This window comes from Pseudophryne corroboree, chromosome 4, assembly GCF_028390025.1.
Source record: "Pseudophryne corroboree isolate aPseCor3 chromosome 4, aPseCor3.hap2, whole genome shotgun sequence".
In the NCBI taxonomy this organism is placed as follows: domain Eukaryota; kingdom Metazoa; phylum Chordata; class Amphibia; order Anura; family Myobatrachidae; genus Pseudophryne; species Pseudophryne corroboree.
The window spans coordinates 394,763,049-395,339,764 of record NC_086447.1 but is presented as its reverse complement, the minus strand read 5'-3'; the positions used below and the strand labels follow the sequence as shown (position 1 = coordinate 395,339,764).

At 43.3% G+C, this 576,716-nt stretch overlaps 1 protein-coding gene and 1 pseudogene across 2 annotated transcripts; one reads left to right on the top strand and one right to left on the bottom strand.

The window, feature by feature from the left end:
• Positions 1-96,106: 96,106 nt before the first annotated feature.
• Positions 96,107-404,536, top strand: BMP5 (bone morphogenetic protein 5). 2 transcript variants are annotated; one of them, XM_063916726.1, is made up of 7 exons: positions 96,107-97,145; positions 309,019-309,211; positions 335,625-335,773; positions 379,759-379,956; positions 383,201-383,277; positions 389,023-389,133; positions 402,803-404,536. In XM_063916726.1, exons 1-7 carry the CDS (start codon positions 96,683-96,685, stop codon positions 402,950-402,952), a joined length of 1,341 nt encoding a protein of 446 aa, XP_063772796.1. In that variant the 5' UTR covers positions 96,107-96,682; the 3' UTR covers positions 402,953-404,536. The 2 variants fall into 2 exon arrangements, with proteins under 2 accessions (XP_063772796.1, XP_063772797.1); XM_063916727.1 differs by lacking the exons at positions 389,023-389,133; positions 402,803-404,536 and adding an exon at positions 386,796-386,854.
• On the bottom strand, positions 261,251-261,368 carry LOC134912961 (5S ribosomal RNA; annotated as a pseudogene).
• Positions 404,537-576,716: the final 172,180 nt, after the last annotated feature.

Genomic DNA, 576,716 nt, shown 5'->3' with positions numbered 1-576,716 from the left:
TCCTGCTGCGATCAACTTGGAATTACCCCCATTGTCAACTACTGGCTCCTTCTTCTTCTTCTTCTGCCTCATCTCCCTCCCCCCTTGCCTCGTATGCGGCCTTTTCCTTCTCTTGGATCTGTTCTGATAGGGACACCCTGAGTAGCCCTAAAAATTACCAGAACCACTCGGTGGTAAACCCCCCCCCCCCGAACTTCACTACCCGAGCCCAGATCCGAGTCAGGCTTGGGTTTTCCCACCTGACTTGGAAACCAGAATGAAGTAAAACATCATCATCGCGCTGTCAGATTCTCTTGGAGTTTGGATTCCATATAAGGAACCACGCATCACCGCCATTTTCACTCCGGCATTGGAAAGTGTAGCAAAAGGATGTGTCTCTGTCCTCAGTGTCCATCAGTGTCCTGCATCAGTACAGTGGTAGTGTCTTGTGCTGCATCAGTCCTGTCACAGTGGTGGTGTCCTCTGCTGCCATATGTCCAGTGCTGCTGTATAAGTCCAGTCCAGTGGTGCTGTGTTGTGCTGCATCAGTTCAGTGGTGGTGAATTGTGCTGCATCAATCCAGTCACAGTGGTGGTGTCCTCTGCTGCCATATGTCCAGTACTGCTGTATAAGTCTGGTCCAGTGATGCTGTGTTGTGCTGCATCAGTTCAGTGGTGGTGTATTGTGCTGTATCAGTCCAGTCACAGTGAAGTTGTCGTCTGCTGCCATATGTCCAGTGCTGCTGTATACTGTAAGTACAGTCCATTGCAGTGGTGCTGAGTTGTCCTGCATCAGTACAGTGGTAGTGTCTTGTGCCGCATCAGTCCAGTCACAGTGGTGGTGTCCCCTGCTGCCATATGTCCAGTGCTGCTGTATAAGTCCAGTACATTGCAGTGGTGCTGTGTCGTCCTGCATCAGTCCAGTGGTGGTGTCCCTGTGCTTCCATATATGTCCAGTGATACTGCCGTATATGTCCAGCGTTACTGCCATATAAATCCAGTGATGCTGCCGTATATGTCCAGCGGTACTGCCATATAAATCCAGTGATACTGCCGTATATGTCCACTGATACTGCCGTATAATTCCAGTGATACTGCCGTATAATTCCAGTAGTACTGGCGTATAAATCCAGTGATACTGCCGTATAAATCCAATCCAGTGGTACTGCTGTATAAGTCCAGTGATACTGCCGTATAAATCCAGTGGTACTGCCGTATAAATCCAATCCAGTGGTACTGCTGTATAAGTCCAGTGGTACTGCCATATAATTGCAGTGATACTGCTGTATAAATTCAGTAGTACAGCCGTATAATTCCAGTGGTACTGGCGTATAAATCCAGTGATACTGCCGTATAAATCCAGTCCAGTGGTACTGCCATATAAGTATAGTGGTACTGCCATATAATTTCAGTGATACTGCTGTATAAGTCCAGTCCAGTGGTGCTGCCATATAAGTTCAGTGGTGCTGTCCTGTGCTGTATATTATTTACTCCAAATAAAGGGCTTATTAATATTTAATCCAAATAAATTTCACAGGGTTTTCCCTATGTGGTGTATTGGTACACTCTCCTGTAGCGCATATTGTTATATAACTCCAGAAAAATAATGGAGAACAAAAATTTGGAGGATAAAACAGGGAAAGATCAAGAACCACTTTCTCCTAGTACTGAAGCTGCTGCCACTAGTCATGATATAGAATATGAAATGCCATCAACGTTGTCTGCCAAGGCCGATGCCCAATGTGATAGTAGAGGGCACGTAAAATCCAAAAAGCCAGAGTTAGTAAAAAGAACCATAAAATAAAGTTAAATGGTCTGAGGACAAACATAAACTTGCCAATATGCCATTCACGACACAGAGTGGCAAGGAATGGCTATGGCCCTGGCCTATGTTCATAACTAGTGGATCAGCTTCACATGACGATGAAAGCCCTCATTCTCCTGCTAGAAAAATGAAAAGAGTTAAGCTGGCAAAAACACAGCAAAGAACTGTGCGTTCTAAGATAGTATCACATATCCCCAAGGAGAGTCCAAGTGTGTCGGCGGTTGTGATGCCTGACCTTCCCAACACTGGACGGAAAAGAGGTGGCTCCTTCCACCATGGTGATGTGGTTTATTTAAATCAGGCACCGGGGGAGACACCTGTTGTCCGTGGGAGGAAAGAGCCCATTGTGATGCATGGGCAAAATACCAAAAAAGCTACCTCTTCGGTGTGGAATTATTTCTACACAAATCCGGACAACAGGTGTCAAGCCATGTGTTGCCTCTGTCAATTTGTAATAAGTAGGGGTAAGGACTTTCACCACCTAGGAACATCCTCCCTTATACGTCACCTACTGCACATTCATCAGAAGTCAGTGTCAAGTTGTGAAACATTGGGTAAGAGCGTAAGCAGTCCACTGACACCTAAATCCCTTCTTCCTCTTGTACCCAAGCTCCTGCAAGCTACACCACCAAACTCCCTCAATGTCAACTTCCTCCTCAGTCAGGAACATCAGTAGTCCTTCAGGTCATGTCACTGGCAAGACTGAGAAGTCCTCTCCTAACCTGGATTCCTCCAGAGGATCTTTGAGTGGTACGCCTACTGCTGCTGTTGCTGCCGATGCTGTTGTTGGTGCTGGGAGTCGATTCTCATCCCAGAAGGGAAGTCGGAAGACCACTTGTACTACTTCAAGTAAGCAATTGACTGTCCAACAGTCCTTTGTGAGGAAGATGAAATATAACAGCAATCATCCTGTTGCAAAGCGGATAACTGTGGCCTTGACAGCTATGTTGGTGTTAGATGTGTGTCCAGTATCCACCATTAGTTCATTGGGACTTAGAGAATTGATGGAGGTATTGTGTCCCCCCAGTACCAAATCCCATCTAGGTTCCACTTCACTAGGCAGGCGATACAAAGAATGTACAGAGACGTCAGAAAAAGTGTCCTCAGTGTCCTAAAAATGCAGTTGTACCCACTGTCCACTTAACCACGGACATGTGGACAAGTGGAACAGGGCAGACTAAGGACTATATGACTGTGACAGCCCACTAGGTAGATGTATTGCCTCCTGCAGCAACAACAACAGCAGCTGCACCAGTAGCAGCATCTCGCAAACGCCAACTCATTCCTAGTCAGGCTATGCTATGTTTCACCGCTTTTCATAAGAGGCACACCACTGACAACCTCTTATGGAAACTGAGGGACATCATCGCACAATGGCTTACCCCAATTAGAATCTCCTGGGGATTTGTGATATCGGACAATGCCACCAATATTGTGCGTGCATTACATCTGGGCAAATTTCAGCCCGACCCATGTTTTGCACATTCAATTCATTTGGTGGTGCAGAATTTTTAGAAAAATGACAGAGGCGTGCAGGAGATGCTGTTGGTGGCCTGAAAAATTGCGGGCCACTTTCGACATTCAGCCACCACATGCTGAAGACTGGAGCACCAGCAAACACTCCTGAACCTGCCCTGCCATCACCTGAAACAAGAGGTGGTAATGAGGTGAAATTCAACACTCTTCATGCTTCAGAGGATGGAGGAGCAGCAAAAGGCCATTCAAGCCTATACATCCACCTACGATACAGGCAAAGGAGGGGGAATGCACCTGACTCCATCGCAGTGGAGAATAATTTCCATCCTGTGCAAGGTTCTCCAACCCTTTGAACTTGCCACACGTGAAGTCAGTTCAGACACTGCCAGCTTGAGTCAGGTCATTCCCCTCATCAGGCTTTTGCAGAAGCAGCTGGAAAAATTGAAGGAGGAGCTAAGACTTAGCGATTCCGCAAAGTATGTGGGACTTGTGGATGGAACCCTTCATTCGCTTTGCCAGGATTCAAGGGTGGTCAATCTGTTGAAATCAGAACACTACATTTTGGCCACCGTACTCAATCCTAGGTTTAAAGCCTATGTTGTATCACTCTTTCTGGCAGACACAAGTCTGCAGAGTTTCAAAGACCTGCTTAACTCAAGTGGATTGTGACCTGTCAACAGCTCTTCCTTTCTTTTCTCTGGCAACTGGGGCTGCGAGGAAAAGGATAAGATTTCCTAGCCCACCCACTGGCGGTGATACAGGGCAGTCACGAGTAAAAGCTGACATCTGATCCGGACTGAAGGACCTGCCAACGATTACTGACATGTCTACTATCACTGCATATGATTCTGTCACCATTGAAAGAATGTCAGACAGTCCGTACGTATACTGGCAGGAAAAAGAGGCAATTTGGATGCCCTTGCACAAACTGGCTTTATTTTACCTAAGTTGCCCCACATCCAGTGTGTACTTCGAAAGAGTGTTTAGTGCAGCCGGTAACCATGTCAGTGATCAGCGTAGGAGGTTACTTCCACAGAATGTGAAGAAGATGATGTTCATCAAAATTAATTATAAATTCCCACGGGAAGACCCTTACCAGCAATTGCCTCCAGAAAGTACACAGGGACCTGTAATGGTGGATTTCAGTGGGGACAAATTAGTACTCTGTGAGGAGGAAGATGTACACACTGAAAAGGGTGAGGAATTGGAGGATGAGGATGAGGTCGACATCTTGCCTCTCTAGAGCCAGTTTGTGCAAGGAGAGATTGATTGCTTCTTTTTTGGTGGGTGCTCAAACAAACCAGTCATTTCAGCCACAGTCATGTGGCAGACCCTGTCACTGAAATGATTGGTTTGTTAAAGTTTGCATGTCCTGTTTATACAACATAAGGGTGGGTGGGAGGGCCCAAGGACAATTCCATCTTGCACCTCTTTTTCTTCTTTGCATCATGTGCTGTTTGGGGACTAGTTTTTTAAAGTGCCATCCTGTCTGACACTGCCGTACTGCTACATAAGTCCAGGGGTATTTCCGTATAAGTCCAGTCCAGTGGTGCTGTCTTGTGCTGCATCAGTCCAGTGGTTGTGTCTTTTGCTGCCATAAGTCCAGTGGTGGTGTCCTGTGCTGTATGTTATTTACTCCAAATAAAAGGCTTATATACATTACTTATTATTATACTATATTATTTTCCAAATCATTTTTACAGGGTTTGCCCTGTGTGGTGTAGGGGTACGCTTGCCTGTGCTGCATATTATTATAATAGCTCCAAATAAGAGGGTTATTATTATCCAAATTAATTTTACAGGCTTTGCCGTGTGTGGTTTAGGGGTACGCTCTCCTGTGCCACCAATATTGTGCATGTATTACATCTGGGCAAATTCCAGCACGTCCCAAGTTGTTTGTGTCGCACACTTGTGTTGCTTAGCTTAGTCATACAGCAACCTCATTGCACCTCTTTTTCTTCTTTGCATGTTGTGCTATTTGGGGCCTAGTTTTTTTAAGTGCCATCCAGTCCAGTGGTACTGCCATATAAGTCCAGTGGTAGTGCCATATAATTCCAGTGATACTGCTGTATAAGTCCAGTCCAGTGGTGCTGCCATATAAGTTCAGTGGTGATGTCCTGTGTTGTATATTATTTACTTCAAAAAAGGGGCTTATTAATATTTAATCCAAATAATTTTCACAGGGTTTTCCCTGTGTGGTGTAGAGGTACACTCTCCTGTAGCGCATATTGTTATATAACTCCAGAAAAATAATGGAGAACAAAAATTTGGAGGATAAAACAGGGAAAGATCAAGAACCACTTCCTCCTAGTACTGAAGCTGCTGCCACTAGTCATGATATAGAATATGAAATGCCATCAACGTTGTCTGTCAAGGCCGATGCCCAATGTGATAGTAGAGGGCATGTAAAATCCAAAAAGCCAGAGTTCAGTAAAAAGAACCAAAAAATAAAGTTAAATGGTCTGAGGACAAACATAAACTTGCCAATATGCCATTTACGACACAGAGTGGCAAGGAACGGCTATGGCCCTGGCCTATGTTCATAACTAGTTGCTCAGCTTCACATGACGATGAAAGCCTTCATTCTCCTGCTAGAAAAATGAAAAGAGTTAAGCTAGCAAAAACATAGCAAAGAACTGTGCGTTCTAAGATAGTATCACATATCCCCAAGGAGAGTCCAAGTGTGTCGGCGGTTGTGATGCCTGACCTTCCCAACACTGGATGGAAAAGAGGTCGCTCCTTCCACCATTTGCACACCCTCTACAAGTGCTAGAAGGAGCACCCACATTCCAGTTTCTGATATTCAAATTGAAGATGTCACTGTTGAAGTACACCAGAATGAGGATATGGGTGTTGCTGGAGCTAAGGAGGAAGTTGACGATGAGGATTCTGATGGTGATGTGGTTTATTTAAATCAGGCACCGGGGGAGACACCTGTTGTCCATGGGAGGAATAAGCCCATTGTGATGCCTGGGCAAAATACCAAAAAAGTCACCTCTTCAGTGTGCAATTATTTCTACACAAATCCGGACAACAGGTGTCAAGCCATGTGTTGCCTCTGTCAATCTGTAATAAGTAGGGGTAAGGACTTTAACCACCTAGGAACATCCTCCCTTATACGTCACCTACTGCACATTCATCAGAAGTCAGTGTCAAGTTGTGAAACATTGGGTAAGAGCGTAAGCAGTCCACTAACACCTAAATCCCTTCTTCCTCTTGTACCCAAGCTCCTGCAAGCTACACCACAAAACTCCCTCAATGTCAACTTCCTCCTCAGTCAGGAACATCAGTAGTCCTTCAGGTCATGTCACTGGCAAGACTGAGAAGTCCTCTCCTAACCTGGATTCCTCCAGAGGATCTTTGAGTGGTATGCCTACTGCTGCTGTTGCTGCCGATGCTGTTGTTGCTGCTGGGAGTCGATTGTCATCCCAGAGGGGAAGTCGGAAGACCACTTGTACTACTTCAAGTAAGCAATTGACTGTCCAACAGTCCTTTGTGAGGTAGATGAAATATAACAACAATCATCCTGTTGCAAAGCGGATAACTGAGGCCTTGACAGCTATGTTGGTGTTAGATGTGTGTCCAGTATCCACCATTAGTTCATTGGGACTTAGAGAATTGATGGAGGTATTGTGTCCCCCCGGTACCAAATCCCATCTAGGTTCCACTTCACTAGGCAGGCGATACAAAGAATGTACAGAGACGTCAGAAAAAGTGTCCTCGGTGTCCTAAAAATGCAGTTGTACCCACTGTCCACTTAACCACGGACATGTGGACAAGTGGAACAGGGCAGACTAAGGACTATATGACTGTGACAGCCCACTAGGTAGATGTATTGCCTCCTGCAGCAACAACAACAGCAGCAGCGGCACCAGTAGCAGCATCTCGCAAACGCCAACTCATTCCTAGTCAGGCTATGCTATGTATCACCGTCATTCATAAGAGGCACACCGCTGACAACCTCTTCTGGAAACTGAGGGACATCATCGCACAATGGCTTACCCCAATTAGACTCTCCTGGGGATTTGTGATATCGGACAATACCACCAATATTGTGCGTGCATTACATCTGGGCAAATTTCAGCCCGACCCATGTTTTGCACATTCAATTCATTTGGTGGTGCAGAATTTTTAGAAAAATGACAGAGGCGTGCAGGATATGCTGTTGGTGGCCTGAAAAATTGTGGGCCACTTTCGACATTCAGCCACCACATGCTGAAGACTAGAGCACCAGCAAACACTCCTGAACCTGCCCTGCCATCACCTGAAACAAGAGGTGGTAATGAGGTGAAATTCAACACTCTTCATGCTTCAGAGGATGGAGGAGCAGCAAAAGGCCATTCAAGCCTATACATCCACCTACGACACAGGCAAAGGAGGGGGAATGCACTTGACTACATCGCAGTGGAGAATAATTTCCATCCTGTGCAAGGTTCTCCAACCCTTTGAACTTGCCACATGTGAAGTCAGTTCAGACACTGCCAGCTTGAGTCAGGTCATTCCCCTCATCAGGCTTTTGCAGAAGCAGCAGGAAAATTTGAAGGAGGAGCTAAGACTTAGCGATTCCGCAAAGTATGTGGGACTTGTGGATGGAACCCTTCATTCGCTTTGCCAGGATTCAAGGGTGGTCAATCTGTTGAAATCAGAACACTACATTTTGGCCACCGTACTCAATCCTAGGTTTAAAGCCTATGTTGTATCACTCTTTCTGGCAGACACAAGTCTGCAGAGTTTCAAAGACCTGCTTAACTCAAGTGGATTGTGACCTGTCAACAGCTCTTCCTTTCTTTTCTCTGGCAACTGGGGCTGCGAGGAAAAGGATAAGATTTCCTAGCCCACCCACTGGCGGTGATACAGGGCAGTCACGAGTAAAAGCTGCCATCTGGTCCGGACTGAAGGACCTGCCAACGATTACTGACATGTCTACTATCACTGAATATGATTCTGTCACCATTGAATGAATGTCAGACAGTCCGTACGTACGTATACTGGCAGGAAAAAGAGGCAATTTGGATGCCCTTGCACAAACTGGCTTTATTTTACCTAAGTTGCCCCACATCCAGTGTGTACTTCGAAAGAGTGTTTAGTGCAGCCGGTAACCTTGTCAGTGATCAGCGTAGGAGGTTACTTCCACAGAATGTGAAGAAGATGATGTTCATCAAAATTAATTATAAATTCCTCCGGGAAGACCCTTACCAGCAATTGCCTCCAGAAAGTACACAGGGACCTGTAATGGTGGATTTCAGTGGGGACAAATTAATACTCTGTGAGGAGGAAGATGTACACACTGAAAGGGGTGAGGAATTACAGGATGAGGATGAGGTCGACATCTTGCCTCTGTAGAGCCAGTTTGTGCAAGGAGAGATTGATTGCTTCTTTTTTGGTGGGGGCTCAAACAAACCAGTCATTTCAGCCACAGTCATGTGGCAGACCCTGTCGCTGAAATTATTGGTTTGTTAAAGTTTGCATGTCCTGTTTATACAACATAAGGGTGGGTGGGAGGGCCCAAGGACAATTCCATCTTGCACCTCTTTTTCTTCTTTGCATCATGTGCTGTTTGGGGACTAGTTTTTTAAAGTGCCATCCTGTCTGACACTGCCGTACTGCCACATAAGTCCAGGGGTATTTCCGTATAAGTCCAGTCCAGTGGTGCTGTCTTGTGCTGCCATAAGTCCAGTGGTGGTGTCCTGTGCTGTATGTTATTTACTCCAAATAAAAGGCTTATATACATTACTTATTATTATACTATATTATTTTCCAAATCATTTTTACAGGGTTTGCCCTGTGTGGTGTAGGGGTACGCTCGCCTGTGCTACATATTATTATAATAGCTCCAAATAAGAGGGTTATTATTATCCAAATTAATTTTACAGGCTTTGCTGTGTGTGGTTTAGGGGTACGCTCTCCTGTGCCACCAATATTGTGCATGTATTACATCTGGGCAAATTCCAGCACGTCCCAAGTTGTTTGTACCGCACACTTGTGTCGCTTAGCTTAGTCATACAGCAACCTCATTGCACCTCTTTTTCTACTTTGCATGTTGTGCTGTTTGGGGCCAAGTTTTTTTAAGTGCCATCCTGTCTGCAACTGCAATGCCACTCCTAGATGGGCCAGGTGTTTGTGCCGCACACTTGTGTCGCTTAGTTTAATCATACAGCTACCTTATTGCACCTCTTTTAGTTCTTTGCATGATGTGCTGATTGGGGCCTATTTTTTAAATCTGCCATCCTGTCTGACACTGCAGTGCCACTCTTAGATGGGCCAGGTGTTTTTGCCGCACACTTGTGTTGCTTAGCTTAGTCATACAGCCACTACAATATTGTGAGGTGTTCAGAATAGACTGAAAATTAGTGGAAATTAATGTTATTGAGGTTAATAATACCGTAGGATCAAAATTACCCCCAAATTCTATGTTTTTATGTTTTTTTCAAAAATCATCCAGATCCAAAACCAAAACCAAAACACGAAAGGGTCGTTTTGGCAAAACCAATCAAGATCCAAAACATGAGCATGGAATCAGAACCAAAAAAAAAAACACGAAAAGTGCCCGCAGCACATCTCTAATTTTTACACAACATCCAATATTAATGCAACCATTGTTAGATTACAACCATTGTTTCAATATGCATCATATATTTCCCCCCAATTGTGAAGGAAAACCACAACAATAGAAACAAATCCAATAGCGGGGTGCAAACATAATATAGTTTACTTCATAAATATTACAAAAAATGTCATGTTCGCACTCTCCTTAATAGATTTCAACTTTTGGGGTGCACCCTTAATGTCCCTGTTTTAACAAGGACTATAATAGAGAAAAAATACAAGTCACATTCACCAATCTATAGCACAATGTTCAGAATTATGTGATTTCACTTCTCCAAATGAGGAGGATCCATTCATTAGGTCATTATTCTTCCAAAGGTTCAGAAAATATAAACATCAGCTATATGTGTCAACACACTATATATATATATATATATATATATATATATATAATATGACACTACTAACAGCAACCAGGCACCATCCATGCCTAAATCACAACTTGTGATGGTCCATATCATTATCCGTTGTTGTCCATATAGGATTACATATGTCCTCTGTCACCCATCCAGAACGCACGACAGAGGTCAGGCTGGACAGGTATGTGTACAATGGTAATATGTGGAATTGAGAGTGTTTGATCTCACATTGGCTTAAGAATCTGTTCTGATTGGGACAATGTATCTCTATGTATTTTTAGGTATTAGTCTTGAACAGAGCAACAGGCAGCCAAAGTCTGTTAGCATCAAAGGCTGAGTATGACATTATAGGTATTACGGAAACATGGTGGGACGACTCTCACGACTGGGTTGCTAACTTGGAGTGGTATTCTCTTTTTAGGAGGGACAGGGCTAACAAAAAAGGAGGAGGTGTATGTCTTTATGTTAAACCATCACTTAAACCATACCTAAAGGAGGTTATCTATGAGGAGACTGGCGATAATGTGGAGACACTATGGGTAGAAATCTCAAGTGGGGGAATTGATGTAAAAAAACTAATCGTAGGCATGTGCTACAAACAGCCGATATTAGCATACATGAGGAAGAACAACTATTGCAGCAAATCAAAACGGCTGCGGGATTGGGGGACATCCTTGTCATTGGGGATTTTAATTGCCCGGATATAAACTGGAGTAACAATTCATGTGCTAAAGCGAGGGGCAGCAGGTTCTTAAATATGTTTAGGGATCACTACTTGTCTCAATTAGTCGAGGACCCAACTAGGGGTAAAACTACCCTGGATCTAGTAATTACTAATAATGTGGACATTATATCAAACACTAAAGTTGGGGAGACTTTGGGTAACAGTGATCACTATATGATCACATTCGACATCAGTTTCAGGAAACATAGCTACAGGGGTTCCACCAAAACTTTTAACTTTAGGAAGGCTAATTTCAGTATGCTTAGATGTGCACTTAACGACATAGAGTGGGAGGTTCTGTTTAATAACAAGAACACTTCGGAAATGTGGGATGTTTTAAAAGGGTTGCTGGACAGCAATATTCATAACTTTATTCCCATGGGCAGTAAACTCAAACCGATGTGGCTTATCAAGAAGGTTAAGGCAGAAATGGATAAAAAAGCAGGCTTTCAAAGCATTTAAATCTAATGGAAAGGAGGAGTATTTCAAGTATTACAAGGAGTGTAATATGAAATGCAAAAAAGCAATGAGCAGCTAAAATAGAAAATGAAAAGCAAATCGCTATAGAGAGTAAAACCAATCCTAAAAAGTTTTTTAAATACATAAACGGTAAAAGGTTAAAAAAGGAGAATATAGGTCCATTAAAAGATGAATTAGGAGAATTAATAAATGACTAAATAAAAGCGGAAATACTGAACAAATTCTTTTCATCAGTATTCACCAGTGAAGAACTGATGGTGGGAGTAGAGCATAACAATTGTGACAGTAATGATTCATGGTTAGATACTTGTTTAAGTGAAGAAGTAGTCCGGGAGAGACTAAGCAAAATTAAGATGAATAAATCACCTGGTCCTGATGGACTTCACTCGAGGGTTCTTATGGAGCACAGTTCACAACTAGTATGACCCCTATACTTGATTTTCAATAGTTCAATTAGATCAGGCATGGTACTAAAGGATTGGCATATAGCTGAGGTAGTGCCATTATTTAAAAAGGGATCCAAAAATCTTCTGGGAAACTACAGACCAGTTAGTTTAACATCTATAGTGGGGAAAATATTGGAAGGAATTCTAAGGGACGTCATACAGGAGTATCTAAAGTTCGCTAGGATTATTAGCAAGAACCAGCATGGGTTTGTGAGGGACAGGTTATGTCAGACTAACTTAATTAGCTTCTACGAGGAAGTGAGCAATAATCTTGATCAAGGAAAAGCAGTGGATGTGGTCTTCCTAGATTTTGCAAAAGCCTTCAATACAGTTCCTCACAGGAGACTGATGATCAAATTAAAGGAGTTTGGCCTAGGAAAAACTATTTGCACATGGATAAGCAGCTGGTTGGATAGCAGGGTATAGCGAGTAGTGGTCAACGGGAAGTCCTCAACCTGGTCCCCAGTAGTCAGCGGAATACCACAAGGGTCCGTACTCGGACCACTACTGTTCAACATGTTTATCAATGACCTAGAAATAGGCCTGGAAAGCACAGTGTCAATCTTTGCAGATGATACTAAACTGTGTAAGGTAATTAATTCAGAATTGGATGTGGAGTACTTGCAGAATGATCTATCTAAACTTGAACTCTGGGCGTCTAAATGGAAAATGAGGTTCAATACAGACAAATGCAAGGTTATGCATTTTGGGACTAAAACAAACTTGCATCCTACATATTAAATGGGGAACGCCTAGGGGTAACAGAGTTGGAAAAAGATTTGGGGGTATTCATTGATAATAGGCTTAATAACCGTACACAATGTCAAAATGCAGTAAAGAAGGCAAGTAAGGTGCTAGCGTGCATAAAAATGGGAATTGAGACAAGGGACTCAGATGTAATCATGCCGCTGTACAAGGCATTGGTACGTCCGCACCTGGAATATTGTGTTCACATTTGGGCACCATTGTATAAAAAAGACATCAGTGAACTCGAAAGTGTTCAAAGGCGAGCTACTAAATTGATTAAAGGCCTAGAAGGACTGGACTATAAGGAAAGACTTACTAGGCTGAATATGCATACACTAGAAAAGAGGCGCCTAAGAGGAGATATTATTAATATCTTTAAATATGTAAAGGGACATCACAAAGAGTTATCAGAGGAATTATTTATTAAAAGAACACAGTTTAGGACACGTGGGCACTCGCTGCGACTGGAGGAGAGAAAGTTCCGAACGCAACGGAGGAAAGGGTTCTTCACTGTTAGGGCAATCAGGATGTGGAATTCCCTGCCAGGGAAGGTGGTAATGGCGGACTCTGTAACTAGATTTAAAAAAGGAATGGATAAATTTCTGAATGAAAAAGCTATCCAAGGTTATAATACTTAAAATTTCAACGTGGTTAATCCGGGGGTAACATGAGTTATAGTAGCTAACTAGTCATAAAACATTATTTAGCAAGTATGTAGAATCATCACAACTTAAAGCAGGTCGAACACGATGGGCAATTTGCCTCTATTCAACCTCAAATACTATGTTACTAAAGTCGACCGACATACACACCGCCTGGTGATCATGATAAAGATACCATTTGATGATCATTGACCACATGAAACAAATGTTTTCTGGTTCGGTGACACTTTTATCTTTCCATTTGTGATGTCATTCCTTACATCCTGTTAAATATGTGTGTACCATTTGACATTGGTAATAAGCAGTGGTAGTGTGTTTGTTTAGCCATACTCACAGTTTTACAGTTATAGTATTTGGATGGAGCGGAACTTGACCAGAACATATAGGGCACCAGCCGGTGATGTATGTGGAAAGCTGTATATCTACATGCGGTAGCTGTACGGCTTGGTGACTAACTATGCTCAGGATATTGCAAGATCTCTTGGGGCTAAAGCTGGCCATACACCTAAAGATGTATTGTTCGATCTGGATGGTTGGAACGAAAATCTGGTAATGGATTCGAGCAAATGACATCTGAGCATTTGCTCCCAAACACTGAAAAACAGACAAAAATGGTCAATCAGACAAAATGGTTAAATCCATTTAATTTAACCAATTTGTCTGATATACCATTTTGTCTGTTTTTCAGTGTTTGGGAGCAAATGCTCACTTGTCATTTGCTCCCATCCATTGCCAGATCGGACAATACATTTTTAGGTGTATGGCCAGCTTAATTCCCACTGTGGTGCTCTAATACGGTGACAAGAAAGTGCCATGTATGTGCAGAAGACTCAGCAATGATTATCTTGGTAAAAGGCTGATGCCTCCCTAAAGGAGCCTCATGGAGACTGCACAGTAACGCACTTCATATTTCAATATATCCATGACAAGATTATCTACCAATATGTTACGTTTTCAGAAAATTATACATTTTTCTTCATATGACTCATCCACTTTGGGAAATTTGACAATAGCAGTGATGGAAACTTAAGAAGTAGTAGATCATGACCATTGCGCTAACTAATCAATAAACCTACATAAGAGCACTTCACCACCATTTAACAGTGCTTTTTATGCTTTGGATTACAAAAAAATGAAGAAGAATGAAGTGAATCACATTGGAATTACTTATACCAGTGGGGAGTATTTACCTAAAATAAAGGTGTTTATCTACAGTGTTTGTGTTTTTAGTAATAGTTTTTCCTGTGTGACACTACAGATCCCAGCGGCCCTGGATGGCAGAGCATACTGGCATTTGTACTAGGGCCAGCATGCCCACACAGTTTATGATTGTCAGAACTTGCCTTAAGGCGCATTGGGTCAGAGGCTGTGCATACTCTGCAGCGCACCTCCACACTGTCACATCAAGGAGCCAGCACAGAGTGCACTCTTCAACAAAACACAGCCTAAGAGTGACGATGTTTAGATCACTTTCTTTTTTGATGGTGATCAATATTTAAATTTAATTTTTTAAACTATACATTAAAACACCAGTCATAATCAAGTATATAATAATGACTGTTGTTTCCAGTATGCAGCCACATCAGAGGTTCGTGTACTCATACAAAAGGTGCTGGAACTCTGTTCGAGTCTTCAGACACTTATTATATTAATTTTTGAAATGTGCTCACTGATTTCTTGCTGTTTCCTCAACCAGTTATTAGAATGGGAGGCAGTCAATTGACCACTGGATGGGATCCCAACGGTGAATATACTGACACCATAATCCTGACACCAACTGCAACACCTTGTTTCCCCACTTGGGTGGTCCACGCCACCACCTGATGGGGAATAGAACCCTGCACAGGGCCCAAAGCATGGCGAGCGCACCGAGTCCGCAATGGGACACGCTGCACTCGCCGCCGGAATCCCTGCGTCAGTCTCCTGACTGCTGGGATCCCAACCACCGGGATCACATACTGATCCCATTAGAATTAAATATTATGAGTCCAAAACAAAAGTGGCAATACCGTATACCATCATTATATTTTTAGGGGGGAATTCAATTAGTCATTGTAATGTACTGTAGGCTAATTGATCCACCGGGGAAATCCAATTAGACCCGAAGTGCAGCAGACCGGAAAATAAATATCTGATTAATTGCTTGTTTCAGGTTTGTGGCACGAGTTAACACAAAGGTCTGAGAAATGATCCTTAATCCTATGTATTAACTGCCAAAAACAGATAATTTAATGGCTACCCCCCTTAAATTATATGGCTAAATGAATTCCCACCTTAGACTGTATATCGATCTACTGCTTAATTCATAAAGAAAAGTTATAAATGATTATAATAAACAGTTGAAATGCTGTACTACTACACAAATGATCTCAATACAGGTTACATGCTCTATATCATAGCTAAATTTTTTAATGACGTACAAGTTGCATGTAAAGTGTATGTTTTATCAACATCAGAAGTATGTCTTTCTACAAAGAAGCAACAAAGAGATTGTACATAAAAAGATGAGAATAGATATAAAATTCTGTGCATGGATATTGTATCCTCATGTGAGTTTTATTGGTTCTATACACTGTTTGTCTAACAGACAACAGCTCAACTATTCAGAATAAGATCATGTTTTACAAACCTTAATATACACAACCAATAAAGTATAAACAATATTTAAATAATTTTATTGTCTATAAAAAGAGCTGCAATATGTTTAAATAAAGAGATTCAACTGGAAACTTTTCTAAGATAGTAAATGTTCCTCCAGAAACATGAATTGTGCACAAAATCTTTCTCTGTTGTCCCTCACATGTCTTAACAGTGTTCTAATGAGACCACACATACTGATGAGAGAGTAGAGTTCCTGCAGCTATTTAATCTTTATCTACTTTTCTCTATCTTTAGTGTGATTAGGATACATGTTTATTACAGAACTGTCAACTCTCCAGTATCTGAAGTTTGTCATAGACATCTTGTCTTGTGTTATAATTGTTTGCCCGTTCAGTCTATCTTTTAACTGCAAGCCCAAAGGAAGCAATATGGCCTACACAGTTACATTTATAGCACAGCAAAGGTCAGCTACAGAAGGCAAAATAAACTACGAATGATATTCAATGTGTTTCATATTAAACACATCTTTTAATTCTTAGATTTTGAATCATCCAACAAAGTCTGCCAACTCTTTCATAAAACCATGAATACAAAGACCTAGTTTATTATAAGTCAAGGTGGTTATACATCCTTTATATATATATATATATATATATATATATATATATATATACAGCACTGAACCATTCGTTTGGTATAATTTTTTATTCTTATAACCAGTTAATAGAAGAAACAACCTTCTGGATATAAACCACATTGAGCTGCTTATGTTTGTCCATATAGATGGGGTACTGGTAGTGCAGTAATATGCTTTGCTACAAACACTAACTTGCTGTTTTTAATTCGTCAATAAGCTAAGTTTTCAAACTTAAACTTAGCTGTTCTGTCAGATGCAATGGTAGGTGGAACTAGTTCTGTCATCATCATTGACGCTGAGGCAGGGGAGAGAGCACTAAGTACCTGGGCCAAGGCCTGATGGAGGGGCCCAGTGGAGGCCCAGGTCTCCGCCCCCTTACCTGGCAGCAGCAGCTGCGCTTTTCTCTTCAGCCCACTGCTGGTCTGCAGTGTGGCCAAAGAGGCGATTAAAATAAAACTTTTCTATATTTCTTTCTAAGGGTGCATGGCTACGCCTCCTGTGTTTAGGCCACACCCCTAAAAAAGCACCTGGGCCCAGCCAGGCTCTTTACTGCCCTGGTCTTCTTCACAGCACTGTGCAGAGAGTGCCCGAGCTAGGCTAGGTAGTCCTCTTCTTAAAGGAATCCCACAGATAGCATGCCCCACCTCCCATATCAATAGATGATGTGGGCAGCACTAGTGTCTGTCAGGTCACGGCCTACTCCTCCTCGGCCCCTCCTCAGTCCTGTGGGCTCCTTTTCATTTTTTTCCAGTGCGCCATTGCCACAAAGAGGAGGAGGGTCCTCTGGGCACTGCAGAAGACAAGAAGTTAAGAGGGGGCTGAAGAAACATTGGTGGGGGTACTAGACAGAAACAATCGCATGCCATGGAAATATGCAGAAGGCTGAGCTGGAGAAACACAGGGCGTTGAGTTGGAGAAATGCAAGGAATGAGCTGGAGAAATGCAGAGGGGTATACTGGAGAGATGCGGGGGGAGGGGGTCCTAGACATACACCGAGGATGGTACTGAAGAGATGCAGGGGAATGACACTGGATAGAAGCATCAAGGATGGCACTTAAGAGAAGCAGGAGAGTGACTGAGCTGGAAAAATGGAAGGGTTGTACTGGAGATATGCAGGGGGGATGGTCCTGGAGATACACAGGAGGATGATACTGAAGAGATGCAGGAGCATGTTGCTGGTGAGATGCAGGAGGGATGGTGTTGGAGAAATGAAGGGGGTGTGGCACTGTAGAGACATAGAAGCATGTCGTCTCTCCAAGATAGAAACATAGAAATTGACAGCAGATGAGAGACACTTGACCCATCTAATCTGCTGTTTTTTTTTTTTTTTTTTACTTTTTGGCAACCTCAACCCTATTTCACCTTTTTTCTTAGGATATTCTTATGCCTATTCCAAGCATGTTTACATTGCTCTGCTGACGTAGCTTTAACCACCTCTGGTGGGAGGTTATTCCACACATCCACTACCCTTTCTGTGAAGTAATCTTCCTCAAATTTCCCCTTAATTTACCTACCTCCAGTCTCAGCGCATGTCCTCATGTTCTAGTACATCTCTTCCTTTAAAGAATGTTTCCCTCTTGTACCTTGTTAAAACCCTTTTCCATCATGTCCCCCCTTTCCCTTCTCTGCTGTTGTTTGATCAGGGCAGTTCACATTTGTCTCTGGTCCAAAACTGCTATTACTATATACTGTATTATCAGGTTTAACCTCTGTTGTATTAGGATGACATGATCTCCTATATGCACACTGAATACCAAATCAAGACAATTTCTGCCTAGGCAGGCTCAATTTCTTCAGAAGGTCCACACTGTAGGGAAGTCACCATATAGATAAGAAAATACTGTCAAGCATGGGGGATACATAGGAGTTGAAAATATAAAAAATATGGGGCATTTAAGATACAAAAACCTGCTTCAGGGGACTACTTAAAAAAACTCCATGGGGGTGGCAGAAAATAATTAAGAGTGACATAGCTGGCATAGAACACATTTTTCTTTTTAAGTGACCTAATGTAGTATCAGCTGGTGGCCGGAGTGTAAAAGCATCTAAAATGTATTTCACACTAATGCAAGGACCTCTGCATTCACTTTAAATTGTCCTATGCAATTTATTTGCTCTGGGTGCTATCAACCCTATTTGTGCGTCTGTCTGTGGCAACACGCTATCTCAGGGTGGCTTTACTTAACATGAACAGTGTGTGTGTGTGTGTGTGTGTGTGGGAAGGGGGTTGTTGGCGGATGGGTTTGCAGGAGATGTGTTCCGCCACCTCTCTAGGACCACTTTAAGCCCTACTTATGAATATATGGTGTTACCATTTGGTTTCTACAGCATCACAACTGTATTACAAGATTTTATCAATGAGGAACAGTTTAGGAAAATTTGTGGTTGTTTACCTCAATTATAATTGTCTATTCTTCCAACTACTGTAGTTAAAATATCACAAACATGTCACAATTCTAATGGAAAAGAGAAATACAACACCAAACAGAAGTTTGAGATATCCTATTTTAGGTATAACATCTCCATGGATAGCTGTCCAATTTATCCCAAAAACTACAAGCAATTCTTGTCTAATAATTTCCTTCAAATTTTAAAACTGCACAAAATTTCAAGGCTTTGCCAGTTATTGTAAAAGCTTTATTTACAGAGGTCATTTTCTTCTATAGTTGCACCTATCTCTGCCATGACTAAAAAAGAAGTGGACACTGCACACTAATCCACAGAAACATATCGGCTTTCTTATCCTAACTTTGGTTAGAGGAAGTCTGTCAACCCATCACAGTACATACGGATCATAAAAATCACCAACAATCATGTTTAGCTAAATTACTGTGTCCTGGAGAGATATAAACAAAAAGAAAAGATGATCTGTTTGGGTGCACTATGACTAAAATATAACGTTTATTAATACACTTAAAAGTGGATGATATATCACACTAAACAAAACAACATTTATGCGAAATATTAATAAAAAACATATACAGTCGTGAAAGATGAAGACAATGTGAGACTTAAAAGGAAAAATTAATAAAGATAGTTCTTTAAAAACAGCCTTAGCATCTTTATTGTGCCTACTTTCCTTGTGTGCGCATGTACAGTATGTAGAGTAACAATTAGTGATGAGCGGGTTCAGTTCCTCGAAATCCGAATCACCCGAATGTCACCCATTTTACACGGTTCCAAGGCAGACTCGGATCCTCCCGCCTTGCTCGGTTAACCCGAGCGCGCCCGAACTTCATCATCCCGCTGTCGAATTCTCGCGAGATTCGTATTCTATATAAGGAGCCGTGCGTCGCCGCCATTTTCACTCGTGCATTGGAGATGATAGGGAGAGGATGTGCAGCGTTCTCTCAGTTTCTGTGTTCAGTGTGCTGCAAATATCTGTGCTCCGTGTGCTGCAAATATCTGTGCTCAGTGTGCTGAAAATATCTACGTTCTCTGCCTGAAAAACGCTCCATATCTGTGCTGCATTGTAGTATATAGTAGGAGGACAATGCAGAATTTTGCTGACCACCAGTACTATATAGCAGTATGGTACAGTAGTCCACTGCTCTACCTACCTCTGTGTCGTCAAGTATACTATCCATCCATACCTGTGCTGCATTTTAGTTGTGCGCAGTATACTGTATATAGTAGGAGGACAGTGCAGAATTTTGCTGACCACCAGTATATATATATATATATATATATATAGCAGTACGGTACAGTAGTCCACTGCTCTACCTACCTCTGTGTCGTCAAGTATACTATACATCCATACTTGTGCTGCATTTTAGTTGTGCGCAGTATTATATAGTAGGAAGACAGTGCAAAATTTTGCTGACCACCAGTATATATATAGCAGTACGGTACAGTAGTCCATTGCTCTACCTCTGTGTCATCAAGTATACTATAAAAGTTCGGTAAAATGACCCAAAAATCTAAATTAAAAGCATCTGATGAGAAGCGTAAACTTGCCAATATGCCATTTACGACACGGAGTGGCAAGGAACGGCTGAGGCCCTGGCCTATGTTCATGGCTAGTGGTTCAGATTCACATGAGGATGGAAGCACTCATCCTCTCGCTAGAAAACTGCAGTGCCACTCCTAGGTGGGCCAGGTGTTTGTGTCGGCCACTTGGGTCGCTTAGCTTAGCTATCCAGCGACCTTGGTGTACCTCTTTTTTTCTTTGCTCATGTGCTGTTTGGGGACTATTTTTTAAACCGGCCATCCTGTCTGACACTGCAGTGCCACTCCTAGATGGGCCAGGTGTTTGTGTCGGCCACTTGGGTCGCTTAGCTTAGTCATCCAGCGACCTTGGTGCACCTCTTTTTTTCTTTGCATCATGTGCTGTTTGGGGACAATTTTTTGAAGTGCCATCCTGTCTGACACTGCAGTGCCACTCCTAGATGGGCCAGGTGTTTGTGTCGGCCACTTGGGTCGCTTAGCTTAGCCGTCCAGCGACCTTGGTGCACCTCTATTTTTCTTTGCATCATGTGCTGTTTGGGGACTATTTTTTAAATCGGCCATCCTGTCTGACACTGCAGTGCCACTCCTAGATGGGCCAGGTGTTTGTGTCGGCCACTTGGGTCGCTTAGCATAGCCATCCAGCGACCTTGGTGCACCTCTTTTTTTCTTTGCATCATGTGCTCTTTGGGGACTATTTTTTAAATCGGCCATCCTGTCTGACACTGCAGTGCCACTCCTAGATGGGCCAGGTGTTTGTGTCGGCCACTTGGGTCACTTAGCTTAGCCATCCAGCGTAGAGGATGCTGGGCGCCCGTCCCAGTGCGGACTCTATCTGCAGTAATTGTGCATAGTTATTGTTTAAGTTACACAAAGGTTGTGTTTGGTAAAGGTCAGGCTGTTGCTGATCGGTTTTGGTTCACACTGTTAACTGGGTTTAGTTGAATGCCATGTTGTACGGTGTGGTATGGTGTGAGCTGGTATGTATCTCATTCTTAGTTTAACAAAATCCTTTTCCTCGAAATGTCCGTCTCCTCTGGGCACAGTTCCTATAACTGAGGTCTGGAGGAGGAGCATAGAGGGAGGAGCCTTATAGTGTGCCCATGTCTCCTGCGGACCCCGTCTATACCCCATGGTCCTTTTGGAGTCCCCAGCATCCTCTACGGACTAAGAGAAAAGGATTTACCGGTAGATATTAAAATCCTATTTTCTCATGTTCTGTTACTTACCGCTGCTAATTCTGCAAACAGGCATCTGATTCACATACAAACTGCAGTCTTCATTACTTGCTGGTTAGCACCTGAGCAGGAATCCCACTGTTTGAGTAATTGACAAGGGGGGTCATTCCGAGTTGATCGTAGCTGTGCAAAATTTTGCACAGCTATGATCATCTTTCCTGACATGCGGGGGAACGCCCAGCACGGGGCTAGTCCGCCCCGCATGTCAGTCCAGCCCCCCTCGCAGAAGTGCAAAGGCATTGCACAACGGCGATGCCTTTGCACTTCAGGAGTAACTCCCGACCAGCGCAGCTTTAGCGTGCTGGCCAGGAGCTACTCCTCGCTCCCTGGCCCGCAGCGGCTGCGTATGACGTCACGCAGCCGCTGCGGCCCGCCCCCTGTTCGGTCCGGCCACGCCTGAGTTGGCCGGACCGCGCCTACGAAACAACAGCTAAATGTCACCATTTCGCTCCCTCCCGCCCATCGATCGCCTCTGCCTGTCAATCAGGCAGAGGCGATCACTATCCTGCTACGGCCTTCAGCCGTCCCGCATGCGCAGGCGCACTACGGTGCCGGCGCATACGCAACAGGGACCCGTTCGCTCTGCTGCGTTAAAACGCAGTGAGCGAACGGGTCGGAATGATCCCCAAGATCCAGTATTCAGCAACCAGGCAACCAGGCTTGCAGTGAAGTCTTTGTATGCTGTTCCTGCATAGCTCTCTCAGCATAATGGCCCTCATTCTGAGTTCACACAAATGCAAACGCGCACCAAGCACTACTGCAAACAAGCATGCAACAATGCACAAAGTAGGTGTGTATTATTTAGTATTGCATGGTAGCGATCCGTTTGCATGACTGCCAAATGCATCGCTAGCAACACATACACTGTCGTACATGTGCTTTACCTTCGCAGCCTTACACATGTTTTGGTTAGCTTGCAAATATTCCCACAGTGGCCCTCATTCCGAGTTGTTCGCTCGCTAGCTGCTTTTAGCAGCAGTGCACATGCTAGGCTGCCGCCCTCTGGGAGTGTATCTTAGCTTAGCAGAAGTGCGACCGAAAGGTTAGCAGTTCTGCTATAAATAATTCCCTGCAGTTTCTGAGTAGCTCCAGACCTACTCCTAGATTGCGATCACCTCAGTTCATTTGGTTCCTGGTTTGACGTCACAAACACGCCATGCGTTCGTCCAGCCACTCCCCTGTTTCTCCAGCCACTCCTGCGTTTTCGGCTGGCACGCCTGGGTTTTTTATCACTCCCGGAAAACGCTCAGTTACCACCCAGAAACACCCACTTCCTGTCAATCACTCACCGATCAGCAGAGCGACTGAAAAGCGTTGCTCGGCCCTGTGTAAAATTGCATAGTTTTGTGTGAAAGTACTTAGCGCGTGCACCCTGTGGCCCATATGCATGGGCAGAACTGCCGTTTTTTTGCCTAATCGCAATTCTGCTAAAAACGGCAATGAGCGAACAACTCGGAATGACCCCCAGTGTTTGTTTGTTTTTTTTGCTAAAGATTTCATCCCATTCCTTTCTCAAATAAGAAACCAATTAGGCTAAGGATTTGTAATGTGATTGTCCAATTAAGTGTTCAAAGTCTTCATAAAGAAGAGTTTGAACACCTAATTGCACAATAACAATCATAAATTTAGGATTCCAAAATAGATTTTAGAAATATTTGTTGCCCTATTTGCTCAATACCACAGATTGGATTTTTAAAAATTCCTTGACTTACATAATGGGGGTAATTCCAAGTTGATCGCAGCAGGAAATTTTTTAGCAGTTGGGCCAAACCATGGAGGTCATTCCGAGTTGTTCGCTCGTTGTCGATTTTCGCTATACTGCGATTAGTCGCTTACTGCGCATGCGCAAGGTTCGCAGAGCGCATGCGCTTAGTTATTTTACACAAAAGTTAGGTATTTTACTCACGGTATAACAAAGCTTTTTCATCGCTGTGCTGATCGTAGTGTGATTGACAGGAAGTGGGTGTTTCTGGGCGGAAACTGGCCGTTTTATGGGAGTGTGCGGAAAAACGCAGGCATTCGAGTTGCAAAATGCAAGAGTGGCTGGAGAAACGGGGGAGTGGTTGGGCAAACGCTGGGTGTGTTTGTGACGTCAAACCAGGAGCGAAAAGGACTGAGCTGGTCGCAATGGCTGAGTAAGTCTGGAGCTACTCAGAACTGCTAAGAAATTTCTATTCGCAATTCTGCTAATCTTTTGTTCGCAATTCTGCTAAGCTAAGATACACTCCCAGAGGGCGGCGGCTTAGCGTGTGCAATGCTGCTAAAAGCAGCTAGCGAGCGAACAACTCGGAATGAGGGCCCATGTGCACTGCAGGGAAGGCAGATTTAACATGTGCAGAGAGAGTTAGATTTGGGTGTGGTGTGTTCAATCTGCAATCTAATTTGCAGTGTAAAAATAAAGCAGCCAGTATTTACTCTGCACAGAAATAAAATAACCGACCCAAATCTACCTCTTTGTGCATATGTTATATCTGCCTCCCCTGCAGTGCACACGGTTTTGCCCAATTGCTAACAAAATTCCTGCTGCGATCAACTTGGAATTACCCCCAATGTACATAATCCAGTTTCCCATATATGCTTGATGTTTTAATCTGTGTTAAAATGGGGAGTGCTAAAGTACCAAACAATTAGCTCCTAACTGTCATATCACAGCCTTTTTTTTAAAGTGTCTGTTAGTAGTAGATTAACTACTCATTTATCACTCTTCATTTTAACCCTTTAACAGTGATGTACCATCTCTACATATGTAAATTCCTTTTAAACAACACAACACACCAATTTGGGGGTCCAAAAATGTATTTTGTTATCAGATTTTTTTCCCCAAACAAAAGTCAATTATTTATATTTCGTTTTTAAAGCTTGAATTGCTTGCAGGAAGCCATGGCAGAGTTGCTCCGTTAGCTCCAATATAGCCGGAATTTCAACACTGGGATCTCCAACTGCAGCATCTGTAATGAATGTAAACAATACCAAATTACTTAAGCACAATAGGCACTAACCAAGCAAGGCACAAAGCAAACTTTAACCGGTCACTAGCTACGTCAGGGATGTTGACCGTTTTGCCTTCCAGCTGTTGATGAACTATACATACCAACATGTCCTGCAATGTAATTAAAATAAATAGCCAGGCTAAAACTAGTGCAGGCCATGCTGGGATGTGTACTTCAGCCACATCTGGAGTGGACAGGGCTCACCATTTCGGGTGTAGGACCAGCCTCAGCAGACTGCGTCTGTATATCTGCTAGTGAACTACATATCCAAGCATGCCTTAATACATAAGCTGAGACAGGGAATGTTGGTATGTGTTTCAGAACAGCATTGCAGGGTCAGAGTTTGAAAACACATGTCCCTGTACATCATTTTCTCCATGCTTACAAATAAATTTCTGGTGTTGAAATAACGTACTCTTCCCCGACGGATTACCAGCATACTCCACCTCCTCAGGGGCCTCTGTTGCCCACTTTCCGGGGTCGCTGGTGATGGGTGAAGGTGGTTGAAATGGGGTGGGAAGTTGGACGGGGGAAGTTGGTTGAAAGGGGGTGGGAGGTTGGATGGGGGAAGGAGGTTGGATGGGGGAAGGGGCTTGAAAGGGGCTTGGAGGTTGGATGAAGGAGGGTGTTTGAGAGGGGTGATCAGATTGAGAGGGGGAGGGGGGTTCAGAGGGGGTTAAGATTGAGAGGGGGAGGAGTGTTCAGAGGGGGGTTAGATTGAGAGGGGGAGGGGGTAAGATTGAGAGGGGGAAGGGTGTTCAGAGGGGGGGTTAGATTGAGGGGGGGTTCAGAGGGGGTAAGATTGAGAGGGGGAGGGGGGTTAGATTGAGAGGGGGAAGGGGGTTCAGAGGGGGGTTAGATTGAGAGGGGGAGGGGGTTTGAAAGGTGGAGGATGAGGAGGAAGAGGAGGATTGATGGGGTGTGAGTTCTTGAGTGGGGGAGGAGGGTTGAGACGGGGAGGAGGAGGAGGAAGAGGATGAGGAGATTTGATGGGGTTCAGGATCTTGAGTGGGGGAGGCTTCTTCATCTTCTTCATTGGAATCCTGCCTGTGTGCTGTGCCTAAAAATATAAAAACACACAAATATGTTAGTTTATTTGTATAAACAATTTTTAGGGCATTATATTTTTTTCTTTAAAATGTTTGTGTTATATGTTCCCAATGTGTTCTTTGTCATGTGCCTTTTTTTAAAAGTAGAAATAGCTGGGTATGTTGGATTGAATTAATTTCTGAAGTTCATTTATGATTAACATTTTTAGGCTACTCTAAATAGCACCAATACACAGGAATGTTCAGTGCCACAGGAGTACACAGGAGTTTGGCGGTGGTCCACTGTGCATTCGCATCCCACCTGCCCCTCTAGGGTTCTACCTCCAGCTTGTGCCCTTTCATTATACATAGCATATATGGTAACTTACATTACGCAGGACTATAGCCATTTTACTGGGACATATTGTGATTATCCTGCTTGCTGTAATTCCTGTATATATTTATTAAGGTCCACACTCCATGCACTATAAACTTGTATGTCATTCCAAAGTGGTGTTTGTGTACAGCCTCTGTGGACACTGGCCCTCTTCCACTGCATTCCCCAGTGTGTCCTGCAAAGGCCTACCCCCACACAGTGTCTAAGCATACAGTATAGGTGTTATGTGTAGTCATGATGTTTGCTAATATTATTAAGCATTTAAATGTTAAAATACATACTCACGAAAACAAAGGTGCTATTGGGGATTACTTATGTGCGCAGATTTGCTGGCACAGTTGCGCCAGCAACTCAGGTTGGCGGTGGTGGAGGTCTGACCACTGCTGCTCTAGTTGGACAATGGTCTGCTTGGTGCAGACCCTCGCCTGCAGGACTCTGTGGAACTCCGCGTAGGCCACACGCTTCCTAGAGTTTGAAATGTAGGGTCCCGCGCGGCCTACGTGGTGGTCCATTATAGCGGTTAGGAGCGGCAGCTCCCTCCTTGAAAAAGCTGCAGCTCGCATGGTGCCAATGGCGTTTTAACAAGAGGGACTAATATTTATATTGTGTGCTAACTGTTGATTGGTCAAAATGTGATGGTGTCACCTGTATTGATAAATGTTATTAATATAACTGTACATTAACAGTGATGTGTTTTCCCTGCGTACGCATAAGCGACTGTTAGCGGCTCTCACACTGCTAAAAAACTCTGTGCTAATCATTTTTCAAAAACTCACCACATTTAGATGCATCATTCAGGTAATCAATCCAGGATTGTAGTATTAGTGTGGGCAGGTGGATATGTTGTTTGGGAGACAACAAAAAAACAAAAAAATAATGGGCTTGCATGTGAAAGGGTAACTGCAAAGTTAGGCTTTTTATGTTTACATACTGTAACAAAAGTTTTTTTGGGGGGTAAAATATATATATATATATATATATATCTAATAAACACACTATACTGTTGTTCAATGGCCATTTACAGACCTATCAAGTTCATAGTAAGTTTTTTTTTAACACTCAAAACACTTACACTTCAGCGATTAATATCAACCATGTTTTAAAAATGTATGGCCGATAAATGTATTTATTTTAGTCCTTAAATCTGGAGGCACATATGTTAAACTGCACAACATGTCAAATATCAACACTACCATAAACAAACATATAATGTGCTCAGGACATAAACATACCTGAAATATTGACGCACTATTCTTGCCCTAATGGCATGGCCATGCTGGGTCTCCGTGCCCCACCTCATTGACCGCCCAACCTCTGGCTCCTCATCCTCTCTGGCCAATTCCTCTGTTTGAGGAAGATCCAAACGACTCCTAACAACAATATTGTGCATGATTGCACACCGGACCACAATTTTACTTATCATTTCTGGCGAACACATGAGGTCACCACCAGTGTGGTGGAGCACACGGAAGCACCCTTTCAGGACCCCTATTGTGTGCTCTACCAGCTGCCTAGTGCCAGTAAGCGCGGAATTAAATTCTGTTTGTGGCCCTTGCCGGGGTGTGCTGTAAGGAGTCATGAGCCAGGGGGTGCAAGGATATCCTCGATCTCCTGTAATAAAAAAATACAATCAGAACTATAACAATTCACCAGCAACACACAGCAAAAAAAAACAAAAACCTGCAATACATGATGCCAATACAACTCACCCAATAGCCATGTGTCTTGGCCTTCCATCATTCTTAATCTTTGCCAGATCCCTGATTGCCGAATTACGTGGGTGTCATGAGCACTGCCAGGGTACTTGGCATTCAGGGACAGGATCCGGAGGGATGGGCCACAAACAAACATCACATTCAGAGAGTGGTACATTTCCTGTTCCTATAGATTTCTTCATTATGTTTTGGTGCCACAAGTGGAACATGTGTCCCATCCACAACCCCAATAACGTGTGGGAAGCGACTACCCCATCCTGGAATTGCCACTTCAACACAGCTAGGGACCCAGCATTCCCTGGCATAGAGATGAACTGCCTCACTCTTAAAAAAGGCGGCCATTTTCGAATAATCCGACTGGGATATTCAGGGGTGGATTGGGACGCCGGGACACCGGATCAGTTTCTGGTTAGCCGGTCCCAACATCCCCTCGGTGGCCTTCACTGACCTGTGCTGGGCCGGCTGCCATGATCGGGAGACCGTGCATGCGCAGAAGCTTAAGTCTGTGATGTGCCGCGCTACCTCCCGGCTCCCATCCCTCTGCACTCACAGGCAAGGACCGGGCTGCGGGATCTCACTGCAGCGCAGGCTTAGTGTCTGTCTGCCTGCGCTGCATGTAGGAAAAAGCGTGTAGGAAAATAGAGGAGGGCCCCAGGGAAAGAAGCGCAGCCGGTGCCCTACCCTCCTCACACAAAGTGGGATGCTGTCTGCTGTAATGTGTAAAAAGGGGGACGCTGTCTGCCGTAATGTGTGAAAAAGGGGGACACTGTCAGCCGTAATGTATAAAAAGGGGGACGCTGTCTGCTATAATGTGTAAAATGGGGACGCTGTCTGCCATAATGTGTAAAAAGGGGACACTGTCTGCCGTAATGTGTAAAAAGGGGATGCTGTCTGCCGTAATGTATAAAAAAGGGACGCTGTCTGCCATAATGTGTAAAAAAGGGGGACTGGCTGCCGTAATGTGTATGAAATCTAAACCATATACTGTAATATATCGTATCAGTGTGCACTGTCTGGTATTGTAGGTCTCAACCAATAATTTACCTTTACTTCTCCCAGAGGAAGACCCCAATGGGGTTGAAACGCTTTGGAGCCATAGGATTACACCAAATTTAACTCAAATTAACATCTGGGCAAAGAGCTACGAGTGGCAGAGAGGACAGGACATTCTGGTCACGTGACCTGGCAGTATGGAAGCAAGCGGACGTTGCCAAGCAACCAGGAGGACGCAGGAAGAGGGGACGGAAGCTGGTGCAGAGACGCGGTGGACAGCGGAAAGCGGCCTCAGGTGAGTCTCCGCACGTGGTGGGGATTTCACGAACAGCGGCTTGGAGGAGCGCTGGCCGTGATCTCCCTTGCCCTAGAAAGTGTTCGTCCCTCGGACCGGCCGGACGCCAGGGGAGCGCCTGAACTCAGGCGCGACACTGGGGACCGGGGTAGAGGTAGACGAACCAGTCCGGAGCTACAGCCTATCCACTCCTTGTTAATCCACATCGCACTTGTCCAGCACTGCACAGACCCCGGTATCCATAAACCAATCAGACACTCACCACTCTCTCTCGAGAGCTTATAACATTGTTTATGCGGGACGCCGCATTTTGAGTGAACTGCATTGGAACTTTAAAAACCTCAGACCAATCATTGAAAAGACTTTATTGGTGACAATTCTCACCGCCCCATTGTTTTGGACTTTTAATCAAGCGTTATTATTACGTTTTTTCCTTTTTTTTTTGTTCTTTTTTCCTTTTTCAGTATATCCAATTTATAATTTTTCCTTTTTATTTTCTTCTATATCCCTGCTACTGTTGAATTACAGCATTGATTAGAATAAAAGTCATATTATAGAATCCTTTTCTTAAAGGTAAATTATTGGTTGAGACCTACAATACCAGACAGTGCACACTGATACGATATATTACAGTACATGGTTTAGATTTCATATCGCACAGGTAGTTGATTGTTTAAGCACAAGTTCAATCTTTAGAACCAGTCAAGAATACTGCCAACATATACACATCCTCCCTTTGCAATCAATATAAAAACATAGGACTGAGCGCAGTACAATATTTATCTATAGAACTATTCACGTAGGTTGGTCACCTATATAGTACGGCAGCTTGTCCAAACCATAAGGGACTCGGTGCACAGACAAAACCCCCATTTTTTTGTGCCGTAATGTGTAGAAGGGGCTCTACCTAGTGTAGTGGCGCTACTGTGCGGCGTAATTTGAATAATGGAGACTACTGTGCACCGTAGTATAAATTGGAATTATTTTGTGGCCACACCCCTTCCCCATGAAGCCACGCCCCTAAAAAATTGTGTGCACCTATGGCGTGCACTGCCCATGTTTTACATGAGGGGGGTGCCAATGCCGTTTCTTTCACACAGCACTAAAATGCCTAGTTACGGCACTGCCCCCTTGCACATACAGTAGTGGCCCATGTTAGTTGCAGAGGGGGTCAGATGAATAGTCATTTTTATTTTAAGGGGATAGCCAGAGCCGGCCCTAACAATATGATGCCCTAGGCAAGATTTTGGCTGGTGCCCCCTAGCACCACCGCTGGTTCTAATTCTGACCTTGCACCTCTTTCCCAGCACCATCACCCCTCACCCATAGCAGTCCTTGTACCAGCTATATTTTAAATAGGAACAGTTCGCACATTTGACGCACAGCCCAAAAAGGGGCATCTTCTTGCTGGGAAGGGGCATGGCCACACAATAGTAACCCCAATTCCAATTACGCCACACAGTACTGCAACTTTATTCACATTTTATCTTGCGATAGTGTCCATAATTCATATTACATCCCACAGTTGTATCACTTTACCTTATAAACGTTATTCTTCACAGTAGAGCCCCTTATTCACATTACATCACACTGAATTGCTCTTTATTCACATTACACCACACTTTATTGCTGTTTATTCACATTAGACGACACAGTAGTGCCCTTTCTATATGCAACACCACATAGTAGAGCACCTTATACACATAATGCCACATATTAGTAATGCATTTATACACAATTCCACACAGTAATGCCCCTTACACATATGAGACGCATTAATGTCCTTATAAACATAATGCACCTTACACATTATGACAACCTTTATTAATGCCCTTTTACACATAATGTCCCTTGCACATATGCCGCACATTATTAATGCCCTTATACACATAATGACACACATAATGCCCCTTACACATTTGCTGCACATTATTAATGCCCCTATACATTTAATGACACACATACAGTAGTACCCTGTTACACATATGCCGCACATTATTAATGCCCGTATACACATAATGACACACATAGTGGCCCTTTTACACATATGTTGCACATTATTAATGCATTTTTACATGACACACATAATGCTCCTTACACATATACCGAACACTACTGCACAACCAACCCACTCACATTTACACAGCACTCCCACTTCCACTAACACTGTGACCTCTGCCTCTGCTTGGATACAGATGTGTCCTCACAAATCTTGCATCAATGTTAATGTCGGGCACCTTTTTTTTATGAAAATGCATCTTATTTGCATTGCTATGTGGCTAGGATGCACAAGCAGCTTCTGCTGATTAAACTGATATGCAGCATGCCTATATACTGTGTGAGACTGTGACTGTATCTGCATATGAAATGCTACATACAGAATATAGGCATGCCGCATATCATTTTTATCAGCAGGAGCTGATGATGCCCCTAGGCATATCAAATGCCCTAGGCAATTGCCTAGTTTGCCTATGCCTATGGCCAGCTCTGGGGATAGCCATGCCTCTCCATATTTTGCCACACCGCACCAGTACGTCAATCCATATCCGCTCTCCGCTGCCCTGATCCCACCCCCTATTTAGGGCTGCTGCCAGAAATTTCCCAGGCTGGTTTTGTATCCCAATCCGCCCCTGGGGATATTCCTACCAGCACGCCAACCACGTGCTGGTTGGAACACAGAAATGTAACACAGCAAGGAATTGTGTCAATGCTGGTACTGATGTAGGATACATAATTGATGTTTCTAGATCACTCTGTATTATGGAGAGAGTTTCTAGGATGACATGAGGGGGCAGCCTGTAGTCGTGCACCACCTCATCATATGGCATACCAAAAAGGGTGACACGGGTTCGGAAAATACAAGGCCTTGCATACCTCCATTGCCTTTGAGGATGATGGGCAGGTTGGGGTTGGTCGGCTTCGGAGGCTAGATACGTGGCAACCAGCATCTTGAAAATGAGCAAAAATAGAATCAAAACAACATCCAAGGTGTTTAAAACATTACATTTAAATATATGTTTCCACACCAAAAATAACTTACTTCCATCTCAAAATCCATATCTAAATGTAGGACACCAGGAGGCAAGAAATATAAAAACTTGGCAAAAAGTTATTTCCAAAAATAGGGGCCAAATACAAAACACACCAAGAACACTAAAAACACACACTTTGCATGCATATACTTACCTGAAGCATACAATTCACACACAAATATACATACACGGGTAACTGGAATAAACAATAAAAGCAAACAGGCCTCCACCCAAAACACTGCAAGCAACATGCACATACTTACCAGTGTATATATATATATATATATATATATATATACATACATATATATATATATACACATACTGTTCTAATTAGATTAAAGGAAAACATATTACAATTATAATGAAGGACAACACCACCACAAATGTTTTACAATACATTCATTAAGTCTCGATATTAAATATAAATGATATCAATGTAATGTTTTTGGGGGGGTTTTAAAATGCAGAGCGTACACAATACGATAATTCTCAGCATTTAAACCGTGGAATCATGAGTTTACAGCAAAAAAACACACACATATCTTACCTCTCACAACTTCACAACTCTTTCTCTCTCTCTTTCTCTGTCTCTGTGTCTGTGTGTCTGTCTCTCTCTCTTCTCTCCTCTCCTTGCAAAATCCAGCATACACCCACAAACACAGGCCACATGGACGCCAGTAAAATAGTGCATGCAATCAAAGTGCATCCAACAATTGAGTATGCATCACCTGTGCAATTTCCGCAAAAAAACATAAGCAGGTATAAAAACACAACACACATTCAGACGCTCATGCCATCACCATCATGGATTCTGACCCTGTGAGCAGAGTAAACGCTGAGATGGAGGAGCTGCAAAAGCAGATGAGGGAGATTGCATCGAGGAGACGGAGGCTGCAACAGCAGCGTCTCCTACAAAGACCTGCCAGTGCAGAGGATGAAGGAGCAGGAGTCAGTAGTAAAACACCCCCATCTACTGTGCCCCAAACAGAAGAAGAAGCTGGTGTGAGGGCCCTGCCTGAGGAAGATGTGGGCCAAACTTAGGGAGATTCTGGGGTCAATACCCAAACCCAGCAAAGCCAAGGCCAAAGTGAAGAGGAAGGTGGTGAAAATTTGCAGACTGATGCATCACAGGCAGCAGCCAAAAAATGAAAGCGCCAGCCCCCATTTACAAGGAGGGAGTTGGCTATTTTGGTCCCAGAAGCCATGGATAAAATACATTTTGGGAACAAACACATGGGTGCTGCGGCAAAAGACCACATCTGGAGAGAGATAACTGAGCGGATTAATGAAGTTGGCCCAATTGTCCGTAGACCACAGGAAGTAAGAAGACAGTAAGTACATACTGACACACAATGACAAACACTATATTATGCATAAAAACCAAGGGAGGTTGCCTATAGCAACCAAAACCATTACATGTGCTCAAAAAGTATGCTTGACATTTACTTACATTGCATTTCTTCGCCTTTCCCCCAAACCAATAAACATATGTAGTTGGGCCGACTTCAAGTCCCGCCTGAAGCAGAAAAGGGCAGCGGAGTGGAATGCGTTGAGGGCAACAGGGGGAAGGACAGCCCCTGACACTGTGGGGTATACAGATCTGGAGGAGCGATGGTCTGTGTGACCTATGAGGAGGTGGCAGGTGTGTCACAAATGGACACAGACACACCTGACATGTTATGACCACATGACTTGCCAGGTAAGATTCCTAACATATATTGTCAAGTGATTTCTGTCTCATTTCGGAAATTGATACAATTTTTTTAATTTATTTATATATCTGGATTTTCCATAAAACAGCACAAGAAGGCCATCTCGGTGAGTCACAGGAGGGGCATCTTGCAGAGGCTGAGGTGGAGGGAGGTAGTGACACCTCCAGTGTGGGGCAGGATATACCACCAGCCCAGCAACACACTGCCCCCCCACCCAACCCTCTCTCCCAGGGATTCTGGCAGAAATCACCAGGCATGGAGTTATTAACACAGAATTCCATGACGTGATGACCCGGGAGGTAGGTGAAACGTCCTTACAGCTCACTGCTCTGACAACCTGTGTTCGGAAAGATGTGGGCGACCTCAGGCAAGGTATGGGAAAACTCAGGCAAGGTATGGGCGAACTCAGGCAAGGTATGGGCGAACTCACCTCCTCGGTCCAGCAATTAAACACCACAGTTGGACGAGGACTACAGGCCATCGGCCTTCTTGCCCACAGTGTCAGGGAGGCTCCAACAGCTGGACCATACCCTACCCAGGAACAAAATCTCACTGGACAGGGCCCTCGAAGGTCAGTTCTCAGACCAACCAGTGACCATCCACTTCAGGCGGGGCGTAAAATGAAGAAGTAATTTCTCTTTAGATGAAGACACATTTCCCAGCACCCATGTTTCTTCAGTTCCAAAATGGATTATCTATGGCTTGTGGGACCAGAATGCCAAACTCCCGCATGCTGAATGGGGTTTGCTGGGTTCTCTTTTTGGTATTAGCCTGTGATGCATTATCCTGTGAACTTGTCCCACCTTCCTCTTCATATTGTGGTGTATATATTTGGGTTCAGGTATTGTGGCCAGAATCTTCCTCAATTTGGCCCACATGATCCTCAGGCAAGGTCATGACTCTTTTTGTGTTTGATGCCCAGTAGATGGGGGGGTCCCTGACTACTGTGTTCTGTGTTCCGAATTTCTGCAATGGCAGGTGTTTGTTGCTATGCCATGTTTGTTGATTATTTTATTTTTGTAAAAGTAAAAGTACTTTGAACAAATAAGCTTTTTGTGGATATTGTGGGGTATATTTACTAAGCTACCGATTTTGACCGATTTGGTGTTTTTTGTTCAAAGTGTCATCTCGGGAATTTACTAAACTCAAATCTCGGCAGTGATGAGGGCATTCGTATTTTTTTTACAGCTGTGTAGTAAAAATACGAATGAATACACCATCGGTCAAACGCGCCTGTTTAGGTATAGAACTCGGTCATTTACTATGCATTTGTATTTGAAATCTCTACCGTGAAAATGCATTTGCGGCCGTGAAAAAATACAAATTGTAAAAAAAGGCTAAAAAAAGTAGACCTGTTTTTGAGAAGCGTGTTTACATGTGTTTCCAATTATACATTACTCACACCTGAATTTTTTGGCCTTTAAAAGGGACCCTAGCACATTTTTAACAACTCTCACTCTGAAATGGCTGCTGCCGTGTGTAGTACTGATTTCTTGTTTGCTGGGGGATACCTGAGACTGCTCCATGAGGCTACAATAAACCAGGGCCAGGAAACTGAACATGGTCAGCAGGCTGTACAGGTGCCGCGGAGGCTGCGCAGGCCTCGTTTTTTTAGGGGGCGTTTAAACTTGAACGCATTGGCCGATGACCTGGTTATACAGATGTTCCGGCTAAATAGAAACAACATTTTCCGTCTGTATGACCTTGTCAAACTGGACCTAGACCCTAAGACAGCACGCTCTCGCTCTGTCTCAGGCCTGCACAAACTTCTGGCTGTGTTGCACTTTATGGCTACTGGCAGCTTCCAGGCTGTGACTGGCGATGTAATTGGTATCTCACAGCCAACCTTTTCAAAATATTTAATTCAGGTGAGTTAAAACATACATACACGTCTATGTCTAAGTGGTGCTTCTGTTATGTAATATAACACAGTATTGTATTGATTACAGGTCATGACACTCACCTTATATTTTGTAATGTCCACTCAGGTTTTGGATGTCTTGGATCCCCACATAGATGCCTCTATCTGCTTCCCTACCCAGGAGTCACAGTGGCATGCAGTCAGGGTAGCTTTCTATGAGCTTGCTGGCATGCCCAATGTGCTGGGTGCCATAGATTGCACACACGTTGAGCTGAGACCACCTAGGAGCAGGCAATATATTTATACCAATAGACATCTGGGCCAATCCACTAATGTCCAGGTGGTTTGTGATGCAAATCTAAAAATTATGAGTGTTGTTGCGGGTTACCCTGGTGGCTGCCATGACTCCTTCATCCTCAGTCAGTCATCCCTCTTTGATAAGTTTGAGGCCGGACAAATGCCTGATGGCTGGCTGCTGGGTATGTTCCAAGTGTGTTGTGTGTATGTGTGGTAACTTCATCCTCCTCATTTTTTTATGCTATTTCCCATAAACCACATGTCCTAATGTTGCCTATATCTGGTTTATATCTATTTCAGGTGATGGTGGTTATGGCTGCTACTCTTGGCTCCTTACTCCATTGTCCCAACCTGATTCTCCTGCTGAACACAATTATAATAATGCACATAAGTCCACGCGGAATGTGATAGAAAGATGTTTTGGGGTGCTGAAATCTAGGTTTCGGTGTCTGGATAAGTCTGCAGGGCTTTTGTTGTATAGTCCCTCAAAGGTGACTAGGATTGTGTTCTGCTGCTGTTTTCTTCATAACATGTGTTTGCGGCAACATCTGCCACATGTTGTTGATGAAGAAAAAAGTCAGCAAGTAGGTGAGTTAGAAACATCTGGCGACAGTGTGAGTACAGATGTAGGGAGGCAGGTAAGGCAAGAAGTGATTCTGCGTTATTTTAACGGTAAGTATTATTTAGTCATAAATAACCTTGCCTAACCACTATTGTAAAATGTTTATTGTAGGTCTGAATTCTGTTTGTGTTGCGTTATTGTTTGTTATTTCTCATGTTGTTTACAGTTAGGCAATCAAATGTATAACTTACACTGTCACTCATTAGCAAATGAAACAATACACATATTGCGTGTGATTAATTTATTACCTTAAACACAGGCATTTTTAGTGAATCAATTAGAAAAATATTATTTTTAAAGTAACATATTGTAGTTGTTGCTGCAGCCTTCATCATTTCTTTGTTTTTTGTTTGCTGGGTGCAGAGGATTGGGATGGTTCATTGGTCCTGGTTCTGCTGGATCTGCTGCATTGGTCTTTTTATAGCTTTATGTCAACATGCATTACTTCTTAATATTTATGTTGGAAATGATAAATAGATTGTGGCCTAAACTTAACAATTTAGCTCACCTTTTTGTAGAAATATGTGGCTTCTAACGTTTCCCAACTCAGTTGAAAAATGTTTCAGGGAATTGTTGGACTCTGAGCCATAATTAATGTGCTAACACGAAGAACTCTAACAAATACAAATTACTACATTTACATATTGTGTATGAAGCTTCCTTTTGTAAAACACACACAATACAATAAATGTGTTGAGCAATACACTCATATATTGTTCAAGGCAGTCAGTGGTCTGGCCAAAACTTTAACAAATATAGTGCAAATAAATTAAATTTAATAATATGGTTGAAAATGTCTTAAGGTGGCCTATGTTTAGAACTGGTGATGTTGGGCATGCAAAACAATTGGATTAGACTTAACATTTATGTAGCTGTTTCTAGCAAAAAAAAAAAAAAAATTGGTTGCTATGGCCAACATCACATCTGAAAATTAAATAAAATAACTAACGTTACCCCCATGTGCTTGCTGTTGGTGATTATTACAAGGATGACTGTTTATTTGTAACACATTTTTTTTGGCTGTGCACAAACAGTGGGGCAGATGTATTAACCTGGAGAAGGCATAAGGAAGTGATAAACCAGTGATATGTGCAAGGTTATAAAGACACCAGCCAAACAGCTCCAATATGTAAATTAACAGTTAGGATCTGTTTGGCTGGTGCCTTTATCACCTTGCACATATCACTGGTTTATCACTTCCTTATGCCTTCTCCAGGTTAATACATCTACCCCACTGTTTTTTAACGTTTTTACAACTAATTGTTATGTTTACTCACCAGACAGCTGAGGGGATTGTGGATCCTCGCTTTGTGGACTGGCCAAAATGGCTTGTGGTGGCAGGGACGACACTGTAGAGATGCGCCGTTGTGGTGGTGAGGATGCTGCTGGAGATTCAGCCTCAAGCCGGCGTCTCTTGGTACCCATCTTATGGAGATTATCCGAGCCCTGTGATGGTCGTCTTAGTGGAGGGGTGTTTGATGAAGAAGGACCTATGTGATAAGATAAACATTAACATTCTGCTTTTCTATGTGTTTTCCGAATATGTGTATACACTAAATTATTATCTGCATCGCCAGCATCTGCATCTCTTGGCAGTGTGGGTTGTGGCCTGGCTGTGCTGCGTCTCTTTCGTACTGTAGAAATATGAAGAATGTCCTTATGAACATACTATTATGTTTATATGTTTATGCATAATCCTTATTGTAATGTAAACATATGAGGAACCTGATGAGAAGTAAACAAAACTATGCTTATGCTTTTCTGCCTGACTTCATTGGGTGTGTATACTTAAATTATGAAACAATTACACCAACCAATCCATACACAAAGGTGCAGAATTCACAATATTATACTACTTAAAACCCAACCATGGTAGCTTAACACAACCAGAATATTGCTCTGTATTTCACATTTGTTTGCTGCTAACAACCAAACAGTACCCCCAAATATATGCGCAAAATTGTAAGCATCAAATTAAAATATGCATGAAAAATCACATCAACCACACAAAGGACAACCAGAACAACACACAATAACCATAAGTCCATTTAAAAAATACAAAAGAAAAATTAGGCAAAACACATGACTCACACTTCATTTAAAGACACCAACAACAATTTACTTTTTTATAAAAAAAAAAAACAGAAAAAGCCCAAGACCACCTGCTAAATTGACAATACAAAGGATAAAAATATAACTATTTGTGATTAAAACTACATCACATTAGAAGACTGAACCAACTTACAATCACAATTAGCTAGAAGACATTTCAGACAACTAAGGACAAAGCACAGATGTTTTAATTATAAATAAACAAAAATGTTAAACTCACCATCCTGCCTTGGGCGATCCGAATCCCGGACATGAGTCGCACCAACCACTTCTGGCGGAATAAGAGTACGCACAGGCTCCTCCCAATCCCGATATGACGCTCGGAAGGGGTGGCCACCACCTGTTTGGCGTGCTGATTTAGCCTCCTTAGGCATCTTAGCCTTGACACGGCGCTTGATGTCATAGAATCGCTTACGACACGTGTCCTCGGTCCTCCTCACCACACCCTCACTATTAACTGCCGCAATGACCTTCCCCCACAGAACACTCTTCCTGCGTGAAGAAACCTTTGCAGCATCATGGCCAAACAGCTGTCGATGATGCCTCATCAGCTCCCACACCAATGCCATATTCTCTGCGTAGCTGAATTTGACATTGCGGCCAGTCTTTGTAGTGGTGCGTGGCTGCGGAGCCACAGCACCATCACTGTCACTATCACTCGAGGCCGCAGCAGCAACCTCCACCTCACTAACCTCCTCCACCTCACTCACCTCCTCCGCCACACTCACCTCCTCCACCTCACTCACCTTCTCCATCTCACTCACCTCCTCCCTCTCATTCACCTCCTCCACCACACTCACCTCTGACTGGGACATATTCAGGACAAACAACAAATAACACTGAGAAAAAAAAACAGTAAACACACTCCTCCACTACCACTACACACCTAACACCAAACACACACACACACACACACACACACACACACACACACTCACTCACTCACAAACAATGACAATAGACGTTAAAAAAAAAACAAAGACAAAAAACTAGACAGACTTTTAAATAACTACACAACAAGTATGACAAGACTACTTACACACACAGTACAGCACTCAATAATCGCAAAGAACCTCCTCAAAACCACCAAAAACTCCTATCAACTCACCAACTCCAAACACACCTTCCTCTCACCTCTCCACTAGCTAAACCCACGAGGTGCGGACAGTTTGGGGCGGTTTTATAGTAATGAGCACAGACACTCCTCCATCACGAATCAAACCAATCACGGACGAGTGACAAAAACGAAACTTAGAAAAAAAACGCGTCCGGGAACGGAAAAACACTGCCGTAACCGAAAAAAGACGCAGTCGGAAAAAAACCCAGAGAACACGGTCGCAAATCCACAAAATCGGCCGCATTCTACCTTGGAAAAACACGAATGACATCGACATCGAAAAATGGAAATAATCAAAACACGACAGCATAGTAAATGAGGCGTAATAAATTCAAAAAGTTGCAAATTCACACATTCGATGTCATTCGTGTTTAAACTTTAATCTCATTCTGAAAAATACGAATTTTAGTAAATATACCCCTGTGTGTTTATTATTGTGTGTGTGTATTAAGATTATTTTTTTGGATTAATCTTTAACAATTATTTATTATGCTCGATTAAAAACAATCAACTCATAGCATGTTGCTTATCTCAAAATGCTGTTCATAAAAAAAAAACATGTATGTGGCTCCTTACACAATATAATGGCACGAAGTTGTTTGTTTACTATGGGCAACATGCCATATTTAATCTACAAGTGACCGAAAGCATCCATAGCAATGTATTAGGTAAAGCAGCAGGTAATAATAACATTGTAGGTTAGGCTGCATTATGTTGGTAATGTTGTTATATAAAACAGAAAAGTAATGTAGGATTCCGGAAAACATGGCATGTATGTGGGCTTTTAAGGATATTAATTGTGTTTGAACACTTAGAAAATACCCATTATTTATACACAAAGCAGACATGTGGGACTTTGCTAATACACATGCATTTGCTACTAAGACACATGTGTGCTGCTTGTCAGTGTAACCTAATTTGATATGGGTTAACATTTTAACATTTCCTGGGAGTGTAAATGTACCTACAATCTGTGAGAGTGATACAGCTACAATTGCAGTGTCGAGGCGTTTGCTACTCAACAACTGCGTTTTATTGGCAATTATTAGCTAGCTACACCCTGTCAGGTACTTTTAGCAAGAGTTCATTAGCTCTACGTAGCTCTAGACCTACTCCTGTGCTGCGAACGCCTGTTGTGTGCCTGTTGAGGTCAGCTTTGCAGTGGTGCGAAAACCACACCTGCTACTCTTTGCACTCCTCCACACGAGACACCCACCTTCACGCCCCTTTTCGCTAGCTAGTGAAGCCATGCCCCTGCACCGCCTTTAGCACGCCTCTTTGTTGGTCAGCCACTGCGAACACAATAAGCGTTTTTATTTCTGCACATTCATCACCCGGTTGCATTGGCGCATGCGCATTGGTTCTTTTGCGCATGCACAGTGGGCTGAAAGCCACTGCTTGCAATGCGAAGATTTGCAGCAATCAACTTGGAATGAACCCCAATGTCTGCTTCCTAGTGTTTGGTCCTACTAGGCCTCAATCCACATCAGAGCCTAAGCCTGGAGTACTGCTGTGACAAGTCCTGATCACTGATTGCAGCACAGCCAATTATGTGACTGTCTGAGCTTCCCTGCACCAACTGATCATTCCAGCCAATCCCTGCACACTGGCTCCTATAAGAATGCTAGGTAAGGACTGCGTAATCACCAGTGCTATAATTGTCATACCCTGTATGGATGTTTGCTCTTAGCTGCTTCCTGGTTACCTTGCTCCAGAAGATTCCATTGTGCCCTGAGACCTGAGTTCTATACTGCTTGCAGCTCTGGCTGGCTCATCTGTGTTCCGCCATCAATTTCCAGCTACATCAGCGTTCTGCCATCGATGTTCTGCTCCATCGGTGCTCTGCCATCGATCTCCTGCTCCATCGATCTCTAGCTACATTGGTACTGTGCCATCAATATCCAGTACCATTGGTATCCTTTCTCCAGTAACATTGTGTATTCCTTTATATTGGACTTTGTCAGTGGTTTACACTGCAGCTGCATTTGCTATTGTGTGCTCATTATATTCGGACTTCATCAGTGGTTCACACTGCATCTCATATTACAGTTTGCCATCGATGTTACATCTGCTACAGCATTACCCTTGTTCCTGTGCCAATGTTACTGCGTTATCTGTGATACCGATTATTAAGTCTAATACCATCTGCCGCTATCTGTACCATCTTGCATGCTGAATAAAATACTTTTTATTTTATATTCACCTCCATTCTGGTCACGCCTTCAAGTTTACCATATCCTGGTTAAATGTATAAGTTTAACTTTATCAAAGCTCCCAGATTCACATTCCAGTCGGCCCCTACGCCTAAGATCTCCAATGGTCAGAGTCAGACCTCAGCCGTGACAGTTAGCACTGGCCTAATGTATCCAGTTGAGGATCAGGTTTCTCCTTTAGGACCGGTCCAGTACCTGAAAGCACGCCTTGAACATCAGGAGGCTGAACTGGTTCGGGTTACCCAGTACCTGCAAGAACTGTCCAGTCAGCTGGATAGTATTCAATCATCATCCCACTGCTCTGAAGTTTCCAGTACATCAACACAGTTTCCTTTAGCGTCATTCCCAGCTGCTGCTCCGTCAGTACCTATTGAATGCTTTAGCTTTCCAGTTCAAGTCATTGCATCTCCTCACCAGACAAAAATTTCTCTGGTTAACTCCATTTCTGTTCCTCTGAGTGATTTCCAAGTTTCAAGTTCACAGAACTCATTCAATGCTCCATCACCTATCTACTTCAATGGAGATCTGGAAGAATATCAAGCATTGGTGAATCAATACCTTGCCATCATGGAGTCTAATTTATCATCTGATATTACTCCTGCCAATATTGTAAAATACCTTTTCCTGTCTTTTAGAGGAGAGATTCTAGAATGGGCTAATTCACTTATTGAGTCAAAGGATACTATACTTCAGGACTTGTTGACCTTCAGGGACACTGTAATTAAAAAAATTACTCCAAAAATTTTGAATCAAATTTTCCTAAGAGGGTCTCTAGTTCCCTACCCTCATCCAAGCACCATCCATTTACTATAGAAGGGGCTCCATCTCATTCTCCTGGGAATAATTCTAATGTTCTTGCCCATTGGCATTGGTATGTTTTGGCTGCCTTGCCAGAAGTTGAGAGCAATCCACAAATTACACCTGACACTCATCTTCAGGTATCTGATTCAAGAGAACTCTGACATTTTTGTGAAAGACATTCCTATTGAGGGGATGATCAACTCTGTCCATAATTCCTGATCCTCACAGTTCCCTGTGGTTCATAAATTTGAATATTTAAGGACTCTCAATCAACTGTTGGAACAGTTACAAGACCTTCTCTTTAGTATCGTTCTGATTATTTCAAAGTGTCTCAGTGATACTCCTGAAATGTCTGCTTCCATCTCCATAAAAACCTTCCCACAGTCTGCTGAGAACAAAGATGTGACAGCTGCCAATCTCCCTAGGTCTAAGTGCTTTCCCTTGTACCAAGTAAAGATAAGTTCTGGAGTAATCTGTGGTCTAGATTCTCTGAAGAGGAATGCAGGCATCACATGCAGTTTCAACTCTGTTTCTACTGTTGGGGTTCTGATCACTTTATTAAAGACTGTTCTCTCTGTAAGCCAAGGAAGTGTGTTAGATCTCTACATCACAGCATTCATAATTACAAACCTTCCTATGTGGAATCTTCAGCTCCTTCTGATCCGGTCAAGAACAATAAGAAGGTCAATCAAAGGAAAACCCAATTCTAAAATTGGGGTCCTGTGACCAAGAGCCCCATTTCCAATTCTGGGAAACAAAAGAGATTAAATAAGACTTTCTTCACCAAAGTGATGTCAAATTCTGCAGCCCATTGACGGGCGTCTGTTTCCGCAGCCCATGGAGGGGCATCTGTTTCCACAGGCCATGGAGGGGCATCTGTTTCCACAGCCCATGGAGGGGCATCTGTTTCCGCAGCCCATGGAGGGGCGTATGTTTATGCAGCCCTAGGGGGGCATCTGTTTCCACAGCCCAAGGAGGGGCATCCAAACTTTCAGTGCCAGAAAGGGCGTTAGACTCTGCAGCCTCTGAGGAGGCATTTGCTTTGTTGACTCCAGGAGGGGTATCTGTAATATCAGCCCCTGTGATGGTGTAGTGTCGTACCTGTATTTCCAGATGACACTTGCTGGTTCAGGACCTCTCGCGGCTTCTTCCGCAGGAGCCTGTGGCAGAAGGATGGATACCCCAAGGAGAACCCAACAAATAGAGTAATACACAAAATGGCGGTGTTGATAATTTATTGTGCCATAATCAATGGGTCACTACTGCGACTGAACCGGGGTTATACCCAATCAAGTGTATAACAAATCACTGTTAAAGTTAAGTCACATCACATCTTGTAACAACGTTAATCATAGCTGTACTGTATAATGTTTCAATAAGGTACTTGGCACCATAATCAAACAACAATAGTAACATTCAAGAAATATGTCCGCATCTTAGATATTTACCATGTAAATGCACAAATAAAGAATAACCTTCATTTCCTATCAACCATGTGAAAACTGGAATGTCCACAAGATGGCGTTAGGTTTATTAGGCTCAGTCTAAGTCAGGGTTGGGCAATTATTTCAGCCGAGGGGCCACTTGACACTTTCCTGTCAGGATTCGAGGGCCGCACACAAAATAGCAGCCCCTCCCCCCATGCACCAAAAATATAGGGACGTGGCTTCGTGTGGAAGGGGCGTGGCCCAAAAAAATACAGATTCATATTAGGCTGCACAACAGTCTCCATTATACAAATTACGCCACACAGTAGCGCCACTTACACACATTACACCAGGTAGAGCCCCTTTTACACATTATGCTAGGTAGAGACCCATTTTACACATTACTCCAGGTAGGTTTAAGCATCAGTGACGGGCTAGGTTTAGGTAACCATGGGGGGTGGTTAGGGTTAGGCACCAATGAAGGAGGATAGGGTTAGGCTGCCGGGTGGGAGGGTTAGGGGGTTGGGGAGATGGGAGAACACCCCTTACCCACCCCTGTCGGTTTCGAGATATCGGGATCCCATCGTCAGTATTTTGACCGCCGGGATCCCAAGCGGCATTGAATCATACTGATCCAACACATACACAGAGCTACAGATACATAGTTACACAGACACAGATACAGAGTTACAGACATACAGTATACATAGAGTTACACAGACACATATACAGAGCTACAGACATATATACAGAGCTACAGACACATATAGAGTTACACAGAGACATATACAGACACATACACAGAGTTATAGGCACATTATCATATACAGTTACACAGACATAATATAATTTATGGTCCCTCATACCTTAAAGAATGTCACTGCATGAAAACTTTGGCTGCTTTGGCAGGTCCTTCATTCTACCTGCCATGCATGATAAAGTGCAGGAGAATCAAGGCTGTGCTCCGTGCTGGGTAGCCCCGCCCCCTGCTGGGACACTGCTTCCTCTTTCCTTCTGATAATCAGAAGGGGGGGGCAAGACATATGCCCCGAGAGACCCCTGCTGCTGAGAGCCCACCATTCTCCCACTGCAAAGCAAGCAGTCCTTCCCCAATCCCCCTCATCTCGCAGGCGGAGCTTTGCCTGGGCTGGCTGGGAAGGTGAGACTAGCAGGGGGAGGAGGGGCTGCTGCTCTCTTAGCTGCAGCCGGCACTGTGTGATCTTTTGTCCCCTGCTCCCTGTCAGCGCATGACAGGGAGCAGGGGGAAAAAGATCACACAGTGCCGGCTGCGGCTAACAGAGCCGCGTTGTCGCAGGCATCATCTCGCTGCCGGTGACCTAGGCTGGAAGCTGGCCGGGACAATGACAAGCGGCCCAGTCGGGCCGCTTGTCATTGCACGCAGGTTGGAGGCAGCAGGCCGGGCAGGATCGGTTCCTTTTGCCCACCCCTAGTCTAAGTTGTTAACAAAAGTCCCCACATATGTCGATGTCCCTCAAAGGATGTTGCAATGTGAGTTGGTACTGGGCCCAGTATTTGTAATCCCATAGATAATGCGGTGAAGTGCTTACTGGCGATCCCTCACACCAGCTTCCAATAGAGGGTACTGTAGAGTCGATAATAGTGCAGTGTAGCAATGAGCTTGCAATAGAGGATGCTGTGGAATAAGTAATAGCACAGTGTAGCAATGAGCTTCTAATAGAGGGCGCTGTGGAGTAAGTCATAGCACAGTGTAGCAATGAGCTTCTAATAGAGGGCACTGTGGAGTTGAACTGATGTCAGCATACAGTGGGATGCAGAGCAAATGACACAATCCTGGCACACACATAGTGCTGTAGTTTAAGCAGGCAAGGGATAAATGGTACTGTTCGTGTTTTCCTTGCAATTGAAGTGGTAAAGGGAAGCAGATGGTTTCACACAACCCTATCCCTTAAGGCTCTCTGGTAAAGTGGCTGGCAGGCCCACATAAATCACACGTGTCCCTCTCCTTGTACATAGAGTCCTGCTGTGATGTGTCCCAAGGGGGGGGCTGTGACGTTGAAAGTTGGCAGGGTGATCACTGTTGGCCTGGGTGCCCATAGGTGGCGGGCTGTCTGGGGTGAGGTAGAGTACCTGTATTATCTGCTGCTGTTGCCAGCTCCTGCCGGTCACTTCTCCTCACTGCTGCTTTGCATGGTGGCAGTCTTCTCTCAGTGCCCAGTCTTTCCCTGCGCAGTGTGCCTCCGGACTTCCGCACACAGCTCCTCACACACACACCGGTTCCTGCTTCACTGCCATGCTCCTCTCTGCTCTCAGTTCTCTGCAGCTCTCCTTCCTGCCTCTTCTCACACTCCACTACAGCCAATCAGAGTGCTCCCAGCTTCCCGCTCTGCAGGGATCCTGATGGAAAGCCCAGGGTCCTAGTGCTATACACATTTTTCTCCTGGGTGCCATGGTTGCTTAGCAACCAGATGAAAAGGGTTTTAATCCTTACAGTGTCTTGCTGCAGCTCATTTAATCTAGCAGAAGGGGTACCCCAAGAGGGGGTTATCACATATCTGATGTTCAAGCTCTAGTAGGGGCATATGAGTCTTATTCTCAAACAGAAGTTTCTGGTCTGTCAACCCCAGGAGGGGGGCTGGAAATAAAAACACTGAGCGAGGTGTCTGATTTGTCAATCCCAGGAGGGGTCACCAGAGTTTCAGCCCCAAGGGAAGTATCCAGAGCCAAGTTTCCAGATGGAAATCTTTATGCTACAGATGCAGTTATGAACTCGTTTGCCATCTTCAGAGAGCACCACCATGTTGGCATCCAGCATGGTCCAGTTCCAGGATGGACTAACTGAACACTCGGATTCCATTAATTCCGGTTCTAACCAGATTCTGACTCCTTCAGTTCCAGCTGATTCAACTGTCTCCAGACTCAATCCTGTTCCATCCGTCTATCTGAAGACTCCTTCGGTTCCGGCCGATTCAAATAACTGCGGACTCAATCTAGTTCCATCTGTAGGTCCAAAGACTCCTTCGGTTCCAGACAATGCCAATAACTCTGGACCCAATCCGGTTTCATCCATAGGTCCAAAGACGACTTCATTTCAAGCCAATTCCAATATCTCTGGACCCAATCCGGTTGCATCTGTAGGTCCAAAGACTCCTTGCGTTCCAGCTGATTCAACTGTCTCCAGACTCAATCTGGTTCCATCCGTCTGTTTGAAGACTCCTTCGGTTCCAGCCGATTCAAATAACTGCAGACCCAATCCAGTTCCATCCGTAGGTCCAAAGTTACCGCTGGTCCCAACCAGTTCAAGTTCATACAGACTCAATCCTGTCTCGTCCATAAATCCTGTACAGTCTCCTCTGGTTCCAGCCAGTTCAAGTTCATCAGGATTTAATCTGGATTCTTCCATTTATTCAGGTAAAGAATTTATGCCAGCCTGTCCCAATAAAGGACTTTCATCTTCCAGTCTCAAGAATAGACTTCCGTCTGTCTCCATGTCTAGTCTCTCATCAAGTCCAGGGACTCCAGCTTTGGTAGCCTTCATTCCTGATGGGAATTCCAGTATTTCCTCTCCAGCTACCAATCTAATTCAAGAGGCTAAGTCTTTGTCTACTGATCAGTCTGCCAAGTGTTTGTCTGAAGTTCCTTATTCTGTTTTCTTCAAGGGAGATTTAATCCAATTTCGTGCTCTAGCATGTAATGCCTTTCTAATATTGGGTCAAAATCAACTGATGGTATCACTCCAGCTAATACAATAAAGTATTTCCTTCAAGCTTTCAGGGGCAAAGCTTTGGATTGGGCTACTCCTCTTATTGACTCCAGTGATCCGATACTAACTGATCTCTCTGCTTTCATTAAAGCTGTTCAATGCGAATTTGCCACAAAGACTGACTGTCTTAATCCATCCATTGCGAACTTGTCCACAGCATCATTACCAGTCCAAGACCAAGGTTTCAAAGACTTCCAATTTGCCAAGGAAAGGAATACTGTAAAACCTGTCCAAGAACAATGATCTGCTGATTTAAGACTTGGTTACGTTTCCTTTGATTCTGCTTTCGGTTCCTCGTGTAATTCAAAATTCTGTGAAGTGCAGTTTGGCATAGCATTTCTCTCCACTAATGAATTTGTTGATTACTCAATCTACATTATGGGTGGAACTATTCTTCCTAGCCATGTCTTCTCCCAGGAAGATAATTCTATTTGCAGTGATGGTCAATGGTCCACTTGTTCAGATGACGACAAAAGTCTGGCTTCTGAAGAAAAAGATTGGGAAGACTTCTAGGAATCCAGTTTAAGTTGTCTCTGACTTTGTCTAGATTTAATTTCTTCAGTTTCAACATGTAAATTATTTTCTAAGAATATCCTAAATTTCAAGATGGGTGTTCGGAGTCCACCCATGAAGAGGGGGCTACTGTCACGATCCTGACTTTATTTCTCATGTTCTGTTACTTACCTCTGCTTATTCTGCAAACAGGCATCTGCTTCACATACAAATTGCAGTCTTGATTACTTGCTGGTTAGTACCTGAGCAGGAATTCCACTGTTTGAGTAATTGCCAAGATCCAGTGTTCAGCAACCAGGCTCTCTGTTCATCGCACCCAGCTTGCAGTGAAGTCTTTGCATGCTGTTCCTGCATAGCTTTCTCAGCATAATGTCTGCTTCCTAGTGTTTGGGCCTACTAGGCCTCAATCCACATCAGAACCTAAGCCTGGAGTACTGATGTGACAAGTCCTGATCACCTGACTGCAGCACAGCCAATTATGTGACTGTCTGAGCTTCCCTGCACCACCTGATCATCCCAGCTAATCCCTGCACACTGGCTCCTATAAGAATGCTGGGTAAGGACTGCCTAATCACCAGTGCTATGATTGTCATACCCTGTATGGATGTTTGCTCTCAGCTGCTTCCTGGTTACCTTGATCCAGAAGATTCCATTCTGCCCTGAGACCTGAGTTCTATCCTGCTTGCAGCTCTGCCTGGCTCTTTGGTGTTCCACCATCGATCTCAAGCTCCATCAGTGTTCTGCCATCAATCTCCAGCTCCATCGGTGTTCCACCATCGATCTCTTGCTCCATCGGTGTCCTGCCATTGATACTCATCACCATCGGTGTTCTGCCATTGATCTCTAGCTTCATTGGTGCTCCACCATCGATCCCCTGCTCCATTGATGTTCTGCCATCGATACTCATCACCATCGGTGTTCCACCATCGATCTCTAGCTCTATCAGTGTTCCGCCATTGATGCTCATCACCATCGGTGCTCCACCATTGATCTCTAGCTTCATCGGTGTTCCGCTGTTGATACTCATCACCATCGGTGTTCCGCCATCAATCTCTAGCTTCATCGGTGCTCTGCCATCGATCTCCTGCTCCATCGGTGTTCCACTATCGATACCCATCACCATTGGTGCTCCACCATTGATCTGTAGCTTTATCTGTGTTCCGCCGTTGATACTCATCACCATCGGTGTTCTGCCATTGATCTCTAGCTTCATCGGTGTTCCGCCATCTATCTATAGCTCCATCGGTGTTCCGCCGTTGATGCTCATCACCATCGGTACTCCACCATTGATCTCTAGCTTCATCGATGTTCCGCCATTGATACTCATCACCATCAGTGTTCCATCATCAATCTCTAGCTTCATCGGTGCTCTGCCATCGATCTCCTGCTCCATCGGTGTTCCACCATCGATACCCATCACCATTGGTGCTCCACCATTAATCTCTAGCCTCATCGGTGTTCCGCCGTTGATACTCATCACCATCGGTGTTCCGCCATCGATCTCTAGCTTCATCGGTGCTCCGCCATCAATCTCCTACTCCATCGGTGTTCCGCCATTGATATTCACCACCATTGGTGCTCCACCATCGATCTCTAGCTTCATTGGTATTCCGCCATCGATCATTAGCTCCATCGGTGTTACGACATCAATCTCCTGCTCCATCGGTGTTCCACCATTGATCTCTAGCTACCTTGGTACTCTGCCATCAACATCCAGTACCACTGGTATCCTTTCTCCAGTGGTCAGTAATATTGTGTATTCCTTTATATTGGACTTCGTCAGTTGTTTACACTGCAACTGTGTCTGCTATTGTGTGCACATTATATTGGGGACTTCATCAGTGGTTCACTGCATCTCATATTACAGTTTGCCATCGATGTTACATCTGCTACAGCATTACCTTTGTTCCCGTGCCAATGTTACTGCATTATCCGTGATCCCGATTATTGAGTCTAATACGCCTGAGATCTCCACTGGTCAGAGTCAGACCTCAGGCGTGACACTCGACCTATATCCAAACAGCACTGTTATAAGAACTATTCAGTCAGTTGTTACTGTCCCAAGAACAGTTTCCCAAAAACATTCCTCCACATATTCTTTTTGTTCAACCCAATGTTGAGCCCAAACTGTGACCAACAAAATAAGTTATCAATATTTAAAAAAACAGTATGACTTTTATGGTGGTCTACAATGAAAAAACCTAAGGGATTTTTTATTTGGTTGTTAAATATATGCCCAAAATAAGAGTACCTGACTGGCCCTGATCCCATCTTATATTAGATTATACAGCTGTTTGGGTGGTGATAGACTCGTTCAGGAAATGGATTACTTTCTAGAACTTTTGGGGTTTCTCACAGCTAAGACCTAACGGCCTAATTCAGATCTGATCACAGCAGCAAATTTGTTTGCTAATGGGCAAAACCATGGGCCTAATTCAGAGTTCATCGCAGCAAATTTGTTAGTAGTTAGGCAAAACCATGGGCCTATTTCAGACCTGGTAGCAAGCAGGCAATTTTTTAACTGCTGCAACCAGGTAGTCGTTGCCTACAGGGGGAGGGGGTAATCGCTGTGCAGGGGTGCGAATGCATGTGTAGAGAACTATGTATCTGGAACTGTGGGGTAATTTATGTATCTGGCACTGTGGGGGCATTTATGTATCTGGCACTGTGGGGGCATATCTGCACTGTGGGGGCATTTATGTATCTGGCCCTGTGGGGTAATTTATGTATCTGGAACTGTGGGGTAATTTATGTATCTGGCACTGTGGGGGCATTTATGTATCTGGCACTGTGGGGGCATTTATATATCTGGCACTGTGGGGGCATTTATGTATCTGGCACTGTGGGGGCATATCTGCACTGTGGGGGCATTTATGTATCTGGCACTGCTGGGGGGCATGTCAGGTGTAGCTGGCACTGCAGGGGGGCATGTCAGGTGTAGCTGGCACTGCTGGGGGGCATGTCACGTGTAGCTGGCACTGCTGGGGGGCATGTCACGTGTAGCTGGCACTGCTGCGGGGCATTTCACGTGTAGCTGGCACTGCTGCGGGGCATGTCACGTGTAGCTGGCACAGCTGGGGGGCATATCATATCTATCTGGCACTGCACATTATGTGTATCTGGCACTATACTGGAGACGTTATGTGTATCTGACACTATACTGGAGACATTGTGTGTAAGGAACCCTACTGTGTGTAAGGCTGCTAATTGTGTGCATAGAGGGGGTGTGAAAATATATTTTTTTATAGTTTGATGATATGAAGTTACGAGGCCATGCACACTTTTCCAGGAGGCCACGCCCACTTTTCCAGGAGCGCGCGCCATAGGGAGGGGCACTTTTACATTTTCTCGCTCAGGGTGCTAGTAGGCCTGGAGCTGGCCCTGAGTATGGATTTATCTCATGGAATCTAATGTTATTAAATCTATTTCCATGCAATTGAGATAAATATTACGTGCAGCATGTGTGATCTGCGTTTGCGATGGGAGACACACGGGAGCGCGCATTGCATCGCAATCGCACGAAAAGAACATGCAATGTGACACTTTTGATGCTATCCGTCTCAGGAAATCGTCTCAATTGCATGAAAATGTGCAATATCGCACTGGTGCAGGGGTGGGAAACCTCCGGCCCGCATGCCGTACAAGGCCCGCAAAGCCGTTTGTTCCGGCCCACCCGCTTGTGTCAGTGAGACATGCTGCCACTCAGTCTGGCGGAAGCGTGTCTCAGCAGTTAGGGCAGGGAGGAGAGCGCAGCTACTATGTCCGGTGGCAGGTAAGATCTCAAACCAGCCGCCGGTTCATGAGCCAATCAGAGCTCACGGACTGGCAGCCAATCAGGAGCCGCTGCTGCCGGTCCGCGAGCTCTGATTGGCTTACGAACTGGTGGCTGGTTTGAGGTCCTACACGCCGCCGCCCGACATAGCCACTCTCTCCTCCCTGTCCTGACCCCGACACCCGAGACACGCCGCCGGATGAAGAAGCAGCAGCAGCAGCGGTGAGCAGCACAGTGGGGTGGGGGGGGGGGGCACTGTGGGGGAATTTGTGGATCTGGCACTGTGGGAGCATTTGTATACCTGGCCCTGTGGGAACATTTGTGGATTTGGCACTGTGGGGACATTTGTATACCTGTCACTGTGGGGCCACTTGTATACCTGGCACTGTGGGGGCATTTGTATACCTGGCACTGTGGGGTCATTTGTGGATCTGGCACTGTGGGGGCATTTGTGGATCAGGTACTGTGGGGGCATTTGTATACCTGACACTGTGGGGGCATTCGTATACCTGGCAATGTGGGGGCAAGTGTGGATCTGGCACTGTGGGGGCAATTGTGGATCTGGCACTATTTGGGGCATATGTGTATCACGTCCCATTTTAATTGGCCACACCCATTTTTTTGGTGGCGCGCACACACAGTACCTTTAATGGGCAGACCTACTGGGGGGCAGGGTAATTTTTTAAGTTGAGAATTTTTGTATGGCCCCCGAAGGATTTTATAAATATCCAAATGGCCCTTGGTAGAAAAAAGGTCCCCCACCCCTGCACTAGTGTATAGGGCCCTTAAGTCTTTAAAACTACATGAGCTTCCACACAATGTCATTTATAACTGATGTTCACAATAAATCTTCAGATTCCGAAAAGCCTTCTACAGTATTTTGGGGATCAACCATTGCACTTCATCTACATACTATCCCAAAACTCCACAGACTCCACTTCCTTTTACTATTGGCAGATGCTGTGATGTTGATATGTGACAGCGGTGTGCAATAGAGGTTAGTGTGCATGGCAGATAAACTTAACCATGGATTGGTTTATTAACTATTTTAAAGCACATGGTTAATACAATAGCACATGGTTAAGACAATATGAAGCAGGTACAGGATGCAGGATATCTAGTAGCAGCCAGCAGCATATACAGTTAATGCTTAATCTTGTAGTGCAAGCACACTGTAAGTACTTATGCAACTGGATGTATGTTATATGAAGTGGTGGGGACACAGTGGTGTTTGGGGTCTCTGTATGGCCTCAGTTAATAGGGAAACTAAGGAGCATGTCCTTTACTAGGGGATGCTGAGAGGAAAAAGTCGTGCATTCCACAGAGTGGGTGCAGCCCGATGAAAGTCCTGCAATCATGAGTGGGAGCGAGTAATGGCTGTGGATGAGGGATGCAAGTCTTGTGAAGAGCGAAGAGGTCGGGTTGGCGCAGTAATAGTGCAGTAGGTACAGTAGGTTGGAGGTAGTAGCTCCTCGGGGTCCCAGTGTCCGGGGGATAAATAAGAGACAGAATGCAGAGCATACTCTCTAACATGTAATGTGTTTATTGTTTGTACCCTGAATTTTGCTCATTCTCAATATCTGGTCCAACTGTCATTCCAAATCCAAGTAAACTGCTACATACTTGAAGGTCATATAGAAAAACTTCAGCATCTTTGGTTTATGAAGATTGTCAATCCAAACACTTCTTTGAATCTCCCTTGTAGGCTATGTAATTCCAAAGTGGATAACAAGGCCTGGCCAACAGATTACACTCAACAGCCTACAAATTATATTCCAAGTAAACTGGACCTTATAACATGTTATGCAAATTGCTTTTCTATTAGACTTACCTATTTCCATGAAGGTTCCAAGAACTTGCTCTCTGTTCAATCCTTTATTCCAGACAAAATGTTTGAGATATATATATATATATATATATATATATATATAGATATAGATATATATATACACACACATATATATATATATATATATATATATACACACACACACACACACACACACACACACACACACACATACACACACACACACATACATATATATATATATATATATATATATATATACAGAGAGTCGACTGGTGGCACTCTTGGGACTTGTTACCATAAAATATTCAGACCACCCTTGTGGATAATCAACAAGGGTGGTCTGAATATTTTATGGTAACAAGTCCCAAGAGTGCCACCAGTCGACTCTCTGTATTATTGGTGTGCAGTACACCTAGGAGGGCACCAGGGCATTGTGATATCTCTATGAAAGAGTGCCGACCCGAATTGTATATACATTAGGACACAAGTGATTCCAGCGCAACCAAGGAGTTGGGAGTGCAGGGGAGAACAGTGACCTGGGTAAGGCACCTATAATTGAGCATCATCTGTTGGATGGACTTTGGTGACTTTTTGCATGCTATATGCATTTTAGCATATTTTAGCAGTTTGTAAGACCTTTGAGCTATGGCGGATAGCAGCGGGCTGAGAAATGTAACACTGCCTGTAGGAGAGACATGGAGTTTCTCAGATATGGATGCGGACGAGATCCGATTTAAAGAGAATTTTTCTGCAACAGGCGGTGATGAAACTAATGAACAGCTGTTTACACAGCTTCTCAGGCTCCGCAAGAAGGAAATAGACTATTTTCTGCATGGGGTAACATTATCAGACTACCATAGAAGTGGTCAGATACCACGTGGTTTTCGTATAAGGAATACCCCCACCATCGGCAAATTTAGTAGCGACTTTTGTCGCAAATGGGCAGCTATTCTAAACAAATGCAGCCTGGACTTAATTTTGTTGGTGATACAGGAATCCTCAAGAGAACTGGAGCTGGTTAAAGCCAAGATCACTGCATTTGAGGAATTAAATGTACCAAAATTAACATCTGATAAAAGTCAGCCATGGATGGAAAAACTTAAAACACAGGTTGAAAATTACCGGAGGGATCTGGTACGTTTCAAACGTTAAAAACTGGCAACAGTTCAACGAGATTATGCGGAGAACAAAGTGTATACATGGGCATTTAACCCTGAGCGAAAACGTTTCTTCCACAAGAAGCAGCGTAATTATAGGAAGTTCCCGGGTGATACAGAAACTTCCAGTGGAGGAGTATCCTCTCAAAGTGACAATGAAGACTCAAAGAAAAAATCGGAAAAGAAACCCCCTTTAGGAGTCAGCACCCGCGCCAAGCGGGGGCCATCAAAAGACGCCGAACAAGGAGAGGTAGCCAGTGGCTCAGGCAAGTCAAAAGCCAAATCAAACAAAAAGAAAACAACATAGTCTTCAATCTCTCCAACCGACAACTAACAGAGAGTGAAACAGCCGTCCTGAATAAAGGTCTTTCCTTTGTCCCTTCATGCAATATGGATCGATTTCAGTGGAAAGTGGACTCATACAAATTTAACAGAAACTTACGATTAAGAGAGCACTTCCAGTCGTCTGAACCTGAGATGAGAGAAAGTGATGTACCTTTGGCCATAAGACCAAAATCAAAATTTGATCCATACACAAATAATGTCTCACTTAAATGTTTCCAGCGAAGGCTGGATCAGAAAATTGGGGACATTAAAACAAAGGCACCATTGAGTGGATCTAATATGTCTAAATCAGAATTTAAGGCCATGTGTAGTCTCAGCAAGGACACAAGTATAGTCATCCGCCCAGCGGACAAGGGGGGAGGGATTGTGGTCCAGGATTTGTATCAATATTGTAAGGAAGTATACCGTCAATTAAGTGATAGTAATGTATATTGTGAATTACAAGTTGACCCTACAATTGCATTTAATAATGAATTGTTTGTTGTGCTTACAAAAGCTGTATCAGATAATATAATCTCAGATACATTAAAAAATGCATTATATCAACGGTTTCCAAAAGCACCTGTACTATACACAATCCCAAAAATTCACAAAGACCCTATTTCTCCACCTGGACGTCCAATAATTTCAGCCCGGGACTCCATTTACTACAACGTCTCGAAATATTTAGACACACATTTCCAACCAGTTATACAGGCACAGACTACATATTTGAAGGATACTACATCATTCATTCTGAAACTAAAACAACTACCATCTCCACTACCAAAGTGTTTCTTGTGTTCCCTGGATGTTGTAAATCTATATACCAGTATACCCCATGAGGGGGGTCTAAGGGCAGCCAGGAGACTTCTTACTAACAACCCGCTATATACTGGTCCAGATGTCACATTTTTTATTAATTTATTAGAATTGACCTTAAAAAAGAATTACTTCATGTTTAACAACAAATGGTATCTGCAACAGCAAGGCTGTGCAATGGGGTCCTGTGTGGCCCCAGCGTTTGCAAACAGCTACATGTTTGAAGTGGAAAGAGAGATATTTCTCTCAGACCCAAATATAGCATCTAAATTTCTGGTCTTCCTAAGATATATAGATGATCTTTTTGTCATTTGGTTGGGAGAGGAGAGCGACTTTCATGAATTAATGATTAGGGCCAATAGTGCCAATGAGTATATTAAATTTACATACACAATTAGTGATTACGAAGTGAATTATCTGGATGTAACCATTCAATTGTGTGATAATGTACTACATACCTCTCTTTACAAGAAAAAAACAGATCGCAACAATATGTTGCACCATTCAAGTCAGCACCCTATAGCGACCAAGGAAGGGCTCCCCTTTTCCCAGTTTATCAGAGTTCATCGAATCTCTGACGATATGGAAAAGACAATCAAAGAAATAGATTGCATGATCATGCAATTTATGGCTAGAGGTTACAAACATGATCAATTACTTAAAGCTAAATCTAAAGCATTGCAGATACCCAGAGAACAATTATTAACTGAAAGTAGGAGGTCCAGAGAAGATTCCACCAGAATGCCATTTGTACAACAATTTCATACTCAAAGTCAGCTAGTGGTCAAGGAAACTAAATTGTTGTGGCCATTAGTCACTACAGATCCTGACCTAAAAGTGTTGAGTAAGGTGAGATTAATGCCTAGCTTCAGACGAAGCAAAAATCTTAAGCAATGGCTTGTAAAGAATGATATATCTGAGAACACCAAAGAGCGTACAAAATCAAACTTTCTAACAAGGAAGCCAGGATGTTACCGGTGTGTGGGGTGTATTACATGTAGTTACCTGGAAAAAGGTGATACATTTGCACATCCACATACCGGTAAACGCATTCCTATAAAGAAAGTATTAACATGTACCAGTACCCATGTTGTATATTTCATTCGGTGCCCATGTGGTCTTCTCTACATAGGGAAGACCACCAGGCAATTCAAGGAACGAATGAACATGCATCGGTCATCTATCAGAAAGGCCATGGAGGGGCAAATAACAGCCCAGGAACAACCGGTAGCAAGGCATTTCAGAATGCATAAACATGGGCTATCAACATTGAGATACATGATTATAGATCAAGTGGAAAAAAAGATCAGGGGTGGTGACAGAGATAAATGTTTATTGCAGTGTGAGGCAAGGTGGATACATGAATTAAATACTGTATCCCCACATGGTCTCAATGAAAATTTTGGTTTAAACTGTTTCCTGTAAAGGAGAGGAATAGGGCATTCCATTAATAATAATTAACATACATTATTATATACATAAAGTACTTTGGTATTTATTGGTAGGTCTGATATAAATAAAAAAACTTCAATGCAGATAGGCGGGTGAATCAAACTGTTTTATTGTATCTTTGTGTATTTGTTCTTAATCATTTACATGTATTGCGGTGGTGGAAGTAAGTCACATGTCTATGCCTATTCCCGTCGCTAGGCAACGGGAGTTCAGTTCAGAACTTGGTGTGAGCGCCGGAGTGCGCACGTCGCAGAGGTGTGACGTCATCAGGGGAAGACGGACGCCCGGAGCCCGGCGGCGTGAGACGGCGTGCATCACAGGGTGAGTTATAAATGTCTGTTTTTTTGTATTATGCAGTATCCTGAAGACGATTAAACAATCGAAACGTTGATTATCCACAAAAAAAGTTGATTATCCACAAGGGTGGTCTGAATATTTTATGGTAACAAGTCCCAAGAGTGCCACCAGTCGACTCTCTGTATTATTGGTGTGCAGTACACCTAGGAGGGCACCAGGGCATTGTGATATCTCTATGAAAGAGTGCCGACCCGAATTGTATATATATATATATACATATATATATATATATACATATGTATATATATATATATATATATATATATATATATAGTACAATAAAGGTTCCCTGGAGTGGGACAGGCATGTCCCTTCTCATGATGTTGAAGAAATCAGGTGTCATTGAGTGGTCTTGGTAAAACAATCAATTCTTTTGTGCAACATGAAATAAGTTAGGGCATAGTTTGCCGACGTTTCAGGAACAAACTAGTCTACTGCATAGAGCCTTGAAGAAAATTCCCTGCGCGGCAAACTATGCCCTACCTTATTTCATATTGCACTAAAGAATAGATTTTTCCACCAAGTCCACTAAGTGCCGCCTGGTTTCTTCAACATTGTGAGGAGGGACGCGCCAGTCCCACTCCAGGGAACCTTTATTGTACTGTGAAATATATATCCAAAGCTCACCCCACTCAACTTGAGAACTAACTGGAAAATAACATCCAAAATTTTGGATTAAGTGGTCTCATTGAGTTCAACCATGAACACATGGTCAGCTTCATTACTTGATACATTGAGAAAGGCAGAGTTCAGAATTCCACACATGACCTCTCTTTCCCCTTACAGCAAACCCAAGAACAGTGACGTATCTATAATGGGTGCTGTGCGTGCAGTACACGCGGGTCCCTGGGTCCAGAGGGTGCCCACACCACTCACACTGCACTCATGTTTTCTATACTTACCTCTCTGGTGTCCATGTGTGGGCTCCCTACTCTCCCATCACCGTAGCTGGCAGCATTGCTGTTAGAGCTCTGTCTGAGCACTAGAGACTCTGGCACATTTTTTCGGAGACCTGCGCATGCGCTGTAGACTCTGGCACTATGCCAGAGTCTCTAGTGCTAAGACAGAGTACTAACAGTGCTGCTGCTGGCTACAGGATGGGAGAGGAGGGGCCCATGGACGGAGACTGCACACGGGTCACCTCCTCTCTAGATATGCACATAATGCAAAAAAAAAAAAAGAGGTGTAACAAGGTAGCTGGATGACTAAGCTGAGTGACACAAGTGGGCGGCACCAACACCTGGTCCATCTAGGAGTGACATTGCAATTGCAGACAGGATGGCAGTTTTAAAAACTTGGACCCAAAGAGCACATAATGCACATAAAAAAAAGAGATGCAATGAGGTCGCTGGATGACAACGCTAAGTGACACTAGTTGGTGGCACAAACACCTGGACCATCTAGGAGTGGCACTGCAGTGTCAGACAGGATGGCACTTTTAAAAACTAGGCTCCAAAGAGCACATAATGCAAAGCAAAAAAAGAGGTGCCAGATGGAATTGTCCTTGAGCCCTCTCACCCACCTTTATGTTGTATAAACAGAACATGCACACTTTAACAAACCAATCATTTCAGCGACAGGGTCTGCCACACGACTGTAGCTGAATTGATTTGTTTAGGCCTCCACTAAAAATGAAGCAATTAATCTCTCCTTGCACAAACTGGCTCTACAGTGGCAAGATGTCATCCTCATCCTCATATTTCCCCCCCCCCCCCCCCCTTCAGTTTTTCCATCCTTATCCTCACAGAGAAATAATATTCAAACAAACAAAACCACCTCATTTAGGTGTCAGTGGACTGTTTACGCTATTACCCAAAGTTTCTGAACTTGACAATGACTTATGATGAATGCGCTGCAAGTGAAGTTTAAGGGAGGATGTTCCTAGGTGGGTATTATGGATTGACAAATGCAGCAGATGGCTTGACAACTGTTGTCCGGATTTGTGGAGAAATAATTCCACACTGAAGAGGTGGTTTTTTGGTATTTTGTCCAGTCATGACAATGGGCTTTTTCATCCCATGGCCAACAACTGTCTCCACTAGTGCCTTATTCAAACAAACCACATCACCATCAGAATCCTCATTGTCAACTTCCTCCGCAGCGCCAGCTGCACCCATATCCTCCTCATCCTCATATACTTCTACAGTGACATCCTCAATCTCAGTATCAGCAACTGGACTGGCGGCGCTCCTACCAGCATTTGCAGGGAGGCGTGCAAATGGTGGTAGGAGCCTCCTCTTCCCATACAGTGTTGTGAAGGTCAGGCCTAGACATTGCAACCGCAGACAGTGTTAGCACCCCTGTATTTTTACAACACCCCTGTAATTTTACAGCATACAAAACAGGGCCAGTCTACATTCATTTTCACTGCACCCTAGCATTGTTATAGCATACAAGACAGGGCCAGTGTACATTGATTTTCACTGCACCCTAGAATAATTACAGCATACTAGACTGGTCAAGTGTACATTGATTTTCACTGCACACTAGAATAATTACAGCATAAAAAACAGAGCTAGTTTACATTGATTTTCACTGCACCCTGGGGTTATTACAGCATACAAGACATGGCCAGTGTACATTGATTTTCGCTGCACCCTAGAATAATTACAGCATACAAGACAGGGCCAATGTACATTGATTTTTTCTGCACCCTAGAATAATTACAGCATACAAGACAGGGCCACTGTACATTGATTTGAACTGCACCCCAGAATTATTACAGCATACAAGACAGGGCCAGTGTACACTGATTTTTACTGCACCCCTGAATTTTTACAACATACAGGGCCAGTGTAATGTTATTTGAACAGCAACACCCCTAAATTTCACAGCATACAAGAGCAGTGTGCTTTTCATTTTTAACAACTGCACCTCTGAATTTTTACAACATACAGGGCCAGCAGCACCCCTATATTTTACAGCATACATCAGTGTGCTTTCAATTTTAAAAAACTGCACCCCTGAATTTTTACAACATACAGGGCCAGTGTAATGTTATTTGAACAGCAACACCCCTATTTTTGACAGCATACAGCAGTGTGCTTTTAATTTTTAACTGCACCCCTGAATTTTTACAACATACAGGGCTAGTGTAATGTTATTTGAAAAACAACACCCCTAAATTTCACAGCATACAAGAGCAGTGTGCTTTTCATTTTTAACAACTGCACCTCTGAATTTTTACAACATACAGGGCCAGCAGCACCACTATATTTTACAGCATACAGCAGTGTGCTTTCAATTTTTAAAAACTGCACCTCTGAATTTTTACAACATACAGGGCCAGTGTAATGTTATTTGAACAGCAAAACACCTGTTTTTTTACAGCATACAGCAGTGTGCTTTTAATTTTTAACAACTGCACCCAGTGGTGCAAGTAGAAAAAATGTCTTATAAGTACTGTGTGTGAGCGCCGAAGGTGCACGCGCCCAAAAAATGGGTGTGGCCAAATGCCACATGGGTTGTGGCCAATGAAAATGAGGGCATGATACACACATGGGTGAGGGGCAGATACACATATGACCCCAATAGTGCCAGATACACGTTGCCCCACAGTGCCAGATATACATTGCCCCACAGTGCAGGATAGACTTTGCCCCACAGTGCCAAATACACATTGCCTCACTGTACCAGATACACAAATGCCCCCAGAGTGCCAGATATACATTGCCTCACAGTGCCAGATACACATTGCCCCACAGTGCCAGATACACAAATGCCCCCAGAGTGCCAGATATAAATTGCCTCACAGTGCCAGATACACAAATGCCCCCACAGTGTCAGATATACATTGCCCCCAGTGCCAGATACAGATATGCCCCAAGTGCCAGATACACATGTCCCCCCAGTGCCAGATATGCCCTCAGTGTCAGATATGCCCCCAGTGCCAGCACACATGTCCCCACAGTGCCAGATATGCCCCCAGTGCCAGATATGCCCCCAGTGCCAGATACACATGTCATTGCAGTGCCAGATATGCCCCCAGTGCCAGATACACATGTCCCACAGTACCAGATATGCCCCCAGTGCCAGATTCACATGTCCCCCAGTGCCAGATGTGCTCTCAGTGTCAGATTGCCTCGCAGTGCCAGATACACGTTGCCCCACAGTGCCAGATACACAAATGCCACCAGAGTGCCAGATATACATTGCCTCACAGTGTCAGATACACAAATGCCCCCACTGTGTCAGATATACATTGCTACCCAGTGCCAGATACACAAATGCCCCCACTGTGTCAGATATACATTGCTCACCAGAGTGCCAGATACACAAATGCCCCCAGTGTCAGATATGCCCTCAGTTCCAGATACATAAATGCCCCCAGTGCCAGATACACATGTCCCCCCAGTGCCAGATATGACCTCATTGTCAGATATGCCCCCAGTGCCAGATACACATGTCTCCGCAGTGCCAGATATGGCCACAGTGCCAGATACACATGTCCCCTAGTGTCAGATATGCCCCCAGTGCCAAATACACATGTCCCCGCAGTGCCAGATATGCCCACAGTGCCAGATACACATGTCGCCGCAGTTCCAGATTTGCCCCCAGTGCCAAATATGCCCCCAGTTCCAGATACACATGTCCCTGCAGTGCCAGATATGCCCCCAGTTCCAGATACACATGTTCCCCCAGTGCCAGATATGCCCTCAGTGTCAGATTTGCCCCAGTGCCAGATACACATGTTCCCCCAGTGCCAGATATGCCCTCAGTGTCAGATTTGCCCCAGTGCCAGATACACATGTCCCCTCAGTGCCAGATACATGTGTCCCCTCGGTGCCATATATGCCCACAGTGCCAGATACACATCCCCCCAGTGCCAGATATGCCCCCAGTGCCAGACACACATGTCCCACCAGTGCCAGATATGCCCCCAGTCCCAGAAATTCCCCCAGTTCCAGATACACATGTCCCCGCAGTGACAGATATGCCCCCAGTGCCAGATACACATGTCCCCCCAGTGTCAGATATGCCCTCAGTGTCAGATTTGCCCCAGTGCCAGATACACATGTCCCCCGCAGTGCCAGATATGCCCACAGTGCCAGGTACACATGTCCCCTCAGTGCCAGATACACATGTCCCCCCAGTACCAGATATGCCCACAGTGCCAGATACACATGTCCTCCCAGTGCCAGATATGCCCCCAGTGCCAGATATGCCACCAGTGCCAGATATGCCACCAATGCCACCAGTGCCAGATATGCCACCAGTGCCAGATACACATGTCCCTGCAGTGCCAGATATGCCCCCACTGCAAGGTATACATGCCCCCCCTTCCCCTGCTGCTCACCGCTCCTGCTGCTGTCCTGTGAGTGTGAGGGGAGGAGAGCACAGCGTGCGCCTCTCCTCCCCCTCAGTCACCGTCGGTGTTGCGGGTTTCTTCCTTCAATTCAGCACCGATCTGTAAGCCAATCAAAGCTCGCGGTCCGGCAGCCTTGGCTGCTTGCCTGTGAGCTCTGATAGGCTCACGGGCCGGTTCTGAATTGAAGGAAGACACTGAGGGGCAGGAGAGGCGAACGCTGCACTCTCATCCCCTCGCAGCAGCAGAGGTGAGCAGCGAAGGGAGCGGCGAGGAGCTGCGGGCCCGTTGGCGATGGGTACGGTGTACCCATGGCTAAATTCTTAAGGGTACACCGTACCCACCCATATCCACCCACTTCCACCGCTGACTGCACCCCTGAATTTTTACAACATATAGGACCAGTGTAATGTTATATGAACAGCAGCACACCTATATTTTACAGCATACAGCAGTGTGCTTTTAATTTTTAACAACTGCACCCCTGAATTTTTACAACATTCAGGGCCAGTGTAATGTTATTTGAACAGCAAGAGACCTATACTGTATTTTACAGCATACAGCAGTGTGCTTTTAATTTTTAACTGCACCCCTGAATTTTTACAACATTCAGGGCCAGCTGCACCCCTACATTTTACAGCATACAGCAGTGTGCTTTTAATTTTTAACAACTGTACCCCTGAATTGTTACAACATACAGGACCAGTAGCACCCCTTTATTTTACAGCATACAGCAGTGTGCTTTTAATTTTTAACAACTGCACCCCTGAATTTTTACAATATACAGGGCCAGAAGCACCCCTATAATTACAGCATACAGGGCAGTGTGCTTTTAATTTTTAACAACTGCACCCCTGAATTTTTACAACATACTGGACAAGCAACACCCCTATATTTTACAGCATACAGCAGTGTGCTTTTAATTTTTAACTGCACCTCTGAATTTGTACAACATTCAGGGCCAGCTGCACCCCTACATTTTAAAGCATTCAGCAGTGTGCTTTTAATTTTTAACAACTGCACCTCTGAATTTTTACAACATACAGGGCCAGCAGCACCCCTTTATTTTACAGCATACAGCAGTGTGCTTTTAATTTTTAACAACTGCACCCCTGAATTTTTACAACATACAGGGCCAGTGTAATGTTATTTGAACAGCAACACCCCTATATTTTACAGCATACAAGAGCAGTGTGCTTTTCATTTTTAACAACTGCACCTCTGAATTTTTACAACATACAGGGCCAGCAGCACCCCTATATTTTACAGCATACAGCAGTGTGCTTTTAATTTTTAACTGCAACCCTGAATTTTTACAATATACAGGGCCAGCAGCACCCTTATAATTTACAGCATACAGGAGCAGTGTGCTATTAATTTTTAACAACTGCACCTCTGACATTTTACAACATACAGGGCCAGCAGCACCCCTATATTTTACAGCATACAAGAGGACAGTGCCCCTGCACCCTGCACAACACAGTGTCAGCCAGGGCAGCAACACCCATGTATAGCTGCAGAACATGAAACACCAGTGACAGCCAGGACAGCACCCCTAATACAGCACAGGTACACCACAGTGACTGCAGCAGCACCCCTACCGAGCACACACTAACCCCACCCGGCGCCACCACCCACAGAGTGAAATAGAGGTCTGTCTCCTTCACTCTCCAAGTCTGGAGTGAAAATGGCAGCGACGCACGGCTGTTTATATGGAATCCAAATTTCATGAGAATCCGAGAGTGGGATGATGACGTTTTGCCTCGTTCTGGTTTCCGAGTCTGGTGGGAAGTCCCGAGCCGGACTTGGATCCAGGCTTGGGACATGATGTTCGTGGGAGGTTCGGTTCTCTGAGAACCGAACCCACTCATCTCTACTTATTATGTCAGCTGATTCATCATGGGCATCTGAGAAATCACAACGGTGAGAAAGCGCCTGCACTTCATGAAAACCTTGGATTCGATTATATCTTGGCACATTTTGTACACTTGCTTTAACCATTTTTTGCAATCTATGGTAGTTAATGTTTCATGTTGTGAAAACTTGCACCTGCATTAACCATAGAAACATATAATTTGATGGCAGATAAGAACCACTTGGCCCATCTAGTCTGCCACTTTTTTTTACCATATTTTTTATCTCAACCCTTTTTTTATCCTTATTTCTTTGTAAGGATATCCTTAGGTCTATCCTATGCATGTTTAAATAGCTCTACTGTCTTAGCCTCTATTACATCTGATGGGAGGATATTCCACGTGTCCACTACCCTTTTGTGAAGTAATTTTTCCTCAAATTTACCCTGAACCCCCCCCCCCCCCCTCCAGTCTCAGTGCATGTCCTCGTGTCTTATTGCTTCTCTTCATTTGAAGAATGTTTTCCTCCTGGACCTTGTTAAAACCATTAATATATTTGAAAGTTTCTGTCATGTTCCCTTTTTCCCTTCTCTGCTCCAAACTATACATATTGAGATTTTTTAGTCTTTCTGTGTATGTTTTGTGATGTAGGCCATGCACCATTCTAGTTGCCCTTCTTTGTACAGTTTCTAATGTATTAATATAATTTTGAAGATATGGCCTCCAGAATTGAACACAGCATTCTAGATGAGGCTGTACCAATGACCTATACAGTGGCATTATTACTTCTTTCTGCTGCTGAGTCCTCTCCCAATGCGGCCAAGCATCTGACTTGCCTTTCTCATTGCTTACCTGCCTTTAAGTCACCTGAAATAATGAGTCCTAGATCCCTTTCCTCCTCAGTAGTTTCCAGTATAGTGCCATTAATACTATATTTAGCCTTTGGATTTTTGAGACCCAAGTGCATGATTTTGCATTTTTTGGCATTAAACTGTAATTGCCACACTCTTGACCATTCCCCTAGTCTACCTAGATCCTCAATAATTTGTTTTATCCCTCCTACCCTGTTGCATTCCTTTGTATCATCTGCAAAGAGGCATACTTTCTCTTTAATGCCATTTGCAATGTCACCAATAAAGATATTAAAAAGCACTGGTCCAAGTACAGATCCGTGGGTAACATTTCCCTGCTATGAATGCACTCCATTTACCACAATGTTCTGTTTTCTATCCTGCAACCAAGACCTTGGCGGTCATTCCGAGTTGTTCGCTCGCAAGCTGCTTTTAGCAGCTTTGCACACGCTAAGCCGCCGCCTACTGGGAGTGAATCTTAGCTTATCAAAATTGCGAACGAAAGGTTAGCAGAATTGCCAATAGACACTTCTTAGCAGTTTCTGAGTAGCTCCAGACTTACTCGGCATCTGCGATCAGTTCAGTCAGTTTCGTTCCTGGTTTGACGTCACAAACACACCCAGCGTTTGCCCAGACACTCCTCCGTTTCTCCAGCCACTCCCGCGTTTTCCCAGAAACTGTAGCGTTTTTTCGCACACACCCATAAAACGGCCAGTTTCCGCCCAGAAACACCCACTTCCTGTCAATCACACGCCGATCACCAGAACGAAGAAAAAACCTCGTAATGCCGTGAGTAAAATACCTAACTGCATAGCAAATTTACTTGGCGCAGTCACACTGCGGACATTGCGCATGCGCATTAGCGACTAATCGCTCCGTTGCGAGAAAAAAATAACGAGCGAACAACTCGGAATACCCCCCTTATCCTTTCAATAATCCTAGTATCCAATCCCAAATTTTCAAGTTTATTTAGCTGTCTGCAATGTGGAACAGTGTCAAAAGCCTTACTAAAGTCTAGATAAGCTATATCCACGGCTCCATCTTTATCCACCACTTTAGTCACACAGTCAAAAAAGTCAATAAGATTTGTTTGACATGATCTTCCCCCAGTGAATCCATGCTGTTTGGGATCCTGTAAATTGCTGGATTTAAGATAATCTACAACTCTTTCTTTTAAGAGTGTTTCCATCAATTTCCCTGCTATTGATGTAAGACTAACTGGTCTGTAGTTGTTTGCCTCTTCCTTGCTTCCATTTTTGTGCAGTGGGACTATGTTCACTCTTTTCCAGTCCTCTGGAATTGCTCCTTTAGCATTGCACTGTATTCATTTGGCTCTTTTGATTATATTGGTGAAAAACATTATAATCTCCTGTGGTTGTTGAGAAGAAAAAAAGGGCTATTGCTAATGAGTAAATGGGTCATTACCCCAGAGGAAGTCAGAAGGATGAGACACAGTTCCTCCTAGATGAAACGCGTTAGGTGATAACTGCTGTTTGCAGCTGTTCAGATAAGCTTTCATTTCTTTAAATATATATAGTTCATCTTTGTGATGTTGCCGGTGCGCATGGTGGAGTCTCCTAAGAAACGTTGACAAGCTAAGACCTTAGAACCATCTGTGTCCTTGTTTATGTGTGTGCAGAGTGCATGCTTATATAAAGAGGTGCTTGACACCTATGAGATTGGAAGGAATTATCCACTGTAATAAGGACATCAGATGGCTTGAAAGGAACTGCTATGGACATTTCCCCACATGGAATACTGTAAGTGGGGTATGCCCATACTGTTTATCGTTGAACATTTCTAGTTTCTAATCCATGATATATATACCACTGCGGGACCTAACAAAGATACCTTTATGTGCTTACATAAGTACTTACTTATGTCTACATTAGAGGGGATTAGAGGAAAATAAATTGACCCCTAAAAGGTCCCATTATCTGACTGGTTGTCTCTCCAATATCTTTTCCCTCTATATTTGGAATCCTGTGAGACGTGAGGTACTGCAAGTGATCATGTACCTTGGTGGGAGTACCTGAGATGTAAAGATACCTTTATATGAGGAGACAAATGCTAAGACGTGAGTACGGTATGAATAATCCCCCTATCCACAAGAACACACTGAAGTGGAATAAGAGTGGAGAAACATTACATGATTTTGCTGTTCAATTTTGTTTTTTGAGGGACATTGGACTTTAAGAGGACTGTACACCTCCTCAGAAGAACATTGTGAGGAACCAAGAGGGATCAAGAACACACTGGTGTTGTCAGTACAGTCCAACTCATGTACACCTTTGTACACTCTATTTGTTTGTAATTTATCTTGTTTTTTGGGTGTGGAGTGACACCCTGAGTGTACCTCCACTTCAGCCACCTAGGGCACAGCAGTTCACTAATTGTATTATTGTCATATGACTTTTCACACAGTGTATGCGTTCTCCTAGAACATTACAATGTTTATCCAGCCCCTGATTTTGCTTGAAACAACTATACTGTATGTAGAGATTTGTTCTGAGGTTAAGCCTATACTTAGAATACAACGGTTTGTTTAAATATCTATACAATTATCATTGAGCATTGAGGACTAAAATATCTAATTTATCTACACAAAATTCTGGGTCCGAATAGTTTCCTACAAAAAACTTTTGGAAAATAATTTTTGGACAGTTAATACCATTATCAATTTTGAATTTTGTATATTAGTTTATCTGACATTCAGTGTAATTTCTCACTGCCTACAAAATGTTTACAACACAAGCAATTTTGTCTTTCAACTAAATTTTGTTCATTCTATGTATGTATTTGTCTTAATTTTCCAGAAATTTCAGCCATCCATGCTATTTTTAATGCATAGCAAATAAACATTAAGTTGTAATCTATGTTTTTCTTAGAATCGTTGGTACTAAAAGTCCTGGACTTTCATAATAAGTAATAAGAGATATCCCAAAAAAGAGTCTTCTTATCCATTATCCAATATTTACTTGATACATTGTAAAGGTTATGGAATAGAAAAAAGGTGAAGAATCCTTTCAGGAATTATAATGCATATAATAAATTGAAAGACCTCTCATTTTTATGGGTACTTTGCTCCCTCCCCCCCCCCCCCCTCCACAATCAAACTATTGACATGGTACACAAATGTCAACTGTCAAAATGTTGAGGAAGGACAAAACAGGATTTATAATATCTTATTATGATTTAATTTAAAAAAACAATTGTTAAGGGTGTATACTGGGTTGCAACTGATTAGTGAAAGATCCACTAGCGCTGGGTGCTAGTGTACTGAAGGATGGTCTGGCTAGCTAGCAGAGTGCTAGGGTCCATGGGATGGTCTTGTTAGCAAGGGTTGGGTTCTAGAATGGCAAAGATGTAAGTAAAATGCTCAGATGTTATGAGCAACATCTCCACTTCTGAAAACCCGCACTTTAGTAAATATACCCCGAAGGCTTAAAAAGGACAGTTGCAATGTGCATAAAGGTAAGCACACCACCAGATTTACCTTGGCATCTTGCTGTAACGATTTCTAGAGTTCTCTGTGTGTGCGTGCTTGGAAAGATGTCAGCTGAAGCCAGGTGAAAATTAAGTAAAGTTTATTGTGGAAAAAGTGGTGGTAAAAATAAATATAAACTGGATGCTTGATTACATGGAACAAAACACGATAAATGGAATATTTCAGGTTAAACATAGATGCAAAATAAACATGAAGAAATCCGGGTTTAAATCAAGCAGGGGAAAAATAACATACCCAAAAATGAAGTGATCAGGCAGGAATGGAAACAAACTGCAAATAATAGTCCAGAAATGTAGATGTTGAACCGGCAGGGTAAGAAGTCCAGAAGCAAGGCACATGCGTTTTAGCAAACTGCAGGGAAGTCTCCAAGAAGCAAATAAGGCAGAATCTGGACAGGGTTACTGGAGAGAGCCCAGTCTCACTCCATACGGAACCGCAATGATCTGCAACTAGGTGCCTGTGAGCTGGAGTTAAATAGCAGCAGGGTGTTGGGCTCCAGGTGCACACAATCAGGTAATTACCCTGCAGAGGCAGTGTGCAACTGCCATTCAGACCTGAGGCAACAAGTGAGACCCCTAGAGGCAGGAATGAGGTAATGCAAGGCAAAACAAACACAAATATTCCTAACATTATCCCCCCCTTTAAACAGGCGGATTCCAGACGCCTCAAAGTTCATCTTCTCTTCTTTTTTCCTCCTTTCTTTTTGGGTTGCCTAGACTTACTAGAAGGTGTCACAAAGACACTACTTGGCAATACAGGTCCATCAATAACAAGTCTAGGATCATACAGAAGCTCACTCTCAGAGTCGGAGCCACAACCCAGCGGTAGAACTGACTTCTTATTTTCCTGGATGGAATCAAGAACGGAAGGTAAATTTGAAGATGCTAAACTTGCCGAGCAATCTGCGTGAACACCTAGAGATACCTGCCCACATCTGAAAAACTGAGGGTGCTCCCCAGACTGCAAAGGCAGGTTCTCAGACGGGCACACCTTTATAGACTCATCTAGGAGAGTGAGGACAGTTGATGGACAGAATCTTTCGGTCACAGCCTTGAGGAAACCGGGCAAATCTTGTAACACTGGATCTCCCTTATCTATAAGACCATTTACCCACTTCAAGGCCCTCCCTCTGAATCTCATACATACGTTAGCAATGATATCAATAGGGGACAAGTCATCAAAACTCAGATAATATCTGAAGAGAGCTAAACAGTGAGAGATATTTCCATAAAAGTAAGGCAGATCCTCGGGCAAATCTTGGATCTCGGGCATGGCAGGCACCTCTATCTGGTGTTGGACAGGCGGAACCCCCTCCTGGGGCTGGACAGGCGGAACCCCCTCCTGGGGCTGGGCAGGCAGAACCCCCTCCTGGGGCTGGGCAGGCAGAACCCCCTCCTGGGGCTGGACAGGCAGAACCCCCTCCTGGGGCTGGACAGGCAGAACCCCCTCCTGGGGCTGGACAGGCAGAACCCCCTCCTGGGGCTGGACAGGCAGAACCCCCTCCTGGGGCTGGACAGGCAGAACCCCCTCCTGGGGCTGGACAGGTCTTGGCCGGACCTCTGGCAAGGCGGGCACCTCTCGGACCTCTGGCAAGGCGGGCACCTCTCGGACCTCTGGCAAGGCGGGCACCTCTCGGACCTCTGGCAAGGCGGGCACCTCTCGGACCTCTGGCAAGGCGGGCACCTCTCGGACCTCTGGCAAGGCGGGCACCTCTCGGACCTCTGGCGAAGCGGGCACCTCTCGGACCTCTGGCGAAGCGGGCACCTCTCGGACCTCTGGCGAAGCGGGCACCTCTCGGACCTCTGGCGAAGCGGGCACCTCTCGGACCTCATGCCGTGAGGCAAGGGCAACGGGGACCTCATGCCGTGAGGCAAGGGCAACGGGGACCTCATGCCGTGAGGCAAGGGCAACGGGGACCTCATGCCGTGAGGCAAGGGCAACGGGGACCTCATGCCGTGAGGCAAGGGCAACGGGGACCTCATGCCGTGAGGCAAGGGCAACGGGGACCTCATGCCGTGAGGCAAGGGCAGCAGGGACCTCATGCCGTGAGGCAAGGGCAGCAGGGACCTCATGCCGTGAGGCAAGGGCAGCAGGGACCTCATGCCGTGAGGCAAGGGCAGCAGGGACCTCATGCCCGAAGGCAAGGGCAGCAGGGACCTCATGCCCGAAGGCAAGGGCAGCAGGGACCTCATGCCCGAAGGCAAGGGCAGCAGGGACCTCATGCCCGAAGGCAAGGGCAGCAGGGACCTCATGCCCGAAGGCAAGGGCAGCAGGGACCGACACCCCTCCTGGGGTCGCAGGGCCGGACACCCCTCCTGGGGTCGCAGGGCCGGACACCCCTCCTGGGGTCGCAGGGCCGGACACCCCTCCTGGGGTCGCAGGGCCGGACACCCCTCCTGGGGTCGCTGGGCCGGACACCCCTCCTGGGGTCGCTGGGCCGGACACCCCTCCTGGGGTCGCTTGGCCGGACACCCCTCCTTTCGAAATTTGAGCACCACAGTGGCATAACTGAGCAGAATTTGGCACTATGGCAGAATGAGGAAAGCTCTTTTTATGTTTGCGAGCAGGACATAACTGAATAAAATGTCCCGACCTGCCGCAATAAAAACAGAGCTTCTTATCCCTTCTATGTCTCCTTTCTTCCTCAGAGAGACTGGGTCGTGGAAAACTCCAAAACTTGCCTTTGCTTACGCTAGAAAAACAGCAGCCAGAATTGAGAGCACCAGACTGATCTTTTCCCCTTTTTTCCTGCGTCTCCTTAAAGGGAGCAGGTAATCTTACTGAATCTTCAGGCAGAGCAGACAGTATCTCTGAAGATAGGATTTGAATGCCCTCCAGTTTCTCTCTGAAATCCACCAGCAATGCAGAACTCAAAAACGGCAAAAACTTGAGAGGCAGGGAACCTTTCTGAAGTGAAGCCATTGTATGAGATTCAGCTGAATCAAAACAAAACTCCTGCACACGTTTATTTTGGCAGATCATTCTGTAACGATTTCTAGAGTTCTCTGTGTGTGCGTGCTTGGAAAGATGTCAGCTGAAGCCAGGTGAAAATTAAGTAAAGTTTATTGTGGAAAAAGTGGTGGTAAAAATAAATATAAACTGGATGCTTGATTACATGGAACAAAACACGATAAATGGAATATTTCAGGTTAAACATAGATGCAAAATAAACATGAAGAAATCCGGGTTTAAATCAAGCAGGGGAAAAATAACATACCCAAAAATGAAGTGATCAGGCAGGAATGGAAACAAACTGCAAATAATAGTCCAGAAATGTAGATGTTGAACCGGCAGGGTAAGAAGTCCAGAAGCAAGGCACATGCGTTTTAGCAAACTGCAGGGAAGTCTCCAAGAAGCAAATAAGGCAGAATCTGGACAGGGTTACTGGAGAGAGCCCAGTCTCACTCCATACGGAACCGCAATGATCTGCAACTAGGTGCCTGTGAGCTGGAGTTAAATAGCAGCAGGGTGTTGGGCTCCAGGTGCACACAATCAGGTAATTACCCTGCAGAGGCAGTGTGCAACTGCCATTCAGACCTGAGGCAACAAGTGAGACCCCTAGAGGCAGGAATGAGGTAATGCAAGGCAAAACAAACACAAATATTCCTAACACTTGCATACTTTGGCATTCTGCTTTTCAAAATTTAATAGGTATGTTTTATCACAGTCTTAATGAAATGATGCATAATTACATATGTGCTCATCAGGAGGTATAATTAGCTAGAGGCAACATCCATATACTAAACCACATGAGATAACATACACATTTGCATACTGCATTTAATAAACATATACTACAGTCAACACATGTGAAACATTTTAAACAAGCTACATATTTAAAATGTAATGTAACATTTATTTTTATTTGTTTGTTTATTTATTATTATTATTATTATTATTATTATTTTTGGGGGGGGGGGTTCCACAACTTCTTCCTGTAAGTATTTCTCCTCACTTAAACTTTGTTGTAAAAGGATGACTGGCACCAGGACTTATGACATGAACCAAGATAGCCTGCTACTGTCAACATGATACCCATTTTTGCATCACAGACCACATGCACATCTTGAAAGTGGCAATAGTGGTGAATTATATATATTGCTATATCTACTGTACATCCCACTCCATCCCCCAACACTTCTCATTGGATCCCATCTATATCCTGCTACCAGAGATCTGGCTTTCAGTTTATGCATCCCATGCCTGGCTGCAGCACTTCTCTTCTTCCCTCCCAGCAGTGGCTTTTTTGAGTGTCAGTGCTCCTATACTGTGTCTGATGCTTCAGTGAGGCCCTGCCCACTCCAATTCCCTCACAGCCTCTTCTTTCCCCAGCAGTCTGAAGGCTTTCAGACTGTGACTTTCCCATCCATGGAGCATGCGTCAGGCCGATATATCTGTCTGGACCAATATGTCACCTTTCAGCGGGTGTGAAGACACAAAAGAGGGACATAGTGGGGGAGGGAAGATAGAGAGAAATAAGAAAAATGAGCATTGGGAAAGAAGCAGAGAGACATATGGGGATCACAGGTACAGAGAAAGAGAGATAGAGGGTAAAGGGGGAAATCGGGAGAGCCAGATAAGGAATAGAACAGGACACAGAGAGATGGGAGAGGGGATATAAAGGTTTCAAAATCCTGAACATTGGCCCAAAAAAATTATTTACATGTGTCTGTGCATATATTCTCGTGTACTGTATACTGTAATTCGGGGAAGAGAGGAGGGGCACAACAGAATAAGGGTGGGAAAGAGAAAGAAGGGGGAAGAGAGAAAGCAAGATAATGGGGGTGGGAAAGAGAGAGACAACAGGGGGTGGAGTAATAGAGAAAGTGAGAGACTGGGGGTGGGGAGAGAGAAGAGATAAGGGTTAGATAAGAGAGAGAGAGCAAGTACTAGGGGTGGAGGAAAAGAGAGCATTAGAATGGATGGAGAGAAGAGACAGAAAGAATGGGGGTGGGGAAAGAGAAAGAATGGGAGAAGGAGATAGAATGTGGGAGGGGGCTCCTGTAGATCAAGGTAATGACCTGGTGAATGACAGGTCTAAAATACTACTTATACTGTATATACAGATATTTTATTAAATGGTCTGGTCACATACATCAGTAACTGATGAGAGTTTTGTGCCTTTGATTAAGGTGTATTATATACAGAGAGAGAGAGATCTTTTATGGTAATGCATAGCTTGATAACTAGAACAGTTTACAATCAACACATAAAAACACCAATAAACCGTGTGGTTTGGTGAAACTGCACATATATGCCGCATGATGTTTATAATATATTCCTATTAAGAAATTAAAGCATTTATAAGGTTAAAATATTTACATTAGACACTTCTACAACATTAATCAGAGAGAGTAACAAAAAACATGATATTTTAGCCCACATACCATATAACAACACTTTTCGTTCTTGTTTTATCCTGCATACAGGCAGAGCCGGATTAAGGGGGGGCTTTGGGGATAAGTACCCCTGGGCCCCACGCTGTAAGAGGGCCCCCCGCCACCCACCGCAGATCAGATCTCTATTACCGATCCGATCTGCGACGTGCGATCCCTGCTCACCCCATCAAGCAGCCGCCGCCAGTGCTGCAGACTTTTAGTGGGCAGCCGAGCCGAATGATGGCACTGCTGTCCAATGATAAGTGAATCTGCAGCCTGCGGCTCCGTGACTGGTTGGAGCGCAGGCTGCAGGGGAGGAAGGAGGCGGGATCCCGTGCATGCAGAGCCTCGCACGAGTGGACCCACTACCGTGGACTGGAGGTTGTTGTAATAACTGGCGGAGGAGAGAGGAACATGGTCTCCTCCTGTTCTCTGTGTGTCTGTCACTCATCACAGCCTGTCTCCCATCAGAACAGCAGTGTAAAAGTAAGACAGGCTGCATTACCTTTTTTTGTTATTAAAATTTAAGTTAATGTTATGGGTATATATATATATATATATATGTATATATATGTATTATATATATTACACACATATATATATATATATATATATATATACACATATACACATCCGGCACTCTGTGCAGCAATGTAAATGCCTGGGTGCCTTCCTAAAGATAATACAGTATCTGTACCTTCCCCACCTGTGGCTCAGGTGTGTCTGGCAAAGGACAAGAGGCGGCACTCCAAGGTCTTGAAAAAACTTTTATATGCAAAGCATAGTGCAAAACAGGGCAATAAAGTGCAAAAAATAGAGAAACATGGTTGTCTTACGACGTTTCAAGGCATCAAGCCTTTTCCTCAGGTAAGGATACCCATGTAGCGTGTAGTGGTTCTTTCCTTCTGCACACTACACGCTACATGGGTATCCTTACCTGAGGAAAAGGCTTGATGCCTTGAAACGTCGTAAGACAACCATGTTTTTCTATTTTTTGCACTTTATTGCCCTGTTTTGCACTATGCTTTGCATATAAAAGTTTTTTCAAGACCTTGGAGTGCCGCCTCATGTCCTTTGCCAGACACACCTGAGCCACAGGTGGGGAAGGTACAGATACTATATATATATATATATATATATATATATATATATATATAAAATATATATTATATATATTACATATATATGTTTATATATTACATATATATGTTTATATATGTATATGTGTTTGTGTGTGTGTGTGTGTGTGTGTGTGTGTGTATATATATAGTGTGTCCAAGTGACTTTTCTGTACGTCCTGACGAAAAGGTCTGCGGACCTTGAAACGTTGACATGTTTGGAATTATGCTGACTTATTAATACACGGGATTCTTGACTTACCCTGGAGTGTCGCCTCACTCTTATACGTAACATACTGGTGATTATTAATTTCTTTGGGAAGGCACCCTACATTTTGCAGTTTTGTCCTGAGTGCCAAGCTATTCTGGTGTGTGTGTGTGTGTGTGTGTGTGTGTGTGTGTGTGTGTGTATAACAGAATCCTACATAGCAGCCACCAGATACAATGTACTAAAGAAAGTAGCAACTATTGACACATCTCTAGAAACATTGTTAACTCTATAGTAGCAATAATCCAAACGTTAGAAAAACTCTAAATTTTCATTACAGATAGGACATTTTAACAAATGTCTCAGCTGCCAAAGATCTGTTAAGAGCATACCACAATTCATGCAAATATACATCAACACATATAATCATCATAACACTACCATAATGAAAAATGGTTTTATAAGAAACATGCATAGAACTGCTCGTTTAAACCCTTCGGATGAATCACATCTAAATAAGCTATCCACCTTGCTTCCATTTGTAGCAGTTTTAGAGCACGATCGCCCCCTCTGATATTCTTAGGGACGTGATCAATCATCCTATAACGTATACTGCTAATGGAATGCTTAAGAGCAGCAAAATGCCTGGCCACAGGCTGTTCGCTGCTCCCTGTTTCCAACACATTTCTTATAGCAGACCTATGACAGGTCATTCTCTCTTTAAATCTGCGTTCAGATTTTCCAATATAGCTAAGCCCGCAAGGGCACACAATTTGGTAAATAATGAACGCAGTGTTACAAGTTAATCGATGTCTAATCATGATAGTTTTTCCAGTCTGCGGATGATTAAAAGAATCACCCACCAATAAGTATTGGCAGGTGACACATGTACATCTAAAGCAATCTAATTTAGAATTTTGTTGAGACAAAAAATGAGTAGTTGGTGCTGATAAATCCATCGACATACCCGAGACATCAGTTTTAACTGAATAGTCTCTCAGGTTTTTCCCTTTAGAATAACACGGCATCAATTTAGAGCCAGTCAAATGCAATCGCTCTTCCGTTTCCAACAGAGGCCAGTGCTTTTTAGCAATTCTGGTAACGGTGTCGGATTTAGTGTTGAATTTATTAACCCATGGAAATTTATTCTGTTGTTCCACAGTTTTGATATTCTTCTGTAATAAAGATGTCCTATCCATAGCCATGACTTTCAATTTGGCTGACTGTAAAAGATCTTTGGAATAACCCCTCATGAGTAATTTGACTATCAATGCATCAATCTGCCGTGAAGCCATCTCAATATCGCTGTTGATTCTCCTAATCCTGATCATTTGAGAATATGGCAACCCTCTTTTGAGGGCGGGAGGGTGACAACTACGTGCATGCAATAGTTGATTGCGATCGGTTGGCTTAACGTAGATTGATGTGTTAACACGATTGTTTTGAATCATCACCAACACATCAAGAAAATTAATTACCTTCTGATTCAATTCAAATGAAAACTTGATAGTACTTCCACCTGAATTATATGTTTCCAATAATTCAATCAGATCAGCTTTGTCGCCTTTCCATAGAATGAATAAATCATCTATATAGCGATTAAAAGAATTGCACCTGATCTGAATATATCATTGGTGTAAAACAAGTTGTCTTCCACTGAAAACATACCAATATTTGCGTACGTGGGAGAAACAGCAGATCCCATCGCACAGCCTTGGACTTGCAGGTAAAATTGTTTTCCATAAAGAAAAAAGTTGTTAGTCAAAACTAATTCTAATAATAATAGAATCACCTCAATTTTACCTACATCAAACGCTTGTTTTCTAATAAGGAATCTTCTGACAGCTGTCAACCCCATATCATGGGGAATTGATGTATACAAACTGATTACGTCGACTGTTGCCAGCCAACAATCATCAGGTACTAACTCAATCGACTGGAGGTTATTTAAAAATGCAGTAGTATCAGCTAAAAAAACGGGTTCTTCACAGAGCAAAGGTTGCAATAAACAATTTAAAAAGACTGACAAAGGTTGCAAAAGCGACCCCCTTGCCGACACAATGGGTCGACCCGGGGTAGGATTTGTTCCCTTGTGGATCTTCGGTAATAGATAAAATAAAGGGACTACTGGAAACTGAGGTACCAAAACGTCCATAACCTCTTTTGTGATTAATTCTACCTCCACAGCCTGTAATAACACATCACTAAGCCGCTTCTTACAATTTACAGTTGGATTTGTGTGTAACTTTACATATACATCAGAACAAGATAACTGCTGCAAAGCCTCTAAATTGTAATCACTAAAGTCTTGCAATACTATCGCCCCACCTTTGTCCGCTGGCCTAATAATCAGTTTATCATTCTTAGATAATAGTTGAAGAGCCGTCCTTTCAGCTTTAGTGAGATTTGGATGTACTTTCTCACTGGAGCCAACAGCATCTTTAACTTCATGTTCGAGAATTCTCATGAAAGTTTTTAAACTTGAATTATTTGACAGAGGATCAAAGACAGATTTGTGGCGAAAAGGAAGAAGTTTAGTAGGCATAGAACCATGAGTGATGGTACTGGTTTGATCACCAAAATGTTCTCATAACTTGACTTTGCGTTGAAGTTTATATTTTTCTATATTCCACTGTAAATTGTTGAAGGGAACAGAAGGCTCAAATGAAAGTCCTTTACTCAATAATTTGGTTTCAGTGTCAGATAATTCATATGATGATAAATTACAAATCATTTCTTGTTGGATCGTGGCGGTCTGCCTACTCGACCTATGCCTCTGGCATTGGCGGCCTCTGCGTGTGACCCGACGTTTTTTGAATTGATTATGCCCCTTGTTGCAACCCCTAAAGGGGCTGATGCTTGGTTAGACATGTCAGACTCACTCGTGGATTCCAAAGAAGAATCTATATCCCGCCGGGAATTTTGATTAAATTGACGGCGGAAAAAAGGACATTTTCTATCAGTGGGATTAGCACCAGACAACCATCGATATACAGTGTGTCTTTCATAATCCTCCTCCACTTTGGATAGCTTTTTCTTTTTGAAATCAATAAGCTCTTTCTTGTACTGTGTAATCTGTATTTGTAGCTTGTTAACCCAATCACCATCTAAATCAGCCGGGAGAATAGACAGGTTGGAACTTTCAAACATTGTGATCTTAGATCTCACAGACTCTAGTTCTTTAGTAGATTGTTCAATGACTAATAAAATTAAATCTAGTGAACATTTCTTTAAAATGGCAATCCACCGTTGACAAAAGGTGGCATCATGTCTGCCTATAGTAGGGCAATTGTGGACACGGAAGCCCCTTGGTATCTTTTTGGATCTAAAATAGTCACTCAGGGATAAGGCATGATGGTCAAAATCGACTTCCTTCTTTTTCAAATTAAGTAAATCTCTGAAGATGATGCTCGGAGCCATAGCTTGTGCTTCATCTTGTATTCCCTTCTTACGAAGGATTGCCTCTGCATCTGACTCAGAAAATGAATGCACATCTCCAACAGGAAAATTGAAATGACCCCATTGCTCATGGATATCCTCCATTATGGTTTGTCACTCAATACAATAAATGTCACGAATTCACTGTAACTAGACCGGTATTCCAGAAATAAACACCTATAGCCGATGTTCAATTAAAAAGTCCAATGCATGGACAAACTGTAACAAGCTCGGTGGACAGTTCAGTGTTCATATAAGCTGGTTGCCATTATCAGGGGAAGCACAGCCAGTGTTTCACCATACACAAATAGATGGATAAGGCACTCCAAAAAGCTTAACTGTGAATGATGCCGGTGCCCCCGTAGAGCATAGCAACAATACAAGAGAAAGACGTGGCACTCACGGCAAACTGCAATAATCACAGACACATCAGCGGTTTATAGCCTGTTCTGTGTGTGTCTGTCACTCATTACAGCCTGTCTCCCATCAGAATAGCAGTGTAAAAGTAAGACAGGCTGCATTACCTTTTTTTGTTATTAAAATTTAAGTTAATGTTATGGGTATATATATATGTATGTATTATATATATATATTATATATATATATATATATATATATATTTATTTATTATATATATTTTATATATATGTTTATATATGTATATGTGTTTGTGTGTGTATATATATATATATATAAATATATATATATACATATAGTGTGTCCGTGTATATATATATATATATATATATATATATATATATTTATATATAATAAAATACCCGATCCTCCCCTAATTGAAACTGTAGTGTGTGTCATATATATATATATATATATATATATATATAATCACCAGTATGTTACATATAAGAGTGAGGCAACACTCCAGGGTAAGTCAAGATTCCTGTGTATTAATAATTCAGCATAATTCCAAACATGTCAACGTTTCAAGGTCCGCAGACCTTTTCGTCAGGACGTACAGCAAAGTGACTTTGCTGTACGACCTGACGAAAAGGTCTGCAGACCTTGAAACATTGACATGTTTGGAATTATGCTGAATTATTAAATCACAGGAATCTTGACTTACCCTGGAGTGTCGCCTCACTCTTATACGTAACATACTGGCGATTATTAATTTCTTTGGGAAGGCACCCTACATTTTGCAGTTTTGTCCTGAGTGCCAAGCTATTCTGCTGTGTGTGTGTGTGTGTGTGTGTGTATATATATATATATATATATATATATATATATATATACACAAGAGAAAGACGTGGTACTCACGGCAAACTGCAATAATCACAGACACATCAGCGGTTTATAGCAGAGCAACGTTTCAGTGGCACCCCACTGTCGTCAGGCTTTATTAATATAAATTTTAAATCATCCTACCTTTATAGAACCACCACGTGTATGTTCAGAAACAGTCCGGACCCGAACATCCGGTCAAGAAAACGGAAGTGATGTGATAGTGCCGTCAGCGCACTAAAAGAAAGAATCCCATCACCATGGAAACCAGGTCACTCACGATTGTATACAAGCTGAGCATTACTACTTAGAACAGAATCCTACATAGCAGCCACCAGATACAGGGGCAGACTTATTGAGCTCGGTGAAGTGATAAAGTGGAAGGTGATAACGAACCAGCCAGTCAGCTCCTAACTGTCATTTTTCAAACCCAGCCTGTGACATGGCAGTTAGGAGCTGATTGGCTGGTGCGTTATCACCTTCAACTTTATCACTTCACCGAGCTTAATAGATCTGCCCCCATATGTACTAAAGAAAGAAGCAACTATTGACACATCTCTAGAAACATTGTTAACTCTATAGTAGCAATAATCCAAACGTTAGAAAAACTCTAAATTTTAATTACAGATAGGACATTTTAACACATGTCTCAGCTGCCAAAGATCTGTTAAGAGCATACCACAATTCATGCAAATATACATCAACACATATAATCATCATAACTCTACCATAATGAAAAATGGTTTTATAAGAAACATGCATAGGAGAACTGCTCGTTTAAACCCTTCGGATGAATCACATCTAAATAAGCCTTTGCTTCCATTTGTAGCAGTTTTAGAGCACGATCGCCCCCTCTGATATTCTTAGGGACGTGATCAATAATCCTATAACGTATACTGCTAATGGAATGCTTAAGAGCAGCAAAATGCCTGGCCACAGGCTGCTCCCTGTTTCCAACGCATTTCTTATAGCAGACCTATGACAGGTCATTCTCTCTTTAAATTTGCGTTCAGATTTTCCAATATAAAACTTTCATGAGAATTCTCGAACATGAAGTTAAAGATGCTGCTGGCTCCAGTGAGAAAGTACATCCAAATCTCACTAAAGCTGAAAGGACGGCTCTTCGACTATTATCTAAGAATGATAAACTGATTATTAGGCCAGCGGACAAAGGTGGCGCGATAGTATTGCAAGACTTTAGTGATTACAATTTAGAGGCTTTGCAGCAGTTATCTTGTTCTGATGTATATGTAAAGTTACACACAAATCCAACTGTAACTTGTAAGAAGCGGCTTAGTGATGTGTTATTACAGGCTGTGGAGGTAGAATTAATCACAAAAGAGGTTATGGACGTTTTGGTACCTCAGTTTCCAGTAGTCCCTTTATTTTATCTATTACCGAAGATCCACAAGGGAACAAATCCTCCCCCGGGTCGACCCATTGTGTTGGCAAGGGGGTCGCTTTTGCAACCTTTGTCAGTCTTTTTGGATTGTTTATTGCAACCTTTGCTCTGTGAAGAACCCAGTTTTTTAGCTGATACTACTGCATTTTTAAATAACCTCCAGTCGATTGAGTTAGTACCTGATGATTGTTGGCTGGCAACAGTCGACGTAATCAGTTTGTATACATCAATTCCCCATGATATGGGGTTAACAGCTGTCAGAAGATTCCTTATTAGAAAACAAGCGTTTGATGTAGGTAAAATTGAGGTGATTCTATTATTATGAGAATTAGTTTTGACTAACAACTTTTTTCTTTATGGAAAACAATTTTACCTGCAAGTCCAAGGCTGTGCGATGGGATCTGCTGTTTCTCCCACGTACGCAAATATTGGTATGTTTTCAGTGGAAGACGACTTGTTTTACACCAATGATATATTCAGATCAGGTGCAATTCTTTTTAATCGCTATATAGATGATTTATTCATTCTATGGAAAGGCAACAAAACTGATCTGATTGAATTATTGGAAACATAATTCAGGTGGAAGTACTATCAAGTTTACATTTGAATTGAATCAGAAGGTAATTAATTTTCTTGATGTGTTGGTGATGATTCAAAACAATCGTGTTAACACATCAATCTACGTTAAGCCAACCGATCGCAATCAACTATTGCATGCACGTAGTTGTCACCCTCCCGCCCTCAAAAGAGGGTTGCCATATTCTCAAATTATCAGGATTAGGAGAATCAACAGCGATAATGAGGTGGCTTCATGGCAGATTGATGCATTGATAGTCAAATTACTCATGAGGGGTTATTCCAAAGATCTTTTACAGTCAGCCAAAATGAAAATCATGGCTATGGAAAGGACATCTTTATTACAGAAGAATATCAAAACTGTGGAACAACAGAATAAATTTCCATGGGTTAATAAATTCAACACTAAATCTGACACCGTTACCAAAATTTCTAAAAAAGCACTGGCCTTTGTTGGAAACGGATGAGCGATTGCATTTGACTGGCTCTAAATTGATGCCGTGTTATTCTAAAGGGAAAAACCTGAGAGACTATTTAGTTAAAACTAATGTCTCGGGTATGTCGATGGATTTATCTGCACCGACTACTCATTTTTTGTCTCAACAAAATTCTAAATTAGGTTGCTTTAGATGTACATGTGTCACCTGCCAATACTTATTGGTGGGTGATTCTTTTAATCATCCGCAGACTGGAAAAACTATCATGATTAGACATCGTTTAACTTGTAACACTGCGTTCATTATTTACCAAACTGTGTGCCCTTGCGGGCTTAGCTATATTGGAAAATCTTAACGCAAATTTAAAGAGATAATGACCTGTCATAGGTCTGCTATAAGAAATGCGTTGGAAACAGGGAGCAGCGAACAGCCTGTGGCCAGGCATTTTGCTGCTCTTAAGCATTCCATTAGCAGTATACGTTATAGGATGATTGATCACGTCCCTAAGAATATCAGAGGGGACGATCGTGCTCTAAAACTGCTACAAATGGAAGCAAAGTGGATAGCTTATTTAGATGTGATTCATCCGAAGGGTTTAAACGAGCAGTTCTATGCATGTTTCTTATAAAACCATTTTTCATTATGGTAGTGTTATGATGATTATATGTGTTGATGTATATTTGCATGAATTGTGGTATGCTCTTAACAGATCTTTGGCAGCTGAGACATGTGTTAAAATGTCCTATCTGTAATGAAAATTTAGAGTTTTTCTAACGTTTGGATTATTGCTACTATAGAGTTAACAATGTTTCTAGAGATGTGTCAATAGTTGCTACTTTCTTTAGTACATTGTATCTGGTGGCTGCTATGTAGGATTCTGTTCTAAGTAGTAATGCTCAGCTTGTATACAATCGTGAGTGACCTGGTTTCCATGGTGATGGGATTCTTTCTTTTAGTGCGCTGACGGCACTATCACATCACTTCCGTTTTCTTGACCGGATGTTCGGGTCCGGACTGTTTCTGAACATACACGTGGTTGTTCTATAAAGGTAGGATGATTTTAAATTAATATCAATAAAGCCTGACGACAGTGGGGTGCCACTGAAACGTTGCTCTGCTATAAACCGCTGATGTGTCTGTGATTATTGCAGTTTGCCGTGAGTGCCACGTCTTTCTCTTGTATTGTTGCGATGCTCTACAGGGGCACCGGCATCATTCACAGTTAAGCTTTTTGGAGTGCCTTATCCATCTATTTGTATGTGTATATATATATATAAATTTAATTTTAGACCTTAGGGCCCCCTTGTTTTAAGTACCCCGGGCCCCCCGAAGCCTTAATCCGGCTCTGCATACAGGTAACAGCGATGAGGGCATTTGTGTTTGCACTGAAGTTCATTCAATATCCCAGGTGTGAGCTAGTTCTGAGAAACTATTTACGCAACTTACCAAGAAATTGTCTTTTTTCAGTATTGTGAAAATGTTGCAGGCTACAAATGACTGGCAAGTCTTTAACAATGTTGGATTCGACAGGGAGCATCATCAAAGTAAAGTATATATAAACTGTAAAGGGGCCTGGTGCTGATCAATAACATACATTTTTGAGCTGGTTGGTTCAGTTAAGTACACAGTTATAATAAATTCTGTGCTTACCATTCTGATATTCAACTGCTCATTGTGGGACTCATATAAAGCTGGACCTATATGTTTGGTTCTTGTAGGTTCTTGATGTGTTAGTAGACTTGTTAATGAAGAAGGCCTAAACAATTATATATACAGGGTCGGTCTGGCCCACATAGGTACAGAGGCTCTGGGGATCAGGATACAAACTGTGCATTTCAATTATACATTAAACATATGTTACCTTATGCTGCACAAGACTATGGTGTATTCTCTACAGTGCATTGCTGTTATCAATGTGGTACATTATCATGCAAGCACTAGCAGTATTTACTGTATATATTTATCATGGGACCAGACATGCACTCTCTAATGGTTAGCCAAGCATCTGTGAAGGCTTGCCACACTACCTCTGGAGGCTGGGCCTCTACCACTGCATTCCCCTTGTGTGCCCTTCATGCCCCAGTCCGACACTGGATCTATATGCCCCAGCAGGAGGAATATCTTTTGTGGGCGTTGAAAGACTGGTGCACAAAATGATGATGATGATGATGATGATGATGATGATGATGATGGTCAGCAAGCATCACTAGTGAGTCACTACTGATAGAAATTATTCAGTGAACAGTGACTACTGATTGGCTGATTGTGGACTAATGCCTCTAACTGAAACTACTTCATTCATTCACGTGGATGTTATATTATTTAAAGTTGCCCCCATCTATTCAAATTACACATTACTTAATATTTCCATTTGAATTGTGGCTAGAAATAAATATTTAAAAGGTATAACAATGTATTTAATCACATTGAATTGAATTTAAATTGCATTTTTAGTTGAGTTTGTATTCAATTACTGTATATGTTACATGGTAAATGTGAGTTTCACATTTATTAACTGATTTGATGCTATTCTCTCTTATGTATATGATGATTTAATACATTATTATATTGTGTGCAAATAGAATAATGGGCCTTTGGCATTTACTACTAACACTGTGGAGTCACATCTCTACACTATACACTATAATCTACCTGTAGCTATACGAACAAATGCATCAAGTTATAGAGGAGCAGTCCTGACTACTATGCCTGAAGACGCTAATTATTCTCTACTTTATCTGGCAACAGACACACAGGACTCGAGTGTTCTGTTACTATTGGCCATGGCTTCTCATAGAGCTGCTCCTCACAGAGTTGCTTCCTACACAGTGGAATTTCACCTACAGTAGCAGCATACCAGACCTGCCACTGCTGCTGAATATGCCTACAGAGAACTTGATTTGGTTCCTGCCTTATGGGGGTGTTTTGGTTTGAAAGACTGACTGCTTGAGGGGTAGGTACTGTCAGCAACTGCTTATCTCTGCAGCACAGGATCCCTAGCATGGACTTCCTTCTGAACCTTTAGAAGCTACATGGTTGCTATTTTATTACCATCCTCACCTGAAAGGTAACAACTCATCTTTGTTAAATTGGAAGGTTGACAGATCTCCTTGGTGGGACATTTTTGTATCCACAATCTACGTATCTGTTCTAATTCTAATATGTCTATATATAATATATATTTAATTGCCAGTGTTTTATTGAATTTGTCAACTTCTATTGGAACAACTTCTATTTGAACAACAGGACTGCTCACTATTCTTATCATTATTGGTTTTATGTGTGTATTTTTCTACAAAATTAGATGTAAATGCTCAACTAACTCTATATGCACTTTTGTTAATGCATGAGGTCTATATGTGTTTTTCTTACTATCTATACACTGTCTTTGTGATATGCATGATGCACACAATTTTTCTACACTGTCAGAGAGGGTAGGTATTGTTAAGTCTGATTAACTTTAAGGAAAAAGAGCAGTACTTCTAAGACACCAATGTACAGGCCACTGTGACCGTTAAGCGTGTGTGCGTGTAACCCCTATCCAATGCATACACGTTGCGTGCGCATGCCGTCACACTGTTAGCACAGAGTAGCTACACGTGCGGTGGAATACACTCTATAACCCCTAACAGGAAAACGGAATGCGACACCAATTGTATATTTGTATATGCAATGTTGGGGTCCAACCCACCAACAGTTATTTACTAAAAAGGGGTACAACAAGTAATACAATCATACAAGAGAAAAGGCTACACTCAATGGATACATATGTTTGTTCACCTGCGCCACCCAGTCCCGGTCCTCAGTCAATCTGGATAGATAACCTTCAGAGAATGTGTATGACCAGCCAGGAGTTTTGGCTTTTATAAATTAGTCCAAATCATGAAACAATGGAAACTGTAATCTCTTCACCCATAGGTCAAAGGGCTGGTCATTTACAGTACAGGAGGGGTCATAGGTTGGTTTGAATAGGTGGGCGATGCCTGGCTCAGGTGCACTTGCAGATGTTCTCCACTGGGTTCCCGCCGAATATCAAGAGTACAGTAAATACAGTTAATATTAATATTCTGTTCCTGTGCATATCTATGCGCAGGAGCGTGCTATCTTCTGCAAACTGCTACCGGAATATTGCTCTTAAAATACTGTACAGCTGGATACCAAACACCACCTCCTAACCTAATTCTGTCCCCTCATATCCTGTAAAGTCGATTCCCTCTGTTGTTATACATTTAAAGCAAATGTAATTTGCTGATGTGGTGCATGTGGGCTATGTGTAAATTATGCACTATGTGGATTAAATATGAGATATGTCTTTGTGGCTTTTCCATGCGAATGCATATGCTACCGTATTTACTCATATCACGCGCTAATACGCAGGACCGCGTGAGCGATTATACGTAGCTTGCGAGCATGCGCATGCACGGCAGAACAAGCACCCGCACAGAGGCCATCTGTGTGGTGCTTGTACGTGATGCGTGTGGCTATAATATTTTCGACTTCGACAGTATATACACTTGTTATTCCTTTGCATATGATAGTGATGTACAGATGGATACATCATAATGGCAGGAAGCCATTGAAAAGCCCCCATGGAGATGAAACCCGTGTCTGGCAAGTGGGAGAGGTAGCCAGTGCACTTACCCTCCATGACAGCCTCAGATAAGTTCTACATATTTCTTTAAGGTATTTCCTTTTTTTCTTTTACAGTGCACCCTGCATACTGCTCCCACAAGTTTGCCTGCAATGCTATATTAGCAACAGGCAGCAGAGCACCTTGCACCTTACTACAGCATACCTCCAACTGTCCCGATTTTTGTTGGACAGTCCCATTTTTTAGGGGCCTGTCCTGCTGTCCCACCCACAGGCCGCAGTGTCCTGTGGTTGGGGGGCAGTTGGGAGGCTCCTGTCACTGCTGCTCTGCTTAGCAGAGCGGCAGTGAATAGACGCTGTGTGCACATGCGCACAGCCTCTGTTCACAGGTGACAGAGGGAGAGGTGGCATGACAGCAGCTCACAGAGCGCTAGGCATGCCCCCCTCAGGGATGGTAAAAGGGGGCATGACTCATGATCGTGGCTCTGCCACAAGACCATGCCCCTTTCATATAGGCCACACCCCTTTCTTCCCACGCGCTTCACGCGCACCAAGGTACCTCTTTGTGCATTAAAAAAACTGATGCAGGGGGGAGATGATTGTGTGTTGAGAGATGATGCAGGGGGAGATGATGGTGTGCTGACAGACAATGCAGGGGGAAGATGATGGTGTGCAGAGGGATAATGCAGGGGGGAGATGATTGTGTGTTGAGAGATGATGCAGGGGGAGATGATGGTGTGCTGAGAGACAATGCAGGGGGAAGATGATGAAGAGATGTAGGGGGGTGATGATGTGCTGAGAGATGCTGGGGCTTGATTATGGTGTGCTGAGAGATGACGCTGGGGGATAATGATCTGTTGGGAGACGCAGGCGGAAAATGATGTGCTGAGAAACAACACAGGAGGGAGATGATAGTGTGCTGGGAGACACAGGCAAGAGCATGCTGAGAGATGCAGGTGGGAGATTATAGTGTGCTGAGAGATGCAGGGAGAAAATGATGGTCTGATGACAGACAATGCAGGGGGGAGAGGGTGGTGTGCTAAGAGAAGCAGGGGGAGATGATGGTGTGCTGAGAGACAATGCAGGGGGGAGATGATGGTGTGCAGAGGGATAATGCAGGGGGGAGATGATTATGTGTTGAGAGATGATGCAAGGGGAGATGATGGTGTGCTGAGAGATGTAGGGGCTTGATTATGGTGTGCTGAGAGACAACACAGGGGGAGATGGTGTTGTGCTGGGAGATGCAGGTGGGAGATGATGTGCTGAGAGGGATTGGTATCGCATGACCAGCGAGATCCCAGAATTGAGATGCCCGGCACGGGAGGGGGGGGGGGTGAGAGACAACAAAGCCCCTTGTGGGCTCGCTGCGCTCGCCGCACTGCGGGCTCGGTGCTGCACTCACCACAGGTTCTTTTCCCACTCTATGGGTGTCGAGTGGTGATAGCCCTTTTAGTCGGCATGCCGACTGTAGGAATTGTAAGGGGGCAGCAGAGCCGACCCTAACTAATATGATGCATTAGGTAAGATTTTTGCTGATGCCCCCTAGCACCGCCGCTAGTTCTGCAGGAGATGCCTGGCATGAATCAGATGGCAGCTCTGCTAACGTCGGGCGCCTTTTGTTTATGAAAATGCATCTTATTTGCATTACTTTGTGGCTATGATGCACAAGCAGCTTCTGCTGATTAAAATGATATGCAGCATGCTTATATTCTGTGTGCGATTGCTGCTGTATCTGCATACGAAATGCTATATTACAGTGATTTCCAGGAATACACTGTAACGTATGCAGATACAGCCGCAGTCACACAAAGAATATAGGCATGTTGCATATCATTTTAATCAGCAGAAGCTGCTGGTGCCCCTAAGCATACCAAATGCCCTAGGCATTTGCCTAGTTTGCCTATGCCTAAGGCCGGCTCTGGAGGGGGCAGGATGTAGGTGGCTGTATTGTGACCGGCAGTCACATAACTAAATCCCGCTGAGGGACAACGCAGGGGGGAGGTGATGGTGTGCTGGGAGACACAGGCAGCAGCGTGCTGAGAGACACAGGTGGGACATAATGGTGTGCTGAGAGATGATGCAAAATTATAAATTATGTCTCTTACTGTTACCTCCCTCCATATCATTGTCATTACCCCTTTTAAAACTCACTCCAGTTCCCTCCATATCTCACTGCCCTCCTGCCTTCCACAGCTTGCACTGCTCTCCTCACACCTCACTATCTTACCTCACAAGCAGAAGAAACATACACACAAACAAACACACACACACACACACACACACACACACACACACACACACACACACTCTCTCTCTCTCTCTCTCTCTCTCTCTCTCTCTTACCTCACAAGCTGCAGAGACACACACAAACACATACACTCTTACCTCACAAGCAGCAGAAACACAGAAACACTCTCTTACCTCACAAGCAGTAGAAACACACACACACACACACACACACACACAAACAAAAGCCTGCTGCTCAAATGCAGTGGGTGGCATGGGGGGTGGGGGGTGGGGGGCTGCCGGCCATGCTGCCCACAGCAAGTAGCAGCCACAGGTGTGTGCCTCGCGTGCCTAGTGGGAAATCTGTGGGAAATCTGCCACTGCCTGTGGGGTACATTATTACAAGTAACAACTTGCCTCCAATACTGTGTAACAACTTGCCCCAAGTGATGTCCGATAACCACGATGGCCATAGTTCCATTTCCATGATTCAATTCACAATTCTAACAATGATAATAAATACACTAATGGTCTGTGATTGTAACAAAATGAATGATAAACCCTTACCTCTACCTGTTTAGCCAAGATATAACTTCAAATCTAGTTGAAAAATATTACTTTGGAACAAGAAAAATTAGTTTGTTTAGGTACCTATTACATAAATACATCTGCGCTAGCGTAGTTTCGCTGAGCACTGACGGTAACATGTTCAAATTTGTTCCCAGTCCCACAAGCCGTGCTGTGACGTGAGCGTAGTTTTAGCTTCACTGGAGCAGATGTATTAACCTGGAGAAGGCATAAGGAAGTGATAAACCAGTGATAAATGCAAGGTGATAAACACCAGTGCCGTAACTAGACATTTTAGCGCTGTGTGCAAGAAACGGCATCGGCGCGCCCCCCCCCCCCCTTAACGTAAACTGGTGGTAGTGCACGCCGTAGGCGCGCGCAAAAGATAAAGGGGCATGGCTTCACGGGAAAGGGGTGTGGCCACAAAATAATACCAATTCATATAATGGTGCACAATAGTCTCCATTATTCAAATTACGCCGCACAGTAGTGACACTACACCAGGTAGAGCCCCTTTTTACACATTGCGGCAGACAGAGCCCCCTCTTTACGCATTACGACAGACAGCGTCCCCTTTTTTACACATTACGGCGGACAGCGTCCCCTTTTTTACACATTATGGCAGACAGCTTCCCCTTTTTTACACATTACGGCAGACAGCGTCCCCCTTTTTTACACATTATGGCGGACAGCGTCCCCTTTTTTACACATTACGGCAGACAGCTACCCCTTTTTTACACATTACAGCAGACAGCATCCCCTTTTTTACACATTACGGCAGACAGCGTCCCCTTTTTTACACATTACAGCAGACAACGTCCCCCTTTTTACACATTACGGCAGACAGCGTCCCCTTTTTTACACATTACGGCAGACAGCTTCCCCTTTTTTACACATTACGGCAGACAGCGTTCCCTTTTTTACGCATTACGGCAGACAGCTTCCCCTTTTTTACACATTACGGCAGACAGCGCCCCCCTTATTACACATTACGGCAGACAGCTTCCCCTTTTTTACACCTTACGGCAGACAGCGTCCCCCTTATTACACATTACGGCAGACAGCGTCCCCCTTTTTACACATTATGGCAGACAACGTCCCCCTTTTTACACATTACGGCAGACAGCTTCCCCTTTTTTACACATTACGGCAGACAGCGTCCCCCTTACACCCCCTACCCTTAGAGTGTAGTGTAGTGAAGTGTACTTTGGTGTACAGAGATAAGGGAAAGAGAGAGAGTAGATGAGACAGATAGAGAGGGGAGGGGAAAGAAGAAAAGAGAGAGGAGAAAAGGGGAGAGAGTAGGATGAGACAGACAGAAAGAATGAGAAGGGGGGAAGCAGACAGAGAAGGGTGGGAGAAAGAGAGAGATAAATAAAGAGAAAGAAGGGTGGGAGACTGAGAGAGAGGGTGGACCAAGGATTGAGACAGACATTCAACCCACCAGTACAGGCATCACTGTGTACTTCTCCTCTGTACAGGCGGCACTGTGTTCCTCCTTGCTCCCCCCACACCCCACCTTCATACATTCGGCAGCAGTGGATCCCCCTGTCATTGGCACTGGCAGCAGCGCTGCGGATCCCCCTGTCATTGGTGCTGGCAGCAGCGCTGCAGATCCTCCTGTCATTGGTGCTGGCAGCAGCGCCGCGGATCCCCCTGTCATTGGCGCTGGCAGCAGCGCCGCGGATCCCCCTGTCATTGGCGCTGGCAGCAGCGCCGCAGATCCCCCTGTCATTGGCGCCAGCAGCAGCAGCGGATCCCGGCGCCAAAGCAAGTCACTACATCGTGACATAAAGGCGGTAAGAGGAACGGAAGGAAATGTGAGTGGAGGGGCTGGCCCGCCCCCTTCTGTTTTATTACTGCCCCTGGAGGAGAGGAACCCCGCAGCAGCAGCAGTTAGTATTGATAGCTTCGGCTTTGGGGCGGGGGGAGGCGGAGCAGACAGGTACTCATCACCTGTGTATATTGTGCTGCCGGCAGATTGCGCCCCAGGTTATCCTGCGCTGTGTGCAAGGCACACAGCGCACATAGCTAGTTTCGGCACTGATAAACACACCAGCCATTCAGCTCCCATACGTAAATTAACAGTTAGGATCTGATTGGCTGGTGCTTTTGTCACCTTGCACATATCACTAGTTTATCACTTCCTTATGCCTTCTCCAGGTTAATACATCTACCCCATTGTAAAACAACTTGCCTCTGTAATACCTAGCCCCACGTTCCCCCTCTACACACACACACACACACACACACACACACACACACACACACACACACACACACACAAATATACGTTGATGCAGAGTTGCACACGTCTGTTTTGTGGATCCTGTGATTTACAGCACTGCCACTGCCTATGCTACATGGCCGAGCATAAGCATCTCAGTCACAATTCCGTTTGTGGCTGAATGGGTGTAACTTACCAGAGATGGTATGTCCGCATGTGAGCATAGTTTAGTGAGGATATGTAATGAGTCCTTATTTGTCCATTAACAATTACTGCTTGGACCATAAGACAGGAGGTAAAAGTACGGCAGGGCACATTCTACAGCAGTGGTTCCCAAACTTGTTTTTAATCATGGTGCCCTATAGTATTCAATATTTTTTTCACTGTACCCCTAGGCAAGAAGTTTCTAATTGATAAATTTATATAAAAAAATAAAAACATTAAATTAAATAAATTGCGTTTATACTGTATGTCATACTTAGGCTCAGTTATGGGGTGAGGGACAGGATTCACTTCTGTTTGTCCACATATTTTATCATTGGCAGCTACCAGCACTGGTTTTGCCTATCACATGCACCACAAATAATTTTAAATAGTCCTGGACCACCAATCCAAGGCACCCCTGCAAGTACCCCAGGGCGGCACGGCACACAGCTTGAGAACTACTGTCCTAGAGCACAGTGTGTCTGCTGTATAGGATTCATATGGTGTATAAATGCCTCTTGTACTTTTGCTGTCGTGTTTCTTGTACATCTGGATTGATTTGCAAATATTTTCTGAATCGTTAATCACTCAAGTCTGGGCAGATCAAGTCACCCATCTCTATCTATGAATGGGGATGGTTTGATATTAATAGATATAATATTAATATACGTATCGATAGAGATGATATGAAAAATTTAAACATCCATAACTGTGGCTTAAAGTTCAGCATTTGCTAAAAGAAATTGCTCTAACATGAAGTTATTGCTAACTATTCAGTGAGTATAAAAGGACAATGTGAATCCAAAAAGCACTCGCATGAAATGAATCATATTAGGGGATGTGTTTTATGAATCACAGATTGGCTTGTAAACCTGTACAGTTAATGTGTTTCTTAACTTGATTACATTTTATTTAGTATCCGTTTTTTGTTTGTTTGTGTTTTTGTTTCCCGAGGAAGAAGACAACAAATATACAGCCGCTCACAAGTAAAACAAATTAGCACAATTTCAACATGTGCCCTAGAATCTATCATCTCAGTTTAGGACTAGACATAAGCAAAATGAATCATTATACAACGGGTGGTAAGAACACAAAAGTTCCAAAGCTCACCAGTCCATTATATTTGTCTTTCCGAATAAATGGAAGTTCTCACACATACACCAGTTTATTGTTTCCTGAGGTTCTAGAATAAAACAACAGCTCCCAGTGTAAACAGCTCAGCACTTAGTACTGAATGCAATCTCAGAACTATTAAAATTGATGTCTAACAGAAACAGAAGCTGTCCCGGGACTGACCCATTGTTAGTCCTGGAAGTCTCTGATTACTTCTTGGATGTTCTGGTCATTGTAAATGCCTCACATAAATATTTCTAGTCAACTTTGCACCTTCAAGATACCGAAGGAATAATTAATGGGCAAATCATTGACTGTGTAAGACAAGTTAATTGAGTCTGTTGTAAAACACTAATGGTATATTAGTGAGCAAATAAAACGTTTTACTCAGCACAAATGTAGTAAGAGTTGAATAAGGGAAGAATTAATGCGCATTGATGTTGTTTGAAGTAACCATCATAGGCATATAAAGATCAGAAAGATGCCATAGACATAACAACATAAATCACGATACATAAAAAGTGCCCCTACATTACTGGAGATTAAAGTCTGCAAAAAATGCCAAATCCTTCTTAGAAGAACGGACAGTAAAGAAGGGACTCTAACTAGCCCTGCATACTGTATTACCTTCCAGCTCTGTAGTCACCTGCAACCAGCGCTACCTGAGAAAACACCTGAGAAACGCTGCAGCCAGATGTCCCAGAGCTCTGTCACAGAAACAGCATGCACTGCTTACATGAAACACAGAGCACAGGCATCTTTTGTATTGTATGTGCCTGTGGATGGATTTACACTATTGTAAAACTCACAGCCAATTTCCCTGCTATGCTATACGACGGTAAAATATAAGTTAGCTGCATACATGGATGTGTAGGTGTACCATAGGGACACTAAACATAGCACACCAGGCCTGTTAATTTTGTGTGTGTGTGTGTGTGTATGTATATATATATATATATATATATATATATATGTATGTATTGCACAGCATGGTTGCACTGGTAATTTGTTAAAGGTGAGATAAATCCTGCATAGTGGCAAACTACTGAGCACCAAGCAGCCTGTGTAATATAAGTTTGTACTTACCGTGATAATCTGGGCACCAACCTGCAGGGTAAAGGTGTACAAGGGCCTGAGCTGACATTAAAAAGACTAGCGATTGTCCTGGAAAGAATAGCCAGACTATGCGGCAAATCACACATTTTGTGTATTTTTCCTATGGAAAATATACAATTGTGGATACCCGTAACCCACGCCAGTTCCCTGCTCTTGTCCTTAAGCGTATATATTACTAATGCAGTCGCCAGTTATGATGTATGCTGCACATGTACTCCTATGGGGAGAGTGGGATACATATGTAGGAAAACATACGGAAAAGCTTGAGAGAAAATACAATTTGAAGAATCTGGATTTAGTTGATCATAAGCACACATGCACACATACTTAGTTTTGGTGATAATAATGCAGACTGTACACCCCACAGTGCTTCGCATCAGTGTAAAAAGGGAAGTAAAGTGAAGGGGTTAATGGTGCTTTGCCTTCCTAGTCTCAGATTACAATGAGAAGCCTCTTCTTTCCCAGCAGGGATTTGCTTACATTGGTCTTTAGATCTGACTAGAAGAGCGCTGTATATTTATGTGAGCACTACATGTAGGTGGCAATAACAGACACAGGCTTTACATGGACTTCCAATACTATCTGGCTGCACTCTGCAGAGTACTCCATCTGTAAGCGTGAGTGCAGGGATACAAGGAGACACACTGGGTAAGGTTATCAGCAGCTGTGCAGGGGCACTATACACTAGAGGAGCCGGTCCTTGAAGCGACTTCCAGGTGTTCTAAGAGGGACTTGGTGAAAGTCAGTAGCACCCTCAGGAGAGTCAGGGACTTGTACTGACTAACAAGGAAACATGCAGCACCGCTTTGGATTCCTACCACCAGCAAGTAGACTGCATAGCACAGTGCTATAGGAACGCTGGACTTGCCTTGAGAAGAGATCCTGGTGACATCTCCTGAACGTAACGCCAAAGATGTCCGATCTACGGATGACACTGACGTAAGCAGGTTGTCGTCTTTGAAGCTTTCTGAAGTCTACTCCACTTGTGTGATATTAATAATACAGGGAGCAGTGAGTGTCAGCTCCTGAGACATGGAACTCCTTAGGGTAATAGCAGTCTTGCTCAGTAGCTGCTGCTGCCTTGTGATGGGCTTGGGGGAAAACCATGTCCATTCCAGCTTTATATATAGGAGACTACGAAACCACGAAAGAAAAGAAATCCAGAGAGAGATCCTTTCCATCCTGGGCTTACCTCACAGACCCAGGCCCTTCTCACCTGGGAAACAAGCGTCCTCTGCGCCCCTCTTCATGCTGGACCTGTATAACGTGATGGCTAATGAAGAGGAGCACGACATGTTGGGCTACTCCCTAAGTGGATCTATGATCGAGAGCAGGGGTATGAGGAGAGGGTACCCAGCGGTGGCCAACGGGTACTCCCGAAAAGCCCAGTCTTACCGCACAGCACCACTGACCACCCAGAGTCCGCCTATAGCCAGCCTGCATGACACCAACTTTCTCAATGACGCGGATATGGTGATGAGTTTCGTCAATCTTGGTAAGTTTAATTCATGTAACAGGCGATAAATGTGTATTTACTCATCTCATTGGAAATTCGTTCAATTTGTTGGTAACTTTAATGAAGCATAACTTCATCCAAAACATAGAACACGTTTACTTAATCTATATCACTTGTGAATGTTCTGTGCGATGTATATTTATATATTGAAGAGTTATTTAAGTCTCACCAGTCCAACAGTTTGAAAAGAATTGGGTTCGCTTAAAGGGATGGTGGTCCTGTGAAGTATCATTGTTTGACAGTTACTTCGATTTCCTAAATAGAGCCTCCCAAACCTTTTCAAGAGCTCGCATACATCATATACATAAGAGATCTGGGAGATACAGTCTCGTTGCACTTCTAAATAGCTACACACAACCTTCGTTTATTATCTGACAGATTATGTTCATTATCTTGCCAAATCATCAGAAATCCAATTTATCAAATCTTCCCAAATTCGTTAGTTCTGCAGCAGAAGAGAGGACATTTGACAGGTCACATCTTGTACTGATCAGAGCTGCTTTGTGGTTTATGTTGAATTCTTAACACAAACATGATGTAAGATACAAGCTCACCATATGGTAAAGTTACTGAACATTGTTCTTTCTTATTAATTGCTCAGTGGCTTTCTGTAACAAGTGTACAGACGGTGCATTGTCCTAGGAGACGATCAGTTGCATACTATCATGCATTTGAAACCTGCTCCATAATTGGGGTAAGCAAACACATAACTATACTGAGAGTAATTGGAATGGTTTTGATGGCGTTCCCATTATATAAGCTCTGGTTTTAGCACAATTAGGACAGGAATAAACAGAAGCCGTATTTAGATTAGCGTGCGGTGCTGCCAAGTGGGGACATGCTACCTTAACATCAAGTGAAATAAAACGTAAAATAATTCTTTGCTGTTGGGAGAAATCACCCATGTACGTCTAAAGTAACCGAGGATGGGACTGTGTACATCCATACATTCTTCTAAATCAAATTTAATGGGTTGTGCTTCTAGATCCGACGTAACAATTGCTGATATAATAATAAACAGGGGCCTTAGGTAACCTGTAGAACTATAGCTTTAAGCAGGCCCTGCCTGTCTCCGGCTCTTATGTCCTGCTGGGACATGCAGTTCTTCAACAGCTGAGAGGGCCCTAAGTTATACACCACATTTATTATTAAAGACAACAAAAGGAAACTCATTTTACCAAAGTGTTAAAAAAGTTATTTCAAATAAATGTTATAGCTCTAAAAGAAAATAGAATTCAAAGGATGAGGCTGAAGTGTTCTCTACGGTGTACACTTACTACACTTACTAATGTATGCAAATTAAGTGCATGCTTCATAATTAGTTTGTTGAAACAAAACATGTTAATATTATGTAACTGTACAATCTCCCTGTTTTTCAGGCAATGCATATATATATATATATATATATATATATATATATATATTGGTCCCCTTTGACGTACTAAATAAATACAGCGTTTCTTGTTTATTCTATTGAATTTTAACCTAATGTAACTTTGACATAGAAATAGTACCTAGAATGCAGTTTTAGGAGTTACAGAAAGCACCGTCTAGTATTGTGGGGAGGGGGGGGGGGGGGTCACACACTGTATTCGGGAAAACAACAGGAACGTTTGGAGAGAATCTGAGCTGCAGAGCTCCCACTTTTGGTGTGATTCAGGAAGGAAATGATTAGAAAAGCATCGTGCACCCGAACAAGCGTGTACTGGGCACAGCATTGACAAAGCAATTCTGTGCTAATAATATTATGACATAAGACAACACAGATTTCATGAAACTTAAACAGAACCAGATATTCCGAACAAAAGCTGCAATTGTATTCCGATTTTTTCATAAACCTCCCAGTCAAAATCATGTTTGAACTTCTCACCTCTAAAAAACACATTAACTGAGCCTATGATTCTAATAAAACTAGCCCACTCTAAGCTGAGCAGACACAATTGAACATATTCATTGCTTGGATAAACAAATACGTGAAACTTTCAGGCTGAGGGAGGCCAGCTTGGTGGCTGAGATAATTCCTAAGGAACTTTTTTCATGAATAACTAGTATGGGCTCCATCCTGGCCCTTAGCTGAGTAACATCTTCAGACTGTAAGATAGAACTATAAATATTGTTATTGACATGTGTACACGTGATAGTGTATCATATGTTTACATACATTATCTTTATTAAGGAATTTGCTTAAAATGAATCCGTCGGCCTTTAATTGCGTAATTAAAATCTATTAAAATCTATTATCGTTCACTTGCAAAAAACAAAACAAAACCAAAACCCATTAAGTGCACCCATTAATAACGTTCTTCAATTACGTTAACCTAAATATATTCTCTGAGCATGTATTACTTCTTCCACTGAGTACTTCTGTTTATTCACTTAAAAGGATTGCTACAAATGTCAACCGAGCTTACTTGTTTGGAGTGGGTGGTACAGTTCCTGTATGTAAGTGATCTTATGCTCCAGCTTTGTAATTTGTGAGAAAAGCAGAAGCTGAGTTTATGGACATAGTGCAACGAAATATAACTCACAGGTAGCAAAACGTGGCAATCGATTTAGCATATGCTGAGTGATGATTTTCCCTTATTATGAATGTTATTACCACGGACTGACTGGTGATCCTTTCACTATCAGCGGCGATCCTGCTGGGAATTTGTTTGTATCTTTGGAATTGAAAATGATGTAAATAAAGGTATAGCATTAAATATAAAATAATAAAATTAGTTTAATTAATGGCACTGTTGAGTATGTTTAGTGTTATGTAAACGGATTGCGTTAATTTGGTAATGAACCCACACGTTTTATGCACTGTATATATAGTTAAATATATATATATATATATATATATATATATATATATACATACATACACATACATCACACATCCTCACACGAATTTATATATATATATATATATATATATACATCACACACACACACACACACACACACACACACACACACACACACACACACACACACACACACACATGCTGCATATATATGAAAGTGTACTTGTGTGTTAGTAATATGCATTGTTCAATAGATGTATTTCTTTCAATAGAGTATAGAGTTAGGGCTCATATAAATTTTATTTTCATATACTTACTCTGTATCTATTCCTGAAATGGGACGTAGTGTCATCTGCTGTATCATTGCTATTGGACAGAGGAGGGTGATGTTTAATTTGTTATACGGAAACCCATATAGGTACATACACAGTAGCACAACAGGATCACTCAGTGTACTTTCCGCTTATAATATATTTCTATCAGTATCTATTGTAAACATGGCTCTACCACAAAAATATATAGTTATGTCTCAATAATATATATAATAATTTAATGTCCTTACAGTTTTAATGCAATCCTCGGCCTCTGTATGTCCCTGACACAAACGGGTTAACATCATCGACAATTAAACTAAGTTAACAAAACCCTTTAAAGGAGATCAAAAACCTGTTAAATTATAGATACGCCCCTAATAATAATGCTTTGTTATTCTGGGGAAATGAACTCATCTGAAATTCTCCTAAACTGCTTAAAGTGAAACTCCCCGGGAGGGAAAGGGTGCTGTGGATTAGGACAGGAGAGATGAAAGGCGGCACTGATCAGACCTAATTCCCCATCCCAGTATTTTGCTGGATCTGACAATGTTACTGATTATGGCAGAATCCAGGACAAGAGGGTGACAGGATCAGGAAGGACATTGGGGGCGCCAGGGAGGGACCAGGGGATTTTCTATACCTTTAAATTAAACATTTTGATCTAATTTAGCGACCACCGCCCAGTCCTGAAGCTAAGTAGGTCACTCACTGGGGTCAGGGAGAGCGAATTCTTCCTCACTCCCAAACCTTATATTGCTTTTCCCTTCAGGCTGACTCACGGCTAAATCAATTGGTTCCGGTTTTAATTTATACATCAAGGTTTGGATTAAGCTGTGACCTTTGGAAAATGATGAGTTTATGGATTGCCCGTCCTCAGGGAGTGAGTGTGATCGCTTGGCACTTTAGAGAGGGTCTGCTGGGCTGGCTCGCTAGGTAGGGTTTCTAGGCTCGCTTTCCAGAGAGAATGTGCTGGTCTGGCTCCCTAGAGAGGGTGTTCTGGCTCTCCACGAAGGGTGTGATGGCTGGCTTCCCAGAGAGGGTGTGCTCCCTAGCTGGCTCTCCAAGTAGGGTGTGCTGGGCTAGGTCACTAGGCAGGGTGTGATGCTGGCTGCCCAGAAAGGGTGAGCTGCCGCTTGCTTCACAGGGAGGGTGTACTCTATTAGCTCACAAGGGAGGGTGTGCTGGGCTGACTCCCCAGAAAGGGTGTGCTGGGCTAACTCACCCGGCATGTTTTCCCACACTGCTGTCCGGTCTGTTGTTTTCTTGTCTGCTGCCCTGTCCTTTGTTCTTTCTTTCTTCTACTGTCCTTTCATTACCTGACAGTTTTAATTGGCCAAAGGCAAGACATCTGTCCAGCAAGGTAAATGGAGGGCCCTGTACATAACTTTCATCCTCCTGTTTGGCCTAATAATTAACGTATGCCAGCAGAATTTACAATTTTATGTCCATGAAATAATGAATTTCTTTGCTTAAAATTCATATTAGACTATTTAATGTTTTCTTTTTGGAGTGCAGATTACTAAATGTAAAGGTAATTAATGTGTTAATTAATGTGCCATTCTCAAAACTGTTTGCAATAGATCATATTATGCAAATAGAAATATGTATTATTATTATTATTATTATTATTATTATTATTATATTACCAAATAACATTGCTGATGTGCCATCTACTCAGTGATAATGCTAGGAAATAAAACCATTAGGGATTTGCAGTATCTAGTAATAACAGTGGTGGGTAATCGCTGGGATCATCTATAGGTGTGACTCTGAGTAGTATTAGGGCGTTCCGGGGTCCGGACAGTTTCGGTTTTTACCTAATCCCACGATTTTGCGCTGCTCATATTTTTACTCCTCGTATTTGCTTTGGGTAAAATCTTGCGGGTTTTCAGCGTTTGTGGTTCGGGTGTAGTAGCGCCTCTTACAATAAAGGACATCGGTAGCTCCACTGTCCATATGTGGGGGCTCTAATAAATCTCATGCATTATTTAAACAGTCTATTTAACAACACAACATAAATGTTATATTTAGTTCACAGGCGAAATTTGCACCCTGCAGCCGATTCACACTGCGTGCTTTCTGCTGCCCCACCAATCATACACATATTATATAATCTATATAATAATAGCTGTAGCCGTGGGAAAGCTCCTTTCTGCTATTACTATAAGTGGCAGTGTGGGTGACTGGATCACACATGGGAAGAGATCAGAGGCAAACAAGAGGTGCCATTGTTCTCCATCTATATTTATGAATGACTCAGACTGCAGTCACAGATTATATTTTATTGGATATGGCGTAGTAGGGCTTCCCCATTTTCTCCTAAATGAAACTCCGGGGTCGGCTGAAAGAGATTTTCCGCTTACATGGTTCATAGCATGAAAGGATAGAGCATTGTTAACAAGATTATCTCTGTAGAAGGGTTATGAGTATGGGGGTAGATCGGGGACCACTTCTAATTGGCGTGACACGGGTGACTGTTTCTGCAGGGGAGACACAGGGGCGACCCCACATATAGTGTTATTGCCCTGCCAAGATATTATTACACTCATCTATGGCTGTTTACTTCCCTGATACACCGTTGAGACTAGAAAACAATAAGCAGCATTCCTCATTACAACTGCCTATAGATGTGTCATCTATGGCTGCCTATAGATGTGTCATCTATGGCTGTTTACTTCCCTGATACACCATTGAGACTAGAAAACAATAAGTAGCATTCCTCATTACAACTGCCTATAGATGTGTCTCATGATTAGCGACATCTATCATCACTAATCAGTAATCTTCTCTATGGAGTTCTTAATGGAGAAACAGGTTTACAGTGTATAACATGTTCAGGATGAAAAAAGTGCTTGTTTGCAATTTATCCAACCTAATGCATCATTTGTCGTTATACTGTCAGGTGTCATGGTGCAGAGACTACAGTGGAGACACAAAGCACACATAAGCAGGAACATAAGCAGCAGACAAAGCAAAGGGTTGCAATGATTTATTCCTCACCAAGTAGATTCTGCAGTATTTCTCCGAAGTTTATAATAAGGCATCATGCAGCTAAATAGTAATATGTAGAATAGGTTTTGCAACAGAAAAGTAATAAACTTCTTTCAGTGTCCATATATGAACAGTCCTAATGAAGCTAGGAGAGGTAAAACTCCCAAGAATCACTTCTTCATCAAACCCAGCCATCTTTCATCCTAACCCTCTGTTCCACGCCCACCGTCTGCCCCATCTGTGTCACCTTTGTCTGTCTACCCCTCCACTTTAGGCTGGGTACACACTTGAGGATGCGCATAAGATGCAACATTGTCATTGGCAAATGATATCGGGCATAGATACACACTGAATGATATTGTCACCGATATCGTCAGTGATGTCATCCATCCACTTCCAGGAGCATTTCCAATATCTTTAGATTTCACTAAAGACTTTAAACTAAAGATATTGGACATCATTAATGACCCGCAGGAACAGGGCCAGCTCCAGGCATGTTTGAATTGAGCAGCCGCACAGGGCGCCACCCTTAATGGGTGCCGCACGCTGGCACCACCATATTCGAGCCTGGAGCCAGCCTGCTAACAGCCTAAACTGCTCTGTGCGTCCTGTGTGCGCTGTGCGGCACCAGACACCGGTGCCGCACAGCACGCATAGTGTGCACAGAATAGTTTAGCTTTAATCTGCCCGTGGCCCACAGCACTCCTCCTCCCTCATCGCCGACTCGCTGCCGCCGGCAAAGCAGGTACTGTGGGGGCATTTATGTATCTGGCACTGTGGGGGCATTTATGTATCTGGCACTGTGGGGGCATATATGTATCTGGCACTGTGGGGGCATTTATGTAGCTGGCACTGCTGGGGGCATATCATGTGTAACTGGCACTGCTGGGGGGCATATCATGTGTAGCTGGCACTGCTGGGGGGGCAGTCATGTCTATATGGCTCTGCTGGGGGGCATATCATGTGTAGCTGGCACTGCTGGCGGGCATATCATGTGTAGCGGGCACTGCTGGGGGCGTGTAATGTCTATCTGGCACTGCTGGGGGCATGTCATGTCTATCTGGCACTGTACCACTGTAGACATTATGTGTATCTGGCACGATACTGGAGACATTATGTGTATCTGGCACTATACTGGAGACATTATGTGTAAGGAACACTACTGTGGCTGTTATGCATAAGGCTGCTAATTGTGTGCATAGAAGGGGTGTGCAAATATATTTATTTATAGTTTGATAATATGAAATTGTGAGGACACACCCACTTTTCCAGGAGAGCACACGCACATGGGGGGGGGGGGGGGGGCGCTTTGAAAATTTCTCGCTCAGGGTGCTAGTAGGCCTGGAGCCGGCCCTGCTGAGGAGCATGCATTGTTGACGATATAGAGCATACACACTGGCCAATGTGAATGATATATCTGATTTGCCAGATCGGACGATATCGTCAAGTGTATACCCACAAGGAGGGTGCTCTCTCCTCATGTGCTTTTCCTTCACTTACATAAGGTGGGTACACACTAGAGCGACGGGGATTCGTTCCGATGTCAGAACAAATCTTCGTCAGCCCAAGATCTTGTGTACACACTGGGGCGATGCTAATGAAGGTCGGAACAAACATGTTTTGTCCTTCATTAGCATAATGATAGCGACAAAGCTTGTTTTTTTGTGCATCACCTAGAACCAAGTGTCCATTGCTAGCAACTGCGGGAGCGCACAATCCCCTGTACACACTGAGCGATGTAGGTAATATGTCGTTACATGCCAACAGCGCTGTAGTGTGTACCTAGTGTGTACCCAGCTTTAGACTATCATCTATGCCATGCTCCCTACTGCACCTGACACTTGGTTTCTGCCACCCTGATGCTTATTTCAGTGTTTTGTCTGCTGATGCAACAATGATTAAAAACCAGGTACTTGTCCTACATTGTCTTGTACTGTAAGTCATTGTTTTCTTGTTTTGCTTATTTCTTTATGTACTTTTTTAGGTGTCGTGGAACCCTTGTGGGACCATATAAATAAAGAATAATAATAATAATAATAATAATAATAATAATAATAATAATAATTGATATGTCTTCCACTGTAAATCATAATCAGATTTAACATGTGCAGAGAAATTTAGATTTGGGTGGTTTACTTTGTTTCTATGCAGAGTAAATACTGTCCGCTTTATTTTTATACTGCAATTTAGATTTCATTTTGAACACTCCTCACACAAATCTAACTCTCTCTGTACGTTCTTACTTCCCCACCTGCAGCGCGCATGGTTTTGCCCATGTGATCAGGTCTGAATTAGGCCCATAGAATAGTATGGATGGTGTAATGGTTAGCATTACTGCCTCACAGCAATGAGGTCATGCGTTAATTTCCTGCTATGGCCTCACTGTGTGGAGTTTGTATATTCTCCCCTTGTTTGCTTGGGTTTCTCTGGGTACTCCGGTTTCCTCCGACAATTCAAACAATATACCACTAGGTTAACTGGCTCCCGGACAAAAACAAAAAATAAAATAAACCTAGTGTGTAAGTGTGTACATGGGCAGACTAGATAGGCCAAGTGGTTCTTATCTGTCATCAAATTCTATGTTTCTATGTTTAGTTGGCAAAGCAACCAATCCTCTTTTAACTGTCATTTTAAAGATTGTGCTAGAAAAAAGACAGATGCTGATTTGTTGATTTGGGCCACTTTATCTCTCTCCAAGGCTTGATACATCTCTCACTAAGTGAATAATCTAACATCATTAGGCTATTTGGATTTAAGCCAATGTTTCCACATAGTTGTTGCAAAAAAGAAAAGGATCATAAAAAATCAATTGAGAAAACGTTTGAAAGAGTTATGTAGGCAACAATTAACTGTACTTTGCTCATCTCTTTTTCTACCTACCCACACTTCAAAATTGCATCCAGATGGATAGAAAGGCTAGGGAAAGGCACGCAAATCAGGACTGCGCCACGTGTAGTCAATGATGCTTTTAAAATCTTTTTAATGACTGTGCCAGACTGGAAAGCTCATTAAGATACATTTTTCTTACTGCTTTTATGTTGCAGCAGATTATATGTTTTGTATTTATATAGCAAAAAAAATAAAAATAGGATTAAATATAATCTGGAGTATACAATATCAACCAGAAAGAACAAATAAAAAATGAATTGTCATCTTATTATGCAAATCTAAATATTTTGCACATCATTAACTGTACAAAACATTTGTGTTTTACAATTTTAATCTACATATCCAAATTAGAATCTACTCATTATTTTATATATTTTTTTGATGTCACATCGAGATCCTACATACTTCAGTTTTTTTCTAGGTCACTAAGCTATACAGTAGTAAAAACAGCATCCAAATTCATCCAGTAGTTTTTTGCATGGTGCCAGAACGAACAAACGAACAGACACACAAAATTCAGATTTTATTTCCTCTCCACAGTTTGTAAAACAGTCCATAGAAGTATGTTTCTCAAAAAAAAAAAAAAGACAGACACAACCCTTACATTTTTATTATATGTATAGATGCATTTTGGCAACAGACTGCAAACTTAAGGGCCCTACACATTGACATATAACACTGCATGATAAGAATGTTGTCATTCATTAATGAATGAGAATTCGTTCATATATCATGCAGTGTGTAGACACCAACGACGGATGATGCGCGGCCCCGTGCACGTTCATCGTTAGTGCCCCGTCGCTTATGAATGCAGGCCAATATGGGCGAGATTGTCCATATTAGCATGTATTGCTATGGCGCCGGTGACGGGGGAGTGAAGAACTTCACTCCCCCCGTCCCCCTGCGCCACCGCCGGGTCACTTGTCTGCCCTATCGGCGGTCGGGCAGCTCGGCAGCGGGCCACCCAGTCTGTAGGGACCTTTACACATAACAAGATTTGGATGTTTCACCTTTTTTTGAAACTATAGAGTATGATGATACTTGAACTATGTTACCATGTTATTAAGGATCAAAAACCTACCTAATCTTAACTGACCCAGCAGGATTGGGACCTGGCAATTGACCATGTGCAGTGGTGAGAAGGAATTACATCTAGATTCTTATTGTAGTCAGAGCTTGACTGAATAGCTCTTTGCAATTTGATTCTACATACAGTATGTAGCCTGATTGCTCACAGTACCAGATGGTCATTATTACTGTAAGGGCTCTAAGAGACAATTTGCAGTGTTTGTGATCAGCATTAGAACCACAGCACCTTCTGCAGTCAAAGTCTATGGTGATTGCTACATGGACAAAGATTTGTTCACCTGTTTCCAGAAAAAAAAAAGAAAATGGAGAAAAACTTTTCTGCCACAATTTCAAAGCAATATACTTATTGAAAACAGCTGCTTTGACTTAAAACATGTCATAAAAATTTGAGGACAAAATTAAACATTTTGGTACTTTCACTACTTCACTAGTTATTTGATATTGTGAGGGTTGAGTTATGTGAACTTTGCAAAACCTAAGATTTTATTTTTGTAGTATGTTTTTCATGCTAGAAATGTAATTTTAGATCAGTTCTGATTTGTTGCATGCCCATGTATTGTGCTCTGTTTATGTGTTAATGTGAATAAAGTTATTCTGCATTTATCACTTGATAGCCCAATGCTTGACTCTGTCCCACGCTGAATGCATGCACATAATAAAACCACTTTACTAAGATTCCAGGCAACACTTCTTTCTTCTCACAGATTCAAAAGTGCAGTGGGCTTAAATAAGAAAACTATGTTCTTTTTTAGACTTACTATAGTCTCACATCCTTAGAAACAGATCTCTACAAATATCAATACATGGACTGAATGTATTTTTTACATTACTAGTCCAATTATTATTATTATTATTATTATTTTTTTGTTAGGTTAGCTGATGTTTTTGTGGCAGGTTCTAATTCTCCAAGTGTATATGTTCTAAATATCTCAGAGAGGGAAAGATTATTTTGCATTAATTTTGTTTAACCAACTTCAGCCAGCTGTGGTATAGGAAATCTATACTGTCTAGATCAGTGGTTCTCAAACTCGGTCCTCAGGACCCCACACGGTTCACGTTTTCCAGGTCATTCAGCAGCTGCACTGTGTATCACCACCTGTCACATTTCAAAAATCTACAGGTGACCTGCAAAACATGGACCGTGTGGGGTCCTGAGGACCGAGTTTGAGAACCTGTGGTCTAGATAGACAGTCAATAAGTTGACCCCATGTGGTTGACATACATTTGGTTGACAGGTACAAAAGGTCTACAGATGAAATGTCGACAGTAGTTAAGGTCAACAGATACAAAAGGTGACAAAAATATGACAATGGTTGATACCAAAATGGTTGATGCATATTTCTTTGGCCACGTCTTGTATAATTCATGTTCTGTGACCACCATTGGTAGAAAGGTAGATTCTTGTTGGCTCGCTGTGCTTGTCATGTTTCAGGTAAGGTGTCTTTCTGCAATACTGCTGCCCTCGTCACAGGTTACTATTCCTAATCGTAGTTCACATGGATAGTAAATCTAGCAAATATTGGGAAAATGTGAAAACCCACCAAAACATGTGTTGACCATTCTCATGTTGACCCTTTGAACCTGTCTACCTTTTGTACCTGTCGACCTAATGCATGTCAACCATATAGGGTTGACCTATTGACTGTGTGGATCTATCATCCAGATACCCTTCAGCCAAAGGTCCAATATTCCCAGTGTTGAATATTGAGTATGGGTAAAAACAAATTGCATGGCTATGTACATAAGAAGAACATTTTGTTTTGACAAACGGCATGCTGCAACCACTGAAGCAACGTAACTGCTGATGTGCTGTTGATTCACCAGATCTCATCACAACAACCCACCCCCTTCCATTCTATGTCATTAGAACCCGTGCAGTTCAAAGCTTGAACAGCATTTTCCATTGTGTTCTTATTATGGTAATAAGTGGTTTTATTGACCCACAGTAGATTATAACCCAGCCACTCTATCATGTCCTCAGATAATATGTAGAAATCGCACCTTATCATAACACATTTAGCCATAGGAACAATGCCTCATTAAATATCAGTGAAGAACCTTTTATCGTTGTAGTTAATGAGAAGAAGCCCTGTCAAATCAAGACTATTTTCAATTGATCCTCCCAAGTAGTGTTTAGCAGAGATGGTTATCTTTGTCAAATATATATTTTTTGTTTTGTTTTAATCAGAAAAAGTTATGTAAAATAATAATTAACAATAAACGCAGGTACAACAGAAATTGATTGCACACTTACAATGGCATTAATATACCTAAAGCCATTTAGTTGTTAATCATTTCTAAACCAACCAAAGCTAGTTCCACTCTTCAGCTCATCCCATTTTTCATTGAACTTAGGGGGTCATTCCGATCCGTTCGCTTGCTGCGTTTTCATGCAGCAGAGCGAACGGGTCCCTGCTGCGCATGCACCGGCGCCTTTGTGCGCCTGCGCATGCGGGACGGCCGACGGCCGTGGCAGGACAGCGGTCGCCTCTGCCTGATTGACAGGCAGAGGCAATCGATGGGCAGGTGGGGGCGAAACGGCAGCATTTGGCCGCTGTTTCATAGGCGTGGTCCGGACAACGCAGGCGTGGCCGGACCGAACGGGGGGCATGCCGCAGCGGCTGCATGACATCACACGCAGCTGCTGCGGGCCAGAGAGCGAGGAGTAGCTCCCAGCCAGCTCGCTAAAGCTGCGCTGGCCGGGAGTAACTCCTGAAGTCCAAAGGCATCGCCGCTGTGCGATGCCTTTGCACTTCTGCGAGGGGGGCCGGACTGATATGCGGGGCGGACTATCCCCATGCTGGGCATCCCCCTGCATGTCAGGAAAGTTGATCGTAGCTGTGCAAAATTTTGCACAGCTACGATCAACTCGGAATGACCCCCTTAACTCTATCTTTTGCTATTAGTAAATGCAGGTAAGTGCACAGTGTAGCTCTGTTTCAGAAATGTGTTCTGTTCTTCAGATTAAACACAGTAGTACATTGCTTTCCACTGCAAAAAAAGCAGCATGAATGACATATCATTGACTTGTCAGCTTCCTATTCCCATTTCCTCTGGTTTTGCTGTATGTACTACATATTTGGTCAGGCATTCAAGGTTGCTATTTGTATTTGTCAGTTTTATGAAATGATAGACAAAACACACGTACCTGGTGACACCTACAGTCCATCCTCATCCTATCTCACTATGAAGCGGAATTGTGATGGAACTCTCTCAAAGCTGCTATCTTACTTCACTAGGGCCTTCATTCCGAGTTGTTCGCTCGCTAGCTGCTTTTATCAGCATTGCACACGCTAAACCGCCGCCCTCTCGAAAGATTAGCAGAATTGCGAATAGAAATTTCTTAGCAGTTTCTGTGTAGCGCCAGACTTACTCAGCCATTGCGATCAGTTCAGTCAGTTTCGTTCCTGGTTTGACGTCACAAACACACCCAGCGTTCACCCAGACACTCCCCTGTTTCTTCAGACACTCCCGCGTTTTTCCCAGAAACGCCAGTGTTTTTTCGCAAACGCCCATAAAACGTCCAGTTTCCGCCCAGAAACACTCACTTCCTGTCAATCACAGTACGATCACCAAAACGATGAAAAATCCTCGTTATGCCGTGAGTAAAATACCTAACTTTTGTGTAAAATAACTAAGCGCATGCGCTCTGCGAACCTTGCGCATGCTCAGTAAGCGACTAATCGCAATATAGCGAAAATCGGCAACGAGCGAACAACTCGGAATGACCACCTAAGTGGGGGCATAACAAACAAACAAACAAACAAACAAACAAACAAACAAACAAACGTCACACTCATACCTGTCACACTGTATTACTGACCTGTTGGTTGCTTTGAGCATACTGGGTTTGTTTGTGCAGGATGCAGTCAATATACTGGTTGTCGGGATTCCAGGATTCAGGAGACCGACACCGGAATCCTGACAGCTGGTGAAATACGGACGCCCTGAATCCTGACACACGCAGGGTATTTCCACTCGGTTGGTTGGTCCATGCCACCGACCAAGTGAGAATAGAAACTGTGGCGAGAGAAGCAAGCCTGCGAGGGGACTCATTGCCTCACAGCCTGGATTCCGGCAGATGGGATGCCGCTGTTGGTATAGTGACAGGTGACATCCCGTCTGCCGGGATATCATATGTATCCCATTTCTGCCTTATCACTTTTGCAAAGGCAGCTGTTTATAGCAAGCTCTGTACCCAGTTCCACAAGTCCCAGTTTGCACAGGAAAGATACAATAGCAAAGGTACATCAATACCTTTATTTTACACAGCACACAATGTAACAATGTAAAAATTGTAACTTTGACTATGTGCAATAAATAGAGACGGGATGTAATTGTGTGACCGGTGGTCAAGAGACCGGCGGTCACAATACCGACACCAGGATCCCACCCCCTAACAATCCCGACAGTCGGCATGCCAACTAACAGGGACTATTCCCACTCGTAGGCGTCCACGACACTCATAGAGTGGGAATAGAACCTGCGGCGAGAGCAGCACACCACCGAATCAGCAAGGGGCTTCGTTGCACTCACCTCCCCCCCCCCCCCCCCCGCCAGGCATATCAAAGCTGGTGTCATTATGATGACCAGCGGTCTCCTGACCGCAGGTCACACATGCCCAATCCATAGAGACTATACATTGCAATAATGTCAGGTATCATGTGTACCCAGAGTACGCCCCATCCCTTAACAGTTCCTTTACACAGAATTCAGCATTCCAGTCTCTTACTGCTTATAGAGAAGTTGCTGAGAGAAATATCGCTAAGAGATATCCTGCTTCTGTTGCGTCACTGGCTGCTGCTGGTTTCAATTTAATCTTGAGGGTCCCGACTGCTTAGCCTGTTTGTCCTTTAGCACCATGGTAGAGACCTGGTTGTCTTTCATCCCCATCATTGGTGTACACTGAGTTAACCAGGTCTGCAAGAAGCACCCGATGGAGCAAATAAATATACCACAGTTCCTTGCTGCAAATGGCAGAAGCCCCAACTTTAATGCCAGTTCTTCCTGGAAAATGTATAGCTACATCTCAACTCCTGAATTTCTTTTCTTTTATCCAATTTCTAATATCAAGGTATGTGTCACCATCAGTGACATTGTTGAAATTGGGCTGTGAAGCAGCTCTAGCACGTCGCTGTGTGCACATGTGCGCATGACAAGGGGGCATGGCCACAGCTCACTGGGGCATGCTAGGAGCCAGTGGGGCCTTGCATTGTGGCATGCCCTGGGTGGAATGGAGGGAAGGTGGGTGACTGAACAGAGAGCCAGAAGGTTTCTGCAGTTCTGCCAGCACTGCTGTCTTTGGCCAAATGGCCATGGCTATTCTGGCATTTGCTGGAAGTGCCAGATGGCCAGTCCGGCCCTGACCAGTGATGGTTGTGAAGATGAGGTTGAAAGAGGGCAGCCACTCCAACCTTACAACTCAGATGTTGCCAACACAGCCAAGATTCAAAGTGAAGCCACCGGGGACCAGCTGCTGCTGAATGCAGCTCAGGACAGTAGCAGCAACAGAAGCTCCAGTGTCTAGTGCCAAACAAGTTCAAACGGCAGGCTAAACATTTAACGCCTGCCCAACGCATTGCAATATAATTGGTATTACAATTTATATTGCAATGCCGGCAATATAAACAAAACAGGCATTAGGATTAACAACTGGTCCTGCAGCTCCTTGCCAGTTCTCCTGTACTCCAGTTCTCTGAGTAGCAGGACAAAGGCTGAAAAAGCATATTGACTATGTCACTACTCAGAATGAGATGAGATGAAGGAACTATTACTATGATGATGGACCCTCATCTAGTTACATTTGCTATGATAACCATAAACCATCAGTTTATGCTACATATTGTTAGTAAGTGGTGTATAAGTTTTACGTACTGATGAAAGATGTCTACATTGTATTAAGGGGCAAAGGCTACTAGGTATCCTCAGGAGACCAACTGTGGAGTGAGCCTGAACAGCATAACATATGTAGATAACCAGCCTGCCTCTTTTTTTAAATGTACTGTTCATTAATATGATCTACACCTGTTTTATTCAAATGTATCTGACCTTTTTCTTCATGTGAGCCATCATCTGACCTTCAGTAGGGCTACTACCTAATTCAGGAAGGCAGGGGAACAACAGGGATTCCTTTACCTTTTATGATTTTTTATTTGAAAATGCTTTGAAAGTGCACCTAACTGTACATTTGTTGTATACACCTAGTAATAGCAACGTACAGCCTACTGAAGTTAAGGGTGGTGTTAAAATCAAAAATGTTGCACGATACAAAATCTCAGTGGTATCTCTTAAATTAGGACACTTCTTTAAGTTATTTAGGTGTATATTTTATCGAGAACAGGATGCCGACATATTGATAATAGGAGCGGGGAAGTTGGGATGTTGGGCTGCCGTGGGTTAGGGTTAGAGACTAGAGAGAGGGTTGAGTTTAGGCAGAACTGGCCCTAACCAATATGATGCCCTAGGCAAGATTTTGGCTGGTGCCCCCTAGCACCGCCGCTAGTTCTGCAAGAGATGCTTGGCATGAGTCAGCTGGCAGCTCTACTAACTTCGGGCGCATTTTGTTTATGAAAATGCATCTTATTTGCATTACTATATGGCTAGAAGGCACAAGCAGCTTCTACTGATTAAAATGATATGTGGCATGCCTATATTCTGTGTGCGACTGCGGCTGTATCTGCATATACGAAATGCTACATTACAGTTATTTCCATGAATACACGCAACGTAGCATTTCGTATGCAGATACAGCCGCAGTCACACACAAAATATAGGCATGCCGCATATCATTTTAATCAGCAGAAGCTGCTGGTGCCCCTAAGCATACCAAATGCCCTAGGCATTTGCCCAGTTTGCCTATGCCTAAGGCTGGCTCTGAGTTTAGGGATAGGGATTAGGGTGTAGAGAATACTCACTGTAACACCACTGCACAGATGTCAAAGCCAGAACTCCTTCTCATGTGACCAAAGGGACCTGGAAGACATTGCTGGGCTGCAGTCTGTAGGCTAAGGTAAGACGTCACTGGGTTGCTGGTCTGATGACAGTTTATCATGATCATGGCCATCTTAACATCATTGTAGGCCCTGGGTGAAGCAATGCAATGGGACCCTAACCACACATTCACAGGAACCAATTAAAACAAAAATCCTAACATAGCCCTCCTGTGGTCCTGCGCTCACCGCGGTCCCATACAGACTGTCAACACTCTGATTTCTGAATAGCTCCAATCAGTATATTGACAGCGGTTTACTGTCTGACTGCAGGAGACAGTAAAGAATGTTGCCTGGCCGGGTGACCACCACCCGCCCCTGCTCGAAGACCCCTAGAATCATGGGGTCTTGCACCCAGTGTGCCTATACGTTAAGATGGCCTGATCATAAGACATTTCATCCACATTGCCATAATGAATGTTGATTGGATTACTGATGACATGCTAAGCATGTAGACAGATTGTCCCTGTCAACATTCTCATGTCAACTTTATGCATGTCAACATGATAACTGTTAACGACACGCCTGTATATGATGCTGAGCTTATGTTCACTGACTGTATTCTATAGAATTGTCTTTATTTTCTTAAATGTCCCCAGTGGGGTTCTGTAAATACTGCTAAAATTCTTCATCATATAATTGGGTGCAGAGATGGGGGAACAGCAAGTACTAAGTATTTAGGCCTGTACTTTCTTGAGGTGCATGGCAGGAGCCCAGAGAGAGAATGCACCCCTTCTCAGCCCACACTGCCATTGCATGGCAGCATGCATAGTAACTTTCATTCATTTTTTTTGGAAGGCATGGCCACACTTCCCCCGTCACTCAGTCCCATAATTTCTCTCTGCAGTCATGTTCATATTCCCAAGGGATGACTAAATAATTAATGCTGATGGCTAATTTAGGACATTGCAGGTCTTCCTCCATTAGTTATTGGCCATGGTTGGCCATTTTTGGCCAAAAAGATAATTATTTGTTCATTTGGAATGACAAGGGTATACGTTGATTTATGCTTTAAGATCAAACAAGTCCTAATTTACCCAGACTCCAAGAACTTGGGGGAGGTTGAGTAGCCTTTTTAAAAGAGACCAAATACAGCATAGAACTGTGTTATCTAGGTTTGGCATCATAGAAGCCAAACCAAGGTGTGAGTCAGGCTGTCTTAAAAGATGGAACCCAGATTCTTTGTCCTGATCTACCTTCTATTTCAGGCAGGCTCACTATCACTGGTCCAGGATTGTGCCAATGTGGATATCAAAGTCTATGTGTCTGATAATTACCCACTAGTGCTTTAACACTTCAGTAATTTTGGACTATATTCCACATCCACTTGGCACTTTGGACTTTCAACTGAACCAAGCAGCATTCCCCATCAATCAGAAGCATCATTTGTTTTTATAAGCAAGATCTGCATATCACCAGAAAGCATCTCAGCATGGTAAAGTCTGTAATCTGGATCACAAGGCTTCAGCTTGTAGGTGCTCATTTCTCTATACCAGAACACACGTTGGATCGCAAGCTGCTATAATTATGATATAATTTAAGTCCCTGCTGAAACTATGGGGTTCTTCACACATTTCACAAATAAGCAGTTCCACATTTGCCAGGAAACTATCCATGGTATCTTCAACCTAGTGACATATATGACTGAAGCTACCTTTAGGTGATCTTATCAGAGGGGTAGTATGTTATTGTGGGTGAAAAACTCTTCCTCAATTTTAAGTATGAAGGGGACACATTTTCTTACAGGAGTTGCTACGATACTAGCATTGCTTTACAATACACTGAACCACAACTGAGTTTTGTAGCTTTTTATTTGGATTTATCTTTAATTTTAGTATAATCCAATCTATTTGTGGTGGAGTCTCTGCAGCTTTGCTTTACTACATTTACTGTATCTTATTTATCTGGGTTGTACGAATATACTAACTGTTAATTAACTTTTATATAAGTTTGTATGTTTCATTCCTTACGAAGAATGGCTCTGCAATATTAAAAGTTCTTTTTTTCGTTGGCTGACTTTCACTAGCAATGTTTCAGCATAGATATTGTCATCATGTACTCAGCTGCCGTCTTTTCAAAAGGCCAAATGAAGCCTTTTGGTAAAACATGCTGTATATGATTTAATAAGTATATAGCACATTCAGTCTGAATCAGGCACATAAACATCCTGACCTTTACAAAGCTGTACTTATGGCATGTGTCTGATTTATGGATTATTGTAAAGGCTGGGTACTGAACCTTGTAAAACGACCTAGAAAAAGTACAGCAGATTTTTATAGCAAGGATTTGTGTTCTGCCAAGGACAACTGCTTTATTGTCAGTGGCCACATACTAAGGATTCTAGCAGTCTTAGTAATAGTAAGTGTCGCTACACATTTACAGTATGTCAGCATTATGTTGCTGGTATAGTTCTATGTGTACATACATAAGTAATATGGAAGCTATAAAATACATAGGCTCTGCAAATGTAGTAGCAGAAGCAGTGGAGGCAGTGGAGGGTAGTCTTTTGACAGGTCAAGAAAAACAATGGAGTTAATCTGGAGAGTTTTAACAGAGGAGGTGGCCCCTGTGCAGACTCCGGGTGGGCTCCCTCCTCTGCATGGCACATGCGCAGGTCTCTGGAAACATGGTGCCCGCCATGTTCCAGAGACCAAATTCACTACTGCTCATTTTGGAGGATTTTTTTTGCCACGGGGGACTCCAGAGGGGTAAGCTTTAAAATATGGGTGCAATGTGTGTGGTGTGGGGCCCCTCTGGACCCAGGGGCCCATGTGCACTGCACACATTGCACCATACCTCCCAATATTCTAGTGTTGCATGGAGGGACTGCGGAAAAGGGGGCGTGACCTAATGGAAAGGGGCATGGTTTCACGTGGGTGATGCGATTGCAAGCCACACCTCCAAATTTCGTCACAGTGGGGGCACAGCCAGCACTCTGTGAGCCGCTGGCCATGCCCCCAGTCCCTCTCCCTCACTGGAATAGACGCTGTGCGCATGCGCATAGCGTCTATATACTCCGCTGAACTGAACTGAGCAGAGCAGCAAGTGATCAGGAGCGTCCCAACTGCCCCCTTCCCACCGCGGGACACTGCGGCCCTTGGGAGGGACAGCGGGACAGACCCCAAAAAATGGGACTGTCCAGCGAAAATCGGGACAGTTGGAAGGGATGTTGCACCCATTATAGAAAACGCCAATGGGGTTAATGTATCAAGCAGTGAAGAGAGTGGAGAAGAGGATCAGTGGAGAAGTTGCCCATACATCCTGACAATGGAGTCATTGGTGAGATAAACAGGAGCCAAGGTAGGTCACACCACAGAGAGAATTGTGTTTGCACAATTCCAGATAAAGAGATATATGCCACATTCCACAGCTGAACCTATATAGGCAATTACTCCAGATAAGCTACATTTATAACACAGCTAAAGGGTGATATAATCAATATATGTTTACAGATATAGTGGATAGTAACTAATGTACAAAGTTCACTTATATTTAAATAAAAATGAAGAAGTTTCTTTTATTGCTTTACTTCTTTTACACTGGATCCCTGTACCTAACTGTGTGGAGTTTGTGTATTCTCCCCGTGCATGTATGGGTTTTCTCTGAGTACTCTGGTTTCCTCCCACAATGAAAAAATATACTGGTAAGTTAATTGTCTCCCAATAAAAACTAACTCCAGTGTATATGCGTTTGCGTGCATATGTGGTAGAGAACATAGGGGCCGATGCATTAAGCCTGGAGAAGTGATAAAGTAGTGATAAGTGGAAGGTGATAACGCACCAGCCAATCAGCTCCTAACTGTAATTTTTCAAACCCATAATGATTGGCTGGTGCATTATCAGCTTCCACTTATCACTGCTTTATCACTTCTCCGTGCTTAATACATTTGCCCCATAGATTGTAAACTCCACTGGGGCAGGGACAGATGGGAATGGCCAAATATTCTCTGTAAAGTGCTGTGGAATATGTGTGCGCTATATAAATAACTGATAATAAGTAATAACTGATAATAAATAAATTAGGTAACAGTGAAAGTAGTCTCTAGAGTTTGGAAATTAACCAGCAACTCTAAAGATTACAATACTGCTATAGTGCAAGAGCTCTGACAATGGCCAGTCATTAATTGTTATAATCCTATTGCTGACAACTAGGGCATCAGCTCCCAGGGATCCCTTGTGCTGACCAACCAGAGTCTTCTGTCAGCATTAGTCCAGTGCAAGATTCAGGATCAGGAGATTAGTGATGACTATGTGCCATGGAATGCAGTCATGGCTGCAAGGCAGATAACAGTAGACGAGCTTTCAAGCTTCCTTATTATCAAAAATAGAAGCTATAGCCCCATTCTAATGCTAGCCATACTGTACCTCAGGAAGAAGATGGGTAAGATGGACTACTGCGCACTAGGAGAAAAATTGCTGCACACTAAGAATATCAATTAACATACAAACACCATATGTCGAAAAATTGAATTTGAAGAAAAAGATGATATCTATGGTGAGCGCTATTTTCCTCAAGGAGGTAGCAATGATGATCATAAAACAAAGTCTAGATTACAACAAAAAAGACAAATGTTTTATTTTTAGACATCCATGGTTATAAAGTGACACAGTGCACATAACATGGCTCAAACAAACAATAACATATATTAAAATGATGTATTGCACAGACCCTTAATTTGTAAACATTAGCATTGTAAACATTAAAGGACTGTCTTTGTGCAAGATTTTTTATCAATGGTGAGACTTCTGACTCATACTGTTTTGGGTATGTGGTGTGTGCCTTGATGTTAAAAGGTGGGTTCCAGCTGGGCAGCCCAGCAAGTGCTTGAAAAAGAATAATCCATCCGAAACACGTTGTGCCTGGAGTGGGACCTTCAATCTTCTTTGGACCTCTACTGGTGTTTTTGCTGCATCCATCTGCAATTGGGCCAAGTGTGTGGTGTGTTGCTGGGCTGCCCGGCTGGAACCCACCTTTTAACATCAAGGCACACACCACATACCCAAAACGGTATGAGTCAGAAGTCTCACCATTGATAAAAAATCTTGCACAAAGACTGTCCTTTAATGTTTACAATGCTAGACTTTGTTTTATGATCATCATTGCTACCTCCTTGAGGAAAATAGCGCTCACCATAAATACTGTACCTCAGACCAACTTCAGACCAACTTTCCTCCAACTCTCCAAACCTCCAACTGTCCAATTTGTCTGTCCAACTCAAACAGTGCTCCACACATCTAACCAACTTTTCATCAGACCAGCCGACCTGCCAACTTTTTCAGCACACCAGCCAACTTCTCTCCAACTTGTGATGTCACAGAAGTAGGCGGATAGTGTCTGCCTACTTCTGCATGTTTTGAACTAATATATAACTGGTTTCACAGTAGAACACTTTACTGTAGATCCACTGGCATATTTATGATGGGTGCAGTGTGCGCGGTGCACACGGGCCCACGGGGTCTAGCGGGACCCACACAGCACACCCATTATTTTCAATACTTACCCTCTGGAGACCTGCGGCGCAGAAATCACTGGGAAAATGTAGCTGTGGACATTTTTCCATTGTTTTGCACTTGCACAGTAGGAAAATCACTGGGAAAATGTCTGCAGCACCATTTTCTCTGAGATCTGCACATGTTCTAGACTCTGGGACAGACCGGCTAGAGAGTAGTGGGCTCAGATGGAGCCTGCACACAGCCCTCCTCCTCTCTAGATGCGCCCGTGTAGATCTGTAGATGTTTGGATTGTTTCATAAAAGAACACTGTAAATAAATACAGTTTTGTTTGTACACAAACTGAAACAGTATCAAATGATTTATCCAAATTGGATAATTCCAGGTGGCAAGGTATTGCTACTGTTTCAGGCACAAATATGATACATCAAATATCTATATTATATCAGTCTCGCGGATAAAATGGGCATTTAAAACGGGCAGGCCTCAGCATAATCCCTGACAAGTGTTGGCATCGGGAATAAGCAATAGCAAATTGGATAGCCCCCGGTGAATCCATTATCTGCGATAAATTACTGTGGATAATTGGATACCCCCCTATTTCTGTCAGTAGAGGAAGAAGGACCCTTCCAGAGCAGGGCTTGTAGCTGGGACTCCATGAGGACCAGGGAAGGGAAGAATGGGAAATCACCTGTCTTAAACTCACATCCAGTTTGCACCCCTCTCCTCTGCAATCTTGCTACCATAGTATGTGCCAGTGTGTTTGCCCTGCTGCTGCCAGGGGAACATCAGTCATGGAGTGCGGTGAGGAGGTCCCTTTCCCTGGTGGCCTGGAGCAGGATGGATCATGGTGAGGAGGTCCGTGTGACTGGAGCTTGCAACGGGTCCCTTGTAGCCAGAGGATAATCCAGTATACACATCCCTCATCCCACCTCTCTCTCTTGTCATCACTTATCCTGTATTCATCTCTCCCAAGCTCTCATCCAGTCTCTCTGTCCCCCTCCCTTATCCTGCCTCTCTCTTGCTATCTCTTATACTGTCTCTCTTTTTCTTGTCATGTCTCACACCATCTTTCTGTCTCCCTCTCATATTCCGCTTATCTCTCACCATCTCATGTCCCGTTTGTTCCTCTCTTTCCCCCTCTCATCCAGTCTCTCTCCTCCACTATTCTCCAATCTCTCTCTATTTTTTATCCCATCTAGCTCTCTTCCACACTCGTCCATCTTTCTCTCTTTCCAAGTCCCTGCCCCCTCTCTTCCTCTCACCTCTTTTTCCCTTCACAACGTGCCTGTCTCCCCCTATGTGTCTCTGTGTAACAGATACATTGAGCTGGCTTGGCGGCGTGCACAGGATGACACCGAGTGTACAGTGTCTGTACCTGAGCAGAGCTCAGACACTGGCAGCGTCCCTGTTGCTATCATTGCTCCAGGTGAGAGAGCAGCTGGCAGCTGTCTCCTGCATCACACCTGGCCCATCATGCTGGAGCCACTTCTTTGAGCCTACTGGTCACCACTGTCCCTGTACTGCAGGTAGAGGAGGCGGCGGTGATTCGCTGCAGTGTACGGGTACTTCCCTCTTCACCTGTGTCACCCACAGAAGCATAACGGATCCCGCACCGTCTCCGCGCTGTCACAGATCCCGTGATGACAAGGGCAGCCCATCAGCAGATGGACTGCAGCTGCCCCTGATCCTCATCTGGCTCCCTCATTACCGCCACCAATAGTGGTTCCGCATTACCACCACCAGGGGGCCTACATGATGATCGCAGGTGCTGGAGAGAGGGGGGGTGCATGGTTGCCTTTTAATATGAAAGGCTAGACTCAGCAATGAATGGCTACAGAGTTTTAGAAATAGATAAGAAAAAACAAAACAAAAACAAAATACAGTATAACAAAAATATTTAAAATTTCATTGCACCGAGAAGGTAGCTTAACAAATACAGTGAAGTTCTTAAAGACAGCAGACTGACAATGATGATCTACTAGGAACCTTGAAACTATAAAGTGGGCACGCATATACCGAAAATGTATGGCCTCAACCAGGGACAACCACTGGGAACAAGTGACAGGAGCCAGTGATATATAGGGGCCTGGAAGTATTCAAAAACACAGTCTGCACCCAACTGAAAATTGTATTAATTAGCTTAATATAAAAATTTTCAAAAATGGGGGAATTGGGGTGCCAGATGCAGGAATTCTTGGGAGTGGGGAGCTTAAATGATGATCGCAGGTGCCAGGGGGGGGGGGGGGTGATGATCATGGGTGTTATTGGGAAGGGGGAGGTGTGCATTGTGATCAGATCGCGGGTGTCAATGCGGGGGAGTGCATGGTGATCACAGCCCAGCTGAGGGGGGTGCAATGAGATCAAAGGTGATGTGGGTGGGTGTCGTTCGAGGGGAGTGACAGTGATGTGCAGGAGCTCCGGTCATTCTCCCACTCCACTGCCGGCAATGCCTGGATATTAGGGGCAGCCCGGAAGCAGTGATGGCCTGCTGCAGCTGCCCCTGAACCTCATCCCGGCTCCCGCTCCACAGTGCTGCCGCTGGGTCAGCCCAGCCGGCAGCGATGGTGAAGAAGTAGGCGGACACTGCCGAAGAGTGTCAGCCTAATAATCGTTCAGTTGGGGGAAACTTTCCTTCTACACTAGAACAATTAGTTGGGAAAATCAAACAGTTTTATTTTGCTAAATAGTTGAACCAACTGTTTCTGGCCGTTTTTTAGCGTGTGGGAGCAAACGTCTGATAATCGTTTGCTCCCACACACTGCCAGATTATCGTTCCAACCAGCTAACTAGTTGGCTGGTTGGAACGATGTCTTCATGATGTATGGCTAGCATAAGTCTGTAGACCAGTATGATGATGCAGTGGTTGTTAGGCCACTGCTCCCACAGGCCATGAATAGAGAGAATTCTAGGGTGGATGTGCATGGAGAGACAGACAAAGGTGCTCCTAACTTGTAGTGTACCATAGTGATGACATGGGGAGTGAAAAGATCCAAATGAACTTCATAATCCTCCTTGTCTTCTGAGAGATGTACTGTAGGTACTAAATGAAAAAACGGTAGGCTAATTTGTGAATTTCAAGAAACTCAAACCTACTCCTGTTCTGTTTCGCTCAAACACATTTCCCACTTGGACGACCTCTATACCGGGGAGATGCCTCTAACTCTGCTGTTGTGCAGTAACTTCCACCTAACATTGTCCCTCATTCTGAGTTGTTCGCTCGCTAGCTACTTTTAGCAGAAATGCAAACGCAAAGCCGCCGCCCACTGGGAGTGTATCTTAGCATAGCAGAATTGCTAACGAAAGATTAGCAATTCTGCTATTAAGTATTTCCTTGCAGTTTCTGAGTAGCTCCAGACCTACTCCTAGATTGCGATCACCTCAGTCCGTTTAGTTCCTGCTTTGACGTCACAAACACGCCCAGCGTCCAGCCAGCCACTCCCCCATTTCTCCAGCCACTCCTGCGTTTTCTGCTGGCACGCCTGCGTTTTTTAGCACACTCCCGGAAAACGCTCAGTTACCACCCAGAAACACCCACTTCCTGTCAATCATTCTCCGATCAACAGAGCGACTGAAAAGCTTAGTTCGCCCGTGAGTAAAATAGCATAGTTTTGTGTAAAATTGCTTAGCACATGCGCCCTGCGGTGCATACGCATGCGCAGAACTGCCGGATTTTAGCCTATTAGCAATTCTGCTAAAAATAGCAGCGAGCGAACAACTCGGAATGACCACCATTCTGCATTGTGGAAACAGCAAACATACCACATTAGAGCTTAAGCTACAGTACTTCCTCCTTTGGACCATAACATGCCAGAATTTTTTTATCTCAAATACTGTTCATATCAATGTTACAGTATTTATGTTTTACACTTATTCTGAGAGCAACGGGACATCAACACTTTTTTCCTATAGATATGCAACATGAGAGTGCACCCCAATGAAAGTTTTGCATGAGACTGGGGATTTGCTATTTCAGAAAATATGGAAAAACAGTGAGGGCCTTCATGGAAAACAGGGCATTTACCTACCTATCATGGTTGAGTAAATCAACTTAATAATAGGTTTGTTTGTGCATAAATAGGTGTGTGGCATCACAAATCAGCATGCACATTGCACTTTTATCAATGCACCAGATTGATATTGAGCTTTGTTCTTGTAGTACTGTTGATTTCAACCACCTCAAGAACCACCTCATTTGTAGGGGTGAAGTCTTCTGGTCTGATATTTTCTCTTTAAAATAAACAATTAAAAAGTGGAAGAAAAATACAATAAAAACTATTTCTGGAAATGTGTTTGTACCTACAGTATTGACATATCCTTGCGCTTGGGAAGGGGAAGTTGTGACTTACTACAAAAAAATATAGTGTTCAATGAAGAAATACTTTTTGGGACACTGCAAAACTAAAATAATAGCTTTCTCTATATTTTTTCTTAAATCTCTTTGAATGTTATTAGGCCTGCTGTTTAGTTTCACAAATGGTCTGTATATTCTCTGTATCCTTACTATTCAAAAGAACATAAGATGAAGGGTTACTTTAAAGATTTGTAATAAAACAAGTTACACATACAGTATACAGTCTATGTCAGTGGACAGGACAAATGTGTTCAGTATGAATTACCGGCAGCCGGCCACAGTATACCGACAGCATCATCCCGGCCACTAGTATGCCGGCAGCGAGGTGGTCGATAGAAAGCCCCTTGCGGGCTCACTGCGCTCGTCACACTGTGTGCACGGTGGCTTGCTGTACTCGCCACAGGTTATATTCTCCCTCTATGGCTGTCGTGTATACCCATAGAAGGATCTTCACATACCTTGCTGGTATGTGTCTGCCGGGATCCTGACTAGCGGTATTTTTAATGCTTCCTGAACAAATATGGAATACTGTACATGTTCTCTGTGCTATATTGTGGCAGTATGCTACTGGTTTAATTTTAATCCATCAAAAAATAACAATTAATAGATAAATGGCAAATTATAAACAAAATAGTAATATGTTATTACCGTGTAACAATAGGACACTTTGAAGAGATTGTGGTTTGGCAACAGATTTGCCATCAGGTGGCTATTGTATGCCATTAGCAGCTCATGCCAGGCTCTGAGGTAGGGTGCAGACACTGCCTGCTTTTTAGACATGTTCTAAAATCTTTATGTGAGTGTCTTCTGTATTACAACACTTGTAAAAGAGTAACTTAACTTTAAGTTCTGCAAACTAGTGTTTAGAAAATGAAGCATTTTTTAACCTTAAAAATAAAAGTTTGTCTACTTATGGCACAATAGTTCCATACTCTTCCATACTCTAGTCTTCAGAACTTATTTTATTCACTTCTCGAATGATTTCACTTATTTCTTCCTGTTTCTAAAACTAGTTATAAGAATTAAGATATTCTACAAACAAACAAAACACTGTTTTTGGCACTGTTGAGTACCATAAAAAAAAAAACAAGTTCTGCTCATATCATATAAAATGTAGCATTCCACATTGGATGGATTTAGCATAGGTGTTTAAAGTACCCGGGCCAACCACATCACATGGCTGAATGAACTGACCATCACTCTCCCAGCTTTATTGAATGACTATCATTTCTACAAAATACAAATCTTACAAGTACAGTGCAAAATAGCCATCTGCAGATTGGCAAATCAAAAGCAGAACTCTGTAAATGGTCCTATCTGCTGAAAAATATGATCAGTAAAAAAGTTTGTAGTCAGTTCCTTAATTTTTAACTGCCAGCTTCTTTATCAATCTCTCAAGTAACAAATAGTAGACAAAAAAAATTATTTAAAAAAAAATATTCTGCTCAGACACATTAGTTAGCAGAGCAAAAAACAAGAAATCTAGGAAAACAAAACAAAACATATATAATAAACAAAACTAGATTTAAGCCTATGGGAAAATTTAATTGCCTGCGAGATGAAGGCTGTTATTTTTAAAGTGAATATTATTTACAAGGCAAAACCATCATTGATTTTGCCTTGTAAATGATTGCCGCTTTAAAAATACAGGCGAACTCACAGGAATTTCCGAACAGCCTACGTCTCGCAGGCTATTACATTGTGCCCCATGAGTTTTGAAACAAGCTGAGCACAATTGCACGGGTGTGGATCGTTGGGTAAACATTAATTAGGTCGACAGTCATTGGTTGACAGTGACTAGATTGACACATGAAATAGGGTGACATGGTCATTAGGTCGACATGGATAAGGTCAACGTGAGTTTTGTTAAAAAAAAATAATTTTCTTCGGAAAGTACCGGGAACCCCAAGTAGTGCACCATGTCCCCTCGCATGGCGAGCAAGCTTTGGGCAAGGTGCCTCGCTCTGCTACCACTGTGCTCGGCACAGGTTACTATTCCCAGTCCATGTGGATCGTAAAGTATGAAAAAAATGAAATAAAAAAACCCGCATGTCGACCTTTGCTATGTTGACCTAATGACCATGTTGACCTAATGCATGTTGACCAATAGGGGTCGACTTAATGAGTGTCAACCTAAATGTTGTCGACCTAAAGACCGGATACCCAATTGCCCCACCATCACAAATGGTTCTGACAAACAAATATACTTAATTTAGCAGCAAGCAGATAATGTTCATTCTTATTTAGTCAACTTTCATACTGTACTGCAGTATATATATCCTATATAATAAAAGGCTAATGCTGCTCCTCACCTCTATGGGGGAATTCAAGTGTTTTGCGCACCCGTGGCCACTAGATGGTCCCCCGACAGAACAGTTCAAGTATTGCACCATTCAGGCGCACACAGCCAGCGGCGCTGACATTACTGTTATGTTATTCTGTCATTTTCACGGGCTGGTAACTAGTATAAAAATAATTCATGTTTTATATAATTACATTTAAAGAATTTGCTGGAAACGCTTATAAAAAAAACACTGAATGAAAACACATGTTTGATGAAGATAATAAGATATAAATATGTGGTCATTTTGAACTTTGAAAGGTCTACAGCTAACTCCAAAAGCCAACTTGTCATAAACAGTCACTAAGGTAACGAATCACAAATGAGTCTGGAAATATATGTCCCAAAGCAATAGTGAAGTTGCACCCAAGAATTTAAAATTTAGATTTAGGAATATGGAACAGGATAGTTAGAACAATATTTCAGTTCTGGGCAAAAGGACAAAGGAGGGTTAGTCCTAGAGTTTACAGCTCCACATTTCAAACAGATTTATGTTTCTCATTTGTGTGTTTTATTTCTTTTGCCATTGTGGGATGTTGTTTGTTTTGTCTCTAGCTTCTTACAACCTCGGTGACCCTGACTTTCCAAGCAAGGTTCTTATCTGATGACTGTCTGACCTTTCTTGTTAATTGTGTTCAATTGCTTCCTTCTCAAACTTTTTTTTTTTTTGTGATTCTGTTTCAATAAATATATTGGCGACAAAGCCAACAAAATCTGTGGGAACTTGTTTTTTAAAGATACTTTTGGGAAAGTTTTTAGTGTTGAGAAATTGATATTTTTATCAAGCAAGGAAATGTTTACAAAATGATCCAGGTGCATGTAGATTAATGTTATTGCTACTCTGATATCGCACACAAAAAATAATATTTTTCTTGGTGCCTGTAACATAGCATCCACTTGAAGGAAGACAGCTTGTGTATCTACACCCCATGTCCTTCTTCAGGTGACCATCAGATCATGTGCTCTGTGATGGAGAAATTTATCAAAGCTTGGTGAGAGGTAACGTGGAGAGAGATAAGGTACCAAACCAATCAGCTCCTAACATTTTTCAAACACAACCTGTGACATGGCAGTTAGCAGCTGATTGGTTGGTACTTTATCTTTGTCCACTTTATCTCTGTCCAAGAAATAGTATTCAGTACAACTGGTGTTTAAGACACAGAAGCTAAATGTCTCTCAGTGAAGCTACTAATATACAGCCGTCTATCTATCTATCTATCTATCTATCTATCTATCTATCTATCTATCTATCTATCTATCTATCTATCTATCTACACATTATTTGCAGTTTTCTCATTTTTTTTTTTTTTTTTTACTAATCAGCCTTATCAATCTTTATCTAAGTACTTGTATGTTCTGAAGATAGTGGGTGCCAGGACTTAATCAAGAAATTCTTTCAGAACTAATAAGGTGCCGCCCATACAGTACATTGGATAAACCAGACTCTCTGCTTGGCAGTTTTTTGTCCAATTTTGGCAAACATATATATACATACATATGATTCTCCAGTGTCACCGGGGAAATGCAGTGGTAGGGGCCCTTGTTTAGGAGTTTGGTTAGTCACCAGAGGGGGTGTGGCAAGCCACCACATTGGTTTTCATAACCATTAGAGAGTGCACATGCTGGGCCATTATATATTAAATACTGCTAGTGCATGCATGATAATGTACCAGATTAATAACAGCAATGCACTGTAGAAAATATGCCATAGTCCTGTGCACTATAAGGTAACATATGCATAATGTATAATTAGAGTGCACAGTCTGTAACCAGATCCTAGAGGAAGACGTGGGCCCCCAGGCAGCGGGGCCCACCACGGGTTTCCCCTGTACCCCTGTGGGCCAGTCCAACCCTGTGATTCTCACATTATTGGCACATTTGGACAATGAAATAGTTAAAACTGGACTGGTTAACTTACAAGAACTACTATGGCAGATGGCTGATAAGTGCTTAATATTCAAAATATAAGTAATATTAAGCACCCTTTGCAGAAATAAAAAAAATCAAGTAATACCTTATTTGCATTTATAATTCGGAAAATCTAATCAAATAAAATAAGAAAAATGTTTAGTGATGTTTGTAAGTATTGCACTGAAAAAAGTTTCAGAATTCTGAACAAAGGATTCATCCTGTAAGCCTCATACTTACTAGCATTCATTTTATGCCGTGTAGTGGAATTTGTAATTATGATGCAATGCACAAAAGTAGATCCTAAAATGTATACTATACCCATTTACTATATTTCTTGCATTTAAGAGCATAAAGTAGGATCTGATGTTCTAAACCAGGCCTGGCCAACCTGCGGCTCTCCATCTGTTGTGAAACTACACATCCTAGCATTCCTTGACATAGCTTTAGCATTCCCTAATAGCAAAACTGTAGCAGGGCATGCTGGACAACAACAACAGCTGGAGAGTCACAGGTTGGCCAGGCCTGTTCTACACAATGCCTGCTTAAGTCAATGCATTTATACAAGTTATGCACATTTAGGACAATATGATGGCCCAGTGGATAGCATTGCTGCCTCACAGCCTTATTGTCATGAGTTTGATTTTAACCATTGTCCTATCTGTATGGTGCTAGTATATTTTCCTATGTTATTTGGACTTTCTTTGATTGCTCTGGTGTCCTTCCACACTCAAAATAGTCACTAGAAGGTTACTTGGAAGGAACACTAGTGTGTGTGATAGGCAATATAGATTGTAAATTCAATATGGCAGTGACTGATTTGAATGGAAAACAAATATTCTCTGTGATATGTACTGTAGGTACATAGGGGTCCATTCGTGAAGCAGTGAAAAGTGTGGATAAGTGAACCAGTGGAGAAGTTGCCCATGGCAACCAATCAGCATTGGAGTAACATTTGTATACAGTTGTACAGAGCAGGTGATTGGTTGCCATGGACAACTTCTCCACAGGCTCACTTCTCCACTCTTTTCACTTCTTCATGAATAGAACCCTAAATAAATAACTGTTAATGAATACATGTAGGCTATAGAGTGATATCTCAAACACTAGTACAACTTGTTACATGTCACTGGTGTTTGAACTTGCAATTTATATGAAAATCAAAAGTAAAGTAAGTGGTTACCCAGTCTAAAAAAATAATTTAGCCATTTAAAAAGTAATTATGTTAAAAAACTAAACAATGACAAATTGATTGCAATTTACATTAAAAGGTATTTTTAGTTGAAACCAATCGAGTCATATAAAATTAACTAATCAACCCAAATTAAAACAATCAAGTGAAACTGCACTAATTAATACAAAATACCAATATGAAAAAATATTAAATACCGGAATGGCAGAGCGAATGATGATCAAGACACAGCATTAAAAAATAAAATACAAATTTAATACAAGATACAATAGAATATTTAATAGATAAAATCATTATATTGTACTTGATAGTAAATAATCCGGGTCACATATTATATGCCATACTGGTTTTTTATATTTTTCATATGGGTATTTTGTATTGATTAGCGCAGTTTCACTTGTTTGTGTTGGTTCTGATTTTTAGTTTTTTTCACTAATTAACTTAAAACTAGCTGTTGCTATTAATAAATTCCACATATATTTTGAATACACTAGAAAAATATACATATAATTTTTATTTAAATATATGAAGTACTTTTTTCATGTGGTTTTCCTTCTCTTACTTAAACTATATTTTACTTCATACTCTCTGCGATGGCACCAAATCCCTTTGTTTTCTGCCATCCGATATTTATTTCAGTGTCATCGGCTGATGCAGCTATATTAATATACCATCTACTTGTCCTATATTGGGGTATATTCAATAGAAGTCGAAAGCAGCCGTCTGTCGGGAATACAGCAGTTTTCGACATTTTTAGGTCGGAAGGGATTCTGACCTATTCAATATACCCCAAAATTATCTGACAAGTCAGAGAATTCGACTTGTCGGAAAGCACGTGGATCGGCGGAACAGCTGCCGATCCGCATGCTTCTGTTGGAAACGGGACCAAATCCGACAGGTTGTGGCCCCCTTGCCGACCATCTCAATCCGACTTTAAAAAAAGTCTCGGATTGAGATGAGGGACATGAGGGAGCTGAGAGGAAGAGAGGAGGAGACGGGGAGGGGGGAGACGGGGGAGAGCCACGGGGACACAGGGGAGAGCAGCGGCTACAGAACAGTATATGCAGGAGGATGTGGCACAACCGCCATTCACGGCAGCGTCCACCTGGCTCCAGCAAGCGAGGTCTCGCTTGCTGTAGCCAGGTGGACGCTGCCGTGAGGTCTGGCGGCAGTGCCATATCCTCCTACAATGCTGCTGTAGCACTTCTCTCCCCCGTCTCCCCGTGGCTCTCCCCCATCTTCCCTTCCCCTATATCCTTCTCTCTGCTCCCTCATCTAAATTCATCTTTTTTTAAAAGTCGAATTGAGATGGCCATTTGAATAGCTCTGGTCGGATCCATTCTGACAAATGCATGTCAGAATGGATCCGACTTCAATTGAAATAACCCCATTGTCTTGAACTGTAAGTCACTGATTTCTTGTGTTGCTAATTTAGGTACTCTAATTGGGTGCTGCAGATCCTTTGTGGCACCATATAAATAAAGGTTAATAATAACAACAAAATAATAAAAATATATATACTGTATATATTCAAGATTTTGCCTAATTAGTGCCAATGATACTGTTTTTTTTCTTGTATACTGGCTCAAAATTGTAATACAGCCTGTAAACTGATCATAAAACTTTTGCTCATCTGTTCAACAATACAAGAATGTCAGACATATTTTATGTCAATATGTAAAGTGTAATATTAATGATGTTGGAATATTTATATGTACAACAGTAGTGAACAGCATTTCATATCATGTAAGACCATGGATGTGAGGTTGCCAGCTGGACAGCAGGCTGAGTAGTGATGACACTTTAAAGGGATCACACTACTTTTTAGTCCATGTAAGAAAGGCAAACATGGTCTTGGCTAGCCAAGTTCAAATATGTCCTAGCAAATATGATGTTCAGGTCTAACAGGAATACAGACTCTCTTCTGACTCTACAGTATGTATACCCTTTCCTTCCGCCATCGCCACCACTCCATATTGATATCAAAATAAGAAGACAAGCTGTTTTATTCCTAGTTTAAGGTTTGTGTTAATGTAATCGTTGAAACCGTTCATTAAAATAAGAAATATCAGATGTTATATGAATAGTACCATGTGGTTGTATTTATTTCACGCTTCATTCTTGACTGTGAAGTATTATTACGATGAAAAGGAGGAAGATAATTTGTACAACTTTTGAACTATAAGTGGGAATATAGCTTCACATAGCTCGAAGCTGATGGAAACGACAGTTATTAGACTCATATAACATAAGCATCACTTCACAGGCCCGTATATCACAGACAGAAGGAATTTAGGGAATGAAGCTTGTAATTGATTGTGTTGATTTTCGACATAAATAAAGTTGCATCTAGGGGATAGATGTAAAACAAAGGAAGGAACTCTTTAACACATACAGGCAAGCACTGCAGTTACCTATAGATAAAGTTCTTCAAGACACATTTCTACAAACACTGCTTTGATGAAGGCTAAGTCGTATGCATCATTGACATTGTTTAGAAAGTTTGTTCACAAGGTAATATGTCAACAAAGAAAATATGGAAAGGGCTATATATTATTGTTTTATCTAAAAAACAAAATATACAGTGCATTCATTGGCTAATTTATCATCTATGCCAGATAACTGTTTATTTTTGTTTAGGTTTCATTTCTTGTTTATTGTGAGAAATATACAATGTTGTACATTTTTTGAAACTATTACATGGAAAATCATAGTTACTAGATTTAGAGGCTTCCTCAAGTCAGTCTTTAGAATACATATTTTGTATAAAATTAAAGCTCAGAACACTAAATTTTTTATTAGATAGTGCAATACAAAGGTTTAATTTAGATTAAGAAATTGTAGTAGTAGTAGTACTAGTAGGAGTAGTAATAATAATAATAATAATAATATTTATGACAACAATAAAACAAGTTAATAAATGGTTTAAGTAAAACAATGGCATGTTACAGGGCATGTTTCAAGCTATCTGACAATAAAACATGAAAAATCGCAAATAAAACTGTGAATTATGTTTTTTTATTTTACTGTTGCCTCCCTTGTTGTTGTGCTGCATTGAACATTTTAGAATGCAGCGTGACCTATTTCTCATGCATTAATGTGAGATAATACAAGTATAATACTGTACATTGTAATAAAAAAAGTGCAACTCATGGAAAGTGCCTAGAAAGCGCATGTTTGTTGTTTTTTTCTGTTTTACTCATCGTATCTGTGAATGAGCCCTAAGAAATATTCAGTTTTGAGTCTGCTTAACCCTTAATAGACCAAGCCTACCTCATCGACGTACTTAACCAACCTGGAGTCTTCAGAGGACTCCACGTTTTTTTTGTCTAAATTCTCAACCGTTTGATGCGGTAAATTACTAAAATTATGTTTTTTGGGTTTCTGAAGGGATACGTTCTAGTAAGGGTATGACAGTTAGCATAAAATATTTTGTTTATTTATTTCAAGAGTAGTTAGCCAATAAAAGCCATATATTCTTCTTCATTACAGTGTGTACATTTTTACATCCAATTGGATACTGTATATTTTTGTAAAAAGGTTATATCATTTTACTAAGGTAACAATACATCACTATTCATGTGTTGCCATCGCTACAGTCCTTAGCACGTGTCACAGTGGTGGTTGTTTTCCTGTGTTTCTCACATATAAAACATTCTGCATTTGTAACGTAGTTTACGTAGTATATATATTTTTTTATTATTTATGTTTTTTTAAAATAACACTTTATAAGCCTAATTACACAGTATTTATCTTAATCCAATGTGGGACACATAGAACAATCAGTAGTAAAATAGTTGTTATAGATACAACAGGATCACAAAAAATAACATTCTGGGGACCTCAGAAGACCCCCCCTTGGTATACTAAGGGTTAATAAAAGAAATGACCCTGAAACAAGTATACAGTAGGTTACAAAACAGAGGCACTAAATTAAAATGAGTTACAGAAAATTACAGTTCAATAAATAAAATGAAGCCAAAAATAAGCTGAAATAAAACAATATAGCCCAAATATTTTGATTAATTCTGATTCTCTCTATATCTTGGTACTGTCTGTATTTTTACAATGTTTTTTTTGTTCCTCACATTGATATATACTGTCTCCATTACCCTTTAGTGGTCTATCATTATTTTTTGCAATACTGTTACATACTGTATACTTAGCTTTTGCCCTTGGCTATACTTACATTTCCCAGCATCCATTGCTGACCACCATATGAGGAAAGCCAAGTAATTGACTAACCTTTATACTCATTTAATGGATCTGGAGACTTGTATCTCCAAAAGGTTGCAGCAAGCGTGACTATTCATGCTGTGTTATATGTGATATCACAGTATAGTAAAGCACAGTCCAGCCAGATATAAAAAGAGATATGGAGGTACCTGTCAATGTGAATCTCAGACCAATCATATCAGAATCTATGCGGAAGACAAGCATGCGGTATGGTTGTGTATTTCAGTATAAGGTATAAACTAGAATAAGGTATGTTCATGCAAAATTAAAGATGGAACACAGAATATTTAAGAGGGAGTGTATATTTAAGGTTTAGATTCAATTCCCCCCAGTGTTTACGGAACTCCAGGTTTAATGCCAATTAGTCAGTTTCCCCATGAAGCAAACTCAGGGGGTAATGTGCATTAACCCATAGTTTCCAAGTCAAGTGCTGTAATCTATGTGTTACCCTGGGACTCAAGTCCCATAGGGTGCATGTAAGGCAAATCTTTCCTTGCAGCTACTGAGTGTGGTATAACGAGCCTTAATTGAATGGCTCAGGGCTGACAATTAGCCGTGAGATAATTAAATCTACCCCTAAGTGTGCTTGGTAAGTATAAGTTCTTGTCTCCTTTCTTCAACTCTTGTTTGTCTACGTCTACTGAGTTTTGATGTAGATGGGTACAGAACTAATAATGTTACAGGGGAGACATCCAGTCTAGAAGACTATGCAAAGGTAACAAACATAAATAATATTAATTTCGCAGTGTTAACCAACCAATAAAAATAAATATTCTTGCTGTATAAATACAAAGCATTTAAATGGTTTGGTTGGAGGTGCGCTCTTAAGCAAGACACAGTTGCAAGTTAGGGGGTTAGGCGAAACCACTATTGGGTTTCAGCTAAAGAAGGCTTATTGTGTGGTGCACTTTTTTTCCGTGTTCTATAATGAATGAGTTAAAACATAACTTTTATTTCTATCATTTTAAAAAAGATTTTTTAACAGGCATAAGATAGGACAGTTGTTAGTCAGCCTGGGATAATATTTACAGTGTTAGTTAGAACATTATTATTACCCTATAATAATTTCACCCCTAAAGGGTTACAGTACTTCTTCCTTATAAAATAAGGTATAAGGGTAAGATAATTTGGTATATTTAATTAGCAAAGTGAAAATATGAAGATTTTTATACAGGTTCCAAATATACAATCTTCAAGATCTTTATCTACTTAGATTCCGATCTCATTAGGAAACCTGATTTTGGCCGCTCCCTGCCGAGCGTTTTGTGATAACCACTTTGTCCAAAGCTGAAATATATCCTGTGATAGGTCAAATCTCAAGGACACAAGAAAAAGTAAATAGCAAGGTCAGCACATTAATTCAGAAAATCACTTACTATAACCTGACTAATGCTGAAAAGTTTAGAACTCTATAATTAATCAAGTGTATTGTGGCATTATTGGTTCAGAGAGGGATCTTCCCTATTCTAAACAGTCACATTTGCTCATGGGCTTTAGATGTACTAATTCTGAATAACACCATATGCTTATGTATTAGAGGTGTAATTGATTTCTATATTTGTACAGTAGTTGATTCCTATATTTGCACAGTAGATCTATCTGGGTTTCATCTGATGAACCCTACATATAGCATCAATCCCAAAAGGAAACTGGCCTGCTATTGTGTCTTTCAGCTGTCCAAACACATAATGTAACATGTAAAGTGCAACTTTGTTTCAATCAACAGTGGTCAATTTCCTCACTTGCTACAGGAACATAGATAAAACAATCCTAGTTTTGGGTATTATAGTCACAATTTCCTCACCTGCTACAGGAACATAGATAAAACAATCCTACTGTAGTCCTGAACTTAAAAAAAAATGCAAACACAGTATGTCAGCTCAATACTATATAGCTGATAAGTCTGATAGCTGTTACTGTATCAATATTAAATAGCTGGTTGCTGCTATTGTATCATTCAGCTGTCTAGACATATAAAATGTAAAGCGTGACTTTGTTTCTAATAATGGTGATGATCCAGATACACTTGTTGCAATTTCATCATTTGCTATAAGAATTTAGACAAAAACAATCCTAGTCCCGTTCTTAACCAAAATGTGAATACGGTATATCAGCTAGACATTAAATGGCTGGTAGATCCATATAAGCAGGGCATAAAGTGGTCGATGGAGAGGTGAGGGCACTCATCTCCCCCACAACCCCTCCCCCTTAGCGTGCGCCAAAGGTGCGCACTTTGCAAAAGGGGTGTGGTATCACAAGGAAGGGGCGTGGCCACACACAAGTACCCCAATTCAAAATAATGTATCACAGTAGCACAATCTTATTCACATTGCCCGCCCCACATACTAGTGCCCTTTACACACACAATGCCCACAGTAGCAGAGCCCCTTATACACAAAATGCCCACAGGAGTGCCCATCCCTCCTAATTTTAGATTCGATTCACAATACAGCAGTATATGTTGAAAAACCTTTGCTCACCTCTCTTATGTCTTCCATGTGTCCCTTCTGCTTTCTTGTTTTCCTTTGTATGTCACTCTGCTCATGCATCCATATCTTCATCCTAGGTATCCCTTACTCCCTATATGCTCTACTTTGTGTCTGATTATCTGAATATTTATCTCCTTTACTTATCCCCTACACCTCTTACTCCCTGTGCCTCACTGCCCCATCTCACCCCCTGTACCTCTCACTCCCTGCGACCCTTTCAGCCTCTGCTATCTCACCCCGTCGCTTCTCACTCCCCCATCTCACCCCCTACACCTCTCACTCCCTCCCCATCTTACTGCCTGCTCCTCTCACTCCCTCCCCATCTCACCCCCTGCTCCTCTCACTCCCCCAACTCACTCCCTGCTCCTCTCACTCCCCCAACTCAGTCTTTGCTCCTCTCACTACACCAGCTCACTCCCTGCTCCTCTCACCATGGCGCCTCTCACTCCCCCAACTCACTGTGGCCTGGACTGTGGCCTGGAGCCAGTAGCGGATCTTGCTACGGGCACACAGGATTTTTGCCCAGGATGCCGCCTTCCGGAGGGCGCCGGAGCCATCCGGAGGGTGCAGCGCCATGGCAAGATCCGCTACTGTTGGTCAGTGCCCCCCGGTGCTGTGCGGCGCTGTGAAGGAAACTAGACGGGCAGACGCTACCCGTCTAGTTTCCCTTCATGGAGAGGACCTTTGCTGTGCGGTGCACGATGACGTCATCGCTCACCGCACAGTATTGTGGGACTGGCACATAGACGCTAGGGGTCATAATTGACCTCTAGTGTCTATGCTGTGCTATGGGAGAGACGTCATGACGTCTCTACCATTGATCTGAGGAGAAGAGCGGCACCGGCGAAGGTCAGCAGTGGTCGGGAATCAGGAGCGGGGATAGTAAGTATTCATTTTTTTTTTGTAAGCGGCGCTACTCTACAGGGGGCACAAATGGGGGCACAACTCTACAGGGGGCATAAATGGGGGCACCACTCTATAGGTAGCATAACTGACCATGCCTTTGTATGAAGCCACGCCCCTATTTTTGCCCGGGGTGCCACAAGGGCTAGAACCAGCCCTGCCTGGAGCATCAGGTCTTGGCTGCTGTGTACAGCTGGTAGCAGCCGCCAGATAGTCCTGGCTCATGGACCAGCTGCTATTCAAAAGAAGTAAGACCACACTTTGAATCATTCATGGCTCTCGGACCGCCAGCTAATGAGAAGCTGTTAGGAGTACAATTTTTGTACAACACTAATATAAATACATCTGTGCATTTTGTATTTTATATGCTGATGACTGATGTTGCAGCCACTGAATCAGTTCTGGCAACACAAAGTAAGCCAGAATATGTCAGAATCATTAACTTTTTAAATGCTCCAGCCCAATGCAGCAGGAAAGATTAGCAAGAGGATGGAAATCTTCAGGGACTTCTAAATTCTTATCTCACCCTCTGCTCTTCTCACATCCCACCAATCTCACCTCCTGCTCCTCTCACCACCACCCCCAACCTTACCCCCTGCTTCTCTCACCACCACCCCCAATCTCACCCGCTGCTTCACTCATCATCCCCCCGCCATCTCACCCCCTGCTTTGCTCATCATCCCCCAACCATTTCACCCCCTGCTTCACTCATCATCCCCCACATCTCCCCTGTCCTCAGTCGTCAGAGCTGGAGCCGGAGCATGGAGAATCAGGTCCCCGCTGCACTGTAAACTTGGCAGCGGTCACCAGACAGTCCTAACTCATAGACCGGCTGCCTGCTGTTCAAAAGAAGGGGCTGCTCTTTTGAAGCTAGCGCCGATTGTGCACCAATCACGTATAGTGGACCGTTAGCCAATGAGAAGCTGCCACTTGGCAGCTTCTCATTGGCTGGCGGTCTGTGAGCCATGATTGGCTCATGCCAGATTTTGTAATAGCTGCCACTTCTTTCTATTGGTGCTGCAGCCAGTCCGCAAGCTGGGATTGGCTGGCGGCCGCTGCCAACTTTACAATGCAGCCGGGACCTGATGTTGTGGCCGGGGTTCCGCCTGCAATTAGAGGTGATTGAACGCAGTTCCGCCCCGTTTCAGCCCACCTTTACTACTGCATATGAGCTCAACTAATTACCAGTTTATATGCAGGAATATCTATATCAGCTATAACCAGAAAGAAATAATATTTGATACCTCTGAAAATAAATAATACCTCTGGCACTGATTATAAGATGATTCTGTTTGAAGAAAAATCATTCACATATAAGTTTGGCTGATGTGATTAAAGACAATTGTATCTAATAGATAGGATAGGTATCCCGGTGCTACAAGCTAATCTCCCTTTCTACTTTTGTCCCATGTGCCGTGAGGCAGTGAATGGAGACAATGAGAGCGGGGAGAAGCTCTAACGCCAAGACGGAGTGACAGATAAAGTGCGAGTAGCTTCTGCTGTCCCTAGTTCAGTCACCCCCTCCCCTGTTGTATTTGCACATTGCAGAGGAGGTAGGGTATATCCCTGGGATGAGAGAGCCGCTCTGAATACCTGTTCAATGTCGGTGTTTGTAGTGTATGAGTGCTGCTGGAGAAATTCCCTATGCTGTGCAGGGATCCATTTCCAAACCTAGACTCCGGGTTGGGTGTTCATTCCGCGCACCCGGAAATTATGTGCGCCTAGATTCTCGATGACGTACGTTTCACATTAGCTTGGTCTCATCAGTGTCTGAGTGCTATCTATGTGCCGGTAGTATTTATAGCGTCTGTTGAGGACGTGAATGTCTCCAGTGAGGGAAGTGTTCTTAGGCAAACCGTATCTTTGTCTACTTTCACATTGCTAATTATCCCTTTGTCGTGCTATAGTGAGTAAAAAGACCGCGTAGGGAACATACTGTGACCATAGCGGCATAAACGCACGGTCGGGGCTTCCGCAGCGCCGATCAATGCATCAGCTTGGCTTGGAAGGGGTTAATGTTTTGTGGTGGGAGGAACGTGGAGAGAGGGTCCTAGGGGCTGATTGGCTGGATCATGTATAGGGGCTGGCCTGTCATACATATAGGCTGCTGACAGGGTACTTCCTCCCTCTTTTCAGCTCTTCTCGTGGAACTGCTAAGTAACCCCCTTTTTATTTATCTCTTATATTGCTAACAGTATTTAATTTTCCTATCACTTTATTCCTTTTTTTTTTTGATTCTCTCCCCTTATTATCTTCTATACTCTCTCTGCTGTCCCGTTATCTCCCTTCTCCTAACTATTACTATCTTCATTTTGCATTCTTCTCACTTCCCCCCTCCTTTCTCCTTACATCTCTCAGGGGGGGAAATGCAGATCTCTGTGGCTGACTGGCAAGGCGCAGCGCAAGGCTCCCCACACGGCTTATGGACTCTGATGGTGTCCAGCCGTAACGGGGAAGACCTGTTGCGCCCTCTGCGCTGGAGACTCCGGCCGCGCGCGTCCGTGTACGCCCGCCCGCTCGCACTCCCCTTCGGCACCTGTTCCCGTCTCCGTCACCGCCGCTGGCTGCGGCGCTAGACGGAGCGACGGGGGGGGGACGCGGCCGTCTGAGGCGGCCTGCCAGGGACAGTGTCCTGCTGTCCCTGGATCCACTGCTCGGGGCTGCCCACTCGCACTCCCCTTCGGCACCTGTTCCCGTCTCCGTCACCGCCGCTGGCGGCGGCGCTAGACGGAGCGGGGGGGGGGGGGGGGGGCGCCCGTCTGAGGCGGACTGCCAGGGACAGTGTCCTGCTGTCCCTGGATCCACTGCTCGTGGCTGCTGCTGTAGGGGCTGACCACGTGGGGCCGGGAACAGTCTCCCGCCCTGCGCATCGCCCGCCCGGCCACACTTAGTAGTATAGTGGGTCCTAAGTTCAATCCCCACTATGGCTACAATTATATTAAAGGGTGGGAAAGCCCATATTATATATTGTATCAGCAGGAGGGAGGGTGGATCGCGTAGCTGCCAGGCAGGGGTCTGGCCAGCGCGCGCGTGCCACTACCGCCATGGGGACTACAGGGGCCCATATGAGGCCTGTTAGTGCGCCCCGGGGACAAGCCCACCGGCAGGCTCCCTCCTGTGGCATGGCGGGGCCACACACCCGCTCTGCGGCTGGGCTGCTGCCGGCGATGTCCATTGAAAAACTGTCGGCCTGGGGCGTGCCGCGCCCGCCCACGGTGGGTCGGGCCACCTGGCCTCTCCTGCCATGGCTGGATCCGTGGTACCAGCCCCTTCCGGGTCTGCTCACAGGCCTCTTCGTACTGCAGCCTGCCGTGACAGTGTGGCCCCTACCAGTCTCATACGAGGACGGCGGGAGGCGTGCGTTCTGTCCCGCCCCGCGTCCGGATGCCGGCTTCCGTCGCTTCAACGGATAGCTCTCAGTCAGACGTGGAGCTGCCTCTTTCTAGTTCTGGCAATTCTCCGGTTTCTCCTCCCGGGGCTAATGATCGGGATGAGAGGAGGTCGCGGCGCGGCCGTTCCGGTCGGGGGGTATCGTAGCGGAGCGGACGTGCCATTGTACCTCACAGTGAGGGATCATCGGAGTCCTTGCTCCCGACGGGAGGTTTGCGAAGCTCCCGTGGGGCGTGCGACTCGCGTTCTTGGTCTGATCTTAGAGCCATTTGTGCCTCTGTCGGCTGTGGCTCCCTTGTTATCCTCCATACCCGGGGGACCGTGTCTGGCCACTTCTTCTTTGGAGGATAGCATTGCACAATTTCTTATCTCGCTCCGGGCCTCTGGCTCGACGGTCGCCCCGCCCGCCCCACTCCCGGCGGCTGCTGGTTCGATAGGGGAACATTGTCTCTCTTTTGTTTCCCCAGCCGCGGACGTTGGGCCAGGACTGTAGTCAGTCGGCGGATCCACAAGTCGGGACGGATGGAGTTCCCCCTCGTACTGGTGAGTCTTCAGTGGACCCTGACTGGTCCAAGGGGAGCGCACTTTCACCCCATAGTGGGGGTGGGGATCTAGTACTCAGTCCCGCTCATCTAGCAGCGCGTAAGGTTAACGGCAAGCGCGATAGGCGCAGGTGTCGGGGCACGGACTCTTCCCTTGCCTCCACGTCCTCAGAGGGTGTCCTCCTACGACGATGGTTGGGACAGGGTCAAGCGTCGAACACGGCGGCAGCAATGGCATTTTCCCTTTTCCGCCTCGCACGCGTCGGTGGAGTCAGACTCCGTTTACTGCGCCAACACAGCAATGTACAGTGGTCTGCGGCCCCGGGTCCGAGACTGGATCCGTAAGGGCCTATCTGTCTATATTTTGCCCTTACTAGCGATGCTCGTATAGCCTTGCTTTCAGCTAAGCAAAAGGGCCGGGGCAGCGAGGACGCTTTGTGCTCCTACCAGACTTTAGTTAGATCCTGTTGATCTTTGCGGCGTGTTACTCAGAGACGCGCCCGGACGAACACATGACCATCATGCGCCATCCATTCCTGATACACGTGCTGTACCATACTTGGGGGAGTTACTACGAGGACTTACGGCGCAAACAGCTTGCTGCGGCAAATCTATACCTTCGGTTAAAAGTATGTGGTATTGTGCTCGGAGCTGCCGCAGGATTCAGTCGGTACAGCAGGAACGACGGGTTCCACGACCTGCCTCTCATTCTGCCGGCTTTTTAGGGGGTTCATGGCGGGCGGGGCATGGTTAATGCTTCGCTTTCAATCCTGCCCAAGGCGGTTTGGGGTGGAGGGTGTCGTATGCGTCACTCCTGCACCAGCTGTGGCGGAGGCCACAGGATCAAGGACTGCCTCAGTACACGGCACAGGGGTAATTCCGGCCCGCAGTGCCGCGGCCCCAAGCGCTGGCCACAGACCCCACCCCAATTAGACTTCGGGCGTTCATACCCTGGCTGCGACGGTTCCCGCGGCCGGTGGACCTCCTATTCTTATACTCGGGTTTACGCACCTGGTTTCCTCTTGCCGATACATGGACTGGGAGGTCCCGGGGCTAGTACTAACTTGCATTCGGCTCGGGAGTTTCTGGGCGTGCTCCGGCAGAAGGTTGCGGCTGCATTGTCGTTGGCCGGGAGGATAGGCTTTCTCATCCATCGTTCCTGTCCTATCGGGTCATCGGTTTTGATGAGGCTATCCCTATTATCAGGTAGGGTCGTTCACCTATCTATAAGCTTGATTCGGCCATAGATGCCATTCGGTCCTTTGGTCCGGGCGGTAATGTGTGAATTGGATATCGCGTCAGCATTTCGCTCCTCCCGCTGCACCTTTTGTCTTTCGATTTATGGGTTTTCAACTGGATGATGGCTACAACATCCATCGCTGCCTCCCCGTGGGTTTTTTCTCTCTTGTGCGCTGACTTTGTAAGGTGCAGTTCTTTCCTCCGCTGGGGTCTGCAGCAGGCGACGGGCTAGCGGGGTATGTCGCCCTACCTGGATGATTCTCTTTTGCTCGTCCCACCTGGCTCTGTTCGCTGCGTCGTCTTACTATGGTTGGCCATTGGCAAGGTCCCTCAGCCTCCTTGTTTACCTCGGGATTCAGATGGATACAGTCGCTGGTCTCTGAAGGCTGTTTGGGGACAAGGTGTTGCGTCTGCCCGATGGTATCCTCTATTAGCTCGCCGCGGACAAGCTTACTCTACAACAGGCTCAATCCTTCTGTGGCCTGTTTCTTTTTGTGGGGAAGGTTATCCCCATAGGTAGAGTTTTTCTGTGGGAAATTGGAACGGCCGACAGTTGGGATTGGACGCCCTCATCATTTTCTTAGTTTAGCACTCAAGGTATTTACGTATTTGGGACGGATTTCTAGTTCGTTTCACCTCCTCTCTGGAGTTTTTACGGACGCCTCTGGTGATTGCGATTCTTGCTGTTGCTGGATATTTTTTTTTTTTTTCCCCATACTGGGCACAGGGGCGCTCTGGCGCTATGCCCGGCGTAAAAAACAGGTGGTCTTCTTTCGCGACAATTTGGCCGTGTTTTTGCCATCATTAGGCAGGAGTTCACAGCCTTGCTGGACTGCTGGTCTTCGCCCAGATAGTCTTGCTATGCAAGGTGACCAACATTACGTTGCGATACAAGCATGTCCCGGCTGAGCGCAACAAAATTGATGATACCCTTTCTTGCGGCGAATGGCAGTGGTTTCGGCAGTTAGCTCCTGCTGCTCTACTGCTTCTGTGTGTGGATTGGAGGATTTAGCCCACAGGTTTTGGCTCCTGCAACTTTTTACGGCTTATCTGGCCAAATTGCTACCTTCTGGAGAGGGGCCATAGTGGGTAGGACCCCTCACAACGCAGATGGCCCATAGTTGCATTGCATTTGGGATCGCTGGGATGGTGGCAGAAGGCCGATCCCATAACATCTGGATAGCTGGCTCTCAGGGATAGTGGCAAAAGGCCGATCCCATAACATCTGGGTAGCAGGCCCTCAGGGATAGTGGCAGAAGGCCGATCTGGGTAGCATGCCCTCAGGGATGGTGGCAGAAGGCCGATCCCTAACATCTGGGTAGCAGGCCCTCAGGGATGGTGGCAGAAGGCCGATCCCATAACATCTGGGTAGCAGGCCCTCAGGGATGGTGGCAGAAGGCCGATCCCAGAACATCGGGGCAGAGGGCCCTTAGGCCGATCCCAGAACATCGGGGCAGATGGCCCTCCAACATTTAGGTTATTATTTCAATTATGATTTTGAGATATTCTATTTTCCTGAGCTGTCTGCTTTCTGCTATGTGTGAAAAATATTTTCAACCGTCCCTTAGTTAGACAGGGAGTTTTTTCATCCAAGTTTAGATTTAATAGGCCTTCCTTTCAGTCAATAGAGGCCGTCGACGTATGCCCCGAAGGTTTGGGGTGTAGGATTCGGCGCTCACAATACGTGGATACGGGGTTACGATATGGGATACGAGGTTCGCCTCTTCATGACGGCCTTTACGATGGCCTTCCACGGTGCGCCCAGGGTGGTGAGCTGTGGTCCGTCTCTCGGACTTCAGCCTCGCCCATGCTGGCGGCCTGCGTCGTCGTATGCCCCGACGGTTTGTGGTGTCAGATTCAGCGCTCCAGGACGGACGTGGCCGGCACGGGGCAGTGGGTTCGAATGGGTCAGGCTCGTGCGCGGGGCATTTGTCCAGTGGCCGCGATCCGGGCTTGTTCGTCCCTTCTGCCTCCAACGGCCACCGGGTGGCTCGTCCATCGGGATGGTGCCCCATTGTCCAGATATCACTCCCGGTCGGTTTTGGAGCGTTGTCTTTTGTACCCGGGTCTATCTCCGGCCGACACTGGGACTCACTCTTTCCGCATCGGCGCTGCGTCTGCAGCCGCTGCGGCGGGTTGGTCCGAAGTCGAAGTCCGGGCACTGGGTAGGTGGAGGTCTGGTGCAGTCATACGCTATATCAGGCTTTTTCCTCCCAGTGCGCCCCTTTGAGGACTAGCCGCTCGTCGCAGTTGCACTTTGCGATTGCGGGGGCCTTGAGGAATTTTTGTTTTATCGTTGGTTTTAATTACGGTTTTTGCCGGCTAACGAAGTTTTGTGTTTTTGCCTCAAGTCAAATTGGGCGACCCTTCCCCCCAAAACCCCCTCCCCATTAGGGATGCAGTTAGGTTGCCCTTCCACTACTCATACTATCTTTATTTGTTTATTAACCTGCGTCACACCCTTCTTTTGCAGGACGGCGGTTAGATCCGCACTTTATATGATTCGACGTCAGCTGTTAAAACTTATGGCTGACTGGCTGTATTGCCTGATCCTCTGGTCAGCCATCGTCCCTCGGCGGTCTTGGCCTGGAGCCTTTAACCGGGTCAATGCGGTTGTCGGTCATGCTGTCCTCCAGCATGGCGACCTGGTCTTGCCGCACGGTGGTATCTCCTTCCATGATCCGTCACAGTACTGGTATGACGGGGGGCATCTAGTCGTCGGCTGGTACGCTGATCTTCTTGGAGGTCATTTTTCACATTCTTAGGCCCCTTTAGGTAGTTTTTCTTGGGTTCCGTTGCGTTAGTCCGTGTTCTACTTTTAGGTCTCTTTCGTTTGTTTTGTTCTGCTTTTTAGGTCCCTTTAGTTAGTCTTTTCGGAGTAGGTGGCGGTGGCAGGTTGGTAACCTGGCAGTTGGCCGGTTTCTGAACGGTTACTTAATTTTAACTATCAGTTCAAGGTTAGTAAGTTTGGGTGTACTTTTAGGTAAATTATATAGTTGCATAATTAGTTTACGGGCATCGCTTTACCAAGTGGGTCCATATAACTGGTATAAACATATGTGGATGGTGGGGCCGGTGGCCCAATTTTTACCATGTAGGGGCGGAGCTTACCTCCGTCCCTGCAACTATTGGTGGGCAGGGGTAGTGGCAGAAGGTCGACCCCTGTCCTTGGATTTTTGATTTTCGATGTCTGGGATGGAGGCAGGAGGCCGATCCCGGAACATCTGGGGCAGAAGGCTCCCTCACACATATGTTTTTATTGCTTGTTTTTCTGTATTATAACATTGATCACCCATGTTACGTTTATCATGCTTAACCGTTCTTCTCCCCGCCACCTTAGTTAGAGAGGGAAGTCTGCATTTTAGTTTTAGTATTTTAATAGGCCTTCCTCTCAGTCAGAAAATAAAAGCTGACCCCTTTCACGCCAATTACAGTTGTTGTGTCTTTATTTTATAAGATAAGTGTGCTTGAGTGGCGCGTGGATGCATCTGACGTGTGAGGTTTAAGACCGCGTAGGGAACATACTGTGACCATAGCGGCATAAACGCACGGTCGGGGCTTCCGCAGCGCCGCTCAATGCATCAGCTTGGCTTGGAAGGGGTTAATGTTTTGTGGTGGGAGGAACGTGGAGAGAGGGTCCTAGGGGCTGATTGGCTGGATCATGTATAGGGGCTGGCCTGTCATACATATAGGCTGCTGACAGGGTACTTCCTCCCTCTTTTCAGCTCTTCTCGTGGCCCGCCCTCCCGCCCTGGGGACTTGGTTTTGTTTTTACTTCATTTGTTCTACAGTCGGGTTCATTGTGTCGGCTTTTGGTGGCCGGTTTCTGAACGGTTACTTAATTTTAACTATCAGTTCAAGGTTAGTAAGTTTGGGTGTACTTTTAGGTAAATTATATAGTTGCATAATTAGTTTACGGGCATCGCTTTACCAAGTGGGTCCATATAACTGGTATAAACATATGTGGATGGTGGGGCCGGTGGCCCAATTTTTACCATGTAGGGGCGGAGCTTACCTCCGTCCCTGCAACTATTGGTGGGCAGGGGTAGTGGCAGAAGGTCGACCCCTGTCCTTGGATTTTTGATTTTCGATGTCTGGGATGGAGGCAGGAGGCCGATCCCGGAACATCTGGGGCAGAAGGCTCCCTCACACATATGTTTTTATTGCTTGTTTTTCTGTATTATAACATTGATCACCCATGTTACGTTTATCATGCTTAACCGTTCTTCTCCCCGCCACCTTAGTTAGAGAGGGAAGTCTGCATTTTAGTTTTAGTATTTTAATAGGCCTTCCTCTCAGTCAGAAAATAAAAGCTGACCCCTTTCACGCCAATTACAGTTGTTGTGTCTTTATTTTATAAGATAAGTGTGCTTGAGTGGCGCGTGGATGCATCTGACGTGTGAGGTTTATAGATACAGCTGATAAGCGCTGTCTTGTGTTGAATTAGTTTTTACAATTACCAGCGTCTTTACTTAGTAGTCAGTAGCTGCTATATAGAATTATTTAGATTAAATCAAAGTTAGCTTAGTTTACATGTCCCCAGCTGGTCATTATAACCTTGTATTTATGTATGATAACTGTGTCCAGTGGATACCTAATTAAAACATATAGATGGGAAAAAATAGTAGCAATATTTAAATATGTGGATATCTATCTTTATAGGGGGTATAGTATCTTTATTTATAGGGGATACAGCAATCTTTACATATATAAATACCTAGAGATCTTAACAAAGAATCACAATGATCTTTATACATATGGAGGGTAGACTTCAGGAAATTAGAATAAGGGATCGTGATCTGTGGATCCTATAAGATAGTCCATAAATAATATTTACCTATAGGATCATATTGGACTGTAATTACATTGCGCAACTCATTTCATTGAAAATGTCCCAGTCATGCAGTCATTAGGTTTTCCAATAGTCTAATATTACTACAGAACATAGAATAAAATAGAACATGTGGAATTTATGTAGAATATATATATATATATATATATATATATATAGGTTGAGTATCCCATATCCGAATATTCCGAAATACGGAATATTCCGAAATACAGAATTTTTTTTGTGAGCGTGAGATAGTGAAACCTTTGTTTTCTGATGGCTCAATGTACACAAATTTTGTTTAAATCACAAAGTTATTAAAAATATTGTATTAAATTACCTTTAGGCTGTGTATAAGGTATATATGAAACACAAATGAATTGTGTGAATGTACACACACTATGTTTAATGCACAAAGTTATTAAAATATTGGCTAAAATTACCTTCAGGCTGTGTGTATAAGGTATATATGAAACAAAAATGCGTTCTGTGCTTAGACTTAGGTCCCATCGCCATGATATCTCATTATGGTATGCAATTATTTAGGATAAGGGATACTCAACCTTTATATATTAGAGATGAGCGGGTTCGCATTTGCTCGTTCTTTACGCCAGAATTATCGCCATTTCTTATTTTCTGGACTTTTCTTATTGGTTAACCAAAACATGTGACGTCCGATAGCCAATAAGGAGATTAGGGTAAATCCGAGTAAAGCCGAATAAAACCGAACCCGCTCATCTCTAATATATATATATATATATATATATATATAGATATATAGTTGTATATGTATATAAAATTGTGTGAGGAATGGATACAGAAATATATAAGGCATAAGGTATACCGTGTAGTGGATAGCCATACCGCCAGGGCCGGCGCTACCATTAGGCAGCTTTAGGCAGCTGCCTAGAGCGCCGGCCACCAGAGGGCGGCACATAATCATTTCCACAAAACAGTAAAGTTGTTCTACTTTTACATGACATCGGCATCTGTGGGTCCTATCAGCCACAGCCGCCCCTATGTCCGACCCCACTGTAATCCATCACCCCACACTGGTGGTCAGGCGCTTGGATCTACTGAGATATCATCTGCAGCGTAATCAGCCACAGACAGCAGGCAGCTAAGGGGCGTGTGCACATGATGAAGTGCATGCCCCGTCCTAGCTCCTCTATCTGCTCTTCCTCCTCTCAGCCTCAGATCTCTCACACACAAGGCGGGACCTGCTCTCTGCTCTGGAGGAGGTGGGAGCAGTGTGTGCACGTATTGCATAGAGCTCCAGACTGCAGTGCAGCAAGAGACTGCCTGGTCCATGTGCAGCAGCAACTGGTGAGTTGTGAAGGGGTTGGCCTGGGTGTTGTAGTGTATTAGGGGTGTGTGTGTGTGTGTGTGTGTGTGTGTGTGTGTGTTGAAGTGTATGTAGGGGGGGTTGTAGTGTATGAGGGCTGTGTGTGTGTTGTAGTGTATGAAGGGGAGGGGTTGTAGTGCATCAGTAGGGTGTCTGGGTGTTGTAGTGCATGAGGGGATGTCCCTGGGTGTTGTAGTATATTGGGGGGGGGGGTCTGAATATTTTAGTGCATGAGGGGATGTCCCTGGGTGTTGTAGTATATGGTGGGGGGGGGAGGGTCTGAATATTGTAGTGCATGAGGGGATGTCCCTGGGTGTTGTAGTGCATGAGGGGATGTGTCTGGGTGTTGTAGTGTATAGTGAAGGGGGGGGGAGGGGGTGTCTGAATATTGTACTGCGTGGGGGGTTGTGCCTGGGTGTGATAGCATATGGTAGGGGGGATGTGTCTCTGTGTTGTAGTGCATGAGGGTATGCTCCTGGGTGTTGTAGTGCATGAGGGTATGCGCCTGGGTGTTGTAGTGCATGAGGGGATGCACCTGGGTGTTGTAGTGCATGAGGGTATGCTCCTGGGTGTTGTAGTGCATGAGGGTATGCGCCTGGGTGTTGTAGTGCATGAGGGTATGCGCCTGGGTGTTGTAGTGCATGAGGGTATGCGCCTGGGTGTTGTAGTGCATGAGGGGATGCGCCTGGGTGTTGTAGTGCATGAGGGGATGTGTCTGGGTGTTGTAGTGTATGGTGAAGTGGGGGGAGGGGGTGTCTGAATATTGTAGTGCGTGAGGGGATGTGCCTGGGTGTTATAGCATATGGTAGGGGGGATGTGTCTCTGTGTTGTAGTGCATGAGGGTATGCTCCTGGGTGTTGTAGTGCATGAGGGTATGCGCCTGGGTGTTGTAGTGCATGAGGGTATGCGCCTGGGTGTTGTATTGCATGAGGGGATGCGCCTGGGTGTTGTAGTGCATGAGGGGATGCGCCTGGGTGTTGTAGTGCATGAGGGGATGCGCCTGGGTGTTGTAGTGCATGAGGGGATGCGCCTGGGTGTTGTAGTGCATGAGGGTATGCGCCTGGGGGTTGTAGTGCATGAGGGGATGCGCCTGGGTGTTGTAGTGCATGAGGGGATGTGTCTTGGCGTTGTAGTGCATGAGGGGATGCGTCTGGGCTTGTAGTGCATGAGGGGATGCGTCTGGGCGTTGTAGTGCATGAATGGATGCGCCTGGGCGTTGTAGTGCATGAGGGGATGCGCCTGGGTGTTGCAGTGCATGAGGGGATGCGTCTGGGTGTTGTAGTGCATGAGGGGATGCGTCTGGGTGTTGTAGTGCATGAGGGGATGCGTCTGGACGTTGTAGTGCATGTGGGGATGCGTCTGGGCGTTGTGCATGAGGGGATGCGTCTGGATGTTGTAGTGCATGTGGGGATTCGTCTGGGCTTTGTGCATGAGGGGATGCGTCTGGGCGTTGTGCATGAGGGGATGCGTCTGGGCGTTGTGCATGAGATGATGCGTCTGGGTGTTGTAGTGCAAGTGGGGATGCGTCTGGGCGTTGTGCATGAGGGGATGCGTCTGGATGTTGTAGTGCATGAGGGGATGCGTCTGGGTGTTGTAGTGCATGTGGGGATGCGTCTGGGCGTTGTGCATGAGGGGATGCGTCTGGGTGTTGTAGTGCATGAGGGGATGCGTCTGGGCGTTGTGCATGAGGGGATGCGTCTGGGTGTTGTAGTACATGAGGGGATGCGTCTGGGCGTTGTGCATGAGGGGATGCGTCTGGATGTTGTAGTGCATGTGGGGATGCGTCTGGGCGTTGTGCATGAGGGGATGCGTCTGGATGTTGTAGTGCATGTGGGGATGCGTCTGGGCGTTGTGCATGAGGGGATGCGTCTGGATGTTGTAGTGCATGAGGGGATGCGTCTGGGCGTTGTGCATGAGGGGATGCATCTGGGCGTTGTGCATGAGATGATGCGTCTGGGTGTTGTAGTGCATGTGGGGATGCGTCTGGGCGTTGTGCATGAGGGGATGCGTCTGGATGTTGTAGTGCATGTGGGGATGCGTCTGGGCATTGTGCATGAGGGGATGCGTCTGGATGTTGTAGTGCATGTGGGGATGCGTCTGGGCGTTGTGCATGAGGGGATGCGTCTGGGTGTTGTAGTGCATGAGGGGATGCGTCTGGGCGTTGTGCATGAGGGGATGCGTCTGGGTGTTGTAGTGCATGTGGGGATGCGTCTGGGCGTTGTGCATGAGGGGATGCGTCTGGATGTTATAGTGCATGTGGGGATGCGTCTGGGCGTTGTGCATGAGGGGATGCGTCTGGTCGTTGTGCATGAGGGGATGCGCCTAGGCGTTGTAGTGCATGAGAGGATGCATCTGGGCGTTGTAGGGGGGGTTTGAGTGTTTTAGTGCACCTGGGCGTTGTATGGGGGGAGTTTTGAGTGTTGTAGTGCATGAGGGATGCGTCTGACCGTTGTAGTGCGTGAAGGGATAATGTATTTATATTTTTTTAGAATGTCCCAAATGTTTACTATTTTTTTCATATATTATACTATTTGATATAATTTACTAACATTGAGTACACTTAATACTGGCTATACGTGTTTACATGGGATTAGTATGAAAAGCTGGCGGTCGGGATGCCGGTGGTCAGTATATCGACGCCAGCATCCCGATTGCGGAAATGCCGACAAGGGTCCACAGGGTACCCTAACCACCCCTGTCTGCAGCCTAACCCAAACCTCCCCTATTGGTGCTTAACCTCCTTGCGGTGGTGCCTAAACCATATCCCCCTTCCCACAGCCTAACCCTAACACTCCCCTCTTAGTGCCTAACCATAACCCCCCCCCCTCCCCCTCTCTGCAGCCTAACCCTAACCTCCCCCACCCCGCATCCTAACCCTAACCCAGCCGGAGTGTGCCTATACCTAACCCCCCGTCCCGCAGCCTAAAGCTAACCCGGCAGTTCATACTTACCTTCGGGATCTTGACTGTCGGCTTTTGGATTCCGGTGTCGGTATTACAGCTGCCGGGATCCCAACACATACCATTTACACACGTTAAATAATGAATTAATTGATGGTAATTGAATATCTTTGCCCTTATAAAAGGAGATAGGAGCACCCTTGGATCACTTTCTCTTTGATAAAGCCCTCTGTAATGGGCAAAACACGTCAAAGGTTGACCACACTGGTGGTTAGCTACTCAATTACTTTGAAGTGCTTACTGGCGGATCCACATATGATTGAACTTCTCTTCTGTGCATGCTCTGTATGGTAAAACATGCTATGCACTATGTGAATCCAAGGTTGCCACCAAGGGGGGTCTTCCAGGACTGCAGTCCCAGGCCCGGACAGAGAAGGGGGTCCGCCTGTGGCTCCTAGCACCTATACCTGCTGCACCAGGCTACACAACAATAGTGGCAGATGCTTGGGAAGGAATTTTTTAAAACAACTGTCCCTGTGCATCGGCCCTCTGAATCGGCTACCCTGAGTAGCTGCAGCATCTCCCAGGGACTGTTCATTGGCCCTCATTCCGAGTTGTTCGCTCGCAAGCTGCTTTTAGCAGCTTTGCACACGCTAAGCCGCCGCCTACTGGGAGTGAATCTTAGCTTCTCAAAATTGCGAACGAAAGATTCGCAATATTGCGAAAAGACTTCTCTGTGCAGTTTCTGAGTAGCTCGAGACTTACTCTGCCAGTGCGATCAGTTCAGTGCTTGTCTTTCCTGGTTTGACGTCACAAACACACCCAGCGTTCGCCCAGACACTCCTCCGTTTCTCCAGCCACTCCCGCGTTTTTCCCAGAAACTGTAGCGTTTTTTCACACACACCCATAAAATGGCCTGTTTCCGCCCAGAAACACCCACTTCCTGTCAATCACATTACGAACACCAGAACGAAGAAAAAACCTCGTAATGCCGTGAGTAAAATTCCTAACTGCATAGCAAATTTACTTGGCGCAGTCGCACTGCGGACATTGCGCATGCGCATTAGCGACTAATCGCTCCGTTGCGAGAAAAAATTAACGAGCGATCAACTCGGAATGACCCCCATATTTGCACATCTTCCATGCGCACCCCTCCCCTTCTGCCTGCTGAACATGGCGATGAGCAATCTCCTCTTTGCATGATGCACCTTATAGTGTAGCTTATCGAGAGTAATGTTGTTCTGGGGGGTTTCAGGCTTAACATTATTTAAGTTTAATAGTGGATGAAGATAAACATATTGCTTCATTATGACACTGGGATTTTACATATAAATGTTGCTATTTAGGCAGGTGTCCTGCCTATTTTGTCAGTCCCAGGCCCCACAATTTCTGATGACAGCCCTGTGTGCATCAATGGAAAGAGATGCATGTGACTCAAAATCAGGCCAGTTATCTCTAACTACAGTATATAACTTGAAGTGTATATTCCATTGATGGGCTTACTATAGTAAATCCAATTTACAGCTTATTTAGGCAGTGCTGATTATTTAATAGCTTATACATAAAGGTGGGTACACACTAGGTGATGTGCTCAGTGAGCGACATCGCCTAGTTTTTCCCCTCCCGGGCCGGGCCGCTCGACTGTGGGCATACACACTGGGGGGAATTCAAATGTTTGAAAAGTCAGTTGCGTGTTTGTTTTTTTCCTGTCTATTAGATAGGAAAAAAACAGACTCCCAACTGACTTTTCAAACAATTGAATCTCCCCCACTGAAGATATCACTAATGATATCATACAGTGATGTCATGCTGCCTTCGGCCGGAGCATGCAGTTTTGGACAGTGAGTCCAAATTGAGCTGCATGCACGGCCGACACCGAGGGTCATTGACGACCCACGGTGCCGCGCATCGCTCGTTGGCGGCAGCTTACACATTGGGCGATAAAGTAACCAACGTTGCTCAGGATGGGTCAAAATGAGCGATATAGTTTAATTTATCGCAAAGTGTGTACCCACCTTTACTCTCACCGTGGATTACGCCATCAGTGGTTAAACTATAGGACCATATATTTGACTCCAAAGGTTCAACATGGAGATAGCACCTGTGCAGTACTACTATTGTTCTTTGTGATTAATCATTGACGGTGTGCTGGTACCATTGTTTGTAATACTGCTTGTAGTCCATCTCTTTGTGCAAAGTGTGTCGCCATCCATAGTTGTGCAGAAGGAGTGTGGGAAATACTGTTTACTGTTGGTGTGTTTGGGGGATCTTGGGACGTGTAACTACAGAACACGGACTTGGGTAAGCAGGGGCAATAGAGTGAAACTTTGCCTAGGGCGCCTAGAAACCTAGCACCGGCCCTGCATACCGCTGTCTAGTAGTTGTAGGTCTGCTTACGTTGCTATATATATATGAAAACAGTGTAGTGTATACCATGCAGTGGATAGACATTCAGCTGTCTAGTAGCTGTAGGTCTGCTTATGTTGCTATGTTAAAAAAAACCTGTCTTACGCTACTACATCTAAAATAATCGTATTGGGGTAACGTGAAGTGAAAGAAAAACGTAATACTAGCTAATGTTGTTATCAATAAACTATTGTGTATTGGTAGGTATTGCTAGTATAAGTGATAAAGTATATGGAGTGCAAGATTACTCAGTATTTATCTCGTAATTGCATAGTGTAATTTGTGTGTGCGAGAAATATTTATTGAACATATGTATAAAGATGGAAAGTTAAAAACAATTACGCATATGGTCTAGCCATGTGAGTTTAACCAAAGTGAATCGTATATATGTGACAATAAATATGTAAATATATAAGCAGTTAGTATAGACATGAGTGTGTATATATAAACAGCTAGGATAGATATATGTCGTAGGTATAATATATATATATATATATATTTATATATATTAGTGATGTGCACCGGAAATTTTTCGGGTTTTGTGTTTTGGTTTTGGATTCGGTTCCGCGGCCGTGTTTTGGATTCAGACGCGTTTTGGCAAAACCTCCCTGAAAATTTTTTGTCGGATTCGGGTATTTTTTTTACAAAAAACCCTCAAAAACAGCTTAAATCATAGAATTTGGGGGTCATTTTGATCCCATAGTATTATTAACCTCAATAACCATAATTTCCACTCATTTTCAGTCTATTCTGAACACCTCACACCTCACAATATTATTTTTAGTCCTAAAATTTGCACCGAGGTCGCTGGATGACTAAGCTAAGCGATCCAAGTGGCCGACATAAACACCTGGCCCATCTAGGAGTGTCACTGCAGTGTCAGGCAGGATGGCACTTCAAAAAAATAGTCCCCAAACAGCACATGATGCAAAGAAAAAAAGAGGCGCAATGAGGTAGCTGTGTGACTAAGCTAAGCGACCCAAGTGGCCGACACAAACACCTGGCCCATCTAGGAGTGGCACTGCAGTTTTCTAGCGAGAGGATGAGTGCTTCCATCCTCATGTGAATCTGAACCACTAGCCATGAACATAGGCCAAGGCCTCAGCCGTTCCTTGCCACTCCGTGTCGTAAATGGCATATTGGCAAGTTTACGCTTCTCCTCAGACGCTTTTAATTTTGATTTTTGGGTAATTTTACTGAACTTTTGTTTTTTGGATTTTACATGCTCTCTACTATGACATTGGGCATCGGCATTGGCAGACGACGTTGATGGCATTTCACCGTCTCGGCCATGACTAGTGGCAGCAGCTTCAGCACGAGGTGGAAGTGGATCTTGATCTTTCCCTATTTTAACCTCCACATTTTTGTTCTCCATTTTTTAATGTGTGGAATTATATGCCAGTATCAATAGCAATGGCCTACTACTATATATACTGCGCACAACTGAAATGCACCACAGGTATGGATGGATAGTATACTTGACAACACAGAGGTAGGTAGAGCCGTGGCCTACTGTACCGTACTGCTATATACTATATACTGGTGGTCAGCAAACTGTGCAAAACTGAAATGCACCACAGGTAAGGATGGATAGTATACTTGACGACACAGAGGTAGGTAGAGCAGTGGCCTTCTGTACCGTACTGCTATAAATTATATACTGGTGGTCAGCAAAATTATGCACTGTACTCCTACTATATACTACAATGCAGCACAGATATGGAGCGTTTTTCAGGCAGAGAACGTATAATACTGGTGGTCACTGGTCAGCAAAACTCTGCACTGTACTCCTCCTATATAATACTGGTGGTCCCCAGTCCCCACAATAAAGCAGTGTGAGCACAGATATATGCAGCACACTGAGCACAGATATGGAGCGCTTTTCAGGCAGAGAACGTATAATACTGGTGGTCACTGGTCAGCAAAACTCTGCACTGTACTCCTCCTATATAATACTGCTGGTCCCCAGTCCCCACAATAAAGCAGTGAGCACAGATATTTGCAGCCACCTGAATAAAACTGAGAGGATCCCACGTCCTCTCACTATCATTTCCAATGCACGAGTGAAAAATGGCGGCGACGCGCGGCTCCTTATATAGAATCCGACAGCGGGATGATGACGTTCGGGCGCGCTCGGGTTAACCGAGCAAGGCGGGAAGATTCAAATCTGCCTCGGAACCGTGTAAAATGGGTGAAGTTCGGGGGGGTTTGGATTCCGACGAACTGAACCCGCTCATCACTAATATAAATATATATACAGTATATCAAAGATATATGTCTTTGATAACATTGCAGGGACATTTGATTGCAGGGAATTTATAGATATCATAACTATTTTTGGGTAAAATATATGTATTAAGTCAAAGTCCATATGTGATAGTTAGCTATGTATGAATTCAATGTTAGTCTATAATAAGTATGAGGTAAGTATAAGGTTTCAGGATTTCATAAATGTTTCCAGGTATGAGGTAGGTATCCATGAGGTAGGTATCCATATAAATTCAGTATCCATGATGTAGGTATCCATATAAGATAAGTATAAGGTAAGTAAGTAAGGTTGATATATCTTTGATAACATAACATATGATAAATATGACGTAAGTGTAAGGTTTCAAGTTATCATAAATGTTCCCAGATACGAGGTAAATATCCATATATGGTAAGTATAGGGTGAGTATAAGGTAGTTGTGAAGCTTCCAGATATCATAGATATTTATAGATATGAACTACATATCCATATAGGTAAATGTTAGGTAGGTATCCATGTATATTGTGTAAAATAATTGATGTACCCTAATTATCCTCAATTTTGAATATAGATGTTCAACCTTATTGCGAGAGCCCCTTATAGATAGAGTATCCTATATTAATAATGATTGATAATGTAAACTAACACTGCTGATATGATTTACCGTATTCATGCAATGACTATAATACCCAAAACTAGGATTGTGACTTTAATACCCAAAACTAGGATTGTTTTATCTATGTTCCTGTAGCAAGTGAGGAAATTGTGACTATAATACCCAGTTCACCACTGTTGTTTGAAACAAAGTTGCACTTTACATGTTATGTGTTTGTACGGGTGGTCTTCAGTTTGCCGGCTGTTGGGATCCCGGCGCACAGTATACCAGCGCCAGAATCCCGACACCCAGCATACCGATACCTTTTCTCCCTCTTGGTGGTCCATGACCCCCTTGGATGGAGAATAGATAGCCACAATGTACAAACAATAGAGGTCAACATAAAACTTCAAGCGCCAATTTTTTTTTAAAAGACTTCCCCTGAGTATGGGAATCCTGTAGAGGGTGGTTCTCTCTATCTTCCAATCGAGGGCCTTTCCTTCCACTCTCAATGAAGGCGGTACATGTGAAAGGATATAATAATGCAATAGTGTAATACGTTTACAGCAAGTCACACTACACCCGAGTGATTGGTTTCAGAGTTCAGGGAATAGTGCAGATCCTTCACCACATCTATTCATGAACCTTCCCTTTTGGTTGGATGGTCAAATTCAGGTATGCATACCCCAACTCACAAAAGGAGGTGTATTTTCAAACATGTAGAGGTATCTTTAAAACAGATGTTATGGATCCCCAAAAATGGCCTATTGGGCGTACCCCAACTCACAACAGATGATGCTGTGGAAAGCACATAAAGGTTTCTTTCTGAAGTGGCAAAGACAACAGCGTACCCCAACTCACAGTTCACTTGATTTTCGTAAACATGTAAAGGTTTCTTTCAGTATCCACAAAAAAACAGACGATGGATAAAATTCAATAAATTTATTCCACAAAGGACATATCCCAAAAGATGGTAGTCAAAGAGGGAATGACAAAATGTCCATAAAAACATTAACATAAAAAATTCAAGGAGCAACAATGCATGATCTCACCCAGGGAAACGGACTCCTGGTGTCCAACACTTGGCTAGTCGGATTCCGGAATTCTCCACTAGGTCAAGGCTTCCAGGGTCCTGGATCCAGAAGGGGAGATCAGGCAGTACATGAAAAATTGACTGCTCCTGTCTGCAACAACGCGTTTCGATCTCTCCAAGAGATCTTTGTCAAGGCCTGCAGACTGGGAGCCCATGTGCTGGAATTTATACCAAACATCTAACCAATACAGGAAGTGAGGTCACGGATTGAATTAGCTTTCTTTATATCCCGTGGAGCTAGTTCTATAATCCGGGCATCAAAAAGAATATATGTTAGTTCATTATAAAGCTGGTCCGCCGTATAAAAATGTTTTTTTAGGTTCCAAAATCGTTAATTACATGCTAAATACCGCGGCGGAACCGGAAGTGCCCCGTCGTGGAACGCATGCATTCCATCAAGATCCCCGGCGGAAACGGAAGTGTCCCCAGCCATTGGAACGCATTTATGCGTTCCACCAGATAGTCCCATAGCGCATAGCGAGACCCCTGCGCACCACAGGAAATAGAAAACCTCCGTTTTGGCCCGCATGCATTCCACTCATTTCTGGAAGTGTCCATCACATGGCCCACTCCGGAAATATGTAGTGGAACGCATTTGTGTTCCAAAGGATCATCTAAGAAAGCTTTTTCAACCTCTTTACAATATACCAGGCAAATTTATATGCCATACAGCATATGTTCTCGATATACAATCATCAATATGGTAATTAAATGGCAAATATCAATCCATCACATATATGATACATAAACATTTTAACAATAAAAACATAAATAACACATTATTCCATCTTCAGGTCCTAGATATTCCAATCCGAATTCGTTTTGTAAAAAGTCCATAAAAAGTCCATATATTACATGTTTATTACTGAGGGAAAAAGAGAAACCAGTCAGTAAATATCACAGACAATATTTTAAAGAAACCATTTGGTCTTGAAATCACTGTTAAGACCACCAGGCATAAGTGTTTTATAGTTATAAATGAGGGACATTTCTTTTCTCGCTAATCTACTGGCAGTATCCTTACTCCTAATATCCGGTTCAATAATGGATAAGCCATAAAAACCAAGAATGTGTGAATGTGAACACTGATGTGTTTGTTTAAAATGAAGAGACAGTGCATGTGTATCGAGACCATTTTTGACGTTCCTCAAATGTTCCCCTATCCTTACTTTGAGGGGTCTCGATGTTCGCCCTATATACACTTTTTCACAAGAGCATTTGACTGCATAAATAACATTCTTGCTATTGCATGTGATGAATTGATTAATAACAAATGGTTTTCCGTTAATGTTCACCTTCTCAATTTTATTTAGACCTTCTCCTTTGATGTTTCTACACCCTGACACAGCCCACATCTATAAAACCCTTTGGATGTAATAATCCCGTTTTTTTGGCATAATTTTTTTGGCATAAATGCGTTCCAACGGCTGGACACTTCCGTTTCCGACGGGGATCTTGATGGAATGCATGCGTTCCACGATGGGACACTACGCTGACAGACACAGCAAACCTTCTTGCCACAGCTCGCATTGATGTGCCATCCTGGATGAGCTGCACTACCTGAGCCACTTGTGTGGGTTGTAGACTCCGTCTCATGCTACCACTAGAGTGAAAGCACCGCCAGCTTTCAAAAGTGACCAAAACATCAGCCAGAAAGCATAGGAGCTGAGAAGTGGTCGGTGGTCACCACCTGCAGAACAACTCCTTTATTGGGGGTGTCTTGCTAATTGCCTATAATTTCCACCTGTTGTCTATTCCATTTGCACAACAGCATGTGAAATTGATTGTCAATCAGTGTTGCTTCCTAAGTGGACAGTTTGATTTCAAAAAAGAAGTGTGACTGACTTGGAGTTACATTGTGTTGTTTAAGTGTTCCCTTTATTTTTTTGAGCAGTGTATATATCATTTTGTTTAGTCCATAGAAGCTCCCCCAAATTAGTAGACGGTTCCTAATGTTATGGATAAATAATTTGAATCAGTCTACCCAAGTTATTACATATAAGATAAAAGTATCTATCTGTTATTATCCAGTGTGGTTTGTCTGTCAACCATAATTAATATTCCCCAAAGTCTTAAAAACAAGGTAATCCCAGAACCTTATTAGCAGTCTACAGTTACAGCAAATATTATAAAAAGAAAAATGAAATCATGTAATGTGGCCCTAGAACTCTGTTTGGGACAACAAATCTTGTAATCTTTGGGGCTACTCTAAATTGTTTGATAGCAATTAAGGAAAGCATCAAGTCTAATGATAGACCTGGGCAGGGTTAATTAATGCTGTAACACTCAGGAATGCACTTAGAGCATGTCATTTGGTTCCATAGTCTTTAATGTTTAAATATAACTTTTAATCTCCTCTCAGTGTATATCAGACTTTTAGATTTCCACTTGTTTCTTTCTTTTTATCTTTATGATTACGGTTAAATGACCAAGTACTATTCCCCTGGATATCCCACAAACTATATTGCCCTAGTTGCCTTTTGTGCACTTTGTGAATTATTTTGAGATCTCCTCATACTCTGACAAAGCTTATACAAGTAATGAAAAACAGCTGTCAGTAGGAGAATATTATGCCACTTCTAATTGATGATGTGTGAATTCTTATCCATCGAAATAAATCACAATTGGCAGAGAAGCTGGTGACTATCCAGGATTCATGGATTTCTTCTTTGTCGGCTTTAGATCTTTACATTTTAATTTATTAGTAAGACTGTTCTTGAACCTGATTTCTGCCTACTATCTGTAATAAAATAAGAAGATTGCAAATTGAGAAATTATTATGAGGGAGCATGCAGCATTCTCATTCAACCTCACTATAGTTTTTCAATGCAACCAATTGTTAGACTATCCCAAATCAGACAGAAAAGTCTGTTGTATTATAAGAAAAAGAAGAAGCTGATGAAGCAAAATTGTTGCATTTATATTTGCTTAAAAGAACAAGATATATTTTTAGATATTGAGAAAAAAACTGGAGTTGACATTTTTTTCGCTAGAAATAAAAATCACAGTTTTTATTGGATAATTTGGCATATTATGATGTTTTTCAGTATTTTTGTAAATTTGTTATAGCCAAGGCTGGCTCTACCATTAGGCAGCTGCTTAGGACGCCAGGATGTGGGGGCCAGCCCTGAGTCTGCTTATCTCAAAATTAAGGATAACTCTGAGAGATGCATCCTTGTTTAATGTAATGCAGACTGCGCTGATGCTACCTCCATACTTTCACCCGGGAGGCTGTATAGTGGGTACTGATGTGTGGTTTTGGTGGGAAGCAGGGGGCAACAGTCCAAAGTTTTGCCTAGGGTGTCAAGAAACCTTCCACTGGCCCTGGTTACAGCAACAACTTCATTGTAAATATTAGGAAAACGATATAGGGGAGACATATCCAGGAACCCGACCCTGATGTGTAAACAGGGTTTCAGTCGCTGTAACACAGTTTGATACAATGTTCAGTAGCCCAGGTTGGACATGGCATTTTGGTGTGAGGGGGGTTTGTTAGACATTGTTATTTTATGGCAGAAATATGCAAATACCCTCTGTTTTAGGAGGACATTGCTATCATTTATAGTCATCCTGAAATTTCAATAACATTACATTATCGCCAAAGGCTAGTTACAGTTACAGTTAGCCGCAGGCACATTCAGTTACCCCACAGCTAATTACAAAGGCAGCATGATTCCATCAGTGGGAATTTAGCCATGCATGAATTCCTGAGTGTGTACTTTTCCTTTCAGCTTCAGGATCTACAAGGAAAAGTCCATATGCACAATAGGGGGTTCACGCTCAGCTAAACCCATTGATTCTGCAGTTTACATGGAATCAGTGAGTGTCTGCATGTTAAGTTTAACAGCTGAATTAGAAGGCTTTTTAATTAAATAGTCTTTACCCATGCCACGCCGAAATTACCTGACAATTAGCCGTGGGGTAATCCCTGCGGCTAATTGAATATGGCCTTATGTATCTGAAACTCAGAGACGTGCGGTGAGGTAAATGACTCAGGAGGCACTGGCAAGTACCACAGACAGATTTACACACAGTACATGAGGCCAAGGGTTCATGTCAGCATGATACAAAGATGCAGCACTATATACTGCTGGGCATTTGGTGAGTTTTGATCAGAGACATGCAGAAAAGATAAGCAGGTGAGGCACTGCCTCACAGGTCATAGACTTTTTACTCCAGAGTTTTGACTATAAAATTGATTAGAATAATACAAAGAAGATATTTGTAGTATATTCTTTGTATTTTTCATATACTTTATATAGTCAAAACTCTGGCATATACATTAGTATGACAGGACAGGCTCTGCCTAACCCAAGAAAACAAAATACAGGAACTGCGCAAACCAATCTGATGTGGATATTTATTTTCACATAAATTACTTTCTACACACGTACATACAGTACTTGATACCAGCCAGCATCACATAAAATATTAATACATAAAACCAATTAGTAAATAAATTAGCTTAATAATATCTAATATTAAATAACATTCAACTCCAATTCAGGAACCTAATATATTTTATACCCTTAGCAGCTATATTCTGAATGAGCAATTCGTATTTCTCTTGTATATATATATAACATGCAATATTGGTAATAGCGCTATAATCAATTAAGCAAGAGTGGATTGTCCAGCGTTTTTGGTTAGTGGCATGCAAACATGCAAAAGTTTCACACTCCAGCCATTAGTATTTCAACAAAGCATGCATTGATGCAGATCCTTATTACCAGATGAAACTTTCCTTTCTCCTCAGGTTAATAACAACCACAACTGTTCATCAATTAGAAACACCTTTTCCATAAAAAGGCTCCTGCCGTTTAGCTAAGCAGATCATGCGTGATTGTAGCCTTTTATATAGCAGTTCATAGCAGTCATATGATCAAAGGTATAATACTGTGCCTGTGCAGTGTCCTTGAGCAAACCCCTCCCGGCTGATTTAGCCTTATCTGGATCCTCCGGGTATTTTCAAAGTGCACTCTCCTCCCCAAAAGCCGATGGGGTTTTTATACCTGTGGCCGGCCGGTTCGCTGATGTCTTTGCTGCTGGATCCTGTATAGGGAATAGTGACAGACGCGTTTCCCCGCCTTTGATTACGTCGGCGGCTTCCTCAGTGTCGACACGGCTTCCTCATTCAACACTGAGGAAGCCACCGTCGTAATCAAAGGCGGGGAAATGCGTCTGTCACTATTCCCTATACAGGATCCAGCAGCAAAGACATCAGCGAGCCGGCCGGCCACAGGTATAAATTTGCATATTTGAGCTGATTGGCTGGTGTGTTTATCACCTTGCACATATCACTGCTTTATCACTTCTTTATGCCGTCTCCAGGTTAATACATCTCCCCCAGTGACCTAATACGGTACTCCGCATGTGTAACTTGTCCATGTGACTTCCTCCTCTATCCTTCATGGGTTGTGTCTATGTTCCCTTCGTGATCAGGACCAGGAAGTGACAGCATGAGAGGGCAGTAGATCACTACCGCCCTTACAGCACCTAAATGTTTTATCCATTCTCTGTTCGTTGGAGGTTATTTAATTTTGTCTATGCACCATTAGACCCTCGCAGGCTCACTTTGCTCACCACGCTTGGGCTCGGTGTCTTGCTCTGCTCCCCTTCGCTTGCCACTGGATACTATTGCAGATAGTTTGTGACATGGACCCAGTAGCTTATGGGAAAGGTCCTCTCTACGAAGGGTAACTAGATGCTACCATCCTTCGTCAGCAGGGCCGGCTCTACCATTAGGGAGCTTTAGGCGGCTGCCTAGGGGCGCCGGCTCCTGGAGGGCGCCACTAAATTCTTCTAGCCAAAAACTGAAGGATGACTCAGTGTGCGGCCTCCTCCTTACACTGCGCTGGCTGCTGATGCTGGACTAATCAGGTGCAGCCGTCGCTATCAGGCTGTACCACAGAGTGCTTCAGCGATTCCTCCGTGCTAACAAGTGTAACATCATGTCATATGAAGGCACATAGGAGGCGGATGTAACTATGGCTCCCCAAGGGGCGCCCTCACCGCCGCTCCTCATAGTCCTGATGCAGGCCCCTGGATCCCGACTCTCCAGCAGCAAGCAGCACTTGACTACATGTCGGCACCAGCATCGCTGTAATGCTGCTGCCGCCTGTAAGAGGAGCCATACTAATTATGAGGGAACACAAGGAAACAACTATTAGGCATGTAACCCATGGGGGTTTGTGCAGGACCGCAGACAGTACACATCTTACAGCCTGGTGGTTGGTTTGCACTTGTAAACAGCATAATAGGGAGACACAGGCACTGGGGTACAATACAGTACATATGGAGGGGGGGGGGGTCAGTAATTAACTTACAGATGGGGGGATGGAACACAATAAGGAGCATACAAACATATGTATATATGTATATAATATATAATTAAATATCCCACCAGACCCCATATACAGACACAGTAGACAGACAGACAGACAAACAGACAGATAGATAGATAGATAGATAGATAGATAGATATCTGGCCTCAATGTCCTGTACAATTGCCAACATGCCAGCTAGCAGTATACATAGGCAGAAAGAACGGTCATCACTCAAGGATTTGAAAGTAAAAGAACTGTACTGTATATTGTGAACAAAGTCACGAAAATATACTTTTTCACTTTAAAAGTCCATGAGTGTTGTTTCTTCTTTCTGTATATGTATAATAATGCAATATACCATAGTCCACCTAGTGGCCACCTGCCTTCCATCCGAAAGGTGGGGGGGGTTTGCAGGTTAGGGGGCGCTAGGCTGGAGAATTGTCTGCAGAGAGACCTTGCACCGGCCCTGCCCATGAGACAAGGACATGCCCTTATGTTGACACATAATAGAGATAGTAATTACCACCTTGTCGCCACCAGTGATGCTGAGGGGTGAGGAGCACATACTAATTACCTGGCCTGGGCAGGGCCAGATTAACAATGGGGTGGGTGGAATTACAGCTCCAGGGCTCACCATTAAAATAGGCCCACAAGATCACCTGCTGCTGTAAACAGGAAAAAAATGTTTTTCTTGTTACAGTAAGTCAGTACCCGCTTGATGCTCCACCCCCTGAAACTGCAACCCTACACCCTCTTTGAGATAAGCCACAGGCGCCTCTCCACCAGCGTGCCCAACAGCAGCAGACAGTGATGGACTTGCCTGCCAGGACGTCAAGTGACTTGGCTGGTCCCGTGACCACTCTGCCGGGCCAGCTCCTGGTGCTTGGGAGCTGAATGGTATGTTTTTTCCCCTCAAAGGGGGCATGGCCACGGGTCCGCGATTAGGCCACACCCGACTTTGCCTGGTCGGTCTGTATGCATCCCTGCATATTCCTCCTGTGCCTGGCTTGCTCAATGACTGGGGGAAACAGGGGATAAGGTGGGAGGGCTTGGGGGAACAGTGTGTGTATGTTTGAAGGGATAGGTTGGGTGTGTGTGTATGTTGCTTGGAGGGGGCAGGCTTTGTGTGTATGGGGGGCTGAAGGGAACAGGCTGTGTTTGTGTGTGTGTGTGGGGGATAGGCTTTGTGTGGTTGGTTGCGTGCACAGACTCAGGGTTACTCACATTGGAGTCTATGCTCTGGCGGATTATCTGCACATTAGAGAACGCTCAGTCCCTGTACGTTAAGCTGCACTATGTGCTCTGGTAGGGGCATTGTTGGCGGTGTTGGAGAGGAGTCACAGCTGACACGGGGAAAGGGGGGTTGTTGCTCGTCCGACTTGGGATCCCGACACTCTCAGCAAACCCCCCCTCTATCGGGGCTGCTTACGGAGGTTTCCCCAGGCTGGTTTTTTACCCTAGTCCACCCCTGGCAGTAGTCAAGCTTAGCTCCAGGAAGGCAGCCCTGGAGATCGCGACTGAGCTATCTGGCTGCTGCTGGTTGCTAAGTAAAGCTGGGATAGATGGCTGCTAGAAACAAAGGCACGTATCTCCTACCAACTGTAAGTTATACCACCAGCCTGCCGGTATACTCTATTACTGCACTGACAGAGCGCAAGGCACCACAACACCACAAGCCCATAATCAAAGCTAGCTATTATCCCCAGGACACTGCTATACAAGTGTTCACCAGCAGATTTGTACTGACCACCAGCTCCCTCCATATCCATACCTGTCTGTACACACTTCCCTCACACATCACCCTGAGTACTGTCAAAAGTTTCATTTTGTATGTGTGGTGGGCTCTAGTCACAAACCCGCTGTTGCTGGTCACACCTTCTATGGTGGTCACAATAGGCCCGTCATAAATTTCAGATCCAGGCCCATGTGGTCCTTAATCTGGCACTAGGCCTGGGCCTGTTGAGGTTCCCAGGCCAGCTGCCGCCCCCATGCCCCCCTCCCCCTCCTATTTGTGAGCAGCAGCCTCTCTACAGCCAGCACATGCTGCTGTGTGCTTGGCTGCAAAGGGGTCAGAGAGTCTGCTGCTTGATCTTCTTCCCCCTGGATTTTCCCCTCCAGATTCTGCACACCATCTATGTTAACTCATAGCTGGCAGCACCTGTTACACTATTGTATATACATGCATTGTATATTAGTATTATTATTATTTATTACCAGTTATTTATATAGTGCACACATATTCCGCAGCGCTTTACAGAGTCTATTTGACCATTCACATCAGTCCCTGCCCCAGTGGAGCTTACAATCTATATTCCCTACCACATGTACACGCAAACACATTCAAACTAGGGTTAAGTTGTGTTGGGATACAACTGACCTACCAGTATATTTTTGGATTGTGGGAGGAAGGCCCTGGTATGGGCGGAGGAGGGAGGGGGGGTTGCAGCTTGGCCCCTGCACTTCATGACTGTTGTGATGTGCATATTTTTAACTGGCCGCACATCACTTCTCCTGTACATCAGCCACACCTCTCATGTTTGGGGGTGAGGGGGGTGGGGTGGGGGGGCGGGAGGTGACGAGCTGCCCCCTTACCCCCTCTGTTCTGACACCTCTGCTATAGATTATATGAATACTATATTAATATTAAGAGTCATTGAGATGTAGATGCATCATGCTGCATGTTAAGTTATGAGGTTACTTTTACTGCTTTCATAAACAATGCACATAATCTGTATACCTAATAATAATAATAATGATAATAATCATGTAAAAAATTCTAAAGGGTGCAGCATAGTTGTTATCGTTCTCTCAAAATTCTGAGGTCATGGTTTCAAAATCCACAAGAGTTCTATCTCTACGGGCTGGGCCGTCATTAAGTGGGGACTGCCGGTACTGTTGTACGGGGTCTGGAGAGAGAGGGCCCCGGGCCGCCAGCAGACCGCGTACCGGGCCAGCAGCCAGCCAAGGACAGATAGCAGCGTCATCTCAAATTTGCTGCCTGGCCACGAGCTGTGATTTGTTCACGGCAGACACTAAATACGAAACGCCGCCACTGTCAAGCGGCTCACTTGTCCAGGGCTTGCAGAGTGGGGTCCCACTTGCCAGGGCTGTATCACCGGCGCCTCATCAAGCATGCCTGATTTTTTTAAACTTGTTAACGGAAGCCAGAGGCTGTTGAGTGACCGCCCACTGAAAATCCACCTACCGACCACCCTTCTACCCGCCTGGACCTCTGTAGGGTAATATGCTGGCATACTGAGCTGCGCTATTGCGGTGCTGTGGAAGCCAAATTAAAGTGACCCACTGACAAAGGTAACTTATGTGAGAGCACGGAGACAGGGGGTAATTCAGAGTTGACTGCTGCAGCAAATTTGTTAGCAGTTGGGCAAAACCATGTGCACTGCAGGTGTGGCAGATATAACATGTGCAGAGAGAGAGTTAAATTTGGGTGGGTTATTTTGTTTCTGTGCAGGGTAAATACTGGCTGCTTTATTTTTACACTGCAATTTAGATTTCAGTTTGAACACACCCCACCCAAATCTAACTCTATCTGCACATGTTATATCTGCCTTCCCTGCAGTGCACATTTTTTTGCCCAACTGCTAACAAATTTGCTGCTGCGATCAACTCAGAATTAGGCCCTATGGGGGTCATTCCGAGTTGATCGTAGCTGTGCTAAATTTAGCACAGCTACGATCGTTAACTCAGACATGCAGGGGGATGCCCAGCACAGAGCTAGTCAGTGCCGGCCCCCCCGCACAAATACAAAAGCATTGCACAGAGGCGATGCCTTTGTATTTGAGGAGTAACTCCCGGCCAGCGCAGCTCCTGCGGCTGGCCAGGAGTTGCTCGTCGCTCCCGCTGGCCGCAGCGGCTGCGTGAGACGTCACGCAGCCGCCGTGGCCTGCCCCCCCAATGGTCTGGCCATGCATGCATTGGCCGGACCGCTTCCCTTAAATGGCGGCTTAACGGCTGCTTAATGCCGCCGTTCTGCCCCCTCCCGCCTAGCGACTGCCTCTGTCTCAGAGGCGATTGCTAGGTAACGGAACTGCGGCGCCGGCGCATGCGCAGTTCTGACCCGATCACTGCACTGCGACAAACTGCAGCAAGCGATCGGGTCGGAATGACCCCAAATGTGTGCAGAACTGATATTTTAAAAGATTGTTTTTCCATTTATTTTAATTAATTTGTGATGTGCTTTATCTAGTCCCACACCATACTTACCTACTCTCCCGGAATGGTTGGGAGGATTCCAAAAATCAGGTGGCTATCTCGGCCCCCCAGAAGAAAAGGGAAGGTCATCCAGGCAATGGCACCTGCCTGCACTTCCCCCGCAGCCACACACAAGCTCAGGGGGGTGCAATGATGTGATTTGCGGTAAATCGCGTGATTGTGGCCCTGCCCCCTGCCTTATATTGCCTGAAATGTCGGAATTGTGTAGTGGGGGTGTGTCCGTGATGACGCAATTTTACATACGCCCCCTCTCCACCCCTATCCAGCATCACCCCCCCTCCGTCACGTCCCCAGTATGCCGAGTCACGCTCCCCCCACCATGCCAATCTGGCTGCCTCCTCCCAGAGGAAGCAGCCTAAATATCACCAAGTATGCCCCACACCTATCTTTCAGCTATTCCTCTCCCCACTCTGACTGCTTTACCCCCCTTCCCCACTCCAGCCTTTCCTGCCTGGTCTCTCCATTAAGTTCAAGCCTACCCCATCCCGCCACCCCAGTAAGGTCTGGTCTTCCCTGTCGTGTGCAACCCCCTGCCATGTCTAGTCATCCCTGTGCCCCCAATAAGTGCAACCCTCTCTATCCTGCAGTTCTCCTTGGTCTAGTCTTCCCTGCCATGTGCACCCACACTACCTGTCCTGTGACCCTCCAGTTGCAGCCCTCCCATATTCAGACATTACTAGCCTCCCATACATTGCCTCCAACACCCATCTTTCCCCTGTGGTCCCCACTACCCACCAGTGGGGTCCTGCCTATATGGTCAGTTCAGTGGCCATCACAATTTCTGATGGCAGCCCTGTCTTTGTGTAAGTGTGTTTGCATGGATTCTTGCCAATACTCCAAAAAATTTTAATGATAAGGTAATTGGTTTCTAATTAAATAATCCCTAATTTTTGTGTGATACGGAACAAAGGTTATAAGGTTGTAATGCATGGTCATTGGTCACATTAACTCTGAGAAGTATAGAGATGTTCTCAATAACTCTGTGCTCCCTACATTGTGGCAGTTCTTTGGAAATGACAAATGTTTTTATCAAGACGACAAGGCCACCTGTCATGTTTCCAGGGTGACGCTCAACTGGTATACAGAAAATTTGGTAAACCAGATGGGCTGGCCAGCTCAGACTCCAGATCTTAACCCCACTGAGAACCTCTAGGATGAATTGTAGCAACAGATGTATTCTAGGCCGACTCAACCTTCAGTGTCACAGTTGGTCACTGTACTTAAGGCAGAATGGCAAAACATACTGCTTGCTGTTCAGGAACATGCTGACAGTTTTCCAAGAATAGTGTCTGCAGTAATCACTGCACTTTGTGGATAAACAAAGTACTGATATCAATAAAATCTTGTTGATCGATTTTCTGTCAGTGTCCAATCACTTTTGTCTACATAGTGTAGAACAAGTGCTTTTGGGGGAGATGTACTAAGTTATGGAGAGTGATAAAGTTCACAGACATAAACTATCACCCAATCTGCTCCCAACTGTCATTTTTCAAGCACTGCAACTGATGTAGCCCCAACACTGCCAGTCAATCACTGCAGGTAGCAGATTTAGCTGAGATTGAGATGGGCTTCAATCAGTTCCAGTAATAAAAGCATCTGGGACTCACTCAAGAATTATTAAATGGAAACTGCCATGTTATTGTCATACTATCCGGTGAATTCGGTTGGACTTTAGCTTTAGCAAGGTAAAAAAAAATCACGGACCTTCTGCCCAATTTTGGATTACCACAGGTATGCGCTCCCCATACCTGCGGTTTTCAATAGAGAAAAATAATGCTAGAGGGGTTTTTAGCGCTGAAAGCCCTGCGATGCATGAAAAAATAAGATATTCACCTGCCCGGTGTTCTCCGTGGCTCCCAGTGGTCTCCCCTCCACCTTTTACATTGAGGAGGTCACTACTGGGAAGCTCAAAGGCTGATGGTAGTTGAAGTTCTCCCAGACCCCAGATCTGGGGGGAATACACTCACATGGGGCAAAGGGAGGGGAGAAGGTCACAAACAGAGACACTCATGCACACGCCCTCGTACACACAAAGACACTTTAAGAGAGGAGGGGTCCGTGTGTAGACTCCGATTGAGCCCCCTCCTCTCTGGCGGTGCAGTAGACTCTGGCACTGCGCCAGAGTATACTTCTCACATGCAGGTCTCCGGAACATGGCGCCCGTGCCGCATTCCCAGGGACATCTCTAGTGCACATGTGCGAATCAGTGATTTCTGCAGCTCCAGAAAGCGCTAGACCGATGGAGCTGTATGTATAATTTAATGGGTGCAGGGTGTGTAGTGTGTGGGCCCCCTTGGATCACCTAGTGGCCCATGTGCAGCGCACACCTTGCACCCATTATAGATACACCAGTGCATACACACTTACACACACTTACAGACACCCAATACACACTACAAACACACATATTACTACACTCAACTCTGATGCAGAAGACCTGGCTCCCGATACTGGATGCAGAAGACATTGCGTCGATAGGCGAGTAATTACAGACTAATTAAGCTAATTGGAAACTTTCAATTGCTTAATTAGTCCTGGAGGTGCGTGAAAAAAGATGTATAGAAATCACTGCACCCCATTTTCTTTCCTGCAACTGAGTAGCAAAACTCTGCAGCTGCAGGAAAACTCTGCACCGCAGGAAAATTTTGCACCTCCAGACCTGCCGTGGACCCCCGGAACCCTCCCACCGACGTGCCGGATCCACCGCTGCCCCCCCCCACCAACGCTCTGGACCCACTGCGGACCCCCGGGACCCATCCGGATAACAGATATTCTGTTTTCCGGAAAAATCCCATATCCGGAATGCTCCTGGTCCCGAGCATTCCAGACATGGGAAACTCTATACCCTTTTTTACACTTATCTTTGCAGATTATGATAAGCTATATAATGAAAATATTTGTAATAAAATAGAAACTACCCTTTAAACTAAAATGTAAAAATCTTTTTACCTTTGAGACTAATGCACAACACAGAGCCGCTCACTGCCTTTCTCCTGATTAATAAATTTTTCTTTTCATTTAAACTTTTATGTTTACACACACAATATTAATCAAATCCTGTCGGTCCAAAGCTGCAAGTTAAGTAACACTAAACATTATATATTTTACTATAATAGTATGCAATTAGATGGGGTATAATTATTCCAAAATAGCATTCCCTGTTCAGAGGCTTCAAATAGTTTGCTTTCTCCTTCTCTTATAATAATCCAGAGCAACTGTACCAATATATGTGTGTGTGTGTTTTAGTTTTAATTAGAGGAAGCAGAAGCTAATTACATTTACAAGGATGTTTACATACATAGTTTAATGAACTTCTGAATACACTTGTATTTTACTTTATGTGTGACTATGACCATAACGCTATAGTTAGCTAAGTGATTTATGATGTTTTATTATCTTGTAATAGGTCAGTCACATTAATCTTCAACGTATCTGTCATCCACTGCATCTAATACATGGAATCTTTGCTTTCAATTGCATAGTATTTTAAGCAACTGTTAGATGAGTTACATGTGAAGACTTACAGAACTGTTGAGCTATTTTTTCTGATAACTCATCCTTTTCACCAGAGATAAACTATCATTTTCTTGTATTCAAGATATAAAGCCATGCACTTTGTAGCATATGAGTCTACTGTAGCCTCTGTCAACTTCAAGTGGCTGAAACTGGCTGATATACTTTAAGGCTTGTGTAGAAGAATTCAAGGGTCAAACAGTGAAATTAAGTGAGATTACTGCAGTTGACCTTTGACTTCCATGTGATTTTAAAGTTTCCCGATTTACAACAGTAGGTTAAACAACTAGGCATTGAAAATAAACTGATGAAAATTCACAGTATAGCTATTCAAAGTAGGTTTTGTAATTAAATACATGGTGATATTTCACAAGTAAAGTAATCCATAAGCATGGAGGGAAGATTATATGCAAAAAATATTTATTGTTAAATCAATTTCTTGCTGATAGATATAAAAGCACTCCTTTTGCTAAGGGGTGCTTTGATTCAGAAGACCGTCAAAGTTGATTCCACGTTTTTATGTTGTAGCCAAAATATGGTACTACCTATTTTCATAGTCTAAGTACTCAAACTTTGCATATTGATGTTTTGCTGGCATTCTTGACATAGGCATTTTAATTTCAAGTAGAAAAGGTATATTTATTAATGATTGGGTTCTAGACCCATTAATTAAACGTTCTTATTTCCCCTTATGGCAGCACTAAGAAAATAAGGATTGCACAAATGTATTGAAAAACACACGTGATCACTAAACTTCTCCTTTGGGAGCCAGCCGTGCTACTGTGCATGCGATGGCCTGATGACCATGGGGTGGAAAGTCAGATGTCACTGCTGGTAACTACAGTGATGTGTATACCATTGGTACCACCAGAAAAAAAGTAATACCCAAAGCAATGGGGCCTAATATTTTTGTTGGCGAAACTGCAAGGATCAATTAAAATTTTTATATATGAGTTTGGTCATAAATGATTTCTTTCTGTTTGCATTAAAATGTTTTCAAGTTTCACACGAATTCTGGGCAGCCTAGATCAGCTATATATCTCTTAATATAACAGAGATGCAGTCATTATGTTGGCATTTACAATGTTGACATTTATTGTATTGACATTATTAAAATATCAATATTGAACATGTTGGCATCTGTAGAATGTTGACATGTTTACAGTGTCGATATGTGAAATGTCAACATTCTGCATGAACCGGATAGTTAGGGTTAACTGTGGGAGGGTCTGGTTAGGGTAAGGTTTTGGAAGGGTTAAGCTGCAGGAGGGGAGGTTAGGGTTAGGCTGTGCAAGGGTCTGGTTGTGGTTAGGGTGTGGGAGGTGTGGTTAGGGTTAGGCTGTGTGAGGGTCTGGTTGTGGTTAGGGTGTGGGAGGGGTGGTTAGGGTTAGGCTGTGGGAGGGGAGGTTAGGGTGAGGCTGTGGAAGGGTTTGGTTAGGGTTAGGCTGTGGGAGGGTCTGGTTAGTGTTAGGTAGTGGTAGGGTCTGGTTAGGGTTAGACCGTGGGGGGGTCTGGTTAGGGTAAGATTGCAGGAGGATCTGATTAGGGCTAGGCTGTGGGTGGGGAGGTTAGGGTTAGACAGTGGAAGCAGCGGTTGCAGTTAGGCTGTGGGAGGGTCTGGTTAGATTTAGGCTGTGGGAGGGGAGGTTAGGGTTTGGCTGCGAGAGGGGAGGTTAGGGTTAGACTGTGGGAGGTTCTAGTTAGGGTTAGGCTGTGAGAGGGTCTGGTTAGGGTTAGGCTGTGGGAGGGAAGGTTAGGGATTAGCACTAGAGTGAGGGTTAGGGATAGGGGTTATGGATACTCACCACCTGAACCTCTGCAACATGCTGGAAGTCATCATGACGTCACTGCTGGACTCGGGAGATACCACTTCAACTATTGGACCCGTCATACCAGAATATTCACCAATAGACCACCAAGAACATTTTGTCAACATTATAATCATGTTGATGTTTAATCGTTGTCAAAATAATGAATACCAACATGGGCATGTTAACATTACGGGCATGTTGACATTTTTATGTCAAAACGATGGATGTCGACAAAATATACCATACCTACATCAGAAATGTATCTGATTACGGTCTAAAGCTCTGTCTGCAGGAGCCTAATATTTACTTCAGCCACTAAATGGTTCAGAAACTATTCCACAAAATCTTTGTTACAATATAAATGTATTGTGAACAGTAAAATTAAATAAGGTATTTAAACAGACTGTATTAGCTCCTTTTGCAGTATCGTTGGTTGGGTGGGGTTAGCTTTAACTGACAGTTATTTGTGGCCTATTAGGTAATCATTTTTTTTATTATGGCTGGATTTAGTGTTCATAGGATCCTGTCACTAGTCATTAGGTCTCTTTACTTCTGAAAATTTCCCAAAACTTGTAAGTCAGTATCATTGCTATATCTGTTTTATTTAAATACCTTGTGCTCTCTCTTTGTTGTTGACATTTTCATCCTTGCAGTTTTCTTTGTGACATTTTTTTCTTCTCTCTTTCTTTTCATTTCCTACTCTGTCTTTGCCTTTGTCCTCTTTTCTTCTCACTATCTTTTGTATCCAGTATACTGACTATTGCTTATGCCATGTCCCCTCCGTGTCACTAGCCTGCACTTTCATTTTCAGCAGGAACTAGGCCTAGTATTTCTACAGGCACATATTTTTCAGTGCCAGATGTTGATGTTCATCAGTTAGCTGTGGATTCCTTGGTTGCAGAGTCTTTGCTTTGAACATTATATGTATCTTCTCCTGATTCTCCCAGTGAGCTGGGACCTGTCCAGTTGGGTTTGTAGGCAATTATTGTTAGAAGAAGTTTCATGCTCACTGAAATGCCAGCAGCAGGATTGGTCTAGATAAGAGTCAGGTTAAACATTCTTTTACTAGCAGTGCTGAGTCACCTGCCCTGTCGGTTCGTATTCCAATATTCCAATGTGCCAGCAGAGCTGCCCTGTATGATCTTTAGCTGAGGATGTGGAACTGTACACAGTGCAGTAAGTGCGTGGACATACAGTATTTGCTCTTATTATAAATCTTAAAAAGCACTGGTGGCTGCAAAAAAAAAAAAAAAAAAGACACATGCTATCAGTAAGAAGGCATTTAAATCACAAGTAGATTTTTGATACAGCCTATTTGGAAATATGACTGTCTGAGCATATAAACATGATCAGGTATCTTTTATATTCAGCTAGGGGTACTGTCTATAGATCTTATTACTAGGAATACCAGTTGAAGCAGCATAATCTACCAGTTATGGATTTCAGTGGTAAAGACATCAAGGTATGGCTTCTAGAGGGTTCTGTGACACAACCTTCTAGACTTTCAGTTGTGTCACCAATTCCTCATGCTCTATTGCCTATTTGGCCATTGGTCAACATCTGTCACATCCTCTGGTTAATTTAGTTAATGACGCTATCCCTGAAGATAGCTGCTGGGTCATATATTAGTAATTTGATGAAGACGTCTAGCTAGTGTTCCTTTGGGGTACATGATTTTTGTTTGTACTGTAAGATGGTTTTTACATAGATAGATGTCTGTCCATGGGTTGTGCTATTTCATGTGCATATGGTGAATGGTGAATATTTCAGGGCACAGGAGAGCATGGGGTAGCTCACTACATTGATGGTCTTTTGGTAAAGGAATTGGCCGTCTCCACCTGCTGCTCCAATTTTCTTTAATTGTTCAGATTTTAATCATGGAGTTCAGCATTCCCATTGCTTTTGTTAAGATGGGCAGTCCAATGCACAAACTTTCTTATTTAGGTACTGAGATTGACACCCTGCATGCAGAGGCGTCACTAGGGTTGGTGTCACCCGGTTTGGTAACTCATGGTGTCACCCCCCACGTACCTCCTCCCATATTATACCACACGGAATCTTGGCGGGGGGTGGTGACGGGGCGTCGATGCACTGTTTCAGGGGCATGGTCCTGACAACGCAGACGTTTCTGGACCATATGTGGGGCGGGCCGCAGCGGCTGCATGATGGCACATGCAGCCGCTGCGACCCAAAAGATGGCGGCCCGGCGACTGCCTTCACAGATAGGCTGCGGAGGGAGAGAGCTACCCTTAAAATGCGAGCGCATCTCTGTATAGCAAGGCGCTCGCATATCAGCAGGGGGGCGGACTTGGCATGTGGGGTGGCCTTAACCTGTTCTGGGGAGCCCCCCCCACATGCTAGAGAAAGCAGTTGTAGTTTTGCTACTTTTAGCAAAACTACTCTGTTGCTGAATTAGGCCCAAAATCCATTGATATGTCAACAGTCATGGATGCGTGCGTACACACGCACCCGCTAGCGACCCAAACATTAAAGCAAAAATGACGGGTAGCTGGAGCACTGCTTCCCACTACCCCTTATTATTCCCCCTTACTGCTCTGGGCAGTGGGAGCATCGCTCTCATGCTGCCTGCGTCCACATTTGAGGCGTTCTGCTTCTGTCTGTGTAGTGGGAGAGTGCTACTGTACGCTCTGCTGGGATAAACAGTCTGTGATGCATATGCATCGCAGGCAACATTCTGTATTTGTTTTCCCCTCACCCTCATTGAGGTAAAAAACAAACTAGATAATATTTTTTTTTTCTGAAATAATACTGGATTATATTGAAATTAACCATTTGTTTGGAACATACAAATGGTAGTAATTCAATACAATCCACATTTACTTCAGGGAAAAAATATATATATTTAAGTGACAGTGTATTTTTATGGAAATACTAACTTTTCATCAAACTTTCCAAACTGGCAGCTGAAACGACTGACAGCCAGCCAGGGAGTGACAGCAGCAGCCAGCAGGAGACTCCAAGTTTAATGAACTGCGCACTGCATTACAGGTCCTCCCTATTGTAACGCAGCGGCAGCACTACAGAATGCAGTCTCCTCCCACTTCTCCCTCCCAGCATTGCTAGCGGCGCTGGCGTGCGTGGTAACATCACGAAGACTGACGTCACAGCCAGTGCCAGATTAAGGTTCACATGGGCCTAGAGCTGAAATTCATGAAAGGCCTATTGTGTGCTGCCGCAGGGGATGTGACTAGTGATGTGGGGGGCATGACTAGTGGTGTGGTGGTGTGACCTGCATCATGGGTTGTATCAAGAGCCTTCCTTTAATTGCCCTGCCCCTACACACTTCCATCCTGCAGCTTGGCATATTTGCGTCAATCAGGTGTGCCCACAACTTGGGTGCACGTGTGCGTCTAAGTACAAGCACCCATAGGAATACATGAGCTGCGTACTAAACCGCAGCTCAGCTGGTGAAATGTGGTGTCTTGGTGGTGACATGTGGGGATATGGGGTATCAAGTATTGAAATGTGGTGTCATGTGGTGACATGTGGTGATATGGGGTATCATGTATTGAAATGTGGTGTCATGTGGTGAATTGTGGTGTCATGTGGTGAATTGTGGTGTCGTGGTGAAATGTGGCATCTTGGTTGTGACATGTGGGGATATGGGGTATCATGTGGTGTCTTAGAGGTGGCATGAGATTTACTTGGTGGTGGCACTGATTAATCTCCCCTACACAGCAACCGCAAACATATCCCTGTCCAAGAACCCATTACTGAAGCACCCCATCCACGTACATCCATTACCCCATCTCTCCCCAATTCATTATCAATCCCTTCTCCCAACACCCATTAGCACATTCATCCACCCACCCTTTCAGCTCCCGTAAAGCTCCCCTCACAGCAGCACCCACATTACACTCACACAGCACCCATACTACGCTCACACAGCAGCACCCATACTATGCTCACACAGCGGCACCCATACTACGCTCACACAGCACCAATACTATGCTCACACAGCATCACCCATACTACTCTCACACAGCGGCACCCATACTACGCTCACACAGCACCCATACTTTACTAGCACTGCAGCACCCATACTACGCTCACACAGCGGCACCCATACTACACAGCACCCATACTACACTCACACATCGGCACCCATACTACACAGCACCCATACTACACTCACACAGCGGCACCCATACTACGCTCACACAGCACCAATACTACACAGGACCCATACTACGCTCACACAGCACCCATACTACACAGCACCAATACTACTCTCACACAGCACCCATACTACACTCACACAGTGGCACCCTTACTACGCTCACACAGTAGCACCCATACTACACTCACACAGCACCCATACTACACTCACACAGCAGCACCCATACTACACAGCACCCATACTACACTCACACAGCGGCACCCATACTACGCTCACACAGCACCCATACTACTCTCACACAGCACCCATACTACATTCACACAGCACCCATACTGCACTCACACAGCGGCACCCATACTATGCTCACACAGCACCCATACTACAGAGCACCCTTACTACGCTCACCCATACTACACTCACACAGCGGCACCCATACTACGCTCACACAGCACCCATACTACACAGCACCCTTACTACACTAACACAGTGGCACCCATACTATGCTCACACAGCACCCATACTACACAGCACCCATACTACACTCACACAGTGGCACCCATACTATGCTCACAGAGCACTCATACTACAGTCACAAAGTGGCACCCATACTACATTCACACAGCCCCAATTAGCTTCCCCCCCACCTAACACTCAGTAACCCAACAATTTCTACATCCCAATACCCATTAACACATTCAGCCTCATACACACACACACGCACACCTCATAAATCGATTCTGCTAATCATGGAGCATTTATAGAAGTTACCTGGCTGGCATCATGCAGCACATCACCAGCAGCTCCTTCATCCTGTAGTATATTGTGGGAGGCGGAGCTAGTGTGTGTCAGGCTCAGGACCCGAGTGAGGAGAGAGTGGACTCTGGAGGAAAGGGGAGGGGCGGCCACTGCATGGCTCTGTACTGCGCTGCCTGCTGATCTCACTAAACAGGTGAGAGTGTCGGACTTTAGGAGGCGGGGCCTGGAAGGAGGGGGTATGGTCTCAGCCGTGGACCAGTGTTTCTCATGTCAGGGGATGGGGGTGCGTGTGAGTGCGCAACACGTTTTGGTGTCACCCTATTGAAGGGTGACACCCGGGTGCGGGCCGCACCCCCCGCACCCACCTCATGACGCCACTGCCTGCATGGTTGCTTCTGCCTTTCAACATATAAAGTGACTAAATAATATAATTTGGACTGATCATCATATATACACCTCATAAATACTAAGAACTAGAACCTCTGATTTGGTTTTCTTTGATTATTTGTTGGACCAAAAGGTTCATTAATTAGAGAAATACACATTAACCACAATTGATAGTCCATTTATTTAATTTACTAAAAAGCTCTCAGTATTCAGTAATAAATATCCAATTGCTAGGCAATTATCTTCACCAAACTATTACTCTTATTACATATTTGTCTCTATATAGATGTGCTTTGTGTTGTTTGTTACACTTGATACTATGGGGGTCATTCCGAGTTGATCGTAGCTGTGCTAAATTTAGCACAGCTACGATCATCTTACCTGACATGTGGGGGGACGCCCAGCACAAGGCTAGTACGCCCTGCATGTTAGTCCGGCCCCTCCCCCCCGCTCAAATACAAAAGCATTGCACAGCGGCAATGCTTTTGTATTTCAGGAGTTACTCCCGGCCAGCTCAGCTCCTGTGGCTGGCCGGGAGTTGGTCTTCACTGCTGCTGGCCGCAGCGGCTGCGTGAGACATCACGCAGCCGCCGCGGCCTGCCTCCCCAATAGTCTGGCCACGCCTGCGTTGGCCAGACCGCTCCCCCTAAACGGCGGCTTAATGCCGCCGTCCAGCCCCCTCCCGCCCAGCGACCGCCTCTGTCTCAGAGGCAATCGCTAGGTAACGAAGGCTGCCATGCGCCGGCGCACTGCGGCGCCGACGCATGTGCAGTTCCGACCCGATCGCTGCGCTGCGACAAACTGCAGTGAGCGATTGGGTCGGAATGACCCCCTATATTCCAGCGGTTCCACAAACTCCACCATTACAGTCCAGATTTTAAAGATACCCATGCTTGAGTCCAGATTGTCAAATCAAATAGTCCGAGGTATTGATTAAGTAACCTGTGCTCAAGCATGGATATCCTTCAAATCTGGAATGTAATAGCAGAATTTGGGAAACTCTGCTATATTCAATTAAAGTTATATTTTAAGAAAATGATAATATTCAAGAGGTCACAACAAAAGAGTCTTCATTCTCTCACAGTAACATTCCTGGGAACAACACGTTACGGGTCATTTTTGTTGGGACTTTATAGGTTCGGTTGGTTGTTTTGCTGTATGCTAATATTTCAGATTTTTTTCATTCCTTACCTGTTTTATGCTTTCCACTGTATCTTTTTTAATTCCTAAGGTATTGAAAGGCTAGTCGAGGGTAACACCTATCGTCACTAGACTCCAACAGATCTATAGATGACCTCCCCTTTTGTTGGATGTGTCTGACATTTTTATGTTACATTTTTAAAGATTACGCCTTTTAGTTTGGCTGAAGTTATGGCCTTCTACAGGGGCTTTTCTGAAATTGAGTTGTGGTGCTCTCTAAGATCTCTCATCCTGCCTGGTCATTTTTCAATCTAATGGCTAACAAACAGGCTGTTTTTGTGTCAGATTCCACATTACAAGATGGATCAAGCAGGTGGGGTTTACAACATTTTTAATCTGATTTAAGGATGACAAACTTTTGAGGTTGTATGAATGAATCTGACTTGTACTTTGAGGAACTGATTTAGGACCGGGTAACTGGGAAACTTTTGGCAGGAAAAAATTGTCATTCAATGGGCCTTTCTGCAAAAGATTTTGAAATACCCTCACCCCAATACACGGGTTAGGCTGATTTTTACCCTACTTGGGTCAGCAGCATCTGTCTGGATGTTTCTGTGATCGGTGTATTACATGTGGAGTTTCTATACTGTACATGTTGTTTTCTGGTGAAGGGCTGGCAGAAGCCTCCCATCAAAGCTTAGCGGGATAGCAGGTGGCCCCCATCATACACCTGTATGCGGTTGGGGGCAGACAGCAATATTGTAGTAGCTGGCCTCTTTTTACCGTAATACAATTTAATTAATTCTAAATAAACTTTTTTTTTTAAAGTTGACCATATCCCTGACTTTTCTTGTGTCCAGTCTCATTATTTATAGATAAGTTTAAGTTAAGTAGTTTACTGCTAAAGGGAGTTGGAAGGCTGTTATCGTACGATAGGGAGTTTTATATAACTGTCAAATGAATAACAATTGTTTAACTTAAGTGGGTTGCCAGTTATCTCAGTTTGTTATATGTAGATGGCCACAGTTGATAGTAATAGGTTGCATAGTTACAAAATCCTAATTTTCTGTTTAACTTGCGTATTCTAATCCAGTTATTCCTATTGGGGGTCATTCCGAGTTGTTCGCTCGCAAGCTGCTTTTAGCAGCATTGCACACGCTAAGCCGCCGCCTACTGGGAGTGAATCTTAGCATAGTAAAATTGCGAACGAAAGATTAGCAGAATTGCGAATAGACACTTCTTAGCAGTTTCTGAGTAGCTCCAGACTTACTCGGCATCTGCGATCAGTTCAGTCAGTTTCGTTCCTGGTTTGACGTCACAAACACACCCAGCGTTCACCCAGACACTCCTTCGTTTCTCCAGCCACTCCCGCATTTTTCCCAGAAACGGTAGCGCTTTTTCACACACTCCCATAAAACGGCCAGTTTCCGCCCAGAAACACCCACTTCCTGTCAATCACACTACGATCACCAGAACGAAGAAAAAACCTCGTAATGCCGTGAGTAATATACCTAACTGCATAGCAAATTTACTTGGTGCAGTCGCACTGCGGACATTGCGCATGCGCATTAGCGACTAATCGCTCCGTTGCGAGAAAAAAATAACGAGCGAACAACTCGGAATGACCCCCATTAAGTACAGATTAGCTAGCAAGTGTAAGTCATCCATTGCCTGTTATGAGATTTGGTAGTGAAATGGTTAAAGCTAGCATAAATGACAGTTTCTGTACCTATGTGCCAGTGTTTATTCATGCATACATTATTTGTTTGTGTAAAAGTTGTTCACCACTGTAAATGATTACCATATGTTTCTGTTTTTATATGAGCATCACAACTGTTGTAAATGCATGCAAGAAAGCATAGTAGGAATCCAGTCAAGATTCTGGTGGAGGGATCCCAGCAGACAGAATCCCGTCATCGGAATCCTGACAGCCATCAGAATACAGACGCCGGAATCCTGAAAAGGTCAGGACACTGACGCCGGAATCTTGACAGCCAGCATCCTGACCGAAAATATAGTGGGAGGTTTAGGATTAGGGCAGGTGGTGGTGGTGGGGAGTTTAGGTTTAGGCTACACCCTGGAAGGTTTGGGTTAGACTGCGGGAGGGGAGAGGTTAGAGTTAGGCTGCTGGGATGTGAGGTTAGGGTTAGGCACCAATAAAGGAGGTTAAGTTTAAGCACTACTGGGGGAAGGAAAGGTTTAGGCTGCGGGAAAGGCGAGGTTAGGTTTAGGCAACAACGAGTGAGGTTAAGGCTAGGCTGGGGGAAGCGAGGGCAAGGTATAGGTGAGAGGGGAGAACATAGTTAGCTCACCCCTGTCGAGATTTCAATTGTTGGGATTCCAGTGTTGGTATACTGACCACCAGCATCCCGACCGCCGGTAACTGATACCCAACCCGCACAGTAGACAGTTCAGTCAGAGCTGGAGTAAGCCTTTAGAGGGCCTGGGGCACTTAAAAAGGGGGGACCCTATGATCTCAAAGATATATATATATATATATATATATATAAAATCTGATTTAAATCCGGCACTCAAAGAGTCAAAGTCATCCGCCTGTGTGCCTTTGCTGAGTTTTCACATGAATAAAAGTTCAGATTAGTCACCGTTCAGAACAAGCACGGCACTCCAGGGTCCCTTCATCAGGTTTCTGATGTTTGTTCGTATGCACTTGCAGAAACCTGATGAAGGGACCCTACGAGGCCCGAAATGCTGCATTGTGATATTGCCAGCGCCACACCACATTGGTGATGTATATATGTTCTAATCAAGTGGTTATATAAATGTCTTTACATTAAGCCCTGGAGTGCCGTGCTTGTTCTGAATGGTGACTATTCTGAACTTTTATTCATATACAGGTTGAGTATCCCATATCCAAATATTCCGAAATACGGAATATTCCGAAATACGGACTTTTTTGAGTGAGAGTGAGATAGTGAAACCTTTGTTTTTTGATGGCTCAATGTACACAAACTTTGTTTAATACACAAAGTTATTAATAATATTGTATTAAATGACCTTCAGGCTGTGAATATAAGGTGTATATGAAACATAAATGAAATGTGTGAATGTACACACACTTTGTTTAATGCACAAAGTTATAAAAAATATTGGCTAAAATTACCTTCAGGCTGTGTGTTTAGGGTGTATATGTAACATAAATGCATTCTGTGCTTAGATTTAGGTCCCATCATCATAAGATCTCATTATGGTATCTAATTATTCCAAAATACGGAAAAATCCGATATCCAAAATACCTCTGGTCCCAAGCATGTTGGATAAGGGATACTCAACCTGTATATATATATATATATATATATATATATATATTTTGCTGGCACTCACTTTCAAATACAGCATGCCCTGGTGCCGCATAATCAGATTCACAGCTCCATATAAGAAACGGCACTCGTCAGCACAATGTCGACTCTGAGTGCCGTTTCTTATATGGAGCTGTGAATCTGATTATGCTGCACCAGGGCATGCTTTATTTGACAAGTGGGTGCCGGCAATATATGAATTTATGTGATTGTGCTGTATAGCACATGTTGCAAGGCACCTTCTCTGCTTATACCACTGTTACCCTCTAGAGACTGTATACCTTGACCTACACTTTATTGGACTTTGTTTGTGTGGATTTGCTGGGATTATGGAGCCGGATATATCCAGCCCCGCTCTTACAGACCATTCTGGTGGCTTTGGAGCCACCGCGACTCCTTTGGAGAGACTTTCAGCTTTAGCAGCATTGAGGTGAAAATAATTTTGTCTAAGGAAATGCTATCGGTGGAAGATATTGCGTTTAATGCAGATGATGTGTATCGCCAGTTATTGAGATTAAAACGCCGTGAAATAGATTTCTTACTGCATAGCATTTCTCTATCTGATTATTACAGATATCGTAAAATCCCACGGGGTTTTAGGGTTAGAAATGTCCCCACAATAGGACGTAACAACCCGGATTTTGTCCGTAAATGGGTCGCCATACTAAATAAGTGTGTCTTCGACCTCATCATCTTAGTGGTCGAAGAGGCCAACAGAGAGTTACTTATTACAAGGCAGAAGATTGCCACCTATGAGAGAGAGCACAAGATTACACTTGAGGAGGGCACCAGTTGCAACTGGCTGCAGAGACTGGAATCCCAGTGTGATCAATATCGCAGGGAGCTTCTGAAGTTTAAGAGGAGCAAAAGGTTTGAAGTGGATGCTGACTACGATGAGAATCGTGTATACAATTGGCTTGCTGGGGGTGGCAATAAAGGTAGTTCTATTTCCTTGTCTAAATGTAGACCATGGCAGAGGAATAGATCTAATCAACGTAATACTGAAACAAGATCAAGCACTGACAGTGATTTTGTGGTCCCCGAATCAGATGAGGGTAACAGGTCTGGTGCAGTCCCTTTAGGATTCTTTAAAGACCAAAGACGACCTCCCACCCGCCGGGGTGGCCAGAACCAGAGGGACCAGAAAAGCACAAGACAAGAAGAAAACGTAATTTTTAACTTATCTGATCGGACTCAGTTAGAACTACAAGTTCTTAACAGGGGTCTTAGTTTTGTACCTACGAATTTCTTTAATGAGTTTAATTGGAAGCGAGACCTTCACCAGTTTTCACGGAAACTGAGACTCAAAGAACATTTTCATGGGAAACAGTTTGATAGCGGTAATCCAGTATTTTCTTCTTTTCTGCAAAAATCCTCAAGATCAACATTTGATCCGGTTTCACACAATCCATCTATTAGAACATTTAGTAGATTACTGGATGAATCTGTAAATAAATTTACACAGGTACCACATCAGATTAGACCCAATCTATCCAAGGCTGAGTTTGTGGCTCTGCAACAGCTTAAATCATACGAGGACATCACGATTAGGCCTGCTGACAAGGGGGGCGCTATAGTCATTCAAAACTTGGGGGACTATAAAGCTGAAGTAATGTCACAATTATCTGATCAATCTGTATATAAGAAATTACACTGCGATCCCATTGTCAAATTTCAAAGTGAATTGTTCTCCATTCTTAAGGAGGCGTCTCAAGATCATAAAATTACTAGCAAGATCTTTGAAGTATTATGTGTCAAGCATCCTAGAGTCCCAGTACTCTATACTATTCCCAAACTACACAAGGATAGCCAGAAACCTCCTGGTAGGCCGATCATCTCGGCTAGAGATTCGTTATATACGTCTGTCTCTCAGTTATTAGACTGTGTACTACAACCCCACCTTATGGCTCAGGACACTTTCCTCAAGGACACCACTACATTTCTGAAGCTTTAGATGATTTTCAAGATGTCCCCTCTGTCCCCTCTGTCCCCTCTGGACATCTATAGTTTATACACCAGTATTCCCCATGAGGGGGGGCTGGATGCAATGAGGGGATTTATTTAGTCCTGTGTTCCGCAGGAAGAGTTTGACCATGCTTTATTTATGCAATTGCTTAAATTGACGGAATTACTTTGCCTTTGACGTTTGTTTCTATTTGCAGCTGAGGGTGTGTGCTATGGGGTCGCCCGTAGCACCCTCCTATGCAAATGTGTTTATGTTTGCTCTTGAGAGTCGGATGTTCTTCCAAAACAGTCGGTATAGGGGGAACATCCTGCTCTATAAGCGCTACATAGATGATGTGTTCCTTTTATGGACAGGTAGTCAACAGGAATTTGATAACATGATGGTGGAAATCAATAGATTGGATACTCCAATTAAGTTCACATATACGTCAAGTAACACGGATGTGAACTTTTTGGATGTACATGTTATACTATCTAACAATCGATTCACTACGGAGGTATATACTAAATTGACCGATATAAACACGTTACTGGTAGCATCTAGTCACCACCCAACGGCTTTAAAACAAGGGTTGCCACTCTCGCAAATGATGCGTGTTATACAGAACAACAAAAGAAACTACTTGTTCAGCGCCTCAAACAAATCAATCATTTAAATAAAACCAACAGATTAAGGTACAACAGGCTCCTGAGACACTGCGCTTGCCACACCACTATGTGAGATGGATTGGAAGACTATAGAGCAAGAAAAGTGGCTGCGCTGTGTGTCAGCAGCTATATAAAATAGAGAGCACAACGTATAAAATGTAAAGAATTTATTCTCTTAATCAATATAGTTATAAAACATGTAGGTTAATAATACACCTATATCTGTCTCAGGTGATATAAAGGTTCAGCCGTGTGAAAAAAATGGCTATCCAATATATTAAATCCTAATTGTGCAATAGGGAGGGAACAGGAGAATTTGTAGATGTAGTTCCAGATAAATGTAAACATATACTACCTCTCCGGCAAGGGCTGGTATAAACTTGGCCGGGCGTCCCCGGCTAGTGAGTCCTGCGTTGCCCGATGTTCTGCACAGAGGAGAGGAGTGTTGCGGTGCCCAGTGCCGAGCACCTCCCAATAGAAAGAGATGTATGATCGTCTCCTGTATTCCTGATCGCCAGCCGGCGATGAAGCAAGCTGCTGAAATGCACAATGTGATTGCACAGCGGAGCGGAAAGGTGGGTAACCCAATGCTGAGTACCTGCCGCCAGGAGGAAATGTGCGGTCGTCTCCTGTTCTCGTGATCGCTGGCCGGCGGTGATAGCAAGCTGCTGTCGGAAAGTCAAAGGCGGTTTCTTGCCGTGGTCAGCCGGTCAGCTGGATGGAAGAGAAGCTGTGTGGATTGCACAGGATAAATTCACCTGGACCAGGTGTATGGAAGGCGGGGTCCTGACGCGTTTCATCACGATCACGTGACTTTATCAAAGGTATAATCCTGCCTCCAGGCCAGTCAGTATTTATGGCCCCAGTGTCTCATCAAAAACAGGTGTCAGTAATGAAGGATAAAATAACACATTCAATATACGTTGGCTCTCATAGTAAAACAGAACTTATAAAAGTTATAAAGCAACCAAATATATGGCAGAAACATTACAATAATGAGGTATAATAACTTATATCATATTAAGGAATACAGATTGGACATATAAAGAGGTTTTGAATGTTCCCATGATATACATGGGAACTCTTATAATATGGACTAATCAGACATCATCAGCTTGTCTTAATCTTCAATCAGAGATCTAGTGATAGCAGCCAGAGGAATCTCTAATGATATCAGGTGAGAGAATACCTCTCTAGAGATAGCACTGGTCATAGGAGTATGATACAGAAAATAAAAAATCATATTTGTAGATATATAACTATATATAAGCGGCTGTATTTGTTTTTCTTCGTATTTATTTTATTTATATTTCTATACAGCGCTAATTCACCCACATGCATAAGGGGCTGAATGTATTAAAAATAAAGCACCTAACATATACAAGTGTTACCAGCATGGATATGAACTCAGATCTAGACAAACACATTGTTCAGTGGTTAAACCTCTTGCGCCACTGATTTAATAGATGTGAGGAAGGGGAAGTTTCAAAGTTATGTATTGTCATTCCGAAATGAGAGATCTCATGTTATAAACCCAAGAATGTTATTAGTAAAGAGTTGAGAGATCAAATTAACATCTAATACTACAATAGGTGTGTAGATGCATGAAATAAAAAAATTAAACTATAATGGATAAAGATGTACAGAAACCTGGAACATTCTATCCGATATCCTAATACTGAAATATTGAGTTTATTTACTCTATCAGAGACTTGGAGGTCAGGTGCCTCTAATTAGTACCAGCTAAAATGCTTAAAAGGCAAACAAGAATCCAACGGACACTGTGTGTTCATGTCCCACATAACATTCCATTCCCACTAGATTAATACAACTAAGCTGTAAGGACTATATTGTGTGAATATACGGTAGATAAGATTTTTGAAGAGGACTACAGTCAGAGGAGCATAGATGAACCAATGCATTTGTACTATCAAACATCAAATTCAATGCACTCATTTAGGCCATCTGGCATTAAGGTTCTTAGTTTATGGATCCAATAATTTTCTCTGAGGCAGAGTTTTCTATATCTGTCTCCTTCACGTACTGTTGGTGTAATGCTTTCAATACCAATTAATTGGATACCATCTGGATTTTTTTGGTGTTTTTCCATAAAGTGTCTGGAGACACTATGGAATAAAAAGCCTTTTTGGATATTGCGTCTGTGTTCAAGGAATCTAATTCGTAGTTTTTGCGTTGTTCTACCAACGTACATCAGGTTACATCTGCAGATCAATACATATATTGTGAACGAAGTATTACAGTTTATGTGTGAACGAATTTCTACCTTAGAGGAGTTAGGGGTGTTGAAAATTTTCACATTATTCATGATATACGCACAGGTAATACATTGTTTTGCCCCGCATCTAAAGCATCCAATGATCTTGGGGAGCCACTGTACATTTTCAGTGGAATTGATGTTATTCTCTGTTTTTCTTTTATCCACAAACAAACTGGGTGCAAGGTGTTGTTGTAGATTATGAGATTTCTTAAAAATAACCGAGGGTGCATCTTTTAACTCTGTTCTCAAAACCTGATCTGTCAGAAGTATTGAATAATTGTTATATATGATATTCTTAATTTTAGATGAGGAACTATTGAATTGTGAGATAAAATGAGGTTGATCCTGTTCAAACTCTCGGGGAGGGTTTTTTTGTATCAAGAGATCCTTCCTATCTAAAATGTCTGCCCTATCTCGAGCTGATTTAATAAGAGTATCAGGATATCCTCGGCTCCGAAACGAGGTTGATATTTCATCTGCTTGTGATTTATAATCTAACGGATCACTACAATTACGTTTGATACGTCTAAATTGTCCGAATGGGATATTATTTAACCATGGTTTATAATGGGAGCTGTTGTACTGTATAAAATTAAGAGTGTCCACCTCCTTACGATAAGTTTTGGTGGAGATTCTACCATCAACTACACTGAGTGTAATATCAAGGAATGAAATAGACGTGTTGCTCGTGGTTCCCGTAAAGCAAATATTATATTCATTAGTGTTCAATTGTGTAATAAAGTCAGCAGAGAACGAGATATCCCCATCAAAAATAAAAAACATGTCATCTATGTAACGGCCATAGTAGACGAGGTCCGCGCCACAGCTCCGCCCCCAAACATGCTGGTCCTCGAAGGCACCCATGTACAGGTTGGCGAAGCTAGGCGCGAACCTCGTCCCCATGGCCATCCCCAGTGTCTGTAAATAATATTTCTTATTGAAAACAAAAAAATTGTGTGATAAAATGAAAGCAATGGAGTCTATTATAAATTGATGTAGCCCAGGCTCAATATCATTAATTCTGGAGAGGTGATTTTTGATAGTTGATAGGCCCTTTTGATGTGGGATATTCGAATAGAGAGCCTGTACATCACAGGTCATAAAGAAAAAGGTGTTTTGCCATTCAATCTTGGAGATGGCATTCAAAAAAGTGGTGGTGTCTTTGATATGTGAACGTAGGGAAGATGCAAGTGGCTGTAAGAAAAAATCAACAAAATGGGATAAATTGGAAGTGAGGGACCCAACACCAGAAATAATGGGACGACCAGGAGGTGCACTAAGTGATTTGTGGATCTTCGGTAAATGATAATACGTGGGAGTGATAGGGTGTGAGGGAATGAGGTACCTGTATTCCTCCTTCGTGATGGTGCCTCTCACTAGTGCTTCCTTGACTAAGATTGTCAAGGATATGAGATAGTCTTGAGAGGGATTGCTGGCTAATTTGGTGTATGTGTTAACATCTTCAAGCTGTCTATACGCTTCCATTAGATAATCCTCTGTATTCTGGATGACAATACCCCCTCCCTTGTCAGCCGGTTTAATGACAAGGGAGGGGTCACTGATCAGTCTTTGAAGAGCTAATCTCTCTTGGACTGTAAGATTCTGTCTATATTTGAATCGTCTGTGTTCCTTGGAGCATAGGACATTGAAATCCTCTAGTGTTTTTCTATAGAAAATATCTATGGGTGGACTTCTGTGATGTAATGGAAAAAATTTGGATTTATTCCTACATTTTGAGGATCGTTCATTGGTGCGTTCTTGATTATATATAGGAATAGTAGTTTTAGTGGGGGTACTTTCTAGAAGTAAAGATTCTAGCATTTCCAAACCAGTTCTATCTTGGTCATCCAATATAATGGGAAGGCCATCTATTTTGTGATGGGTTAGTTTTTTTTGTAGCAAAATATCTTTTGCGTGTTAGTGTTCGGACATAAGTGTTTAACTCAACAAACAAATTAAAAAAGGCAGGTGGTTTTGAAGGGGCAAATTTTAAGCCTTTGGCTAAGAGTTGTGTTTCAGACTCCCCAATGTTTGCAGAGGATAGATTGTAAATATTGGTGGAACTTACGTTCTTAAGTCTCGCTTTTTTTCTCTGTAACCTGCACCCTCCTCTACATCCTCTGAGTTTTCTTCTCTTAACCTTTTTGGTGAGTCCGGTCTGAGTACTTCGTAACGATTGGGCATATGATATGGGGGTCTGAATTTGAGGGTCCTCTGTTCCTTCTCTAAAAAATTATTGGATTGAGTAGCTGTGGAACCAATTTTTGTCGGGGAATAATGATGAATTGGGATTTTTGATCTGACAGCCGGATCAGCTTTTGGGGCTGTCTGAATAGAGCTGTATCCAACTGACTGTCTATTTTGAGAATATTGGGAATTAAGATCCCCGTACATATTGTTTTTCTGATATCTGTTGGTAGTTTTATTAAAGTTAGTATAGGACCTATTGGGTCTCCGGTTGGAGGTACTCCTAGATCTACCCCTATTGGTGGGGTGATGCTGTGTATTGAAATTGCGTACTCTGTTAAGACTATAATCTTCTATGTCCCTATTAAATTTTCTGTTCTTACCATCCATGATTTCTTTTTCATATATTTGTATTTTATGATTCAGTTTTAAATCATTATGTTTAAACTGGGGATGGCTGGAGAAAGAGCTAAGCTTTTTCTTGATATCCTCAATCTCTTGGGATAATGATATGGTTTTTTCCTTACGATAATTTATTAATAGCTCCATTAATGAAAAGGAGCAGATATCCAATAAGGTATCCCATTTATCTTTCAAAGTGGGATCATCTACAAAAGACAAGGTTTTGAAGATCCTGAGACCCCTTGGAATCCTTTTATTTTTAATATATTTTTGTAATGTGACCATGTCCCACCAATGGCGGGTTTCCATTTTCATCAGATCTTCTAATTTATAAAAAAAGGGTGTTAAATTCCTTTTCATGGTCATTTTGGCTTTGGGGGATTTCAGTGGTATCAGGATTTTCAATGGAATCAGCTTCATAGCATAGCCTCCTCCTAGCACATTCCAAAACACAAGTTAACTCTGCCATATATTTGGATGCTAATAAAACTAATATAAAAAATTGCTTTTGATAAATGAACAATTATTAGTAAAAGAAATTTGAGGCTGCTAGTAGAATATACACAAAAGTAATAAAGAACAACAAAAGAAACTACTTGTTCAGCGCCTCAAACAAATCAATCATTTAAATAAAACCAACAGATTAAGGTACAACAGGCTCCTGAGACACTGCACTTGCCACACCACTATGTGAGATGGATTGGAAGACTATAGAGCAAGAAAAGTGGCTGCGCTGTGTGTCAGCAGCTATATAAAATAGAGAGCACAACGTATAAAATGTAAAGAATTTATTCTCTTAATCAATATAGTTATAAAACATGTAGGTTAATAATACACCTATATCTGTCTCAGGTGATATAAAGGTTCAGCCGTGTGAAAAAAATGGCTATCCAATATATTAAATCCTAATTGTGCAATAGGGAGGGAACAGGAGAATTTGTAGATGTAGTTCCAGATAAATGTAAACATATACTACCTCTCCGGCAAGGGCTGGTATAAACTTGGCCGGGCGTCCCCGGCTAGTGAGTCCTGTGTTGCCCGATGTTCTGCACAGAGTAGAGGAGTATTGCGGTGCCCAGTGCCGAGCACCTCCCAATAGAAAGAGATGTATGATCGTCTCCTGTATTCCTGATCGCCAGCCGGCGATGAAGCAAGCTGCTGAAATGCACAATGTGATTGCACAGCGGAGCGGAAAGGTGGGTAACCCAATGCTGAGTACCTGCCGCCAGGAGGAAATGTGCGGTCGTCTCCTGTTCTCGTGATCGCTGGCCGGCGGTGATAGCAAGCTGCTGTCGGAAAGTCAAAGGCGGTTTCTTGCCGTGGTCAGCCGGTCAGCTGGATGGAAGAGAAGCTGTGTGGATTGCACAGGATAAATTCACCTGGACCAGGTGTATGGAAGGCGGGGTCCTGACGCGTTTCGTCACGATCACGTGACTTTATCAAAGGTATAATCCTGCCTCCAGGCCAGTAAGCATTTATGGCTCCAGTGTCTCATCAAAAACAGGTGTCAGTAATGAAGGATAAAATAACACATTCAATATACGTTGGCTCTCATAGTAAAACAGAACTTATAAAAGTTATAAAGCAACCAAATATATGGCAGAAACATTACAATAATGAGGTATAATAACTTATATCATATTAAGGAATACAGATTGGACATATAAAGAAGTTTTGAATGTTCCCATGATATACATGGGAACTCTTATAATATGGACTAATCAGACATCATCAGCTTGTCTTAATCTTCAATCAGAGATCTAGTGATAGCAGCCACAGGAATCTCTAATGATATCAGGTGAGAGAATACCTCTCCAGAGATAGCACTGGTCATAGGAGTATGATACAGAAAAGAAAAAATCATATTTGTAGATATATAACTATATATAAGCGGCTATATTAGTTTTCCCTTTATATTTATTTTATTTATATTTCTATACAGCGCTAATTCACCCAAATGCATAAAGGGCTGAATGTATTAAAAATAAAGCACCTAACATATACAAGTGTTACCAGCATGGATTCGAACTCAGATCTAGATAAACACATTGTTCAGTGGTTTAACCTCTTGCACCACTGATTTAGTAGATGTGAGAAAGGGAAAGTTTCAAAGTTATGTATTGTCATTCCGAAATGAGAGATCTCATGTTATAAACCCAAGAATGTTATTAACAAAGAGTTGAGAGATCAAATAAACGTCTAATACTACAATAGGTGTGTAGATGCATGAAATAAAAAAATTAAACTATAATGGATAAAACTGTACAGAAACCTGGAACATTCTATCCGATATCCTAATACTTAATACATTCAGCCCTTTATGCATTTGGGTGAATTAGCGCTGTATAGAAATATAAATAAAATAAATATGAAGGAAAACTAATATAGCCGCTTATATATAGTTATATATCTACAAATATGATTTTTTCTTTTCTGTATCATACTCCTATGACCAGTGCTATCTCTGGAGAGGTATTCTCTCACCTGATATCATTAGAGATTCCTGTGGCTGCTATCACTAGATCTCTGATTGAAGATTAAGACAAGCTGATGATGTCTGATTAGTCCATATTATAAGAGTTCCCATGTATATCATGGGAACATTCAAAACCTCTTTATATGTCCAATCTGTATTCCTTAATATGATATAAGTTATTATACCTCATTATTGTAATGTTTCTGCCATATATTTGGTTGCTTTATAACTTTTATAAGTTCTGTTTTACTATGAGAGCCAACGTATATTGAATGTGTTATTTTATCCTTCATTACTGACACCTGTTTTTGATGAGACACTGGGGCCATAAATACTGACTGGCCTGGAGGCAGGATTATACCTTTGATAAAGTCATGTGATCGTGACGAAACGCGTCAGAACCCCGCCTTCCATACACCTGGTCCAGGTGAATTTATCCTGTGCAATCCACACAGCTTCTCTTCCATCCAGCTGACCGGCTGACCACGGCAAGAAACCGCCTTTGACTTTCCGACAGCAGCTTGCTATCACCGCCGGCCAGCGATCACGAGAACAGGAGACGACCGCACATTTCCTCCTGGCGGCAGGTACTCAGCATTGGGTTACCCACCTTTCCGCTCCGCTGTGCAATCACATTGTGCATTTCAGCAGCTTGCTTCATCGCCGGCTGTCGATCAGGAATACAGGAGACGATCATAAATCTCTTTCTATTGGGAGGTGCTCGGCACCGGGCACCGCAACACTCCTCTACTCTGTGCAGAACATCGGGCAACTCAGGACTCACTAGCCGGGGACGCCCGGCCAAGTTTATACCAGCCCTTGCCGGAGAGGTAGTATATGTTTACATTTATCTGGAACTACATCTACAAATTCTCCTGTTCCCTCCCTATTGCACAATTAGGATTTAATATATTGGATAGCCATTTTTTTCACACGGCTGAACCTTTATATCACCTGAGACAGATATAGGTGTATTATTAACCTACATGTTTTATAACTATATTGATTAAGATAATAAATTCTTTAAATTTTATACGTTGTGCTCTCTATTTTATATAGCTGCTGACACACAGCGCAGCCACTTTTCTTGCTCTAAATGATGCGAGTTGCCCGCATTTCTAGTGATGTATCTAGGGTTCCATTGGAACTTGATAAAGTAGTTGATACATTTTTGGTTCGAGGGTATGACAAGAAGACTCTTTTGGCACAAAGGTCTAGGGTGTTGAGTATGTCTAGATCTGAATTATTAAGCCCATGTAAAAGGAATAAAGATCAGATCCTCCCATGGGCCAGTGACTACACAGTGGCGAGTCCGGTAATTAAGCAAGCCACTAAGGACTTGTGGCCTATTGTGAGCTCTGATAGTGAACTCCCGATGTTTAGGGGTAAACGTCCGGTGGCAGCCTTTAGGCGAGGTAGTAACCTGAAAGATCTACTTGTTCACACCGACATAACAGGTCGGAATGTGCCACAGACCCCAATGTATATAGGAAACCTTTTGGTTGTTACTCATGTAATGATTGTACCACCTGTTGTTTCATTATTCCATGTACTAAATTCAAACATCCTCATGTGGATAGGATGTATGACATGAGGTTTGTCTTAACTTGCAACATGTCATTTGTGGTTTATGTGGTGGTCTGTCCTTGTGGGTTATTCTACGTAGGGCAGACCACCCGTAAGTTTAAGGAACGCATGAATGCACATAGATCAGCGATTCGTTTATCATTAGCCGAAAAAGATATTGACCAACCGGTTCCCTGTCACTTTAAGGAATTGAACCATAATTTAGACAAGATCAGATATTTTATGATAGATCATGTACCGGTGTCGCTTCGAGGGGGTGACAGGGACAAGGCTTTATTGATTAAAGAATCTCATTGGATAGTTAGGCTGGGTACTGTTAAGCCAGGGGGGCTTAACGATAAAATTAATTGGAACAGTTTGACTTAGGCTCTGGTGTCTCTCTTCAGGTGTATAAGATGTTCCCTCTCTTTTAGGTGGCAGTTAACCTGCGAGTGATATCGGTAATCTTGTGGTTAGATATTACAGTTGCCCTTTTTTGATAGGCGGGCATGATATTAACTGTTTATAATATGAGATTGCGATGTATGAGCTTTAGACTGCCCCCCCCCCACATACATGGGGATGTTCCTGATAGTCAGGAGCATTTCCCGGGTGTGAGGTGACAGTACTTACCACTGTGCTGCTATTAAGTTGTCTGTCCCATTTTACATGCTATATTTTTTGTATATATGGGTACATTATGTATGTTGTTAATATGTTTTTATTAGGTGTATTTTTTGGTGTACAGATTTTTCCATATCCTGTTCACTTCCCCGTGGTCAGCGCTGTGATTTCTGCAGCAATGGAAGCTGTCTGTGTTGTGACAGGCGGAAGTGGGACCGGAGATCTTGGAGTGCAAGCTGCTCTAGGTGGCGCGCAAGACTGTTGATCTCCATGACAACGGGACCGATTCCGCCGGATGTACGTCACGCCTGCTGGGTCCCAGCTGCGGACGCCTGCTGCGGCGCAGGAAGTATGAACGGAGCGGATTGGAGCTAGGGGATTTAAAAAGTGGGTAAGTTTGTCAATTTGTATCTGTCTCTTCTGCTGTAAGGTCCTGAGGACGGGGTGCTGTCCCCGAAAGTACTCGACCACAATACAGTTTTGTGTTTTGCTGACAATGTCGACTCTGAGTGCCGTTTCGTATATGGAGCTATATATATATATATATATATATATATATATACTGTGTATATATATATATATATATATATATATATATATATATACATATAGCTCCATATAAGAAGGGAGCTTAATCAAGGTATTATCTTCCAGAATTTGACCACAGTTCACTTAAAAAACTCCAATTTATTTGTATAAAAGTGTTAGACAGTGAATCACATTGAATAACAAATGGCTGACAGATTTAAAATACAGACATCAGATATAAAACAATATAATGCAGACAGTTTGTTAATCCGAAGATGTTCTCTTAATTAATACATATCCGATGCTCTCATATCCGAACCAAAACCCAACGCGTTTCGTCCAACTGGAGTTCATCAGGGGCTCATTATCTATATAATAAATGAATCAATGATATAACAATGTATATAATAACCAGATCCAGCCATAGTGGTCAAAAAAATGATAAAACTAGTGATGTGCACCGGAAATTTTTCAAGTTTTGTGTTTTGGTTTTGGATTCGGTTCCGCGGCCGTGTTTTGGATTCAGGCGCGTTTTGGCAAAACCTCCCTGAAAATTTTTTGTCGGATTCGGGTGTGTTTTGGATTCGGTTTTTTTTTTACAAAAAACCCTCAAAAACAGCTTAAATCATAGAATTTGGGGGTCATTTTGATTCCATAGTATTATTAACCTCAATAACCATAATTTCCACTCATTTCCAGTCTATTCTGAACACCTCACACCTCACATTATTATTTTTAGTCCTAAAATTTGCACCGAGGTCGCTGGATGACTAAGCTAAGCGACCCAAGTGGCCGGCACAAACACCTGGCCCATCTAGTAGTGGCACTGCAGTGTCAGACAGGATGGCACTTCAAAAAAATAGTCCCCAAACAGCGCATGATGCAAAGAAAAAAAGAGGCGCAATGAGGTAGCTGAACTAAGCTAAGCGACCCAAGTGGCCGACACAAACACCTGGCCCATCTAGGAGTGGTACTGCAGTGTCAGACATGATGGCACTTCAAAAAAATAGTCCCCAAACAGCACATGATGCAAAGAAAAAAAGAGGCGCAATGAGGTAGCTGTGTGACTAAGCTAAGCGACCCAAGTGGTCGACACAAAGACCCAAGTGGCCGACACAAACACCTGGCCCATCTAGGAGTGGCACTGCAGTGTCAGACAGGATAGCACTTCAAAAAAATAGTCCCCAAACAGCACATGATGCAAAGAAAAAAAGAGGCGCAATGAGGTAGCTGTGTGACTAAGCTAAGCGACCGAAGTGGCTGACACAAACACCTGGCCCATCTAGGAGTGGCACTGCAGTGTCAGGCAGGATGGCACTTCAAAAAAATAGTCCCCAAACAGCACATGATGCAAAGAAAAAAAGAGGCGCACCAAGGTCGCTGTGTGACTAAGCTAAGCGACACAAGTGGCCGACACAAACACCTGGCCCATCTAGGAGTGGCACTGCAGTGTCAGACAGGATGGCACTTCAAAAAAATAGTCCCCAAACAGCACATGATGCAAAGAAAAAAAGAGGCGCACCAAGGTCGCTGTGTGACTAAGCTAAGCGACACAAGTGGCCGACACAAACACCTGGCCCATCTAGGAGTGGCACTGCAGTTTTCTAGCGAGAGGATGAGTGCTTCCATCCTCATGTGAAGCTGAACCACTAGCCATGAACATAGGCCAGGGCCTCAGCCGTTCCTTGCCACTCCGTGTCGTAAATGGCATATTGGCAAGTTTACGCTTCTCATCAGACGCTTTCAGTTTTGATTTTTGGGTCATTTTACTGAACTTTTATTTTTTGGATTTTACATGCTCTCTACTATGACATTGGGCATCGGCCTTGGCAGACGACGTTGATGGCATTTCATCGTCTCGGCCATGACTAGTGGCAGCAGCTTCAGCACGAGGTGGAAGTGGATCTTGATCTTTCCCTATTTTAACCTCCACATTTTTGTTCTCCATTTTTTAATGTGTGGAATTATATGCCAGTATCAATAGCAATGGCCTACTACTATATATACTGCGCACAACTGAAATGCACCACAGGTATGGATGGATAGTATACTTGACAACACAGAGGTAGGTAGAGCAGTGGCCTTCCGTACCGTACTGCTATATATACTGGTGGTCACTGTCAGCAAAACTCTGCACTGTACTCCTCCTATATAGTATACTGGTGGTCCCCAGTGCCCACAATAAAGCAGTGTGAGCACAGATATATGCAGCACACTGAACACAGATATGGAGTGTTTTTCAGGCAGACAACGTATACTGGTGGTCACTGGTCAGCAAAACTCTGCACTGTACTCCTCCTATATAATACAGCTGCTCCCCAGTCCCCACAATTAAGCAGTGTGAGCACAGATATATGCAGCAGACTGAGCACAGATATGGAGTGTTTTTCAGGCAGACAACGTATACTGGTGGTCACTGGTCAGCAAAACTCTGCACTGTACTCCTCCTATATACTACAGCTGCTCCCCAGTCCCCACAATTAAGCAGTGTGAGCACAGATATATGCAGCACACTGAGCACAGATATGTAGTGTTTTTCAGGCAGACAACGTATACTGGTGGTCACTGGTCAGCAAAACTCTGCACTGTACTCCTCCTATATAATACAACTGCTCCCCAGTCCCCACAATTAAGCAGTGTGAGCACAGATATATGCAGCACACTGAGCACAGATATGGAGTGTTTTTCAGGCAGACAACGTATACTGGTGGCCACTGGTCAGCAAAACTCTGCACTGTACTCCTCCTATATAATACAACTGCTCCCCAGTCCCCACAATTAAGCAGTGTGAGCACAGATATATGCAGCACACTGAGCACAGATATGGAGCATTTTTCAGGCAGACAACGTATACTGGTTGTCACTGGTCAGCAAAACTCTGCACTGTACTCCTCCTATATAATACAGCTGCTCCCCAGTCCCCACAATTAAGCAGTGTGAGCACAGATATATTCAGGTCAGCAAAACTCTGCACTGTACTCCTCCTATATAATACAGCTGCTTCCCAGTCCCCACAATTAAGCAGTGTGAGCACAGATATATGCAGCACACTGAGCACAGATATGGAGTGTTTTTCAGGCAGACAACGTATACTGGTGGTCACTGGTCAGCAAAACTCTGCACTGTACTCCTCCTATATAATACAGCTGCTCCCCAGTCCCCACAATTAAGCAATAAGCAGCACAAATATTATTAATAAACGGAGAGGACGCCAGCCACGTCCTCTCCCTAACATTTCCAATGCACGAGTGAAAATGGTGGCGACGCGCGGCTGCTTATATAGAATCCGAATCTCGCGAGAATCCGACGTTCGGGCGCGCTCGGATTAACCGAGCCATACGGGAGAATCCGAGTATGCCTCGGACCCGTGTAAAATGGGTGAAGTTCGGGGGGGTTCGGTTTCCGAGTAACCGAACCCGCTCATCACTAGATAAAACATCAATACATACATACATATACATGCATATACATACCAACAACGTCGGAAGAACATAAAAGAATGGATGACCGATATATGATCGAATTTATCCCTCAAAAAAAATCGTAAGATATATATATAATAATATATAATATTACTGTACCCCATTGGGTATATTTTGTTAAAACATTTCAGAAATAAAATGATGAGGTAAAGGGGATATGAGTCCGTTGAATATGTTTAAACATTAGCAATTAATTATTATATTATATTATTTAATGTAGTCTATTATAATCCATACATAGACTATGTCACGATCCATGCAGTTTCTCCTCCATGCCTGGGGTGGCGCTCTCTGCTCTGGTGCTCAGCACTCTCTGCTCTGTATCTGCAGCTTCGTAATTAGCTGTTACCACAGCTGTGAGCAGCACCTGAACTCACTATATAGGCCAGCCACACAGGCTCCCAGTTGCCAGTTCATCGTGTCAAGGTTGTCTCAGTTCCTGGTCCTGGTTATGCTGGTCTCTACTGCTAAATCATCCATAGAACTGCCAGGTTCTACCACAGTGCTATCCTGTGATCCTGCTACAGTGCAATCCTGTTATCCTGGTATGTTGCATACTCTACCACAGTGCTATCCTGTGATCCTGCTACAGTGCAATCCTGTTATCCTGCTACATTGCATACTCTACCACAGTGCTATCCTGTGATCCTGCTACAGTGCAATCCTGTTATCCTGCTATGTTGCATACTCTACCACAGTGCTATCCTGTGATCCTGCTACAGTGCAATCCTGTTATCCTGCTACGTTGCATACTCTACCACAGTGCTATCCTGTGATCCTGCTACAGTGCAATCCTGTTATCCTGCTACATTGCATACTCTACCACAGTGCTATCCTGTGATCCTGCTACAGTGCAATCCTGTTATCCTGCTACGTTGCATACTCTACCACAGTGCTATCCTGTGATCCTGCTACAGTGCAATCCTGTTATCCTGCTACGTTGCATACTCTACCACAGTGCTATCCTGTGATCCTGCTACAGTGCAATCCTGTTATCCTGCTACGTTGCATACTCTACCACAGTGCTATCCTGTGATCCTGCTACAGTGCAATCCTGTTATCCTGCTACATTGCATACTCTACCACAGTGCTATCCTGTGATCCTGCTACAGTGCAATCCTGTTATCCTTCTACGTTGCATACTCTACCACAGTGCTATCCTGTGATCCTGCTACAGTGCAATCCTGTTACCCTGCTACGTTGCATACTCTACCACAGTGCTATCCTGTGATCCTGCTACAGTGCCTTCACTATCCACAGTGTCTCAAGTGTTTCCACAGTCTACACAGTTTTCATGTACTCACAGTCTTCTGGCATTCCGTGTATTCACAGTCTCCTGACATCCCATGTCCCCTCAGTTTTCCTTTTCATTTTGTGTTCTCTAATTATTCCTGGTTGATACTTATTGTTTACAGTTGTACACTGCTTTAATAAACTTGCTATTGTACCGTGAACATCAGTCCCTGCGAATATGTTCTCACAAAGGGAAATCCAAACCGATTCTGACAGTATGAACTGGCCCAAAACAAACAGAGAAGATAATTGCAATCTGCCTGAGGGAGTTTTCTCACAGCTCCTTAACCCCGCAGCTCCCAAAACATCACCTTCTTTAGATTCCTTAAGACTGGGGATTTTAAAGGAAAAGTTAGACCAGCTACAGACTTTAGTATCCAGTATTCTATGCATTCTGCCTAAATTCCTGGGGAGACTGGTGGACCCCAGTAAAATAGCTCCAGAAAAGGAGTTTTCTTCTGACCCATGGACTAGGCATGCTAGGGGCACCTCTCTTCCACAGACAAGAGGCAGGTTCCAAAGTTTCCCTCGACCTAGCCTCTCAGAAACAGAACGCCAGCATCGCAGAGACAATAAACTTTGCCTGTATTGTGGGGATCAAGGACATTTTATTCTAACTTGTCCCATTCGAAAACCAAGAAATAGGGCAGAGAGCATCTCCAATCTTTAAATACCATCTGTCACAAAACTGGTCTTCCACCTAAAGTTTCCAAGCCTGTTGCCCCAGGAGGAGTTTCCGAGCCTGTCACCCCAGGAGGAGTTTCCGAGCCTGTTGCCCCAGGAGGGGGTTCTTCAGAGCGTCCAGCCCCAGTGAGGGGTTCAGAGCGTCCAGCCCCAGTGAGGGGTTCAGAGCGTCCAGCCCCAGTGAGGGGTTCAGAGGGTCCAGCCCCAGGGAGTCTTCAGAGCGCTGCCCAGCCAGAGAGTCTTCAGAGCGCTGCCCAGCCAGAGTCTTCAGAGCGCTGCCCAGCCAGAGAGTCTTCAGAGCGCTGCCCAGCCAGAGAGTCTTCAGAGCGCTGCCCAGCCAGAGAGTCTTCAGAGCGCTGCCCAGCCAGAGAGTCTTCAGAGCGCTGCCCAGCCAGAGAGTCTTCAGAGTGCTGCCCAGCCAGAGAGTCTTCAGAGCGCTGCCCAGCCCCATGAAGAGGGGGCTCTTTCCTCAGCCCAGCCCCGTGAAGAGGGGGCTCTTGCCTCAGCCCAGCCCCGTGAAGAGGGGGCTCTTGCCTCAGCCCAGCCCCGTGAAGAGGGGGCTCTTGCCTCAGCCAGGCCCCGTGAAGAGGGGGCTCTTGCCTCAGCCCAGCCCCATGAAGAGGGGGCTCCTGCCTCAGCCCAGCCCCGTAAAGAGGGGGCTCCTGCTTTAGCCCAGGCCTGTGAAGAGGGGGCTCCTGCTTTAGCCCAGGCCCGTGAAGAGGGGGCTCCTGCCTTAGCCCAGGCCCGTGAAGAGGGGGCTCATGCTTTAGCCCAGGCCCGTGAAGAGGGGGCTCCTGCTTTAGCCCAGCCCAGTGTAGAAAGGGCTCCTGCCTTAGTTCAGCCCCAGGAGGGGGCTCTGAGCATTATGCCAATCTCCAAAGAAGAATCTAGCACTCCCGTTTCTCACAACACAAGCCATATATCTAGGCACGTAGGCACTGCTGTAGTCCTGGGTTCCAATCCTACTACTAACTTGTTGGCTCGCGATTTGGGTACAACTCAGTCTCACAGGACTTCCAGGAAGGACCAAATCCAGAAAGTGCCATCCAAATCTCTAGTCAACGTTCGGTTAGGATCATCATGTATTCCTGACCAGTCTCCTGAAAGTCTGTCCCCTCCTCAGTGTCCTGATGCTCCATTTTTCATTCCATCTCCAGTGTTTCCAGAAAATCAAGCTTCCACTTCACAGAATTCATCCAACGCTCCATCTTTGGATTACTTTGATGGAGATTTAATGCAATACTTCGCACTAGTTAACCGATATCTTTCCATGATGGAGACAGACCCTTCCCTCGGAATTACTCCCTCCAACATAGTTAAATTGTTATTCCTGACCTTCAGAGGAGAAGCCTTGGAATGGGCTAGTCCACTAATTGAAACCAATGACCCAGTTCTTCTCAATCTTGTGGCCTTCAGTGAGGTGGTAATTAAGAAATTCAATTCATGCTCTTATCAGTCTTCAGGGAACCAGTCTATTTCAGTTGAGGATCCTGCCCAGTCGGGGCCATCTAAGGTTTCTATCTATCTTGGTTCATCCGAGACTCCTGTTGCAAGCTCAGAGACTCCAGCAATCAGCTTACCTGTTGGTTTTCTTCAGCTTCAGTCTACTGCTCCTGCTGGGAAATCTACAAAAAGGAGAAAGAAAAAAAAGGGAAAGTCTAAGTTGAAAGCCACTGTTGGACTTCCTTGGCAGCATGAGGATACCCTGATATGCCCTCTACCTTTTGATTCAGACTCTGACATGTGTTGAGCATCTGGAATCTGCTCCTTAGGGAGGGGGTACTGTCACGATCCATGCAGTTTCTCCTCCATGCCTGGGGTGGCGCTCTCTGCTCTGGTGCTCAGCACTCTCTGCTCTGTATCTGCAGCTTCGTAATTAGCTGTTACCACAGCTGTGAGTAGCACCTGAACTCACTATATAGGCCAGCCACACAGGCTCCCAGTTGCCAGTTCATCGTGTCAAGGTTGTCTCAGTTCCTGGTCCTGGTTATGCTGGTCTCTACTGCTAAATCATCCATAGAACTGCCAGGTTCTACCACAGTGCTATCCTGTGATCCTGCTACAGTGCAATCCTGTTATCCTGGTATGTTGCATACTCTACCACAGTGCTATCCTGTGATCCTGCTACAGTGCAATCCTGTTATCCTGCTACATTGCATACTCTACCACAGTGCTATCCTGTGATCCTGCTACAGTGCAATCCTGTTATCCTGCTATGTTGCATACTCTACCACAGTGCTATCCTGTGATCCTGCTACAGTGCAATCCTGTTATCCTGCTACGTTGCATACTCTACCACAGTGCTATCCTGTGATCCTGCTACAGTGCAATCCTGTTATCCTTCTACGTTGCATACTCTACCACAGTGCTATCCTGTGATCCTGCTACAGTGCAATCCTGTTATCCTGCTACGTTGCATACTCTACCACAGTGCTATCCTGTGATCCTGCTACAGTGCCTTCACAGTCCACAGTGTCTCAAGTGTTTCCACAGTCTACACAGTTTTCATGTACTCACAGTCTCCTGGCATCTCGTGTATTCACAGTCTCTTGGCATCCCATGTCCCCTCAGTTCTCCCTTTCATTTTGTGTTCTCTAATTATTCCTGGTTTATACTTATTGTTTACAGTTGTACACTGCTTTAATAAACTTGCTATTGTACCGTGAACATCAGTCCCTGCGAATATGTTCTCACAATGGGAAATCCAAACGGATTCTGACAGACTATGAACTGGTATACATGACACTATATTAAATATAAACAGATCTTAATGGGGAAATTCCGGATGGAGGGGGTGGAGCATGAACGTACATAGATGTAAAAGTACAAAACAACCCAGAAACAAATTTGTACATACCAATAAAAACGCTTGCAGTAATGGATGTAATGAAAAGTGCGCTGAATTCACAGCTAGAATGAATGTGCCTATAATGGAAACATTATCATAGTATAATCTATAGATAAATGTGATGAAAATTCATTTGACCAATGAGGGATTTGATACATACCAACTCAGTGAGGCAAACAATAACACTATAGTGCTGAATTCACTACAAGCCACAATGGCCCTCATTCTGAGTTGTACGCTCGCTAGCCGCTTTTCGCAGCAGTGCACACGCTAAGCCGCCGCCCTCTGGGAGTGTATCTTAGCTTAGCAGAATTGCGAAATTTCGCAATTTCGAAGTTTCTGGGTTGTTTTGTACTTTTATATCTATGTACGTTCATGCTCCACCGCCTCCATCCGGAATTTCCCCATTAAGATCTGTTTATATTTAATATAGTGTCATGTATACCAGTTCATAGTCTATGTATGGATTATAATAGACTACATTGAATAATATAATATAATAATTAATTGCTAATGTTTAAACATATTCAACGGACTCATATCCCCTTTACCTCATCATTTTATTTCTGAAATGTTTTAACAAAATATACCCAATGGGGTTAAGTAATATTATATATTATTATATATATATCTTACAATTTTTTCAGATTTTTTTTTGAGGGATAAATTCGATCATATATCGGTCATCCACTCTTTTATGTTCTTCCGACCTTGTTGGTATGTATATGCATGTATATGTATGTATGTATTGATGTTTTATCATTTTTTTTTACCACTATGGCTGGATCTGGTTATTATATACATTGTTATATCATTAATTTCTTTATTATATAGATAATGAGCCCCTGATGAACTCCAGTTGGACGAAACGCGTTGGGTTTTGGTTCGGATATGAGAGCATCAGATATGTATTAATTAAGAGAGCATCTTCGGATTAACAAACTGTCTGCATTATATTGTTTTATACCTGATGTCTGTATTTTAAATATGTCAGCCATTTGTTATTCAATGTGATTCACTGTCTAACACTTTTATACAAATAAATTGGAGGTTTTTAAGTGAACTGTGGTCAAATCCTGGAAGATAATACCTTGATTAAGCTCCCTTAAGACACCCCCTTTTCTTTTTTCTGCACTTTTGTACTCCATCTAACAGGGAGTACGCCTTGAGGTTGAGCTCCATACTTAGCGCTTTCATTAGGTCTTCCCCAGTTTCCATATATATATATATATATATATATATATTAATTATACACACACACACACACATATTATCTCCCGCATGAAGTGGGCACTGCATGATGGGGAGGTAAAACCAGACATTGCAAGCCCTCGGGGAAGGGGTGAGACCGAAATGAATAACGTCTTTCTAGCCCAACCCACAGACCCGCAAACTGCAGCATTTTTGCCATGATTATGTGAGTGCCGACACCGCCCCAAGAGCGGTCTGCAGTATTTCCTCTCCAGACTTCCTGAAGAGAGGAGAAAAACAAAATCAGCAAGTATGACACATACAGTGTAAGATCTAATAACAAAAAAGTAAACTAACTAATACATTCACACAAACATGCAATGAACTTAAGAACATTGACTACACAGGTTCAAGCGCTGTCGGCTGATCTAATTCCTTCTTCTTTTTCTACTGAACTTGGTTTGGTGCTGTACTCTTTAATGGCACACCAGAACCTCAGTGGTTGCATGTTTTTCCATCCAGGACTCTCAATCTCTCTCCCCCAACCAAACATCATTATCCCCCCCCCGCCAGCTCTACTTTGTCCTATGTGCTCTGTCTCCTCTATGTCTTTTTCCACTCTCTCCCAGCTCTCCCTTTTTTCCACCCTTATTACTTATTATTATCGCTTTCTCCTCCCATACCCACACTCGCTCACTCACTCACTCACTCACTCACTTGAGCACTGTATATATATATATATATATATATATATATATATAGAATACACAAAACCCGGCACTCCACCTAAAAACTGAAACCAGTCCTGGTGCCCTCACAACAGATGAATAGAAGATAGCAATAGTGCGGCACTCAGAGACATTTTTCATAAGGAAATAAAACTCACGGACACAGCGGTCACTGATTCAACGTTTCAATCCCCACAGGATTTTTGTCAAGAATTTTTGTCATTCTAGACAAAAATCCTGTGGGGATTGAAACGTTGAATCAGTGACCGCTGTGTCCGTGAGTTTTATTTCCTGACAAAAAATGTCTCTGAGTGCCGCACTATTGCTATCTTCTATATATATATATATATATATATATATAGTGGGGGGATGAGGGTACCGGCGACTTCTGTTGTGTGAATGTGCAAAGACTAGTAGTGAAATTTATGATTTATAAGCCAAAAAATATAAAATTGAACAAACAGTTTTAATAGCACATATAAATAAAATACATAAAATTTCCAAAAAAGAATCATAAAAAATCCAAGATCAGGTAAAAAGGTAAAAACGTATAAAGGTAAGGACTTAGCTTTTAAAATTTGAAGAAGTCTGGTGTGATGAAACGCGTTGGTTTCCCTGCAGTGACCCCCTTGCCTATTTTAAAAGCTAAGTCCTTACCTTTATACGTTTTTACCTTTTTACCTGATCTTGGATTTTTTATGATTATTTTTTGGAAATTTTATGTATTTTATTTATATGTGCTATTAAAACTGTTTGTTCAATTTTATATTTTCTGGCTTATAAATCATAAATTTCACTACTAGTCTTTGCACATTCACACAACAGAAGTCGCCGGTACCCTCATCCCCCCAATATATATTTCTCTGGCAGCACTGTACTAGTGTTGCAATCTTGAGGGGTGGCAGACACCTCTAACAAGGTTTGTTGTGTTTTTAGTATCTTTTAGCATTTTTATTACAGCAATTTTTTTATTACTGAGATCATACCCCACAAGTGGCGCTGTATCATCCTTTGCAACACATATATATATATATATATATATATATATATATATATATATATATATATATTTGAGACTCGGTATCCTGACTACTGTCCCAGTTTAATTCCTGGGAGTGCTGCCTGACTCTGACAGTTGTATATGTGCGGCACTCTAGACGACTTGTAATGAAAAATTCTTAGTCCCGTTGATGTCAACATTTCAGAACTTTTTACTTATGTTCTTTTACTTGTGATCTTCCGTCGGGATGCTGATGTAAAAAGTTCTGAAACATTGATATCAACGAGACTAAAAGCCTTTTATTACAAGTTGTCTGGCGTGCCGCCCTAGTGGATCTACTTGTCGGGCGGAGCCCGGCAGTGGGAGGGCACCGACGCAAGTTGATTACAGTACAAGGCAGTGGGAGTGCCGGCTTATCGCATTATATATATATATATATATATATATATATATATATATACCGTGTGTGTATGTATATATATATATATATATATGTGTGTGTACATATATACACATACTGTGTATGTACAGTATATACATATATATATAGTATATACACATATTTATTTTCCTTATACATATGTACAAATATACATATACACACACATATGTACTAGTGATGAGCGGGTTCGGTTTCTCGGAAACCGAACCCCCCCGAACTTCACCTATTTTACACGGGTCCGAGGCAGGTTCGAACCTTCCCGCCTTGCTCGGCTAACCCGAGCGCGCCCGAACGTCATCATCCCGCTGTCGGATTCTCGCGAGATTCGGATTCTATATAAGCAGCCGCGCGTCGCCGCCATTTTCACTCGTGCATTGGAGATGATAGGGAGAGGACGTGGCTGGCGTTCTCTCCGTTTATTGTTGAACTTGATTGCTTTATTGCTTAATTGTGGGGAGGACTGGGGAGCAGCTGTTAGAAGGAGTACAGTGCAGAGTTTTGCTGATAAGTGACCACCAGTTTTATCCGTTCTCTGCCTGAAAAAAACGCTCCATACCATATCTGTGCTCAGTGTGCTGCATAATATATCTGTGCTCACACTGCTTAATTGTGGGGACTGGGGAGCAGCTGTATTATATAGCAGGAGTACAGTGCAGAGTTTTGCTGACAGTGACCACCAGTATACGTTGTCTGCCTGAAAAACACTCCATATCTGTGCTCAGTGTGCTGCTTTATTGTGGGGACTGGGGACCACCAGTATAATTAATATTATATAGGAGGAGTACAGTGCAGAGTTTTGCTGACACAGTGACCACCAGTATACTATATATAGCAGTACGGTAGGCCACTGCTGTACCTACCTCTGTGTCGTCATTCATTAAGTATACTATCCATCTACATTCTATACCTGTGGTGCATTTTAGTTTTGCAGTTTGCTGACACAGTGACCACCAGTATACTATATATAGCAGTACGGTAGGCCACTGCTGTACCTACCTCTGTGTCGTCATTCATTAAGTATACTATCCATCTACATTCTATACCTATGGTGCATTTTAGTTTTGCAGTTTGCTGACACAGTGACCACCAGTATACTATATATAGCAGTACGGTAGGCCACTGCTGTACCTACCTCTGTGTCGTCATTCATTAAGTATACTATCCATCTACATTCTATACCTGTGGTGCATTTTAGTTTTGCAGTTTGCTGACACAGTGACCACCAGTATACTATATATAGCAGTACGGTAGGCCACTGCTGTACCTACCTCTGTGTCGTCATTCATTAAGTATACTATCCATCTACATTCTATACCTGTGGTGCATTTAATTTTGCAGTTTGCTGACACAGTGACCACCAGTATACTATATATAGCAGTACGGTAGGCCACTGCTGTACCTACCTCTGTGTCGTCATTCATTAAGTATACTATCCATCTACATTCTATACCTGTGGTGCATTTTAGTTTTGCAGTTTGCTGACACAGTGACCACCAGTATACTATATATAGCAGTACGGTAGGCCACTGCTGTACCTACCTCTGTGTCGTCATTCATTAAGTATACTATCCATCTACATTCTATACCTGTGGTGCATTTTAGTTTTGCAGTTTGCTGACACAGTGACCACCAGTATACTATATATAGCAGTACGGTAGGCCACTGCTGTACCTACCTCTGTGTCGTCATTCATTAAGTATACTATCCATCTACATTCTATACCTGTGGTGCGCCTCTTTTTTTCTTTGCATCATGTGCTGTTTGGGGACAATTTTTTTGAAGTGCCATCCTGTCTTGACACTGCAGTGCCACTCCTAGATGGGCCAGGTGTTTGTGTCGGCCACTTGTGTCGCTTAGCTTAGTCACACAGCGACCTTGGTGCGCCTCTTTTTTTCTTTGCATCATGTGCTGTTTGGGGACAATTTTTTTGAAGTGCCATCCTGTCTTGACACTGCAGTGCCACTCCTAGATGGGCCAGGTGTTTGTGTCGGCCACTTGTGTCGCTTAGCTTAGTCACACAGCGACCTTGGTGTGCCTCTTTTTTTCTTTGCATCATGTGCTGTTTGGGGACAATTTTTTTGAAGTGCCATCCTGTCTTGACACTGTAGTGCCACTCCTAGATGGGCCAGGTGTTTGTGTCGGCCACTTGTGTCGCTTAGCATAGTCACACAGCGACCTTGGTGCGCCTCTTTTTTTCTTTGCATCATGTGCTGTTTGGGGACAATTTTTTTGAAATGCCATCCTGTCTTGACACTGCAGTGCCACTCCTAGATGGGCCAGGTGTTTGTGTCGGCCACTTGTGTCGCTTAGCTTAGTCACACAGCGACCTTGGTGCGCCTCTTTTTTTCTTTGCATCATGTGCTGTTTGGGGACAATTTTTTTGAAGTGCCATCCTGTCTTGACACTGCAGTGCCACTCCTAGATGGGCCAGGTGTTTGTGTCGGCCACTTGTGTCGCTTAGCTTAGCCATCCAGCGACCTCGGTGCAAATTGTAGGACTAAAAATAATATTGTGAGGTGTGAGGTGTTCAGAATAGACTGGAAATGAGTGGAAATTATGGTAATTGAGGTTAATAATACTATGGGATCAAAATGACCCCCAAATTCTATGATTTAAGCTGTTTTTTAGGGTTTTTTGAAAAAAACACCCGAATCCAAAACACACCAGAATCCGACAAAAACATTTCGGTGAGGTTTTGCCAAAACGCGTCCGAATCCAAAACACGGCCGCGGAACCGAATCCAAAACCAAAACACAAAACCCGAAAAATGTCCGGTGCACATCACTAATATGTACGTATATATGCATATCTATATATGACCCAGAGCCACCAGTTCTAATTTAATTCATAACATTGCTCAGCAGCTGGCAAAAACTCACTTAGACAGAGAGAAGAACGAGAGCTTTAACTTCTCTCCTCCGACGAGCACAACTTCACATGCTGCGGCTCTGTGCACGCCAGGGATCCTGCTGCCTCCTTCTTACCTGCAGCCTGTGCTCCAGCCAGTCATGGAGCAGCAGGCTGCAGCTGCACATGCCATTGGACAGAGGACCTGGGAGCTCGGCAGCCCCACATAGCCCTGCGGCTCCGGCGGCCACGGCGTGACGCACTGGAGGCAATTAGCGGCAGTGTCAGTGTCTACGCTGCGGATCGGATCAATAACAGTGATCCGATCCATGGCTGGTGGCGGGGGGCCCCCTCGGACTGTGGGGCCTGGGGGTACTTACCCCTAGAACCCCCCCCCCCCCTTAATCCGGCTCTGACTGTCTGTGAGTGACACAGGCAGTACCCCGGTATGGCCACTGGGGAAGGGGGGGGGGGACACAGTGGGAGAGGTGTTGCACTAGTGAGTAAATACCATAAGACACTGCTGAGTGGTCAGAGGAACATGTGTTGATGTCTGATTTGAGAAGCCCCTCACATGCTTCTCTGACCTATGGAGCTCAGCAGCAGCTGCAGCAGTGTCATGGGAGATTCACAGGGTAGATGTATTATGTGGCAATATGGGGGGAAGTGGTATCAGGCAGCGCATGTTATTCTGCTTCCCCCCATGTATTACTGTGCCAGTGTGCACTATGCACCCCTATCTATATTGGTGAAGCTATCTATAAGATAGCATGACGATAAGCAGGGTAATGTATGAAGAGTCAATTGCACTAACTGTTCCAACACCTGCAGCAATCGATTTTGACAGCTACAGGTGTCGTTGCCCTATCTCCAAAGAAGGGACAGTTTGCGATAATAGCGAGATCCCGTGCATGCCCAGAGGAGCCAGCCGGGGGAGATACTGTGTGCTCTAGCGGGGATCACCGAAGGTGGGAGTTTTATCTCCCTTGCTCCAGCAGACAGGATGTGAACACACATTGGGGGTAATTCAGACCTAATCATAGCAGCAAATTTGTTAGCAGTTGAGCAAACCAGGGCCCTCATTCCGAGTTGTTCACTCGCTAGCTGCTTTTAGCAGCATTGCACACGCTAAGCCACCACCTACTGGGAGTGAATCTTAGCTTTGCAGAATTGCGAACGAAAGATTCGCATAATTGCGAATAGAAATTTCTTTGCAGTTTCTGAGTAGCTCGGGACTTACTCTGCCACTGCGATCAGTTCAGTCAGTTTCGTTCCTGGTTTGACGTCACAAACACACCCAGCGTTTACCCAGACACTCCCCCGCTTCTCCAGCCACTCCCGTGTTTTTCCCAGAAACTGCAGCGTTTTTCCCACACACACCCATAAAACGGCCAGTTTCCGCCCAGAAACACCCACTTCCTGTCAATCACACGCCGATCACCAGAACGAAGAAACTTCTTCGTTAAGCCGTGAGTAAAATACCTAACTTTTTGGCAAATTTACTTGGCGCAGACGCACTGCAAACATTGCGCATGCACAGTTTGTGACAAATCGCTCCGTTGCAAAAACCACTAATGAGCGAACAACTCGGAATGAGGGCCCATGGGCCTAATTCAGAGTTGATCGCAGCAGCAAATTTGTTAGCACTTGGTTAAAACCGTGTGCACTGCAGGATGGGGGGGGGGGGGGGAGGGGCAGATATAACACGTGCAGAGAGAGTTAGATTTGGGTGGGGTGTGTTCAAACTGAATTTGCAGTGTCAAAATAATGCAGCCAGTATTTATCCTGCACAGAAACAATATAACCCACCCAAATCTAACTCTCTCTGCAAATGTTATATCTGCCACACCTGCAGTGCACATGGTTTTGCCCAACTGCTAACAAATTTGCTGCTGTGATCAACTCTGAATTACTTCCCATGTGCACTGCAGGGTGGGCAGATATAACATGAGCAGAGAGAGTTAGATTTGGGTGGGGTGTGTTCAAACTGAAATCTAAATTGCAGTGTAAAAATAAAGCAGCCAGTATTTACTCTGCACAGAAACAAAATAACCCACCCAAATCTAAATCTCTCTGCAAATGTTATATCTGCCCCCCCTGCAGTGCACATAGTTTTGCCCAACTGCTAACAAATTTTATGCTAGATCAGGTCTGAATTAACACCACTGTCGGTGTAGCTTCCTGCTTCGCCTCGGGCATAATTCATCTACACCTCAGTAAGAACAGAGTCAGCATCATGTGTGTCTTAGAGTGAGAGCCGAGTAGCAACAGGTAAGTGGAGCTGTGGGGAGTGAGGGGTGGTGGATGTGAAGAAGGGGGGTAATTGGCATACCATAGATGGGGAACATTTAGAAGTACGTTTTGCATGGGTTTTATGATAAGGGTCACATGTGAGTTAAGGTGAAGGAGTTAATGCTTTTTTGGAGGTTAATTAACAAGAAGGGTTTTTTAATAAGAGGGAAGTATAGTACTGACTGTGAATGGAATTACGTAAGTGGATAAGGGATTAATTATATAGGGGGGTGGTCAGTTATGTTGAATAGGGCTTCTATAATCATCATGAAGTAGTTAATGATTTTTTAAGAGGGTTTTTTTTTAACGATGAGAGCATAATATTGTATTGCAGTCTCAAAACTACTCTGTATTGTATAGTGGTCATTCACATACTCTGTATTATATGGTGGTCAGTGCTCTCTGTATTATATGGCGTTCATTCACATTCTCTCTGCATTATATGGGAGCCATTCACATGCTCTCTGTTTTATATGGCAGTCATTAACATGCTTTCTGTATTATATTGTGGTCAATGCTTTCTGTATTATATGTTGGTCATTGCTCTCTTTTATATGGAGGTCAATCCTCTCTGTATTATATGGCGGTCATTAGTACGTTGTCTGTTTTATATGGCAGTCACAGTAATGGTCTCTGCAGTGCATGGCAGTCACAAAAATTTTCTCAGGACTATCTTCACTTGCGACTGGGTGGATGTAACTTGGTGGCAACTGGATAGATTTCCTATGATGTGCTGATGAAATTGCAGGAACTGCTAATTGAAAATGTTACCTATTACCACTTATCGTAAAGTAGACCCCTATGTGATTTATTCCTTTATGGAATAGCATGCTTTGTCATTTATTTTTTGATTCTGTAGTAGGCTCTTTGTAAGATTTTATTTCAGTTCCAGTTTGTCCCGAAAAGGTATTCATGGTATAAAAGAATTTGGTTGGAGGCCACAAACCAGTGTCTTGCCTAGAGCCCTATGAGGTCTTTACCAGACTATGGCCCTGGAGATACTGCAGGTCTGCTAGAGCACTGCAGTGAATAGGCTAAAGTATAGGTGTAACTGCTGGAACACATGACCAGTGTGAGGGACTGTGCACTGAAGACGTTACATGTCTGCTGGAGCAGTACAGAGGTTAAAACTTAGGTGTAGCTGCAGGAGGGCAAGAGCAGTGTGAGACCATGTAGTGGAAATGCTGCATCAAAGTATCTGGGATATGCTAGGAGAGTTTAAAGAGGAAACCCAGAAGTAGTTGGAGCTCTTCAAGCAAGGAACTAATGACTGCACAGGAGTGCAGAAGACTTTCAGAAAGAATCCAGAGAGAGTCACAGGAACACTGGAAAACAATGATAACAGGAGCTGGCCCAGTAGTCTATACAGTCCAAGCACATAGGAAAATATACAGAAGCCATTAAATAGCCCTCCTCAAGAGGGCTAACTCTGGATTGGCTGACAGCACTCAGTTGACAAGATTGGTCATTTGCAGAGATGAAGCAAATTAAAGATGGCAGCACCCATTGACCAGTTCTGCTTTTGTGAAACACACTGAAACAGCCACTGGCAGATGATGACAGGGGAGCAGCAGCATGGCTGACACTGTGGTGAGATAAAGAGAGTCCAGGAAATGACCATATCAGGTAAACTAGAGTAGCAGTCAGACAGTTTGTTAAACCAGTATATTATACGTGTGATAAGAAAGCTAATATCTCTTATGTCACATGAAAGATACTGAAATAATTACAGGCATTGAATGTGAAAAAGGATCAATACCTACAAATCAATGCTAAGCCTCTCTTGCACTGAGTTATTTTAAGTGTTTATTGTGGCAGACTTTTATTGGGTTTTGCTATGTAAAATCTGCTTATCTCCTAATGCACTTTTTATTTTTGCTTAGCTCAGCATCAACAAAGTGCACACATTTACCATACGTTTCTTTTGATATGAGATATAGGTGTGACTTATTCTAAGTAGGGATGAGCGGGTTCGGTTCCTTGAGAAGCGAACCTTACCAAACATCACGTCCTGAGCACGGATCCGAGTCCAGCTCGGGACTTCCCACCAGAATTGGAAACGAGAACAAGGCAAAACGTCATCATCACACTGTCGGATTCTCGCTGGTTATGGATTCCATATAAGGAGCTGCGAGTCGCCGACATTTTCACTTCGGAATTAGAGAGTGTAGCGAGAGGACGTGTCTCCTCAGTGTCTGTGCGGGAAAGTGGTGTCGCTCATGGGGTGGCGACCTGCTCTTATGTGACCTTCCAGTGCTGTCTTGTGCTGCATCAGTCCAGTGGTGGTGTCTTGTGTTGTATCAGTGCAGTCACAGTGGTGGTGTCCTGTGCTGCCATAAGTCCAGTGCTGCTGTATAAGTCCAGACCAGTGCCATGGTGCTGTGTTGTGCGGCATCAGTCCAGTGGTCGTGTCCTGTGCTGCCATATGTCCAGTGGTAGTGTACTGTGCTGCAATAAGTGCAGTGCTGCTGCTGTATAAGTCCAGTCTAGGGGTACTGCTGTATAAGTCCAGGGGTACTGCCATATAAGTCCAGGGGCACTGCCATATAAGTCCAGGGGCACTGCCGTAATAGTCCAGGGGCACTGCCGTAAAAGTCCAGTGGCACTGCCGTAAAAGTCCAGTGGCACTGCCGTAAAAGTCCAGTGGCACTGCCGTAAAAGTCCAGTGGCACTGCCGTAAAAGTCCAGTGCACTGCCGTAAAAGTCCAGTGGCACTGCCGTATAAGTAAAGGGGTACTGCCGTATAAGTAAAGGGGTACTGTCGTATAAGTAAAGGGGTACTGCTGTATAAGTCCAGGGGTACTGCCGTATAAGTCCAGTGGTACTGCTACATATTTTCAGTGGTATTGCCGTATAAGTCTAAGGTTACTGCTGTATAAGTCCAGTGGTGCTGCTGTATAAGTCCAGTGGTACTGCTGTATAAGTAAAGGGGTACTGTCGTATAAGTAAAGGGGTACTGCTGTATAAGTCCAGGGGTACTGCCGTATAAGTCCAGTGGTACTGCTACATATTTTCAGTGGTATTGCCGTATAAGTCTAAGGTTACTGCCGTATAAGTCCAGTGGTGCTGCTGTATAAGTCCAGTGGTTCTGCCGTTTAAGTCCAGTCCAGTGGTGCAGCCGTATAAGTCCAGTGGTACTGCCGTATAAGTCCAGTGATACTGCCGTATTAGTCCAGTCCAGTGGTGCAGCCATATAAGTACAGTGGTACTGCCGTATAAGTCCAGTAGTACTGCTATATAAGTCCAGTAGTACTGCCATATAAGTCCAGTGGTACTGCCGTATAAGTCCAGTAGTACTGCCGTATAAGTCCAGTGGTACTGCCGTATAAGTCCAGTGGTACTGCTGTATAAGTCCAGTCCACTGTTGCAGCAGTAAAAGTCCAGTGGTACTGCTGTATAAGTCCAGTCCAGTGGTGCAGCCGTGTAAGTACAGTGGTACTGCCGTATAAGTCCAGAGGTACTGCCGTATAAGTCCAGAGGTACTGCCGTATAAGTCCAGAGGTACTGCCGTATAAGTCCAGAGGTACTGCCGTATAAGTTCAGAGGTACTGCCGTATAAGTCCAGAGGTACTACCGTATAAGTCCAGTGGTACTGCCATATAAGTCCAGTTGTACTGATGCATAAGTCCAGGGGTACTGCTGTATAAGTCCAGTGGTACTGCCGTATAAGACCAGTCCAGTGGTTTAGCCGTATAAGTCCAGTGGTACTGCCGTATAAGTCCAGTGGTACTGCCGTATAAGTTCAGTGGTACTGCCATATAAGTCCAGTGGTACAGCCACATTAGTCCAGTCCAGTGTTGCAGCCATATAAGTCAGTGGTACTGCCATATAAGTCAGTGGTACTGCCGTATAAGTCCAGGGATACTGCCGTATAAGTTCAGTGGTACTGCTGTATAAGTCCAGTCCAGTGGTGCAGCTGTATAAGTCCAGTGGGAGTGGTATTCAGTATGCTGGCTGTTGGGATCCCAGCGCTCAGTATACCTGCGCAGGAATCCCGACACCCGGCATACCAACTATTCTCCCTCTTAGGGGTCCACGACCCCCCTGGAGGGACAATAAATAGTGTGGTGCACGCAGCACGCCACTGTGCCCACAGCGTGGTGAGCGCAGCGAGCCCGCAAGGGGCTCATTTGTGCTCACCCAGATGTCGGTATGCCGGCGGTCGGTATCCCGGCACCGGTATGCTGTCCGACATACCATGTTACACTTATCCAGTGGCACTGCCGTATAAGTCCAGTCCAGTAGTGCAGCCGAATAAGTCCAGTGATACTGCCGTATAAGTACAATGGTACTGCCATATAAGTCATGTGGTACTGGCGTATAAATCCAGGGGTACTGCCATATAAGTCCAGGGGCACTGCCGTATAAGTCCAGTTGTACTGCTGTATAAGTCCAGTCCAGTGGTGCAGCTGTATAAGCAGAGGTGTAGATAGGTGCCATGGTGCCCGGAGCAAGGGTATTTTTTTTCGGCGACCCCTCTCCTGTACTGAATTGGGTTGCATGTTACATTTGAAAAGAAAAAAATATTCAAAAATACTAAATCGGTGACAGGGCTGGTTCTAGACCTTGTGGATATCAGGGCAAAAGTTTCCTTTGGGCACCCCCATGTTTAAAATAGGGACAGTGTGTGCCAAAGGCGTGCAACAAAAATATAGGGGTGTGGCTTCATGGGGAAGGGCGTGGCCACAGGATAGTACCAATTCAGATTACACCGCACATTATTGTCCGTTATTCACAATACACCAGTAGTATCAGTAGTATCTTCACATTACACCACACAGTAGCAGGGCCGGTTCCAGCACTTTTTGCGCCCGGGCTGGGAATAGGGGGCGTGGCTTCATGCAGGGGGCGTGGTCAGTTACGCCCCCTGTTCAGTAGAGTAGCGCAGCTGAAACGCTGTGCGGTGCGCGATGACGTCATCGCGCACCGCACAGTAAAGGTACTCTCCATGAAGGGAAACTAGACGCTACGCGTCTAGTTCCCTTCACAGCGGGCAGCGGCAGTGGGCAGCGGCAGCGGGCAGCTGGGGGCAGTAGCGGCGGGCAGCTGGGGCAGTAGCGGATCTTGCCATGGTGTGGCGCCCTCCGGATGGCGCCGGCGCCCTCCGGAAGGCGGCGCCCCAGGCAAAAGTCCTGCTTGCCCGTGGTAAGATCCGCTACTGCACAGTAGTACCCCTTATATACTTTAAACCACACAGTAGAGACCCTTATACACATTACACAACACAATAGAGCTGCTTATACATGTTATGCCACCATAGAGTCATTTATACACGTTATTCCACAGTAGAGCCATGTATAAATGTTACTCTGCAGTTTCTAATGCAGAGAGAGGTGCTGCAGCAGCAGCTGTGGTAGAATTTGAGGATACAGGTGCCATTAATTCTTTTTCGTGGTAGAGAGAGGTGCTGTAGCAGCTGTGGAAAAGCGGGGTGCTGCAACAGCCAGTGCAGAGAGGGGTGCTGCAGCAGCGGGCACAGCGAGTTGTGTAGCAGGACAGAAGTTACCCTGCTGCACAGCTACAAGCAGACAGTGAGATTTTTAAAGATGACTGCAGAGCTTACGGCATGTGCTGGCTGTCAGAGTTGTCGGCTCGTCCTCTAATTCTTCTGGCACCTGAAACTCGCGCTCCACCAGAGCCACCCTCGCTACACCCCTGTGTATAAGTCCAGTGGGGGTGATATTCAGTATGCTGGCTGTTGGGATCCCGGCGCTCAGTATACTGGCACCGGAATCCCGACCCCGGCATACTGACAACTATTCTACCTCTTGGGAGTCCACGACCCCCTGGAGGGAGAATAGATAGTGTGGCATGCGCAGCGCGCCACCGTGCCCGCTTAATTGCACTTGCTCAGATACCAGTATGCCGGCAGTTGGGATCCCGGCGCTGGTTTGCTGTCCGGTACACCATACTACACTTATTCAGTGGTACTGCCGTATAAGTCCAGTCCAGTAGTGCAGCCGTATAAGTCCATTGGAGGTGGTATTCAGTATACCGGTGCCGGAATCCCGACACCTGGCATACCGGCAACTATTGTCCCTCTTGGGGGTCCACGGCCCCCCTGGAGGGAGAATAAATAGTGTGGTGCAGCATGGTGAGCGTAGCGAGCCCGCAAGGGGCTCAATTGCACTTGCCCAGATGTCGGTATGCCGGCTGTCGGGATCCCAGCACCGGTATGCTGTCCGGCATACCATACTACACTCATCCAGTGGTACTGCTTTATAAGTCCAGTCCAGTGGTGCAGCCGTATAAGTCCAGTGAAACTGCCATATAAGTCCAATGGTACTGCCATATAAGTAAAAGGGGTACTGCCGTATAAGTCCAGTGATACTGCCATATAAGTCCATGAATACTGCTGTATAAGTCCTGGACACTGCCGTATAAGTGCAGGGACACTGCCGTATAAGTGCAGGGGCACTGCCGTATAAATATAGTGATACTGCCATATAAGTCCAGGGGTACTGCTGTATAAGTCCAGGGACACTGCCGTATAAGTGCAGGGGCACTGCCGTATAAGTCCATTGGTACTGCCGTATAAGTCCAGTGGTACTGTCGTATAAATACATTGGTACTGCCGTATTAGGCCAGTCCAGTGGTTTAGCCGTATAAGTCTAAGGTTACTGCCGTATAAGTCCAGTGGTGCTGCTGTATAAGTCCAGTGGTTCTGCTGTTTAAGTCCAGTCCAGTGGTACTGCCTTATAAGTCCAGTGGAACTGCCTTATAAGTCCATTGGAACTGCCGCAGAAGTCCAGTGGAACTGCCGCAGAAGTCCAGTGGAACTACCGCAGAAGTCCAGGGGTACTGCCGTATAAATCCAGTGGTACTGCCGTATAAGTCCAGTGGTACTACTGTATAAGTCCAGTGGTGTTGTCCTGTGCTGTATATTATTTACTGCAAATAAAGGGGTTATTAATATTGAATCCAAATAATTTTTACAGGGTTTGCCCTGTGTGGTGTAGGGGTACTCTCTCCTGTGCCGTATATTGTGTTATATAACTCCAGAAAACGAACGGAGAGCAAAAATTTGGAGGATAAAATAGGGAAAGATCAAGAACCACTTCATCCTAGTGCTGAAGCTGCTGCTACTAGCCATGACATAGACGATAAAATGCCATCAACGTCGTCTGCCAAGGCCGATGCCGTATGTCATAGTAGAGGGCATGTAAAATCCAAAAAGCCAAATTTCAGTAAAATGACCCAAAAAAAGAAATTTAAATCGTCTGAGGAGTAACGTAACTTGCCAATATGGCATTTATGACACAGAATAGCAAGAACGGCTAAGGCCCTGGCCTATGTTCATGACTAGTGGTTCAGATTCACATGTAGATGGAAGCCCTCATCTTCCCGCTAGAAAAATTATAAGAGTTAAGCTGCAAAAGCATAGTTTAGAACTGTGCGTTCCAAGATGGGATCAAAAAATCCCCAAGTAAAGTCCAAGTGTGTCGGCGATTGCAATGCCTGACCTTCCCAACACTGGATGGGAAGTGTTGGCTCCTTCCACCATCTGCACGCCCTCTGCAAGTGCTGGAAGGAGCACCCACAGTCCAGTTTCTGATATTCAAATTGAAGATGTCACTGTTGAAGAACACCAGGATGACGATATGTGTGTTGCTGGTGATGAGAAGGAAGTTGACAAGGACGAGGATTCTGATGGTGATGTAGTTTGTCAGGCACCAAGGGAGACAGTTGTTATCCATGTGATGAACACGCCCATTGTCAAGCCTGGGCAAAATACCAAAAAAGCCACCTCTTCGGTGTGGAATTATTTCTCCACAAATCTAGACAACAGGTGTCAAGTCATATGTTGCCTTTGTCAATCCATAATAAGTAGGGGTATGGACGTTAACTACCTAAAAACATCCTCCCTTATATGTCACCTGCAGCGCATTCATTAGAAGTCATTGTCAAGTTCAGAAACTTTGGATAAGAGCTTAAGCAGTCCACTGACACCTAAATTGCTTCTTCCTCTTGTACCCAAGCTCCTCAAGCCACACCACCAACTCCCTCAACGTCAATTTCCTCCTCAGTCAGGAACGCCAGTAGTCCAGCAAGCCATGTCACTGGCATGACTGACAAGTCCTCTCCTAACTGGGATTCCTCTGGAGGATCCTTGAGTGGTACGCCTACTGCTGCTGCCGCTGCTGTTGTTGCTGCTGGGAGTCAATTGTCATCCCAGAGGGGAAGTCGGAAGACAACTTGTACTACTTCAACAAAGCAATTAACTGCCCAACAGTTCTTTGGGAGGAAGATGAAATATGACAGCAGTCATCCTGTTGCAAAGTGGACAACTGAGGCCTTGACAGCTATGTTGGTGTTAGACGTGCATCCGGTATCCGCCATTAGTGCAGTGGGATTTAGAGAATTGATGGAGGTAGTGGGTCCATGGTACCAAATCCCATCTAGATTCCACTTCACTAGGAAAGCGATTCCTGGACTGTACAGGGACATTAAGAAAAGTTTCCTCAGTATCCTGAAAAATGTGGTTGTACCCAGTGTCCACTTAACCACGGACATGTGGACAAGTGGAGCTGGACAAACTAAGGACTACATGACTGTGACAGCCCACTGGATAGATGTATTGCCTCCCACAGCAACAACAGCAGCGGCACCAGTAGCAGCATCTCACAAACACCAGCTCGTTCCTAGACAGGCTACACTGTGTATCACCAGTTTCCGTAAGAGGCACACTGCTGACAACCTCTTACAGAATCTGAGGGACATCATCGCACAATGGCTTACCCCACTTAGACTCTCCTAGGGATTTGTGATATCAGGCAACGCCACCAATATTGTGCGTGCATTACATCCAGGCAAATTCCAGCACGTCCCATGTTTTGCACATACAATTAATTTGGTGGTGTAGAATTTTTTGAAAAATGTCAGTGGCGTGCAGGAGATGCTGTCGGTGGCCTGAAGAAATGCGGGCCACTTTCGACATTCAGCCACTGCATGTCAAAGACTGAAGTGCCAGCAAACACTCCTGAACCTGCCCTGCCATCACCTGAAGCAAGAGGTGGTAACGAGGTGGAATTCAACCCTCTATATGCTTCAGAGGATGGAGGAGTAGCAAAATGCAGTCGAGCCTATACAGTCACCTATGATATAGACAAAGGAGGGGGAATGCACAAGCTCAGTGGAGAATGATTTCCATCTTGTGCAAGGTTCTCCAACCCTTCGAACTTGCCACACATGAAGTCAGTTCAGACACTGCCAGCTTGAGTCAGGTCATTCCCCTCATCAGGCTTTGCAGAAGCAGCTGTGGAAATTGAAGGAGGAGCTAAGATGGAGCGGTTCTGCTAAGTATGTGGGACTTGTGGATGGAGCCCTTCATTTGCTTTTCCAGGATTCAAGGGTGATCAATCTGTTGAAATCAGAGCACTACATTTTGGCCACCATGCTCGATTCTAGGTTTAAAGTCTACATCGTATCTCTCTTTCCAGTACAAAACAATAGATATGCAACTGCGCAGCCAACAGCAGCAGGTATGAAGAAGGTCAATTCCTCAAATAAAAACTAGACAATATAAAAAGAGAATATATACCAGCGCTGGCTGAACAAATTAATAGGAAGATGGTTTGCTTCATGTAAAATTAAAAACAATTTATTGACATATTTTATGTAAAACAGTTAAAAGGAAAGGAATTCCTATTACCACTAGGTGGCGGTATAAATTGAGGTTGTCTTATCTGGATAAGCTGATTGGATAGATTATCACTCTCATGTATTAGCAATGTCCATTCCTTAAGGCTAGGACAGCCTCCCAATATGCAGTCACTGTATTAGGTAGATAGTTACCGGATCCACATGACGATTGGCATCAGCATTAGGATAAGTCCATTTAAAGCTGTAGATGTGGATCAGACCGGTTTAATGGAGAATGTCCAGTGAGGGGAGAGAAGTCCAATAAATGCCGGAGGATGACAGAAATCTTGCAGGCCAGTTCAGAGAGTGAGGTCCAGATAAAAATGGAATAAGCTCAACACGTTTCACTGGTATAATCCAGCTTCCTCAGGAGCATAAATCCCATAGGCATTGGGTACTCTATTTATACCCTTCTTAATGATTCAATAAGCACCACCTGTTTGGGCCATTAGAATACATAGAAGCAAACCATCCTAAATAATAACATAAAAATCTCACAATCTAAATCACAATCATAATATCCATTTATAAAATAGATGTAATCTAAAAACGAGTATTATAACCTAACTTATAAGGAAAAAAACGTATGATAGTATCGATCATGTGATATAACACATCACATGATCGGCTAATCTGGCAGTCCCATTGGTCTAGTAACGTCTCTATAGTCATGTGATTATAATCACATGACCGGGTCCATACATCCCCTTCATCTGGGGTAAACTGGTGTTGTTAGAAGGACATCTCTCTTTCCAGCAGACACAAGTCTGCAGAGTTTCAAAGACCTGCTGGTGAGACAATTGTCAAGTCAAGCAGAACGTGACCCATCAACAGCTCCTCCTTCATTTTCTCCCGAAACTGGGGCTGCGAGAAAAAGGATAAAATTTCTCAGCCCACCCGCTGGCGTTGATCCAGGGCAGTCAGGAACGAATGCTGACATCTGGTCCGGACTGAAGGAGCTGCCAACGATTACTGACATGTCTACCGTCACTGCATATGATTCTGTCACCATTGAAAGAATGGTTGAGGATTATATTGGTGACAGCATCCAAGTAGGCATGTCAGACAGTCCGTATGTTTACTGGCAGGAAAACGAGGCAATTTGGAGGCCCTTGCACAAATTGGCTTTATTTTACCTAAATTTCTCCCCCGTCCAGTGTGTACTCCGAAAGAGTGTTTAGTGCAGCCGGTAACCTTGTCAGCAATTGGCGTAGCAGGTTACTTCCACAAAATGTGGAGAAGATAATATTTATCAAAATGAAATATAACTTCCTCCAGGAAGACCTTTACCAGCAATTGCCTCCAGAAAGTACACAGGGACCTGTGATGGTGGATCTAGTGCGGACGACTTAATAATCTGTGAGGAGGAGGATATACACACTGAAAGGGGTGAGGAATCGGAGGATGAGGACGACATCTTGCCTCTGTAGAGCTAGTTTGTGCAAGGAGAGATGAATTGCTTCTTTTTTGGTGGGGAATTAATTGTTCTTTTTTTGTGGGGGCCAAACAAACCAATCATTTTAGTCACAGTCATGAGGCAGACCTTGTCACTGAAATGATTGGTTTATTAAAGTGTGCATGTCCTGTTTATACAAACTCTTTTTTTCTTTGCATGATGTGCTATTTGGGGCCTAGTTTTTAATTCTGCCTTTCTGTCTGACACTGCTGGGGGCCATCTGAGACTCAGTTCCTCCTGGGTTGCTGGCTGAGGAGGCGGTAAGTCGGCTGTTAGGAGGCTGGTGGGCATGTAGCGGGCATGGATGGCAGGTGGGCGCCGGTTATCTCCTCAGCAGAACAGCAGGGCAGGGTGAGCATGCGGGAGGCTGCGCTGATCACACAATGCTGAACTTTCCCCACTCTCTGCTGGCTGTATCCGCTGGCACTTCCTCCTCCTCTCCCGTCTCCACCCGACAAGCAGCTGGAGCTTTGGGAGTGCTCCCTCCATCGTTCCCTGTCTCTGCCTGACTCCTGTCACCTGTATTCAGGGACATATTGGGCTTTGATGTAAACGGGAAGGTTCCCGGGAGGCAGAGTGCACTTAATTTTTAGGAAAAAAAATACGCTTTTGTGACTGACGGACGCTATAGTGCGGTGTAATGTGACTGACGGACACTGTAGTGTGGTGTAATGTGACTGACGGATGTTGTAGTGTGGTGTAATGTGACTGACGGATGCTGTAGTGTGGTGTAATGTGACTGACAGATGCTGTAGTGCGGTGTAATGTGACTGACAGATGCTGTACTGCGGTGTAATGTGACTGACGGACGCTGTAGTGCGGTGTAATGTGACTGACGGACACTGTAGTGTGGTGTAAAGTGACCGACGGATGCTGTAGTGCAGTGTAATGTGACTGACGGACACTGTAGTGTGGTGTAATGTGACTGACAGATGCTGTAGTGCGGTGTAATGTGACTGACAGATGCTGCTGTGAGGTGTAATGTGACTGACAGACACTATTGTGTGTGGTAATGTGACTGACGGACAATGCTGTGCGGTGTAATGTGAGTGATGGACACTGCTGTGTGATGTAATGTGAGTGAACATGTAAAATGAGCTACCATCTGCACTGTGTATAAGGGGCTACTTGGTGCAACGCATATAGGAGGCTACCTGCTGCAACGTGTATAATGGGCTACCTGGTACAACGTGTATAATGGGCTACCTGGTGCAATGTGTATAATGGGCACGACCTGGCGCAATATGTATAAAAGGCTCTACCTGGCACAATCAGCATTCTTACCTGGCACAAACAGCAGTCCTCACACCACCACCCCGCATCAGGGCAGCGGTGTAGCACAGCATTCTCCCCTCCCACCGCCACATCAAAGCAGCAGGGGAGGGGGGTTTGGATGTTCAGCGGCCGATGTCATTGTGCTTGGGGGCCGGCCAATATCATTGTGCCTAGGGGCGGCTTGACCCTTAATTCCATCTCTGTGTGTTGCTTAGCTTAGTCACCCAGTGACCTCGTTGCATCTCTTTTTCTTCTTTGCATTATATGCTGTTTGGGGCCTAGTATTTATAAGTGTCATCATGTCTGACACTGCAGTGCCACTGCTAGATGGGCCAGGTGTTTGTGTCGGCCACTTGTGTCTCTTAGCTTAATCATCCAGCTACCTCGGTGCAACCTTTTGGCCTAAAACAATATTGTGAGGTGTGAGGTGTTCAGAATAGACTGGAAATGAGTGGAAATGAATGGTATTGAGGTTAATAATACTGTAGGATCAAAAGTACCCCCAAATTCTGTGATTTTAGCTATATTTGTGTTTTTTTCAAAAATCATCCAGATCCAAAACCAAAACCTGAAAGGGTGGTTTTGGCAAAACCAATCCAGATCCAAAATATGAGCGAGGATCCAGATCCAAAAAGAAAACACAAAATACGAAAATTGCCCGCCGCACATCTCTAATTCTAATTAATATCAGTGTACACAGTTTGCTTGAGCTTGCATGCACAACATAACAATTACTAATGGCATTACAAGCCTGGTATTAAGGATTGTGTGTAAAACTGGTGAAAAACAAAATTTTAAATATCCCTGACAATGTTTATTCTTCCTACTCCTCATAGTGGCAGTGTAGGGCTTGGCTGTGACTAGTGATGTGCACCGGACATTTTTCGGGTTTTGTGTTTTGGTTTTGGATTCGGTTCCGCGGCCGTGTTTTGGATTCGGACGCGTTTTGGCAAAACCTCCATGAATTTTTTTTGTCGGATTCGGGTGTGTTTTGGATTCGGGTGTTTTTTTACAAAAAACCCTCAAAAACAGCTTAAATCATAGAATTTGGGGGTCATTTTGATCCCATAGTATTATTAACCTCAATAACCATAATTTCCACTCATTTCAAGTCTATTCTGAACACCTCACACCTCACAATATTATTTTTAGTCCTGAAATTTGCACCGAGGTCGTTGGATGACTAAGCTAAGCGACCCAAGTGGCCGATACAAACACCTGGCCCATCTAGGAGTGGCATTGCAGTGTCAGACAGGATGGTCGATTTAAAAGAAAAGTCCCCAAACAGCACATGATGCAAAGAAAAAAAGAGGTGCACTGTGGTCGCTGGATGGCTAAGCTAAGCGACACTAGTGGCCGACACAAACACCTGGCCCATCTAGGAGTGGCACTGCAGTGTCAGGCAGGATGGCACTTCAAAAAAATAGTACCCAAACAGCACATGATGCAAAGAAAAATTAAAAAAGAGGTGCAAGATGGAATTGTCCTCCACCCTTATGTTGTATAAACAGGACATGCACACTTTAACAAACCCATCATTTCAGCAACAGGGTCTGCCACACAACTGTGACTGAAATGACTGGTTGGTTTGGGCCCCCACCAAAAAAGAAGCAATCAATCTCTCCTTGCACAAACTGGCTCTACAGAGGCAAGATGTCCACCTCCTCCTCATCGTCCGATTCCTCACCCCTTTCACTGTGTACATCCCCCTCCTCACAGATTATTAATTCGTCCCCACTGGAATCCACCATCTCAGGTCCCTGTGTACTTTCTGGAGGCAATTGCTGCTGGTGAATGTCTCCACGGAGGAATTGATTATAATTCATTTTGATGAACATCATCTTCTCCACATTTTCTGGAAGTGACCTCGTACGCCGATTGCTGACAAGGTGAGCGGCTGCACTAAACACTCTTTCGGAGTACACACTGGAGGGGGACAACTTAGGTAAAATAAAGCCAGTTTCTGCAAGGGCCTCCAAATTGCCTCTTTTTCCTGCCAGTATACGTACGGACAGTCTGACGTGCCTACTTGGATGTGGTCACTCATATAATCCTCCACCATTCTTTCAATGGTGAGAGAATCATATGCAGTGACAGTAGACGACATGTCAGTAATCGTTGGCAGGTCCTTCAGTCCGGACCAGATGTCAGCACTCTCTCCAGACTACCCTGCATCACCGCCAGCGGGTGGGCTCGGAATTCTTAGCCTTTTCCTCGCACCCCCAGTTGCGGGAGAATGTGAAGGAGGAGATGTTGACGGGTCACGTTCTGCTTGACTTGACAATTTTTTCACCAGCAGGTCTTTGAACCTCTGCAGACTTGTGTCTGCCGGAAAGAGAGATACAACATAGGTTTTAAATCTAGGATCGAGCACGGTGGCCAAAATGTAGTGCTCTGATTTCAACAGATTGACCACCCGTGAATCCTGGTTAAGCGAATTAAGGGCTCCATCCACAAGTCCCACATGCCTAGCGGAATCGCTCTGTTTTAGATCCTCCTTCAATGTCTCCAGCTTCTTCTGCAAAAGCCTGATGAGGGGAATGACCTGACTCAGGCTGGCAGTGTCTGAACTGACTTCACGTGTGGCAAGTTCAAAGAGTTGCAGAACCTTGCACAACGTTGAAATCATTCTCCACTGCGCTTGAGTCAGGTGCATTCCCTCTCTTTTGCCTATAGCGTAGGCAGATGTATAGGCTTCAATGGCCTTTTGCTGCTCCTCCATCCTCTGAAGCATATAGAGGGTTGAATTCCACCTCGTTACCACCTCTTGCTTCAGATGATGACAGGGCAGGTTCAGGACTGTTTGCTGGTGCTCCAGTCTTCGGCAGGCGGTGGGTGAATGCCAAAAGTGGCCCGCAATTCTTCGGGCCACCGACAGCATCTCTTGCACGCCCCTGTCGTTTTTTAAATAATTCTGCACCACCAAATTCGATGTATGTGCAACATATGGAACGTGCTGGAATTTGCCCAGTTGTAATGCACGCACAATATTGCTGGCGTTGTCCGATGTCACAAATCCCCAGGAGAGTCCATTTGGGGTAAGCCATTCTGCGATGATGTTCCTCAGTTGCCGTAAGAGGTTGTCAGCTGTGTGCCTCTTCTGGAAAGCGGTGATACAAAGCGTAGTCTGCCTAGGAATGAGTTGGCGTTTGCGAGATGCTGCTATTGGTGCCGCCGCTGCTCGTCTTGCTGCGGGAGGCAATACATCTACCCAGTGGGCTGTCACAGTCATATAGTCCTGAGTCTGCCCTGCTCCACTTGTCCACATGTCCGTGGTTAAGTGGACATTGGGTATAACTGCATTTTTTAGGACACTGGTGACTCTCTTTCTGAGGTCTGTGTACATTTTCGGTATCGCCTGCCTAGAGAAATGGAACCTAGATGGTATTTGGTACCTGGGACACAGTACCTCAATCAAGTCTGTAGTTGCCTGTGAATTAACGGTGGATAACGGAAACACGTTTCTCACCGCCCAGGCTGCCAAGGCCTGAGTTATCCGCTTTGCAGCAGGATGACTGCTGTGATATTTCATCTTCCTCGCAAAGGACTGTTGGACAGTCAATTGCTTACTGGAAGTAGTACAAGTGGTCTTCCGACTTCCCCTCTGGGATGACGATCGACTCCCAGCAGCAACAACAGCAGCGCCAGCAGCATTAGGCGTTACACTCAAGGATGCATCGGAGGAATCCCAGGCAGGAGAGGACTCGTCAGACTTGCCAGTGACATGGCCTGCAGGACTATTGGCTTTCCTGTGTAAGGAGGAAATTGACACTGAGGGAGTTGGTGGTGTGGTTTGCAGGACCTTGGTTACAAGAGGAAGGTATTTAGTGGTCAGTGGACTACTTCCGCTGTCATCCAAAGTTTTTGAACTTGTCACTGACTTATGATGAATGCGCTGCAGGTGACGTATAAGGGAGGATGATCCGAGGTGGTTAACGTCCTTACCCCTACTTATTACAGCTTGACAAAAGCAACACACGGCTTGACACCTGTTGTCCGCATTTGTGTTAAAATAATTCCACACCGAAGAGGTGTTTTTTTTTGTAATTTAACCAGGCATGTCAATGGCCATATTCGTCCCACGGACAACAGGTGTCTCCCCGGGTGCCTGACTTAAACAAACCACCTCACCATCAGAATCCTCCTTGTCAATTTCCTCCTCAGCGCCAGCAAAACCCATATCCTCATCCTGGTGTACTTCAACAGTGACATCTTCAATTTGACTTTTAGGAACTGGACTGCGGGTGCTCCTTCCAGCACTTGCAGGGGGCATGCAAATGGTGGAAGGCGCCACCTCTTCCCGTCCAGTCTTGGGAAGGTCAGGCATCGCAGCCAACACAATTGGACTCTCCTTGGGGATTTGTGATTTAGAAGAACGCACAGTTCTTTGCTGTGCTTTTGCCAGCTTAAGTCTTTTCATTTTTCTAGCGAGAGGATGCGTGCTTCCATCCTCATGTGAAGCTCAACCACTAGCCATGAACATAGGCCAGGGCCTCAGCCGTTCCTTGCCACTCCGTGTCGTAAATGGCATATTGGCAAGTTTACGCTTCTCCTCAGACGCTTTTAATTTTGATTTTTGGGTCATTTTACTGAACTTTTGTTTTTTGGATTTTACATGCTCTCTACTATGACATTGGGCATTGGCCTTGGCAGACGACGTTGATGGCATTGCATCATCTCGGCCATGACTAGTGGCAGCAGCTTCAGCACGAGGTGGAAGTGGATCTTGATCTTTCCCTATTTTAACCTCCACATTTTTGTTCTCCATTTTTTAATGTGTGGAATTATATGCCAGTATCAATAGCAATGGCCTACTACTATATATACTGCGCACAACTGAAATGCACCACAGGTATGGATGGATAGTATACTTGACGACACAGAGGTAGGTAGAGCAGTGGCCCACTGTACCGTACTGCTATATATTATATACTGGTGGTCAGCAAACTGTGCAAAACTGAAATGCACCACAGGTATGGATGGATAGTATACTTGACGACACAGAGGTAGGTAGAGCAGTGGCCCACTGTACCGTACTGCTATATATTATATACTGGTGGTCAGCAAACTGTGCAAAACTGAAATGCACCACAGGTATGGATGGATAGTATACTTGATGACACAGAGGTAGGTAGAGCAGTGGCCCACTGTACCGTACTGCTATATATTATATACTGGTGGTCAGCAAACTGTGCAAAACTGAAATGCACCACAGGTATGGATGGATAGTATACTTGACGACAAATAGGTAGGTAGAGCAGTGGCCTACTGTACCGTATTACTATATATTATATACTGGTGGTCAGCAAACTGTGCAAAACTGAAATGCACCACAGGTATGGATGGATAGTATACTTGACGACACAGAGGTAGGTAGAGCAGTGGCCTACTGTACCGTACTGCTATATATTATATACTGGTGGTCAGCAAACTGTGCAAAACTGAAATGCACCACAGGTATGGATGGATAGAGCAGTAGCCTACTGTACCGTACTGCTATATATTATATACTGGTGGTCAGCAAACTGTGCAAAACTGAAATGCACCACAGGTATGGATGGATAGTATACTTGACGACACAGAGGTAGGTAGAGCAGTGGCCTACTGTACCGTAATGCTATATATTATATACTGGTGGTCAGCAAACTGTGCAAAACTGAAATGCACCACAGGTATGGATGGATAGTATACTTGACGACACAGAGGTAGGTAGAGCAGTGGCCTACTGTACCGTACTGCTATATATTATATACTGGTGGTCAGCAAACTGTGCAAAACTGAAATGCACCACAGGTATGGATGGATAGAGCAGTGGCCTACTGTACCGTACTGCTATATATTATATACTGGTGGTCAGCAAACTGTGCAAAACTGAAATGCACCACATGTATGGATGGATAGTATACTTGACGACACAGAGGTAGGTAGAGCAGTGGCCTTCTGTACCGTACTCCTATATATTATATACTGGTGGTCAGCAAAATTATGCACTGTACTCCTACTATATACTACAATGCAGCACAGATATGGAGCGTTTTTCAGGCAGAGAACGTATAATACTGGTGGTCAATGGTCAGCAAAACTCTGCACTGTACTCCTCCTATATAATACTGCTGGTCCCCAGTCCCCACAATTAAGCAGTGTGAGCACAGATATATGCAGCACACTGAGCACAGATATGGAGCGTTTTTCAGGCAAACAACGTATACTGGTGGTCACTGGTCAGCAAAACTCTGCACTGTACTCCTCCTATATAATACTGCTGGTCCCCAGTCCCCACAATAAAGCAGTGTGAGCACAGATATATGCAGCACACTGAGCACAGATATGGAGCGTTTTTCAGGCAGACAACGTATACTGGTGGTCACTGGTCAGCAAAACTCTGCACTGTACTCCTCCTATATAATACTGCTGGTCCCCAGTCCCCACAATAAAGCAGTGTGAGCACAGATATATGCAGCACACTGAGCACAGATATGGAGCGTTTTTCAGGCAGACAACGTATACTGGTGGTCACTGGTCAGCAAAACTCTGCACTGTACTCCTCCTATATAATACTGCTGGTCCTCAGTCCCCACAATAAAGCAGTGTGAGCACAGATATACAGTATGCAGCACACTGAGCACAGATATGGAGCGTTTTTCAGGCAGACAACGTATAATACTGGTAGTCACTGGTTAGCAAAACTCTGCACTGTACTCCTCCTATATAATACTGGTGGTCCCCAGAATAAAGATATTTGCACTGCAGTCCCCTGAAACAAAGTGAGAGGACGCCAGCCACGTCCTCTCACTATCATTTCCAATGCACGAGTGAAAAATGGCGGCGAGGCGCGGCTCCTTATATAGAATCCGAATCTCGCGAGAATCCGACAGCGGGATGATGACGTTCGGGCGCGCTCGGGTTAACCGAGCCATACGGGAGAATCCGAGTATGCCTCGGACCCGTGTAAAAAGGGTGAAGTTCGGGGGGGGTTCGGATTCCGAGGAACCGAACCCGCTCATCACTAGCTGTGACAACAATGCTTAATAGGTAAGAAGTGACTTTAAATTAATCATGAGAATAAGGGGATATTGGATTGTACAGCAAAATAATAAGGTTCTCCGAAAAGAACAATTAGAAAGTGCAAGATTTGTCCTATTTAGATATAGAACAGGACACAATGCTTGTAGTATTTGTGGAAATGGATGTATCCACCTATGCACAACAAGAAAAGTTCCTAAAAAATCCCTTTATCTCATTTAAAAGAAAATCTCATGCTTAAAAATGAAATGCTGTATCTGCACTGCTCTGCAGTATTAAGCATATTTCTCCATAATTTGCCCTTCTACCAAACTGCTCTAAGGTGTCTGTGTTAGTGAGGTGCCTACCTTTTGGGTGGTCCATTGAAGTGACCAGAGGCCAAGGGCTCCATTTAAGATTGTCACTTATTAACTGTGGCACATTTCAGTTAGTATTACAGTGACCCTAAACAATATGCTGGTGGTATTTAACAAGACTTATCTGTCATGTGAGGTCCTGTGGTGACCCCCGCATTGGCATTGTCCTCTCCTGTTCCACTGGAAAGGCTTTTGCTGGGTTCCCATTGCCAGAAATGGGGACATTACTTCTTTTCAATTTATAGAGATGGCATAAGTGATGAAATCACAAACAGCTTATCTGTTTATTAAATACATAATGGATGCCTTAACCTCTTTAGTGAGTGCTAGAGGGGCTAGGGTTCATTCTTAAATGAAGACCCAAGTTTTTGTCTGTCTAATAGATCAAGGATTCGTGGAGCTTTCACCACAGGATCCTTGATTTGGAAGGCAGCAAATCTTAGCCAAACACATTGTACCGCTTTCAATTCTCTATAAAATCTCTAAGGATAATAAACTAGGAAAATGACTGACACTAGGAACTAGAACTACATCATGCACATCCTCACCTAATAGGCTTCACTATAAATATGGGAATGTGCAGCACGTATGCACTGTTAGGTATCTGATAGCGAAAAAATTTACTCAGTGCATGCCAGTGTTAACTTTGAGAAAGAAAGAAAGAAATAAAGAGAATTATACTTACTGTCTCCGCTGGCTCAGGCTCCTCGTGCAGCTTCTGGCAGAGATCCCGGGCAGGGGAGAAGGAGGAGGAGGGAGGTGGAGGAGGGAACCGCAGCAGCACTGTGTAATTGGTGGAGGTGCTGCTGCTGCTGTCCCTTTCCTTCCCCATTGGCTGTCCTTCACCGCTGTGAATGCTGGGATGTGCTTCCCATGCGCGGGATCTTGCTACTCACACCAAATCCCCTGCGCACTCCGGAGCTAGCACTTGTCACAGCCAGGGACAGCTTTGTCCCTGCTGAGGTCCAGGGCCATCTTTACGTGTGGGCTCAATGGGCATTTGCCCAAGGGCCCCAGGAGTGAATAGCTGAGGGTCCCCTCTGGTATCAGATTTTTTAAAATCAATCCTTGGGAACTGGAGATATCTGACGTCAAAGCAGTGGTCCTCATCCGAGCATGTTAATTGCTCTTCCTAGCCAGATATCTTGGGTTCTTTCTAACTTAGAATTTCTTTGAGGTTATACTCCAAAATCTGGGAATCTATCCTTTTGGTGGACACTGGCAGCTTGTCGCTACTATACCCAGAACCAGAGATATCAGTCTTCCAGCAGCTGGTCCCTGCTCCAGCTCCACACGCCTAATATGCAGTTTTATATTTTTGTTGGTGGATTGCTCTGGCTCCTGAACTCTGTTCCCCCAAGTCCCCAGTACATCCCGAAAGGTGGGAATCTCTAGTTTTTTATCCCATTCAAAGCTAAGAAATCTATTCCCAGGAACTTGAAATATCTGCAGTCAAGCAAGCTGTCCTCCCACCAGAAAATGATGAATATTAAGCTCATTCCACTATCCACCCCTCCCTTACATATTAAACACCCCCTACCACCCTGGAAGTCATGTACCGGGGCCCCTTCATTCAGCCCAATGCCCCCTTCTGCAGGTTAGTGTTCTACTTCCCGCCCCATCTGTGCGGTAAAGGAGTAATTCATAGAAATGACTGCTCCAGGTCCTACATGCTGAGCAGAAGATAAAACACAATCTGCCATCCATGGGACATCAACCCCCCACCCCTACCACTGGAAGATGGGTATGGGCCCCAGTGCATTGCTGTGCCCAGGGGCCTACACTGCTGTTAAGATGGCCCTGCTGAGGTCTATGGGCATCGCCCCCTGCAGCTCTCAAAATTGACAACTGCAGGTGTTGGAATGGTCAGCAATGCTGACCTTTCATAAATTGCCTGCGCATATTGGCCTGCTATCCGTTAGAACCGCCAGTGTCTTGGGGAGAAGTGGTATGGGGAGAAGCCGTATCAGTGCATGTTATTCTTCCCCATATCACAGTATAATACATTTACCCCACTGAGAAGAGTCCCCCACTCTATGAGAACAGGCTGGTGGACAGGGACACCACTACCAATTTTTTGTTATGGGGCCCAACAATTCACTGTTCCCACCTAAATATTTCTTATTAACAATTCAGTTACTGCTTCCATGCATGTAATGTTTTATTCTAGTAGTACAGCAAATTTTGTAAAAACCATCAATTTATTTGGAGTATAAAATAGAGTGCATGAAAGTTTGCTGTTTAGTTATTACCTAGTTAAGTCTTTATTCTTTCTTTAACTATAAAGATATTGTAGTTAGCATCAACAGCCATGTTAACATGGAATTTGGATTTCTCATAAATAAAACCTTCTAGGAGCTAGTGTTAGAGATCATAGGCATTTTGTCCCATATCCTGTTTCGTCTCACAGACAGCTCATTTATCTTTGGATTGAGTGTGGCCAGTTCTTTAAGTCTGCCTATTTTCTGTCTCATTTCTCCTGCTAACCTTTACATGAAATAAAATCTGAAATCATTTTCACATTTGAAGTCGAAAGGGCTGTTAAAACCATTTCCCTCCTTATGTTTGTTGTTGGAAGAGGCTGAGGTTTTGTTACTCAAAGGGACTTTGTGTAAATCATGTAAGAACATTCTCATACTAAAGATTAAAATGCATTTAGTAGCTATTTTTGTACTGAGTCTAAAGGAAGAAGATAAAAACATACTCAACGCACATTAAAACAAACAGTTGTAGTGTTCACATAAGCATAAAGAAAATACATATATAGAGCAACTGTAAGCAAACCTCACACACAGAAAGTTCTAAAATTAATAGAATAGTAACATTTACAAAGAAATTAGGATGAAAATATAGTAATCACTGCACTAGCTCTTGTTCTTCGAAAAATCAAGGTGGTAAACTAGAGGAACGCAACTTACGACACAATTCTTAGCTTTATTTCAGATGCATCGAAAAATTTCTTATAATATCCATTCTTAATTCATTCTTCCCTATGACCAAGATCCAAGTTTTGGTTCTCATCTTCTCTCCCTACAACCTACCCATTTTACCAGATACCCTCCCAACTGTCTCTTTCCCTCTCTAACCCACAGCATGCCTACTACTGCCTCACATCTTCAACCTGTCTCCCTCTACTGACACATTCCTATGTTTCTGTAAGCACACACTCATTTCATCTGTTCTGAGTAAACCCTCTATTGGACCAGCCTAGTTCTCTATCACTCGTCTCACTTTTGCTTAATGCCTTCTCATCTCTCTCTAGAATCTAGCTCCAAACACAACACTCCACTGACTTATCACTTGGAGAAGTGATCAGCTAACTACTTTACAACAATGTCTCAGGGTTACGTCTCCATACAAATCCTTCATGAGCACCCTCTATTCTTAATCACTGTTTATTTTTGCAGAGCTAAAGCTTTACTTCATGTACTGAATTTATAACCCATGATATCTACTCTGGGTGATTTTTTGGTGAGAGGACTTTATTAAAGGCCCCCCTTTCGGGTAATCTGTTAAGATCAAGAAACCGAAGAGGTCTCTCTCTATACAAAAATTAAGACCTGGTCACACCACACTCATCTACTAACAACTACACATCAGCACACTTTGGAATTATTGTGTGTATCTATGTCCATTGGTTCCCACTAACAGGGGTTCCTCCTGTGGTGCTGCTGAGCTTCAGTGTGAGATAAGGGTATTTTTTTACATAGATGATTAGCAGCATACCATTCTACTGCTGAATGTCTTGGCTCAATGTTTCAAAAGTACCAAAGGACCTTCAAATCCAGCCGTCCGTTCGTGCTCAAGCCGCATTCCTATACGTTTTGTCGTAAAGACTTCACCAGAGGGCTAGCCTTGCACACTATGGGCCTCATCCAGATGTAGACAGATGCTGCATCGCTGCTGCTTACTTGGAAGCAGCAGCAATGCACTAGTATGGTAATGCAGCAGGAGGTGTCTGATATAAGTAGACTCTCCTGCATGCATTTGGGATCCTGTAATATGTCCTAGAATGCAGCATCAAATCTCTTGCAACACCATCGACTGGCTGCATAACTCATAGGCTCAGGCTAGCCGGCCGCTGTATTTCTGACCAAGAGGCCCGAAAATCTCTTTATTCCAACAGAGATCCTGTTATCAGCACTCCCCCAAAAAGGAGGTGACACAACTCCATTTTGGAAAATGGCAGCCATTGCTGAAAATTCCCCACCTGCAAATGGCTGCAGACTATCAATCAACTGGTGTCTACAGCCATAGTGCATCCAATGATGCAGGACTCATACTGCACATGCACAGTACAGGTTCTTTTGTGTCATGAGCCACAGATCTGAAGGCTCTGAATTATGCCCTATGTCACATATTTAAGTAATGACAACTGGCCAGTCGGAGCAGTGCATCTATCCCATAGACACAGCTGAGACCTTTATCTCTAGTTGCTGCTCATCGTTACATTACAGTTACAAATTATATACAATGTTAGACCTTGTGTCACATTTTGCAAGTTGTAACTCACTGGATAAAATAAACACATGATAACAATATAGAAAATATTTTTTTTGATTGAAGCAAATGAAAAGAAATGTCTAGTGGTAATACAGTAGTGCACATATGAAAACAAAAAGGACATTAGGAGGGAGCACACGGGCATTTGCTAGGGAAATACAGGTATCATATACTGCATTGCTAGAGTCTCAGCTCAGCCAAAATTAACAAAGGGAGTACAGCATATGGGGCTAAAAAGAATGCCATAAAAACATAAGGGACAGTGGTATAGAATTTTGTGATATATAAAATGTAACATGTTATAGTTTGTAATTAGATTTATTAAAATAGCACTAATTGTATAAAGTATCATTTATTTATAATAATTTATCATGCCTTGATGTATGTTATACTTCCGAGAAGGAGACTTGAAACTGGTCAGCAATCCTAGCACTCCTTTAGAACATTTACTCATTATAAGGTACCACATTTCATTTTAGTAAAGGGGTAATCCATAGATGACGATCACAACTACAAACAGGTAATACTTTACCTCCTTCCTCTTTCAGTTTACATAAAAACAATCCTCATTTTCCGCAATATTTTTTTCGACTATAAAAAATCTACATATTTAAGATGTGTTGAGATGTGCAAGAGTAGCATATGTGCCTGTTTTACTCCAGGAGAAAACAGTAGTAAATTTGCCAGGTTAACACTAGGATTAGTCTGTAGTACATATGCCAGATTTGAGTGTCACCAGGACATGTGACTTGACAGTGGTAGTTAAAAATGCTAAAGTTACAGTACCCCATTTGTTAGAGATGAGCGGGTTCGGTTTCTCTGAAACCGAACCCGCACGAACTTCATGTTTTTTTCACGGGTCCGAGCAGACTCGGATCTTCCCGCCTTGCTCGGTTAACCCGAGCGCGCCCGAACGTCATCATGACGCTGTCGGATTCTCGCGAGACTCGGATTCTATATAAGGAGCCGCGCGTCGCCGCCATTTTCACACGTGCATTGAGATTGATAGGGAGAGGACGTGGCTGGCGTCCTCTCCATTAGAAATTAGATTAGAAGAGAGAGAGAGATTGTGCAGAGTCAGACAGAGTTTACCACAGTGACCAGTGCAGTTGTTGTTAGTTAACTTTTATTTATTTTAATCCGTTCTCTGCTATATCCGTTCTCTGCCTGAAAAAAAACGATACACAGCAGCAGCCAGTCACACAGTGTGACTCAGTCTGTGTGCACTCAGCTCAGCCCAGTGTGCTGCACATCAATGTATAAAAGGCAAAGCTTATAATAATTGTGGGGGAGACTGGGGAGCACTGCAGGTTGTTATAGCAGGAGCCCCCAGGAGTACATAATATTATATTAATTTAAAATTAAACAGTGCACACTTTTGCTGCAGGAGTGCCACTGCCAGTGTGACTAGTGGTGACCAGTGCCTGACCACCAGTATAGTAGTATATTGTTGTATGTATTGTATACTATCTCTTTATCAACCAGTCTATATTAGCAGCAGACACAGTACAGTGCGGTAGTTCACGGCTGTGGCTACCTCTGTGTCGGCAGTCGGAACTCGGCAGGCAGTCCGTCCATCCATAATTGTATTACAATATATACCACCTAACCGTGGTATTTTTTTTTCTTTCTTTATACCGTCGTCATAGTGTCATACTAGTTGTTACGAGTATACTACTATCTCTTTATCAACCAGTGTACAGTGCGGTAGTTCACGGCTGTGGCTACCTCTGTGTCGGCAGTCGGCAGGCAGTCCGTCCATCCATAATTGTATTATTATTATAATATATACCACCTAACCGTGGTTTTTTTTTCATTCTTTATACCGTCATAGTGTCATACTAGTTGTTACGAGTATAATACTATCTCTTTATCAACCAGTGTACAGTGCGGTAGTTCACGGCTGTGGCTACCTCTGTGTCGGCAGTCGGCAGGCAGTCCGTCCATCCATAATTGTATTATTATTATAATATATACCACCTAACCGTGGTATTTTTTTTTCTTTCTTTATACCGTTGTCATAGTGTCATACTAGTTGTTACGAGTATACTACTATCTCTTTATCAACCAGTGTACAGTGCGGTAGTTCACGGCTGTGGCTACCTCTGTGTCGGCAGTCGGCAGGCAGTCCGTCCATCCATAATTGTATTATTATTATAATATATACCACCTAACCGTGGTTTTTTTTTCATTCTTTATACCGTCGTCATAGTGTCATACTAGTTGTTACGAGTATACTACTATCTCTTTATCAACCAGTGTACAGTGCGGTAGTTCACGGCTGTGGCTACCTCTGTGTCGGCAGTCGGCAGGCAGTCCGTCCATCCATAATTGTATTATTATTATAATATATACCACCTAACCGTGGTTTTTTTTTCATTCTTTATACCGTCGTCATAGTGTCATACTAGTTGTTACGAGTATACTACTATCTCTTTATCAACCAGTGTACAGTGCGGTAGTTCACGGCTGTGGCTACCTCTGTGTCGGCAGTCGGCAGGCAGTCCGTCCATCCATAATTGTATTATTATTATAATATATACCACCTAACCGTGGTTTTTTTTTCATTCTTTATACCGTCGTCATAGTGTCATACTAGTTGTTACGAGTATACTACTATCTCTTTATCAACCAGTGTACAGTGCGGTAGTTCACGGCTGTGGCTACCTCTGTGTCGGCAGTCGGCAGGCAGTCCGTCCATCCATAATTGTATTATTATTATAATATATACCACCTAACCGTGGTTTTTTTTTCATTCTTTATACCGTCGTCATAGTGTCATACTAGTTGTTACGAGTATACTACTATCTCTTTATCAACCAGTGTACAGTGCGGTAGTTCACGGCTGTGGCTACCTCTGTGTCGGAACTCGGCAGGCAGTCCGTCCATCCATAATTGTATTATATACCACCTAACCGTGGTTTTTTTATACCACCTAACCGTGGCAGTCCGTCCATAATTGTATACTAGTATCCAATCCATCCATCTCCATTGTTTACCTGAGGTGCCTTTTAGTTCTGCCTATAAAATATGGAGAACAAAAAAGTTGAGGTTCCAAAATTAGGGAAAGATCAAGATCCACTTCCACCTCGTGCTGAAGCTGCTGCCACTAGTCATGGCCGAGACGATGAAATGCCAGCAACGTCGTCTGCCAAGGCCGATGCCCAATGTCATAGTACAGAGCATGTCAAATCCAAAACACCAAATATCAGAAAAAAAAGGACTCCAAAACCTAAAATAAAATTGTCGGAGGAGAAGCGTAAACTTGCCAATATGCCATTTACCACACGGAGTGGCAAGGAACGGCTGAGGCCCTGGCCTATGTTCATGGCTAGTGGTTCAGCTTCACATGAGGATGGAAGCACTCAGCCTCTCGCTAGAAAAATGAAAAGACTCAAGCTGGCAAAAGCAGCACAGCAAAGAACTGTGCATTCTTCGAAATCCCAAATCCGAATTCCGAGCCCACCCGCTGGCGGTGATGCAGGGCAGTCTGGAGCGACTGCTGATGCTGACATCTGGTCCGGACTGAAGGACCTGACAACCATTACGGACATGTCGTCTACTGTCACTGCATATGATTCTCTCACCATTGATAGAATGGTGGAGGATTATATGAGTGACCGCATCCAAGTAGGCACGTCACACAGTCCGTACTTATACTGGCAGGAAAAAGAGGCAATTTGGAGGCCCTTGCACAAACTGGCTTTATTCTACCTAAGTTGCCCTCCCACAAGTGTGTACTCCGAAAGAGTGTTTAGTGCCGCCGCTCACCTTGTCAGCAATCGGCGTACGAGGTTACATCCAGAAAATGTGGAGAAGATGATGTTCATTAAAATGAATTATAATCAATTCCTCCGCGGAGACATTGACCAGCAGCAATTGCCTCCACAAAGTACACAGGGAGCTGACATGGTGGATTCCAGTGGGGACGAATTGATAATCTGTGAGGAGGGGGATGTACACGGTGATATATCGGAGGATGATGATGAGGTGGACATCTTGCCTCTGTAGAGCCAGTTTGTGCAAGGAGAGATTAATTGCTTCTTTTTTGGTGGGGGTCCAAACCAACCCGTCATTTCAGTCACAGTCGTGTGGCAGACCCTGTCACTGAAATGATGGGTTGGTTAAAGTGTGCATGTCCTGTTTTGTTTATACAACATAAGGGTGGGTGGGAAGGGCCCAAGGACAATTCCATCTTGCACCTCTTTTTTCTTTTCTTTTTCTTTGCGTCATGTGCTGTTTGGGGAGGGTTTTTTGGAAGGGACATCCTGCGTGACACTGCAGTGCCACTCCTAGATGGGCCAGGTGTTTGTGTCGGCCACTAGGGTCGCTAATCTTACTCACACAGCTACCTCATTGCGCCTCTTTTTTTCTTTGCGTCATGTGCTGTTTGGGGAGGGTTTTTTGGAAGGGACATCCTGCGTGACACTGCAGTGCCACTCCTAGATGGGCCCGGTGTTTGTGTCGGCCACTAGGGTCGCTTATCTTTCTCACACAGTCAGCTACCTCATTGCTCCTCTTTTTTTCTTTGCGTCATGTGCTGTTTGGGGAGGGTTTTTTGGAAGGGACATCCTGCGTGACACTGCAGTGCCACTCCTAGATGGGCCCGGTGTTTGTGTCGGCCACTAGGGTCGCTAATCTTACTCACACAGCTACCTCATTGCGCCTCTTTTTTTCTTTGCGTCATGTGCTGTTTGGGGAGGGTTTTTTGGAAGGGACATCCTGCGTGACACTGCAGTGCCACTCCTAGATGGGCCCGGTGTTTGTGTCGGCCACTAGGGTCGCTGAGCTTAGTCATCCAGCGACCTCGGTGCAAATTTTAGGACTAAAAATAATATTGTGAGGTGTAAGGTGTTCAGAATAGACTGAAAATGAGTGTTAATTATGGTTATTGAGGTTAATAATACTATGGGATCAAAATGACCCCCAAATTCAATGTTTTAAGATGTTTTTTAGGGTTTTTTGAAAAAACCACCCGAATCCAAAACACACCCGAATCCGACAAAAAAAATTCGGTGAGGTTTTGCCAAAACGCGGTCGAACCCAAAACACGGCCGCGGAACCGAACCCAAAACCAAAACACAAAACCCGAAAAATTTCAGGCGCTCATCTCTACCATTTGTACACATATAGTTCTTTCAGGACAACACTGAGGAAAATCTTTTTTAGCATGGACTGAATCTAAATACAATATAAAGAATGTGAATAGGCCACCCCAGCCATTCTCCTAATAGTTATAATAACAGTGAGAGGGACCAAAACATACTCAGCCAATAAGAAGTGGCTGCCAACCATTGTTACCAAGCATCTGTAAGTTATACGCTTTCTGATAAGAGCATATGTATCTTTGTTCTGGCCCGCATGTTTGATTTATGTGAACACATATTTTCTGTACTCTCCATACCTCATACTTACCTTTGTGGTGCCTGGTTCTGGGATGGTCCCAGGAGAGGATGGTCTGGGTGGGCAGGATTGGCGCATGGGTGGGATTGGGATTGTGGTGCCACAAATGCTGGCATATTCCACCAAAACTATGGGTAGGGGTGCAAAGTCACAATTCGCAGCTAATCACATCATCATGCCCCTCACCCTAACAACTTCACCTGTGAAGTGACAAGATGTGTGAGGTTTGCCCACTCTGCTGGGAGACCTTTCTCGCCATTCAGATATCTCCTGCAAATTCTGGGAGAGTGTAGTATGCCCTACCCTTACATGTTTCCTCCCACCTTTTTAGTATATTTTAAGCATGTAAAAGTTATAACTACTGTATATATTAAGTGAATACTACAATTTAAATGAGGGCAGATGGATTTTCAGTGTGCACAGCTTTCAATAAATGTAATTGGGAATATTATTGAAAATGAAATGATGTTTCTTCCTTAATAAATTCCTGACCATTGTTCATCTACTAATAGGAACCTAGAATGTTCTGCCAGGTTTTGTTTTTTCAAATAAAATATACATTAACTCATGGGTGGAGCACAGCCACAAGACCAATATTAAAAGAATGTAAAACAGGTTTAACATATGTTTGGGAAATATACAGTATGTATTAAAAATAATTGAGTTAGGATGAGATTCGTCATCCTTTAGTGTCTTATCCACCCACCAGGATCTGTCTTTCATCTGTCTTCTCTTATATATTTGTCTGACTGACTTTCCTCTTCCTTCTCTCCTCACGGTCTGCCACACTGTTCCCTTTTTGAGCTGCTCCTTCCCCTCTTCCCCCTCTCTTAACTATAAAACTGGTCACTATACTGTAATGTATTTGTTGTCTACTATAGACTGTGTTGCATACATGCTTATCATATATTCCTTTATGTGTCATTGTATTTATATTTATTTTTTTGTGACCTTTCAATAAACTTTATATTAAGAAAACGTAAATAAATAAATATACAAACATAATAGAACCAGTTGGAGACAGAACTGCACTTTCTAAGCACACATTATCCCACCACATGATAAAGTGCCTGCCTTTTCTTCTTGGTAGCTACTCTTTAGTCCAGTGCACTGACTGAGACACACATACAGCAAACTTGGTAGAAGAAACAACTAACACTTGGCATGTGCAGTAGCTCTGCTCTGTCTCTTAAACTGTATGTCTGTATGTAGTGGTGGCAGCTCTAGTAATTGTATTATATGCTTTTGTTATCATTTGAGATTCTGGCCAACAGGAGCAGAATTTCCAGGCAACTAGCAACTAGAAACCCCCCCCCCCCCATGCGTTTGCCTATGGCGCATGTGCGAAAGGAGTATAAAACCATTACTGTGCATCAGGGGCGTTGGAATGGGGTTGGGGGGGGGGCGGCGGCAAGGGAACAGCTTGCCCCCCGCAAAGATAAGGGAGGCACCTATCAATTGCAGCAGAGGAGCAGCAGATGGTCAGGTGAAATACCACTGCCGGCTGCCACACTTCCTGCTTCCTCATCCTCACTGTCTGGTGATCCCGGACACCTCCATTGAGACACCTCCTCCCCCACAGTGGCTCTGCATTGCGGCGGCTCCTCCGATGCTCTCACAGTATTGTCAGACCGGTCGGGTCCTCATCAGGCGAGGCTGTCCTAGCCGATGCCTGTACTGTCCCTGTTCTTCACTCTGTGGGGGAGGGGGGGGGGGGACATGTACTAAGCAGTGATAAAAGTGGAGAAGTGAGCCAGTGGAGAAAATTTTCATGGCAACCAATCAGCTGCTCTGTACAATTGTATAGTATGCAAATTAGAAATGTTACGTCAATGCTGATTGGTTGCCATGGGCAACTTCTGCACTGGCTCACTTCTCCACTTTTATCACTGCTTAGTACATGTCCCCCTGGGTCTCCTGGCAAGCCATCTGCAGACAGGTAGGGGGATCACACTCACTCAGAGCTCCTCTGGTCCACGCTGGATCTTCTGCGCCACCTCCTCAGTGGGATCACCTCCATCAGCAGGGTCTTGATCATTAGGCACCACTGCAGGCAGCCCTTACTTCGGCATAGGGGTCCTCCCCGACTCTCCTCATTACAGCAGTCACTTAGTCATTGCCACAAGGCATAAGGGGAAAGGTCCTCCCGGCGAAGGGGATCTGGGCCTAGGTGAAGGGGAGCTAGGTGCTGGTGACCCCAGCTACCAATCAGCTAGGGGTCATTTTCCCGGGCTTCTGGTGCCACTGGCCACAGGGGAGAGTCTGCCTGAGGCTGCGCAGACTGAGAGGCCCCCAGGGAGAAAGGGTGTGGGGGTCACTGCAGCCCTACCATAGAATCTTATGGGGCTGCACCAGGCTTGATGACTTTCTGGCTGGCCCATGTCGGATAGGGCAACTGGGACAGCATTACAGGGGGCATGGTCTCATTGGAGGTGGGCAGTTCGGGGGCATGGACGCGCAATTGCATTATCGTGGCCCCACCCATTCTATTCAGTGCCCTGATTAGTGCCATTGAATAGCGGGGGCGGGACTATGATGACGAGATTCAGTGCAGATTTCATCATTGGCCTCCCTGGACCACCCACTGTGAAGGACAGCTGCGGGGGTGAGGCAGTGTCTGGGAGTTTTACGTAACTGCGGCAACAGCTGCAGTGCTATAGAGTAGTCAGGTAGTGTATCTCTGGCTGCCCCTCCCCCTCTCTCCCTCTGCAACTCTCCTCTCTCTCTCTCTCTCTCTGACACTGTCTCTCTGTCCCTTCCTTACACTCACTCTCTTTGACATCATCTCCCTCACTCTCTTCCTGACACTCTCTCTTCCTCACTTTCTTCCTGACACTGTCTCTCTCTCTCTCTCTCTCTGACACTCTATCTCTCCCTCTCTCCATGATGCTGTGTCTAGCTCTCTCTCTCTTCCTGCTGGCACTGTCTCTCCGTCCCTCTCTCTCTCTCTCTCCCTGACACTGTCTGCCTGTCTCTCTCTCTCTTTGACACTGTCTCTTCCTCTCACTCTCTGACACTGTCTCTCTCCCTCTCTCTCTCCCCCTGACAGTCTCTCTTTCCCTGAGTCTTTCGCCCTCTCTGACACTGTCTCTCCTTCTCTCCCCCTGACACTATCTCTCCCTCTCCCCCGACACTCTCTCTCTCTTTCCCTGACACTTTCTTTCTCCCCTAAGGGGGGTGCACACTAGGCGATTTTAGCCTAAAAAATAAACTATAACAACATAAATGTCATTATCGTTCATTTTTAGGCTTATATCGTCCAGTGTGTATGGGGGTAATATCGGTGACCGATGAACGATGCGTGCTCCCGCATGCCGTTCAGCGATCACCAATATTGAGCTGATATGTAGCTTAACCAATGTCGGGCTGAGCTGCATGTTCGGGAATGCTGGCAGTGACGTTACTGATTGTTATCATTGAACGATAACGATCAGTGTGTACACACTATATAGTTGAACGCTATATCGTTTAACGATATAGTCGTTCATCGCCAGTATTTCCCCGTCGCCTAGTGTGTACCCACCTTTACACCCTCTCTCTCTCTCGCTCCTATCTTTTGCTTATTCCCTCTTTTTCTGTGAAACCCTCTCTTTCTCTCTCTCCCTGACCTCCCTCTATTTCTCGCACCCCTCTCTCTTTCTCTCTACCCCTGATACCTGCTTTGTCTTTCTCACTCTCTCCTGCTCCCCTAAGGGGCATTGAAGTGACAACAGCGGGGGGCAGGGGAGGCCCTGTCAAGATTTTTCTATGGGAACCACAAACTTCTAGTTACGCCTTACCTTACACCATCCTGCATCAGCCGCCTTGTCACTGCCTGTCTTCCCATCCCTTCGTCTACCTCCCTTCACGGCCACCAAACTTTTGCTGGACTACTGCCTACATGTGAGTGACGGCCTGGGAGCTCGCCAGAGCCCCTGCAGAACCGCTGCCTGGTTGGAGAGACAATGCAACCTCCTCCCGGAGACCTCCAGGTAACTGCTCTCCTGGGCACACATTCTGCTGATGATGAAATACCCCTCTCTCTCTCTCTCTCTCTCTCTCTCTCTCTCCAGGTGTCTCTTTCTCCCCATCTCTCTCTCTCCATGTATCTCTCTCCATCTCTCTCTCTCCATGTGTCTCTCTCGAGGTCTCTCTCTCTCTCTCCATCTCTCTCTCTCGCCCGCCGTGTCTCTCTCTCCATTTTTGTTATGAGATATAACACAGAGGGGGCGACATTTAGATATTTAGAGGCGCCAAACTGAAATGATATCTTGCCCCCCCAACCTAAAAACGTTCTGATGCTACTACTGTGCAAGTATGAACTAATGTGTGCAGTACTAATGTGTGCAGTACTAATGTGTGCAATGCGTCTGACATTTCTAGGACTTTAGACAGGATCTGCAATATAAGTCTGTTTCAACATGGAGACTGAAAGGTGACCTAAAGTGACTGTAAAAAGAGGAAGTGCCATAGGTGTGTCATGGGCATGTTATGGGCGTATCGTGGGCATGTTTCAGCAAGCCGCTGCAATTGCTTTCACAGCACCGCAGCCACAATAGCCATATTTTAAGAACGGTACAAGGGAGATTGTGCTTCAGGCAGGTGCTGCTTGAGGAGTCAGTGTTATGGCCGATGGTGCCTCGGTGGTGGAGACGGTCCGCTAGTGCAGGTGAGCATTGCTCAAATATGCAAAGTGGACATTGCAGAGGTACAGTAGAGGAACGCTGAAGCTGACATTTGCATGCTTTCACAACTGCGAATCTATGAGAAATGGCAGCTGCACATGATCTGTGTCAACGTCTGAATCAGGCCCATTGCCTCTTCTGCCTGACACCAGCGCTGACTGCCCCCTTTCCCTTTCACACTGATCCTGGATAACTGCCTCTGCTTTCAACTGTCACTTCCTCTAATAGCTGGCTCCCCTCATGTGACTTCAGATCATGTGACGTTCCATGGTTTGCCTCTGTATTGGCATGTGTATTAGTTCAGTGTCGGAAGTAATTCCTCAAATAACAGGGTAATAGCATACTTCATTTTACATCTTGCATTGCACAATGTACTGTATATCACTGTCAGCAATTTGTTGTTCCTTTATATTCAATATATGTATATAATATAAATATTAAATCACAAGCATAATTAAGTGTACCCTAATTTGTGAGATTACAGTCTTTTTGTATGAGATACAGTACATATTTGCCAGGGGGGTTAAACTGGTGCATATCTCCATCAGTTCTGATTTCCAAATCGCTGTAGTTATTACTTAGCTGATTGGATGGTGATTATCAATACCTGGAAATTTGCAATTGGCTAAGGGGGACCTGTTCTAAGCAGTGATAAAAGTGGAGAAGTGAACCAGTGGAGAATTTGCCCATGTCAACCAATCAGCTGCTCTGTATACTATTATGGTACGCAAATGATAAATGTTACATCAATGCTGATTGGTTGCCATGTCCACTGTCTCACTTCTCCACTTTTATCTGGAGATGAGCGGGTTCAGTTCCCTGAGAACCGAACCCTACCGGACTTCACTGCCTGAGCCTGGATCCGAGTCAGGCTCGGGTTTTCCCGCCTGACTCGGAAACCAGAACGAGGCAAAACGTCATCATCCCGCTGTTGGATTCTCGTGGGGTTTGGATTCCATATAAGGAGCCACGCATCGCCGCCATTTTCTCTCCGGCATTGAAGAGTGTACAGAGAGGATGTGTCTCTGTCCTCAGTGTCCTGCATCAGTTCAGTGGTGGTGTATTTTGCTGCATCAGTCCAGTCACAGTGCTTGTGTCCTCTGCTGCCATATGTCCAGTGCTGCTGTATAAGTCCAGTCCATTGCAGTGGTGCTGTGTTGTCCTGCATCAGTCCAGTGGTGGTGTCCCTGTGCTGCCATATATGTCCAGTGGTACTGCCATATATGTCCAGTGATATTGATGTATATGTCCATTGATACTGCCGTATATGTCCAGCGGTACTGCCGTATAAATCCAGTGATCCTGCCGTATAAATCCAGTGATCCTGTCGTATAATTCCAGTGATCCTGCCGTATAAGTCCAGTCCAGTGATACAGCCGTATATGTCCAGTGATACTGCCATATATGTCCATTGATACTGCTGCATATGTCCACCGGTACTGCCGTATAAATCCAGTGATCCTGCCATATAATTCCAGTGATCCTGCCGTATAATTCCAGTGGTACTGGCGTATAAGTCCAGTACAGTGATACTGGCATATATGTCCATTGATACTGCCGTATATGTCCAGCGGTACTGCCATATAAATACAGTGATCCTGCCATATAATTCCAGTGATCCTGCCGTATAATTCCAGTGGTACTGGCGTATAAATCCAGTCCAGTGAAACTGCCGTATATGTCCAGTGATCCTGCCGTATAATTCCAGTGATCCTGCCATATAATTCCAGTGGTACTGGCGTATAAATCCAGTGATCCTGCTGTATAATTCCAGTGGTACTGGCGTATAATTCCAGTGATCCTGCCGTATAATTCCAGTGACCCTGCCATATAATTACAGTGGTACTGGCGTATAAGTCCAGTCCAGTGATCCTGCTATATATGTCCAGTGATACTGCCATATATGTCCATTGATACTGCCGTATATGTCCAGCGGTACTGCCACATAAATACAGTGATCCTGCCGTATAATTACAGTGATCCGGACGTATAATTCCAGTGGTACTGGCGTATAAATCCAGTCCAGTGAAACTGCCGTATATGTCCATTGATACTGCCGTATATGTCCAGCGGTACTGCCGTATAATTCCAGTGGTACTGGTGTATAAATCCAGTGATTTTGCCGTATAATTCCACTGATCCTGCCGTATAATTCCAGTGGTACTGGTGTATAAATCCAGTCCAGTGATACTGCCGTATATGTCCAGCGGTACTGCCATATAAATCCAGTGATCCTGCCGTATAATTCCAGTGATCCTGCCGTATAATTCCAGTGGTACTGGCGTATAAGTCCAATGATCCTGCCATATAAATATAGTGGTTCTGCCGTATATATATATATATATATATATATACCCTGTTGCAAAGCGGATTACTGAGGCCATAACAACTATGCTGGTGTTAGACGTGCATCCGGTATCTGCCATCAGTGCAGTGGGACTGCAGTGCCAACCCTAGATGGGCCAAGTGTTTGTGCCGCACACTTGTGTTGCTTAGCTTAGTCATGCATCTACCCCATTGCACCTCTTTTACTTCTTGGCATGATGTGCTGTTTGGGTACTAATTTTTTTAAGTGCCATCATGTCTGACTCTGCAATGCCACTCCTAGATGGGCCATTTGTTTGTGTTGCTTAGCTTAGTCATACAGCTACCTCATTGCACCTCTTTTTCATCTTTGTATGATGCGCTGTTTGGGGCCTTTTTTATATCTGCCCTACTGTCTGATACTGCAGTGCCACTCCTAGATGGGCCAATTGTGTCACTTAGCTTAGTTATACAGCTACCTCATTGCACCTCCTTTGCATCTTTGCATGATGTGCTGTTTGGGGCCTATTTTTTATATCTGCCATCCTGTCTGCCACAGCAGTGCCACTCCTAGATGGGTCAGGTGTTTGTGCCGCACACATGTCTCGCTTAGCTTAGTCATACAGCTACCTCATTGCACCTCTTTTTCTTCTTTGCATGATGTGCTGTTTGGGGCCTAGTGTTTTTAAGTGCCATCCTCGTGTATGCAACTGCAGTGCCACTCCTAGATAAGCCAGGTGTTTGTGCTGCACACTTGTGTCGCTTGATTAGTCATACAGCCACCTCGGTGCAACCTTTTGGCCTAAAAACAATATTGTGAGGTGTGAGGTGTTCAGAATAGACTGGAAATGAATGTTATTGAGGTTAATAATACTGTAGTATCAAAATTACCCTCAAATTCTGTGATTTTAGCCATTTTTATGTTTTTTTAAACATCATCCAGATCCAAAACCAAAACTAAAACACAAAATGGTGGTATTGGCAAAACCAATCCAAAACCAAAACACGAGCGGGGAATTAGAACCAAAACCAAAACACAAAACACGAAAAGTGCCCTCCGCACATCTCTTCTTTTACCACTGCTTATTATATCTCCCCCATAATCACTTGCTGTGAAAACCACCAGAAAAACATGCTGGAAAATTGCAATATTTGCTGGGTGAACCAGAAGGCTAGGAATCACAATATACATACTGCATAATGAGAGCAATTCGTAGGTATCGACTATGAAGACAAATAGTATTAAAAGTTATCCTATGCGGAAATGTAATTGTATTCATATTAGTGTTCTATACCAATATTGTCTCTTTAATATGATTAAAATATAATACAATAAAACATTGTTTTTGCCCTCTAACATACGCATAAAATAACATTGCCCAATAAGAGAATTATTAATGTTATTTATCGACTTAATCAATACATAACGATTACCCTAATTATAAGTGTACTGCAATGCCTTACCTTCTGATGGACAGATAGCTCAAACAGCCTTCTTTTTGAACTACAGTATCTCACCTGTTTCAGCCATTAGCTGTGGTCTGCCAGTGGTTTTCAAATGTCATTAAATAAATTTGGGGATTTCTATTCTTCATGTGTAAATAAAATCAGGACAAAGATGTGTTCAGTGGTGTCTACTAATCTGTTTTTTTTTCTTGGCAGTTTGTTAGTCATTTTTGCTTTAATTAATATGATGTATAAAAAGAGAGGATATAGTTTTGTGACCGGCGATCAGGAGACCGGCGGTCACAATACCTATGCCAGTATCCCCCACAGTCAGCATGCGGACTAACAGGGACTATTACCACTCGTGGGTGTGTGGAGAGCGCAACAAAGCCCATTGCGGTCACACTGTGCCCCCACAGGGCAACTAAAAGCCAGGATCCCAGCATCGGTATGCTGACACAAACCCAACCCAAAAAGAGGCCTGGAAAAAGGAGGAGAAATGGAGGGTTGTAAAAATTCTGAATCTCTGATGTAATATTAGTTTGACTCAGTTAAGATTATACAAGGCCCAGACTGGCCGCTCCAGAGCTACATGGATGATGCTTGCTTCAAAGAAAAAAACATGCATGTTTAATACATGTGACTGCACCCAGCAGGTACATATATCAAAGGGGTCATAAAGAATGTGAACGCAAGGTGAAGTTTATCTTTCAATGTTATGTACCCACTTCAGTAATGACAACAATACTGTATATGACATAGCATTGAAACTGCTGACCAGACAACAACAGGGGATTGTATAAACTTAGCTTGTCATTGATTAAAAAGAAAAGGACATCCTCGTAAACTTGGCAGCATGCAGTGAGCAGGGAGGTAAAACTAACAAATTATTTCCTGAGTGAACAGATCTGTTTCGGAAGCCAAAGGAAAGGCACTGCAATTAACCTCATAATTTTGCGCTCACAGTGCTTTAATAATCCTACCTACTTACTACCTACCTACCTAGTGAGAATTTAGTAATCACAAGTGAATGTGGACAAATGTGATAACTTTTGAAATAGATTTGAAATAATAGTATGTGTGAAGATTTTTTTTCTTTATCATAAATAATGTTTATTGAACATTTTTCAAAAAATAAAAGTGAAGGTACAGAAGAAGAGGGGCAGCAGCATAGAGCAGGGGGGATGCAGGGGGAAGCAAGGGCAGATTTAAAGGTCCCTAAGCTCCACTGTTGTGACACCTTTGAACCCCCCCACCCTTTTCCCCGCTTTGTTCCTTCGGGCGCTTCACTATTCTGCCTATTTCTAACATGTAGCAGCCCAGCTCCTATCTGCTGCTTGCTCCTCTAATCTGACTAATAGCACAGGGACGTCAGTCAGAGCACTGCAGGTAGGAAGCCAAATGTTAAATCTGTTAATTGTCAATATTGACCTTGTTGCAGCTTTTTGTCTATGAGCCAGGCAGGTGCTGCTTTCCTGGGCCAGGGTTATTTGTAGGCTATATAGCAGGGAGGCATAGTGCCCCTGAACCACTCATTATGGCTTCATCCTTCACAGAGCAGAGCAGGCAGACAGGCAGCAGCTGCTGCATGGACCAATCAAGGAAGGGAAGCAGAGCCACGGAACAAACCAAGAGAGTGGGAGAGCCAGTCAGCTGAGCAGCTGCACAGACCTGGAGGTGGAATGATGTGGAGACTTATGGGTTGGACTGACTTAGTTCAGCTATACCCTTGCCAGGATACACAGATTCGAGCAAGGCCCTATCAGCCCACCCCTTGAGCCTCCTCTAGTGCCTTCCTACAGATGTTTGGGCCAACAATTGGAGTCTAGCACTTAAGTAGGGCTCTACAATGCTCTGTTTTCCCATGATAGGGCATTTTTCCCTCACTTGGGGGTAAATTTGCTAAAGTTCGATTTGGGAATTCATTTTATGAATTGATAAAATGAACTGAAATTAAAATGAACTGAAATCGATTTTATTTGAATTGCAAATCCTTAAAAAATCCCATAATTACTTATATTCTATTTTAGTTGATTTTAACAAGGGATTTTGTGTTCGGTATTTGAATTCATTTCCAAAAATGAACATGAAATCAACTGCCAAATCGAATAAAAAATCAATCAAGAGTAAAATCAAACTCAACTTCCTCATTCCTTCCTATTGGGTCAAATATATCACATGCACACTAATTAACAGGGGGAAATTGGAAACACTTGTGCACACTCTATACAACTGAAAGTGAATGTGAAAGAGAGTTATTTTGTTGACCTAACCAAACAAAACTAATTTTTATTGTTTAATTTTAGATAAGCATATACGATTAAAGTGATTATTTTTGGCCCATACAAAATTAGAACAGTACCAAAAAAATCTGTCTTTACACTGTTTTATACATGGACACCTAACTGTAAATATCATTTTGTGTTAATTAATTGTAAAAAATAAAAATACTTACAGCTGAAATAGTTGGCAATAAGTGTATCCCTAATCTGCCTTCTACTTTCTGTGCTCACATAGGGGGTAATTCCAAGTTGATCGCAGCAGGAAATTTTTTAGCAGTTGGGCAAAACCATGTGCACTGCAGTGGGGGCAGATATAACATTTGCAGAAAGAGTTAGATTTGGGTGGGCTATTTTGTTTCTGTGCAGGGTAAATACTGGCTGCTTTATTTTTACACTGCAATTTAGATTGCAGATTTAACTCACCACACCCAAATCTATCTCTCTCTGCAAATGTTAAATCTGCCCCCCCTGCAGTGCCCAACTGCTAAAAAATTTCCTGCTGCGATCAACTCGGAATTACCCCCATTATCATTTATTTATATGGCGCCACATGGGATCCGCAGCGCCCAGTTACATAGTAAACAAATAAGCAAAACATGAAGACAATGATTTGCAGTTCAATACAATATAGGACAAGTAGAGGGTATATAAACATAGCTGCGTCAGTAAACAGCACTGAAATGAGTATCAGGGTGACAGAAACCGAAGGATTTGGTGCCATCAAAGGGAGTATTGAAAGGAAGATAAGTTAATAACAAAACCTCTGCCTGCCTACCAATAAAATGGTGTAGAAACTCAAATCTCCTGTCTCTTGTTATGCTATTCATTTCAAGTTAAATTTTGAGTTCTATTAACGTTCGATTTGCAGATCAAATGTTACTAAATGAGGGGATCCTATAACTGTTAGGCGCCGGGGTCCGCTCGTCGGTGCGGCCCGGCGCCTAGCAACCAGGGATGCCGTACGCGGACAGCCGCCGGCTCCCTGGCAACGCTGGACGCCGGGCGCGCTGAGCCGCACGGACCCTAGCAACGGGGACGCCACTGGCGGACCGTGTTCCCCGTTGCTAGGTTTTAAGAGTTAATGTATTCTCCTGCTCTCTGGCCATGCAGCAAGGCAGCTGCACGGCATTTATTCTAATCAGCCTTTTGGCAGCTGATTGGAGGACTCCTTGTTAAATACACTCCCAGGGCTTCTCACAGACGCCGGTAATAGCTTCCTGCATGCTGTTTCTGTTTGCTGAGAGTCTGTTCCAGTCTTGCTGTATCCGGTCATTCCAGTATTCGGAAGTCCTGAACTCGGAAGTTTGTCATCTTATTCCTGGAGTCCTGACTAATCACCATATAACATCCAGTGGTGTTCGTGAGTCGCGGCCTTGCCGTGTGTTGCGGCTTGTCCGCTTTATTATTTATTATTTGTGTTTTGGAGCATTCTGCGGAGGGTTCCGCTTCCACAGGTCCACTCTGGTATCCGGCGGTGCTGGGTAGGAGTATTGGACAAGTGGATTTTGGTTGTCCTTTTCCCTGGCGGGTTTCCGCACATACTTCTGTTTTTGTTAGTTAGCTTGTTGCCCCTGGCCTGTTGTCAGTCAGAGGTCCTCTTGTTATCATCCTGCCTCGGATTTCCCTTTGTCTCTCACTAAGACTGGGGGGCACCGGAGTTGGGCAGACATAATCCGCCCTTCAAACGTGGCTGCCAGGGGCTCAAGAAACCATAGTCTCGCAGGGGATTTCCGATAGCACGGGTGAGACAATAGAGTTAGGGCGCCAGGGGCAACTAGTCTTTCCTGCTCCCGTTACCTGCATTCCATACCAGCGCTCTGGTCCTTGTCATAAAATCTCCTCCGGTCAGGAGTGCTGGAATCATAACATTATTACCGGCCATACCAAAACTTAAAATTAAACGGAGTTTAATTTTTATTCAGTTTTTTGTAAGAAATTGTCGGCCTCATGAATCCAACAGGGTTAGGACCAAATCCTGGTCAGCTCTTAGTCAGTCAGATTCAAGAACTTACTCAGATGGTTCAGGATCTTTCCCTTCGGGTGAAGTCGCAGGAAGATCTTTTACGAACTTCCCCGAGGGTAGTTCCTGAACCAAAAATGTATTTGCCTGACCGTTTTTCTGGTGATAGAAAAGAGTTTTTTAATTTTAAAGAATCCTGTAAACTTTATTTTCGTTTAAGACCGATCTCCTCGGGTACTGAATCTCAGCGGGTCGGGATTATTATTCCAGACTTGGGCATTTGGTTTAAAAGCAGATGATCCGTTGTTTTTGTCAGTAGATGCTTTTTTTGGGTCTTTAGGACTGTTATATGATGACCCTGATAGAGAGGCATCCGCTGAAGGTCAATTGCGCGCTCTCAGACAGGGTAGGAATCCTGCAGAGGTTTATTGTACAGAGTTTTGCCGGTGGTCGAACGACTGTGGCTGGAATGACCCAGCCCTGCGCAGTCAGTTTCGCCTCGGCTTATCAGAATCAATTAAAGACAGTCTCCTCCAGTATCCCGCTCCTGAGACTCTCGATAAACTCATGGAGCTTTCTATTAAGATTGATCGTCGTCTCAGAGAGCGGAAGGCTGAAAAAGGAGCATCGGTCAGGTCATCTCCGTGTGTATATTCCATCCCTGAGGACATAGAGGAGCCCATGCAGATGGGTCTCTCCCGGTTGTCTCCTGAAGAGAGAGCCAGAAGGCAAAACTCTGGTCTTTGTTTGTACTGTGGGGGTAAGTGACATTTTGCTCGTAATTATCCGAATAAGTCGGGAAACGCCTTGACCAGGTGAATTGTGAGGGGGTTCACCTAGGTCTGCAGCTTATCTCCTCGCATAACTCCCTTTTAGTCCCAGCTAAGGTTTCCTTTGGCAGCCTCAGTTCCTCGGTGTCGGCTTTTGTCGACAGTGGAGCCGCAGGAAACTTTATGGATTTAACTTGGGCCAAGGCCTTAGGCATTCCTCAGTTATCTTTGGGTAGGAGTGTCACCATGCATGGTTTAGATGGGAGTCCACTGTCCAATGGGGTTATTTCCCTCTGTACACCCCCTGTACTACTTACGGTAGGAGCTCTTCATTCTGAAAAGATCGAGTTCTTCCTTACCCATTGCCCAGCAGTTCCAGTGGTTCTGGGTCACCCTTGGCTGGCCTTTCACAATCCCACCATTGATTGGCGGTCAGGGGAGATTTCTCAATGGGGTGCCTTCTGTGATAAGGAATGTATTTCGTTTCCAGTCAGAATAGCTGCTGCAATTCCTGAACTCATTCCCGTGGAGTACCAGGAGTTTGCTGATGTGTTCTCCAAGGGCAATGCAGACCTTCTGCCTCCCCATCGGCCTTATGATTGCGCCATTGAGCTAATTCCTGGTGCCGCATTGCCAAAGGGAAGGTTATATGCTTTATCCGGGCCAGAAACTGCGGCCATGAATGACTATGTTAAAGAGAGCCTAGGGAAAGGATTTATTAGGTCATCTAAATCTCCTTTAAGTGCAGGCTTCTTCTTTGTGGAGAAAAAGGATGGCTCACTCAGACCTTGCATTGACTATAGAGCCTTAAATAAAATCTCAGTTAAAAATACTTATCCTCTGCCGCTGATTTCTGTCCTCTTTGATCAGCTGCGTTCGGCTGTGATTTTCTCCAAAATCGATCTAAGAGGAGCGTATAACCTCATCCGAATCAGGTCCGGAGATGAGTGGAAGACAGCCTTCAGTACTCAGTCGGGTCACTACGAGTACCTAGTGAAGCCGTTCGGCTTGTCTAACGCTCCAGCAGTTTTCCAGGACCTCATTAACGATGTGCTCCGTGACTTCCTAGGGAAATTCGTGGTCGTTTACTTAGACGACATCCTGATTTATTCTGACTCTATTGAACAACATGTTACCCAGGTGCGTCAGGTTCTTCAAAAGTTACGTGAGAATCATCTATATGCCAAACTGGAGAAATGCGAGTTTCATGTCACGGAGGTATCTTTTTTAGGATACATTATTTCCCCTCGGGGATTTTTCATGGAACCAAAGAAGCTTCAGGCCATCCTTAGTTGGGCGCAACCCACCAATTTAAAAGCAATTCAGCGCTTTTTAGGGTTTGCGAATTATTACAGGAGGTTCATTCATTCCTTCTCCGACCTGGTTGCTCCCATTGTGGCCCTGACAAAGAAAGGAGCGGATCCTACCAACTGGTCGCGTGAAGCGGAGTTGTCCTTTCGGGCCTTGAAACAAGCTTTTGTCTTGGCTCCAGTCCTTAGACATCCCAATCCAGGATTGCCCTTCGTGGTGGAGGTTGATGCCTCGGAGATTGGAGTAGGGGCTATACTATCTCAAAAGGATCCAGAGTCTCAGGAACTACATCCTTGTGCCTTTATGTCTAGGAAATTCTCCTCCGCTGAATCCAACTATGACGTTGGTAACCGGGAACTACTGGCAATAAAATGGGCTTTCGAGGAGTGGAGGCATTGGCTGGAGGGAGCAACACATACCATTTCAGTATTGACTGACCATAAGAATCTGCAATACATCGAATCAGCTAAGCGGCTGAATGCCCGGCAGGCTCGTTGGGCTTTGTTCTTTACTCGTTTCAAGTTTATTATAACTTTCAGGCCAGGTTCCAAGAATACCAAGGCAGATGCTCTGTCATGCAGTTTTCTTCCGGTTCATGATAACAGTCCTGTTACTCCCATACTTCCATCTTCAGTCATTAGGGCAGGCCTCACACAAGATTTATTTACCCAGTTAAAACAGCTTCAACACCAAGCTCCTGGAAATTCTCCTGCTGGTCGTCTTTACGTCCCTGAGTTCCTGAGAGCTAATGTTTTGACTGAGTTCCATGATAACAAAGTTTCCGGGCATCCAGGGATCTCTAAGACATTGGAGTTAGTCTCCCGCTCAGTATGGTGGCCTGGTCTTTCTAAAGACGTTAAGGAGTTTGTTTCTTCATGTCAGGTTTGTGCACAGCATAAGGTTCCCCGTTCCTTGCCTATCGGGCAACTTATGCCTTTGAATGTCCCTCTCAGGCCATGGTCTCATATTTCCATGGATTTTGTGGTGGACCTTCCCCTTTCAGCTGGATGCAGAGTCATTTGGGTGGTAGTAGACCGTTTTAGCAAGATGGCTCATTTCATTGCCCTTCCCCGACTGCCATCTGCCCAAGGATTGGCAGTGTTGTTTCTCCGCCATATTTTCAGACTTCATGGGTTGCCCACTGATATTGTTTCTGATCGGGGTCCACAATTCGTTGCACAATTCTGGAAGTGTTTTTGTGCTTCATTAAAGATGAGATTGTCATTAACATCTGGTTACCACCCACAGTCCAACGGGCAAACCGAGCGAGTTAACCAATCATTGAAACAGTATTTGCGTTTGTACTCAGCCAAACTCCAGAATGATTGGTCCGAGTTTCTTCCATTAGCGGAGTTTGCTTACAATAATTCTTGTCATTCCTCCACCAACGTGTCCCCATTCTTTTCAGTTTTTGGTTTTCACCCCAGAGCTAATTCTTTTTTTCAACATTCCTCAGTTTCCTCGCTAACCTTAACCTCCCATCTCAGAGCCATTTGGAAAAAAGTGCACCTTGCTCTCAGAAAAGCGGCCTTTCGTGAGAAAATTTTTTCTGACCGGCTCCGACGTCCTTGCAATTTTAAGGTGGGAGATAGGGTATGGTTGTCGACTCGTAACATTAGACTTCGACAATCTTCAGCTAGGTTGGGACCCAAATTTATTGGACCATTTCATATCATTAAAAAAGTTAACCCAGTTGCTTTCCGGTTACATTTACCAAAATCTCTTCGGATTGGTAATACGTTTCATTGCTCCCTGTTGAAGCCATACATTTCTTCCAATAAATTTCCTCGGAAGATCTCTCAGGGAAGATCCCCAGTGGATGTACAGGGACAACAGGAGTTCCTGGTGGAGAAGGTTCTCGATTCCAAGTTGTCCAGGGGCCGGCTTTATTTTCTGGTTCACTGGAAAGGTTATGGTCCAGAGGAAAGGTCCTGGGTCCTGGATAAGGATCTTCATGCCCCAAGGCTCAAGAGGGCATTTTTTCGGGAGTTTCCTTGGAAGCCTGGCTTTAGGGGTTCCTTGACCCTTCCTCAAGGGGGGGGGTACTGTTAGGCGCCGGGGTCCGCTCGTCGGTGCGGCCCGGCGCCTAGCAACCAGGGATGCCGTACGCGGACAGCCGCCGGCTCCCTGGCAACGCTGGACGCCGGGCGCGCTGAGCCGCATGGACCCTAGCAACGGGGACGCCACTGGCGGACCGTGTTCCCCGTTGCTAGGTTTTAAGAGTTAATGTATTCTCCTGCTCTCTGGCCATGCAGCAAGGCAGCTGCACGGCATTTATTCTAATCAGCCTTTTGGCAGCTGATTGGAGGACTCCTTGTTAAATACACTCCCAGGGCTTCTCACAGATGCCGGTAATAGCTTCCTGCATGCTGTTTCTGTTTGCTGAGAGTCTGTTCCAGTCTTGCTGTGTCCGGTCATTCCAGTATTCGGAAGTCCTGAACTCGGAAGTTTGTCATCTTATTCCTGGAGTCCTGACTAATCACCATATAACATCCAGTGGTGTTCGTGAGTCGCGGCCTTGCCGTGTGTTGCGGCTTGTCCGCTTTATTATTTATTATTTGTGTTTTGGAGCATTCTGCGGAGGGTTCCGCTTCCACAGGTCCACCCTGGTATCCGGCGGTGCTGGGTAGGAGTATTGGACAAGTGGATTTTGGTTGTCCTTTTCCCTGGCGGGTTTCCGCACATACTTCTGTTTTTGATGGTTAGCTTGTTGCCCCTGGCCTGTTGTCAGTCAGAGGTCCTCTTGTTATCATCCTGCCTCAGATTTCCCTTTGTCTCTCACTAAGACCGGGGGGCACCGGAGTTGGGCAGACATAATCCACCCTTCAAACGTGGCTGCCAGGGGCTCAAGAAACCATAGTCTCGCAGGGGATTTCCGATAGCACGGGTGAGACAATAGAGTTAGGGCGCCAGGGGCAACTAGTCTTCCCTGCTCCCGTTACCTGCATTCCATTCCAGCGCTCTGGTCCTTGTCATAAAATCTCCTCCGGTCAGGAGTGCTGGAATCATAACAATAACTGACAATGGGAAAACATCAATGTTTTGTAAAAATTCAATTTTGAGCGGGATTCGAGTTGAATTTGGTTTTATGTTCGATTTGACATTCGATTTTGCCTTTAGTATATCTCCAAAGTCAAAATCGAATGGAAATCGAATGCCAAATTCCTCAAAACTGATAATCAAACATGAGCAAATATACCCCCTGGAATCTTTAACTCAGAATGCTTATTTTCCAATGCACCGAACAAGATGAATGTGAATAGGTGTTCCAATATTTGAGCAAATCTCGGGTCTCATCTGCAACAATAGCAACGTCTGCTCAGTTTTATAGTAAATGAGCTCCAAGCATTGATGTTATGTCAAAAGCTTAAAAATAAGGTTTACAGATGATTAAAGAGTTCAATTCATTTACTATGCCTTTCTGGGAATATTTTTTTTAATCTAGTGTGACATTTGCTGCTATAGTATTCTCTCAGCTAACATTCTAACATTCCATGCTGCAACACATACTGTAGTAGCATAAAAAACATTATAATCAGTTATTGCCAGTGTGAAAAGGTGGGAATGCAGGAAACCAGAAACTCATAGAAATGCTGTTAGAACAGCATCATGCATAAAAGGAACTTTGCAGATCAGTAGCTGTCACATATAGCATGTGCAATTTAAAGTGAGAAAGACAGACAAAAAACTCTTTTTGGGAGCACTCTTTTGTATTAATAAAGTAAGTGAAATGAATTAAAAAATTCTGAATGTGCCAATAATATAAAACTTGACCTTTAATTGATTCCACAATAAAATCGGACATTATTGTCTTAGAACAATTATATAAAAACTTGATTGCCTTTTTAACACATAAGGTTCAAGTTGCAGAATTAACTGCAGGTGAACATCTGTGGAATGTATTGTGGATCCCTATATTAATAAAAAGGAATCTGATTGACCACTGAGTGGTTTGTAACTATGTGATATCTTTAACTGACAATCTCTGTTGACAGTAACAGGATCTAAAGATGGATCATATGGTAGTATACTGTATATGGAATGTGCGTTTCTTGAAAAATTGCCCACGACACCTAGTATTCCCAGGTGGTCTCCCATCCAGGTACTGACCAGGCCTTACCTTCTTAGCTTCTGAGATCGGATGGCAACGGGCATATCCAGGATAGTATGACTGTGGGCAATTAATTCAATAATGGGAGAAACACTTCAGATTTTTGTACTTGACACAAACCGTGTCTTTTCCAAATGAGAGAGTGTGAACACTTCTGCTTTCTGTTGTGACAGTAATTGGTGCACTGGGAGAAGCGGATCGCCTCAGCCAGAGTAACTGTCAACCAGCTGAGAGAGTGTTAGAATGAGGGTGGTGTGTGATGATTTTGGGGCAAGTATACCACTTCTGCTTTCTGGTAAGAAAGTGACTTGAGTGCTATGGACACATGAAATTGAAGTGTAAAGAATTGGTGTGCTTAAATTCTCTTAGAGAGGATCCACACCTCTGATTAACCAATGTGAAAAAAATAGGATTTGGTACACCTGGAGCTCAAAGCTGGCTCACAAAAATAAATAAATGGAGAAGCTCAAAGACTCCCTAAATATAAGGATAAGTCATCAGGACTGACATAATAAATCACAGATACCATCCAGGGAGTCTGGACTGATATGATGAGTCACAAACATTTGGCTTTGACAAGATAAATCACTATATATAGCATGTGGTCATAAGATATGTACAGTATAGCTAGTATCTTGTAGTACAAAAAGTCATGCTGCAAGTGATGGAAGGATAAAGAAAATGTTACATTAAATAAGATGCCATATAATTGTAGAACTCATGTAGATAGTATTAAAGTCTAAGGGGCCTATTTATCACCATCCGCATCCAGAATGCGGATGACATGTGATAAAATCACCCAAACTTGCACTGCGATAATTGATTACATCGCAGGGATGTATCAACTATCGCATGCAGGAACAGAGCTTGCAGTAAAGCTCTGTCCCTGTGATGCCTCTTCATAGCATCATCGGGGTATTTTTTGTAAATGATACCCCGATGTCCATCTGCGCATGCGCCACCCCCGCCAACATTGCTGCTACCATCGACGCCCTGTCGACTTCCCCCGTTGCGACTACCCCCGCGCACCGCAGACCCCCCCAGCAGGATAATATACTCACCTGTCCAGGGAACCGGTCCGCGCTGCTTCAGGAGGCTGCCGGGCGCCAGGTCCTTATCCTGCGCTGTGACCCCCGGTGCTGTAAAGTGCACTGCCGTTTTGCAGCATCACTTTACTGCACCGGGGTCACATTGCAGCATATTGGGGACCCGGCGCCTGGTAGCACTCACCGGAGCAGCGGACACCGGCTCCCTGGACAGGTGAGTATGTTTTGTTTTGTTTTTTTACTTTTTGTTTTTTTATTTTGACACTGTGATCAGCTTGTGTGTCCATCGGACACACATAAATAGGCCCCTAAATCACAAGGCAGGGGTAAAGCTAGGATTTCTTTCACCATCCCCCCCTGTAGATAGGAGTCACCCTCTGCTTGCATGGATACAGCCATCAATATTGTAAAGACTGAAAAGTATGTAGGGTGAGGTAAAAAAAAAACATTCTTAGCACCATAACTTCATGCTTCCAGTGTGTGCTGCATTTATTGTAGCGTTCTGGGGTGTCTTCACTTTTGAATGAATCATTCAAGCTCCATTGTCTGAATGCTCAATGTTTAAAATTTACTGCCTATACTACCACAGAGCATCACCGTGACTGTCATATCATGCAGAGGACATTATGGTGACCACCAGATAACAGTATCAGCAGTAGCGGATCGTGCCACGGGAAAGCAGGACTTTTGCCTGGGGCGCCGTCTTCCGGAGGGCGCCGGCGCCATGCGGAGGGCGCCGCACCATGGCAAGATCCGCTACTGCTGTGCCCCCCGCTGCCCACTGTGTCCCACTGCCCGCTGTGAAGGGAACTAAACGTGTAGCGTCTAGTTTCCCTTCGTGGAGAGGACCTTTACTGTGCGGTGCGCGATAACGTCATCGCGCACCGCACAGCAAAGGTCCTCTCCACGAAGGGAAACTAGACGCGTAGCATCTAGTTTCCCTTCGTGGAGAGGACTTCTGCTGTGCATTGCGCGATGACTTCATCGCGCACCGCACAGCATTTCAGCAACGCTACTCTACTGTACAGGGGGCGTGACTGACCACGCCCCCTGTATGAAGCCACACCCCTATTTCCCACCCGGGGCGCAAAAAGGGCTAGAACCGGCCCTGAGTATCAGTGAAGCCAAATATTTCAGAGAGCAACAGTGACCGCCATAGAGCATCACAGTGGCTGCCATATAAAGCAGAGGGCATTATGGTGACCACCAGATAAAGCAGAGAGTGTCTGTTAGAGATGAGCGCCTGAAATTTTTCGGGTTTTGTGTTTTGGTTTTGGGTTCGGTTCCGCGGCCGTGTTTTGGGTTCGAACGCGTTTTGGCAAAACCTCACCGAATTTTTTTTGTCGGATTCGGGTGTGTTTTGGATTCGGGTGTTTTTTTCAAAAAACACTAAAAAACAGCTTAAATCATAGAATTTGGGGGTCATTTTGATCCCAAAGTATTATTAACCTCAAAAACCATAATTTACACTCATTTTCAGTCTATTCTGAATACCTCACACCTCACAATATTATTTTTAGTCCTAAAATTTGCACCGAGGTCGCTGTGTGAGTAAGATAAGCGACCCTAGTGGCCGACACAAACACCGGGCCCATCTAGGAGTGGCACTGCAGTGTCACGCAGGATGTCCCTTCCAAAAAACCCTCCCCAAACAGCACATGACGCAAAGAAAAAAAGAGGCGCAATGAGGTAGCTGTGTGAGTAAGATTAGCGACCCTAGTGGCCGACACAAACACCGGGCCCATCTAGGAGTGGCACTGCAGTGTCACGCAGGATGTCCCTTCCAAAAAACCCTCCCCAAACAGCACATGACGCAAAGAAAAAAAGAGGCGCAATGAGGTAGCTGACTGTGTGAGTAAGATTAGCGACCCTAGTGGCCGACACAAACACCGGGCCCATTTAGGAGTGGCACTGCAGTGTCACGCAGGATGTCCCTTCCAAAAAACCCTCCCCAATCAGCACATGATGCAAAGAAAAAGAAAAGAAAAAAGAGGTGCAAGATGGAATTGTCCTTGGGCCCTCCCACCCACCCTTATGTTGTATAAACAAAACAGGACATGCACACTTTAACCAACCCATCATTTCAGTGACAGGGTCTGCCACACGACTGTGACTGATATGACGGGTTGGTTTGGACCCCCCCCAAAAAAGAAGCAATTAATCTCTCCTTGCACAAACTGGCTCTACAGAGGCAAGATGTCCACCTCATCATCACCCTCCAATATATCACCGTGTACATCCCCCTCCTCACAGATTATCAATTCGTCCCCACTGGAATCCACCATCTCAGCTCCCTGTGTACTTTGTGGAGGCAATTGCTGCTGGTCAATGTCTCCGCGGAGGAATTGATTATAATTCATTTTAATGAACATCATCTTCTCCACATTTTCTGGATGTAACCTCGTACGCCGATTGCTGACAAGGTGAGCGGCGGCGACTAAACACTCTTTCGGAGTACACACTTGTGGGAGGGCAACTTAGGTAGAATAAAGCCAGTTTGTGCAAGGGCCTCCAAATTGCCTCTTTTTCCTGCCAGTATAAGTACGGACTGTGTGACGTGCCTACTTGGATGCGGTCACTCATATAATCCTCCACCATTCTATCAATGTTGAGAGAATCATATGCAGTGACAGTAGACGACATGTCCGTAATCGTTGTCAGGTCCTTCAGTCCGGACCAGATGTCAGCATCAGCAGTCGCTCCAGACTGCCCTGCATCACCGCCAGCGGGTGGGCTCGGAATTCTGAGCCTTTTCCTCGCACCCCCAGTTGCGGGAGAATGTGAAGGAGGAGATGTTGACAGGTCGCGTTCCGCTTGACTTGACAATTTTGTCACCAGCAGGTCTTTCAACCCCAGCAGACTTGTGTCTGCCGGAAAGAGAGATCCAAGGTAGGCTTTAAATCTAGGATCGAGCACGGTGGCCAAAATGTAGTGCTCTGATTTCAACAGATTGACCACCCGTGAATCCTTGTTAAGCGAATTAAGGGCTCCATCCACAAGTCCCACATGCCTAGCGGAATCGCTCCGTGTTAGCTCCTCCTTCAATGTTTCCAGCTTCTTCTGCAAAAGCCTGATGAGGGGAATGACCTGACTCAGGCTGGCAGTGTCTGAACTGACTTCACGTGTGGCAAGTTCAAAGGGCATCAGAACCTTGCACAACGTTGAAATCATTCTCCACTGCGCTTGAGACAGGTGCATTCCACCTACTATATCGTGCTCAATTGTATAGGCTTGAATGGCCTTTTGCTGCTCCTCCAACCTCTGAAGCATATAGAGGGTTGAATTCTACCTCGTTACCACTTCTTGCTTCAGATGATGGCAGGGCAGGTTCAGTAGTTTTTGGTGGTGCTCCAGTCTTCTGTACGTGGTGCCTGTACGCCGAAAGTGTCCCGCAATTCTTCTGGCCACCGACAGCATCTCTTGCACGCCCCTGTCGTTTTTAAAAAAATTCTGCACCACCAAATTCAAGGTATGTGCAAAACATGGGACGTGCTGGAATTTGCCCATATTTAATGCACACACAATATTGCTGGCGTTGTCCGATGCCACAAATCCACAGGAGAGTCCAATTGGGGTAAGCCATTCCGCGATGATCTTCCTCAGTTGCCGTAAGAGGTTTTCAGCTGTGTGCGTATTCTGGAAAGCGGTGATACAAAGCGTAGCCTGCCTAGGAAAGAGTTGGCGTTTGCGAGATGCTGCTACTGGTGCCGCCGCTGCTGTTCTTGCGGCGGGAGTCCATACATCTACCCAGTGGGCTGTCACAGTCATATAGTCCTGACCCTGCCCTGCTCCACTTGTCCACATGTCCGTGGTTAAGTGGACATTGGGTACAGCTGCATTTTTTAGGACACTGGTGACTCTTTTTCTGAGGTCTGTGTACATTTTCGGTATCGCCTGCCTAGAGAAATGGAACCTAGATGGTATTTGGTACCGGGGACACAGTACCTCCAACAAGTCTCTAGTTGGCTCTGCAGTAATGATGGATACCGGAACCACGTTTCTCACCACCCAGGATGCCAAGGCCTCAGTTATCCGCTTTGCAGTAGGATGACTGCTGTGATATTTCATCTTCCTCGCAAAGGACTGTTGAACAGTCAATTGCTTACTGGAAGTAGTACAAGTGGGCTTACGACTTCCCCTCTGGGATGACCATCGACTCCCAGCGGCAACAACAGCAGCGCCAGCAGCAGTAGGCGTTACACGCAAGGATGCATCGGAGGAATCCCAGGCAGGAGAGGACTCGTCAGAATTGCCAGTGACATGGCCTGCAGGACTATTGGCATTCCTGGGGAAGGAGGAAATTGACACTGAGGGAGTTGGTGGGGTGGTTTGCGTGAGCTTGGTTACAAGAGGAAGGGATTTACTGGTCAGTGGACTGCTTCCGCTGTCACCCAAAGTTTTTGAACTTGTCACTGACTTATTATGAATGCGCTGCAGGTGACGTATAAGGGAGGATGTTCCGAGGTGGTTAACGTCCTTGCCCCTACTTATTACAGCTTGACAAAGGGAACACACGGCTTGACACCTGTTGTCCGCATTTCTGGTGAAATACCTCCACACCGAAGAGCTGATTTTTTTGGTATTTTCACCTGGCATGTCAACGGCCATATTCCTCCCACGGACAACAGGTGTCTCCCCGGGTGCCTGACTTAAACAAACCACCTCACCATCAGAATCCTCCTGGTCAATTTCCTCCCCAGCGCCAGCAACACCCATATCCTCCTCATCCTGGTGTACTTCAACACTGACATCTTCAATCTGACTATCAGGAACTGGACTGCGGGTGCTCCTTCCAGCACTTGCAGGGGGCGTGCAAATGGTGGAAGGCGCATGCTCTTCACGTCCAGTGTTGGGAAGGTCAGGCATCGCAACCGACACAATTGGACTCTCCTTGTGGATTTGGGATTTCGAAGAATGCACAGTTCTTTGCTGTGCTGCTTTTGCCAGCTTGAGTCTTTTCATTTTTCTAGCGAGAGGCTGAGTGCTTCCATCCTCATGTGAAGCTGAACCACTAGCCATGAACATAGGCCAGGGCCTCAGCCGTTCCTTGCCACTCCGTGTCGTAAATGGCATATTGGCAAGTTTACGCTTCTCCTCCGACAATTTTATTTTAGGTTTTGGAGTCCTTTTTTTTCTGATATTTGGTGTTTTGGATTTGACATGCTCTGTACTATGACATTGGGCATCGGCCTTGGCAGACGACGTTGCTGGCATTTCATCGTCTCGGCCATGACTAGTGGCAGCAGCTTCAGCACGAGGTGGAAGTGGATCTTGATCTTTCCCTAATTTTGGAACCTCAACATTTTTGTTCTCCATATTTTAATAGGCACAACTAAAAGGCACCTCAGGTAAACAATGGAGATGGATACTAGTATACAATTATGGACTGTCTGCCGAGTGCAGACACAGAGGTAGCCACAGCCGTGAACTACCGTACTGTACTGTGTCTGCTGCTAATATAGACTGGTTGATAAAGAGATGTCGTAGTAGTATGTATGTATAAAGAAGAAAAAAAAACCACGGTTAGGTGGTATACAATTATGGACGGACTGCCTGCCGAGTGCAGACACAGAGGTAGCCACAGCCGTGAACTACCGTACTGTGTCTGCTGCGACTGGATGATAAATGATATAAAAAATATATATATATCACTACTGCAGCCGGACAGGTATATATTATATATTATATAATGACGGACCTGCTGGACACTGTCTGTCAGCAGAATGAGTTTTATTTTTATAGAATAAAAAAAACAACATCACACAAGTGAAGTCACACGACGAGTGTTTAACTTTTTCAGGCAATCACAATATAAGTATACTACTAACTATACTGGTGGTCAGTGTGGTCAGGTCACTGGTCAGTCACACTGGCAGTGGCACTCCTGCAGCAAAAGTGTGCACTGTTTAATTTTAATATAATATTATGTACTCCTGGCTCCTGCTATAACCTATAACTGGCACTGCAGTGCTCCCCAGTCTCCCCCACAATTATAAGCTGTGTGAGCTGAGCAGTCAGACAGATATATAATATATATAGATGATGCAGCACACTGGGCTGAGCCTGAGCAGTGCACACAGATATGGTATGTGACTGAGTCACTGTGTGTATCGCTTTTTTCAGGCAGAGAACGGATATATTAAATAAACTGCACTGTCTGGTGGTCACTCACTATATAATATTATGTACTCCTGGCTCCTGCTATAACCTATAACTGGCACTGCAGTGCTCCCCAGTCTCCCCCACAATTATAAGCTGTGTGAGCTGAGCAGTCAGACAGATATATAATATATATAGATGATGCAGCACACTGGGCTGAGCCTGAGCAGTGCACACAGATATGGTATGTGACTGAGTCACTGTGTGTATCGCTTTTTTCAGGCAGAGAACGGATATATTAAATAAACTGCACTGTCTGGTGGTCACTCACTAGTAAACTCTCTGCACTCTCGTTCTACAGTACTCCTCCTAGTCCTAAGCTCCAGTAAATCTCTCTCTCTTATAATCTAAATGGAGAGGACGCCAGCCACGTCCTCTCCCTATCAATCTCAATGCACGTGTGAAAATGGCGGCGACGCGCGGCTCCTTATATAGAATCCGAGTCTCGCGATAGAATCCGAGCCTCGCGAGAATCCGACAGCGTCATGATGACGTTCGGGCGTGCTCGGGTTAACCGAGCAAGGCGGGAAGATCCGAGTCGCTCGGATCCGTGTAAAAAAAGCTGAAGTTCGGGCGGGTTCGGATTCCGAGGAACCGAACCCGCTCATCTCTAGTGTCTGTGAGATTAAGACAAATAATTCAGAGAGCATCAGTGACCGCAATATAATGCAGAGACTAGCTGTTTTGCAAATTTTGAAGCAAAAATAGAGTTTTTCGTATGTCTGGTATAGTGTTGCTTTATTAATTAGGAGGAAAACCTACATAATTGGTGCTTAATGCAGATTTTCTTTACATTTGGGAGAATGAGCTCAGGATGCGCTGTCACAGTTACTTATTATAGAGAGTTAAGATCTGTGACTGAAGGCTCTTATGACTAGCAATGCTGCATCACAGCATGGGGGCTAGGGGTTCAAGTCCAACCAGGACATTATCAATATGGTTGCACGTTCTCTCTCTACATGTTTCATCTTTGGGTTTTGATTTCAAGCTCTATTATTTAAATAATTACACATACTTTGTAAAGTTCTGCATGTTGTGCTATATTAAGATTACTAAAAGCAATAGTATAGCCAAATAAATACACCATGGTGCTATGTGGAAAACAGTTGATGTAGAATGTTGGTGTGAAGATTAATAACTTTAAAGTATCGAACTTCTGAGAAACTTTGCTAACTTCTGAAAAATCCAAATTAGAACCAGAGTGATAATACTGAAATCACTAAATAACAGTTCACAAAAACTGCATTCATTTTGTATGTGCAAAAATAAATTAAGCTGGAAAATTTGCCAAAAATTCTGTTCATATGGAAGTAGCAGCCTCATATAGTTTCAGATGTATGCACAGAGAAACAGGGACATGGCCTATGTTCACATTTCATTGTCAGTGTAACAGGTATAATACTGCACCCTGACTGTTACATGTATAACTGCTATCCCTCCTATTTACCCTTTAGTGCCGTCACCCAGTTCACATTTCTTGTCTTTCCCGACACCAGAGTGCTCCTGGGAATACCCTGATGATGCTTTGGTTATTTACCATACATAACTGTTACACTGAAATACATTGCATTAACAATGTTTACATTACATCATATTAAGTTGATACAGTACACATACACTTGAATCCTCACTCAGGGGAAGAGATAAATAGTAGTTTATTGTTCAGGTTATTCACAGAGAATGAATGACCTGCTAGAGGTAGGATTAATAAACCAGGTTACCACCATATGACATGACAGAGAAATACAAATTCAATTCAATCTCTAAATGAATGTCACAACTTTATATCTACACATACTAAACTCTATAACTTTACCCAATATCCCACTCCCCTATGACCAGGTGCAAGGCCTTGCTCATTGGTGCACTTACAGGCGGGGCGGGTGCTAGGGTGTTCAGTGCCCCCCTGCAAACTATAAATCTGTGCCCTCCCATACATTACAAAGGGACAGCGTGTGTCAAACTAAGGTTTGTGGTCTCAAAAGGAAGGGATGTGGCCACACAATAGTACTGCCATTTAAAATTATGCCACACAGTAGCACCATCTTATTCACATTACACCGCAAGTAGAAGTGCTGCTTATTCATAATGCCCCAAGTAGTAGCGCCGCTTACACATAATGACCCCAATACTAGCGCTTCTTACATATAACACCCCCAGTTGTAGCATCGCTTATACATAATGCTTCCAGTAGTAGTGCAGTTTACACATAATGCCCCCAGTAATAGCGCGGCTTACACATTAACGTCCCAGTAGTAGCGCCGCTTACACATAATGCCCCAGTAGTAGCGCTGCTTATACATAATGCCCCAGTAGTAGCGCAGCTTATACATAAAGCCCCCTGTAGTAGCTTATCTTACGCATAATGCCTCCAGTAGTAGCGCCGCTTACACATAACGCCCTAGTAGCGCCGCTTATATATAATGCCCCAGTAGTAGCGCAGCTTATACATAACGCCCTGGTAATAGCGCAGCTTACACATAACACCTCCAGTGGTAGCACTGATTACATATAACGCCCCGGTAGTAGCGCAGCTTACACATAATGCCACGGTAGTAGCGCTGTTTACACATAATGCCCCTGTAATAGTGCAGCTTACACAAAACACCCCCGGTAGTAGCTCAGCTTATACATAATGCCCCAGTAGTAACACATCTTACATATAATAACCCCAGAAGAAGTGCAGCTTACACATAATGCCCCCAGTAGTAGCGCAGCTTAGACATAATGCCCCTGATAGTAGCATAGCTTACATGTAATGCTCCTGGTAGTAGCGCAGCTTACACATAACACCCCCTGTAGTAGCGTTGCTTACACATAATGCCCCAGTAGTAGCGCCGCTTATACATAATGCCCCAGTAGTAGCGCAGCTTATACATAATACCCCCTGTAGTAGCTCATCTTACACATAATGCCCCCAGTAGTAGCGCTGCTTACACATAACGCCCTAGTAGCGCCACTTATACATAATGCCCCAGTAGTAGCGCAGCTTATACACAGGGTTGGTCTGGCCCACAGGGGTACCAGGGAAACCACCGGTAGGCCCCACTGCCTGAGGGCCCACTCCTTCCTCTAGGGATCAGGTTCTAGACTGTGCACTTGTATTATACATGGTAGATATGTTGCATTACACTGCACTAAACTATTGTGTATTTCAAGCCTCTGTGGAGGCTGGTCACACCCTCTTTGTAGGCTGGCCACACCCCTAAGTATGGGTCCCTATCACTGCATTACCCCGGTGGTCCCTTCATTCCCCAGTCCGACACTGCTTATACATAACGCCCCAGTAATAGCGCAGCTTACACATAACACCTCCAGTAGTAGCACTGATTACACATAATGCCCTGGTAGTAGCGCAGCTTACACATAATGCCGCGGTAGTAGACAGTTTACACATAATGCCCCCAGTAGTAGTGCAGCTTACACAAAACACCCCCGGCAGTAGCTCAGCTTATACATAATGCCCTAGTAGTAGCACATCTTACATATAATAACCCCAGAAGAAGTGCAGCTTACACATAATGCCCCCGGTAGTAGTGCAGCTTACACAAATGCCCCTGATAGTAGCACAGCTTACATGTAATGCTCCTGGTAGAAGCGCAGCTTACACATAATGCTCCCTTTAGTAGCGCTGCTTACACATAATGCCCCAGTAGTAGCGCCACTTACACATAACGCCCCAGTAGTAGCGCCACTTACACATAATGCCCCAGTAGTATCTCCACTTACACATAACACCCCCGGTAGTAGTGCAGCTTATGCACATACCCCTGGCCCACACACACATACATACATACATACACACACACACACACACACACACACACACACACACACACACACACACACACACACACACACATTTTCTCACTCACTCTCCCTCCACTTATTACAGTCTGGCAGGCTGGAACTGGAGCAGCATGTCCTCATCCATAGCAGTCAGCTGGTCCATTTAGTAGGTGTAATTTACTGTAGGTGTAATTTAACATTACACCTACAGTATATATGAAAAATACATGTAAAATACTTACATAAATACACATACATTACATAACGAGACATTATAGGGAATACATACGATTTACAGGCTCGTGGGATGCTGGCTGTCCATATCCCAACAGCAGCATCCCACCTGCCAGAATGCCGACAGCGGGGCGAGCGCAAAGAGTTCCTTTGCAGGCTTGCCACAGGATCTGTTCTCATTCTATAAGTGTCGTGGACCATCCACATAAAAACACTGAGGCGTGCAGGTATATAAATATTTACTTAAAAAGATAAAATGAGAAAACAATATATAAATAACAGATAACAAATATTATGAATACATATGATTTACCGGCACACGGGGTGCCATCTGTCAATATCCTGACAGTGGATCTATTTCCACTTTATGGGTGTCATGGACACCCATGAGTGGGAATAGTCCTGTTTTGCCTGGTTTCCGGCTTGCGGGATTCCAGCTGGTTGGATTCCGGCAGCGGTATCCTGACCGATGGGATGCCAACAGTCGGCAAATTGAATTTATCTGTCTGGGTTACAGTAGGAATTCATGTACAGAAAATAATGTATAATATCCACTTCTCTAATATAGGGGCCTAATTATTAAGTCTAAACTCTAGAAAAAAATTTAATTTTTCAATGGAGAAAGGAAAATTTTAAGATCAGTATCTGCCACCCTAATGTCAAAGAAATCACAGATTTTTCCATTGTAACAATAATAACCAGTGTTCCCATTGATCTCTATGGGGAAAGTAATATAAGCCAAGTTATCAAACTTACCTCCGGTAACTAATGTCATCTTCAGATGGCATTATCAACCATCTCCGTATACACAGACAAGGGCACTGAGTAGGGAGCAGGTACTAAATATCCCATACTGGATCTGTTGGAGGGGCCCAGCGGGGGCACAGGTGAGCTGCTGAGGGGAACAAATGCTCCCTTTGCGGCTTCGCACATTACATTCACACATGCTATGTCTGCAATTCACCAGTTATACTTTTATATATCCGTGGACACTGAGGAAGTTGTTCCCAATTACACGTCTCCTATATGTTCTTAATTTTATTCCATGTTAACTTGATGATATTCACGGTATATCTATCTAAACATTCACTGTTGTCTGAAACATTTGTATTCAAACAGGTGCTATGGTATCGGTACTGCAGTTGTGTTAGTTGTCATTCACTGTTAGGTGTGATATTGGGTGACTACCTTGCTTTTACAGACACTGGAGATCATGCTTACTAGGGTATGTCTGTTATCGGCATCAACATACAGTAAGTAGCTCCCAGGTGGATTTTTACATACAGGCACAATAATGTCTGTTGTGCTGATATCTAGTCAGACACTGGAGATAGTACTCCTTATAATGTGTCTGTTTCCATTACCACAGGACAACACTGCAGATAATGCTTACCTGCAGTGTGCTTGTTCCAGATATTTATCATCCTTATATACCAAACCACTTAACCAATAGACATTGGAATTGCCATGCAACATGATAATCACTCTATCTGCAAGTCATTCATGTTTGGGAAATGAGCAGTTTTTTGGTACTGCACATTTGTGAAAAGTCTAGTAAACCCTAACTCCGCACCCATGAACCAAAGTGCACAATGCATACACATTTGCTTATGACATCGTTATAACTTGAGACGTCCACTACGATCCATAGGCAGTTAAGGATAGAGACTGGGAGGTGACAAAAAGTCTTTGCAAAAATAGGTGTTATGGGAATGCCACAGGTGTTTTATGGAATTGTCATGGACATGTTTTGGCATGCAGCTATGATCTCTTTCACAGCGCAGCACCGCAGCCACAGTAGCCATATTTTAAGAAAGTTACACGGTAGACTTTGTGTCAGGCAGGCGGTGCTCGTGGAGTCGATATTATGACTGATGATGTGTCAATGGTGGAGAGATGGGAGCTGCCAGTGTACTTGAGCATTGCTCTGATATACAAACACAGTTTAGCAATGTGATGAGTAATACATGTAAATCTTGATGCAGTGCTAGCAGCTTGAACTGTGCCATTGGCCAGGCGCCTCAGCTGCCCGCCCCCCTGTATAAAAGTACTGCCTATCCCCACTCTGATGGCGGCCCTGTGTCTCAGTAGTTTTGAAAATTGTATTGCCAACTTTTTTTAAATATCTAACTGTGTTAATCACTGTTATACTACCCTTGTATTAATTCACCTTGAAGCGCTTACAAGTACTGTATTACTTTGTTTACTGTTCTTTATTTGTTTTTGGACAATGCAAAATACAATAAAAATTGACAAAAAAATGGACCTTGTATCTTTAAACATTATCAAGTCACAACATTAGACACCCTGGGCTGGTTTAGGGTGTTTATTTACATCCCAGTTGGAATTCAATGGATAAGACAGAGCTGGATTAAGGCAGGGGCGACAGGGGTAGCTTGAGGCCCCCAGACATTAGGTGCCCACACATACTACATCAATGACTCATATAGCCATAACAAGTCAGTACAGTACCTCTAAGCTACCATGTGTGACACTGCTGTGCTCAGGTATATGCTATGGAGCTGATCCTGTACTGCATATAGCCATGATTAATTCACCTAGCATATTAGGTCTCAAGGTACACTCAGTGGGGCAGATGTATTAACCTGGAGAAGGCATAAGGAAGTGATAAACCAGTGATATGTGCAAGGTGATAAAGGCACCAGCCAATCAGCTCCAATATGTAAATTAACAGTTAGGATCTGATTGGCTGCTGCCTTTATCATCTTGCACATATCACTGGTTTATCACTTCCTTATGCCTTCTCCAGGTTAATACATCTGCCCCACTGTTACTCCCAATCAGCCAAAGACACAGTTCTGAGTGCTGCATGCTATCCTGTAGGGTCTGATTACTCCACACAAGACGTAAGGGGGATATGTACTTTGGGGGTCATTCCGACCCGTTCGCACACAGCGGTTTATCTCTGTGAAGTGAACGGGTGCGGAATGCGCATGCGCGGTGGCCGCAGTGCGCGTGCACAACGTTGCCCGGCGACAGGGGTCGCCGGGTTATGTCGCATCTTGAGAAGGAAGCGGTCACAGAGTGGACCGCAAAGAAGATGGACAGGAAGAAGGCGGACCTGGGCGTCACCACAGCGTTTCCAGCCATTTTCGGGGAGTGGATTTGAAAACGCAGGCATGTCCAGAAGAACTGAGGGTGGATGTCTGACATCAAAGCCGGCTCCTGCAATGCTGAGATCGTCGCACAGGGTAGGTATGTCCAGGGCTAGTCTACTTGTGCTTGAAATTTTTTTAGCTTAGCAGGGCTGCACAAGCGATCGCAGCCTTGCTAAGCTAAAATACACTCCCCCATAGGTGTGTGCTAATTGATCGCAGCAGCAGCAAAAAGTTGCCGGCTGCGATCAACTCGGAATGACCACCTATGAGCCTTCAAGTGACATAAAGTAGAGCAGTTGCCCCTAGCAACCAATCAGCCTCTGTCACTTTATATACTGTTGAAGATAGCTGATTGGTTACTTTGCAACATCTCCACTTTATCTCTCTCTAAGGTCTGTTACATTGGGGCAAAAGGACATTACTGTATTTTAAAAGCAGAAAAAAGTGACTTATTACCAGAGCCGGCCCTAACCAATATGATGCCCTAGGCAAGTTTTTGGCTGGTGCCCCCTAGCACCACCCCTGGTTCTGCCTCTGACCTTGCACCTCGTTCCCAGCACCATCCCCCCTCACCCATAGCAGTCCTTATTTTGGGGTGTGTACCCCCTATATTTTATATAGGAACAGTTTGCACATTTGGCGCACAGCCCAAAAAGGAGTGTTTTTTTTGCTGGCAAGGGGCATGGACACACAATAGTAACCCCAGTTCCAATTATGCCACATAGTACTGCAACTTTATTCACATTTGATCATGCAATAGTGTCCATAATTCATATTACATCCCGCACAGTAGAGCCCCTTATTCACATTACATCACACTGAATTGCTCCTTATTCACATTACACCACACCCTATCGCTCTTTTTTCACATTAGACGACACAGTAGTGCCCTTTCTATACGCAACGCCACAAAGTAGAGCACCTTATACACATAATGCCACACATTAGTAATGCATTTATACACATAATTCAACACAGTAATGCCCCTTACACATATGAGATACATTATTAATGTCGTTATAAACATAATGCGCCTTACACATTATGACAACCTTTATTAATGCCCTTTTACACATAATGTCCCTTACACATATGTGCACATTATTAATGCCCTTATACACATGACATGCATAGTGCCCCCTACACATTTGCTGCACATTATTAGTGCCCCTATACACATAATGACACACATACAGTAGTACCATGTTACACATATGCCGCACATTATTAATGCCCTTATACACATAATGACACACATATGTTGCACATTATTAATGCATTTTTACATAACACACATAATGCTCCTTACACATATTCCGAACACTACTGCATAACCAACCCACTCACATGCACACGTCACTCACACTGCCACTAACACTGTGATCTCTGCCTCTGCTTGGAAACAGATGTGTCCTCATAAATCTTGCCTCAATGCTAACGTCGGGCACCTTTTTTTTGTGAAAATGCATCTTATTTGCATTGGTATGTGGCTAGGATGCACAAGCAGCTTCTGCTGATTAAAATTATATGCAGCATGCCTATATACTGTGTGAGACTGTGGCTGTATCTGCATATGAAATGCTACACACAGAATATAGGCATGCCGCATATCATTTTAATCAGCATAAGCTGCTGATGCCCCTAGGCATATCAAATGCCTTAGGCAATTGCCTAGTTTGCATATGCCTATGGCCGGCTCTGCTTATTACATTACTCTGAATTTGGGTCTTTCACTTGCATATTATGAAGTAAAAATTAGTACCGACAATGGGATGAATATTGCAGAGATAAATTTGTCACTATAAGGTTGCTTTATAAATTATTGCTTTTCTTAAATATAAAAAAATCTGACATATTAAACATATCTGATCATTTCAACAAGATTATCACTCCTACGATGAGCTAGTACTAGAAATACCTACTGTATGGGGGAATTTAAATGTTTGAAAAGTCAGTTGGGTGTTTGTTTTTCTCCTATCTAATAGACAGGAAAAAACAGACATCCAACCGACTTTTCAAACAATTGAATCTCCCCCTATATGTAATAGTCTAGCAGGGCCGTAACTACATGTGTGCCAGGTCTGCCTGGCACACAGCGCAGTTGCCCTGAAGGCGCAATGGGCAGCGGCATGTAATGAGTCAAAATGACTCATTACATGCCGCCTCTGCTGTGTGCTCTGCGCCGCGTGGTGTAGGAGAGCAGCAGCCGCGCCGGGCAGCAGAGAAGGAGGAGGAGGGAGGGGGACTGGAGCCGCAGCAGCGCTATGTCATTTGTAGTAAGCGCCGCTGCAGCACTCCCCTCTCCTTCCGTATAGGCTGCCCGGCGCTGCTGTGAATGCTGGGATGCGGTTCCACCATCCCAGCATTCACAGCGGCGCCGGGCAGCCTATACGAAAGGAGAGGGGACTGCTGCAGCGGCGCTTACTACCAATGACATAGTGCTGCTGCGGCTCCAGTCCCCCTCCCTCCTCCTCCTTGTCCGATGCCTGCACCGAGGGAGCTGCCTGTACGAGGAGCCTGACTGTCAGAGGGGAGATGGTAAGTATCTCTCTCTCTCTCTCTCTCTTTCTTTCTCTCTCAGGGGGACACCGTCTGCCGTAATGTGTAAAAAGGGGGACTGGCTGCCACAATGTGTAAAAAGGGGGACATCGTCTGCCGTAATTTGTAAAAAGGGGGACTGGCTGCCGTAATGTGTAAAAAGGGGGACTGGCTGCCGCAATGTGTAAAATGGGGACACCGTCTGCCGTAATGTGTAAAAAGGGGGACTGGCTGCCGCAATGTGTAAAAAGGTGGACGCTGGCTGCTGCAATGTGTATAAAGGGGGACACCATCTGCCGTAATGTGTAAAAAGGGGGACTCTGTCTGCCGTACTGTGTAAAAACGGGGATGCTGTCTGCTGTAATGTGTAAAAAGGGGACGCTGTCTGCTGTAATGTGTAAAAAGGGGGATGCTGTCTGCCATACTGTGTAAAAACGGGGACACTCTGCCGTAATGAGTAAAAAGGGGACGCTGTCTGCTGTAATGTGTAAAAAAGGGGACGCTGTCTGCCGTAATGTGTAAAAAAAGGGGACGCTGTCTGCCGTAATGTGTAAAAAAGGGGACAATGTCTGCCGTAATGTGTAAAAAAGGGGACGCTGTCTGCCGTAATGTGTAAAAAAGGGGACGCTGTCTGCCGTACTGTGTAAAAACGGGGACGCTGTCTGCTGTAATGTGTAAAAGGGGGATGCTGTCTGCTGTAATGTGTAAAAGGGGGACGCTGTCTGCTGTAATGTGTAAAAAGGGGGATGCTGTCTGCCGTACTGTGTAAAAACGGGGACACTGTCTGCCGTAATGTGTTAAAAGGGGACGCCTTTTGCCATAATGTGTAAAAAGGGGGTGCTGTCTGCTGTAATGTGTAAAAAAGGGGACGGTGTCTGCCGTAATGTGTAAAAAAAGGGGACGCTGTCTGCTGTAATGTGTAAAAAAGAGGGACGCTGTCTGCTGTAATGTGTAAAAAAAAGGGGACGCTGTCTGCCGTAATGTGTGAAAAGGGGATGCTGTCTGCCGTAATGTGTAAAAAGGGGGACTGTCTGCTGTAATGTGTAAAAAGGGGGACTGTCTGCTGTAATGTATAAAAGGGGCTCTACCTGGTGTAGTGGCGTTACTGTGCAGCGTAATTTGAATAATGGAGACTACTGTGCACCGTAGTATGAATTGCTATTATTTTGTGGCCACGCCCCTTCCCCATGAAGCCATGCCCCTATATATTTTTTGCTCGTCTACGGCGCGCAATGCCCCTAACTTGCATGGGGGGGAGGCGCCAATGCCGTTTCTTGCACACAGCGCTAAAATGCCTAGTTACGGAACTGTAGTCTAGACTAGTTCTAATTCCATTAACTTCTCTGAGTCTCAGAGCCAGTGAGTGAAATGATTAAATAAATGAACTACTTGAACTAATCTTCTGAACTAATCTTTTGAGTGAACTAGATCATAATTAACTAATCACCAAAGTGAACTAGATTTCCTATCACTACTCCAGCTGTGTCTGCTGACAGGCTGGAGGAGGCAGGTAAGGAGTGGGGCAGAGACTGGTGAAGGGCAGGAGTGGGGTTGGAGAATGGCCGACGGTAGTTGGTGTGGGGGGCTGTAGCGGTGGGGAGCGCAGGCCAGGAGCTCACTGCCTATGCCCTTTTCTCCTCATTGTGACGGAGGTGCCTGTGGTGTGATGGACACCGTGGTGGCTCCGGACGTCTTTTCCCCACTGACCTCCACACGCCCGGGAGGGAGGGTTGCTATGTTAGCAAAAGTAATAGTGCCCCACAACCTACATTGCCCTGGGCCCCTACCAGCCTTAATCCGGCCCTGGGATCAAGAACATTTTATTTTAGATATTAATAAAGTGGTGAACAAAGTTTATTTTACAATTATGGATGTGCCTGTGTTTTGCCTGTAGTATAATGGCCAGGGACTGCCTTGCAAATTTATAAGCTGACAGTGTAATTTAGAATTAATCAAGTCGATTCTCCCTGCTTCACTCAGTTAATCTCTGCCTGTTTATATTTTAACTGTGAAAGATAAAACAATATTTCTGACAAGTGTAAATTCCAATGTTTACAAATGTCTTTTTATCCTATAAGCTTCCTGCTTTCACAATGCCCCATGTGTGAAAAATCCAAATTTGAAGCTCTTTATTTGATGATCAGACATGTACACTGCTTATTACTAGAGATGAGCGCCTGAAATTTTTCGGGTTTTGTGTTTTGGTTTTGGGTTCGGTTCCGCGGCCGTGTTTTGGGTTCGAACGCGTTTTGGCAAAACCTCACCGAATTTTTTTTGTCGGATTCGGGTGTGTTTTGGATTCGGGTGTTTTTTTCAAAAAACACTAAAAAACAGCTTAAATCATAGAATTTGGGGGTCATTTTGATCCCAAAGTATTATTAACCTCAAAAACCATAATTTACACTCATTTTCAGTCTATTCTGAATACCTCACACCTCACAATATTATTTTTAGTCCTAAAATTTGCACCGAGGTCGCTGTGTGAGTAAGATAAGCGACCCTAGTGGCCGACACAAACACCGGGCCCATCTAGGAGTGGCACTGCAGTGTCACGCAGGATGTCCCTTCCAAAAAACCCTCCCCAAACAGCACATGACGCAAAGAAAAAAAGAGGCGCAATGAGGTAGCTGTGTGAGTAAGATTAGCGACCCTAGTGGCCGACACAAACACCGGGCCCATCTAGGAGTGGCACTGCAGTGTCACGCAGGATGTCCCTTTCAAAAAACCCTCCCCAAACAGCACATGACGCAAAGAAAAAAAGAGGCGCAATGAGGTAGCTGTGTGAGTAAGATTAGCGACCCTAGTGGCCGACACAAACACCGGGCCCATCTAGGAGTGGCACTGCAGTGTCACGCAGGATGTCCCTTCCAAAAAACCCTCCCCAAACAGCACATGACGCAAAGAAAAAAAGAGGCGCAATGAGGTAGCTGTGTGAGTAAGATTAGCGACCCTAGTGGCCGACACAAACACCGGGCCCATCTAGGAGTGGCACTGCAGTGTCACGCAGGATGTCCCTCCCAAAAAACCCTCCCCAAACAGCACATGACGCAAAGAAAAAAAGAGGCGCAATGAGGTAGCTGACTGTGTGAGTAAGATTAGCGACCCTAGTGGCCGACACAAACACCGGGCCCATCTAGGAGTGGCACTGCAGTGTCACGCAGGATGTCCCTTCCAAAAAAACCCTCCCCAATCAGCACATGATGCAAAGAAAAAGAAAAGAAAAAAGAGGTGCAAGATGGAATTGTCCTTGGGCCCTCCCACCCACCCTTATGTTGTATAAACAAAACAGGACATGCACACTTTAACCAACCCATCATTTCAGTGACAGGGTCTGCCACACGACTGTGACTGATATGACGGGTTGGTTTGGACCCCCCCCAAAAAAGAAGCAATTAATCTCTCCTTGCACAAACTGGCTCTACAGAGGCAAGATGTCCACCTCATCTTCACCCTCCGATATATCACCGTGTACATCCCCCTCCTCACAGATTATCAATTCGTCCCCACTGGAATCCACCATCTCAGCTCCCTGTGTACTTTGTGGAGGCAATTGCTGCTGGTCAATGTCTCCGCGGAGGAATTGATTATAATTCATTTTAATGAACATCATCTTCTCCACATTTTCTGGATGTAACCTCGTACGCCGATTGCTGACAAGGTGAGCGGCGGCACTAAACACTCTTTCGGAGTACACACTTGTGGGAGGGCAACTTAGGTAGAATAAAGCCAGTTTGTGCAAGGGCCTCCAAATTGCCTCTTTTTCCTGCCAGTATAAGTACGGACTGTGTGACGTGCCTACTTGGATGCGGTCACTCATATAATCCTCCACCATTCTATCAATGTTGAGAGAATCATATGCAGTGACAGTAGACGACATGTCCGTAATCGTTGTCAGGTCCTTCAGTCCGGACCAGATGTCAGCATCAGCAGTCGCTCCAGACTGCCCTGCATCACCGCCAGCGGGTGGGCTCGGAATTCTGAGCCTTTTCCTCGCACCCCCAGTTGCGGGAGAATGTGAAGGAGGAGATGTTGACAGGTCGCGTTCCGCTTGACTTGACAATTTTGTCACCAGCAGGTCTTTCAACCCCAGCAGACCTGTGTCTGCCGGAAAGAGAGATCCAAGGTAGGCTTTAAATCTAGGATCGAGCACGGTGGCCAAAATGTAGTGCTCTGATTTCAACAGATTGACCACCCGTGAATCCTTGTTAAGCGAATTAAGGGCTGCATCCACAAGTCCCACATGCCTAGCGGAATCGCTCCCTTTTAGCTCCTTCTTCAATGCCTCCAGCTTCTTCTGCAAAAGCCTGATGAGGGGAATGACCTGACTCAGGCTGGCAGTGTCTGAACTGACTTCACGTGTGGCAAGTTCAAAGGGCATCAGAACCTTGCACAACGTTGAAATCATTCTCCACTGCACTTGAGACAGGTGCATTCCACCTACTATATCGTGCTCAATTGTATAGGCTTGAATGGCCTTTTGCTGCTCCTCCAACCTCTGAAGCATATAGAGGGTTGAATTCCACCTCGTTACCACTTCTTGCTTCAGATGATGGCAGGGCAGGTTCAGTAGTTTTTGGTGGTGCTCCAGTCTTCTGTACGTGGTGCCTGTACGCCGAAAGTGTCCCGCAATTTTTCTGGTCACCGACAGCATCTCTTGCACGCCCCGGTCGTTTTTTAAAAAATTCTGCACCACCAAATTCAAGGTATGTGCAAAACATGGGACGTGCTGGAATTTGCCCATATTTAATGCACACACAATATTGCTGGCGTTGTCCGATGCCACAAATCCACAGGAGAGTCCAATTGGGGTAAGCCATTCCGCGATGATCTTCCTCAGTTGCCGTAAGAGGTTTTCAGCTGTGTGCGTATTCTGGAAAGCGGTGATACAAAGCGTAGCCTGCCTAGGAAAGAGTTGGCGTTTGCGAGATGCTGCTACTGGTGCCGCCGCTGCTGTTCTTGCGGCGGGAGTCCATACATCTACCCAGTGGGCTGTCACAGTCATATAGTCCTGACCCTGCCCTGCTCCACTTGTCCACATGTCCGTGGTTAAGTGGACATTGGGTACAACTGCATTTTTTAGGAGACTGGTGAGTCTTTTTCTGACGTCCGTGTACATTCTCGGTATCGCCTGCCTAGAGAAGTGGAACCTAGATGGTATTTGGTAACGGGGGCACACTGCCTCAATAAATTGTCTAGTTCCCTGTGAACTAACGGCGGATACCGGACGCACGTCTAACACCAACATAGTTGTCAAGGACTCAGTTATCCGCTTTGCAGTAGGATGACTGCTGTGATATTTCATCTTCCTCGCAAAGGACTGTTGAACAGTCAATTGCTTACTGGAAGTAGTACAAGTGGGCTTACGACTTCCCCTCTGGGATGACCATCGACTCCCAGCGGCAACAACAGCAGCGCCAGCAGCAGTAGGCGTTACACGCAAGGATGCATCGGAGGAATCCCAGGCAGGAGAGGACTCGTCAGACTTGCCAGTGACATGGCCTGCAGGACTATTGGCATTCCTGGGGAAGGAGGAAATTGACACTGAGGGAGTTGGTGGGGTGGTTTGCGTGAGCTTGGTTACAAGAGGAAGGGATTTACTGGTCAGTGGACTGCTTCCGCTGTCACCCAAAGTTTTTGAACTTGTCACTGACTTATTATGAATGCGCTGCAGGTGACGTATAAGGGAGGATGTTCCGAGGTGGTTAACGTCCTTACCCCTACTTATTACAGCTTGACAAAGGGAACACACGGCTTGACACCTGTTGTCCGCATTTCTGGTGAAATACCTCCACACCGAAGAGCTGATTTTTTTGGTATTTTCACCTGGCATGTCAACGGCCATATTCCTCCCACGGACAACAGGTGTCTCCCCGGGTGCCTGACTTAAACAAACCACCTCACCATCAGAATCCTCCTGGTCAATTTCCTCCCCAGCGCCAGCAACACCCATATCCTCCTCATCCTGGTGTACTTCAACACTGACATCTTCAATCTGACTATCAGGAACTGGACTGCGGGTGCTCCTTCCAGCACTTGCAGGGGGCGTGCAAATGGTGGAAGGCGCATGCTCTTCACGTCCAGTGTTGGGAAGGTCAGGCATCGCAACCGACACAATTGGACTCTCCTTGTGGATTTGGGATTTCAAAGAACGCACAGTTCTTTGCGGTGCTTTTGCCAGCTTGAGTCTTTTCAGTTTTCTAGCGAGAGGCTGAGTGCTTCCATCCTCATGTGAAGCTGAACCACTAGCCATGAACATAGGCCAGGGCCTCAGCCGTTCCTTGCCACTCCGTGTGGTAAATGGCATATTGGCAAGTTTACGCTTCTCCTCCGACAATTTTATTTTAGGTTTTGGAGTCCTTTTTTTACTGATATTTGGTGTTTTGGTTTTGACATGCTCTGTACTATGCCATTGGGCATCGGCCTTGGCAGACGACGTTGCTGGCATTTCATCGTCTCGGCCATGACTAGTGGCAGCAGCTTCAGCACGAGGTGGAAGTGGATCTTGATCTTTCCCTAATTTTGGAACCTCAACATTTTTGTTCTCCATATTTTAATAGGCACAACTAAAAGGCACCTCAGGTAAACAATGGAGATGGATGGATTGGATACTAGTATACAATTATGGACGGGCTGCCGAGTGCCGACACAGAGGTAGCCACAGCCGTGAACTACCGCACTGTACTGTGTCTGCTGCTAATATATAGACTGGTTGATAAAGAGATAGTATACTCGTAACTAGTATGTATGTATAAAGAAAGAAAAAAAAAACACGGTTAGGTGGTATATACAATTATGGACGGGCTGCCGAGTGCCGACACAGAGGTAGCCACAGCCGTGAACTACCGCACTGTACTGTGTCTGCTGCTAATATATAGACTGGTTGATAAAGAGATAGTATACTCGTAACTAGTATGTATGTATAAAGAAAGAAAAAAAAAACACGGTTAGGTGGTATATACAATTATGGACGGGCTGCCGAGTGCCGACACAGAGGTAGCCACAGCCGTGAACTACCGCACTGTACTGTGTCTGCTGCTAATATATAGACTGGTTGATAAAGAGATAGTATACTCGTAACTAGTATGTATGTATAAAGAAAGAAAAAAAAACCACGGTTAGGTGGTATATACAATTATGGACGGGCTGCCGAGTGCCGACACAGAGGTAGCCACAGCCGTGAACTACCGCACTGTACTGTGTCTGCTGCTAATATATAGACTGGTTGATAAAGAGATAGTATACTCGTAACTAGTATGTATGTATAAAGAAAGAAAAAAAAAACACGGTTAGGTGGTATATACAATTATGGACGGGCTGCCGAGTGCCGACACAGAGGTAGCCACAGCCGTGAACTACCGCACTGTACTGTGTCTGCTGCTAATATATAGACTGGTTGATAAAGAGATAGTATACTCGTAACTAGTATGTATGTATAAAGAAAGAAAAAAAAACCACGGTTAGGTGGTATATACAATTATGGACGGGCTGCCGAGTGCCGACACAGAGGTAGCCACAGCCGTGAACTACCGCACTGTACTGTGTCTGCTGCTAATATAGACTGGTTGATAAAGAGATAGTATACTCGTAACTAGTATGTATGTATAAAGAAAGAAAAAAAAACCACGGTTAGGTGGTATATACAATTATGGACGGGCTGCCGAGTGCCGACACAGAGGTAGCCACAGCCGTGAACTACCGCACTGTACTGTGTCTGCTGCTAATATAGACTGGTTGATAAAGAGATAGTATACTCGTAACTAGTATGTATGTATAAAGAAAGAAAAAAAAACCACGGTTAGGTGGTATATACAATTATGGACGGGCTGCCGAGTGCCGACACAGAGGTAGCCACAGCCGTGAACTACCGCACTGTACTGTGTCTGCTGCTAATATATAGACTGGTTGATAAAGAGATAGTATACTCGTAACTAGTATGTATGTATAAAGAAAGAAAAAAAAACCACGGTTAGGTGGTATATACAATTATGGACGGGCTGCCGAGTGCCGACACAGAGGTAGCCACAGCCGTGAACTACCGCACTGTACTGTGTCTGCTGCTAATATATAGACTGGTTGATAAAGAGATAGTATACTCGTAACTAGTATGTATAAAGAAAGAAAAAAAAACCACGGTTAGGTGGTATATACAATTATGGACGGGCTGCCGAGTGCCGACACAGAGGTAGCCACAGCCGTGAACTACCGCACTGTACTGTGTCTGCTGCTAATATAGACTGGTTGATAAAGAGATAGTATACTACTAATATTATATACTGGTGGTCAGGTCACTGGTCACTAGTCACACTGGCAGTGGCACTCCTGCAGCAAAAGTGTGCACTGTTTAATTTTAATATAATATTATGTACTCCTGGCTCCTGCTATAACCTATAACTGGCACTGCAGTAGTGCTCCCCAGTCTCCCCCACAATTATAAGCTGTGTGAGCTGAGCAGTCAGACAGATATATAATATATATAGATGATGCAGCACACTGGCCTGAGCCTGAGCAGTGCACACAGATATGGTATGTGACTGACTGAGTCACTGTGTGTATCGCTTTTTTCAGGCAGAGAACGGATATATTAAATAAACTGCACTGTGTGTCTGGTGGTCACTCACTATATAATATATTATGTACTCCTGGCTCCTGCTATAACCTATAACTGGCACTGCAGTAGTGCTCCCCAGTCTCCCCCACAATTATAAGCTGTGTGAGCTGAGCAGTCAGACAGATATATATAATATTATATATAGATAGATAATAGATGATGCAGCACACTGGCCTGAGCCTGAGCAGTGCACACAGATATGGTATGTGACTGAGTCACTGTGTGCTGTGTATCGCTTTTTTCAGGCAGAGAACGGATTATAAATAAAAGTGGTGGTCACTGGTCACTATCAGCAAAACTCTGCACTGTACACTACTGAGTACTCCTAATGCTCCCCAAAATTAGTAAATCAAGTGTCTCTCTAATCTATTCTAATTCTAAACGGAGAGGACGCCAGCCACGTCCTCTCCCTATCAATCTCAATGCACGTGTGAAAATGGCGGCGACGCGCGGCTCCTTATATAGAATCCGAGTCTCGCGATAGAATCCGAGCCTCGCGAGAATCCGACAGCGTCATGATAACGTTCGGGCGCGCTCGGGTTAACCGAGCAAGGCGGGAAGATCCGAGTCGCTCGGACCCGTGAAAAAAAACATGAAGTTCTGGCGGGTTCGGATTCAGAGAAACCGAACCCGCTCATCTCTACTTATTACCATGCTTTATTATTCATTGGCCATAATCCTCAAATTTTTCATGTAGCCTAATATGTTAATTTGTCAGTAAAACATTACTAAAACTTGCTGGTACACTTGGCTTACTGTTTATGAAGGATCTCTGTCTGTACAAAAATCAAAGAGCAAATTTACCAAATTATCATTAGATAATACCACCCAAAGCCTTGCAAGCACTGTCATATTTATAATGGGTGCAGTGTGTGCGGTGCACATGGGCCCCTTGGGGGTCCTGGGGGGCCATCACTGCACATCCTGCACCCATTAATTGAAATACTTACCCTCCACAGTCCCACAGCGCAGCAGCAGCAGCACTGCCAAAATCACTGGGACAATGGTGCTGCGCCATTTTCCCGGTGATTGATGCACTCGCAGTAGGAAAATCACTGGGAAAATGACCGCCATGCCATTTTCCCAGAGACCTGCGTATGCGCTGTAGAGTCTGGGACATCCAGTTCAATCTAATTATGGTCTCCTATGCTGTATTATTTTAAAGACTAATTTTGACTGCTTCTAATGTCGGCTGTTGTGTTTATTCCTCCTTTTTTTTAAAATAACTATAGTGGGGTGTAGTATGTGTTGCCGTCGGTCGGGCTTCCGGCGACCAGCATACCGGCGCCAGAATCCCGACTGTCGGCATACCGACAGCTGGGCGAGCCCGCCCTCCGGCAACCTGAAGACCACCCCTGTAGTGCGTGACTGTGCATCATAACCCTATATATCCTTATGGGACACTAGTGGCAGAGTCTACACAACGCTGCCGGCTAGAGAGGAGGGGGCCCAGCTGGAACCTGCACACGGGCCTCCTCCTCCCTAGAAACGCCCCTGCTTGCAAGATTTTTTAATCATTCTTTTAACCTAAACTGTTTCTATTTCCTTGAAGATTTCATTTTGAACACATCCCACCCAAATCTAAATCTTTCTGCACGTTACATCTGCCCCACCTGCAGTACAACATGATTTTGCACAATTGCTTACTTTTTTGCTTTACTTACAAACATGAATCAGACCCACACTGCAAGGTGTGAAACTTTTGGACACATACAGGTGATTCTTTGTGTATATCCAGCCGCTAGTAGGCGGCAAAACACTACCCTTACCCTTATCGCGGGTTGAGACGGATGGTAATAACTGTAAATAAGCTCCCAACAGAGCCAGCTCGGGGAGTTCTGGTACTCGGAAATGTCCCTACCTTCATGCACTATTACAGCTGTATACTCCTTTACTTCTGATTGACACATTATACCATTTATTATACAGCAATATTGCATTACCCCGGCTAGGACGCCAGCAGAGGTAAATGCATTCACATAGTAACATAGTTTCTGAGGTTGAAAAAAGACAATTTGTCCATCCAGTTCAACCTATTTGTAGTCTCCTATGAGGTATTATTTTTAGGACTAATTTTGTCTGTTTCTAATGTCCGCCATTGTGTTTATTCCTCTTTATTTTTTAACATTTTTTTTAATAACTATAGTGCATGACTACGCACCATAACCCTGTAAATCCTTAACCATTAGGAATTTATCTAGCCCATTCTTAAAGGTGTTGTCCAAGTCCGCCATTGCCACTATCTCAGGCAGTGAATTCCAAAACACGTATTGTCCTTACTGTGAAGAAACCTTTACATCTCTCTGTGCGAAACCTCCTCTCCTCTAACCTAAGCGGGTGTCCACATGTCTTCTGCGTAGATCTTACCAAAAACAGATCCCCCGCAAGCTCTGTGTATTGTCCCCTGATATATTTGTAGATGCTGATCATGTCCCCTCTTATTCTCCTCTTTTCCAGTGTAAACATGTCTAGTCTTGCAAGCCTTTCCTTGCATTCCAGTGTCTCCATCTCCTTAATTAGTTTGGTTGCCCGCCTCTGAACCTTTTCTAGTTCCAGGATATCCTTTTTGTAGTATGGTGCCCAAAATTGTGCACAGTATTTAAGATGTGGCTTCACTAGGGATTTATATAATGGGAGTATAACACTCTCATCCCTTGCGTCAATTCCTTGCTTTATACATGCTAATATCTTGTTAGCCTTCTTTGCTGCAATCCTACTTTGGGTACTGCCAAGGGCGTAGCTCAGGGACGTGCAGTCAGGGAGGCAGTGCCTCCCCTGTCATTAATGATTAAAATAATACAAAGAAGATACTTATGACACATATTCTGTGTCATAAGTATCTGCTTTAGGCTGTGTATTATTTTAATCATTTTACCCTATAAAAAACTGTTTCTAAATGTGTTTCAGAGGCACCGTTCTCGGTGCCTCCCACCGTCAGTGAGAAAGGTCCGGAAGCGGGGGGCGGGGCCAAGCATTGGGCAGTGAAAGCCCATTGAAAAAAGACCTATAAGCGGCACTTACTAGCAGTGCCGCTTTGACAGGGGCGTGCTTTCAGCTCATATGAAAGCACGCCCCTGTCACTAAAGAAGATAGGATTGGGCAGCGGGAGGGCCGGCCCTATCTTTAATCCTGGACCTGGTATGAGGCTAACGTGCAGGCACCACATTCAGGAGGGTGCCGCAGCGCTGCACGACATACCCTTCCGTGGTGAGTGTCTATTGGTGTCCCCACTGCTAGCACAACCAGCGTCCCCTGTGTTCCCCCCCCATGTGTCCCCACAGACGGCGCGCACAGACCCCTGTCCCTCTCCTCCTCTCCCCCCCCACCCTCCCCGTGTGTCCACGCAGACTATTTTTTTTTTTCAGAGACGGAGACAACCTAGTCTCCGTCTCTATACCAGCTGCGCACCTACGTCCCATTGCTGATGCCCGGCGGTTCAGCTTTAGCGCTTCCGCGACAGGTGGCTTTCCTATCCATACCACCTAACGCGGAGAGCAGGCAGCTGAAGCGCCAGTGGCCGGGCCCCGGCAGCACACCGCGAGCACTCTATGACAGCCCCAAATGTGAGGAGGAGGTTCTGCGCCGCCAAGCCCCCAGTCACGGAGGAGATCCTGACCTGCAGCAGCAAACTGAATATGAAGTATGGGGGAAAGGAAGGGGGCAGGGGGATGCTTGTCTATTCCCTGTGTGTTTTCATAACGTGTGTGTACACACATATACTCTCTCTCTAATATATATATATATATATATATATATATATATATTGTGTGTGTGTGCGTATATATATGTATGTATATATATATATATATATATATATATATATAAAAACATTTTTTTTTTGTATGTGTATATATGCAGTATATAGTACAAGAAAAAGGCCAGCACACCAATAATCTAGCAAAACTTGCCATGGTACCCTCCCGGGATACAGATGCCCATATTATACCAGATGCAAATGGCGGCACTCAATGGTCTATATTAGTAAAGAATTACACGACTCACGAGAATTCTTGATAAAGGTGAAAATACTGAAAATTTGAGCTAAGAAGGATTTGGGGTCATGTGATTCTTTACTAATATAGATCACTGAGTGCTGCCATGTGCATTTGATATATAATATGTGTATATACTATAGATAAGATAGATATTTATATAATGCCCCTGTGCCTGGCAGCGTGAGAAACGCTGTCTGTGAGGTGAGGGGGGTGGCGGGACATGTCTGCAGCCACAGCGACCCATGCTGAGTCTGCCCGGCTGACATGGGACCTTCAGGGGCGAATTTAAGGGTCAGGCCGCCCCTAGGCACAATATTATTGGGGTGGTAGCGGGCATCAGCACAGAGGTGGCAGCGGGCATCAGCACGGCGGCTGTATGGGTCATCGGCGGAACTCGGCCAACATTATGGCTGCAGTACCTCACCAGCTACTGACCTCACCGCACGCCACTGGAGTAGCTACCATAGGTGCAGGCAGTGCAACTGCTGTGGGGCCCATAGTGGAGAGGGGCCTCCTTCCCTGTCACAGTTACATGTGTTATATAAAAAAATGTTCCATTGGGTGATACGTAGGGGTCCTTTCAAACTTTTTCCTTGGGGCCTGCAACATATCTAGGTATGCCCCTGGACCTGCTCATTGTAGCGTGTTATAAAATGACCTGGAGAGCATTTTAATGTTATATAATATGAACCAGGACACTGTAATGAGGCACAATATGAACGGGGAGCACGATATATCATAATGTGAATTGGGGGTACTGTGCGACATAATGTGTACTGGCAGCTCTGAAATGTGACATAGGGTGAACTTAAGCACTACTGCGATTCATAAAAAAAACTAGGGCACTATCATGGGGCATAACATTAAATAAGGCTCTACTATGGTTCAGAAAACTAGGGCACTATTATAGAGCATAAAATTAACAACTGCTGCAGACATGTGTCTCTAGAAGCACTGGGACGGGAGCCCCTTCAAAATGTTGCTATGGGGCCCACAAAGTTCTGGCTATGCCCCTGGGTAGTGGCGCTTAGTTTGCTGTCTATGGGGGTCATTCCGACCCGATCGCTTGCTACAGTTTATTACAGCGCAGCGATCGGGTTGGAACTGTGCATGCGCCGGTGCCGCAGTGCGCCAGCGCATGCTGGACAGCTGAAGGCCGTCGTACCCTAGTGATCGCCTCTGCCTGATTGACAGGCAGAGGCGGTCGCTGGGCGGGAGGAGGCGGCACGGCAGCCGTCTCCTCCCGCCCAGCAACCGCTTCTGCCTGTCAATCAGGCAGAGGCGATCGCTAGGGTACGACGGCCTTTTGGCTTCTGTTTTGGGGACGCGGTCTGGTCAATGCAGGCTTGGCCGGACTGTGTGGGGGGCGGGCCGCAGCGGCTGCGTGACATCACATGCAGTCACTGCGACCAGGGGCAGCGAAGAGAGTTACTCCTCAAATGCAAAAGCATCGACGCTGTGCGATGCTTTTGCATTTCTGCGGGGGGGCCGGCACTGACATGCGTGGTGAACTAGCCCTATGCTGGGCGTCACCCCTGCATGTCTGAGTGCCTGGTCGTAGCTGTGCTAAATTTAGCACAGCTACGATCAACTCGGAATGACCACCTATGTGAACACCTACGTTTTTTCCAGTACAGAATCCCCCAGTTTTACCCCATTTAGTATGTTGGTGTTATTTTTGTTCTTGCTACCAAAGTGCATTACCTTACACTTGTCTGTATTGAAGCTCATTCTCCATTTTGCTGCTCATGCTTCCAGTTTATCTACACTAAGTCATTCTGAAGAGACTCAGCATCTCTGTCCGTATTTATAACATTTAGAACATTCTTTCGTGTTAAGTGGTAGCACTCATACTTTACTCATTTAACGACATCACTGGATGATATCAGTGGGATTAAGTGCTGGATAAATCCTATATTGACAGAGGATTGAGTCTAGTTCAAAACACTTTATTTTTGTTTAAAATTTTCTACCCTGCGCTGATGAGACTTGTTGTGAATAATTACAACATTTGTAGCCTGAGAGACTAATCATTGATTACAACAAATAAGGACATGTTACTACATTTAATCTTAACCAGGAGAGCTATTTTCAGGGCTTTTCATATTTATTGTCTGTTACTTATATATTGTATTCTCATTTTATTTTTAAGTGAATATTTATACTTCTGCGAGCCTCAGTGTTTTATGTAGATGGTAAGCAGGTTCATTACTATAACCATCATTATATATTGATATTTACACTGTTTTTAATTATCCAATTTCCAATGCAGTGGTTTTATATTGTTTTTTATACACCTGATACATAACTTTCTGACTGTGTGCACTCACATTATGAAAAATATGCTACAACATAAATTTTTCAGAAAAAATAAGTGTCGGATTTCTCTCATCCCCCATAATCAGCAAGTCATCAGCATAAAAAGGTTATTGGTCAGTACAACGTTGATATAAGTGGGATGTAGTCAAAAGGTCAACATTCAAAATGTCGACACCACAATGCCGACAGTTGTTATGTTCACATTATTAAATTGTCGACAGACAAAATGTTGACATTCTCAAAATATCCACAGGTTAGATGTCAACATTGTCCGAATGCAAAAATTAGGGTAAGGCTGCAGGCTGAAGGGTTAGGCTGTGGGGAGGGGTTATTAGGGTCAGGTCAGTGGTTCCCAAACTTTTTTGAATCACGCTCCCTAGAGTATCAGAATTTTTTTCATGGCACGCCTAGGCCAAAAGTTTCTTATTGAGAAATTTAGAAAAACTTATTATATTAGGTAAATTATGTTTATATGTCATCCATAGGTTCAGTTATGTGGTGAGGGACAAGATTTGCTTATGTTTGTGCATAGATTTTATTATTGGCAGCCACAAGCACTAGTTTTGACTATTACATTGACAGAAAATAGTATGAATTGGTCCTGGACCACCAACCTGAGGCACCCCTACAAGTGTTTTGCAGAACCCCAGGGTGCCACAGCACACAGTTTGAGAACAACTGGGTTAGGTGTTAGGGGAGTGGTAGGGAATAGAGTTAGCGAGGATTGGACATTTGACCTAGGAGTGATGGTCACATGACCACCGGGCCCACAAGATACGGCTGGAGCCGTTGGGCTACTTGGACCAAAAGTCAGCATTCTAGCATGTGGACATTTCATCACCCTCTGCAAGATGAATGTCATGATGGTCAACAATGACTGTTGACAATTTGTACCCAACTGACTCAAATACTTTACTTCTTAATACTTAAAGACATTCTAAACTAGCAGCTAAATACATTTCTTGTTTGTAATTGTAACAGCTACCAACTATTAAAACTTAAAGCTTGTTATTTGAAAAAGCCAATCACCCAAACATTTTCTCTCTGTTCCACAATGTTTATGTGTATTTGAATATAAATTGCTGTATAAATCCCTTTTTATGTCCTACAATTAATTTATATGTTCTTATCTGTATATAAACAAGGTCTTTTTTCTTCGATCTCAAACCTTTTTCCTCGAAACAACATTCTGGTTAGTATTTTTTTCAAGCAGGAACATTTTCCTAACCACAAAGGTTAAGCTAACATGTAATATCCTGAATTCTATCTCCTTTGGTGAAAAAATAGTTTCAGTTTTCCTTCATCTGGGAATTTCACTTATTTTTTGACCAATAAATTTCCTATTTCAGTTCTATGACTGTATATCCTATACACCCTTTAAATCAATCCTTGCAATATATTATTTTATGTTTTTATAATACTTAGATCTATTAAAAAGAAAAAAAAAAAAATTCAATTTCAGTAAAAACATACATTGCCATGATTATGTAGTCCAACCTCATAAGTACCACTTGTATTGCTTCAGTTATGGTTATCAAGGTTATTTTATTTTGGACAAGAATCATAAACTGTGGGTACAATGCGGAGTTGCATGCAAATTGTGAAAAATCAACTACCTAAACTCTGGTATGACTTACAGTAATTGTAGGTTAGTGAATGAATCCAGAGCTACAATGCCATTCCAATCACTGGCAGGTGTTATGTTCATTATGCTAAAGCCACAGCCAACAAGAGGAGGGGACAGAGGTGTGTTATGCCTGGCCACTTTGATTGGCAGGAGGTTGACTCTTGGTGTAGTTTTTATAGAAGTGAACCAAGCACACATATTTATCCATGTTCCTGCTCTACCAGGTATAGAGTAACAATGTATAACGTGAGTGCAAAGTCTGGAAACTGTTATTGTTGTTAGCTACCCATGTAGTATATAGCATAAAAAATCATATTTATTGCATGTATAGTTCATATTTTAGGCTTGAAAGTCTGGTGATTACCATCTAACATCATGATTATCATTTATTATTAACTGATACCTGACCATTCTAGAACATGGAAAATTGGATCACCTGTGTGGAAACCAATAATTTGACATAACTATTCACAGGCTCATATATCAGAATCAGAATCAGCATATATGGTCTTCTACGTATAATAGTCATAATATTATCATATATTCAACATTGATAGATTAAGGAGCATATTATTTAATCTGATTGCTTTATGATGAAACTATATTGTTAACAGAAAATACCCATACATGTCTACTAACACACTAAATACACAGAAGTTCTTTTCTGTATAGATGGACATTTTTTGTTACCTCTATTGATGTGTCATATTATTATCATTGCCTTGCTACATAGGTGCCATTGTATATATTTACTATAATTGACCATTATATCTATGACAAATTATTATTCATTTATATCTGGATAATATATTTATTCTTGATATAGCCCATAAATTTGGATTTGCATCAGAATAAGCAGGGGGATTATACATATTATGGTATGTTAAGCTATTTAAGCTACATTATTAATACAATATATCCACACACTCTCTGGGATATCTAATAATAGGAACTCTATTCACTTTTAAGCTATGTACACACTATCTTAAGTGTGCCTTGGATCTGGTAAACGCGCCAATCTGATAGATCGGATCAGTACACACCTGCACACAATTTATTGCTCAGTGTGTACTTTGCATTTATCTCTAGAAGGGATCAGGATGTCAGGAACGATATATAATAGCGTGTACAGCACATGCTGTCTCACTCCCATGACCTGAGTGTTGCAGCTACATTGGAAGCTGTTTATTGGCTTCAAACACTTCAATGTTCCTGTATACATTCTATCCAATTATCAGGTATTAACAGCTAGTCATCCGGATAATGACGGAAAATTGGATAGTATATGTCTAGATTTTAGCCTCTTACAAACTTCTCACTTGATACATACAATAAGTAACATATACATTGACACTATAGGAATACTACTAAGACAGACAGTGCACAACACATTTCTTGAATTACCTTTAAGCTGATTAAGTATTAGGGCTTCATTTGATTCTGCATCTTCATTACACCTTTTACTGTGTTTGATGTAACCACCTCTGAATATAATCATCTTCGCACCCAATAAAAACAGGACACCCCATTGCTGGAGGGAAGAAGGTCCAACTTTTATTTATCACTTCCATAAAGTTGTTGCAAGTACTTGCAAGCATACTATTGGAATTTAGTAGTTGGAGTGAGTACTCCTACCCACCCCATTCAGCGGACTGGGTTCTACACTTTGAGAACCCTGTTTCAGGGACATTACTGCTATTTATACAGCATTACATATAGGTGAAACCTTTATTTAGCTGCTCAACACAGCAACGTATTTACAAGATAAATAATAATACTAATCTATAATTTGTTTGCATTACCTGTACGATTTCTAATGGATATATGATATAGGATTGATACCATTATTTTGAGACAGACACAGATAGTGATACTGACATATCTCTATAAATTTAATGTACTGTATATCTAATACTGATTTTAATATAATTGTAATATTTACCCTTTTGTGTGTAATTATGGGATCTGAGTACACCCTTCCTAAATTACTTTTTCTCCTAATGTTTTTGTTTGTGCTCAGCCCCAGTGTGTGAAAATGTAATGGACTTTTCTTCCATTTACATTTTTTCTTATTATTTTGTAATTTTTTTTTAAATGTTAAAGCAAAAAAAAAAAAAAGCATATGTTACAAATTGAAAGTTGCTAGAAGCTATTTAATATCCAAGAACAGATGCTTACTGTTATTGTCCTGATGCTTGGTATAAAAGAGTACAGTATCTCTCCTCTTGTGATCTTTCCTTCAAAGAGCCCTTCTTCCTCTCTTAATATTTTGCCTCCTGATTATGGAAGATGATGTACTCAAAACAGTCTTGATTATTACCCTGTGTCATATTACTTTGGTGCCTTACAGTACATGACTGAAGCCCTCAATGTTTTCCTGGATAGAAAAATATTTCCACCCTGACAATACTTGTGATGCCTAAACCTGGAAAATACCGTTAAAGTTCTAATTTCTGCTCTTTATCACTGCTCAACACTGACCTAAAGATCTTTGCTAAAATTGTGCAAATAGTTAAAACCCCATTCATCCTAATTTGATACATTCTGATCAGGTTTGCTTGGTCCTATCCAGACAAGCACAGTATCTACTATAATACCATCTGCAAAATCCCCACACTGGTTCTTTCTCTGGAGGTGGATGACAAGGTGCTCTGGCAATTTATGGGCCGGCTCCACATGATTTTATAGTTAAATTCCTGACAGTTATAAAAGCTCTCTCTCACAACCACTGCAAAGTGGCTCTTGCTGGGGGTTTATTCTCTGACTTCTTTTGCAAAACCAATGATTACACGACAAGTTTGTCCCTTTCCACCCCTTAACTCTATTTGCTTTATAAAAAATTTGGAAACCTTTGTGAGATAAGGTCTAATCCCAATATTTTGGTATCATTTACAGATGGATCCCAATATAATATTTCTCTCTTTACCTACAATGCTCCCTTTCCCTTACTTATCAGTTTACAGCTCTTCCACATATTATTCAGAAAATGCACCAAATTTAGGGTAGTATTGGGCTACAAGGTAAACAATAGCAAACCTCACGCACTGCCTTTCCACCTTCTGGACCATCTCAAAAAACTTCTTAAGTTGTACTTCGATTTTCATGGAGAACACATTTTCTAAAATATATAGGAGTCAACTTATCTAACATATATGACCATTTCTACAATAACAACTACAGTACCCTCCCTTGTTTAAACTGTTCGGACAGTACTTGATCCAACGTGGCACTTTAACATGGTTGAAATTATTATACTTTATTTATTGCAGACTCTGTCTATCTTCCTATAACTACTCCAACACATAAGTCTCTCCAATCCCTTGGTTGTAATTGTATCTGGACGGAAAAAAAAGGGGGTCTATGTGTTCCTGTCTTTGGCCATTATTACAACACCATGCAATTCAGCCAAATGGTGGTTTGGCGCACTAAGCCTAAAACCAAAAGTTGGGTGGACCTAGAGAAGTATATGCTGGTACAGGCCCACTCTTAGGCCCACTATGATAAAAAGTGGACACAGACTTCAATCCACCTCAACAGTTAAGACTGTGGGCCTAATTCAGACCTGATCGCAGCAGCAAATTTGTTAGCTAATGGACAAAACCATGGGAGTCATTCCGAGTTGATCACTAGCTGCCAATGTTCGCTGAGTAGCGATCATTTAAAAAAAATGGCAAAACTACCCATGCGTATGGGGCGCAATGTGCACGTGCAGTGTACGGGTTCAAAGATGTTTTGCACTGCTTCTAGCAACGATTCCATTTGCACAGCTGATTGCAAGGAGATTGACAGGAAGTTGGAGTTTATGGGTGTCAACTGACCGTTTTCTGGGAGTGTTTGGAAAAACGCAGGCGTGTCCAGGCATTTGCAGGGTGGGTATCTGACGTTAATTCCGGGACCGTCATCATCGCACAGAATAAGTAATTACAGGGCTGGTCTTGTTCTGCAAAAAATGTGTTTGTACCCCCTCGGCTGCACAGGCGTTCGCACTCCTGCTATGCTAAAATACACTCCCCTGTGGGTGGCGACTATGTGTTTGCATGGCTGCTAAAAGTAGCTAGCGAGCAATCAACTTGGAATGAGGGCCCATGTGCACTGCAGGGGGGGGGGCATGTAACATGTGCAGAGAGAGAGAGAGATTTTGGTGGGGTGTGTTCAAACTGAAATCTAAATTGCAGTGTAAAAATAAAGCAGCCAGTATTTACCCTGCACAGAAACTAAATTACCCACCCAAATCTAACTCTCTCTGCAAATGTTATATCTACCCTACCTGCAGTGCACATAGTTTTACCCATTAGCTAACAAATTTGCTGCTGCGATCAGGTTTGAATTAGGCCCTGTATCCCCTCATACTTTCTACTTAGGATAGACTTAATGGGAATCTACCCCTCTACCTGACACCTTTATGGAATCACCTTTGTTTCCCCCAGGATAAAACCTGTCTATTACATTTACATGGAGCTCTATGGGTATCACGGATGTTTGCCATATTGTTGGTGACTTTGCACCTTGCTCAATTGCAGACATCCAAGGGAAACATCAGGCCCTCCCCAATAAGTTTTAGCAACATCTCTGGTTAAGTTTTAGCAATATCTCCATCCGATCTGAAGGAGGGACATGCTGGAGACATCTCAGTAGAAGACACACCTCCTGCATGTTGCTGCGATCAAAGCACTGTGACCGATGTCACAAGCTGGGATCCAACAATGCGGCTTACTCAGTGGGGGCGGCGAGGCCACAAAGTCTGCGTGGTAACACACATACCCCTGGCTCTCCCCTCCTAGAAAACAGTGGTGACAAGCTCCCGTAATAATTTCCCTAAAACCACATCAAAATTATAATATTTGGGGTTTTGAATAATATACAATTTTAGGGTCAACTATTCATAATGGGGAAGGTCTGTGACTATATAATACATTACCATTTAACTAATGTGTGCAAAAAACTAAAGTAGGGAATAAATACTTCACTAACAATATTTACAATAATATATTACAGATTCTAGCATACATTATTCAATTCTCCATTGGAAGTTTTCCTTCTTCTCTGTATACATTTATTTAACATTAATCTTATCTTATAACCACACACATAACCTATAATCCCTTGATCTACTGTATACCCTAAATCAATATTAAAACCTATGCCCTAACAACAATCCCAGTAATCTGCTCTCTCACTCAATACACCCTCACTAGAATGGAAAATTAATGCAGTATATAGCAAATACATATGGTTAACTCATAGATGTGGGAAGTTTTAGCCATTAGTTGTTTGGTGCACCTAGCTATAAATGTTGCACACAGGGAAATAGTTAGGACACTGAAGGGTTGTCAACATTTAATGACTGTTAGCTTAAGGGGTCTCTTTTACTCATGGGAAGAAGTATCTATTGAGATGGATTCATCATTTTGTTACTGGTCCTCAAGTCCTGTCACTACAAAACAGTTTAAGGGGTCTATTCATAAAGCAGTGAAAAGAGTGGAGAAGTGAGCCAGTGGAAAAGTTGCCCAAGGCAGCCAATCAGTGTTGAGATAGCATTTCTAAAGTGCATTCTATAAAATGATAGCAGCTGATTGGTTACAATGGGCAACTTCTCCACTGGCTCACTTCTCCATACTTTTCACTGCTTCGTGAATAGACCCCTATCTTAGATATTGTACCTAACAAGAATGCCTCTATGCTCTTTTCTATAAACACTTTAGTATACTCAATATTCATTGTATTAACTGCAGAACATAGTTTTCTCTCTTTTACTGAATTGGTTTTTGTGTCTTGCAAGGAATTATTATTAACTGTATCTAATTTGTGGTACGCACCTAGAGTACTTTTACTGTTAAGTGGTGTCAGCAATGGCAGTCCAGTCAGCGTTTGTCCGCCATTGCTAATCTCTTTCCTGAAGAAATTGAGGGGTCTATTTACTAAGCCTTGGATGGAGATAAAGTCTCTGGAGATAAAGTACCAGCCAATCTGCTCCTAACTGTCATTTTTCAAACACAGCCTGTGGCATAGCAGTTACTGGTACTTTATCTCCCTCGGCTTTATCTCCATCCAAGGCTTAGTAAATAGACCCCTCCATTTGGTCCGCTCAGGGTATGAGTTATCTCAACACGACTGCTCTGCTTAATAATCTGTCCCATTTCGATCTGTTGTACAGCAATCAGCAGGCCCTTTAAGGCTCTGGTTACCCCTTCTTCTGATTATGTACTGAGACATCTTGAGGCCCTAAATTTTGTTCCCAGGACTGACTTTTCAGTTTCACCCTGACTGCCACATGGACAGAATGACCTACTGCCACTGACTGACTGAGTCACAGACTTGCACACTGACTTATTCAGAAGGCAGACAATACATCGATTTTTTCACAGTCCCTCTTTTTTCCCATTTTCCTTAGTGAACCGCTGCCAGGTCCTTCTGGACTAATACAACCACAGGTCCAGACAGTTGATCAACGTATGCCATTGTTCTGGGAAAGGTGGGGAAATCACAATACTAAGGGGGACATGTGAGAACAGGTGTTACCTGCATGTACTGTATGAAAGCAGGGACGGTAGCACTACTGTATGTTTACTATAATTATCAGCTCTGCTGTTAAGCAGAGAGGGCACCAAAGTGGTTTGGCAAGTTATGAATGGTCAGTGGTAAGTCAATTTTGACAGCTGCAGTTGTTGTTGTTGCAGCACCACCACCACCACCACACATTACTGCCCCTGGCAGTCGAACTATGCAGCAAGAGATTGTGCTTACAAAAATCGATAACGTTAAAAAAAGAAAGACATAAGTGTTTCTGAGTGGTTTTGACTGCGCATCAGCAGGTGCCAATTAAAGTAGACAGAAGAAGTGCGAACACTCCTCTTCTGCAACTATGTTTATGATACATCTAGTTGCTTATTGACCCTGCTTCAACTCCATAATGGTTAATAAAGGACAGGCCACTTTAGAATAGTTTATTATTAGTAATATTAAAAATACCCCCTGGTATTTTTAATATTACTGATAATATATTTTTGTAAACAAGTTCACAGCAGGCAGGGAGGGTAACATTTACATATGATAAATCAGAACAAAATAACTTAAGATCTGCCCCATATTCATCCAAACACTACACTGCTCTGCAGGGGTGGATATAGGAGTGAGGGTGCCCCTCCCCTTGCCTAATTTTATTATTTTCATTGATTGGTTATAAGCTCTCATTTGTTGATAGCCTTTTTAATGGAATACAAAAAAAAAGCCACTATGACTTTTTTTCATTTTTAATTACTGTATGTATACATTTTTTTAGGCGTAGGACAGCTTACCGACCCATTGACACTACAACTAATATGGCATATGGTACAGTACAGTGAAAATATTTAGCAGTTACTGGTACTTTTGGGCTGACAGTACCAACACAAGCATCCAAGTGCTGCCCCCAAACAAGTGCCACCCCTACGCAAGTGCCCCACGCGCCTAATGGGAAATTACCCACTGCTGATCTACCTAGAATGCCTAATTGTTGGTGAAACTACATTTATTTTCATGTAAGCATGTGACTGGGGTTCATGGATGAGTAGAATACCTCCCACCCCCCAATTGCAGAATGGGGGACAGTACTCTGAAAATGTGACTGTTCCACCAACATTGAGATGGTTGGGAGGTATAATGGTTGTTGAAACTGCAGCAAAACTAATCTGTATCACAGTTTATGTAAGTGTTGAAAATGGACCATTTTACTAACATCTGGAGGACTCACAGTTCAATGCAAGTTTAGGGCTCAAATAGTATAGAAAACTAAAAATGGAACACACATGTAACACTGATTTGTCTAGTTCATCACTGCTAACTTTTATGAAAAGATCTAAAATCATATTTTCATTCTGTCAATCCGAGTGTATCAAAAGAAAATATGCTTTCTTGTTCAAACAGATGTACTGTAAGAGCTTGCTTAACAACATTTCTAAATAAAATAATAAAAAAAGAGGCAACACTCATTGTAAATCTTATTATAGGGTCTACTTACTAAGCCTTGGAGAGAGATAAAAAGGTGAGAGATAAAGTACTAGCCAATCAGTTCCTGACTGTCATGTTAAAGGCTGAGGAGGTCACCTGGCCTTGGCATATGGGCTCACATTTTTGTCCAAAAATTATGTTAAGAAACTTATAATTGTTCTGATTACCAGTGTTCTTAGTGCTCAGAGTGTGCACCAGTATTTTTTTTCTGTGTGGCACTACAAGCCTCAGCAAGGTAGCACCTCGTGTGTGCAGTCCAGCTCCCCAAACACACCTTTACTTTGTAATTGGTTATGTATGTACACTTGAAGGTAGAGATGCCACCTTCCTGGACTAGTACCCCACCCACCTGCTGTTAAGTGTTTTTAATTAGTTTGGGTCCTTGCATTTGTTGTCTACATATTAGAATGGGTATTATGACAGGTAAGACCTGGATACATTTATATGATATGTCCAGTGGTGGAACTTGCGAGTGGTGGGCCCAGGTGCAAAAATATACTATTGGCCTTCTCACAGGGAGATGCAGTTGGTGACAGCGGAAGATGTGTGTGACGGATAGGCAGGTGGTTACTGAGGAGTCAGTGGGTGACAGCGGGAGAGGCTTTGGGTGACAGAGAGGCAGGTGATGTCTGGGGAGTCAGTAGGTGATGCAGAGGGCTACAGGAAAAGGCAGGTGGTGACTGGGGAGTCAGTGGGTGATAGAGAGGTAGAGGGTGACAAGGAGAAGCAGATGGTGACTGAGGAGTCAGTGGGTGATGGAGAGGTAGAGGGTGACGGGAGAGGCAGTGGATGACTGGGGAGTTAAGTGGGTGACTGAGAGGTAGAAGGTGATGGATGACAGGGGTAAGTTGGCAGAGAGAGGCAGTGGGTAACTAGGGAGTCCATGGGTTATGGAGAGGCAGAGGGTGACAGTGGAAGGGAGTGGGTAACATCTGTAGGCAGTGTCTTATGGGGAAGGCAGAGGGTGAAAAGAATATAATGGGTTATGGGGAGATGTAGTGGGTGACTGGGGAGACTGTGGTTAACAAAGAAGATAGTCACAGGGGAAGGCTTAGGGTAACAGGGAATGGCCTAGGGTGACCGTGAGATAGTGAGTTACTGGGGGGAAGCAGTGGGTGACAGTAAGATAGTGGGTTACTGAGGAAGCAGTGGATGACATCTGTGAGTTGGCTGCAGGCAGAGAAACTTCAGTATCGTGTATGTACAGTATCGTGTGTCGTGCATGTACAGCATGGTACCTTTCTGAATGAGGACCTTTTAATCAGTGTATCCATTCTGTGCAGCCAAAGATTAGAGTCGGGCTCAGCTGCACAAAACAGAAGTCTGTAATCAATGTCTTTAGCACCAGTTTTGCCGCCAATGAGGTGGGCTGGCACTGCACTGCAGGCAGGGCAGCTTGAGACATCATCCCCAGTTGCACTGCCTTTCACTTCAGCACCAAGTCAGTCACCATTACAGTCACCATCACTCAGGAATAAGAGAGGTGGAGCCGCAACATGTCATCAGGGTCCTCTCCTTTTGGTCACGGTTGTGTTTTAATGAGTCATTTTGACTAATTTTAATGCTGCCAGCTTTTGGGCCCCTTAATAGCGGCAGACCCCCGTGCTAAGTACTAGCTGCACCACCGCTAGTTCTGTCACTGAATATGTCAGTATTAGGTATGTTAGGGACCCACCTGATGAGGTCATCTAGCTGTGGTGGGTTGGCAACCAGTTTTGGCCAAAAATTGTGCTAAGAACATCTATTTCACTCCATGTTAAATTATAGAGTTTACTATAATTGTTCTGATAACCAGTGTATCTCAGTACTTAGAGTGTGCGTCTGCATTTTTTTAAATGTGTGCTTGAAAAATGACAGGAGCTGGTTGGTTGCTACTTTAGCTCTCTCCACTTTCACTCCAGGGCTTAGAAAAAGACCCTTATGTCTTTGTCTGTCCTGACCTAGCACTGTCCTTCGAAAACTAAGGTCATTTTGATCATCAAAAATCAGGACTGTCCTGCAAAAGTGTTGGAATCCTGTACATAGCATGTAAAGAGCACGTACAAAGGAAGAGTGGCATAGTGTAACATTGTTTTCTTTATTGTCTCCATATGTCTCTGGATATGTACCTTTCAAAGCAGAATCACTTCAAAACCATACTAACCCATGCTGTAAAACATTATTCTCTCTCATCCCCTGAGAGTCTGTTCTTCTTTAGCAACAGCAAAAAGTATCCACATCTCATTCTGCATTTATCAGTAAAATGTACACATTTTGATAGCAGAATTTGGCCTTACTACTTACTACAACCATACCAGGTAACATACTTAGCTGAACGCCTTATCCCAGCAGAGTTTATAAATTCCAGTGAATGTGAATAGGCAAATACAATGCCCAATAGCATGATGAAGAAAAAGCAAATCTTGATGCTTGTATCGCTGGAACTTCACACATTCATGAAATGGCCTGTTCCAAAATGAGATTACTTTTGCACCAAATTTTTCAACAATTTTGTTAATCTCTAATATTACTGTAAATCCAAGCTGAAATAAAACCTTTTAAATCAATAGTACTACTGCAGACTCTTGCTAGTCATTGTAATTTCCACTATTAAACTTTGGGACTTGTTACTTTGTCCAAAGGCTCAACTACCAAAGAAGTAGACAAGGCTGCCTCTATTGGGCTCAGATCTGGAGGAGGCCAGCTCCTCTGCCAAGCACCAATGAGTATATATGTTTTTAGCTTTGTAATTAATTGTAATTGTGCCATTATGCCCCTGAGCTGTTTCTATCTTTATTGGATGGTAAGCTCTTTTTTCTCTTTTGTACTTGTAGCTCCAAATAGGGCTGTAACTATGAAGGAGCAAGCTGTGCCTTTGAGCAGGCACTTGTATTTGGCTTGCAGAGGGCCTGGAACAGCACCATGCTGCCTCAGTAGTCACCTGGGTAGTCCTCAGGAAGCACCCAGTGACCAGATTCCTGGCCCCAACACCCCCTACCATGATGAGATGACAACATATTGGCAGGAAAGTGTGGAATAATAGCCATCCCAGGGTGCATTAGCGCCATGCTATGACAATGGCTCCTGATGAGGTTAGGTATATCAGTGTAGTGTTGTATAGCACTGGAAGCCTGATTCAGAGATGTATGCAATGTATTTGCTGCTGCGATCTTGTACACAGCTAATGTGCAACAATATGCTAATGCTGTAGTTCAGGGAAATATACTGAGACACGCACCAGCGGCTTTGAATCTCCAAGCAACTGAGTACATACAGTATAAGCAGTAGTGGTCACAGATCCTATAATAATGTTCTTCCTGAGTGGCCCTATGGTCCTGCAGAATGGCCTCGGGAACTGAGATGCTGGCACCATGTTTCTGTGTACAGGTTATGCAGGTGTAGGCTGAAATTGTCATGGCATGCCTGCGTTTTTACCATCACTTTCTGGTACCTCTCCCAAACGATCCCTCACCTTGCAAAGAAGGTCTCATTGTGAGTAGCATCGCTGAGCTAACTTGGTGCGTGCACAGTGTGAGCATGATGCATGCCGCTTACCAATCACCTCTCATCTCCTTACATATCTGCATTGCATACAACTTTGAATTAGGCACTGGGTACACTATGTAGCATTATATAAATGATCTTTTATATGCATGCATACCTGTATTATAGATGAGCGGCTCAGAACTGGACCAACCCGAACTTCACGATCCGAGTCCGGCTTGGGGTTTCCCACCAGACTCTGATCCCAAAACGAGGCAAAACATCATCATCCCGCTGTCGGATTCTCACAGGTTTTGGATTCTATAAAGGTCCCCTGTGATCGGTGCCATCTTCACTCCGGCTGTGCAGAGTGTACTGAACGGACGTGTCCGTCTCAGTACTGCGTTGTCTGGCATGGGTCAGGTGCTCTATCTGCTGTATCAGTCCAGGGATGCCCTGTCTGCTGTATCAGTCCAGGGGTGCTAAGTCTGCTGTATCAGTACACCACTGTAGTGCCACTCTGTTTCCTAGATGTGCCATGATGGAAGTTTAAATGCCACATGTTTGTGCCGCCCATTGCTATCGCTTAGCTTAGTCATCCAGCTACATCGGTGCAACATTTTGGCCTTAACTGGATGAAAACAATATAGTGAGCAGTGAGGTGGTCAAAATTAACAGGAAATAAGTGGAAATTAATGTTACTGAGGTTAGTAATACTGTAGAAACAAAAACAGGCCCAAATTATGTGATTTTAGCTATTTTTATGATTTTGTTTAAAAAAAATACAGATCCAATACAAATACAAATCCAAAACTCGCAAGGGAGATTTTGGCAAAACAAATACAGATCCAAAACACGAAGGAGATACATATCCAAAACAAGAACCCAAAACCTGAGATTTGGGCTGATGCACATACCTAACCTGTATACATATTTCCAGTGGTACGTTTATAACACAGGGTTATCACATGAACAGAGACACACAACAGAAAAAAGTTATTAAACGTAATAAACAAAAGTTTATTAATAAGTATTAAACGCAGCCAAGGATAGCTTCAATATATACCAACTTCGACTGTCCTCTTCACGGGCAGCCCCTTCTGACAGATTGAAGGACGTAGCTACTTATTGTCATCTTTGTCTCCAGTCACAAGGGCTAGCGTTTCATGTTACTAACTACATTTAATCCCCCAGGAGGATATTATAGTTAGTATTTAAAAACTTACAAAAGATATGCATTCTTGCTCTACTTTTATTAGCAGTAGTGGTAAGTGTTGCCCTATCTATGGTCCTTAACAAAGGGGTGATACCTTTGCTCTAGAACCTATCTATGTAGCTAACATACCAAGGTTATACACGTGATATTGTAACACTAATAATTCAATTATTATTCTGCATATTCAGCAATCTCGACTAAAGGACCATTGTTCTGCACTCTAGAAATATGTGAATAGCAAAATTTTCTGGGACTGTGGTCCTTGCTTGGCTGTTCTAGTGTTGATACAATATATTATATCAATATGTATACTATCTCACCTTTGGCTACAGTAAAATAAAAGCATATAAAATTTTATACAGATTGCAGGAATATAGGACAAAAGTCACATTATTGTCATTAACGCATAATGATAACAAACACAGGGCCTTATTCAGTATGGATCACATTGCTGTTGGGCATTTGCATGCTGACCGGCCTCGCTGTGTTCTCGGCGGCCCCCACCCCCCAGCATGCGATCACAAGCAATTGCAGGTTTGACAAATTAGCAACACTGCAACTGAAGCTGAATAAGGTCCACTGTACATGGGCAGTGTCGGCCTGGGGCATGAAGGGCCCACCGGGGTAATGCAGTTATAGGGGCCCATACTTAGGGGTGTGGCCAGCCTACAAAGGGGGTGTGGCCAGCCTCAGACAGAGGCTTGAAATACACAATAGTTTAGTTAAGTGTAATGCAACATATCTACCATGTATAATACAAGTGCAAAGTCTGGAACCTGATCCCTAGAGGAAGGAGTGGGCCTTCAGGCAGTGGGGCCTACCGGTGGTTTCCCTGGTACCCCTGTGGGCCAGTCAGACCCTGTACATGGGGATTCCTTCTCTCATATATCAGTTATAGCTTATTTCGGCTAGAGAAAACGCGGGATCAATAGTGATAAAACAAGTAGGTTTTGCTTACCCTTACAGACCTTTTAAATATCTATAAATTTCATTTTCACTATGTTGTTACATTTGTTTAGAAAGAGAATAATATACATGCAGGTAAAATAAAAGTTTTACATTATACAGTTTAATTCATAAAGCAGTACTTCAAATACATCTGTATAAAACATACTGCATAGACTGCAGGCATTTTTCAGGTTTCCATTCCCACTATCCTTACACACAAATACAGTGCAAAATATTTAGCACTATTAAAGATATATGTTTTTGTAGACAGGCAAGATTCATTTCAGTGCATTTTATAGTTTGCTTGGGGGAAGTGACATTAATAAAAATTAAATCTTCAGGTCTGCCAGAGATTTCTAGTTCCCTTACACTACAGTGTCCTCTTTCATTCTTACCTTCCCTTTGACTGTGGCTAAAACCACTTTTACGGCATGAACGTTTTAGCTGTTTTCATATTATTTACCATTGCTCATGTGAAATCTTAGCAAACTAATGAGGTTTTCTTTCTCAGTTGAAGTGAACACTATTTCTTCCTTTACCTGGAAGCTATGTCTGGATTTGTGGTTTCGCTGTTTACCCACTGTCATACAAGGCTGCCAGAATGTTTTAATTTCTAAGCCATATAAATTCACAGTTAATCATTGACTCCTGGAATTTTCTTTTTCCTTTCAGTTGAAAAAGACAAGGACTTTTCACACCACCGAAGGCACTACAAGGAATTTCGATTTGACCTCACTCAAATCCCACATGGTGAAGCTGTGACAGCAGCTGAGTTCCGGATTTACAAGGATCGAAGCAACAATCGCTTTGGGAATGAAACTCTAAGGATTAGTATTTATCAGATAATCAAGGAATATTCAAATAGGTAGTGTACTAAACATATCATAATTTCAAATATTGTTTATACATTGTTCTATCAACAAAACATTACTATAAATATCCATACTCCGGAAACTTTACAAGTCTGTGGTTATTAGACCACATTATATATATACAGGTTGAGTATCCCATATCCAAATATTCCGAAATACGGAATATTCCGAAATACAGACTTTTTCGAGTGAGAGTGAGATAGTGAAACCTTTGTTTTTTGATGGCTCAATGTACACAAACTTTGTTTAATACACAAAGTTATTAAAACTATTGTATTAAATGACCTTCAGGCTGTGTGTATAAGGTGTATCTGAAACATAAATGAATTGTGTGAATGTACACACACTTTGTTCAGTGCACAAAGTTACAAAAAATATTGGCTAAAACTACCTTCCGGCTATGTGTATAAGGTGTATATGTAACAAAAATGCATTCTGTGCTTAGATTTAGGTCCTATCACCATGATATCTCATTATGATATGCAATTATTCCAAAATACGGAAAAATCCGATATCCAAAATACCTCTGGTCCCAAGCATTTTGGATAAGGGATACTCAACCTGTATATATATATATATATATATATATATATATATATATATATATATATTCCTTTTTCCTTGTTCTCATTATTATACAGCTTTCTATATTTCTTTTTTTAAAGGTCAACAGCTAGCATTTTTAGGTAGCAGTAATGTATATTTTAAGAGATCTAGATTAACCGAAGAATCCAGTCCCAGCTTCTGTTTGACTTTTCAGTGACTACTTCAGATTATGGGTTTGGCTGGAGACCAGTTCTAACTTCATACTGAAGCACCTACAGCTTATAGTTTTAGGAATAATTTAATAAAGTAATTTTGGAATACTTTAATTGTTTTCCATCTCACACAAAAAGATTTAATTTGTGTTCTGTTGAAATTTGTATCTTTTAATGTAAATGTGTGTTTTTGTTTTGTTGTAACTTATGGCAATGAACCATTTCTTTTTAAGAACATATTATATTATATCTCATAGATAACATCTAGTTTTGTCTTTAGCTCAAAATGCTGAAAAACTTTAGCACAAAAACTGAAAGTGGATAAATCAATGGGGCCAACTGGGATACATCCCAAGATACTAAAAGAAACTAAAGATGTGTTGGTAGCATCATCAATAGAATTATTCAACCAGTCAACCAGTCACTAAATACAGGTGCAATTCCAGAGGACTGGAAAATAACAAATGTATAGTAGTTTCACTGCTCAAAAGTGAAAGTAAGGAAGTTGTGAGTAACTATAGAGCATTAAGCCTTACGGAAAGTAATGGAAACACTATAAAAAGAAAGAGTTGGGGAACACCTTAAATCAAAAAACTTACAGGATCCCAAACAGCATGTATTGACTGGTGGGAGATCATGCCAAACAAGTCTTATTGACTTTTTTGACTTTGTGTCTAAAATAATAGATCAGGTGGGGCTGTATATGTAGCATATCTAGACTTTTAGGAAGGCTTTTGACACTGTCACACATCACAGATCTTTGTTGGTGAAATTGAAAATGGTATTGAAGGGAAAGTATGCCTTTTTAGTGATGACACAAAAATATGCAACAGGGTAGACCCACCGGGAGGGGTAAAACAAATGATTGATGATCTAGGCAGACATAAGAAATAGTCAAGAATGTGGCAACTACAGTTTAATGCTAAAAAATGTATAATCATGCACTTGGGGCTCAAAAACCCAAAAGCTAAATATAGTATCAAAGATACTATAATGGAAAATACTGAGGAGGAAATGGATATTGGATTAACTATTTTATCAAACTATCAACAATTGATTAACTATCAAATTGCATCCACTCTGCACAGTCAACACATATCCTCACATGTCTTCTCATCCTTCCTCTCGATCCCGGTTCATCATTGCTGTATGACCATATCATACAGCCCACCAAGAACCTTTGCAATCTGGTGGACAACTATGCAATAGATAGCACCTATCCTTGTGTATACATGCCTATTTCCCTATAGATTGTAAGCTTGCGAGCAGGCCCTTCCTACCTCTATGGCTGTTTATTATTACCCAGTTTTGTTATATCATTGTTTTGTTATATCATTGTTATTTCCAATTGTAAAACGCAATGGAATTTGCTGTGCTATATAAGAAACTGTTAATAAATAAAATAAATAAAGTGACTTAAAGGAAGGAAAGCAATGCTACAACACAATGAGAAAGGCAAATCAGATGCTTAGTCGTATAGGGAGAGGAATCAGTAGCAGAAAAAAAGTAATAATGTTACTATATAGGTCATTGGTATGGCCTCCTCTAGAATACTGTGTCCAGTTCTGAAGACCATATCTCCAGAAGGATATAACTACATTATAGAGTGTAACTACATTAAAAAGGGCAACTAAATGGTGCATGGCCTACATCACATAAACTTACCTAGAAAGATCTTAACACATATAGTTTGGAGCAGGGAAGGAAAAGGGGGGACATGATATAAACTTTCAAAAATACCAAGCGGTTTAATAAAGTACAGGAGTGAGACATTCTTCAAAGGAAGAGAAGTATTAGAACGCGAGGAGATGCACTGAAACTGGAGGGAGGCAGATTCAGTGGAACCTTAAGGAAAAATTACTTCACAGAAAGGGTAATGGATATGTAGAATAACCTCCCATGATAGGTGGTAGAGGCTAAGACACTAGAGCAATTTAAACATGCTTGGTATGGGCATATAAACATTGTTACAAAAACTAAGAATAAAAAAAGGTTTGAGATTACCTAAAGGATAAAAAAGGGGCAGACAGGATTGGGCTGAGTGGTTCTTAGCTGCCGTCAAATTCTGTGTTTCTTTATTTATGATCCTATACTTACAGGTATCGTCTAAAAAATTCTCAGAAGGCAATATATTTAAACAGGATTCTCCAAAAAGTTAGTTATAAATTAAACAGCTTTTCTCCTAATTTGCCCTCTATCGGTGAGACTAATAATGATAATACTATATTTCGCTGCATGGTAAAGGTGTCTTATTGGTCTTCATGTTAAATGTGTCTGATTTGTCCATATAATGTAACCACAAGAGGTTACACAATTTTTTTCTTCAGATTCCATATTTCTTGATGTCTATGGCTTCACTGTTTATTCAGGAGGCAGCAATATTCATCAAATTACTGCTTATACACTAAATGTGCCCAGTCAGTTGAGTATCAGTTGGGAATCAGGATGATAACTCAGTTGAGTATCAGTTGGGAATCAGGATGATAACATGTTGTTAAATCACAATGAAAAGTAGTTTTTCCAGTTTGTAAATGCCAATAATAATTCTTAATTAAAAACTAATTAATTTTGACTTCCGGTTCCGGGACCCATGGAGTGAGTCTCTCAGCGCCGGAGCTCCGTCCTGCCGCCCGCCGCACTTAATCTTTTCAAGGCTGCTACAGCCTCCACACCGCCCAGACTACCTCCGGCGAGACCGCGATCTCTATGGACCACTTCGTGATGCCCGTAACCGCGGCTCCACAGGCCCCCACCGGCGCAGCCACGAGGCTGGAGAAGCGCGGGCAGCAATATGGCGCCTGGCGCTGGACCTGAAGTCACCACTCCTGCCTCCAAGAAAGCCGCGGCGGAGGGGACTGACCATGCAGGCTCACAGGTATGCCGAGATCCGGAGGCCCCTGTAACATATGGGGACGTTGTGGCAGCTATAAAAGCCACTATGGCTCCCCTGCTTTCACAAGCTGTCAGTGATATTACAACACAGCTGCAGCACTTACAGCAGAGAGTCTCACACACCGAATCTCAACTGCAGGCTGCAACACATGACATAGAAGGGCTGCATCACTCAGTGAAATCTCTTACTACGGAGAACTATCAGATATGGAATAAATTAGACGATATGGAAAATCGCTCAAGAAGAAATAATATCAGACTAGTGGGATTGCCGGAATCACTTAAAGGCACGGCGCTGGCTCATTTTGTCTGTGTTACCCTTCCTGCGATTTTAGATATAGAACGGGAATGCAGTGATCTAGTAATTGAGAGAGTACACCGTGTGGGTCTTGTGCCCCCAACAGACCGCGCCCACGTGTAACTTTATTCCGATGTCTGAACTATCTTCATAAATTAGCATTCTGGTCCACATCACGCAAAATTAAAGATATCCAATGGGAGGGTAACAAGCTTTTCATATTCCAGGACTATTCGGTGGAATTGACCCGGGCCCGCAAAGCTTTTTCCCCCATTTGCACTCAACTTGTTTCAGAGGGTCGCAAGTTTGGCCTGCTCTACCACGCTCGCTTGCGCATTTATGAGGGTACCTCCCACAAAGATTTTCTGTTGCCTGCTGACGCGATGGCCTACCTCCGTAATGTATCCAGAGAAGACAACGCGGACATTTCTGATCTCCCCTCAGCGACAACTTGACCTTGTACTGCTGACTATCCCCCTGCGAACTAGTCATTCCTTTCACATGGACTGCCCTGGTTCGTTTTGTTATGGCAACAATTACGCACGGACACTACTGTAGCCGCCGCTACTCCGCAATTGCTTTGCCTGTTCTTAATTTCTGTTTTTACAGATTTTCTATTTCTTTTTGAAATGTTCTCACATACGTGCTTATTCTACAGATGCTCATTGGGTTATTTTTTAAGTTGGCTGGGGTATACCCCATGATGCTGAACTTTAATGGTTATACCGCCTTATCCATTACATTAGACACAGGCCTTCTACTACATACTGCTCACTGCATCTCGCTTATGATATGCTGTTTCTTGGAGCATTTGGTTATATAGCTTATTTACTAGGAGTTTCTGGGTGGGATTTGTTTACGTACATCGCGGTGGGGGGGGGGGCTCCTCCTTTACTGTTGGTGCACACCACTTAATGCCAGGGTGCGGGACCGCTACCGTTGGTGTTCGCCCATGCTCGTTGACCGGAGGTCACAGGTCACAGAAGTATTGGCTATTTATTGAAGTATCACCTTTTCAATTGTATGGCCTGTTATTTACTACTGCTTTCTATTTCTATTTCTTCTTTTCTCCTCTTGTTTTGTCTCTTCCCTCCTCCCTCTTTCCCACCCCCCCTCCTCAGGAAGGTGATTATGTTCATGCCTTTTATGTGGATAGCAGACAATTCCTTTGTTTTGCCTTTTCCTCTGAATTATGCCTGATCTGATGGTGGGATCTTGGAATGTCGGGGGCTTTAATTCCCCAGCAAAGAGACGGAAAATACTCCTGTATCTGGGTAAACAGCGGATAGACCTGGCATTCCTCCAAGAAACGCACCTAACTCCAGAGGAAACGGCAACATTGAATGCTCTGAACTGGCGGGTTTTGGGTTTCAGCTCTTTCAATTCTAAGGCTAGAGGGGTTGTTATATTGGTGAAACGTTCTATACTCACTGAAGTCCTGTCCACTGTTATTGATCCTGAGGGTCGTTACGTGATAATGTCTGTTAAGATTAATGGTAGAGTTTATACACTATGTAACGTATATGCACCCAATGTTTATTCCAAGAGATTCTTTCAATCCTTACTCGCCAAATTGACCCCCCTTCTCACAGACCCCTTAATACTCTGCGGAGATTTGAACCTTATCTCCTCCTCCTTTTTAGACCGATCCCATACACCGACAAGACCTCTCTCACTGCCCAAATTTGGGGTCCCTCTATTAGCTGACAGCCTACAGACGGTAGATATTTGGAGAGTCTTACATTCCACAGAGAAGGAATACATGTGCCTCTCTGCGGCCCACCACACGCTATCTAGGATAGACTATATTTTTATTATCCCATTCTCTATTACCGAATGTATCAGATTCGCAAATTGAGGCAATTTCCTTATCGGATCATGCCCTAGTTACTGCAACACTTCATTTTCCAGACATATCCCCCTCTCCTAGACTGTGGAGATTCCCCTCCTATCTCGCACACTCCCTGAAATTTCAACAAAGATTGGAATCCTCTTGGGAGGCCTTTAAAACTAACAATGCATCCCATTTGGATGAAGATCCAATTTTATTCTGGATGACTGCAAAATCGGTCCTCTGGGGAGACATCATATCCTATGTCTCAGCCACCAATAAGAAATATGCCTCTCAGTATTTAGAGTTTCAGAGACCCCTGTCGGCGGCCTATCAGCAATACAAATCTTTTCCGACTCCTCATAATCGCCTCATATACATTGAAGCCAAAGCACACTTTGATGAATTCATGTCTTCCATGGGTAATAGATATTACTTCTTGGTGAACTATCGGTTTTACAAATTTGGCAATAAAACAGGCAAGTTGTTGACGACGCTCCTCACTGGTACCCGTCCTCCCATGGTAACTCATCCTTTGCATACCCCCGCTGGCACTTTAACTACTAATAATCAGGAGATCTCTGATGTTATGAAATCTTTTTACAAGGACTTATATTCCTCCTCCTCAGGCTCCTCCCTCTCCACTCCTCCCACCCAGTCGCCATGGCCCAATGACTTTTGGGATAACCTTTCTGTTCCCCAGCTTCATTCTTCCATGGTTTCATCATTGCTAGTTCCTATCTCGTTAGAGGAAGTCCGGAGTGTCATTGGACAGTTTGGCAGGGACAAGGCACCGGGCCCTGATGGCTTTAGTGCCGATTTTTATAAAATTCTTCTATCCCGAATAGGAGACACCCTGGTGTCTGTCCTTAATGCGATTTTGTCTTCTGACACTCTTCCCAAACATTTCAACACTGCCATCCTCAAAGTCCTCCCCAAACCTGGTAGAGACTTATCCCAACCGGGATCATATCGTCCAATTTCACTGTTAAATCTTGATTACAAGATACTCACTAAAATCTTAGCTAACCGGATTAAATTATTACTCCCTCATATCATACATAAGGATCAAACTGGGTTCATCTGGGGTAAACACTCGGAGATCAATGTACGGAGAGTACTATCTGCCATTTATGCTTCCTCTTCCTCTTCAACTACCCTTTCCTCTCTTCCAGTTATTCTCTCACTCGACGCTGAAAAAGCGTTCGATATGGTGGACTGGGACCATCTCTTTTCCACGCTCCTACACTTTGGCTTCCCTGCAGATTTTGTAAATCTTTTAAAACTTCTCTACACGGCTCCACAAACCCAGATATCCTGTAATGGAGTTCTCTCTTCTTCCTTTGAGATCCAGAGGGGTACCAGAGAAGGCTGCCCTTTATCGCCCTTACTATTTGCAATAGCACTGGAGCCCCTGGCGATAGCCTTACGCCAATCGAGTATAATTAAGGGAATTAAAATTGGAGATGTTGACCTCCGCCTTGCCCTCTTTGCCGATGATATGCTATTATTTGTTTCAGATCCGTCGACCTCTATCCCAGAGATCCTTGGATTGATACAGGCATTCGGAATTAGGGCGGGGTATAGGATTAATGTGGCCAAGTCAGAACTTTTACCCTTAGGTCCCTCCTCCCGTACCATTCCCACACTTCTCCCATCTCTTTCCTTCAAAATTACCCACACAAAGATTACATATCTAGGGATTCAAATCCCAGCGAACCTTTCCAGACTATATGAGGAAAATTTCACTCCTGCCCTGGCACGTATCACCACGCTATTGGATGGTTGGAAATTGTTGCCCCTGTCCCTGTTAGGGAGAATAGCTGTGTTACAGAGTATAGTTTTTCCAAAAATATTTTATCTCATGCAGATGCTCCCAGTCCGCCTTACTAAGCATGACATTCAATATTTACGGAAGGTTATGTCGAGGTTCTTATGGAAAGGCAAAAAAGCATTCATCGCTTTAGATAAATTGATGGCCCCTAAGTCCGCAGGTGGATTCGGTGTTCCTGATTACGCGTCCTACTCAATGGCGTCTTTATTTCGATGTGCTGCTGACTGGCTGTTTGACAGGGAACTCTTTACAGACTTTGCTTTAGATGAGGCCCTATTCACTCCTTACTCCCCGGGGGCGTTGCTCCTGTCCAAACCCTCCCTGGTCCCGAACCACATCCTCACCAACCCCCTTTTTCGTGATATCTATTATAACTGGTGCTCTTTACACAAGAAATTTAAATGTAATCCAGAGAAATCCATATGCACTCCGCTATGGGGTAATCCTGCTTTTCCCCCATCTCTCATTAACTCAAATCACCAGCTCTGGAAAGAGAAAGGACTCTCAAACTCTTCCAAAGTATTTGACCTGGGAGGCTCTATGTATTCCTTCTCATCACTCCAAGAGAAATTTGACCTACCTCATTCTCATTTTTTCATGTACCTCCATTACAACACTATTTATTTAGGCTCAGTCAATCACATGTTTACTAATCCACATGAAGCCCCTCCTTCTTCTAACCCACTACTGCTCTCGCTTAATACACATAGAACGGGCCCGACACGCATTAGACAGATATATTTTATTCTGACATCTAGTACAACAGAGTGTAGATGGGATAGACTACTTACCCAATGGCGTAAGGATATACCTAGCCTGACTAGTCATCACCAACTCAGTGATCATTATGTTTCTACCCTTAAAGCCCTGGCTTCACTTTACTTACAGGAGGTTCACCTCCGTACTCTACAGAGAGCCTATATTTCCCCGAGTCAACATGCTAGGTTCCACCCCACGGAAACTGGGGAATGCCCCAAATGTCATGTACGTACGGCTTTCTTCTACCACATGTTTTGGGAGTGTGGTCTGATCAGGTGTTTTTGGAACAAACTTCTGGCCTACATTAATAAGCTCCTGAATATATGTGTAACAGCAACCCCCCTATCTTGTTTGTGTGCAAATTTTTCTGACTGGAATTTAGGACCTGGGAAACGGCGAATTATACCGTTTCTCACTATTTTGGTAACGGTCTCAAAGAAAATTATCCTTTCTCACTGGTTATTGTCCTCTTTTCCTACACTGGTGGAAGTTCATGGTAAACTTTTACAGATACTATATTGCGACAGGAAATCGGTTCAAGTCAATATAGAGGTGGGGGTTAAAACTTTCTACAAGAAGTGGGGTCTCTATATAGAGTCGCGGGATCAGTCCACACAGGCCCAGATATTTAAGGTCTTTGAACATACCGAATGGTTCCTCCATAGGAAAATGTTAGAAGAGCCTACTTCATGATCATCCGTGTCGTTTTATGTTGATAAGACCTAAAGTTGAACTCCTCCACACCCTGCCCGGAGAATGATGCATTCACTGCTATCTTTCCTCACTTTTATTGTTAGGAGCATCTTTGCCCTCCTTCCCTATTTACCCTAGTGTACGTCCCTGCCCTCTTCTTCTTCTTTCTCTTTCTAAACTCTCCTTTCTCATATTTTCTTATTAAAATTGGTTTTCGATGATGTTTCTAATGTTTAGTTTCAGGGAATACCTTCTTGTGGGTTACTATGGTACAAATATTGAGTACCTGAACTGTGGGTATATGTGCCTTCTTCTACCTCCATATTCCTGTAACTTCGTGTGTTGTTCTTATTAATGTTACCCTATGCTTTATGACTTGTTCTTGGAGTACGGGATTTAACGATTTTCATATCATTAATGACTACAGGATTTTAGAGTATGATGTAGTTACTGGAGTATTACCTCTGTTCCCATACTCAGATGGGATCGAATGTTCATTTTCTGATATAGTTTGATGTACCCACCTATATGATCTAATTGTTTACTTCATCAAATGCTGACGATTTGTTCATGTTTTGCCTTATATTCTATGAAAATAAAAATAAACAGATTTAAAAAAAAAAAAAACTAATTAATTTTAAGGGTAAAAAACAAGATACAAATTGATCATTTCCTGGTCTGCCAAATCATACCCAACCCAATCAACCCAATCCCAATTTATAAGCAGCTACACCCTAAATCTGTAAACCCTACCTGTTTAAAGCCTTACGTACTGTATGGGACTACCTCATAAAAATTGTGACTTTTGTGTGGTATAAAGAGGATATGGTCATGACCTGTTACATCACACAAACACATAGACCCTTTGTAAATGACATGCATAATATTTATAAACTTACAGCAACTATTGAACCACAAATATCCATCTTAAATGCAATGTTTTACTATGTGTGTCTATTCTGTCTTAATACAATGCAGAACATGAAATCTGCAAGCTTTATTTACATTCTTTTTGATGTGTAAAATATGTTTACAATTGTGTATTATAATTTAATAATGATGGGACGCTCTATTCCTAGGTTCAGATCATGTTTTCAATATTTTCATTAAAATGCTGAGTAATAGAATACAGCTGTTAATTTAACAAGATGCAAGTGGGAAATATTTAGTTTGGAGTGTACAGTGTGCAGTTGTATAGCTTTTGCAACATATACTGTACTTTTTTTTATTGCATTAGAACAATGTCATTGCAAAGTACTGCCTGTCTGGTTCTCGTTTACCTATGTCTTCATTAAGTGAATCCTACCTTTGTATAAAAGTTATTAATAGATTTGCCTACTCTCCTGAAATGTTTGTTTGACTTCCAGGGAGTGCCCGTTACTTCTTAGGGAGTAGGCTTCTCTTTTTTGAAGAAATGGGCAGCTTGATGATGCAATTTGAATCACGAGTTGCTGATTCCTCTACACAAGACTTGATTCAGACATGATTACACAAATCGCATTATCATGCTCCATTTATTTTCACTTTGGACCTCCCCTTTGGCATTTCCAGAAAGGGAGCTCCAGAAAGTTGGCAAAAATGGTCAACTGTGGTTGGATCACAGCGGCTGTAGAAGTCATGACAGGAGAGGATGCAGACTTCAGTAGGATCCAATTATGCCTTGTCACTTGTCTGCTATCGTTGGGACATGGCTGTCAGTGTCCAATGTTAAGAAATGGAACCACTGTTTGCTTCCTTGACTTGTAAAACAGTGTTTATTTATCCATAGACAAAGATATCTTTTGTATACCACAAAATAATTTAAAGAAAAAACTCTGTAAAGTAGCCAGTGGAAACCTGTTCCACAGTTCAGTAATAATAACAATATAATAGCATTACTACATAGATTTAGTAGGCAGTTGCAATCCAAAGTTCCATCTGTTACATATCACTGAGATCTTTAACAATTGCAAAGGCTGGATTGACCATTCGACTGGACATACGTCAAATGGGGAATGCACAAGTGTATTCAGGGCTAAACAGGCTAAAATTAAAGCCATGATTCAATGGGCTTGAGAGGAGCCTGGGAATTGCCCAATATTACAAATAAATCATTCCTAATTACAGTACTCTCACCAAACCCTTGACCGATTAAACATCCAAGAAGTACAGTTGACAATAAAACTGGACAGACAGCTGCATGCAGGCATTACCAACATAAAAATAGATACTTTCCAACCACCCAGTACTATCCGGAAATGGTACATCATGCAGACTGATGATTTGGGTCATGGACTGGGTGACATGCTGAGCCAGGTGGGGGAGTATGGCTAGTAGCACCTTGTGGTATATGTCTCCTACAAGCTTCTGGCTAATAATGGCTAATGGCAAATAATACATGAGAAAAGGAATGCTTGACCATACTGTGGGCTGTCGAGAGATTGCAGCACTATCTGTACGGCTGGGAGTTTTTCATTGTAAACAACCATAAACCCCTCAAATTGCTACAATGGACTGCAGAGAAAAATGTGGTTATGGAAACATAGACTTATTGTCCTGGTAAGAAGATCCATACCAGCAGGCATGTTCAACACCTGTCCCGGCTAATGGAACTGCCCTGATACCGGAAAAAGCACCCTTCCCTGAATTTAAACAGGGGAAACTATGTAAAGTAATCAGAGAAGACCTGTCATAAAGTTCAGTTATTTAGTAACAATAGATTAACAATACTACACTAGACTAAAGGTCCCCATACACTAGGATGATAATGCCCGATTTAATCCAATTTCAGGCATTCGGCCTGATATATCAGATGAAATCGGGCATTTTGGAGGTGTTTCCGATATGATCTGATCCAATGCGTGTTCCCGTGAGGGTCGGATCAGCTCCCCTAGATCGTTAGTGCTGCACTCGTGATATGTCGGTTCCCGCTGGCATCGCTGGGATCGCCCAAGATACAGCGTATACAAAAGGACAACATACGATGTATCTTGGGCGATCCTGCCCCCCTGGAGGCTGCCGCGGTGATCGCCTGCGACATGTCAGACGGACATGTCGCGTAAGTGTATAGGGCTCTTTATTACTTGTTTAAATAAGCCAAGTGTTACTATTAGTTTGTAAATAAAGTGTTCTCCTTTATAGACACAAGTTCCTAGAGACAGCTGCTGACCCAGAGTTTCATCTGGGTCATGTTCCAATGTATGGGTTGTTCGGTGGGTTGGATGTTTCTTCAGTTGAGGAGCTGGGCCTTGCTGTGTAAGCACATACTATCTGTATGTTGATAAATAAACCTTATTGAAGTAGCTCATGTTGTCAGTCTAAATGATTGAATACCCATGTTACCTCTCAGTTGTGCAACATTGCCCAGTCACAATCCTAGTTTAACGAAATTTGAGTAATAAACAATAATAATTTGCCTTTGCGTACAGAAAGTGCTAAGAAAATCATGTCTAGGAACCACCCGGATTGCACATTGTACAGCCCTTTTCTATGCAGAAGGAAGTGTGTGCATGCAAGGTTCATGAAATATAGATTTAATTTTTCTGCTTTACAATGTTATTAAGTCTTGTCAAGAAAAATAAATATACAAATGGTGTCAAACAGATGTGTAAGTACAAACTGAAAAAGAAATCAAACATATCATAGCATATAACAACAAAACAAACATTCCAAAATAATATCTAACTAATAGTATAAGGAAATACTAGACCTTCACAAAAGGAGACCAACCCCCCCCCAATTCATACATTAAAGAATTTCTTCATCTAAACATTAACAATAAATGCCTTGTGATCAGTTTAAATTGAAGCAGTGTTACTTAACCCCTAAGGTCCATATAATAACATGGTCTCTTTTCAGTGGCCTTTCTGTAGTAAAATAGTGCAGAGTTGTCATTGCTAAGTTGACGGCACTTCAATAAAGCTGAGAAAGGCAGTGTGTTAACGTAGTAATGGCAGCTCTGCACTGCTAAATAGTCGCTGGCAACCTAAACTAATAATAAGCTTATTACTACAGCACCTTAGAGAGTGTATTGTGGTATTTTACTTGTTCATATAATTCTTTGGTGGAAAACTCCTTCTGAGCTGGTTCAGAGTTGCATGCAAATCACTTTTGTGGATGGACCTTATTATTTTTATGCACTGTACATGCTCAGCAGCTAAAGGTTATTCTGAGTGATTTTCTACACTTGTGGCTATGTGGGCAGAGCCGGGTTAAGACTCCGGGGGACCCAGGGCACTTATGACATGGGGGCACATATGTACTAAAATAAAGTGTGTGTGTGTGTGTGTGTGTTTATATATATATATATATATATATATATATACACAATTCAGTTTGCAATGACCGGCACTCCATATACAGTATGACAGCAGCTGCCTAGGTGCCCTCCCAAAGGCACAGTATATGCTGTGACACATACCCCACAAACAACTGGTGGCATTCCTAGGTCTCACAACAGAACATTCATGCAACAGGCAGTTTGAAACTTTCTGTCGGGGAGGGGGCCAGCACTGCAGTCCAACCTGCTCTGGGGTAATTGCAGGATTTACTGGGAGGGGTTTCTGTGTACAGTATATATGTATACGTAGTATATAATATATATAAAATATGTATATGCATATACTGTATATACACACACAAATACATATATATACATATATATATATATATATATATATACATACACACACACATAACAGATACTGTGCATATATATATACATATAGCGTGAAGGAGAGAAAGGCACTCACAGGACTTTTGCTAAACGTAACAGACAGGCGCAGGACGCCACTGCAGGTTAACGTTTCAGTTTAATTTAAAACTTTAGTCAGAACAACAAATAGTACAAAATCGCTTACCTTTACCTAATGCACCCGTGAAGACATCCACAAGGAAACACGAACTGCTGGGCGCAGGGCCGGTGACGTCACGTGCCCGCGACATGCGCTCATCTGCGCAAGTGCCGGACCCTCCGTTACCTAGCAACATTCAATAAACATTGTGAAATACAAAACCCCATCACCATGGCAAGCCGCACTGTATAGTATTTGATGTGCTGCCAGACAGCCGTAACTTATACTGAAACTATATAAAACATGCCCAGAGTCCAGCTACAGTGCAAGGATAATCCAAATAGAAATATTATCAACATGCAGAGTGTGGTACCTAGATTTCAGACGATATGCATACAGTATACTTTAAGTGAAACAATTGAGATTAAGTTGTTCATTCAGTCCTTTTGGGGCCACGGTGTCCAATGAATGGATCCACCATGCCTCCAATTGCAACAGCCTCCTACCCCTGTCACCACCTCTAACACTAGGGGGACATGGTCTATGAGTTTGTTGCGCAATGTGGCTAAACTGTGTCTATGTGATTTAAAATGCAGAGTCACCGGCTGTTCGGAATCCGAACCCTCCAGCGCGTCTATTCGACATCCTGTGTGTCGCCATTCTTTCTCGAAGAGTACATGTGGTCTGGCCGACATACATCAGCCCACATGGACAACGTATGAAATATATAACAAATTTGCTGGTGCAAGTCAGAACATGCTTGATGTTAATTTTTATCCCAATATGGGGGTGACTGAAGGTATGACCGGGTTCCAAGTAGCTGCAAGTTGTGCAGCCGGTGCACCTGTAGCAGCCTTGCTTACGTGACAAGAAGTTCGACTTGGGAGGAAGTTGGAGGCGAGAAATGTCATTGACAACTAGTAGATCTTTAAGGTTCTTACTTCTGGAGAAACAGGGCATAATTTGATGGTCTCTAAAACCCTTCAATTCAGTATCCAAGGTAACAATCAGTCATAAATCTTTAGCCGTTTTAACTATGAATTTACTGTCGTGCTGATATTGTTGAACAAATGGCATTTTTTTCTTATCAGGAGTACTTTTGGTCTTAGAATCCAACAGCTGTGCTCTCGGTAACGCCAAGGCTTTGGCCTTTGCTCGGACCAAATCTTTATACCTATAGCCTCTATCTAGAAACATGGTGATCATTTCATTGATGGCTGCTTCCGCTTTATCATGTGTGTCGGCAATTCTGCAAGCCCTTATGAACTGGGAGTATAAAATACCCCCAATACACGCTGGTGGATACTGGCTAGAGGCATGTAGATATGTGTTACAATCCGTGGCTTTCTTGAAGAGATCTGTTGACAAGTAATTGTCCTCCAGAGTTACTTTGACGTCCAAATAGTTGACCGTAGAGTCACTGATGACGTAAGTAAATTTAATGTTGTCATCTCTGGAGTTAATCTATCATATGACAAATTCTAGACCTTCCATAGGTCCTCCCCAAATCAGGAACACGTCATCTATGTATCTAGTGATCCACACTACTCCCTGTGCAAATTCGGGAAAGTCAAATAGCAAATGTCTGTCTTTGGCAAAAATGAAGGTGTTTGCGAAGGCCGGGGCCACACATGACCCCATCGCACACCCTCTTATTTGTATGTACCATTGGCCGTCAAAAAGAAAATAGTTACGCTTGAGTGTTAAGCCTAATAACTGGACTAAGAAGTCCATATCTGGACCATTAAATTCAATATCACTGAGGAGTAGATTTCTAGCAGCCATCAGACCTTCTTCGTGGGGAATATTGGTATATAGGGATACCACGTCCATGGTGCATAGCATGCATCCTGAAGGATGAGGGGGAAATTGCTGCAATTTTTTGAGAAATGAAGTAGTGTACCTAAGGTACATTGGTTGTCTTTGCACCACTGGTTGTAGATACACATCTAGGTATTGCGAGATTTTGTAATATAAAGAATCCATTGCAGCAATGATGGGAGGATTGGTAATATTTTTGTGAATTTTGGGTATGGTATAGAGGACAGGAGCAATGGGGTGCTCCTGCCTCAAATTATTCAATACCGGCTCTGAAATAATGCTGTCCTCATGCGCTTTTGTAAGGATGCTGTCGAGCTCAATCTTAAATTGTAATGTTGGATCATGTTCCAATCTCTTGTAGACACAAGGATCATTTAATTGGGAGTATACCTCCTTTTTGTAATCAGAAAGGTTAAGTACGACAATACCGCCGCCCTTGTCGGCGGTACGGATCACTATGTCAGTATATGAATGCAAATTTCTTAATGCCATGCGCTCCTCTTTATTGATGTTACTATAGGTGGCCCTTACACTCTTGCCATAATTGATGACTTTCTGGTCCAATGTTCTCGTGTAGCATTTCAATGAGAGATTGTGGAAAAAAGGATCAAATTTAGACTTAGCCTTGATCTGGGGAGGAACAAAAGGTCTAGAGACCGTCTGCTGCGGTGGTTGTTTATCAAAGAACAACTTAATTCTAAGTTGCCTAGCAAAGCGATGAGAGTCCACTTGCCATTGAAGAGCGTCAAACTTCCCCAATGGTGTAAACAATAGGCCTTTGCTAAGGAGAGAAAGTTCATGTTGAGTGAGGGTCCGATCGGATAAATTGAAAACCGTAGTTATTTCCTCGCGTTTGGACCTCTTTATGAGGTCTCTTTTCCACTGCCCTTCGCGTGCGGCTTTTGGGGGTACTCCGCGCTGAGCGCGGGTGCGAACCCTTAAAGGGGGTTTACTGGAACCTGACGCCCCCGCTTCTTCTGATTCACTATGGGAGGTGTATTCGCCACTGGAAGTGTCCCGGTCGGTTGTTCTATAGTTCCTTCTCCTATCCCTGAATCTCTGTCGGTTCAGAGCCCTGGGATTCTGAACCCAGGAATACACTTTACACTCCATGTAGTCACGTTGCACTGTTGCAAGCTTCTCTTTCTTAAACTTGATCAAATTAGTTTTGTAAGTGTCCATCTGCTCTGTTGATTTCTCCAACCAATTAGTACATATATATATATATATATATATATATACATATGTAAACTTTATGTGTGTGACTGTGTATAAAAAATATACACTGCATCCCTATGTCTCTTTCTCTCTCACACACACACACACACACACACACACACACACACACACACACACACATACACACACATACATTGCACACCAGACACATACTGTACATACATACAAACATACGCAGACAGACACACACATACCCGGGGCCCGGCTGAGAGGAGGGGGCAGGTAGCTAGGTCAATGCAGAGAGGAATGCAAGGAGTGGGACCCATCGTACCTGCTGTGGCTAAACATGTGTAGAGAGTTCCCTGCAGCAGCAGCTGTGACCGTGATCACAGTAGCGCAATCGCAGTTTCTATTGAGGCGCAGGCGTCCTGCACCCCACAGAAGTACGGGGTGCATGATGTCAGGCACGGAGGGCCCCTAAGAGAGGGGGGCCCGGGTAACATACTCCCTGTGCCCCCCCTTAATCCGGCTCTGTGTCTGGGTGCAACTGGATGGCAACTGGGCATTCCTATGTAGGATAAGTGTTCCGAAGGCATGTTGTGTGCAAGGAGTTACAGGTTCTTTAATAATAATAATAATAATAATAATAATAATTTTATATGGTATAGCGCTATTGCTCCAACAGGACTCAAGCTTTACAGGCATCAAAAACAAAACACATAGTAGATAGTTTAATACAGTATTTTAGAAGTAAAAAGAAAAACTAGCGTAATGTAGACATGGAGCAGACATTTTGGGTAATAAGTTCCATGGGTTATATTTCCCATCCACAAAAGGTACCAGCTGAGGCAGCCATCTTGGGCACACTACATAGGATTACCCTGGGTGGAATAGGTTATGCCTAGAGGAATAAAACATAATGGGGTGATTGCAGCGACCTAACTCTAAAAGTATGCTCCCTACATAACCATCTGGTCTATGTATTTCTCATCCCATCCCCAAACTGGGTGAGACAGCAATATTTGGCACACAGCAAAAGGCTACACTATGGGAGATAAGCCATAGTAGGATACAAGGCATATATGGGAACAACTAACATGTGTGTAGTAGTATGAGATACCCTGTATGGATAGAGCCACATGAAGCACATCCTACACTACATGTAGGTATAGCACAAAGGGCGTATGGTGGAGGGACAGTACATGGTACAGCTATAGCCATGTTCAGCTTTGCCGCAATGAGACATGCTGTATAGCACACCAGGCTGCGACTATTCACAGCCGGCGATAACTCTATTATTTCTTATAGATGCACACGTCCTAGTCTCGGGCACACTAGTCACGCCCTCTATTATGCAAATCTTGCAAAGCTGAGCATGGCTACATCTGTACATGATGGGGTACATAAAACAGCAGATAGGCGCGGCCATAGGTGGCAGTATCAACATAGGGCTGAATAGGGCAGATTTGCAAGTGAAAGTACAGTAAAACTAAAGTTATTAGAAATAAAGTCTGTGTGTGTGTGTGTGTGTGTGTGTGTGTGCGTGTGTCTGTGTGTGTCCATGTTCCATTGACAACTCCAGCAGCCATGTCCTCCTCCGGCAGTGCCAGTCAGTGTCCAGGGGTCTACGTGGGTAGGCAGTGGTAGAGCTAGGTGCATGAAGGCAAATCGGCCTTGGGTCAGGGAAGGAAAGCAGCCTGGCAGTGGAGTGGAGTGGCAGGATGCTGATACACCTGCTATCGCCACCAATTCAGCCACAGGAGGGTCCAACCACAGCAGCAGCCCCACAGCAACCAAGGAGCATGCAGGTGACAACAAAATGGCTGCCATGCGGTCACCTCGATGGGCAGGTCCTTAGGATCCTAAAGTCCTGTCCTCCCTGGCCAGGTCCCCTCAGCAGAAAATCCTGCTGAGGCTCCCGGGATCAGGCCAGGCTGCAGTGTGAGGCAGCGCAGAGTAAAGCATCCGGTAGCAGCAGCGGCTTCACAGTACACCGTGGCCATCCAATTGTGCAGTGGATCGCCGTAATGCCCGCAGTCAGGTATGGATGTAGGCAGGCGATGGAGGGCACGGTGACTGCTGGGAGTTGGCAGCGGCTGCAGCACAACTCTCTGATCCCACATCAGCGAGACTTTGTTTCTGCAGTTGGCGGTCATCTCTGGGCGGTCGATTTGTGGATCATGGTAGGTGATGAATGAAGGTGATCATGATTTTTTGGCACTTAGAAATTGAAGCTCTGCGACCATGCGGCCATCATTGGCCCCCACTGGATGTTTAACATCTTTAGAGTTGTAAGCACATGAAGATCCATCTGATTTCAGATTTTACCAGGTATAGTGCTGGTTGGAAGTGATTTTAAAGACAGTGTGCAGTCTCCCGGTGGGCCCCATACTCTCTCGTCAGCGAACGTACCTTGTAGTCTATTGCACCATTATATTCTCAACAAAAAGTCTGTACCAATAAGCAGACAACACAAATGGTCTGAGGACTCACCAGCTGGCCCCTGAGTGGCAGTGTGACTGCGCAGGTGCAGCCAACTCTGAGTACAGGCAAGATCTGCATGTATGTATTGGGTTTTCATGTGCACTACACTGAAAGTTGTAGATTATGCACTAAATACAAATTTAAAAAAAATACTGAAAAACAGAATGAAAATGTAATTTGTTAATATCATTGATTGAACATGTTTTTCTTTTGCTGACTCCCCCTATATCACCATCCTGAGATGGCATCAATGGTCAGAGGATATCAGTGCAACTTGTACCAGCACTGTCCTGGTTAAATAGGCATTCATTTATTTTATTATTGTTTTTTTGGTTAAAGCCAGTTGTGTTGTTTCATTTTCTACTCTACATGTAGATCAGTAAAAGGAATAAGATGGAAAAAGAAGGTTTCCTGTTTTTTTTATGTTGTCGCTTAACATGATTGTCCGTTATTGATCATGTTCGGTGAGATATACTGTAGACAATATAGGAAATATATTTCTTTCCACAAGTGTCCTAAGTTTATCATAGAAAATCAGTATATGGAATGATGTTACTGATAAAGATTAGCATAAATAATATGTGATTGTATTGCTGTTTTCCTGCATCTGTTACCCAAAAAATAAAAAAATAAAGGGTGTGCTTTATAGATTTTACAGACTTGGCTTTATAGGTTGCCTGATTTTTAATTTGTTTTATATGGTGGTTACTGATGTCCTTTATTATATGGCAGTGACTATGATGTTTTCTATATTACATGGTGGTCACTGTAATGTGCTCTTTATTATAGGGTCAGTCACTATGATGCTCAGTCTCTATATTATATGGCATTCATTGAAATGCTCTGTGTACTGTACAGCAGTCCCGGAGATGCTCGGTGTTCAGTATGCTGGTAACTGTTATGCTCTGCAGTTGTTTTTGGTCACTGGTATTCTCTGTGGTGGGTGTGATACAGGGATGTGCGGTGAGCTAAATGGCTTAGGAGGCACTGTCTAGCACCAGAGCCAGATTCTCTCAATATATGAGCCAAAGGGTACATCTGGGCATACACATGTGCACCAGTATAAACTCCTGGAAATTTGGTGAGTTTTGATGTGTGGAAAAGATAGACAGGTGAGGCACTGCCTCACCCGCCATAGACTTTTTACTCCAGAGTTTTGGCTATAAAAAGTATTAGAATAATGCACAGAAGATATTTCAAACAAATTCTTTGAAATTTTTCATATACTTTATACATTCAAAACTCTGGTACAAATGTTAGAATGACAGGAAAGGCTCTGCCTCACCCCATACAAAGCCAAAGATTTTCATTCTTAATAAATTGTTCTCATAGCAGGATGATAGCTCTTATATAGAATACTTGTAATCTACATAAGAATTAACCAATTAAAGGTATTTCTAATTTTTTATATTTTTTATTTGTTCCTATTAAATGAAATAAAATCTTGGGGGTCATTCCGAGTTGTTCGCCCGCAAGCTGCTTTTAGCAGCTTTGCACACGCTAAGCCGCCGCCTACTGGGAGTGAATCTTAGCTTATCAAAATTGCGAACGAAAGATTTGCAATATTGCGAAAAGACTTCTCTGTGCAGTTTCTGAGTAGCTCGAGACTTACTCTTCCAGTGCGATCAGTTCAGTGCTTGTCGTTCCTGGTTTGACGTCACAAACACACCCAGCGTTCGCCCAGACACTCCTCCGTTTCTCCAGCCACTCCCGCGTTTTTCCCAGAAACGGTAGCGTTTTTACAAACACTCCCATAAAACGGCCTATTTCCGCCCAGAAACACCCACTTCCTGTCAATCACATTACGATCACCAGAACGAAGAAAAAACCTCGTAATGCCGTGAGTAAAATACCTAACTGCATAGCATGCACAGTTAGCGGAAAATCGCTGCGATGCGAAGAAAATTACCGAGCGAACAACTCGGAATGACCACCAGAATGTATAATATTCATTTATTTTAGGGTAAGTCATATTTCCTTAAACCAAACTGGCTTATAGATGGTAGCATCAATCACAAATGTTGTATAGCACTGACAGCAAATAATATGCACCGAGGGAGATGTTAAATAAGGGGAGGTTTTATATGTGGTTTCATGCGCAGTGTAGTAATAGTTGAATAATTGGATTACAAAACACACAGTAAGCGTGGGATGTAATGAAGTCCAAGTTTGGCGGCCGTGCAGGATGCCGGACGAACTTGAAAGTTTTTTAAAGGGGCAATCTAGTACAAGGCATGGGGGGTAATTCCAAGTTGATCATTGCTGGAATTTTGTTAGCAGTTGGGCAAAACCATGTGCAGTGCAGGGGAGGCAGATTTAACATGTGCAGAAAGAGTTAGATTTGGGTGTGGTGTGTCCAATCTGCAATCTAAATTGCAGTGTAAAAATAAAGCAGCCAGTATTTACCCTGCACAGAAACAAAATAACCCACCCAAATCTAACTCTCTCTGCACATGTTATATCTGCCCCCCCCTGCAGTGCACATGGTTTTGCCCAACTGCTAACAAAACTCCTGCTGCGACCAACTCGGAATGAGGGCCCTGGTTTAGCCTTGTGCAAGAACAATATTAATGATTTTATATGAATTCAGGCGCTTGGACAGAGCTGGTTCTCTAAGCTGCTGTTTCTCAGGAGATAGTTGGTCTCCTAAACCACCTGCTTCTAAACTCCTTAACCTCACCTCTTCACTTGGTCTCTTCCAGTGGACCACCTCACCCTCCCATGTCAACAGGAGCTCACTGGATCTGGTTTTCACTCACCGCTGTGATATTTCTGAGTTCTCCAATTCCTCTTTTCCCCTCTCTGACCACCACCTGCTCTCTTTCAACTTATCTATCTCTGCTTCCCCATCTCTCCCTCCTAAGGCTAACATCACTAAGCGTAACATTGAGGCTATTGACGCCTCATCCCAATCCTTCCTGTTTGACTCACTTCTCTCTCCTCTTCTCTCTCTTACATGCCCTGAACAAGCCACAACCCTATACAATGCATCTCTTACTTCTGCCCTTGACTCTGTAGCACCGCCAACCACTATTCACCATCGTAGATCAACACCTCAACCCTGGCACACCAAATGCACCAGATATCTTCAAAAATGCTCATGTACTGCCGAGCGACAGTGGAGGAAATCACGCTCTAAAGCAGACTTCCTCTATTTCAAATTTATGCTCTCATAATTCAGTACTACCCTTTCCCTCGCTAAACAATCATACTTCAAAATCCTCATCTCTAATCAGTCTTCCAACCTCCGGCGCCTCTTTGCCACTGTTAACTCCCTCCTCTGCCCAGCACAACCTCCTCTCCCTTCCTCATTGTCTGCGCTTGACTTTGCCACTTATTTCACATCCAAGATTGACTACATACATCAGGACATCACATCCCACCAGACCAGCAACCAGCCACCACCTGTCCCTTGCCACCCCTCCCCTTCCCTCTTACCAACTCTGACATCTTTCTCCCATGTATCTGGTGAGGAAGTAATGGCCCTCATCCATTCCCCCCCCCCCACAACCTCCCCACTTGACCCTATCCCCTCCCACCTCCTCCGCTACCTCTCTCCTTCTGCCTGTTCCAATCTAGCCCACCTTCTCAATCTCTCCCTTTCATAAGGCACTGTGCCCTCTGCTTTTAAGCATGCTCTTGTCTCCCCTATTCTTAAAAAAACCTACCCTTGATCCAAACACTCTCTCCAACTATCGACTCATCTCTCTCCTCCCTTTTGCCTCCAAACTTCTATAACATCTATAATCGCCTCACTGCCTTTCTTTCCTCTCACTCACTGCTTGACCCATTCCAGTCTGGTTTCCGTTCTCTCCACTCCACTGAAAATGCCCTCACAAAAGTATGCAATGACCTCCATGCAGCCAAAGCTAAGGGACACTACTCTCTGCTTATTCTTCTTGACCTCTCTGCTGCTTTTGACACTGTGGACCACCCTCTCCTTCTGCAAATCCTTCACTCTCTTGGTCTGTGTGATACTGCCCTCTCCTGACTGTCCTCCTACCTCTCTGATCATTCTTTCTCTGTCTCCTCTCATGATGCTACCTCTCCCCCCCCCACTTCCACTAACTGTTGGTGTCCCCCATGGCACTGTTCTTGGTCCTCTCCTTTTCTCTCTCTATATGTCCTCTTTAGGTGAACTCATTAGTTCTTTTAACTTACAATACCACCTCTATGCTGATGACACTCAAATCTAACTCTCCTCCCCTGACCTCTCCCACACTCTCCTCACTCGTACCTCTAACTGTCTTTCTGCTATCTCTTCCTGGATGTCCCAGCGCTTTCTTAAACTCAACATGTCTAAAACTGAGCTGATCATCTTCCCACCCTCCCGCACAACCTCTCTCACAAACCTGTCATTTTCATCTCAAAAACATTTCCAGAATCAGACCCTTTCTCACCCAGGATGCCACTAAGATCATTATTCACTCACTGATTATTTCCAGACTGGACTACTGTAATCTCCTCCTAACTGGCCTCCCTGGCTATTTCCTTGCTCCACTCAAATCTATCCTCAATGCTGCTGCCTGGCTCATCTTCCTCACCAAATGCACTACGTCCACCTCCAGTCTCCTACAAGCCCTTCACTGGCTTCCCTTCCCTTTCAGAAGCCAATTCAAACTTCTCACACTCACTTACAAAGCCCTCACCCACTCCTCTCCCATTTACATCTCTGACCTTATCTCCCTTTACTCTCCCACCCATCCTCTTCGCTCTGCTAATGCATGCCGACTCTTCTGTCTTCTGATTACTACCTCCCACTCCTATCTCCAAGATCTTTCACATGCTGCTCCCTTTCTCTGGAATTATTTACCTCTCCCCCTCAAACTCTCCACCTCTCTACAAAACTTCAAACGGGTTCTTAAGACCCACTTCTTTACCAAACCCAGCCAAATCTCATCCTAACCCTCTGTTCCACGCTCTCTATGTACCCCATCTGTGTCACCCCTGTCTGTCCACCCTTCCTCTTAGAATGTAAACTCTCACGAGTAGGGCCCTCTTCCATCATGTGCTTATCCTTTTCTTACTTTAGTAATCCTCAACTGCCCAAATCCCGCAGTTTTGTGGCCACCTTGGAACTTATCTCTATGTCGTTTACTAGTGTAGTTATGCTTAGTTACCCTGTACTTGTCCTATATTTTCTTCAACTGTAAGTCACTGTTTTCCTGTTTTGATTATGTGCATATGTACTCTGTAATTGGGCGCTGTGGAACCCTTGTGGCGCCATATAAATAAAGGATAATAATAATAATAAACACAAGGTTAAAACACAAATGAAACAAATATAACAGCGCTAAAAAACAAACAGGTGTGTAAAAGAAATGAAACATAATTTAATCATACACAGATGTGAATCTAAAATAAGACATGTACTGTACATACATGAACTCATTTCAATATTCAAAAATCATCACAATTTCTAATAGAGCCTTAATGCCAGTCTCTGGTACGTAATTAGTCAGTTATTAGGGCACTTGAATCTGACAGTATAGCAGAGGATAGTTCTGATGTATAGTATATAAGCCTTTAGGCAATAGGAGGAAGCATCCAGTCTTTAGGTAAACACACACTCAGGTCCTACGCAAAAAGTAATAGATCTCCCCTTGTTCTTTATCAACATAGACTGCAGCTGGAGTTTCCTGAGGCTTTCAATGTCCACATAGTCTCCCAAAGTATTGTCTACCAGTGCACAGGTCCAGAGGCTGGCTGGTTAACGCGTTTCACTGTCACTTGTCATCTTTATCAAAGGCTTATATACTATACATTAGAACTGTCCACTGCTATACTGGCGGATTAAAGTGCCCTAATAACTGACTAATTACGTACCAGAGACTGGCATTAAGACTCTATTAGAAATTGTGATGCTTTTTTAATATTGAAATGAGTTCATGTATGTACATGTCTTATTTTAGATTCATGTCTGTGTATGATTAAATTATGTTTAATTTCTTTTAAGCACCTGTTTGTTTTTTAGCGCTGTTATATTTGTTTCATTTATGGTTTAGCCTTGTACATGATTACCCCTGTAAAAAAACATCCGAGTTTGGGCAGCACCCTGCACAGCCACCGAACTCGGACTTCATTACATCCAAGGGTAAGTGTTTACAAATCTCACCAAAATGTGTGACTAGAAGTGAATTGTATAATTAATCCTAGTCATTTAGCTTTTCCACAAACATGATAATATAATGAAAACATAGTCTAACAATAAAAGTGTGGAATTTAGAATGGAGAGATAGATGGGCAATGCATAGGCTGAGTATAGTAAGGCCATTCTCGTGTAAATGCCACTGAGTTGAATTTTTAAATGTTTGCACTAGAAGCGGCCTGGACCCCTGCATGAGAGCCCTGTTAGGCTGATGAGGCCAGGTGTTTCTTTTTCTATTTTTTGTTATTGGAGCTGGTCATCAGAACCAGCTCCAATATGAAGGGTGCATTGATGTGATGGGGGTGACGATTGATCCGCCGACTGATCTATCAATTGGTAAAGTATGTGCACAATCTTGTGCATACACACTTACTAATTTGCCACCCAATATATCCCTATAGATTGTAACCTTCGAGCAGGGCCTTCCTACCTCTGTGTCTGTCTGTTTTTGCCCAGTTTTGTTCTATTACTGTTGTTCTAATTGTAAAGCGCAACGGCATATGCTGCGCTATATAAGAAACTGTTAATAATAAATAATGTATGGCAGCAGTTCCATTTGAATACGTTCAATGTTCAAAGACAGCGGGTCAGCCATATACAGAGCTAGATGTAACTGTATACTGTAGCTGCATGATATTTCGGCATCAGCTGTGCTGACTTGATATGACTATGAATGACGTTGTTTACCAATGCACTAGCGCTATCATACGACGATTGAGCAAACAATATATATTGAAAAGAGTGTACCCAACCTAACACCGTTAAGCCACATCTCCATGTTTCCTGTTACTCCTGGCGTAAACCATGAATATATGCTGGAAGCATCTTGAGTCATTTTTTTCTGATGCATTTTACACTGGAGTTTTTGATGTATTTTTCAATTTAAATTGATTTCTTCTGTTTATTTATTCTTTCTTTTAAATACTTTTTATTGTAGGGATGCAGATCTCTTCTTGTTAGACACTCACAGAGTTCCTGCATATGAAGTTGGCTGGCTAGCGTTTGATATTACTGTAACCAGTAATCACTGGGTAATTAATCCACAGAACAATTTGGGTTTACAACTGTGTGTTGAAACATCCGACGGTAAGTTGCAATTCTGAAAATAGCTAAAACTTTCCTAATTTATATAACATAAAGCAAATGATTGATATATTTTACTTTTAGCTTACAACAAATGATTAATATGTTTTGCTTTTGTTTTATTTTGAAGTGATAATTATTCACTAGTCACAAAAGAACATGGTGTAGATGAAAGGTATAATTTTTTTATATATATGTTTTTATTAGTATTGTCAGTCTGCTAGAAACAATGTTATTCATATGATGGACACTTTTGGCCAGTATTAATTTTACATAATTTTTATATGAGCTAAAGGGGAGATTTAGCAACGCTTGGAGTTAAAGGGGATCATTCCGACCCGTTGGCACGCTGCTGTTTGTCACAGCGGTGCAAACGGGTCAGGTCTGCACCTGTGCGGCAGCCACAAGGCGCATGTGCGTCGTTGCCCAGCGACGGCCGTCCCTGGGCAACGACCAGAACAACGAAGAAAGTGATCGCTGGAGCGATCGCAAGAAGATTGACAGCAGGATGGCGTTCCGGGGCGGCAACTCACCGTTTTCTGGGAGTGGTGAGTCCAGCGCAGGCATGTCCAGGCGTTTGGAGGGCAGATGTCTGACGTCAATTCCGGGACTTGCATCGTTGGATCGATCGTACAGGGTAAGTAAGTTTTATCCTGGTCCTCTTTTGCAGGAAACTTTTTTTGCACGAGCGTTCGCAGCCTAGCTATGCAGAAATACACTCTCCCAGAGGCGGTGTCTAGTTGATCGCACGGACAGCAAAAAGTTGCTAAGTGCGATCAACTCGGAATGACCCCCCAAGTACTAACCAATCAGCTACTGTCATTTTACAGGCTGTGTTCGAAAAATGACAGAAGCTGATTTGTTGGTACTTTATCTCCCCCACTTTATCTCTCAACAAGCTTTGATAAATCTTCTCCAAAGTTTAAGTACATATATCAAAAAGTAGGCTGAAATGCAATACACTAATCTGTATAAATATTGTTAATGATGACTGAAATATTCCCTCCACCCTCTTAACACACACACCTCCATGACTGGCTACCAAGCTTTTTCCTACCAACTTATTAAAAGTAATAAGTAGAAAAAATAAATAGATTGCAAACTTTAATTAAAGTGGATATAAATTAGGTTATTGTAATTAAACAGAAAAACTGCACTGTAGGATGGAAGGCAATGAAGACGAAAAATGTTTACTGTTAGTAATATAGGTGTAAAAGGGGTACACACGGGGAGAGATGTGTGCTGAGTGATCCATCACAGACCGCTCAGCACACATCTCTCTCCCGGCTCAGCACACAGCGCGATGTGTGCTGAGTGAGGGGGGCGGGGGGACGTTCACTTCACGCAGTGGTAAAATGAGTGATGTAACTAGATTGTGTCTGCATGCAAGCCAAGCTAGAACTGGCGATAGCGACGCGCAGGCCACGTATCGCTTTCGCTATGGGGCATACACACGGAGAGATCTGTGCTTAATTTCTAAGCAATCTCGTCAGATTGCTTAGAAATTAAGCATACATCTCTCTCTGTGTCTACCCCCCTTAACTTTATGGGTTTATTTATAAAACAACTTAAAAATAAGTTAGGTTTTAGTTAATAAATATTTTGTGTGCTGCTACACCATGTTGGGGAGTGGGGTGTTATCGATTCGCCTCATGCTGGATGACCTCACATAGCAAGTGGACTCAATCTGTCCAGTCAGAATGCGGATAGCATCCCGGCGCTCGGGATGCTGGTGGTCATGTGACTGACACCGAAATCGCGACACCACTTGGAATCCTCTCACCAGAACACCGACCACCAACATCCCGAAGGAAAGCATTAAGTTGACTGTTAGGGCCGGGGGAGGGTTTTAGGGTTAGGCAGTAGACAGGGGTGTTAACCATAGCAGCCAACCCTCGAGTCTTAGCCCTTGCATCCAGCCCCCAGTGTCTTAGCCCTAACTGCCACCACCGAATCTTAGCCATAGCCGCCACCCCAGGTGGGTTAGGGTTAGGCTAGGGAACAGGAGAGGGGTAAAATAATTACCCAATACCCTGTCAGCATTTTTAATTGTCGGGATGCCGGTGTTGGTCATATGACCGCCAGCATCCTGACCACTGGGATGGTGTGTGACACCCGTCCAGTCCTATATACTACACCTACATTAGAGACTACTATCCTGCCTTATTAGAGTTGACTATATTGTTTCAAGCCTTCTTCTGTTGAATGATAACTTGCATTTTTGCATTGTGAAACTATACTGTGTTCTTTAAATTATAGTGTGTTCATTGTTCGTTACGGGGTTGGCACTTCCACTGTTCACAAAGCAAAACAGTGGAGATCTGAGTGTTTCATTGCTGTTCCTACTTCTTCAAAATAGTGAAAATCCCTTTCTCCTGACAAAAAAAAACAGGAGAAAAAGACTTTATTCCTTTTATAAAGTCATCCATCCATTTAGAAGAAAATTAGTATGGTAAAATTTGTTCTATGGTAGGGGTAAATCAATGACCTAAGAGGAGTGAGCTAAAGGAGTTTTACAGTATGTAATTTTCAGCATGTATTATCAAATTGTATATTACACCAATGGCCCATTCAGCATCTTGTGTCAAGGTCTCATGTGTTTAGCTAACATTTGATGTAAAAAATAATTATTGTACTTGCACCCACTGATATAAGCACAAGGGTCCCACAGAAAAAGGATAATCTGTCTATCTGCCTATATTTTTAACACTAGTATTTTTCTGGGGCACATCTTTATTGACTGCCACAGTCAACAGAGAGCACTGGGGCAGATGTATTAAGACTGGAGAAGTGATAAAGCAGTGATAAATGCAAGGTGAAAATGCACCAGCCAATCACCTCCTGTCAATTTACATATTGGAGCTGATTGGCTGGTGTGTTATCACCTTACACTTATCACTGCTTTATCACTTCTCCAGGCTTTATACCAGAGATGAGCGGGTTCGGTTCTCAGAGAACCGAACCCTACCGGACTTTGCCTTCCGAGTTCAGTTCCGAGCCAGGCTCGGGTTTTCCCGACTGACTCGGAAACCTGAACGCGGCAAAACGTCAGCATCCCACTGTCGGATTCTCACGGGATTTGGATTCCATATAAGGAGCCGTGCGTCGCGGCCATTTCACTCAAGTCTCGGAGAGTGTATTGAGAGGGCGTGTCCTCAGTGTTCAGAGTCTGTGTGGGGGTGGGAAAGTGGGGTTGCGAGTCTTGTGCTGTGTTTTGCTGTCCAGTGTAGTCAGTGTATTGTGCTGCATCAGTCCAGCCAGTCACAGTGTTGGTGACCACTGCTGCCATATATCCAGTGTAGCTGTATAAAGTGGTGCTGTGTTGTGCTGTCCAGTCCAGTGTAGTCAGTGTATTGTGCTCCATCAGTCCAGCCAGTCACAGTGTTGGTGTCCTCTGCTGCCATATACAAAGTGTAGCTGTATAAAGTGGTGTTGTGTTGTGATGCATAAGACCAGTGGTAGTGTCCTGTCCATCAGTCATTCCAGTGACGATATACGCTGCTGCTATATGTCTACTGCTGCCGTATAATAATAATAATAATAATAATAACAACAACAACAACCACAATTACCTTACAGTGTTATTGTGTTGTGCTGCATCAGATCAGTGGCAGTGTCCTGTCCATCAATCATTCCAGTGATGAGGCAGCCACAGCGGTATATGCTGCTGCTATATGTCCACTGCTGCCGTATAATAATAATAACAAAAACAACCACAAGTCCCTTACAGTGTTGTTGGGTTGTGCTGCATCAAACCAGTGGTAGTGTCCTGTCCATCAGTCATTCCAGTCATTCCTGTGACGCATATTGTCTTATATAACTCCCAAAAAATAATAGAGAACAAAAAGTTTGAGGATAAAATAGGGAAAGATCAAGAAGAACCACTGCCTCCTAGTGCTGAAGCTGCTGCCACTAGCCATGACATAGACGATGAAATGCCATCAAAGTCATCTGCCAAGGCTGATGCCCAATGTGATAGTAAAGGGCATGTAAAATCCAAAAAGCCAAAGTTCAGTAAAAAGAACCAAAAAAAGAAATTTAAATCATCTGAGGAAAAACGTAAACTTGCCAATATGCCATTTACGACACGGAGTGGGAAGGAAAGGCTGAGGCCCTGGCCTATGTTCATGGCTAGTGGTTCAGCTTCTCATGACGATGGAAGCCCTCATCCTCCCGCTAGAAAAATTATAAGAGTTAAGCTGGAAAGAGCACAGAAAAGAACTGTTCATTCTGAGATGGTGTCACAAATCCCCAAGGAGAGTCCAAGTGTGTAGGTGGTTGCGATGCCTGACCTTCCCAACACTGGACGGGAAGAGGTGGCTCCTTCCACCATTTGCACGCCCCCTGCAAGTGCTGGAAGGAGCACCCACAGTCCAGTTCCTGATATTCAAATTGAAGATGTCACTGTTGAAGTACACCAGGATGAGGATATGGGTGTTGCTGGCGCTGAGGAGGAAGTTGACGATGAGGATTCTGATGGTGATGTGGTTTGTTTAAGTCAGGCACCAGGGGAGACACCTGTTGTCCTTGGGATGAAGAAGCCCATTGTGATGCCTGGGAAAACTACCAAAAAAGCCACCTCTTCGGTGTGGAATTATTTCTCCACAAATCCGGACAACAGGTGTCAAGCCATCTGTTGCCTCTGTCATTCTGTAACAAGTAGGGGTAAGGATGTTCACCACCTAGGAACATCCTCCCTTATACGTCACCTGTTGCACATTCATCACCTGCTGTTGTTGCTGCTGGGAGTCGATCTTCATCCCAGAGGGGAAGTCAGAAGACCACTTGTACTACTTCCAGTAAGCAATTGACTGTCCAACAGTCCTTTGTGAGGAAGATGAAATATGACAGCAGTTATCCTTTTGCAAAGTAGATAACTGAGGCCTTGACAGCTATGTTGGTGTTAGACATGCATCCAATATTCGCCATTAGTTCAGTGGGACTTAGAGAATTGTTTGATGTACTATGTCCTCGGTATCAAATCCCATCTAGGTTCCACTTCTCTAGGCAGGCGATACCGAGAATGTACACAGACGTCAGAAAAAGAGTCACCAGTGTCCTACAAAATGTGGTTGTATCCAGTGTCCACTTAACCACGGACATGTGGACAAGTGGAACAGGGCAGACTAAGGACTATATGACTGTAACAGCCCACTGGGTAGATGTATGACCTCCCGTAGCAACAACAGCAGCGGCACCAGTAGCAGCATCTCGCAAACGCCAACTCGTTCCTAGGCAGGCTACGCTATGTATCACTGCTTTCCGTAGGAGGCACACAGCTGACAACCTCTTACAGAAACTGAGGAACATCATTGCAGAATTGCTTACCCCAATTGGACTCTCCTGGGGATTTGTGATATCGGACAACGCCACAAATATTGTGCGTGCATTATATCTGGGCAAATTCCAGCATGTCCCATGTTTTGTACATACAATTAATTTGGTGGTGCAGAATTTTTTGAAAAATGAAAGGAGTGTGCTGGAGAAGCTGTCGGTGGCCCAAAAAATTGCGGGCCACCTTTGGCATTCTGCCACTGCGTAGCAATGACTGGAGAGCCAGCAAACACTCCTGAACCTGCCCTGCCATCAACTGAAACAAGAGGTGGTAACAAGGTGGAATTCAACACTCTATATGCTTCAGGGGATGGAGGAGCAGCAAAAGGCCATTCAAGCCTATACATCCACCTACGATATAGGCAAAGGAGGGGTAATGCACCTGACTCAAGCACAGTGGAGAATGATTTCCATCTTGTGCAAGGCTCTCCAACCTTTCGAACTTGCCACACGTGAAGTCAGTTCAGACACTGCCAGCTTGAGTCAGGTCATTCCCCTCATCAGGCTTTTACAGAAGCAGCTTGAGAAATTGAAGGAGGAGTTAAGATGGGGCGATTTCGCAAAGTATGTGGGACTTGTGGATGGAGCCCTTCATTCGCTTTGTCAGGATTCAAGGGTGGTCAATCTGTTGAAATCAGAGCACTACATTTTGGCCACCGTGCTCAATCCTAGGTTTAAATCCTATGTTGTATCTCTCTTTCCAGCAGACACAAGTGTGCAGAGGTGCAAAGACCTGCTGGTTAGTAAATTGTCAACTAAAGCGGAACGTGACCCGTCAACAGCTCGTCCTTCAATTTCTCCCGCCACTGGGGCTGCAAGGAAAAGGATAACATTTCCTAGCCCACCCGCTTGCGGTGATGCAGGGCAGTCAGGAGCGAAAGCTGACATCTGGTCTGGACTGAAGGACCTGCCAATGATTACTGACATGTTTACTGTCACTGCATATGATTCTGTCACCATAGAAATAATAGTGGAGGATTATATGAGTGACAGAATCCAAGTAGGCATGTCAGACAGTCCGTATGTATACTAGCAGGAAAAAGATGCAATTTGGATGCTCTTGCACAAACTGGTTTTATTTTACCTAAGTTGCCCCCCCTCCAGTGTGTACTACGAAAGAGTGTTTAGTGCAGCCAATAACCTTGTCAGCGATGGGCGTTGGAGGTTACTTCCACTACATGTGGAGAAGATGATGTTCATCAAAAGGAATTATAAATTCCTCCTGGAAGACCTTTACCATCAATTGCCTCTGGAAAGTACACAGGAACCTGTGATGGTGGATTCCAGTGGGGACAAATTAATACTCTGTGAGGAGGAGGACTTATACAGTGAAAGGGGTGAGGAATCGGAGGATGAGGATGATGTTGACATCTTGCTTCTGTAGAGCCAGTTTGTGCAAGGAGAGATTGATTGCTTCTTTTTTGGTGGAGGCCGAAACAAACCAGTCATTTCAGCCACCGTCGTGTGGCAGACCCTGTCGCTGAAATGATTGGTTTGTTAAAGTGTGGATGTCCTGTTTATACAACATAAGGGTGGGTGGGAGGGCCCAAGGACAATTCCATCTTGCACCTCTTTTTCTTCTTTGCATCATGTGCTGTTTGGGGACTAGTTTTTTTAAGTGTCATCCTGTCTGTAACTGCAGTGCACTCCTAGATGGGCCAGGTGTTTGTGCCGCACACTTGTGTCGCTTAGCTTGGCCATCCAGCTACCTCATTGCACCTCTTTTTCTTCTTTGCATCATGTACTGTTTGGGGCCTATTTTTTAAATCTGCCATCCTGTCTGCCACTGCAGTGCCACTCCTAGATGGGCCAGGTATTTGCACCGCACACTTGTGTCGCTTAGCTTGGCCATCCAGCTACCTCATTGCACCTCTTTTTCTTCTTTGCACCATGTGCTGTTTGGGGACTGTTTTTTTAAATCTGCCATCCTTTCTGCCACTGCAGTGCCACTCCTGGATGGGCCAGGTATTTGTGCCGCACACTTGTATCGCTTAGCTTGGCCATCCAGCTACCTAATTGCACCTCTTTTTCTTCTTTGCATCATGTGCTGTTTGGGGACTAGTTTTTGAATAGTGCCATCTTGTCTGCAACTGCAGTGCTACTCCTAGATGGGCCAGGTGTTTGTGCCGCACGCTTATGTCACTTAGCTTAGTCATACAGCCACCTCGGTGCAACTTTTAGGCCTAAAAACAATATTGTGAGGTGTGAGGTGTTCAGAATAGACTGGAAATTAGTCGAAATGAAAGTTATTCAGGTTAATAATACCGTAGGAGCAAAATTACCCCCAAATTCTGTAATTTTAGCTGATTTTATGTTTTTTTCAAAAATCATCAAGATCCAAAACCAAAAACAAGAAAGGGTGGTTTTGGCAAAACCAAGCCAAAACCAAAGCATGAAAGTAGAATCAGAACCAAAACACAAAACACGAAAATTGCCAGCCGCACATCTCTACTTAATACATCTGCCCACTGTGTTCTTAACCTGCATGGTACATCTTCTACACTAAATGGAGAATAGAGGTAAATATTTTAGCAGGGAGCAATTGTTTTCTGTACCGTTTCTGCACCCCCTTCCCCTTCCCCACCCCCACATATGCTGAAAGTCCAGTGATATAGAGTGCAGCACTCACTAACTTTCCTGAATACAGCCAGGACATGTCACAATTATATATCTACATAACACAGAGACATCCCAAGCACCTTTGAGAACTTGCTACTGGGTTTCCTTACAGATATCCTTATATAAAATGTGCCCTAGCACCACTGGGGACCTGTCTTCTGCGGCACCATATATGTCAGATATAATGAACAACAGTCTCTGCATAGGCAGAGGTCAGAGTGGAAGGGAACAAGGAGCTGCAGAATACAGAGTACACAGCCCCTACAACATAGGACATGAACCCACCATTTCCTATGTCTTCAACTGAATGCCAAGCATGGTGAGTACTAGAAATCAGCAGCACTAGTCCCTTAATCCTCCTAGACTGCTCCACCATGGTGACACATAACTGTAGCCAGATGGTATAGTTTGGCTTAATGCTCTGTCAGACAAAGAGGTGAGATATGACAGGCAAATGGGATTTAAAGAAATACATATCATCGGAAAAATCTTTTTTAAAAAGTATGAGAAAATGCAGAAGAGGGGATAGACTGACAGAGTCTTAGAAAATATAATAGAATAAATACAGGTAGGCTTTTAGTGAACACAAATGATTGTGTCTAGTAGTGAGATAATGATAGAAAGTAGTGTATTGTACAGAAAAAAGGAAAATGCAGGGCACACTAAGCACTAAGAACACTGGTAGTCAAAACAACTATAATAAACTCTAAAATATAGCATGGAGTACAATTGAGGTTCTTAGAACTACAGTATTTCGTCCAAAAAGGTGGGCCCACCGAACATGTCACGGGGAGCTGTTCAGGTGGGACCCAGCATCCCTAATGAGTGCGGTATACAAGTTAGACATTTAAAAAATAGACAGTCATTAGGTCGACACCATATGTTTGACAGTAAAAAGTTGACTGTCAAAAGTCCAACAGGGTGAAAAGTCCGACAGTCAAAGGTCGACAGGGTCAAAAGGTCTACACAAAACAAAAATATTTTTTGTGTTATTTTTTTGCCAAATTGTTAAATTCGGACCCTCGCGGGGTAAATGATAAAAGTAGGAGAATGATAAAAGTAGGTGGGGTACAGAGAGTAAATGATTAAAGTAGGTGGGGTACAGATATAAAAGGAGGCGTAATAGGCATAGAAGAAAAAAGAAGGATAAGACACACACAGGAGTCTGGGAAGACATGGATACAAATACTGGGGACTGGACAGGCACGGTGATATATATACTTGGGGGACATATAAACATAAAGACTGTGGCTTGGTGGAGACACACATCAGTCTTGGGGGGGACACATAGTAACACACATGCACACAGGGTTATGGGACACACATGGTGACACACACTGTGCCCTGGGGGATACAGTATGTTAACACACATACTGGGGTCTTGGGAAGGACTAATGGCATACATTGCACTGCTGGGGAACTTGGTAACACACATGCTGGGGCCTGGGGGGACATGGTGGCATACACTCTTGGGCAGGGAGGGGAGAAACACATACTTTAGCCTGGATTAGGGAAGGAAGATAGCTATACAGTGATTAAGTAAAGGAAGTTGGGGCATAGCAACAATGCAGAGACCAATACTCACTGGGGACAGGACGAAGCTTGTCAGAGGCAGCATATTTAAAGGAAGAGCCCCTTATGAAAATGAAGCTCAGGAATCATAGTTGTGGGTCCTGAGTGGCGGCGTTTCCATTGTCCCATCCCACCACTCCGGCACTTTTGAATTTTTCTGCAGCTGCGTTTGGGTAAGATGGAGGACTGACAGGGCAATCCATCACTGCCAGATCCTACCTCCATACTCTGTCAGCAACTACAGCTTCCACTCCATACCCACATGCAGGCACCGATCACCAAGCTTCCTTGGATGATCAGTCGCATTAGGGGGCCCATTTATCATAGAATATTTGCGGCTATATCCCTGAAAACATCCATTCTCGGGGGCTAGCCGCAATGTATGAAGGCGGGATTACAGCATGTATCTCCGATACCTGTTGCAATCCCTCCATTGCTGCCCACAGCCACATCCCCCATAGATTTCTTTGGTAATGTGATGCTGCCAGATTTATCAATATTCAGAATGCAATGCATTCCCAAGATTCTACCCTGCAGCTACCACCATCTGAAGGTCACATCGTGTTTGTAGCTAGTGGAGGGTTCCTCCAGAATCCTCCCCTGAATTGGCTTCTGTGCAGTGTGGTCTAGCAGACCGCGCATGTGCCGGCAGGGAGCAGGCAACACAGCCCATCATAGGGATGGGTTCCTGTCAGAGCACCTGTCCCTGCATGTGCCGGACAATACATCCAGCTGATAGGATGCGATCCTGGGTGGTAAGATCCCACTCAAAATGCAGTCCATGATAAATGGCCCCCCTAGTCCTTCTCCCGCAGCTGCCGGGGAAGCAGCTGTCCACGCGGAGACTATTTGTGGGTGGTGAGACTCAGTGAGACCGGACCTCCTGGCCACAGCACCCCTGCATGTGTGCACAGTTCAATTTTACTTTTTTATTTTTTTATTATTTTCAATTATTTGGTTACAAGCTCTCATTTGATGATTGGTATTTTAATATATTAATTAAAAAAAGCCACAAACTATAACATTTTGTTTTAGTTTTACTTACTATGTATACATAATTACTAAATAGGACAGCTTACTGGTGCAGTCTGTGCATGTCCTACCTGTTTAATCTTCACTCAAGATGGCATATGGTGCAGTAGAGTGGAAATATTTTGTGGTCATTAGTGTCCAGTTGGTATTAGAGGCTAAACAATCTGATAAGATCAGCAAGGGAGATGTGTTAGGGAGAGAAGAGTAGAGAGCCAATAACAGATCCTTGGGGATCTCTGAAAGGTAAGGGAAGGAGCATTTGGAGGAATTCAGCAGAAGATATAGAAAAGGATCAGTAGGTGAAGTAGGAGGTAACCCAAAAGAGGACATTGTTAAAAAATCTAATGAAATGGAGAGTTTATAGAGTATAGAGTCTTCTTTTTTCCTCACACCGGAGTGGAGAGTTTGCAAAAGAAGAGCAACAGTATCAAAGGTAGCAGGGAGGTCATGAAGAGTAAGAATAGAGAAGTGACCACGTAGACATAGCAGTAAGAAGATCATTGGTGGGAGCTGCTTCCATGGAGTGGAGAAAGCAAAATTCAGATTTAAGTGGGTCAAGGAGTGATTTAGATGAGAGGAATGAGGTGACATGGTTGTAAACAAAACTTAGATGCATAGGGAATTAAGAAGATTTCATTACATTTAAATTCAGTTTCAATTTATTGTGACTATAAAACCTAAAAAAAATGCATTTAATAAGTGAAATATCATTGTGATCTGTACAAAAACTCCAAGTATGAATATAAAAGAATAATCTAAAACAGGATGTTATAAATAAAGACTAACCTCACAGAAGTAAAAAAAATATTTAGCAACGTACTGGTGTGGCAATTAATACACCTATAACGATTTTGAGAGGGTTATAGAGAAAATAGGAATTGACAAGGTTACTAGGATCAGCAAAGATGTTATTGGCTTTTATTAAGCTTCTTCTAGCAAAATGTCCTCCAACTGGGGAAAAGAGTGACCAATGGTTATCTCAGCTACTTTAACCACTCTGGTCAGATAATGTGGTAATTGTAAAGAGAGTAGCAAGGTCAAGGGAGGGGTTTTTAAGTATGGGGATACAAGAAAATGTTTGAAGGAGGAGGAGAAAATACCAAAAGAGGGTTATAGGTTGAAGAGGTGGGCAAGATGAAAGAATGTCTCTGGAGAGAGTGAACAGAGAAAGTTCTGGTATCGGATAGAAAATTTTAATCTGCGTGTTTACCATACAGATCAATCAATTCATCAAACAACAATCAATTAATCAATCAAATCACTAGTGCAATCAGGAAATCATGTTATTTTGTAGAATGTAGTCATTTTTCTTTATTAATATGATTTTCATGACATTTTCAAATAAATTATCTGGAATATTTCCAATAATTGGCAAAATATTAATTGTGACTATAAATATATTTGAGTTCTTGATGCTGAGAAAATCACACACACAAAATATTCTGTATGAAGCAGATTCCTAGCAATAAAAGGGATACTTTGTCATATACTGCATTTCTCAGGTAAGATGTACAGTACTTAGATTTTGGCTCAGAATCATTGTAGGGAGTCCTTTGATGATCATAGCTGCAGTACATTCTATTGGGAAGCAATTCCCCACATCGTGGTAGCCTCATTTAGTTATTTTGACTCCCTCTTTCTCCCCAGAAAACTACGCCACATCCTGAACCTCAGGCTTTACATTCAAATCATCTCTGTGAAGGGTCCAATTTCACTGTTTGCTGTTCTTCCTCATGTTTCATGTTTCATTTTCCTTTTTCTCACTCAGCTTTATAAACGCTACAATTTATATTAATTTGTCTGTAAATAAGTGGAATCCTGTTTAATCTATGATTATGCTGTGCTACAGTCTCATGGTGCTGTTTAACTATAATGAAATGTACGGAACTAATTTGAATATAACAGTACATACACACAATTACATTTACACATATACTATAAGAAAATAATTTTATCTCACTTAATCTAATATTAAATGTATTCTAACATTACTAATTATTTATAAAAACTCTCATGTGTATTGCCATCTATGCCCTAATTCACAGTACCTCGCACCGTTAAAATTTACTATGTTCTGCATTCAAAACCAGCTATATTTTGTACTTCCATATCTTCAGTAGCAGAATAACAGGGCTAGAACAATACCATTCAATGGTTTACTCAAATTGCATACTTAAACTTTGTGACTCAAGAGGTCAGGTCAGAGTCCAGAGAATCTTCACTTTACATAGTTTCCTAATGAGATGTTTGTGCTGCTGAGGAAACGCAGTAATGGGACTGATGATATACCCAAGAAGTGGGATGTGATAAAAATAATAACCATGACATTGTTGAAACGTTGTGGTCATTTTCTGATGTCACGAATACCATACCAAATGCAAAATATATAAAAACATGATTTAATTGCCTTTAAAATGTTTTATATTAGTTTTTCCCACACAGTCTGTGGGCTGAAGGATGTAAACATACATATGACTCAACAGTTATTTTACCTTCTCCCTAATTATAGTGTAATGTAATATAATATAGTGTATAGTGGTGAAAACAATATAATAACTAAGCTCATGGTAAATTAAGTTGTATTGATAATTGTAGTTTATGAGATTATATGGGATGAGAATAACGTGCACTGGAAATCAAAATTGTTGGAATGTTTTGATTATGAAATTATTATATGCAGCACAATATCTGCAGTCAGGTGCATTTTATCAAGATTGCTTTAGTTGATTTATGTTGGTCTTCATATCATTGGTAGTACCAATACGATTATGTACTAAAACATAACAATGTAATTACTGAAAATGAATAACTTTGTTTTTCCTATGTTGCCATTATCCATTATTGTATGGTTTTCAGTGTAGAGGAGAAGCTGGTGATAAGTATTCTGTGTGTGAATACTTTGAGTCCAGGAATAAACACATATTACCAGTGGCAGTTGCAGAGATGGGTCTGGAGTGCCATCCAAAATTCAAACAGGGAATCCACACCAACTGCCACCCTATACTAGAGATGAGCGCCTGAAATTTTTCGGGTTTTGTGTTTTGGTTTTGGGTTCGGTTCCGCGGCCGTGTTTTGGGTTCGACCGCGTTTTGGCAAAACCTCACCGAATTTTTTTTGTCGGATTCGGGTGTGTTTTGGATTCGGGTGTTTTTTTAAAAAAGCACTAAAAAACAGCTTAAATCATAGAATTTGGGGGTCATTTTGATCCCATATTATTATTAACCTCAAAAACCATAATTTCCACTCATTTTCAGTCTATTCTGAATACCTCACACCTCACAATATTATTTTTAGTCCTAAAATTTGCACCAAGGTCGCTGGATGACTAAGCTAAGCGACACTAGTGGCCGACACAAACACCTGGCCCATCTAGGAGTGGCACTGCAGTGTCACGCAGGATGTCCCTTCCAAAAAACCCTCCCCAATCAGCACATGACGCAAAGAAAAAAAGAGGCGCAATGAGGTAGCTGACTGTGTGAGTAAGATAAGCGACCCTAGTGGCCGACACAAACACCGGGCCCATTTAGGAGTGGCACTGCAGTGTCACGCAGGATGTCCCTTCCAAAAAACCCTCCCCAATCAGCACATGACGCAAAGAAAAAAAGAGGCGCAATGAGGTAGCTGACTGTGTGAGTAAGATTAGCGACCCTAGTGGCCGACACAAACACCGGGCCCATTTAGGAGTGGCACTGCAGTGTCACGCAGGATGTCCCTTCCAAAAAACCCTCCCCAATCAGCACATGACGCAAAGAAAAAAAGAGGCGCAATGAGGTAGCTGACTGTGTGAGTAAGATTAGCGACCCTAGTGGCCGACACAAACACCGGGCCCATTTAGGAGTGGCACTGCAGTGTCACGCAGGATGTCCCTTCCAAAAAACCCTCCCCAATCAGCACATGACGCAAAGAAAAAAAGAGGCGCAATGAGGTAGCTGACTGTGTGAGTAAGATTAGCGACCCTAGTGGCCGACACAAACACCGGGCCCATTTAGGAGTGGCACTGCAGTGTCACGCAGGATGTCCCTTCCAAAAAACCCTCCCCAATCAGCACATGACGCAAAGAAAAAAAGAGGCGCAATGAGGTAGCTGACTGTGTGAGTAAGATTAGCGACCCTAGTGGCCGACACAAACACCGGGCCCATTTAGGAGTGGCACTGCAGTGTCACGCAGGATGTCCCTTCCAAAAAACCCTCCCCAATCAGCACATGACGCAAAGAAAAAAAGAGGCGCAATGAGGTAGCTGACTGTGTGAGTAAGATTAGCGACCCTAGTGGCCGACACAAACACCGGGCCCATTTAGGAGTGGCACTGCAGTGTCACGCAGGATGTCCCTTCCAAAAAACCCTCCCCAAACAGCACATGACGCAAAGAAAAATAAAAGAAAAAAGAGGTGCAAGATGGAATTGTCCTTGGGCCCTCCCACCCACCCTTATGTTGTATAAACAAAACAGGACATGCACACTTTAACCAACCCATCATTTCAGTGACAGGGTCTGCCACACGACTGTGACTGATATGACGGGTTGGTTTGGACCCCCCCAAAAAAAGAAGCAATTAATCTCTCCTTGCACAAACTGGCTCTACAGAGGCAAGATGTCCACCTCATCATCACCCTCCGATATATCACCGTGTACATCCCCCTCCTCACAGATTATCAATTCGTCCCCACTGGAATCCACCATCTCAGCTCCCTGTGTACTTTGTGGAGGCAATTGCTGCTGGTCAATGTCTCCGCGGAGGAATTGATTATAATTCATTTTAATGAACATCATCTTCTCCACATTTTCTGGATGTAACCTCGTACGCCGATTGCTGACAAGGTGAGCGGCGGCACTAAACACTCTTTCGGAGTACACACTTGTGGGAGGGCAACTTAGGTAGAATAAAGCCAGTTTGTGCAATGGCCTCCAAATTGCCTCTTTTTCCTGCCAGTATAAGTATGGACTGTGTGACGTGCCTACTTGGATGCGGTCACTCATATAATCCTCCACCATTCTTTCAATGGTGAGAGAATCATATGCAGTGACAGTAGACGACATGTCCGTAATCGTTGTCAGGTCCTTCAGTCCGGACCAGATGTCAGCATCAGCAGTCGCTCCAGACTGCCCTGCATCACCGCCAGCGGGTGGGCTCGGAATTCTGAGCCTTTTCCTCGCACCCCCAGTTGCGGGAGAATGTGAAGGAGGAGATGTTGACAGGTCGCGTTCCGCTTGACTTGACAATTTTGTCACCAGCAGGTCTTTCAACCCCAGCAGACTTGTGTCTGCCGGAAAGAGAGATCCAAGGTAGGCTTTAAATCTAGGATCGAGCACGGTGGCCAAAATGTAGTGCTCTGATTTCAACAGATTGACCACCCGTGAATCCTTGTTAAGCGAATTAAGGGCTCCATCCACAAGTCCCACATGCCTAGCGGAATCGCTCCGTGTTAGCTCCTCCTTCAATGTCTCCAGCTTCTTCTGCAAAAGCCTGATGAGGGGAATGACCTGACTCAGGCTGGCAGTGTCTGAACTGACTTCACGTGTGGCAAGTTCAAAGGGCATCAGAACCTTGCACAACGTTGAAATCATTCTCCACTGCGCTTGAGACAGGTGCATTCCACCTCCTATATCGTGCTCAATTGTATAGGCTTGAATGGCCTTTTGCTGCTCCTCCAACCTCTGAAGCATATAGAGGGTTCAATTCCACCTCGTTACCACTTCTTGCTTCAGATGATGGCAGGGCAGGTTCAGTAGTTTTTGGTGGTGCTCCAGTCTTCTGTACGTGGTGCCTGTACGCCGAAAGTGTCCCGCAATTTTTCTGGCCACCGACAGCATCTCTTGCACGCCCCTGTCGTTTTTTAAATAATTCTGCACCACCAAATTCAAGGTATGTGCAAAACATGGGACGTGCTGGAATTTGCCCATATTTAATGCACACACAATATTGCTGGCGTTGTCCGATGCCACAAATCCACAGGAGAGTCCAATTGGGGTAAGCCATTCCGCGATGATCTTCCTCAGTTGCCGTAAGAGGTTTTCAGCTGTGTGCGTATTCTGGAAACCGGTGATACAAAGCGTAGCCTGCCTAGGAAAGAGTTGGCGTTTGCGAGATGCTGCTACTGGTGCCGCCGCTGCTGTTCTTGCGGCGGGAGTCCATACATCTACCCAGTGGGCTGTCACAGTCATATAGTCCTGACCCTGCCCTGCTCCACTTGTCCACATGTCCGTGGTTAAGTGGACATTGGGTACAACTGCATTTTTTAGGACACTGGTGAGTCTTTTTCTGAGGTCCGTGTACATTCTCGGTATCGCCTGCCTAGAGAAGTGGAACCTAGATAGTATTTGGTAACGGGGGCACACTGCCTCAATAAATTGTCTAGTTCCCTGTGAACTAACGGCGGATACCGGATGCACGTCTAACACCAACATAGTTGTCAAGGCCTCAGTTATCCGCTTTGCAGCAGGATGACTGCTGTGATATTTCATCTTCCTCGCAAAGGACTGTTGAACAGTCAATTGCTTACTGGAAGTAGTACAAGTGGGCTTACGACTTCCCCTCTGGGATGACCATCGACTCCCAGCAGCAACAACAGCAGCGCCAGCAGCAGTAGGCGTTACACGCAAGGATGCATCGGAGGAATCCCAGGCAGGAGAGGACTCGTCAGAATTGCCAGTGACATTGCCTGCAGGACTATTGGCAGTCCTGGGGAAGGAGGAAATTGACACTGAGGGAGTTGGTGGGGTGGTTTGCGTGAGCTTGGTTACAAGAGGAAGGGATTTACTGGTCAGTGGACTGCTTCCGCTGTCACCCAAAGTTTTTGAACTTGTCACTGACTTATTATGAATGCGCTGCAGGTGACGTATAAGGGAGGATGTTCCGAGGTGGTTAACATCCTTACCCCTACTTATTACAGCTTGACAAAGGGAACACACGGCTTGACACCTGTTGTCCGCATTTCTGTTGAAATAGTTCCACACCGAAGAGCTGATTTTTTTGGTATTTTCACCAGGCATGTCAACGGCCATATTCCTCCCACGGACAACAGGTGTCTCCCCGGGTGCCTGACTTAAACAAACCACCTCACCATCAGAATCCTCCTGGTCAATTTCCTCCCCAGCGCCAGCAACACCCATATCCTCCTCATCCTGGTGTACTTCAACACTGACATCTTCAATCTGACTATCAGGAACTGGACTGCGGGTGCTCCTTCCAGCACTTGCAGGGGGCGTGCAAATGGTGGAAGGCGCATGCTCTTCACGTCCAGTGTTGGGAAGGTCAGGCATCGCAACCGACACAATTGGACTCTCCTTGTGGATTTGGGATTTCGAAGAACGCACAGTTCTTTGCGGTGCTACTGCTTTTGCCAGCTTGAGTCTTTTCATTTTTCTAGCGAGAGGCTGAGTGCCTCCATCCTCATGTGAAGCTGAACCACTAGCCATGAACATAGGCCAGGGCCTCAGCCGTTCCTTGCCACTCCGTGTGGTAAATGGCATATTGGCAAGTTTACGCTTCTCCTCCGACAATTTTATTTTAGGTTTTGGAGTCCTTTTTTTACTGATATTTGGTGTTTTGGATTTGACATGCTCTGTACTATGACATTGGGCATCGGCCTTGGCAGACGACGTTGCTGGCATTTCATCGTCTCGGCCATGACTAGTGGCAGCAGCTTCAGCACGAGGTGGAAGTGGATCTTGATCTTTCCCTAATTTTGGAACCTCAACATTTTTGTTCTCCATATTTTAATAGGCACAACTAAAAGGCACCTCAGGTAAACAATGGAGATGGATGGATACTAGTATACAATTATGGACGGACTGCCGAGTGCCGACACAGAGGTAGCTACAGCCGTGAACTACCGTACTGTGTCTGCTGCTAATATAGACTGGTTGATAAAGAGATGTCGTAGTATGTATGTATGAAGAAGAAAGAAAAAAAAACCACGGGTAGGTGGTATACAATTATGGACGGACTGCCGAGTGCCGACACAGAGGTAGCCACAGCCGTGAACTACCGTACTGTACTGTGTCTGCTGCTAATATAGACTGGTTGATAAAGAGATGTAGTAGTATGTATGTATGAAGAAGAAAGAAAAAAAAACCACGGGTAGGTGGTATACAATTATGGACGGACTGCCGAGTGCCGACACAGAGGTAGCCACAGCCGTGAACTACCGTACTGTACTGTGTCTGCTGCTAATATAGACTGGTTGATAAAGAGATGTCGTAGTATGTATGTATGAAGAAGAAAGAAAAAAAAACCACGGTTAGGTGGTATACAATTATGGACGGACTGCCGAGTGCCGACACAGAGGTAGCCACAGCCGTGAACTACCATACTGTACTGTGTCTGCTGCTAATATAGACTGGTTGATAAAGAGATGTCGTAGTATGTATGTATAAAGAAGAAAGAAAAAAAAACCACGGGTAGGTGGTATACAATTATGGACGGACTGCCGAGTGCCGACACAGAGGTAGCCACAGCCGTGAACTACCGTACTGTACTGTGTCTGCTGCTAATATAGACTGGTTGATAAAGAGATGTCGTAGTATGTATGTATGAAGAAGAAAGAAAAAAAACCCACGGTTAGGTGGTATACAATTATGGACGGACTGCCGAGTGCCGACACAGAGGTAGCTACAGCCGTGAACTACCGTACTGTGTCTGCTGCTAATATAGACTGGTTGATAAAGAGATGTCGTAGTATGTATGTATGAAGAAGAAAGAAAAAAAAACCACGGGTAGGTGGTATACAATTATGGACGGACTGCCGAGTGCCGACACAGAGGTAGCCACAGCCGTGAACTACCGTACTGTACTGTGTCTGCTGCTAATATAGACTGGTTGATAAAGAGATGTAGTAGTATGTATGTATGAAGAAGAAAGAAAAAAAAACCACGGGTAGATGGTATACAATTATGGACGGACTGCCGAGTGCCGACACAGAGGTAGCCACAGCCGTGAACTACCGTACTGTACTGTGTCTGCTGCTAATATAGACTGGTTGATAAAGAGATGTCGTAGTATGTATGTATGAAGAAGAAAGAAAAAAAAACCACGGTTAGGGGGTATACAATTATGGACGGACTGCCGAGTGCCGACACAGAGGTAGCCACAGCCGTGAACTACCGTACTGTACTGTGTCTGCTGCTAATATAGACTGGTTGATAAAGAGATGTCGTAGTATGTATGTATAAAGAAGAAAGAAAAAAAAACCACGGGTAGGTGGTATACAATTATGGACGGACTGCCGAGTGCCGACACAGAGGTAGCCACAGCCGTGAACTACCGTACTGTACTGTGTCTGCTGCTAATATAGACTGGTTGATAAAGAGATGTCGTAGTATGTATGTATGAAGAAGAAAGAAAAAAAAACCACGGTTAGGTGGTATACAATTATGGACGGACTGCCGAGTGCCGACACAGAGGTAGCTACAGCCGTGAACTACCGTACTGTGTCTGCTGCGACTGGATGATAAATAATGATATAAAAAATATATATATATCACTACTGCAGCCGGACAGGTATATATATTATATAATGACGGACCTGCTGGACACTGTCTGTCAGCAGAATGAGTTTTTTATAGAATAAAAAAAAAAACACCACACAAGTGAAGTCACACGACGAGTGTTTAACTTTTTCAGGCAATCACAATATAGTATACTACTAACTATACTGGTGGTCAGTGTGGTCAGGTCACTGGTCAGTCACACTGGCAGTGGCACTCCTGCAGCAAAAGTGTGCACTGTTTAATTTTAATATAATATGTACTCCTGGCTCCTGCTATAACCTATAACTGGCACTGCAGTGCTCCCCAGTCTCCCCCACAATTATAAGCTGTGTGAGCTGAGCACAGTCAGATATATAATATATACATAGATGATGCAGCACACTGGGCTGAGCAGTGCACACAGATATGGTATGTGACTGTCTTGTACTCCTGGCTCCTGCTATAACCTATAACTGGCACTGCAGTGCTCCCCAGTCTCCCCCACAATTATAAGCTGTGTGAGCTGAGCACAGTCAGATAATATATACATAGATGATGCAGGCATGCAGCACACTGGGCTGAGCAGTGCACACAGATATGGTATGTGACTGAGTCACTGTGTGTACCGTTTTTTTCAGGCAGAGAACGGATATATTAAATAAAACAACTGCACTGCTGGTGGTCACTGTGGTCAGTCACTAAACTCTGCACTCTCTTCTACAGTATCAGCCTCAGGTCAATCTCTCTCTCTCTCTCCTAATCTAAATGGAGAGGACGCCAGCCACATCCTCTCCCTATCAATCTCAATGCACGTGTGAAAATGGCGGCGACGCGCGGCTCCTTATATAGAATCAGAGTCTCGCGAGAATCCGACAGCGTCATGATGACATTCGGGCGCGCTCGGGTTAACCGAGCAAGGCGGGAAGATCCGAGTCGCTCGGACCCGTGAAAAAAAACATGAAGTTCGTGCGGGTTCGGATTCAGAGAAACCGAACCCGCTCATCTCTACCCTATACATAACCAGCCGGGACTCACTGGCAGTTGCTGTGTCTCTCCTATTTGAATTTTGTATACATTTATGTATACAGTGCCAGCAGAGTAATAAAATGAGAATTAGTAATAACCAACAGACAGGTAAGAAGGCCCTGCTCGCAAACTTACATTCTATAGGGCACTGTGGGCCAGATACACAGATGAACACAAATGTCACCATTGCTGCATCGTTGTACGCAGCACCTGTTTGAAAATATTAAAATGCAGCAGGAAGCACCCAACGCTGTCCTCTCTGATGCACCGATTGCAGCCAAAGAAGCAGCATCAGATCAACATCACAGCCATCAGTCGCAGCATCAGACATCTGAGTAGGTTGCTCAAATCACTCAGGATGTCCATCAGAACTATTCTGCCAGGGAAACTGCAATCTCACAGGTAACCAGCTGCCTCTCCACCATGGATGTGTGCGCTTTTTCTGATGCTCAACATGTACAAAACTGAACTAATCAGCCCTCCCTCCTATCAGTGTCTTCGCCCCTTCTCCCCAATCTCTCCACTTTTGACAACACCACCATCTCCCCTGTTCCCTAACTCCATGTCACCCTTTTCTCTAACGTCCTAGTGGATGCTGGGAACTCCGAAAGGACCATGGGGAATAGCGGCTCCGCAGGAGACTGGGCACAACTAAAAGAAAGCTTTTAGACTACCTGGTGTGCACTGGCTCCTCCCACTATGACCCTCCTCCAAGCCTCAGTTAGATTTTTGTGCCCGGCCGAGCTGGATGCACACTAGGGGCTCTCCTAGAAAGAAAGTATATTTTAGGTTTTTTATTTTACAGTGAGACCTGCTGGCAACAGGCTCACTGCAACGAGGGACTAAGGGGAGAAGAAGCGAACCTACCTGCTTGCAGCTAGCTTGGGCTTCTTAGGCTACTGGACACCATTAGCTCCAGAGGGATCGACCGCATGGAACTGGCCTTGGTGTTCGTTCCCGGAGCCGCGCCGCCGTCCCCCTTACAGAGCCAGAAGCAAGAAGAAGTCCGGAAAATCGGCGGCATGAAGACTTCTGTCTTCACCAAGGTAGCGCACAGCACTGCAGCTGTGCGCCATTGCTCCTCATACACACTTCACACTCCGGTCACTGAGGGTGCAGGGCGCTGGGGGGGGGGGCGCCCTGAGCAGCAATAAAAACACCTTGGCTGGCAAAACAATCACAATATATAGCCCCAGAGGCTATATATGTGATAATTACCCCTGCCAGAATCCTTAAAAAAGCGGGAGAAAAGTCAGCGAAAAAGGGGCGGAGCTATCTCCCTCAGCACACTGGCGCCATTTTTCCCTCACAGCTCCGCTGGAAGGAAGCTCCCTGGCTCTCCCCTGCAGTGTACACTACAGAAAGGGTAAAAAAGAGAGGGGGGGCACTAAATTTAGGCGCAGTAAATATTATAGGAGCTATAGGGGACATAATTCAGTTAGTCCCTACATTATATAGCGCTCTGGTGTGTGCTGGCATACTCTCTCTCTGTCTCCCCAAAGGGCTTCTGTGGGGTCCTGTCCTCTGTTAGAGCATTCCCGGTGTGTGTGCGGTGTGTCGGTACGGCTGTGTCGACATGTTTGATGAGGAAAATTATGTGGAGGCGGAGCAGATGCCTATAGAAGTGATGTCACCCCCTGCGGGGCAGACACCTGAGTGGATGGTTTTATGGAAGGAATTACGTGCAAGTGTCGACTCCTTACACAAAAAATTTGACGACATGCCAAATGCGCGACAGCCGGCTTCTCAGCTCGTGCCTGCCCAGGTGTCTCAAAGGCCATCAGGGGCTCTAAAACGCCCGCTACCTCAGATGGCAGACGCAGATGTCGACACGGATACTGATACCAGTGTCGACGACGATGAGTCTAATCTAATGTCCACTAGGGCCATTCGTTGCATGATTGAGGCAATGAAAGAGGTGTTACACATTTCGGATATAAACCCAGGTACCACTAAAAAGGGTATTATGTTTGGGGAGAAAAAACTACCCGTAGTTTTTCCCTCATCTGAAGAATTAAATGAAGTGTGTGAAGAAGCGTGGGCTTTCCCCGATTAAAAGATTGGTAATCTCTAAAAAGTTACTAATGGCGTTCCCTTTCCCGCCAGAGGATAGGGCACGTTGGGAAACACCTCCTAGGGTGGATAAAGCGCTCACACGTTTGTCTAAAAAGGTGGCACTTCCGTCTCCGGATACAGCCGCCCTGAAGGAGCCTGCGGATAGAAAGCAGGAGGCGATCCTGAAGTCTGTATATACACACTCAGGCATTATACTTAGACCAGGTATTGCGTCAGCATGGATGTGCAGTGCTGCCGCTGCATGGTCAGATTCCCTGTCAGAAAATATTGACACCCTAGACAGGGACACTATTCTGCTAACCATAGTCTTATACATGAGAGATGCACAGAGGGAGATCTGCCGGCTGGCATCTAAAATAAGTGCATTGTCCATTTCTGCTAGGAGAGGCTTATGGACTCGGCAGTGGACAGGGGATGCAGATTCCAAAAGGCACATGGAAGTTTTGCCTTATAAGGGTGAGGAGTTATTCGGGGATGGTCTCTCGGACCTAGTTTCCACAGCAACAGCTGGGAAGTCAGCATTTTTACCCCATGTTCCCTCACAGCCTAAGAAAGCGCCGTTTTATCAGGTACAGTCCTTTCGGACCCAGAAAAACAGGCGAGGAAAAGGCGGGTCTTTTCTGTCCAGAGGCAGAGGTAGGGGAAAAAGGCTGCAACAAACAGCAGGTTCCCAGGAGCAAAAGTCCTCCCCCGCTTCTTCCAAGTCTGCCGCATGATGGTGGGGCTCCACAGGGGGAGCCAGGTACGGTGGGGGGCCGCCTCAAAAATTTCAGCGATCAGTGGGCTCGCTCACAGGTGGATCCCTGGATCTTTCAAGTAGTATCTCAGGGGTACAAGCTGGAATTCGAGGCGTCTCCCCCCCGCCGTTTCCTCAAATCTGCCTTGCCAACAACTCCCTCGGGCAGGGAGGCTGTGCTAGAGGCAATTCACAAGCTGTATTCCCAGCAGGTGATAGTCAAGGTGTCCCTACTTCAACAAGGACGGGGTTACTATTCCACACTGTTTGTGGTACCGAAACCGGACGGTTCGGTGAGACCCATTTTAAATTTGAAATCCTTGAACACATACATAAAAAAATTCAAGTTCAAGATGGAATCGCTCAGGGCGGTTATTGCAAGCCTGGACGAGGGGGATTACATGGTATCCCTGGACATCAAGGATGCTTACCTGCATGTCCCCATTTATCATCCTCACCAGGAGAACCTCAGATTTGCGGTACAGAATTGCCATTACCAATTCCAGACGCTGTCGTTTGGACTGTCCACGGCACCGAGGGTGTTTACCAAGGTAATGGCGGAAATGATGATACTCCTTCGAAAAAAGGGAGTTTTAATTATCCCGTACTTGGACGATCTCCTAATAAAGGCGAGATCCAGGGAGCAGTTGTTGCTAGGAGTAGCACTATCTCAGGAGGTGCTACACCAGCACGGTTGGATTCTGAATATTCCAAAGTCACAGCTGGTTCCGATGACACGTCTACTGTTCCTGGGAATGATTCTGGACACAGTCCAGAAAAAAGTGTTTCTCCCGGAGGAGAAAGCCAAGGAGCTGTCATCTCTAGTCAGAGACCTCCTGAAACCAAAACAGGTGTCGGTGCATCACTGCACGCGAGTCCTGGGAAAGATGGTGGCTTCTTATGAAGCAATTCCTTTCGGCAGGTTCCATGCCAGAATCTTTCAGTGGGACCTGTTGGACCAATGGTCCGGATCGCATCTTCAGATGCATCGGCTAATAACCCTGTCTCCAAGAACCAGGGTGTCTCTGCTGTGGTGGCTGCAGAGTGCTCATCTTCTAGAGGGCCGCAGATTCGGCATACAGGACTGGGTCCTGGTGACCACGGATGCCAGCCTTCGAGGCTGGGGGGCAGTCACACAGGGAAGAAACTTCCGAGGACTATGGTCGAGTCAGGAGACTTCCCTACACATAAATATTCTAGAACTAAGGGCCATTTACAATGCCCTAAGTCAGGCAAAACCCCTGCTTCTACACCAGCCGGTACTGATCCAGTCAGACAACATCACGGCGGTCGCCCATGTAAACCGACAGGGCGGCACAAGAAGCAGTACGGCAATGGCAGAAGCCACAAGGATTCTCCGATGGGCGGAAAATCACGTACTAGCGCTGTCAGCAGTGTTCATTCCGGGAGTGGACAACTGGGAAGCAGACTTCCTCAGCAGGCACGACCTACACCCGGGAGAGTGGGGACTTCATCCAGAAGTCTTCACACTGATTGTAAATCGTTGGGAACGGCCACAGGTGGACATGATGGCGTCCCGCCTAAACAAAAAACTAGAGAGATATTGCGCCAGGTCAAGGGACCCTCAGGCGATAGCGGTGGACGCTCTAGTGACACCGTGGGTGTACCAGTCAGTTTATGTGTTCCCTCCTCTGCCTCTCATACCAAAGGTACTGAGAATAATAAGAAAACGAGGAGTAAGGACAATACTCGTGGTTCCGGATTGGCCAAGACGAGCGTGGTACCCGGAACTTCAAGAGATGATCTCAGAGGACCCATGGCCTCTTCCGCTCAGACAGGACCTGCTGCAGCAGGGGCCCTGTCTGTTCCAAGACTTACCGCGGCTGCGTTTGACGGCATGTCGGTTGAACGCCGGATCCTAAAGGAAAAGGGCATTCCGGAGGATGTCATTCCTACGCTGATTAAAGCCAGGAAAGATGTAACTGTAAAACATTATCACCGCATATGGCGGAAATATGTTGCTTGGTGTGAGGCCAGTAAGGCCCCAACAGAGGAATTTCAGCTGGGTCGATTTCTGCACTTCCTACAGGCAGGAGTGACTATGGGCCTAAAATTAGGCTCCATTAAGGTACAGATATCGGCTCTGTCGATTTTCTTCCAAAAAGAACTAGCTTCACTACCTGAAGTTCAGACATTTGTAAAAGGAGTGCTGCATATTCAGCCCCCTTTTGTGCCTCCAGTGGCACCTTGGGATTTCAACGTGGTGTTGAGTTTCCTAAAATCACATTGGTTTGAGCCACTAAAGACCGTGGATCTAAAATATCTCACGTGGAAAGTGGTCATGTTATTGGCCTTGGCTTCGGCCAGGCGTGTATCAGAATTGGCGGCTTTGTCATTTAAAAGCCCTTATCTGATTTTCCATATGGATAGGGCAGAATTGAGGACTCGTCCCCAGTTTCTCCCTAAGGTGGTATCTGCTTTTCACTTGAACCAACCTATTGTAGTGCCTGCGGCTACTAGCGACTTGGAGGATTCCAAGTTACTGGACGTAGTCAGGGCCTTGAAAATTTATGTTTCCAGGACGGCTGGAGTCAGGAAAACTGACTCGCTATTTATCCTGTATGCACCCAACAAACTGGGTGCTCCTGCTTCTAAGCAGACTATTGCTCGCTGGATTTGTAGCACAATTCAGCTGGCGTATTCTGCGGCTGGACTGCCGCATCCTAAATCAGTTAAAGCCCATTCTACAAGGAAGGTGGGCTCATCTTGGGCGGCTGCCCGAGGGGTCTCGGCTTTACAACTTTGCCGAGCTGCTACTTGGTCAGGGGCAAACACGTTTGCAAAATTCTACAAATTTGATACCCTGGCTGAGGAGGACCTTGATTTCTCTCATTCGGTGCTGCAGAGTCATCCGCACTCTCCCGCCCGTTTGGGAGCTTTGGTATAATCCCCATGGTCCTTTCGGAGTTCCCAGCATCCACTAGGACGTTAGAGAAAATAAGATTTTACTCACCGGTAAATCTATTTCTCGTAGTCCGTAGTGGATGCTGGGCGCCCATCCCAAGTGCGGATTGTCTGCAATACGTGTACATAGTTATTGTTAACTAAAGGGTTATTGTTATGAGCCATCTGTTGAGAGGCTCAGTTATGTTTCATACTGTTAACTGGATATGGTATCACGAGTTATACGGTGTGATTGGTGTGGCTGGTATGAGTCTTACCCGGGATTCAAAATCCTTCCTTATTGTGTCAGCTCTTCCGGGCACAGTATCCTAACTGAGGCTTGGAGGAGGGTCATAGTGGGAGGAGCCAGTGCACACCAGGTAGTCTAAAAGCTTTCTTTTAGTTGTGCCCAGTCTCCTGCGGAGCCGCTATTCCCCATGGTCCTTTCGGAGTTCCCAGCATCCACTACGGACTACGAGAAATAGATTTACCGGTGAGTAAAATCTTATTTACTCCGCCTGCTCCGTAACCACTCACATTTAATCTCTAGATCAATCCTGTCAGTTCCAGCTATGCAACATCACTCACATCAGGCCGTTATTCTCTCAGACTCACTAATAATTTTTCAGCTCGACTATTGTAGCTTTTTCCTCACTGGTTTTCAACGTTCCCATCTCTCTCCCCTCTGATTTGTTCTCAAAGCTGCAGCCAGACTCATCTTCCTTTCCTGTAATTCAACAACTACTCCTCCCCTCTGACCAAACCTGCACATCTACCCCTCCCCTACAGGATCCTCTTCAAACTCCTCACCCTCATATGCAAGGCCACTCTAAATCCACTGCTCCCTACATCATCAGCCTCATCACCTTACATACTCCTTCCACCCTAACTGGTCAACCAATCACCGTCGCCTCTCCTCTACACTGATTCCTGCATCTCACGCTCGAATCCAAGATTTTGCCTGTGCGAGGGAGCGCCTTTATAGGTAGCTCTCTTCCCTCATGTGCTAATCCTTTTCTTACTTTAATAATCTATCTTCAACTGCCACCTGATACTCATTTCTGTGTCATCTGCTGATGTAGCTATGTTTATTTACCCTGGACTTGTTCTATATTATCTTCAACTGTAAGTTGCTGTTTTCCTGTTTTGATTATCTGTTTATGTACACTGTAATTGGGCGCTGCGGAACCCTTTTGGTGCCATATAAATAAAGGATAATAATAATAATAGCTCCCACTACCCATCATTTTTTTTACAGTATTCGGAGCAATAGCAGGACACATCTTTATGTTAACATTAAAACACGACTATATCATGTTATTTTGCAGTATGCCTCCAAATCAGTTTTCCGATTTATTAACAGACGAGGAAATGCATTTTTTACAATAGATTGATAAAGTAATACCCATTTCTGACATAAATCCTGGCTTTAACCTGGCTCAGACCCGGGACACTGAGCACTGGGATTATCTGTACTTACCCCCTATTTGATGAGACATGGGTGGGAATAACCCAGGTTGTCACCCTTCACATGGGTCCCTGGTCTTCTTGTCTCTTCTGGCTTACTGTGAAGATTTCAAAATAATGTCAAGACCCGTCATACTGTACCTTTCACACAAAACTTGGCACACTGACCCAGATAAAGTCGTGGGAGTAACGCTCTTTGGTTGAAGGGTTGCAGACCCGGGACTGTCAACCCAGGTTACACCCTTCCAGACAGATGCAGAACCCAGGTGGATGCATGTGGACTGGAAAAAAACTGGATTTTTTTACATGTCTGAAAGGGGTATAATATTTATTATTGCATTATCTACAAGATATATTTATTTATTTATCTATCTATCTATCTATCTATCTATCTATCTATCTATCTGTCTGTCTGTCTGTCTGTCTGTCTGTCTGTCTGTCTATCTATCTACACACACACACACACACACACACACACACACACACACACACACACACACACACACACACACACAGTAGGTTACCACTACATCATATGGTACATCTGTGAAACAACCAGCTTTATATAGTCATATCAAACAGCATGTAATACAACTTAACAATAGTCAACTCTAAAAATTCTTGATGTATTCTGTGTGCCATTAGAATTATATTGCCAAAAAATGTCTGGCAATATGTTGTCAAGTGGGCCCTTTGCTAATTGCAAACATTCATTCTGGCAGCAGCCAGTATTTCATAGTTGTCCCTTAACACAAACAGAGTTAAAGGTGTTGTTCTTGGGACCTTCCTCAAAAATTGGCTTGTAGCCCTTGTGCTCCTCATGGTTTCTATTTAGGAGTTGTCATCACCACCTTTAGTTTTAGAACTTGGCAATCATGCACTCTATAAAAGAAAAACATCTGGGTCTTCTATGTCTTAAGGCTAATAAAGGGATCTCACATTGTGACTTGCATTCTGATTAATTGAACTATACATTTTAAGCAAAACAAGTGATAATTTACAGACCTTGACATTAAGATTAATTGTTTCAATAAACTATTGAAGTCATCATCAACATCAGTGATAAAAGGTTAGCATGCTGCTGCACAATGCTGGGGCCCTTTTGCAACCAAAACAATACTAAAGAGGAGTTTGCATGTTCTCCCTATGTTCACTTTGGTTTCCTTTCACTGTCTAGAAAAATACTGTTAGATTAATTTGATTCTAAATAATGTAATAATAGTGTGCATATTGCACACTATTATTACACCTGCGGCCCGTCCTTCCCGGTATTCACACATGCTGTGTCTGTCAGAAGGAATTCGCCCACTCCTCAGATCCCAGCCATTTCCTTTTACCGCCACGGTGTATGTTATTTTATGTCATCACCGCCAGTAAAATGAAGAAGAGAAGGCTCTGTAGATGCTGATGACAAGATGAGAAAGGGGCTGGAGGGACACAGAGAGGTGAGGAAACTGCTGAAAGGACACAGGGATGGAGCTGCTAGAGGGACACAGTCGGTGAGCTTCTGGAGTGACAGAAGAAGAGATGTGTATATGAGGCACTACTGTAGGCATTATGTGATATGTGTATAAGGGGCACTACTACTGTGGGCATTATGTGTATAAGCGGCACTACTGTAGGTATGATGTGCAAGGTGCATTACTATTGTGGGCATTATCTAAGAGGCACTACCATGGGAATTGTTTATAAGGGGCACTACTGTGAGAATTGTGTATAAAGGGCACTACTAAGTGATGTAACATGTATAAGGGGCACTACTGTGTGACCTAACATGTATAAGGGGCACTACTGAGTGACCTAACATGAAGGGGCACTACTGTGTGACATAACATGTATAAGAATTACTACAAGGTGTACTATGAATCAGGGGCACTACGCGCGGTGTAATGTGATTGTGATTGTGATACTGTGTGGCGTGATTTGAATAGGTGGTACTATTGTGTAACCATGCTCCTTCTTTGTGAGACCACTGTCCCTTTATAAAGTATGGGAGGTAGAGCACAAATTAATAGTTTCTGCCTGGGGGGGGGGGGGGGATTGGGAAGGGTGCGAAAACCCTAGCACTGGCCCTAGCTCTGCCTATTGAGATAGAGGGAGCAGGTAGGTGGTGGGAGAGATGAGTTCACCCACCTATCCAGGACCACTTTAAGCCCTGCATATCTGTATGGTGTAGGCTTTGTAAAAATAATGGATTGATATTCATTATTAAACATTCCTAAGACATAGCTGTGTCCTATCTTTGAGTTATATATTAAATGATTATAATAATAATAATAATAATAATAATAATAATAACAACAACAACAACAACAACAACAACAACAACAACATCCTGTACTGTGAAGATCTCTGCTTTAACATTTATATTTTTTTATACTGTAATAGCATTATTATTATTTAATATCTGCAATATACAATTGTATGATCTTTATTCACAGCCAGATATCCAGAATATTCCAAAACTTCCAGATATGAAAACATTTTTCTTTGTTATTGGTACTAAAGTGTAATTTTGTACTACACCCAGGCATTATTCCCAGAACTTCTTCTTCATACACAGGGCCTAATTCAGACCTGATCGCTGCTGTACATTTTCGCACAGCAGCCGATCAGGTCTGAACTGCGCATGCACTGGCGCTGATGGCCATCTCAGCCCTGCGATCACCTCTGCCTGATTGACAGGCAGAGGCAGTCGCTGGGTGGGCCGGCGGTGTTTGGCCGCCATTTTGGTGGCACTGTCCGGGCAATGCAGGCATCCCCGAACCGTGTGGGGGCAGGGCTGCTGTGGCTGCGTGATGTCACACGCAGCCGCTGCGACCCAGACAGTGACGGGTAGCTTCCTGCCAGCGCACAGGAGCTGCACAGGTAGGGAGCTACTCGTCAACTACAAAAGCATCACCACTGTGCGATGCTTTTGTACTTGTGCGGGGGAGGGGATAGGGCCAGACATGCGCAGCGGACTAGCCCCGTGCTGGGCGTCCCCCTGCATATCAGGGTGGATGATCGTAGCGGCTGCGATCAGGTCTGAATCAGGCCCACAGTCACTATGAGGAGCACTGCAGTACTGCTAAATAATTTAATAAGGAAAATAAGTCTATGGGTGGTGTGGGGTACTTGTATGTTGCTTCATATTACAGAAACTACCTTATTTGCACAACTGTAATAGCAATTAGTGCCATTCTTTAATTATTATGCTGCTAATAACATCTTCAAAGAATTCACAGATAGATATTTTTTTTCTACACTCATTACCTCAAATCCTGTACTTGCTCAGCGTTTATTTCCTAATTTGAACATGATTGTTATCTGTGTACACATTTACCATATGACCTGCATTCAGTTTTTACTGTATCATTGCTAATATAAAAACACTCTCAGGTAGATGAATGAACTGGTGTTAATCGAGTTTAGTGGTATCAATGCACGTTATGGCGCTAATTCAGGTTGGATCGCAAATCGCGGGGCCGGAGACGGAGAGTTGAGGGGTGGTGCAGCGCAAACAAGGGGGAGGAGGCAGACAAACAGGAGCATGACGTCGCGATCGAGAACATTGCAGTGGGACTCCTGTGGGCGTAGCTAAGCAGTGCCAGCAGGAGCCATCCTCAGTTTCTGATAACAAGCAGAAATTGCGATGCGTTTGCAGTTTCTGCTTGTTGAACTGGGGGAGGCGGCGGTTAGCATGCTGGGTGGCCTTGCCCAGCAATGGGCGGCCCCCAGCATGTGATCCAAAGGATTGCAAATTCTGCTAATAAGCAGAATTTGCTATCCTTACTGAATAAGGCCCTATGTGCACTGAAACATCTTCTTCCCCATGTATTAAAGCAGGTAGTGTGTTAAATGACAGGGGCGCTATGTGCCCCCATCATTATCTGCACTGCTATCTTTAATATAGCACACCGATGTGCCAGCCAATGTATAAACGGTCAGTGGCACTAACTGTTCTACCAGCTTATCAATTTTGACAGTTGTTGCCCCATTCACAGCTACTGTACCTGACCGCAGCGACTGCCGGGCTCCGGGCTGCATGGGAGATCGTACATGTGCTTATGGAGCCGGCCAGACAGTAAGACACAGTGTATCAGCACTAGGCTTATGTGCTATGAGCTCTGACAGGAATCCCTGGAGGGGTGAGTTTTCAATCCCCCACCATGGCAGCAGAGATGTTAATACAGCTCATCGGCATTGCTTCCTGCTTCGCCTTGGTAAAGAGGTAAAGCAAGAAGAGCTATAGTGGAGCGATCTGTGCCGCTATAGTACATCTAGCTCACTGTTCAGTTAGGCCTGATTCAGATTTGCATGCCAAATAGCAGCATCTGTGATGTTTCACGCTGCCCATGCGTCTGAGGTGCACATACTCATCTCTGTAGATCTATGGGCTATTCAGAGTTGTACACACCTCAACTGCATTTCCAAATGGGTATAACTGGGTGCAGTGGCTGGCAACTTTCAGCCTGGGGGGCAGACTCAAGCAAGTGGCACAGCTTTTCACAGGTAATGCAATACAAAATTGGGCATGACAATAATGTTGGCGGCGTGGTTTGTGTAATGTGGGTGTGGTTTATATAGCTAATAAAATAACGGGCCCTACCTATACTGTATATTCATTCAATTAGGTGCGAGTTTACCAAAAATCTTGCACCTGTGCTACTTAATATGTGTCTCTAGCTGAGCAGCGGCCAGGAGAAGCAGGAGCATCCTCTGCAGTCAGGCTGCCCTGGAACACTTAAATTACACTGGCCCAGATGGCACCCTGCCCCCCTGCCCAGCCAGCCCCTAACTGGATGGCAATGGGACATGTACATATAGGATGGATGCTGTAAGCGTTTCATTGCAGTTTACTGTAAATGGAATTGTGGGCAATCCAGAGGTGTCCGTACGCAGAGATCAGCTGATTTCACAGGGATCTTCTGCGTCAAGGATGCGGCTGGTGCAATGTATTCTGTTTGTGATGACGACTGCTCTCACAGTTGATGGATAGATGTGGTACAACTGCATAGATACTGTATGGCCAAGTCTGAATACAGATGGCTAGAACCATATTTAGTTTCAAGCACGCAATGCGGCTGCAGATGCTCCAACTTTCCACGTGACTCTGAATCATGCCCCTAGTCTTTCAGATTGTAAAATATGACAAAATAAAATATATAAGAAAAGTATATCTACTGGACTATGTAAATATGCCACTTTTTGTCTTGTATTGTAGCTTGTGGAACTTTGAACCTTGAACTTTTGAAATGTTTTTGCAATATTTGTAATGCCAATTCAAGAAAATTGTTACAGTATGAGTCTCCTATATCTGAAAATCTGATATCTGAAATATTCAGAAATCTAAAAATGTTTTGAGTGCAGCTGACACCTTTGCTTTCTGATTATTTAATGTACACAAATCGTTTAATGTTCATGCTCAAAATTATAAAACATTTTGTATAAAAAAATCTCCAGGCTACATGTATAAGGTGTACTGTATATGACACATATATGCATTCTGTGTTAGACTTGGATCCTATCCCCAAGATATCTCATTATAGCATGCAAATATTCCAAAGTACAGAAAAACCCAAAATCCAAAATACTTCTGGTCCAAAGCATTTCGGATTTGGAAGACTCAACTTTAGAATGCTTTTACAACAAAATACATACTTATAATTAGAAAACATACATATGTATACATACAGTATATATATGCATATGTATACAGATGCTGCTATGTCATGTTATTTACAGATGGAGCCACGCTAATCGTGGCTCCATCTGTGCCTGAGTGCGCCTACTGCCGTGTCCTGGGCGCGCATGCGTCCGTGACGTGCACGTGCTCCATTCACTTGAATAAGAGCGCCTCTGTGCGCTCCCGGCGTGACTAGGCGGACGGATTGCCTAGTCACGCTGGGAACGCTGCTATGCGATGGAGCCGCCTCAGATGAGCACGACTTCATCTGTACTTCAGGACAAAATTGTTGGCACTTGCTTCAGAAAGATACATATATATTATCAGGGCTTAAAGGTATTCCTGGAGAGGTGTGAACTAATTTCTCCCACCACCTACCGCCTCCCTCTTTCCCATTAGGCAAAGCTAGGACTAGTGCTAGGGTCGGCACCCTCCTGCAAACTATACTGTACATTTGTGCTCTACCTCTCATACTTTAGAAAAGGGACAGTGGTCACACATGAAGAAGCATGGTCACACAATGGTACTCCCAATACAAATGATGCAACACAGGAGCACAATCTCATTCACATAACACCGCACATGGCCCTTGATTCAGCATGGATTGTAGTTTTGCTGCAACCCTTTACACTAGCATGTTAGGGGATGCCCAGCACAGGGCAAGTCCACCCCGCATGCCGGACCCTCCCCCCCCCTCCCCCACTAACATGCGAATGCTTTGCTCAGCAGCGAAGCGCTTGCATGTTAAGGGTAGCCCTCTGCCTGCGCAGCCTAGCTGCGAAAACAGATGTCTACGCACCATGTGTAGGCTCACATCGACTGCATGTTACGTCACACAGCTGCCGTGGCCTGCCCCGCAAAAGGTCCGGTCATGCCTGCGTTGTCCGGACCGCGCTGACAGTAGTGTGCCTTACACATCATACCTACTTAATACCCACTGAAGTGCCGCTTATACACACAATGCCCACAGTAATGCACCATACACACATCTCTTCCACTGTCACTCCAACAGCTCACTGCCTGTGTCCCTCCTGCAGCTCCATGCCCTGTATTCTTCCAGGAGCTTCCCCACTTCTCTGTGGGCCTAATTCAGATCTGATCGCTGGGCTGCGTTTTTTGCTGCCCTGCGATCAGATAGCCGCTGCCTACAGAGGGAGTATATTTGTGCTGTGCAAGTGTGCGTTTGCTTGCGTTGCAGAGCTGCACAAAAATCATAGAGACAGGACTTACTCTTTTTGTGTGATGGATTTCTGCTGATGGGGTCGGAGCTGATGTCAGACACCATCCCTGAAAACGCCTGAACCCACCTGCGTTTTTCCAGACACTCCTGGAAAACGGTCAGTTGCCACCCACAAACGGCCTCTTCCTTTCAATCTCCTTGCGAACACCCATGCAAATGGATCCTACGCACCATCCCGTCACTGACCGTCGAAGCCCATAGTAGCTGTGCTATGCGCTGGCGCAGTGCGGTGCATACGCATGCGCAATTCAGACCTGATTGCTTGCTGTGCGAAAACGCAGAGCAGCGATCAGCTCTGAATTACCCCCTGTGTCCCTCCAGCCCACTCTCATCTTGTTGTCAGCATGGACAGAGCCTTCTCTTCTTCAGTTCCCCCCCAACTTTAACCCCTGTGTTATACATTCAACCATTATCTTCCCTCTGCCTAAAGTTAGATTTCAAAGAACATATAAAAACCTATTTAATGTTATGTTTGTATTTGAACTTGTTTTTCTGCGGTATTGTAAGCCTTGCTGTATTGATTTAAATAATTATTAAAGCAAGCAATTTCATTTAAGATGACAGAAATGCAGTTCTTTAACTCTTACTGCTCACGAGTTGATCTTGCTGTGCCCCGTGTCATTAGATACATCTTAAACCAATTTAAAGTGCAAAACACCTGAATAAACAAGTTGTATGAGTGTTTATGTATTGAAGTGGGTCAGTTCAAGGTATGGTATTTGGCTAGAACTCTTAATTTCTCTTTTTACAGCAATAAGGCTGCCAGAAAGAGGAAGTCTGAGCTGAATTAATACATTTGTTACAGTGGAAGCAGAATGAAAAGGGCTTTAACCACAAATCAAGCTGCCTCTTTCATATATGCCCGTGATAGGCTTTTTCTAAGAAGTATAGACTCTGGCTTGGAGCCACTCTAAGTTTTTATTTTAAACGAAAACCTGGATGGTTATTTGTTTAAGGCTTACATCTATGATTACTTGTGAGTTCTTTCTCTACTAGGATTTTGTTTAATATTGTTTCACATTTGGGATGCAGATGCCCACTAATAGAGCTTGTAGCTATTTTCCATTGCTTTGCTGCAGTGATACTTATCTGAAATATTGAACACATTTTTCCAATGTGTTTTGAAACAACCTTTGAGGACACTGATATTGTCCAGATCGGAACATAGTTTTCTGTAAGTACTTGTGGGTTTTAAAAGGACCTCTGTGTCCCACTCCTTTCACAAACAGCTGCACAGCTTCACATGACACTGTCTGCGTTTCATGTGGACACACAAAGTTATTTGAGATGCCAAAAAAGAGCAGGTTTATTTGTAAAAACTGTCCCTGATGCAGTTTAAGTGACTTGTTATATGTTTCTTTGTTCCAGAGAGAGGTACAAGTGTAATATAGCAAGATCAATGCAAACTCAAAACTAAACTACATTACTTGCCTGAAAACAGATTGCTTGTAAAAGCAATTTAATGCAATGCTGTTGCTGTGTTTTTTATATTTGGCTTATTTCTTTATTAAAATGATTTACATGATATTTGTAAAAAAAGGGCATGATTGAGGTTGGATCGCAATATGCGATCCAACCGCAAAATCTGCTAAGAGGATGTGGGCACATGCGCAGGGTCCCTCCTGAAAATGCGAACACCTATGTCTGTCAATTAGGGAAACGGGGGCAGGGTCGTCCAAACGGGGGGCGTGGCGTGGGCGTGATCGCGACGGTCAAAAGGATTGTAAATTCTGCTGTTTAGCAGAATTTACAATCCTTACTGAATCAGGTCCAAAGAACAGTAATATTACCAACATTGTAGAAACATTGCATATTATAAATATAGTTGAATCCTTATACTGATGTGCAATATCACATTGAAATGATTCTGCAATGAGCATTTTCTTTTTGGATTCCCCTGATTGTCAGATATGCAATGAAATCTATTGGGAATTATCTTCAGTGCCTTTTTGGGGAATCCTAAAACTGTAGCACATACGCATTTTGGGGTCTAACTAAGAATAAGGTTATGCAGCAATGTCTTGATGACTAAGAACCATAAATAATGCAGGTGTGGACATTTTACATCTATCAGCTCCTTGTGGATTCAGAGTCCCGAAAAAACCTGCTGCCTTAGTGATTGCAAATCAAAATTGCTTGGCTCCCACATACTCTGTACATATATTACTCACTGAGAGTTTATTCTTTATATCAGTGTGCTCGTAATGTGCCAAGTACTCTCCTGACTGGCTCCCACCCACTGCATAGCCGGAGGTGTGAGGAACAGAGATTTCCAGTTGAGTAGTGAGCCTTGTGCTCCATATACAAGCATACCCTCCAACTGTACATTTTTAGCTGGTACAGTACCATTTTGTCATGTTCTGTATAGGCCATAAAAGGCTATGTACTGGGTTTTAGCATCTCCCATTCCTATAGATTCCTAAGGGAGTGCCACGGGGCCATGCCCCCTTTACCCATGGCCCTGCCCCCTCTCATAATGTGTACTGATTGCTCAGCCGTGTTGGAGGGTATACAAAAGCTGTCACTATAAAATTATTTTTTTAGAGTGCAAATTTTATTTATCCAAAAGCACTGAAAGGTGCTTAACAGATAGTATGAACAATATACTATAGATGTGTGCTAGCCCGCATGTTTTGTTTTTGTTTTTGGCAAACCTGCCTCCACGTGTTTTGGTTTGGTTTTAGATCTGTATTTAATTTAATTTTTTAATAGATAAAAACAGCTAAAATCTCATAATTTGGGCCTTTTTTGTAGTATTAATAATCTTAATAACATTGATTTCCAGTAATTTCCAGTCACTTTTGACCACCTCACAGCTCACAATATTGTTCAACGACATAGGCCAAAGGCTGGCGGGCTAAACTAAGCAGCAGAGCAGCGGCACAAACACACGGCAGTTATTTCTGTTTAAAAATGTTTTGTAAATTAGTAATGTATGAGCAATAAGCAATTGAACCAACTCGCAAGTACTTTCAATAGAAAACAATACAACACAGAAACAGAGGCGTCACTAGGGTTGGTGTCACCCGGTGTGGTAACTCACGGTGTCACCCCCCATGCCACCCTCCCGTATCACAATACACGGAACCCTTAGTTATGTTTTTGTACTAGTTTTCACATTATAACACACAGAATGAGTCAAAAATCACATTATAGCACACTGCATGAGCCAAAATTCACATTTTAGCACACGGCATAAGCCGAAATTCACATTATAGCACACTGAATGAGCCGAAATTCACATTATAGCACACGGTATGAGCCGAAATTCACATTATAGCATACTGTATGAGCCGAAATTCACATTACAGTACACTGAATGAGCCGAAATTCACATTACAGCACACGGTTTAAGCCGAAATTCACATTATAGCACACTGTATGACACAAAATTCAGGGAGAGTGACAGCAGGGACAGGGACAGAGAGACAAGGAAAGTGACAGCAGGGGCAGGGAGAGTGACAGCAGGGACATAGGGACCGGGAGAGTGACAGGGAAAGTGACCGCAGGGGCAGGGAGAGTGACAGCAGGGACATAGGAACAGGGAGAGTGACAGATTGACTGGGAAAGTGACAACAGGGACAGGGAGAGTGACAGATGGACAGGGAAAGTGACAGCAGGGACATAGGGACAGAGAGAGGGACAGCAAGGGCACATAGTAGGGACTAGGGCGAGAGAAAGGCAGCAGGGTAAGATTACCTATTTAGCAGCGGCGGTGCTGAGGATGCTGTGGTCTGCGGGGCGGTGGATGAGATGGCTGTGATTGGCATGGTGCAGAGGAGGCGGAGGTGCAGAGAAGGACTGAGGGTAACGGTGGGGTGGCTGAGGGCAGCGCCGGTGTAGTGGAGGAGGAGGCAGAGGGCGGCGGCGGTGCAAGGAGGAGGAGGCTGTGGTCGGCAGCACTGCAGCTCCTATGACCGCGGCGCTACTATTTTGCGGACCGGCAGCCAATCAGGAGCGGCCGCGTGGCAAGAGCTCAATGTGGCGGCGGAGGTATTCAGACTCATACATACATATATATATATATATATATACACACATATGTATATATATATATATATATATATATATATACACATATACATATATATATATATATATATATATATATATACACACACACTCAAAACATTTTTTTTTATTCAAAACATTTTTTTTACTCAAATAATAATGGTTTATAATGTAATCGTAAACTGTAAAACATTGAATCAAACATACACACCCTCTCTCAGCTGAAACAGCTCACAGCCAGCCAGAGAAGAAGGCAATGAGGTGCGCACTTTAGTCCCTGCAGTACAGCTCCCTCTGGTAACGGCCGTCCTCCCTGCCCAGCAAAGTCTCCTCCCATTCTCCCTCCCAGCAAGGCATGCGGTGCAGGCGTGCGTATGACGTCACTCGTGACGTACAGCACCCGGCAACAGTTTATAGCTCATCACCATGGTGATAGTAGTACGGACCCGGTCACCGTGGCGCCGCGGCGGTGTACAGGCGGGCCGGTGTGTATATCACCGCTGTCCGGTGATGAAGTTGGCGGGGGTGCGGTGCTGGGGAGGAATAAGTGTGGGTGCAGCCGCAGACGTATCTGTGGATGGGTGTGCGGGTGTGCAGCTCTTTTTGGTGTCACCCCATTGAAGGGTGACACCTGGGTGCGGGCCGCACCCCCCGCACCCCCTCATGACGCCTCTGCACAGAAATGTACTAAGAATCATGTGTGGAATATCATTGCACAAAATTGGTAGTACAGATGTAGCCACAATGATTGTGCTATTAAGCGACCGCACAGGCACTCCCGGCGCACCTAGTCGCACCCATGCAGTACCGAGCCAGGCTGCAGCTTTTGCGGCTCAATACAATGCTAATGAGCATGGGCGCAACTAAGATGTATGTCTATGCCAGCAAATGAATCGCATCAGCACCAAGTAGCAGCCACAATGAGCGTGGCTCATCTGTAGCTAACAAACAGCAAAAAAACACAAAACCATGTGTAAAATAGCAACAGCAGATGTGGATGCCTCTTACACAAGTGCACATGCCTATTCTCAGTGTCCAATCTGTACCTCCCTCCTGGGGGCCCTGAGCCACTGATGACTGGCACCCTGTGCCTATGTAAAGCCCCGATCAATCAGCTTTTTTGTTGACATGCTCCCCAAAAATAACCCAACAAAAAAAAAAGCATTCATAACCTGTGGGATAAAGTGCAGGGTACACTGCTGGTTTCATACAGTGCGGGTCAGATACAGTGCAGGTCGGATACAGTGTAGATTAAAGTGCGGGTTGGATACAGTGCAGGTTACAGTGCTGGTTGGATACAGTGCGGGTCGGATAAAGACAGTGCAGGTTACAGTGTGGGTCAGATACAGTGTGGGTTACAGTGCAGGTCAGATACAGTGCGGGTTAAAGTGCAGGTCGGATACAGTGTGGGTTTGATACAGTGCAGGTCGGACAAAGTGTGGGTTGTACATAGTGTGGGTCAGATACAGTATGGGTTGGATACAGTGCAGGTTACAGTACAGGTTTGATACAGCGCAGGTTGGATACAATGCAGATTGGAAACAGTGCTGGTCAGATACAGTCTGGGTTACAGTGCAGGATGGATACAGTCAGTGTGAGTCGGATACAGTGCGGGTCGGATACAATGCAGGTCAGATACAATGTGGATTGGATACACTAATAGTGCACTTACTGTGACAGCAGTCGTGCCCCACGATTGTAAATGCTCCTGGCGGAGTCTGTAAGGATGATGAACTTCCGAATGCTAAAGTACACACAGTGGTCTCTCAGTATCTGCCATGCAGGCTTGTGTGCGAACTGTGGCTGCAGCAGGATGAAAATGCAGGGAGCCTATTGCCAATCAGCAGTCAGCCTATTGATTTCAATGGGGCTGTTAAATTCGGCGCCTGAATCCAAAACCCGAGAGATCCAACAGAGGGAAAATTAAGTTTTGCCTCATTTTGGGATCCGAGGCGGGCAGCGAGATTCAAATCCCAGCTCAGATCCACTTACTGTAGATCCTGAAAGTTTGGGTGGGCTCAGTTCTCTGAGAACCAAGCCCATTCATCTCTACATAATACAGCAGAGGTGGCTTCTAAGTTTTTTTGGGTAGGGAGGCTGCTGCTAGCCATGCCAGAGAGGAGAGAGATGTCCCTGACCAGCTGGGTCCCAGCACCTGCACAATAGATCTGGCAGCAGTAAGGATAGACAGTAGGTAGCTGTATCTGCATAGGGCATTTAGAAATACAACAGAATTGAGACAGAAATTATAGTTTGTAGAGTAATATATTGCTTTTGGCAGGTTGGGCAAATGGCATAAAGTAGAATGCTAAATCATTTATACAAAACTAATTGTCAGTATAAAGGTGAGTCCATAATTATGAGTAAGTAGACCAAAGTCCAAATACAGTTCAAACTCTGCTTTTAACTCAATGCTTAATGCTGAAGATGTAGGCTTGGCGATAACAGGCCTCTATACCCATATCTGTCAACAGTCCCAATTTTCCCAGGGCAGCTCTGATCTTCAGCAGCCTGATAATTGTTTGATTAGATTAGTGAGTGGATTAGGCAGATTTGACGCATAGCCATAGCTTGTGCTTTTGTCCCATTTTTAACATTGGTTGGTATGCTAATACAGGGTTCTTCTGCTGTTTGGTCTACCTAGAAGGAAGCATAGCAAATAAAGGATATAAGTAGAGATGCATCGAGCCAACTAGAGAATGGAGAAGTGGACAAATATAGAAGTTTCACATAGCAACTAATCAGCTTCAAAGTAACATTTATCAAGTACCTTCTATAAAATGATAGATAGAAGTTTATTGTCTGTTATGAACAACTTTTTCCACTGCTCCACTCTTTAGAAGGCTTGATGCATCTCTCCCTTAATGCTTTCTTCCAGGTAACAGGTATAATATAATATAATAGACAAGGCAGTATATACTACAACAATAATAGGGCAGATCCTCTTTACCCTCTTCGAAGCTGAAGGTGGTGTACAGTATATATCTACCCAGGCTCCTAATTTTGTTGTAAATAACGTTTTCGTTTTACTCAATTAAATCCTATTTTTCAGGTCATACAATGGATCTGTTGGTAACATAATGAATTTGCTTTTAATTTTATGTAAATTCGCCAGGGAAACCAGACAAAATATTATTTTCCACACTTTTTACCCATCTAGAATAATCACCAACATTTAACTGAAAATGTATTATTCTAGATATCTCTGAAACCATAATTTATAAAACTTACAGTATAGGAGTGGACTGAGGATCCACTGTAAATGTTATGTGATGCTCATTTATATTATTCTACTTGTAAATCTACATATTTTATCTATTTATGCAAAAACACTTAAACTTTACTGATATTAAAATAAACATTTGTTATGATTTAACCACTTCACTGGCATGTTCAGATCACATGCGACTGCGCCGCCCCACTGTGTCCCCCAGTTTTTGGCAAGGAGATCTGTTCTGTAGATGTGCATAATATAATATTTAAATATTTTTAAAAATACTTTTAAAACTATATTTAACAATGTTATGATCGGTTTTGAAGGGAAAAATCGCCAGTTAAGTGGTTAAAACACGGATATAAGCAGTGTCCCTTGAACCTGAAATGTGGCTGTAAAACATATCAGTGCTAAGATAAATTCTGAACAATGGGGGTCATTCAGACCTGATCGCACACTGCATTTTTTTGCAGCCATGCGATCGGGTCTGTACTGCGCATGTGCATGGGTCGCAATGACCAGGCGCGCCGCTTGCTGGCGACGGAGGTCACTGGGCAGCGACGATGCTAACGAAGAAAGCGATTGCACCGGTGATCACAAGAAGATTGACAGGTAGAAGGCGTTCCAAGGCGGCAACTCACCATTTTCTGGGAGTGTCTGGAGAAACGCAGGCGTGCCCAGCCATTCCGGAGGAGGGTTCCTGACATCACAGCCGGCCCGGATCATCGCAGCGGCTGAGTAAGTCCTGGGCTGTGCAGAAACTGCACAAACTTTTGTTTGTGCAGCTCACTGCACAGCCCATTGCACCCTTGCAAAGCCCTTACCCCCTCCCCCTGTGGGGGGCGATTACCTGGTCGCAGCAGTGCAAAAATAACCTGCGTGCGACCAGCTCTCAATTAGGCCCAATAAGCAATGTTCTAATGTATCAATGTGCAAGAAATACCTTAGGTGCTCTTCTCTGTTCCTCCAACAGGCTCTTTTATTTATTTAAAATTAATAAATCAAAATACAGTGCATGAAGGACACTGACATCATAAGAGTTTATTATCTGTAATATCTGTTTAGTCAAAATGTTGAAACAGTCCTGTTCCCTATAAATCTGGTCACAATCACAGTCAGTAGAGTTAAAGTTTTTTTTTATTTAATGTGTGGAATAAAATGGTAACATCACTGCTATGTTTATATCTAATAGGCACATACATATAATAATTAATCAATATAGTCTATTAAAGTTAGATAGCTTATTTTAAGATCAAGCAGCGCAATAAATATAAATCCAATTACTATGAATTCTTTTTAAGCTCCATTTAACATAATTGTATTACACGCTTGATGTCAACATTTAATATGGAGGTTGTTGTTTTTTACATATAATTGAACAAAATTCACGCAAAGATAAATGTGTTTATATACAGTATGTGCTGCTTTCTGGCTTAATGCCACTTATTTGAGAGTTAACAAAACCAGCTGTGATAGTATAAAGTGGAATAAAAGTTAAAGAGAAGTAAAACTTGAGAGGCTGTGCAGACATATCGGTGAGCATTTGAAAGTGACAGTCACATAGTGCTGTATTAAAATAATTGATAGTTGACAGTATTATTTATGGGTTCTTTATTTTCTAGGGAGGAGTGTCAATGTTAAGTCAGTGGGTCTTGTTGGGAGACATGGGCCTCAATCAAAACAGCCTTTTCTAGTTGCTTTTTTCAAAGTAAGTGAAGTACTGCTCCGCTCTGTTAGAGCTGCAAATACAAAAAGGAAGAAGCAAGAGAAGAACAAATCTACAGCTCAACATGATGCCTCAAAGATGCCTAGTATTGGAGGTATGTTAAAAATAAGTGGCAATCCAAGTACATATTTGTTATACTATAGGTAACACCTTTATAAGTTAGCTACTGTGAGCTCTTTGTGTATGTGTAATGCTTACTTCATTGTTATAACATATTAGATGTTGTGTATAAGTTCTACTACACCTAAATAAGGTAATGGTTAACTAAATGGGTGCTAACTCATAAAAGTGATGTGCAAAAAGTAGCTGTCCATCTATCATACTCCATCTTGGATTAACAGCAATACTAATCCACTCTCTGTTGATTGTGCATCCAGCCTCCTAACTCATTCAAAAAGTGGATAACCAAATCCCATGCTTAGCAAATCAGTCTGCATTACAGACTAGGGCAACAAGAGTGGGAGGGGCAGGAGGGACTCTTAGAGCCTGGGCTGCTGAGTAGGCAAATTTACTACCCCAAGGTGATGTGACCACAACACTTTCAGCAGATGGCGCATCATATAAACATGTGCCTTGTATACCATATAAGGAATGTCCATCATATGTACCACACATGTTGGCCCTAGTTATGGGCCCAAATATATATTATAATGAACCTAATCACAGGTGATGGAGTTTTATCTGTGTATGCTTCACCCACATCTTGAACTATGGGGGGTATATGGCAGTTGTTCAGGTGGTGAAAATGGAAGTAGTCCCCATATAATTAACAAGAACCCTAAGTATTCCTAAAACCCAGAACCCCAATGGATGTCTGTACATCTGCAATATAATTTGTGCTGGCAATGTTTATGCATGTGGTTGGAGGTGTTCTGCTTCAAAAAGAAAGGTCTGCCAGTGATCTTGGGTATGCAGCCACAGGAACTGAAGAATGGTTCACAAAGGTCCAGAATCTAATGGTGGATGACCCTCAAGATGGTGTACTGAAATAAGTAAATGTAAAATATGGTGTAGAGCATGGGTCTGACTGTGAGGTGGATGCAGCCTTGGCTTCTGCAGCTTAATGCTAATGTTGCATCCGATTTTCCAACAACTGAGATTCAAAGCATCTTAGGACATTACTGTGCATATTTAGATGCACCATCGAACCATCAGCAGCCCTATAGCAAGTGCAGTTTCTCCATCCAAGTATGGCGTCCTGTGTAAGCATCTTTGAATGCACCTGCTTTCATTGATATGCCCCGTCAGCTTCACCCCCCCTCCCCTGTTACCGCACAAGAACTCCCACTAAAATTCTCAAACCTTGCATCCAATTCTGAAATGCATCTCTGTATGCAGACAAACAGTATGTATGTGCAGTGGGACAAGGCACCCATGAGCAGACTTAAAGCATCAGCCATTTTCCTGTGACATCGACACTGCGTCCACTGCAGAATCAGGCCCTTTATGGGACAAATAGTAGGATACATAATGGTATTTATAGGGTGAACATAGGTAAACGTTCTCTATTCAGAGCCATCTGTAGCTTGATCTAACATTTAGAATGTCACATGGGAAGCAGGATTCTGTCACTATAGGAGAATATCGTGCTGTACAATGTCAAAACAGCTTGAAAATGTACAGACAAATGAACAACAAGACTAAAATGTAATTATTGTGTTAAACTAATGATAAAACAGCAATAAAACATTTGTCTGTCCACCTTCACACTGTTTTCACATTGTGAAGTACCATTTTCTCTTATCTGCGACATTTTTAACTAAAAATGTTGAATCAAGTATTGGGCAATCTTACAAAGTTTACTAGAAGAGAAAAAGAAGACTCTGGTGTGAGTGCACCCACACCAGAGTCTTCTTTTTCTCTCCTAGTAAATTGATTGGTTCAATACTGACTCAGGGTGCACCGCCAATACACTAATCCAATGGGATTTATCCCCAGTATTTAGTACATTTTGGTTTTCTTTAGGCCGACAGGCCAAGTATCAGTGGTTTAGTGTGGAATCCCCCATTCTCATATGTGAATCTTACAAAGTTGCATGAATTTTTTTTCAAATTAGAACCATGCAATCCAAATGCAGAATAAAAAATAAATTACAAAAAATGTCAAACAAAAAGGAAATAATGACATTAATGGATAATTAAATAAGGAAATAAAGTATATATTAAAGTTTTGGAAGGAGTGAATGAATGGGAAATAAAAAAAAAAGCCCTCAAAACACTTTGCGGGAAATACAGTACTGTTCACTCCCGCTCCCTTAAGTAATTTTTTCCCTAGGAAGCAGACAGTCATTAAGCAAGAGTTGCAGCATTTTGAGTTTTTTTTTTCTGAGGAGGGGTTGTTAGAGTTTATGAATTGAGGTATAATGTTTGATAAGAGGGAAGAATAGAACTCTGAAATCATGGGCCGGAAATAATAAAGTCCAAGTTGGCTAGAGGTGTGGGTTTCCGGTTGATCCCGGACATGCCTTTTACATGATTGCTGCTTTAAAAAAACGTCCGCTATCGGTCGGAAAACCACACCTCTGGCCAACTCGGACTTCATTACATCCGGCCCCTAGAATGTGTTTAATCCCAAGTGAGGATCAATAATTAGTGAAGAGTAATTTCTGAAGCCAAGACAAATACAGTAACCGTTAATTCCTCTGATGAAACTGGACAATGTTTGAGAAGCGCATCGGAAAAAGATCGGTTACATATACTATATAGCTGCGTATGGTGCTGTAAACCAGACTTTGTGAAAATTTCCATTTTAAACATATACGTCCAGATTTCTGTGTGCTTGTTTAGGATTGTGGCTTTTAAGAAAAGTCCTATACCACCTAGGTTCTCGCTGCAGAGAGAAATAGAGACTTCCTGATAATACCAAGTTTATACATTTGCTGTGACCTCTGTAAGAGCTGGATAGATGCTATATAATTTATGTGAATAGAGTATTTTATTACCATCCATTTGGCTACAGTGGCTGTATACCCATATAAGTAGAAGATGAATAGATCGATTATTTCATCCAGCTGAAGTAAAAAAGACCATCTACACTTAGTGTTCTGATATTACATTTCTTCAGCTGGCCAGCTTCTAAATGTTTATATTCTTCCTGCGATTGTTTATGTATCATGTGTATAAGCTTTTTATTAGAAGTAGTGAAATGTTTATAGTATCTAGATTTTTTTTTTATCACAGCACAGCACATGCTTAGGATTGATAGTGCTTCTGTATTACTTATTAAATAATGCAAAAGGGAAGGAAGAAAAATAAAATATAGGCACAATATGAGGTTTAGATTATTGACAAAACTTTGTAAAAGTTACTTACAGGCTTTATGTTTAACTTTATCTACAGATTACAACACAAGCGAACAGAAGCAGGCATGTAAAAAACATGAGCTCTATGTCAGCTTCCGTGACCTTGGATGGCAGGTAAAGTTGTCACGTGTGTCTTATGCTTTAAGTTACTTTTCAGGTATTTGTGTTGCGGTTATAATAATTTGTTTTAAAGACTATTCAAAATTGCTTATAAAAACATGTTACAAATGTAATATATGAACCACAACAGCAAATGATCTATTGTGATATCACCTTTGTGCAGTTGTGTCCCTTTTTTAATAGAGAAACACAGGAATTTCAGTGTCAAAAAGATCTTTTGGGGGTGCTTAAGTGCAGGGGTGTATTTAGGTGTCCGAGTGCCCCTGGCAAAGTAAAGGACTGGTGCCCCCCCCCCCCCGCATATTTGAAATAGGGAAGGCATGTGTGTCAAAAAAGGGGCGTGGCCACTCAATAGTACCCCAATTCAAATTACACCACAGTAGTGTGCCTTATTCACATTCCACAGAACAGTAATGTACATTATTCACATTATGCTACACAGCAGTACCCCTTATACACATTATGCCACACAGTAGTGCCCATATATATATATATATATATATATATATATATACATATATAAAGAACAAACACGTCTAGCACTCCCCTCTGGACAGGCTGAGCAAGGCTCCTGCTCTGGTGCCCTCCCTGCAGACACAGCAGTCAGCATACATATAATGGAAGAACAATGGCGGCACTCTGGAGACTTTGTTTAAAGAGGTGAAAAAATCAGTGCAGTTTAATCAACGTTTCGGGGGTACTCGCCCCCGTCTTCAGGATACACTCACAAAGTGACACAGTGCAAAAAAAAACAGAATTTAAATTCAGCAGCGGCGTGGAGCGGGCGGCTGGATGCGCGCTTGGTAAGTCATTTAAATTCTGTTTTTTTTTGCACTGTGTCACTTTGTGAGTGTATCCTGAAGACGGGGGCGAGTACCCCCGAAACGTTGATTAAACTGCACTGATTTTTTCACCTCTTTAAACAAAGTCTCCAGAGTGCCGCCATTGTTCTTCCATTATATATATATATATATATATATATATGGGAAGGCGTGCACACTCCTGAGAAAGTGGGCATGGCCTCACAATTTTATATTATGCTATCAAACTATAAATATATAATCACACCCCCTACACATGCGCACACACACAATTAGCAGCCTTACACACAATACCCACAGTAGTTCTCATTACACATAATGTCCCCAGTATAGTGTCAGATGCACATAATATCCCCCCATATAGTGCCACTTACACATAATGACCCCAGTAGTGCAGTGCCAGTTTCACATAATGCCTCAGAGCATAGTGCCAGATACACATATGCCCCCACAGTGCCAGATGCAAATATGCCACCCCCACAATGCCAGATACACATATGCCCCCAAGCCAGACACTCGTATGCCCCCACTGAGCCAGACACTCGTATGCCCCTACAGTGCCAGACACTCGTATGCCCCCACAGTGCCGGACACTCAAATGCCCCCACAGTGCCCCCACAGTGCCAGATACACATATGTACCCACAGTGTCAGATACACATATGCCCCCACAGTGCCAGACACAAGTATGCCCATACAGTGCCAGACACAAATATGCCCCCATGTTGATTTTACTATTAAAGGCAGCACTTTTAGGTAGATTCACTTTTAGAGGTGACAGCTATCCCTCCACCCTCGTGTAGTTCCTCAACAGTAGGGATGCCCATTGATGATCAAAGAATGCAGCAGCAGCAGCCACTGTAATTGGCACCGGGGTCCAGACAAGAACAATACAGACAAGAAACTCTACATAAACTACACCCCCCAGCAGCCGCTGCTGCATACTGTGATCATTACTGGGCATCCCTGCTGGTGAGGAACTACACGGGGGTGGGGGGATAGCTGCTGCCTCTAAAAGTGAATCTACCTACTGCCCGCGGGTGGCATCTCTGGACGGCGCCCCTGGCAAGTGCCATCCTGGCCAATAGGAAGATTCACCCCTTCTTAAGTGTTCAAGTTTTTTTGAGGGTTTTCTACGTCAAGTAGGAATTAGGCTCATGGGACAACTTCATTTTGTTCTGCATTTTGCAGTACATTTCTTGATAGATGGTTCATGAACATTTTCTTCAAAAACACTTGAATTTAGTCATCTCATCTCTGAGGTCCTGCAGATAGGTATCATTGTTACTTTTAACGATTATGGCTCAATGGATAGACCTCGATAAGGCTGACAGTCAACCACTAGTGGTCGACATTGAGAAAAGGTTGACACAGTGAAAAAGTCAACACGGGACAGGTCGACACAAAATATCGACATTAGATTCTTTTAATGTTTTTGGTGTCGTTTTTTGCATGACATGACCAGGAGCCCCCATTAGTGGACTGCGCCCCCTTTTATGGATCGCTGTTCCCAATCATAGTTCACGTGGATGGTAAAGTATGAAAAAGATACAAATGAAAAACAATTGTAAAAAAAATCATGTTGGCCTTTCATGTGTCGACCTGCCCCTTGTCAACCTTTTTACTGTCGAACCTTTCCCCATGTCGACCTTGCCCATGTCAATTAATAGTGGTCGACCTATTGACTTTTAACCTCAGTACTGTCTACCTACTATCTGGATCCCCTATTAACAGGATGCACTTTGCTTTCTCCATGTTTGTTTCTACAGTAATCATATTTCTCAGCTTACTGTAATTCAACTAATGTCGTTAAAAGCTTCACTTAGTCCCCTTTTATGTAATAATTAACTGAGGCTAAGCTGAGCAGTATTTTAGGAAAAAAATGCAAAACATTAAACAATTAGGGTCAAAGAATAGTGTATCTCCTGCGCTCCACACAGGAGAGGCATAATATATAAACACATAATATTAAGCGCTCTTTCACTAGGGTAAAATACAACTCAAAAAATTATTTTGCAGTTCAAATGATAAACTAAAGATATAAAAACATAATATATAGAAATCTTTTAAAGATTCACTCCTGCAGATCGAAGTCTTCATCAAATGAATAAAATCCTCATCAAACAAATGGATAGTCTGGTTTCTTCTGATTATAACTTCAACACTTGCATCCCAACAGTGTAAAGAGCACCTCCAAATGAAACCATAAAGGGAATATTCCATAGTGTAAAATGTACAAATGTATAATGACATAAAGTAGCAAATTATATAGATTCAATCACAGGTAAAAAATGGCTGTGTACTGCATAAAGCCTTTTCAGAAGGCACAGTAAACACCATTTAGGGATGTTCATGATATCCCCAAAAGCAGGTGTTTTTAGGTCCTTTCCCAGGTCCTTAGTGGCAGCAGCTCACTTGATAGCACACCAATGTGTTTCAACCACTAGGTCTTTATCAAGCCACCCACTGTTGACTGTGCACTTTGCTTTCTCCATATACATTTCAGCAGGAATCACATTTCTCAGCATAATTCAACTAATATCATTAAAAGCTTCACCATGTCCTCTTTATTTAATGATTAACTGAGGCTAGGCAGGGTAGTATTTTAGGAGAACAATGCAAGTATTTAAACAATTAAAGTAAGGTGTTCTAAATGATGATGTTTTATTAAAGCTCCCTCCTCCTCCCTCAGGAATAACTGACAGCATGGTGTCAGTAAGCCCCAGCAAAGAGGCTGTGCAGTGACTGTGTACGTAATTTTAGAATTTGCTGTTCTTGATGAAAAATATTTTCTTTGTTTTTAGAGACTTGTTGAATTCTTGCTTCTGAATACCATACCATTAAACAAAATGTGTATTTAGCGACAAGTTTTTTTTATATGTAAAATACAATTAATTAACTATTTAAATTGTTTAAAAATAGAGCACATTACTTTAACATTAATATACCACATTTAGATAAGCATACTTTTCTAAAATTTTGGATTGTACCTAAATAACAAAGGCAGTCTATTAATACTGTACTGTATGTTAAATTGATGGACACTTGTTAGGTATTAATGCATAAAAGACTAATGAGACCTTATGTAGAAGTCACCACCTGCTTAATAAATGTTACCTCTATAAACACAACATTTATTATCACTGACAAAATGACAACCACAGTTTCTATTATTTATAGCACATAAAAACACACGAGCTACTAGAAATGCCAGCCATTAAAATCAAGCTAACTTGGTGGGCAAATAGATATAAAACCTCAAATATATCTAACAGGACCATATCCAGAAGTCACCACTTTCAAACCAAATGGGTTCTTTACATATTTGAATAATAAGCTTATTAACATGGCTCCGCCACCAGCATTCACAAAGTTCACCTCCCCTGTCCTCTTACAAGCATCTAGCAAGACTCTGCTGGTGCCCACCTTAATGTGTGGTTGGTGGTCACACATGCCTGTCTGATTAAAGGGCTTCAGGACCAAGGAGAATGTGGCAGACACTTTAAGATTTTCCATACCTGCTGACCAGGCATTTTTGACAGACAGCCTACTATCCACTGACAAAACACTATCCCTAGGAGCTAGCAAGAAATAGTAGTGGTCATCATTATCATTGGACACCAGGAAAGTATAGTTTTGGGAGGAGTTTTGCTTGTTATAGTCTACCAAAAATTAAATTGCTAGATTTTGGTAAAATGATCCATGAAGTGCTGGTCATATCACCATATTGTTCATATTGTCATGACAGGCAATTTGTATGCTAAGCATCCTCACAAAACCGTGACATACTGTAAACTTACTCAGATCTTACCATACTGTATGTTCACCCATTAAAATGTATATCCATACATTAATTTTTACTCTACCTATTTTTATTTTTTTTGTTTAATCACATGCCTGCACTATTTGCAATAATTTTATGTTGATGACCCATAGAGGTTATTATGTTTATGCATTGTCCCATAGAAAATAACCATTGTATAAAAGCAATTGCAGGAGGAAGAGAATGCAGTAAGTCTGTTATTCAGGCAGAGTAATAACTTCCTGGTGCAATATCCTCCTGCACCTTTCATCTGATTATTCTATTAGGTATACTTTTGTTTGACTTTCAGAAACTGCTTCAGATATACAGATATCACTAAATATTGGACCTTGAATTTATTTAAGACAACATAAAGTAAACAGACATCAGTGTGTGCAAGGAAATTACCCACTTTGCAAGATATGAAAGCACTACTTATAAGCTTATTTCTAAGGAAATTCTATTTCCAAATAATTGAGCATGATTGTAATAACACAAACTAAGGTTACTGCAATATTTAAGTAGCAGAGAGTACAAAATCCACCAGATATATAACAAAGTAGGGAAAACACATAACTTTAGAGGAGTGCCTTCTACTTTTTTACCTCAAGATGGTGTCATTTTGTTTGAGACAAACTATGTGACCTGGCACCTGTTGTATCATACAGTATCAGGTGTGTCTAGCCACGCCATATACAGAGAATGATGTAAACTGATGGGAATAACGCAGCACACCCACATTTAGGCAAACACCGGAGCTTGCCACCTGGTGTTGCTAGCCACTGATCTGAAAGAGCACTGACTCTCTAAACTTAGAGCACACTTTGGTAAAAATGAATTTGATTTGAAAGTTAAGAGAGCTTCAAAAGTGCTAATTGTTTCCCATATTTAATCAAGCATGTTCATTAAGAAGAGCAGTGGGATTTACAATATCACATATAAACAATTTGGGAATCTCATATTCAGAATTGTGTATTCTTTTTAAGGTGTGTCTGGCTTTTGTTTGTGCCATTGTCTAAACCATTATTGTACATTTTTATTGAAAACAAAAGTAATTCTGAACAATAAAAATTGTAGAACATACTTAAAAATCTTTTTCTCTTTGTATTTTGTTTAGGACTGGATAATAGCTCCAGAGGGTTATGCAGCCTTTTATTGTGACGGAGAATGTTCATTTCCACTTAATGCACATATGAATGCCACTAACCATGCAATAGTGCAAACTCTGGTGAGTAAATATAATGCCTGGATACAGTTTGAGCTAAGTATACTACTAGTATTTTGGACCCATAACACTAGCTATTGCTCCCAGTATTAGGGTGGAGAACTGGGGAAAAGTTATTCCCTCCAATTCTAATTATGCCTATGCTAGATGGATACCATAGCTTATTATGAAATTGATGCTTTGCAAATGTGTGTTTACATTACCCAACTAGATTGTTTATATTGTTTGCCACTTCTAGATTAAAAGCTCCTTCAAGCTAAAAAGCTCTTCACCATGTTGTATGAATTTTGTATGTATTCCTCTTATGATAAGGGCTGGACCAGGGAATACTCTGATTACCTGCATGGAGTCAGAGAAGATGTCTCCTCCATAATAGATCATACACACCAGCGGTGGCTCCTTACCTGCATGGCCAGGCAGGCTTCTAGGGACTGCATCAGCTGCATCCCGAATCCCTTCTGATTCCAGATAGGGCTACAGTAATAGAAGGGGGGTAGCTTCCCAAGGGAAGTGCTCTATCTGCTATGGCAGTTCAGACTGTCAGTCACAGGAAGAAAACAACTCCCCCTTTGGCTGCCTGTCTGGTTGTGATTAGCAGGGAGCTCTTCCAATGGGAAGTCACTGACACTGCTAGGCAGTCTCTGCAGGTGGCAGATTTTACCGGGGAACTACAGTCTTGCAGCCCTTGGGTAAAATTTTCCAATGATACACACTATGTAAAGTATTTTCTTTGCAGTGTATTTGGTTGTCTTTATGGCTTGGTCAGCACAATCATGCACTGCATGCACCTTGAACAAGTCATATTGATTTCATAGCAGCCAAAGCGGAAAAAGTGATTACTGTATGTACTGTATCATGACACATTTAATTTTGGCTTTTACATGCTTCCATAAAATGTGAATCCTCAAATGTGGGAAATGTCTTAAATGTCTGAATGAAGGTAAACCTTCATATTTCTGTTGATAAATGTCCCCTTCAGTAAGCACAATTCATTGTGGACTATTGACACTGAAGCTTTGTGTGGAATAGACAGTCAGGGCCTGAGGCAGATTTGGACAGAAATCGGGCATATGCATTCCCACACAGCATATATGGGAAACAAAAGTGTGTATTGACCTGTACACAGAGTTGTATGCATCTTGCGCTGCAACTGCCCCTATCTGTATGCTTGGTTTGTCATCTTGCAACAGCCCCATAGTGGGAACAGTACAAAATATACTTGGAATCAGGCCTATATACGCTTTGCCACTTCCATTCACAGCCAGAATCTCTCAGGATCCATTCTGTGAGTTTTACTGAAGAGGTTTTCATTGCGTTGTGATTGTCAAATCAGCTTTATACTTTTTAAAGTATTTTTTCCAAGAAGTATTCTATATACGGGCTAATACCTGAATCAGAAATAGTCCTGATTGTAAGATCTGGATATCTTATTCAGGCAGTGCATCAAAATCTGACTGCCAGTATTTTTAAAGGGAGCCTCAAACAATAGTCCCTATAAGGAGCTCCACAAAGGAGTCTCGAATAATTATCTTTAAGGCAGAATTTTATATCTAGGACCATTAGGATTCCTAAAAGGAACCACCAAGAAAGCTCCTATCAGGAGCGAACTTAAGAGAATCCTTTTTTATCACTAAACCCAAGGTTGTGATTCTGCACACACAAATCTAGTAATGGCAAATAAGCCTGTTTTATATATTTGTTACCCCTGATGAAGTCGATAAGACGAAACGTGTTGGGTTTGTCAGTCAGGAGTTTCCAGCATAGTTTGTGAAGATACTCCCTCTTTAGCTCGCACCTTGAAAAAGGTGAGGAAGTATCTAGAGTTAAAGACCACACAACGAACATACTGGTTATCCTTTATTGTCATCATTTTAAACACATCTTTGTGAACGCTATATGAGGAATTTTATGTGAAAACTGTATTTGTTTTGACATGTGTTATTAAAACAATTTTTTACTAATTGACCTTGGGCCTCTTGTTTGGGTGACCATCTTGGTGAGGGGTGTCCGTTACAGGTTCCCAGATACAAATCTTCTCTAGTATTCAATTCTGACTTATGGAAACAACACTGGAAGAATCATTGTAGATACAGTCTTATTTAGTGCACTTGGGAAACTGTTTTTTATTCTATATACACTTATGTCCAACTCTGTGTAGGCCGTAGTTGGGTTGACACAGGCTTGCATATGAGAGAGCCACTTTACATCGCAGTAGCACATCTTCAGTTGTGAGTAGAGATGCATTCAAAATGTGTGTAAGTCTGTATTGCTTGTACTTTTGTGTGTACAGATCCAGAGCATGCACAGTGCTACTATGCACAGGACACACCATTAAACAGGTGTACATTTAATGGCATCAGCCCCTCAGTCTGAAAACTAGCTGGAAGGGAATCCAGGAGAGTATGGGTGTAACTATAGTGGGTGCAAGGGATGCCATTGCTATGGGGCTCAGAGGCTTAGGGGAACCTGGATCCAAGCTCATATACTGGTCTATCAACTTATTGAAATTGCCTGCTAAGAAATTGGGTCAGGCAAATTTCGTGGTCATGAGAAGGAGGACTCATCAGTGGCAATTTCTGTCTCTTCCTCTCAGTAAAGCTCCATGTTGATATGCTCAGCACTGTCAGAGCACTGATTACAGCCTTTATGGAGCTGGTGGGCAGAAACTGAGTTTCTGGGCATTTAGGACTGTCTCAGTAAAGGGACAATGGGGGTAATTCAGACCTGATTGCTCCTCTATGAATTTGCTGAGGTTTGCCATTAGATAGTCGCCGTCCCGACAGAGTGAATATCCGCCCCGTGCAAGTTTGCGTATGCCTTCTGAAAATCTCTGTGAACGCCGGTAAGCTGCAAATCTATTCACAACTGACTCACCATCAAATGATTTTTCATGTCTGAGCAGTTTGTGCATAGCCGAGGACCTACTCCTATACTGCGATAGAATCACGCTGATCGGGCCGAAGCTAACGTCACACACCCTCCCTGAAAATGCTTAGACACGCCAGCGTTTTTCCTGACACTCCCACAAAACGGGCAGTTACAACCCCCAAACGCGGGCTTCCAGTCAATCAACTTGCATATGCCTAGCGATCAAAAAAGATGGAGAATTTTTTCACAGTTTGGACTTGCGCATGCGCATTGCATTCTGTACCCATGCACAGTCAATCGATAATCGACAGCCTTGCGAAATCGCACAACAGTGATCAGGTCTGATTCGCCCCCTTGTGCCTAAAATAAGAAAATCTCCATAATAATGGACTGCCCTGCATAAGGAAGGAGCTGGTTGGTCCCCATTCCTTGTGTGACATAATGTGTACTGTTAGCACTACAATGTGGCATATTTTTAACTGGGGGGTATTCAATGTTACATTATATGTAATAAGGCAATATTATGTACTAAGGCAATATTATGGTACATAACATGAACAAACGAGAGAGGTGTAAGGAGAACGTAGAATGGGGAGAGTTATGCTGGGTACACCGAGATCATTGGATTTGTAGATATATGTACAGTTGCATTTATTATAAGAAATAGCAGTTTTTATGGTTTTCTATGCACAAACCTAAACTTTAAACTAGTGATGACATAGGCTACACTATTGATGTACGATGATTAAAACAATAGAAAACTACTGATGTTTATCCATCGATTGTTGAGTGTAGCGTATGCACAGACCTCTGCCATTGGACCGGTGCTGCTGATGTTATTGCAGCTGCTCCTCTCTGCAGCCACGAGTCGGGGGTGTCACTGGACTGTCTGATTACTGCATGGAGCAGTGATTGGCAGACACTGGGGGAGGAGCCAAGGGTGCATAGTGTCCAAGAGATTATCTACCAGCAGCTGCCCAGTGTGTGTCTGTCTGATTTATTCAGATGTAAATATGTCAGGGAAAGCCCATCCTGGTGTGGTCGCACCAGGGATAGACTGGGGCCTTAAAGTAGCCCTGGAATGTCACTGTGAGCACGGGTGCATGACAAGGGGGTCATGACCACAGCTGAGGGGCATGTACCATGAGTAACACCATGACTCTGTGGCACTGGCCCAGCCCAAAAGACCAGAAGTGCCAGAAGGCCAGTCTGGCCCCAGCTGCATCTGATAAGACCACACCAGGCAAGTGGTTAAAAATTGTTGGACAAGTACAGATTTGTTGGGGGTGGGGGTTTAAGTCATAATATAATGCAATGCAATGAATGCAAATACCTACAAATGGAATTAAATGACACTCACACCCTCTTGCCCAATATGGACTCAGCTGAGGTCTGAACTACTATTACGTGAAGTAAAAAGAAAGACAGAAATAACATATATAGGGGGTCATTCCGACCCGTTCGCACGCAGCGTTTTTTTCCGCTGCGGTGTGAACGGATATGGAATGCGCATGCGCGGTGGCCACAGTGCGCATGCGCGACATTGCCTGGCGACAGGGGTCGCCGGGTTACGCTGCGTCTACCAAAGGAAGCGGTCGCAGAGCCGACCACAAAGAAGATTTACAGGAAGAAGGCGTTCCAGGGTGGATCCAGACAGTTGTCTGACATTTTCGGGGAGTAGTTAGGAAAACGCAGGTGTGTCCAGAAGAACGGAGGGCGGATGTCTGACGTCAGAGGCGGCTTCAGCATCGCAGGGATTGACGCACAGGGTAAGTAGGTATAGTGCTGGTTAACTTCTACTTGAAATTTTTTTAGCTTAGCAGGGCTGCACAAGCGATCGCAGCCCTGCTAAACTAAAATACACTCCCCCATAGGCGTGTACTAGTTGATCGCAGCAGCAGCAAAAAGTTGCTGGCTGCGATCAACTCGGAATGACCACCATAGAACAGAATAAGCCTCAAATATCTTATTCTCCACTCTTCCCTCCTCTTCCTGTTCTTGGGCTAATCTGCATTAGGCTCTTGTGAAATATGTATATATATATATCTATCAATCAATCAATCAATCAATCAATCAGCACTTTGCAAATTAGCCTAAAAATCATTATCAAAGGTACAGTACAAGTGTTGCAAGATGCACACATTCACAAATGTGTCTAAACAAATGACAAAACATTACCAGACCTGTCAGAACACTTCTTCCTCTACTGAAATTGCAGAAATATGGGAATATAGGTATTGCCAGCAGTATTCGACCTATGCAAGTCCCATCCATGGCCAAAATTTACTAATATTCGTGTTTTAGCCGTTTTTAAGGGTGTTTGAACTCGAATGGTATCGGGTGCATTTTACTGCAACTTTTTGAATCCTGATATGGTCAGTTACTAAGCTGCCGAGTTTTCCACATTCGTTTTTTCCGATGTCTATGTGATTCATAATGTCAGGCAGTGTTTTACGGGAGTGATGAGTAAAACACTGCCTGACAAAACACAAGGAATCCCGGCCGGATCTGTGAGATCCATGCAGGGCTTCATTGTGCACCTTTAAAAAAAAAATTAAGGCGTTAAAAATCAAGAAAAAAATTGCGTGGGGTCCCCCCTCCTAAGCACAGCCAGCCTCGGGCTGGTTGCAAAAATATGGGGGAAAAATTGACAGTGGTTCCCCCATATTTTAACAACCAGCACCGGGCTCTGCGCTTGGTCCTGGTGCCAAAAATACGGGGGACAAAAAGCGTAGGGGTCCCCCGTATTTTTAGAACCAGCACCGGGCTCCACTAGTCAGAGAGATAATGCCACAGCCGGGGGACACTTTTATATAGGTCCCTGCGGCCCTGGCATTAAATCACTAACTAGTCACCCCTGGTCGGGGTACCCTGGAGGAATGGGAACCCCTTAAATCAAGGGGTCCCCCACTCCAGCCACCCAAGGGCCAGGGGTGAAGCCCAAGGCTGTCCCCCCCATCCAAGGGCTGCGGATGGGGGGCTGATAGCCTTGTGAAAAAAATAGTATATTGTTTTTGTAGCAGTACTACAAGTCCCAGCAAGCCTCCCCCGCAAGCTGGTACTTGGAGAACCACAAGTACCATCATACGGTGGAAAAATGGGCCCGCTGGTACATGTAGTACTACTACAAAAAAAAATACACACATAAAAACAGCACCTTGAAAGTACAACTTTATTACATACATGCAGACCTACATTCACAAACCGAATGTAACCTCACCGCTGACCGCAAAGTTCCCTCCTTTGGATACAATGGAGCGCATAGGCGCAACATTGTATCTCTGCCGTGTGCAGCCTCACTGACACTACAGGAGCACACAGCCAATCAGGAGAGTGCCACGCTGTGGTGCTCACTGATTGGCTGAATTGACCCTCTTTGACAGGAGTCAGGGGGGGTCCTGGCAGTCGGGGAAAGGGGTCCCATGTGTAAACATGGGACCTCTTTCAGTGCGTGGTCGGGTTTCCGGTTTGTTTTTTTGCCAAGTACGTGCAGGGCCGGTGCAAGGTTTCTCAGCACCCTAGGCAAAAATTCTGCATACTGCTCCCCCCCTCCCCCCTCCCCTCCCCTCCCAATTACCTCTTTCCACCCAGGAAAGAGGAGAGGGGTGAGTTGTGAATCATATTGTGCGATGGGTGGATATAAGGTAAGGCAGCAGGGGGAGCAGGAGAGAGAAAGAGAGAGAGAGAGAGAGAAAAAGAGGGGGGAGCAAGGGAGAGAGAGAGGGGAGAATGAGCGAGAGACTGTATCAGGGAGATAGAGAGGAGTGACATAGTGAAAAAGGGTGTCAGGGAGGGAGAGAGAGGGGAGCGAGAAGCAACGAAGAGAAAGAGAGAGGGTGTCAGAGAAAACCGGGGGTCAGGGAGAGAGAGAGGGTGTCGATACGAGAGAGAGGGGGTGTCAACCAAGGAGAGGGGAGGTTTTGGGAAACAGTCAATGAGCACAGCAATTTAAGTCAAAGTTGTTATAGAGGGGTCATAGAACAGTCCACATCAAATAGCTAGCGTATATTTAATATAGCAGGTGGAGGTGCACCCAGAGAGTAAATATAGTATTGACAGAAAAAATGAGAGAAAGAAACTCTCTTGTTGGGGCACTCTTGTCTATGAAAAAATTGAATTAGTTCAAATTTAACTTTTATTAGTAATAATTAGAATAGATATACGATAGCCTGTGAGAAAAAATTTCACATGGGGCATAACACTAGAAAGAAATTTCTAGGGTTGGTGAAAATATCAGGAATAATATTAAGAAATTTGAGTTCATTTACTCAATTCAAAACACATAGGCAGTCCTATATAAATATATTGACAGTCTAATACGGTTATAAAATTGCCCGGAACCTGAAATATAGATAATAAAAAGCAGGATGCTTCGATATAAGGAGTTTCATCAATTATAGGTCAGACTGACTCTATGGGGGTCATTCCGAGTTAATCGCTCACTAGCAGTTTTTAGCAGCCGTGCAAACGCATAGTCGCCGCCCCCGGGGGGAGTGTATTTTCGCTTTGCAGGAATGCGAACGCCTGTGCAGCAGAGCGGCTGCAAACACATTTTGTGCAAAACAAGACCAGCCCTGTAGTTACTTATTCTGTGCGATGATTGCTGCAATGAGTGACACGGTAATGATGTCAGATACCGGCCCAGCAAACGCCCGGCCACGACTGCGTTTTTCCAAACACTCCCAGAAAACGGTCAGTTGACACCCAGAAACTCCCACTTCCTGTCAATCTCCTTGCGATCGAATGAAAGCTTCGCTAGTACCTGTGCAAAACCACGATGCTCTTTGTACCCGTACGTCGGGCGTCCGCAGTGCAGTGCATACGCATGTGCAGATTAGCCATTTTTTTCACTGATCGCTACGCAGCGAACAACGGCAGCTAGCGATCAACTCGGAATGACCCCCAATATTAGGCCGAAGAAATTTACACACACACACACACACACACACACACACACACACACAATAAATTAGTCACACACGCAGTCACAAAATACATGAGTGGCATATGCAGTCCATCTCAATAACCTGTCATTAATGGTTAACAGACTCCCTCTGTATGGTAACAAACAATAGTGTGTTGCTGAACTGGCTAACAATGTGTCAATGTAAAACTTAGGGGTCATTCCGAGTTGTTCGCTCGCAAGCGGATTTTAGCAGATTTGCTCATGCTAAGCCGCCGCCTACTGGGAGTGAATCTTAGCATCTTAAAATTGCGAACGATGTATTCGCAATATTGCGATTACACACCTCGTAGCAGTTTCTGAGTAGCTCCAGACTTACTCGGCATCTGCGATCAGTTCAGTGCTTGTCGTTCCTGGTTTGACGTCACAAACACACCCAGCGTTCGCCCAGACACTCCCCCGTTTCTCCGGCCACTCCTGCGTTTTTTCCGGAAACGGTAGCGTTTTTTCCCACACGCCCTTAAAACGGCCTGTTTCCGCCCAGTAACACCCATTTCCTGTCAATCACATTACGATCGCCAGAACGATGAAAATGCCGTGTGTAAAATTCCTAACTGCATAGCAAATTTACTTGGCGCAGTCGCAGTGCGGACATTGCGCATGCGCATTAAGCGGAAAATCGCTGCGATGCGAAGATTTTTACCGAGCGAACAACTCGGAATGACCCCCTTAATGTGATACAATACTGCTGTGTAGGGGTGATGGTAATGAAAGAAACAAATCAGAATCATTAAAGTGCAGTTCAAAATAAGTCTGCCGCATAGGAGGATACAATGTATAAGTCTGCCGCATAGGTGGATACATTGTATAAGATAGCTAGCAGTGAAAATATTACTGATTAGTTTAGATTCAATGATGTATCTACCACAATAAAACCATGCATGGGCACACTGGGTGTGGATCATAGAGTCGATAGTAACTAGATGTTTAAAAGAAAGCGCTTTCTTTTAAACATCACATTAATAATCCCTAAGAAAGCAGCTTGTATCTCATTAGCGCAGTTAATTAAAATACATTTCGACAGTAACTAGGACAACAGTCATTAGGTCAACCACTATTGGTCGACAGTGACTAGGTCGACACCTGATATAGGTCGACAAAGACATGGTCGGCATGGAAAAAGGTCGACATGAGTTTTTTTGGGGGGTTTGTGTCGTTTTCTCCGTAAAGTGAAGGGGAACCCCAATTAGTGCACCGTGTCCCCTTGCATGGTGAGCGAGGCAAGGTCCCTCACTCTGCTACCGCTGCGCTCAGCACAGGTTTCCGTTCCCAATTGTAGTCCACATGGATCGTAATGTATGAAAAAGTTCAAAAAAATACAAAAATCTTTTGAAAAACTCATGTTGACCTATTTCCATGTCGACCATGTCCATGTCCACTTAAAGACCAGATACTGGGCACACTCAGGGGTGATAGAAAAGAAGGTCTCACGATGTATGAGCTCTGTAGGGCAGCTGCTGTTCTGTCATATGCAAAGGGTCACAGTGATAACAGAGTGTGTGTGTCCGCAGAGCCGGCACTCTAGAGAGGAGATGGGGGGTATTTAGAATGTCTGCTATTGGAAAAATGGAGTCAGATTGTCACTGATGAATTCAATTAATTAATTAAATTCAGCGCAGGGACACTGCTGACACATGATCCAATGACAACACTCTGGAGAGGAGAGGTAGAGAGATGAGGTGTGGGCAGAGGAGAGGAATAGAGCTGGAGAGGGGTAGAACAAAGTTCCAGTGAGGTTGTGGAGAGCCGCTGCTGCCTGCTATATGTGATGTATAGTCACGGTGGACAGCGGTGAGCGCATCCTGCCGCTGCTGTGACCAGATAGAAGGATGAAAGAGTGGGCAGCTGTGGAGAGTGGTCGAGTCAGCAGCGTACCCTGTTGCAGTGCCCTGTTTAGAATTGAATCATTGAATTCAAATTTCTTAACATTATTCCTTATATTTTCGCCAACTCTAGAAATTTCTTTATAGAGTTATGCCCCATGTGAAATTTATCTCAGAGGCTATAAAGTTTAAGTTTTAAGTAATTCTATTTTTTCATAGACAAGATTGCCCAACAAGAGAGTTTCTTTCTTTCTTTTTCTGTCCAGAGAGAAAGGGTGTCAAGGAAAGAGAGGGAATGAGAGAAAGTGAGCAGAGCGAGAGAGAGAGGGTGTTAGGTAGAGAGAGAAGGAAAGAAAGGGGAGAGAGAGAGTGATGGAGAAAGAGAGGAATGAGAGGGGAGAGAGAGTGAGGAGGCAGAAAGGAGGGAGAGAGGGAAAGCGAGTGGGAGAGAGACAAAGGGTGTCAGGGAGATAGAGAGAGGGGGAAGCAAGAGAGAGAGTGTGTCAGGGAGAGAGAGAGGAGAGAGCCAGTGAGAGGGAGCGAACTAGAGTGAGAGACAGAGGGTGTCAAGGAGAGAGAGGTCATATCAGCGAGAGAAAGAGGGAGAGACAAAGAGGGAGAGAGAGAGGAGGAGAGACAGAGAGGGAGGGGTAGCAAGTGGGAGAGAGCGAGGGTGTCAGGGAGGAAGAGAGGCAGAGAGGGGGAAGCAAAAGAGAGGGAGAGAGAGTGTTGGGGAGAGAAAGTGGGGGATAGAGAGGGACAGATTGACGGGAGCAAGAGCGAAAGAGAGAGGAGAGACACAGAGAGAGGGAGGGGTAGTGAGTGGGAGAAAGAGCGCATCAGGGAGAGAAAGAGAGGGGTGGGAGAAAGAGGGAGGAGAGAGATAGAGAGAGGAGGAGAGATATAGAGGGAGAGAGAGAGAGGAGAGAGATATAGAAAGGGGAGAGATAGAGGGAGAGGGGAGAGAGGGAGAGAGAGATGGATAGCGAGGGGGAGAGATAGAGAGGGAGAGAGGGAGGAGAAAGAGATGGAGAGGGGAGAGAGAGCTAGGGAGAGAGAGAGAGAGAGAGAGAGAGAGGGAGAGAGAGAGAGAGAGAGAGAGGGGGAGATAGAGAGATGGATAGAGAGGGGGAAAGAGAGAGAGAGAGAGAAGAGATGGAGAGGGGGGAGAGAGGGAAAGAGCTAGGGAGAGAGAGAGAGAGAGAGAGAGAGAGAGAAGGAGAGAGAGAGAGGGGGAGAGAGGGAGGAGAAAGAGATGGAGAGGGGAGAGAGAGAGAGAGAGAGAGAGAGAGAGAGAGAGAGAGAGAGGGGGGGGATAGAGAGATGGATAGAGAGGGGGAAAGAGAGAGAGAGAGAGTAGAGATGGAGAGGGGGGAGAGAGGGAAAGAGAGCTAGAGAGAGAGAGAGAGAGAAGGAGAGATAGAGAGGGGGAGAGATAGATAGAGAGATGGATATAGAGGGGGAAAGATAGAGAGAGAGAGAGAAGAGATGGAGAGGGGGATAGAGGGAAAGAGAGCTAGGGAGAGAGAGGGAGAGAGATAGGGAGAGTGAGGGAGAGATAGGGAGGGATGGGGATTGGGGAGAGACACAGTACCTGTCCCTGCCTTGCTAGACTTCAGCACAGGTCTCTGATGGGGGCAGGCACTTCACGGCATTAGTCCCCGCCCCCTTTCCACCCGCGAATCGCGGCAATGGATTCCCCTGCTGCCAGGAGCCGGCCTGGTAGAATGGTTCCGCTGGCTGAGCAATATTCGTTGCGTTCTGGGGGCCCCTGGATGACCGCCTGTCTGTCCTACAATCCGGCCCTGCACACATACAAAACACGCCGGCACTACAGAGCCTCAGCAGTGCCGTCACCAGGCCAGACTCCAGCAGAAGAAATGCCCGGTGTCCCCAGCGCTGCCATAGTCACACTCACCATATGTCCTCCAGTTGGTGCCCCTGCTCAGTGCTGCCCGGGATCCATCAGCGCGGTCATCATACAGGGGGGTCCCAGCGGAAGTGGCTGTCCAGCCTGCCTTCAGAACAGGGGCGAAGGAGCACCAGGTACTGGGGAAGTGGGGGCGGCATCAGGTCACGATGTATGAAGCACATGGGGGGACCACCTGACCTATGCACGCTGATGTCCCGTCTGGCAAATTAGAAAAGGGATGGGCGGGCGCACAGACTGCAGCATGCAAGTGTTAAAGGTTAAAGGATGAACCGATCTCAGAGATCAGTTACTGCCATCACCGGATGCCTGCCAATCGTTTGCTTCATGTTTCCCCAGGCAACCTCAGCGGGCCGCCCTTCAGGTCCCGGCGCCCATAGGCAGCTGCATAAAGCTGCATAATGGAAGCGCCAGGCCCTGAGTACGTGGATTACAAGGTCAGAAGAGGACCGATCTACACTGGATTTTTGTGAGTATAACTTTAATTTCAGGTAACCCATGGATTCTACTTGGAGAAGTGGGCCGACCCTCGTGTGAACATAGGTAAGTATGTGTGAATGTAGGTGTGCATGTATGTAATAAAGTTGTACTTTCAAGGTGTGTGAGTTCTGTTTTCATTTGGGTATGTTTTTTGTAGTAGTACTACAGGTACCAGCGGGCCCGTTTTTCCACCTCATGCTGGTACTTGTGGTTCTCCAAGTACCAGCTTGCGGGGAGGCTTGCTGGGACTTGTAGTACTGCTACAAAAAACAATATTCTATTTTTTTCACAAGGCTATCAGCCCCCCATCAGCAGTCCTTGGATGGGGGGGATAGCCTTGGGATTCACCCCTGGCCCTTGGGTGGCTGGAGGGGGGGACCCCTTGATTTAAGGGGTTCCCACTCCTCCAGGGTACCCCGGCCAGGGGTGACTAGTTAGTGATTTAATGCCAGGGCCGCAGGGACCTATATAAAAGTGTCCCCCGGCTGTGGCATTATCTCTCCTACTAGTGGAGCCCGGTGCTGGTTCCAAAAATACGGGGGACCCCTACGCTTTTTGTCCCCCGTATTTTTGGCACCAGGACCAGGTGCAGAGCCCGGTGCTGGTTGTTAAATTATGGGAGAACCCCTGTCAATTTTTTCCCCATATTTTTGCAACCAGGACCGGCTCAAAGCCCGAGACTGGTTATGCTTAGGAGGGGGGACCCCACGCAAATTTTTTATCCCAGTTTTTATAGTAAACAGACCCTTTCCCATAGATAATCATGCACAGATCTCACTGATCCGTGCATGGTTATCCAAACTCGACTGGAAAAAGCAGGTCTATTTTTTTGCTGCTTTTTTTAACGATTCGCAAAAAAATACACCCGCACTTGAGCACTCAGAGACTAACACCCAAATACGAATGAATAGTGAATACCCGTGTTGTATGAAATAACAGCCTTGTTTGACCGATGGTCTATTCATTCGTATTTCTGAACTTTGTCATTCAAACCATTATGAATAGTCCAAACACTGCCGAGATTTGTGCTTAGTGAATTCCCGTGTTGGGACTTAGAAAAAAAAAACACAAATCGGACAAACTCGATTTTTTAGTAAATTTTGTCCCATGCCTGCAGCTCAAGTCATAAGGATTTCTACATGCAAAATGCAATAGGAAACGCAAAGTGTGAATCACCCAAACAACGTTAGATCAACTGGTGACTGGCATAGTGCTTGTGTGGGAAAATAATTTCACTAAAATAAATCAGTTATTTAGTATTTATGGATGTTGAAACGTACACTTAAACAGCATTAAAAAAACTTTTTTTTAAATAAGTGCCAAAAGCTTGCGAAACATAGTGGGTTTTTTTTTCTCAACAGAAACAGATTATTTGTCTTTTATCTCCTTTATTTTATTGGTTTCTGTATTAATCCACCTCAAACACAGGCTTTAAAGTCTTGTTTCAGAATAGAAATAATGGGGATTGCTCACTACTTTCCTGTTACATCTTGAATATGCAATATGGCATAGCAGAATCCTCACTCGGAATTTTAAACACACCATTTAGTATTACTTTCACCTTCAAGGAACTATGTAAATAATTATTATTTTTTTTCCTCCTAACAGGTCCACTTGATGTTTCCTGAACACGTCCCGAAGCCGTGCTGTGCACCAACAAAACTAAATGCCATTTCTGTGTTGTATTTCGATGACAGCTCTAATGTTATTTTAAAAAAATATAGAAATATGGTTGTTAGATCCTGTGGCTGTCATTAAATTAAAAATAGATTCATATATAGAATTATAAGCTACGTCATTACATGCAGTGATTCAGAGAGGAAAATGCATTTTGAATATTCATCATAATATACATTTATGTGTACAGTGTTATGTATATATTAGAATTTTGTAATTTATTTTGAAATAATGCTGCAATAACTAAATGTGCCCTAGTGACAGAATTTTTATACATCATTTAAATGAACCACCAAACCCTATATTTAAATCAGCCAGGATGAAACTAACGTTCTTTTACTAGAAGCGACCATTTGTGTTTACCAGAGATAAGGGCCCAGATGTAATAGAGGGGTGATTCGGAGATGGATGCAGTGTAGTAGCAGCTACAATGGTTGTCACAGCTACTAATGTCATAGGAGGCGTCTGAAGGAAAAGATTATTTCTGCTGGCATTGCAGATCTGAGTGCTGCATCCGAAGATGCAGTTTTGCATCACCATAGATGACCACTGGAACTCCTCTGTAGAGTCTTGGAAGTGATGTAGACTCTGGCCACAAAACACCTACAAAATGGGGCCACATTCCCCCGTCTTTTTAAAATTGTCCCCTTAGCCACCCCCATCCCACCCACAAACAGCTGCAGCATGTCAATCATGCTTCGACATGGGAGCAGTGAGTGCGATCTCATACGCAGAGATCTGCACATGCGCAGTACGGCATCTGTGCAGGTTCAGTATGAGTTGCCGATGGATGGGATGCCGGTGGTCAGTATACCGACAGCAGCATCCCGTACATCAGAATCCCAACAGCCCCCCCTTAAGACCCCTAACCTTCACCTTTTCCCTACCCTTACCCTCGTTTGTGGGTGCTTCACCCTAACCCTCCCCACTTGGTGCCTAACCCTAACCCTCCCTTCCACGCTGCCTAAACCTAACCCTCCCTGCTGGGTGCCTAACCCTAACCTCCCCTTCTATGTGCCTAACCCTAACCTTCCGTCCCTGGTCCCTAACCCTAACTTTCCTGTGGCTACACCATAACCCCCCTTCTGCTGGCTAAATCTTCTACCCCCGCTCCCCCCCCCCCCCACCCACACACCCTGCGGCCGGGCGACAGCATGTCCCGCTGTCCAAACGATTGGGATGCCGGTTGTCAGTATTTCGATGTCGACATTCCGCCCGACGCCGGTTTTATGTCCTCACCCGCCAGGATCCTGTTCGTTGGAATGGTAACTGCTTCCCATCTGTGTATGTACAGAGCTCTCATAATCAGAATTGTACGCAATCGGGTTTATGCACAACTCTGAATCAGGCCCAGAGTGTGAGATTTGCAAAGTGAAAAGATTTTAGCAATTTAGAACTAAGATAGAGTGGCAGTTGGAAAAAGTTGCTGCTTTAAAACTTAGTGCTACTGTAAATGAATTGAATCTATGCCTGTTACAAATCTCGTACTTTATTACATAAGGGCCATAGGGGTATATTCAATTGAAGTCGGATCCATTCCGACATTCATTTGTCGGAATGGATCCGACCTGGGCTATTCAATGTCATCTCAAGTCGACTTTTGAAAAAGTCGAATTGAGATGCGGGAGCTGAGACAGGGGAAAGCCGTGGGCAGACGGGGAAGAGCAGTGCTGCAGCAGCGGCCATATAGCCGCTGCTGAAGTGCTGCTCTCCCCCGTCTGCCCGCGGCACTCCCCCCCCAGTCTCTCTGCCTCTCCCCATCCCTCATCTCTCTGTACCTGCACCACAGCCGCCGCTCACGGCGCTTTCTGGAGCCGGGTGGGCGCTGCTGTGAGCGGCGGCTGTGACATCCTCCGGCGCTGCTCTGCCTGCAGCTCTCCCGGTCTCAGGTCACTCATCTCACTTTGACTTTTTTAAAGTGGAATTGAGATGGTCGTTTTCGACACAAGCACACGGATCGGCAGCTATTCCGCCGATCCACGTGCTTTTCGACGAGTTGAATTCCTTGACTTGTCGAATAATTTGGGGTTATATTGAATAGGTCGGAACCCCTTTCGACCTAAAAAAGTCTAAAACTGCCGTCTTTTCGACAGGCAGCAGCTTTCGACTTTAATTGAATATACCCCTTAGACTTCATTGTACTTTATGCTAAGAAAGTCAGGATAATTCATTTACACATTATTCATACAAATATCATGTAGTATTTATTTAGAAAACATTTTTTAAAAGCTATTTTTATTAGTCGTTTCTTTTGTTCACCTACTGCAATAACAAAAATCTATCTTTAGAGGGTAAAATTGTTTTCAAATCAAATTATAAAACTGATTGTGTCCTTTTAGACAGTAGCTAATATTTCAAGCTTCCCAACAGTAATGTGTTTTTTTTTTCAGGCTTATAGATGTTTCATTTTAAGCATCCTATCACTTGAAAATGCTCTCATCCATTTTATGTCTAGCATCACCCAGAGTTACAATGAAATATGTGTCTGCATACAGTGGCATACACTGCTTATTCCATAAGCATGTTAAAAAACTATTGCCAAAGATATCATAATACTATGTTGAAAACAATTGTTTCTCCTGGATAGTTTTATGTGCTATAATGTGTTTAATTAATTTCACTCACTTCTGTTTTTGTAAAGGTTTCATTTGTATACAGGATAATTCAATTATTTTTGTACAACCATTTTACCTCAAATAAGAATCTATATCTCATTTGTTACACATATTATTTAATAGTCACAAACTTGTCCATAAATAAAAACATTTCCATACTGCATTATGTGATTTATTTTACAACCAGATTGTGCATCTATAATATAACATGTGTAGTTACAGGGGATCATTTGTTTCTTATAAATAATTGATGCTGCAGCAGCTATCCACCTTTCATAAAGAGTCTTCTCCAACACTTAAAAACAAATATTTCATTTTTGTTTATGTGACTTCTCTGAAAGTGATTAAACATATTTTTTTCATTTCAGTTCTTATTGCTTAGGGCACAGACATTGAAATTGTAATATTAATTCAGGAATGTGACTATCATCATATCAGATTTACCACTACTTATACTGTGTATTCCTACCTTTGATTGCTGTTTTTTTGGGAGTGTGTGTGTGGCGTGGGAGGGAGGGGGGGGGGGGGGTTTGGAGGGGAGGGGGTGTGGTTGCGACTCAGAGAAAGTAAGGGGCTCATTGGGTTGAAAATTAACAGATTGCCCAATTGCATTATAGAAACTATGACCTGCTTCAATTGTTGAAATCTTCAGGTATTTACCTATGGTAGAAAGCTCTAAAATTCTGTACAAATTTAATACAAATTAAAATAACAAATGCTTACTTCACTACAGTGGTTCTCAACCTCAATCCTCAAGTTTTCAAAACAGGTCATGTTTTGAAGATTTCTGTCTGGAAAGGTAGCTGAGATAATAACTGACCCAAGAAAATAGATGAACTCCCTTCTGCATGATTAAAGAAATACATAAAACATGACCTGTTGTTGGTACTTGAGAACTGGAGTTGTCCAATGTTACTGTTTTATTTGACCCATGGGTTATATTTTAAGGAATGAATTTTACAGAAGGCACTCCTACGATAGGAGCGGGCTATCTTAAAAGCAAATGATTGATAAGGAATACATACGCTCCCATCACTTTCTCTATCAGAAGCAAATACTGGAGGGATGCTCTACAAATGACACATGAATATGGCTCAGTATAAAAATAAATGGTCCATGTACTAAGTAATTTTAAGGGAGCTAAACGAAAAAGGCAGAAAAACCCCCTGTACATATCACTTCTCGATATGTACTAAAGGTATTTCTCTGCTTTCAGCCTACGAGTACTGATGGCAAGCTACAACATTTGCTCTCCATCTGGGTAACTTAGAAACCTTTGTCACTTAGGCACCTATGGCACTGCTAAGTCTCTCAGGTGTTGCTAAGAGGAAAGGATACTTACCATCGGGTGTATTCTCCAGCGCTGGTATCGCAACCTGTAGCTGACTTTTTTTTGCTTCTATTCACATGAAGAAGCAGAAAGCTCTCTGTCACTTTAGCTGTATGTCAATTAAGTCTGTTTAAGAAAAAAAAAAAACATCTCTCTGCTGCAGCTGCATGGGACTCATGAAATGACAAGCGAGTGCACAGTGCAGAGGCAAAATGGGTCTGTGCAGGGCAGGCATCGCAAGGGGAGGACTTTTCATCCACCCTCCTCAGCAGGGCCATTCTTAGTACAACCAGTATGGTATTTCATCAGTAACAAAAATAATGTAATTATTAGAATGATCATTTAGATAGCTACTGTGGCAATTAAAGAGGGTTTATAAAAAAAAAATTGGTGGTATATTAATGTACTTTTGTGTGTGTAGCCGCGACCGTAGCCATAAAGCTAAGGTATATGGATCATTAGGTTGACCCTACTTCGTTTGAAAGTCAATAGGTCAACCCTGTATGGTCGACATGGTAAAGGCTGACTTACAAAATACATAAAAATGTCAGTACATTCACATACTTCCCAACTATCCCGATTTCCATGGGACAGTCCAATTTTTTGGGAATGTCCCGCTGTCCCACCTGTGGGGCTGCAGTGTCCCGCAGCGGGGGGGTGGGGGTGGGGCAGTTGGGAGGCTCCTGTCACGGAGAATAGACAGTGTGCGCATGTGCACAGCATCTATTCAGTGGAGATACAGGGAGAGGGGGCATGCCAGCAGCTCACAGAGCTAGGCATGCCCCCTCAGGGATGAAAATGGGGGCGTGGCTCGTGATCGTTGGTTCTCCCGTGAAGCTATGCCCCCTTTTCTATAGGCTATGCCCCTTTTCGGGCAGATGCTCACTACACACACGCGCAGATGATCCCTCTTCCTGGGATTCAAATGTTGGGAGGTATGCATTCACAATCAGCCAATCACAAGTGTTTCACTAGTGCCAATGACGTTTGCCCCTGAGCTATAGCACACACAAATGATACAGCTTGAAACTATATATATATATGTGACTTTGAGCTGGTCTGCATCTGCTTGCAATTAAATTAACCTCCCATTACAGTCAGTAGCGCCAAGAAGGGAGGGAGGAAGAGGATAATAATTTACTGGGCTTAAGGGGGACACTTACTAAGCAGTGATAAGAGCAGAGAAGTGAGCCAGTGGAGAAGTTGCCCCATCAACCAATCATCAGCTCTGTATAATTTTATAATATGCAAATTATAGATGTTACTTCAGTGCTGATTGGTTGATGGGGCAACTTCTCCACTGGCTCACTTCTCCGCTCTTATCACTGCTTAGTAAATGTCCCCCTAAGTCTCATGGAGGAACCCAGTGAGGTTCCAGCCCCCCCCCCCCCTTAACCTCCTGGCAGCAGCAGCTCTTTTCTCAGCCCAGCACATGCTGCTGTGTGCTGGGCTGCAGTGTGGCCAGGGAGACGCTTAAAATATAATTTTTTTCTGTATTTTTTTCTAAGGGTTCATGACCATGCTTCCTGTGATTAGCCCACACACCTTGAAAAGTACCTGCACCCAGCCAGGCTCTCTACTGCCCTGATTGCAGTACACAGCCTACGCAATATGACCCCACATGCTGCCTTTCCAGGTGCAAGTGGGCATAATTGACAGTTTCATGCAATCTGCATGGTCGCATGTGCGAGTGATCAGCTTTCTGAGCATGTGCAATTCCATTTAGCACAGCACAAACCGGCATAGGACTCACTCAGCCTCATCCCCATTGCTTCTTTATTGTACAAAAATCAACAAGTTATTCATTATTTATATTATTTATCATATTTATTAATGAATAAATTGATTCTGAGCTGAATTGTTGACAAAAGCTGTCACTGTAGTTCAGTACTGCTAGCTACTTGCTAATTCGGATATGTCAAATATTCTGGTATATTATGGGGGTTTTTAAAGCACAAATAGATGCAATATGTCAAGTAAATGGCTAACACTTAATTGACAATATATATCAATATATAGCTGGAACAAGAGTTAATTGCTAGAGATTTATTAAGATTTATTTTGAAAGTGACAACATTTTTTGTGGTAATATGGTTGGGAAATAACAATTAAATCACAAATGACATTCAAATAATAACACATGTCAGCAGAGACCAAGGTAGTTAAGGCAGTGCTTGTGAAAACTAATTTAGGGTAATTAGTGTATGAAATGCAATATGTAGTAAGTTTGTTTTCTCAACTGTATTATATAATCATAAGTTAGAAGAAAAAAAGAAAGCCAAAGTTTGCAGAAACTTGCTGATAATAGAACAAAAGTTTGTACTGGACTGCATAGTTAATGGAAAACAATGTCAAATAGCTCAAGTTCTGTGAAGCTATGGACAACTTTACATACACGGTATACACTTATGAGTACTATTTAGCATTCTTTTGTATAAAGCAACTTGCCTTTTAGTCTTTGCAGTATTTCAGTTTGAACTTGCGCTTTTTTTCACTGCTCTTTTATCTATGTTTTAACTATGTCTCAGCAAAATAGGAACACTTTCAGATCATCATTTTTTTTAAATGCCATATTTATTCATGTTAAGATTGTAAATACTTCTGCCTACTGCGTCCAGATGTTTGTATCTTATTTTAAACTATGTATACTACCAGAATTTTTGTTCACCATTTAGAACTTATTACAGAACGTGGGAAGGTTAGGAGGAGGACCAATGAGAGGCCGCAATGTCTGTGAACAATGGGGCTAATTCAGTAAGGAATGCAAAATTGCTAAAAACTTCAAAATTGCAAAAATCTGCATAGTGCATAATGCATAGTTCACAAAAACACAGAGAGTTAGATTTGGGAGAGGTGTGTTCAAACTGCAGCCAGTATTTATCCTGCACAGAAACAATAAAACCTACCAAAATCTAAATCTCCCTGCACGTTACTGTACATCTGCCCACCTGCAGTGCAACATGGTTTTACCCAACTGCTAACTTTTGTTGTTTGCTGACAACCCTGAATATCCCCAAATGTGTGGGACCTTTATAATATGCCATCATTTTTTTCTACATAGAATGTGAATGTTCAGATACAATAAAACTTCTTTATGTAAATACTAAAATCTGGGAATTAATAAAAACACACAGCTAATACACATAGCAATTATAGCTTAAAAATTCTATATGTATCAAACTCGATGTATGTCACAATAAACAGATTTAAACCTACATATTTCATGTGCCTCAGTGAGTACAATATTAAGCACACACAGATAGGATGTGGTTAACATCCCGGTGGTCAGGATGCCAGCGGTCATGTGACAGATGCCAGAACAACTCGGAAACCAGGAAATCAACCGTCAACATCCCGAAGGTAAGTATCGGGGTGATGGTTTTGGTTAGGGCTTGAGGGGTTAGGGTTAGGCACTCTGGGGGTTAGTACTAGACATTCCCCCCTGAGTCTACCCAGTGAATATTAGCCCTAGGGTAGGTGGCAGGGGAGGGGTAAAATAATTACCCCGTCTCCAGTCGGCATTCTAATTGTTGGGATGTCTGTGTCAGTCATCAGACTGCCAGCATTCCGACCGCTGGTATAATGTATCACACCCACACAGATTACTATACAATGCTACAGATACTACTGGGCAGTGAACAGCTGGATGGGCTAGGGATTGTCTGAAGATTGACTCAAACATACTGTTATACAATGAGAGAGAGAATGTTGTGCTTCTTTTTTGTGGGCATGCACCTATCTTTGTAAGAAGTACATGGAGATTACAATTGTAAATGAAAGGATCTTCAGGGTCCATCATTTTGCAAGCTTATTTGGAAAGAACTAAGTGGATAGTGACATTATTATTATTTATATGGTGCCACAAGGGTTCTGCAGAGCCCAATTACAGAGAACATAAACAAATAATCAAAACAGGAAAACAGCAACTTATAGTTGAAGACAATATAGGACAAGTACAGGGTAAATAAACATAGCTACATCTGCAGATGACATTGAAATAAAGCCCAGTACCCACGGGCCGATATAGGAGAGATGTGTGCTGAGCGAAGCGCTCAGCACACATCTCTCCTGCCGCTCAGTACAGCGCGATCTGTGCTGAGCGTGCGGGGGGAGACGGGGGGGCCGCTCACTTCACCCAGCGGGTGAAGTGAGCGACCTGCTAGATTGGCCTGCATGCAGGCCAATCTAGCAGCGGCGATAACGATGTGCGGGGCCGCGCATCGCTATCGCCGAGGGGGCTACACATGGAGCGATCATCCCGATATTCTAAGCAATCTAGTCAGATTGCTTAGAATATCGCGCCGTGAGTACCCCCCTTAAGAGTCAGGGTGGCAGAAAACCACTGGATTTGCAGTTGAAGATTATTAAAGTAAGAAAAGGATAAGCACATGAGGGAAGAGGGGAAGAGGGTCCTACTCATGAGAGCATACTTTCTAAAAGGGAGGGGCAGACAGACAGGGGTGACACAGATGTGGTAGACAGAGAGTGTGGAACAGAGGGTTAGGATGAGATTTGGCTGGGTTTGGTGAAGAAGTGGGTCTTGAGAGCCCGTTTGAAATTTTGTAGAAAAGTGGAGAGTCTGAGAGAGAGAGAGAGAGAGAGGTAGAGAGTTCCAGAGAAAGGGAGCAGCACGTGAAAAATCTTGGAGGAAGTAATCAGTAGGAAGGAGAGTCAGCATGCATTAGCATTAGCAAAGCAAAGAGGATGGGTGGGAGTGTAAAGGGAGATACATTCAGAGATGTAAATGGGAGAGGAGTGGGTGAGGGCTTTGTAGGCAAGTTTAAGAAGCTTGAATTGGATTCTGAAAGGGAAGGGAAGCCAGTGAAGGGCTAGTAGGAGAGGGGAGGTGGATGTTGTGCATTTGATAAGGAAGATGAGCTGGGCTGCAGCATTGAGGATAGATTGTAGTTGAGACAGGCATTTGTCAGGGATTCCAGTCAGGATAAGATTACAGTAGTCTTGTCTGGAGATGACCAGTGAGTGTATAAGGGTCTTAGTAGCATCCTGGGTCAGAGAGGGAGCAGTCAAGGATTACTCTAATACAGTGCACTTCGGGTCTAGAGGAGATAGATGTGCCATCAATAGATAATAAACTGTGGGAGGTGAGGTTGTGCGGGAGGGTGGGAAGATTTTCAGCTCAGTCTTAGACCTGTTAAGTTTAAGAAAGCGCTGGGACATCCAAGAAGAGATAGCAGAGAGACAGTTGGAGATAGGAGTGAGGAGAGCAGGGGAGAGGTCCGGGGAGGAAAGGTAGATTTTGGTATCATCAGCATAGTTATGATATTGGAGGTCAAAATAAATAATGAGTTCACCTTAAGAGGATGTATAGAGAGAGAAAAGGAGAGGACCAAGATCAGAACCTTGGAGGACACCTACAGTTAGTGGAAGTGGGGGGAATGGAGTCATGAGAGGAGACAGAGAAGGAATAGTCAGAGAGGTAGGAAGACAGCCAAGAGAGGGAAGTATCATGCTGACCAATGAAGTGAAGGATTTGCAGAAGGAGAGCATGGTCCACAGTGTCAGAAGCAGCAGAGAAGTCAAGAAGAATAATCAGAGATTAGTGGTCCTTAGATCTGGCAGTATGGAGGTCAATGCAGACTTTTGTGAGGGCAATTTCAGTGGAGTGGAGAAGACAGAAGTTAGACTGGAATGGGTCAAGCAGTGAGTGTGAGCAAAGAAAGGAAGTAATGTGGTTGTAGACAATGCGCTCAAGGAGTTTGGAGGCAAAAGGGAGGAAAGAGATGGGTCAGTAGTTAAAGAGAGTGTTTGGATCAAGGGTAGGTTTTTTAAGAATAGGAGAGATGAGTGCATGCTTGAAGGCAGTGGATACAGTGCCTGATGAGAAGGACAGATAGAGAAGGTGGGCAAGATGCGAACAGGCAGAAGGAGAGAGGTAGCGGAAGAGGTGGGATGGGATAGGGTCAAGTGGGGAGATGGTGTGGGGAACAGATGAGGGCCATGACTTCTTTAACAGATACATGGGAGAAATATATCAGCGTTTGAGAGAGGGATGGGGAGGAGTGGTAAGGGATAGGAGGTGGCTCGTTGCTGATGGTCTGGTGTGATGTGATGTCCTGACGTATGGAGTAAATTTTGGATGTGAAGTAAGTGGCAAAGTCAAGAGCAGAAAGTGAGAAGTGGAGACAAGGTGGACAGAAGAGTGAGTTGAGAGTGGCAAAGAGGCATTGGGGGCTTGAAGACTGGGAGGAGATGAGGTTTTTGAAGTATGACTGTTTAGCAAGGGAAAGGGCAGCACTGAAGGACGAGAACATAAGTTTTAAATAGAGAAAGTCTGCCTTAGAGTGTGATTTCCTTTAGTGTCACTAAGCAGTACGTGAGCATTTTTGCAGATATCTGGTGCATTTAGTGTGCCAGGGTTGAGGTATCAATTTATGACGTTGAATACTGGTTGGTGGAGCGACAGAGTCAAGAGCAGAAGTAAGGGATGCATTGTATAAGGAAGTGGCTTGTTCAAGGCATGAGAAAGAGAGATGAGGAGAGAGAAGGGAGTCAAACAGGGAGGATAGGGATGTGGTATCAATAGCCTCAATGTTGCGCTTAGTGATGGTAGCCTTAGGAGGTAGAGATGGGGAAGCAGAGAGAGATAAGTCAAAATAGAGCAGATGGTAGTCAGAGAGGGGAAATGGGGAATTGGAGAACTCAGAAATATCACAACGATTAGTGAAGACCAGATCCAGTGAGCTCCAATTAACATGGGAGGGTGAGGAAGTCCACTGGGAGAGACCAAGTGAAGATGTGAGGTTAAGGAGTTTAGAGGCAGGGAATCTTTTGGGGATATCGATAGGGATGTTGAAATCACCTAGGATAAAGAAGGGAATGTCAGAAGATAGGAAGTGAGGAAGCCAGGAGGCAAAGTTGTTGAGGAATTTGGAGGCAATGCCAGGGGGGCAGTAAATGACAGCTACTCTAAGATGGACAGGTAGGAAGAGGCGTATAGCATGGACTTCAATTGTAGAGAATGTAAGGGACGATTCTGAACGTATGAGTTGGTAGGACTAACTAGAGGGTAAAAGGACCTCAACACCACCATTATGGAAACCCCTGAGTCAGGGCCGGGGGGGGGGGGGGGGGGAGAGTGTAATGCCCCCAGCAGAGAGAGCAGCAGGAGAAGTAGTGTCAGAGGAAGTAATCCAGGTTTCAGTAATGGCTAGTAGATGCAGGGAGTTGGAGATGAAAAGGTCATGAGTGGGGATTAATTTGTTACAAACAAATCTGGCATTCCAGAGGGCATAGGATAGGGGGTATGAGTTTGTGGGAGAGATGTGAATGGGGAGAAAGGAAGAGGTGTACGAGACTAGGTGGGAAGGATAAAGGTGGGAACAGGGGGCAAGATACATGATTAGGGAAACACTGAGTGGTGTGGGGAGTAGAAAAAACCTTGACATAGTGTGGAGTAGGTAAATAGGATGAGGGAAACTGGAACTAGGAGTGGAGGCTGTAAGGGACTCAGAGCAGAAGAATTGCAGAAATGTAGGTGAGAAAAGCAATGTACAGTATGCTCAATGTGTGTATATTTAGTTTGAAATGAATCGAAAGCGTAGATAAAATGCGTGAAGAAATTGATTTGGACTGTAAGAAATGAGATGATTGTGATTGAGGGTAAAAAAGCAATGGTAATTCGGATATGACTTTTAAGTGTTTGAATGTAAAATTGCATTGGTACAGCTGTGCATAAAAACAAACAAAATAAAATAAAAATAAAAGCATGTCTTGGTAAAATGGGTGGTTTTTGAAATGTCCAAGTCAGGTAGTTCAGTGTTATTTAATCAGATTAAACAATCAGGAGGTGAATGAAATGAAGAGTTAGTGAACTCACATTTGTTTTTTTTAATTAGTTCTTCAGTTTTTTTTTTTTTTATAGATTTATATCCTTCTGTTTTCCTTCTGTTTCTCTTTGGTTGAACATTGGTGGAACGCTGCTGTTATGTGTTAATTTTATCACACTTCGATAATAAATGCACAGCCTACCGGCTTTGTACAACCTACAGGATGGAACAGAAATACTGCATGTGATCCCAATAATTGTAATCTTCAACCACTCCCCACCCTCTGGAATATCAAGCAATAAATTACCCTAAACAAAGGCATACCACATAGTTAACAACTGGGTCTATACATTTCAAAACTAAAGAAAGTAAGTCAGAATGAGGTACTATGCGGTAATGTTTGAATTTGCATTACCTAGCAGTTTCAGGCTGGCTTATAGAAGTATAATGCAGCAGAATATTTTGGGAGCTGTAGTCAAATTACCTAGCAGTTTCAGGCTGGCCTATAGAAGTATAATGCAGCAGAATATGTTGGCAGATGTAGTCGAATTATCTAGCAGTTTCAGGCTGGCCTATAGAAGTATAATGCAGCAGAATATGTTGGGAGCTGTAGTCAAATTATCTGTAGATGACAAGAAGAGAGAAGGCGTCAATTCACAATCGATAACAGCTGAAGATAAATGAACGCTGGTGGATCGATGCTGTTATGTGTCAATTTTATCATACTTTGATCAAAATGCACAATTCGTTAATTTATGCACAGCCTACAGGATGGAACTTAAATACCAAAAAACTAAAATATACATAATAAATATATATATATATATATATATATATATATAAACGGAAAACTAAATATGAGCAAGATATACCTCATACATATGCAAAAATTAGATTTTTTTTTGCAGGTCAAAGTATTTAAACATGATTAAAGGAATGGAGCAAACACAATTGTGGGGAAGTTTCACAGAAAGTTCTTGTTCTTACATACAGTATTCTTGTGTAATGTGAAACAAGGCCTTGACCTACAGTATACAGGCAATAAATGCGATGTGCTTTCCAGGTGAACATTACAAGGGAGGTCTATTAATTCGTAATTGTGTGGACGGCAGTGTACAGTATCTCAATATGAATTGCCCCATCACTGCTGAGATTTGTGTTTAGTAAATTTCCGAGTTGCATTTTTGTATGAAAATGCAACTTGAATCAAATCCGGAGCTTAGTAAATTTCCTACATTGTATGGAGACTGTGGCATATTTTGTTACTTACCATTAGATGCTTAATAAATAGTATGTTACTTAAATTTGTTGTGATTATGTGGATACTTATTTCCACAAGATTATCAGGACAAATAAGGTTTATAGGCCCCTTAAAGAGAAGGAGATTTAATTTTGCAACGTATGACTGGAAAATGAGGGTATGTGTATAACAGATGTCTGACAGATGAGGTTATCTCTGCAGAATTTAATTGCTAAGTAATGAGTTGGAATTGAAATTGTTGGAATTTTGGTGCAAAATACATGGATGAATACCATAGTAGCCAAGTTTTTAAAACATTATTTCATTGACACTTTTCGGCTGAGCTGGAGCAGTGTTAGGGATATGGGAGAAATACCAGAGGACCTGGCCGTGACAATCACATGACTGTTGGAACCCGAAAGACACCACTGGAGCAGCTGCAGCTGTCAAGAGCAGGTAAGTCACTGATGGGCCACCAAGGACGATATGTCAACATTCTAACATATCAAAATGTGATCAATGTCTATATGTTGAATGTCAACATAGTCAATGTCAAAATTTTGGCCATGTCGACATTCCCATGTCGACATGATGAATTTCAACATATCATATCAAACCCCAATAAATAACAGACTGTTAGACCATAGATTAAGAATTTATGGTAATAATTTCATGTAATTTGCAGAGAAGTAGATATTTTAGGGGGTGAAATAGAGTTAAAAGTTGGCTGCATGTTCTCAAACATTGCTAGGATTGGATTATTGTTTCTTTTTTTTTTTTGGGGGGGGGGGGCAATTAATGTATGCAACACAACATGATAAGAATTCTTACCTTCTCCTGGCTGGCTGGTGAAGTTACAGTCCAGACATGCTGATGTTAGATGCAGAACGTTGTCTAGGCTCCATTGCTGACCAGGTGAAAATTCAGGATTTCAATAGGCATGGTTCCAAATATTAGCTATTGGGCTGCATTGTAGCCATTGGACCAGCTGTCTATTTAACTTTTTAGAGGTTAACACAGTTCCATTATCTTGTTCTTTTGTCTTCAGTTAGCTCTGTATATGTGGGTTTCCCAGGATGACCTACTGTACCTAGCCTCATCATCGGTGATCCTGCACTTCTGCACTGCACATTGTATATTGTACATTAGCTTGCAAAAATTGGGATGATTTTAATTAGTACAGTTCCTAGCATTGCTTTCTACATGGTAGAATAGGCACTAGTAAAGGTAATTCCTGGATAAATTTATATAATGTGTTAGTATTAAAGATGTTAGGGACCCATATGATTAGGTTCACCTTGACGTTACAGATGGGCAAGAATTATTGGCCAAACATGTACCTCATTTATACTCCATGAAAACTGTATCATTTATCATAATTGTTTTTAGCAGTATTCTTAGTGCTTAGAGTGTACACCTGCATTTTCTTTTTTCTGCACAGTCATCTGGTTATGTTGGCAGTGGAGAACAAAATTAATAGCTTTGGTTTTAGGCCAAGAAAGTTTGTGAAACCTATAGAAAAACTACATTTAAATACAAACCAATGAGCAGACTTATGAATAAATTACATTTATTTAATTTGTGACCTAATTTGTGACATTTTTATTGCTGTAAATCTATGTGTCCAGCATTTTGATGGGTAGATTATATTAGTTATTCACAATTCAGCTGAAACATCCCCCAAATGACTGTATATAAAGGGGTTAAATCATGTTTAAATAGAAATAAAAAATTGTGGTGTCAAGTTGCTGGTCACAGAGATGGGGAGCAAATCTTGATAATGTCACTTGTTTATGCAAATCCTAGTACAGTATGGGAACATTTACAGTTCATTGCCTGATTAGACAGAGATTTGTTGCAGTTCACAGCTGGGAGTTGTCTGGTTTTGCCTCTCAGTTGGTTCTGCCTGTATTTGTTATTGTTTCAAATTCTAAAAATGTTTTACTCAAATTTAGAAAGCACAACATTTGGACAATGATAAACGAATGACAAGAATGATATAAACTCCAGTGGAAGCCTTTGCAGAGCACACCCTGGGAGAACAGCATGTCTCCAGCTGTGCAACTTTTACAGTCAGCTAATAAAGGATACTGTTTTCAGAATAAATGATAATTATTTTCTTTGAGTTTGAGAAGGTAAGAGGTTACTCTCAGAAACTAACACTGACATGTCTGTGACAAGAATAAAGGGCAGAATTACAATCTCTATTTACATATGGCACAGCAAACATGCTAAAAAAAATATTATTGCAACACGATACAAACTATGGTAGTGACACACAAATGAAACAATAGCAAGCATTTGCTTTTTTACCACTGCATTCCATATTATAGTGCATGTAGGAAAATTGGCTTGAAAATAAAGTGGAGTTGAAAATTTATGGAAACATTTTATCAGCCTAGTGAATTCAGGAATACTGAATATTACATTGTGCACCAATACTATACCACTGTGACACATTCATTATTTTTTCCATGACTATATATACAAACGTAGGATGTGCACATTGTAATCACAGTGTCCAATTACAAAAATAAATATTTTACCATTGAATGCATCATTAAATAGAAAACGTTGTAATTTGTTTTCACTTTTACCAGTGTTCAAAGCATGTTCTCAAGGTAGGTTCACATGATTTTTTAGAGCCTCCTAGCTACTCCAGGAGAGTAGGCAAGCATGTTTAAAATGGTGTTCCCTAGAAGTGACAGAGGATTTCAGCATATGGAGAAGAGAGCACGGAAATAAACCCCATGGTTACTCTCATTATCACACATGAATCTTAGGGGTCTATTTACCTTGGATGGAGATAAAATTGCTGGAGATAAGGCTTAGTAAATTGATCCCTTAGTATCCAAATGACAAAGCCCTGATTTAGCAGTTGTAGAGGATTAGATAGTGCTCAATCTTTTTTAGGGTAGGGTGCTGATCACCAAGGAGGTCCCACCAGGAAAAGTGTGTGGTCTCTCTCTGATGGGCATTGTCTCGCACCCTTTTTTCCATTACTCATATAGCAGAAAAGTAGACAGATTATGGTTGGTTGGTTGGTTGAATGAATATAAACATAAGCTATGAACACTCAAACCACAGCATAATGTGGGCCCAGTGTGACCTCACATACTAAAGATACACAAGGTGGACGACACTGTAAACAAACATTTGGATGGAAAATAATAATAACAATATATAAAACTAATCTCACATTTACTACAACACTGATGTATTATTTGCTCAGTGACATGTGGGAAGGAACCATACTCACACTCCTCCTCCTCACCTGGGCAGTGAACATGACAAAGTCAAACCTGCACTCAAGTGACGGGGACTGAGGAGTGTGACACTGAGTCCAGCAGTGACAGCATGCCAGAACCTACAATACTATCACTGTCCACCTCTCCCCCAAACAGGCCTATACTGCACAGTAGGGCCCCCAATTAAAAGCATGGCACACAGTAGGGCCCCTAATTTATAGTAAGACACATCATAGTGCCCATCATCATGCACATTAGGTGTAACGTGCACTCATTTGCCACAGCAACAGGAATGCAGAGTTCCAGAGGCACAGAGCCATTCTGTGATCCCCACAAAGAGAGAATCTGCAGGGCTGTGAAAGAGAGGGCATCACTGCAAGGGTCCCAGCTAGAGAGACTGCCAGTGAAATCGATGAATAACTACCAAGATACCAAACAGCCTTGAATATACCGATACCAGAACTAGTACCAGAATTGTGGAATTGTGTTGATTATACTTTGCCTAAAGGTGGTTGGAATACCACCACTGATGGTACTCCTCCCATTTATAGGGTGTTATTAATGGTGAAGGTCACCTATTTGATACGTTGTCACACAAGGAGGCACCTATTTTATATATATATATATATATATATATATATATACAGTCCAAGTGATTCACACTCACGTTATTCAGAATTCATGCTAGGGTACATACCGATGAAAGACAACCAAAAGGTTATAATTCCAATATATCCATAGCAAATGGGAGCACTCACCAGACTTCTTTAAAGTAGATCCTTTATTTCAATTCATAAGATAAGAATTGAAATAAAGGATCTACTTTTAAAGAAGTCTGGTGAGTGCTCCCATTTGCTATGGATATATATATATATATATATATATATATATATTTATTTGTGTATGTGTGTGTGTATATATATACACACAATTGTTAAAAATAGTACCAACGACTACTGATGCAAATAAAATGACAATAACATTTAAGGTAAGGCACGTACCTTCATGTAAAAGAACAGTATCTGGTAGCTATCTCCATGCTGGGGTTGGGGCTGGGGGTGGGCGTGCTGCAAGTATAGGGGGGTAGCCATGAAGGGGACTTATTTTGAGCCATAAGTGGAGAGACTAGGAGAGAATAAAAGAGGTCCTGAGGAATAGTGGAGGAACATGGGAAGCAGAAGGGTGGTGATACGCTGGCTAATGTAAGGACTAGACTGGACAGAGGGGAGATGGGCCCATAGAAACTAACTAGCCTGTGGGGGACAGTGCAAGGTACAGGGGAAACTCTGGAGTCACAGTATGTGTGTGTGACTGAGATGCCTATGCCCAGTTGGACGGCCGCTGGTATGCTGCAGTAACAAGTTAAAACATTTTTTTTCTTATCTACAGAAGCTTCGGGCTGTTTGCTGCTTGACTGGACCGGCCCAGAGAGTTGCTAAGTATTGTTGTTTGTAAACTTGCAATAAATTCCTTTAATCCAGGGCACCTATTATTTACACAGGTTCTGTGCCTGGCAAAACTGAACCTGCATTTTACTTGGTTTAATCAGTCTCAGAACCTGTGTAAATCATAAGTGTCCCAGATTAAAGGGATATTAATACAAGCCAAGTTACAGCATATGTACTGTATTATGTTGTTTTTGAAATACTGCATCCAGGCATGTCATTGACTTCTATTCCTAAATTAGACAATATCATCAATGTTTACACCCACTCCTGCTATCATCAATATGTGTAACAAGCTTTACATCCATAATGTTCCATAGTCCCAGAGACAAAGGGGCAAGTGGAGTAAACAGCTAACTGCAGGCATTGGTGGGTTCCAAATAAGTTTGGTCCATATTTTAAAACATCAGCCAAACTCGCCAGGGGTGTAGTATGGTATGCCGGTGGCAGGGATCCCAGTGGCCAGCATACCAGCCCCGGGATCCTGACCGCCGGCATACCGACAGCTGGGCGAGCGCAAATGAGCACCTTGCGGGCTCGCTGTGCTTGCCATGCTGCGGACATGGTGGCGCTATGCGCGCTATGCTATTTATTCTCCCTCCAGGGGGCTCATGGACCCCCAAGAGGGAGAATAGTTGTCACTATGCCGGGTGTCGGGATTCCGGCACCGGGATCCCAACAGCCGGCATACTGAATACTACCCCTCGCCAGGAACCCTCAGATGTTTGCTTTTCGCAGGCTATTAAATTTATCCGGATATGTTGGGCTTGTTTTATCAAGGACCTTGTCTATCCTAAGCATGTGTTAAAGATGACCTTGTGAGCATATATGAGTAAATTACTGAATGTTTTTGTTTTGTTTTGTTTTTTTAATGTTCTTCCTCTTTAGATGTTTTATGAGACACTTCTCTGTAGACATATCAAGATGTATGTGTGAGGTGCTAATCTGCTCATTGAGTGTAACTTTTATTCTCTGGCACTCTTAGCACCATATTAAATATTTCAGTTTGCTGCCAAGAGAATATACTTTATATCTATGTTGATTAATGTTGTTTTATTTTCTCTTCTATTTATGTATGTTATGCTGCTATGTGAACCATTATTTTCCCTTTGTCCTTTTACTAGTATATAGAGATTGTTGTAAACTTGATATAGGACCCAGAAGATATATAGGAGAAAATATAAATGAAAACAAACATATAAGCAATAAAATAAATGTGCAGTCAGTCAAGGGAATTCAGGTCCAAAAGAGGGATTATGTGAAGATACTATATAAATTAGATTCAATCAAAAAAATTGTGTAAAGAAATGTAAAGTTCAGATAATTGCACAGTAACAATTGTGCAAAAGTAAAATGTGGCTACTGTATACCATACTGATGCTGATGCTATGGTAAGACCATCAAAAAGTAAAAAATAATAATAATCAGTTACTGTAGTGTTTAAATTGAGGAGGGTGTATTTAAAAAATACCAAAAAAGAAAATATGTGGCTCCCCTGTTGCCTATGGATTAATTTTGCATGATGATCACCAATTAAAGTTTGCACTTGGATTAGTTGGTATTTGTAGAGGTTTGAAATAATTATTTATTTTTTCTGGAGATAGTTCTAAAGCTGGGCTTTTCGTTGCTTGTCCCCTAACACATAATGCCATCTATATGTTACTTGCCAATACCACTGTCCTTATGTCTTGTACTGTGCATCTGCGGAGAGTAGTAAAATATGGCATTAGCTCTAGGCAATACAGCTATATGATACAGCCAGGGCAGAGGCCACTGGAGGTTTGAGCTATCATAAAAACCTCTCTGACGAACCTCAGTGCTAAGACATTGTGCAGCGCTGCGCTAATCAGTGATGCAGGGTGTCTCTTAGCACTTAGAAAAGGGGCATTATAATACATCTAATGTAGTAGATCTAATAATTATATTTGTTGCAATATTTAGCATTAAATGCACCTCAACTGGCTTGTTCATGCTGTTATTGTTTTTGTATGGTCTCACCATATTTTCAAAGTCAGACAGAACTAAGGGCCTAATTCAGACCTTAACACAGCAGCACAATCTTTCTCTAATGGGCAAAACCATGGGGTATATTCAACTGAAGTCGGATCCATTCCGACATTCATTTGTCGGAATGGATCCGACCTGGGCTATTCAATGTCATCTCAATTCGACTTTTAAAAAGTTGAATTGAGATGCGGGAGCTGATACAGGGGAGAGCTGTGGGCAGTCGAGGGAGAGCAGCGCTACAGCAGCAGCTATATAGCCGCTGCTGTAGCGCTGCTCTCCCCGTCTGCCCGTGGCTCTCCCCCATCTCCCCCCCCCATCTCTCTGCCTCTCCCCGTCCCCGCATCACAGCCGCCACTAACGGCAGCATCCACCCGACTCCAGCAAGTGAGGTATGTAGCCGGGTGGACGCTGCTGTGAGCGGCGGCTGTGACATCCTTCGGCGCTGCTCTCCGTCTGTCCACGGCTCTCCCGGTCTCTGCTCCCGCATCTCACTTCGACTTTTTTTAAAGTCAAATTGAGATGGTCAAAAAGGGGGCAAAAACCTGTCGGTTCTGGCCCCATTTTCGACACAATCACATGGATCGGCAGCTATTCTGCCCGATCCACGTGCTTTTCGACAAGTCAAATTCCTCGACTTGTAGAATAATTTGGGGTTAGATTGAATAGGTCGGAACCCCTTCTGACCTAAAAAAGTTGAAAACTGCCGTCTTTTCGACAGACGGCAGGTTTTCGACTTCAATTGAAAATACCCCTATGTGTGTGTGTGTGTGAGGGGGGCAAATATAATATGTGCAGAGAGAGTTATATTTGGGTGGGTTACATTGTTTCTGTGTAGGGTAAATACTGGCTGCTTTATTTTTACACTGCAATTTAGATTTCAGTTTGAACACACCCCACCCAAATCTAACTTTCTCTTCACATGTTATATCTGCCCCACCAGCAGTGCACATGGTTTTGCCCATTAGAGAAAAAGTTTGCTGCTGCGATCAGGTCTAAATTAGACCTTATATACTGTATAGTACATTGCCACCTTATGTATATACAAATGACCTGGGTTTTACATCCCCTGTATATGTTATATGGAACATTATTGCTAGCTTTCATGTATTTCTCATTTCTTTCTCAGCCTAATGTTGTTTACATATTTAAAAATAATTTTCATTTAGCCATGCATTAGTCTAGCTCACATATGATTTCTCAGTTGGGTATACTTCAGTATTGTACAAATTGGGATTGTAGTTGACAGTCATAGAAAGGTTCTTTTAACAATGAGCATAAACAACAGCTTGTAACAAAGTACATTTGAAACATCACAAAAAATATTTTTTTGCAACTAAACATCATTCTTGCAGATCTTGTGCTTACTTTTAATTTGTGAAAACAAGTATTTTTCTTTTACATGTAGGAATTTCATTAAAATAATTAATGTAATTATGCTTTTCTATTGTATTAAATTTCTGTTGAAAGTCTTATTTAACTAAGCAGCAAGTGGATAAGTGACATTTAAACAGAAGGGCCAATTGCAAACATTGAAAGATGAGTTCACGTTTACTATCCACATGTTGCGTCAATTTAGATAGACCTCTTTATGTTGGCAATATGTAAACTAATTCTCCATTTAAAAGTTATGTTGAAGTCAAGGTTCTCAGCAAGCTAATTTTACTCTTTAACAAAGCACAGTTTCAAGCTATTCTTGTTAACCATCCACCCACCTTCCTTTCCTTCACCACCTCAGATTTTAGATAGGAGGTTCAATTACAGTTCTTTATTTCATAGTATTTTCTGCCTTAGATCTCTTCAAACAATATAGCCTGCTTTTAGCCTGTTGAAACTTATGTGCTTTCCGATATTGTGTATTGCAAAAGGAAGCAATGTTTGACTCTAAAGGAATCTCTTTGTTCTGTGTCAATATAATTGCTCAGTTTTAAATATGCTATTTAGCATGTTCATAAGAAAGAAGAGATCTGTTCTTATCGATGGCGTGATCGTTTCTAGGGAAAATTCTAGTACATAATCAAAGCTTTGGAAATGATCACATTGGAGTGTTCCTAAAGCTTACTGTATATTGCGACCAAATTAAGTGACTGTTAAACACATGTCTACGATGCCGTGGTTTTAAAGATGATGTAAAGTTTATCAACATTAATGTATTTAACAACCTTAATTTGTGGATAAAACCTAAATTGATGCCTTAGAACTTTTTAACCATGTCTTGCAGAAGTAGTGGATATTGCTGTGTGGTAAAGAAGGGTACTGTATATGCAAGATCCTAACTGCAATTGTGTAACTTAAAAACACAAAAAAATGAAATTAATTTGGTTTTGCATTTAAAAAAATTATACCTTTAGCACACTGTTCAGATTTGCCGGGAATTCGCCCATGCAGGTCGGGGAGAGATAGTTCACTGTAAGACTTCGACTAATCCTTCTTTTCAGGGGGAAAAATGGAAGCTTTCATAGTATATAATCATTATACAACAAATATTTGCAGAAGAGTCAATAGACTAGGTCCAATAAAATGTATTATAATACAATTATCCACTGGCCTTCCATTAATTAAAAAAAAAACTAAAAAACCTTGGCTTGTGGAAAAGTTGAAGAGTATCATGATAACAAAAGAAAGTAAGCACTGCTCACACTCTTTGAAGAGTTAGCCACTACATTTGTGGAAACTAGGAAGAAAAGTGATGAAGTGAACTTTTTTCTATGATTATTATTACACAATGTACTTATATAATGTATGATACATATATAATAGAAGACCAAAACTAAAAACTGCAACAAACGAGCGCCTAATCATCAAAATAAAAAGTGAAAACCAATACGTGTTTCATAGAATTAAATAATCACAATTTTATGTTCCCGATAGTCTGCGCTTGCCGGAATACTATGTGTAGTATTGTGGTGATAGCATAGAAAAAGAACAAACGGCTGCGCTGAATATCAGGAACGAAACATAAAGTACAGAGAGCCAACGTAAAAAATAACAATGTTTATTAATAAAACATATAAAAAGATTAATTATCAAATAACCGGTGAATAATATATATAAATATATATAAGAACAATCACTAGACGTGAACTAGTGGTATATTGTAATAACTCAGCTTATTGGGGTGAAAAGTTCCGTGATTCACTTGTTAGATAGTTGATAAATACCAGGTGTGTTGGTAGGATCCTAATGAATTAAAAGTCCCTCAGTTGAAATTGATATTCAATACCTTTCCAAAATGGGCTGGTAAGAGCCGAGCGTCCTCGGCTTCAATGTCCTGCAATGCCCATATACGCTGTGCAGCGGAAAGGAATGGACCGTCTCTCTCACAACCCGGTCGTGGCGGCGTGTGCGCTGAAGCCGCTGATGTCGGATGCTGTAGACGGAGGGTGCAGCTGGGACCAAGGAACACCTGGAAGATTTCACCTGAGCTGAGTGTGGATAGAGGACGCTCGGCTCTTACCAGCCCATTTTGGAAAGGTATTGAATATCAATTTCAACTGAGGGACTTTTAATTCATTAGGATCCTACCAACACACCTGGTATTTATCAACTATCTAACAAGTGAATCACGGAACTTTTCACCCCAATAAGCTGAGTTATTACAATATACCACTAGTTCACGTCTAGTGATTGTTCTTATATATATTTATATATATTATTCACCGGTTATTTGATAATTAATCTTTTTATATGTTTTATTAATAAACATTGTTATTTTTTACGTTGGCTCTCTGTACATTATGTTTCGTTCCTGATATTCAGCGCAGCCGTTTGTTCTTTTTCTATACATATATAATAGAAATTCTTTACTCCCCCCCAGCTGCATAGTTAATGTCACTCAATAATTTCAAAAGAAGAGCAATGGGTATGTCATACATCCCACCTTGTGCTCCCAGCCATCTGTTCTACTTTTGCTGTCCATCATGTCCATTCCTCTCTGGTGTCCTCTTCTACTGCTGTCCTCTATGCTGTGGTCAGGTACATCAACACTACTGTCAGTCCTGGTTCTAGGTGCAAGCACACAACATCTTCTGCTACTTAAAAAAAAGAAAATGTGCTCACCTCTGATGCAGCAAGGACCCACTGTGTCAGATAGTCCGTGCAATATCTTGGTTGCTCTATGTGGGAGTTGTGGAACTTGTGTCCACTGGGAGGGAGAACGCTGCTCTTGGCTAGACAGCCGTACAGGTGGTCTTTGTAGGCGTCCTCCGGATTGAAGGCATGTGGTTTGATAAGCAACAACAGAGTGGTGTGTGAGCCCTTAACGCATTTCTCCATTGTCAATCAATAACGGTTTCAACAGAAAGAAATCAGATGCAAATCAATTCCATATTTAAATGTAAAGTGACCAATCATATTGGAGCAACAATTAATTCATTAGTAAGATTGCTCATGTGCATGTGTAGTTTATACATAGATTTGTATTATCCACATAAAAAAGGCCAATATGGGTTTGTATATATATATATATATATATATATATATATATATATACACAGTTATTATTATTATTATTATTAGCAGTTTCTTATATAGCGCAGCATATTCCGTTGCGCTTTACAATTAGAACAACAGTTATAGAACAAAACTGGGCAAAGACAGACATAGAGGTAGGAAGGCCCTGCTCTCAAGCTTACAATCTATAGGGAAATAGGCATTGATACACAAGGATAGATGCAACCTGTTACATAATGGTTCCCCAGATTGCTAGGTTCTTAGTGGGTTGTATGATTTGATCACCCAGCAATGTTGGAAAACAAAATGTGAGGTTATGGGGACTGTGCAGAGGGGATGTAACTGGATAGGGAAGCATTGAAGGTTATGTGTGTGGGTCAGGAATTTGGTAGGCTTGTCTGAAGAGAAGAGTTTTCAGGGAATGTTTAAGGTTTGGAGACTAGTGGAGAGTCTTATTGTGTGTGGGAGGGCATTCCACAGAGTGGGTGAAGCCCGGGTAAAGTCCTGTAATTTTGAGTGGGAACAGGTAATACATCTGGATGAGAGATGCAGATCTTGTGCAGAGTGTAGGGGTCTGGTAGGGAGATATTTTGAGATAAGTGAGGAGATGTATGATGGTGCAGTTTGGTTTATAGCCTTGTATGTAAGTAAAAGTATTTTATATTTGACACGGTAGAATACCGGTAACCAATGGAGGGACTGACAGAGCGGATCAGCAGACGAAGAACGTCTGGCGAGGAAGATTAGCCTAACAGCTGCATTTAAAATGGATTGAAGTGGTGAGAGCCTATGTTTGGGAAGACCAGTAAGGAGACTATTACAATAATCAATGCGGGAGATGATGAGTGCATGGATCAGAGTTTTTGCAGTGTCTTGTGTAAGATAAGGGGGTATTTTGGATATGTTTTTAAGGTGCTTGTAACATGATTTAGAGACAGATTGAATGTGTGGAACAAACGACAGTTCAGAGTCAAGGATGACACCTAGGCAGCGAGCTTGTGGGGTAGGGTGGATAGTTGCATTGTCAACAGTTATGGCAATATCAGGTTGGTAACTACCCTTAGCTGGTGGGAAAATTATTATTTCTGTTTTGGAAATGTTGAGTTTGAGGTGGCGAGATGACATCCAAGATGAAATGGCAGACAGGCATCCAGTGACACAAGCCAATACAGATGGTGATAAATCTGGGGAGAATAGGTAGATTTGAGTATCATCAGCGTACAAATGATACTGATACTGAGAGGAGGTATAGATTGAGAAAAGCAGGGGACCTAAGACTGAGCCTTGCGGTACTCCAACTGATCAGAGAAGAGAAGAGGAGGTAGAATCAGAGAAGTGAACACTGAAAGATCGATTAGATAGGTAGGATGAGAACCAAGTAAGGGCTGTGTCCTGAAGACCTAGGGACTCTAGTGTTTGTATGAGAAGAGAGTGGTCAAGAGTGTCAAAAGCAGCAGAGAGATCTAGAAGAATAAGTAGTGTGTAATGGCCTTTTGATCTAGCAGTGACCAGATCATTCACTACTTTGGTCAGTGCCGTCTCCGTGGAGTGTTGGGCACGAAAGCCTGACTGAAGTGGGTCCAGTAACTTGTGGGAGTTAAGAAAGTGTGTACGGCGAGTGTAGGCAAGTCTCTCAAGTAGCTTGGAGGGACTGGGTAGCTGAGAAATGGGATGGAGAGTGTGTTTGGGTCAGAGTTGTGTTTTTTCAGAATGGGAGTAATCACTGCATGTTTAAACAGAGATGGAAAGATGCCAGTAGAGAGAGAGAGATTACAGATTTTAGTTAAGGTTGGGATAAGCACAGGAGACAAACTTTTACTGACCTGTGAGGGTATAGGATCAAGAGGAGAGGTAGTGGAGTAGGAGGATGAAAAGAGTGTTGATACTTCATCTTCACTTGTGGGATCAAATGAAGAGAAAGTGCCAGAGGGTTCAGATAGGGATTTGAGCAGGTCACTGAGCATACCATTTCATCTCGGAATTTATCAATCTTATCCTTGAAGTAGGAAGCAAGTTCTTGTGCATTGATAGTAGCTAGTGGGGGAGGTGAGGGAGGGTAAAGAAGTGATTTAAATGCATTAAAAAGTCGTTTGGGGTTGGTGGCATGATAAGAGATGAGAGATTGGAAATATGTTTGTTTGGCAGTGTCCAGGGCCTGACGATAGGAGTGGTAGGTAGTTTTATATGTGAGAAAGTCACTTGGATTCTGAGATTTCCGCCACTGATGTTCTACCTTCCGTGACAGTTTTTGTAGGTGTCTTGTTGATTTAGAGTGCCATGGTTGGCATCTAAGCCTACGTGGAGTGTGATGTGTAGCTGGAGCAACTTCACCAAGGGAACTCTCTAGGGTCTGGTGCAGGTTGGATACAGCAGTGTCAGGTGTGGTGAATGTAGAGATTGGTGAGAGACGTTGTTGCAGAGAAGTATTTCTGCGTGTTAGAGGAGGCTTGCTTGGTTTTAGTGTCCTAGAATTTAAAGTAATAAAAGAGATTGTGAAGGTGATCAGGTTGTGATCAGAGAGAGGGAAAGGAGTGTTAATGAGTTGGGAAACTGAGCAGAGCCTGATGAACACAAGATCAAGGCAGTGGCCCTCCTGGTGAGTAGAGGAGTCGGACCATTGGGTTAGGCCAAGAGAGGAGGTTAGAGAGAGGAGTTTGGATGCATGAACAGATTGTGGACTGTCAAGAGCTATATTGAAATCACCCATAATGATGGTGGAGATGTCAGAGGATAAGAAGTGTGGGAGCCAGGCAGAAAAATCTTCTAGAAATTGTTGTTTAGGTTGCCCAGGAGGGCGAAAGATAGCTGCAACACGCAGAGAGAAGGGGGTGAAAATCCTGATAGAGTGAACTTCAAATGATGTGAATGCGAGTGATGGAACCTGAGGTAGAACAGTGTATGTGAAAAAATGTGACGGTAAGATTCCAACCCCACCACCTTTACTATTATTAGGCCTAGATGTGTGTGTGAAGTGGAAACCACCGTGTGACAGTGCTGCAGGGGAGGCCGTGTCTGATTGTGTGAGCCATGTTTCTGTTATAGCCAGCAGATTAAAGTTGTGAGATATGAAGAGGTCATGGATGGATGTTAATTTGTTGCAAACAGAGCGTGCATTCAATAAGGCACATTTTAGTGACTTGGAGGGGGATGGGAGACACGTGATATTTATGAGGTTAGATGGATTTCTATGCTGTTTTGAGACAGCTGAGTGTGAGAGGGAAAGGTGGTTGGGACCTGGATTTGGTGATATGTCACCAGCTAATAAAAGCAGAAGAGTGAGATAAATATTGGTGGATGTTTGCGAGTGTTTATTCTGGTGGCCAATTGTGGTTGTCAAAGTACTTGTAGAGAAGTAAGTATAAAGCTCATGAGTGGTTAGAAGAGGGGAGTGGAGAATAGAAGCTGTAATGTGCACAGAGTGGTGAGTTTCAGGGTGAGTGTAAAAGGTGTTAAATTTGGTGAGAATTCCATGAATTGAAATAAGAAACAGTAGTTTGATGAACATGCTGTGGTTGATTGTGTTTTTTTTGGGTTAAGTGGAGTAGGAGTAAGTTTTAAAGTAAGTTACCTTTCCTTGATGTTGTTCAATGTTTTTTCAACTATTTTTTTAACTGTTCGGATAACACACTTCTTAAATCCACACTTCTTAATATCCACGCAAGCTACCCCCAGCAAGCAGACCCCTTAACAGAATCTAAAGAAATACTGTCTCTGATTAAGAACAGGCCTACCTCAGAACATTTGGTCACCTGATTGAAATGCTAATTGATCAAAGAGAAAATTGCACAGGGTGGGTAATCAGACAAAAACACAAAAACTACTCTAGCTATCCACAATAAATTCAATCACATACATAGGAAATCGCAAGAAAAACATCACATACATTTAAGCATATGATGTGGATTGCAAGCAGCATGTGTGTCAATCTGAGCCTGGTAGCGTAATAGCAATGATTTCACATACATTTAAACATATGATGAGGATTGCAAGCAGCATGTGTGTCAATCTGAGCCTGGTAGCTTAATAGCAATGATTTCACATACATTTAAACATATGATGTGGATTGCAAGCAGCATGTGTGTCAATCTGAGCCTGGTAGCGTAATAGCAATGATTTCACATACATTTAAACATATGATGTGGATTGCAAGCAGCATGTGTGTCAATCTGAGCCTGGTAGCGTAATAGCAATGATTTCACATACATTTAAACATATGATGTGGATTGCAAGCAGCATGTGTGTCAATCTGAGCCTGGTAGCGTAATAACAATGATTTCACATACCTGAGAGATGAGAAAAAAAAAAAGATGATTAGTCCAGTCCCAAGAAGAATAACTGTTTTTTTTTATTGTTCGGATAACACACTTCTTAAATCTACACTTATTAAAATCCACGCAAGCTACCCCCAGCAAGCTGACCCCTTAACAGAATCTAAAGAAATACAGTTGTGCTCATAAGTTTACATACCCTAGCAGAATTTGTGATTTTCTGGCCATTTGTCAGAGAATATGAATGATAACTCACAAACTTTTCTTTCACTCATGGTTAGTGTTTGGGTGTTGCCATTTATTTTCAAACAACTGTGTTTACTCTTTTTAAATCATAATGACAACAGAAGCTACCCAAATGGCCCTGATCAAAAGTTTACATACCCTGGAGATTTTGGCCTAATAACATGCACACAAGTTGACACAAACGGTTTTGAATGGTTACTATAGGTAACCATCCTCACCTGTGATCTGTTTGCTTGTAATCAGTGTGTGTGTGTATAAAAGGTCAGTGAGTTTCTGTACTCCTGAAAGACCCTTGCATCTTTCATCCAGCGCTGCACTGACGTGTCTGGATTCTGAGTCATGGGGAAAGCAAAAGAATTGTCAAAGGATCTGTGGGAAAAGGTAATTGAACTGTATAAAACAGGAAAGGGATATAAAAAGATATCCAAGCAATTGAGAATGCCAATCAGAAGTGTTCAAATTCTAATTAAGAAGTGGAAAATGAGGGATTCTGTGGAAACCAAATCACGGTCAGGTAGACCAACAAAAATTTCAGCCACAACTGCCAGGAAAATTGTTCGGGACACAAAGAAAAATCCACAAATAACTTCAGCTGAAATACATCACTTCTGAAAAAAAGTGGTGTGGTTGTTTGAAGATGCACAATAAGGAGGCATTTGAAGAAAAATGAGCTGCATGGTTGAGTCGCCAGAAGAAAGCCATTACTACGCAAATGCCACAAAGCATCCCGCTTACAATACTCCAAACAGTGCAGAGACAAGCCTCAAAACTTCTGGAACAAAGTCATTTGGAGTGATGAGACCAAACTTTAACTTTTTAACCACAACCATAAATGTTACATTTGGAGAGGAGTCAACAAGGCCTATGGTGAAAGGTACACCATTCCTACTTTGAAACACGGAGGTGGATCGCTGATGTTTTGGGGATTTTTGAGCTACAAAGGCACTGGAAACTTGGTCAAAATTGATGGCAAGATGAATATAGCATGTTATCAGAAAATACTGGAGGAAAATTTGCACTCATCAGCCCGGAAGCTACGCATGGGACGTACTTGGATGTTCCAACATGATAATGATCCAAAACACAAGGCCAAGTCGACCTGTCATTGGCTACAGCAGAATAAAGTGAAGTTTCTGGAGTGGCCATCTCAGTCTCCTGACCTCAATATCATTGAGCCACTCTGGGGAGATCTCAAACGTGCAGTTCATGCAAGACAGTGTTAGGGTCTCCTGCCCTGTGCTGCCACGTCGTCATGGCAACCGGGAGACAAGTGCTAGCGGAGTAACCTGAGCGCAGCTGATACTCCGGTTCGGGTCTTTTGCTGTGCAGTGGTTACAGGCTCTGTGCACGGCAGGGGATCCGGTGCTGGTTTTTGTGCTCACAGTCTGTGAGGTCTGAGTGGGGCGTGGACAGCACCTGCTTTATAAGGCCTCTTCTCAGGTTAAGCAGATGCTGCTGAATCTTTGTTGGTTAGTCAGTTCCTGAAAGTTAGCCAGTACTGTGTAGCTTTGTATTTGTTGTTGCTTACTGCAAATAGGCCTGGGGATTTGGTACTACACTCTGCCAATCCAGACCTAGCAGTAAGACTGGAGTCAGTCGTTTAACTTGCTGGGGTTCTTTTACTACTCTGTGAACTTAGCAAGTTTGCGGCTGTATTCTAAGACTTGCCTGCCTAAATCCTGTCTCACTGTGCAAGGTGTCAGGTGTCAGTTTAGTGGCAGTAAGCTGAACCTGTGCACTGCAAGTGAGAATTAGGATTGTGGAGACTCTCCTTGTGTCTATCATTCCATCTCTGACCAAGGAGTTTACTGCCACACCCGTTGGTAACCCTTTAGGGTTTTGCTGTTGCCCTTAGCAACAGCATTTCGGGTTCTCTACGTATTAAAACACAACATCTTGCTTTTCCCATCTGAGCATTACTAATACTAGGGAGACACCCAGTTCCTTAGCCTCTGGGCTTCTCTGTTCACTTTGTGTGTATTTTGTTACCCTATCACCTTCTGTGTACGTAATGTCATATTCCCCAGTCTGTCTGTGAGTTCATTTGTTTTGCATACCTATCCGTTCAGACACCAGTACATTCCTGCAGGCACTGGTGTGCATAACAGTTCAAACACCAGTACATTCCTGCAGGCGCTGGAGTGCATAACAGTTCTGACACCAGTACATTCCTGCAGGCACTGGTGTGCATAACAGACAGCCCAAGAATTTACAGGAACTGGAGGCTTTTTGCCAAGAAGAATGGGCAGCTTTACCATCTGAGAAAATAAAGAGCCTCATCCACAACTACCACAAAAGACTTCAAGCTGTCATTGATGTTAAAGGGGGCAATACACGGTATTAAGAACTGGGGTATTTAATCTTTTGATCAGGGTCATTTGGGTAGTTTCTGTTGTCATTATGAATTATAGAAGGTCAAAAAAGAACAAAGAGATTCCTTGTGTTGGGCACACTCGGACTATACTATTTTCATAAAGTCAAATATCTGTCATGATAGATGACCACAAATTCTAAAATTTAACTTTTATTAGAATGTTTAAAAAAACATGAGCGAAATATGGTGCATGTGAATAAAGTTGTGAAAATAATAAAGTGAATTAAAAAGCTTAGCCACTGTGGTTTCTTTTATGTTTCCTCACTGTCTCCAGTGTCTATACAATGTTGCGATATCTGTAGCAATGCTAGTTGCCTTATGTCTGAGACTGATACCTTAGTATCTATCAAGGATAGCTCCTATTAGGATTTCATTATACCACCAGTGTTTGAATTTTATTCCATATCAGCAGTGTGCGCATTACTGACTATTCATGCTAAAGTGGTGACCCATCCTTAAAGTGTCTGCTACCATTTGTTAGGGACTCATTATTTTTGGAAGAATTATCTTTGTACTGCTGCTCTCTATATATGAGACATGTAATATTCAGGGTACTTTATTTCATATGGCAGTATACCTTGTTTGTTCAATCATGCGACAACACCCATTATACACATATGTGACGTATTTATAAGATGTGTCATATTCCAATAGGTTTTTCAGTGCACCTATTGTCATGAGAGCGGTTCTTTTATTGTCAGAATCACAATGCTCTTATTCGGTGTCGTTAAGTTCACATTTATTAATTCGTATGTCCACACCAGTCACTTACACATGTGTGAGATGTATTATAGGGTTTAGTGACACATTCATATATATCCCATACAGCTTTTATTCACTATAAGCCATGGGGTATTCGTTTTGTATAATGAACAATGTATGTATATATATTGTCTTTTCCTTGTATGGTATAGTGCCCTGTGTTCATGCTCACTTATAGCAGAGGTACATCCTTATTCCCATCTATGTACCCAGTCAGCTGCCGATCGCTATAATATACACATGTTTTTTACATATATATATGTGTATTCAATTGTGAGGCCCCCACACTTTCTGACTGTGAGACGCAGCCCTATTGTATAGCGTTTGGCTCTCCAGCGCCGCGTGCATCAGCTGGAAGCCGCTAACCGCGGCTCTTATGTATGAGAGATCCCGCGTGACTCAGTGTGGTCAGAGGGCTGTTTTCGGAGCGATGTGCATACAGTTTACTCTGCAATGAGAGCAGCGCTTTTTCTCACACACAGACAAGTATCAGGTCCCTATCAGACTGGCAAGAAATCAGTGGCTAAGCTGAGCTAATGGAAAGGACACATAATGGTTGTGTCCGATCCCTTCCTAACGATCGTTTCGCATCTGCTTCATCATAGGAAACCCGATTTCCGGGTTTGAAGGAACTATATCCCCTGTCTCAGTCTGACCTTTATTTCTTATGTGTTTCTTGCATTTTTGAATTGATTTCCTTTTATCTGCTTTTCTTCCTCTAAATCTAACTCTTTTTTTTAAAAGAGTCTGTTTGAAGTATGTGAGATCTATTTCTGTTTTTCCAGATTGGGTATAAATCCTAGTCCAAAAAAGAGGATGAATTTGTGGTTGCCCTAATGTTGATTTGTTTTGTTTTAGGTCTAGTGCCTTGTGCATTCAGTTGGTGTTGTATATCAGGACTTTTCTTTTGCTGAGATGTATATGTGGACCTCTGGAATTGATCCTTGTTTTTATTCACACAGTGTTGGTCCCGTTTAAATGCGGTGTGCTTCTGTCTCTAGATATGTGTCCCTCTTTATAAGATTGTTCTGATTAAAAAAAATGTATCTTTTTTGTGATCTGGAACTCTGAGAGATGTTTCTATGTCTCCTGTTAAAAGTTTTCACTTGACCTCGATTATAATGAGTGGTCTCTTGACAGTTTTTTTTATTTTTATTGGTACTTAGAGACTGTTCATATTCTTCGGTTTTACAATTAACAGTATAATCTATATCTCTGAAATCTGATCTCACTGCTACTTAACTGGTCAGTCATCTGGTCACTCAGTTCATACTGACACGAACTACAAAATTCGACTGTCTATTTAAACCTCACACTGGCTAGACACCTACTAATAAGTGTATCTTATCCACATTTCTTTTAATTTTTAACTTTTTTTATTCTTTGCTGACAAATTATTCTTCCCTCCCACTCTTCATTACTTTTTCTCTATCGTGGATATATGAGGCATTTCTAGTTATACATATATGAGGCATTTATGGTTATACAGGTTTATTAAATAAGATGTGTATGTACTTTGGCATATGTCATGTAATGCCCATGCTGCCCCCTCAAAGAAAAGAAAAACTCTTAGTATACTTTAAGTTTGAGAAATAATCCAGATACATGTCCCATGACTCAGATTTAGGAAGAAACAATGGGATCTGAAAACTTTAGTTTATCTGAATTCTTTGCCTGGCTGATTTACCTCCTGTCATCATGCAACAAATGGTAAACAAGACTAAATTATTTATTATTTTCCTACAAGAGAAAAAAGCTAATTGTTCCCTTATTATCTCCTTAATGGTTTCTGCTAATAGCTTTTTTTATTTAAATTCAAAATAATTGGCATACTTTTTTGTGTTCTTAAATCACTTTTGTTAACATTACCAACTTACAAAAGTCAGTTACTAATCACTTAAGTGAAATACAGTTTTGCGCTCATGTTACTAACCAATGTATTTTATAATCGTGGTACTATATAAAGGATTCTTACAGCTTGTGGCTTGTGTTGTTTCTATTTTATAGTGACAGACAGTCTACCTAATGTATTCCGAGGGTTGAAATAAAGTATGTGGGGGACCCCAGGCAACTAACTTAACAATAAGATGCTCTCACAGAGCCCCCACCCTGTTTATTAGAGATGTGCGCCAAACACCATGTTTTGGTATTGGTATTGGTATTGGTTTTGGATCTGTACCTCTTTCGTGTTTTGGATCTGTATTTGTTTTTGCCAAAACTGCACTTGTGAATTTTGGTTTTAGATCTGTATTTCCCCCCCAAAAAAATCATAAAAACAGCTAAAATCACAGAATTTGGACCTGTTTTTGTTCCTACCGTATTATTAATCTCAATATCATTAATTTCCAGTCATTTCCTTTGAAGTTTGATCATCTCACAGCTCACAAAATTGTTTTCATCCAGTTTAGGCCAAAAGGTTGCACTGAGGTAGCTGGATGACTAAGCTAAGCGACAGCAGTGGGCGACACAAACATGTGGCAGTTCAACTTCCAGCATGGCACATCTGGGAAACAGAGTGGCACTGCAGTGGCAGACAGGGTGGCAGTTTAATAAACTATAAAAAAAAATCTGTCTACACAAGAAGACAGCCAGCAATGCTCCAAACAGCGCATAATGCAAGGAAAAGAGGTACAAGGTGGAATTGTACTTGGACCTTCCCACCCACCATTATGTTGTATATATTAAATAGGACATGCACAGTTTAACAAACCAATCACTTCAGCGACAGGGACTGCCACTTGTGGCTGAAATGATTGGTTTGTTTTGGCCCCCACAAAAGAACAACCAATGGGCAGTGGACATTGCTGACGATCTCTATGTACAAAAAACTGACTCTACATAATCAAGACATTGTCGTCATCATCATCCGATTCCTCACCCTCATCAGTGTGTACATCATCTTCTTCACATAATATTAATTTGTCCCCGCTGTAATCCGCGTTACAGGTGCTTATGTATTTTTTTTTACGTAATTGCCAGTAAAGGTCTTCCTCGTGGGATTTGTAATTCATTTTGATGACCATCATCTTTTCCACATTTTGAGGAAGTAACCTCCTATGCCAATCGCTGACAAGGTCCCTGGCTGTGCTGAAAACTCTTTCTGAGTACACACTGGAGGGTAGGCAACTTAAGTAAAGCAAAGCCAGTTTGTGCAAAGGCCTCCAAATTGTTTTTTTTTTTCCTGCCAGTAGTGCAATGGATTGTCTGACATACCTATTTGGATGCTATCACTAAAATAATCATCAACCATGAATATTACACTTCGGTACAGCTTGCAGCATCACTGTAATTATATGAAATATTACACTGCGATATGACCTGCAGCATCACAGTAATTGCATGCGTACTACACTGGGGTACGGTCTGCAGCATCACAGTACTTTTATGAATATTACACTGCAGTAAGGCCTGTGGCATCACAATACTTGTATGACTATTACACTGCACTATGACCAACAGTGTCACAATACATGTATTAAAATGCGGAAACAACCTACAGCATCACAATTACAGGACTTTCTGTGGGTTGCACCCACTCTGTGGAATGCCCTACCACATACAATAAGACTCTCCTCTAGTCTACAAACCTTCAAGCGTTCAAAACTCACCTATTCAGACAAGCTTATCAAATTCCAGAACTGATCACATTACCTTCATAGCTTTCCTATTCAATGATATCCCACAGTACAGTACACACATATCCCCCACATATTTTCTTTCTTCACGCTCCCGTCTTCCTGACCCTGTTTCCTCACTGCTGTGATGTGATATCATGCAGCCCACCAAGAACCTTTGCAATCTGGTGGTCAACTACTGTATGCAATAGATAGCACCTATCCTCGTGTATCAATGCCTTTTCCCCATTGATTGTAAGCTTGTGAGCAGGGCCCTCCTACCTCTGTGACTGTTTGTTTTTACCCGGTTTTGTCTATAACTGTGTCCAGTTGTAAAAGTGCAACAGAATTTGCTGCGCTATATAAGAAACTGTTAATAAATAAATAAAAAATAAATAAATATGTGTTTAAATTAGAGATGAGCGGGTTTGGTTCCTCAAGATCCGAAACCCCCCGAACTTCACCCATTTTACACGGTTCCGAGGCAGCCTCGGATCTTCCCGCCTTGCTTGGTTAACACGAACGCGTCCGAACGTCATCATCCCGCTGTCGTATTCTCGCGAGATTCGTATTGCATATAAAGAGCCGTGCGTCGCCGGCATTTTCACTCGTGCATTGGAGAAGATAGCGAGAGGACGCGGCTGCGTTCTCTCAGTTTCTGTGTTCAGTGTGCTGCAAATATCTGTGCTCAGTGTGCTGCAAATATCTGTGCTCAGTGTGCTGCAAATATCTACGTTCTCTGCCTGAAAACGCTCCATATCTGTGCTGCATTGTAGTTGTGCGCAGTATATAGTAAGAGGACAGTGCAGAATTTTGCTGACCACCAATATATATATAGCAGTACGGTACAGTAGTCCATTGCTCTACCTCTCTGTCGTCAAGTATACTATCCATATCTGTGGTGCATTGTAGTTGTACGCAGTATATAGTAGGAGGACAGTGCAGAATTTTGCTGACCACCAGTATATATATAGCAGTATGGTACAGTAGTCCATTGCTCTACCTCTGTGTTGTTAAATATACTATCCATATCTGTGCTGCATTTTAGTTGTGTGCAGTATATAGTAGGAGGACAGTGCAGAATTTTGCTGACCACCAGTATATATATAGCAGTACGGTACAGTAGTCTATTGCTCTACCTCTGTGTCGTCAAGTATACTATCCATATCTGTGCTGCATTGTAGTTGTGCGCAGTATATAGTAGGAGGACAGTGCAGAATTTTACTGACCACCAGTATATATATAGCAGTACAGTACAGTAGTCCATTGCTCTACCTCTGTGTCGTCAAGTATACTATCCATATCTGTGCTGCATTGTAGTTGTGCGCAGTATATAGTAGGAGGACAGTGCAGAATTTTGCTGACCACCAGTATATATATAGCAGTACGGTACAGTAGTCCATTGCTCTACCTCTGTGTCGTCAAGTATACTATCCATATCTGTGCTGCATTGTATATATATATATATATAGTAGAGATGAGCGGATTCGGTTTTACTCGGTTTTACTCGGTTCTCAAAACGGCATCTTATTGGCTCACTGATGTCACGTGTTTTGGATAGCCAATCGGATGCCGTTTTGAGAACCGAGTAAAACCGAGTAAAACCGAATCCGCTCATCTCTAATATATAGCAGTACGGTACAGTAGGCCATTGCTATTGATATATTACTGGCATATAATTCCACACATTAAAAGATGGAGAACAAAAATTTGGAGGGTAAAATAGGGAAAGATCAAGATCCACTTCCATCTCGTGCTGAAGCTGCTGCCACTAGTCATGGCCAAGACGATGAAATGCCATCAACGTCGTCTGCCAAGGCCGATGCCCAATGTCATAGTAGAGAGCATGTAAAATCCAAAAAACAAAAGTTCAGTAAAATGACCCAAAAATCAAAATTAAAAGCGTCTGATGAGAAGCGTAAACTTGCCAATATGCCATTTACGACACAGAGTGGCAAGAAACGGCTGAGGCCCTGGCCTATGTTCATGGCTAGTGGTTCAGCTTCACATGAGGATGGAAGCACTCATCCTCCTGCTAGAAAAATGACAAGACTTTAGCTGGCAAAAGCACAGTTCTTCTAAATCACAAATCCCCAAGGAGAGTCCAATTGTGTCGGTTGCGATGCCTGACCTTCCCAACACTGAACGGGAAGAGGTGGCGCCTTCCACCATTTGCACGCCCCTGCAAGTGCTGGAAGCAGCACCCGCAGTCCAGTTCCTGATAGTCAAATTGAAGATGTCACTGTTGAAGTACACCAGGATGAGGATATGGGTGTTGCTGGCGCTGAGGAGGAAATTGACAAGGAGGATTCTGATGGAGAGGTGGTTTGTTTAAGTCAGGCACCCGGGGAGACACCTGTTGTCCGTGGGATGAATATGGCCATTGACATGCCTGGTCAAATTACAAAAAAAAATCACCTCTTCGGTGTGGAATTATTTTAACAAAAATGCGGACAACAGGTGTCAAGCCATGTGTTGCCTTTGTCAAGCTGTAATAAGTAGGGGTAAGGACGTTAACCACCTAGGAACATCCTCCCTTATCTGTCACCTGGAGCGCATTCATCAGAAGTCATTGACAAGTTCAAAAACTTTGGGTCACAGCGGAAGCAGTTTACTGACAACTAAATCCCTTCCTCTTGTAACCAAGCTTCTGCAAACCATGCCACCAACTCCCTCAGTGTCAATTTCCTCCTTAGACAGGAAAACCAATAGTCCTGCAGGCCATGTCACTGGCAAGTCTGATGAGTCCTCTCCTGCCTGGGATTCCTCCAATGCATCCTTGAGTGTAACGCCTACTGCTGCTGGCGCTGCTGTTGTTGCTGCTGGGAGTCGATTGTCATCCCAGAGGGGAAGTCGGAAGACATGTGGACAAGTGGAGCAGGGCAGACTCAGGACTATATGACTGTGACAGCCCACTGGGTAGATGTATTGCCTCCCGCAGCAAGAACAGCAGCGGTGGCACCAGTAGCAGCATCTCGCAAATGACAACTCGTTCCTAGGCAGGCTATGCTTTGTATCATCACTTTCCTTAAGAGGCACACAGCTGACAACCTCTTACGGAAACTGAGGAACATCATCGCAGAATGGCTTACCCCAATTGGACTCTCCTGGGGATTTGTGACATTGGACAACGCCACCAATATTGTGCGTGCATTACATGTAGGCAAATTGCAGCACGTCCCATGTTTTGCACATACATTGAATTTGGTGGTGCAGAATTTTTTTAAAAATGACAGGGGCGTGCAAGAGATGCTGTCGGTGTCCCAAAGAATTGCGGGCCACTTTCGGCATTCAGCCACCGCGTGCCGAAGACCGGAGCACCAGCAAACACTCCTGAACCTGCCCTGCCATCATCTGAAGCAAGAGGTGGTAACGAGGTGGAATTCAACCCTCTATATACTTCAGAGGATGGAGAAGCAGCAAAAGGCCATTCAAACCTATACATTTGCCTACGATATAGGCAAAGAAGGGGCAATGCACCTGACTCAAGCGCAGTGGAGAATGATTTCAACGTTGTGCAAGGTTCTGCAACCCTTTGAACTTGCCACACGTGAAGTCAGTTCAGACACTGCCAGCCTGAGTCAGGTCATTCCCCTCATCAGGCTTTTGCAGAAGAAGCTGGAAAGATTGAAGTAGTAGCTAAAATGGAGCGATTCCGCTAGGCATGTGGGACTTGTGGATGGAGCCCTTCATTCGCTTAACCAGGATTCACGGGTGGTCAATCTGTTGAAATCAGAGCACCGTGCTCGATCCTAGGTTTAAAGCCTACGTTGTATCTCTCTTTCCGGCAGACACAAGTGTGCGGAGGTGTAAAGACCTGCTGGTGAGACACTTGTCAAGTCAAGCGGAATGTGACCCGTCAACAGCTCCTCCTTCACATTCTCCCGCAATTGGGGCTGCGAGGAAAAGGCTAAGAATTCCGAGCCCACCCGCTGGCGGTGATGCAGGGCAGTCTGGAGCGAGTGCTGACATCTGGTCCGGACTGAAGGACCTGCCAACGATTACTGACATGTCGTCTACTGTCACTGCATATGATTCTGTCACCATTGAAAGAATGGTGGAGGATTATATGAGTGACCGCATCCAAGTACGCACGTCAGACAGTCCGTACGTATACTGGCAGGAAAAAGAGGCAATTTGGAGGCCCTTGCACAAACTGGCTTTATTTTACCTAAGTTTCCCCCCCTCCAGTGTGTACTCCGAAAGAGTGTTTAGTGCAGCCGCTCACCTTGTCAGCAATTGGCGTACGAGGTTACTTCCAGAAAATGTGGAGGAGATGATGTTCATCAAAATTAATTATAATCAATTCCTCCGTGGAAACATTCACCATCAATTGCCTCCAGAAAGTACACATGGACCTGATATGGTGGATTCCAGTGGGGACGAATTAATAATCTGTGAGGAGGGGGATGTACACAGTGAAAGGGGTGAGAAATCGGACGATGAGGAGGAGGTGGACATCTTGCCTCTGTAGAGCCAGTTTGTGCAAGGAGAGATTGATTGCTTCTTTTTTGGTGGGGGCCCATACCAACCAGTCATTTCAGTTACAGTCGTGTGGCAGACCCTGTCGCTGAAATGATGGGTTTGTTAAAGTGTGCATGTCCTGTTTATACAACATAAGGGTGGGTGGGAGGGCCCAAGGACAATTCCATCTTGCACCTCTTTTTTCTTTAATTTATCTTTGCATCATGTGCTGTTTGGGGCCAATTTTTTTTAAGTGCCATCCTGTCTGACACTGCAGTGCCACTCCTAGATGGGCCAGGTGTTTGTGCCGGCCACTTGGGTCGCTTAGCTTAGTCATCCAGCAATCTCGGTGCAAATTTTAGGACTAAAAATAATATTGTGAGGTGTGAGATGTTCAGAATAGACTGAAAATGAGTGGAAATTATGGTTATTGAGGTTAATAATACTATGGGATCAAAATGACCCCAAAATTCTATGATTTAAGCTGTTTTTGAGGGTTTTTTTTTTAAAAAAAACACCCGAATCCAAAATACACCCGAATCCGACAAAAAAAATTCAGGGAGGTTTTGCCAAAACGCGTCCGAATCCAAAACACGGCCGCAGAACCGAATCCAAAACCAAAACACAAAACCCGAAAAATGTCCGGTGCACATCACTAGTTTAAATATTAAGCTGCGGTACAACCTGCAGCATCACAATATGTGTATGAATATTACACTGTGGTCTGACCTGCAGTGTCATAATACGTGTATGAATATTTTACTGCGGTATGTCCTGCAGCATCACAATACTTGGATGAATTTTACACTGCGTTACGACCTACAGTGTCACAATACTTGTATGAAATTGGGGTACGACCCACAGCATCACAATACGTGTATGAATATTAAGCTGCGGCACGACCTGCAGCATCACAATACTTGTATGAATATGACACTGCAGTACGACATACAGCGTCACAATACTTGTAAGAAACTGGCATATGACCTACAGCATCACAATACATGTGTGAATATTAAGCTGCGGAACTACCTGCAGTGGCACTGTGCTTGTATGAATGTTACACTGGAGTACAGCACAAAAAAAAAATTAAACTTTTTTTTTACACTGGAGCAGAGCTCGTGGACAGACACAGAAGAGCCCTTGGAGGACACAGAAGCTCCTGGAGGACACAGCAACCCCTTGATGGACACAACAGCCCATTGAGGACACAGCTGCCTCTGGGTGGACACAGCACCCCTGGATGGACACAGCACCACTGGAGGACAAAACAGTCTCTGGATGGACAACACAGCACTCCTGGATGGACACAGCAACACTTAACGGACACAGCACCCCTCGATGAAGTGCACTATTGAAGCTCCACTGCCAGAGTAAATTGCATATTGATCACCAGGACCTTTATGCAATCCAAAATCCGCTAGAATCTGACAGCAGGAGGATGACATTTTGCCTCAGTTTCGGATCCGTGTTAGGCGAGAAACCCAGAGCTGGACTCTGATCCTGGCTCGGAACCATAAGTTTGACAGGGTCTGGTTCTCTGATCTCTACTGTTCATATTGCTCTCTGACCTGCCCTGGTGGTTAAATTAACACAGAATGTCCAGTCTCCACTGACCAGCAATGTCACAACTTCCTTACACATTTAGCAGTATCCTGGATATTCTAGGGAAGCCCTTACATAAAAATAATAGAAAATACGCATATATGCATTCGAATATGAAGAAAATTGAATTACTGTCTCATGGTTTATAGCTGATATAACTAGTCCTGGTCTGGCTATTTATATCAATTCAATATACAAACATCATAAAGCATAAACCCGGGTAATCTGTGCCTATATCCCCTCTTGCTAATCATTTCCTATGTTTCAGCTAAAATGTAATACTACTGTGATAGTTATTAATAAGCAGTGTGTTTTAATTGTGTGTGAAATTGTTTTTATTTATAATTTTTTTATATCATTAAAATATTATTATTATTATTATTATTATTATTATTATCTTGCTTTAAATAGTTTGTGTTATTAGTCCAAGGATGTATTTTTCAGTTTTTTTACTGTAGTAAATAGTGTGTATACCCTTGTACTGAAATCCCAAGGCACTGGATGTTGGTATTGTATTTAGAAGGAACAAATATGATTATGTGCATTGTTCCATTTTACACCACAATCTTCTCACATCTGATTGACAAGAACTTTATACTCTAAGAACTACTCTGTTGTTAAAGATAAACTCTTCTTTAAAGCTTGTTAAGTTTATTTAGTTAAAATGTCCTAGCAATACAGTGCACATAACAGGGCTCAAGTAGAGTAGGACATAAGTACATTTCATGCCTTTTTACCATTAAAATGCACGTTTCAGTACTGCTCTGTACTACAAGCACCAGCATACCCAGGACTGCTAGGTTAGGAATGAGTACGTGAGATTGACAGCCACTATGACAACAGCAGTGAGGTGCGGTGTGGTCAATGGCTGGGGAGGCACTGGCTAGTATCAGAGTCAGATTTCCACACACACTTATGATTTGGTGGTGAGTTAAAAATGATTAGAATAATACAAAGATGATATTAATAAAACACAGATAGTATGAATAATACAAAGATGCTATTCAATATCATCTTTGTATTATTATCATTTTTATAGTAAAAACTCTGGAGAATACTGGAGTATGACAGGTGAGGCTCTGCCTCCGCTGTCTACCCTGACCACATGTAACTGGAGAACAGTGACTATGTCATTCCCGGAATGCAGGCGCTGGCATGTTTAGCATGTAAACCGTATCAACACTGCACCTATAAAAATGCTTGCACTGGCAATATGGCAAACATGCTTTAAGTAGCTTGGCAACATGCCAGATACTGCATTCTGGGATCGACATCGGTACTACAGGCATAATGGTGGTCATTCCGAGTTGATCGTAGCTGTGCCAAATTCAGCACAGCCAAGATCATGAACTCAGACATGCTGGGGGATCCCCAGCACAGGCCAAATCCGCCCCACATGTCAGTGCCGCCACCCCCTTCCCGCAGAAGTGCAAAGGCATTGTGCAGCGGTGATGCCTTTGCACTTCAAGAGTAGCTCCCAGCCAGCGCAGCTTTAGCATGCTGGCCGGGAGCTACTCATTGCTCCCCAGCCCGCAGTGGCTGTGTGTGACGTCATGCAGCTGCTGCGGGCCACTCCCCGCATGGTCCGGCCACGCCTGCGTTGGCCGGACCGCACCCATGAAATGGCGGCCAAACACCGCCAATTCGCCCCCTCCCACACATCGACCACCTCTGTCTGTCAATCAGGCAGAGGCAATCGTAGTGCATCGACGGGCAGCAGCATATTAAGGCGCCAGCACATGCGCAGTTCTGACCCGATCGCTACGCTGCGAAAAACTGCAGCATGCGATCGGCTCAGAATGATTCCCAATGACTGTTGATCCCGTAGTTACTTCCCGCTGGCACTTGAGAAACAACATGTGCCAACATTTTCATGGAATCCAAGGCATGCAGGGAACTGCACTGCACTATGGAGAAATTATGTGAAAAAACCTTAGACATTGACTTTTCTTAATTTAAAAAAAAGTCCCCTAACAACACCACTTTATTGCTCTCCTAAGTCCAGGGGTCTGATGGGAGTCCTCTCCATCACACGTAATCATCCTCAATCCTTGGCTTGGCAAAAAAAAAAAAAAAAAAAAACACGTAAAAAGTAGACATGTGCACCGGACATTTTTCGGGTTTTGTGTTTTGGTTTTGGATTCGGTTCCGCGGCCGTGTTTTGGATTCGGACACGTTTTGGCAAAACCTCCCTGAACATTTTTTGTCGGATTCGGGTGTGTTTTGGATTCGGGTGTTTTTTTCAAAAATGCCTCAAAAACAGCTTAAATCATAGAATTTTGGGGTCATTTTGATCCTATAGTATTATTAACCTCAATAACTGCAATTTCCACTCATTTCCAGTCTATTCTGAACACCTCACACCTCACAATACTATTTTTTGTCCTAAAATTTGCACCGAGGTCACTGGATGACTAAGCAAAGCGACCCAAGAGGGCGGCACAAACACCTGGCCCATCTAGGAGTGGCACTGCAGTGTCAGACAGGATGGCACTTAAAAAAATTGGCCCCAAACAGCACATGATGCAAAGAAAAGAGTAAAAGAGGTGCACTGTGGTCGCTGGACGGCTAAGCTAAGTGACACAAACACCTCAATATCACAGGAATTATTTGTTCTAATCAATGGTATTATTGGTCCAAATCACTGGTAGAAAATGACAAAATCACTGGAATTATTCATTCTAATCAATGGTATTATTGGTCCAAATCACTGGAAGAAAATGACAAAATCACAGGAATTTTTCGTTCTAATCAATGGTATTATTGGTCCAAATCACTGGAAGAAAATGACAAAATCACTGGAATTATTCGTTCTAATCAATAGTATTATTGGTCCAAATCACTGGAAGAAAATGACAAAATCACAGGAATTATTCATTCTAATCAATGGTATTATTGGTCCAAATCACTGGAAGAAGACTGATGTTTTTGGGATTATGGAGACATAATGGTTTTGAATATAAATCCTAAAGCAGGTGGTGTATTAGAGCAAAAGAGTGCAAGAGACCAGCCATGCAGTTTCTGAAATATTATGACAAAATGTTACTGTATTTCATAAGCACTCATTCCTAACTCTGCTAAGTACTGTTTGGTATACTGTATCTGGCTTCCATGAGGTAGTTGTCCATTATTTCAGCTTCCATTGACCTTTTTGAAAGCGGTAGAAGTTATCGATTCTTTTTTTTATTTTTATTTTCCCCTATTTTTAATTTTCTCCTGCATAGCCCAGTAAAATGTTGCAATGTTAAGTATTGACTTGTGCCTTCTGGGGGTCCACTTCTTCACCAAACCCAGCCAAATCTCATCCTGATTCCTAACCCTCTGTTCCACGTTCTCTATGTACCCCATCTGTGTCACCCATGTCTGTCTACCCCTCCCCTTTAGATTGTAAGCTCTTACGAGCAGGGCCCTCTTCCCTCATGTGCTTATATACTGTTGGTCACCAAAATGCTGCACTGTAATACTATTTATACTGCTCACAAAAATGGCGCACAGATATGGAATCGATACTTGCAGTGACACAGAGCTGCAAGATACAGCAATGGCCTACTGTACAACTATATACTGTTAGTCACCAAAATGCTGCACTGTAATACTATATATACTGCTTACAAAAATGCCGCACGGATATGGAATGGATACTTGCAGTGACACGGAGCTGCAAGATACAGCAATGGCCTACTGTACAACTATATACTGTTAGTCACCAAAATGCTGCACTGTAATACTATATATACTGCTCACAAAAATGCCGCACAGATATGGAATGGATACTTGCAGTGACACAGAGCTGCAAGATAAAGCAATGGCCTACTGTACAACTATATACTGTTGGTCACCAAAATGCTGCACTGTAATACTATATATACTGCTCACAAAAATGCCGCACAGATATGGAATGGATACTTGCAGTGACACAGAGCTGCAAGATACAGCAATGGCCTACTGTACTGTACTACTATAATTATTATTATATACTGGTGGTCCCCAGTCCCAACAATGCAGCACACTGATCAGATATTTGCAGCACACTGAGCACAGATATGGAGCGTTTTCAGGTAGAGAACGTAGATATTTTCAGCACACTGAGCACAGATTATTTGCAGCACACTGAGCACAGATATTTGTAGCACACTGAACACAGATTACGGAGCTTTTCAGGGAGAGAACGCTGCCACGTCCTCTCCGTTCAATCCCCAATGCACGAGTGAAAATGGCGGCGACGCGCGGCTCCTTATATAGAATACGAATCTCGCGAGAATCCGACAGCGGGATGATGACGTTCGGGCGCGTTCTGGTTAACCGAGCAAGGCGGGAAGATCCGAAGCTGCCTCGGACCCGTGTAAAATAGGTGAAGTTCGGGGGGGTTCGGATCCCGAGGAACCGAACCACCTCATCTCTAGTAAAAAGTTAAGACCTGTTCATAGTGGAGCCTCACCACAAATGACTGAGAAGTGACAGTAGAGTTTAATCACAGAATAAGCCAGACCATTGAGATTCCCTACTGTAATACACTGCAGAGCTATGCCAATAGCATAAGATACACAACAGTATTATTAATATATCTGACTCAAATTGAGTACATTACAATAAACATGGATGGAACAACTTTTCTCTTGGCCTCATCCCTTGTTTCATTATCTTCTCAGCAATTTGTTCAGTTTGCCTTTATTATCACCATCTGTAAATAGTTAATGCTAGTGAAATGATAGCTTGTTTAAGTAAATATTTTTATGTATATAGTACTCATTACATTTTCTGCCTAACAGATGGCAATTTATGTATAATTAATATAATTAACAGTGTGGCATTTTTTTTTATAAATTAGATTTCAATTTTTGTTTTTGCTAAAGTATGTGTAATAGATATTTTAGAATAACTACTGGTTTCTTTTTTGTGACAATCAAAACAAATTCAGCTTTTAGGAACGATATATTAATTTGTTCTAGCACCAGCCTAACTAAGCACATAAGGGGCATGTGCTATGGCCATGCTCCTGACACAATGACACATAGATTATCTTTCACAGGCACCACTATAAGTCATATATCACCCGGGCAAAAGACAAGCCACACAAACTCTCAGGGGGCCCCTGTACCGCCAGTCACTCGCAGCTCACAGCTCTATCAACTGCACACTCCTACTTCTTCAGCCTCATACCCCCATGATCATCTGCGCACCTACTTCATCAGCTGCATTTCTGTCTTTCCCACAGCACACACATAGAGACTGCCAGGCTGACATCAGAGGGGGAGTGGGGACGTCCTGGTGGAAGTCCTGTGTATTTAACCACATTTACTGTTGATTAATGAAACCTCTATATGCATGATACTGACTCCTCTTAAAGTAAGCACAGTACGTCTTTAAGACATAAAGGCAGTGCTTCCTAGACTAGATTGGTTTCCTGTCTCTATTGCAGGACGAGCGCAGTTTCAGAAACATCGGGAAACTGTAGTAAGGATCACTTATGCAATCCTTACTGAATTAGGCCCATTGATGGTTCTCCTTTGTATTACATGCTTTCTCATCACTGAGGAAAAGAACACTCTAACAGAATTCTGCTGCACAAGAACAATTTTATCTTTTGAAAAATACCAGATGATATACATATTTTTTAAGTGACTATATATTCATATATATTGTATTTAGGCTAGAACTTGCAGTTTTTCATCAGGTGTATCTACTGTATGTAGGTATAGCAAACCATTGATGGTCAAATGGTCAATGGCCATTGGTAAGTAATTTATCTATTGGTGGAAATGCCCGATGTCGAGAAAACATCAACAACCCTATTCTGATGGCCAAGGTCTGCTCATGCACGGAACTCAGCCATAGATTACTAAACCATTGATGGTTTCCTGCTGAAAAAAATACATAGACCATCGATGAGACAGTCTTTGATGGCCATCACTACATCTATGCAATATGCAATGAGAAGCAGATACAGTATTTAGATAAACTTGCACAGACTGGTCCACTTAGTAAATTTGCAGAAACACACAAAAGGGAACATTGTGGTATATCTACAGAGACATTTTTATCATTTTATTAAGTTTATCTGGTCAAAGACACTGTTATTAGTTGGTCTAGTGATCACAGGGGAGATTCTCTTTGCTATGGTTTCACTTTAGCAAAACAGAATGTTTGCTGAATGATTTATTACTAGTTATTATAAAAATTATGATCAAAATACTAAAGGTTATAGAGACATGGGAGTTCATGCTGTGTTGGATGCAATTTATGCCAAAAATGTCAGCTTAAATTGCTTGCATGAAACTTATGAAATTTGTTTAATATGCAGAGCAATAGGTTTCGTATGTTAAAGGCATATTTTTTGTAATTCATTGCTTTATTTTTTTCTGTATTTATTTATTTATTTATTTATGAACCGTTATTTATATATCCAGCATATTATATTGCACTTTGTAATTGGGGGGCAAACAGTAATAAGACAAGAGTGGGTAATAACAGACAGACAAAAAAATAAGATGGCCCTGTTTGTAAGCTTGCAGTCTACAGGGAAATAGGAAATTGATAAAAGAGAATAGGCCTAATTCAGACGTGATCGCAGCAGCAAAATTGTTAGCTAATGGACAAAACCATGGGGGTCATTCCGAGTTTTATCGCTCGTTGCCGATTTTCGCAACGGAGCGATTAAGGCAAAAATGCGCATGCGCATGGTACGCAGCGCGCATGCGCCAAGTATTTTATCACAAAACTTAGTAGATTTACTCACGTCCGAGTGAAGAATTTTCATCATTGAAGTGATCGGAGTGTGATTGACAGGAAGTGGGTGTTTCTGGGCAGAAACTGACCGTTTTCTGGGAGTGTGCGGAAAAACGCAGGCGTGCCAGGATAAAACGCGGGAGTGTCTGGAGAAACGGGGGAGTGGCTGGCCGGACGCAGGGCGTGTTTGTGACGTCAAAACAGGAACGAAACGGGCTGAGCTGATCGCATTGTAGGAGTAAGTCTCGAGCTACTCAGAAACTGCTAAGAATTATTTATTCGCAATTCTGCTAATCTTTCCTTCGCTATTCTGCTAAGCTAAAATACACTCCCAGAGGGCGGCGGCCAAGCGTGTGCAATGCTGCTAAAAGCAGCTAGCGAGCGCACAACTCGGAATGAGGGCCCATGTGCACTGCAGGGGGGGGGGGCAGATATAACGTGCAGAGAGAGTAAGATTTGGCTGGGGTGTGTTCAAACTGAAATGTAAATTGCAGTGTAAAAATAAAGCAGCCAGTATTTACCCTGCACATTAACAATATAACCCACCCAATTCTAACTATCTCTGCACATGTTATATCTGCCAGCCCCCCCCCCCCCCACCCATTCCCAATGCAGTGCACATGGTTTTGCATGGTTTAGCTAACAAATTTGCTGCTGTAATCAGGTCTGAATTAGGCCCATTAAATGTTACATATTGCAAGAGGTCCAACAAGATACTGTACAGTATGTAATTATATAAATGGGAGTTAGTTGGAAAATAGCTTATAAAGATTATGTGGGTGGTACTGATATTTCATAAACTTGCCTAAATAGGTGAGTTTTTAGACAATGATTGAAGGTTTGGAGGTTATAAAAAAAAGTCTTGCTGTGGGAGGAAGAGCATTTTCACAGAGTGGTTATTCTGGAAATATTTCTTAGATGTATATAACAGGATTTGGAAACATATTAAATGTGGGGACAAATCATAGAGTCAGGACATGGGCCAACAGAGATGGTGAAATATCTGTAGAGGATAAGTAAATTTGGGTATCATCTACCCAGAAATGATACTGTACTAAAAGCCAAATGAATGTATTAGTTTAGAATACCTAGGACAGAGTCTTGAGGTACTACAACTTGTAAAGGAGATTAATTCTGGGAAGCAAACACTGAAGTTGCAATTTAATGACAAGGATGAGAACCAGGACAGAACAGTTTCTTGAAGACCTAGAAAATCTAACGTTTGCACGAGAAGAGAGTGGTCCATTGTGTCCAATGCATTAAAGATCAGGAGATTTTGATTTCTTGGAGATCAAGTCAATGACCACAATGGTCAGTACGGTCTTAGTGGTGTATTGGGAATGAAAGCGTGACTGAATAGTTACAAAAACAATAAAGTATGTTTAACCCAGCGCCAGTCAGTGATTTAAATGCCGGCCGCTCTTAAAGTGAGTATACTCACCCCACCTGAACCAGATGTGTACAGAGAAATTTAACTGAGTGGAGACAAAGAGCGCCAGTAATTAAACAGCTTTAATGCAATTTATCTAAAAATGACACATACATATAAAAAACAATAATATACTTGGAGCATACATAAAATGAAATAAAATTTCTATGATTTATATGATTATTAGCCGTATAAAATGTCCCCAAAAAGAACGTTTTTTTAAAAAACAGCAACAACAACAACAACAACAACAACATTTGCCACATTGATGAGTGGCTTATTTGTTATAGGCAAACGTGCTGCTTATATTTCACAGCAGAAAAGTGCTTAACCGGGTTGGAAGTCACTTTATACGCTTGATTAAATACACATGTGTTTTTGTCCATCCATAAGATAGTTATAAAAGCAGGTACTGCGTGTATATTTATCAGCAAAGTCAAATTCACTTTATCGACTGGTTTTGAATCCCGTCCACCAACTGTTCTGTCATACAGTGCAAGAGTCCCAATAAGTGATAAGTACGGGAGGGAACCAGGGCTATAACCAGCTTGTGTGCTCCTGGTCGGATTAACGCGTTTCCCAGCCTTTGACCAAAGACTCGGCGACTTCCTCAGAATCCAATAATTGGATAAGGCACAGGTGATATTTTAAACTTGTTACGCTCCCATGCGCATGCACACTTCATGTGCGATACAAGCCTCACTTCCAATCTAATATGTCTTATATTGTGGCAATTTAAAAACAATATTTAAGTTACATAACTCATTCACAACAATGTAACATTATTATAAATACATTCTAACAAGTTATATAACACAACTAATATTTAGCAGAGAAGAGATGGTTCCTATCATAAGGATATCTAATTCAATATGCAAATCAGCTTTTTATCAGGTGAATATCAATATATTGTTATTATAGATAGAGTTACCACAACTCAATATATTAAATATACTAATAGCGCTGATTTGCATACAGATTATTTTAACCCTTTTAGTTTTCCAAAATTATTTTAACAGCCCAAACAGATATTATAGACACTACTGGTAATTGTTATAAGCATTTATAATTAAATCTCCGAAAATAATACCCTACATATAGATGTTACAATTAGACAAATGAAAAGCTCTTTCCAGATCTATCCAACATATATTTTTTAGTCCTAATAATTAAATGAAAACATATATAAATCCACACATATACCCAAATATACACATACATATGTGCACAATTGCATATAAATGCACACACATACATATCCATATATCTCCTACTTCTTCTGGTCAGTGCAGTCTTAGTGGAGTATTAGGAATGAAAGCCTGACTGTATATTAACCACTTCATTACCAGGAAGTTTTCTGCCAAAATGATCTAGCTTTTTATAAGTTTGCAAATAAATATATTTTGTTTTTATTAATAAGATGTATTTTTATTGTTTACTTGCTGGAGAGATGGAATCATTTTGATGGTATATTAACATAAGTATTGTTTTAGTCCATTAAGTAGTGAAGAATTGGGACAAAATTAAAGATAAATAAACCTTTCTTTTAAAGATTTGACTTCATGTAACTCTTACACCTGTAGTGTGATTTCATTAATCTAATAATGTTAATTCATTTGTGTTAATAGTTTACTGTTTTATAGTATTTTTCTTTTCTTTTCTTTTTTTGCCAGTACTTAAAGATTAGATAGGACAGGGTGGAATAGAAACTCCTTTTAATAGAAATTAAACTTTGCATTTGAATTTTGATTCAGCAGACTGTGTTAAATAATAAAACAAATTAAAATGGCATGTACAAAAATGATGGGACCCTTAACCTAATATTTCTTTGCACAATATTTTGAGGAAGCTACTGCAATCAAGCAATTTCTGTAGCTCTCAATGAGACTTCTGTACCTGTTAAAGGATAGTTTGACCCACAGTTCCTGAGCAAACTGCTCCAGCTATCTCAGGTTTGATGGGTGCCTTCTCCAGACTGCATGTTTCGGCTCTTTATGTAGATGCAAGGCTGGATTAACAATGGGGTAGATGGATCTGGCAGCACTGGTATAGTGGATTGGCATCATGGCAGCTGCTGGGGAAACACCGGTGCCCACTGCTGTAGTCCCTCTGGCTGGCTTCCCCTCTGGCTGTAGCTTTAGCACAGGTGGCTGCGACACCCATAGGGATATGCATGCCGCTCTGTGCAGGGTTTAAAGGGACATGAGCACCAATTATGATATAATTAAGACTTGAAGCTCTTTGCCAGAGTATAGGCTCACAAACCTTGCTCCAGCATGTAGCCTTCTGCTAGTCTGTGTGCTTCCTGTGAAGTTATTTTCCTGATTTCTAGTTCTTGTGCTCTTTTCCATGCTCCATTCCTGTTTCCTGCTAACCATCTCCAACACTTTCTGCTGACCCAGTTCATTCATACACCTCTAGACACAGTGGGGTAAGTTCGCCCCAGTCGCCCGGAGGCATGATAAAATGTTGGTGCCCCCCCCCCCCTATACATATATATATATATATATATATATATATATACATATATATGAAGAAGTGGCACTCACGGGACATGATTGATACAAATAAGACTCAGAACGCGGCTGTCTCAGATGAAAGATACACACACCACGCCTCATTCAATTACACACACACACAAACACACACACACCTGGGGCAAACGCAGGATTTTTAGGGGGGAAGGGGGGGTTCCAGAATATATTTTATTTATATATATATATGTGTGTGTGTGTGTGTGTGTGTACACTGAATTCCGCCCCCATGCAGTCCCGACAGTCGGAATGCCGACTAACAGGGACTATTTCCACTCATGGGTGTCCATGCCACCCATAGAGTGGGAATATAGCGAATGCAGGATGATGGCAGCAAAGGAAGAGGCTGACTGTTAATATGGGCTGAAATCTCAGTGACAGGAGAAGCAGGGAGCCAGCCGGAATGATAGCTGGGTATGAGGAGAGGAGAAGATGGTTACTACCTGTCAGCCACTGGCGTTCTGTCTTCTCTGTCCTGTCTGAGCAGCGCTCTGGACTCGTGCTGGGACGCGGCTCCGTCTCCCGCCTTCTCCTTCTGTGGTGTGGAGGTTGTTTGACTGCCACTCCAGTTCCCGCTCCCAGCTGGCAGGGTCTCGCCCAAACTACACTTGCCACCGGGTCCTCTCTTGACCTGGTGCGGCACCCGCTGCCTCAGTTCTCACAGCAGCGCATTTTTTTCCGGGCACAGCCGCGACTCTATTGCCGCCTGGAGCTCTCCCTCTCCATTGCTGTACACTGCTCCGTCTGCCGCCTGAGAGGAGATGTGCGCTGTATTCAAGCAGACACAGCTGCCGGAGCTGCTCAATTAAAAAAGAAAAACCTAATATAGGTCAGCTTCACTGATATATCGGTGGGCAGGGGGGGTTTCTGGGTCCTCGGAAACCCCCCCTGCATGCGCGTATACACACACACACGCCTTTCACTTACACACATGCCTATTTCAATTACGTACACACACACACCTCTTTCAATTACACACAGTTACACACCCACAATTACACACACATGCCTCTTTCACTTAAACAGACACACACATGCCTCTTTCAACTACACACACAATTACACACACACACACACACACACACACACACACACACACACAACGCCTCATTTAATTACACACACAAAATACACACACAATTACACACACACACACACACACACACACACACACACACACATCTCTTTCACTTAAACACACAACTTTCAATAAAAAACAGACACACACACACCTCTCTTAAAAACATCAACACACATAAACACAGTCAGTGCTGCCAATATTTATTAAAGATACCCCCAGTAATCACCCCCCATACACACACATACACCACACACACACATACACCACACACACCACACATACACTGTGCAGCAGCATGAGGCAGGTGGTGCCAGTGCCTACCTGCGGCTAGCAGCAGGACGGGGGAAGAGAGAGCTTCAGCCGGCCAGCTATATTTGAAGTGCTGGAAGCAGCTGTGCGCTGGAGCTCCCCCTAGCTGCAGCCAGCTGCCAGCACGTCTCTGTGGATACGAGGAGGCAGCAGCTGCAGCCGTGTCACTCACGACACTGACACCGCTCCTCCATCCACATTCGGCGCAGCGGCGATGGACTGTCCGGCAGTGGGAGGCAATGGAGGACAGGTGCCCCCTTGAGTTCAGGAGCCCGGCGGCAGCCGACTCCACTGCCTCCCACAGTTCCGCCACTGTCTAGACAATTATCTGTGTCAACTTCAGTGCATACAAGTCCCATACAAGGGAACCCAGACAGAGGTTCACAACCTGTGTGTCCCCGCAGCAAAGTCCAAACCTCCTTGAGGGGGTCCTTGGTGAACACCACTATATATATATATATATATATATATATATATATATACAAACAGAAAGTTCAGCACTCACCATAGCAAGCTCACTTATCCTCCCAACATCAATAAATAAATGATGGGGGTTTAGTTGATGAATTGGCCAATGCATGGAAGCCTGCATACCGCTCGCCAAATTACCCCACCTTCAAGCAGGTCCTACACTATCACAAAGTCTAAAAAATTAAAATTGGCGAGCGGTATGCAGGCTTCCGTGCATTGGCCAATTCACTAACTAAACCCCCATCATTTATTTATTGATGTTGTGAGGATAAGTGAGCTTGCTATGGTGAGTGCTGAACTTTCTGTTTGTATATATTTGGGTTGGTGGCCATGGGCAGCATGCACCCCACCCTATGAGTGGTGAGTGCAGATATTGCACCCCGCTTCTGGGGTGGCGAGTGCTGTGGTTTTCTAGATTTGTTTGTATATATATATATATATATATATATATATATATATACACAGTGGGGGAAAAAAGTATTTTGACAGCCACTGATTGCCTATTGTCGAGTAACTCATCTCAGCCTTGTGCAGCTCTACAATTGTGTCCCTGGTGTCCTTAGACTGCTCTCTGGTCTTGGCCATGGTGGAGAGGTAGCAGTCTGACTGTTTGAGAGTGTGGAAAGGTGTCTTTTATATAGATAACCAGTTCAAACAGGTGCCATTAATACAGGTAATGAGTGGAGGATAGAAGAGCTTCTTAAAGAAGTAAAAGGTCTGTGAGAGCCAGAAATCTTGCTGCTTGGTAGGTGTCCAAATATTTATTTTACGCAAGAATATACCAATAAATTGTTTAAACATCATACAATGTGATTTCCTGCTTTTTTTTCCAGATTCTGTCTCTCACAGTTAAAGTGTACCTATGATGGAAATTACAGACCTCTCTCATCTTTTTAAGTGGGTCAACTTGCACAATCAGTGGCTGTCCAAATACTTTTTTGCCCCACTATATATATATATATATATATATATATATTGTAACACTGTAAGGGTACAAGGTGCCGTTTCTGGGGTAACTGGCAGCACGCAGCAGCTGAGGAACCACACAAGTCCAGTTTCTGGTACAACTGGCCCCAGCCAGTTTTATTATACAGAAAATAAAACAAACACCAAAAGAAAATACCTTGCCTGTCCGGCACTAAGTAAACACAAGATGTTCCTAACTATCACTAAACAAAAAACACAGAGTTCTCCAGTAAACACTGTATAGCTCACTTGTATCAGGAAGCGTGTTTCTCTCACAGAGATCCTGCAGTCTTCCCAGGCAGTCTGCACACATTAATCAGGCTAGAATCCCTATAAGGCTCTTGCACAGCTGAAAGTCCTGATTAGCCCTCTGTGAGGCCAAAGATCCAAACTGGGCCCAATGTCTGGAACTCGCCTTATCTCTCTCTCTCAGGGCCCTTATCCAGCTTTTCCAGCAAACTGAAAAGGTTCTAACAAAATAAAAGCACTTTCCTAGAAGTTTTCATTTTCTAAAACATGTAAGACAAGAACCTGGGACAAACATACCTGCCCTCAAACACTATCCCAGTGTTCTTGTCACATATCCCCCTCCCCTGTTTCGACCTAGGGGCCGGAACACTTGTAGCCCCCAAACAGAAGATGCGGGACAATGCATCTGCGTTGGCCAATTGTGTACCCGGTCTATGTTCGACAGTAAATTTAAAATCCTGCAACGCTAGAAACCATCTAGTTACACGAGCATTCTTGCCTCTATTTACATACATCCATTTTAAAGGGGCATGATCTGTCACTAGTCTGAATTGTCTACCCAAGAGGTAATATCTCAAGGTATCTAGTGCCCACTTAATGGCCAAAGCCTCCTTTTCCACAATGGCATACCTTTTTTCATGCTCATTGAGTTTCCTACTCAAATAAATGATAGGGTGTTCTTCCCCATCTCTGGTTTGGGACAGCACAGCGCCTATCCCTACCTCTGAGGCATCTGTCTGTACCACAAATTCTTTTGAAAAATCTGGTGTTATCAATACCGGTTGTGAACACAAAGCCACTTTTAACGCTTGGAACGCATTTTCTGCATCAGGGTTCCATTTCACCATATTTGACTGCTTCCCTTTGGTAAGGTCTGACAACAGCACCGCCGTGGTCGCAAATTGGGAATAAACCGTCTATAGTACCCAGTTATTCCCAAAAAAGCCTTTACCTGTTTTTAATTCACTGGACGAGGCCAGTTTTGAATAGCATCAATTTTATTCAATTGGGGCCTAATTAGACCTCTGCCTATGGTGAAGCCCAAGTATTTGACCTCCTCCATTGTGAGGCAGCACTTCTTTGGGTTAGCAGTTAACCCTGCCTCTCTGATTGAGTCCAGTACTGCTTGTACTTTAACCAAATGGGACCCCCAGTCTGTACTGTGAATTACCACATCATCCAAATAGGCAGCTGCATATTTTCTATGGGGCCTCAAAATTTTATCCATCGCCCGTTGAAAGTTTGCTGGAGCCCCATGCAACCCAAAGGGTAACATCTTATACTGGTACAGCCCCTCCAGAACCGAAAAGGCTGTTTTTTCTTTTGCGCTATCAGATAAAGGTATTTGCCAGTAACCTTTGGTCAGGTCCAACGTGGTGAGAAACCTGGCTGTTCCCAGCCTTTCTATAAGCTCATCCACACGGGGCATGGGGTACGCGTCAAACTTGGACACCTCATTTAACTTACGAAAGTCATTACAGAAGCGTATGCTACCGTCGGGCTTCAGGATGAGAACTATGGGACTGGACCACTCACTGTTAGATTCCTCTATGACTCCAAGTTCTAACATGGTTTTAACTTCTTTAGAAACAGCTTCTCGCTGAGCTTCAGGAATCCTATATGGCTTTAAATGAACCCTGACCCCTGGTTCTGTGACAATGTCATGTTTTATTATGGTCGTTCGGCCAGGCAGCTCTGAAAATATCTCCCTATTTTGGATGAGAAATTCTTTAACCTGATTGTTCTGATCAGCTGATAATGTCTCTGACACCTTTACTGCGAGAAGCAACCGAGGTGAAGACACCGAAGGGCAAGGCTCCGCTGACAGAGACAACCTATCTTTCCAGGGTTTGATTAAGTTAACATGGTAGATTTGTTCGGGTTTTCTCTTTCCCGGCTGGTATACTTTGTAATTAACCTCATTCACTTTTTCCTAATCTCAAATGGACCCTGCCATTTAGCTAGGAATTTGCTTTCCACAGTGGGTACCAAAACAAGAACCCTATCTCCAGGAGCAAATTCCTGTATCTTGGCACTCCGGTTATATACCCTTTGTTGAGCACTTTGGGCCTGTTCCATGTGCTCTCTGACAATAGGTACCACGGCTGCAATCCTATCCTGCATTTGTGTTACATGTTCAATAACGCTTCTATAAGGAGTGGGCTGTCCTTCCCACGTCTCTTTGGCAATGTCCAACAGCCCTCTGGGGTGTCTACCATACAACAAATCAAATGGAGAAAACCCCGTAGAGGACTGAGGAACTTCTCTGATGGCCATTAATAAGTAGGGCAACAAACAATCCCAGTTTTTCCCATCTCTCTCAACAACCTTTTTAAAATACTTTTTAATGTTTTAATAAACCTTTCCACCAACCCGTCAGTTTGGGGATGGTAGATAGACGTCCTGAGGTGAGTGACCTTAAATAATTTGCACAATTCCTTCATGATCCTTGACATAAATGGAGTACCTTGGTCAGTCAAAATTTCTTTTGGTATTCCCACTCTACTAAAAACCTGCACCAGCTCCCTAGCTATTGCCTTGGTTGGGATAGTGCGTAAAGGGACAGCCTCAGGATATCGAGTGGCATAGTCCGTAATTACCAGGATATACTGATGGCCCCGAGCAGACTTTAACAAGGGCCCCACGAGATCCATGGCTATTCTGTCAAACGGGACCTCTATAATAGGCATGGGAACTAGTGGGCTCCTGAAATGGGGTCTAGGGGCATGATACTGGCATTCAGGACAGGAAGAACAATATTCAGACACTTCTTTATAAACCCCTGGCCAAAAGAACCTTTGTAAAACTCTTTCAGTGGTTTTTTCTGCCCCTAAATGTCCTGCGGTAACGTGACTATGAGCTAAATCTAGTACAGTTCTCCGATTAGGCTGGGGAACTACCAGCTGTTCCACCACATCCTCACCCCTTTTGACAATGTGGTACAAGAGCTCATTACAGATGGCCATGTGGGGATACGTAACCCTGTCACCTGGTACCACAGGTTCCCCATTAACAACCTTAACAATCTCCATAGCCTTTATTAAGGTAGGATCCTTTAACTGTTCAGACACAAACAGATCCTTCTTTACCTCCAGGTCAGGCACGCTTTCAGTTCTAACTACTATGTCTCTGTTCCCAGCAAGAGGATCCTCACTGGACTCCCCATCTGTCACTTCCCCAGCCAAACTAGCAAAAGGCAAAGGGTCAGAAAGTTCCGAAGACACACGTACATCCATAAAATCACCGGTATTATCAACTGGCTCTTTACTTCTCACATCTGTTGATAACCGTGATTCCCACAGTTTCCAAAAATGAGGAAAATCCCTCCCTATTATGGCCTCATGCACCAAGGTGGGGACCAGTCCTACTTTAACAATTGCTGACCCACAACAAGTTTCTATATTCACTTCAGCAGTGACATAATGTTGGGTATCCCCATGTATGCAAGTTACCCCAATAGGTATTTGCTGGACCTTTAAGGGGTTCACTAACCCAGCTTTCACAAGGGTAACTAAACTTCCTGAATCTAGCAAGGCCTCTACCCGGTTACCCTCTAAGAACACATCACACATTTGTTTTTCCAGCTCAGGTGAAGGTACCACAGTACAGGCTAACCTAGCAAAGAAAGACATTTTGCGACATTCAAAGGCAGCATCACATTGCATGGGTTCTTGCGTGACTGGGCAATTGGCAATAACATGACCTGGCATACCACACCTAAAACATTTAACCACACGATTATCAACCCGTTTGGGCAGCATAGACCGTTCTAGCCCCATTGGCCTGTCTCCAGGGCCAGTGTTTACAGTCTCTCCAGCCTTGCGTTTCTTAACCGCCCAGCAACGTTTTCCCAAGGAACAGTCTTACCAGTCTTTACTGAAGGGCGCTGTCGAGGATCTATGGGTTGCTGGATGGTCATCAGTAGTTCCTCTGCTGCCAAATACCTCTCTACCATGTCCACTAATTGGTCAGCAGTACCCGGGTTTCCATGGCTCACCCACTTGCGCAGGACCATGGGCAAAGATCTCAAGTAGCGGTCCATGACGACTCTTTCAACCATCTGGGGACCAGTTAATGTCTCTGGCTGTACCCATTTTTTTGTTAGCTGAATAAGGTCGTGCATCTGGGAGCGAGGAGGCTTCTCCATGGCGTACACCCAACGGTGCACCCGTTGTGCTCGTACTGACAGCGTGACTCCCAGGCGGGTCAGGATCTTTAGTTTATCATAGTCCCGAGCCTCAGCAGGGCTTAAATCAAAGTACGCTTTTTGGGGCTCACCTGACAGGAAAGGTGCCAGCAGACTGGCCCACTGTGCTTTCGGCCAGTTCTCACGCTCGGCAGTCCTTTCAAACGTGGTCAGGTAGGCCTCCACATCATCAGCCTCTGTCATTTTCTGCAGGAAGTGACTGGCCCGTATAGAACTAGAGCTGGTCGGAGCATTGACTGCCATATCTCCAATCCAGGCTGCAAGGCTCTGCACCACTTCTGTTAAGGCCTCTCGCTGTAGTCTCCAGTTTTCCTCCATTGCCACCTGCTGCTGTCTGTTGGCTTCCTGCTGAGCCGCTGTAGCTTGCAGCAAGGCTTTTAGCAGTTCCTCCATGTCGACAGACTTTTCAGGCGGCTTTGTAGCTGCTTTCACCCAGGACATAGATCGAATCCTCAGGGCGAGTCTCAGTAACTTCACACTGGGCTGCATCTGCATAAACCACCGTTTTCTGCAGGCCTCACAAAGCTGCTGCTTTCACTTATGCGCAGAACGGCATGCTCGCATTCTCCACCAAGTTGTAACACTATAAGGGTACAAGGTGCCATTTCCTGGGGTAACTGGCAGCACGCAGCAGCTGAGGAACCACACAAGTCCAGTTTCTGGTACAACTGGCCCCAGCCAGTTTTATTATACAGAAAATAAAACAAACACCAAAAGAAAATACCTTGCCTGTCCGGCACTAACTAAACACATGATGTTCCTAACTATCACTAAACAAAAAACACAGAGTTCTCCAGTAAACACTGTATAGCTCACTTGTATCAGGAAGCGTGTTTCTCTCACAGAGATCCTGCAGTCTTCCCTGGCAGTCTGCACACATTAATCAGGCTAGAAGCCCTATAAGGCTCTTGCACAGCTGAAAGCCCTGATTAGCCCTCTGTGAGGCCAAAGATCCGAACTGGGCCTAATGTCTGGAACTCGCCTTATCTCTCTCTCAGGGCCCTTATCCAGCTTTTCCAGCAAACTGAAAAGGTTCTAACAAAACAAAAGCATTTTCCTAGAAGTTTTAATTTTCTAAAACATGTAAGACAAGAACCTGGGACAAACATACCTGCCCTCAAACACTATCCCAGTGTTCTTGTCACAATATATAAAACTCGCACTGCTGCGGTACTCAGAAATAAAAAAGATAATAGGAAGGTCTCCTGGTCATCGACGAAAATGTGTGAACATTGAAACGTTGACCAGGAGACCTGCCTATTGTCTTTTTTATTTCTGAGTGCCGTAGCAGTGTGAGTTTGTGTTGGCAACACTGCTTCTACAGCAGTGTGAAACTGAGGGCACCGGAGCTTATTTTACCTACAAAACATGCAGGGGTGAATTCCGGAATTCTGATATATATATATATATATATATATATAGTAAAATGGTCCCAGCACATGCCGAGTAACTTCAGCCTGCTCAGTCTCTCCCTGAATCACTATTGTAGCTACTGTACCTTTCCTCTCCTATTAGATGACTGTCATGTCTCAGTCGCCAGTAGAGGGAGCTGATGTGGGGGCCATTTTTGTTTTATGCTCTGTACCTGCGTGACTTCCTTTACTCAGCCTTCTTCAGTGATCTCAATATTTTTAACTCACTAACACCACAACTCATACTTACCCATCTCACTCCCTTCACTACTCCCTCTGTAACCACCTAATTTCCTTCACTACTCTCATTGTGTGCCTATATTGCTTTCTCCTCCCTCAACACCAGCCTCTATATTTTTACTACCTACCTCTTTAGCTACTGTATTCCCAGTCTAGTCCCATTTTACTTGACTCTTGAACTTTCCCTCTCATTCCCATCACCCTCTTCATTACCTCACTTGTTCCCTTCACCAGTCTAGTTCCATTTACTTCTCCTCTTTAACAACATCAGTAGTTATACAGTAGTATCCCCCAATGTAATTGCCTCATTCCCTACTCCCCTCTCCCATTATTTTCACCTTTATCATTCATTGTATGCCTACCTCTTGCCTGTCCCCATAGTCTGCCTCCTGCTCTCTAATCACAACACACAACTTTCTCCTGTCCATCAGTGCTAGTGTAATAGTACAGTACCTCCCTTCACACACACAGTATTCCCCACACCAGTCCAAAAAGGGATTATGCAGATACCTCAGAGTGTGCACCTCCACCTGAACAAAGCTAGATGGGCTATAGGTAAAACTCTGTCAGTAATGAGTTCCAGAGTGGACCAATGGCAGAGTGTAGACAGGGCCAGGTCTAGACCAAGTAGAGCCCTGGGCTAAAAGTCAATTTTTTCCCCCTTAAAAAAATGTCTATACTATTTTTTGTGTGAACTATATAAAAATACACCTTACCTATATGGTGTTTTTTCTGCTATAGGGAACCTTTGAAGAAAATGAGCTGCCATGGACAGATGGTATCTTCACACAGTATTCACTATTCATGTAGGAGATGACCTGATCCAGAAAATGCCTGTTTGTTTAGGAATATAACCAATGTCTTCCTCATACAACAGAGGTTCAATGAGTCTCATGCCCCATGTCCCCCCAGCCTCCTGCCCAATATATCTACAATCTCCTCCCCCTCCAGCCTCCTGCCCAATATGTCTACAGTCTCCTCCTCCTCCAGCCTCCTGCCCAATATTTTCTGATTTCTGTCTTTGTAGCCTTCTGTAATTCTAGCGTCCTGTGCCCATGTACCTGCAATCCCCTTGTCCCCCTGTAATTCCAGCCTCCTATCCCCCTGTAACTGCAGCCTCCTTTCCCTTGTAATTTCAGCATCCTGCCCCCATGTATCTGCAGCCTCCTGCCACCTGTAATTCCAGCATCCTTCCCCCTGTAATTCCAGCCTCCTGTCCCCCTGTAATTCCAGCTTCCTGTCCCCCTGGAATGACAGCCTCCTGCCCCTGTAGTTCCAGCCTCTTATACCTATGTATCTGCTGCCTTCCATCCCCTGTAAATCAAGTCTCCTGTCTCCCTGTAGTTCCAGACTCCGGTCCCCCTGTAACTGTAGCCTTCTGTCCAGTGGTGTAACTTCATCCCAGTTGCCCAGAGATGAGATAAATGTTATGAACCCCCTTTACAAAAAGTGATTCTTATTTTAACTGACTCTTGCATAACTGCCACTACATCACTGACCCCTCTATACCCTAAACAAAACTACTGACCCATTGGATTCAGTATGTTATCCCAGCGGTCGCGATCCCAGCGGTCAGGAGACCGATGCCGGGATCCCGACAGCCCGCATACTGACAGCCCGCATACCGGCGGTGAGCGCAGCATGTCCCCTGGTACACACTGTGCTCGCCATGCTTTGGGCATGGTGGCAGGGTTATATTCCCCCTCAGGTGGTGGCATGGACCACCACCCATGTGGGGATTCCAGCTGATGGTCGAGATTCTGACGGCCGGTATTTCACCGGGTGTCGGGCTTCCGGCATCCTGACAGCCGGGATCCCGACAGTCAGCATAATAAATGTTTCCTGACCTATTTATATCCTACACTAAATTACTGACCCTCTGTACCCTACACTACCTTACAGAAACCTCTATGCCCCACACTACATATCTGATCCCATTGTAGGTAAAAACACACATACATTAGCAGAGGTAGGAGAAAACCACACACCTTAGCACTGATAGAAAAGCAATAAAGCAGAAAGGCTCCTGCAGGAAAATAATAAAACACACTGGCACTGATATAAAAATAATAAACTAGGCTCCTACAGGAAAATAAAGCACATAGGCCACCACAAAGAAAATAATTAAACCCAATGGCGAGAAATAAAAAATAAAACACACATTGGCACCAATAGGAAAATCAAAACTTTAAATCTCAATGATTACACTGTGTCTAAACCTTAGGCTGTAGAGTCCCTCACATGGCTGCTTGGAGTGCCACTCCCTTTTATTATAACTAGCAGCCCCTGTGTCATCATCCCCTCCCTTGGCCCCTGTGTGAGCCATGTCCCATTCTTTCCCCCTGTGAAAGCCATGTACCCCTTTCCCCTGGTCCCTGTGTGAGCCATGCCCCCATTCCCCAACGTGATTTCACCCCTTCCACTTGTGTGAGACATGGGAAGAGATGTGGAGAGAGGCACAGACAGGGAGAGAGAGAGAGATGGAGGGAGAGAGACAGACAGGGAGAGACAGAGATGGAGGGAGAGAGACACAGAGACAGGGAGGGAGAGAGAGAGAGAGAGAGAGAGAGAGAGGGAGAGAGAGAGAGAGAGACACACACACACACACACATCGAGAAAAGAATGACAGACATGGAGAAGGAGAAAGACAGGGAGAGGGATAGAAACAGAGAGAGAGGGGGAAGGAAACACAGGAGGTTTGGTTTGATTGTGCAGTGGAGTGGCATCCCTATCCCTATTGACGCTCTTACCCCAGTGGTAGTGAGTTCTTTGATGTGTTCCTGCTCTCCACTGCTCGGGAGAGACAGAGAGAGACAGATGGAGAGAGAGAGAGACAGAGATGCAGGGATAGAGGGATGGAGGGAGAGAGAGACAGAGGGAGAGAGAGAGACAGAAGGAGAGAGACAGGGAGAGATGGAGAGAGAGACAGAGACATGGAGAGGGAGAGAGAGAGAGGGAGAGAGACAGGGAGAGAGAGACACAGAGATGGCGGGTGAGAGACAGGGAGAGGGTGAGAGATTATAACAGATATGGAGAGAGAGACAGGGACAGGGAGAGAGTGGAAGATGGACAGGGACGCAGAGGCAAGGAGAGAAAGAGATGGGGATTGGGACAAAGAGAGAGGGGAGAGAGAACCATGGAGGGGGAGAGAGAGAGGAGGAGGGAAGCATATGAGAGTTGGCTTGATTGTGCAGTGGAGTGGCGTACCGATCCTTCTTACCCCAATGACAGTGAGTCCTTTGATGTGCCCCCGCTCTCCACCGCTCAGGAGGGTTGTATTGTCAGACTGCCCATGTTGGCGCCGTAGTTCCTTGATCCTTCCTGAGCTCCTCATGTGTGTTGGGATACACACTGGCATGGTCCCATGGTCCTCTGCCCAGGACTTCCAGGTCTCGGGTCTCGCAGGAGGGGGTCTTTTAGTGTAATGGGATAAAAGTAAAATACAAAAAAAATGCTCCTAAACAACAGGGGCATGTGCTTTGCCCCCCCTCCCACCACCCCCACCTGAATCCGCCGCTGTCCCCATCCACAGCCGAGTCGCACCAAGTATACAGGGAGTGTACAGTACATGAGGGGACAGACATCAGGGGGTTTACCACATATGAACAGACAGACATAAGAGGGTATAGAGTATATGAGGGGACAGATATTAGGGAGTGTACAGTATAGGAGGGGTGAGACATCAGAGGGTATACATTATATGAGCGGGGCAGACAGATCAGGGGGTATAGAGTATATGAGAATAGATACTAGGGGGGTATGCAGCATATGAGGGGACAGATAGTACAGTGTATACAGTATATGAAGGGTGAGACATCAAGGGGTATATAGTATATGAGGGGACAGACAGATCAGGGGGTATACAGCATATGAGGGGACAGATATTAGGAGTACATAGTATATGAGGGGCAGCAGACACCCCCTTCATACCTGCTCCCTCATCAGCCAATGCTGCCGCTGCTGTCTGCACCATGCTGAGAATGTCATTGTCCTATCAGAGCAGAGGTCAGGTGACTGCCTGCTAAGCTCCTCCCCAGTCTTCATTGTAAATGGGGGATGCGTCCTGGCTGTGTCAGTCAGTCGCCGTAATGGAGGAGGTAAAAGTGAGATCATGATAGTAATGTAAGACGGATTGCCTCTGCTCGCTGGCTTTTCTGTTGGTGCAGTGTCGGGAGAAAATGGTGGAGCCAGGTGCCCCCCTCAACGCTGGAGCCCGGCGGCAGCGGACTCCGCTGCCTTCGGGAGTTCTGCCCCTGCTTCTGTCTACTGTAATTCCATGTATTTGCAGCCTCCTGTCCCCCTGTGATTCCAGCCTCCTGTAATTTTAGCCTCCTGCCCCTGTAATTGCAGCCTCATGCCCCCTGTAAATCTGGTCTCCTGTTCCCATGTATCTGCACTCTGCAGCCTCCTGACCAATGTAAATCCAGCCTTCTGTCCCCATGTATCTGCAGCCTCCTGACCCCTGTAATTCCAGTCTCCTGTTCCCCTGTTATTCCAGACTTCTGCCCCATGTATCTGCAGCCTCCTTTACTAAGTAATTCCAGTCTCCTGCTCCCTGTCCCTTGTAATTCCAGTCTCCTGTCCCTTGTAATTCCAGCCTCCTGTCCCCTGTAATTCCAGGCTCCTGTTCCATGTAATTCCAGCCTCCTGTCCTCCTGTAATTCCAGCCTTATATCCAGGTGTATCCAAGTGGACCTCCCCCATATAGAGAGAACAGGAAGGAGAACAGTCACAACGTGCTCCTCATTTCACTACTCCTGAAGAGACTCCTGAAGAACCCACGCAGGTCAGGAAATCACTTCTTCCAGCTGAAGAGAGGGAAAGGATGGTAAAGGAGGTTCAAGAATAAGCTGTGCTTATACTGTTGTGAACCAGGGGGTATATTTACAAAGATTTGTGTTTTGGCCGTTTTGAAGGGTGTTTGAACTTGAATGGTATCGGGTGCATTTTACTGCAACTTTTTGAATCCTGATACGATCATTCACTAAGCTGCCGAGTTTTGCACAATCGTTTTTACCGATGTCGATGTGATTCGTAATATCAGGCAGTGTTTTACGGGAGTGATGAGTAAAACACTGCCTGACAAAACACAAGGAATCCCGGCCGGATCTGTGAGATCTGTGCAGGGCTTCATTGTGTACCTTAAAAAGTTGATTAAAGTCTTTAAAAATCTGAAAAAAATTGCGTGGGGTCCCCCCTCCTAAGCACAACCAGCCTCGGGCTCTTTGAGCCGGTCCTGGTTGGAAAAATATGGGGGGGGGGGGGGAATGACAGGGGTTCCCCGATGTTTAATCAACCAGCACCGGGCTCTGCGCCTGGTCCTGCTTCCAAAAATACGGGGGACAAAAAGCGTAGGGGTCCCCCGTATTTTTGAAACCAGCACCGGGCTCCACTAGCCAGGTACATAATGCCACAGCCGGGGGGGCACTTTTATACTGGTCCCTGCGGCCCTGGCATCACATACCCAACTAGTCACCCCTGGCCGGGGTACCCTGGAGGAGTGGGAACCCCTTCAATCAAGGGGTCCCCCCCTCCAGCCACCCAAGGGCCAGGGGTGAAGCCCGAGGCTGTCCCCCCAATCCAAGGGTGGCGGATGGGGGGCTGATAGCCTTGTGAAAAAAATTTGAATATTATTTTTAGTAGCAGTACTACAAGTCCCAGCAAGCCTCCCCTGCAAGCTGGTACTTGGAGAACCACAAGTACCAGCATGCGGTGGAAAACCGGGCCTGCTGGTACCTGTAGTACTACTATTAAAAAAATACCCCCAAAAAACAGGACACACACACCGTGAAAGTATAAGTTTATTACATACATGCACACCTCCATACACACATACTTACCTATGTTCCCACGAGGATCGGTCCTCTTCTCCATGTAGAATCCTTGGGGGACCTGTGAAAAAAATTATACTCACACAATCCAGTGTAGAATCAGACCTTTGTATAATCCACGTACTTGGCAAAATAATAAAACGGAAACCCGACCACGCACTGAAAGGGGTCCCATGTTTACACATGGGACCCCTTTCCCCGACTGCCAGGACCCCCCCTGACTCCTGTCAAAGAGGGTCCCTTCAGCCAATCAGGGAGCGCCACGTCGTGGCACTCTCCTGATTGGCTGTGTGCTCCTGTAGTGTCTGTCAGGCAGCACACGGCACAGATACAATGTAGCGCCTATGCGCTCCATTGTAGCCAATGGTGGGAACTTTGCGGTCAGCGGTGAGGTTACTTTCGGTCAACCGCTGACTGGACTCGACTGGAAAAAGCAGGTCTATTTTTTTGCTGCTTTTTTTAACGAATCGAAAAAAAACAGACCCGCACTTGAGCACTCAGAAACTAACACCCAAATACGAATGAATAGTGAATTCCCGTATTCTATGAAATAACAGCCGCGTTTGACCAATGGTCTATTCATTCGTATTTCTGAACGTTGCCATTCAAACCATTATGAATAGTCCAAACACTGCCGAGATTGGTGCTTAGTGAATTCCCGGATTGGGACTTAGAGAAAAAAAACACAAATCGGACAAACTCGGATTTTTAGTAAATACTGGCCCAGGTCGGGTGTGGTACAGACGTTAGACATTATAAAGATAGACAGTCATTAGGTCTACACCATAGGGTCGACAATCAAAAGGTCAACAGGGTGAAAAGGTCAACAGTCAAAAGAATGACAGTTAAAGTTCGACAGGTTCAAAAGGTCAACACAAAAAATGGTATTTTGTGTATTTAAACATTTTGTACCCAAATTTTTTGAAATGCGTCCTCTTGCAGGCTCTCTTTGCTCCCAGGCTTCAGTTACTGAGAGTAATTGTTTGTGACATGGATAGTAAATGAGGCAAGAGTTGCAAAAGCATGAAAAAACCCTAAAAAAATGTACTGACCTATTTACCCTGTCGACCTTTTAAGGTCGACCTTTTGAACCTGTCGACTTTTTGACCCTGTTCACCTTTTGATTGTTGACCCTATGGTGTTGACCTATTGATTGTCGATTTTTTTTTGTATAATATTTTTATTGAGAAAAAATTAAGCAGTACCTGATAAATAAACGGCACAGGTATATGTGCGTCATGACAAATAAACATTTGTAGTCCATGCAGGTAAACAAAGGATTGACATAGAAATAACCCACAGTCTAACACCATAAAATAAAGTCGCAATTAAGATAAAATGGTTGAGGATAGCAAGTATAAGAAGCAATAAACATAAGGAAAGTATTATAAGAACAAATACAATTTAGAAAACCCCCGAATGACTCAATTAAAAAGGGGGGGCATTGCCTTCCAGACAGCCTTATTATACCAGGTAGTAAGGTGAACTATCTTTCTAATACGCTCTTTTTCAATGGTAGAAAATGTAGCAATAAAAGGCAGCCAGATATTGAAAAATGTAGATGCTCTTGATTCTGCATCTAACGAACACTCAACCCAGTCCATTTGATAGACATAGGTACAGTAAGTCTTGGAAAAATACATGTTAAAGAGATACGATCAGGTTGGATCCATTTTGATAGGATGGTTTTCTTAGCCACCGCAGCTATTTTGGCCAATAGATGCCGCACACCCATTGCTGGCTTAATAGACTTGAGGAAGGATAGTGATTGCACAAAGCCCAAGATACATTCACTGTAAATGGAATGTGCAAGGTAGCGTTAATGTACATCTGTACCTCTTTCCAAAATATTTGTACAAAATCACACAACCACAGACAGTGAAAGATATCAGCCTCCGGTACTGAACATTTAAAGCAATCGGAATTCTCTGATATACCCATTATATAAAATAGTTTGGGGGTATAATAAGCCCTATGGAATATTTTATACTGCATTTATGAAAAGAAGAAGAGATCAATTATCAATACTGAAAACTTGATTATAGCCTGCAATGAAAAATCAGGAAATGAATCTTGCCATTTTGCCAGGCCAGTAGTAACCATGGACAAGTCAAGCTTTTTCCTAATCTAATCATACAATATGGAAGTGGAAAGCGGACCCCCCTCCCCCTTACATCCTAGTATTAAAACTCAGGGCCGTAACTACCTGGCACACAGCGCAGTTGCCCTGAGGGCGCACGGCCAGCAGCATGTAATGAGTCAAATTGACTCATTACAAGGCACCTTTGCTGTGTGCGCTGTGCGCCGCCACGCTGTGGAGGAGAGAGCAGCACCGGGCAGCAGAGAAGGAGGAGGATAAAGGGGGACTGGAGCCATAGAAGTGCTATTTCATTGGTACTAAGCGCCGCTGCAGCTGTCCCCTCTCCTTCCGTATTGGCTGCCCGGCGCTGCTGTGGATGCTGGGATGCGGTTCCTCCATCCCAGCATCCACAGCAGCGCCGGGCAGCCAATACAGAAGGAGAGGGGACAGCTGCAGCGGCGCTTACTACCAATGAAATAGCGCTGCTGAAGCTCCAGTCCCCCTCCTTGTCCGATGCCTGCACCAAGGGAGCTGCCAGCACGAGGAGCCTATCAGCGGGGAGATGGTAAGTATCTCTCTCTCTCTCTCTCTCTCTCTCTCTCTCTCTGGGACACCGTCTGCCATAATGTGTAAAAAGGGGGACTGGCTGCCGCAATGTGTAAAAAGGGGGACACCGTCTGCCGTAATATGTAAAATGGGGGCCTGGCTGCCGCAATGTGTAAAAAGGGGGACTGGCTGCCATAATGTGTAAAAAGGGGGACTGGCTGCCGCAATGTATAAAAAGGGGACACCGTCTGCCGTAATATGTAAAAAGGGGGCCTGGCTGCCGCAATGTGTAAAAAGGGGGACTGGCTGCTGCAATGTGTAAATAGGGGGATGCTGGCTGCTGCAATGTGTATAAAGGGGGACACCATCTGCCGTAATGTATAAAAACGAGGACGTTGTCTGCTGTAATGTGTAAAAAGGGGGACACTGTCTGCCGTACTGTGTAAAAATGGGGACGCTGTCTGGCGTAATGTGTAAAAAGGGGACGCTGTCTGCCATAATGTGTAAAAAGGGGGATGCTGTCTGCCGTAATATGTAAAAAGGGTACGCTGTCTGTTGTAATGTGTAAAAAAGGGGGGCGCTGTCTGCCGTAATGTGTAAAAAAGGGGACGCTGTCTGCCGTAATGTGTAAAAAAGGGGACGCTGTCTGCCGTAATGTGTAAAAAGGGACGCTGTCTGCCGCAATGTGTAAAAAGGGGGACTGTCTGCTGTAATGTGTAAAAAGGGGGACGCTGTCTGCTGTAATGTATAAAAGGGGCTCTACCTGGTGTAGTGGCGCTACTGTGCAGCGTAATTTGAATAATGGAGACTACTGTGCACTGTAGTATGAATTGCTATTATTTTGTGGCCACGCTCCTTCCCCATGAAGCCACGCCCCTATATATTTTTCACGTGCCTACGGCGCGCACTGCCCCTATCTTACATGGGGGGGCACCAATGTCGTTTCTTGCACACAGCGCTAAAATGCCTAGTTACAGCACTGTTAAAACATCTAAAGAATTAGTCCTATCAAGCAATGAAAAATCAGTTAGTAATTTAAAAATATAGCTGCAGGAACGAAAGTATGCAACAATGGAATGGAAATATGTGGATATAATTATTTGATCTGGATAGGGTAAGAACAGAGGAATAGTCTTTATTCATAAACTGATGTATTGAGCGAAGTCCATGGAGGTGCCAAGTACTAAAAACAACATCCGTACTCCCATCTTGGAAGTCACAGTTATGTATTAGTGTTAAAAATAATGATCGAGCACATGACAAGAGTAGTCTTCTACGAGATATACACCAGGCCGTATAAGGGAAATACAATAATGGATTGTCTCACGCTTCAAATGGAAAAGAGGCTATTGGTTTATGTAGTAAAGCAACTAAAGTAATGGCTGTCAATCTTTTAACTGTTTACCAACCACTTCCCAACCAGGTCACCTTCTTACTGGTTGGCATAAGTGTCTGGGAAATGATAGGACTTAACTGATCGAGGGGTGGTCAGATTAGATGCCTTCTAATACATACCAAAAGAAAATGCTTTATCACACTTATCAGTTGATGTGACCTTGCTTCTGGAAAAGCCCTCTGAAACTCTCAAGGCCTTTTTGGATTCTGGTGCCGATGGCAACTTCATGACAGCTAAGAAAGTTCAGGAGGAATTCCCTAGTGTGCCACTACAGACTACACTCTGTATCATCAGAGTGGACAGGAATAAACTTCCTCAAGCTACCATCCTTTCCCAGACTGGAGAAGTTGCCATGCAGATTATCTCAATACATAGGGAATTAGGGCCCAAATGTCTTAAACCTTAACAAGTGATAAAGTAGAGACAGATAAAAGAGTAATAAATGACAAGCCAATCAACTTCCTAACTGCCATGTCATGGGCTGTGTTTGAAAAATGACAGGAGCCAGTTAGCTGGTCATTTATCACTCTTTATCTGTCTCCACTTTATAACTTTTTAAGAATTAATATATTTGGGCCTAACTTTCTTTGTCTTCCATGGCTACGTAAGCACACGCCCACATTAGATGGGCGTGAACCCTAAATCTTGTCATAGGGATTTCAGTGCCATCAGAGATGCCTGCCAATTATCAGACCTCCACATCGAGCTATTCAGAATTTGACCATCACTCAAAATGACTCTCTACCACAATAACAATTCTTCAGAGATGTGTTCAGTAAAAAACTCTGAAACATTACCTGCTCATCGGGAATGGGATAGCCCTATCGATCTGCTACCTGGAAAAATGCCTCACCCTGAAAGAGTCTTCCTTCTATTTATACCAGAGACTTGGGCAGTATCATATTACGTCAAAGAGAATATGGAACTGGTTTGATCAGGGCACCCAGATCTACAGCTGGTGCAAGACTCATCTTCATTAAAAGGTGGGATGGAGGTCTTAGATCCTGTATTGATTACCAGGATCTTAATGCCTTTACCGATTCGTACCTTTTACCTCTGATCTCAGAACTATTCGATCAACTTAAAGGGGTAAAGATATTCACCAAACTAGACCTTCTTGGGGCCTACAGTTTAATCACTATCAGAGCTGGTGATGTGCCTTTAACATTTGTGATAGGTATTATGAGTATCTGGTTATGCCATTCGTGCTAAGTGATACACCAGCTGTCTTCCAAAGGTACAGTACATGAATAACATCTATTGAGATCTTCTGTACAAGTATGTAGTGGTCTATCAGGACAACATCTTGATATTTTCTGGGGATAATGCAATTCACCTTGAGCATGTATGCAAAGTCCTATCCAGGCTTCAAGAAGACCAACTGTACTGTAAATTGAAGAAATGCTCATTTAAGCAAGAGGAAATTACATCTCTCCGGTATATCAATTCAGGATAGTCTACATATTGAACTGGGGAAGCTCTCTTCCATTGTTAATTGATCTTGACTTACTGGGCTGTAAGAAATACAATGGTATTTCTTAAGTTTCATGCCATAGGCTGTGACCATATAGGCTGAGTATATATATAAAGATTGCAGAGGTGCAAAAACTCTTAAGAAATATGTCTGGACAGGGCCGGTGTTAGGGTTTTCATGGGCACCCCTGCAAACTATAAATTTCCACCCTTCCTCCCATATTTAATAAAGGGACAGTGCATACTGAAAATAAGGGGTGAGGTTTTAAAAGGGAGGGGCGTGACCACAGAATAGTGTTCCCAATTCAAATTATACCAAACATTAGCACAATATTATTCACATTACACCATACATAGTACCCCACTTCCTATTACATCACATAGTAGTGTCTCTTAGTCACGTTATGACACACAGTTGAGCCCCTTATACATAAAGTCCACAGTAGTGCCCAATACAAACAATGCTTACAATAGTGCCATTTATACACATAATGCTAGGCAGAGAGTGTGGGGTGGAAGAAGCTGCGCAGAGAGAGGGGAGACAGATTCTAGGCAGAGAGAGAGGGTACAGATGAAGACAGATGCTAGGCAGACCTAGGGTGGGGGGGATGATGCTGGCAGAGAGAGGGGGACAGCCAGATGCTGGGCAGAGAGAGGGAGGGACAGATGCTGGGCACACCAAGTGTGGCGGAGATAGGTTCTGAGCAGAGAGAGGGGTACAGACGGATGCTGGGCAGAGGGGGGGGGCAGATTCTAGAGCAGAGAGGGGGGCAGATTCTGGCCAGAGAGAGAGGGGGGCAGATGATGGGCAAAGAGATGGGGTAGACAGATGGTGGGCAAAGAATATAGAGAGACAGAAAGAAACATGTAGAGGACAGATGCTGGGCAGAGAGAGAGAGAGAGGTGCAGCAAGGTAATGAGCAAAGAGTGAGGTAGAGACAGATGCTGGACAGAGGGAGGGAGAGAGGCAGATGTTAGGCAGAGAGAGGGGCAGTAAGATACTGGGCAAAAAAAGGAGGTGGGAACAGATGCTGGACAGAGGGAGGGTGAGAGTTATATGCTAGGAAGAGAGAGGGGCAGATTCTAGGGGGAGAGCGGGGGGATGGATGCTGGGAAGAAGGCAAATCAGATGGTGGAAAGGGGGGGCAGATAATGGGCAAATAGAGAATGGGGACATGTATTGGGCAGAGAGATGGGGCAGATGCTGGAGAGAGAAAGGGGGAATAGATGCTGGGGAGAGAGAGAGAGGGACAGATATTGGGGAGAGTTGAGACTGGAGCATGAACTGTGGGGAAAGAGAAGGCAGGCTGAGCACTTATTGGGGTAAAATTACTAAGATCGGAGTTCTATTTAAGATGGGATATTGCCCCTAGCAACCAATCAGATTCCAGGTATTATCTTCTAGAAGGTGCTAGATAAATGATAAGTAGAATCTGATTGGGAGCTATGGGCAACATCCCATCTTAAATAGAACTCCCATCTTAGTAAATTTTCCCCACAGACAGAGGCCATGCTGTGAAATCCGTATTGCTACAGGGGTCAGAAAAGAATGTGACAATTTCCTCTAATCAGGAGCTCGGCACATGCTCTTCTGTACCTTTTGTTGAGATCAGGGACGAGATTCGGCACAGCAGTGAGTGAGTGAGTTGCAGCAACTTCCCCTGCTGCTCTCTCAGAACTACCAGCGCAGCTGCCTGTCATACAGTTTGACAGACGCAGCAGTCAGCAACAGCAAACAGCAGGAGATTAGTAGAGCATTGAGAGCGATTCTCCAGCCCGGAATCTCCCTGCTTTACATACTCTGCTGAGGGGATTGCGTTGGTCCTGTCGCTGTACCTAACTGATGGCTGATTGCTAATTTCATCTCTGAAACTCATTGCTACTTTGATCATTGCTTGTGCTTATTTATTAACAGTTACTTGTAGCGACAACATATTCTGTTGTGCTTTACAATTGGAAACTGGCAGTAGTTAAACAAGACTGGGTAATAACAGACAGACAAAGAGACAAGCTTACAATGCTTATATTATGTTTTTACAGTATGGGCGTCTTTTAGAATTGTGTTTTTCTCTCTACAATGGAGAGGTGTACCTTCTATAATAGAGAGGTTTTTACATTATATTGAACCATATAGCTAATACATATTTTGCAAGCAAAAAACATGGTTTAAAACAGTGGCGTAAGTGTATGTGAGTTATGCCAGACATAAAGCAAGAACATATGCTACAGTGAAGACCTGCATGCCACTTTATGTAGATATGCCTTAACATATAAGCTTACTGTATGCTATTTTACATAGAGATGAGCGGTCCGGATTCCAAAGATTCTGGACCGCTCCGAACACTGCAGATCCAAGTCCACCACAGATTCGGATCCCATGTCGAGTTCAAACATCCTCCTCCTGGCGTTTGATTCTTGTGGGACTTGGATTCTATATAGCTGCGCCATTTCATAATAAAGCACAATGATGTTTGCTGTACTAGAGATGTGCTGTGTCCAAAAGTGGCTGTGCCTGTGCTCTAAAGTTACTGTTTATAGGGGTCACAGTGTATTTATTTATTTATTATCCTTTATTTATATGGCGCCACAAGGGTTCCGCAGCGCCCAATTACAGAGTACATGAATAATCAAACAGGAAAACAGCAACTTACAGTTGATGACAGTATAGGACAAGTACAGAGTAAATAAACATAGTTACATCAGCAGATGACACTGGAATAAGTATCAGGTGGCAGAAGACTGCTGGAGTTGATGCAGTTGAAGATTATTAAAGTAAGAGAGGATAAGCACATGAGGGAAGAGGGCCCTGCTCGTGAGAGCTTACATTCTAGAGGGGAGGGGTAGACAGACAGGGGTGACACAGATGGGGTACATAGAGAGTGTAGAACAGAGGGTTAGGATGAGATTTGGCTGGGTTTGGTGAAGAAGTGGGTCTTGAGAGCCCGTTTGAAGTTTTGTAGAGAGGTGGAGAGTCTGAGGGGGAGAGGTAGGGATTTCCAAAGAAGTGGTGCAGCACGTGAAAAATCTTGGAGGTAGGAGTGGGAGGAGGTGATCCGTAGGCAGGAAAGTCGTCGTGCATTAGCAGAGCGAAGAGGACGTGTGGGAATGTAAAGGGAGATAAGATCAGAGATGTAGATGGGAGAGGAGTGAGTGAGGGCTTTGTAAGTGAGTGTGAGAAGCTTAAAATGGATTCTGAAAGGGAAGGGGAGCCAGTGAAGGTCTAGTAAGAGAGGAGAGGTAGACGTAGTGCGTTGAGCCGGGCAGCAGCATTGAGGATAGATTGGAGTGGAGAGAGGTGTTTGTCAGGAATGCCAGTCAGGAGGAGATTACAGTAATCCAGTCTGGAGATGACCAGTAAGTGGATAAGAGTCTTAGTAGCATCCTGGGTCAGAAAGGGTCTGATCCTGGAAATATTTTTTAGATGAAAACGGCAGGTTTGTGAGAGGTGCTGAATGTGTGGTTTGAAGGAGAGGGAGGAGTCAAGGATTACTCCAAGACAGCGCACTTGGGGGCTAGAGGAGATAGTAGTGCCATCAATAGATAATGAGATTGTAGGAGGTGAGGTTATGCGGGAGGGAGGAAAGTTGATCAGTTCGGTCTTAGACATGTTAAGTTTAAGAAAGCGCTGGGACATCCAGGAAGAGGTAGCAGAGAAACAGTTGGAGATACGAGTGAGAAGAGCAGGGGAGAGGTCTGGAGAGGAAAGATAGATTTGGGTGTCATCAGCACAGAGATGATATTGGAAACCAAAAGAACTAATGAGCTTACCCAGTGAGGACGTATAGAGAGAGAAGAGGAGAGGACCAAGGACAGAACCTTGGGGTACACCTACAGTTAGTGGAAGTGAGGGGGAGGTGGAGTCATGAGAAGAGACAGAGAATGAACGGTCAGAGAGGTAGGAAGACAGCCAAGAGAGGGCAGTGTCACGCAGACCAAATGGAGTGAAGGATTTGCAGTAGGAGAGGATGGTCCACAGTGTCAAAAGCAGCAGAGAGATCAAGTAGAATAAGTTGAGAGTAGTGTCCCTTAGATTTAGCAGCATGGAGGTCATTGCATACTTTTGTAAGGGCAGTTTCAGTGGAGTGGAGAGGACGGAAGCCAGACTGGAATGGGTCAAGTAGTGAGTGTGAGGAAAGAAAGGCAGTAAGGCGGTTGTAGACAATACGCTCAAGGAGTTTGGAGGCAAAAGGGAGGAGAGAGATGGGTCGGTAGTTGGAGAGAGTGTTTGGATCAAGAGTAGGTTTTTTAAGAATAGGAGAGATGAGTGCATGCTTAAAGGCAGAAAGGACAGTGCCTGATGAGAGGGAGAGATTGAGAAGGTGGGAAAGGTGGGAACAAGCAGAAGGAGAGAGGTAGCGGAGGAGGCGGGAGGGGATAGGGTCAAGTGGGGAGGTGGTGAGGGGACAGGAACGAATGAGGGCCATGACTTCCTCTCCAGTTGCATGGGAGAAAGAGGTCAGAGTAGGTGGGAGGGATGGGGGGGTGGTAAGGGATGGGGGAAAGCTGGCTACTGATGGTCTGGTGTGATGTGATGTCCTTACGTATGGAGTCAATTTTGGATGTGAAGTAAGTGACAAAGTCAAGAGCAGAGAGTGAGGAAGGGAGACGAGGTGGAGGTGGGCAGAGGAGTGAGTTGAGAGTGGCAAAGAGGCGCCGGGGGTTGGAAGACTGGGAGGAGAGGAGGTTCTTGAAGTATGACTGTTTAGCAAGAGAAAGGGTAGCACTGAAGAATGAGAGCATAAGTTTGAAATGGAGGAAGTCTGCCTTAGAGCGTGATTTCCTCCAGTGTCGCTTAGCAGTACGTGAGCATTTTTGCAGATATCTGGTGCATTTGGTGTGCCAGGGTTGAGGTGTTTTTTAGCCTTATTCCAAAATGGAATAAATTCATCCTTAAAAATTTTGCACACAATACCTCATAATGACAACATGAAAAAGTTTTTTTTTGAGAACTCATTGGTGATTGAACTCATTGGTGTGAATGCCAGGTGTCATGTTTGGAGGAAACCAAGCACCGCTCATCACCAGGCCAGTACCATCCCTACAGTGAAGCATGGTGGTGGCAGCATTATGGTCTGGGGATGTTTTTCAGCAGCAGTAACTCAGAGACTAGTCAGGATAGAGGGAAAGATGAATGCAGGAATGTACAGAGACATCCTGCATGAAAACCTGCTCCAGAGCACTCTTGACCATAGACTGGGGCGACTGTCCATTTTTCAGGAGGACAACGATCCTAAGCACACAGCCAAGCTATCAAAAGGAGTGGCTTAAGGTTCAAGTCTGTGAATGTCCTTGAGTGGCCCAGCCAGAGCCCAGACTTGGATCCGATTTAACATCTCTGGAGAGATCTGAAAATGGCTGTGCACCGACACTTCCCATCCAACCTGATGGAGCTTGAGAGGTGCTGCAAAGAGGAATGGGCGAAACTGCCCAAAGATAGGTGTGCCAAGCTTGTGCCATCATATTCAAAATGGCTTGAGGCTATAATTGCTGCCAAATGTGCATCAACAAAGTATTGAGCAAAGGCTGTGAATACTTATGTACTTGTGATTTCTTAGTTTTTAATTTTTAATAAATTAGCAAAAATCTCAAAAAAACTTTTTTCACGTTGTCATTATGGGGTATTGGGGTTCATTCCGAGTTGATCGCTAGCTGCTTTCGTTTGCAGCGCAGCGATCAGGCAAAAAAAGGCACTTCTGCGCATGCGTATGGGGCGCAATGCGCACACGCGACATACTTTCACAACAGCCGTAGTGGTTTCACACAAGATCTAGCGTCGCTTTTCAGTCGCACTGCTGACCGCAGAGTGATTGACAGGAAGTGGGTGTTTCTGGGTGTCAACTGAACATTTCAGGGAGTGTGTGAAAAAACGCAAGCGTGCCAGATAAAAACACAGGCACAACTGGTGAAACATAGGCGTGGCTGGCCAAACGCAGGGTGTGTTCGTGACATCAAAACAGGAACTAAATAGTCTGCAGTGATCGCAAGCTAGGAGTAGGTCTGGAGCTACTCTGAAGCTGCACAAAATTACTTTGTAGCCGCTGTGCGATCCTTTCGTTCGCACTTCTGCTAAGCTAAGATACACTCCCAGAGGGCGGCAGCTTAGCGTTTGCACGGCTGCTAAAAGCAGCTAGAGAGTGAACAACTCGGAATGAGGGCCATTGTGTATAGAATTTTGTGGGAAAAAAATTATTTATTTCATTTTGGAATATGGCTGTAAGGAAGAACAACAACAACAACAACAAAATTATCTGATTTTAGCTTTTTTTGTCAATTTTTGAAAACATCCAAATCCAAACCCAGTCATGGCGTTTGGCAAATCCAAATTCAAAGCTGGATGATGAAATAGAGTCAAATCCAAATCCAGCAAAAATAGTCCGGCGCACTTCTCTAATTTTACATACAACTTTTTTGAGTGTGCACAGACTTTTGGTGCATACTTGGCTTTCCTCTATGTAAATGACAAGGTCCAAGAATTACAAATATGATTGACTAATATGTGTATATATTTGAGTTTTAGGTGCTTAGTGTTTATATAATAACACAGGAAACAAAGGCCCTCATTCCGAGTTGTTCGCTCGCTAGCCGCTTTTCACAGCAGTACACACGCTAAGCCGCCGCCCTCTGGGAGTGTATCTTAGCTTAGCAGAATAGCGAACGAAGTATTCGCAATATTGCGAAAAGATTTTTCTGTGCAGTTTCTGAGTAGCTAGAGACGTACTCTTCCAGTGCGATCAGTTCAGTGCTTGTTGTTCCTGGTTTGACGTCACAAACACACCCAGCGTTCGCCCAGACACTCCCCCGTTTCTTCAGCCACTCCCGCATTTTTCCCAGAAACGGCAGCGTTTTTTCACACACTCCCATAAAATGGCCAGTTTCCGCCCAGAAACACCCACTTCCTGTCAATCACACTCCGATCACCAGAACGAAGAAAAAACCTCGTAATGCCGTGAATAAAATACCAAACTTCTTAGCAAATTTGCTTGGCGCAGTCGCAGTGCGAACATTGCGCATGCGCAATTAGCGGAAAATCGCTGCGATGCTAAGAAAATTACCGAGCGAACAACTCGGAATGAGGGCCAAAGTTAGTACGTTAAGTTATTATTAGAGATGTGCACCGGAAATTTTTCGGGTTTTGTGTTTTGGTTTTGGGTTTGGTTCCGTGGCCGTGTTTTGGGTTCGAACGCGTTTTGGCAAAACCTCACCGAATTTTTTTTGTCGGATTCGGGTGTGTTTTGGATTCGGGTGTTTTTTTCAAAAACCCTAAAAAACAGCTTAAATCATAGAATTTGGGGGTCATTTTGATCCCAAAGTATTATTAACCTCAATAACCATAATTTCCACTCATTTTCAGTCTATTCTGAACACCTCACAATATTATTTTTAGTCCTAAAATTTGCACCGAGGTAGCTGGATGACTAAGCTCAGCGACCCAAGTGGCCGACACAAACACCTGGTCCATCTAGGAGTGGCACTGCAGTGTCACGCAGGATGGCCCTTCCAAAAAACACTCCCCAAACAGCACATAACGCAAAGAAAAAAAGAGGCGCAATGAGGTAGCTGTGTGAGTAAGCTAAGCGACCCTAGTGGCCGACACAAACACCTGGCCCATCTAGGAGTGGCACTGCAGTGTCAGGCCGGATGGCCCTTCCAAAAAATACTCCCCAAACAGCACATGACGCAAAGAAGAAAAAAAAGAGGCGCAATGAGGTAGCTGTGTGACTAAGCTAAGTGACCCTAGTGGCCGACACAAACACCTGGCCCATCTAGGAGTGGCACTGCAGTGTCACGCAGGATGGCCCTTCCAAAAAATACTCCCCAAACAGCACATGACGCAAAGAAGAAAAAAAAGAGGCGCAATGAGGTAGCTGTGTGACTAAGATAAGTGACCCTAGTGGCCGACACAAACACCTGGCCCATCTAGGAGTGGCACTGCAGTGTCAAGCAGGATGGCCCTTCCAAAAAATACTCCCCAAACAGCACATGACGCAAAGAAGAAAAAAAAGAGGCGCAATGAGGTAGCTGTGTGACTAAGATAAGCGACCCTAGTGGCCGACACAAACACCTGGCCCATCTAGGAGTGGCACTGCAGTGTCACGCAGGATGGCCCTTCCAAAAATTACTCCCCAAACAGCACATGACGCAAAGAAAAATGAAAGAAAAAAGAGGTGCAAGATAGAATTGTCCTTGGGCCCTCCCACCCACCCTTATGTTGTATAAACAGGACATGCACACTTTAACCAACCCGTCATTTCAGTGACAGGGTCTGCCACACGACTGTAACTGAAATGACGGGTTGGTTTGGACCCCCACCAAAAAAGAAGCAATTAATCTCTCCTTGCACAAACTGGCTCTACAGAGGCAAGATGTCCACCTCATCATCATCCTCCGATTCATCACCGTGTACATCCCCCTCCTCACAGATTATCAATTCGTCCCCACTGGAATCCACCATCACAGCTCCCTGTGTACTTTGTGGAGGCAATTGCTGCTGGTGAATGTCTCCATGGAGGAATTGATTATAATTCATTTTAATGAACATCATCTTCTCCACATTTTCAGGAAGTAACCTCGTACGCCGATTGCTGACAAGGTGAGCGGCGGCACTAAACACTCTTTCGGAGTACACACTTGTGGGAGGGCAACTTAGGTAGAATAAAGCCAGTTTGTGCAAGGGCCTCCAAATTGCCTCTTTTTCCTGCCAGTATACGTACGGACTGTCTGACGTGCCTACTTGGATGCGGTCACTCATATAATCCTCCACCATTCTTTCAATGGTGAGAGAATCATATGCAGTGACAGTAGACGACATGTCCGTAATCGTTGGCAGGTCCTTCAGTCCGGACCAGATGTCAGCAGTCGCTCCAGACTGCCCTGCATCACCGCCAGCGGGTGGGCTCGGAATTCTGAGCCTTTTCCTTGCACCCCCAGTTGCGGGAAAATGTGAAGGAGGAGATGTTGACAGGTCGCGTTCAGCTTGACTTGACAATTTTCTCACCAGCAGTTCTTTGAACCCCTGCAGACTTGTGTCTGCCGGAAAGAGAGATCCAAGCTAGGTTTTAAATCTAGGATCGAGCACGGTGGCCAAAATGTAGTGCTCTGATTTCAACAGATTGACCACCCGTGAATCCTTGTTAAGCGAATTAAGGGCTCCATCCACAAGTCCCACATGCCTAGCGGAATCGCTCAGTGTTAGCTCCTCCTTCAATGTCTCCAGCTTCTTCTGCAAAAGCCTGATGAGGGGAATGACCTGACTCAGGCTGGCAGTGTCTGAACTGACTTCACGTGTGGCAAGTTCAAAAGGTTGCAGAACCTTGCACAACGTTGAAATCATTCTCCACTGCGCTTGAGACAGGTGCATTCCACCTCCTATATCGTGGTCAGTTGTATAGGCTTGAATGGCCTTTTGCTGCTCCTCCAACCGTTTTTGGTGTTGCTCCAGTCTTCTGTACGTGGTGCCTGTACGCCGAAAGTGTCCCGCAATTCTTCTGGCCACCGACAGCATCTCTTGCACGCTCCTGTCGTTTTTTAAATAATTCTGCACCACCAAATTCAAGGTATGTGCAAAACATGGGACGTGCTGGAATTTGCCCATATTCAATGCACACACAATATTGCTGGCGTTGTCCGATGCCACAAATCCACAGGAGAGTCCAATTGGGGTAAGCCATTCTGCGATGATCTTCCTCAGTTGCCGTAAGAGGTTTTCAGCTGTGTGCGTATTCTGGAAAGCGGTGATACAAAGCGTAGCCTGCCTAGGAAAGAGTTGGCGTTTGCGAGATGCTGCTACTGGTGCCGCCGCTGATGTTCTTGCGGCGGGAGTCAATACATCTACCCAGTGGGCTGTCACAGTCATATAGTCCTGAGTCTGCCCTGCTCCACTTGTCCACATGTCCGTGGTTAAGTGGACATTGGGTACAACTGCATTTTTTAGGACACTGGTGAGTCTTTTTCTGAGGTCTGTGTACATTTTCGGTATCGCCTGCCTAGAGAAATGGAACCTAGATGGTATTTGGTACCGGGGACACAGTACCTCAATCAAGTCTATAGTTGGCTCTGCAGTAATGATGGATACCAGAACCACGTTTCTCACCGCCCAGGATGCCAAGGCCTCAGTTATCCGCTTTGCAGCAGGATGACTGCTGTGATATTTCATCTTCCTCGCAAAGGACTGTTGGACAGTCAATTGCTTGGTGGAAGTAGTAAAAGTCGTCTTACGACTTCCCCTCTGGGATGACCATCGACTCCCAGCAGCAACAACAGCAGCGCCAGCAGCAGTAGGCGTTACACGCAAGGATGCATCGGAGGAATCCCAGGCAGGAGAGGACTCGTCAGAATTGCCAGTGACATGGCCTGCAGGACTATTGGCATTCCTGGGGAAGGAGGAAATTGACACTGAGGGAGTTGGTGGGGTGGTTTGCGTGAGCTTGGTTACAAGAGGAAGGGATTTACTGGTCAGTGGACTGCTTCCGCTGTCGCCCAAAGTTTTTGAACTTGTCACTGACTTATGATGAATGCGCTGCAGGTGACGTATAAGGGAGGATGTTCCGAGGTGGTTAACGTCCTTACCCCTACTTATTACAGCTTGACAAAGGCAACACACGGCTTGACAAATGTTGTCCGCATTTCTGTTGAAATACTTCCACACCGAAGAGCTGATTTTTTTGGTATTTTCACCAGGCATGTCAATGGCCTTATTCCTCCCACGGACAACAGGTGTCTCCCCGGGTGCCTGACTTAAACAAACCACCTCACCATCAGAATCCTCCTTGTCAATTTCCTCCCCAGCGCCAGCAACACCCATATCCTCCTCATCCTGGTGTACTTCAACACTGACATCTTCTATCTGACTATCAGGAACTGGACTGCGGGTGCTCCTTCCAGCACTTGCAGGGGGCGTGCAAATGGTGGAAGGCGCATGCTCTTCGCGTCCAGTGTTGGGAAGGTCAGGCATCGCAACCGACACAATTGGACTCTCCTTGTGGAATTGTGATTTCGAAGAACGCACAGTTCTTTGCTGTGCTTTTGCCAGCTTAAGTCTTTTCATTTTTCTAGCGAGAGGCTGAGTGCTTCCATCCTCATGTGAAGCTGAACCACTAGCCATGAACATAGGCCAGGGCCTCAGCCGTTCCTTGCCACTCCGTGTGGTAAATGGCATATTGGCAAGTTTACGCTTCTCCTCCGACGATTTTATTTTAGATTTTTGAGTCCTTTTTTTACTGATATTTTGTGTTTTGGATTTTACATGCTCTGTACTATGACATTGGGCTTCGGCCTTGGCAGACGACGTTGATGGAATTTCATTGTCTCGGCTATGACTAGTGGCAGCAGCTTCAGCACGAGGTGGAAGTGGATCTTGATCTTTCCCTATTTTTGGAACCTCAACATTTTTGTTCTCCATATTTTAATAGGCACAACTAAAAGGCACCTCAGGTAAACAATGGAGATGGATGGATACTAGTATACTTATGGATGACGAGTGACTGACGACACAGAGGTAGCTACAGCCGTGGACTACCGTACTGCGTCTGCTAGTATAGAGATGATAATGATATAAAAAATATATATATATCACTACTGCAGGTATATATAATATAATGACGGACCTGCTGGACACTGTCAGCAGACTCCTAAACTACTAGTTTGAAGAAGATAGAAAAAAAAAACCCACCACAGGTAGGTATACAATTATGGACGAGCACTGATGACACAGAGGTAGCTACAGCCATGGACTACCGTACTGCGTCTGCTAGTATAGAGATGATAATGATATAAAAAATATATAATTATCACTACTGCAAGTATATATAATAGAATGACGGACCTGCTGGACACTGTCAGCAGACTCCTAAACTACTAGTATGAAGAAGATAGAAAAAAAAAACCCCACCACAGGTTAGTATACAATTATGGACGAGCACTGACGACACAGAGGTAGCTACAGCTGTGGACTACCGTACTGCGTCTGCTAGTATAGAGATGATAATGATATAAAAAATATATATATATCACTACTGCAGGTATATATAATATAATGACGGACCTGCTGGACACTGTCAGCAGACTCCTAAACTACTAGTATGAAGAAGATAGAAAAAAAACCCCCACCACAGGTAGGTATACAATTATGGACGAGCACTGACGACACAGAGGTAGCTACAGCCGTGGACTACCGTACTGCGTCTGCTAGTATAGAGCTGATAATGATATAAAAAATATATATATATCACTACTGCAGGTATATATAATATAATGACGGACCTGCTGGACACTGTCAGCAGACTCCTAAACTACTAGTATGAAGAAGATAGAAAAAAAAACCCCACCACAGGTAGGTATACAATTATGGACGAGCACTGACGACACAGAGGTAGCTACAGCCGTGGACTACCGTACTGCGTCTGCTAGTATAGAGCTGATAATGATATAAAAAATATATATATATCACTACTGCAGGTATATATAATATAATGACGGACCTGCTGGACACTGTCAGCAGACTCCTAAACTACTAGTATGAAGAAGATAGAAAAAAAACCCCCACCACAGGTAGGTATACAATTATGGACGAGCACTGACGACACAGAGGTAGCTACAGCCGTGGACTACCGTACTGCGTCTGCTAGTATAGAGCTGATAATGATATAAAAAATATATATATATCACTACTGCAGGTATATATAATATAATGACGGACCTGCTGGACACTGTCAGCAGACTCCTAAACTACTAGTATGAAGAAGATAGAAAAAAAAACCCCACCACAGGTAGGTATACAATTATGGACGAGCACTGACGACACAGAGGTAGCTACAGCCGTGGACTACCGTACTGCGTCTGCTAGTATAGAGCTGATAATGATATAAAAAATATATATATATCACTACTGCAGGTATATATAATATAATGACGGACCTGCTGGACACTGTCAGCAGACTCCTAAACTACTAGTATGAAGAAGATAGAAAAAAAAACCCCACCACAGGTAGGTATACAATTATGGACGAGCACTGATGACACAGAGGTAGCCACAGCCGTGGACTACCGTACTGCGTCTGCTAATATAGAGATGATAAAGATGATAGAGATGAACAAAAAAAATATAACACTACTGCAGGTAAATATTTATATAATATAATGAATGACGGACCTGCTGGACACTGTCAGCAGAATGCGTTTATAGAATAAAAAAAAAAACACCACAGGAGTGTTTGTTTAACTTTTTCAGGCAGACAATATACTGGTGGTCACTGGTCAGTCACACTGGCAGCAAAAGTGTGCACTGTACTCCTGCTATTAACTGCACCCCAGTCTCCCCCACAATTCAGCTGTGTGAGCAGTGAGCACTCAGCACAGTCAGATATACATAGATGATATTATCATGCAGCACACTGAGGCTGAGCACAGATATGGTATGTGACTGTGTATCGGTTTTTTTCATGCAGAGAACGGATTATAAATAAAACTGGTGGTCACTGGTCACTATCAGCAAAACTCTGCACTGTACTGAGTACTCCTAATGCTCCCCAAGTAGTAAATCAAGTGTCTCTCTAATCTATTCTACACGGAGAGGACGCCAGCCACGTCCTCTCCCTATCAATCTCAATGCACGTGTGAAAATGGCGGCGACGCGCGGCTCCTTATATAGAATCCGAGTCTCGCGATAGAATCCGAGCCTCGCGAGAATCCGACAGCGGGATGATGACGTTCGGGCGCGCTCGGGTTAACCGAGCAAGGCGGGAAGATCCGAGTCTGCCTCGGACCCGTGTAAAAAGGCTGAAGTTTGGGGGGTTTGGATTCCGAGGAACCGAACCCGCTCATCTCTAGTTATTATGGCCCAAATGTATTAAGCCTTAACAAGAGATAAAGTGGATACTGATAAAGAGTGATAAATGACCAGCCAACCAGCTCCTAACTGACATTTTTTAAACACAGCCTGTGACATGGCAGTTAGGAAGCTGATTGGCTGGCCATTTATTACTCTTTATCCATCTCCACTTTATATCTTGTTAAGGCTTAATACATTTGGGCCTATGTTATCAATGAGTTGGATGTAACTGTCAACATTTTGAAAGTAATTAGCAGCTGAGCAGCTCTTCCAACACAATCATGAGGTGGCTCCCCGTGTCTTTTTTTGGGGTGTGTTGCCAGTAACCTTATATACCAGTTTTCCTTTCTGTTCAGTTTTATAATCAGTTTTACAAGGCGAGATGGGTTTAAAGTTTTCCTTCTGTTATCAATGTTGCTATTTCAAGGCTTTTGGGTACACAATATTTTTTGTCTTCCCACCTCCATTTCTCTAAATTATTTTAGTTTATTGATTTATAGTTATTTCAATCAGTTATTACAGGTAATTGAATTATGGTTATTTATATCAGTTATTGCAATTCATTAAAGTTTTAATCCAAATACATCCAGTGGAAGGTCCAGTACTGGCTCCCTGTGTCAAAGTTCTGCCCAGCATACAGCAATGGGAGGACCAAATGGGACCTCAACCTCCTAGTATGTCTTCTGGGATCCAATGTTACCACTTTGTGAAGTGTACGTCCACATGCATCCAGTGTAAGGCTCAGAACAGTCTCCCCAGGTCCAACCAGGACCTCAATCCATTAGTGTGTCTTGTTTGACCCAATATTATCACCCTGCGAAGTTTTCATCCAAACCCATCCAGTGAAAGGCTCAGGGCAGGCTCACCAGGTCAAAGTTCTGCCAAATGTACACCTATAGGAGGTCTGGCCAGGACCTCAACCCCCTAGTATGTCTTCTGGGATTTAATGTTACCACTCTGTGAAGTTTTAGTCCAAATACATTCAGTGGTATGCTAAGAACAGGCTCCTGGGTCAAAGTTCTGCCCAAAATACACCAACGGGAGGTCCAACCAGGACACTAACACCTGGCCAGGGTCCAACTGGACCACCTCACGTTGGTTTCACCATAATCGGTGCGGGGATCGCCAAATGCATAACCAGACAGACAAACAAATGAATTTGATAAATAAGATAAATGTCTTTAGTTACTCCTGGTTAAACTGACAAAAATGTTTCAAATTACAATTGCGGTATGGATTATTGTTTCATATTATGTCATTCTCCAATTTTTCCATAAACATGTTTGCGCACGTAAGGTCCCAGTGTTGTCCTCCCATAGCTGTTCTACAAAGCTGTTGATACAGTAGCAGATATCTTCAAATCAGAAGTACAGCAATTGTCAACATTCTCTAATTCTATTACATCTACTTATGCATGTGGGCGGTCTGATTGTGTGGTTACGAAGTGGTAGTTATGTTGAAATCTCTTGTCATGATCAATTATTTTGTATATGGACCTTATAAGTTATTGCAGGCTAATCTGTGTGTCATGAAACATTGCTAAGAATTTTGTACATTGGTAATTGGTAATGTCTTTAAAGTAACTACATTGCTAGGCAACAAGTGGTTGTAGATACAGTAGTACAAACATTTTACAAGTCATTAGACTTGTAGTACAAACATTTTACAAGTCATTAGATATCAAAGTTAAAACTTTTGTGTGCGTGATAATGTATGTGGTTGAATGATAGCTGACTTGCCTGAGCTGTGACAGGTCTTGCACAGGCATTCTGACTTGAATATGGGTGCTGTAACCTCTATGATATATTTCCCTTCACTTTCTGAGCTGTGATTGAGAAATTAAAGTTAGACTCGGAAAGGTTGATACATGATCCAGAATCATTTTTGCAAAGTGTTTTTCAAAAGTATCCTTCATTGTGTATATGATATTACAGTTTTATAAAGCACTGGATATGAGGAAAATACAATAGTATTGATTCAACAATATAACAACTATGTATTTGAGACTTGGGCTATTATTGTTAAATTATAGCTAATTTAAAAATCAATTAAACATTTTTAACAAAACAATAAAATTTTATATCTATTCACTATAAGGAAAAAATCAGATAAAGGCTGTCAGATAGTGACATTTGCCCTTTAGTGCTCCCAGTCTTATCCCAAGCTGGACATAAAGCAGACTAAAGTGTCCTCAGTACACCTTTATTCTTAGAATAGAATTTTAGTTAAATAAGAAATGGAAAGAGAAGCAAAATAGGATTTTTAAAACTCTCATATTTCTGAAATGGTCTGTGCTGCTACTTGGTTAATGCAAATTATTGGCTCATACCTAATTTTTACTTACCGAAAAATAGACCTGTATTTTTGCTGAATACTTTAGTGTAAAAGGTTTTTTTTCCAGAGGTTGGTGTTTATGATCCAATTAATTATCTGTGAGTTATATGCTATTAAAAACTATTATAATAAAATAAAAGCAACTGTGTTGCTTACAAACTGGGGTTCACAGACAGCTGATATATTGTACAGGTAACAAATATGATCAGAAAGCTTTAGCACTATGAATTAGCTTATGGTTGTGGCGGTGGAGAGGAGAATCACACAAACATCTGGAATCCAAGTGGCAACAAACATGCACAATGCAATTTCTTCCATACTTTAGGGCTTACAAAAGAATACATATATAAACGTATTGATGTAAACCTCCAGCTCACGCAAAAATGTGGCAGCATTTTTTTATTGTGCTTTTAGTATTAACCAGAACCATGCATAATAGTTTTAGTTTAATGTCAATTTATTTTAATCTTTATTTCATGCACTTAAAAATAAAACTTTTTTATTTGCAGTTAAATAATTATGTGGTTTATTTTCTATATTGATTAGCTACAATTATTAACTAACACAATTTAGTGTACCTGAAAATAAAACAAATACATAAAGCATCTAATTCTATGCTCTTTAAATATGTATAGTGAACAACTGCGTCTTTGTTCAATGAATCAGAAAAAATCTACACAGAAGGAGTTTAATATACATATACGTATCAATGTAAGCTCTTTATATGAACAAGAACATTTTTCCAAGGAAATATAGTAAGTCATAAAGATTTCAAAGCGTCCCTCAGTATAACATTGACTAGCGTATGGAAACCATTTGAAATATATACAACGTTACAATCTAATTTAAACCATGATATTTATTTATATAACTATGGCAATCCTTAGTGTGCAGAAGATATGTGTGCTTTTAACAGTGTGGTTTTCTCATATTTAAGGACATTCAATGACTGTATTACATTTAATTAAAAGCACTGGTAGGCCTACAGAGATGTTAAAAGGTCTTGATCTGAGCAGCGTGTTGACATCAGATGAATAGAGAGGCCACCTGCTAGCTCCACTTTTGGCTTTGTGAATGGTTTGCATTCCTGTGGCCTGTTGCTCTGCATGATCACGCTCAGCACTTCACAGTCCCATGAACTGTTTAATATCATGGATACCTTCCAGTCAGCCCAGCTATCTTCTCTGTTAAGATTAATGTACTATAAATGAAGACCCATTGCTTTATTTCAACAGTGAGTGTATAATGCTTTTACTACCACTTCAAAGGAACGTAAAAGCGTGCGGATTAAGATAAAATACTTCCCTAACTGCTTAGGATCATTAGTACACTTGTTCATGAAGGGCTAGACAACACAATTAATTATACATACATCGGATCACTCAGGCAGGTTCTAATATTTGCTTCACATTACATGGGAGTGCACTTTTATTATTATTTTTTTATTTTATTTTAGAGCGGTTTGAATGTCATTATGTACTTAAATTTGAAACATATTGTATATACATGAAGTTAAGGAAAATAATCAATGATATAGATGGATGGTAAAAATTCTAACATGCAGGGATTTTCTAAGCACAAAATCCTAGTATTTAGGCTTAAATGGGTTTATTTAAAAAACTTGGGTGCTTTGTAATATGAAAGAGGGAGCCTATCACTCAAAACGATATGTAAAATTGTATTTTTTAATATGGAGACACATTAATGTAAAATAATGTGACTAATAATTTCAACTACTTGGACAGTTACCAGACACAAGTTAGGAAAATACCTTTTTTTGTTTACAATGTAATGATATCATTCAAGTATTTTGCCAACAGAAAAACTTATGCTAACACGTACTATCCTTATTATATCTTTATAAGCTACATATAATAATAATAATAATAATAATAATAATAATAATAATAATAATAATGTTATTTGTACTGAAATCTAAAATGTTGCAATTTTTTCTTTATGTGGCTAACAAAATACAGTTTATAAAGATGCAACAATATTGTTTACATAAACTCACATAGCTAAAATAGAGATCAGAATATTATTTGAAAACACTTTATTATTTTAAGAATGATTTGCAAACATCAGTAGAACAAAAGTATTTTTGAAGTCAACTCAGATTAATATACTCTAGAAAAGTATTTAGCCTTACTATTGTATAGGCACAATTTAAATAACTATAGGAAATGACAGAATGTGTGGACTAGCTGGGAACAAGGGAGTGATTCAACCCTTTCCAGTATAAAGCGTAGCGCTCATAGGTGATCGATCGCTCATAAGCGTTAGAGAAAGGTTAAAGTGAAAGGGGAGTGCATTTACTATGCCAGACAGACCCAGCTCTGAAGCTATTGCATGCAGCGTCTTTAGAGCAAGGTTTATGATAAAATGTTGGTAGTTGTTTACAGTTTAAAATACACAAGTTTATGACTGTGTGAGTGGGTTCATGTTTAATTCTCATTTTTACTACAAGGCTGACTTTTAGTTTCAACAATCATTTTTCATTTCTTTGGAAATATTTGCTCCTAGTCTATTCCTTTTTTCACTTAAGACTGAGAAAAAACAGTGTCCTGACAAATATATTCTACAGTAAATATGAACTATAAAACACACACATGACTGTAAAAATACTCTCTATAGCATTTATTGTACGTCACAGTTTTCAACTAGCAACTCACTTACTAAACTTTATTTTCAAAAATATTTACTAATAATTGCATTCAAGTTTTTTTTTTAATATTAGTGGTAAGGTACTGTGTTACCTGATTGAAAAAAATTACACTTTGAAAAAGAATCTCAATCCGAAACGCGTTAGTGTATACAGAAAGAAGGCAGGAGATTCTCCTTAATGCTACCTCCAGCAGGGACATGTACAAACTTTGTTTTACATGCAAAAAACATGTAGTCCCTTTGGTTGGAGTTTGTGGAAATCTCCAACCAGTGAATACACCACTGGTAGTCCTTGAATTTTGTGCTCTTTCTTTTTTATATATATTTTTATATAATATATTTGCTATTGTTGTATGGACTTTTTTTTGGAGATAAATGCTGCTATATGTGTCTTTTTTTATCATCAATAATATTTTATTAATAGTTTTGTTCCATTAACCACAGAAAGGGAAAGGATACAGAAAAAAAAAGAAAGGGGGGTAGGGGAGCAAGGAAACGGGAGTCTGACAGCATAATATCAAACTTGGTTATACAGATATTTAGCACATAAAAAAACAACAATAAAAAATGACCCATAGTATTTCAAATACATAGAAAGAAAGCATGTGAAATAAAAAAAAGGAGAGAAAGTCGAACATCTGAATAGGAACATCAAATTTCAAAACACATACAGCTAATCCGTTTCAAGCAACAAACCAACTCCATCTCTTGATGTTGAGTATTCATGCCAACTAAACCATCTAACCAATGGAGAAGTAGCTTTAAAAGAATAAGGTAAACCCATGGTCTCCAACTGAAAAGCGTGATGGATCTTCCGGATAATCTTAAAAAGATTTTGGGGGGAGAGGTTTTTCCAATTTTGGGCTATTGCAGCCCTAGTGGCAATAAGTATGTTACCTAGCACATAGCAATCTGCATTTGACAAATCTTTTGGGTAGAAATGTAAAAGGGCTAGAGAAGGAGATTCATGTAGGGGGAAGTGCAGCACTTTGGATGCGAGGGCGAAAACGTCCTTCCAAAGCGGGAGGATTTTCAGACAAGTCCAGAAAATGTGGAAAAGATCTCCCAGCTCCGCGCAATTCCTCCAACACAGTTTGGAAATCATAAGCCAAATTTTATGTAATTTGGCCGGCGTAAAATAAAGGCCATTCAACATCTTAGAGTGCATCTCTATGTGGTTGTTACATTTAGACATAGTATGTGTTGAGAGAGAGATCGACTCCAATTGTTGCTGAGTAAAGGAGAAATGCAGATCTGATTCCCATTTAAGCTGGGTCGGTGTTTTATGTTCCAATTCAGTATTGATCTCCACTGCATACCAAAAATGTATAGAACCCCTTCGATTGCCAGAGAGGACCCTTGCCAATCTAGTAGGGGGTGGTAGAAGTATTGGACCTGAGGATTATATAGAACCAGTTATCCAATGGACTATACGATTGTATGCAGTGGTCAAAGTGGACATTTTGAAGTGGGGGTATGCAAAAGTAAAGGATGCAATTATGTGCGCGCCTTCGGCGCATGTGCTCTAGAGAGGGGGGCGTGATCACCCAAAAAGGGAGTGGAAACCCAAAAGGGGGCGTGTCCAGTGTAGTGGAACCCCTTATACTATCTAGTACTGGTGCCCCTTTTACCTTATAGCACACAGTACAAGCCGAAATTCACATTATAGCACATGGAATGAGCCAAAATTCACATTGTAGCACACTGAATGAGCCGAAATTCACATTATAGCACACTGAATAATCCGAAATTCACATTGTAGCACACTGAATGAGCCGAAAATCACATTATAGCACACTGAATGAGCTGAAATTCACATTGTAGAAAACTGAATGAGCTGAAATTGTGACAGCAGGGACAGCCAGTGTGACAGCAGGTACAGGGAGACAGAGAGAGTGACGACAGGGAGAGAGAGTAATGACAGAGAGAGAGAGTAACGACAGGGAGAGAGAGAGATGACAGCGAGAGAGAGAGTGGTGACAGTGACAGTTGGGAGAGAGAGAGTGACGACAGTGACAGCAGGGAGAGAAAGAGTGATAGTAGGGACAGTAGCGACAGGGAGAGAGGGTGACAGCAAGGGAACATTACCTGACTGTGGTTGGCGGAGGCACCCATGGGCAGCGGCAGTGATAAGGAGGCCTTTGGTGTGGTGAGTTCCCTCTGACCGCCATTTGTTGCGGGTGAGCTGCTAGCGGCGGGGAGCGGCGGGTGGCTGGTGGCGTGCGGCTGGTGGCTGGCAGCGGTGATCGGCGGGCGGCTAGAGGCAGTGAGCGGCGGGCGGCGGTAAGCGGCAGGTGGTTGGTGGCTGCCGGCGGTAAGCGGCAGGTGGCTGGCGGCGGTGAGTGGCTGGCCAGGGGTGTAAGTTAATACCAGAAGCCCGGAGGTGAAAAAGATCATATTGCCCCCCCCAATCGGCCCAGTTCAGGTATACACACAAAGCCACAGATACACGCACACACACACTTACATATATAAAAATACATGCCCAGCCACATTTACACACAGCCATACACACACACACACACACACACACACACACACACACACACACACACACACACACATTATACCATTTATACACACATAGCCACATATCTACATACTCACAGTCACACACATGCAGCAACATTTACACACACACATCCCCACACTGGCATTCTCTCCCATCAGTTCCAGACTAAGCTGGGCAGCTGCGCTGTCAGGGGGGCGGGATCCCAGCAGCCATGGGGTGTCATGCGGGAGTCGGTCAGGGACGGGAGCGCAATGTGCAGCAGGATAGCCACTTCCCTCGCCTCCTGCTGCACACTTTCATTTCCGGGTCAGTGGAAGAAGTGGCGGTATACCATACCGCCATATACCTCCCCACTTTGACCACTGATTGTTTGAGAATAATTCAGTAGAGGGGAGGTTATATTGGATTTGGAGCATATGAAATGGGGTAATCGTAGCACTGTCTACTAGGGCAGTAAGAGTAGCAATACCACTGGATATCCATTTAGAGAGATTTAAATCCGGAATCATGTCAGAAAGAGAAGACAGAGATGAGTGTGAGACGGTAAAGAGATAGAATAGAAGAAACCAGAATAGTATCCCATGCTTTAAGGGAGTCCAGGATGGCACGGGGAGTGTGTTGACAGAGAGGTCTCTGTTGAGACGAAGTCCACAATAGGTCTAGAAGGTGAGTATGAGAAAACAACTGTTTTTCCAGGTCTACCCATAACTTCCTGCCTGCAGGCAAAGACCAATCGCTAATTTGCGCCACTAGGCAAGCAAATTGGTATTTTCCTAGATCTGGAACTGTCAGGCCTCCAAGATTTCTCACTTTAGTTAAATGACAATATGCAATGCGGGGTGGTGGGGGGGGTTCTTCCTCGAAATGTATCGGAGTATCAGTGAGTGTATTTGAGTGACAAACTTTTGTGGGACTATATAGGGGATCGAGCGGAAGAGATACATCAATTTCGGCAAAACAGACATTTTGTATGCTGCCAACCTACCAAGCCACGATATTTCTAAACCTGACCATCGATTTAATAGAGAATTAATCTGAGACAAAAGGGGATTGTAATTGAGCTCCATTATTTTAGTCAATGAATTAGGAATGTCAATACCCAGGTATAAGATATGGTCAGTCTTCCAATTGTATTTGTAGAATTGCCTAAATTTAGATAACTTATCAGGCTGTAAGTTAAATGGTAACGCTTCAGTTTTTGATGTATTAAGTTTATAAAAAGAGGCAGCACTGTAGCAGTCGATAATCGCATGTAGTGCCGGTAGGGTGGTGGCAGGGTTTGTGACGAATAAGAGTACATCATCCGCAAAAAGACTGAGTTTATGTAGGGATGGACTAACACATATACCTGGGAAGGCCAAGGATTGGCATATTGCAACCGCAAGAGGCTCTATTGCTAAAACATACATGAGCGGTGATAAGGGGCAAACCTGTCTAGTTTGAGATCATAAAGGGGGAAGATGAGAAGCCATTATTAAACACTACGGCTGTTGGTGAACTATAAAGTGCCAAAATAGGAGACAAATTTGCGCCAGTGAACCCAATTTTCAAAAGTATCTCATGGAGAAAACCCCAGTACAATCTGTCAAAAGCCTTCTCGGCGTCTAGAGAGAGTAAAATGGCCTCCTCACCTCTATGCAAAATACATTCAGCAAGGTCAAAAACCCTTCTTGTGTTGTCAGTGGATTGTCTACCCCGCACAAAGCCTACCTGATCCAGATGGATAATGTGAGGGATAAGAGGGGATAATCTATTAGCTATAAGTTTAGAGAAAATCTTTAGGTCGGTGTTGAGCAATGCTATTGGCCTATAATTCTGACACAGGGAAGGATCTTTCCCCGGCTTGTGGATAGTGATAATTCGTGCCTGTAGCATTTCCTCAGGCAGAGAACCAACATCAGTGGCATATTTATATAAGGAGGCGAGGATCGGTATGAGAGTAGGGGTAAATTTTCTGTAAAATGAATTCGTAAATCCATCTGGACCAGGAGCCTTCCCCAATGGTAGAGATTTAATAACTGCAGCTATTTCCACCTCGGACCAAGGCACATTAAGGGGCTCTAGGTCCCCAGATGACAATGTAGGTAAGTGTAGGTCCTCCAAAAAAGTAGCTATTAAAAGGGAAGTGGGTTGTGGAGTGTCGGCGTCAGAGTTCAGGTTATACAATTTTTGGAAATAGGTAGCAAAAGCTCCTGCTATATCAGATGGGTTCAAAAGTTTCTTCCCATTAGGCAACTGAATGCACATAATTCTATTCCTAGCATGTCGTAGTCTCAACCTGCAAGCCAAGAATTTACCATTTTTATTACCTAAAGTATAAAATCTCTGTTGGAGTTTGGTGTAAGCATGCTGCATACGGGTAAAAAAATAATTTTTGAAGCTGATTTCTTATTGAGGCTAGTTCACGTTTCAGAAGGTGGGAAGATCGAGATCTCTTTAGGGACTCTACTTGCAGTAAGCAAAGTTCTAAGTCCTCCTGTTGGCTTAAATACTGTCTCTTTAGTCTAGCCCCTGCCTGGATAGCCACCCCAAGAAGACCTGCCTTCAACGCACATGAATGGGTAGGAATGGATGTTTCAATGGGGGAATTCATAGCTAAATTGGTAGACAAGGCATCAGATAAGGAAGTAGAGGTTTCGGGAGAGGACAAAATATAATCTGGGAGTCTTCAAGGATGGGGAGGCATCCTAGAGCGGTCACAGCTCAAAGACCAAGTCACCGCTGCATGGTCAGACCACACTACTGGGAGAATAGTTGATTGGGACCTGTGTTGTAAGGACCACTTAGTTAACAGAATCAAATCTATACGGGAATAGGAGTTGTGTGGGTGGGAAAAGAAGGTATAATCTTTAACCGTTGGGGACTGTGTGTGCCAAACATCATAAAGATCAAATTCTGTCAACAATCCTCCTAAGGGAGCTCACGGGTGCAGTCCTCCAGAGGGTCCCCCAGAAGACGTGGACCTATCCATCTTTTCATGATCTTTTTGAACCTTCTGTATGGTTTCAAACAATTTCCACAGGAAGGGGGGATGATTAGTGTTCGGGGCATATAAAGAGACCATTGTAATAACACTACCGTTAAGTTGCCCCACTAAAATCAAATATCGCCCATCTTTATCCGATATTTGGGATGTTAATTTGAACCGTATTATGAAATAGGATAGCTACACCATGCCTTTTAAAAAGTCCATTAGCATAATAGCCAGTGAGGTAACGAGAGTTAGAAAAGGCAGGGGGAGCAATAGACGAAAAATGTGTCTCTTGGAGGCCAACTACTCTAGCTTTTTCCCTGTAAAAAGTGTCTAAAGTCTGGCGTCTTTTATTAGGTGAATTAAGATCATTTACATTTAGCGAGAAAAACTTAACCATCAGGGGTTCTGAAACAGAATACTTTATCGTAAGTGGACTCCCAGGGGAAGGAAAAAGACAAAAAGGGAAGAAAGAAAGTGTGAAAAGGAAAGTGAAATAGTAAAGAGAGAAAGACAAAGAAGAGAAAAACTGAAATAGCCCTGCATTTAGGGCCACAGTATTTGTTGCCTAAAAAAATGGCAACAAAACAAAAAACATTGGGGGAGTGGCCTCTAATGGGTCCCACTCAAACAGTAAGAATCAAGTGAATTAAAGCACATCGAAATAAGATGAAGACAGAATATACTGACCATAACAGTGTAACTAGAACAAAAAGAAATAGCTTCTCATAACAATCAAAGAACAGAATTAATTATGAAACTAAATCGGACACCAACATGAGAGGGGTCTCGAGTTGGAGATCACAAGCAGAACTGGCTCACTGACCCATCACATGCAGGCGTCAAACATAGAAACCTCCAATCAGATAAAGAGCAGAAGGTCAAGAGTAGCAAGTTAAATAAATCTGCCGATACAAAACCCACAGAGTCATAGAGGATAGCAAGGAATAAGCTCTTCTTCAATCCGCTAGAAGTTGGGGAGATGTACGTGTCTTGGGCTGTGGAATCGCAATGTCCCAGTCTGCCAATAATTTAACTCCGGCTTCAAATGAGGAGATCACATACGAGGAAGAGTCATACCTGACAATAATCATGACAGGGAATCCCCACCTGTATTGGATATCATTGTCCCGTAAAGCAGATGTGATAGGTTTGAAAGCCCGTCTCTTAGCCAAGGTAAACTATGATAGGTCGGGGTATATTTGAAGGCCTCCTAAATTGTCAGATCCTTCAGCTTGTCGAGCAGCCTTAAGTATATCTTCTTTAACATGGAAGACGTGGACCCTCAAGTGGGTATCTCTAGGATAATTGCATGCGTATCCTCCCCTTGGCTTAGGCAAATGGTGAACTCGGTCAACAATCAGGTCCTGCGTTGTAGTCAATGGAGGAGCTTCTGGAGTAGTTTGGTGACATACTTCCTCAACTCAGAGGTGAAACAGAATCAGGAATGCCTCAAATCTTGAGGTTTCTTCTCCTGTATCTGTCCTTGAGATCCGCAATCTTCTCACGCATCGAGGATACCTCTGTTTGAAGCTCTGCGTGGGAGGACAGAAGGTCATTGTGTGATGTCACAAGTTCCTGCATTTTATCTTCCAAATGGTCGGTCCGACCGGCAATTCTGACTAGGTCTGTTCTGAGTGCTTGAATGGAAGACTCTAAGCCTAATAAAATGTCAGAACGGAATGCAGTTAAAAACTTCTTGGACATATCTGTGGTAAATATTTTTCATGTTTGACAAATGTTCGGGTCCACTCAAGACTAAGAAGGGGACTATATTTAGGAACAGGTCTCTAATATCTCCTTGATCCATATGCAAATCTGACTGGGAGTAACACCAATTGAACCCTCTTAAGGGTTTTTAACCAATTTTATCATTCATTTTTATATTAAATGTTATACTGAATTTTATTTTGAATTAAATGTGTATCATATTAATCTTCTCATCTCATCTATGAATCCTTAAGCGCTACATATTTATTGTGTATCCTTTTATATATGAGGTCTGACAAACCTCCTTTGTTTAGCTGCTGTGTTGAACCTCCCCAATCAGCACCTGGAGAAAAGTTACCCCTTGGTAATTTTTTCTTCCTTTTTGGCAATTCTGACTAGGTCTGTTCTGAGTGCTTGAATGGAAGACTCTAGGCCTAATAAAATGTCATAACGGAATGCAGTAAACATTGTGAGCATAGATTGAGTCATGAGAGGAGCCTGGGGGCCCAGGTCCATTCCCAAGACCGTAGGTGTAGTTGGAGCAGAAGATTTGGATAGAATTGTGGGAGTGAGGGAGTGCAACAAAGTTGAGCCGGAGGATTTCTGACCCAGGTTGGAGGCTTTAGGAAATCGTACATGAGCAGGCAACCGAGGGGTTTTACCCCCTATCTTTGTCGGCATGTTTGAAGAAGCAAAAGAATCTTGTAAAGAAACAGTATCCGTAGTATAGAAGCAAAGAGTTAGCGATATGATGGTCAGTATACGATTATCACTGCATGAGTAGAGAAAATTTCAACCCATTAGGGATGGAGGGGTGCAGTTATGCCATTGATCTGTTTTAGGTGGCACCAAAAGGAACCAATAAGGCCGAAGTGCAGGGGCCACTTACGTTGCCATCAGTGTGGCACCAGCAGGCAGGGAATGTGCCATAGTGGAGGACAGCAGAGGTGAGCATTCGCATGCAGCAGACAGGAATAGTTCTGCCTCAGGTCCTCCAGAAATGAAACGTATGCAGAATCTGGGCTGACCAGTGGGTACTGGCCCTGAAGCAGCGTTTTACATAGAGTAAGATGGCCACCGCTGAGATGGAGGGCAGTACAGGGTGAGGCAGGGAGAAGACGAGATGCAGGTGTCCATCCGGGGATCACCCAGGGCCCGCCGCGGGTGAAGATAAGGCTGGAGATTACAGGAGAAGAGAAGGGGAGTGTCTTGCTGCCAGAAAGATAGATGGCTGCCAGACATCTGCAGGGTGCCAGGTAAGCTCTCTCCTCACGGCTCTGCCCCAGCACATACACTCACAGTGGCAGACTCGGAGGGGGAATCGGAGGGAAGGCTCCCCTGTTAGGTATTCCCTGGCCTCTGCTAGCATACGGTTCCCATGGTGGCACCTCCTGGCTTCTGTGGCGGCCCATGGGATAACTTTAGGCCGTGGCTTGAGGACAAGAGGAGGCCGCAACCTGCATGGACCTAAATACAGGTCCCACGGCTCCGTGACTCGCCTCTCCTGACTTGGGGTGGCCTGGGGGGTGAGTATAGAGCAGTGCAGGGAGATAAGTAGTGCTCTGACTGGAGTACGGCTGTATTTTACACAGTGCCAGCAAGAGCTCCCTGGAAGCACGTCTCTCCTCTTTGCCATGGAAGCCATGCCCCCTGCTATTTGTGTCTTTTATTATTTGATCTTGGGAACAAGAGCATGAGATTTTCAGGAGGCAAAAGACTTTGCTGAAAATCTTTCATTAGAAAGGCTATTTACATAATAGGCTGGGTTTCAATTCCAAGGGTGGGAGCAGGGGCCATTGATAAAGGGGGACTGCTGGCATAATGTGTAAAAAGGGGGACTGCTGCCTTAATGTGTGTAAAAAGTAGAGATGAGCGCCGGAAATTTTTCGGGTTTTGTGTTTTGGTTTTGGGTTCGGTTCCGCGGCCGTGTTTTGGGTTCGACCGCGTTTTGGCAAAACCTCACCGAATTTTTTTTGTCGGATTCGGGTGTGTTTTGGATTCGGGTGTTTTTTTCAAAAAACCCTAAAAAACAGCTTAAATCATAGAATTTGGGGGTCATTTTGATCCCAAAGTATTATTAACCTCAAAAAACATAATTTACACTCATTTTCAGCCTATTCTGAACACATCACACCTCACAATATTATTTTTAGTCCTAAAATTTGCACCGAGGTCGCTGTGTGAGTAAGATAAGCGACCCTAGTGGCCGACACAAACACCGGGCCCATCTAGGAGTGGCACTGCAGTGTCACGCAGGATGGCCCTTCCAAAAAACCCTCCCCAAACAGCACATGACGCAAAGAAAAAAAGAGGCGCAATGAGGTAGCTGACTGTGTGAGTAAGATTAGCGACCCTAGTGGCCGACACAAACACCGGGCACATCTAGGAGTGGCACTGCAGTGTCACGCAGGATGTCCCTTCCAAAAAACCCTCCCCAAACAGCACATGACGCAAAGAAAAAAAGAGGCGCAATGAGGTAGCTGTGTGAGTAAGATTAGCGACCCTAGTGGCCGACACAAACACCGGGCCCATCTAGGAGTGGCACTGCAGTGTCACGCAGGATGTCCCTTCCAAAAAACCCTCCCCAATCAGCACATGATGCAAAGAAAAAGAAAAGAAAAAAGAGGTGCAAGATGGAATTATCCTTGGGCCCTCCCACCCACCCTTATGTTGTATAAACAAAACAGGACATGCACACTTTAACCAACCCATCATTTCAGTGACAGGGTCTGCCACACGACTGTGACTGATATGACGGGTTGGTTTGGACCCCCCCCAAAAAAGAAGCAATTAATCTCTCCTTGCACAAACTGGCTCTACAGAGGCAAGATGTCCACCTCATCTTCACCCTCCGATATATCACCGTGTACATCCCCCTCCTCACAGATTATCAATTCGTCCCCACTGGAATCCACCATCTCAGCTCCCTGTGTACTTTGTGGAGGCAATTGCTGCTGGTCAATGTCTCCGCGGAGGAATTGATTATAATTCATTTTAATGAACATCATCTTCTCCACATTTTCTGGATGTAACCTCGTACGCCGATTGCTGACAAGGTGAGCGGCGGCACTAAACACTCTTTCGGAGTACACACTTGTGGGAGGGCAACTTAGGTAGAATAAAGCCAGTTTGTGCAAGGGCCTCCAAATTGCCTCTTTTTCCTGCCAGTATAAGTACGGACTGTGTGACGTGCCTACTTGGATGCGGTCACTCATATAATCCTCCACCATTCTATCAATGTTGAGAGAATCATATGCAGTGACAGTAGACGACATGTCCGTAATCGTTGTCAGGTCCTTCAGTCCGGACCAGATGTCAGCATCAGCAGTCGCTCCAGACTGCCCTGCATCACCGCCAGCGGGTGGGCTCGGAATTCTGAGCCTTTTCCTCGCACCCCCAGTTGCGGGAGAATGTGAAGGAGGAGATGTTGACAGGTCGCATTCCGCTTGACTTGACAATTTTGTCACCAGCAGGTCTTTCAACCCCAGCAGACCTGTGTCTGCCGGAAAGAGAGATCCAAGGTAGGCTTTAAATCTAGGATCGAGCACGGTGGCCAAAATGTAGTGCTCTGATTTCAACAGATTGACCACCCGTGAATCCTTGTTAAGCGAATTAAGGGCTGCATCCACAAGTCCCACATGCCTAGCGGAATCGCTCCGTGTTAGCTCCTTCTTCAATGCCTCCAGCTTCTTCTGCAAAAGCCTGATGAGGGGAATGACCTGACTCAGGCTGGCAGTGTCTGAACTGACTTCACGTGTGGCAAGTTCAAAGGGCATCAGAACCTTGCACAACGTTGAAATCATTCTCCACTGCACTTGAGACAGGTGCATTCCATCTCCTATATCGTGCTCAATTGTATAGGCTTGAATGGCCTTTTGCTGCTCCTCCAACCTCTGAAGCATATAGAGGGTTGAATTCCACCTCGTTACCACTTCTTGCTTCAGATGATGGCAGGGCAGGTTCAGTAGTTTTTGGTGGTGCTCCAGTCTTCTGTACGTGGTGCCTGTACGCCGAAAGTGTCCCGCAATTTTTCTGGCCACCGACAGCATCTCTTGCACGCCCCTGTCGTTTTTTAAAAAATTCTGCACCACCAAATTCAAGGTATGTGCAAAACATGGGACGTGCTGGAATTTGCCCATATTTAATGCACACACAATATTGCTGGCGTTGTCCGATGCCACAAATCCACAGGAGAGTCCAATTGGGGTAAGCCATTCCGCGATGATCTTCCTCAGTTGCCGTAAGAGGTTTTCAGCTGTGTGCGTATTCTGGAAAGCGGTGATACAAAGCGTAGCCTGCCTAGGAAAGAGTTGGCGTTTGCGAGATGCTGCTACTGGTGCCGCCGCTGCTGTTCTTGCGGCGGGAGTCCATACATCTACCCAGTGGGCTGTCACAGTCATATAGTCCTGACCCTGCCCTGCTCCACTTGTCCACATGTCCGTGGTTAAGTGGACATTGGGTACAACTGCATTTTTTAGGACACTGGTGAGTCTTTTTCTGACGTCCGTGTACATTCTCGGTATCGCCTGCCTAGAGAAGTGGAACCTAGATGGTATTTGGTAACGGGGGCACACTGCCTCAATAAATTGTCTAGTTCCCTGTGAACTAACGGCGGATACCGGACGCACGTCTAACACCAACATAGTTGTCAAGGACTCAGTTATCCGCTTTGCAGTAGGATGACTGCTGTGATATTTCATCTTCCTCGCAAAGGACTGTTGAACAGTCAATTGCTTACTGGAAGTAGTACAAGTGGGCTTACGACTTCCCCTCTGGGATGACCATCGACTCCCAGCGGCAACAACAGCAGCGCCAGCAGCAGTAGGCGTTACACGCAAGGATGCATCGGAGGAATCCCAGGCAGGAAAGGACTCGTCAGACTTGCCAGTGACATGGCCTGCAGGACTATTGGCATTCCTGGGGAAGGAGGAAATTGACACTGAGGGAGTTGGTGGGGTGGTTTGCGTGAGCTTGGTTACAAGAGGAAGGGATTTACTGGTCAGTGGACTGCTTCCGCTGTCACCCAAAGTTTTTGAACTTGTCACTGACTTATTATGAATGCGCTGCAGGTGACGTATAAGGGAGGATGTTCCGAGGTGGTTAACGTCCTTACCCCTACTTATTACAGCTTGACAAAGGGAACACACAGCTTGACACCTGTTGTCCGCATTTCTGGTGAAATACCTCCACACCGAAGAGCTGATTTTTTTGGTATTTTCACCTGGCATGTCAACGGCCATATTCCTCCCACGGACAACAGGTGTCTCCCCGGGTGCCTGACTTAAACAAACCACCTCACCATCAGAATCCTCCTGGTCAATTTCCTCCCCAGCGCCAGCAACACCCATATCCTCCTCATCCTGGTGTACTTCAACACTGACATCTTCAATCTGACTATCAGGAACTGGACTGCGGGTGCTCCTTCCAGCACTTGCAGGGGGCATGCAAATAGTGGAAGGCGCATGCTCTTCACGTCCAGTGTTGGGAAGGTCAGGCATCGCAAACGACACAATTGGACTCTCCTTGTGGATTTGGGATTTCAAAGAACGCACAGTTCTTTGCGGTGCTTTTGCCAGCTTGAGTCTTTTCAGTTTTCTAGCGAGAGGCTGAGTGCTTCCATCCTCATGTGAAGCTGAACCACTAGCCATGAACATAGGCCAGGGCCTCAGCCGTTCCTTGCCACTCCGTGTGGTAAATGGCATATTGGCAAGTTTACGCTTCTCCTCCGACAATTTTATTTTAGGTTTTGGAGTCCTTTTTTTTCTGATATTTGGTGTTTTGGATTTGACATGCTCTGTACTATGACATTGGGCATCGGCCTTGGCAGACGACGTTGCTGGCATTTCATCGTCTCGGCCATGACTAGTGGCAGCAGCTTCAGCACGAGGTGGAAGTGGATCTTGATCTTTCCCTAATTTTGGAACCTCAACTTTTTTGTTCTCCATATTTTATAGGCAGAACTAAAAGGCACCTCAGGTAAACAATGGAGATGGATGGATTGGATACTAGTATACAATTATGGACGGACTGCCACGGTTAGGTGGTATAAAAAAACCACGGTTAGGTGGTATATATTATAATAATAATACAATTATGGATGGACGGACTGCCTGCCGACTGCCGACACAGAGGTAGCCACAGCCGTGAACTACCGCACTGTACACTGGTTGATAAAGAGATAGTAGTATACTCGTAACAACTAGTATGACACTATGACGACGGTATAAAGAATGAAAAAAAAACCACGGTTAGGTGGTATATATTATAATAATAATACAATTATGGATGGACGGACTGCCTGCCGACTGCCGACACAGAGGTAGCCACAGCCGTGAACTACCGCACTGTACACTGGTTGATAAAGAGATAGTAGTATACTCGTAACAACTAGTATGACACTATGACGACGGTATAAAGAATGAAAAAAAAACCACGGTTAGGTGGTATATATTATAATAATAATACAATTATGGATGGACGGACTGCCTGCCGACTGCCGACACAGAGGTAGCCACAGCCGTGAACTACCGCACTGTACACTGGTTGATAAAGAGATAGTAGTATACTCGTAACAACTAGTATGACACTATGACGACGGTATAAAGAATGAAAAAAAAACCACGGTTAGGTGGTATATATTATAATAATAATACAATTATGGATGGACGGACTGCCTGCCGACTGCCGACACAGAGGTAGCCACAGCCGTGAACTACCGCACTGTACACTGGTTGATAAAGAGATAGTAGTATACTCGTAACAACTAGTATGACACTATGACGACGGTATAAAGAATGAAAAAAAAACCACGGTTAGGTGGTATATATTATAATAATAATACAATTATGGATGGACGGACTGCCTGCCGACTGCCGACACAGAGGTAGCCACAGCCGTGAACTACCGCACTGTACACTGGTTGATAAAGAGATAGTAGTATACTCGTAACAACTAGTATGACACTATGACGACGGTATAAAGAATGCAAAAAAAACCACAGTTAGGTGGTATATATTATAATAATAATACAATTATGGATGGACGGACTGCCTGCCGACTGCCGACACAGAGGTAGCCACAGCCGTGAACTACCGCACTGTACACTGGTTGATAAAGAGATAGTAGTATACTCGTAACAACTAGTATGACACTATGACGGTATAAAGAATGAAAAAAAAACCACGGTTAGGTGGTATATATTATAATAATAATACAATTATGGATGGACGGACTGCCTGCCGACTGCCGACACAGAGGTAGCCACAGCCGTGAACTACCGCACTGTACACTGGTTGATAAAGAGATAGTAGTATACTCGTAACAATTAGGATGACACTATGACGGTATAAAGAATGAAAAAAAAACCACGGTTAGGTGGTAGGTATATAATAATAAATAATACAATTCTGGTCGGACGGACTGCCTGCCGTGTGCCGACACAGAGGTAGCCACAGCCGTGAACTACCGCACTGTACACTGGTTGATAAAGAGATAGTAGTATACTCGTAACAATTAGGATGACACTATGACGGTATAAAGAATGAAAAAAAAAACCACGGTTAGGTGGTAGGTATATAATAATAAATAATACAATTCTGGTCGGACGGACTGCCTGCCGTGTGCCGACACAGAGGTAGCCACAGCCGTGAACTACCGCACTGTACACTGGTTGATAAAGAGATAGTAGTATACTCGTAACAATTAGGATGACACTATGACGGTATAAAGAATGAAAAAAAAACCACGGTTAGGTGGTAGGTATATAATAATAAATAATACAATTCTGGTCGGACGGACTGCCTGCCGTGTGCCGACACAGAGGTAGCCACAGCCGTGAACTACCGCACTGTACACTGGTTGATAAAGAGATAGTAGTATACTCGTAACAATTAGGATGACACTATGACGGTATAAAGAATGAAAAAAAAACCACGGTTAGGTGGTAGGTATATAATAATAAATAATACAATTCTGGTCGGACGGACTGCCTGCCGTGTGCCGACACAGAGGTAGCCACAGCCGTGAACTACCGCACTGTACACTGGTTGATAAAGAGATAGTAGTATACTCGTAACAATTAGGATGACACTATGACGGTATAAAGAATGAAAAAAAAACCACGGTTAGGTGGTAGGTATATAATAATAAATAATACAATTCTGGTCGGACGGACTGCCTGCCGTGTGCCGACACAGAGGTAGCCACAGCCGTGAACTACCGCACTGTACACTGGTTGATAAAGAGATAGTAGTATACTCGTAACAATTAGGATGACACTATGACGGTATAAAGAATGAAAAAAAAACCACGGTTAGGTGGTAGGTATATAATAATAAATAATACAATTCTGGTCGGACGGACTGCCTGCCGTGTGCCGACACAGAGGTAGCCACAGCCGTGAACTACCGCACTGTACTGTGTCTGCTGCTAATATAGACTGGTTGATATTTAAAGAGATATTAGTAGTATACAACAATACTATACTGGTGGTCAGGCACTGGTCACCACTCCTGCAGCAAAAGTGTGCACTGTTAATTAATATAATTGTACTCCTGGCTCCTGCTAACAACCTGCAGTGCTCCCCAGTCTCCCCCACAATTAATTATAAGCTTTTAATTTATACATTGATGACTGTGCAGCACACTGGGCTGAGCTGAGTGCACACAGACTGAGTCACACTGTGTGACTGACTGTGCTGTGTATCGTTTTTTTTTTCAGGCAGAGAACGGATATAGCAGAGAGAAGTGAACGGATATATTATATTAAATAAAAGTTAACTAGCAACTGCACTGGTCACTGACTGTGGTAAACTAACTCTGTCTGCGACTCTGCACAATCTCTCTCTATCTAATCTATCTATCTCTATTCTAATGGAGAGGACGCCAGACACGTCCTCTCCCTATCAATCTCAATGCACGAGTGAAAATGGCGGCGACGCGCGGCTCCTTATATAGAATCCGAGTCTCGCGATAGAATCCGAGCCTCGCGAGAATCCGACAGCGTCATGATGACGTTCGGGCGCGCTCGGGTTAACCGAGCAAGGCGGGAAGATCCGAGTCGCTCGGACCCGTGGAAAAAAAAGTGAAGTTCGTGCGGGTTCGGATTCAAAGAAACCGAACCCGCTCATCTCTAGTAAAAAGGGGAACTGCTGCCATGTGTATAAATTGTGACTATGCTTGCAATTTATATATCATGTATATATTATACTTAAACATTGTTGGCCAGTGGTGCCAGTAATATATACATTGCTGGCCTGTGCCAGAAATGTATATATTACTGGCTAAAAAAAACAAAAAAACATTACATCAACATTGGTGGCCAGTGCAGGGGTGTAGCAAGGGTGGCTCCAGTGGAGCGCGAGCTCCGGGCGCTGAAAAAATATTAGAGGGCGCGCTTGAAGCATAGTGGGATTATCAGGTCTCGGAAGGCAGTTCTAGGATATTATTTTCATTGAGGCATTGGAAGATTATCAGATCTGGGGGGTCAGTTGTGGGGCATATTATAATTCAGAGATTAGGGGGGTTATCAGGTCTATGGGGGCGGTCACATTTGGGACTTTATTTTCATTATGGAATTGGGGTGTTGTGAGGTCAGGCGGGACATATATAGTGTTTTTAATTTATTCCAAGTAAATAGTTAAATACAGCTACTTCCATAGCGGCTCTTCCATGGTGTAATGGGTATAAGGGGCTCAACCATAGTGTAACATGTATAAGGAGCTCTATTGTGTGGTGTAACGTGTATAAGGGGCTCTACTGCGTGACATAATGTGTATAAGGGGAACTACTGTGTGGTGTAATGTGAATAATGTATACTACTGTGCGGTGTAATGTGAATTGGTACTATTCTGTGGCCTTCCCAATGAAGCCATTATTTATTACCATTTATTTATATAACAAACACATATTCCGCATCGCTTTACAGAGAATATTCACATCTGTCCCTGCTCCAATCTTTATTCCTTACCACACACACAACAGGGTTAATTTTTGTTGGGAACAAATTAACCTACAAGTATATTTTGTATTGTGGGAGGAAACCAGAGTACCCTGGGGAAACCCATGCATGGGATAATATACAAACTCCACACAGTTAGGGCCAAGGTGGAAATCGAACCCATGACCTCAGTGCTGTGAGGCGGTAATGCTATCCATTACACCATCCGTATTGCCATGCCCCTATATTGTTGTTGCAAGCCTTCAGTACGCATTGATCCTATTTTAAACATGGGGCACCCAAAGGAAACTTTCGCTCTGAGCTCCACAAGGTCTAGAACAGGCCCTGTCACCAATTCAGGATTTTTAAATATTGTTTCTTTCAAATGTATCATGCACCCATATGTTGGCTATGCCCCAAATTCAGTACAGGGGAGGGGGTGGGCACCAATTTATATCCTTGCTCCGGGTACCATGGTGCCTAGCTACACCTCTGGGCCAGTGGTATATACATTGCTGGCCTTTGCCAGCAATGTATATAACCAAGGTGAAGAGGTATATGCAGCGACTCACTGATACTGCTGCGTCTGGAGGGAGCTGCATCTGGAGGGAGCCGGAGCACTGAGCACAGTGAGCAGGAGCTAAGGGAGCAGGTGGACCGCAGCAGCTAGCAGGTTTGTCTTTTGGAGAGTGCAGGGCGGGTCCGCCAGGAAGAGGAGAGTTCAGCTTCCAGCCATCATCTCTTGCGGCCATACACACTGAGCGATGATGGCTGGAAACTGAACTATCATCTTCAAGCATGCACCTCGCTGGTGATGATGCGGAAGCGCGCATCATCGCCAGTCTTCAGTCGCAAAGCCATACACACTGGGCGGTTTTGAGCTGAAAGCAGCTCAAAACACCAAAAGTGAGCAGCTTTCAGCTCAAAATCGCCCAGTGTTTATTGGCATTTAGAAGTATACAGTACACTTACCATTCTTTTTTTCTTATTTCTTCTTCATGCTGGGGAGAAACAGAGTGCAAGACATTGAAAAGTTTGTGTAGAGCTCCATGTCCAGTGTGACCCAACATTTAAAAGTGGACATTTAAATAGTGACAGTGCCTTGGCTCTATTTCATTTTTCTTTATCAGGTATTGTATAAGGAGTCTGGGTGTAGCTCATAAGTAGGACTAGGCAGTAGTCTCTTGGTGCAATGGAAAAAGCATATATTTTTGTTGATTACTGTGTTACCTGCTTATTTCTAGAATTAATGATTCTAGAGCCTTGTGGACCAGAAAATATGTTGGACAGAGGAGTGAGTAAAGATTGAATATTCCTATTTGTATAGCACATGTTACAATAGTTACTGTGAAAGGGTCATATGTGTTGCCATAGTGATTAGTGATCATTAACCTGTGTTTTCTCTCTATATATATAATCCATTTAGCTAAAACAAAGAGTGTTGAAAGAGAACTCATGGAGTTGGGAATGGGGTATTTTTATCAGTTGGAAGTTGAGCCACCAGTGCAGAAAGGGGAAGTGAGAGTGTTGATTGAAATTAGGTTAAAAATGTGGTGGAATGGCAGAGGGCTTGTAGGTAAGGCTTAGGAATTTGAATTGATTTTTGTAGCAAAGAGCGACCCAATGTAGAGTTTTGAGAGTTGGAATATAGAAATGGAGTGACAAAAAAAAGAACGTTTTGGTGCATCATTATGAGATTAGAGAGGGGGAGACCAAACAGGAGGAGCTAGCAGTAGTCAAGGAAACAATAAGAGCTTGCTGGAGATATTTTTTTGCATCAATGGTGAGAAAGTGTATTTTCTGGAAATATTTTTAAGATGACAACAACAGTCTTGTGAGGGAGACTCAATCTGGGGAGTATAACAGAGGGTTGAGTTAAGGGTGAAACCCAGGAAGTAGAAAAGAGGAAAATAATTATTTTTTAGAGAAGTGGGAAGAGTTAAGAGACTCTCAAGGGAAAAAAGATTATCTCACTTTCATGCATGTTGAGCTTTCAAAAACATTGAGATATCCATGACAGAACAATAAAGAAACATGGATGGACATGTGAAATGAGAGATTCACTGAGAGAGGAATTGTAAATTGTGAAAGGTTAGTTGTGAAAAGTGCTTAACACCTTCTGATGTTGTTTTGGTTTTGTGTGCAGATGAGTGAAACTATTTTGTTTATATCCCATTGAAAGGATTCTTTACAACCAATGAAAAATATGGAAATCCAATATCTGGTAGATACTCAAAGATTTGTTTCCTTTTGCTGTACTTAAAACTATGTTTTTCACAATTAGGACTGTCACAGATACTATGTGTCCCTTTATGATATTGGAGTTCCATCTCAATGGATTGCACAATAGATACAAAGGCTATAGACTCATATATGTGCATTCACATACACAAATTGTTCATAACACTAAGTGTTTGAAGATGAATAGCTGAACACCAGTAAACAGATATTTAAATGTTTAACTTTAATAATTACAACTTTATTGTGCTCTAAGCCTAAATAACTTTAGTTTTGTTTCAAACACCATTTACCACAAATCGTTTTTCTTATTTGCACTACATGGTATTTTCTCCAAAGCAATTACATTCTTCATTGTACCTGCAGCTCACCCCTCTGTACCTATTGGCACCTCAATTATCCACTCTCCTCATATTAACACTCATGAGCTTTTCACTTATCATTATGTATTGACAATAACATCTACAACTTCTCACCACAAAAAAATCACAAACCATTTATCTTTCTGTCCTACTTTTATTAGCTGGTGACATTTCACCAAATCTGGGCCCCAACCACTTGCTCACTCACATTCACCAGATTTGCAGCAGTATATACACCCAACCACTTACTCACTCACATTCACCTGATCTGCAGCAGTATATATATTCAGAAAACCTCATAACATCAGATGTTTCCCATCACCCTCCAATTTACTAAAATGTTCCTTATGGAATGCACACTCTATGCACACCTGTTGGTTATAACAGAAACATGGCTCACACAATCAGACATGGCCTCCTCTGCAGAACTGCCACATGGTGGTCTCCAGGACTTTGAGTCCCATAAGGAGAAAAGTGCTATATAACTATTATTATTATTTCACACACACCTCCAGGCATGGCAACAGTAAAGAATGTGGGGTTGGAATATTACTATCCCAATCCTTCACATACACAGTTTTACCATAGGTTCCATCACTCACATTTACATAATTTGAAGTTCATTCTATAAGGATTTATTCTCCTTTCTCTCTGCAAGTTGTAGCTATCTATTGCCCACCTGTGTAACCCAAAAATTGAAAGCAGGTATTTCTGTCTGGCTCCCTCACTTTCTTTCCTCTGACATCTACACCATAATCATGGGTAATTTCAATATTGCGATTGATAGTCTAAAATCTTTTCCATAGATGTATGCCTCCCATTATAGATTGCATACTGCACTGTTGAACAGTGTCAAACACTTTCTCATAATTCAAAAATATCACACCAATTCCAATACAGAAAAAGTCCTATTTTTTCTTTGTCACTTTTTACTTAACCAAACTGGTGGGTTGACTTTTATTTTGTTGCAATACAATATCCTATGTGCTAAAAGCTTTTTTTTTTTTTTAAAGTATTTAAAGATAAATAATAATATTTCTCTTCATGCTATACAGGTGGTGCAAATACTCCTTCCCAGTCTGCCAGCTTCTGTCCCTTATGAACTGAATAAACTTTGCTCTTTTAAAATTAGTAGTTTTCATATCTCTCTTGCCGAATATCTAATTCAAACTCAATCACTATAAGTCCAATATGATCATGTTGTTTTTTATATATATATATATATATATATATTGTACAATATTATTGTGCAAATGCCTTCTTACTTGCACAGTAGATATATGTTTACTGGATGATAATAATAATAATAATGATTAGAGAATTGCTCCACTGATTGTTGGTTCTTTAAAAATTAGCAAAACGAGCATGTAAAATAGATAAACTGTATGAGCTTTGCCTATACCACCAGTTTCATTGTCAAAGTACATTTTATATGAATAATTACAATTAGCCATGCGGAAGACCATATTTTTCTTTACTGCCTTTTCAGCTAGTAATTGAATTTCAGAACAATTCTTTATGATAATTGGTGTATAACAAACACCAATCACCACTTTGCTTGTTTATTTTTCTCCATGAATTAATATTTAAATGAGAATAAAATCAACTTATCCTTTATGCGTTATAATTATGATCTTGCTGAAACGTGAAAATTGTTAAAACGTGTATGACAGCACATTGCTTGTATGCAATGTGACTCTAATACCTCCTGCACTGAATGTTACATAAATTATATTTACCAATATTAATAACTGTATATAATTTCAGACGGAAATCTTTAGATTGTCTGCAGTAATAATATCAATCTAAATATATAGAATGCAAATAAATTGCTTTATTACTTTAATATTTAAACATTTTATGTTATTTTTGTATTTAAAATATATTGATGTTACTAGTGTATTTTCCATTGTTGTTTGCCGGACAGAACTGCACTACATGAGCTTCCCCTTCTGATGAGATGCTTTTTTTAAACCAGAATGTTAAGTTGCCTGAACAATAATTTTCACTATGAGAGGGGAAGAGATGAGAATGGAAGTGAGCAAACTTGTCTTAAAATATAATTTGGGTATATGATAGATAGATAGATAGATAGATAGATAGATAGATAGATTATCCAGCCCGCCAAGTGCTCTTCTGTCTCCCATTCATTTTTTAAAACTTACAATATCGTAGCCAAATGAGTACTCACAATGATCACTATTACATAGTAACAGTGAGCATTCTGGGTAGATGTGTTATGCTTAATAAATATTTGAGCATCAATCATTTCATCCACATGGGAGCCAGTGCTGGTCTGGAGGAAAACTAATTAAAAAGAGGCACATGCTCAATGGTCTCCATTAGTGCAATGTGAGTCTTTTTAATCACTTATCATGTTCAGGAGGTAATAAAACAATAGAAATAACTGGCCCTGTTTAAACAGCACTCTTATACCCTTTTCAAACTGCATTCAGCAGGACGCACCTAGGACTTCTACACAGCTATGTCCTGGTTGCAACCCACTTGAGATCCTTTTCAGACTGCGGCACCAACCCAGCATATTTCCGGGTTGGTGATGTCAGCAGTGACGCATGTGGAAGCAGCACTTGGAGATCAGATGATCTCTAAGTGTCACCTCTTCCTACACAGTGAACAGGTGCAGGGTTGCATCGACCCAGCTTACTCGTTCACACCACACAGCGATCCGGGTTGAATATGTGTTCAACCCTGGCTGGTAACCAGGTTGAAATACCCAGATTATTCCAACTGGCCCCTTTCAGACCATACATCAACCTGGGTTGCTGCGTGCTCATGTGCAATAACCCAAGTTATTGACAGTGGTCTGAAAGGCGTATTATTAAAGAAACTCTACATACATTTTAATAACATACCCCAAACATTGTGACTAAGATGTGTTTCAGATATGCAATCTTTTATCTTTTGTAAACACTGGTTTACTTGCAGGACTAAAAATGCATATACCTTAAATGCACTTGATACACTTTAATATTTGAGCCACTGCGGCCACAGTAATTAACCTTTCACCTTTATATCATTTACAAACCTTACGTACACAAGGTCGTACAGTGTATGCACTCTGCGTATGTACGCCAAAAGGGCGTAGGGACTACACAGTTTGCGTACATAGGCCTATACGCTGTTAGCACAATGCAGCAGCCTGAGTAGCTGTAAATACACTTTAAACCTTAGCAGGGAAAGGAAACACGACACCAGATTGTATGTAAAAGGCCGGGTTCCAACACACCAACATATCATTACTGAAAGGGGGTTACAATAACAATACAATACAATAGAATAATGGCTACAGTCAATGGTACATACGTGTTTGGTTTTCACCTGCGCTTCCCAGTCTGGTCCTCAGTCATCTGGGTAGATGACCTTTAGAGTCTGTGATAGTGACCTGGCATGCAGCTGGCTCTTTATACAGTGGATTAAAATTTAATACAATAGACACTGTGTGCTCTTTTTCCATTGGTTCGGGGGTGGGACATATCCTGTGCATCGGGGATCATTGGTCAGCTCAAGAAGTGGGCGATGGCTAAGACTTGAGATATGATTTCTGTTGTTTGCATCTGAGTTCCCGCCCCATGACCAGTTAAACCCATCACATTAATCATACATTAATCTGGTATTATTAATAATTTAATGTGGTAATATATGATAATATTCTTATTTCCACCAGATTAATGTTTACGTGACTCTGAACAATATGATCCCACACATGATATGATTATCTATTTCCATCCTCAAGATACACATATATCCACATATACCCATATACTCATATATATATACATACACACACACTCCTGCTATTACAATTTGTTAGGAATTATATACATATATATATATATATATATATATATATATATAGAAGTACATATCAGGAGCACTCACCAGTCTTCATAAGCCTTATTTTATTAGTAGCATCAGGAAATCAGCATAGGGGTATCGACGTTTCGGGACACGCAGGTCCCTTTGTCAAGACATATATATATATATATATATACACACAAATATATACATCTCCAAGAGTTTAGACCATGAATGTTATTACCTCAGATTTCTAAATGTCTGGTTTGTATTTTTGTTAGCTATTGCTTATTGAGTTTCTCCTCAGCCTAGGTTCCTGGATATTGTCTGTTTGTCTTGTTTTCAGGTAAGACAATGACAATCCAATATTTATTATTTTCGATAGAAACTGGGCTACCCTAGAATAATAGGAGTAAACAAAGGTGTTTGCCTTCTACATAGAATTCCAAAGCTTTGTGTAAATAAGGCCATTGTATTTGAGTCTCTGGGAGTTTAATTTATGTGTGACTGATGTTCATGCTATTAGAAGAGGAAGCAGATAGTGGGGGATTTATGCAATATATGGATTAGATATATGATATGTCTTTGTGGCTTTTCCATGTGAGTACAAACTCCACTGTAATTACTCATACCACGCTCTAATGCGCAGGACCGCGGAAGCGACCATATGCAAATTGCGAATATGTGCACGCACGGCCGAATACATACGCACATGGAGGCCATCTATGTGGTGTTTGTACGTAATGTGAGAACTGTAATATTTTCTGACTTCGACAGTCCACCCTTTGGCAGTCATCAATAACTGCCACTAACTAATCAATAAACAGGAAAAAAATATTACCTATACAATATATACAAAAGCTTGGATGATCGGGGGAGAGTTGTAGGTGGGAAATGTATGACCTAGTGGGATAGTAAAAAGCATGTATGTATGAATCCATGTCTGAGGGGCATGTATTATCGTGCCATATATGTTCTAAATAAGCTTTGAGGTATTGTGAAGTATACATTAAATCCTTCTCATCCCGTATTAAGGGTCTGTAAATGTGCCAACAAACACTACCAAGCTCTTTTTGGCTTCTTGTTCCAACAAATGGGGTGCACATTTAGTTGATGATACATGGAGTGGGAACATATGTGAGTGCTAGTATATGTGGATATCACCTGTTGACTATGTGTGCCATTAACTGGAGGTTGAAGAGATGAAGATAAGACACATATATAAAAATACATTCACATAAACATTTTGGGTAGGGCTGACATCTTTTCCAGTTGGATGTATCTGGGCAGAGGGGGAGACAAAGAAAAACGGGTGAAAGAAACAGGCCATGAAATTAATTTGCAATCCATATCATAATGCTGTCTCTATGGATGGATCGTACATTAAATCTGCTGCTATAACAGCGCCCTCGCTCCTTAGACTCATCAAATTTGTGCCATGCTTGCGCCGCGTTAGAATTTGAACACACCTAAATATCAAACCAATAATTATGATGACTCCCATGATACAAAGGAGAAACTTCCCCACACTCATAATGACATTTTGAGCCCACTCCCTTAAACCTGAGAACCATTTGCGTGGGTTCAACCATGAGACCCAGCCGGTCAGTTCATTACTCACAGTCACAAAGGTAAGGTTGTGTTTCCTCCTGAACTCCCACTTCAACTGCAAGATCTCGTCTATCTTCTGATTGATGATCTCCGTTGGGTCGTCAGTGCTGTTCGTAATATATGTACAGCACTTCACACCATATTGAGTTGCTAGAGTAACACAGTACCCACCTGTCACAGCTGTGACATAATTAAGGACCATCCTGTGCTGAATCAGTTCCTTCTTGTAGGCTTGTAACTCCCTTCCTGTGTACCTGAAGGTGTCATCATACATCTCAGTGATATTATCTATCCAGTTCGCTAGCGCATGGATATACTTAGAATTTATAGTTCCTCTGGCAGTACGGGTAATGTCTAATGCAAGAAGGAACTGAATCCCAGTGGATTTGTGGATCAAATCAGAGGCTGCGTGCTCTGCCCTATCTATGAGGTGTCTCTTGATGATGTGTTCATAGTGAGTATGAGTATAAGGAGCCTGAGCACTGCGGTGAACGTCTTTCATTTTATCATGGGTTATGGTCATGACCTCCGGTAGTACTCTCCCAATATAACACAATCCCTCTGAGCTCAGGGCAAGCCACTTGTACGCTTTCCTCCCACATATGAAATAGGCATCATCTGGGAGAACATAGGGAACAAAATATAACATCACCATATTACAAATTTTCCAAGTAAAGAAACCAATCCCTAGTTCTCCCATCTGCTCAGTACAAGTATCGGGCTGGATGATATGAGCACAATACCCTGACGATACTTTTCCAACCCACATGGTCTTGCTTCCACGGGTATACCTATACCGAAAATACCTCCCACTGTTGGCTAGTTCAGAGTCTATGGGTATCCTATCAGCTCTGTGTGAAAAGGTCATTGTCTGGTTATTCCACGTCACTTCTCAATTTCCCGGTTTTCAGTAATTGGAAATACTAAAACACAATAAGGACCTGTCTACATGATACTGGTGGAGCTTCAAACTAGGGGGCCTAGAGATATTGAATTTCTTGTCCACCGGTCTACCACCCAGCAATTCGAGTACCTCATCTATTGCTAAAGGGTATGGTACTAATCCTGGCTTTCTCTGACCTTGAAGCACTTCTGAGCACACCCAGCATTCTCTCTGGTTTAAGACCTTACCCACTAGTGAGTGATAATCACTCAACGGATGGTGGTCCATGTCGATATTAAGGTTGGACTGACATCTCTGGATGCACCCATCCTCTACTATATTCTCACAATTCCTACAAATACAATATTTATCAGACAATAACCCTTCACAGTGCCTCCGAGCTCCATGACTACCAGAGTGCTTACCGATACCAGCCTTTACTCGAGTGATGTGCTGCTCCTGAGATCCTACAAATTCGTACTTGCCATCAGAACCCATTCCAGATCCCCGCTCAACCTCTCTGGGACCCTCACCAAAACAAATTGTCCTGATCAAAAACAGAATTACTAGTAGAACCCGAAACGCAGTCTCTTGTGATCGATCCATTTCGTTAGGGAAAAGAATGAAAATAAGAAGGAGAAAAGAAAGGAAAATGCAGGGGGAGGTGAAAAAAAAGAAAATGGTGTGACAATCGTTCTAGATCTTGTTGCTCTTCGTGCTCAGGTGCCTTTCAACAGTCCTGCCTCTCAACTTTCCCGGAACAAACCCTCCAGTGATACGAGATTCTCTACACTCTGCTCTTTGTCACGAGTTCTCTCCGGGTCAGCAAACTTCTTGCAGTGGAACGAGTGGACCCAAGTCTCTCTTTCGACGACCTTCAATGCTGTCGTGCTGGTTATCAAGACTTGATATGGTCCTTCCCACCTGTCTATGAGGCAACCTGAAAAGGTCCGTCTGTAGGAGGGATATGGAATGGCTCTGTTGGTATTGTCTTTCCAATATTCTTCCTCAAGCAAGTAAAACATGTCATTCCTCTCTTACCTGCATGAGAATAGAATCCTGACGCACACCAGTAGGCTCTCATCAGCCTGCACATACCCTCTTTGCCTAGATGAGTCAGACCGTGCGCCACCTCAGCTAGACTTGGAAGGTATGCTCTGGGGGCTACTGGCTTACCGTGTCCACCTGTCCACAGTCCTGAGGACTCTTGGCCATATCCCTTTGTCCTCCAGACTGCCTTTTCCTGTAGGGAACACAATTTTTTTATTTTAACTTACTATCGTGTGTTATCAGTTGTGTGGAGTAAACCATCTCTGGATGAGAGAAGAGAGGATAAAAATAGTAAATAAAAAAAATAAAATGTCAGGTTTGGCATTCACCAACAGGCTGTCACACCATCATGTCTATCTGTGTCTGTACACAGTCTCCCTTCACCAGTATTCTCATTCTCCACCCTTTGTGCATGACCAGGCACACTGCATTAATACTGGTGTCCTTATGTCCTTATGCTGGTGAGATATACTGGATTTGGGCAGAGCTCTGAAGGACCGCGTAGCCATGTGGCGTCTGAACTGTGATGGGGTCCATGTATTGTACCCTCCTGTCAGTGAACGTAAGAAATGAGGAGGAAACTTTGAAGGAAAATCACAAAGAGGTTAGTAACAGATACGTTTTTAGAGGCAAAGAGGATTTTATACAATTTGACAACTGGATTGGGCACCATGGGGAAGTGATTCTCTACTGTCTATACCCCTAAAAAAATTCTATGTGTCATATCTCTACTGGGACTATCCCAGCCATCAATCCAGTGCCCTGTCCATCCTAAATTCATAGGGAACCCGGTATCTGTGAGATAATTTTGTCTACCTGTGATGGACATGCATCTAGAACAGTAGAATGCGACATTAGCCTTTGAGGGGTGTCTAGTATATTTTGTACTTCTTGTGCATGGTTCTCAGGTATATCCAAGAAGACACCCTCAGGAGTACAATATATGACACACTGCATTTTACACAATATGTCTCTGCCGAGTAGATTAGTCGGAGCCAATGCAGCCAGCAGGAAAGAATGTTTGGTTTGCAAGGGCCCTATCATAATCTCTGCAGGTCTACTCAAAGGGTATTGTTGCACCGTTACTGTTACTCCCATTGCCCGAATCTTTGTTTTCTATATGGCTCGTGATTCCTTACTATATGTCCCTTGATCCCGTCTATGTATTTAATAATGTGGCTTGTTTTCTCTGTCTGGGGGTCTATATTGACTATGTGTTCTACTACTCCTATAGTCTCTGGCAAAATGCCCTTTATTTCTACAAATGTAACATAATCTAGGTCTTTTCCAAACAGCAGGGGTCTGGGATTTTGGCTGATGGGGTTTTGCTGTAAGAGCCTGTATACTTGCCGTCATCAGCTTATCCCCCTGTAACTCCCTGTGCTTACTGATGTTCCTATCGTGCTCGACAGCGGACTCTCTCAATGCAGCCACCGAGATACCTCTCCAGTTAGGTAGAGAGGTCTGTACTCTTTTTCTCAGTGCCTACTTTAACCCGTCCATTAATACGGAAACAGCTACCTCCCTATGATGTGCATTATCTTTAATGTCCTCGATCCCAGTGTATCTAGCTATTTCCTGCAGTGCTCGATGGAAATATTCGGATGCCGTTTCATCTTCCTTTTGTCTTATGGAGAAGATTTTATTCCATTTGACAACAGTAGGGAAATACACTCCTAATTGCAGATTGATTTGCTTTACGTTCTCCTGATTGTACTCATCAGTGAGAGGTACTTCTGCATCTAACTTACAGTCTGTTATGAATTTCGTGGTGTCAATATTTGAGGGTAAACACACTCATAGCACTGTTCGCCAATCCTTATTTGTGGGCTCATGGGCGTTACCTAACTCTTTAACAAACTTCTGGCATCCGACTAGATCTTTTCTGGGATTGGGAAATTCTGACATAATTGACCTTAATTCTGCTCAGGACCAAGGACAATGCATGGCAATGTTCCTGATGGGAGTTACTCCCTGATTGTCAGTCCTCCCGTTGGGAACTGCAATCACCCTGACAGGATTTAATTCAATTATGTCATTCTGGTTTGACTCTATAATGTGAGGAGCTATTGTTTCTGCATAGTGTATGGTACCGTACTTACCTGTGGACACAACCTCACTTATCCCTCTGCTAGGGGGCCTTGCTTCAACTCTTGGTGGTTGGGCAATGCCCACCTGGGTGTTCTGTATGGTGGCTGCTAGAGAGAGTGCCGATATCGTGCTGGGCTCATCCTCCTGCTCACAATCCTGGAGAAAATTTAAAACGGGATACAGCTGGCAAGGGTTAGCGTTAGTACATTTATCAATCGCATTCCTTTCCTGTACCAATGCACCATTGCTTGTAGCCACTTTCTCCCCAACAATATATGGTGGTGGTGGTGCAGTTGCCATTGTTTTCCCGCTAGGTTTGGAACCTGCTGCACAAGCTAATTCCCTTTGCATATCCCCCTCTTGCTGCCATAGATTTAAGCAATCTGTATGTCTAATCCTTTTTTCTCGATTTTATCAGACATATCCTTATCCTTAAGTTCTGCAATACCTCTGGCTCAAAGCTGCCCATCCTAGGGAATGGTACCCTACCTTTGTCAGTCATACGTACCCACTCACTGCATAAAACTTCTGTGTGTGAACCATATTTTTCACACATGATAAACCTTGCTGACCCTTTTGGTCTTTCTTCTTCAGCCTGAACCCTGCACAGACGTCTCTCACTTGAGAAACTGGCTCCCATATTTGTGGGTCTTTTTAATAACTAAAAAAAAAATCCCATAAACACCAAAATACTCAATGTAAGTAGACGGTGAAAGTTCTTAGAGTGCATTCACCCACTCCTGCCCACGTTGGCCGGTACTACCATACACTGTCGATAGCGAAGGCGATGAACCCAACTTAGGGCTCCTATCAGACCTTACAGCACCGTAATTTCTTTTGGTGTGGTGGAGGTTCTGTTGGAATATTTTCCTGAGAGAGGCAGAGAAAAATTCCTTTTCGGTATCTTTCTACTGGAATTTTTTGTAGGGTGAAAAACAGAGAAATTAGATAATTATCCTTCACCCTTTCCAGTGAAAGCCCACCAGGGAGATTTCCTGACATTATCAATGAAAAACTCCTTTGTCTATACAATCACGTCTGCGTATGCTTTTCCACAGCGCATATGACACAATGGTATCACGTTGTGCTGTGTAGAACAAACAGACATGCGATGCAATAGTACAGCCTATAGATACTAGTTATCTATATGCCCTATGATTGCTGTAGACCACCTAGCCTGGACCACTCCAGATCACCTAGTTGTATGGGACACCTAGACCACTTCAGATCACTTAGACCACTTAGTTCTAATCACGCAAGGTAGCGAACCCTAAGCCACCGGGCCTCTACTAACCCAGTGTTAACTCCAGCCACTTAGACCACTTCAGTTCCTGGGTTCAGCTCCACTCACTCCGCTTTCACTCACTCAAATAAGCTTTGTTTTTCTGTACCCCACCGCTACCCGCAAAGTTCCCACCATTGAAACTAATGGAGGGAGCTGTGCGATGCGCTGTCTGACAGCAGACTCGCATACAGCCAATCAGGTGAGTGCCACAAAGTAGCGCTACCTGACTGGCTGAAGGGACCTTCTGTGACAGCAGTCACGTGGGATCCCGGCATTCGGGGAAAGGGGTCCCATGTGTAAACATGGGACCCCTTTCAGTCCGCTGGTTCGGGTGTTCGTTTTATTTTTTTGCCAAGTACGTGGATTATAACCTGGACACTGGATTGAGGTGAGTATAATTTTATTCACAGGTACCCCGGATTCTACTTGGACAAGTGGACCGAACGTCGTGTCAACATAGGTAAGTATGTGTGTGTCGACATGTGTGTAATAAAGTTTTACTATCACGGTGTGCGTGTCCTGTTTTTATTTGGGTATTTTTTTTCCAGTAGAACTACAGGTACCAGCGGGCCCGTTTTTCTCCCGCATGCTGGTACTTGTGGTTCTCCAAGTACCAGCTTGTGGGGGAGGCTTGCTGGGACTTGTAGTACTACTGGAAAAAACAATATTCTTTCATTTTTCCAAAGGCTATCAGCTCCCCATCCGCAGCCCTTGGATGGGGGGGACAGCCTCGGGCTTCACCCCTGGCCCTTGGGTGGCTGGGGGGAGGGACCCCTTGTTTGAAGGGGTCCCCACTCCCCCAGGGTACCCCGGCCAGGGGTGACTAGTTGGATATTTAATGCCACGGCCGCAGGGCACTGTATAAAGTGACCCCCGACTGTGGCATTATCTGTCCAGCTAGTGGAGCCCAATGCTGGTGTAAAAAATACGGGGGACCCCTACTCTTTTTGTCCCCCGTATTTTTTGCACCAGGCGCAGAACCCGGTGCTGGTTTTAAAAATACGGGGGATCCCCTGTCCGTTTTCCCCCTGGATTTTTAGAACCAGGACCGGCTCGAAGAGCCCGAGGCTGGTTATGCTTAGGAGGGGGGACCCCACGCATTTTTTTTCCTGACTTTTCCCATTCCATTAAAATAATAATAATAATAATAATACTTTTAAAAATATATAAATAATACTTGTGCCTCCTAAATAGGCAAACCAAGTACCTAATCCCTTCTAATATAAATACAGTAGATATGCTATTACCAAATAAAAAAACACACAAAAAAACATGTTTTAAAATTATTTTATTAGATTCCGTCAGCAAAGTGTGGCGGATTGAAAATGACGAATTTACTGTCTAAAAGCACTGTTGTCGAATTTAAAACTTCAATTGAATATACTTTTGTCGAATTGCCGCATTTGTACCATTGCAAAAATGTCGAATTTGACAAAAGTCGAATTTGAAAAAGTTGAATTTGGAAAGTCCGTTTTTTTGGCGAAAAGTACTGAATTGCATTGACGATTTTTTTTTTTGGCGAAAAAGTCCAGTTTTTCGACTTTTTCGCCAATTCGACCGCAATTGCATATGGCCCTATGTCATTAATGCGACATCTTGGAAGGCTCCATTATGGTTTGTACACAGACACCGGACAAAGGAGGTCATTCCGAGTTGTTCGCTCGCAAGGCGATTTTAGCAGAGTTGCTCACGCTAAGCCGCCGCCTACTGGGAGTGAATCTTAGGTTCTTAAAATTGCGAACGAAAGATTCGCAATATTGCGATTACAAACTTCTTAGCAGTTTCAGACTTACTCGGCATCTGCGATCAGTTCAGTGCTTGTCGTTCCTGGTTTGACGTCACAAACACACCCAGCGTTCGCCCAGACACTCCTCCGTTTCTCCAGCCACTCCCGCGTTTTTTCTGGAAACGGTAGCGTTTTTTCCCACACGCCCATAAAACGGCCTGTTACCGCCCAGAAACACCCATTTCCTGTCAATCACACTACGATCGCATGAGCGAAGAAAAAGCCGTGAGTAAAAATACTAACTTCATAGCAAATTTACTTGGCGCAGTCGCAGTGCGGACATTGCGCATGCGCACTAAGCGGAAAATCGCTGCGATGCGATGAAATTTACCGAGCGAACAACTCGGAATGAGGGCCAAAATCCGTTAATAGTACAACACATCAAAACACATCATATATTTACCTGGAGTACCAACTCATAACATGGTCAGCACTGGCATAATGGTTACAGTGTCCGCTTGCAATGCGTGCATCCCGTGTTCGAATCCTGTTGAGACCAGAATTTTTTTTTTTCTGGTGAATTTATTTTTATATATATTTTTTTAAAGAAATACACTTGTTTGGTCTGTTTTTTCTTTCCCGCTGGGCTCCATTATGTTTTGTACATAGACACCGGATAAAATCCGTTATGGGTATACCACATTGCAGGCGGTGGGGAAGCAAATTCAGTTTGCACGCATTGTGGGCTACAGATTCAATCCACGGTTTGTGGACTGCATCCGGCGTCTTACTGTACATCAGGCAAAAATGGCAGGGAGACGCTACGTTAGAGGGGAGCTTCTGATCCTGCTTAGGTGGCGGGACCAGCCATTTACTACGAACTTGGAGAAGCGGCGGGCTTACAATAAAGCCCGCCTTGAGATCCGAGCAAAATATGGCCAGTCCTGCAGCCTCAGGTCACTCCAGAGGAAGTGGAGTGATCTGGTCACCAGGGAGCCCAGGAAACTGGAATTACTGCGGCTGTCCCTGAGGAGTAAGTACAGTCCAGTACTGCACATTATTACTACTGTATTTAAGTAATGTACATTTCTCTAATGTCCTAGAGGATGCTGGGGTCCATTTAGTACCATGGGGTATAGACAGGTCTGTAGGAGCCATCGGCACTAAATGACTTTAAATGTGTGGGCTGGCCCCTCCCTCTATGCCCCTCCTCCAGACGTCAGTTTAGAAATTGTGCCCGGAGAAATCCGTTTGGATGGGCGACCATGTTAAGGTCGACAGTCATTAGGTCATTAGGTCGACCACTATTGGTCGACAGTGACATGGTCGACATGGACTCATGGTTGACACATGAAAATGGTCAACATGACAGGTCAGCATATAAAAGGTCTCCAGTGATGAATACTCACCACTCTTCTGACTTCTGGCTCTGTTAGGGGGTGGCGGCAGTGCTGCGGGAGTGAGCACTGGCCAGGCTTGGGCTATGTTCAGTACCCTCAGGAGCTAACGGTGTCCTGTCAGCGGAAGCAGAGCCATGGAACTTAATGAGAAGTTGGTTCCTACTTCATACCTCCCAACTTTCTTATGTTCTAAGGAGGGACACATGCGTGGCGAAGCCGCGTGCTCCCGAAAAGTGGATAGGGCCTATGAAAAGGGGCGTGGCTTCGCGGATGCCCCGCAATTGCTAGCCACGCTAAGCTGGGCAGCGAGATCTAGCATGCAGGCCAATCTAGCACCAGCGATAGGGATGCGCAGAGCTGCGCATCGCTATCGCAGTGGGAGGTACACACGGAGCGATCATGCGTAAAATCTAAGCAATCTAGTCAAATCTAAGTGATCGCTCCGTGAGTACCCCCCTTAAGTCCCACAAAGCAGGGAGACTTGCCAGCAGCATCCTCTAGGATGTTAGAGAAATACAGGTGTTCCGAAACATACAGTATCTGAGTGAGCCTAATAATGAGTATTCTGTGAGATACTGTATGACATACTGTACAGTATGCTGTATCCGAAGTGGTGCATTCATGAACAAACTCCATATGCAGTAACCTTTTTGGTTGCTTTAAGAAATGTCCTTTACAATATGGCTATCCCTGCCCCCCAGTCAAAACCTGTTTCTGCAGACACTACTGTTCAATTAGCAGCAGTTGAATGTGTATTCAGAGTAAAGTGGATTAACTCTTCGCTGTTGTTTAGAAATGTAGTGTCTGCAGAAATGGTGTTTGACTGGGGGGAGGGACAGCCATACAATACTGTATGTAATAAATGACATGCCGTTTTTGCCTCGTTGGGAGGGTGGGGGGCAAGCAACGCGGGACCCCGTTGAATACGAGAAAGCAACTTCTCCTATAAAACGTGTGAAAAGTCCCATTTTCAGAACCTTCTGGCCCCCTTGTCCGGCATTGAATACTCCCCTTAGTGTACTAAGGTGGAAACTAACACAAATTATAATAACACAAAATAACTGTAAATTATATAAAAACTTTAATAAAAAAACTGGAAGGAAAAAAACAAAAAATATTTTTTTTTATAAGCAACGTAAAATATAAACAAACATTTGTTGGACTACCGCCCTCAGTATAAGGACCAATCGCCGGAGTTGGTCTGAGAAAATAAAAAACAATGTACAGTATTAGAACAGTAAGACAGGTTGAGTACTGTACAGTATACTGTACAGCACTTTATCAAAGTTTATGAACAGTATGCATGTAAAATAACATTATTATGACTGTACCCCTAGTCAGGTTGTCCGGGCCATAGCGCCCTGGTCAATAATCAAGGTGCATGGCCCAATATATATAGTATACCCAATTAAAATTATGATGCACAGTAGCACAATCTTATTCACATTCCACCACATACTGTACTGTAGGGGTGTCCCTTATTCATGTTATGACACACATTAGTGCCCCTCATACACAAAGCCCACAGCAGTAGCACCCCTAATACACATAATGCCCACAGCAGTACCGACCCTTATACAATGCCCACAGTAGTATTGCCCCTTATGCTATGGCCACTGTACTGTTAGTGCCCCTTATGTACAGTAGAGCCCATAAAAGAAATGCCCCCAGTAGTAGTGCCCTTTATGTCCCGCTTATAAAGTGACTCCTGTGCAATGCCCGTAAATCTCAAAAATAAAAATAGATGCTTGCAGGGGTGATCAAGACTCCTATGCAATGCCCGTAAATCTCAAAAATAAAAATAGACGCTTGCAGGGGTGATCAAATATTTATTGTCACTGTAATAGGCACTGGAACTTGTCCGGTACCTGTTTTATGGGAAAAAAGATAAATGACTGTAAATACTGTACTGTACCAGGCCCCCAAGGAACCCTATAAAGCACAGTTTACGTGACATCATGATGTTCCACAGCAGAGACATGGGGAGGCTCAGCCACAGGAGCAGGGAAAGGCTAAAAGACAAGGGGAAGCTGAGGCACAGTGGGAGGTGTAGGATAAGAGGCACAGGGTGGGGAATAAGGTTTAGAAACAGTGGTGAAATGAGCCTTAACTTAACAAAAATGTCTTACCAGGACGAGGCGGGTCCGCAAATGCCGGCGGCGGAGGAATTGGTCCAGGGGTGCCTGTATTAAATACATTGGCCACAGCATTACCATTGTCCCCAGCAGTAATCAAACAAAAGCATTCATACCCTCATGGTTTACTGTACATTTCACAAGGTGCAAATCGCACCTGGGGCCTAATTCAGATCAAATCGTAGATGTGCTAAATTTAGCACATCTATGGTCAGTTTCACAGACACTGGTAAATCTCAAAATAAAAATAGACGCTTGCAGGGGTGATCAAGAACCAATTCAAATATTTATTGTCACTGTAATAGGCAAAATCAGTGCTGGGGTCTTCCAATTATAAATTACAGTACAGTATTTGGGCAATCAGAAGTGAATCCTGTCCCTCACCACATACAGTAATTGAACCTAAGGATGACATACAGTACTGTACAAGCACATTTTACTTTTGTTTATTTATTTGTTTCTAAATTTCTTAATAAGAAACTTTTGGCCTAGGGGTGCCGTGACTCAAAAACGTTTGGGAACCACTGGTATAAAGAGTACCCAATAAAGAGAGTACAAGACTTACTGCTTGTGGCGCTGGTCCCCGGTATGGCAGTGAAAGAGTGGTGCCGGGCCCTTCGCCACCTTATCTGCTGCTGGGCCCTTCGCCATCTTATCCGCTGCTGACGCCCTGGGTACAAAAAGGAATGTACAGTGCCCTTAGATACAGTACATTACTGCACATACTGAATGCTGTAACAGTAAATAATGGCTGAGGAGGTGCTTAGGTACACGGGGTAACGGTCATTGGGTGCACCACACTAAGGTTGACAGTCATTATGTCGACCACTATTGGTCGACAGTGTTGATAGGTGGACATGGTCTATAAGTGGACATGTGCTAGGTCGTCATGAAAATAGGTCGACATGGTACTTTTGACATTTTTGGGTATCGTTTTTTTCACAGAGTGACCGGGAACCCCAATTAGTGGTCAACCTAATGAATGTTGACCTAATGATGGTTGACCATATAATCGGATACCGGTCACTATTCCCATTCGTAACCCATGTGGATCGTAAAATATGAAAAAGTTCAAAAAATGAAAACATTTTAGAAAAATGCATGTCAACCTTTTGTCATGTCGATATAGTACATGTCTACCAAGAGGCCCTGATGACCTAGACACCCTGTTGACCTACTTACTATCGACCAATTGTGGTCAACCTAGACACTGTCGACCTAAGTATTGTCGACCCCAAGACCGGATCCCCTGTATAAGTAAACCCCTGGCAACGAGCAGGTACAGTAATGTAAAAGTAATTAGAAGCCTTACTGTAGGACTTAATGTGTAATGGGCATTGTGGTGTGTGGCATAATGTATCACGGACATTGCGGTGTGTCATAATGTGTCACAGGCACTGGTGTTTCTATAATGGGTGCAATGTGTCCAGAGGGGGCCCCCACCACACACAGTGCACCCATTTGGGTAATACTCACCTCTCCGGAGTCCCGCGCCGACGTCACAGGTGCTGTTAAAACTCATTTTCACAGAGTTCTGCGCATGCGCAGTAGAGAAATCTCTGGGAAAATGGCCGCCGCGCCATTTTCCCGGAGATCTGTGCATGCGCAGTAGAGTCTGAGCCCTCTACTGCGAGGGGACACGGTGCACAAATTGGGGTTCCCCGTCACTTTACGAACAAAACAACACCAAAAACAAAACTCATGTCGACCTTCCAACCCTGTCGACCTAGGTACTGTCGACCAATAGTGGTTGACCTAAACATTGTTGACCTAGTTACTGTCGATTCTATTATCCACACCTATATCATGGGCATTGTGGTATGTGGTATAATGTTTCAGGGGATTGCAGTGTGTGGCATAATGTATAAGGGGCATTGCGGTGTGTGGCATAGGGTATAACGAGCTTTGCGGTATGGTGTGTGGCCTCCGGTCTGATCTACGATCTGATCTGAATTAGGCCCCAGGTGCGATTTGCACCTTGTGAAATGTACAGTAAACCATGAGGGTATGAATGCTTTTGTTTGATTACTGCTGGGGACAATGGTAATGCAGTGGCCAATGTGTTTAATACAGGCACCCCTGGACCAATTCCTCCGCCGCCGGCATTTGCGGACCCGCCTCGTCCTGGTAAGACATTTTTGTTAAGTTAAGGCTCATTTCACCACTGTTTCTAAACCTTATTCCCCACCCTGTGCCTCTTATCCTACACCTCCCACTGTGCCTCAGCTTCCCCTTGTCTTTTAGCCTTTCCCTGCTCCTGTGGCTGAGCCTCCCCATGTCTCTGCTGTGGAACATCATGATGTCACGTAAACTGTGCTTTATAGGGTTCCTTGGGGGCCTGGTACAGTACAGTATTTACAGTCATTTATCTTTTTTCCCATAAAACAGGTACCGGACAAGTTCCAGTGCCTATTACAGTGACAATAAATATTTGATCACCCCTGCAAGTGTCTATTTTTATTTTTGAGATTTACGGGCATTGCATAGGAGTCTTGATCACCCATGCAAGCGTCTATTTTTATTTTTGAGATTTACGGGCATTGCATAGGAGTCACTTTATAAGCGGGACATAAAGGGCACTACTACTGGGGGCATTTCTTTTATGGGCTCTACTGTACATAAGGGGCACTAACAGTACAGTGGCCATAGTATAAGGGGCAATATTACTGTGGGCATTGTATAAGGGTCGGTACTGCTGTGGGCATTATGTGTATTAGGGGTGCTACTGCTGTGGGCTTTGTGTATGAGGGGCACTAATGTGTGTCATAACATGAATAAGGGACACCCCTACAGTACAGTATGTGGTGGAATGTGAATAAGATTGTGCTACTGTGCATCATAATTTTAATTGGGTATACTATATATATTGGGCCATGCACCTTGATTTTTGACCAGGGCGCTAGGGGCCAGAAGGTTCTGAAAATGGGACTTTTCACACGTTTTATAGGAGAAGTTGCTTTCTCGTATTCAACGGGGTCCCGCGTTGCTTGCCCCCCACCCTCCCGGCGAGGCAAAAACGGCATGTCATTTATAACATGAAGTATTGTATGGCTGTCCCTCCCCCCAGTCAAACACCATTTCTGCAGACACTACATTTCTAAACAATAGCGAAGAGTTAATCCACTTTACTCTGAATACACATTCAACTGCTGCTAATTGAACAGTAGTGTCTGCAGAAACAGGTTTTGACTGGGGGGCAGGGATAGCCATATTGTAAAGGACATTTCTTAAAGCAACCAAAAAGGTTACTGCATATGGAGTTTGTTCATGAATGCACCACTTCGGATACAGCATACTGTACAGTATGTCATACAGTATCTCACAGAAACCTCATTATTAGGCTCACTCAGATACTGTATGTTTCGGAACGCCTGTATTTCTCTAACATCCTAGAGGATGCTGCTGGCAAGTCTCCCTGCTTTGTGGGACTTAAGGGGGGTACTCACGGAGCGATCACTTAGATTTGACTAGATTGCTTAGATTTTACGCATGATCGCTCCGTGTGTACCTCCCACTGCGATAGCGATGCGCAGCTCTGTGCATCGCTATCGCTGGTGCTAGATTGGCCTGCATGCTAGATCTCGCTGCCCTGCTTAGCATGGCTAGCAATTGCGGGGCATCCGTGAAGCCACGCCCCTTTTCATAGGCGCTATCCCCTTTTTGGGAGCACGCGGCTTCGCCACGCATGTGTCCCTCCTTAGAACATAAGAAAGTTGGGAGGTATGAAGTAGGAACCAACTTCTCATTAAGTTCCATGGCTCTGCTTCCGCTGACAGGACACCATTAGCTCCTGAGGGTACTGAACATAGCCCAAGCCTGGCCAGTGCTCACTCCCGCAGCACTGCCGCCACCCCCTAACAGAGCCAGAAGTCAGAAGAGTGGTGAGTATTCATCACTGGAGACCTTTCATATGCTGACCTGTCATGTCGACCATTTTCATGTGTCAACCATGAGTCCATGTCGACCATGTCACTGTCGACCAATAGTGGTCGACCTAATGACCTAATGACTGTCGACCTTAACATGGTCACCCATCCAAACGGATTCCTCCGGGCACAATTTCTAAACTGACGTCTGGAGGAGGGGCATAGAGGGAGGGGCCAGCCCACACGTTTAAAGTCATTTAGTGCCGATGGCTCCTACAGACCTGTCTATACCCCATGGTACTAAATGGACCCCAGCATCCTCTAGGACATTAGAGAAATGTACATTACTTAAATACAGTAGTAATAATGTGCAGTACTGGACTGTACTTACTCCTCAGGGACAGCCGCAGTAATTCCAGTTTCCTGGGCTCCCTGGTGACCAGATCACTCCACTTCCTCTGGAGTGACCTGAGGCTGCAGGACTGGCCATATTTTGCTCGGATCTCAAGGCGGGCTTTATTGTAAGCCCGCCGCTTCTCCGAGTTCGTAGTAAATGGCTGGTCCCGCCACCTAAGCAGGATCAGAAGCTCCCCTCTAACGTAGCGTCTCCCTGCCATTTTTGGCTGATGTACAGTAAGACGCCGGATGCAGTCCACAAACCGTGGATTGAATCTGTAGCCCACAATGCGTGCAAACTGAATTTGCTTCCCCACCGCCTGCAATGTGGTATACCCATAACGGATTTTATCCGGTGTCTGTGTACAAAACATAATGGAGCCCAGCGGGAAAGAAAAAACAGACCAAACAAGTGTATTTCTTTAAAAAAAAATATATAAAAATAAATTCACCAGAAAAAAAATAAATTTCTGGTCTCAACAGGATTCGAACACGGGATGCACGCATTGCAAGTGGACACTGTAACCATTATGCCAGTGCTGACCATGTTATGAGCTGGTACTCCAGGTAAATATATGATGTGTTTTGATGTGTTGTACTATTAACGGATTTTGTCCGGTGTCTGTGTACAAACCATAATGGAGCCTTCCAAGATGTCGCATTAATGACATAGGGCCATATGCAATTGCGGTCAAATTGGCAAAAAAGTCGAAAAACGGGACTTTTTAGCAAAAAAAAAAAAACATCAATGCAATTTAGTACTTTTCACCAAAAAAACGGACTTTCCAAATTCGACTTTTTCAAATTCGACTTTTGTCAAATTCGACATTTCTGCAATGGTACAAATGTGGCAATTCGACAAAAGTATATTCAATTGAAGTTTGTAAATTCGACAACAGTGCTTTTAGACAGTAAATTCGTCATTTTCAATCAGCCACACTTTGCTGACGGAATCTAATAAAATAATTTTAAAACATGTTTTTTTGTGTGTTTTTTTATTTGGTAATAGCATATCTACTGTATTTATATTAGAAGGGATTAGGTACTTGGTTTGCCTATTTAGGAGGCACAAGTATTATTTATATATTTTTAAAAGTATTATTTTTCTTTTATTTTCTATTTTTTTAATGGAATGGGAAAAGTCAGAAAAAAAATGCGCGGGGTCCCCCCTCCTAAGCATAACCAGCCTCGGGCTCTTCGAGCCGGTCCTGGTTCTAAAAATCCGGGGGGAAAACGGACAGGGGATCCCCCGTATTTTTAAAACCATCACCGGGCTCTGCGCCTGGTGCTGGTGCAAAAAATACGAGGGACAAAAACAGTAGGGGTCCCCCGTATTTTTTACACCAGCATCGGGCTCCACTAGCTGGACAGATAATGCCACAGCCGGGGGGTCACTTTTATACAGTGCCCTGCGGCCGTGGCATTAAATATCCAACTACTCTTTTTGTCCCCCGTATTTTTTGCACCAGCACCAGGCGCAGAGCCCGGTGCTGGTTTTAAAAATACGGGGGATCCCCTGTCCATTTTTCCCCCGGATTTTTAGAACCAGGACCGGCTCGAAGAGCCCGAGGCTGGTTATGCTTAGTAGGGGGGACCCCACACATTTTTTTTTCTGACTTTTCCCATTCCATTAAAAATGACATTAAGAATCCACATAAAAAAATAATTCTGGTCCCGCTAGGATTCGAACCCGTCAGCCAATCAGCAGGTAGCGCTACGAAGGGTCCGTTGGCTATTTGAGGCATTCGCCATAGAGTTTAGGAAAAACGACATCTGGTGTACAGAAAGTAGAATGCATGTTACAATTATCACGTGACGTCACATTTACAACGCAACTTATAACGGGAGTTATAGCGCAAGGAGCTGGCGCGAGTTGCATGGCGCCCGCTATGCGGTACGCAGCAATGATATATCAGGACATATCTGTATGTGCTATTGTAGCATGGCTACTGTCCCACCTTTTAACTGAACAAACTATCATGTGGTTTTATTATGCGCACACAACCCTACGCAAGCTTGCATAATTACGCACCTCTATGCCACGTGTGCGGCCTTGTGCCACGTGCACGTTTTTTGTATGCTGTTCTCACGTTCTGTACCATGTGTACCAATGTGCATATGCAATAAAACAAATCACACAACTCTATAAATGTGAGCAATACTAACTATACTTGCCCACAAGCACAACCGCTTGTTCTGTGTAACCTTTAATGACCGGGCCAGACTTGCGTGTTGTGCTTTATATTTACTTCCTTAAACACTTTTATTTCAAATTTAACTATATAGCAACAAATGTATCCGATTTCACACAGATCTAAATGAATCTAGCAATCTGAGTCTGGCAGCAACAATGTGAGAGGGTATGCAAAGTATCGGTGCCCTTTGTGTACACTTTTGGTGCCAAAAAAAAATTCACAGATTTTTAAATAGCTTTTTTTCCTGTTTTACGGGTTCTATCAGCACCTCTGCAGACTATAAAGAGCAAACGGAATCTAACAGCACACAAATAGGATTTTCAATATATCCATCGACCAGGAAAAGGTTACATAGGATAACTTTCCGCCCTTTGTGATAGATTAAGTCTGCTATGACCTGTTAGGCTGTGAGCATGTGAAAACCGGACGATGCCACAATTGTAAATGCTGGTTTACTTACTGGACTAAAAAAGCATATACCTTAAACACACTTGATACACTTTAATATTTGAGCCGCTGCAGTAATTAACCTTTCACCTTTATATTATTTACAAACCTTACGTACACAAGGTCGTACAGTGTATGCACTCTGCGTATGTACGCCGAAAGGGTGTAGGTACTACACAGTTTGCGTACACAGGCCTATACGCTGTTAGCACAATGCAGCAGCCCGAGTGGCTGTAAATACACCTTAAACCTTAGCAGGAAAAGGAAACACGACACCAGATTGTATTTAAAATGCCGAGTTCCGACACACCAACATATAATTACTGAAAGGGGGTTACAATAACAATACAATACAATAAAATAATGGCTACAGTCAATGGTACATACATGTTTGGTTTTCGCCTGTGCTTCCCAGTCTGGTCCTCAGTCATCTGGGCATATGACCTTTAGAGTCTGTGATAGTGACCTGGCATGCAGCTGGCTCTTTATACAGTGGATTAAAACATAATACAATAGACACTGTGTGCTCTTCTTCAATTGGTGCGGGGGTGGGACATATCCTGTTCACCAGGGATCATTGGTCAGCTCAAGAAGTGGGCGATGGCTAAGACTTGAGATGTAGTTTCTGTTGTTTGCATCTGAGTTCCCGCCCCATGACCAGTTAAACCCATCACATTAATCATACATAAATCTGGTATTATTAATAATTTAATGTGGTAATATATGATAATATTCTTATTCCCACCAGATTAATGTTTACGTGACTCTGAACAATATGATCCCACACATGATATGATTATCTATTTCCATCCTCAAGATACACATATATCCACATATATCCATATATTAATATATATACATACACACACACTCCTGCTATTACAATTTGTTAGGAATTATATATATATATATATATATATATATATATATATATATATATACATCTCCAAGAGTTTAGACTATGAATGTTATTACCTCAGATTTCTAAATGTCTGGTTTGTATTTTTGTTAGCTATTGCTAATTGAGTTTCTCCTCAGCCTAGGTTCCTGGGTATTGTCTTTATGTTTGTCTTGTCTTCAGGTAAGACAATGACAATCCAATATTTATTGTTTTCGATAGAAACTGGGCTACCCTAGAATAATAGGAGTAAACAAAGGTGTTTGCCTTCTTCATAGCATTCCAAAGCTTTGTGTAAATAAGGCCATTGTATTTGAGTCTCTGGGAGTTTAATTTATGTGTGACCGATCTTCATGCTATTAGAAGAGGAAGCAGACAGTGGGGGATTTATGCAATATATGGATTAGATATATGATATGTCTTTGTGGCTTTTCCATGTGAGTACAAACTCCACTGTAATTACTCATACCACGCTCTAATGCGCAAGACAGCGGAAGCGACCATACGCAAATTGCGAATATGTGCACGCACGCCAGAATATGTACACACACGGATGCCATCTATGTGATGTTTGTACGTAATGTGTGTCCTGTAATATTGACACTTTGTTCAACAGTTATTTGAACATTAATAAAAAATATATTAGACTATGCCTCAGGTGAGTTCCATTGTGTTTTACTGTGCATTTATGGCTGGCATTGAAAAAAGATTGTGTCGGTACTGTAGTAATCAGTGTCCTCCATAAACAATGTTTATAGATTTCCAGTACAAAGCTACCATAAAATTGTAACAAAATATAGGCTAAATAACTAGTGATATATAAAGCTTGTTTGTATTTTGTGGGGAATAATCACTAGTCAACAAGGTTTTGGCAACATGAATAAAAACTGTCATTTTCTATTAGGTTTTATGTGCTGATTCAGAATAGGACACTAAAAAACAGTTTTAAGATACAAGCAAAAATATCTTGAAAATACTTGAAAATTCTTATAAAATTTTGATACCATCTGGAATTGAAGTACATACCGTTTAATGATAAAATTATTTATAAAAATGGACACTGTTTTTACAGTGGAGGGATAGTGATTGCAAACAATATGTATTGTTAAAATCTTTACTATACGAAAACGTAATATTTCTTGTTAAGTTCGTTTAACTTACAGGAAGAAAAAGCAATACCTTAAATACAGAAATGTTCAGGCTGCTGTGCAACCTCTAAGCGTGTGTGTGAAACCCCTATGAAATGCGTACACGTTGCATAAGCACACCGTCACACTGTAAGTACAAAGCAGCTATACGTGCAGCGGAATACACTTTATAACCCCTAACAGAAAAGGAATGCGACACCAGTTGTTATGTAATGTTGTGATCCAACGCAGCAACAAATATTTACTTAAAAAACGGTACAACAGAAATACAATAACATAAGAGAAAAACTACAACCAATGGATACATACGTTTGTTCGCCTGCTCCACCCGGATTCAGTACTCAGTCAATCTGGATAGATGACCTTCAGAGAATAGACTGGGGCCGGCCAGGAGGCTTGGTTTTTATACAATGGTCCAAAGCATGAAACAAAGGAAACTGTAATTTCTTCATCCATAGGTCAAAGAGATGGTCATTTACAGTATGTGAGGGGTCATAGGTTGGTTTGAACAGGTGGGCAATGCTTAGTCCAGGTGTACTTGCAGATGTCTTCCACTGGGTTCCCATTGAATATCAGGAGTACAGTACATTCAGTGATATATGAATATTGTATTCCTGCGCATAACTATGCGCAGGAGCATGCTACTTTCTGCAAACTGCCATCGGAATATTGCCCTTGTAATACTGTACAGCTGGATACCAAACACTATGTTCTGATCTATTTCTGTCCCCTCATATCCTGTAAAGTTGAATATCTCTATTGTTATACTTCCAAAGTAAATGTAACTTGCTGGTGTGGTGCGTGTAGGCTATGTGTAAATTATGCACTATGTGGATTAAATATCAGTTATGTCTTTGTGGCTTTTCCATGCGAATGCGTATGCTACCATATCTACTCATACCATGCGCTAATACGCAGGACTTCGTGAGCCAATATACGCAACATGCGAGTATGCGCAGGCACGGCAGAACAAGCACACGCACAGAGGCCACTCTGTGTGGTGTTTGCATGTGGTGCGTGTGCGTCTAATATTTTCAACTTCCACAGTCCACCCTTTGGCAGTAAACAATAACTGCCACGCATAACTAATAAAACTGAAAATATTACATATACATTATATACAAAGTTCGGGTGACCGGGGGAGAGTTGTAGGTGGGAAATGTATAGCCTAGTGGGATAGGAAAAAGCATGTATGTATGAATTAATGTCTGAGGGACATGTATCATCGTACCGTATATATTCTAAGTAAACTTCGAGGTATTGTGAAGTATACATTAATTCCTTCTCATCCCGTATTAAGGGTCTGTACATGGGCAAACAAACACTACCGAGCTCTTTTCGGGTAAGGGCCATTAGCCCTCACCTTTCTGGCTTCTTATACCAACAAATGAGTAGCACATTTATCCGATGATACATGGAGGGGAAATGTATGTGTATGCTATTATATGTGGATAACATTTATCGATTATGTGTGCCATTAATTGAAGATTGCAGAGATGAGGGTAAGACATATAAAAATACATTTACATAAAGTTGGGTATTGTTGAAGTCTTTTCCGGTTGGATGTTTCTGGGTAGAGGGGAAAACAGAAAAACGGTGAAAGAAACAGGCCATGAAATTCATTTACAATCCTTATCACAACACTGTTTCTACGAATGGGTCATAAATCAAATCTGCTACTGTTACAACGCTCTCGCTCCTTAGACTCATCAAATTTATCCTGTGTTTATGCAGTGTCAAAATTCGAACACATCTGAATATCAGACCGATAATTATGATGACACCCAGGACACAGAGAAGAAACTTTCCTACACTCACAATTATGTCTTGTGCCCACTCTTCTAACCCAGAGAACCATTTGAGTGGGTTCAATGAGGAGGCCCAGCCGGTCAATTCATTACCCACAGCTGTCCAGGTACAGTTGTGCTTCCTTCTGAACTCCCACTTCAACTGCAAGATCTCGTCCATCTTTTGATCGATGATCTCCGTTGGGTCTTCAGTACTATTCGTAATATACGTACAGCACTTCACACCATATTGAGTTGCCAGAGTAACACAGTACCCACCTGTCACAGCCGTGACATAATTCAAGACCATCCTGTGCTGGACCAGCTCCTTCTTGTAGGCCTGTAGCTCCCTACCCGTATACCTGAAGGTGTCATCATACATCTCAGTGATATTATCTATCAAGTTCACTAGCGCATGGATGTACTTATAATTTATAATTCCTCTGGCAGTATGGGTGATATCTAATGCGAGAAGAATTTGAATCCCGGTGGATTCATGGATCAAATCAGAGGCTGCGTGCTCTGTCCTATCTATAAAATGTCTCTTGACTATGTGTTCATAATGTGTATGTGTATAAGGAGTCTGAGCGTTGCGGTGAATGGCTTTCATTTTGTTGTGTGCAATGGTCATAACCTCTGGTAGTACTCTGCCAATATAACACAACCCTTCAGAGCTCAGAGTAAGCAACTTGTACAATTTCCTTCCACATATGAAGTAGGCATCATCTGGAAGAACATAAGGGACAAAATGCAACAAAACCATATCACATATTTTCCTTATAAAGAAACCGGTCCCCAGTTCTCTCATTTGCTCAGTACAAGTATCGGGATGGATGAGGTGGGCACAATACCCCTGCAACACATTTCCAGCCCACATGGCTTTGATCCCACGTGTATACCGATATCGAAAATACTTCCCACTTGCGGTTATCTTACGTACAAGTTCGGAGTTGATAGGTATTTTATCAGCTCTATGTGAAAAGGTTATTGTCTGGTTACTCCATGTTACTTCCCAATTTCCTGGTTTCCGGAAATTGGACACATTAAAGCACAACAAGGACCTATATACATGGTACTGGTGGAGCTTCAAGCTAGGGAGCCTATATATATTGAATTTCTTGTCCACCACTCTCCCCCTGTAATTCAAGTACCTTATCTATTGTTAAAGGGTATGGCACTAATCCTGACTTACTCTGTCCTTGAGGTACTTGTGAGCACACCCAGCATTCTCAAAATTATAAATGTGTGTGAGTTCTGGCGCAAAAGCTAGCTGCCCAATCCTAACCTTCCTATGATCTGCCCAAATCCAGATCACAAAAGGGATACAAGTGAAGAAATAACAAGTGGAAGGGAGATCAAAGGCGCTGCTATACAAGTGACAAATATAATAAACAAAATTTGTATAATATACTTGCAAAACCTTGTGGTCCTTCGTTAATCTTTTTTTCATATAAATCCAGTAATTACCAGATGTTTACATGCAAAGAACAAAAATAAACAACAAATGTGTAGTAATATCTACAATAAGTTCAATTTTTTGTGTGTTCTCCGATGAAGCAGAGCCCTGTGATGTGGAAGTTTTTCTTGATAGGAGATAAGGATAGTTTCTCACCACCACTTCACAAACATAGGTACACGTACCAAAACTCACTTAGAGTTAAATATCACCATACGCATAAAGGTTTCTTTTATACTTCTACTTAAGACACGTGAAACAAGATCCGTTCAACGAAAACGTACCACACTCACGTTTTCAGCAGATGGTATCCCACACGTAGCGGTTTCTTTGAATAGATGAATAACTCTTCTCTTCCATAAAGAATTAGTTTATTGGTGCGTGATAACAAATTTTAAAAATAATTCATAAAAACAAATCTCCTTAAATAATTACCAAAAAAATCAGGATAGAGCAAAATGTGTGTCAGAATGGAAAATGACAATCACAAGTGAATTCCGGACTTACACTTGCGAACACAAATGCTGCATATTACCTTGATTTGGTATCGATATAGGAGAATTAAAAAGCACTGTCTGATATCACCAACGCCGTTTCGACACAAGGTCTTTTTCAAGGTGGATGCTCAGACAGTGACTGACAAACATATTTATACCAGTGAACAGGAAATGGAAATGCATCATGGGTAACTTGAATAAAAATGTATAGTTGCGATGTTTTATTGTACTTTCCTCTGCTTGTTACAACTACATTAAATAATGATGCTCACCCAACTAATGAATTTCATTTTCATATCTATTTTATATACTTAGGAGCGCATCGTGGTCGCGGCCAGCCGCACTTCCGCGTTCCACGATGCGTTCCATAGTCCGGAAATGGGCTGCGATCACGTGACCGCTGCTTCCTTTCTCACAAGGAGCAGAGTGGCCGATCAACGTGATCGCGCCCTGTTAGCTTCATGCGCCTCAGGATGCGTTCCAGCACCCGGAAATCAGCCGCGGGCACGTGACAGACATCCTCCCCTTTCACGGGGAATGATGCTTACCGTGTCCCGGTTGCCAGGCAACAACAGAAACAGAAAGGGGGATATAATGATGGATCTCGCATTGCGTTCCAGTAACCGGAAATAGATAGTGAACACTGCTCCTTCTTACCCTTTCACAGCAAATAAATATACATATATGTCTAAATCACTTTCATTCAATATAATACAATTGTGAGCCTTGCTCTAAGACTGCCGATTATAAAAATAATATTAATTTAAAATAATGCTGTTAAAAATACTATGATAAATAGACACGGCAAGATTACATGCACCTCTAATTGATATACAGTATAATTAAAATGGAGATATATTCTACAGATGTAAACATACAACCTATCAGTGAACATACTTTATGAGCAGTTTAAGAAGATGATGGTGACAGGACAGATTAATTACATTAACCATTTAAGTTCGAAGTCTGAATTCAAGCCGCAAGGGACAAGTGTATTTAATTTAAAAATCCACTGCATCTCAGCCTTTGCGAGGTTAGTCTCTAAGTCCCTGTCCCTCCAATTAGATTTAATTTGCTGAATTCCCATAAATGATAATATTTTTGATGTTGCACAGTTATGTTTTTTAGCAAAATGGTCAGAGAGGGAGTGGGTCTGCAATCCCTTTTTTACATTACGAATATGCTCAGCGATCCTTGTTTTTAATGCTCTCCCTGTCCTGCCTACATACAACAAACCACAATCGCATTTTATTAAATAAATGACATTAATTGTGTGGCACGTAATGAAATTATTTATCTCGTAATTTACGTTATTGACTGAAAAACTGGTTATTTTTGATTTTTCTGAAGATATCGTTCTACATGCGATGCATGTGCCGCACCTATGAAAGCCTTTAGTGCGTATGGGATTGGAAGAGGTGAATGGTAATGCACTTCTTACCAATGCACTCTTTAGGTTATTTCCTCTTCTATAAATAAATCTCGGTTGGGTAGGGATAATGTCTTTCAACACTGGATCCCTTAAAAGCAGATGCCAGTGCTGGCGAATTATATACTCCTGTTTTTTATAGTTCGCCCCAAAACCGGATATAAAGGCCCATTCCGCATGGTTATTGGTGGATTTATTTTTTTCTTTTTTCAAGATTTCTTTCCTGTCAAGCCTTTCTACTTCTTCTTCCGCCTTCAAAAGCAGCTTTGGATCATAGCCCTTTTTCAAAAATTTATTTTTCATTTCTTTCTTCTGATTAATGTAGTGCTGGGGTTCGCTGCAATTCCTTTTTAACCTCAGGAATTGTCCTTTTGGGATTCCTCTAATCCATTGAGGATGATGTTGACTTGAAAATGGTAGGAGGCTATTTGAGTCCGTTGGTTTCGTGTAACCCTTTGTATGTATGGCGTCATCCTTAATATAGATGGTCAAGTCTAGGAAATTGATTTTCTCTTGACTTATATCAAAGGTTAACGTTATATTCACAATGTTGGTATTCAAATCTTTGCATAGTTTTTCCAAATTCTCTCGATCTCCTTTCCATACAAAGATGATATCGTCGATGTACCTAAACCATGACACCAAGTCCGCACCGGCCAGCGAATGGTTGTATACTGAATCTTCCTCCCACTTAGACATGAAGAGGTTCGCATAGCTCGGTGCGAACTTGGTGCCCATGGCAGTCCCGACTTTCTGCAAAAAATATTCCCCATTGAAAAAGAAATAGTTATTTTCAAGTACAAATTGAATACTTTCTAAAATAAATTCTATCTTTTCTTGTTCCATTTCAGATTTTTCCAAATGCCATTTTACTGCATCCAGACCGTCACTGTGGTTAATTATGGTATACAGTGACGTGACGTCCGCTGTAACCAAAAAAGAATCATGTTGCCACTCTATCTCTGATAATTTATTAATTGTATCAGTTGTATCTTTGAGGTGTGATTTACCTTTTATTACAAGTGGTTGTAGGTAGAAATCGATCATCTCTGAGAGATTTGTGGTTATACTACCTACCCCAGAAATGATAGGCCGACCCGGCGGTCGTGCCGGGTTTTTGTGTATTTTCGGAAGAGTATATATGGTGGGGGTTTTTGGATGCTCAACATTCAAAAATTCAAACTCCTTTTTTGTCAAGGTGCCCTTTTCCAGATATTTAGTGATGAGTTTTAAATAATTGCTTTTGATCTTTGTAGTCGGGTCTATCTTTAATTTTTGATAAGTCCCATTTGAATTCAATTGGGCCATGATTTCTTCGATGTAATCTGATTTATTTTGAACTGTTATACCCCCACCCTTATCACAGGGTTTTATGATTATGTTTTTATCATCCTTCAATGATTTTATTGCTAATCTTTCTTTTTTGGTGATGTTTTGTTTCATTCGTGGTTTCTTCGTTTTTGAGGTTTTAATTTTCTTGAAGTCTTCTGCAACTGATTTGGTGAAGCTTTCTACCATACATCCCCTCACATGTGTTGGACAAAAGGTAGATTTTTTTCTAAACGGTGTTTCGACTACTGGATCCACATTAGTGGTATTTTTCTCCGTATTGAGTGCAAAAAATTTTTTTTAAGGTGAGTTTCCTTGAAAACTTTTGAACATCAATGTAGGCGTCAAATGCATCTGTAGTAGAAGTCGGGGCAAATTTTAGTCCCTTCTTTAAAATGCTGTGTTCCTCTTTGGTTAATTCGTGAGAACTTAAATTGAATATTTTGATCTCATCAGCACTTCCCGTGTCCTCTTTTTCACATTCTTCATTTTTCTTTTTCTTTTTTCTTTTTTTCTTTCTCTTTTTTTGTCCGCCCCTTTTTCCCCGACTATTTGGTTTGATTATCTCATGTTTCTCCAATTGTCTCGCCGTTCTAAAAAAGGCCCTCTGTTCTCTCTAAAGTTATCAAATGCCTCAAATCTATTGTAGGTGTCCACTGGTGGTCTATTATTCCATCTGTTATATCTGAAATTCCTTCTAGCGAATCTCCTTGGGTATGACCAATTGTTTTGTTGGAAATTATCTTCATCTCTATTCCTTAATGGGTATCTCCCTCCTCCTTGTCTTGGATAATTTTCATAGATCGATGGATCTTTATGTTGATGATCATCTATATCTTGATGGAATCTAACTTTTTTCTTTTTCCAATCTTCACACTCTTCTTTATCCATAGACGGTGATTGATGTTCCCCTTTATTTCTATTTTTATTTTTATTTTTTCTGTTTTTTGTTTTTAACTTCTTCTCACCATCATTCCCTCCATTCCTATAGAATTTATGATCCCTTTTTAATTTCTTCTGTTTCTTCTCAATTAACTCTTTCGTATGTTTGCTAATGTTAATTTCCATCTCCTTATCTAGAATTACAAATTCTGGTAGTTGCTGATATGGTTGAACCATTGTTTGTAAAGTTTTTATTTTATCATTAAGATTAAGTAATTTATCTCTCCTTTCTTTTATTATTAATTTTATCAGGGAGAAAGAGCAGATTTCTAGAATTTTTTTTTTTTTTTTTTAAGTGAGTTTTGGTACGTGTACCTATGTTTGTGAAGTGGTGGTGAGAAACTATCCTTATCTCCTATCAAGAAAAACTTCCACATCACAGGGCTCTGCTTCATCGGAGAACACACAAAAAATTGAACTTATTGTAGATATTACTACACATTTGTTGTTTATTTTTGTTCTTTGCATGTAAACATCTGGTAATTACTGGATTTATATGAAAAAAAGATTAACGAAGGACCACAAGGTTTTGCAAGTATATTATACAAATTTTGTTTATTATATTTGTCACTTGTATAGCAGCGCCTTTGATCTCCCTTCCACTTGTTATTTCTTCACTTGTATCCCTTTTGTGATCTGGATTTGGGCAGATCATAGGAAGGTTAGGATTGGGCAGCTAGCTTTTGCGCCAGAACTCACACACATTTATAATTTTGTGTTTCATATTCCCAGGAGTGTGAGTTTAGGCTGCAAATATGTTTAGACATCTGAAAGAAAGACAAGAATCCTTAAAAGAAGTATTTAAATTGGATTGTTGTTTAGAGAATGAGGAATTAACGGATGATGACTTAGAAACGGCCATGAGTAAACTAGAGTCTCTATTATTAAAAGAGAATTCCCTCTGGTGGGAGGTGGCAACCCTTGAGAAATATCAAGCGGATGACATCATACCAAAAGGCTTGAGGATTAAAAAATCCCCAAGCTTCACAGATTCCAGTGAACAGTTCAAAAGGGAATGGGAAAAAATTCTAGAAATCTGCTCTTTCTCCCTGATAAAATTAATAATAAAAGAAAGGAGAGATAAATTACTTAATCTTAATGATAAAATAAAAACTTTACAAACAATGGTTCAACCATATCAGCAACTACCAGAATTTGTAATTCTAGATAAGGAGATGGAAATTAACATTAGCAAACATACGAAAGAGTTAATTGAGAAGAAACAGAAGAAATTAAAAAGGGATCATAAATTCTATAGGAATGGAGGGAATGATGGTGAGAAGAAGTTAAAAACAAAAAACAGAAAAAATAAAAATAAAAATAGAAATAAAGGGGAACATCAATCACCGTCTATGGATAAAGAAGAGTGTGAAGATTGGAAAAAGAAAAAAGTTAGATTCCATCAAGATATAGATGATCATCAACATAAAGATCCATCGATCTATGAAAATTATCCAAGACAAGGAGGAGGGAGATACCCATTAAGGAATAGAGATGAAGATAATTTCCAACAAAACAATTGGTCATACCCAAGGAGATTCGCTAGAAGGAATTTCAGATATAACAGATGGAATAATAGACCACCAGTGGACACCTACAATAGATTTGAGGCATTTGATAACTTTAGAGAGAACAGAGGGCCTTTTTTAGAACGGCGAGACAATTGGAGAAACATGAGATAATCAAACCAAATAGTCGGGGAAAAAGGGGCGGACAAAAAAAGAGAAAGAAAAAAAGAAAAAAGAAAAAGAAAAATGAAGAATGTGAAAAAGAGGACACGGGAAGTGCTGATGAGATCAAAATATTCAATTTAAGTTCTCACGAATTAACCAAAGAGGAACACAGCATTTTAAAGAAGGGACTAAAATTTGCCCCGACTTCTACTACAGATGCATTTGACGCCTACATTGATGTTCAAAAGTTTTCAAGGAAACTCACCTTAAAAAAATTTTTTGCACTCAATACGGAGAAAAATACCACTAATGTGGATCCAGTAGTCGAAACACCGTTTAGAAAAAAATCTACCTTTTGTCCAACACATGTGAGGGGATGTATGGTAGAAAGCTTCACCAAATCAGTTGCAGAAGACTTCAAGAAAATTAAAACCTCAAAAACGAAGAAACCACGAATGAAACAAAACATCACCAAAAAAGAAAGATTAGCAATAAAATCATTGAAGGATGATAAAAACATAATCATAAAACCCTGTGATAAGGGTGGGGGTATAACAGTTCAAAATAAATCAGATTACATCGAAGAAATCATGGCCCAATTGAATTCAAATGGGACTTATCAAAAATTAAAGATAGACCCGACTACAAAGATCAAAAGCAATTATTTAAAACTCATCACTAAATATCTGGAAAAGGGCACCTTGACAAAAAAGGAGTTTGAATTTTTGAATGTTGAGCATCCAAAAACCCCCACCATATATACTCTTCCGAAAATACACAAAAACCCGGCACGACCGCCGGGTCGGCCTATCATTTCTGGGGTAGGTAGTATAACCACAAATCTCTCAGAGATGATCGATTTCTACCTACAACCACTTGTAATAAAAGGTAAATCACACCTCAAAGATACAACTGATACAATTAATAAATTATCAGAGATAGAGTGGCAACATGATTCTTTTTTGGTTACAGCGGACGTCACGTCACTGTATACCATAATTAACCACAGTGACGGTCTGGATGCAGTAAAATGGCATTTGGAAAAATCTGAAATGGAACAAGAAAAGATAGAATTTATTTTAGAAAGTATTCAATTTGTACTTGAAAATAACTATTTCTTTTTCAATGGGGAATATTTTTTGCAGAAAGTCGGGACTGCCATGGGCACCAAGTTCGCACCGAGCTATGCGAACCTCTTCATGTCTAAGTGGGAGGAAGATTCAGTATACAACCATTCGCTGGCCGGTGCGGACTTGGTGTCATGGTTTAGGTACATCGACGATATCATCTTTGTATGGAAAGGAGATCGAGAGAATTTGGAAAAACTATGCAAAGATTTGAATACCAACATTGTGAATATAACGTTAACCTTTGATATAAGTCAAGAGAAAATCAATTTCCTAGACTTGACCATCTATATTAAGGATGACGCCATACATACAAAGGGTTACACGAAACCAACGGACTCAAATAGCCTCCTACCATTTTCAAGTCAACATCATCCTCAATGGATTAGAGGAATCCCAAAAGGACAATTCCTGAGGTTAAAAAGGAATTGCAGCGAACCCCAGCACTACATTAATCAGAAGAAAGAAATGAAAAATAAATTTTTGAAAAAGGGCTATGATCCAAAGCTGCTTTTGAAGGCGGAAGAAGAAGTAGAAAGGCTTGACAGGAAAGAAATCTTGAAAAAAGAAAAAAATAAATCCACCAATAACCATGCGGAATGGGCCTTTATATCCGGTTTTGGGGCGAACTATAAAAAACAGGAGTATATAATTCGCCAGCACTGGCATCTGCTTTTAAGGGATCCAGTGTTGAAAGACATTATCCCTACCCAACCGAGATTTATTTATAGAAGAGGAAATAACCTAAAGAGTGCATTGGTAAGAAGTGCATTACCATTCACCTCTTCCAATCCCATACGCACTAAAGGCTTTCATAGGTGCGGCACATGCATCGCATGTAGAACGATATCTTCAGAAAAATCAAAAATAACCAGTTTTTCAGTCAATAACGTAAATTACGAGATAAATAATTTCATTACGTGCCACACAATTAATGTCATTTATTTAATAAAATGCGATTGTGGTTTGTTGTATGTAGGCAGGACAGGGAGAGCATTAAAAACAAGGATCGCTGAGCATATTCGTAATGTAAAAAAGGGATTGCAGACCCACTCCCTCTCTGACCATTTTGCTAAAAAACATAACTGTGCAACATCAAAAATATTATCATTTATGGGAATTCAGCAAATTAAATCTAATTGGAGGGACAGGGACTTAGAGACTAACCTCGCAAAGGCTGAGATGCAGTGGATTTTTAAATTAAATACACTTGTCCCTTGCGGCTTGAATTCAGACTTCGAGCTTAAATGGTTTATGTAATTAATCTGTCCTGTCACCATCATCTTCTTAAACTGCTCATAAAGTATGTTCACTGATAGGTTGTATGTTTACATCTGTAGAATATATCTCCATTTTAATTATACTGTATATCAATTAGAGGTGCATGTAATCTTGCCGTGTCTATTTATCATAGTATTTTTAACAGCATTATTTTAAATTAATATTATTTTTATAATCGGCAGTCTTAGAGCAAGGCTCACAATTGTATTATATTGAATGAAAGTGATTTAGACATATATGTATATTTATTTGCTGTGAAAGGGTAAGAAGGAGCAGTGTTCACTATCTATTTCCGGTTACTGGAACGCAATGCGAGATCCATCATTATATCCCCCTTTCTGTTTCTGTTGTTGCCTGGCAACCGGGACACGGTAAGCATCATTCCCCGTGAAAGGGGAGGATGTCTGTCACGTGCCCGCGGCTGATTTCCGGGTGCTGGAACGCATCCTGAGGCGCATGAAGCTAACAGGGCGCGATCACGTTGATCGGCCACTCTGCTCCTTGTGAGAAAGGAAGCAGCGGTCACGTGATCGCAGCCCATTTCCGGACTATGGAACGCATCGTGGAACGCGGAAGTGCGGCTGGCCGCGACCACGATGCGCTCCTAAGTATATAAAATAGATATGAAAATGAAATGCATTAGTTGGGTGAGCATCATTATTTAATGTAGTTGTAACAAGCAGAGGAAAGTACAATAAAACATCGCAACTATACATTTTTATTCAAGTTACCCATGATGCATTTCCATTTCCTGTTCACTGGTATAAATATGTTTGTCAGTCACTGTCTGAGCATCCACCTTGAAAAAGACCTTGTGTCGAAACGGCGTTGGTGATATCAGACAGTGCTTTTTAATTCTCCTATATCGATACCAAATCAAGGTAATATGCAGCATTTGTGTTCGCAAGTGTAAGTCCGGAATTCACTTGTGATTGTCATTTTCCATTCTGACACACATTTTGCTCTATCCTGATTTTTTTGGTAATTATTTAAGGAGATTTGTTTTTATGAATTATTTTTAAAATTTGTTATCACGCACCAATAAACTAATTCTTTATGGAAGAGAAGAGTTATTCATCTATTCAAAGAAACCGCTACGTGTGGGATACCATCTGCTGAAAACGTGAGTGTGGTACGTTTTCGTTGAACGGATCTTGTTTCACGTGTCTTAAGTAGAAGTATAAAAGAAACCTTTATGCGTATGGTGATATTTAACTCTAAGTGAGTTTTGGTACGTGTACCTATGTTTGTGAAGTGGTGGTGAGAAACTATCCTTATCTCCTATCAAGAAAAACTTCCACATCACAGGGCTCTGCTTCATCGGAGAACACACAAAAAATTGAACTTATTGTAGATATTACTACACATTTGTTGTTTATTTTTGTTCTTTGCATGTAAACATCTGGTAATTACTGGATTTATATGAAAAAAAGATTAACGAAGGACCACAAGGTTTTGCAAGTATATTATACAAATTTTGTTTATTATATTTGTCACTTGTATAGCAGCGCCTTTGATCTCCCTTCCACTTGTTATTTCTACACCCAGCATTCTGTTTGGTTTAAGACCGTACCCACTAATGAGTGGTAATCACTCAAAGGATGTCCGCTCATGTTGATATTACTGTTTGACTGACATCTCTGGATGCAACCATCTTCGACTATGTTATAGCAGTGCGCACATATGCAGTATTCATCAGACAATAACCCTTCACATTGCCTCTGAGCTTGTGACTACCAGATCTCTTACTGATACCAGCTTTGACCAAAGTGATGCGCTGATCCTGGGATCCTACAAATCCGTACTCTCCATCAGAACCCATTCCAGATCCTTGCTCAACGTCTCGGGGGCCCTTACAAAAACAAATTGTCCTGATCATAAACAGAGTCACAAGAAAAAGCCGGAACACAGTCTCTTGGTGTGGATCCATTTCATTAAGGAGCAAAAATAGAATAGGGGAAAGAAGAAAAATGTAGTGGGGGTGAAAGAAAAAAAAAAGTTACGACAACCGTTCTTGATTTTGCTGCTCTCCACGCTCAGGTGGCGTCCAACAGTCCTGCCTCTCAGCTTTCCCGGAATAGATTCTCTAGTGATACAGGGTTTTCTTCACCTTTCTCTTTGTCACAAGTTTTCTCTGGGTCAGCGACCTTCTTGCAGTGGGACGAGTGGACCCAAGTCTCTCTCTCAGCAACCTTTAGTGCTGTCGTGCTGGTCAACAAAACTTGATACGGTCCTTCCCACCTGTCAATGAGGCAACGTGAGCGTAGAAAATTTTGAATCATCACATAATCCCCAGTCATGACAATTACTGTTTGGTAGGTTAGGAACCGCCAGTTTTTGATTCCTTTGCTGGTTTCTCAGTTGCTGGATCATCCCAACCAAATATTGTACAGTTATTTCGTTATTGCACTTCAAATCATCCTGGGGATCTATCATTACATGGGGTTGTCGTCCAAAAAGAACTTTGAAGGGTGATAAGTTAAGCGGTGACCTGGGAGTGGGTCTGATGCTGTACAACACTAGTGGCAGTGCTTCTGGCCACAACAATCCAGTTTCAGGCATCACTTTGCTCAGCTTGGTCTTAATAGTGCTGTTCATTCTCTCCACCTTCGCACTGGCCTGTGGCCGGTATGGAGTATGCAGCTTACTATTAATACCCATCAGTTTGCGCATGACCTGAAAGACTTCACCTGTAAAATGGGTACCCCTATCACTTTCAATCATTCTAGGGATACCATATCTACACACAAATTCCTGCACGATTTTCTTTGCAGTGAACACGGCAGTATTTGTGGCAGCGGGGAATGCTTCAACCCAGTTTGAAAAGACTTCGGTACATACTAATACATACTTTAAATTCCTACAGGGTGGTAACTGTATGAAGTCGATTTGTATTACCTGGAAAGGTCCATCTGTGGGAGGGATATGGGATGGCTTCGTTGGTATTATCTTACCAATATTCTTCCTCAAGCAAGTAAGACATGTCATTGCTTTCTTACCTGCATGAGAAGAGAACCCTGGTGCACTCCAGTAGGCTCTTACCAATTTGCACATACCTTCTTTGCCCAGATGAGTCAGACCATGTGCCGCCTCAGCTAGGCTTGGAAGATATGCCCTGGGGGCCACTGGATTACCGTGTCCATCTGTCCAAAGCCCTGAGGACTCCTGACAATATCCCTTCACCTTCAAGACCGCCTTCTCCTGTAGGAAACACAAATTTAGCATTTTGATTAATTGTTGTATATTTGTTGTGTGGGGTAAAAACATCTCTAGAGGAGAGAGAAGAGAAAAAAAAGAAAATGTCAGGTTTGCATTCACACCATCATGCATATCAGTATATGTACACAATTTCCCTTCACCAGTATTTTCATTCTCCACCCTTTGTGCATGACAAGGCACACTGCAGTAATACTGGTGCCATCGTGCTGGTGAGATATACCGGGTTCGGGCAGCACTCTGAAAGGCCGATAAGGCATGTGGTGTATAAACTGTAATTGGGTCCATGTATTATACCCTTCTGTAGGTGAACGTAAATAGTTAAGAGGAAACTGTGAAGAAAAACAGAATAGAGGTCGGTAACAGATAAGTTTTGTAGAGGTGAAGAGGATTTTATTAAAATGACAGCTGGATTGGGCACTACGGGGAATTGATTCCCTACTTGGTCTACTCCCCTTTATAGATTGTGTTTGTTGTATCACTACTGGGAATATCCCAGCCATCAATCCAGTGTCCTGTCCATCCTAAGTTCATAGGGAACCAAGTATTTGGCGAGATAAATTCCTCTACCTGTGATGGACTGAATCTAGAACAGTGGAATGCAACATTAGTCTTTGAGGGTATCTAACATACCTTGTACTTCCTGAGCGAAGGCACAATATATGTATTTCACATTTAACAAAATCTCTGTCGATTAAGTTAGTCAGGGGCCACTGCTGCTAGGAAAAAAGAAAAGGTTTAGCATCATAGAGGCCCAATCGTAACTTCAGTAGGTTTTGTCAAAGGGTAATGTTGCACTTGTCTCATTCTTCCCTTTTGCCGAATTAGTTGTTTTTTATATGGCTTTAAAGTCTTACTATATGTCCCTTGGTCCCGTCTATGTGTTTGATAACGTGGTTCGTATTCAGGTCTAGGAGGTCTATATATGTTATGTGTCCCGTTACTTCTACAATCCCTGGTAAGATGCCCCTCATTTCTACAAACATAACGTATTCTTGCTCGTTTTCAGTCTTTAGGGGCCTCGGACCTTGGTTGATTGGACATCCCTTTAAGTGCCTGGAAGCTTACCATCCTCAACCTCTCCTCCTGCTGTTCTCTGCATCTGGAGATATTCCTGTCATGCTCATTAGCAGACTCCCTGAGAGGTTCTACTGTGACCTCTCTCCAATTAGGCAAAGAAGTCTCTACCCTGACTTTCAATGCCTTTTTGAGCCCATCGATTAGTACAGAGAAAGCCACCTCCCTGTAATTTGCATCGTTCCTTATATCCAATACCCCAGTATACTTAGCCATAGTTTGTAAAGCTCTATGGAAATACTCAAATGCAGGTTCATTTTCTCTCTGATTGAGAAAACTTTGCTCCATTTTTTTAATTGTGGGGAAATGTAATCATAGTTGTTCATTGATTCGTTTCACGTTTTCCTGATTGTATTCGTCAGTCAGAGGATCGTCTGACTGTATCTTACAATCCGTGATACATTTTTGAGTGTCAATATTAGGGGGAAGGCACGCTTTCAAAAGTGTCTGCCAATCTTTGTAGGTTCATGGGCATTACCAAGATCCTTAATAAACTTCTGACATCTGTCTAAATGTCTCCGGGGATGAGGGAATTCTGAAATGATTGACAGCAGTTCTGATCTGGTCCACGGGCAATACATTGCAGTATTCCTGATGAGGGTTACTCCCTGGCTATCGGTTCTCCCATTGGGAGTTACTATTACCCAGACAGGATGTAACCCAACCATTCCATTTCTAATTGGCTCACTGTGAGGTGTTACCGTCTCTGCGTAATGAACAGTCTCACACTTACCGGTGGCTGTGATCTCACCCATCCCTTCAGTGGGAGACACTGTCACTGTTCCTACTGGTTGGGCAGTGCCCACCTTAGTTTCCGGCAAGGTGGCTGCTTGGATGAGGGCTGAGATTAGGCTGGATCCATCATCTTCCTCTGACCTATAACCTTAGAGAGAACTTAAGACAGGGTGCAATATGCATGAGTTAGGGTTAATACAAGTTACATGAATGTTCCTATCATTTGTTGATGTACCATTGGTTATAGCTGTTTTCTCCCCATCGACATGTGTCGGTGAGGGTGTGTTTGCAATCACATTCCTGTCAGGTTTGGAACTTGCTGTGCAAGCCAGCTCCCTTTGCACATCTCCCTCTTGTTGCCACAGATTTAAACTGTCGCTATGTCTGATCCTTTGTTTCCTAGATTTGATCAGACATATGCTAATCCTTATGCTATGTAGTACCTCTGGTTCAAAACTACCCATCCTAGGGAATGATGCCCTATCATGAGCAGCCATACAGTCCCATTCATCACAAAAAGCCTCTGCGTGTGGACCATACTTCCCACACATTATCAACCGAGCTGACCCCCTGGGCCGCAGCTCTCCAGCCTCAACCCTTGCTGCCGAATGCCTCCCGCTTGTGCACTTGGCTCCCATTGCGGACTTTATAAACACAATCCTCAAATTCCAATAGTTACCACCCTTTATTCCAAGCGCTTTTAGAACACACCAAGCAGGAATTCAATCTCTTAGAAAGCTGGAGTATATGTCCTTTAAAATAAAATATACAACACAGACATAGTGTTATACTGTTGAAATTTGATATAAGATAAATATATAAGGTCCAGACTCGTACCCCAAGTTGTGGTCTACAATAGTAGACAATATCACCTTAATAGGAACAGATCACCAACTCACAAGTATCCTGGCACCTCTATGATCCTTTAGGAAAGGTTCCCCTTCTTACTCCACCGAAGATACATGTGAATCAAAATAATTTCCAGATAGTCTATTACCGTAAAATTTATTGACACAAACAACATGAAAAGTGGTCTACAAGATGGGTTCTCACCAGATGGAATGGTCTACACAAAATGGTAGACAACAGCGTTTGTTACTGATAAAACCAGGCGTCCCCAGAGTTGATCAAGTACAGCCAGGCAAGGACTCCACATGTATTCTGCTACCTTCACCGACGCGTTTTGATAGCTGCAGGCTATCTTTTTCAAGGTGTATATGGTAGCAGACAGTCAGTAATATTTATACTTCTCCTAATCCAGTTAACCTAAAACCTAATGCCAGACATGGATCCTCTATTTTCTAACAACCTATATTACAAACATCAAATGGTATACAGTTAAAATCCATTCCACATATTGGTGTTAGCTCTAAAACTTCCATTTCCCGCCTAAAATGATTGGACATACATATGGACGTAGGGAATCACGTCACTTCCGGTGACGGACTTCCGCTAACAGGACTTCCGCCCTTAACAGGTTGGGAGCGGGCTGTGGGTATGACGACTTCCGATGGAAATCACTATTGCGGAGCAGGACATAATTGGAAAATAGAGGATCCATGTCTGGCATTAGGTTTTAGGTTAACTGGATTAGGGGAAGTATAAATATTACTGACTGTCTGCTACCATATACACCTTGAAAAAGATAGCCTGCAGCTATCGAAACTCGTTGGTGAAGGTAGCAGAATACATGTGGAGTTCTTGTCTGGCTGTACTTGATCAACTCTGGGGACGCCTGGTTTTATCAGTAACAAACGCTGTTGTCTGCCATTTTGTGTAGACCATTCCATCTGGTGAGAACCCATCTTGTAGACCACTTTTTATGTTGTATGTGTCAATAAATTTTACGGTAATACACTATCTGGAAATTATTTTAATTCACATGTATCTTCGGTGGAGTAAGAAGGGGAACCTTTCCTAAAGGATCATAGAGGTGCCAGGATACTTGCGAGTTGGTGATCTGTTCCTATTAAGGCGATATCGTCTACTATTGTAGACCACAACTTGGGGTACGAGTCTGGACCTTATATATTTATCTTATATCAAATTTCAACAGTATTACACTTTGTCTGTGTTGTATATTTTGTTTTAAAGGACACATACTCCAGCTTTCTAAGAGATTGAATTCCTGCTTGGGGTGTTCTAAAAGCACTTGGAATAAAGGGTGGTAACTATTGGAATTTGTATGTCTATTGGAAGTGTTGGTGACACTTCAATACCACTCATCTTTTCAGGCTGCTCCTGGTTGGCGCACTGTATGTGATCTTTATTCTTTGTTTGGGAACAATCCTCAAATGCACAAGGGAAAATGGTGAAAGTTCGTGCCGAGTACTTTCACTCACTCCTGCACCCACTGGCCTGTACTCCGACCCACTCCAACAGTGGAAAACCCGATGTACCCAACCTTGGACTACTATCAGACCCTTCAGCACCGTAATTTCTTTCAGTGGAGGTTCTGTTGGAATATTTTCCTGAGAGAGCCAGCAAAAAATTCCTTTTTGGTATCTATCCACTGGAATGTTTGTAGGATGAGAAACAACTTATTGATCACCCTTTTCAGTGGATGCCCACCAGGGAGATTTCCTGAAGAAAATCAGCAAAAAAAACCTTGTTTACACAATCACGTCTAAGTTTGCTTTCCAAAGCGCATATGACACACCTGCGCAAAATAACGCAAATGGCATCATGTTGCGCTGCGTATAACACACGGACGTGCGGTCCAATCGCACGGCCTATAGATACTAGTTATCTATATGCCCTACGATCACGGGAGTCGAATTTAAGCCGCACTCCTCAGCCAGGCGTAACACTAAAACACTTCACAAATCACAATCTATTATGCTCCTCCAACACGTTTTAGTATGTGCCAAACTTCATTAAATGCTTTAGGTTGCGACCCTTCTCCCAGCTGAGCCCCTTCTAGCTCAGGCGTTTTGTCCACGGGATTCTGATTTCCGGGGTTCAATACATCCACTACTACTTTCAGCTCACACAAATACACAGTGTTTTTCTGTACAGAAAAATATCAGTCACTTTGATTGATAGCCTGTCCCAGAGGTAGTACAGTTTAAACAAAATATTATAATATTCTGCTTTTTAAAATCAGATAGTTATGTGCTAAGTATAAATGTATTCTATCCCGCCTTTAATTGAACTGCTATTGTGCGGTTTTAACTTGCACTCGCAACTCTACGCAACCTTGCGTAAACATGCGACCATGCGTGTCCCTATGCAATGTGTGCGCTCCTGTACACTGTTCTTGCATACCGTTCCATGTGTACAAACGTGCATTCACAACTCACTAATCCACACTATATCACGATAAATGTGAGCAACAAAATACTATTGCTCACTAACAGAACACACAATTGTTCCTTACATTCGCCGGAAGTTACCCACAAAGATGATCCTCTTTTGAATGTATACCTAAACGTTTATGCTGGAACTGCGTTTCGTGTTTTTATAATTACTCCCTTAACACACTAATTCAAATATATATATAGCAAATAAATGTATCCGATTTCACACAGATCTATAATGACTATTATAACACATGGCAACAATATGTGAGAATGTTAGCAAAGTATCGTTACGCTTTGTGTATACCTTGTGTACGCTTTTGCACCAAAAGCTACACACAAATAATAAACAGCTTTTTTCCCCCCTGTTTGTCCCTTGGTTCACACCAGCACCTCTAAGACTATACAGCACAGACTTGGTCTAACAACACAAGATAGTTTAGAACACAATGCAAGGTTACTTAAGATGTGTCTCCACCCTTTGTTGCTAGATCAAAGTCTGTGTGGCTTGCCAGTCTATAAGCATGTGGTGAACCGGACAGAGCCCTTAATTGTTAAGTTTGTTTAACTTACAGGAAGAAAAAGCTATACCTTAAATACAGAAATGTTCAGCGTGTGTGTGAAACCCCTATGAAATGTGTACACATTGCGTAAGCACACCGTCACGCTGTAAGCACAAAGTAGCTACACATGCAGCGGAATACACTTTATAACCCCTAACAGGAAAGGAATGCGACACCATTTGTTATGTAATGTTGTGGTCCAACACAGCAACAAATATTTACTTAAAAGGGGGTACAACAGATATACAATAACACAAGAGAAAATCTACAACCAATGGATACATACGTTTGTTCGCCTGCGCCACCTGGTTCCGGTCCTCAGTCAATCTGGATAGATGACCTTCAGAGAATAGACTGGGGCTGGCCAGGAGGCTTGGTTTTTATACAATGGTCCAAAACATGAAACAAAGGAAACTGTAATCTCTTCATCCATAGGTCAAAGAGATAGTCATTTACAGTATGTGAGGGGTCATAGGTTGGTTTGAACAGATGGGCAATGCTTAGTCCTGGTGTACTTGCAGATGTCTTCCACTGGGTTCCCACCGAATATCAGGAGTACAGTACATACAGTGAGATATGAATATTGTATTCCTGTGTATAATTATGCGCAGGAGCATGCTACTTTCTGCAAACTGCCATCGGAAAATTGCCCTTGAAACACTGTACAGCTGGATACCAAACTCTATGTTCTGATCTATTTCTGTCCCCTCACATCCAACAAAGTTGAATATCTCTATTGTTATACTTCCAAAATAAATGTAACTTGCTGGTGTGATGCGTGCAGGCTATGTGTAAATTATGCACTATATGAATTAAATATCAGTTATGTCTTTGTGGCTTTTCCATGCGAATGCATATGCTACCGTATCTATTCATACCACGCGATAATACGCTGGACTTCGTGAGCCAATATACTAGTGATGAGCGGGTTCGGATCCTCGGGATCCGACCCACCCGAACTTCACCTTTTTTTTACACGGGTTCGAGCGACTCGGATCCTCCCGCCTTGCTCGGTTAACCCTCCCGCGCCCGAACGTCATCATCCCGCTGTCGCATTCTCGCGAGATTCGGATTCTATATAAGGAGCCGCGCGTCGCCGCCATTTTCACACGTGCATTGAGATTGATAGGGAGAGGACGTGGCTGGCGTCCTCTCCGTTATATTAGAAAAGAACAGAGTAAACTGAGTGACTTAGTTATGTGGGGAGGATTGGGGACGGGGAGCAGCTGTTAGGGAGTACAGTGCAGGGTTTACCACCAGTGAGTTAGTTTAATCCTTTGTTTCTCTGCCTGAAAAAAACGCTCCACCATATCTGTGCTCAGTGTGCTGCACTGCTGCATGATATATCTGTGCTGAGTGCACTGCTCACACAGCCTAATTGTGGGGACTGGGGAGCAGTTATAGCAGGAGTACAGTGCACAGTTTTGCTGACAGTGACCACCAGTCCAGTATACGTTTGTCTGCCTGAAAAACACTCCTGTGGTGTTTTTTTTTTCTTCATACTAGTTTAGCAGTCTGCTGACAGTGTCCACCAGGTCCGTTATATACAGTATATTATATATATAAGCAGTACGGTAGGCCACGGCTGTACCTACCTCTGTGTCGTCAGTGCACTCGTCGTCCATAAGAAATATAATACTATACTTACTATCCATCCATCTACATTGTATACCTACCTGTGGTGGGTTTTTTTTTTCTTCATACTAGTTTAGCAGTCTGCTGACAGTGTCCACCATGTCCGTTATATACAGTATATTATATATATAAGCAGTACGGTAGGCCACGGCTGTACCTACCTCTGTGTCGTCAGTGCACTCGTCGTCCATAAGTAATATAATACTATACTATCCATCCATCTACATTGTATACCTACCTGTGGTGGGTTTTTTTTTCTTCATACTAGTTTGTTTAGCAGTCTGCTGACAGTGTCCACCAGGTCCGTTACATACAGTATATTATATATATAAGCAGTACGGTAGGCCACGGCTGTACCTACCTCTGTGTCGTCAGTGCACTCGTCGTCCATAAGTAATATAATACTATACTTACTATCCATCCATCTACATTGTATACCTACCTGTGGTGGGGTTTTTTTTCTTCATACTAGTTTAGCAGTCTGCTGACAGTGTCCACCAGGTCCGTTATATACAGTATATTATATATATAAGCAGTACGGTAGGCCACGGCTGTACCTACCTCTGTGTCGTCAGTGCACTCGTCGTCCATAAGTAATATAATACTATACTATCCATCCATCTACATTGTATACCTACCTGTGGTGGGTTTTTTTTTTCTTCATACTAGTTTAGCAGTCTGCTGACAGTGTCCACCAGGTCCGTTATTATTATACAGTATATTATATATATATAGCAGTACGGTAGGCCACGGCTGTACCTACCTCTGTGTCGTCAGTCACTCGTCCTCCATAAGTAATATAATACTATACTATCCATCCATCTACATTGTATACCTGTGGTGGCTTTTAGTTGTGCGCATTAAAATATGGAGAACAAAAATGTGGAGGTTAAAAAAATAGGGAAAGATCAAGATCCACTTCCACCTCGTGCTGAAGCTGCTGCCACTAGTCATGGCCGAGACGATGAAATGCCATCAACGTCGTCTGCCAAGGCCGATGCCCAATGTCATAGTACAGAGCATGTAAAATCCAAAACACAAAAGATCAGTAAAAAAATGACCCAAAAATCAAAATTAAAAGCGTCTGAGGAGAAGCGTAAACTTGCAAATATGCCATTTACGACATGGAGTGGCAAGGAATGGCTGAGGCCCTGGCCTATGTTCATGGCTAGTGGTTCAGCTTCACATGAGGATGGAAGCACTCAGCCTCTCACTAGAAAAAAGAAAAGACTTGCGGCAAAAGCACAGCAAAGAACTGTGCATTCTTCGAAATCCCAAATCCCAAAGGAGAGTCCAATTGTGTCGGTTGCGATGCCTGACCTTCCCAACACTGGACGGGAAGAGCTTGCGCCTTCCACCGTTTGCACGCCCCCTGCAAGTGCTGGAAGGAGCACCCGCAGTCCAGTTCCTGATAGTGAAATTGAAGATGTCACTGTTGAAGTACACCAGGATGAGGATATGGGTGTTGCTGGTGCTGGGGAGGAAATTGACAAGGAGGATTCTGATGGTGAGGTGGTTTGTTTAAGTCAGGCACCCGGGGAGACACCTGTTGTCCGTGGGAGGAATATGGCCATTGACATGCCTGGTCAAAATACAAAAAAAATCAGCTCTTCAGTGTGGAATTATTTCAACAGAAATGCGGACAACTGGTGTCAAGCCATGTGTTGCCTTTGTCAAGCTGTAATAAGTAGGGGTAAGGACGTTAACCACCTCGGAACATCCTCCCTTATACGTCACCTGCAGCACATTCATAATAAGTCAGTGACAAGTTCAAAAACTTTGGGCGACAGCGGAAGCAGTCCACTGACCAGTAAATCCCTACCTCTTGTAACCAAGCTCGCGCAAACCACACCACCAACTCCCTCAGTGTCAATTTCCTCCTTACCCAGGAAAGCCAATAGTCCTGCAGGCCATGTCACTGGCAAGTCTGATGAGTCCTCTCCTGCCTGGGATTCCTCCGATGCATCCTTGAGTGTAACGCCTACTGCTGCTGGCGCTGCTGTTGTTGCTGCTGGGAGTCGATCGTCATCCCAGAGGGGAAGTCGGAAGACCACTTGTACTACTTCCTGTAAGCAATTGACTGTCCAACAGTCCTTTGCGAGGAAGATGAAATATCACAGCAGTCATCCTGTTGCAAAGCGGATAACTGAGGCCTTGACAACTATGTTGGTATTAGACGTGCGTCCAGTATCCGCCATTAGTTCACAGGGAACTAGACAATTGCTTGAGGTAGTGTGCCCCCGTTACCAAATACCATCTAGGTTCCACTTCTCTAGGCAGGCGATACCGAGAATGTACACGGACGTCAGAAAAAGACTCACCAGTGTCCTAAAAAATGGACATGTGGACAAGTGGAGCAGGGCAGACTCAGGACTACATGACTGTGACAGCCCGCTGGGTAGATGTATTGCCTCCCGCTGCAAGAACAGCAGTGGCGGCACCAGTAGCAGCATCTCGCAAACGCCAACTCGTTCCTAGGCAGGCTACGCTTTGTAATACCGCTTTCCAGAATACGCACACAGCTGAAAACCTCTTACGGCAACTGAGGAAGATCATCGCAGAATGGCTTACCCCAATTGGACACTCCTGGGGATTTGTGGCATCGGACAACGCCAGCAATATTGTGCATGCATTACATCTGGGCAAATTCCAGCACGTCCCATGTTTTGCACATACCTTGAATTTGGTGGTGCAGAATTATTTAAAAAACAACAGGGGCGTGCAAGAGATGCTGTCGGTGGCAGAAGAATTGCGGGCCACTTTCGGCATACAGGCACCGCATACAGAAGACTGGAGCACGACCAAAAACACCTGAACCTGCCCTGCCATCATCTGAAGCAAGAGGTGGTAACGAGGTGGAATTCAACCCTCTATATGCTTCAGAGGATGGAGGAGCAGCAAAAGGCCATTCAAGCCTATACATCTGGCCACGATATAGGCAAAGGAGGTGGAATGCACCTGTCTCAAGCGCAGTGGAGAATGATTTCAACGTTGTGCAAGGTTCTGCAACCTTTTGAACTTGCCACACGTGAAGTCAGTTCAGACACTGCCAGCCTGAGTCAGGTCATTCCCCTCATCAGGCTTTTGCAGAAGAAGCTGGAGGCATTGAAGGAGGAGCTAAAACAGAGCAATTCCGCTAGGCATGTGGGACTTGTGGATGGAGCCCTTCATTCGCTTAACCAGGATTCACGTGTGGTCAATCTGTTGAAATCAGAGCACTACATTTTGGCCACCGTGCTCGATCCTAGATTTAAAACCTACGTTGGATCTCTCTTTCCGGCAGACACAAGTCTGCAGAGGTTCAAAGAACTACTGGTGAGAAAATTGTCAAGTCAAGCGGAACGCGACCCGTCAACATCTCCTCCTTCACATTCTCCCGCAACTGGGGGTGCGAGGAAAAGGCTACGAATTCCGAGCCCACCCGCTGGCGGTGATGCAGGGCAGTCTGGAGCGACTGCTGATGCTGACATCTGGTCCGGACTGAAGGATCTGCCAACGATTACTGACATGTCGTCTACTGTCACTGCATATGATTCTCTCACCATTGAAAGAATGGTGGAGGATTATATGAGTGACCGCATCCAAGTAGGCACGTCAGACAGTCCGTACGTATACTGGCAGGAAAAAGAGGCAATTTGGAGGCCCTTGCACAAACTGGCTTTATTCTACCTAAGTTGCCCTCCCTCCAGTGTGTACTCCGAAAGAGTGTTTAGTACCGCCGCTCACCTTGTCAGCAATCGGCGTACGAGGTTACTTCCAGAAAATGTGGAGAAGATGATGTTCATTAAAATGAATTATAATCAATTCCTCCATGGAGACATTCACCAGCAGCAATTGCCTCCAGAAAGTACACGGGGACCTGAGATGGTGGATTCCAGTGGGGACGAATTAATAATCTGTGAGGAGGGGGATGTACACAGTGAAAGGGGTGATGAATCGGACGATGATGATGAGGTGGACATCTTTCCTCTGTAGAGCCAGTTTGTGCAAGGAGAGATTGATTGCTTCTTTTTTGGTGGGGGCCCAAACCAACCAGTCATTTCAATCACAGTCGTGTGGCAGACCCTGTCGCTGAAATGATGGGTTCGTTAAAGTGTGCATGTCCTGTTTTTACAACATAAGGGTTTTTGGGAGGGCCCAAGGACAATTCCATCTTGCACCTCTTTTTTCTTTCATTTTTCTTTGCGTCATGTGCTGTTTGGGGAGTATTTTTTGGAAGGGCCATCCTGCGTGACACTGCAGTGCCACTACTAGATGGGCCAGGTGTTTGTGTCGGCCACTAGGGTCGCTTAGCTTAGTCATCACACAGCTACCTCATTGCGCCTCTTTTTTTCTTTGCGTCATGTGCTGTTTGGGGAGTATTTTTTGGAAGGGCCATCCTGCCTGACACTGCAGTGCCACTCCTAGATGGGCCAGGTGTTTGTGTCGGCCACTAGGGTCGCTTAGCTTAGTCGTCACACAGCTACCTCATTGCGCCTCTTTTTTTCTTTGCGTCATGTGCTGTTTGGGGAGTATTTTTTGGAAGGGCCATCCTGCGTGACACTGCAGTGCCACTCCTAGATGGGCCAGGTGTTTGTGTCGGCCACTAGGGTCGCTTAGCTTAGTCGTCACACAGCTACCTCATTGCGCCTCTTTTTTTCTTTGCGTCATGTGCTGTTTGGGGAGTATTTTTTGGAAGGGCCATCCTGCGTGACACTGCAGTGCCACTCCTAGATGGCCCAGGTGTTTGTGTCGGCCACTAGGGTCGCTTAGCTTAGTCGTCACACAGCTACCTCATTGCGCCTCTTTTTTTCTTTGCGTCATGTGCTGTTTGGGGAGTATTTTTTGGAAGGGCCATCCTGCCTGACACTGCAGTGCCACTCTTAGATGGGCCAGGTGTTTGTGTCGGCCACTAGGGTCGCTTAGCTTAGTCGTCACACAGCTACCTCATTGCGCCTCTTTTTTTCTTTGCGTCATGTGCTGTTTGGGGAGTATTTTTTGGAAGGGCCATCCTGCCTGATACTGCAGTGCCACTCCTAGATGGGCCAGGTGTTTGTGTCGGCCACTAGGGTCGCTTAGCTTAGTCGTCACACAGCTACCTCATTGCGCCTCTTTTTTTCTTTGCGTCATGTGCTGTTTGGGGAGTATTTTTTGGAAGGCCCATCCTGCGTGACACTGCAGTGCCACTCCTAGATGGGCCAGGTGTTTGTGTCGGCCACTAGGGTTGCTTAGCTTAGTCGTCACACAGCTACCTCATTGCGCCTCTTTTTTTCTTTGCGTCATGTGCTGTTTGGGGAGTATTTTTTGGAAGGGCCATCCTGCCTGACACTGCAGTGCCACTCCTAGATGGGCCAGGTGTTTGTGTCGGCCACTAGGGTCGCTTAGCTTAGTCGTCACACAGCTACCTTATTGCGCCTCTTTTTTTCTTTGCGTCATGTGCTGTTTGGGGAGTATTTTTTGGAAGGGCCATCCTGCCTGACACTGCAGTGCCACTCCTAGATGGGCCAGGTGTTTGTGTCGGCCACTAGGGTCGCTTAGCTTAGTCGTCACACAGCTACCTCATTGCGCCTCTTTTTTTCTTTGCGTCATGTGCTGTTTGGGGAGTATTTTTTGGAAGGGCCATCCTGCCTGATACTGCAGTGCCACTCCTAGATGGGCCAGGTGTTTGTGTCGGCCACTAGGGTCGCTTAGCTTAGTCGTCACACAGCTACCTCATTGCGCCTCTTTTTTTCTTTGCGTCATGTGCTGTTTGGGGAGTATTTTTTGGAAGGCCCATCCTGCGTGACACTGCAGTGCCACTCCTAGATGGGCCAGGTGTTTGTGTCGGCCACTAGGGTTGCTTAGCTTAGTCGTCACACAGCTACCTCATTGCGCCTCTTTTTTTCTTTGCGTCATGTGCTGTTTGGGGAGTATTTTTTGGAAGGGCCATCCTGCCTGACACTGCAGTGCCACTCCTAGATGGGCCAGGTGTTTGTGTCGGCCACTAGGGTCGCTTAGCTTAGTCGTCACACAGCTACCTTATTGCGCCTCTTTTTTTCTTTGCGTCATGTGCTGTTTGGGGAGTATTTTTTGGAAGGGCCATCCTGCCTGACACTGCAGTGCCACTCCTAGATGGGCCAGGTGTTTGTGTCGGCCACTAGGGTCGCTTAGCTTAGTCGTCACACAGCTACCTTATTGCGCCTCTTTTTTTCTTTGCGTCATGTGCTGTTTGGGGAGTATTTTTTTGAAGGGCCATCCTGCGTGACACTGCAGTGCCACTCCTAGATGGGCCAGGTGTTTGTGTCGGCCACTTGTGTCGCTTAGCTTAGCCATCCAGCGACCTCGGTGCAAATTTTAGGACTAAAAATAATATTGTGAGGTGTGAGGTGTTCAGAATAGACTGGAAATGAGTGTAAATTATGGTTATTGAGGTTCATAATACTATGGGATCAAAATGACCCCCATATTCTATGATTTAAGCTGTTTTTTAGGGTTTTTTGGAAAAAAACACCCGAATCCAAAACACAACCGAATCCGACAAAAAAAATTCGGTGAGGTTTTGCCAAAACGCGTTCGAACCCAAAACACGGCCGCGGAACCGAACCCAAAACCAAAACACAAAACCCGAAAAATTTCCGGTGCACATCACTACAATATACACAACGTGCGAGTATGCGCAGGCACGGCAGAACAAGCACACGCACGGAGGCCACTCTGTGTGGTGTTTGAATGTGGTGCGTGTGCGTCTAATATTTTCGACTTCGACATTCTGAACCCACCCCCATCTGTGCTAAGTGGCTGTTGAGAGTGTATTAAGCAATAAAGTTTGTCTACATTTGAATACAAAACATATGTTTGCTTCCATATATAATATTGGTATATACTGTAATACTGATTTATAAACTGCAGTTGCAGGTTGTCTAGTTTGAGTGCAGTGTTTGCTTTGTGAAATATTTTAAAACAGGAGGCAAATGTGCATGTATAAATTCGCCAAACAATTTTTGATACATTTGCGGACAATTAACAGTGAATTCAGATTAACAATGTCTATAAATCATGCAGAAGCAAATGCACGCTTATTATTTTTATTTTGGATGTCGAGCCATGCAGTGTGAATGATCATGATAAATGTCGGGCACCACATTTGTGCTGTATATCATGCTATGTACAGTTAGTCTGATTACATGTATAAAGAGAAACAGGAATACTGTAGTATTGATTTTGTAGTTCCAACAGTCTGGCAAGAACCAAACAGTCATCTAGAATAATGTTATTTCTGTCTAGCATAAAACAGGAGATTTCCACAGAAAAGTAAAGTTAACATTGAATATTCTAAGTCTCTCATCCGCAATAAGGCGAGTGCATCATAAACCTGAACTCCTGATTCCTGTTCCTCTATCTAACTTGGTGGAATTCACTATTCCAGAAGCCAAACAGGAGTCACCTGAGCCGGCTGCTGGTCCCTCTTCATCTTACAGTCCCAATCCCAGTCCCGAGCATGATAAAAAAATAAACACATTTAATGGATGGCATGTATTGGGGCCCCTTCATTCAGCCCAATGCCACCTTTTACAGTTTAGTGTTCTGCCTCCTGCCCCATTGCCCACCATCTGTGCACTAAAGGAGTAATTTGCTGAAATTACTGCTCCAGATCCTATATGCTGAGCGGAAGATTGAACACCCCCTACAGCCCGCGCTACATCAAAGCTGCCACTGATAGCTCCCCCCACCCCTTCTGCTGGAGAATGGGTAGGGGCACCAGTGCATTGCTTTGCCCAGGGACCTACACTGCTGTTAAGACAACGCTGCCAGTCCCTTTCGCTGAAGTGCTTGGTTTGTTAAACTGTGCATGTCCTTTTTAATATCCAACATAATTCCAATGAACGATACCATCTTGCACCACTTTTCAATTTTACCAATGCTATGTGGTAATGTTTCATAGATGTGCTTTAAACTGCCATGTGTTTGTGTTGCTGCTCTGTCACTAGGTATCTAGCCAGCTCGCTGCAGCCTTTGGCCTAAACTGGATAAAAACAATATGGTGAGCTGTGAGGTGGTTAAAATTGATAGAAATGACTGGAAATTTATTTTATTGAGGTTAATAATACTGTAGGAACAAACAAATTTCCAAATTATGTGATTTTAGATTTTTTTTTAATCAAAACCAAAACCAGAAAAAATGTCCAACACATACATCTCTACTATGAAGATTAATTTAACACAGTCAAATTAACTGCATGGTACAGTAATACTTGAGATCTGTGATTGCTGAATCTTTAGAAAATAACAAAACAGAAAACTATAAAGAGCTGATGGTATATTACTGAATAGCTAAAAAAAAGTTTAGATGCCATACAGTATGTCATTGAAGATTAAGAAAGGGGAGGCCGGGAAAAGTGAAGGGATGTATATTAGATTGTGCATACCTCCCACCATGAACCATTCCAGGAGGGACAAAATACTCTTTACCTGGACGTCTCTCATCCAGGTAGAAAGTATTTTTATATGATTTATGTCACCTGTGTTGAACTATTTAGTTGATAAGAAAGGTTTTTCAACACAGGTGATTGCAATCATAACTTAAGAAGGAAGTCCAGTTAGAGAGCATTTTGTCCCTCCTTGAATGGGTCATATTGGGATATATGGATTGTGTATATTAAATTAAAACCATTGTTGTAGTGTATATTCCATTTAAACTAATTGTTTAATAATGCCTGGGTACTGTTTATAGCTTGACCTAATTTAAAGACAACTATTTTATAAAATGTTCTTGTAGTGGAACAAATACAACTTAAACAACCCTAAAATACACATATAAACAGAAAATCTATAATTTATCTTGTCACATGCAAGAATAACATCAGCCTCTGTACTACTTACACACTGGGACAGGACTCAGGAGGTCTCTTTCTAGACCCTCATTAGATAACAAGGTACACAGGGCCCAGACACTCAGGTAGAGAGAAGGAGAAGCTGAGATTATTGTGCCACTTACAGCTCTCTTCACCCCCTGGTCGTAAAGCTCCATAGGTAGCTCATGAAACCTGATACACCTGTATCTTTGCTTGTACTCAGTGGCAAACGCAGGATTTTTACAGTGGGGTTTCCATACATGTATGTCAGAGAAGTGCCAGCCATATACACACGCACATTAGCATACTTACAAACACACACACACATCATACACACACACACACACACACACACACACAATACATACACACACACTACATACACACACAATATACATGCACACAGCATACATACAGAGTATACATGAAAACATACATACACACACAGTATACATACTGTACAAATAGTATACCTGCGGACAGCATACATAAATACATACACACACATCATACATACACACACACACAGTATACATGCACACGCACACACACACTATACATGCACACATACATACATATACATAGTATACATGGACACATACACACAGTATACATGCATACATACACACAACATACACACACAAAGTAGACACACACAGTATACATTCATACATACACAGTACCCTGTACATGCACGCGGCATACACACACAGTATACATGCATGTACCATACATACATACATACAGTACATACATACACACACATACATTGTAAACATGCATACACGCACACACACACATACACACACACACACACACACACACACAGTATACATGAACACAAACACACCATTAACAGGAAGCACAGCCCCCCCCCCATCCATGACACAAACTGCTGCAGTAATCAGGACAGCATGCCACGTACATCATCCAGCAAGTATAATTTATTATAGCCTACTGACCCCCCCTTACCTCCCTCCCCTACCTAGCTGCTGCAGAATCACTGAGTGACTGAGTTCTGGAGAGTGGAGACAGCCACAGCCAGTGCCTGCCCTCACCCAGCTCTGGCTGAAGGACCCAAGTCGTACTGTCTGAGAGGAGCTGAACGTCATCACTGCAGCTCCCCCTACATGCAGCCAACAGCATTGCCATTCTGTGTCAGATTAAGGATTCGGATGGAGGGAGATGCTGCAACCGCGTTACAGGTGCAGTTCCTTCATATACACATTAAAAAATAATTTTGCAGCACCGTGCCAATGGATCAGCATCCAGGGGGGGGGGGGGGTTCTAGGTACTCGGAACCCCCCCCCCCCCCCCCCCCCCCCGCGTGTGTGTATGGCACTGCATACTGTTCTTCTCAAATTCTGGCTGCCTTGTTCTGTTTCTACATAAGAAGGAAAGTTCTGGCTGGGGGGCCCCTGACAAAGGGGTTCAGGGGTACAGTAGGCCTTGTGACCCCATCTCAATCTGGCTATGATATTGGGCAAATCGTCTAGTGTTTACCAACTACTGTGTTCTCCCGCATGGTAGATGGGATACCAAAAAGATGGGTGATTATTACTGGTTTTTTATAGGAGAGGACCACACTACTCATAGGGCCTAATTCAGCATGGATCGCAAAAGCAAAATATTCTCTAATGGGCAAAACCATGTGCACTGCAGGTGGGGGCAAATATAATATGTACAGAGAGAGTTAGAATTGTGTTCAAACTGATATCTAAATTGCAGGGCAAATACAAAGCAACCAGTATTTACCATGCACAGAAAAAATATAACCCACCCAAATCTAACTGTCTTTGCACATGTTATATTTCCCCCACCTGCAGTGCACATGGTTTTGCCCATTAGAGAAAGATTTTGCTTTTGCGATCCATGCTAAATTAGGCCTTTAGGTCAAAAAAATTAACTATAAGTAGTACACAGTATTTATTTAATGTATCCACCCACCTTTGTGCGGATCTTTTATTAATTTAAATTTGTGTGTGTCTTAATTATGCTTTTTGTTACCAAATGTGACTGTTTATCCAGTTCTATCCTGCTTTAAGATGTTCAGTTAATATACATTGGTAAAATAATTACATTTTTTAAAACAGAAGACTTTATGTAAGATAAAATGTGACGTGTTGAAACTTTTTACTGCCATGTTTAGCATGTACAATTTAGTCAAAGTAACCCTATTTTGTGCATGTAGTCAAAAAGTTCCAGTTTGTTGAATAATATAATCACCATCATCACCACTGTCATCATCATCATCATCAGCAGCAGCAGCAGCAGCACCACCACCATCTCCATCATCAAATACTTTTGGGAACCAGATGGATTGCTGAAGCACAACTATTTGATCACTGTGAGCAGAGGCAGAACTCTGGGAGGCAACGGAGTCATCTGCCGCCGGGCTCCTGCTCTGAAGGGGGACACCATCCTCCCATCCTGTGACACCATTGAATTAAGTTAATTGATAGCAGCCGCTATATTTTCACTATATGAAGTTACTTCTCTGACAATTACACAATTTTATATAGTTACAATTCTCATGCTTCCTGTACAGGAGCAAATAGCTCCATCAGTAAGGTGTCTGCTATCAGTGTAACAGGTCATTGGGTTCTAATCCTGGGCATGACTGCCAAGGAATGAGTGATTTAAAATAAAAGACAATGAAATGTATATTTACAGTATATACTGTACATGCTTTTTTTTTCAGAACACTACACACACACACACACACACACACACACACTGTATATATGCACACATACATACATACATACATACATACATATATCTATCTAAATATAGGGGGGGGGGGGGGCAACAGGGATGAACTTGCCTCCGGGCAACTGGGACAAACTTACACTACTGACTGTGAGTGTACTTACTGTTGATGCGTAACCCTTTCTACTGATACATTCAGAGTTGGCAGTGCATGACTCATCTTTACCCTATATATGCATGCCCAGTCACCAGCCTGTTACTCCCACTTAGCCACAAGTGTAGATGCATTGACTCATTTTGCATTGAATCACCTGCAGTTACTCAGAGTTGATATAAAATTGAAAACCAATTGAAAATACAATTTCTTCCATGCACTTTTTGATTATTTACTAAACTTTTGAATAGCATTTACCTTTCCTTTTTTGTAAACCTTTAAAATCTGGGAGCATTTTTTTTTTTTTGCCTCACCCTTTATTTAAAACTTGTGTTGTATGGACAATAAACATAATGAAAAAACAGATGTCAGAGGAGCATGGTGTGAGAGAACTGAGATGATTATGACTCTCTTGTGATATATTAGTCACATGTCACATTAGCAGAACTCCCCAAGGGCAGGATAACAGATAGTTTCTTAGAATCCCTTAAATTAAACTGTGATCTTTCAACTAGCTTTCATTGAATGTAAGTGGTTTAGCTTGAGGGGATAGCTGTACAAGTGATAGAAGTGCAAAGAGATCAAATACTGTTTATTTAAACATTTACTAGACACCTGAAAGTTTAGTCTTCAGATTAGCTTTTAACCTTCCATTTATATACAATAGTAGTAGCAATAATTACAATATCCTAATGCTTTAAACAAAAACATATTATTTTATATCTTCTTTAACAAATGTCACTCATAATTATTTGCTAAGAAGGAGCATAGTTTAAAATAATTTGAACAATCCATCTTAAAAAGGTTACATTATAAATATATATATATATATATATATATATATATATATACACAGCAAGCAGGTGCGGCACTCGAAGAAAATGACAGACTCAGGAGTTTTCAATATCATCGTTTCGGTGTATTACCGTCTTCAGGATATCCTGAAGACGGTAATACACCGAAACGTTGATATTGAAAACTCCTGAGTCTGTCATTTTTTCCGAGTGCCGCACCTGCTTGCTGTGTATGTATTGCTGGTGATCCAGCATGTGAGGGCACCGGGACACGCTATGGTATGGATTTAGCGAGTGCCAGTTACAGTGCATGTTATATATATATATATATATATATATATACACAGGTTGAGTATCCCATATCCAAATATTCCGAAATACGGAATATTCCGAATTACGGATTGTTTTTTAGTGAGAGGGAGATAGTGAAACCTTTGTTTTCTGATAGCTCAATGTACACAAACTTTGTTTAATACACAAAGTTATTAAAAATATTGTATTAAATGACCTTCTGGCTGTGTGTATAAGGTGTATATGAAACATAAATGAATTGTGTGAATGTACACACACTTTGATTAATGCACAAAGTTATTAAAAATATTGTATTAAATGACCTTCTGGCTGTGTGTATAAGGTGTATATGAAACATAAATTAATTGTGTGAATGTACACACACTTTGTTTAATGCACAAAGTTATTAAAAATATTGACTAAAATGACCTTAAGGCTGTGTGTATAAGGCGTATATGAAACATAAATGCATTCTGTGCTTAGACTTGGGTCCCATCGCCATGATATCTCATTATGGTATGCAATTATTCCAAAATACGGAAAAATCCGATATCCAAAATTCTTCCGGTCCCAAGCATTTTGGATAAGGGATACTCAACCTGTATATACACACACACACACACACACACACACACACACACACACACACACACACACACACACACACACACAAACACACACACACACACACACACACACACACACACACACACACACACACACACACACATATATAGATTATATTAGAAAATATATTTGACTACGGAAAAATCACTTCCTCTTTTGAATCAGAAATGATGTTATTATAAATCTATTTATTCCAAATTGATGTACTGAGAACATTTGTAATAGTCATTCACGTAAAGTAAGAAATATTTTCTTGCATGAGGTGGTAACATATTAAATACATTGTATTCATCTTTTCATTATACGCTGAAAATATATTCTATTCCTCTAGAAAATAAGGTCATTGGTCTGCGTGCACACACACAGGCGTACACCAACACGCACACATTCTCTAATTATAAGTAATAGAAAATTGGTAGTGCAGCTCTGTTATCATGTTTAGTGCTTTTATTTCAGGTGATAACAAGGAACCAATGAACTTCAGTTTTATATATTCAGCACATATCTGTATTGAAAACATGAATGCAATGGATAAAATATACTACAGTCTCATGCAAGAAAACGAGTCTTAAAAATATGTTTTAGGCATCCATTTGGTTAAGTTTGGAGAAGTATTACTAATAGTTCTCAATTTTGATAAAGTATGTGATCTATCTATCTATCTATCTATCTATCTATCTATCTATCTATCTATCTATCTATCTATCTATCTATCTATCTACATCTGTATAAAAGGCAAAAGCCACTGACTTGTCACATAATCTCATGAACCATAAGGACTAGGAACTTGAAATTTGGACAGTAGCTTGCTTTTGTGACATAGGCACCCACTAAGAGGGAATTTTCAAAAGTCCACCCACAAAGGGGTTAAAAGGGATGAGATAATTCCCCTCTCACAGAGGACAGTTAAGACAGCCCACCCAACTGCGGCTATAAAGAATGCATGGTGCCAGCAAAACCAAGTTGTGGAGAGGGGCTTACACAATGCTCTGTTTCTGGACTTCTTTGCAGCGGCAGTTTCAGTGCACTCAATTATTCAAATAGGGGAGTCACATCAACTACTACCCCTAAACACTGTCAAACATCAGTGAGTGTGGCTCCCCTATTTGACTAAAGAACTGCTCTAAAAGTGCCACTGTTTTTGGAAGCACAGCCTTATGATTCAGGAGATTTTGTGATGAGTCAGTGGTATTTGCCTTTTAAAAATAATAATAATTATATATATATATATATATATATATATATATATATAGACAAGGATCACACACACGGGAAGTCAGATGAACATTTTCGGTGTTTATTTGGAACAGTAGGTCAGCACACAGCAAGTTACATCCATATGCAGTCGGTGTTACAGGCAGTAGCATACAGGCACTTTCAGCATAGCAGACCTTGACATGCTCCAGTGGTACCTAGTCTAACTCACACACCCTAGCCTATCACCTGGACACTAACTGCCATCAGGAGCAAGGTGACTCTGCCCTGGTAACCCTTATATCAAGAAATCTCAGGTGCTGCTGATCACACACCTGGGATTCTGCTACTGCTTCCAAAACCTGGTCTGGATCCTCCACATTACTTTCACATGGAAACATGCTGTCTCTGCCAGAAAATATATATAGCAGAAGTGTCTGCACTCCACAAAGCCTTTAGATCCAACAGCAGGGTGCTCCAATAAAAATCAACTGATTGATCCAAAGTACAGAAAAAGTAATTTGTGCACTCTCCATATGAAAAAAAAAGAGTTTTTAATTAGGCTAACACAAAAATATACATAGCCAAAGTGCATATGTGCAATGTCGACGTTTCGGGCCTACATGTACCATCATCAGGACTAGCAACCGTGCATCCTTGTATATTTTTTTGAGTATTTGTCTAATTAAAAACTTTTAATTTTTTCATATGGAGAGTTCACAAATTACTTTATATATATATATATATATATATATATAGAGAGAGAGAGAGAGAGAGAGAGAGAGAGAGAGAGAGAGAGAGAGATTTCAATATAAGTACTTAACCAACTACTTCCAGTCAGGAGAGGATAGTTTCTCAATTGTCAGATGTTAACATGTCAGTTGAAAGAAACATTGCCGAACCTCTCAGAGAGCAATAGGAAGAAAGGAGACAGATATTTTAACTCTTAAATAGGAAAGCTTGATAGTCAGCAACTGCTTATCTGCTGTGTAAAGGGTACCGACAACTCTCCCAGTGACCTTAAGTGTTGTGCGAAAATCTTTACCTTTTTACCTCAAAGGAGGTGCCCTAAGGAGGATGAGAAGCTAAGCAAGGAGACCTAGGGCCCTTTGAAATAAAGTCAGCCTATCCCTGCAAACCTTACATATTTAACATACAGTGGGCGGAGCTTGGCCTGTTGTACCAGCATTTACAGCACTGAGCAGGGCAGCATCAGAGGCGGGACGGGGCAGAGAAAGAGGCGGATTATTCACCTCAACACCAGCCTTTTGACAGCATCAATCCGGAGAATGCTAGTCTGGAGGTGCAGCA

Bases quoted from the DNA above. Each gene is read 5' to 3' on its own strand.
- BMP5 (XM_063916726.1), top strand. From the start codon at position 96,683: ATGGAACTCCTTAGGGTAATAGCAGTCTTGCTCAGTAGCTGCTGCTGC. The intron at 97,146-309,018 runs GTAAGTTTAATT...TTTTCCTTTCAG, and splicing joins GATGAGTTTCGTCAATCTTG to TTGAAAAAGACAAGGACTTT. The intron at 335,774-379,758 runs GTAAGTTGCAAT...TTTATTTTCTAG, and splicing joins GTGTGTTGAAACATCCGACG to GGAGGAGTGTCAATGTTAAG.